At 38.9% G+C, this 484,383-nt stretch overlaps 37 protein-coding genes, 5 long non-coding RNA genes and 2 pseudogenes across 80 annotated transcripts; 26 read left to right on the top strand and 18 right to left on the bottom strand.

The window, feature by feature from the left end:
* Positions 1-14,030: 14,030 nt before the first annotated feature.
* sncga (synuclein, gamma a) lies at positions 14,031-24,803 on the bottom strand. 3 transcript variants are annotated; one of them, XM_074647300.1, is made up of 6 exons: positions 24,391-24,803; positions 18,332-18,373; positions 18,010-18,137; positions 17,269-17,292; positions 14,797-14,853; positions 14,031-14,712 (listed from the first exon to the last, which is right to left on the bottom strand). In XM_074647300.1, the coding sequence occupies exons 1-5, from the start codon at positions 24,509-24,511 to the stop codon at positions 14,797-14,799; spliced, it is 372 nt and encodes a 123-aa protein (XP_074503401.1). In that variant the 5' UTR covers positions 24,512-24,803; the 3' UTR covers positions 14,031-14,712. The 3 variants fall into 3 exon arrangements, with proteins under 3 accessions (XP_074503401.1, XP_074503400.1, XP_074503402.1); XM_074647299.1 differs by having other exon boundaries at positions 17,269-17,295; positions 24,391-24,800; XM_074647301.1 differs by lacking the exon at positions 17,269-17,292 and having other exon boundaries at positions 24,391-24,774.
* Positions 24,804-30,983: 6,180 nt separating this feature from the next.
* On the bottom strand, positions 30,984-41,907 carry LOC141774542 (protein NLRC3-like; annotated as a pseudogene).
* Positions 41,908-48,608: 6,701 nt separating this feature from the next.
* On the bottom strand, positions 48,609-58,992 carry LOC141774545 (protein NLRC3-like). The gene is made up of 10 exons (XM_074647292.1): positions 58,629-58,992; positions 56,200-56,322; positions 55,786-55,890; positions 55,024-55,102; positions 54,635-54,863; positions 52,679-54,479; positions 52,410-52,583; positions 51,941-52,114; positions 49,906-49,952; positions 48,609-49,766 (listed from the first exon to the last, which is right to left on the bottom strand). Exons 1-10 carry the CDS (start codon positions 58,715-58,717, stop codon positions 49,228-49,230), a joined length of 3,360 nt encoding a protein of 1,119 aa, XP_074503393.1. The 5' UTR covers positions 58,718-58,992; the 3' UTR covers positions 48,609-49,227.
* A 7,778-nt stretch (positions 58,993-66,770) lies between these two features.
* Positions 66,771-110,369, bottom strand: LOC141774551 (uncharacterized). The gene is made up of 2 exons (XR_012595372.1): positions 110,246-110,369; positions 66,771-67,621 (listed from the first exon to the last, which is right to left on the bottom strand). It is a non-coding gene; the product is annotated as an uncharacterized LOC141774551 (long non-coding RNA).
* Positions 74,030-90,958, bottom strand: LOC141774544 (protein NLRC3-like). The gene is made up of 11 exons (XM_074647291.1): positions 89,780-90,958; positions 86,503-86,628; positions 86,246-86,398; positions 85,770-85,871; positions 85,022-85,100; positions 84,631-84,859; positions 82,672-84,475; positions 82,400-82,573; positions 81,929-82,102; positions 75,331-75,377; positions 74,030-75,191 (listed from the first exon to the last, which is right to left on the bottom strand). Exons 2-11 carry the CDS (start codon positions 86,589-86,591, stop codon positions 74,650-74,652), a joined length of 3,393 nt encoding a protein of 1,130 aa, XP_074503392.1. The 5' UTR covers positions 86,592-86,628; positions 89,780-90,958; the 3' UTR covers positions 74,030-74,649.
* LOC141774546 (protein NLRC3-like) lies at positions 94,620-105,752 on the bottom strand. 2 transcript variants are annotated; one of them, XM_074647295.1, is made up of 10 exons: positions 105,171-105,752; positions 104,890-104,919; positions 102,740-102,898; positions 101,134-101,212; positions 100,743-100,971; positions 98,785-100,588; positions 98,514-98,687; positions 97,951-98,124; positions 95,918-95,964; positions 94,620-95,778 (listed from the first exon to the last, which is right to left on the bottom strand). In XM_074647295.1, exons 2-10 carry the CDS (start codon positions 104,895-104,897, stop codon positions 95,237-95,239), a joined length of 3,216 nt encoding a protein of 1,071 aa, XP_074503396.1. In that variant the 5' UTR covers positions 104,898-104,919; positions 105,171-105,752; the 3' UTR covers positions 94,620-95,236. The 2 variants fall into 2 exon arrangements, with proteins under 2 accessions (XP_074503396.1, XP_074503394.1); XM_074647293.1 differs by lacking the exons at positions 102,740-102,898; positions 104,890-104,919; positions 105,171-105,752 and adding an exon at positions 101,841-101,941.
* On the top strand, positions 108,699-143,112 carry ninl (ninein-like). 3 transcript variants are annotated; one of them, XM_074647280.1, is made up of 31 exons: positions 108,699-108,869; positions 110,236-110,449; positions 110,936-111,032; positions 113,747-113,949; positions 117,796-117,862; positions 119,089-119,204; positions 119,280-119,426; positions 121,752-121,928; positions 122,748-122,884; positions 123,946-124,086; positions 124,478-124,652; positions 124,928-125,038; positions 125,756-125,842; positions 128,160-128,310; positions 130,669-130,737; positions 130,910-131,034; positions 131,176-131,256; positions 131,960-132,096; positions 132,175-132,312; positions 133,198-134,850; positions 136,024-136,128; positions 137,351-137,420; positions 137,502-137,669; positions 137,778-137,894; positions 138,404-138,517; positions 138,605-138,751; positions 139,467-139,616; positions 139,697-139,810; positions 139,888-140,097; positions 140,932-141,045; positions 141,133-143,112. In XM_074647280.1, the coding sequence occupies exons 2-31, from the start codon at positions 110,267-110,269 to the stop codon at positions 141,322-141,324; spliced, it is 5,496 nt and encodes a 1,831-aa protein (XP_074503381.1). In that variant the 5' UTR covers positions 108,699-108,869; positions 110,236-110,266; the 3' UTR covers positions 141,325-143,112. The 3 variants fall into 3 exon arrangements, with proteins under 3 accessions (XP_074503381.1, XP_074503384.1, XP_074503382.1); XM_074647283.1 differs by lacking the exon at positions 133,198-134,850 and having other exon boundaries at positions 108,700-108,869; XM_074647281.1 differs by lacking the exons at positions 108,699-108,869; positions 110,236-110,449; positions 110,936-111,032; ... (2 more) ...; positions 119,089-119,204; positions 119,280-119,426 and adding an exon at positions 119,485-120,729.
* A 1,272-nt stretch (positions 143,113-144,384) lies between these two features.
* gins1 (GINS complex subunit 1 (Psf1 homolog)) lies at positions 144,385-150,034 on the bottom strand. Of its 2 annotated transcripts, none has more exons than XM_074647271.1 (7): positions 149,911-150,034; positions 147,523-147,587; positions 147,319-147,417; positions 146,856-146,946; positions 145,621-145,737; positions 145,359-145,433; positions 144,385-144,564 (listed from the first exon to the last, which is right to left on the bottom strand). In XM_074647271.1, exons 1-7 carry the CDS (start codon positions 150,004-150,006, stop codon positions 144,496-144,498), a joined length of 612 nt encoding a protein of 203 aa, XP_074503372.1. In that variant the 5' UTR covers positions 150,007-150,034; the 3' UTR covers positions 144,385-144,495. The 2 variants fall into 2 exon arrangements, with proteins under 2 accessions (XP_074503372.1, XP_074503373.1); XM_074647272.1 differs by lacking the exon at positions 149,911-150,034 and adding an exon at positions 148,334-148,539.
* On the top strand, positions 149,639-166,818 carry abhd12 (abhydrolase domain containing 12, lysophospholipase). 5 transcript variants are annotated; one of them, XM_074647270.1, is made up of 14 exons: positions 149,639-149,762; positions 152,947-153,109; positions 161,486-161,607; positions 162,322-162,427; positions 162,871-162,990; positions 163,087-163,117; positions 163,233-163,278; positions 163,411-163,543; positions 163,823-163,860; positions 164,123-164,202; positions 164,326-164,408; positions 165,786-165,864; positions 166,003-166,130; positions 166,349-166,818. In XM_074647270.1, the coding sequence occupies exons 2-14, from the start codon at positions 152,949-152,951 to the stop codon at positions 166,392-166,394; spliced, it is 1,173 nt and encodes a 390-aa protein (XP_074503371.1). In that variant the 5' UTR covers positions 149,639-149,762; positions 152,947-152,948; the 3' UTR covers positions 166,395-166,818. The 5 variants fall into 5 exon arrangements, 4 of the variants coding, with proteins under 4 accessions (XP_074503371.1, XP_074503369.1, XP_074503370.1 ...); XM_074647268.1 differs by having other exon boundaries at positions 164,123-164,290; positions 164,321-164,408; XM_074647269.1 differs by lacking the exon at positions 149,639-149,762 and adding an exon at positions 149,898-150,035.
* A 1,514-nt stretch (positions 166,819-168,332) lies between these two features.
* pygb (phosphorylase, glycogen; brain) lies at positions 168,333-183,180 on the bottom strand. The gene is made up of 20 exons (XM_074647266.1): positions 182,755-183,180; positions 180,686-180,787; positions 180,064-180,142; positions 179,687-179,790; positions 179,429-179,560; positions 179,222-179,333; positions 178,894-178,976; positions 178,559-178,702; positions 177,979-178,071; positions 177,728-177,874; positions 176,585-176,748; positions 175,281-175,395; positions 174,772-174,873; positions 174,313-174,460; positions 174,078-174,136; positions 173,863-174,004; positions 173,497-173,704; positions 172,367-172,501; positions 172,097-172,163; positions 168,333-170,620 (listed from the first exon to the last, which is right to left on the bottom strand). The coding sequence occupies exons 1-20, from the start codon at positions 182,995-182,997 to the stop codon at positions 170,420-170,422; spliced, it is 2,580 nt and encodes an 859-aa protein (XP_074503367.1). The 5' UTR covers positions 182,998-183,180; the 3' UTR covers positions 168,333-170,419.
* A 1,376-nt stretch (positions 183,181-184,556) lies between these two features.
* On the top strand, positions 184,557-187,898 carry LOC141774511 (barrier-to-autointegration factor-like). 4 transcript variants are annotated; one of them, XM_074647244.1, is made up of 4 exons: positions 184,571-184,711; positions 185,770-185,827; positions 186,763-186,893; positions 187,477-187,840. In XM_074647244.1, the coding sequence occupies exons 3-4, from the start codon at positions 186,768-186,770 to the stop codon at positions 187,621-187,623; spliced, it is 273 nt and encodes a 90-aa protein (XP_074503345.1). In that variant the 5' UTR covers positions 184,571-184,711; positions 185,770-185,827; positions 186,763-186,767; the 3' UTR covers positions 187,624-187,840. The 4 variants fall into 4 exon arrangements, with proteins under 4 accessions (XP_074503347.1, XP_074503345.1, XP_074503346.1 ...); XM_074647245.1 differs by having other exon boundaries at positions 184,602-184,740; XM_074647246.1 differs by lacking the exon at positions 185,770-185,827 and having other exon boundaries at positions 184,557-184,711.
* A 3,124-nt stretch (positions 187,899-191,022) lies between these two features.
* Positions 191,023-198,520, top strand: LOC141774522 (barrier-to-autointegration factor-like). 2 transcript variants are annotated; one of them, XM_074647256.1, is made up of 3 exons: positions 191,023-191,178; positions 197,248-197,378; positions 198,099-198,520. In XM_074647256.1, exons 2-3 carry the CDS (start codon positions 197,253-197,255, stop codon positions 198,243-198,245), a joined length of 273 nt encoding a protein of 90 aa, XP_074503357.1. In that variant the 5' UTR covers positions 191,023-191,178; positions 197,248-197,252; the 3' UTR covers positions 198,246-198,520. The 2 variants fall into 2 exon arrangements, with proteins under 2 accessions (XP_074503357.1, XP_074503359.1); XM_074647258.1 differs by lacking the exon at positions 191,023-191,178 and adding an exon at positions 196,281-196,369.
* LOC141774520 (barrier-to-autointegration factor-like) lies at positions 192,065-193,582 on the top strand. Its single transcript, XM_074647254.1, has 2 exons — positions 192,065-192,187; positions 192,716-193,582. Exons 1-2 carry the CDS (start codon positions 192,065-192,067, stop codon positions 192,980-192,982), a joined length of 390 nt encoding a protein of 129 aa, XP_074503355.1. The 3' UTR covers positions 192,983-193,582.
* Positions 198,521-200,911: 2,391 nt separating the features above from the next.
* On the top strand, positions 200,912-201,958 carry LOC141774526 (barrier-to-autointegration factor-like). The gene is made up of 2 exons (XM_074647263.1): positions 200,912-201,040; positions 201,736-201,958. Exons 1-2 carry the CDS (start codon positions 200,915-200,917, stop codon positions 201,880-201,882), a joined length of 273 nt encoding a protein of 90 aa, XP_074503364.1. The 5' UTR covers positions 200,912-200,914; the 3' UTR covers positions 201,883-201,958.
* Positions 201,959-202,977: 1,019 nt separating this feature from the next.
* On the top strand, positions 202,978-206,125 carry LOC141774521 (barrier-to-autointegration factor B-like). The gene is made up of 3 exons (XM_074647255.1): positions 202,978-203,073; positions 204,934-205,064; positions 205,766-206,125. The coding sequence occupies exons 2-3, from the start codon at positions 204,939-204,941 to the stop codon at positions 205,910-205,912; spliced, it is 273 nt and encodes a 90-aa protein (XP_074503356.1). The 5' UTR covers positions 202,978-203,073; positions 204,934-204,938; the 3' UTR covers positions 205,913-206,125.
* Positions 206,126-209,305: 3,180 nt separating this feature from the next.
* On the top strand, positions 209,306-223,278 carry LOC141774523 (barrier-to-autointegration factor-like). Its single transcript, XM_074647259.1, has 3 exons — positions 209,306-209,394; positions 222,196-222,326; positions 222,990-223,278. The coding sequence occupies exons 2-3, from the start codon at positions 222,201-222,203 to the stop codon at positions 223,134-223,136; spliced, it is 273 nt and encodes a 90-aa protein (XP_074503360.1). The 5' UTR covers positions 209,306-209,394; positions 222,196-222,200; the 3' UTR covers positions 223,137-223,278.
* Positions 209,314-264,054, top strand: LOC141774524 (barrier-to-autointegration factor-like). Of its 2 annotated transcripts, XR_012595366.1 has the most exons (4): positions 261,161-261,328; positions 262,248-262,378; positions 263,078-263,855; positions 263,903-264,054. XR_012595366.1 is itself a non-coding variant. In XM_074647260.1 (3 exons), exons 2-3 carry the CDS (start codon positions 262,253-262,255, stop codon positions 263,222-263,224), a joined length of 273 nt encoding a protein of 90 aa, XP_074503361.1. In that variant the 5' UTR covers positions 209,314-209,394; positions 262,248-262,252; the 3' UTR covers positions 263,225-263,697. The 2 variants fall into 2 exon arrangements, 1 of the variants encoding a protein (XP_074503361.1); XM_074647260.1 differs by lacking the exons at positions 261,161-261,328; positions 263,903-264,054 and adding an exon at positions 209,314-209,394 and having other exon boundaries at positions 263,078-263,697.
* On the top strand, positions 210,319-211,507 carry LOC141774529 (barrier-to-autointegration factor-like). The gene is made up of 2 exons (XM_074647265.1): positions 210,319-210,441; positions 211,086-211,507. The coding sequence occupies exons 1-2, from the start codon at positions 210,319-210,321 to the stop codon at positions 211,230-211,232; spliced, it is 270 nt and encodes an 89-aa protein (XP_074503366.1). The 3' UTR covers positions 211,233-211,507.
* Positions 243,402-246,127, bottom strand: LOC141773532 (uncharacterized). Its single transcript, XM_074645380.1, has 3 exons — positions 245,676-246,127; positions 244,505-244,704; positions 243,402-243,908 (listed from the first exon to the last, which is right to left on the bottom strand). Exons 1-3 carry the CDS (start codon positions 246,120-246,122, stop codon positions 243,653-243,655), a joined length of 903 nt encoding a protein of 300 aa, XP_074501481.1. The 5' UTR covers positions 246,123-246,127; the 3' UTR covers positions 243,402-243,652.
* On the top strand, positions 254,611-256,017 carry LOC141774527 (barrier-to-autointegration factor-like). Its single transcript, XM_074647264.1, has 2 exons — positions 254,611-254,898; positions 255,620-256,017. The coding sequence occupies exons 1-2, from the start codon at positions 254,776-254,778 to the stop codon at positions 255,764-255,766; spliced, it is 270 nt and encodes an 89-aa protein (XP_074503365.1). The 5' UTR covers positions 254,611-254,775; the 3' UTR covers positions 255,767-256,017.
* On the top strand, positions 257,812-264,358 carry LOC141774525 (barrier-to-autointegration factor-like). Of its 2 annotated transcripts, XR_012595367.1 has the most exons (3): positions 257,812-258,196; positions 258,830-259,124; positions 264,061-264,358. XR_012595367.1 is itself a non-coding variant. In XM_074647262.1 (2 exons), exons 1-2 carry the CDS (start codon positions 258,071-258,073, stop codon positions 258,974-258,976), a joined length of 273 nt encoding a protein of 90 aa, XP_074503363.1. In that variant the 5' UTR covers positions 257,812-258,070; the 3' UTR covers positions 258,977-259,261. The 2 variants fall into 2 exon arrangements, 1 of the variants encoding a protein (XP_074503363.1); XM_074647262.1 differs by lacking the exon at positions 264,061-264,358 and having other exon boundaries at positions 258,830-259,261.
* Positions 264,359-265,535: 1,177 nt separating this feature from the next.
* Positions 265,536-269,445, bottom strand: LOC141774518 (ectonucleoside triphosphate diphosphohydrolase 6-like). Its single transcript, XM_074647253.1, has 6 exons — positions 269,361-269,445; positions 268,892-268,993; positions 268,659-268,799; positions 268,476-268,532; positions 268,043-268,155; positions 265,536-267,106 (listed from the first exon to the last, which is right to left on the bottom strand). Exons 1-6 carry the CDS (start codon positions 269,443-269,445, stop codon positions 267,023-267,025), a joined length of 582 nt encoding a protein of 193 aa, XP_074503354.1. The 3' UTR covers positions 265,536-267,022.
* A 9,122-nt stretch (positions 269,446-278,567) lies between these two features.
* Positions 278,568-288,387, top strand: LOC141774509 (uncharacterized). Of its 19 annotated transcripts, none has more exons than XM_074647225.1 (24): positions 278,568-278,724; positions 279,121-279,323; positions 280,325-280,513; positions 280,663-280,844; positions 281,004-281,136; positions 281,861-281,971; positions 282,133-282,207; positions 282,311-282,477; positions 282,605-282,700; positions 282,784-282,879; positions 283,003-283,098; positions 284,316-284,375; positions 284,499-284,594; positions 284,718-284,777; positions 285,778-285,873; positions 285,997-286,092; positions 286,216-286,275; positions 286,399-286,494; positions 286,618-286,713; positions 286,837-286,896; positions 287,020-287,115; positions 287,239-287,334; positions 287,507-287,547; positions 287,644-288,387. In XM_074647225.1, the coding sequence occupies exons 2-24, from the start codon at positions 279,147-279,149 to the stop codon at positions 287,739-287,741; spliced, it is 2,373 nt and encodes a 790-aa protein (XP_074503326.1). In that variant the 5' UTR covers positions 278,568-278,724; positions 279,121-279,146; the 3' UTR covers positions 287,742-288,387. The 19 variants fall into 19 exon arrangements, with proteins under 19 accessions (XP_074503326.1, XP_074503325.1, XP_074503329.1 ...); XM_074647224.1 differs by having other exon boundaries at positions 282,311-282,483; XM_074647228.1 differs by lacking the exons at positions 282,784-282,879; positions 283,003-283,098 and adding an exon at positions 283,440-283,535 and having other exon boundaries at positions 282,311-282,483.
* A 10,078-nt stretch (positions 288,388-298,465) lies between these two features.
* Positions 298,466-301,215, top strand: LOC141774515 (uncharacterized). The gene is made up of 4 exons (XR_012595363.1): positions 298,466-298,564; positions 298,910-298,967; positions 299,950-300,118; positions 300,794-301,215. It is a non-coding gene; the product is annotated as an uncharacterized LOC141774515 (long non-coding RNA).
* LOC141774517 (uncharacterized) lies at positions 300,546-309,761 on the bottom strand. The gene is made up of 2 exons (XR_012595365.1): positions 309,580-309,761; positions 300,546-301,342 (listed from the first exon to the last, which is right to left on the bottom strand). It is a non-coding gene; the product is annotated as an uncharacterized LOC141774517 (long non-coding RNA).
* On the top strand, positions 303,078-304,526 carry LOC141774514 (barrier-to-autointegration factor-like). The gene is made up of 2 exons (XM_074647252.1): positions 303,078-303,461; positions 304,095-304,526. The coding sequence occupies exons 1-2, from the start codon at positions 303,336-303,338 to the stop codon at positions 304,239-304,241; spliced, it is 273 nt and encodes a 90-aa protein (XP_074503353.1). The 5' UTR covers positions 303,078-303,335; the 3' UTR covers positions 304,242-304,526.
* Positions 306,466-308,940, top strand: LOC141774513 (barrier-to-autointegration factor-like). The gene is made up of 3 exons (XM_074647251.1): positions 306,466-306,593; positions 307,513-307,643; positions 308,345-308,940. Exons 2-3 carry the CDS (start codon positions 307,518-307,520, stop codon positions 308,489-308,491), a joined length of 273 nt encoding a protein of 90 aa, XP_074503352.1. The 5' UTR covers positions 306,466-306,593; positions 307,513-307,517; the 3' UTR covers positions 308,492-308,940.
* Positions 308,944-309,625, top strand: LOC141774516 (uncharacterized). Its single transcript, XR_012595364.1, has 2 exons — positions 308,944-309,122; positions 309,170-309,625. It is a non-coding gene; the product is annotated as an uncharacterized LOC141774516 (long non-coding RNA).
* Positions 309,762-310,803: 1,042 nt separating the features above from the next.
* Positions 310,804-326,900, bottom strand: entpd6 (ectonucleoside triphosphate diphosphohydrolase 6). Of its 2 annotated transcripts, none has more exons than XM_074647250.1 (14): positions 326,769-326,900; positions 324,610-324,901; positions 323,383-323,459; positions 321,973-322,116; positions 320,544-320,619; positions 316,681-316,716; positions 316,368-316,456; positions 315,930-316,009; positions 314,639-314,703; positions 314,160-314,261; positions 313,927-314,067; positions 313,744-313,800; positions 313,310-313,422; positions 310,804-312,374 (listed from the first exon to the last, which is right to left on the bottom strand). In XM_074647250.1, the coding sequence occupies exons 2-14, from the start codon at positions 324,854-324,856 to the stop codon at positions 312,291-312,293; spliced, it is 1,311 nt and encodes a 436-aa protein (XP_074503351.1). In that variant the 5' UTR covers positions 324,857-324,901; positions 326,769-326,900; the 3' UTR covers positions 310,804-312,290. The 2 variants fall into 2 exon arrangements, with proteins under 2 accessions (XP_074503351.1, XP_074503350.1); XM_074647249.1 differs by having other exon boundaries at positions 324,610-324,904; positions 326,769-326,896.
* Positions 326,901-346,827: 19,927 nt separating this feature from the next.
* Positions 346,828-352,892, top strand: vsx1 (visual system homeobox 1 homolog, chx10-like). Of its 2 annotated transcripts, none has more exons than XM_074645379.1 (5): positions 346,828-347,419; positions 349,386-349,461; positions 350,126-350,249; positions 351,471-351,651; positions 352,559-352,892. In XM_074645379.1, the coding sequence occupies exons 1-5, from the start codon at positions 346,975-346,977 to the stop codon at positions 352,870-352,872; spliced, it is 1,140 nt and encodes a 379-aa protein (XP_074501480.1). In that variant the 5' UTR covers positions 346,828-346,974; the 3' UTR covers positions 352,873-352,892. The 2 variants fall into 2 exon arrangements, with proteins under 2 accessions (XP_074501480.1, XP_074501478.1); XM_074645377.1 differs by having other exon boundaries at positions 351,471-351,666.
* Positions 352,893-354,678: 1,786 nt separating this feature from the next.
* LOC141774507 (uncharacterized) lies at positions 354,679-361,818 on the top strand. The gene is made up of 6 exons (XM_074647223.1): positions 354,679-354,899; positions 358,668-359,022; positions 359,418-359,476; positions 359,562-359,628; positions 359,725-360,338; positions 361,032-361,818. The coding sequence occupies exons 1-6, from the start codon at positions 354,771-354,773 to the stop codon at positions 361,629-361,631; spliced, it is 1,824 nt and encodes a 607-aa protein (XP_074503324.1). The 5' UTR covers positions 354,679-354,770; the 3' UTR covers positions 361,632-361,818.
* Positions 361,819-361,949: 131 nt separating this feature from the next.
* On the top strand, positions 361,950-364,280 carry LOC141774508 (uncharacterized). Its single transcript, XR_012595362.1, has 2 exons — positions 361,950-362,112; positions 363,603-364,280. It is a non-coding gene; the product is annotated as an uncharacterized LOC141774508 (long non-coding RNA).
* Positions 364,281-366,268: 1,988 nt separating this feature from the next.
* On the top strand, positions 366,269-383,373 carry acss1 (acyl-CoA synthetase short chain family member 1). Its single transcript, XM_074647221.1, has 14 exons — positions 366,269-366,786; positions 369,151-369,247; positions 370,818-371,017; positions 372,227-372,402; positions 372,648-372,800; positions 374,607-374,754; positions 375,177-375,314; positions 376,221-376,313; positions 377,256-377,368; positions 380,361-380,487; positions 380,571-380,698; positions 380,930-380,993; positions 381,919-382,040; positions 382,150-383,373. The coding sequence occupies exons 1-14, from the start codon at positions 366,441-366,443 to the stop codon at positions 382,315-382,317; spliced, it is 2,073 nt and encodes a 690-aa protein (XP_074503322.1). The 5' UTR covers positions 366,269-366,440; the 3' UTR covers positions 382,318-383,373.
* A 552-nt stretch (positions 383,374-383,925) lies between these two features.
* LOC141774505 (uncharacterized) lies at positions 383,926-388,234 on the top strand. Of its 2 annotated transcripts, XM_074647220.1 has the most exons (4): positions 383,926-384,156; positions 385,759-385,817; positions 386,058-386,299; positions 386,383-388,234. In XM_074647220.1, the coding sequence occupies exons 1-4, from the start codon at positions 384,046-384,048 to the stop codon at positions 387,999-388,001; spliced, it is 2,031 nt and encodes a 676-aa protein (XP_074503321.1). In that variant the 5' UTR covers positions 383,926-384,045; the 3' UTR covers positions 388,002-388,234. The 2 variants fall into 2 exon arrangements, with proteins under 2 accessions (XP_074503321.1, XP_074503320.1); XM_074647219.1 differs by having other exon boundaries at positions 383,927-384,156; positions 385,759-386,299.
* Positions 388,235-389,091: 857 nt separating this feature from the next.
* On the top strand, positions 389,092-398,137 carry apmap (adipocyte plasma membrane associated protein). Its single transcript, XM_074647217.1, has 9 exons — positions 389,092-389,323; positions 390,411-390,527; positions 391,884-391,999; positions 392,363-392,455; positions 393,392-393,508; positions 393,946-394,120; positions 394,720-394,854; positions 395,011-395,203; positions 395,531-398,137. Exons 1-9 carry the CDS (start codon positions 389,232-389,234, stop codon positions 395,738-395,740), a joined length of 1,248 nt encoding a protein of 415 aa, XP_074503318.1. The 5' UTR covers positions 389,092-389,231; the 3' UTR covers positions 395,741-398,137.
* A 361-nt stretch (positions 398,138-398,498) lies between these two features.
* On the bottom strand, positions 398,499-401,785 carry LOC141774504 (cystatin-F-like). Its single transcript, XM_074647218.1, has 4 exons — positions 401,616-401,785; positions 400,268-400,446; positions 399,479-399,601; positions 398,499-398,696 (listed from the first exon to the last, which is right to left on the bottom strand). The coding sequence occupies exons 1-4, from the start codon at positions 401,665-401,667 to the stop codon at positions 398,595-398,597; spliced, it is 456 nt and encodes a 151-aa protein (XP_074503319.1). The 5' UTR covers positions 401,668-401,785; the 3' UTR covers positions 398,499-398,594.
* Positions 401,786-416,336: 14,551 nt separating this feature from the next.
* Positions 416,337-447,981, top strand: LOC141774498 (GTPase IMAP family member 7-like). 2 transcript variants are annotated; one of them, XR_012595361.1, is made up of 4 exons: positions 416,337-416,399; positions 417,462-417,515; positions 419,059-420,464; positions 447,629-447,981. XR_012595361.1 is itself a non-coding variant. In XM_074647208.1 (3 exons), the coding sequence occupies exons 2-3, from the start codon at positions 417,494-417,496 to the stop codon at positions 419,874-419,876; spliced, it is 840 nt and encodes a 279-aa protein (XP_074503309.1). In that variant the 5' UTR covers positions 416,337-416,399; positions 417,462-417,493; the 3' UTR covers positions 419,877-420,815. The 2 variants fall into 2 exon arrangements, 1 of the variants encoding a protein (XP_074503309.1); XM_074647208.1 differs by lacking the exon at positions 447,629-447,981 and having other exon boundaries at positions 419,059-420,815.
* On the bottom strand, positions 422,852-424,543 carry LOC141774501 (GTPase IMAP family member 9-like). Its single transcript, XM_074647211.1, has 2 exons — positions 424,251-424,543; positions 422,852-423,543 (listed from the first exon to the last, which is right to left on the bottom strand). The coding sequence occupies exons 1-2, from the start codon at positions 424,261-424,263 to the stop codon at positions 422,957-422,959; spliced, it is 600 nt and encodes a 199-aa protein (XP_074503312.1). The 5' UTR covers positions 424,264-424,543; the 3' UTR covers positions 422,852-422,956.
* Positions 424,403-426,149, top strand: LOC141773599 (uncharacterized). The gene is made up of 2 exons (XM_074645442.1): positions 424,403-424,434; positions 424,838-426,149. The coding sequence occupies exons 1-2, from the start codon at positions 424,403-424,405 to the stop codon at positions 426,147-426,149; spliced, it is 1,344 nt and encodes a 447-aa protein (XP_074501543.1).
* On the top strand, positions 432,316-464,583 carry LOC141773598 (GTPase IMAP family member 8-like; annotated as a pseudogene).
* LOC141774500 (GTPase IMAP family member 9-like) lies at positions 448,958-452,045 on the bottom strand. The gene is made up of 3 exons (XM_074647210.1): positions 451,945-452,045; positions 451,135-451,276; positions 448,958-449,983 (listed from the first exon to the last, which is right to left on the bottom strand). Exons 2-3 carry the CDS (start codon positions 451,145-451,147, stop codon positions 449,178-449,180), a joined length of 819 nt encoding a protein of 272 aa, XP_074503311.1. The 5' UTR covers positions 451,148-451,276; positions 451,945-452,045; the 3' UTR covers positions 448,958-449,177.
* On the bottom strand, positions 456,735-459,900 carry LOC141774499 (GTPase IMAP family member 9-like). The gene is made up of 3 exons (XM_074647209.1): positions 459,832-459,900; positions 459,020-459,161; positions 456,735-457,868 (listed from the first exon to the last, which is right to left on the bottom strand). The coding sequence occupies exons 2-3, from the start codon at positions 459,030-459,032 to the stop codon at positions 457,063-457,065; spliced, it is 819 nt and encodes a 272-aa protein (XP_074503310.1). The 5' UTR covers positions 459,033-459,161; positions 459,832-459,900; the 3' UTR covers positions 456,735-457,062.
* Positions 464,584-466,541: 1,958 nt separating the features above from the next.
* LOC141774497 (GTPase IMAP family member 7-like) lies at positions 466,542-472,554 on the bottom strand. Its single transcript, XM_074647207.1, has 4 exons — positions 472,482-472,554; positions 471,295-471,452; positions 469,319-469,372; positions 466,542-468,367 (listed from the first exon to the last, which is right to left on the bottom strand). Exons 3-4 carry the CDS (start codon positions 469,338-469,340, stop codon positions 467,550-467,552), a joined length of 840 nt encoding a protein of 279 aa, XP_074503308.1. The 5' UTR covers positions 469,341-469,372; positions 471,295-471,452; positions 472,482-472,554; the 3' UTR covers positions 466,542-467,549.
* A 3,695-nt stretch (positions 472,555-476,249) lies between these two features.
* On the bottom strand, positions 476,250-483,284 carry LOC141774496 (GTPase IMAP family member 7-like). Its single transcript, XM_074647205.1, has 4 exons — positions 482,906-483,284; positions 481,718-481,876; positions 479,731-479,784; positions 476,250-478,152 (listed from the first exon to the last, which is right to left on the bottom strand). Exons 3-4 carry the CDS (start codon positions 479,750-479,752, stop codon positions 477,335-477,337), a joined length of 840 nt encoding a protein of 279 aa, XP_074503306.1. The 5' UTR covers positions 479,753-479,784; positions 481,718-481,876; positions 482,906-483,284; the 3' UTR covers positions 476,250-477,334.
* Between the last annotated feature and the right edge of the window lie 1,099 nt (positions 483,285-484,383).

Below are 484,383 nucleotides of genomic sequence, written 5' to 3'. Positions count from 1 at the left end.
GCACACTGTGTACAAAGTTTGGGCATTCATCTTTACCAATGGAGACGTCCGACAGCTTGGAAACACCCTCCCGTTCTCACACGCAGCTGAACATTACACACAAAGCAGCACATAAATAGTTCAGCTGCACTCAGAGAAGCTGGTCTTTGTTGTGTTGTTGTTTTTTGAGTTACATCAGACAACACTTCTGGAAGTACTAGTCTGTCTGGAGATCAGGTAAAAGTATCAAAACTACACTATTTATTAACCTGATATAACCGAGATATGTGTAATTATAGACAATTACAGGTTGTTTAAAGTGACAGTGACTGATTTTGAACTTGATCATAGAAAACCATATGATAAGATAACGTAGGTGATATGTAAAAAAAAAATTTAAATAAATGTGATATATATGTTACAAACAGAGCAAATAGGTGAATAAAATATCAAATAAATAGAGATAAAGTCACTGTAGAGTGTGTTGACATGATATATACCAACACAGTCTCGGGGCAGTTCTTGAAATAGTCACAAAAATGTAATCTGATTTGTGTACATAGACACGAATTTCCCTTCTTTTTTTTTACGTGACGCTCAGCACGACTTTCAACAACGTATTTTTTTTGCGTTTTCATATGAATGTCCAACAACACGTGACACACATGGCATTTCCGCTCCAGTCTTTTCAAAATAAAAATACTTACCGTAACTTACTGTATGTACGTAAGTTACGTCACAAAAGCTATTTAGTTAGGTTTAGGAAAAGATCGCGGTTTGGGTTAAAATAACACCGGAAGTTCCGTAACTTAAATACGGAAGTTACGTGACAAATAATTATTTTTTAAATTGAACAGCGGTTTCCTGGAACAACTAGCAGCCAACAGGTGATCTGAATAACCTCCAATCAACTCAGGTGAACTGGGACGTTCTGTTAAATGAACTGACAGCAAAGTACCAAAGAATGAGGGACTGCTACTGCTGGATAGATTAGTTTATAATAATACTTTAGGTTTTTTCTATTTTCATATGATACCAGTATTTTCACTCTATAGCTTTAAAACTGAGCCCGCTACGACCTCCGAAAGATCGATTGCGTCATTGCATTACATTAGTGTTAGGTCAGAATAAGCCAAGTGTACTTAGACTTTTCAGTATACTTAATTTTACTTCATAAAATAAACTTGAAGTATAGTACTTTTTCGTAAGGGAAATAGTGAGATGGTTTATGGACTAATGGATTCAGCTGTAAACTGTTGGAGGTTAATTTATAACTCAGATTTTATAAACTCTTCGTATGTTTTCGTGTAAAAAATATGAATTTGTAACGTAACTAAAGCTGTCAGATAAATGTAATGGAGTAGAAGTAAAAAGATTTAAAGTACGAGTACCTCACATTTGTACTTACAGTACTTCGATCAAATGGGAACCTGATGTTGAATATTAGTGAAAGACAACAAAAACATGATGAACTGTTGTTGAAACATGATTAGCATTAGCACTCATTAGCACCATAATACTGGTGTTTTAATACATTTAATTTATGACTTTTTAATGGAATTAATGACACTAAATACTGGTCGTCTCCAGGTGACATTAGAGATGTATTTATTGTACCATATAATAACCCAGTTTAGTAATGTTTTCAACAGATTTCCTCAGCACAGATCATTTTCAGTACATTCTCATGGTGTAAAACCAGTAAAGAAAACATAAACATGTGCATTACCAGTTGGTGAAATTGTCCGTCACCCAGCAGAAGGAAATTATTTACTGTAGATAACATTTAGTTTAAGAGTTATATTATATATTTATATATAGATTTTAATGATTTCATATTCAAAATTTTTCTCAACCCAAATGAGTTTGTGGATGTGACAGGTAGGGTCACGTTCTCTGTAAAAGAAAAACAATCATTTATAAATATTAAAAGCAATAATTTTCAGTTTGGGTGGAGTTGCTCCTCTCTGAGGACGCTGCAGGTGGAGGATCGATGGACTGAAGCTGAAGGTTTCAGGATGTGGTCTGCAGGGTGGCTATTACTATAAACCCATGAAACCCAGTCCTGAGAAAAGTGACATAAACACAAGAGAATATTAATTGTTAATATTATTATTAAAGTCCCACAAAACACCTAAATGGACCCCAGAAGATCAGATTAAAAGCTGCTTAAAACCAAAGCTGCAAACTCTTTGACTTTTGGCAAAGGTTAAAAGCTCGTCATTAAGGCCTGGTCACGCAGGAAGTGGTATTTGGACCAGAACCTTGGTGGCGTAGTGACTACTCGGAGGGCTAGTTGGTGAACGGCTGTAGCTGGCAAGCTAACCACTAACACTAGTAGAAGTGACACGAGAGTGTGGAGCAAAGTACAACCGAATGCTGAATAAGACATTTTTAGGAGACTAAAAATGTAACAATTAACTTTAATGAAGTGAAAACGAACTGTGAAAGGGTTAAAGGTTTAAAGTTCTAAGATGAAAACACAGACAACTTCCAGACCGGACAACGCCGTGGTGGCGACCTGTCAATCACAAGGTAGCCCCGCTGAAAGGTCAGCAGACGGCTCCCGACTGAAATTTTCTGGGTTCACCAAAATGGGAAACTAATTAATCAATTCCACTGGATAAAATCGAAATTAGAGTGAAATTTCGCCGTTTTAAATGCTGCTGTGACCACGATAGAAGTCAGTTTGAAGGACTCACCTCCTCCTTTTTTCTTCTCGTCGTCGTCACCTCCTCCCAAAAAACCTGTCACCATACCCAAGGGACCGTCCCCTGCAGAACAAACAGCTGTTAGTTCCTCAACACCTGGTGAGGTCACACTGTGATGTACAGGTAGCAGCCCCATTGGGACTGGATTTCTGTCTGTAGTGGAGGCGTGGTGATTTAAACGTCACCTGCTCTGGTCAGTGATTTTAATCCGTATTTTGCTGCATTTCATCAGCTCAGTGTTAAATTTGACTTTTGTGTGAAAATGGAGGAATTGAAAAATGTTGCTAATCTGATAGACACCAACATATCGGCCTGTTTGGGAACAGAAACATCATAAAACAGCCAATTTAACAATACATTAATGAATTCATAAAAACTATTTGAAAATACAGGTTTTAATCAGGCATTTGAAAGGGCAACTTCTTTTGCCATTTGCATTTCCCTGCTGCTTTTACTAAACCCACCCACACATCAAATATATAATTATCATTTTAGACACGTTTTCCCCAAACTTCAGCCTATTATTATTATTATTATTATTAATATTATTATTATCATCATCAACATCATTTTTATAATTATTATTATTATTTGGTATCTTTGGAAAGTTGGCCGTCGCCATCCTGGTTTTTGGCCGTCTTCTGCACTAAGTAGGAATATTTCAGATTTGCGCTGCTCTGAATTTCTTTTCAAAATCCCCCCTACATTTATAATTCTCTATTGACCTTAAGCATTGTAAATAACAGACAATATCAAACTATTGTGCCATCTGATTATTTGCATGTTAGCTGTATGGCCGTCACCATCTTGTTTTTTTGCAATCAGAAGTGACACTAAGTACAACCGAATGCTGAATAAGACATTTTTAGGCGACTAAAAATGTTACAATTAGCTTTGATGAAGTGAAAACGAACTGTGAAAGGGTTAAAGTTCTAAGACGAAAACGTGGAAAACTCCCAGACCGGACAACGCCGTGGTAGCGACCTGTCAATCACAAGGTAGCCCCGCCCTAAAGCATCCCCTGCTTTATGGTCTATTTGACTCTAAATGGGACCATAATTTACTAAATGAACATCATGCTGTATTGAAGAAGACTTGAAACTAGCGATTGAGACCATAAACTCATGATTACAATGTTTACTGAGGTAATAAATCAAGAGAGAAGTAGGCTCATTTTCTCATAGACTTCTGTACAACCAGAGGAGTCGCCCCCTGCTGGCTGATAGAAAGAATGCAAGCTGAAGACACTTCAGCATTGGCTTCACTTCTCAGACCTGGAGGTTGCTGCCTGGTTAATTCACATAAATTCCTGTTAAGTTTCCACTTTGAATCTTCCAGGAATGTTTCCGCCCGACTCCTGTCTCAAACCATTCCTCTTTTGTGGAGCGGTTTATGAATAAATGAGAATAGTGATGCACAATAAGCTACGATAGCTTCCTCCATTTTGGACTGTCTGGCTCCTGAAAGGTCAGCAGACGGCTCGCGACTGAAATTTGTGGGTTCACCAAAATGGGAAACTAATTAATCAATTCCACTGGATTAAATCGAAATTAGAGTGAAATTTCGCCATTTTAAATGCTGCTGTGACCACGATAGAAGTCAGTTTGAAGGACTCACCTCCTCCTTCTTTCTTCTCGTCGTCGTCACCTCCTCCCAAAAAACCTGTCACCATACCCAAGGGACCGTCCCCTGCAGAACAAACAGCTGTTAGTTCCTCAACACCTGGTGATGTCACACTGTGATGTACAGGTAGCAGCCCCATTGGGACTGGATTTCTGTCTGTAGTGGAGGCGTGGTGATTTAAACGTCACCTGCTCTGGTCAGTGATTTTTATCAGTATTTTGCTGCATTTTATCAGCTCAGTGTTAAATTTGACTTTTGTGTGAAAATGGAGGAATTGAAAAATGTTGCTAATCTAATAGACACCAACATATCGGCCTGTTTGGGAACAGAAACATCATAAAACAGCCAATTTAACAATACATTAATGATTTCATAAAATCTATTTGAAAATGCAGTTTAAGTTGGAAAGTTGGCCGTCGCCATCCTGATTTTTGGCCGTCTTCTGCACTAAGTAGGAATATTTCAGATTTGCGCTGCTCTGAATTTCTTTTCAAAATCCCCCCTACATTTATGATTCTTTATAGACCTTAGGCATTGTAAACAACAGACAATATCAAACTATTGTGCCATCTGATTATTTGCATGTTAGCTGTATGGACATCACCATCTTGGTTTTTGACCGTCACCATCTTGTTTTTTTGCAACCAGAAGTGACACGAGAGGGTGGAGCTAAGTACAACCGAACTAAAAATGTTACAATTAACTTTGATGAAGTGAAAGCACACTGTGAAAGGGTTAAAGTTCTAAGACGAAAACTTGGAAAACTCCCAGACCGGACAACGCCGTGGTAGCGACCTGTCAATCACAAGGTAGCCCCGCCCTAAAGCATCCCCTGCTTTATGGTCTATTTGACTCTAAATGGGACCATAATTTACTAAATGAACTTCATGCTGTATTGAAGAAGACTTGAAACTAGAGATTGAGACCATAAACTCATGTTCACAATGTTGACTGAGGTAATAAATCAGGTGAGACGTAGGCTCATTTTCTCATAGATTTCTATACAACCAGAGGAGTCGCCCCCTGCTGGCTGATAGAAAGAATGCAAGCTGAAGACACTTCAGCATTGGCTTCACTTCTCAGACCCGGAGGTTACTGCCTGGTTAATTCACATAAATTCCTGTTAAGTTTCCACTTTGAATCTTCCAGGAATGTTTCAGCCCGACTCCTGTCTCAAACCATTCCTCTTTTGTGGAGCGGTTTATGAATAAATGAGAATAGTGATGCACAATAAGCTACGATAGCTTCCTCCATTTTGGACTGTCTGGCTCCTGAAAGGTCAGCAGACGGCTGGCGACTGAAATTTGTGGGTTCACCAAAATAGGAAACTAATTAATCAATTCCACTGGATTAAATAGAAATTAGAGTGAAATTTCGCCGTTTTAAATGCTGCTGTGACCACGATAGAAGTCAGTTTGAAGGACTCACCTCCTTCTTCTTTCTTCTTGCCGTCACCGCCTCCAAAATCAAGAGCATTACCAATGTTATCCATGAAACCGCCCCCTGCAAAACAAACAGCTGTTAAAGGGACTGTATGTAACTTCTTATACATATAAATCATTGTGGGTCGGTGTCCCATGCACGCTCACGCTGGCTTTAAATAGGTCCATTAATTCATGTGTCATTTAGATAAAACAAAGAAAGTGTATTACCTAAAATATAAATAAATAAATAACAGAGAAAACATCAACATTTTTCGAATGTTTTCCAGGTGTGGATTTGAGTCACAGGACTTTGATTCTAAAAAATAAAAAAAAGCCTTGCAACTCGACTGACTCGTGAATTTACCTGGTCTTGAGTCTTTTGACTTGGAAATACTTGAAACCTTCCCCCCAAGCCCAAAGATTAAAACGTATATTATTTAAAAAGTGAGCCATGAATAGATTCTACTTTTTTTTAGGATCAACTTCAGTAGCACTTGTTTTAACGAATAAATAAAAAATGTATAAAGCAGTATATATATATATATATATATATATATATATATATATATATATATATGCGTACAGTGTTGGCTAATTTGTGACTGACGCTTAGTTCTCTCTTTCTGTCTTTATTGTTTTTATCTTATATTTATGTCTATTATTATTCCGTTTTGTATTTTTATTTTTATTTTCTATTGCATTGTAAAATAAATTTTCATTAATTTTAGTCCTGAAATGTGTTTGTTCCTGGTTCAACCATGTAAAGTACTTTGTCACTTTGCTTTGAAAAGTGCTGTATAAATAAAGATTATCATTATTACTACTATTATTATTATTGTTATTATTATTATTATTATTATTATTATTCATAATTAATATTATTTGCTTTGAAAAGTGCTGTATAAATAAAGATTATCATTATTATTATTATTATTATTATTATTCATAATTAATATTATTTGCTTTGAAAAGTGCTGTATAAATAAAGATTATTATTATTACTACTATTATTATTATTATTATTATTATTATTATTATTATCAATGATAATAATAATTATTTGCTTTGAAAAGTGCTGTATATAAATATTATTATCATTAATATTATTAATAACAATAATAACAATTATAATAATAATTATTACTATTATTTGCTCACTTTATATTAGCAGACGGCTCGCGACTGAAATTTGTGAGTTCACCAAAATGAGAAACAAATTAATAAATTCCACAGGATTAAATCGAAATTGCAATGAAATTTCGCCATTTTAAATGCTGCTGTGACCACGATAGAAGTCAGTTTGAAGGACTCACCTCCTCCTTCTTTCTTGTCCTCCTCCTTCTTGTCCTCCTTCTGATCTTCTACACCACAAAATCCTTCTATCTGATCCTTGACAACGCCCCCTGCAGAACAAACAGCTGTTAGTTCCTCAACACCTGGTGAGGTCACACTGTGATGTACAGATAGCAGCCCCATTGGGACTGGATTCTGTCTGTAGTGGAGGCGTGGTGATTTAAACGTCACCTGCTCTGGTCAGTGATTTTAATCCATATACTGCTGCATTTCATCAGCTCAGTGTTAAATTTCACTTTTGTGTGAAAATGGAGGAATTGAAAAATGTTTATTAATCTGATAGACACCAACATATCGGCCTGTTTGGGAACCAACGTGACGACAGAACACAATTAAAGCCATCAGGAGAGATGGACCTGTTGTCATGTCAGCTATTCTCTTCTGGCTTCAGGTCGTCTCTCGTAGTATTTAAAAGTATTTCCAATGAAAACAGCAGTTGCATTAGATTCAACCTGCCTGGAGCATCAGATGGGTGGGGACTACTAACTGAATTATGTGCAGTGTTTTATTTAACACTGGAGGAGACTGCAGGGAATAGCCTGATCCCTCCGTGTCTCCGTCTGAAAATCATTTACAAGAATTATTTTGTTTACATGTTGATCTTTTTAACTTGAGAAGGAGACGGACGACCAACTAGCTGTCACAGTAAAATCTCCAAAAAGTAATTTAAATGTAAAACGGAGAGTTACTCCATTATGGAGGACCACAAGAGTCACGTAAAGCATGTAATTGATTCATAACTAATATACAATTTGTACAATTGTACAATAAAAATAGGCATTCATAAATGTGTTAACAAATTGATTCATTAATCTATGAATAAATGGACTAAATTACAAACTAATTCGTAATTTGACATTTTAATGGGCAATAAAAAGATGATTATAAAAATAATTTACACATGAAATATGAATCCATCAATAAATAGTTCAAAATTAAAAGAGATTTACAAAAACACCATGAAACAGCCAATTTAACAATACATTAATGAATTCATAAAAACTATTTGAAAATACAGGTTTTAATCTTCTTTGGTCATTTACATTTCCTTGTTGCTTTTACTAAACCCACCCACACATCAAATATATAATTATCATTTTAGACACATTTTCCCAAAACTTCAGCCTATTATTATTATTATTATTATTATTATTATTATTATTATTATTGTTATTATTTGGTATCTTTGGAAACTTTCTACTCGAGCTCCCGTTGAGAGCTTCCTGCTTTAAACCTGTTCCCGGCCAGTCGAGAGGAAACAAAGTCAAACAACTTCTGCATCTTTAATTAAACTCAAACACGATCTAATCTCAGAGAGACTATCAAAATGATACTCACCCACTGTGTCAGCCACCTGGCCTCCGTATGTTTTACACACATCACTGTTTTTCAATTTATCGAAAAATCCTGCCATTGTTGTGACGATGGTTGGTGCCTTGCTCAAACCGCTGATGTGAGTGTGTGTTGAGTGTGTTTATGGATGGAGGAAGTCGGATCTTATAGAGACAGGTGTCCCTGCAGGTGACGCCTCTCTGGTCTCGCCCTGTTGAGGAATCAGGTGTGTCTGCAGGGTGAACCTGTCTCACAGTTCTGAGACGTCACAACAGCAGAAAACAAAGATATAAACACACATCGTCGTCAAAGAGGGACACAAATACCCCTCACTTCACCTCCATACCATTATTGACACACAATACACCTGAACTGAATGGACTCTAATGCTGTGCAATATGCTGCCTTCCACTGTTTAATTGTCTGAAATATATGAATTATTTATTTTTATAAATATTTTGGAGAGTTACAAGTTCTTTTAACATGGTCATGGAGCATATATATACATACTGTATATTTGTATTCTGGGGGTATCGTTCCTATGCAGAGGGTAGTTTAGTTTATTTATTGACTACACTGAGGGAGTTTTATATTTTAATAATTTATTTATTGTGTTGAGTTGAATGAGCTACTTATTTTGCATTGTAATTACCTTTTGCCTTTTCTACCTTTTTTCTTTTCTTAAAGCTGACTCGGTGTAAACTATTCAGAATTCCAATGTACTTATAGGTGACCATGGCAGATAAAACTCTTGAATCTTGAATGTTTAATCAGCAGGTTGGTTAACGCTGCCGGCATGTAAAATCACATCATTTTAATAAAGTCAGGTATAGGAAAGAATATATATATATATATATATATATATATATATATATATATATATATATGTATGTGTGTGTGTGTGTACAGTGTTGACTAATTTGTGGCCATTGCTTAGTTCTGTCTTTCTGTCTTTATTGTTTTTATCTTATATTTATGCCTATTATTATTCCTTTTTGTATTATTATTATTTATTTTTTTATTGCATTGTAGAATTCATTTTCATTCATTTTATTCCTGAAATGTGTTTGTTCCTGGTTTAACCATGTAAAGCATCTACTTTGAAAAGTGCTGTATAAATGAAGATTATTATTATTATTATTATTATTATTATTATCATCATTACTACTACTATTATTATAATAATAATAATAATTAGTATTACTTTTTGCTTTGAAAAGTGCTGTATAAATAAAGATTATTATATTATTGTTAATATTTTTTGCAATGTCTAAATAAAGATTATTATTATTATTTATTATTATTATTAGCTTTGAAAAGTGCTATATAATAAAGATTATTATTATTATTATTATTATTTGCTTTGAAAAGTGCTGTATAAATAAAGATTATTATTATTATTATTATTATTATTATTATTGTATAATAATAATAATAATAATAATAATAATATTAACAATAATAACAATAATAATAATTAAAGTTTTGAGAGCCTGGTCATGGTTCCTTTTATTTATGTGAAGCCCAAAATGTATTTTTCTTTATTTGGATCATTTGAAAAATTCTCAAACAACTAAACTAACTAAATAAACATAAAGACCTGAATGACTGATATGCATTGAATGCTGACATTCACAGTTAATCAATGAACTTTTAACTTGTGTGTCAAGTTGTTTTATTTGTCCAGGTTACTGCGAGTGTTTTGTCAGTATTTTATTTCTTGTATTGGAGTTGTGATGAAGCTGTCGTTGTGAATGGTGTTTCTGACGTTGTGGTCGAACCGGCCGTCCTGCTTCATGACAGCAGCGTGTTTTGTTGGCAGTGAGGAGGATCAGGTGTTGCTCCGGGGCCACACCCAGCACAAACTGAACATGTTTCCATGATGTCTCCGAGCTGAGTCTAACCTGAAATGACGCCTGAAAACAAATAGTTTGATGCTCTGATATGCAAATACATAAAAAGTGAGGGAAGGTGAATTTAAAAAAGCAAACGTATGCGAATGTTAACCGGTCGCAGTATCTACAGTTCTGTCTTCTAACAAGCTGGGTGACAACCTGTCCAGGTGTACCCCGCCTCTCGCCCAATGTCAGGGTTCCTTGTGGTTTTGGGGGAAATCGAGGCTGAATCGAGGTTCATAAAGTATGTCCAGAAAGCCCCCTGAGGAAAATTTATATTCTGTGATATTGAGCTACACAAATAAAATTGACTTGACTACTGGAAGCACAACTCGGACCCGGATGAGTGACGGAAAATGAATGATTTAATGAATTAAGGCTGCCAAAGTTAACGCAAAATCGTTTTAACGCCACTAATTTCTTTAACGCATTAACGATGATCTTTCGTAGGTTGTAGAGGGCTCAGCTTTAAAGCTAGAGTGAAGATACTGGTATCATATGAAACTACAAAACCTACAAGTCTATTGGTACCAACTATGTCATTTTTTTGGACAATTTTTCGCACATTGTTTGACTATTTTTCATATATTTTTCACGTATTTTATGGATATTTGTCGGACATTTTTTGACACTGTTTCAGACACTTTCAGACATTTTTCGGACATGTTTCAGATTTTTTTTTTGACATTTGTCGGACATTACATCTTGGCGAGGTAAAACTGTGATGACCATTTTCAAAGGGGTCCCTTGACCTCTGACCTCAAGATATGTGAACGAAAACAGGTTCGAGGAAAAACTGCCATGGCCATTTGTGTTGTTAATTGATTTCCAATCATAAATATACTGTATTAGGGCTGTCAATTGATTAAAATACTTAATCACACATTTTTTTATCTGTTCAAATTGTACCTTAAAGGGAGATTTGTCAAATATTAAATACTCTTATCAACATGGGAGTGGACAAATATGCAGTTTTATGCAACGTATATATATATTTATTATTGGAAATCAGTTAACAACACAAAACAATGACAGATATTGATCCAGAAACCCTCACAGGTACTGCATTTAGCATAAAACAATATGCTCAAATCATAACATGGCAAACTGCAGCCCAACAACAGCTGTCAGTGTGTTGACTTGACTATGACTTGCCCCAAACTGCATGTGATTATCATAAAGTGGGCATGTCTGTAAAGGGGAGACTCGTGGGTACCCATAGAACCCATTTACATTCACATATCTGGAGGTCAGAAGTCAAGGGACCTCTTTGAAAATGTCCATGACAGTTTTTCCTCGACAAAATTTAGCGGACATTTTGAGCGTTATTTAACCTCCTTCTAGACAAGCTAGTATGACATGGTTGGTACCACTGGATTCATTGGGTTATCTAGTTTCATATGTCAAAGCGGCATGTTGGTTTAACTGTCAGGAAAACATATTGGCCAATCTCAGGCACTCAAATAATAATCCTTATGGGTGGACTGGTTTATATTTAAGGGATAATGTACAGCGAGCCGGTCATTGTTGTGAAATAAACCTCGACAGGGTGATGTGGCAACCCGACGCAAAGCATCATTTCACAACAATGACCCGCTAGCTCGACATTATCCCGCTTATTACACGGCTACAAACTGAAGAAATCAATAATTTGAGACAAAAATGATGTCACTTCCTGAAAATGGTCTCAGTGGAATTGTAGTCTTGTAGTCTAGTAAATGTTAAAAAAAAAATCTCTAGTTCTTCCTAATATATATATCAGAAGTTAGATGGACTAGAGGTTAAAAAAAAACCCAGATTTTTAATGTGCATTATTTAAATTTTCATTTTAAAAAGTAACTCACGGGAACAGAAATGTTGCTGCATAACAGGAATGACCCATTGTCTGTAAATGAAACTTGAGCACACTGTGTACAAAGTTTGGGCATTCATCTTTACCAATGGAGACGTCCGACAGCTTGGAAACACCCACCCGTTCTCACACGCAGCTGAACATTACACACAAAGCAACACATAAATAGTTCAGCTGCACGCAGAGAAACTGTCTTTGTTGTGTGGCAGGTTTAGTTTCATTTTTTTGAGTTACATCAGACAACACTTCTGGAAGTACTCGTCTGTCTGGAGATCAGGTGAAAGTATCAAAACTACAAATTACAATTAAAACTAAAGCTATTTATTAACCTGATATAACCGGGATATGTGTAATTATAGACAATTACAGGTTGTTTAAAGTGACAGTGACTGATTTTGAACTGAAGCAGCAACATATTTATTATATAAACTAATTTAAAGCATCATAGAAAAACATATGATAAGATAACGTAGGTGATATGTAAAAAAAATATTTAAAATAAATGTGCTATAAATGTTACAAACAGAGCAAATAGGTGAATAAAATATCAAATAAATAGAGATAAAGTCACAGTAAAGAGTGTAGACATGATATATACTAATACAGTCTCACGGCAGTTCTTGAAATAGTCACAAAAATGTAATCTGATTTGTGTACATAGACACGAATTTCCCTTTTTTTTTTTTCGTGACGCTCAGCACGACTTTCAACAACGTATTTTTTTTGCGTTTTCGTATGAATGTCCAGCAACACGTGACGCACATGGTATTTCCGCTCCAGTCTTTTCAAAATAAAAATACTTACCGTACTTACTGTAAGTATGTAAGTTACGTCACAAAAGCTACTTAGTTAGGTTTAGGAAAAGATCGTGGTTTGGGTTAAAATAACTCCAGAAGTACTATAACTTAAGTACGAAAGTTACGTGACAAAAACTGGTTATTTAGGTTTAGGAAAAGATCGTGGTTTGGGTTAAAATAACACCGTAAGTTCCGTAACTTAAATACGGAAGTTACGTGACAAATAAATCAACGCTTACTTGTGTTTTTACACGGGAATTGAACAGCGGTTTCCTGGTGAAAGTCTCCTGTTTTTAAAGCCACCCATCCATCCCGACCTCCTCCCTACACTGTGTTCGCTGCTCTTTATACTTCCTGGTTCACAACTACGCGGATTACATTCGAATAAATTTTGTGCTGAACATCACGAAAAAAATGTGTCTACGTACTTGAAATCAATACGTTAAATTTTATGTCTATTTCACAAACCGCTGTGCGGCTGGGCTGAATATACTCAGAGGTGGAAGAAGTATTCAGTAAAAATCACAGTACCTCAGGGTTAAATATATTAAAATAAATAATTCTTACTGAAGTAAACATATTAGTATTAGTACATTTACAGTAACAGCATTATCTACAGTTATTAGTCATTTTACTGTAACAGAGTATTTTTACACTGTGGTGTTAGTACTTTTACTGCTGTAAAGGATCTGAATACCTCCATCTGGGATAATAATACTGTATTAACTGATTCCCACAGTTGGATATTTAGTCCAATGCGCCACCTACTGGCTGGCTGCATTAATACTCCTGGTACACAACAGAGGATTTACTACATATATATATATATATATATATATATATACAGCAGTATGCTCATTTATTGTACTTTTTACTGTCGTCCAGTACAGCAGTACACTCATTTATTGTACTTTTACTGTGGTCCAGTACAGCAGTACACTCATTTATTGTACTTTTTACTGTCGTCCAGTACAGCAGTACGCTCTTTTTTGTGTTTGTTTTTGTATTGACATGGTATATTTTATTCTATTTTAATGTAACAGTGAAGAAGAAACATAGAGGTGGATTTCAAACAAATTTTTATTTCACTTCTGTTTTTTTTTTAAAAGAAATCAGCTCAGAAACAGACTGCAGGTGTGTGTTCGTGTGTGTGTGTGTGTGTGTGTGTGTGTGTGTGTGTGTGTGAGTCATTATTAGTTCATGTGTGTGTGTTTTCTAGTATTTTAGGTGTGTGTCAGTAAAGCAACATGCATTCACAAGGCTTCAGATATCTGTCAGTCAGGGGGCGGGGTCAGCAGGGTGATTGACAGGGAGAGGGGCTGGGCTTGTAGGACACTTGCGGCATCATTAAGTGAACACCCGGCCAGGTGGGTGATGTCATCACACACCGACCAATCAGCTGAGAGTATGGACGCATACGACCTGATTAAATTCTGAATGTTGACATCATTGTGTTTATGTGTGTGTGTGTGTGTGTGTGTGTGTGTGTGTGTGTGTGTGTGTGTGTGTATGTGTGTGTGTGTACGATGAGTGTGAGGCAGTGTAACCATGGCAACGGGAGGGAAGGCGATGAGGAAGAAGAGGAGGCTTTCTATTGGTTAATGAGGTTAAGTGAAACGCGGTAGATGGGGATGAATCTCTCAGGGAGGGTCAGAGGTCAGAGGGTTGAGCGACAGCTAAAATGTAAAGGTTCCTCTTCTCTCGTTGCTCATTGGACAGGAAGAAACAGGAAGTGAGGACGAGATTCTGAAACAGAAAGAAAACAAAATGAAGGGGGTTAAATTAAAGTGTGAACATAGAAATGTGTGGTTTGAAATTCAGCCACCTCACCTACTGTGCCGCCAGTTCAGTCTGTTCTCCTCCTGCTTCTGTTTTTGGGTGGTCGACCTGCAGCAGAGACAGAGCAGAGGTCACATGACACCAAACTACACCTCCATACAAATCCAGTCATATGCAAAGCTACACTCCTCCCAGAACAACAACACAGGTGCAAATAATAACATGAATACTGGCTGAAGTCCATGTTTGTCTCTTAAGCGTTCCTTATAAACTGAATATTCAACTTGCAAAACACATTTTACTATCCTGTTAACAAAGCTGACTTTTCTTCTTCTTAAAAGTAACATTTTAAATGTTAAATTAAAGAGAAAACTAATAAAAAAATGTAAACTACAATAACCACTATTTAAATATATAATTACTAAAACTGCATTTAAAAAAGTTAAATTAACATTTTTGAATGAAAATAAGCTACATTTTGTTTTTACTTATATTCAAACTAAATTATTCAAATAAACTCAAATTTTAAAAAGTTTGTAAAAAGAAATATGATGTTGACAACTGGCTAGTTAAATTTAAATTAAAACAAAACTAATACATTTTTTATACATTAATAGATAATTTCACACAGGTGAAACTAACATGAACAATGACTGCACTTCATTTAGATGTGTTTGTCTTTTGAATTTATAAACGGAAGATTTAACACATCTTTCTATCCTGTTGACCAAACTGACTTTTCTAATTGTCTCTTCTGTTTGAACCCTTTAAGAATCGTACATATTTACACCATTTGCTTTGGGAGAAGTATAACTTTGTATCTGCACAATTGTACGACAACAGGAGCGCAGAGATGAAGCCAAAGATGAGCTGAAGCTGAAAGAAACAGCCATGTTAGTCATTGTTGATGTGATGACTAAATCCTGCAACAGGAAACACTTCTACACCCCTAAAAACTAATTCCAACCTGATCTTCATCGTTTCTTGTTTCTAGACTTGTTTCTTTGCTTCCTAGATTCCAAAACACAACTAGCCAAGTGTGATAATCATCAACATTGGGAAATTGATCCGAACTAAACAAACATTAATAGAGTTTGAAAATAGATCAAACAAGTAAACCGGTCTTTCTCTAAAGGGAGCAGTTGTTGTTAGTAAAGTAAAGAAGGGTGTCATCAGCATAATGTCGAACATCAAACGGATTTTCGCAGAAAGAACAATGTTTTTATTTCTGCCAACGACATACCATGCATCTTTCTCCTTCATGCTTTGTTAGTTTTATAAATCTGAGTAGATACCATTATCATACATTGATATTATCAGCTTTCTAGCCATGCTGTATTCCTGCTTAAATATTTGTAATGCAAATAAAAGTCTGGCCATATAAAAGAGCTGTCTAGTCATATCAGTGAGTTACATAATGTTTACTGCTCTGTAAGCCATTATGTTCTTACTATAATAACAACAACAACTACTACTACTACTACTACTACTAATACTACTACTATAGAGAATGTGTCCTGAGTCTGACACATTTCTGGCCGACACATTTTTCCTGGCTTTTCGCAGGGATTGTTTTGGTGATTGTGTATGTGTATGTGTATGTAATTTACTTTTTTCTCTGAGCTAAAAGTCGTAAATTTACGAAAACAAATGTAAAAAAAAAAAAAATGTGGATATTCTCTGAGATTAAAGTTGTAAATTTGCTTGGAAAAACAAAGATATTCTCTGCGATTAAAGTCGTAAATTTGCGGGGAAAAACGTGGATATTTTATGCGATTCAAGTTGTAAATTTACAAAAAAAATTTAATATTCTCTGAGATTAAAGTTTTAAATTTACAAAAACCAAAAAATGTGGATATTCTCAGAGATTACAGTACAAGTAAAATTGAGCCCGCTACAACTTAAAAATCACAATTTGCATTAATGCATTAAAGAAATTAGTGGTGTTAAAACAAATTTGCGTTGACGCGTTATTATCGCGTTAACTTTAACAGCCATAATGTATTTATATATTTTGTATAATTAATCTGAACATGCAACGTAATTCGTATTTAAAATTATTAAATAAATGTAGTTCAGTAAAATGTACAATATTTCCCTCTGAGATATAATAGAACCACAACATTTGTACTGAAGTACACCGATGAGTTATTGTCTGATTACAGTATTTTATAGACTCATTACTTAATATGTTAAGATTTTTTTGGCCAACCACAGACTAAATGTGTGACCGTGCCTTAAAGGATTCTCCCCATCAGAACCGGTTAACTGTACCAGTACCAGTACTTCCACTACTGCTGATGACACACACATCTAAATAACATTAATCAATTCAAATATAATATTTCTTGCAAATGTCAGTGAAACTCCACTGACATCATCTGCAGGAAATATTGTTATTTTATTAATATTATCCCTGTAATGCATTTTAACGTCAGAAAGTCACATCAGGCAACGAGCATCATGCAATGCAATCAGTCCGTCACTCAACCCCTCCCCCACCACCCCCGACCAATCAGACACCTCCTCAGCCTCTGGTGCCGCCTCCTCCTGTTCTCATCCAATCACCAGAGATTTGTGAAGACAAAAAAATGAAGGTTATCAACACAACACAGATTATAATATGAATTACTGTAATATATATATATATACAGTACATGATGGGACAGAGGCAGAGAATCAATATTAACATAATCAATATTAAGAGGCAGCCATGTTTTGTTTATATTCACTGTTTATGTTTTTATTGATTATTTAAATGTGAAACATTGGAAATTAAAAACTTACAAATTTAAATTAAGTTAAAAAAGTTTAGTTTTTTTAATATGCAGAGTAGTAAATGAGAAGTAACTTTGGGCTGAACAAAGAAAAATGAATGTAAATAAATACATTTCTATTTTAGACTTTGTTTATATTACTAATACCTGCACCAACCACCTCTTAAATACCAGAATAATATTCTGAATTTCTGTTAATGTACCTTAAATACACTTACACTCTAATGAAAACTGCATTTAAATTTATTTATTTTTAATTTAAAGAAGCTATTTTTTTATTTAAGTTTTATTTAAAAATGACAACTGACTGATTAAATTTGATTAAAACAGAATTTATAAAAATTTGAAAGAAAACATTAAAATGTAAACTACAATAACCACTATTTAAATATATAATAACACATTAATAGATGATTTTTCACAGAAATAAAAGCCCACATTAACTCCTGTCTAAGGTAAATAACAGTGTTTTGGGGTCATCACTCACCGTGCTGATGAATCCGCCCGCCACCGCCGCGTTCTCCACGCCCTCCACCGCTGACGTGGCCACCTCATTGGCCCCGGCAACCGCAGTGTCGGCAACGACGTTGGCCTGTTCGTTCGACTTCTGGGCGACTGGACGACAGGAAACAGGAAGAAGACGTAAAGAAATACTGTTTAGCATCGCAGATGTGTTTTCTCATGTCTCAAACACCACCAGCTGTTCTACTGATGTTCTTCTTCTTTCCTTCAATAAAAACTATTAATAACAGAGATGAAAACTGAATAATAAATAATTTCTGGGTTTTTTCGGTGTCGTGGTTAGTTACCTGTGTTCACGCCGGTCACCACTCCCTCCATCGTCTTGTTTCCTTGAGAAGATTAAAAAAAACATGGTTGAATATTGATATTATTTACCTGCAGTGCTGTGAAACAGTCTTATAATTGAAATTCATTTTCACTTCTAATTTCCATTTATAAGAATACTTGATGATATGTTAGTAAGAGTCCTCCCTACAACGGTGTATTCGGGCCATTGTAGGTAAAAAAAATAATAAAAATAACTACAGACCTGGGGAGGGGAGAAATATTCAGAAAAAAACTCAAGATCAAAGTAATATATTTGCGAGAAAAAAACTTGGATGTTCTCTGAGATTAAAGACGTAAATTTACGAAAATTAAATTTGAATATTCTCTGAGATTAAAGTGGTAAATTTGTTAAAAAAAATGGATATTCCCTGAGATTAAAGTAGTAAATTTAAGAAAACTAAACTTGAATATTTTCTGAGATTAAGGTGGCAATTTACGAAAACTAAATTTGAATATTTTCTGAGATTAAAGTGGCAAATTTAAGAGAAAAAAAAGGATGAATCTCTCAGATTAAAGTCGTACATTTAAGAGAAAAAAACCTAGATATTCTCTGAGATTAAAGTCATAAATTTATGATAATAACTTGGAAATTCTCTGATATTAAAGTCGTAAATTTACGGGAAAAAAACATGGTTATTTTCTGAGATTAAAGTTGTAATTTAAGAAAAAAAAATTGGTCATTCTCTGAGATTAAAATCGTAAATAAAAAAAAAAAAACTTGGTTATTCTCTGAAATTAAAGTCGTAAATTTACGAAAAAAACAAACAAAAAAAAATTGGTTATTCTCTGAGATTAAAGTCGTAAATTCACCAAAAAAACAACAACTTTAAAATCCTCTGAGATAAAAGTCTGAAATTTGTGAAAAAATAACTTGGATATTCTCTGAGATTACGATGGTCCTGATACGCCGTCGTATCTCCCTGTTTTATGATCTGCCCTTTTTTTATTTTGCAGTCGATACAAACCCAACACTTCCTGCGAGACGTTTTTTATCAGGAGTAAAACCTCAAATTTACTGTGATTTTTTTAAGGTGAAAAAAACCCGAAACAGATCTGGGTCACATGTGAAGGAAATAAAAATAGCTCTTGTCCACTTTCACCTGACGCCTCAACAAACAAACAAACAACCATCTGTCTGCATCAGTTCTAGTTTCAGTGTGACTCTGGATCTGACCTGGTTTCCTCTGAAGAGACCAACTGAATTATTTATTCATGTCACCTAGTTTAACACAACCAGCAGCATGAAGCCCACGTTAGGATTTTATTCTTACTTCATTTTGTTTTATGTAGATTTCCAATTTGTCCTACTTTTCCAGGCTCTAATTGAGCCAAACAATACCGTCTGTGTCTGTGAGGTTATTATGGATCAGTGCTTAGTGGACTCCAGCTCTCGGCCAGCTTCTTGTTGTTGTTGTTTGGTCCAGATCCAGACTGGGCCTGATGGTTCTCCCAGTGGGCGTCGTGCTGGTCGGACATGTGACGGATCAAACTGAACAGACTCTTTGTCTGCTGCTCACACAACAAACAGCACAGAGACACTCTGTGTGTGGAACGACTGCGGCGGATTCCAACCGAAGCCGATGTTTCTGCTGCACGTTGAGTCAGTTACAGGAAGGCAGCTCACGGTATAACCACATATGATCCATATTTGATGAGGCTGCAGGTTTTATCTCATCTAATGGACGCCGTTTCTTTCTGCCAAGTAGGACTGTGCAACTATAATCAACAATTATTGTGTTTTAACTGTTGGCAAACGTCCTTTAGATGATCTACAATAAGCTGAGTATGAAATGTCCCAAGATGGCGAGGAAATAACACTTTAGATTGAGTTAATAATAGAAAACCTCATTCAAAATTCTATTAACATTTATAACAATTCTAATAAATAAAAATCTGTTTTATCAACACTATATCATGTGGCTCGCTCCGTAAGATTATAAGACTTAATGAAAGAATATAAATAATGTTATTGTTTATTTAATATTTAAAGGGACTATTTCTAACTTTCAGAAATGCTTGTTAACAGCAACACCTGTGGCTGTTAAGTCAACGAAAGTCAGCGTCGGGCTCGTGCTTGCTCGTTCTACATAGACATGAACGAGCATCGCTCAACACAGTGAGCCATGAATCACTGCTGATCCTAGTGTTGGCTTTTCCTGCCTCAGCCTCTGGGGCTGAAGCAGGAAAAGCGGGTTGGTGCCGGGGCTGACACCGGCACCCGGTCGGAGACGGTAACGCTTCTCATTGCGGAGCCCCGTCACTTCACAAGACACAGAAAACCTCTGTTGGTCTGGAGGAGCTGCAGCATTTATTTCTGCACAAACGTCCACTTTCACTAGATATTCTAAGAGCTAAACTAACTCTCCTGCAGTGTGTAGTGAGCGTGCATGAACGTGAGGTGGAGTGAGAATGCGCGCGTTGTGTTAGTGCAGGCAGGCAGAGGAGCGGTCTGAAAAATGTCTGTGGTGAGTTCAGGTGTCTGTAATAACAGCAGGACAGTAGAGTGTCTGTGGTTAGTTCAGGTGTCTGTAATAACAGTAGGACAGTAGAGTGTCTGGATAGTTCAGGTGTCTGTAATAACAGCAGGACAGTAGTGTCTGTGGTTAGTTCAGGTGTCTGTAATAACAGTGGGACAGTAGAGTGTCTGTGGTTAGTTCAGGTGTCTGTAATAACAGTGGGACAGTAGAGTGTCTGTGGTTAGTTCAGGTGTCTGTAATAACAGCGGGACAGTAGAGTGTCTGTGGTTAGTTCAGGTGTCTGTAATAACAGTGGGACAGTAGAGTGTCTGTGGTTAGTTCAGGTGTCTGTAATAACAGCGGGACAGTAGAGTGTCTGTGGTTAGTTCAGGTGTCTGTAATAACAGCGGGACAGTAGAGTGTCTGTGGTTAGTTCAGGTGTCTGTAATAACAGCGGGACAGTAGAGTGTCTGTGGTTAGTTCAGGTGTCTGTAATAACAGCGGGACAGTAGAGTGTCTGTGGTTAGTTCAGGTGTCTGTAATAACAGCGGGACAGTAGAGTGTCTGTGGTTAGTTCAGGTGTCTGTAATAACAGCGGGACAGTAGAGTGTCTGTGGTTAGTTCAGGTGTCTGTAATAACAGCGGGACAGTAGAGTGTCTGTGGTTAGTTCAGGTGTCTGTAATAACAGCGGGACAGTAGAGTGTCTGTGGTTAGTTCAGGTGTCTGTAATAACAGCGGGACAGTAGAGTGTCTGTGGTTAGTTCAGGTGTCTGTAATAACAGCGGGACAGTAGAGTGTCTGTGGTTAGTTCAGGTGTCTGTAATAACAGCGGGACAGTAGAGTGTCTGTGGTTAGTTCAGGTGTCTGTAATAACAGCGGGACAGTAGAGTGTCTGTGGTTAGTTCAGGTGTCTGTAATAACAGCGGGACAGTAGAGTGTCTGTGGTTAGTTCAGGTGTCTGTAATAACAGCGGGACAGTAGAGTGTCTGTGGTTAGTTCAGGTGTCTGTAATAACAGCGGGACAGTAGAGTGTCTGTGGTTAGTTCAGGTGTCTGTAATAACAGCGGGACAGTAGAGTGTCTGTGGTTAGTTCAGGTGTCTGTAATAACAGCGGGACAGTAGAGTGTCTGTGGTTAGTTCAGGTGTCTGTAATAACAGCGGGACAGTAGAGTGTCTGTGGTTAGTTCAGGTGTCTGTAATAACAGCGGGACAGTAGAGTGTCTGTGGTTAGTTCAGGTGTCTGTAATAACAGCGGGACAGTAGAGTGTCTGTGGTTAGTTCAGGTGTCTGTAATAACAGCGGGACAGTAGAGTGTCTGTGGTTAGTTCAGGTGTCTGTAATAACAGCGGGACAGTAGAGTGTCTGTGGTTAGTTCAGGTGTCTGTAATAACAGCGGGACAGTAGAGTGTCTGTGGTTAGTTCAGGTGTCTGTAATAACAGCGGGACAGTAGAGTGTCTGTGGTTAGTTCAGGTGTCTGTAATAACAGCGGGACAGTAGAGTGTCTGTGGTTAGTTCAGGTGTCTGTAATAACAGCGGGACAGTAGAGTGTCTGTGGTTAGTTCAGGTGTCTGTAATAACAGCGGGACAGTAGAGTGTCTGTGGTTAGTTCAGGTGTCTGTAATAGCAGCGGGACAGTAGAGTGTCTGTGGTTAGTTCAGGTGTCTGTAATAACAGTAGGACAGTAGAGTGTCTGTGGTTAGTTCAGGTGTCTGTAATAACAGTAGGACAGTAGAGTGTCTGTGGTTAGTTCAGGTGTCTGTAATAACAGCAGGACAGTAGTGTCTGTGGTTAGTTCAGGTGTCTGTAATAACAGCAGGACAGTAGAGTGTCTGTGGTTAGTTCAGGTGTGTGTAATAACAGCAGGACAGTAGAGTGTCTGTGGTTAGTTCAGGTGTCTGTAATAACAGCAGGACAGTAGTGTCTGTGGTTAGTTCAGGTGTCTGTAATAACAGTAGGACAGTAGAGTGTCTGTGGATAGTTCAGGTGTCTGTTATAACAGCAGGACAGTAGAGTGTCTGTGGTTAGTTCAGGTGTCTGTAATAACAGTAGGACAGTAGAGTGTCTGTGGTTAGTTCAGGTGTGTTATAACAGCAGGACAGTAGAGTGTCTGTGGTTAGTTCAGGTGTCTGTAATAACAGTGGGACAGTAGAGTGTCTGTGGTTAGTTCAGGTGTCTGTAATAACAGCAGGACAGTAGAGAAACACAACAACCACCGCCACAGGGGAGTGTGACATCACTTCCTGTGGACCCAGGTTGTTTTGTCATGTCAACAAAGAATAAACACACACATGCAGATACAGAACATGGTGAAAGGTGTGTTTGTTTCTTCTGTGATAATAATACTTTTACTGTAACAGAGTATATTTACTGTGTAGTATAAGTACTTTTTACTGTAACAGAGTATTTTCATAGTGTGATATTTGTGTTTCTATTCTTTATTTTGTGTTGTGTTCAGGTAACAGCAGGTCATGTTGTGTTTTCCTGTTTGGCCTCATGATGGCGCCGTCGATGCCGCGGCCTGCTGTCAACACGCCAACAACGAGCTAACAGCACTTCCTGAAGCTGACGGAACTCCACCCCTCCATCTCTTCCTGTCCTCCACCCATCTCTCCTTCATTTTCCACCACAGATCAGAAATTTTAACATGCATTTATTGTGAAAAGTATCTTTGTTTCCTGCCATTTCCTCTCTCTTATCCCTCCCCTCATCCCTCCATCTTTCCATCCACCCTTCATCTTCAAATTTAATGCACAATGTCAAGATGAATTGCACTTTTCCTCCACCCGTCTCTCTCTTTTCCTTCTCTCTATGTCTGATTTTAATATTTTAGTATTCAGCTTCTTGTCCTCCACCTATCCCTCCTTTAATCCCTCCATCCATTCTTTTTCATGCCCCATTCCAGCTGAGAATAGACTTAAATTTCTTTGAATTTAATGCACAATGTCATGATGAATTGCACTTTTCCTCCACCCGTCTCTCTCTTTCTTTTACTGATTTTAATATTTTAAGATTCAGCTTCTTGTCCTCCACCCGTCCCTCCTTCATCCATCCCAGTATGTTCTTGAATATCACCAGTCCTCCACCCATCCCTTTTTTAAAAAAAAGACCTAAATTTTTTTTACCTCAAATTCAACCTTTTCTCTTTTATCCTTCTTTCTCCCATCATCTCTCCATCCATCCTTTTTCATCCCTCATTCCTGCTGAAAATAGACTGAAATATCTTTAAATTTACTTCACAATGACATGATGAATTGCACTTTTCCTCCACCCGTCTCTCTCTCTCTTTCTTTTTTTCTGATTTAAATATTTTAAGATTCGGCTTCTTGTCCTCCCTCTATCCCTCCCTCCATCCTTCACTTTCCATCAAAAAACTAACTCACAGATTTGATCATTTCACGTCACATTTAACCTTTTCCAGTTCACCCCTTCATCTCTCCATCATCCCTTCTTCCCCTCACAATGTCACTTTTCCTCCACCACAAAACAAAAATGTTAGTTGTTGAATTTCACTTTCCTTCCATCCATCCATCCATCCATCCATCCATCCATCCGCCCTCTCACCGACGTAGAAGACCCCCTCCTTGGTCTTGGTGGCGGCCTCACCCACGCCGGCCTTCGTCTTCTCGGCGGCGGCCACCACTCCATCCTTCGCCATGGAGAATCCCTTCTTCAGAGCGTCCATGATGCTTCTTCTTCTCTCTTCTTATCTCTTTTTATTCAGTTGTTTTCTCTTCTGTCTCTCTTTCTTCTTCTTCTTCTTCTTCTTCTTCTTCTGCTCTGTCTGCCTCGGTCGTCTCTTCTCTTCTCGTCTGTCAGTGATCTGTTCTTCCAGCTAATGGACCAGTGAGAGAGAGAGGGAGGGAAGGGGTGGAGAGAGGGCACGTGAGAGAGAGAGAGAGGGAGAGAGGGAGGGTGATATATGGAGGCAACATGGGACTCTTGTTGTGCAGTAGAGAGAAAGAGAGAGAGAGAGGGGGGCAGAGATAGACTGGTGAAAAGAGAAAAAGAAGAGACAGAAAAGAAACAAGAAGAAAAGAAGTGAAGAGGAGGAAACAAAACGGGGTTAAAACTGGATTTAACCTGGATTTCATCCATATTGTCTGCCGGGCTTTAGCTATCTTGTAGGATGTTGTGTACTTTATTTTACACGCTACTGCACTAATGCAGTACTGAGACGTACAATGTCTGAAAAATATCTGAAAAATCCCAAATAATATCAGTAAAATATTTTTAATAACAATATCAGGGAAAGTCCACCAAAAATATCTGAAATATATTTGGAAAATATCAGTGAAATTTCTGAAAGATTTCCAAATAGTATCAGTAACATATCTGTAAAATATCCAAAATAATATCAGTAGAATACATTTGAAAAATATCACAAAACTTATACAAAATAATGTCAGTAAAATACACAACAAATATCAGGGAAAGTACCCGAAAAAGATTGGTAAAATAACTGAAAAATGTTGGGAAAATGTCAGTAAAATTTCTGAAGAAAATCAAAAATAGTATCTGTAAGATATCTGATAGATATCTTTACCAGAATGGGCAAATTGAGCAAATTGAGCAATTGTGCAATTCACCGTTTTCCAGCAGAGAACCACGGCCTCAGACTTGGAGGTACTGACTCTCATCCCGTTTCACACTCGGTTGCAAATCGCCCCAGTGCGCGCTGAAGGTCAAAGTCTGATGAACCTTATTTCATTACAATAAATGATTAGTTCTGTGTTATTATAAAAATATAGATGCATTTCTAGGGAGGTTCAGTGAGCCGCTTGAACCAACGCAGACTCCACCGGTGCTATTTTCATTCTTTAAAAGTCACCAGAACGCAGGAAACAAAGTCTCTGAAACTCAGATTTTTCTGGGGATTGAATCACACGTATCAAATAAATCAAGGACCGCCTGATAAAGGATTTAAAAACGGTACTATATACGCCTGCCGCATAGCTGATGCGGCAGGCGTATTGATCAGTGATCAATACAAAGTCAGCTGAATTGGTGATGACCACTCAAATGGCCGCCGAGGGTGGAGGACATCAGAAACCTGGATGTGACTCAGCACATCACACACACACACACACACTCCCAGACACACCCTTGGCTGCATCAAACCCTCATTCTCTGATTGGCTAACAGCCGGCGCCGGTCTATTTTTAGACCCCATTTCATTTCTTTTTTTTTCCAGGATGGATGAGGAGGAGACGAGGAGGAGGGGGCGATCCGCAGCAACATTATGGGCTGCTGTGGGTTACTGTGGCGATGAGAGCCTCAAACGGCATTGATCAATACTGACCATCAGACTTGCACACACGCACACACTTATTGATGAGTTGTGTCATTGATCCATGTGAGGAAATGCTGTTTTATTCCTCTTTAAGAATGTCAGTGTGAAGTTTTTGATGGTTGCTATACCATAGACATACAGTATATACATAGACATACAGTATATACATAGACATACAGTATATACATAGACATATATACGTAGACACCGCATTGACTCTGTCAACGTGGGCGCCATATTGGACCTGGCAAGACTGGCCTGTAACCCTATACAAGTGAACGGGGGAGCTGCCGTTTTTCTGGAAAAAAAGCACTATAACGTCTACATTTCTCAACCGATTTCAACGACTCGTTGTTGTATTAAAGGGTTTATGATCTACGAGGAGTAACGTTAAGTTAACGTTACGATTTTTTTTTCTTTTCCCCAAAGATTTTGGTGAAAAACTGTTAAATACGTTAACATCACTGCTTTCGGTTCAAGGATCACCGGTCTGTCCTTCGATATGGTGGGATTCAATCAATTATTAGGTAATTATGAAAAACTTAGTACTCATATCACATTTTCCTTTAAGCATTTCTCACATTATCAACGGTTCACACTCGTCTCCTGAGCGTCCAGCAGCGATTATAGCTCAACTATCCAGATTCTAAGTAACTGGAGACAAAACTTTATTTTGTCTACTCCTCGTAGATCATAAACCCTTTAATATAATAACGACTCGTTGAAATCGCTTGAGAAATGTAGACGTTATTGTGCTTTTTATCCAGAAAAACAGCCCCGTTCACTTGTATAGGGTTACAGGCCAGTCTTGCCCTGTCCAATACGGCGCCCACGTTGACGTATCACCGCAACGGGGTGAAGCGTCCCGTTTGAATTGCTCCATGAATCACACAAATCTAGAAAGTCTCAGTTTGTCGTAGCATCATTTCGTTTTGTGTGAAACCGCTCAGTGAACTACATCTCTCGTCGTCACCACTAGCTAGCTAGCTAACTTAGCTATGTTCCAGTCACAGATGAAACGTTATCTGTCCTGATGTGTTTTATCAAGCGACTCCTGATCTTTTTATCAGTCGGGAAGAGAAAGAACGAGCGAGACCTGTTGCTGGTGTGAGTTCATCCCAGTAGGAAACAACCGGGCATCGTAGCTTCAGAGAGAGAGACATCACTACCACACTTTTGGGTGTGTCGTCTTTCTAATGACGTATTTTCACAGTCTGATACTTCAACAGTTTTACAACAAACTTTCTCGACTTGCAAAATTATGTTTTAAATTGACCAACATCATATGTGTGATTAATGGAGCAATTCAAACGGGATCAAAAAATAATTTATGTCTCTCCGTTGACTACCGTTCATATTTTTTTCAAAATAAGGTCCTATAGTGGTCCACCAGAAGGGGCGGGACTTCACCTCTCTATATTAAGAATAAAAGGAAAACATTGGAAACATCTGATGGATATTTAGATGATTTCGTAGTTTGACTCCTGAAGTCAAAGAAATTTCAGAAGCTGCACTAGAGGTGAAATTATGAGTATTTTTGATTATTAGTCCTCAAAAAAGAGTCAAATGGAAATGATCTGCCAGCTTGGGTGTCATTATTATACTGTAATAAAACTGTTTCAAAAACATACACCACAAACAGATTCTGAACTAACAAACAGAAAATGAACAAACAGTCCAGTCGGAGCTGAGTGTCTAAACAGCCACACGGCTAAAAACCTACGTGTCTGGTGACGGTCGACCCTTTGGAGTTGACTTGTTGCTGGGTTTGCAGAAACATTCATGCCATGGCATGTGAGAAACTAACACACACACACCACCACCCTCGTTAAAACGCTGCAACTATCAATTAGCAGGCAGGTGTGGGATTCCTCACACAGGTGATTTGGATCGAGTTGTACAGTCCTGAGATCCTCCGAGAACTGGACTCAAAAACACTTCCACCGTCCACCGTCTGATACGACTGTTCATCCAACGCCTTCAGCTTTAATTCTTTTAGAAAACCTTTAACTCTCACACATTTTACAGGATGGTACTCACAATTTTGTGATTAACTGTGATCATGAAGTTCAATATTAGTGTTTATGATGTCTCCATAAAATCATTCTATCACATTTTGTAAAAAGTAAATGGACGCTCCAGTGAAAAATAGACAAGTTGAACAGTTATTCCAAGTCTCAGTCTTAGACTGAGTGTCCATATAGAGCGCTCCAGAGATGACGTATTTCTGTAGTCCAACAGGAAGTGATCATCTGACAGCCAATGGGATTGTTCCATTGGGTTTTGGATTATTGCAGAAAATAAGCTCTGTGGTAAACACACGTTTATGATACTGACACGTTCTGTTTATCAAGATAATCTTCACAAATGACATTAGGCCATAAACAGACTACACCACGGTCACATGAGCGCGAGTAAACACCACAAGGCTGTAAAGGAGGACGAGTCGGCGTGATGACGTTTAGTCGTCTCATTTAGACACTTGTTAGCAACCGCCTTTTTTAAGACATATATCCACCTTATTCCCAGCCCCCATGATGCCTTGCGTGAATTATGGGCGTAACTGCCGACGCATTGTGTCACTGAACCTGAAACGTTTCCCATGGTAAAGGTGCGCTAATCGTCTCTCCAAGAACCTGATCATAGCTCTGCTTTCTTCTATGGAGGGATGGGAGGACGACCTGAAGAAGTAGCTTCAGATAACGTACACTAGCATATTTAGCTACTTCATTGACTCCGTTGCTACAGACGGTGAAGCGATGAACAATCTGAGGCAGATCAGTACTTCCACAGTAACAAAGTTTTGTTTTTTTCTACACACAGATAATCGTACTTAAATTATTTTTAGTCTAATGCTGCCTTGCACTCCGTGCCATAAACCGCTTTACATTTTAAACTGTACAGAAAATAGTAAAGTAACTGGCTGTCATTAAACAGAAGCTAGAAATGCTGTGTCCTCCCTTCACACCTTCTCCTGGCTCTGCTGTCAGTCCTTTTAAGGACCCGACGTCTCTTCTCCGCTGCTCTTTCGTAGCCAAAACTACAAAGTAGAATACAGGTTTTCCTCCGTTGGCTTTTTGTCCACTAAATGAAATGAGCGCGCATAACGTTAAAGGGTTTATGGTGGTCTCTTCAAGTTTAGGTTCCTCAGCCACATTCTTCTGGGACCTCGTCTGTAGGTCGGCGATGGAAACTGTACCGTTGGTCACAACAACAATCCCTTTTTGTTTTGGGTGCATGTTCAACACACTGTTGTTGAAGCCACTGATTTAGCTTTGTCTGGTTGTTAGCACAGCCGCCAACAGCGCAACAAGTATCAGAGCTCTGCAGGGACATTTTAGAAAATGATAATTTAACGTTAGTTAAATATCTGTTAAAAATAAAGTGTAGGGGAATTACTTTTCAAAAGATGCGCCGTTGGCTGTTAGCCACTATGGTTAGCCTAAAGACTAACTAGCTTACTGCTACTTCGTCTACCTCACAGTAAATTTCGACCAAATTCATTTCTACAGTAACGCCTATTGAATGGGAGCCTCCAACGCTGAATCCAGTTCTCTTTATACATCCATGACAAACAGCATCACCCTGTGACACAGTGACGTAACTTTCCTCTGTGTGTCCTCAAACATTAAATCAGCTGTTATGGAGAAAAAGCCTGTCGTGTTTGGGCCATTGTGTTGAAGCAGATTTTCCACTGTATTATCCTCCTTTTCATCTGAATTAAAGACTCCATTGTCTGCTGACAGACACACAGTGGTTGTATAACAGCAGCCTGCACACACTGAGCTGTTGTCTGTAACTCAGCTGAAGGCAGCAGATCACAGCTCTATGAAAGTCAAAGCAGTAAAGCTATTGTGAGGGGTTTTGGCTTACTTAATTACTGCTAAATTACCGCAACTTAATCATCATCGTCATCGCAGCGCACAACTTTTGGTTGCTTGGTAACAGCAAGGCGCGACAGGAGCGCAACCTGCCAAGCACATCGGATAAAAGGATGAAAGCGGCACGTTTTTAGACTCCTCCTCATCCAACAAAGTTATCCCACCTTTCAAAACAATGCGCCATTTAGCCAACCGCTAATTTACGGAGGACTTTACACCTACTATGGGCTAGGTGTAAGATTTAAGTTGTAACTTATGTCTACGTTGGAACTATTTCAGCTGGTGCAACTATAAAAATGTTAATAGCTCGGGAACTCTGACTTACGTTAGACATAACGTTCAAACTATGATTGAACTTAAGCATAGCCAGCCCGTTCTCATTCCCAGGGCGTCAAATACCGACGATTTGTCACAGCTGTTGGCGTTGAATACCGACGCATAAGGCACCCTTTAGCGGCGGTATGAGACGCACCGGGCATCATTAAATAAACAGCTGAGTTGGATCTTGATCAGTAATTTGGTTCAAACTTCTTATGTCTCTCTTTTGAAATATAATAATCAGATTTGTTAGGATGCCTATAGTTAACTATCCTTCATTAAAGTCAGTCAAAAAGAGAGTCGTACAATATCAGCGAAGTGTTTCAGAGATGGAGAGAAAGGGTTGCTAATAGTTTAGCCTTCTGTTATCCGCAGCCAAACGGCTCACGGCTGCGGTTAGCAGGAGGCTAAATATTACCAACATTAACTCTCCATCTCTGAAACGTTTCTCCGATATTGTAGCTCGCTAGAGTCTCGAATCACAGTTTGTCATCTCAAATGTTTGTGATATCTGGATTCTGGCACCCAACAACACAGCAAGATGGCATTTTAGATGTGTAGCTTTGGCCCACTGCTAGTGTTAGCCTCCAGTCTTTCCTTTGTTTAGCCTCCAGTTAACACCGTGACCTCATCATGACGTTGACACAAAAAGTTAACAATTAAACTTGAATAATGAAGCTTTATTTAACAAATCCACCATTTTATACAGTGTTGTGATTTTTTCTTTGACATGATTTATATGTAGTTTCCAGCATAATTTATTATCTAGAATCATCCTTAAACTTTGATTTCTTTTTATTTCAATATCACTTATCAAAGTTTGTTCATTTGTTACATGATGACCAAAGATGATTAATTTAGTTTGTTCTTATCAAACCAATTCTTTATAAGTTGGAAGTATTTTTCCACAGATGCTGAATTTGATCCTGAAAAACTCTTGTTTGACATTCGAAGGTGTTTCTTCACACAAATCAACAAAGTTCAGTTTTATACACAAAGTTAAAAAAAATGTTTCACACCTTCTCTCAGACAACAGATCATTTCAGGTAATTACATCGACCTCGCTCAGCTCTTTCAGCCGTCCATCGGCAACACCACAAGTCCCAGAGAGCTCTCAACCCCCCAGAGTCCAGCCCAGCTCAGGTACCCCTCACCTGCTCCGACTGCATTTACAACCACTGAGAGATCAGGTTGGTACGAACTAACATCAGCTGTGTGTGATCCTGTACAGACTGAACTATCTGGTCAGCAGTGAGAGAGTTTCTCTAACAGGAGGAGACTCTCCCTCCTACAGAGAACACAGAGACACTGAACTAGACCAGGACCTGAACCCAAACCCAGGATAAAGAGGTTCAGTGAATGTGGTGTTGAAGGTGTGGAGGTGGATCAGTGTGTCAGAGGAGACTCTGTAGAAGGACAGAGTGCCAGCAGGACAGTCCACATACACTGCTACTCTACCAGAGGAGGAAGAGGTGGAGGAGGAGAAGGATGTCTTTCTGTTATTGTGCCAGACATAGTAACCACCATCAGAGCACTTCAGACTCCAGGACTGATCATTCCATCCAAACACACAGTCGTTACTGTCTCCTCTCCTGCTGATTCCTCTGTAACTCACTGATATATAAACAGTTCCTCTCCACTCGACCTCCCAGTAACAGCGACCAGTCAGACCATTTCTACACATCAGCTGAGGACACCAGTCAAATCTGTCTGGATGATCAGGATATGACTGAACCTCCTCCACACATGTCACCTTCCTGTTGTTGTCAGACAGTTTGAGGTTTCTGTTTACTGTGTTTGTGTCGAGTGTGAGTTCACAGGAATCTGATGGAGAGAACAAGACACAATACAGCTGCAGTTATTAATCTATCATCTTTGATGATGACATCAGAGATCTGAATGAGTGATGTCACAGCCTGAAGCTGGTTGAATGTTTCAGGAATCAAATTAAAAACACACTTACACTTCCTCAGACCTGGTGTCAACCATCGGACTCCAGCAGGCTTCACCCTGAAAGGAGGAGGGGGGTCAGAGCAGCACTTCCTCTTTCAGCACGGAAACATGGACATTACATTGCTCTCATACACCATGGATGTATTAAAAGAACTGGATACAGCGTTGGAGGCGGGGCCCCGGTCATTCCTATGAGAGATGCTCATTGGCGCATGAAGCCTAAATGGCTTGGAAAAGTACCCGTATCTTGGCGGTTCTCGGGCACATGGTACATGCGCAGTAGCGTCCGCTTGGTCACATGACTCGGTCATGGGGTCACAGTCGTCACGCTGCGTCACACTGCGTCATGCCGCCATCACGGCTTGCTCACATGTAGCGTACAGGGGCGCGCAAGATGGCGCTCTGAGCAGTCGTGTCTGGATGAGCTCCTGCAAACCTAACTGGGTTTTTTTACATATAGTGCGGGCAAAACAACTATTTTAACTTGTATTTCGACTGTAATTCTACCCGACTACTTTTGGTTAATGTTAATAAACCAAAATGAAAAGCTAAGAGAAAAGAAAGGCCGACGCTAGGAGGGCGTTAACTTCTGCTAACTCTGCTAGCATACCTGCTACAACAACTCTTGATGGGCAAACTGAAGCTAAGAACACACTCATCGACAACATGCACGACTATCTCGGCTCAGATTCCAACGCAGTGAAGGTAACGATGATGGAAGAAGATTTTCCACCTCTTCCCATCACACCGTCTCAGTCTCCGGCAGTTAAACAGAGAAAGGTTGTAGACGCTTGACCCAATTCAATCTCCGTTAGCTAAAGTCTGTTTTTCTGTTAATAGAGGTATGAACTCCAGGATAAGGGCTTTTTATCAGGACAGCATGGTTTTTACTCCGGCAGCAACATTTATTGGAGTAATTTTGTTAGTGATATTGACTGGAAGAAAGTTTGGTCCTTACCGCAAAAGTTCCTTCTAACAAATCAGGTAAAAGAGGTGTCATTTAAGTCGATCCATAGATTCTATCCAGTGAAACATTTCTTACAAAAGTTAAAGAGTGACATTAATGTCAATTGTTCCTTCTGTGAATCACATCCTGAAACTTGCTCTTATTTATTCTGGTCCTGTAAATTTACATGTGAATTGTGGAAAGATGTCAACAATTTTATACTTGTTAACATTTTCTCAGATTTTGCACTGTACTATAGAAATATTATAATTGGTTGCCATGATTACAGTGACAAAGACAGTAATGTATTTTTTCTTATTATTTAATTCTCACGAAGTTCCACATTCACAAGTGTAAATTTACCAAAAAAAGTCTAATTTCTTTGTATTTATGAAAGAAATGGAATTATATCTGTCAACAATTTCTTCCTCACAAAACAAAAAAGCAATGAAAACAATGAATGTATGCAATATGTTTAATGTTTTTTAGTGAAATTATTGTCATACTCTCGCATTGTCTTTTTTTTATTTTATTTTTTTTTTATTTTATGTTGGTTTTGTTTCATTTCTGTTGTCCTTTTATGTTTGTCACAGCACTTTGTTTATGTTTTCGCTATGCTTCTTCTGTATGTAAATTATTTTAATGTTTTCTGCTGTTACTATGGATACTGTCATTTTGAAATAAAAAAATGTAAAAGAAAATGAACGTAGCGTATACGAGTTTACCGCGCGTTCATGAGCTTGCTCGCTCGTAGCTAGCTGGTAGCTAAGTCTGGTAGACTGGTACTACTGCTGTAGTAGCCTAGCCTACTAACCGCAGCAGCTAGTGTTTGTTTAGGAGACAGCGGTGTTGCAATGGTAATTTGACTGCACCGTATCCTGTTACATAATATATATATAACCACAATGAGTTTACAACTGACAGTAGGGCTTTTTTTAAATTTAAGAGGAAAATGTACAATATATATGGCAAGTGATATATCATCAGTAGTAGTGGGCTCTTTAGAAAATGGAGCACACAATGTAAACCGAATTATAATCTGATAAAAGACAAAACAGTAAAGTAATGAAATAGCTTAAGGGGCTCTTCTAATAACGCAAAGGCATCAATAATGTTCTGAAGTTTTTTTGCTGCTCACTTTCATATGCTTCAGTGATTTGCAATACAGCGCTAGTTATCTGTTAGTTAGTTTGTCTCGTGGGTCTGATGCACGTTCATTATGCCGAGGAAAATAACTCTGGATTCAGCTATTAGTTCACTTTACATCATTTTAATAATAATAGCCTACAGCTACGTTAAATATTGTTTGTTGTGCTACTCTACTATCTACTACTATCTACTATCCACTGCACTTCCTAGGGGCTTGATACACACGCTGTATTCTAAACCACATACTATACAAGTAGTACGTACTGATTTGTCCAAAATGTAGTATGTAGTATGTAGTATGTAGTATGTAGTATGTAGAATGCAGTATGCGAACAAAAGCAAAATCTCCAGTATGCCAAAAGTACCCGGATGTCGTACTGATTTGGAAAAAATCTCCAGTATGCATCGGACCAGTCTATCTCGCCTACTGTATCCCACAATGCAAAGCGCTGGACCGCCACAGTTACAACAACAGAAGCCAAAAATGGCTCATTTTGTTTTACATTTTTCGTAGCTATTTCATCACTAAATTCAAGTCTGAAAGTTTTTGAGGCGAGAAATCAACTGTGTAGATTTTTAATATTGGCAGTTTTACGAAGTTAGATGGCGAATCGAACATTTGCTCACCATGCAAAATGCCGTGATAGCTAGCTAGCGCCTGCTGGAGTCGCTGCCAGCCAGCCGGGTAGTCACGCTCAGAGAACCCGCTATGAGCTGGCTGGAGCTCTCTAGAGACCGGTCTCCTAGACAAGAGGCTTTTATTTCCTTGTTGACGGATTGTTTGTTTAAATATAACAACACAGATGTCCATTATAAATTAACAGGAACCTGTGTTTATCTGCCTTTTTGGAGTTGATAAGCTCCACAATCGCTCGAGTGCGTAGCTCGCTGGAGAGCCGGCCACAGAGCAGCACAGTGGCGAGGGAAGAGGAGAGGGAAATGGAGATGGAAACAGCAGCCAACATTACCCTTTTTAACATTACTCTAATATCTGGAGGGAGATCAGTCCTCTGTTTAGTTGCTGTAACTGAAAAAACAGTTTGAGTAACGTCAATTTTGTCGTTCAATATTTTATATTTCCCGTCTCCCCTCCTTGATGATCCTGTTTGTCTGACTTTACTCTGAGCTGTTGGAATAAATAGTTAAAACCTGCAATATCTTATAAAGTAAACCAGCATTACATAAACAACAAAATCAAAGTTTTATTTTTCGATAATATTGCAATAGTGGTACGAGTTAGTTTTTTTGTCCAGTGCTTTAAGAGCTGGTTTAAAGGCTAAAGCCTCGTCTAGCATAATACAAAATACATCGCTTTAACCGTCACATACTACATACTACTGAGGAACGCAGTATGCAGTATGTACTGTATACTGCATACTGCGTTCCTCAGTAGTATGTAGTAGTGATGGGAATTCCGGCTCTTTTTAATGAGCCAGATCATTTGGTCAGCTCACCAAGAAGAGCCGGCTCTTTCGGCTCCCAAACGGCTCTTCATTTTACCAATTCTACCTTTTATAATTCAGCAAAATTTAGCGCTGTTTTGACCTGTGATTAGTAATTGTGTACATATATCACTTAAATTATTCAATATAATTATACTAAACCTTATCATTTCCAGAATACCATAATTTTACATGCTGCTTCGTTTCCGACTGTCACTCATCTTATCTGCTATTCGCGCACCGCACTCCTCTCTCTTCCTCTCCTCCTCTTCCACCTTTTTGTTTGTGTCACCTGATGAATGTAAAGCCCCTTTTCCAAAGCAGGAACTTTCCCCCAGTACTAGGAACCTTTTAGGAACTCATTGCGTTTCAACCGCAGGGACCAGGGACCAGGGTCTGAGGGTCTTTTTAACCTTCCAAAAAGGCCCTAACATTAAAAGTAAAGTTAGAATCTATCTACTATGCAGCAGTAAACGCAGCGAGACAAAACTTTCATGTTTTCATTGTGTCTGACTTTGACATTGTTCACATTGCGTCTCCTAGCAACAGTCAACACTGGTTTTTATTATCTGTAATCTGAAGGTAAAGATATTAAAGGTCAAGTCCGTGTGCAGCCACAGAGCACTTCCTATGTCCCCCTATAATGTTGGTCCAGTCCTAAATAAACCTTTTAGGCTCTGACACACCATGTCCACAATCAGTTGTTTGTTCTTCATTGAGCGTCTGTGGCTGACTGTCACCTGTAGTTTCTGTGGAAAGTCCTGCAACAAGTTGACTCTTTATCAGCCAGGGAACTCGCTCTCAGTGCAAAACAAACCAAAACCTGGTAAAGATAAACTCCTTTAAAACAGCAAAACATTCCTATTGTGATGATTTATCAAGAACTTTTAAACAGATTCACTGTAACGTGAAAATGGTCTTTTTGTTTCTTTGTTTTAACAATCATTTCTGGACTAAAGGGCAACACACACTGATGGTAGATGACGAGCGTCAAAACATCCAACCATTGTTTGATATGAGCCCACAAACCTGCAGCGTGTCGACGTTGACACATGTCAACCCACCATGACGCCTGACAACGTATCAGGATACACAAATATCCTATTTTCTCATTTTGAAACAAGACAACGCTCCAGAAAAACAACATTCCATCACCTTCCCTCCCTGTTTTGGCACAACCTGGCTTCTGTTCCCTGACTACTTCTGCCTGTATTGATGATCTGATGTTGGACACAAACAGTTTGATGAATCAGTGTTTATCAGCTCTGGTTGTTGAGGTCAGCTTGGTGTATCAGGGTCATATGAGCCAGGCTGAGAGTGTGACCAGCTCTATCTCCTCTATCAGACTGATTGTCTGTGGCTGCAGCAGGCCTCTTCATACCTGAGAGTGTCCAGTCTCCAGCGTGGATCCTTCAGTCCAGCAGACAGCAGCTTCCCTCCTGAGGCTCCTGGATGATTGTAGCTCAGGTCCAGCTCTCTCAGATGGGAAGGGTTGGAGCTCAGAGCTGAGGCCAGAGAAGCACAGCCTTCCTCTGTGATCAGACAGCCTGAAAGACTGCAAACACACAAAACAACACACATGTCACATAATCTGAGGGTACTGTGAGGGCTGGAGGTTACTGCAGTACTGCGATACTGCCGGCTACTGTGGGGTTACATTAACATCGTAACTTTTTTTTTCTAGTCACAACCAAACACCCTCTAATGTCCATCAACAATCTGACAACATTTCTGGTCGCTCTCTGATTCCTCTGTAATGTTTCAAGTCACAATAGAGTGAGAAAAAATTAATCCATTAATGTAAATAAGGATTTAAGTGACCATTAGTTGAACATGTTGATGAATCCTGACCTGAGAATTTCCAGAGTACAGTGTGGATACTCCAGTCCTGCAGACAGCAGCTTCACTCCTGAATCCTGCAGGTTGTTGTTACTCAGGTCCAGCTCTCTCAGACTAGAGGACTGGGAGCTGAGAACTGAGGGCAGAGCTTCACAGCTTCTCTCTGAGAGGTCACAGCCACTCAGTCTGAAGAGACAATAATGAAGGAAAAACAAGAAATAAGTTGAAAACACAGCAGAGTATTTAATTTATGATATATGAATAGAACTATCTCTGTACTTACAGTGCTTTGTTGGAGGCTTTGACCACTGGCAGCAGCCTCAGAAGAGCCTCCTCTGAAGCAGAGTATTTCTTCAGGTCAAACACGTCTAGATCTTTTTCTGATGACAGTAAGATGAAGACCAGAGCTGACCACTGAGCAGGAGACAATTCATCTGTGGAGAGACTTCCTGAACTCAGGGACTGTTGGATCTCCTCCACTAGAGAACGATCATTCAGCTCATTCAGACAGTGGAACAGATTGATGCTTCTCTCTGCAGAGAGATCCTTGTTGATCTTGTCCTTGATGTACTGGACTGTTTTCTGATTGGTCTGTGAACTACTTCCTGTCTGTGTGAGCAGGCCTCGTAGGAGCGTCTGATTGGTCTCTAATGAAAGACCCAGGAGGAAGCGGAGGAACAAGTCCAGGTGTCCATTTGGACTCTGTAAGGCCTTGTCAACAGCACTCTGGTTGAGGTGTTTTAGATTAGAATTTTCTCTGAAGAATCTAGACAACCGGGATGTTTTTTGTTCTTCTGCCATCAGATTGACACCAGAGTTGATGAATGTCAGATGGACATGAAGAGCAACCAGAAACTCCTGAACACTCAGATGGACGAAGCAGAACACCTTGTCCTGGTACAGTCCTCTCTCCTCTTTAAAGATCTGTGTGAACACTCCTGAATACACTGAGGCTGCTCTGATATCGATGCCACACTCTGTCAGGTCGGATTCATAGAAGATCAGGTTGCCTTTCTGCAGCTGCTCAAAAGCCAGTTTTCCCAGAGACTCAATCATCTTCCTGCTATCTGGACTCCAGTGTGGATCTGTCTCAGCTCCTCCATCATACTTGATGTTCTTCACCTTGGACTGAACCACCAGGAAGTGGATGTACATCTCAGTCAGGGTCTTGGGCAGCACTCCTCCCTCTCTGGTCTTCAACACCTCCTCCAGGACTGTAGCAGTGATCCAGCAGAAGACCGGGATGTGGCACATAATGTCGAGGCTTCGTGATGTCTTGATGTGGGAGATGATTGTGCCGGCCTGCTTTTTATCTCTGGATTTCTTCCTGAAGTACTCCTCCTTCTGTGGGTCGGTGAACCCTCTGACCTCTGTCACCATGTCAACACACTCAGGATGGATCTGATTGGCTGCTGCAGGTCGTGTGGTTATCCAGAGGCGAGCAGAGGGAAGCAGGTTCCCCCTGATTAGGTTTGTCAGCAGCACATCCACTGAGGTGGACTGTGTAACATCAGTCAGTATCTCATTGTTGTGGAAGTCCAGAGGAAGTCGACACTCATCCAGACCGTTAAAGATGAACACAACCTGGAACTCTTCAAACCTGCAGATTCCTGCTTCTTTGGTTTCAGTAAAGAAGTGATGAACAAGTTCCACCAAGCTGTACTTTTTCTCTTTCAGCACATTCAGGTCTCTGAAAGTGAATGGAAATATGAACTGTATTTCCTGGTTGGCTTTGTCCAGCCCAGTCCAGAGTGAACTTCTGTGTTAAGACGGTTTTCCCGATGCCAGCCACTCCCTTTGTCATCACTGTTCTGATTGGTTCATCTCTTCCAGGTGAGGCTTTAAAGATGTCTTCTTGTCTGATTGTTGTTTCTGGTCTGTGTAGTTTCCTGGATGCTGTTTCAATCTGTCTGACCTCATGTTCATCATTCACCTCTGCAGTCCCTCCCTCTGTGATGTAGAGCTCTGTGTAGATCTGATTCAGAAGGGTTGGGTTTCCTGCTTTAGCGATACCCTCAAACACACACTGGAACTTCTTCTTCAGGTTAGATTTGAGTTCACGCTGACAAACTCCAGAATAACTTCCTGAATCAACACACAAAGAAGATCAATAAGAAAATATTTGAACATTTCAGTTCCTCAAAGAATGAGTATATGAATATATTTTTGGTCCATCTCTTGAGACATTAGTAAACGTCCCATTTATCCAGCATGTTAAATCTTTAGATAAATCCTCTTACTGCTCTGCAGACAGTCAGCCAGCTCCCCCTGCTTCATTCTCCTCAGGAAGTGCAGTGTGATCTTCAGAAAAGCCTCTCTGCTGCTCCTCCTCTGTTCTTCATCCTCACCGTCCAACACCTCCTTATCGTCCCTCTGACTCTCTAAGCATTCTGGGTAATCTGAACTCAGAACCTTCAGGATCGTCTTCAGCTCGTTCTTCACAAAAGCGACGATGTTCTCCTCCAGCAGCTGGAACAGAATATTATATGAATGACACAGTCAAACTAAAATCATGGAACCAAACATCAGATCCATGTTGGACAGACTGACAATCCACTGGTCTAAAAAGAGCAGCATGGAGATGATTGTGAACAGAATAGATGTAAAAGTAGTTATAGTACATGAACAGACCAAAAATATGGAGTCCATGTGTGTTTGATGCTGCTGGGCAGACTGACCACTGGGACCCTCTGAGCTGTCCTGGTCCACTCTGTGGAGGAATCATGAAGAATAGACTCATATGATGTCTGTCCACACAGAGACAAACACAAGGTAAAGGTCCATGAAGTGATATTTGGATGTGAACAGTGAATCAGATGACTCCCTGTAGTGGTAAAGGTTTACTAGTCCTGCTGATCCCACTGAGAATCAACAGCTCAGACTGCAGCTGTTAGTAGCTTTCAGTTCACTGTTTTCTTCACCAGTCAGTTTGGTTTAGTCCCTACAGCTCTCACCAACCCCTCCATATGTACACTAGTGCCCTAGAGCAAGGCAACCAGAACCTCCAGCTGCTCCAGTGGAGCTGCTTAGTGTCAGACTGGTTATACTGGGCAGCTCCCAGCCTGAACTTCATCTTCAACTGAGTCAGTAAAGGTTTAAAAACTGGAGATCTCACAACCGATAAAAACACATCATTTTGTTTTCATTAAGAGTTTGAGATCCTCACCTTTGATCAACAGTTGTGAGAAATAGTTTGCTCACATGTATGTAGAGCCAAATAAACATCCTTTTGGCATGGAGCCTCAGCTGGGGAAATCTTGACTTTTCCTAACACCAGTAGAAGTCTGACAGTGGGAGCTGCTGTTGGCTTCATTTTTCAGCAGCGGAGGTTGCCGCTTGATAAAAACCCATAATTTGTTTTCATTATCAGCTTGAAATCCTCACCTTTGATTGGCAGAATGGCGTCCATCTTTGAAGAATATATTTTTATCCATAGACCGGTCACTCCTCATTGACACACAGCTGGGTTCAGGCTTTTCCAGCTTCCTGCTGATAGAAACACTAAATAAATTCTACACTGCACCAACAACACACTGAGACAAAACCTGTCAGTGATTTAATACATCTAACTACGTAGTATATTTGTAACCTGGTAGTTTTTAGTCCCATTTTGTGTGAATTCAATGTTTCATTCAATGTATATTTTAAAGCTGTATTCATTGCAGTTTGCAGGAAATTATGCTGCGGGGTGATTATAATGGTTGAATAGTAATGCCGTCCATTTAGGATAAAAACAGGACGGACTTGGTGTAAAGGCAGCTAGATTTAACTGAGTGTCCTTTCCTATATTTAAGTTCCCTAACGTCGGATATCATCATCATTTTTGTTTTCATTATCAGTTTGAAATCCTCACCTTTGATCAACAGAGTGGCGTCCATCTTTGAATAATATATGTTGATCCATAGACCGGTCACTCTTGAAGGACACACAGCTGGGTTCAGGTTCAGGTTCAGGTTCAGGTTCAGGTTCAGGTTCAGGTTCAGGTTCAGGACAGTCTGGTCTCTGATGGATCCTGATAGAAAGAAATTCATTAAAGCTCACAAATTTAGAAACATTCTCAGTGAAGTCTTTGTGACATGGAGAAGAGTCGTGGACAGTTAGAGATGGTCATCTCACCTCTGAGCTTTGGTCTGGCTGTCATGTTCCCCACACAGAGAGGTTTTAGAGGGAGGGACTCCCTCCTCTCTGTCCTCACCCTGATTCATATCAGAGCCCACACCTTCACACAATCACAACAACCTGCTGGGAGAGCTCACACATTATTTCTCTTCATCACAACACCTCGACACTAAATACACTCACAGGACAGTTTCTATGTTGTTGGCACTTTGAGCCGCAGAGTCCTATCTGAGGAATGACATTCACAATACTCTTTAGTCTTTAGGATTGTTTGAAGACTAGAGGAATACACCTCATGTTTCTTTTTATTTCCCTTTCTTTTGGATGACATCACTTTTTACTTCCGTTTGACTGACTTTGAAACGCTCTTCATTATTTGAAATGTTACCCTTTTGGCTATTAGTGCATTTTACAATTTTAGGACCTAATAATTTAAATAAGGGCAAGTGTTATTCAAGTGTTCATACTGGGAAGTTGATTTACCTTAAAAAAAAAGTATCCACTGAAGTACAGACGTCTCTTTATCAATGTAAATCTATGGGAAAAAGTATTTTTGGGCCCAATGACGTCCCGTGACGGACACGGAAGTTGTATTACCTCCGTTTGGCCACTACGGAAATTTGCTTCAAAGCACTGTTCCTGGGGGCTTGGCTTGAGCCCGTTGCTGTGATACGTCAGCCATATAGGGGAGGTAAGGAATGGCCTGTAAATTAAACAGAGGAGCTGCCGTTTTTCTGGATAAAAGGCACTATAACATTTACATTTCTCAACTGATGTGAGTCGTTTTTCTATTCAAAGACTTATGGTCTACTAAGGAAAAAGAAAGTTTTGTCACACTTCCTCAAAATCTCGATACTATGCTATAATCACTGCCAGAGGCTCAAAAGACTGTGTATCAATGTTAGCTAACAGTACATGAACTGAATTACTTACGTGGTGGAAAATAATTAATTTTGCTGAGAATTAACGTTACTGATGCAAAACCCAAAACATGACATCAGCTTTATTGTTTGTGATATCAGACGCATGTCGTAGATTTAAAGTTTTACACACAATATTATGCTAAACATGAAGATCTATAAACCAACATGAGCTTTGATCGAGGATTAGCTAATAATAATAACAACGCTAGCTCTCTATTTGATGACCTACAGAAGTAAATGTTTGGTAAAGATGTAACTTAAACTGTTATGTTGATGATGTGGAAGATTCTTAAAGGAAACCGTGTACAAATTTTTAATATCATATCAACAGACAGACCGGCCAGTGAACCATGAACCGAAAGCAGTAACGTAACGTTACTGAACCGTTTTGTGATCTGACTTATAGTACTCCATGTAGATTATAAATGCTTGAATATAAAACCACTCATTGAAATTGTTTGAGAAATGTAAACATTCATCTTCTTTATCCAGAAAATCAGCACCTCCCCCGTTCACTTGTATGTGTTTACAGGACAGTCCTGACCTCCCCAAAATGGCGGCAATGTTGACGTACGATTCAAAGGCCAATGCAGCATCTACGTATACATCTATCTATTTCCTTGCGTCTCTCCATGCATCCGCGGTGGGAGGGACAAAGATTCAAGGAAAAGACGCAAGTGAGGGAAGCATGGATGTAAATAAGAGACTTGGGATGCACCCAGAGTGTCTGTCAGGTGTGTTTCAGTGCAGGAACAAAGGCCCAGGGGCCTCATGTATAAACAGTGCGTACGTACTAAAATGTTGAGTACGCTGTGTTTCACGCTCACGCCGGGATGTATAAAAATCAACGTGACGTGAGAATGTGCGGGCCGTCCTCCAAACTCTGTCATCTGGCAGTGTCAAACTACAAAGTCCTGAAACTCGCTAAATGTGTAAAAATATTTTTTTCCACTCAACTTACTGAGCTTTATTTATGATGTGGGATCAAAAAAAAAAACCCACATATTTCTTAACTAGTTTGCGCATAAAGTTTAACATCAGAGAGGCACAACAAAAACACATTTAAACTAATTTCCCAGAGATGACATGCCTTAACCACCGTGCCAAAAACAAAATCGCGTGCTGCACAATGTGGCAAACCTCCGTGGTGAGCATGTGTCCCCTGGAGCTACAGATGGATGAACCGGACCCTGGCACACCTAACGATGAGCCAAATGCAGCAGCTATACGGCGCCGTTTGGATGAGATACACAGAATGTAAAGCAACGAGGTGAGTTGAGACAAACATTTATTTTTCAACAAGGTCTTTTAATATATGACTTATCCCACCATCATTCATTCTTTTTAATTCGTTGCATATATATATATATTATCCTTCATTGTATTGACAATCTCTCTCTGTGACTCCAGCACAGCGTATAGTATATTTGAGGACGCGGCCAGACCGGCGCCTCTCAGCAGTCGAGACACGGGGCGCAGCTGATCGTGCGCCTTCGGAAGCCTTCGGGAACCTTCGGGTGCGCACGGTCAGCTGCTGTGGAGACGTTGCGTTTGTTACTGATTCCTGATGAAAGACCATCAAATAAAATATGTTTTCTAGCTTCCACCTCAGTAACAAACACTTCAATTTCACACTCTGTGAAATTCTTCTTTTTTGTTCCTTTTCCAGCGTGATCTGCCGTTGTTATTTGGACAATAAGTGACAGCATGGCGCGTGTTTATAGTCATTTGCATAGTTATTAATGGGAGGAGACAAGGCGGACCAAGTGGCACGTGCAGCTGCGCTCAATTTCACGTCAAGTGGGATGTATAAAGGAAAGGTGCGCAGGAACAGGCGTGCGCATGGTTTTATACATGTGAAAATTTCTGTGCGTACGTACTTTTCCAATTTTGTGAGTACGCCATCTTCCAGTGTGAAAGCTGCGCAGTCTTTTATACATGAGGCCCCAGGTCTGTGTAGAATAGGAGCTTCGTACTTCACTTCAAATGCCATCAGATGAAGTGAAGTGACGCCTCTGTCCTTCATCAGAGGGTGTGTGTCCTGACTTCACTGTGAAAGTATGCAGTCGGACCGGTTGGACGGAGTCTGAGCTGCACTCACAGGATCAAATGTTACTGTAAACAAGATTCATGATTCAAGAGTTTTATTTGTCACGTACTCATACAGGATGTGCAGTGAAATGCAAAGTGGCAGTGCTCACAAGATTGTGCAAAACAACATCAACTATACAAATATTTTAAAAATGTAAAAAACAGAAAACTCATCAAAGCTCAAACAACAGACTTTCAGGATCAAATTCAGCATCTGTGGAAAAATCATCACTGTGGAGGGAGGGCGTGGTCACTGCTCAGCTGCAGGGGAGAGAGTGGTGGAGTGGCTCAGGGAGCAGTGCTCAGGTGAGTTAATTGGGCACAGCTGGGAGGACTTGTTTAACTACTCTTCTCTTATATGCAGTAGTGCGGGCTGGGACAGGAGGCCTGAGATGCCAGGGACCGGCTTTCAAGAGCGTGCCACTGAGATACGACCTCTTTAATCAAATATTGTATAGTTTGTGTGTAGCCAGAGCGCACGGTGCCTGTGTTGAAACTGTGTATTGTGTGTGTGCTTAATAAAGAGCAGGAGAGCTGGATACCGCCTCCCATTGACTTTGTGTGCTGAGGTGAACCCCGGTAGCAGTTGGCGGCTACAGTCGCAACTTGTAAAGACTTGCTTTGACAACAGTCTGGATTCTGTTGTTCAGAGGCCTGTTTCACAAAACCAAGATAACGGATTAAGCCTGGGTTTTCCAGTTATCCTGGCTCAGTTTAGCCTTGACTCGGTTTCACAAACGCAGTGGCACACAAGTTACCATGGAGATTTATTCTGTGCAGCTAGCCTGCTCCAGACCAGAATAACAGCCAGGCTTGATTTATCCTGCTGTCTGATCTGTTCAGTCAGCAGCCACTCCGATCAGAAACCAGTGTGTTTTTACAGTTAGTCCATGATCTTATGCATGTATTTTGTCTTATCTTTATTAGCCTGCATTAAAATACGGTATTTTAATGCAGGCTAATACAAATAAGTACTAACTGAATACATACCACCATTCAGTTAAGTACTGTTATTTTAACATTGTGATCATCATTCATTTCTATTTTTATAATCATTCATGTGATAATCATTATTCCGGTTATATTGTGTTTATGAAGACTGCTGTTCATATTGTTGTTAGAGGTTTGATGAATATATTATTGATTAGAAATGGCTGATAAAGTTCACTGGACCAGTGACTATATAGTGTTCTGTATATTCATGAAACAACAGGGAGAGGACACCACCATGCTTTGACCTTTTATTTTTCTTGGATCAATGGTCTGTTAAAAATGATGTTTTCCATGAGCACCACATCACTGCCTACTTATGCATTATGGACTAAATAAGTATTTCCATTGACATAGGCTACATCCAGCCTTCTTTCTTTCTTTCTTTCTATATAAATAATGGTCGTAATAGGGCCGACCATGCACAATTCCTGCTGTGCTAATTAATGTGTTTTAAAGAATTCACAAACTGTCAGATGTCTGTAGGCAACAGCACACACTTAAAAAAGCAAATACAGTTTGCAGAGGTGCAAATATCAATTGAAAAAGTGATTTATTTAAAAAGAGTCAACATTTAAAACCACAAACAAACCTACAAGACTTGGACCGAGATATGGAGATAAAAAGGAAGACATTGAGGAAATTAGAAAGAGAAGAAAGTGATCATTCCAGTGCACACTGTAAGCATGTACAGTATGTAACATAATGTATTAATCATTGTTATATATGCAGTATATGGTATCGTTGCATTCTAGCATTGTGGATTAGTGGTTGTAATTAATCTTCATGGTAAATTTCCTAAATAATATATTAACTTCCACCGCTCACTTTTAAGGTGAAGTGACTGTAACTCCTTGAATGGTTTAATTATGACGGTTTCAGTTAACAGCAGTGGTGAGTGAATGTAACGTTATAGGCTATATTTAGGCTACGTACGCATTGAGTCGGTCTGCTATTGTCTGCCACGTTTTTATCTTGCTGTTTTATTACAGCAGCCGACGGCCGTATCTCCTTTTCTACATATTATATGCTTAACTTCCTCCTAATCTTCCATTAAAAGTGTTTACTCCATTTTAGCATCAGTAGATCTGAGATCGACCTCGTGGTCTATTGAGGAAAGCAGTGAACGCGCATCCATCTGAATTACTTACACCTAGCTCAACCTAGTCGCTCCTCCTCAGCCTGGCTCAGCCTTCGTGAAACCAATTAAGCCAGGATGAACTGACTAGACTAGGTCAAGCCTCGCTTTCTCTCTTATCCTGGATATCTTTATTCTGCTTTTGTGAAACAGGCCTTAGACCAGATAGTTTAAAGGATCCATGCACGGCCCTCTTTGTCAGCTTGTTTTCTTGTATATATGTAGACTAGTATGGAACAGATAATCAATCAGAAACCTTTGCAGTCACTGTTGTGTAGAGTTTTGCTTCTTGGCCACAACTTGAATAAAAACATTCATTAAGACAACAGAGACTGACCTGAGAGTGTTTTTATTCATCACTCCACCTTGTTGATCTGGTTTCAGGCTACCTGTTGGGGCGGGGCAATTTACCTACTTATCATTGGTGCAGATAATTTGGTGACATCCCATAATTCCCAGCACAGCTCCACCCACCTTCCACCTGACTAGTGCAGTAAAAGTACAACATGTACCTCTGAGATGTAGCACAAGTAGTTCAACATGGAAATACTCCTGTAAAGTACAAGTAGCTCATAATTGGTGGAAATGTTTGACACATTGACCAGAGAAAGAAATGTGTCTTGTGTGAATGACATACTGATGGTTTGTCTTTGATATCAAAAGTTAAAACCACTGTTGAATGTCCTGATGGTTGTTTTGGAGAAGAATGACTGAATAATGGAGCTGAGATCTCCTTTAAAGGACGAGTGCTACTCGTCATGGAGGAGGATTTGGCGCCCTCTGGTGCCACAAACATAAAGTGCATCCTGTCAGTTGAAGTGACTCAGATTACAGGCTGTTTTCAATGTTTGGAAATCATCCAAATATCAACAGTTAGAGATGATTTTGTCCTGATGTGTGGACTTTTTAAATGATACATCATGTCAGCTCTGCTCAGTAGTTCAGAAAGTCAGAAATAGATTGTGTCTCTTCTTCTCTGGTGTTTATAGGACTGATATGTGTTGTTTTCTGCTGCTACACACTGGAACACAGACAGGACGTGGGGGACTTTATTCTGAAAGGATTCACAGGAAATGCTAGTATGCTGTTGTGCGGATGTGTGTATTAATATGAACAGGGTTGCATGGAGAGTGCTGCAGTTACTCACTCTGACCACTGGAGGAAAACTTTGGAGGGAGAATGAAGTGAAATTAAAATATTACACAAAGAAGAACAAACTGTTGAGTAGAAAACAAAAGATTTATTTAGTGAAAAGCTGCAGATTATTGAGTCTTTTGGCTGTTAACATCAGACTAATGTGACACTATCTCTACTATACTAACACCACTTTTATATTTGTTCATTAAATTATTCTTTTATGATTGATTTCTTCACTACAGCTGCTCCACAAGTTCACCTCTTTAACACAAGTGGTTTTACATCAGTCCTTAAACCTGCAGATTCCTCTCAAATCATTTGGACTCTTTCAGGTCCTCATTAGTTTTTCACTTTATACCTGATCTGTGCTGTTTGAAAATCCACCAACTCTCTGAACTTTACAGCCTTTCATTTAATAAACAGCTGAGTTGGTTCTTGATCAGTAGTTTGGTTCAAACTTCTTTTTGTCTCTTCTGAAATATAAAAATCTGATTTGTTTCTATGAGTTTCCCCAAACGACCACACAGTCAGTGAAGTATGGAAGTAAAAGTGAACAATACAACGTGAATTATGAAGCTTTAATTAACAAATTCTCCATTTTATACAGTGTTGTGATTTTTGGTTTGACATGATTTATATGTGATTTCCAGCATCATTTATTATCTAGAATCATCCTAAAACTTTGATTTCTTTTTATTTCAACATCACTTATCAAAGTTTGTTCATTTGTCACACAATGACCAAAGATGATGAATTTAGTTTGTTCCAATCAAACCAACTCTTTACAAGTATTTTTCCACAGATGCTGAATATTATCCTGAAAGACTCTTGTTTGACATTTGAAGGTGTTTCTTCACACAAAGAAGACAAAGTTAAATTTTATACACAAAGAAAAAAAATAATGTTTCACACCTTCTCTCAGACAACAGATCATTTCAGGTAATTACATCGACCTCGCTCAGCTCTTTCAGCCGTCCATTGGCAACACCACAAGTCCCAGAGAGCTCTCAACCCCCCCAGAGTCCAGCCCAGCTCAGGTACCCCTCACCTGCTCCAACTGCATTTACAACCACTGAGAGATCAGGTTGGTACGAACTAACATCAGCTGTGTGTGATCCTGTACAGACTGAACTATCTGGTCAGCAGTGAGAGAGTTTCTCTAACAGGAGGAGAGTCTCCCTCCTACAGAGAACACAGAGACACTGAGGAATCAGACATGGACCAGGACCTTAACCCAAACCCAGGAAATAGAGGAGCAGTGAATGTGGTGTTGAAGGTGTGGAGGTGGATCAGTGTGTCAGAGGAGACTCTGTAGAAGGACAGAGTGCCAGCAGGACAGTCCACATACACTGCTACTCTACCAGAGGAGGAGGAGGAGGAGGAGGAGGTTATTCTGTTATTGTGCCAGACATAGTAACCATCATCAGAGCACCTCAGACTCCAGGACTGATCATTCCATCCAAACATACAGTCTTCACTGCCTCCTCCCCTGCAGATTCCTCTGTAACTCACTGATATATAAACCTCTCCTCTCCACTCGACCTCCCAGTAACAGCGACCAGCCAGACCAGTTCTACACAGCAGCTGAGGATAGCGGTCAAATCTGTCTGGATGATCAGGATATGACTGAACCTCCTCCACGCGTGTCACCTCCCTGTTGTTGTCAGACAGTTTGAGGTTTCTGTGTGCTGTGTTTGTGTCGAGTGTGAGTTCACAGGAATCTGATGGAGAGAACAAGACACAATACAGCTGCAGTTATTAATCTATCATCTTTGAAGATGACATCAGAGATCTGAATGAGTGATGTCACAGTTTGAAGCTGGTTGAATGTTTCATGAATCAAATTCAAAACACACTTACACTTCCTCAGACCTGGTGTCAACCATCGGACTCCAGCAGGCTCCACCCTGAAAGGAGGAGGGGGGTCAGAGCAGCACTTCCTCTTTCAGCATGGAAACATGGACATTACATCGCTCTCATACACACAGATTTGTTATTCTACACAAATGGACTCACATGTTCACATGGAGCACTTATTATTAATCAGCTGCTATTCTTTTAGTTCAGTGGAGCTTCTTCTGATTGGCCGATGACTACAGCTCATTATGTTCACTTATTCATGATATATCATTATCAGTATTATATTGACAATCATCATACATTTCAGACTCAGTTTCCTCGACCAGTGAGTCAATAAATCAAATGTTTAAACCTGCATCAACTGATTTCTTTTACCACTTGTGGTTCAGTGAAAACAAGCTGTAAACACAACATCTGACATATTATCAGCTTATAAAGTAGTTGTGTCTAACATGATATCAACCAGCTGCTTCCACATCCAGCAGTTACAGAGCAACATGATGATTCATCAGGAGTCTTTGTGTTTGTGTCACCTGATGAATAGAAAGCCCCTTTTCCACCGCAGGAACTTTCCCCCGGAACTAGGAACCTTTTGAGGAACCTTTTGAGGAACTCATTGCGTTCCGACCAAGAACCAGGGACCAGGTTCTGAGGGTCTAAGGGTCTTTTTAACCCCCCCATAAAGGTCCTGGTGGTCGTGGGGTAGTACGTTCTGAAAGAACAGGAACTTTACCACTTCATTCATAAAACAAGGAAGTGATCTAATGTTGATTTAGGACCATTTTAGGACGAGGGGAGAGCATTTCTCTTTGTTGATAACATTAAAAGTAAAGTTAGGCTCTGTTGTTGGTTTCTGACTCATTTTAAAGAAGACAGAGAGAAAAAAAGAGAGAGAGAACGTGTGAGCGAGCTGAGAGGGCGAGCGGTAGAAGAGACAGACAGCGTGGCGTGGTGATGTGAATGAGAAAATAAAAAGTTATTTTCTGATTGTTTCACAGCGGTTAACCATCAAACTCTCAACAGTTGATTTACTGTGGAGACGCTCTGAGTTTCATTTCATCATTACATTCAACGTGCAGTAAATACTATGCAGCAGTAAATGTAGCGAAACAAAAAACCTAACGTTTATGTTTTCATTGTGTCTGACTTTGACACTGTTCACATCCCGTCTCCTAGCAACAGTCAACGCTGTTTTTTCTTATATGTAATCTGTAGGTGAAGATATTACAGTTCAAGTCCGTCTGCAGCCACAGAGCACTTCCTGTGTCCCCCTAATGTTGGTCCAGTCCTAAATAAACCTCTTTGGGCTCTGAAACACCATGTCCACAATCAGCTGTTGGCTCTTCATTGAGCGTCTGTGGCTGACTGTCACCTGTAGTTTCTGTGGCGAGTCCTACAACAAGTCGACTATTATCAGCCAGGGAACTCACTCTCAGTGCAAAACAAACCAAAACCTGGTAAAGATAAACTCCTTTAAAACAGCAAAACATTCCTATTGTGATGATTTATCAAGAACGTTTAAACAGATTTATTGTTACATGAAAATGGTCTTTTTTTGTTTCTTTGTTTTAACAATAATTTTCTGGACTAAAGGGCAACACACACTGGTGGCAGATGACGAGCGTCAAAACATCCAACTATTGTTTGATATGAGCCAACAAACCTGTAGTGTGACGACGTTGACATACAGCATGTCAACCCACCATGACGACTGACAACGTATCAGGATACACAAATATCCTATTTTCTAATGTTGAAACAAGACAACGCTACAGAAAAACAGCATTTCATCACCTTCCCTCCCTGTTTTGGCACATCCTGGCTACTGTTCCCTGACTACTTCTGTCTGTACTGATGGTCTGATGTGGGACACAAACAGCTTGATGCATCAGTGTTTAGCAGCTCTGGTTGTTTGAGGTCAGCTTGGTGTGTCGGGGTCATATGAGCCAGAATGACAGTGTGACAGAGAAAACGTTTCCAGCTCTACCTCCTCTATCAGACTGATTGTCTGTGGCTGCAGCAGGCCTCTTCATACCTGAGAGTGTCCAGTCTCCAGTGTGGATCCTTCAGTCCAGTAGACAGTAGCTTCCCTCCTGAGGCTCCTGGATGATTGTAGCTCAGGTCCAGCTCTCTCAGATGAGAGGGGTTGGAGCTCAGAGCTGAGGCCAGAGAAGCACAGCTTTCCTCTGTGATCCGGCAGCCTGACAGCCTGCAAACACACAAAACAACAAACGTCACATAATCTGAGGGTACTTAAAGGGCTGGAGGGTTACTGCAGTACTGTGATACTGTTGGCTACTGTGGGGTTACATTAACATTATAACTGATCTTTTTTTAGTCACAATCAAACACCCTCTAATGTCCATCAACAATCTGACAACATTACAGGTCCGTCTCTGATTCCTCTGTAATGTTTCAAGTCACAATAGAGGGAGAAAAATTAATCCATTAATGTAAATCAGGATTTAAGTGACTATTAGTTGAACATGTTGATGAATCCTGACCTGAGAGTTTCCAGAGTACAGTGTGGACTCTCCAGTCCAGCAGAAAGCCGCTTCACTCCTGAATCCTGCAGGTTGTTGTTACTAAGGTCCAGCTCTCTCAGACTAGAGGACTGGGAGCTGAGAACTGAGGACAGAGCTTCACAGCTTCTCTCTGAGAGGTTACAGTCACTCAGCCTGAAGAGACAATAATGAAGAAAAAACAAGCAATAAGTTGACGACAGCAGAGTATTTAAGTTATGATATATGAATCCAACCATCAGTGTACTTACAGAGCTTTGTTGGAGGCTTTGACCACTGGCAGCAGCCTCAGTAGAGCCTCCTCTGAAGCAGAGTATTTCTTCAGGTCAAACACGTCCAGATCTTTTTCTGATGACAGTAAGATGAAGACCAGAGCTGACCACTGAGCAGGAGACAGTTTATCTGTGGAGAGACTTCCTGAACTCAGGGACTTTTGGATCTCCTCCACTAGAGAACGATCATTCAGCTCATTCAGACAGTGGAACAGATTGATGCTTTTCTCTGCAGACAGATCCTCGTCGATCTTCTTCTTGATGTACTGGACTGTTTTCTGATTGGTCTGTGAGCTACTTCCTGTCTGTGTCAGCAGGCCTCGTAGGAGCGTCTGATTGGTCTCTAATGAAAGACCCAGGAGGAAGCGGAGGAACAAGTCCAGGTGTCCATTTGGACTCTGTAAGGCCTTGTCCACAGCACTCGGGTAGAGGTGTTTAAGTTTAGATTTGTCTCTGAAGATTCTAGACAACCGGGATTTTTGTTCTTCTGCCATCAGATTGACACCAGACTTGATGAATGTTAGATGGACGTGAAGAGCAGCCAGAAACTCCTGAACACTCAGATGGACGAAGCAGAACACCTTGTCCTGGTACAGTCCTCTCTCCTCTTTAAAGATCTGTGTGAACACTCCTGAGTACACTGAGGCTGCTCTGATATCGATGCCACACTCTGTCAGGTCGGATTCATAGAAGATCAGGTTGCCTTTCTGCAGCTGCTCAAAAGCCAGTTTTCCCAGAGACTTAATCATCTTCCGGCTCTCTGGACTCCAGTGTGGATCTGTCTCAGCTCCTCCATCATACTTGATGTTCTTCACTTTAGACTGAATCACCAGGAAGTGGATATACATCTCCGTTAGGGTCTTGGGCAGCTCTTCTCCCTCTCTGGTCTTCAACACCTCCTCCAGAACTGTAGCAGTGATCCAGCAGAAGACTGGGATGTGGCACATGATGTGGAGGCTTCGTGATGTCTTGATGTGGGAGATGATTGTGCCGGCCTGCTCCTCATCTCTGGATCTCTTCCTGAAGTACTCCTCCTTCTGTGGGTCGGTGAACCCTCTGACCTCTGTCACCATGTCAACCCACTCAGGAGGGATCTGATTGGCTGCTGCAGGTCGTGTGGTTATCCAGATGCGAGCAGAGGGAAGCAGTTTCCCCCTGATGAGGTTTGTCAGCAGCACATCCACTGAGGTGGACTCTTTAACATCAGTCAGGATCTCATTGTTGTTGAAGTCCAGAGGAAGTCGACACTCATCCAGACCGTCAAAGATGAACACAACCTGGAACTCTTCAAACCTGCAGATTCCTGCGTCTTTGGTTTCAGTAAAGACGTGATGAACAAGTTCCACCAAGCTGTACTTTTTCTCTTTCAGCACATTCAGGTCTCTGAAAGTGAATGGAAATATGAACTGTATGTCCTGGTTGGCTTTGTCTTCAGCCCAGTCCAGAGTGAACTTCTGTGTTAAGACGGTTTTCCCGATGCCAGCCACTCCCTTTGTCATCACTGTTCTGATTGGTTCATCTCTTCCAGGTGAGGCTTTAAAGATGTCTTCTTGTCTGATTGTTGTTTCTGGTCTGTGTGGTTTCCTGGATGTTGTTTGAATCTGTCTGACCTCATGTTCATCATTCACCTCTGCAGTCCCTCCCTCTGTGATGTAGAGCTCTGTGTAGATCTGATTCAGAAGGGTTGGGTTTCCTGCTTTAGCGATCCCCTCAAACACACACTGGAACTTCTTCTTCAGGTTAGATTTGAGTTCACGTTGACAAACTGCAGAATAACTTCCTGAATGAAAACAACAAAGAAGATCAATAGGAAAATAATTGAACAATTCAGTTCCTCAAAGAATGAGTATATGAATATATTTTGGTCCATCTCTTGAGACATTAGTAAACGTCCCATTTATCCAGCATGTTAAATCTTTAGAGAAATCCTCTTACTGCTCTGCAGACAGTCAGCCAGCTCCTCCTGCTTCATTCTCCTCAGGAAGTGCAGTGTGATTTTCAGAAAAGCCTCTCTGCTGCTCCTCCTCTGCTCTTCATCCTCACCATCCACCACCTCCTCATCTTCCCTCTGACTCTCTAAGCATTCTGGGTAATCTGAACTCAGAACCTTCTGGATCGTCTTCAGCTCGTTCTTCACAAAAGTGGCGATGTTCTCCTCCAGCAGCTGGAACAGAATATTATATGAATGACAGTCAGACTAAAGTCATAGAACCAAACATCACGTCCATGTTGGATAGACTGACAATTCACTGGTCTAAAAAGTGCAGCATGGAGATGATTGTGAACAGAATAGATGTAAAAGTAGTTGTTGTACATGTACGGACCATAAAAATGGAGTCCAGGTGTGTTTGATGCTGCTGGGCAGACTGACCACTGGGAACCTCTGAGCTCTCCTGGTCCACTCTGTGGAGGAATCATGAAGGATTAGCTCATATGATGTCTGTCCACACAGAAACAAACACAAGGTAAAGGTCCATGATGTGATTTTTGGATGTGAACAGTGAATCAGATGACTCTCTGTCGTGGTAAAGGTTTACTAGTCCTGCTGATCCCACTGAGAATCAACAGCTCAGTCTGAAGCTGTTAGGAGCTTTCAGCTCAGTGTTTTCTTCACCGGTCAGTTTGGTTTAGTCCCTACAGCTCTCACCAACCCCTCCATATGTACACTGCTGAAGTCCCCTAGAGCAAGGCAACCAGAACCTCTAGCTGCTCCAGTGGAGCTGCTTAATGTCAGACTGGTTATACTGGGCAGCTCCCAGTCTGAACTTCATCTTCCTACAGAGTAGTAAGGTTTAAAAACTGGAGATCTCACAACCGAAAGTCTGATAAAAACACATAATTTCGTTTCATTAAGAGTTTGAGATCCTCACCTGTGATCAACAACTTGGAGAAATAGTTTGCTCACATGTATGTAGAGCCAAATAAACTTTATTTTGGCATGGAGCCTCAGTTGGGGAAATCTGAACTTTTCCAAACACCAGTAGAAGTCTGACAGTGGGGGCTTCTGGTGGCTTCATTTTTCAGCAGCGAAGGTTGCCGTTTGATAAAAACACAATTTGGTTTCATTATCAGCTTGAAATCCTCACCTTTGATCAACAGAGTGGCGTCCATCTTTGAATAATATACGTTGATCCATAGACCGGTCACTCCTCATCGACACACAGCTGGGTTCAGGTTTTTCCAGCTTCCTGCTGATAGAAACACAAGATAAATTCTGCACTGCACCCACAACACACTGAGATAAAACCCGTCAGTGATTTCATACACCTAGCTCTATGCAGTATATTTTTATCCTGGTAATGTTTGTTCACATTTTGTATGAATTCAATGTTTATTTCAATGTATATTTTAAAGCTGCATTCGGTGCAGTGTGCAGCATAGGCAGGAAATGATGCTGTGGAGTGACCGGACGTGGTGTCAAAGCAGCGAGTGTCCTTTAAGTTCTGTAACGTCTGATATCATCATCATTTTTGTTTTCATTATCAGTTTGAAATTCTCACCTTTGATCAACAGAGTGGTGTCCATCTTTGAATAATATACGTTGATCCATAGATCGGTCACTCTTGATGGACACACAGCTGGGTTCAGGTTCAGGTTCAGGACAGTCTGGTCTCTTATGGATCCTGATCAAAAGCAATTCATTAAAGCTCACAAATGTAGAAACATTCTCAGGGTAGTCTTTGTGACATGGAGATATATTATATGTTATAAAGAAACCATCACAGCTGGACATGAACTGTGCTCCATCTCACAGGATCATAGTGGACTGACAGGAACTCTGAGACCAGCTGTAAACCTCACTAACCACCAGGGGGAGCTCAGTAGCTGCTGTTGAAACACAAACCTCCAGCCTCTGGACCTGCACACTGAGCCCTCCACAGACTTCAGTCACACTGTGATGTGTTTAAATGCTCACTGTAATCAGGTTAAGACTGGGACACTGCTGGGACCAGAGGGTTAACATGAGGACTTCAATCATAGCCATGGATACAGCTTGACATATGTCAAAGTGGAGCTGCTTAGTGTCAGATTGGTTGTACTGGGCATCTCCCAGTCTGAACTTCATCTTCCAACTGAGTCAATAAAGGTTTAAAATCATGAGATCTCACAGCTGAGAGTCTGATAAAAGCACATCATTTTGTTTTCATTAAGAGTTTGAGATCCTCACCTTTGATCAACAACTTTGATATATAGTTTACTCACATGTATGTAGAGTCAAATAAACATAATTTTGGCATGGAGCCTCAGCTGGGGAAATCTGGATTTTCCTAACATCAGTAGAAGTCTGACAGTGGGAGCTGCTGGTGGCTTCATTTTTCAGCAGTGGAGGTTGCCGTTTGATAGAAACACATAATTTCTCTTCAATATCAGCTTAAAATCCTCACCTTTGATCAACAGAGTGGCGTCCATCTTTGAAGAATATAGGAAGACCCATAGACCGGTCACTCCTCATGGACACACAGCTGGGTTCTGGTTCAGGTTCTTTCAGCTTCCTCCTGATAGAAACACAAGATAAATTCTGCACTGCACCCACAACACATTGAGACAAAACCTGTCAGTGATTTAATACACCTAGCTCTACGCTGTATATTTGTATCCTGGTAAATCATTGTCACATTTTGTATCAATTCAATGTGTCATTCAATGTATATTTTAAAGCTGTATTCAGGGCAGTGTGCAGGAAATTATGCTGTGGGGTGACCATAATAGTAATGCCGTCCATTTAGGATAAAAACAGGACGAACGAGGTGTCAAAGCAGCAAGTTTTAAAGGGACTGTTTGTAAGAATCAGAAATGCTTGTTAACAGCGACACCTGTGGCCGTTAAGTCAACGAAAGTCAGCGCCGGGTTCGCGCTTGCTCGCTCTACATAGACATGAACGAGCATCGCTCAAAACAGTGAGGCGACACACGTCAGCTCAAACCACAATATCACTCTATATTTCACCTGCTTGGCAGTAAAGTTAGCTGACCAGACGAAGGTCTCTCCATGAATCAATGCTGATCCTAGTGCTGCCTTTTTCTGCTTCAGCCTCGCGACCACGGTGGGAGGGAACAGGGGAGACACCGGCACCCAGCGGAGACAATAACGTAACACGCTGCGGAGCCCCGTCACTTCACAAGACGCGGAAAACCTCTGTTGGTCTGGAGGAGCTGCAGCATTTATTTCTGCACAAACGTCCACTATACATTCACTAGATATTCTCAGAGCTACGAGGTCTTCTGCAGTGTGTAGTGTGCGTGCATGCACGTGAGAGTGGGGCGAGAACGCGCATGGTGTGTGAGTGAAGGCAGTCAGGCAGAGGAACAGAGGAGCAGAGTACAGCAGAGACTCCGGTCCTGGAGACCAAAGCTACGGTCTCCCCCGCGTACTACGACCGCAGCCAACACTGTTTTGCAAGACGGGCTTCACTAGATTGAACTTTGCGGTTTTGGTGCTTTGGTGTAGTTTGTGTTGGAGTCTGAGTCTGAACAGCGTAGCCACACGCAAGCGCGCATATGCGAGCGTGCATATGCGAGCGCGCGCATGGAACACCGACCTGGGTGATTTATACGTGTAAGAAGTTACAAACAGTCCCTTTAACTGAGTGTCCTTTCCTATATTTAGTTCCCTAATGTCTGATATCATCATCATTTTTGTTTTCATTATTAGCTTGAAATCCTCACTTTTGATCAACCGAGTGGCGTCCATCTTTGAAGAATATAGGAAGACCCATAGATCGGTCACTCCTCATGGACACACAGCTGGGTTCTGGTTCAGGTTCAGGTTCAGGTTCAGGTTCCTGTTCAGATTCAGGTTCAGAACAGCCTGGTCTCTGATGGATCCTGATAGAAAGAAATTCATTAAAGCTCACAAATGTAGAAACATTCTCAGTGAAGTCTTTGTGACATGGAGAAGAGTCGTGGACAGTTAGAGATGGTCATCTCACCTCTGAGCTTTGGACTGGCTGTCATGTTCCCCACACAGAGAGGTTTTAGAGGGAGGGACTCCCTCCTCTCTGTCCTCACCCTGATTCATATCAGAGCCCACACCTTCACACAATCACAACAACCTGCTGGGAGAGCTCACAGATTATTTCTCTTCATCACGACACCTCGATACTAAATACACTCACAGGACAGTTTCTATGTTGTTGGCCCTTTGAGCTGCAGAGTCCTATCTGAGAAATGACATTCACAATGCTCTTTAATCTTTAGGATTGTTTAAAGACTAGAGGAATACACCTCATGTTGCTGTTTCTTTGGGGATGACATCACTTTTCACTTCCGTTTGACTGACTTTGAAACGCTCTTCATTATTTGAAATGTTACCCTTTTTCCAAATTTACTATATCCATATATTCCTATGAGAGTTGCTCAGTGGCGGATGAAGCCAAAACAGCCTAACTGTCAAGTGATTAGTGCATTTTACAATTTTAGGACCTAATAATTTAAATAAGGGCTATTCAAGTGTTCGTACTGGGAAGTGACCAATATAGAAGTTGTATTACCTCCGTTTGGCCACTACGAAATTTGCTTCAAAGCACTCTTCCTGGGGGCTTGGCTTCAGCCCGTTACTGCGATACGTCAGCGTCGCCGCCATATGGGGGAGGTAAGGACTGGCCTGTAAATTAAACGGAGGAGCTGCCGTTTTTCTGGATGAAAGGCACTATAACATTTACATTTCTCAACTGATTTCAGTGAGTCGTTTTCTATTCATGGACTTATGGTCTACGAGGAATAGAAAAAGAAAGTTTTGTCACACTTCCTTTAAATCTCGATACTAGGCTATAATCACCGCCAGAGGCTCAAAAGACTGTGTATCAATGTTAGCTAACAGTACATGAACTGAATTACTTACATGGTGGAAAATAATTCATTTTGTTGAGAGTTAACGTTACTGTTCCAAAATCCAAGACATGACACCAGCTTTATTGTTTGTGATATCAGACGCATGTCGTAGATTTAAAGTTTTACACACAATATTATGCTAACATGAGCTTTGATCGAGGATAAGCTAATAATAATAACAACGCTAGCTCTCTATTTGATGACCTAAAGAAGCAAATGTTTTGTAAAGATGTAACTTAAACTGTTATGTTGATGATGTGGAAGATTCTTAAAGGAAACTGTGTACAACTTTTTAATATCATATCAACAGACAGACCGGCCAGTGAACCATGAACCGAAAGCAGTAACGTAACGTTACTGAACCGTTTTGTGATCTAACTTATAGTACTCCATGTAGATTATAAATGCTTGAATATAAAAACACTCATTGAAATTGGTTGGGAAATGTAAACATTCGTCTCCTTTATCCAGAAAATCAGCAGCTCCCCCGTTCACTTGTATGTGTTTACAGGCCAGTCCTGACCTCCCTAAAATGGCAGCAATGTTGACGTACGATTCAAAGGCCAATGCAGCACCTACGTATACATCTATCTATTTCCTTGCGTCTCTCCATGCATCCGCGGTGGGAGGGACAAAGATTCAAGGAAAAGACGCAAGTGAGGGAAATGTGAATGTAAATAAGAGACTTGGGATGCACCCAAGGTCCTTCTCATTTCAGCATTTTTCGCCTCCTCGACTCCTCGCTCCTCGATCCTCCGGCTGTGACCCGGAAATCGATCTCAGTCCTCCATCTTGAAGGACGTCCCAATTCATAAAATGCGCATCAAGGAGCGAGGATCGAGGAGCGAGGAGGCTTGCTGGAGGAGCTATGAGCGAGGATACACAAGTGTATCCTCCAGTGTCTTCTCCACGGATGTTTATACCAACAAACACGCCCCCTTATTGGATACCAGTTATTGATTGGCCGCTGCGCCGATAGGACTGATCTGATACATCAACATCACTGAGTTTTATACCGGAGTGAAGACAGATCACAGATTAAACGTTTTATATTTTAGTTGTCTTCTGATTCACCATCTAGTTATAATCTGTGTTAACTGTAGGTGTGAACAACAGACGGATCATGATGGTGAAGTGTTCCAGCAGCAGAAGGACCTGCAGTCTCTCTGCTTCACACACCGTCACTGAAGGAGTCTGACTCTGAGAGGGGTTTATAAAATCTGACAACGAACAGACCTCAATCAATTTTCTTAAATCATTAGAAAGAGTTTTCTTTTCATGATCTGTTATTTCACTCATTAACTTTTATTAAGGATACAGTTAAAATCAGAGAGAGAAGGAGAGTCTCTCTTTTATACCTTTTACATCATTTATCCTCATTCACTTGAGGCTGATAATTCCTGAGTGTCGGGTTTGATATGAGATATCATTTCACTTTTCCCTCAAACATTCAGACTAATACATAACTTCTACTGTCAGAATATCAATAACTACAGACGCTAATAATGAATAAATAATATAAAGGTGTTGTGCCAGTAGAGATGGTTCCTGGTTCTCTAAGCAGGACTCAGTCCACAGTAGAGATGGTTCCTGGTCCTCTAAGCAGGACTCAGTCCACAGTAGAAATACAGACTGCAGCTGTTATTCATGTGCAGGTGTTTGTTAAACAGGTAACAGGCTACAGAGAGGAAACACTGCTGCTCTGATAACTCTGTGTTTTTATTAGTATTAGATCAGTTCAGACATAAACAGCTGTTGAAGCCGACTGACAGCTGATCCAGCTGTGATCAGCTGCTGCTGTCATCAGAAACGGACGTCGCTTCCTCCGCTCGCATCTCCCGTGGGCGGGACTAAGACGCGAGGAGAGGAGTCGAGGAGAGGAGTCAAGCCGTATAAAGAGTGTCTCTCAGGTGTGTTTCAGTGCAGGAACAAAGGCCCAGGTGAACTCTCTGATCCCTGCTGGGTCCTAGTGCTGGAAGAGTTACTACCTTCCCCTCCACATCAATAACAGTCCTGACAGACCCCAGATCAGCCTGAACTCATCTTCTTCATCACAGTGTCATCTTTCAAAGCAACACTTCATCTAGACTTCAACATTCAAACTAACCGCAGCTTCTCTCTCCCTGCTCACAGGCGGCCAACTTGTTTCCCAGCTGACATTTGTGTTTGAAAGCAGCTTTAAACAATCACACGTTCACCATCAATTCAACCGTTTCTCCAACCACAACAATCAAAGACGTCGTCTCAACCAATCACAGCTCCACTTACTGAACTTATAGCCATGAACTTCATCAGTGTGCAGCTCTCTTCTGTCCTCAGCAGGTCTGTGTAGAAAAGGAGCTTCGTACTTCACTTCAAATGCCATCAGATGAAGTGAAGTGACGCCTCTGTCCTTCATCAGAGGGTGTGTGTCCTGACTTCACTGTGAAAGTATGCAGTCGGACCGGTTGGACGGAGTCTGAGCTGCGCTCACAGGATCAAATGTTACTCTAAACAAGATTCATGATTCAATAGTTTTATTTGTCAGGTACTCATACAGGATGTGCAGTGAAATGCAAAGTGGCAGTGCTCACAAGATTGTGCAAAACAACATCAACTATACAAATATTTTTAAAAAATGTAATAAACAGAAAACTCATCAAAGCTCAAACAACAGACTTTCAGGATCAAATGCAGCATCTGTGGAAAAATCATCACTGTGGAGGGAGGGCGTGGTCACTGCTCAGCTGCAGGGGAGAGAGTGGTGGAGTGACTCAGGGAGCAGTGCTCAGGTGAGTTAATTGGGCACAGCTGGGAGGACTTGGCTAACGACTCTTCTCTTATATGCAGTAGTGCGGGCTGGGACAGGAGGCCTGACAAAGATGGAGATCCCAGCTCTGAGGCGGAAGGCGGTTGGCAACACTGGGCTGTGACTGGACAGGAGATGGCAGAGGGAAGTGACGGATCAGGAAGCGAGTTAGGCGAGATGGAATTAGGTGGCGGGAGCTACGGAGAGTGGGATATTGCTCGGAAAAAGAAACGTAAAAAGAATCCAAATAATAAATCGGATGATAGTGATTCTGTTGGCGGAGAAGCTGTAACAGAGAGGAGGAGAGATGATTATAAGGTAATCATTAAACTGGCGCAAGAAGGGGCTTCTTTTGGAGAGTGGAATCCAATACAACTTACCAGATCAATATGTAAAGAAATCGGAGAAATAAAAAGTGCTAAAGTGTTAAGAAACGGATCACTGTTAATTATGTGCAAGGATGGAGGACAACAAGGGCGAGCAATCAGGATGAACAAAATAAATGGCAAAAAAGTACAATGTTCCCTAGCTGGTGACAAAAAACTAGTCAAGGGAGTCATCTCAGGGATCCCAGTAAGTGTAACAGATGACGATGTTAAAGCAAACATAACTAATGCAAAAGTAAGTGAAGTCAAACGCATGAAATCAAACAGAAATGGCATTAAAAGTGACAGTCTCTCAGTGCTGATCACTTTTGAGGAGGAAAAACTTCCCGAAAAAATCTTCATTGGATATATGTGCTATGATGTCAGGCTGTATATTCCCCCACCACTCAGATGCTTTAAGTGTCAACGATTTGGACATGTGGCGGCTGTGTGTAAAGGACACCAAAGGTGTGGAAGATGTGGAGGAGAACATGAGTATGGCAAATGTGCCCAGGGAGCAAAGCTGAAATGCTGCAATTGCGGCGGAGAACATAGCTCAGCGTACGGTGGATGTGAGGTTAGCAAAAGAGCGGCAGAGGTGCAGAGAGTCAAGGTGTATCAGGGAATCAGCTATGCAGAGGCAGCAAAGAAGGTTTCAGGAGGAATAACGGTGACAAAGCAAAATAACACTGTGAATGAAGATGTTGTAAAATGTGCAGGATGCGATAAGTTGAAGGAGGAAACTCTGCTAGTCAGAAAAAGTGACTTTGTGCTCTTTATGGCAGAAATAATCAACTGTTCGGCACAGTCAAAAAGTCGCAATGAAAGGATTAAAATAATTGTAAGATCAGCTGAGAAGTACCTTGAAGTAAATGGGTTACAATGGGAAACAGTTAGAGACATTCTGAATGAAGATACACAATCCGCACAAACATGAGCTGGATCCTCTTAATGGTGCTAATTCTGCTACAATGGAATGCGAGAAGCTTAATAGCAAATGGACAGGAGTTTAAGAAGTACATTGATAAATTACAAAATAAACCGAATGTAATATGTATACAAGAGACATGGTTGAAACCACAGTGGGATTTTGTTGTAAAGGGATATTCTGTAGTTAGAAGGGATAGGGAATCTGGTAATGGTGGAGGAGTTGCAACATTCATACAGAATGAAATGAGTTACAAGATAATGCATGTAAACACTGAGCATGAATCAATTGTTGTTAAGGTGTGGACTGACAGAGGTGATATAGATATAATTAACTTTTATAATCTATGCGGGAAATTAAGTCAAGGTATATTGGAGGATGTAGGGGGATCATTGCAAAATAATGTAATATGGTGTGGGGATTTTAATTCACATAATTCATTGTGGGGGAGCAATAGCACAGATGCTAATGGTGTAGTTGTAGAAGAATTTATAGATGATCACTGTTTGGTGTGTATTAATAATGGGGAGGGAACACGGTATAATTGCACTCAAAACACAGAAGCAGCACTTGACCTAACATTTGTAAATAGTACTTTAGCAGGTGTAAGCACATGGAAAGTAATAAAGCATACTACAATGGGCAGCGATCACTACCCCGTAGTGACTAAAGTTGGTGTAAAAATTTATTTTGATAAGGGAAAGAAAATTCCTAGATGGAAGTTGGAAAATGCTAATTGGGCTGCTTACCAAGAGATAAGTGCAACGAGATGTGAGGGAATTAAAGAAGATTATCAAATGGATGTAAACATATTTAATGGTGAACTAGTTAATGAAATAATTCAGTCTGCTGAGGAAACAATCCCAAAGAGTACAGGAACTAAACGTATTAAGAATGTACCTTGGTGGAATAGCGAATGTAGCAAAGCCATAAAAAATAGAAATAAAGCATTTAGGGAACTCAAAAAACTTCATTCACAGGATGCTTTGATCCAGTATAAAAGGGCACAGGCAATAGTAAGGAAAACAATAAGAACCCAAAAACGCACATTTTGGAGGCAATATTGTAGCAGTATAGGAAGAGAAGTAAAGCTTTCAGATGTCTGGGGCATGATCAGGAGAATGGGAGGGATCAGAAGGAGTTATAAATTACCAGTGATGAATAATGGGGATCAAATGGCTGTCAGCAACCTAGAAAAGGCTGAACTTCTGGCGCAAACATTCAGGAAAGTTCACAGCTCCGACAACCTAACAGATGAGGCCAGGCGCTGTAGAAATAGAGTTTTATTGGAGAAATCTAAAATATTAGAGAAAAAAGAGACATCAGAAGATCCAATAGACCTGCCTTTTAGTATGTTTGAATTGAGAAGAGCAATAACTTGTGCATGTCAGACCACACCTGGTAAAGATGGCGTATGCTATAAAATGTTAAAGAACATGGCAGATAACACTCTGGTCACTGTTTTAAGACTGTATAACAGAGTTTGGGAAACTGGACAACTTCCTTCAGTGTGGAAACAAGCCGTAATAGTGCCTATTCTAAAACCAGGGAAAGACCCATCAGATCCATATAGTTACAGACCTATTGCCCTAACCTCTCATTTATGTAAAATTATGGAGCGAATGGTTACAGAGAGATTAACATATTTCCTGGAAAGTAAAGCTCTTTTATCTCCACATCAAAGTGGGTTCCGTAGGGGTCGCAATACTATGGACTCTGTCTTATGCTTAGAGTCAGACATCAGGAAAGCACAGACCAACAAAGAAGTAGTATTAGCTATCTTCTTTGATGTGGAAAAAGCATATGATATGCTCTGGAAACAAGGGTTACTCATGAAATTGAATTCATTGGGAATTGGTGGTAGAGCATATAATTGGGTGAAGGACTTTTTATTTGACAGGAAAATACAGGTAAGAGTAGATGCAGAATATTCAAATGTATATACAGTAGATAATGGAACTCCACAAGGTAGTGTATGTAGTCCGTTATTATTCAATATAATGATCAATGATATATTTTCTCAGGTTGAGCAAAATATAGGAAAGTCTATGTACGCGGATGACGGAGCTCTTTGGATAAGAGGCCGCAATGTATCATTTGTTAATAAGAAAATGCAAGCTGCAATAGCTGAGGTGGAGAAATGGGCAAACAAATGGGGATTCAAGTTATCAGTAGCAAAAACACAAGTTATTTGTTTCTTAAAACGGCGTAAAATCGCACCCATTTCCCTAAAACTGTATGATCAACCTCTGGAGCAAGTCAAAGCTGTTCGATTTCTGGGGATTTGGTTTGATGAAAAGCTCACATGGAACATTCATTTAGATAAAATCAGGAGCAAATGTAAAAAAGTCATCAATATACTGCGTTGTTTGACAGGACAGGAGTGGGGAGCAAGTAGAGCATCTTTACAACATATATACTGGGCTCTCATGAGATCTGTCCTTGACTATGGGTGTGTAGCTTACATGTCAGCAGCAGAATCAAACCTCAAGAAATTAGATGTACTGCAAGCTCAGGCTTTGAGAATCATTAGTGGATCATTCAGAACATCTCCGGTATCAGCAATGCAAGTGGAAGTGGGAGAAATGCCCCTACGGATTAGAAGAATAAAATTAATGCTGGCATACTGGGTTAATCTTCAGGGGCATTATGAAACTCACTCTACCAAAAGTGTTTTGATAGACTGCTGGGAACATAATGAAACAAACTTCATAAGCTTTGGGTGGGTAGGTGATGCAAAGGCAGAAAACATAGGGTTATGTCAATTCCAATATTGCTCTACAGTTTCAGTTTCCTCCATTCCTCCCTGGTTATTCCCATTACCAAATGTTGACCTCAATATACAGCAGGAATTGAAGGAGAAGTCAAAGAAAATTCCAGCATGGCGCATAGTCCAGAATTATTTAGATCAGCACTTCACAGACTCCGTGTTCTTATTTACAGACGGTTCCAAAGATCCTGAGACAGGGTGTGCAGGTGCAGCAGTTTATATCCTGGTGAGTGAGACATACATCAAGAAACGAGTATCAAATTATGTGTCAGTATATACTACAGAAATATTGGCAATATTATTGGCCCTGCAGTGGATAGAGGAGAGGGAAATAAAAAACACCGTTATTGCATCTGACAGTTTTTCAGCACTCACAAGCATAGGATCTGGTAGATCATCAGTCAGAACGGATTTAATTAATGAAATATTTCTCATTATGTATAGGATGGAAATAAAAGGCACAGGTACACGATTCATATGGGTTCCTGCTCATGTTGGTGTGGAAGGAAATGAGCAGGTAGACATTCTGGCCAAACAAACACTAAGAATTAAGAATATAGAATTACAAATTCCATTAAGTAAAGCTGAGGCTAAACCATTCATCAAGAACTATGCACAAAAAGTATGGCAGGAGTATTGGGATGAGCAGGAAACTGGAAGGCATATGTACAATATACAGAAACATGTTGGAGCAGGGAGAAAGGTGGGCTGGAAAAGAAGGGAAGAAAATATCATCACTCGACTAAGAATCGGACATACAGGTCTTAATCAAACATTATATCGAATAGGCAAACACCCAACTGGGAAATGTACACACTGTAACCAGCCAGAAACTGTTGAACACGTACTGATACACTGCAGTAATTACACTATCCAGAGGAATCACCTTTTTCAGACACTAAGGAAGGCAAAACATCACGACTTTTCAGTGTCAGGTCTATTGGGGAATAAAGCAGATAATATATACAGTGAAATTATTCAGTTTTTGAGAAAAACTGATTTAGTTAAAAGAATCTAGAGTTTTCATTATCATTTTTTATTTATTTAATTTATTTTTTTTTTTTTTTTTTAGTTCTATTTTGTTTCTGCACAATCTTCTGTTCCACACTCCAGTCCAGATGGTGGCGGTAATGCACCTCTAAGATGGTTTGCCAACCGCCAATAAACACCAAAGAAGAAGAAGAAGAAGAAGAAGAAGAAGAAGAAGAAGAAGAAGAAGAAGAAGAAGAAGGACAGGAGGCCTGAGATGCCAGGGACCGGCTCTCAAAAGCGTGCCACTGAGATACGACCTCTTTAATTGAATATTGTATAGTTTGTGTGCAGCCAGAGTGCACAGCGCCTGTGTTGAAACTGTGTATTGTGTGTGTGCTTAATAAAGAGCAGGAGAGCTGGATACTGCCTCCCATTGACTTTGTGTGCTGAGGTGAACCCCGGTAGCAGTTGGCGGCTACAATCACAACTTGTAAAGACTTGCTTTGACAACAGTCTGGATTCTGTTGTTCAGAGGCCTGTTTCACAAAACCAAGATAACGGATTAAGCTGGGGTTTTCCAGTTATCCTGGCTCAGTTTAGCCTTGACTCGGTTACACGAACGCAGTGGCACACAAGTTACCATGGAGATTTATTCTGTGCAGCTAGCCTGCTCCAGACCAGAATAACAGCCAGGCTTGATTTATCCTGCTGTCTGATCTGTTCAGTCAGCAGTCACTCTGATCAGAAACCAGTGTGTTTTTACAGTTAGTCCATGATCTTATGCATGTATTTTGTCTTATCTTTATTAGCCTGCATTAAAATACCATATTTTAATGCAGGCTAATACAAATAAGTACTAACTGAATACATACCACCATTCAGTTAAGTATGTAAGTACTGTTATTTTAACATTCTGATCATCATTCATTTTTATTTTTATAATCATTCATGTGATAATCATTATTACGGTTATATTGTGTTTATGAAGACTGCTGTTCATATTGTTGTTAGAGGTTTAATGCATATATTATTGATTAGAAATGGCTGATAAAGTTCACTGGACCAGTAACTATATAGTGTTCTGTATATTCATGAAACAACAGGGAGAGGACACCACCATGCTTTGACCTTTTATTTTTCTTGGATCACTGGTCTGCTGGGAGAGAAACACACAGCAATGATTAATGGATTGCGTTACTGTGAATACTTACAGTGTACATTGAAATTATAACTTACTTCTCTTTCTAATCCCCTCAGTTTGTATTGTTCAGTGTGTGCTGTGCAGACATCTGACAGTTTGTGAATTCTGTAAAACACATATCAGTTGTTAACTCTGCATGGTGTGGATGTCCTACACATAACACTCACTACGATGCCAGGCTGCTCTCAGACTGTACAGTATCTGGGTCCTGTTAAAAATTATGTTTTCCATGAGCACCACATCACTGCCTTCTTATCCATTATGGACTAAATACGTATTTCCATTGACATAGGCTACATCCAGCCTTCTTTCTTTCTTTCTTTCTTTCTTTATTCCTTTCTTTCTTTCTATATAAATAATGGTAGTAATAGGGCCGACCATGCACAATTCCTGCTGTGCTAATTAATGTGTTCTAAAGAATTCACAAACTGTCAGATGTCTGTAGGCAACAGCACACACGTAAAAAAGCAAATATAGTTTGCAGAGGTGCAAATATCAATGAAAAAAGTGATTTATTTAAAAAGAGTCAACGTTTAAAACCACAAACAAACCTGCAGGACTTGGACCGAGATATGGAGATAAAAAGGAAGACATTGAGGAAATTAGAAAGAGAAGTAAGTGATCATTCCAGCTCACACTGTAAGCATGTACAGTATGTAACATAATGTATTAATCATTGTTATATATGCAGTATATGGTATCGTTGTATTCTAGCATTGTGGATTAGTGGTTGTAATTAATCTTCATAGTAAATTTCCTAAATAATATACAGACGTAGGCAAAATTGTTGGTACTCTTCCGTTAAAGAAAGAAAAACCCACAAAGGTCACTGAAATAACTTGAAACTGAGAAAAGTAATAATAAATAAAAATTTATTGAAAATTAACTAATGAAAATGAGACATTGCTTTTGAATTTTGGTTCAACAGAATCATTTTAAAAAACAAACTAATGAAACTGGCCTGGACAAAAATGATGGTACCCTTAACTTAATATTTAGTTGCACAACCTTTTGAGGCAATCACTGCAATCAAGTGATTTCTGTAACTCTCAATGAGACTTCTGCACCTGTCGCCAAAATAGCCCACTCCTCGTGAGCAAACTGCTCCAGCTGTCTCAGGTTTGAAGGGTGCCTTCTCCAGACTGCATGTTTCAGCTCCTTCCACAGATGTTCAATAGGATTTAGATCCGGGCTCATAGAAGGCCACTTCAGAATAGTCCAATGTTTAGTTCTTAGCCATTCTTGGGTGTTTTTAGCTGTGTTTTGGGTCATTATCCTGTTGGAGGACCCATGACCTGCAACTGAGACCAAGCTTTCTGACACTGGGCAGCACATTTCGCTCCAGAATGCCTTGATAGTCTTCAGATTTCATTGTACCCGGCACAGATTCAAGACACCCTGTGCCAGATGCAGCAAGGCAGCCCCATAACATAACCGAGCCTCCTCCATGTTTCACATTAGGTACAGTGTTCTTTTCTTTGGATGCTTCATCTCTTCGTCTGTGAACATAGAGCTGATGTGACTTGCCAAAAAGCTCCAGTTTTGTCTGATTTGTCCAAAGGACATTCTCCCAGAAGGTTTGTGGCTCGTCAATATGCATTTTGGCAAATTCCAGTCTCGCTTTTTTATGATTTTGTGTCCTCCTGGGTCGTCTTCCATTAAGTCCACTTTGGCTCAAACAGTGACGGATGGTGCGATCGGACACTAATGTACCTTGACCTTGGAGTTCACCTCTAATCTCTTTGGAAGTTGTTCTGGGCTCTTTGGTTACCATTCGTATTATCCGTCTCTTCGATTTGTCATCAATTTTCCTCTTGCGGCCACGTCCAGGGAGGTTGGCTACAGTCCCATGGACCTTAAACTTCTGAATAATATGAGCAGCTGTAGTCACAGGAACATCAAGCTGCTTGGAGATGGTCTTATAGCCTTTACCTTTAACATGAAGGTCTATAATGTTCTTTCTGATCTCCTGAGACAACTCTCTCCTTAGCTTTCTGTGGTCCATGTTCAGTGTGGTACACACCATGATACCAAACAGCACAGTGACTACTTTTCACCCTTTAAATAGGCAGACTGACTGATTACAAGTTTGAAGATACCTGTGATGCTATTTACAGGACACACCTTAGTTTAATATGTCCCTATGGTCACATTATTTTACATCTTTTCTAGGGCTACCATCATTTTTGTCTAGGCCAGTTTCATCAGTGTAAAATAGGCGTTGGTGTAATGGATACCAAACTTGTGACCTTAGTGATGCTGAGTGAATGAACCCTTAGATGATGGTTCTATGAATGTCATTTACAATCTCCACAGGTTGTCCGGTAAGAACATGAATATGATGACGATGTATCAATTAGTCCAGGTCACACACACTCTCTTTGAGATACCACTCATTTATTGATTGAAGATGGTTTTTAAATCCTTTTGTGAATAGTGTGGATAGTGAGGATAGTGAGGATAGTGTGGATAGTGGTTACTAAATACAGAAAATAAAATAGAAAACATGAGCAGGTATTAGTAACATGAAGTAATAATAAACAAACAGTATTGTATGAAATACAATGCAAGCTAAACAGTTTAAAACAGGAGTAAAAGGAGGAGAACGCAGCCTTCTGAACTTTAAGGGAGCGTCAACAAATAGCAGACTCAGGCTCTCAGGCAGTACAATGAGCAGAGTGCACACAGAGGGGGATATGAGTAATTGTGCGACGGTCCCTTAATGACGGCCGCATATGCCCGTTCACTGCGCTGTTCTAACTTAAATGATGTTGACACAGAAACACACAACTTATCATTCAAACTCTTATAGACAAACGAGTATGAGTATTATAACATGATACAGGTGACTTTAGAATTATTATAACGATGCAGTTACTAAACAATAGACAACTATAACAAATACTCACTTTCTCATGGACGCACAGGAAAAGACCATATCAATAATAAATAGAAAAGAGTCCAGAAAGGTGCAACATTGATGCTGAGCTGAGTTGGAGGAAAATGAGGCTTGCGATCTGCGCAGAAGGTGATTGGAATAACAGCACTCTCTGATCATGTGAAGACCATGCGCCAAGCCACAGACTATTGGTCCGTGCATGTGATCAATGCATGGGCTGGTGAGGGGATGCTTTTGGTTAAACTGCTGCACCTTCTGAACAATCAGTTTGTTTTTTAAAATGATTCTGTTGAACCACAATTCAAAAGCAACAGCTGATTTACATTAGTTAATTTTCAGTACATTTTTATTTATTATTACTTTTGTCAGTTTCAAGTTATTTCAGTGACCATTGTGGGGTTTTCTTTCTTTAACGGAAGAGTACCAACAATTTTGCCTACGTCTGTAATAACTTCCACCCCTCACTTTAAAGGTGAAGTGACAGTAACTCCTTGAATGGTTTAATTATGACGGTTTCAGTTAACAGCAGTGGTGAGTGAATGTAACGTTATGTAGCCTATATTTAGGCTGCGTACTCATTGAGTCGGTCTGCTATTGTCTGCTACGTTTTTATCTTGCTGTTTTATTACAGCAGCCGACGACCGTATCTCCTTTTCTACATATTATATGCTTAACTTCCTCCTAATCTTCCATTAAAAGTGTTTACTCCATTTTAGCATCAGTAGATCTGAGATCGACCTCGTGGTCTATTGAGGAAAGCAGTGAACATGCATCCATCTGAATTACTTACACCTGGCTCAACCTAGCCGCTCCTCCTCAGCCTGGCTCGGCCTTCGTGAAACCAATTAAGCCAGGATGAACTGACTAGACTAGGTCAAGCCTCACTTTCTCTCTTATCCTGGATATCTTTATCCTGCTTTTGTGAAACAGGCCCCAGACCAGATAGTTTAAAGGGTCCATGCACGGCCCTCTTTGTCACCTTGTTTTCTTGTATATATGTAGACTAGTGTGGAACAGATGATCAATCAGAAAACTTTGCAGTCACTGTTGTGTAGAGTTTTGCTTCTTGGCCACAACTTGAATAAAAACATTCATTAAGACAACAGAGACTGACCTGAGAGTGCTTTTATTCATCACTCCACCTTGTTGATCTGGTTTCAGGCTACCTGTTGGGGCGGGGCAATTTAACTACTTATCATTGCTGCAGATAGTTTGGTGACATCCCATAATTCCCAGCACAGCTCCACCCACCTTCCACCTGACTGGAGGTCTAATCAACCAGAGAGATTGAAAACAGCTGTGTGGCTGTAGAGAGGCTTTGATTTATAAAGTAACTAGTAACTGCAGCTGTCAGATAAAAGTAGTAAAGTAAAAGTACAACATGTACCTCTGAGATGTAGCACAAGTAGCACAACATGGAAATACTCCTGTAAAGTACAAGTAGCTCATAATTGGTGGAAATGTTTGACACATTGGACCAGAGACAGAAATGTGTCTCGTGTGAATGACTTACTGATAGTTTGTCTTTGATATCAAAAGTGAAAACCACTGTTGAATGTCCTGATGGTTGTTTTGGAGAAGAATGACTGAATAATGGAGCTGAGATCTCCTTTAATGGACGAGTGCTACTCGTCATGGAGGAGGATTTGGCGCCCTCTGGTGCCACAAACATAAATTGCATCCTGTCAGTTGAAGTGACTCAGATTACAGGCTGTTTTCAATGTTTGGAAATCATCCAAATATCAACAGTTAGAGATGATTTTGTCCTGATGTGAGGACTTTTTAAATGATACATCATGTCAGCTCGGCTCAGTAGTCCAGAAAGTCAGAAATAGATTGTGTCTCTTCTTCTCTGGTGTTTACAGGACTGATATGTGTTGCTTTCTGCTGCTACACACTGGAACACAGACAGGAAGTGGGGGACTTTATTCTGAAAGGATTCACAGGAAATGCTAGTATCATGTTGTGTGGATGTGTGTATTAATATGAACAGTGTTGTATGGAGAGTGCTGCAGTTACTCACTCTGACAACTGGAGGAAAACTTTGGAGGGAGAATGAAGTGAAATGAAATTTTTACACAAAGAAGAAAAAACTGTTGAGTAGAAAACAAAAGATTTATTTAGTGAAAAGCTGCAAATTATTGAGTCTTTTAGCTGTTTGACGTCACACTACTGTGACACTATCTCTACTATACTAACACCACTTTTATATTTGTTCATTAAATGATTCTTTATGATTGATTTCCTCACTACAGCTGCTCCACAAGTTCACCTCTTAAACACAAGTGGTTTTACATCAGTCCTTAAACCTGCAGATTCCTCTCAAATCATTTGGACTCTTTCAGGTCCTCATTAGTTTCTCACTTTATACCTGATCTGTGCTGTTTGAAAATCCACCAACTCTCTAAATTTTACAGCCTTTCATTTAATAAACAGCTGAGTTGGTTCTTTATCAGTAGTTTGGTTCAAACTTCTTTTGTCTCTTCTGAAATGTAAAAATCTGATTTGTTTCTATGAGTTTCCCAAAACGACCACACAATCAGTGATGTATGGAAGTAAAAGTGAACAATAAAACTTGAATTCTGAAGCTTTATTTAACAAATCCTCCATTTTATACAGTGTTGTGATTTTTGCTTTGACATGATTTATATGTGATTTCCATCATTTATTATCTAGAATCATCCTAAAACTTTGATTTCTTTTCATTTCAACATCACATATCAAAGTTTGTTCATTTGTCACACGATGACCAAAGATGACGAATTTAGTTTGTTCTAATCAAACCAACTCTTTACAAGTTGGAAGTATTTTTCCACAGATGCTGAATTTGATCCTGAAAGACTTTTGTTTGACATTCGAAGGTGTTTCTTCACACAAAGAAGACAAAGTTAAATTTTATACACAAAGAAAAAAAATAATGTTTCACACCTTCTCTCAGAAAACAGATCATTTCAGGTAATTACATCGACCTCGCTCAGCTCTTTCAGCCGTCCATCGGCAACACCACAAGTCCCAGAGATCTCTCAACCCCCCAGAGTCCAGCCCAGCTCAGGTACCCCTCACCTGGTCCAACTGCATTTACAACCACTGAGAGATCAGGTTGGTACGAACTAACATCAGCTGTGTGTGATCCTGTACAGACTGAACTATCTGGTCAGCAGTGAGAGAGTTTCTCTAACAGGAGGAGACTCTCCCTCCTACAGAGAACACAGAGACACTGAGGAACCAGACCAGGAACCAAATCCAGGATAAAGAGGTTCAGTGAATGTGGTGTTGAAGGTGTGGAGGTGGATCAGTGTGTCAGAGGAGACTCTGTAGAAGGACAGAGTGCCAGCAGGACAGTCCACATACACTGCTACTCTACCAGAGGAGGAGGAGAAGATGGAGGAGGAGGAGGGGGTGGATGTCATTTTGTCATTGTGACAGACATAGTAACCATCATCAGAGCACCACAGACTCCAGGACTGATCATTCCTTCCATACAAACAGTCTTTACTGTCTCCTCTCCTGCTGATTCCTCTGTAACTCACTGATATATAAACACTTCCTCTCCACTCGACCTCCCAGTAACAGCGACCAGTCAGACCAGTCCTACACAGCAGCTGAGGACGGAAGTTAAATCTTTCTGGATGATCAAGATATGACTGAACCTCCTTCACAAAGGTCACCTTCCTGTTGTTGTCAGACAGTTTGAGATTTCTGTGTGCTGTGTTTGTGTCGAGTGTGAGTTCACAGGAATCTGATGGAGAGAACAAGTCACAATACAGCTGCAGTTATTAATCTATCATCTTTGATGATGACATCAGAGATCTGAATGAGTGATGTCACAGTTTGAAGCTGGTTGAATGTTTCATGAATCAAATTAAAAATACACTTACACTTCCTCAGACCTGGTGTCAACCATCGGACTCCAGCAGGCTTCACCCTGAAAGGAGGAGGGGGGTCAGAGCAGCACTTCCTCTTTCAGCATGGAAACATGGACATTACATCGCTCTCATACACCATGGATGTATTAAAAGAACTGGATACAGCGTTGGAGGCGGGGCCCGGTCATTCCTATGAGAGATGCTCATTGGCGCATGAAGCCTAAATGGCTTGGAAAGTACCCGTATCTTGGCGGTTCTCGGGAACATAGTACATGCGCTATAGCATCCGCTTGGTGACATGACTGGGTCACAGGGTCACAGTCGTCACGTTGCGTCATGCCGCCGTCACGGCTTGCTCACATGTAGCGTACAGGGGCACGCAATATGGCGCTCTGAGTTGTCGTGTCTGGATGAGCTCCGCAAACCTAACTGTTTTTTTTACATATATTGCGGGCAAAACAACTATTTTAACTTGTATTTCGACTGTAATTCTACCCGACTACTTTTGGTTAATGTTAATAAACCAAAATGAAAAGCTAAGAGAAAAGAAAGGCCGACGCTAGGAGGGCGTTAACTTCTGCTAACTCTGCTAGCATACCTGCTACAACAACTCTTGATGGGCAAACTGAAGCTAAGAACACACTCATCGACAACATGCACGACTAAAGTCTGTTTTTCTGTTAATAGAGGTATGAACACCAGGATAAGGGCCTTGTTTCAGGACAGCATGGTTTCTACTCCGGCAGCAACATTTTATTGGAGTAATTTTGTTAGTGATATTGACTTATTATTATATATATATTTATATTAAGCTTGTTAGTGATATTGACTGGAAGAAAGTTTGGTCCTTACCGCAAAAGTTCCTTCTAACAAATCAGGTAAAAGGTGTCATTTAAGTCGATCCACAGATTCTATCCAGTGAAACATTTCTTACAAAAGTTAAAGAGTGACATTGATGTAAATTGTTCCTTCTGTGAATCACATCCTGAAACTTGCTCTCATTTATTCTGGTCCTGTAAATTTACATGTGAATTGTGGAAAGATGTCAACAATTTTATACTTGTTAACATTTTCTCAGATTTTGCACTGTACTATAGAAATATTATATTTGGTTGCTATGGTTACAGTGACAAAGACAGTAATGTATTTTTTCTTATTAATTTAATTTTAATTCTCACGAAGTGTAAATTTACCAAAAAAAAGCCTAACTTCTTTGTATTTATGAAAGAAATGGAATTATATCTGTCAAAAATGTCTTCCTCACAAAACAAAAAAGCAATGAAAACAATGAATGTATGCAATATCTTTAAAGTTTTTAAGTGAAATTATTGTCACACTCTCGCGTTGTCTTTTTAATTTTTAATTTTTTTTAATTTTATGTTTGTTTTGTTTCATTTCTGTTGTCCTTTTATGTTTGGCACAGATCTTTGTTTATGTTTCGCTATGCTTCTTCTGTATGTAAATTTTAATGTTTTCTGCTGTTACTATGGATACTGTCATTTTGAAATAAAAAAAATGTAAAAGAAAATGAACGTAGCGTACACGAGTTTACCGCGCGTTCATGAGCTTGCTAGCTACCAGCTGGTAGCTAGCTGGTAGCTAGCGGTAGCTAGCAGTCTGGTAGACTGGTACTACTGCTGTAGTAGCCTAGCCTACTAACCGCAGCAGCTAGTGTTTGTTTAGGAGACAGCGGTGTTGCAATGGTAATTTGACTGCACCGTATCCTGTTACATAATATATATAACCACAACGAGTTTACAACTGACAGTAGGGCTTTTTTTAAATGTAAGAGGAAAATGTACAATATATATGGAAAGTGATATATCATCAGTAGTAGTAGGCTCTTTAGAAAACGGAGCACACAATGTAAACCGCATAATAATCTAATAAAAGACAAAAAAGTAAAGTAATAAAATAGCTTAATGGGCTCTTCTAATAACGCAAAGGCATCAATAATGTTCTGAAGTTTTTTTGCTGCTTTCTTTTTCATATGCTTCAGTGATTTGCAATACAGTGCTAGTTATCTCATAAAAACAAACAATAAGGGTTGTGTAAAGTATTCAACAGAAATTCAGTTTTCTTATCCTCCACTATGACCCCAAATGTAATATAGCATACCGGTAATTTCGGGTAAAATGGGAGAGAGAAAAGATGTTTGATTCTAGCCAGTCATACATCAAACCAAGAAAAATAGGTGATATTTCTTCATAACAGAATATACAGCTATTGTGGTCAACGTTGAACCGGCTCCCTTCAAAGTGCTATATTCCCATCATGACGTTTGTCTAAAGAGTTCTTCTGAAGGATATAGCTATCATTAAATACTTTGAAGTGAACCTCTGTTGCTTTTGGAAGTAAAGGTAAGTTTAAGAAATTAATGCGTAATTTCTTTAATTCAGGCTGTCAAAGGGTATGAGAATCTCAGTTCGTTCTTAACTGCATTAGATATAATAATAATAATAATAATTAAAACTGCAAGCAGCGATGAACGGGCCCTCGCCCCTTGCGCGTCGGGGATGCTGGCGGGACGCCGACCGACGCGGCCGGGCACCTTGAAGCCGAAACTCTGACGAGCGCCACGACGCCTGCCGCAAGGCTCTACGACAAGCGGTTCAAGAGTTATGAAGGGGTGCGTGGCTAATGTGTAGGGGGCGGGGATAACAACACCAACTTAACAGGCACTCTCTGCTGAGCGATATAACACCTCCCACAAGACTCTACGACAAACGGATCATGAGTTATGAAAGGGGGCGTGGCTAATGTGTAGGGGGCGGGCATAACTTTCACCAATGAAACAGGCACTCTCTGCTGAGTGATATGACACCTCCCACAAGACTCTACGACAAACGGTTCATGAGTTATGAAAGGGGCGGGGCTAATGTGTAGGGGGCGTGGCTATGACTATATTTTTGCATTTACATATAATCAGGACTGGACCCTTATCATACCTGAGAAATTTGGGGCAGATCGAACTATGTACAGTTGAGTTAGGGTTAACCCACTCTCTGCTGAGTGATATGACACCTCCCACAAGACTCTACGACAAACGGTTCATGAGTTATGAAAGGGGGCGGGGCTAATGTGTAGGGGGCGGGCATAACATTCACCAATGAAACAGGCACTCTCTGCTGAGTGATATGACACCTCCCACAAGACTCTACGACAAACGGTTCATGAGTTATGAAAGGGGGCGGGGCTATGACTATATTTTTGCATTTACATATAATCAGGACTGGACCCTTATCATACCTGAGAAATTTGGGGCAGATCGAACTATGTACAGTTGAGTTAGGGTTAACCCACTCTCTGCTGAGTGATATGACACCTCCCACAAGACTCTACTATAAACGGTTCATGAGATATGAAAGGGGGCGGGGCTAACGTCTTGGGGCGGGGCTATGAGTATATTTTTTCATATACATGTCATCAGTACTGGAGCACCATCATACCTGAGAGATTTGGGGCAGATCGGACTATGTACAGTTGAGTTACAATAACTGGCGAATGGCTCAAAATGGCCGCCACGCCACGGTCCGCTCGTTAAGTGAACACTCACCATTTTAATAACTTTTCATCCTCAAGGTCTTGAGATGGTCCTGACCAAATGTCAACTCGATCTGATCAAATCTGTAGGAGGAGTTCGTTAAAGTACGCGGCCAATAAAACGCAAAAATTGGGAAAATCGTACATAAAATCCAATATGGCCGACTTCTGGGTGGGCGGGGCTAATGAAACCCAATGAGGAATATGTTTCAAATGATGAGTGGGATATGCATACCAAATTTCATGAATATCGGATCAACTTTGACAAAGTTAAAATTTCAACGCGTTAGGGGGCGCTATAGAGCCAGCTAAACACACTGAGCCTAATGGCTATACAGTTACATAAAGTTCACAGGTGTCTATCATGTTGCCAAATTTCATGCGTCTACGAGTATGCCAAGGTATACAAATGGATGTTCAAAGGCAAAAAGGACATAAGGGGGCGCTAGAGAGCCAACATGCCACGCCCAAGCAAAATTTCACCACTGAATCAAAGGGATTACCTGTTTGGATGTGCGTGTAAAGTTTCATGAGATTTGGTGCATCCTAAAGTCCTCAAAAATGTGTTCGTAAATTTTAAAATCACGCAGGAAATCCAACATGGCTGACTTCCTGTTGGCCGAAAAAATCTCAAAAATATTTAATGTGCCATTGAAGATGTGAGCAATGACATACTTAAATTTCGTGAAGATCGAAGTAACTTTTTCTGGCAACCTGCTTTCTATAGGGGGCGCTATCGAGCCCGCTGGTGCACCCGAGCCCAATCACTACAGAATATTGCAATTTTCATGAGTTTTTGGGGATGGAAAAGGTCCCAAAAACGCGATCTCGCAGCAGAAAAAGAATAATAATCTGCAGAAAAACAATAGGTTCCTTGCACTTCGTGCCAGGACCGTTGGGTCCTGGCACTTTCGTGCTCGGGCCCTAATAATAATAATAATAGCCTACAGCTACGTTAACTTCAGTTTGTTGTGCTACTCTACTACCTACTAGTTACTACACGGTTGTTTGGGTACGGAGATGTTAATTAACGTACGTTATATTAACGGAATACATGAATACATTCACGGCACAGGCTTTACAGCAGACAGCCCATGGGTGTATTATAAGACAATAAAAGTGATGAATTACTGCCAATATATCCATTATATGGATATATGGATATTATATCCATATATCCATCCATTACAGCTGCATACAGCTAGCAGGAAGCTGGCAGGCAGAACCCGGATATGTCACATGAGCGTGCAGGGCAACGCAGTCTTGTGGGTCTGATGCACGTTCATTTTACAACTTTAAAAAAAAATGTTTTTAAATAAGGGCTATTAAGGTGTTCATCCTGGGGAGTTGATTTACCTAAAAAAAAATGATCCGCTGAGTAACAGACGTCTCTTTCCCTATGTAAGTCTACGGGAAAAAGTCTTTTTGGGCCCAGTGCATCACGTGATGGACACAGAAGTTGCAGTACCGCCGTTTGGCCACTATGAAAGTCGGGATCGACGACCGGCGCACTTCCTGGGGGTTTGATACACACGCTGTATTCGAAACCGCATACTATACAAGTAGTACGTACTGATTTGGCCAAAATGTAGTATGTAGTATGTCGTATGCAGTATGCGAACAAAAGCAAAATCTCCAATACGCCAAAAGTACCCAGATGTCGTACAGATTTGGAAGAAATCTCCAGTATGCATCGGACCAGTCTATCTTGCCTACTGTATCCCACAATGCAAAGCGCTACAACAGTACAGGCTACAGTAACAAACAACAGAAGCCAAAAATGGCTTGTTTTTTTTGTTTTTTCGTAGCTATTTCATCACTAAATTCACTTCTGAAAGTTTTTGAGGCGAGAAATCAACTGTGTAGATTTTTAATATTGGCAGTTTTACGAAGTTAGATGGCGAATCGAACATTTGCTCACCATGCAAAATGCCATGATAGCTAGCTAGCGCCTGCTGGAGTCGCTGCCAGCCAGCCGGGCAGTCACGCTCAGAGACCGCTATGAGCTGCCTGGAGCTCTCTAGAGACCGGTCTCATAGACAAGAGGCTTTTATTTCCTTGTTGACGGATAGTTTGTTTAAATATAACAACACAGATGTCCATTATAAATTAACAGAAACCTGTGTTTATCTGCCTTTTTGGAGTTGATAAGCTCCACAATCGCCCGAGGGCGTAGCTCGCTGGAGAGCCGGCCACAGGGCAGCACAGTGGCGAGGGAAGAGGAGATGGAAACAGCAGCCTCTGACGGGGCAACATGATCCTTTTTAACATTACTCTAATATCTGGAGGGAGATCAGTCCACTGTTTTGTTGCTGTAACTGAAAAAGCAGTTTGAGTAACGTAAATTTTGTGGTTCAATATTTTATATTTCCCGTTTCCCCTCCTTGATGATCCTGTTTGTCTGACTTCACTCTGAGCTGTTAGAATAAATTGTTAAAACCTGCAGTATCTTATAAAGTAAACAAACAACATAAACAACTAAATCAAAGTTGTATTTTTCGATAATATTGCAATAGTGGTACGAGTTTTTTTCTTTTCCAGTGCTTTAAGAGCTGGTTTAAAGGTTAAAGCCTCGTCTAGCATACTACAAAATACATCGCTTTAACCGTCACATACTGCATACAAACTAAAGGGCAAAACAGTGGTGGTAGATGACGAGCATCCAAACATCCAACTATTATTTGATATGAGCCCACAAACCTGCAGCGTGATGACATTGCCGCATGTCAACCCACCATGACGCCTGACAACGTATCAGAATACACAGCTAACCTATTTTCTAATGTTGAAAAAAGACAACGCTCCAGAAAAACAGCATTTCATCACCTTCCCTCCCTGTTTTGGCACATCCTGGCTACTGTTCCCTGACTACTTCTGTCTCTATTGATGCTCTGATGTAGGACACAAACAGTTTGATGAGTCAGTGTTTATCAGCTCTGGTTGTTTGAGGTCAGCTTGGTGTATCAGGGTCATATGAGCCAGGCTGACAGTGTGACACAGGATCAGTTTCCAGCTCTACCTCCTCTATCAGACTGATTGTCTGTGGCTGCAGCAGGCCTCTTCATACCTGAGAGTGTCCAGTCTCCAGCGTGGATCCTTCAGTCCAGCAGACAACAGATTCCCTCCTGAGGCTCCTGGATGATTGTAGCTCAGGTCCAGCTCTCTCAGATGGGAAGGGTTGGAGCTCAGAGCTGAGGCCAGAGAAGCACAGCCTTCCTCTGTGATCAGACAGCCTGACAGCCTGCAAACACACAAAACAACACACAAGTCACATAGTCTGTGGGTACTGGGAGGGCTGGAAGGTTACTGCAGTACTGCGATACTGCCGGCTACTGTGGGGTTAAATTAACATTATAACTGATCTTTTTCTAGTCACAACCAAACACCCACTAATGTCCATCAACAATCTGACAACATTTCTGGTCGCTCTCTGATTCCTCTGTAATGTTTCAAGTCACAATAGAGTGAGAAAAATTAATCAATTAATGTAAATAAGGATTTAAGTGACCATTAGTTGAACATGTTGATGAATCCTGACCTGAGAGTTTCCAGAGTACAGTGTGGACTCTCCAGTCCAGCAGTCAGCAGCTTCACTCCTGAATCCTGTAGGTCGTTGTTACTCAGGTCCAGCTCTCTCAGACTAGAGGACTGGGAACTGAGAATTGAGGACAGAGCTTCACAGCTTCTCTCTGAGAGGTTACAGCCACTCAGCCTGAAGAGACAATAATGAAGAAAAAAACAAGAAATAAGTTGAAAAGACAGCAGAGTATTTAAGTTATGATATATAAATCCAACCATCTTTGTACTTACAGAGCTTTGTTGGAGGCTTTGACCACTGGCAACAGCCTCAGAAGAGCCTCCTCTGAAGCAGAGTATTTCTTCAGGTCAAACACATCCATATCTTTTTCTGATGACAGTAAGATGAAGACCAGAGCTGACCACTGAGCAGGAGACAGTTTACCTGTGGAGAGACTTCCCGAACTCAGGGACTGTTGAATCTCCTCCACTAGAGAACGATCATTCAGCTCATTCAGACAGTGGAACAGATTGATGCTTTTCTCTGCAGAGAGATTCTTGTTGATCTTGTTCTTGATGTACTGGACTGTTTTCTGATTGGTCTGTGAACTACTTCCTGTCTGTGTGAGCAGGCCTCGTAGGTGCGTCTGATTGGTCTCTAATGAAAGACCCAGGAGGAAGCGGAGGAACAAGTCCAGGTGTCCATTTGGACTCTGTAAGGCCTTGTTCACAGCACTCTGGTAGAGATGGGTTGGTTCAGGTGTATCGCTGAAGACTTTAGCCCACCAGGAGGTTGTTTGTCCTTCTGCCATCAGATTGACACCAGAGTTGATGAATGTCAGATGGACATGAAGAGCAGCCAGAAACTCCTGAACACTCAGATGGACGAAGCAGAACACCATGTCCTGGTACAGTCCTCTCTCCTCTTTAAAGATCTGTGTGAACACTCCTGAGTACACTGAGGCTGCTCTGATATTGATGCCACACTCTGTCAGGTCGGATTCATAGAAGATCAGGTTGCCTTTCTGCAGCTGCTCAAAAGCCAATTTTCCCAGAGACTCAATCATCTTCCTGCTCTCTGGACTCCAGTGTGGATCTGTCTCGGCTCCTCCATCATACTTGATGTTCTTCACTTTGGACTGAACCAACAGGAAGTGGATGTACATCTCAGTTAGGGTCTTGGGCAGCTCTCCTCCCTCTCTGGTCTTCAACACCTCCTCCAGAACTGTAGCAGTGATCCAGCAGAAGACTGGGATGTGGCACATGATGTGGAGGCTTCGTGATGTCTTGATGTGGGAGATGATTGTGCCGGCCTGCTCCTCATCTCTGGATCTCTTCTTGAAGTACTCCTCCTTCTGTGGGTCGGTGAACCCTCTGACCTCTGTCACCATGTCAACACACTCAGGAGGGATCTGATTGGCTGCTGCAGGTCGTGTGGTTATCCAGAGGCGAGCAGAGGGAAGCAGTTTCCCCCTGATGAGGTTTGTCAGCAGCACATCCACTGAGGTGGACTCTGTAACATCAGTCAGGATCTCATTGTTGTGGAAGTCCAGAGGAAGTCGACACTCATCCAGACCGTCAAAGATGAACACAACCTGGAACTCTTCAAACCTGCAGATTCCTGCTTCTTTGGTTTCAGTAAAGAAGTGATGAACAAGTTCCACCAAGCTGTACTTTTTCCCCTTCAGCACATTCAGCTCTCTGAAAGTGAATGGAAATATGAACTGTATGTCCTGGTTGGCTTTGTCTTCAGCCCAGTCCAGAGTGAACTTCTGTGTTAAGACTGTTTTCCCGATGCCAGCCACTCCCTTTGTCATCACTGTTCTGATTAGTTCATCTCTTCCAGGTGAGGCTTTAAAGATGTGTTCTTGTCTGATTGTTGTTTCTGGTCTGTGTGGTTTCCTGGATGCTGTTTCAATCTGTCTGACCTCATGTTCATCATTGACCTCTGCAGTCTCTCCCTCTGTGATGTAGAGCTCTGTGAAGATCTGATTCAGAAGGGTTGGGTTTCCTGCTTTAGCGATCCCCTCAAAAACACACTGGAACTTCTTCTTCAGGTTAGATTTGAGTTCACGTTGACAAACTGCAGAATAACTTCCTGAATGAACACAACAAAGAAGATCAATAAGAAAATATTTGAACATTTCAGTTTGTCAAAGAATGAGTATATGAATATATTTTGGTCCATCTCTCGAGACATTAGTAAACATCCCATTTATCCAGCATGTTAAATCTTTAGAGAAATCCTCTTACTGCTCTGCAGACAGTCAGCCAGCTCCTCCTGCTTCATTCTCCTCAGGAAGTGCAGTGTGATCTTCAGAAAAGCCTTTCTGCTGCTCCTCCTCTGCTCTTCATCCTCACCGTCCACCACCTCCTTATCCTCCCTCTGACTTTCTAAGCATTCTGGGTAATCTGAACTCAGAACCTTCTGGATCGTCTTCAGCTCGTTCTTCACAAAAGTGACGATGTTCTCCTCCAGCAGCTGGAACAGAATATTATATGAATGACACAATCAAACTAAAATCATGGAACCAAACATCACATCCATGTTGGACAGACTGATAATCCACTGGTCTAAAAAGAGCAGCATGGAGATGATTGTGAACAGAATAGATGTAAAAGTAGTTGTTATACATGTACAGACCATAAATATGGAGTCCAGGTGTGTTTGATGCTGCTGGGCAGACTGACCACTGGGAACATCTGAGCTGTCCTGGTCATCTCTGTGGAAGAATTGTGAAGAATTAGCTCATATGATGTCTGTCCACACAGAGATAAACACAAGGTAAAGGTCCATGATGTGATATTTGGATGTGAACAGTGAATCAGATGACTCCCTGTAGTGGTAAAGGTTTACTGGTCCTGCTGATCCCACTGAGAATCAACAGCTCAGTCTGCAGCTGTTAGTAGCTTTCGACTCACTGTTTTCTTCACCAGTCAGTTTGGTTTAGTCCCTACAGCTCTCACCAACCCCTCCATATGTACAATGCTGAAGTGCCCTAGAGCAAGGCAACCAGAACCTCCAGCTGCTCCAGTGGAGCTGCTTAATGTTAGACTGGTTATACTGGGCAGCTCCCAGTCTGAACTTCATCCTCAACTGAGTCAGTAAAGGTTTCAAAACTGGAGATCTCACAACCAAAAGTCTGATAAAAACACATAATTTTGTTTTCATTAAGAGTTTGAGATCCTCACCTTTGATCAACAACTTTGAGAAATAGTTTGCTCATATGTATGTAGAGCCAATAAACTTTATTTTGGCATGGAGCCTCAGCTGCGGAAATCTGGACTTTTCCTAACACCAGTAGAAGTCTGACAGTGGGAGCTGCTGGTGGCTTCATTTTTCAGCAGCAGATGTTGCCGCTTGATAAAAACCCATAATTAGAAATCCTCACCTTTGATCAACAGAGTGGAGTCCATCTTTATAGTTTATAGGACGATCCATAGACCGGTCACTCCTCATGGACACACAGCTGGGTTCAGGCTTTTCCAGCTTCCTGCTGATAGAAACACAGGATAAATTCTGCACTGAACCCACAACACACTGACACAAAACCCGTCAGTGATTTAATACACCTAACTCTAGGCAGTGTATTTGTATCTTGGTAATTTTTGGTCACATTTTGTATGAATTCAATGTTTCATTCAATGTACTGTATATTTTAAAGCTGTATTCTGTGCAGTTTGCAGGAAATGATGCTGTGGGGTGACCATAATGGTTGAATAGTAATGTCGTCCATTTAGGATGAAAGCAGGACGGACGTGGTGTCAAAGCAGCGAGTTTTAACTGAGTGTCCTTTCCTATATTTAAGTTCCCTAACATCTGATATCATCATTGTTTCTGTTTTCATTATCAGCTTGAAATCCTCACCTCTGATCAACCGAGGGGTGTCCATCTTTGAAGAATATAGGACGATCAATAGACCGGTCACTCTTGATGGACACACAGCTGGGTTCTGGTTCAGGTTCAGGTTTAGATTCAGGTTCAGGTTCAGGTTCAGGACAGTCTGGTCTCTGATGGATCCTGATAGAAAGAAATTCATTAAAGCTCACAAATGTAGAAACATTCTCAGTGACGTCTTTGTGACATGGAGAAGAGTCGTGGACAGTTAGAGATGGTCATCTCACCTCTGAGCTTTGGTCTGGCTGTCATGTTCCCCACACAGAGAAGTTTTAGAGGGAGGGACTCCCTCCTCTCTGTCCTCACCCTGATTCATATCAGAGCCCACACCTTCACACAATCACAACAACCTGCTGGGAGAGCTCACACATTATTTCTCTTCATCACGACACCTCGATACTAAATACACTCACAGGACAGTTTCTATGTTGTTGCTTTTGTCCTATCTGAGAAATGACATTCACAATGCTCTCTAGTCTTTAGGATTGTTTGAAGATTAGAGGAATACACCTCATGTTGCTTTTTCTTTGCCTTTCTTTGGAGATGACATCACTTTTTACTTCCGTTTGACTGACTTTGAAACGCTCTTCATTATTTGAAATGTTACCCTTTTTCCAAGTCTACTATATCCATATATTCCTATGAGAGTTGCTCAGTGGCGGATGAAGCCAAAATGGCCTGACTATCGAGTGATTAGTGCATTTTACAATTTTAGGACTTAATAATAATTTAAATAAGGGCTATTCATGTGTTCGTACTGGGAAGTTGATTTACCTAAAAAAAAAAAATTATCCGCTGAGTTACAGATGTCTTTTTGGGCCCAATGGCGTCACATGATGGACATGGAAATTGTAGTACCTCCGTTTGGCCACTACGGAAATTTGCTTAAAAGCACTCTTCCTGGGGGCTTGGCTTCAGCCCGTTGCTGCGATACGTCAGCGTTACCGCCATATTGGGGAGGTAAGGAATGGCCTGTAAACTAAACGGAGGAGCTGCCGTTTTTCTGGATGAAAGGCACTTTAACATTTACATTTCTCAACTCATTTCAGTGAGTCGTTTCTCTATTCAAGGACTTATGGTCTACGAGGAATAGAAAAAGAAAGTTTTGTCACACTTCCTTAAAATCTCGATACTATGCTATAATCACCGCCAGAGGCTCAAAAGAGTGTGTATCAATGTTAGCTAACAGTACATGAACTGAATTACTTACGTGGTGGAAAATAATTCATTTTGTTGAGAATTAACGTTACTGTTCCAAAATTCAAGACATGACATCAGCTTTATTATTTGTGATATCAGACGCATGTCGTAGATTTAAAGTTTTACACACAAAATTATGCTAAACATGAAGATCTATAAACCAACATGAGCTTTGATCGAGGATAAGCTAATAATAATAACAACGCTAGCTCTCTATTTGATGACCTACAGAAGCAAATGTTTTGTAAAGATGTAACTTAAACTATTATGTTGATAATGTGGAAGATTCTTAAAGGAAACTGTGTACAACTTTTTAATATCATATCAACAGACAGACCGGCCAGTGAACCATGAACCGAAAGCAGTAACGTAACGTCACTGAACCGTTTTGTGATCTAACTTATTGTACTCCATGTAGATTATAAATGCTTGAATATAAAACCACTCATTGAAATTGGTTGAGAAATGTAAACATTCGTCTTCTTTATCCAGAAAATCAGCAGCTTCCCCGTTCACTTGTATGTGTTTACAGGCCAGTCCTGACCTCCCCAAAATGGCGGCAATGTTGACGTACGATCCAAAGGCCAATGCAGCATCTACGTATACATCTATCTATTTCTTTGCGTCTCTCCATGCATCCGCGGTGTGAGGGACAAAGATTCAAGGAAAAGACGCAAAGTGAGGGAAGCATGGATGTAAATAAGAGACTTGGGATGCACCTAGAGAGTCTCTCAGGTGTGTTTCAGTGCAGGAACAAAGGCCCAGGGGCCTCATGTATAAACGGTGCGCACGTACTAAAATGTTGCGTACGCTGTGTTTCACGCACACGCCGGGATGTATAAAAATCAACGTGACATGAGAATGTGCGGACCGTGCCGCAAACTCTAGACCAGTCGTGAAAATGTGCGGGCCGTCCTCCAAACTCTGTCATTTGGCAGTGCCAAACTACAAAGTACTGAAACTCGTTAAATGTGTAAAAATATTTTTTCCACTCAACTTATGAGCTTTGTTTATGATGTGGAATAAAAAAAAAAAAAAACATATTTCTTAACTAGTTTGCGCATAATGTTTAACATCAGAAAGGCACAACAAAAACACATTTAAACTAATGTCCCAGAGATGACATGCCTTAACCACCGTGCCAAAAACAAAATCGCGTGGTGCACAATGTAGCACACCACCGTGGGGTGTCGGTGCTCCAGAGGAGCTACAGATGGATGAACTGGACCCTGGTCCACCGAACAATGCAGCAGCTATACAGCGCCGCTTGGATGAGATGCACAGAATGTAAAGCAAGGAGGTGAGTTGAGACAAACGTTTATTTTTCAACGAGGTCTTTTAATATATAACTTATCTCACCAAGAACCTCATTCATTCTTTTTAATTCGTTGTATATATATATATATATATATATTTATATATTTATATATCCTTCATTGTATTAATCTCTCTCTGTGACTCCAGCACAGCATTAGTGAGGACGGACCGGCGCCCCTCAGCAGTCGATGCTCAGGGCGCAGCTGACCGTGCGCCTTCGGGAGCCTTCGGGAGCGCACAGTCAGCTGCTGTGGAGACGCGTTGCGTTTGTTACTGGTTCCTGATGAAAGACCATCAAATAAAATATGTTTTCTAGCTTCCACCTCAGTAACAAACACTTCAAATTCACACTTCATGAAATTCTTCTTTTTTTGTTCCTTTTCCAGCGCGTTTTGCCGTTGTTATTTGGACAATAAGTGACAGCATGGCGCGTGTTTATAGTCATTTGCATAGTTATTAATGGGAGGAGAAAAGGCGGACCAAGCTGCACGTGCAGCTGCGCTCAATTTCACGTTCATTGAGATGTATAAAGGAAAGGTGCGCAGGAACAGGCGTACGCACGGTTTTATACATGTGGAAATTTCTGTGCGTATGTACTTTTCCAATTTTGTGAGTACGCCATCTTCCAGTGTGAAAGCTGCGCAGTCTTTTATACATGAGGCCCCAGGTGAGCTCTCTGATCCCTGCTGGGTCCTAGTGCTGGAAGAGTTACTACCTTCCCCATCACATCAATAACAGTCCTGACAGACCCCAAATCAGCCTGAACTCATCTTCTTCATCACAGTGTCATCATTAAAAGCAACACTTCATCTGGACTTCAACATTCAAACTAACCGCAGCTTCTGCTCACAGGCGGCCAACTTGTTTCCCAGCTGACATTTGTGTTTGAAAGCAGCTTTAAACAATCACACGTTCACCATCAATTCAACCGTTTCTCCAACCACAACAATCAAAGACATCGTCTCAACCAATCACAGCTCCACTTACTGAACTTATAGCCATGAACTTCATCAGTGTGCAGCTCTCTTCTGTCCTCAGCAGGTCTGTGTAGAAAAGGAGCTTCGTACTTCACTTCAAATTCCATCAGATGAAGTGAAGTGACGCCTCTGTCCTTCATCAGAGGGTGTGTGTCCTGACTTCACTGTGAAAGTATGCAGTCGGACCGGTTGGACGGAGTCTGAGCTGCACTCACAGGATCAAATGTTACTGTAAACAAGATTCATGATTCAATAGTTTTATTTGTCACGTACTCATACAGGATGTGCAGTGAAATGCAAAGTGGCAGTGCTCACAAGATTGTGCAAAACAACATCAACTATACAAATATTTTAAAAATGTAAAAAACAGAAAACTCATCAAAGCTCAAACAACAGTCTTTCAGAATCAAATTCAGCATCTGTGGAAAAATCATCACTGTGGAGGGAGGGCGTGGTCACTGCTCAGCTGCAGGGGAGAGAGTGGTGGAGTGACTCAGGGAGCAGTGCTCAGGTGAGTTAATTGGGCACAGCTGGGAGGACTTGTCTAACGACTCTTCTCTTATATGCAGTAGTGCGGGCTGGGACAGGAGGCCTGAGATGCCTGGGACTGGCTTTCAAGAGCGTGCCACTGAGATACCACCTCTTTAATCAAATATTGTATAGTTTGTGTGCAGCCAGAGCGCACAGCGCCCATGTTGAAACTGTGTATTGTGTGTGTGCTTAATAAAGAGCAGGAGAGCTGGATACCGCCTCCCATTGACTTTGTGTGCTGAGGTGAACCCCGGTAGCAGTTGGCGGCTACAGTCACAACTTGTAAAGACTTGCTTTGACAACAGCCTGGATTCTGTTGTTCAGAGGCCTGTTTCACAAAACCAAGATAACGGATTAAGCCGGGGTTTTCCAGTTATCCTGGCTCAGTTTAGCCTTGACTCGGTTTCACGAACGCAGTGGCACACAAGTTACCATGGAGATTTATTCTGTACAGCTAGCCTGCTCCAGACCAGAATAACGGCCGGGCTTGACTTATCCTGTTGTCTGATCTGTTCAGTCAGCAGCCACTCCGATCAGAAACCAGTGTGTTTTTACAGTTAGTCCATGATCTTATGCATGTATTTTGCCTTATTTGTATTAGCCTGCATTAAAATACCATATTTTAATGCAGGCTAATAAAAACAAGTACTAACTGAATACATACCACCATTCAGTTAAGTACTGTTATTTTAACATTGTTATCATCATTCATTTTTATAATCATTCATGTGATAATCATTATTACGGTTATATTGTGTTTATGAAGACTGCTGTTCATATTGTTGTTAGAGGTTTGATGAATATATTATTGATTAGAAATGGCTGATAAAGTTCACTGGACCAGTAACTATATAGTGTTCTGTATATTCATGAAACAACAGGGAGAGGACACCACAATGCTTTGACCTTTTATTTTTCTTGGATCACTGGTCTGCTGGGGGAGAAACACACAGCAATGATTAATGGATTGCGTTACTGTGTATACTGACAGTGTGCATTGAAATTATAACTTACTTCTCTTTCTAATCCCCTCAGTTTGTATTGATGTGTGTGCTGTACAGACATCTGACAGTTTGTGTTAAATCACAATTCCCTAACCCACCTGCAGGCATGGTATAGAATGCACACTTGACTAAACCACTCCCCCGTAGGTTATATAAGTCTGCCCTCCAGGCCTGAACCCTCCCTTTTCCCTCTAAACAATTCCAGGCAGAACAAAGAGAGAGTGATGTGAGTTTAATGTGGCTTTTGTGCCTTTATAATTTATTTGGTTGAAATGAGATATATATTGTTTGAAAGTTAATAGATTGTTTTGTGTTATGTTAGATACCTGAGTTTAATATGTGAAGGAGAAAAGGCAAATTCCAGATTGTGGATGCATAAAGATGTAAGTTAAAATGAATTGACTTATTAATTGTAATCTGTATTATATTTATGAGATTTATAATATCATCTGTTAATGTCTTTTCTTAATAGAAAAAATCATCCACCAACTGCCATCCAACTTCACACCTTGACTTTAATAAATTGTTGGAACGGCTCCCTGGATCCTGTGTTTAAATGTGCACCACATCAGATGTTTTATGAACCAACACCACCACAAGCATCATAGCTTCTTCAGTTTGTGAATTCTGTAAAACACATATCAGTTGTTAACTCTGCATGGTGTGGATGTCCTACACATAACACTCACTACGATGCCAGGCTGCTCTCAAGCTGCTACAGTATCTGGGTCCTGTTAAAAATGATGTTTTCCATGAGCACCACATCACTGCCTTCTTATCCATTATGGACTTAATACGTTTTCCATTGACATAGGCTCCATCCAGCCTTCCTTCTTTCTTTCTTTCTTTCTTTCTTTCTTTCTTTATAAATAATGGTAGTAATAGGGCCGACCATGCACAATTCCTGCTGTGCTAATTAATGTGTTTTAAAGAAGTGACAAACTGTCAGACGTCTGTAGGCAACAGCACACACTTAAAAAAACAAATATAGTTTGCAGAGGTGCAAATATCAATTGAAAAAGTGATTTATTTTAAAAGAGTCAACGTTTAAAACCACAAAACAAACCTGCAGGACTTGGACCGAGATATGGACATAAAAAGGAAGACATTGAGGAAATTAGAAAGAGAAGTAAGTGATCATTCCAGTGCACACTGTAAGCATGTACAGTATGTAACATAATGTATTAATCATTGTTATATATGCAGTATATGGTATCGTTGCATTCTAGCATTGTGGATTAGTGGTTGTAATTAATCTTCATGGTAAATTTCCTAAATAATATATTAACTTCCACCGCTCACTTTTAAGGTGAAGTGACTGTAACTCCTTGAATGGTTTAATTATGACGGTTTCAGTTAACAGCAGTGGTGAGTGAATGTAACGTTATAGGCTATATTTAGGCTGCGTACGCATTGAGTCGGTCTGCTATTGTCTGCTACGTTTTTATCTTGCTGTTTTATTACAGCAGCCGACGACCGTATCTCCTTTTCTACATATTATATGCTTAACTTCCTCCTAATCTTCCATTAAAAGTGTTTACTCCATTTCAGCATCAGTAGATCTGAGCTCGACCTCTTGGTCTATCGAGGAAAGCAGTGAACGCGCATCCATCTGAATTATTTACACCTGGCTCAACCTAGCCGCTCCTCCTCAGCCTGGCTCGGCCTTCGTGAAACCAATTAAGCCAGGATGAACTGACTAGACTAGGTCAAGCCTCGCTTTCTCTCTTATCCTGGATATCTTTATTCTGCTTTTGTGAAACAGGCCCCAGACCAGATAGTTTAAAGGGTCCATGCACGGCCCTCTTTGTCACCTTGTTTTCTTGTATATATGTAGACTAGTATGGAACAGATGATCAATCAGAAACCTTTGCAGTCACTGTTGTGTAGAGTTTTGCTTCTTGGCCACAACTTGAATAAAAACATTCATTAAGACAACAGAGACTGACATGAGAGTGTTTTTATTCATCACTCCACCTTGTTGATCTGGTTTCAGGCTACCTGTTGGGGCGGGGCAATTTACCTACTTATCATTGGTGCAGATAATTTGGTGACATCCCATAATTCCCAGCACAGCTCCACCCACCTTCCACCTGACTAGTGCAGTAAAAGTACAACATGTACCTCTGAGATGTAGCACAAGTAGTTCAACATGGAAATACTCCTGTAAAGTACAAGTAGCTCATAATTGGTGGAAATGTTTGACACATTGACCAGAGAAAGAAATGTGTCTTGTGTGAATGACATACTGATGGTTTGTCTTTGATATCAAAAGTTAAAACCACTGTTGAATGTCCTGATGGTTGTTTTGGAGAAGAATGACTGAATAATGGAGCTGAGATCTCCTTTAAAGGACGAGTGCTACTCGTCATGGAGGAGGATTTGGCGCCCTCTGGTGCCACAAACATAAAGTGCATCCTGTCAGTTGAAGTGACTCAGATTACAGGCTGTTTTCAATGTTTGGAAATCATCCAAATATCAACAGTTAGAGATGATTTTGTCCTGATGTGTGGACTTTTTAAATGATACATCATGTCAGTTCTGCTCAGTAGTTCAGAAAGTCAGAAATAGATTGTGTCTCTTCTTCTCTGGTGTTTATAGGACCGAAATGTGTTGCATTCTGCTGCTACACACTGGAACACAGACAGGAAGTGGGGGACTTTATTCTGAAAGGATTCACAGGAAATGCTAGTATCCTGTTGTGTGGATGTGTGTATTAATATGAACAGTGTTGTATGGAGAGTGCTGCAGTTACTCACTCTGGCCACTGGAGGAAAACTTTGGAGGGAGAATGAAGTGAAATTCAAATTTTTACACTAAGAAGAAAAAAACTGTTGAGTAGAATAGAAAAGATTTATTTAGTGAATAGCTGCAGATTATTGAGTCTTTTGGCTGTTAACATCAGACTAATGTGACACTATCTCTACTATACTAACACCACTTTTATATTTGTTCATTAAATGATTCTTTATGATTGATTTCCTCACTACAGCTGCTCCACAAGTTCACCTCTTTAACACAAATGATTTTACATCAGTCCTTAAACCTGCAGATTCCTCTCAAATCATGTGGACTCTTTCAGGTCCTCATTAGTTTCTCATTTTATACCTGATCTGTGCTGTTTGAAAATCCACCAACTCTCTGAATTTCACAGCCTTTCATTTAATAAACAGCTGAGTTGGTTCTTGATCAGTAGTTTGGTTCAAACTTCTTTTGTGTCTCTTCTGAAATATAAAAATCTGATTTGTTTCTATGAGTTTCCTCAAATGATCACACAGTCAGTGAAGTATGGAAGTAAAAGTGAACAATACAATGTGAATTATGAAGCTTTATTTAACAAATCCTCCATTTTATACAGTGTTGTGATTTTTGCTTTGACATGATTTATATGTGATTTCCATCATTTATTATCTAGAATCATCCTAAAACTTTGATTTCTTTTTATTTCAACATCACTTATCAAAGTTTGTTCATTTGTTACACGATGACCAAAGATGATTAATTTAGTTTGTTCTAATCAAACCAACTCTTTACAAGTTGGAAGTATTTTTTTCACAGATGCTGAATTTGATCCTGAAAGACTCTTGTTTGACATTCGAAGGTGTTTCTTCACACAAATCAACAAAGTTCAGTTTTATACACAAAGTAAAAAAAAAATGTTTCACAATTTCTCAGAAAGATAATTTCAGGTAATTACATCGACCTCGCTCAGCTCTTTCAGCCGTCCATCAGCAACACCACAAGTCCCAGAGAGCTCCCAACCCTCCCAGAGTCCAGCCCAGCTCAGGTACCCCTCACCTGCTCCAACTGCATTTCCAACCACTGAGAGATCAGGTTGGTACGAACTAACATCAGCTGTGTGTGATCCGGTACAGACTGAACTATCTGGTCGGCAGTGAGAGCGTTTCTCTAACAGGAGGAGACTCTCCCTCCTACAGAGAACACAGAGACACTGAACCAGACCCAGACCAAAACCTGAACCCAAACCCAGGATAAAGAGGTTCAGTGAATGTGGTGTTGAAGGTGTGGAGGTGGATCAGTGTGTCAGAGGAGACTCTGTAGAAGGACAGAGTGCCAGCAGGACAGTCCACATACACTGCTACTCTACCAGAGGAGGAAGAGGTGGAGGAGGAGAAGGATGTCTTTCTGTTATTGTGCCAGACATAGTAACCACCATCAGAGCACTTCAGACTCCAGGACTGATCATTCCATCCAAACACACAGTCGTTACTGTCTCCTCTCCTGCTGATTCCTCTGTAACTCACTGATATATAAACAGTTCCTCTCCACTCGACCTCCCAGTAACAGCGACCAGTCAGACCATTTCTACACATCAGCTGAGGACACCAGTCAAATCTGTCTGGATGATCAGGATATGACTGAACCTCCTCCACACATGTCACCTTCCTGTTGTTGTCAGACAGTTTGAGGTTTCTGTTTACTGTGTTTGTGTCGAGTGTGAGTTCACAGGAATCTGATGGAGAGAACAAGACACAATACAGCTGCAGTTATTAATCAATCATCTTTGATGATGAAATCAGAGATTTGAATGAGTGATGTCACAGATTGATGCTGGTTGAATGTTTCATAAATCAAATTAAAAACACACTTACACTTCCTCAGACCTGGTGTCAACCATCGGACTCCAGCAGGCTCCACCCTGAAAGGAGGAGGGGGGTCAGAGCAGCACTTCCTCTTTCAGCATGGAAACATGGACATTACATCGCTCTCATACGCACAGCTTTGTTATTCTACACAAATGGACTCACATGTTCACATGGAGCACTTGTTATTAATCAGCTGCTATTCTTTTAGTTCAGTGGAGCTTCTTCTGATTGGCCGATGACTACAGCTCATTATGTTCACTTATTCATGATATAATATTATCAGTATTATATTGCCAATCATCATACATTTCAGACTCAGTTTCCTCAACCAGTCAGTCAGTCAGTAAATCAAATGTTTGAAACTGCATCAACTGATTTCTTTGTCCACTTGTGGTTCAGTGAAAACAAGCTGTACACACAACATCTGACATATTATCAGCTTATAGAGTAGTTGTGTCTAACATGATATCAACCAGCTGCTTACACATCCAGCAGTTACAGAGCAACATGATGATTCATCAGAAGTCTGTGTTTGTGTCACCTGATGAAAGTAAAGCCTCATTTCCACCACAGGAACTTTCCCCCGGTACTAGAAACCTTTTGAGGAACTCATTGCATTTCGATTGCAGGGACCAGGGACCAGAGTCTGAGAGTCTTTTTAACTCCCCAAAAAGGCCCTGGTGGTCGGGGGTAGTAGGAACTTTCAGGGTCAGTTTTGCATGGATGACCGTCACTGATTTGTCAAACACACACAACGCCGCTGCTTCAACTGTACCGCTTCATTCCTAAAACAAGGAAATACTCTAATGTTGATTTAGGACCATTTTAGGACGAGGGGAGAGCATTTCTCTTTGTTGATAACATTAAAAGTAAAGTTAGAATCTGCTGTCGGCCTCACGACTCATTTTAATGAAGACAGAGAGAAAAAACAAAGAGTTTGTGTTAGCGAGCTGAGAGGGCGAGCGGTCGAAGAGACAGACCGCACAGCTGTCTGATTGTTTCACGGCGGTTACGTTCTGAAGCACAAATAAATAACCATCAAACACTCAACAGATGATTTACTGTGGAGACAGACACTCTTAGTTTCATTTCATCATTACATCCAACAGCAAATACTATGCAGCAGTAAAGGCGGGAAAAAACCTAACGTTTATTTTTTCATTGTGTCTGACTTTGACACTGTTCACATCCCGTCTCCTAGCAACAGTCAAAACTGTTTTTTATTATCTGGAGGTGAAGATATTAAAGTTCAAGTCTTTCTGCAGCCACAGAGCACTTCCTGCATCCCCCTATAGTGTTGGTCCTGTCCTAAATAAACCTCTTGGGCTCTGACACACCATGTCCACAATCAGCTGTTGGCTCTTCATTGAGCGTCTGTGGCTGACTGTCACCGTAGTTTCTGTGGCGAGTCCTGCAACAAGTCGACTCTTATCAGCCAGGGAACTCGCTCTCAGTGCAAAACAAACCAAAACCTGGTAAAGATAAACTCCTTTAAAACAGCAAAACATTCCTATTGTGATGATTTATCAAGAACGTTGAAACAGATTGACTGTTACATGGAAATGGTCTTTTTTTGTTTGTTTGTGTCTTCACAATCGTTTCTGGACTAAATGGCAACACACACTGGTGACAGATGAAGAGCATCAAAACATCCAACTATTGTTTGATATGAACCCACAAACTTGCAGTGTGACAACATTGACGCATGTCAACCCACCATGATGCCTGACAACGTATCAGGATACACAACTATCCTATTTTCTGATGTTGAAACAAGACAACGCTCCAGAAAGACAGCATTTCATCACCTTACCTCCCTGTTTTGGCTACTGTTCCCTGACTACTTCTGTCTGTATTGATGGTCTGATGTGGGACACAAATAGTTTGATGAGTCAGTGTTTATCAGCTCTGGTTGTTTGAGGTCAGCTTGGTGTGTCAGGGTTATATGAGCCAGGCTGACAGTGTGACATAGAAAAAGTTCCCAGCTCTACCTCCTCTATCAGACTGATTGTCTGTGGCTGCAGCAGGCCTCTTCATACCTAAAATTGTCCAGTTTCCAGTGTGGATCCTCCATTCCAGCAGACAGCAGCTTCCCTCCTAAGGCTCCTGGATGATTGTAGCTCAGGTCCAGCTCTCTCAGATGAGAGGGGTTGGAGTTCAGAGCTGAGGCCAGAGAAGCACAGCCTTCCTCTGTGATCAGACAGCCTGACAGCCTGCAAACACACAAAACAACACACATGTCACATAATCTGAGGGTAATGAGGGCTGGAAAGTTACTGCAGTACTGTGATACTGCCGGCTACTGTGGGGTTACATTAACATTATTACTGAGCTTTTTCTAGTCACAACCAAACACCCACTAATGTCAATCAACAATCTGACAACATTACTGGTAGCTCTCTGTTTCCTCTCTAATGTTTCAAGTCCCAACAGAGTGAGAAAAAGGATATAAAACATTTTCATGTACAGAGATTAAAACTTAATTAACTCAACTGGTTTGAATCATATAAGCAGAGACAATCTTATGACAGTTGGGAGTTTATGCATTAATGTAAATCAGGATTTAATTGCCCATCAGTTGAACATGTTGATGAATCCTAACCTGAGAGTTTCCAGGGCACAGTCTGGACTCTTCAGTCCAGCAGACAGCAGCTTCACTCCTGAATCCTGCAGGTTGCTGTTACTCATGTCCAGCTCTCTCAGACTAGAGGACTGGGAGCTGAGAACTGAGGACAGAGCTTCACAGCTTCTGTCTGAGAGGTTACAGTCACTCAGCCTGAAGAGAAAATAATGAAGAAAAAACAAGTAATAAGTTGAAAAGGCAGCAGAGTATTTAATGTATGATATATGAATCCAACTATCTCTGTACTTACAGAGCTTTGTTGGAGGCTTTGACCACTGGCAGCAGCCTCAGAAGAGCCTCCTCTGAAGCAGAGTATTTCTTCAGGTCAAACACGTCCAGATCTTTTTCTGATGACAGTAAGATGAAGACCAGAGCTGACCAGTGAGCAGGAGACAGTTTATCTGTGGAGAGCCTTCCTGAACTCAGGGACTGTTGGATCTCCTCCACTAGAGAACGATCATTCAGTTCATTCAGACAGTGGAACAGATTGATGCTTTTCTCTGCAGAGAGATCCTTGTTGATCTTGTTCTTGATGTACTGGACTGTTTTCTGATTGGTCTGTGAGCTACTTCCTGTCTGTGTGAGCAGGCCTCGTAGGAGTGTCTGATTGTTCTCTAGTGAAAGACCCAGGAGGAAGCGGAGGAACAAGTCCAGGTGTCCATTTGGACTCCGTAAAGCCTTGTCAACAGCACTCTGGTAGAGATGGGTTGGTTCAGGTTTCTCTCTGAAGACTTTAGACCACCAGGAGGTTGTTTGTCCTTCTGCCATCAGATTGACACCAGAGTTGATGAATGTCAGATGGACATGAAGAGCAGCCAGAAACTCCTGAACACTCAGATGGACGAAGCAGAACACCTTGTTCTGGTACAGTCCTCTCTCCTCTTTAAAGATCTGTGTGAACACTCCCGAGTACACTGAGGCTGCTCTGATATCGATGCCACACTTTGTCAGGTCGGATTCATAGAAGATCAGGTTGCCTGTCTGCAGCTGCTCAAAAGACAGTTTTCCCAGAGACCTAATCATCTTCCTGCTCTCTGGACTCCAGTGGGGATCTGTCTCAGCTCCTCCATCATACTTGATGTTCTTCACTTTGGACTGAACCACCAGGAAGTGGATGTACATCTCAGTCAGGGTCTTGGGCAGCTCTCCTCCCTCTCTGGTCTTCAACACCTCCTCCAGAACTGTAGCAGTGATCCAGCAGAAGACCGGGATGTGGCACATGATGTGGAGGCTTCGTGATGTCTTGATGTGGGAGATGATGCTGTCAGCCTGCTCCTCATCTCTGGATCTCTTCCTAAAGTACTCCTCCTTCTGTGGGTCCGTGAACCCTCTGACCTCTGTAACCATGTCAACACACTCAGAAGGGATCTGATTGGCTGCTGCAGGTCGTGTGGTTATCCAGAGGCGAGCAGAGGGAAGCAGTTTACCCCTAATGAGGTTTGTCAGCAGCACATCCACTGAGGTGGACTCTGTAACATCAGTCAGGATCTTATTGTTGTGGAAGTCCAGAGGAAGTCGACACTCATCCAGACCGTCAAAGATGAACACAACCTGGAACTCTTCAAACCTGCAGATTCCTGCTTCTTTGGTTTCAGTAAAGAAGTGATGAACAAGTTCCACCAAGCTGTACTTTTTCTCTTTCAGCACATTCAACTCTCTGAAAGATAATGGAAATATGAGCTGTATGTGCTGGTTGGCTTTGTCTTCAGCCCAGTCCAGAGTGAACTTCTGTGTTAAGACTGTTTTCCCGATGCCAGCCACTCCCTTTGTCATCACTGTTCTGATTGGTTCATCTCTTCCAGGTGAGGCTTTAAAGATGTCTTCTTGTCTGATTGTTGTTTCTGGTCTGTGTAGTTTCCTGGATGCTGTTTCAATCTGTCTGACCTCATGTTCATCATTGACCTCTGCAGTCCCTCCCTCTGTGATGTAGAGCTCTGTGTAGATCTGATTCAGAAGAGTTGGGTTTCCTGCTTTAGCGATCCCCTCAAACACACACTGGAACTTCTTCTTCAGGTTAGATTTGAGTTCACGCTGACAAACTCCAGAATAACTTCCTGAATGAACACAACAAAGAAGATCAATAAGAAATATTTGAACATTTCAGTTCGTCAAAGAATGAGTATATGAATATATTTTGGTCCATCTCTTGAGACATTAGTAAACGTCCCATTTATCCAGCATGTTAAATCTTTAGAGAAATCCTCTTACTGCTCTGCAGACAGTCAGCCAGCTCCTCCTGCTTCATTCTCCTCAGGAGGTGCAATGTGATCTTCAGAAAAGCCTCTCTGCTGCTCCTCCTCTGCTCTTCATCCTTACCGTCCAACACCTCCTCATCATCCCTCTGACTTTCTAAGCATTCTGGGTGATCTGAACTCAGAACCTTCTGGATCGTCTTCAGCTCGTTCTTCACAAAAGTGACGATGTTCTCCTCCAGCAGCTGGAACAGAATATTATATGAATGACACAATCAAACTAAAATCATAGAGCCAAACATCAGATCCATGTTGGACAGATTGACAATCCACTGGTCTAAAAAGAGCAGCATGGAGATGATTGTGAACAGAATAGATGTAAAAGTAGTTGTTGTACATGTACATACCATAAATATGGAGTCCAGGTGTGTTCGATGCTGCTGGGCAGACTGACCACTGGGAACCTCTGAGCTCTGCTGGTCTACTCTGTCAAGGAATCTTGAAGAATTAGTTCATATGATGTCTGTCCACACAGAGACAAACACAAGGTAAAGGTCCATGAAGTGATGTTTGGATGTGAACATTGAATCAGATGACTCCCTGTAGTGGTAAAGGTTTACTAGTCCTGCTGATCCCACGGAGAATCAACAGCTCAGTCTGCAGCTGTTAGTAGCTTTCAGCTCACTGTTTCCTTCACCAGTCAGTTTGGTTTAGTCCTAACAGCTCTCACCAACCCCTCCATATGCACACTGCTGAAGTGCCCTGGAGCAAAGCACCAACAACCTCAAGTTGCTCCAGTGGAGCTGCTTAGTGTCAGACTGGTTACACTGGGCAGCTCCCAGTCTGAACTTCATCCTCAACTGAGTCAGTAAAGGTTTCAAAACTGGAGATCTCACAACCGATAAAAACACATCATTTTGTTTTCATTAAGAGTTTGAGATCCTCACCTTTTATCAACAACTTTGAGAAATAGTTTGCTCACATGTATGTAGAGTCAAATAAATATCCTTTTGGCATGGAGCCTCAGCTGGGGAAATCTGGACTTTTCCTAACACCAGAAGAAGTCTGACAGTGGGAGCTGCTGGTGGCTTAATTATCAGCTTGAAATTCTCACCTTTGATCAACAGAGTGGCGTCCATCTTTGAAGAATATACGTTGATCCATAGACTGGTCACTCCTCATGGACACACAGCCGGGTTCAGGCTTTTCCAGCTTCCTGCTGATAGAAGCACAAGAAAAATTCTGCATTGCACCCACAACACACAGACAAAACCCGTCAGTGATTTAATACACCTACTGTACGCAGTATATTTGTGTCCTGGTCATTTTTGGTCACATTTTGTTTGAATTCAATGTTTCATTCAATGTACTGTATATTTTAAAGCTGTATTCAGTGCAGTGTGCAGGAAATTATGCTGTGGGGTGACCATAATGCCGTCCATTTAGGATGAAAACAGGACAGACGTGGTGTAAAGGCAGCTAGATTTAACTGAGTGTCCTTTAAATTCCCTAACATCTGATATCATCATCATTTTTGTTTTCATTATCAGTTTGAATTTCTCACCTTTGATCAACAGAGTAGTGTCCATCTTTGAAGAATATACGTTGATCCATAGACCGGTCACTCCTCATGGACAGACAGCTGGGTTCAGGTTCTTCCAGCTTCCTACTGATAGAGATATAAGATAAATTCTGCATTGCACCCACAAAACACTGAGATAAAACCTGTCAGTACACCTACTGTATGTAGTGTATTTGTTTACTGGTCATTTTTGGTCACATTTTGAATGTCTCAATGTATATTTTAAAGCTGTATTCAGTGCAGTTTGCAGGAAATGCTGCTGTGGGGTGACCATAATGGTTGAATAGTAATGCCGTCCATTTAGGAAGAAAACAGGACGGACGTGGTGTCAAAGCAGCGAGTTTTAACTGAGTGTCCTTTCCTATATTTAAGTTCCCTAACAACTTATATCATCATCATTTTTGTTTTCATTAAAAGTTTGAAATTCTCACCTCTGATCGACAGATTGGCCTCCATCTTTGAATAATATATGTTGATCCATAGACTGGTCACTCCTCATGGACACACAGCTGGGTTCAGGTTCAGGTTCAGGTTCAGGTTCAGGTTCAGGTTCAGGTTCAGGTTCAGGACAGTCTGGTCTCTTATGGATCCTGATAGAAACCAATTCATCAAAGCTCACACATTTAGAAACATTCTCAGGGTAGTCTTTGTGACATGGAGATATATAATATGAAACCGTCACAGCTGGACATGATCTGTGCTCCATCTCACAGGATCATCGTGGACTGACAGGAACTCTGAGACCAGCTGTAAACCTCACTGACCACCAGGGGGAGCTCAGTAGCTGCTGTTGAAACACAAACCTCCAACCTCTGGACCTGCACACTGAGCCCTCCACAGACTTCAGTTACACTGTGATGTGTTTAAATGCTCACTGTAATCAGGTTAAGACTGGGACACTGCTGGGACCAAAGGGTTAACATGAGGACTTCAATCGTTGCCATGGATACAGCATGTCATATGTCAAAGTGTTGGACCTTTGATCCATCTCAGAGTTTGTCTAAAGGGCTCGAACAGCATTTGTATGAACAATTTATGCAACATGTGATCAGTCTGCTGTTTCAGACAGCATAACAGACACATAATGTGATGTACAGTATATATATGATATGTAAGGGATAATGTACAGCGAGCTGGTCATTATTGTGAAAGAATCGCAGCATCGCCCCGTCTGGGATTCTTTCACAACAATAACCTGCTAGCTGAACATTATCCATCTTATTACACGGCTAATTACTTAAGAAATCAATAATTTGACTCAAAAACGATCAGCCATTAGTCCGACATCAGAGCTGCGCCCATAGCAACAGTCTGCTATGAAGAAATTACAGGCCTCAGAACGCCGTGATTAACCAATCAGAATTGAGTATCAACACAGCCCTGTAATAAAAATAAATAAACATTTCGCCTCAATAAACATGAAATATGAGCCCTTATAAAATATAAATAATAAGTATCAAAGTCCAAACTGAAGTCCAGTATCAGAATTAAATCTAACCTCTGTATCTGTTTTATATATTTATAGGTTTATTATGAGTCAATGTTCAAGTAATAAAGCAGATAAACAGACTTCTGCAGCTAGTCCCTAGACCTCTGCAGCTAGTTCCTAGACCTCTGCAGCTAGTCCCTAGATCTCTGCAGCTAGTCCCTAGACCTCTGCAGCTAGTCCTTAGACTTCTGCAGCTAGTCCCTAGACCTCTGCAGCTAGTCCCTAGACCTCTGCAGCTAGTCCTTAGACTTCTGCAGCTAGTCCCTAGACCTCTGCAGCTAGTCCCTAGACCTCTGCAGCTAGTCCCTATACCTCTGCAGCTAGTCCCTAGATCTCTGCTGCTAGTCCCTAGACCTCTGCAGCTAGTCCCTAGACCTCTGCAGCTAGTCCCTAGACCTCTGCAGCTAGTACCTAGACCTCTGCAGCTAGTCCCTAGACCTCTGCAACTAGTCCTCAGATCTCTGCAGCTAGTCCCTAGATCTCTGCAGCTAGTCCTCAGACCTCTGCAGCTAGTCCCTAGATCTCTGCAGCTAGTCCCGATCTCTGCAGCTAGCCCGCAGATCTCTGCAACTAGTCCCCAGATCTCTGCCACTATTCCCTTGTCCACTTAATTTCTCCCTAGATCTCTGTAACTCCTCAGATGTCTACAACTAGTACCTTGACCTCTGCAACTAGTCCCTAGACTTGTGCAACTAGTCCCCGGATCTCTGGAGCTAGTCCCCAGACTTCTCTGCATAGATTGGTTCCTATTTTAAAGACTCATCATAATAACACATTGTCATTGAGTTTATCAAGTTATTGATTAATACAGTAGAAATAATCAGTTGATCTATGAGAGCACTTTGACCAACAGAGACCTCAATAAACATGAAATATGAGCCTTCATAAAATACGTGAAGTATCAAAGTCCAAACTGAAATCCAGTATCACAATTCAATCTAACGTCTGTATCTGTTTTATAGATTTAAAGGTTTATTATAAGTCAATGTTCAAGTAACCGAGCAGAAAGACAGTAAACAGCAAGTTAATAAGAATGAATATGTTGAAGGGTAAAACAGTATCAAATGTAATGTGAAGTGTTGAGTGTGATACCTTTTCATGTTGGTGATAACCTGCAGCCACCTGATGAAGACAGATAGACGGGTTCATCATTAGTCTTCAGTCTCATTTGATTTGTGTCTCATCAGGAAATCAAATCTGTTTCTACATGTAAACTTTAAAGACAGCGAGCTGTAGTTTCAAGTATTTGTTGTCAGATAAACATTGTGCTGTAGAGTCATTATCAAAGACAGGAGGTCAACACATGAACCAACAGAGAACAGCTTGTTTTTCATAAAACATGAGAGACTGGAATGAATCAAAGTTCCACTTACTCAGTTTCTTCTCATGAACTTCAACACAGCAGCTCTCTGCTGTCTGGACCAGGTCTGTGTAGAAGAAGAGTTTTCTGTTCTGTTCCTCTGTTTCTTCATCGGTCCTCTGTGTCTGCAGGCTGCTGTCACACTCAAACACTTTAATAAACCAGTCTGAACCTGCAGCACTCAGTTCAAAGATCAACTGCTGATTGTTTATATGACTTTATATGATTCATGTTAAAGTTTAACTCACAGCAGCTTCTTGCTGCGACTCTGACACACTGGTACGACCCTGAACATATAAAGCTCCTTATCACTGACTAAAACACTGTTATTGGATTTAAAAGAGGACATGAATTCACCTCCAGGGTTGGAAATGAAGCCAGCAGGAAGATTTCATATTGTTGACATGTTAGAGATAAAAACCATCAGTGGTTCTGGTCCATTTAAACCAGAGGAGTTAGACTGGGACCAGACTGGGTCTTAAAAGCCCCTTTCAAAATACATAACGTTGCTGTTTTCATGTATTTGATAAAATGACACCATTTAGTCATTCAGACAAAGGAGACTTATGTTGATGTTCCTTACAGCCTCATTCAGACATGACGCCACATTTAGAGAAAGAGACTCGATAAGAGAGAGAGAACAACAGTGAGTTAAAATGATATGAGGGAAGAAGATTGTTTGACACATTTCAGTTATCCAGAGGAAACAGGTCAAAATATCTTTACAGATAATCTCTCTGTGTAACGTTTAGAGGTGGACAACATGTGAAAAGTGCTGAGTAAAGGACAACACAAGTCTAGGTGATGTCTTCTGTGGACAGGATGAAGGCCGGAAGGTTTTATTACCTCAACACAACTAAGTAGTTTTGTTGCCTAAACCTAATTAAGTCGTTTTGCTGCCTCAACATAACTAAGTAGTTTTGTTGCCTAAACCTAACTAAGTAGTTTTGTTGCCTCAACATAACTAAGTAGTTGTGTTGCCTAAACCTAACTAAGTAGTTTTGTTGCCTAAACCTAACTAAGTAGTTTTGCTGCCTCAACATAACTAACTAGTTTTGTTGCCTAAACCTAACTAAGTAGTTGTGTTGCCTAAACCTAACTAAGTAGTTTTGTTGCCTCAACATAACTAAGTAGTTTTGTTGCCTAAACCTAACTAAGTAGTTTTGTTGCCTAAACCTAACTAAGTAGTTTTGCTGCCTCAACATAACTAAGTAGTTTTGTTGCCTAAACCTAACTAAGTAGTTTTGTTGCCTCAACAAAACTAAATAGTTTTGTTGCCTAAACCTAACTAAGTAGTTTTGTTGCCTCAACAAAACTCAGTAGTTTTGTTGCCTCAACCTAACTAAGTAGTTTTGTTGCCTCAACATAACTAAGTAGTTTTGTTGCCTAAAACTAAGCAGTTGTATTGCCTAAACCTAACTAAGTAGTATTGTTGCCTAAAACTAAGTAGTTTTGTTGCCTAAACCTTAACTTAGTCGTTTTGTTGCCTCAACATAACTCAATAGTTTTGTTGCCGAAAACTAAGTAGTTTTGTTGCCTAAACCTAACTTAGTGATTTTTCATAACGTCAGGAGGAATGTTCGGAATGAATTTAAGTAAATAAGTACTTTCAATAAAGTTAAAGAATTTCCTATCTGTGAAATAAATCCGTTCCCAAGTTTAGATAATGTTCCGTCTGAGTCCTTTTCTCATGTATTTGATGTCTCTACTCAGTCTAGTAACTTTTGGACTCACATTTCCTCATTCATCTGGGACACTCATAAGAAAGTCACGTCTTATTTTTGACTGTAGAGTCTAACAACAATCAAGTTGATAACTTGATTACATTGTTGTGTGTTCTGGGCTAACATCATATTCACAAGGACAGATTTCTTCTTTTTCTTCCCAACAAAAACTTGTTTTATATTGTCTGTAAAGTTTCTTAAAAACCAAAAAGCTTCAAAGATATCTAAACATTATGTACAACATTGTCAGATGATTTATTGTTTATTCACTTTTTAAGCTGTATACATCTTCTTTTCTTCTCTCTTAACTTCTGTATCTTTTTACTTCTTTTTAATTTAATTTTATTGTGTTTTTATCTAATACTCCCTGTACTGTTATTTGTATTGTAATATTACTTAATAAAGTTTGGAAATAAAAAACATTAAGTGCTGCCCCATTCGCGTGAATGCTGATTCAATGATCGTTATTGTGAGTAAATGTTATCTGTTTGTATTTGCAGGCAGCAGCACCCTCCAGCAGCTGAACTCCACACTGCAGTCAGCGCATCGTCTAGTCGCCATAGTAACACAGTAAAGACCGGAAGAGATGTTTATTTTATTCAAAATAAAATAGCCTAAAAACGTTTTTGCTTGAAAACAATCTACCTTTAAAAAATAAAGAAAAAATGAACCCTTCATGACTTTAGTCTGCTGCTTGCAAATATAATCATAATAATTACTTAAAATAAAGATATAATTGCACATTGTACCAGTGTTATGTCTGTTAGTATCAGACTAACAAAGAACTGAAGACACTATGTGTGTTTATTGTCGGTTACTGTGCATTTATAGAAAAATACCTGCTGATAATTGGTGTTTATTACAGGGACAATAAACACCGTTTTACATCTCTAAAATACTCTATAGGTAGCAATTAATTGGAATTAATTAACTAGTCAGTGCACAGTATGTTATAAAAGAGGGAACATACTGTATATGAGAGAATATTTTCTATTTTCTGTCATGTTTATTTTATTGTCAGTAGGCCTACATATATTTATTTATTTATTTATTAATATTTTCTTCTCTATGTTGTGTTTATGTGTTTTATGAGTATTTACTTTCATGTCTATTTAATCTCACCAGCACAGTCCTTAAAAAAACTCCTTAATGTAATATGTTTTATGTTTTGTTATATATGCAGATATATTCTAACTAACAAATATAATTTCCCAACAAACAAACAAACAAACAATACAAAATAAATAAATAAATAAACGATAAATAGATATTTAAATAGAACTGTTATTTCAAGAAAATTCTTTAAGAAATTAACAGCTGCTTTTAAACTGAACACAACTAACAGAACTTTATATTATATATAAAAAAATATTTAATACGTCATATATATATTTAAGTTTATAAATGGATTGGTACTGTCAACCTGGTTATTTGAATTACTGAAGAGATCCCATTCATTTTATTTTTGTCTCTTATTTATTTATCTATATTCCTTCTGTCTAAGTGTTTTCTTTATTTTTTTTCTCTTTTTGTGAGGTTATTTTGTCAGCATATTTTCGTGTTTGTTATGTGTCGTTTGCCTGTATTAAAACAGGTAGTTTGCCTGTATTAAAACTGTATTACCAATACACGTCTTGGGAAATTATTAGAAAATACTTGACCCATAAAATAATCAACTGTTGAACTAAAAGTCAAACAAAGAGTGAATGAATTAATGTTATTATATTATTATTAATAAAAACTGAGCGGATGGTGCGCATTATACGCGTCTTATTTTGAAAGCGGAAGTATCTCCCCGTGTATTTCCGGTAGTTTCAGGTGTTTGTTGTCGGTTGGTGTCGGTGTCGGTGCCAGCCTGACCCGTTACTCTCGGTTCGTGTCGGTGGTTTTAACGGCGGACTGTCCGGGAGCTCCAGGAACACATTCATGGAGGAACCGTAAAGTTTTTACCGGAGAGGAACCGGAGGAAGAAGAAGAAGAAGAAGGAGGTGAGAAACGCAACTTACTGCCAGTTTAACCGTTAACGTCTACCGTTACCGTCTTTTGTTCCTCGCGCTCCGTCCGTTCCCATGGTGAAGCTTCATCAGCTCGCGAGACTCACCGGACAGACCGCAGGACGTTTTAACGGTGTTTATATTTATTGTTTATCACGTTAGACTGCATCAGTCACGGAGGTATTTACTGTTCTCTTGAAGTTGTTTATTGTTTATTTAAATAAATGACTCGATAAATAAATAAATAAATCATTAAATGTTGCAAAAATAATATTACAAATAAATGTAGCCATTAAATAATTAATAACATGGACATAAATTGATATTTCTGTTTTAATCTGCTTCTTTGTTTATTTATTTTTGTATTAATTCACTTATTTATTTTGTATTTATTTATTTTTGAAGTAGAATTACTAAAGTATTAACATCCAATATACTTAAAGTACCAAAAGTAAAAGTTCTCATTCTGCACAATAATCTATTAATATTATTTTTCTTATTTTATCTGATAATTTATTCATATTTTTCCTGATATTTAACTTATATTTTTTGATATTTTACTAATATTTTTGGGGGGATATTTAACCATTTTCTTCTGATACTTTACTCTACTATTTTTGGGATATTTAATTTGTTCATCCCTTTAATGTTTCAGCTGGTAGAGGTGGAGCTACTTTTAATGACTTTTTGGGATGTTTTATATCTTATTTTTATAAATTTTTGTCATATTTATCAATATGATATTTAACTTATATTTTATGATATTTAATACTATTTTTTGGAATATTTTACTAATATTTTTGGGGGATATTTAACCATTTTCTTCTGATACTTTACTAATATTTTCTGCTATTTTCTGCTATTTTATTTGTTCATCCCTTTAATGTTGCAGCTGGTAAAGGTGGAGCTACTTTTAATGACTTTTTGATATATTTTATGTGGCCACAAACCAAGAGGGCGATGACCAAAAGTGAAGCCAAAACAGAGCATTTTAAACATCGCAGTCGATCCTGTTCATTTAATTGTGAGAAGCCAAAATCGTGATCACGATAGTCGATTAATTGTGCAGCCCTTGTACTTATATATATATATACAGTATATAGAAAAAGAAAAAGAAAAAACGAAGCATTCGAATACTGATTTTTGTGGTCGATTACCATGACAACAGCCAAAGCTTCGAAGCATTCGGGTCAGCCCTAATATAATGTCATGTCATGTTATTCCACGTCATCTCATCTTATCTCATATCATATTATCATATATTACATCATGTCGTGTTGTCTCTTGTCTGAATAACAGCTTCAGTAAATGTTGTGATTGTTCCTCTTCAGTAAATGTCCTGGGATATTTGTCCCTGCAGGTGTTTCAACGTTGCAGCGTGATGCATTGTGATGGAGGAGGCGGAGCACAGCCACTACGTCGCCCAGCTGAAGGTGGAGTTCGACAGCTGCGACACGACGGCCACCGGCTTCCTGGACCGAGACGAGCTGACGGCGCTCTGCAGGAAACTGCAGCTGGACGCTCACCTGCCGCTGCTGCTCGACACACTGCTGGGAGGACGCCCCTACGCCAGGGTAACACGCACACTGTTACTGGTTACATTTGGACTTTAAACACAAGATTAGCAGTTTATAAAATACAATACATCATTCCAGAGGTAACTACTAACAGTAGCCTGTATGAAATAGTTTAAATGAGATCCACCTACTTTTACGTAAGTAAATTATCTGAATACTTCTTTGACACCTGACGGTCATAGATTGAGCCTTAAAATGTCCTTAAATTACTCGTATTTAGATTAAATGTATACTGTAACTCTTTGTTGATGACCAGCTCTCACTTTTTAGCCTCTTTTAGCTTCTTGTTTTGGTTTTCTGATAAAGCCACTGTACACTACCTGCTAGAGACACCAGAGGCCAAACAGAGCTAAAAGAGAGTGAATATTAGACTTCACAAAGACTCCTAATGAATCATCATGTTGTCACATGTTAAACACGACTACTTTATAAGATGAATACATGTTAGAGCTGTATTAAGCAAATAAACTGTTTGACCTTCAGGTGAACTTTGAGGAGTTTAAAGAAGGCTTTGTGGCCGTTCTGTCTCGCTCTCTGGACTTCAGCACATCAGAGGATGACAGCAGCTACCTGGAGCCAGGTAAGACACCAGACAGAGACCAGGGTTGGTGGTTTCTATCCTAGAAAAGTAGGATGTTCAGACTCAATCCAGCAGTGAATCGATCTACTAACGAGTATTGTGTGTGTATCACAGCCTCATATATCTTCTTCCTCTGTGTCATAGAGCTCTATTGTTGTCCTCTTCGGATATTTTTTGGAGATTTTTTACTAATATTTTTTCACATATTTACTAATAATTTTCAGCAATTTTCATACTTTTATATATATTTCATATATACACATATTTCACTACATATATATATAATTTTCTTTTTTTCACGAGTGAAATATATGAAGAAATATATAAAAAATAATAAAAATATTTGGAAAATATGTGGGAAAAATGTCAGAAAATTATGTGGAAAATATCTTAAAAGTATTAGTAAAATATGTGGAAAAATTAGTGAAGAATGTCAGAAAAATATGTGAAATATATCCGAAAATTATGAGTAAGATATTTGAAGTGAGTGAATGAGTGAAAAATGTCTGAAAAAATCTGAATATTATTACTAAAATATGTGGATAAATTTGTGGAAAATGTCGGAAAAATGTGTGAAATAAATCCGAAATCTTTTTGTAAAATATTTGATGAATATAAGTGACACATGATCAAAAAACATCAGTGCCATATGTATGAAATAATGGGGGGAAAAATTTAAAAATTATTGAAAAATATGTGAACATTATCTGAGAGTTATTATTAAAATATGTGGAAAAAAATTGTGAAAAATGTCAGAAGAATATGTGAAATATATCCCAAAAATATTATTAAAACATTTAAAAAATGAGTGAAAAATGTCAAAAAAAAATTACAAATAATATCTGGAAATTATCTGTAAAACATGTGGAAAAATTTGTGAAAAATTTCAGAAAAATATATGAAAGATATCTGAAAATGATTAGTAGTCCCAAACAAAGTCGCTATTTCCTCTTGTTGGTTTGATAGAAACAACAGTGAGCAGCGGTTTGAGGGAATTACTGATGAAACTATATATTTTTGTTCTTAAAGATTTCTGTCTTCAGTAGGAACCAATGGGCTTGGAGCTGAGAGACACAGACAGGAAGTCAGACAGTGTTGAGAGACGCACTAACATGTTGTTTGATTTGTTGACAATTAGAAAAATATCGAATAACAGCAGACTGATTTCAGAATTATCTATCTTGTTCAGATGGATAAACTAAAAAACTATTTGTTGTGAGTACTGGCTGCCCTGTACTATAGTACACAGTACCACTAGAGTACACAGTACCACTACAGTGTACTGTATATACTGTATATATATATACTGTATATCCAGCAGTATAAGCGTCAGGGACAGTGGTGGTTGTGGTGGCTGAGCTGCAGACATGTTGGATGTTGGGTGCTTATTACACTGAAGCTATTTCTGTATCTTTTTGCTCCACCTTCTCACCACAGCTACAGTAAAACAGCACAATGTAGTTTTGGCTGATGCTGCAGCAGTAACAGTCTGATGACATCATCACTGTGGGACTGATCAGTATTGATCAGGTGCTGTGCTTCACATTGAAAGAACCATGAATGTGTGTTTTTCACATGTTTTAGCTGCCATTCAGGTTTGCTTTTCATTAGCGCTGATCTAAACTGCCTCACTAGGTTTTACATTGAGTCCTTTTACTTTATTTCTTCTTTCTTATGAAAACACAGGGAGGGTTTTAAAATCTCTTCCTGTTGATGCGTTCAGGGAAGCTGCCGTTTGTTCTGTCAGTGATTTATGAATTATGATGGAGACCTGAAGGTCTTATTCAAAGTGGTTTTCTTTATTTTTGAGGTTCTCTGTGCCATACAGCTCTATTGTTGTCCTTTACGGATATTTTTTGGGCATTTTTCACTAATATTTTTCACATCTTGACTCATATATTTTGCACATATTCTTCTGACATTTTCACAATTGTATATTTCCCTACGCATATTATATATTTTTAACAAGTGAAATAAAAAAAAATATGTGAAAAATATTTTAAATTTATTAGTAAAATATTTGAAAAATATTGTGAAAATTATTAAAGAAGTATGTGAAATATATTAAAAAAACATTAGTAAATTTTTTTAAGAATATTATTGAAACTGACATTTGTTCTGTCAGTGATTATGAATTATGTTGGAGACATGAAGGTCTTATTCATAGTGGCTTTCTTTATTTTGGAGGTTTTGTGGAGAATTGTTTGAGATTGTAAACGATGCCGTCTGGATCTGCCTCACATATGAATTAGTTGTGTGCTTGACACAATAAGAAGAAGAGCTGCTGGATTAAAACCTTTTAACTTCACTGATCCCATGCTGAGAAGCTCATGTGTTGCTGCAGAAAAAGGCGTACATGAGCAGATGCAGAGTACACGTAGATACGTTATCTCAAAAACTAGAATACTATATACAGTATGAGCATCCACTCTATACTGAAGGAAATCAGAGGATTTGAGTTTTATTTCCTGCCGTCTTTGGCTCCTTCTGGTCCAAGAATGTCCCAGTTTGTTAGTGGGTGTGTTGGGAGCTCTGTGCTGGTCTCAGTCTGGTTAAAGAAATCCTGGTTCTGGTTTTGCTGCTGAGGATTCCTGTGTGACACATTTTGGCTCCAACCTTTAATTTGCTTCTTGTTTCTGGCTCTGAGTCTCCACAGTGACTCTGCAGCCTCACTGACCTACATACAACCTGTCTGTCTGCCTTTGTGTCTCCAGTTGTCCCAGAGGAGGTGAAGCCAAAGTTCGTGAAGGGAACAAAGCGTTATGGCCGCCGCTCCCGTCCCGATAGTAGGCCCGACGCCGCGATGACCTGCGACTCGGAGGACTCGCCGCCGTCCAGAACCGAGGCCACGGACTCATCACCTTCTGGCGTCCGCAGGGCCAAACTGAGACGGTCGACGTCTCTGGAGAGTGTTGAGGTGAGATGCACAGTTTATGTCCTCCTCTTCACATATTTATTCTAGGGCTGTCAATCGGTTCAAATATTTTATGAGGATTAATCGCAAATCAGTCGAACATTTTTTATCTGTTCAAAATGTACCTTAAAGGGAGATTTGTCAAGTATGTAATACTCTTATCAATATGGGAGTGGACAAATACGCTGCTTTATGCAAATGTATGTACAGTATATATTTATTATTGGAAATCAATTAAAAACACAAAACAATGACATATATTGTCCAGATACCCTCACAGGTACTGCATTTAGCATAAACAATATGCTCCTTTGAAAATGGCCTTGACAGTTTTTCCTCGCCAAAATTTAGCGTAAGTTTGGAGCTTTATTTAACCTCCTTCCCAACAAGCTAGTATGACATGTTTGGTACCGATGGATTCCTTAGGTTTTCTAGTTTCACTCTTGGTTTAATAATGAACCCGCTACAACCTAAAAAGTTGTGTTGATGCGTTAAAGAAATTAGTGGCATTGAAGCTAATTTCCGCTAACGCGTTATAATGGCGTTAACTTGACAGCCCCAATTTATTCATTTCCAAAAACATTTGTTCCTTTTGTTCCTTCATCATCTTCCTATCGTCATGACATCATGTTCCTGCCGCTGTCATGATGCTGTGTGACCTCTGACCTTTGACCTGAGTACTGCTGATTGTGATAAAGGAGTCAAAGCTTACTCCACTTGTTTGACCTCCTCACTGAGACTGTGTGGCGCTGATGGATGATGATGATGATGATGATGTGAAAGTAAGCAGGAGGCTCCAGCTGAGACTCACCATGAACACACACACACACACACACACACTTTGTCTGAAAGCTCATTGTGTGTCTTTGTGTTGGCTGCTTTGGTTCGTCTCAGATATCCAGCGTGCTGCGATTCTGCTGCAGTTTCTGCAGTCGAGGCCGTGAAATACCTGAAGGGGGGAGGAGGAGGAGGAGGAGGAGGGAGGAGCCGGCTGGGGGAGGTTTGGTGGTTTTGGGGGCGTTGGAGGTTTTTCAGGAAGTGGGATTGTGAGGAATGTGGCTGCTGGCAGTCGCTCTGTGCTGGTTTGGCTGCGGATCAAAGATGCTTCACTCGGTTTCTTCTTTTGTTTTGGTGGAAAAAGAAGCTTCTCAGCTGCTTTTTAGTGATGATATAAAAACACAGTTTTCTTCTGTGAGCTTCTGACTGCAGCAGCTGGATTCATGTTCTTTAAACAAAACTGCAGCTTTTCTCTGTTGTTTTATTCAGACTCCTCCTCCTCCTCTTCTTGTTCTTCTTCAACACTGATCACAATCTGAGTCCTTTAATATCCATCTGATACTTACATTGACCTAAATGTTTATAAGTTTATCTGATATAAAGTTTAACTGGAGAATGTGACGTGAGATCATCTAGAGAGAAGAGGTCTCACTCTGTTGGAGTTGTTGGAACTACAGAAACAGAGTGGAGCTTCTTCCCTCACGGCTGAGTGCAGACAGATCTTTAACCCTTTCAGACCCACAATAGACCCGCTTTAGTCTTTTTAGGGGGGTACAGGAGGTCTTTAGGGGGAGATAGCAGGTCAACAGTAGATGTCACATAGAAGTGGTGTACATCATCTGAAAGCTGGGAACCTGAAGAGTAATTTGAGATGCAGCTCAGCACTGAATGTCATGTTCTTCTAGTCATAAATCAGAAATAAACATGAATTAATTAATTAAGAGAATAAATACAATTCCTTTGCCCCCTGTGCCTTACTTTGCGCCCAGATTATGCCCCGCTTAACAAGCAAAATTGGAGTTGGACACGCCCTAAATGACCTTTAGACCTCCGCTATAGATCGTTAAAATAGGTCCCATAATCTTTAAGAAACAAACTCTGTTTTTCTAATGGAGCTCAACGCCTGCCTGCTGTCAATTTCTTTCACATATTTTAATAATTTTTGGATATTTTTCTAATATTCTTCGGACATTTTCTGCTATTTTTTCTGCTATTTTACTAATAATTTTGGGATTTTTTTCATGTATTTTACTAATAATTTTTGGATATTTTTTTAATATCTTTCACAAATTTTACTAATAATTTTTGGATAGTTTTCTAATATTTTTCACAATTCTTTTTCACATATTTTACTTATCACTTTTGGATATTTTCATGTTTTTCTGACATTTTTCACTCTTTTTTTCACATATTTTACAAAAAAATTGGGGATATTTTTCTAATCTAATATAGATTTTTTTGTCGGATATTTTTCAAATTTTTTGGACATTGTTTTTTCATTCATGAGGAGTTGGACACTCCCTAAATGCGCCTTGCACTACAGACCATGACCTATAGATTGTTAAAATAGGGCCCATAATATTTTGAAACAAACTGTTTTTCTTGTGGAGCTCAACGCCTGCCTGCTGTGATTTTGTTTCACATATCTTCGGATATGGGTTAAATAGGGCCCAGAGTGAGTCGTAGAGCAGAGTAAAGACAGAATAGAGACAGAGTAGAGGAGAGTAAAGTCAGCAATGTTTCTATCTGCTGCTGTTACATCATCGGAGTGACTCTACTCTACTTTCTGTGTCCCTCTGTTTAAAATATTGAAGAGTTTTTATGTAACTGCTCTGTGAAGCCTGCAGATTAAATACTGTAACTCTCTCAGTTGTCACTGTGGATTTCATTTGGCTCCAGCAGCTGAAATCTCTGTAAATACTTCAGCGTTTAGTCAGTTACATAAAGGGCTTAAAGAGACAGATGCTGTTTACAGTATGAAGACAGGGAGACATCATAGTTGGTGCAGTACTGCTTGTTTTTGTGGTAGTGTTTGTTTGTTTGTTTGTTTTGGAAAAGCAGACGTCATGTCAAAATGTTTAGCAAGAAACACACAACTGAATTCACATTTTAGTTTTGGAGAAAATACTGTATATAAATACACCTTTTAAGGAGGTTAAATAATGCTCCAAAGTTACACTAAATTTTTAAAAAACTGGCATGTTTTCAAAGGGGTCCCTTTGAGGGAGACCCGTGGGTAGTTTGGAGCATTATTTAACCTCCTTCACGACAAGCTAGTATGACACGGTTGGTTTAAAACTGAGCCTGCTACAACCTAAAAATCACAAGTTGTGTTAATGCGTTAAAGAAAATTAGTGGCGTTAAAACAAATTTGCTTCGTTCAGCCACCGTCAAAGTCTGTTTGTTTTCATTTTTTCGGGCACTCTGCTCCCCTGAACGCTATTCCATAGAAACCTTTTCTGGGACCATAAAGAGCCGACGGAGGTGAAGGAGTGCTAGAATTCAACTGTTCCTTTAAATGAATCTGGTTTGAACATAAATAATAAACTCTGGTGTGAGAGGAAAAGTCACAGGTTCAGTTTCAGACGTTTCACATGCTAAGCTCTTCGGCGTGACAACCAGGCGTCTACACACACACACACACACACACACACACACACACACACACACACACACACACACTCTCAGCTCATACATTATGTTCAGTCTGGCAGAAGTAATGACCGCTCAGGAATCCTTCAGATCACTGTTTGGTCTGTTGACATTACTGTGCGCACACACACGCACACACACACACACACACACACACACACACACACACACACACACACGCACACACACACACACACACACACACACTTCTATAGTTTTCTCCCAGCATTCTCTTGTCCACGCTGAACACACTCTTTCATAACACTTTCTGCTGTTTATTCAGACTAGTTTTAACGGGCTGGTGAACACATAGATACACGCACACACACACACACACACGCACACACACACACACACACACACACACACACACACATAGTGTGTTACAGGCTGTCATTGACCTCCATGTTTTCTCTGCAGAGCCTGAAGTCTGACGAGGAGGCAGGAAGTCCGAAGGAGAACATCCAGCCAGACTTTCAGTCTAAAGGTACTCTTTATAACCTTTACTCATGTTTCCCTGTAGTTTAATCAAAGAGCGTATATTGATAAGAAGTGAAAGTCAATTGATGGTTACATTGCAAAGTCGTTGTCCAGCAGCAGAGCTACGCTTCCACCATTTTGGACTGAAAGTTTTACTTTTGTACGTCACTTTGTAGACGGACGTTTTACTGGCGTCCGTCTACAAAGTGACGTACAAAAGTAAAACTAGAATTATTTCTATTCTATTGTCATATTTAATGTCTCTACTGAAATGTCCTGTGTTGAACAATAAAATATTATAAATATAATGTTTTCAGTCCAAAATAGCGGCAGCGGCTGTTGTCAAAAAAAACACTGTAGTTTTGTCTCTTTGCTTCTAGACTCTTTGACGATATTTTGATCTGTAATTTTAAAGCTTTTTCTTTATTTGTAGAGTTGAAGATGTTTCTCAAGTGTCTCTCTCTGTGGTACCAGTATCACTTTATATTTGATACATTTTTGTCTGATAATTTATTAATATTTTTCTGATATTTAACCTATATTTGAATGATATTTTACTAATATTTGTCCGATACTTTACTAATATTTTTCTCTTATTTTACTGATATTGGTGGGATATTTTATTTGTTCCATCACTTTAATGTTGCAGCTGGTAAAGGTGAAGCTACTTTTAATAACTTTTTGTGATATTTTACGAATATTTTAATAATTTCTGATAATTAATATTTTTCAGATTTTTAACTTATAATTTTATGATATTTTACTAATACATTTTTCCTGGTATTTTACTAATGTTTAAGGATATTTGACTGATATTTAAAAAAAATTGTCTGATACTTTACTATTATTTTTCTGCTATTTTTGGGATAATTTATTTGTTCATCACTTTAATGTGTCAGCTGGTGAAGCTACTTTTAATGACTATATATACTGCTGGTAGTTTAATCTATAATAATACATCATCATTTATTAGTTGATTATATTTTGTATGTAGTGGAGTAAAAAGTATAAAAAATAGAACCTAAATCCAGCATTTGATTGATGTTTCCTCACATACCATCTAATAATATATGAGGTATGAAATGATTTACTAGGTTTTAATTGATAGTAGGTTGATGTAGTTAATCTTGTTAATTATAAGTTGACCCATGAAACCCCTGACCTTGATGATAACCTGGATTTAATTTTTAATTCAGGCTTTATTGATTCTAATGGTTTTATTTATGTTTGCAGGTCCTCAGCAGCAGGAGGTGGAGGTGGAGCTGGGGGTTGTCGTTGGCAGTGGAGGAGGTGGAGGCGTCCTGACAGCGGTGTGTGATCACCTGGACCTGCAGCAGCTCAACACAGAGGTGAGACCCCGCCCACAGGAGGACGTTGATGTGATGCTTTATGATGATCAGTAACAGCTGTGAACATTGAAACAGGATCTGGACGCGCTGCTCAGGAAGTTGGACGCCAACCTGGACGGCAGAGTCAGCGTCAGGGACTTCCAGAAGGTTCTACGTGGCTCCGCCCCTGTCTCCTGCTCCACCCCCGTACGATCAGCTGACCTTCAGAGGGCGCCACACTGGGTCAGACACTCGCTTACATAATGCACTACCATACAACACTAGCAGAGTTAAAATGATGTACTGCACAGCACAGTTTGATTTGTTGATTGATGGTGCTGTGAGCCAGTTTGTTGGTGGGAACCTGACATGAAGTTTGTGAGCTATGGTGGGCATGGATGGGGGACTGAACGGGCCTCCCAGGCCCAGGGACCCAGGGGGTCAGGGACCCAGGGGGTCAGGGGACCTGGCTCACAAAATAACGCTGAAAAATAACAACACAAAATGACCACAAGGAGGTGCAAAACAACTACAAGCAGACGTAAAATTACCAAAAGAGACACAGAGTTATTAAAAAGACATGCAAAATAACTGTAAAAAGATTTACAAAAAGATGCAAAATGACTACAAATAGATGCAAAACGACTACAAAAAGATGCAAAACGACTACTAAAGGATGCAAAACGACTACAAATAGATGCAAAACGACTACAAGTAGATGCAAAACGACTACATAAAGATGCAAAACTACTAAAAATGTATGCAAAACTACTAAAAATGTATGGAAAACGACTACAACAAGATGCAAAACGACCAAAAATGTATGTTTAACCACCAACAAGATGCGAAATGACTAGAAGTAGAGTCTTTGAGACTCTTTGAGTGTGGGTGTTCCTCTGTAGACTGGGTGGGGGGGCCCAACGTCTCATAATCCGTCCATGGTGGTGGGAGGAGCCACTGGGAGCTTCACCTTAAACACTGTTAGTTTTTATAACACCTGAAGGTTTTTATTTTTAACAGAAGGTCCTGTCAGCGTCTCTCTCTGAGACTGAAGGAACCGTTAAAGTAGCGGCCAGTTTGATTTCTGACTTTAGTGGCAGAAAAGGAAGTGATGGTCCACAGATGTGAGGTCAGCAGTAAGTGATAAATATACCAATGAAATGATTTCAAACCTCTGAGGTGAGACGTGCATGACAATGTCAGATGATATCAAGCATGTCAACAGATGCAGTGAAACCTCTTCATATTTAAAACTGAACCACAGCCACAGAGAGTTTCTGAGTTTACGAGGCACTCCTGAATGCAGCGTCACCTCTCCTCCAACCAAGCCAACTCGGAGGCTCTGCTGCAGCTGGCAGTCATCAGTCCAATCAGGTGTGAGGGACTCAGGACAACAGGTAGCTGTTGAGACAGGTAGACAGACAGGTAGAAGTCAAGCATGTACTGCCCGTCAGGATTGATCTCAGGCTGTGGTCTGTTAACGTGGGTCAGGACCGACACCAGGACCAAAACCAGGACCAAAACCAGGACCTACTGCTACTCTCAGGTGATGTAGAGAGGGTTCATTCACACCTGCACAGTCTATGTGGGACAGATCTACACTGAAACTAAAAAAACATCACAGAACGGTTGATACTGTTTGTCTCTTTCAAAGAACTTTAAATATTTCTGACTGCTTTGTGTTTTTTCTCAGATGTTGTTCGGTTGATGATCTTTAAAGTGAATAATATGCGTGACAGAAATAATTACACTAAAACTAAGAAGCATTTTCATTTTAAGACTGAGACTAAATCTAAAATAGCTGCCAAAATTAACACTGAACTGAAGCCGTAATATCGCACTCTTCAAAGCCACCAGACTCCATTCACAAAAACAGTCATTTTACCTGAACCCACGTCACAACCTTAATATTGGTCAGTTTTTTCCCGTAAATTTATGACTATAATCTCCGAGAATATCCAAGTTTTTTCTCTCGTAAATCTGAGTTAATTCTCAAATATTTACCATTTTAATCTCAAAGAATATCCAAGATTTTTTACGTAAATTTACAACCCCACTTCTTTTAGTTATTTCCAAACTGATCACAGCTAACGTTGACTCAGCTAGTGCTAGCGTTCACATTATTGTCATATTATTGGCGTTTGGACCTGCCCTTTAAGTATTATTTTGAGGTACTTGTACTCTGAGTGTTTTCATTTTCTGCTACTTTATACTTTTACTCCACAACATTTATTTGATAGTTTGTAGATTCAAATTAATAATACAAAATATAAACAACAATTTAATAGTGTTGTATTATTATATTAACACTTTACTGATCCCCAGAGGTAAACACGTACTACTTCATGTACTGCTGGGCAGCAGGTTCTGACCTGGTGATTGAGTCCTGCATGGCTCTGAGTGAAAGAGGGCTAATCCAGATTAAATGTTGCCCCAAACAGAAGAAATGTGCTCATTACTGCTGCTCATAAGCTGCTTTGTGTGTAGAAACCGGTTCACGTGTTGAACAGAACCTTTAGTTTAAAAAGCGTCCTGACGTCTGACTCTGGTCTCATATCGCCCATGCAGTCTCAGGCGCCGTTAGAGGAGCGCTCGGCTCGCTCCACCTCGCCCTCCCTGCTGACGGCCACGGTGGGTCAGAGAGTCCTCAGCCGGCTGGACGAGGGCTCAGGATGCACCAGCCCCGAGAGGGTCGTCGCCCTCTGGACCGAGGAGGGCATCCGGAACAGCCGGAACATCCTGCAGGTCAGTACATACCACTTCATTCAGAATCACTTTAAGGTCCTTTAGAGTTCTGCTACCAGACCCGGACAGAAAGTAGTGAGTTTGGTCTGTTTTTGTGGCGTAAAAGTTCAGTGTTTTCAAATATAATTTATGAAGAAATGTGTCTCTTTTGCTGATCTTTTGCATCCAGTCTTGTGTCTCATTTTGAATCTGGTTCCTGGTTTGTTAAAATACTGGATTCCCTCAAAGCTCCGAGGTTAAAGAAACTCTTAACGAAATTTTGATCTGTTGTCACTTTTTTATTGGTAAATTTGGTATCAATGCAAAACATTTGGTGAGGTTCATCGCAAATGCTGTTTAGAGTAACTTTAAAAGTGCATGATAAATGGTCCCAGACTCTGTCAATAAGCCTCGCAGATAATGAGGCCATTGATGTGATTCCAGTCCAGACCGACCCACTTCTGGTGTAAATCAGATAGATAGACAGATAGAAGCTCTGTCAGTATATTAATCTCTCCTCTCTGACTGTTCCGTCGTCTCTAACTCTTTTCATGATGAACACTGTCTTTATCTGTCATTGAGCTTCAGCCAAACCACCTCATCATCATCATCCGGAGCAGCTCCTCCTCCTCATTCCTCTGATTCTTTACACAACCTCAGATTTCTAACATTCCTGTCAGACGAGCAACAAGATGATTCTCTTCAGCAGATATTATATATATACATTTATATAAAGTATGGATCTGCTGTTGGACTCCTCACCTCCACATGTTTCTGAGATTCAGGTTCAGGTTTTTAATCAGAAGACTGGTGAAGTTGAATCCATGTTTTCTGTTGCAGACTCTGGACTTTCCTCTGGAGGAGCGCCTCAGTCTGGCGGACCTGACTCTGGCTCTGGACAACGAGCTACTGGTCAGCGGGAACGGCATCCACCAGGCGGCTCTTATCTCCTACAAGAACGAGATCCAGCACCTGCAGTAGGTTTCCTCCAGTCTGTCCTGTTTAACCAGCTTCAACCACAGCTGCAGACTGAAGCAGTGCTTCATAAGGTCACCTGACACACTGAGCGTCTCCACTAACGTCACAGGAAATTATTACACCGCTGACAAATATTAAGCTTCATAGAAAATGAGGCCACGTCTTCAATCGAGAGTTCTGTAGTGGTCGAATGTAATTATGTTCATTCACTCCAATACTGTGCTGAGTAAAGTATATGTACCTTGAACTTGTACTTAAATGCTCCATCTGCGTTCTGTTCCCTTTTTTTATAGTTGTAAATTTACAGGAAAAAACTTGGATATTCTCTGAGATTAAAATGGTACATATATGAGACAAAACTCACAAATTTGCAAAGAAAAACTTGGATATTCTCTGAGATTATAAATGTAAATTTACGGGAAAAAACGTGGATATTCTCTGAGATTAAAGTGGTAAATTTACGAGAAAAAAATAAGATATTATCTGAGATTAAATTAGTAAATATATGAGAAATAATTCACAGATTTATGAGAAAAAACTTGGATATTCTCGGAGATTATAGTCTTAAATTTACGGGGAAAAACTTGGATATTCTCTGAGATTAAATTGGTAAATTTACAAGAAAAACTAGGATATTTTCTGAGATTAAATTGGTAAATATATGAGATATAATTCACAAATTTATGAGAAAAAACTTGGATAAACTCTGTGATTAAATTGGTAAATTTACGGTGAAAAAACTCGGATATTCTCTCGGATTAAAGTGGTACATTTACGAAAAAAAAACCAATTTGGATATTCTCTGAGAATATAGTCTTAAATTTACGGGAAAAAACTTGGATATTCTCTGAGATGAAATTGGTAAATATATGAGAAAAATCTTCACATCACATCAACTTTCTCTGTGTGGTGATTTAAAAGAACAAAACAAAAACAGCTGTGTGCTTTACAACCACTGCTGAGGTGCTCACAAGCAAGGCAGAGCTGGTCACCAGTGTTATCTGACTGGTTGTACTGGTGTGAGACTGGTTTCAGTTCCTGTGTGTGTGTGTGTGTTCAGGCTGGTCACAGAGCAGGCCTGCAGGGAGCGGGACAAGGTGAAGGCCGACCTGGATCAGGCTGATCAGAGGAACCTGCAGCTGGTCAGAGAGGTGGACGACCGCCACGCCAGCATGGAGACCCTCAACCAGAGCAGGATCAGGTCAGACCAACAGGTTCATACTGGTCTTATACTGGTGTTATACTGGACATATAGTGGACTTTATACTCGACTTATACTGGACTTTATACTGGATTTATACTGGTCTTACACTTGACTTTATACTTGATTTATACTGGTCTTATACTTGACTTTATACTGGGCTTTATACTGGACTTATACTGGACTTTATACTGGACTTATACTGGTCTTATACTTGACTTATCCTGGACCTTATACTGGTCTTTATGCTGGTTTTATAATGTACTTTATGCTGGACTTTATACTGGTCTTCATACTGGTCTTATACTGGTCCTATAGTGGTCTTATCCTGGTCTTTCTACTGGATATTTACTGGACATATACTGTACTTAATGTACTCTGTGATTGGCAGGGACCTGGAGCAGGACTTCCGTGATAGGCTGATGGCTCTGCGCAGCCAGTCGGAGCAAGAGAGCGAGGCTCTGCTGCAGCAGCTGGAGAGAGAGCGCGGCACGCTGCAGGAAGAGCTGCAGCTGCTCAGAGTGCAGGAGGCGGAGCTACAGGAGGAGCTCTGCAGCGCCACACAGGTGAGTTCGCGCCTCTCACCTGCACACCGTCTACATATTCCTTTATGTGCAGCACATGGCTTTTCTGTTGTATCTGCTGTGTATTTACTGTACAGCCTTCAAGAGATACTTTACGGTTTATGTTTACATGCTGTCATTTTCTTATTTTTTTATTACGGTACGGAGCGTTCAAACTAATCAAACCAACTGGACTTTGGGAACAAGTGTGCTCGGATCCGGGCCCGGGTTTCTGATGTGAAAGCACCCTTAAAGTGTGTGTTTTCTTGCGTCTTCAGGAGAACTGTCGTCTGGAGGAGGACCTGAGTGTTGTGAAGCTGAAGCTGACTGAAGCAGAGAGCTCAGTGAACAGACTGCAGAGAGACCTGGACCAGCTGCTGCACGACAAGGTAACAAAACACACCTTTAACCTGTTTGATCGTCCCCCACCAGCCTCAACACTTCTGAGTTATTATACCTGCTCTGATCAATATTTATTATATTAACAATATCTCTAGCTACTAACGTTAACATAGGTGCCATTTAGTTATTATTATGAGGCGTTCAAACTCTGCTCGTAAAAATGTGTATTGGGTAAAGGTAAATTACAACGTTATCATGATGTGTTCAAATGTAATCTCGTAAAATGGAGTTTTTGGTAAGAAACTTGAATAAATCCAGTTGTATGAATATTGGACTGACATTCATCAGGTGACACAAACACAAAGACTCTTAATGAATCATCATGTTGCTCTGTGACTGATGGATGTGGAAGCAGCTGGTTGTCGACTTCATACTTCCTTTAACTGGTATGTAAACCAGTATGAACCAGTGTTTTGTATCTGCAGCACTGAGTTCATTTGGACACAGTTTTAATCCTAAAGTTGGACCAGACTAAATGTCCTCATCATCAGAGTAACATTAGTCCTCACAAAGATAGAAGTACCAGAACACACTCAGGTGTACTCGGGTAACTCGTCTCCTTGTAGCTGATAAATTATTGAGGAGAGTTCCCTCCGTGACTTCATTTCATTCTCTGTCTTCTTCGCTCCGACTGATGAAGATGACTTTTGATCGGTTGATTAACGGTTCCATTAAACCAATAACGTGTTGGTTCTGATTGACAGTTTGGCAGCTTGGACGCGGCGGGCGCTGGTTTGAGTCACGAGGAGCGATTCTCCGAAATCGTCAAAGACTACGAACTGCAGTGCCGGGTAAGAGACACAGAGACACAATGTGTTTGTATGTGTTCTCATCTTAATTCATGTTCAAATTTTTACATGTTAAAGTTTTATTTCCTCTATTGTTCAGTTTTTCAGTAACTGTGTGTTTGTTGTCGCCACTGCAGAAATACTTTCGTGTTGTGCTGCAATGAAATGTTGGATTTCAAAGTTTATTTTGCACAAGTTCAAATAACAGATACAAGTTAAAAGTACAACTTTAAGTGGAGGTGAGAGACTCAGAGAGGCTTATTGTTGTCTTCTGCCCAAATATTCTAAAACTAAGAGAGAATAATCTTAACTCAAGGTCCGTCTGCTAGTTGTTGGTTTTTTTTAGCTTTCAACCACATCTCAGTCTGTAAATTATGACAACATATTAGGGCCATTATAGGTACAATTTTGTTTTTTAAATTACACAGCCGAGGAAGAGGAAAAACTCTGAATTTCTGAGATTAAAGTCATAAATTTGCAAGAAACAAATCAGAAATTCCCTGAGATTAAAGTCCCAAATTTACAAGAAATAAACGTGGATATTCTCTGAGATTCAAATGTTAAATTTACGAGAAAAACTTGGTTATTCTCTGAGATTAAAGTGGTAAAAAAAAAAAAAATTATGAGAAATAAAATTGGATATTCTCTGAGATTTTTAAATCATAAATATACGGGGTAAAAAAACAGGAATTCTCTGGGATTAAAGTCCCAAATTTATGAGAAAAAAAGCTCAGAGAAATTGCTTTGTAAGGTTGGATCTCGTCACACCACAGACTTTTGGGAGTTTTTCTCGTAAATAAATGTATGACTTTTTTTTTTACCCACAGTAGCTCTTAAACACTGTCGTAGTCCTTGAGTTGATATTGTTTTTGTCTAAATTATTTAGTTTTTTGTTCTATCAGTGTAAATCAAATGATCCATGTAGGAAAAGTGAAGCAACACAAACATGCTCAGTGGTCTGACTGAGGTGAGAAAGTTTTAATGTCTGTTTTTGTTTGTGCACCTGAATGCCTCATGTTGGTTCAACAGAAAATTAAGGTGAGAACACCTGAAAACACACAAATCAGTCTGCTTATACCTGTATGTGTATGTGTATGTGTATATGTACAGCACATATGTATGTATGGGTGATGCTGCTGGAGTGGTAAAGCTGAACCATCGTTCACCGAGTTCAGCTTCAGATGAGCAGCTCAAACATCAGGTCACATGAACACAGATTTAATCCTTTAGTCGATTTACAGCCCACATTAATCCTACTGAGAGTCTGTAGACACGAAGGACTGAGAGTAACGTTAATGTGATCATATTAAATTATCTTACTTTTTTATTAATGTTTTATTGCAGCTTCTTGTCTAATTTTCAGTGTGATTGTGGATGAATTGAATCCATAAAGCATTATTTTTTTCCCTCAAAGAACTGGTTTATGGAGGACGGAAGCTGCCAAAATGATAAATAAATACATAAATGACTCGATAAATAAATGGACATGCCATTAAATGTACCAAAAATAATATTTAAAATAAATGTAGGCATTCATTAATTAATCAAATGTGACATATATTGATATTTCTGTTTTAATTGGCTTTTTTTTATTTATTTACCATTGTAATAATTCCCCTGTGTTTTTACTTTCCTATTTAAGTTTCTCTTTTATTTATTTATTTTTTTACCTTTGTGTTAATTCCCCTATGTATTTACTTTCATTTATAATTTTCCCTTTTATTTATTCATTTATTTATTTTTTTAATTAATTTACTTTTGCATATAATTATTTAAAATGTATTTTATATATTTATTTATGTATTTGATTCATTTTTAAAAATGTATTTATTTATGTATTTGCCCTTTGCATCCCCCCCAACCCCTCCTATTTATTTCACCAAACTTATTTAACATAAAATGCAAGATGTTGCATTGCATTAAAACAGTATATTATTATAGTATTATTACTATTGTTAGTCTTTTATTCAGTGATGAAAATTACAAAACGTTTTGTGAAAGTTTTTATTTAGATTTGGTCTTGTTTTTGTAGAGAATTAATGTCTGGAGTACACTAGTATCCTTTAGTAATATACTATACTACTGTAGTAGTATACTACTTTAGTAATATACTATATACAGTAGTAGTATAGTAAACTATAGTGTGGAACTGTGAGACTTGTTGGCTGCTGACATTATAAGTGATGTAACTCTTCTGTGACCAGTGGGTTTCCTGCTCTGGTTGATGTGTGTTGGTTTGTGTGTCTGCAGGTAGATCTACCTTTATTATACTAGCTAGATGCTGAAGGTGTGTGTGTGTGTGTGTGTGTGTTGCATTCAGGAGCTGCGGGACAGAAACGATGAGCTGAGTTCAGAGTTGGATCTGCTGAAGAGTCAGAAGGGCGACAGGAAGTCCAGACGATCTGCAGGAGACGACGATGCCGCTCTGAGCTGGACCGAACAACGACCCGCCAGCACCGAGTCAGACTCTGGTAACACAACAACACACAACAACAACACACATAATACACACTGAGAGGGAGAACACAAACACACCATGATTAAACTGCTGCGGAACGAAGAAATACTTCACTGCAGTAAAAGTACCGATACCACAGTGTAAAAATATCCTGCAAAAGTCCTGCATTCAAAATGTAGTTAAGTAAAAGTACAAAAGTATCAGCATCAAAATAAAGTAACACAAGTAAAAGTACTCATTCTGCAGAATAAACTATATTATATTAGAATTATTATTATTATTATTGATGCATTAATGTGTTCATCACTTTAATGTTGCAGCTGGTAAAGGTGGAGCTACTTTTAATCACTTTATATACTGCTGGTAGTTTGATCTATAATAATACATCATTTATTAGTTGATTATATTTAGTTTTAATAATCTGAATCTGTAAAGTAACTAAAGCTGTTAGATAAATGTAAAGCAGTAAAAAGTACAATATTTACCTCTGAGATTTAGTGGAGGAGAAGTAGAAAGTAGCAGAACACGTAAATACTCAAGTAAAGTGCAAGTACCTCAGAAATGTACTTCGTGAGCCGAGAGTTTGCAGTAACATGCTTTTGACAGGAGGTGGAGCCAGTTGACCTGGTTTTAATCAACACAATGCAGAGCTGTGATTGGCTGTCGGGTCATTTAATGAGATGTGGTGATTTAATTTACCCTCCAATCACAAGTAAGATCAGCTCATTCACATTGATGTTAGGTTTGTTTAAAATTAAGAAGTGTGTCATCCTTTTGAATTAGATAAAACAAATATCTTCATTATCGATTAATTTGAGGAATATTTTCTTGATTAATCAGTTTACTGTTTGGCCTTTAAAATATAACAAAACAGTAAAAACTGTCCAGCCAACAAAAGATATTTAGTTTACTGAGATTTGAAACTCACATCAGAGAACAGAGAGATTGAAAAATAACTAAAACAATTAATCTATTATCAAAATGGTTGCTATTTATTTGCCAATCGACTGAACAATTAATCGACTAATAGTTTCAGTTCTAAAGAGATCATTCTTTGAGTCATTCAGGTTCCTTGTAAAACCTACAGTGATACAAGACCAGTGCTGTTTTATTGACTGTAGGTAAACAAACAATATGTGAGCCAAAGTATTAAACATCGAGGATCTAAACATAGAAAACCAGGATGCAGCTTTACAATAAAAATAAGCTTTAGATATGAAAACAAGTTGTTTGAATTTAAATAAAATTCAGGTGTAAAACATAGTGCAGTTTTATAGATCAGTGGCTCGAACTAACTGCAAAGCTGCATTCTGAATCATTCAACCTGTTTTTCATTAGATAATGATGAGATTAAATTGTATGTGACATAGAATGACAGAAATGTTCAATATAATCTGATGACTAAACAGGACTAAGATTAAATGAAAAAAAAGATGACAAGATAAAGAGAGAAAATCAAATTACTTTTCGGTGAGTAAAACTGGACTAAAATATTTTGAGTTGTCGTCGACTAAAACTATGAAGGATAAAAATGACTAAAATGTGACAAAACCAGTAATTTTACCTCTCAGAACAGGGGAGTTGCTGGTCTACCGCTGCATCGATCGGTTAGTTAGTTTGTGTTATTGTGTGACTTTCTGTGGCGTCCACAGCAGTATGTTGCTTAGCTTCCTGTCGGTACTCCTGTCTGCTTCTCCAAACTTGGAGCACGCCGACCGCGATCTAAGTTACAGTATTAATGCACTGACTATAAGGATGTATATATACTGTACATGTAGCAGCATCATCATATAAGTAACTGTATTAATACACTGACTATAAGGATGTATATATACTGTACATGTAGCAGCGTCATCATGCAGAAACCTACGTCAGGTCCCGATGTGGGAAAACGGTTTTAGAAGGACTTGAAGGGAAAATAGCATTTTGACGTTAAAACAAACTTTGACCAGAATGTGAATGTTGGGATTTTAATACATCAGGAACACCACTGGGAAGATACAGAATGATATTAAAACCTCAAACAACCCTAAAAGTTATGTTGACAATTCAATAAATACAGATTTGTTCACACAAATAAAAGAAGAAACTGTCAGTTAAACATCTGCAGTGTGATTTTTAACAGGAAGTCAGTATCTGCTGAGCAGGTTTGATGTGTTCAGGTAGACACATGGACACACCCACTACCACACACACACACACACACACACACACACACACACACACACACACATACTTCTTCCAAGTGTTAGTGCAGGTCAGTCGACAGTCATCATGTCTCACAGTGAGTCTCAGTTTTACTGATTTTGTTTTCAGTTGTTATTCCAGGAACAGTCTGAGTTGTTGTCTCACAGTGTTTGTGTTTGTACAGACGAGTCGGACATGAAGCGCAGATCGTCTCCTCTGGTCAGGAAGAAGCTGCAGCCGGCAGACAAGACAGGTGAGAAACATGTCTACGGACACTGGTGGTATTGTGTGTGATAGGCTGAGACACCTGTCAATCAAGCCAAACACTGCCACAACAAATATTCTATATATATTATATTCACTTCAGTACAGTTCTGCTCTGATGTAGAGGCTTCAGTTTAACCTCCATCTCTCTCCTCTCTCAGCTCTGTGTTCACTGGACAGCGCCTCTGGTCCGACTGTCAGCATCCAGACTGAACTGGCTCTGGAGCAGCTGAAGCAGAAACACAACCAGGAGCTGCAGCAGCTGCACATCAAGCTGGAGACTCAGGTGACACATTATATACAGTATATTACCGTTTATTTTCGGTATATTAATGTTTATTTACAGTATATTATAGGTGACACACATTATATACAGTATATTACAGTTTATATACTCCTCTTTCTTCTCTCTCTCCTCCTCCTCCAGGTGAACTACTATGAGCGCAGCCTGGAGGTGATGAGGCAGAGCATGGAGGTGGAGCGTAAAGACATCTCTCAGGCCTTCAAGGTAAAAATAATACAAATGATGCTGAATGTTTTACATCTTTACACTACAACAGTATTAAAGATACTATTAATAACACTGATACGATTCAGCCACTAGATGTCTCCCTCTCCCTCCTCTGCTCCATTGTATTCACTTCACAACAAGTGGTTGCCAGGGAAAACACAGGTATACGGCATATACCTGCTTATTTTTCAGTCGAACACCCACTTCTAAATCCCCTCTGGTGCTCATCTTGATTTTACAGTGTTTTAATGGAACTATAACGTTTAGGTAACTGGTCGCAACCGTCACTAATGCTAAGATGCTAACGTAGCTCCTCAGGGACTGAAGCTGTTATTTTTTTTAACATTTTGACAATCTAACCGGTGACAAAACATTAGTTTAGGTTGTTAAGACTATGGCTGTTGGTAGTTGTTGTTGGTTTTGTTTAAATATGCCGAATTGTAATTTTCAGATGATTAAGTTAAGACAGCTAATACGTGCTAACGTCAGTTGTCACTTGTTGCCATGGTAACTATTCACGTATTCTGCAGCCTCCTTTTATCGCTGAGCACTTGGGATTGGTACCAAAGTGTCAAACTCAGCCATTTACCTGTTTTTTCCACACTAATGCTGCAATCCATTGCAAGTCGGAAGTCGATAATTCCAAGTCGGTATTCCGTTAAAACACTATAAACACATATTTGACTCGTCTGTCGGTCAGATGGAGATCAGTGAGCTGGAGGAGCAGAAAACTGAGGCAGAGAAGCAGGTGAAGCAGCTGAAGGAGACTCTGGACAAACTGCACTCTCAGATCCAACATGGAGGAGGAGGAGGGTGGAGCAACGAGCAGGAGCGCAGGTGAGGAAGACGACTGCAGAAACAATGTCGTCTGACTGAAGAGAGGAGTCACCTTTTGGGTTAAACATGTTTTCCCAGGGTGCAGCGGGAGCGGGCGGAGCTCGAGCAGAACTTTGCCAGAGAGATCGGGAACCTGGTCCAGAGACTGAGCGCCGAGAAGGACCAGCTGGAGGCCGAGCTGAAGCTGAAGATGGACCAGGAGGTGGTGCTGGTCAGGTGGGTGGAGAGTCAGTACCTCAGCCTCTATCTGCTGTTGATTACCCAGAATGCTCAGGCACACATTCACATTTACAAAACATATAGTTTTATACACGTTTTTACAGGAAAGTTTTAATCAAGTTTCAGGTTATTTATTGTCATATGCACAACAATTACAGAGAAGCAGTCGTTAGATCTCAGTCTCCTCCAACAACAACGCTCATTAAATACGTATAAAGATAAAAACATGCAAATAAAATAGTGCAGAATTTAAATATAGATAATAAAGTGAATGTAAACAGGAAAGTAGTATATGTGTAATGAGAAGTAATACATAAATAGTATGTATATATATATATATATATAGATATATACATATAGATATATATATATATATATATATATATAATATGTATATATACTGTATATGTGTGTGTGTGCATGTATGTGTGTATATATATATAAATATATACATACATAGTGTTTGTATTTATTCATTAATAGGACGTGTCTCACACACCAGATGTATTTCTTCGTTAACACGGAGCGTATTTCTTCGTTAATACCGTGTGTATTTCTTCGTTAACACTGGGTGTATTTATTTCGTTAACACGGGGTGTATTTCTTCGTTAATACCGGGTGTATTTCTTCGTTAATACCGGGTGTATTTCTTCGTTAACACTGGGTGTATTTATTTCTTTAACACCGGGTGTATTTCGTTAACACCGGGTGTATTTCTTCGTTAATACCGGGTGTATTTCTTCGTTAACACCGGGTGTATTTCTTCGTTAACACTGGGTGTATTTATTTCTTTAACACCGGGTGTATTTCGTTAACACCGGGTGTATTTCTTCGTTAACACTGAGTAACGTACTGCTGTATGATGATGAACACTGTGAGCAGGGAGGAAACAGAGCAGCAGCTCTCTCAGATGAAGCTGCAGCACGCCGAGGGTCAGCGCCGCCTCCTCCACCACCTCAACTGGGAGCGCCAGCAGCTGCAGGAGCAGAGAGGATTTTGGGAGAAGCGGCTCGCTGAATCAGAGCAGGAGAAGCTGCGGTGTGAGGAGGAGCAGGCTAGGATCTGCAGTCAGTCCTCAGAGAAGAAGAGCTTGGAGGAGCAGGTCTCCAGGTTACAGGAGCTCATTCACAACTCCCATCTGCAGATCAGCCAATCAGAGACCAGCTTGGAGGAGCTCAGAGGGCGCTGTGGTCAGCTAGAAGAGGATCTCAAAGCTTCTCTTGGGTGCTGTGGTCAGTTAGAGGACGATCTTAAAGCTTCTCGTGGGCGCTGTGGTCAGTTAGAGGACGATCTTAAAGCTTCTCGTGGGCGCTGTGGTCAGTTAGAGGACGATCTTAAAGCTTCTCGTGGGCGCTGTGGTCAGCTAGAAGAGGATCTCAAAGCTTCTCTTGGGTGCTGTGGTCAGTTAGAGGACGATCTCAAAGCTTCTCGTGGGCGCTGTTCTGATCTGGAAGCCAGACTGGAGGAGGCCTGCACTCAGCTGGAGGAGAGCATCGCCTTCCTGGAGTCTCATGAGCGTTTAAGTAAGCGGCTAGCCTCAGAGAAGAGCTGTATGGAGGAGGAGCTGCAGCAGGTGAGGACCAGGGAGGAGCAGCTCCTGGTTCAGGTGACCCAGCTGAAAGAGGAGCTGGGAAACCTCCAGGCTGCGTCCGACAGCATCCTGCAGGACCGGGAGGTGGTGGCCGATAACTGCAGCCGCCTCTCCAACGCTTTCATCCAGCAGCAGGCTCAGCTCAGAGCCAGAGAGCAGACGGCGAGCGCCCTGAGGGCGGAGCTGGAGGGTCTGCAGGAGGCCACGAGGAGCCGAGCAGAGGGTCTGTCCAAACTGACCACTGAACTGGACTCGCTGAAGACGGACCGCGCCAGGCTGATTCAGGACCTGAAGGACCAGGCCATGGCTGTGGACAACCTGCAGCTGGAGCTGGATGGCGTCTCTGAGGAGCTGAACAGGAGGAGGAGCGCCGAGGAGGGTCTCCAGGAGGCTCTGAAGCAGGAGCAGATCAGGACCTCGCAGCTGCGGTCCGGTCTGGACGAAGAGAAGGAGGAGGTCTGTCGTCTGAGCCAAGAGAACGGGAGCTACGCCAGGATGGCGGATCAGCTCTCCAACCAGATCGTAGAGATGGAAGAGGAGATCTCCACGCTCAGAGACCATCTCGGAGAGCTCAGCTCCCAGCTCAACGAGACCGCAGACCTGGTCCTGGACCTCCGGAGGCAGCTGAACTCCAAAACCAGTGGGGTGGATCGGCTCCTGGCCAAAGTGGCGGACGGCGACGATCTCTTACGGCAAGCCAAAGCCTCCTCTGAGAAGCATCACAACGACCTGACCAACCAGCTGCAAGCGAAGCACGAAGACCTGGATCTGAGCAGACTGCAGGTCCTCCAGCTGCAGCAGGACCTGCAGGACTCCCAGGACCAGCTGAGGACGGCGGAGGAGGACTTTGAGCAGGAAAAGAGGAAGATGATGCAGCAGCTGATGGATCTGGAGAAGCTGGTCCTGGCCCTGGAGGAGGTGATGGACCCGGCCAGTCCACACAGGTTTGTGGAGCATGAGACCGACTCGGGAGATCCAAATCCTGGTCCGAATGATGACTAACTCTCTGAGTATCTGATTGACTAACTGCATCGATCATGTGACCTTTCCACAGGTAGAAACGCTGCTGCTCAGTTTGTCACGGCGGCCGACCCGCTCTGTCTGGAATGCTTTAACTCTTCACCTCATCTCTAACCGAATGACAAACGCATGACACACGTGAATAACTCCATGTTCAGTCATCATGTCCATCATCACGCTTCCTGTTTTCTCTTAGCGTTGAAACTCAGATGTTAAATGCTTAAATTCTGCGTTGATGCATCTTATTTTAACAGGATAATGATTCTTTTGTTCTGTTAGAAATCAAAGATTTAAAGCTTCAGTTTGCTTAAAATGAGCTGTAACATAAAACGCTTCATTTTCAGAAGAAAAGGGGCAGTCTGTGTTGGTTCAGGGGTCTCACTGAACCCCCCCAGTGGCTGTAGCCAAAAATGCATGTAGGATTTAAATATTATCTATGTATTTTTAATAATAACACAGTAATTTATTGTAATGATGAATAATATTGACCTTGTTGTGTCTTCTTATTGACAGAATAAGAAGATTATTATTTACTTATAGTAACATCGGAAGCTCTCTGTCCACACTGAGTTGGTTAAATATGCATTTTCTGTTACATCCTGTAAAAAAAACACGTACCTATCAGCTGTCTGCTCCAAATTTGACTGGAGATATGACCACTAGGTGATAAAACCCATGTTTATGTTGTGATATTTACTGGAAATGACATAAATATAGCCAACAGCAAGTAGGAAACTTCCAGGTGATCTCCCTCCAGCCAGCTGCCTCCTTATCTAGGTTTCTGTAGGGAAATCAGGAGGTATCGTATCGGATAACTCCTCATTTCAACTTCACCAATCAGCCGCTCTTCTCTAAATCGGACATTTACATTCGGACGCTGTTTGACGATCCGTCGAGCTCTTTGTTTGAAGCAGACTGAAGCCTTCAGCCTCCTGATCTTTAGATACTCAAATTAAACACTTTTAAATCAACATATCTCTTTCAGATTGATTTCAGCCATGAAATCAAATTTTTAGTTCCATCAGGAACGTTTCCCAGAGAGTGATTTTTATTCCTGATGACGAGTCGGCTGGTTTGTTGTTGTTTGTTGGCTGCAGGACTCAGCTGGAGGACGTTCGATCGGAGAACGGAGCTCTTCAGGAGCGATTGAGCGTCCTGCAGCAGGAGGTCCAGAAGATGGAGGACGACGTCTCCAAGAGGAGGTGAGAAAAACACAATAACAGCTTTAACGTGCAGCTCTCTGACCCTGCAGATCGGTCGTCCTATAATCATTCATGTGACGAGATTTCAAACTATTGAATTTGGAATAATCATTCTGCCATTTGAGTTTTTTTTAGTAAGATATTTTTGTTAACCACTGAAATCAGTAATGAAGTGTGAGGAGAAGATTAGGATCATCAGCAGAGTCATCTGCATAGAAATGGACGTTCATTGAGGATGTTGCACGTACAAAGAACATTTTCTTTAAAAGCTGAGGAGGTTGTTTACAACACTTACTGCTCAACAGACCACTAATCATTTGGATCAAAAAATATTTGTATTTTTTAGGGTTGAGACTCTTTTTTTTCCTTTTTTAAGTTTTTGAATATTTGTCAAATATTTTTCACAATTTTTTCACATTTTTTACTAATAATTTTTAGATATTTTTCTAATATTTTCCCCATATTTTTTGGACATTTTTCACATATTTCTTCAGATATTTTTCAAATTGTTTGGACATTTTAAAAAAAAGTGTTTTCATATTTTACTAAAAAAGTTTTGGATATTTTTCTAATATTTTTTATATTTTTCAGATTTTGTTTTACTGATTTTGTTTTAATATTTTTTGGACATTTTTCACATATTTCTTCAGATATCTTTCTAATAATATTCAGACATTTTTCACTAATCTTTTCACATATTTTCCTAATTTTCAGATATTTTAATCATATTTTTCTTTGAGTTATGGAGTTGTCAACATAAACTGTTAGCTAATATGTTTGGGGTCGTTATATTAACATAATATGTAAAGATAATATAAACCTCCCAGGTGTTGCTAAATTTTGACGAGGAAAAACTGTCGTAGCCATTTTCAAAGGGGTTCCTTGACATCTGACCTCCAGATATGTGAACCCATGAAAATGGGTTCTATGGGTACCCACGAGTCTCCCCTTTACAGACATGCCCACTTTATGATAATCACATGCAGTTTGGGGGCAAGTCATAGTCAAGTCAGCACACTGACACACTGACAGCTGTTGTTGCCTGTTGGGTTGCAGTTTGCCATGGTTTAATTAACTTTCAATTGACCATTTCTAAATGTCACCATTTCTGGTTCTTGGTGGAATGAAATAATTTTCTAGATTTTTTCCTGGACGCGGTTTGATGATTTTACCGTGATGAAATAAACAAAACTGCTTCTTCTTCTTCTTCTTCTTCTGTCAGGAGGAAACTGGAGGAGATGGAGAGAGAACACGAGAGGAGCAGAGAAGAAGAGGAGAGGCTGCACAAAGAGGTGAGAAACTAACACTGACCTCTGACCTCTGTGAGGTAGACTGTTCAACTTTTCTTATCCTCCTCCTCTGTGCGTCTGTAGAACTCCAGATACCGCGAGGAGGTACTGGATCTGAGCAGCAGGAACCTGCAGCTCAGCAACGACAACGCCGAGCTGAGCGCCCGTCTCCGTGGAGACCAGGAGTCGGTCCGGATGCTGCGGGAGCGCCTGGCGACGGTCTCTAAGGAGCAGGAGGAGGAGGGAACGACGGTGACTTTTTCCTTCCTCTATGTCTCTTTCGCAGTGTTTCTGTGACTCTCCACTGTTGTTGTATTTAAATGTTTGATATCGCCATAAGAGTCATGGTTGTGGTTTCAGGTGCGGCGGCTGCAGGATGCGGCGCAGCAGCTAGAGAGAGAGAAGCTGCAGCAGCAGGCCGTCTGGACGCAGGAGAGACGGCTGCTGGAGAGAGAGCTCAGCTCCTACAAGGAGAAGGTGCTTCAAACGCCGCCATCCTTTTACATATTTATCATTGGTCTCATTTTCCTTCATGACGTGGTGCAACAGGGACGTTTAGCTCCTTTAGATCCTGGAACTATAGACTCTTTTTTGTGTCAACGTCATGACGTCACGGTGTTAGCTGGAGGCTAAACAAAGGAAAGACTGGAGGCTAACACCAGCAGTGGGCTAAAATTACACATCTAAAATGTCATCTTGCTGTGTTGTTGGGTGCCAGAATCCAGATACACAACAATACTTGCTAGCCAGCGTTAACTAACGTGTTCAGAGAATTATTCTGCCTCCGCCGACAAAATACCTCATCATGGTTACTAACAGAAGAGGTTTACATTTATTTTGTATTAAATTACATTTATTTGTCTCGTACACAGGACAACGTGTAGTGAAACTATAGAATTCACAATATATCAGGAAGTTTCAGAGGAATGAAACAGTTGAATATGTTGGCAGCACATTATTTAATGACATTATGTTGAATGTCTCAGCTGGGTCGTCTGTCGGAGCTGGAGGCAGAGCTCAGCAGCGTGACTCTGAAGCTGCAGTGGTTGGAGGAGGATAAAGCCAAACTGCTGAGAGAAGCCGACGACCGAAACAACAAGGTGACGACTCACAGACTCAGACTGCAACGACCACCAATAATCAGCTCAGCCTCCTCACCGCAGGGTGTGATGTTTGTCCTCCATCAGGTGGAGAAGCTGCAGCAGTCGGTGCTCTGTGTGGAGTCGGAGGCCGAGCTGCTTCGCTCTCAGCTCCACGCCGTCAGTCACGAGAAACTCGGCCACGCCCAGGAAGTGACCGAGCTGCAGAGGACGCTGCAGGACGCTCAGAGCAAGGTCATCACATATACCACTGATCCTAGATCGCTTTTTATAGTTTTAATTCTTCAAGCTTCTAAAAACTATTACTATATATAATACAATACATATAATATAATACAACATATAATGAAGTCAGTAAATCTCTTTAATATGATTCTATGTTTTCTCCTGTGTGTAGACACCGTTATCTAAATATCTACTTTAATTAATAGGATTTAAAGGTCCATGAAACACATCTGTGACATAATCTTTAGATACAAACTCTGTTTTTCTTGTGGAGCTTTACGCCTGCCTGCTGTCATTTTGTTTCACATATATTTGATATGTTTCAAAAAAATTTCCCATATTTTACTAATAATTTTTGAATATCTTTCTAATATTTTTTTCACATATTTTTCGTACACTTCACTAATTTTTTCACATGTTTCAAATATTCTTTGGACGTTTTTCACTACTTTTCACATATTTTACTAATATTTGGATATTTTTCTAATATTTGTTTGATATATTCCAAATTTTTGGGGGATATTTTTCATTTATTTTTTGGACATTTTTCACATATTTCTTAAAATATGTTTCTAATTATTTTTACATTTTCCAGATTTTTTTCGGATATTTTTCATTAATTCTTTTGGGCTTTTTTCAAAAAAAATATCTCATATTTTACTAATATTTTGGGGATATTTTTAAGCAGTTAAATTCACAGCTTCCTGTCTCGTGTTTCTGTCAGATGGAGGAGTTGGAGAGCAGCTTCAGGAGGCTGATGAGGGAGAAGGAGGAGCTCGCTCAGGCTCTGGAGGAGCAGGAGGAGCAGACCTCCGTCACTCTGCAGGAGGAGTCCCACAAACTGAGAGTCCAGAACCAGGAGCTCCAACACAAGGTACCAGACACCGACCAATAAACTGCCTCAGTCTGAGTGTGATCCAAGATAAGTGAAGCTGACTGCTTGATGTTTGTCAGCTGTCGGAGCTGCAGGTCCGAGGTCTGGAGGTCCAGAAGCTGACCCAGCAGCAGCAGAACCTGAAGACCAAACTGAACGAGATGGAGACGGAGCGGACGCAGGCTCAGGACCAGGTCAGGACTACAGCGAACAGAAGGATCTGACAGGAAACACTGAAATCAGAGTTTGATATTTAAATCCATGTGTGCAGGCGGTGCGGGCCGACACGGCGCTCAGTCTGGTTCAGGTGCAGCACGTGAGGCAGCTGCAGGAGCTGCAGCAGCGTGCGGGTGACGGCTGCAGGGAGCAGGTGGAGCTACTGCAGGCCCGGCTGCTGGAGGAGCAGAGGAGGAGTCAGCAGCTGGAGGAGACGCTGAGGCTTCAGGCCCAGCACAGCAGCTCCCAGATCAGCATGAAGCAGGTAGACACTCTAAGGTCAAAGGTCACAGGGTCTCATTTACTGTAATTTTACGTTGTAATCTGAGGTACTTGTATTTTAGTCTAGAGTCTTTGTACTTCCCTACATTTATCTGACAGCTTTAGTTACTTTACTAATCACACACAAAACATATGAAGAGCTTGTACATCTCAGTATCTGTCTGTGTGTTCTGTTCAGGATCAGTATGTTTCACATATTTTGGGATATTTTTCACTATTTTTTTCACACATTTTACTAATAATTTTCGGGTATTTTTTCATATTTTCAAGATTTGCTTTTGGATATTTTTCACATATTTCTTCAGATATTTTCCAAATTATTTGGACATTTTTCACTTTTTTCCTCATATTTTACTAATATTCTTTGGATAATTTCCCCTTTTTTTCAGAATACTTTTTGACATTTTTTTCATCATTCTGCTAATTTTTTCACACATTTTACTAATAATTTTCGGATATTTTTCTAATATTTTTTTTATATTTTCCAAATTTGTTTTTCTCATATTTCTTCAGATATTATTCACATTTTTGGGACATTTTTTAATTTTTCCCCATATTTCACTATTATTTTTGGGATATTTTCCTGATTTTTTTGTACGGGATATTTGGATATTTTTTTCATATTTTTCAGACATTTTTAAGATAATGTGATTTCATGATAAAATTCATGTAAATCCTTCTATGGATGTTGCACTGAGCTGTGACCTTCACATGAAGTAGCTCCTCAGATGTCAGTGTGAACACTTTGATCTCAGCTCATACATCTCAGTATCTGTGTGTGTGTGTGTGTGTGTGTGTGTGTGTGTGTTGTGTCCAGGATCAGTACGAGAAGGCGATGTCCGCCCTGCAGCATAGGATGGAGGAGCTGGAGACCAAACTGAAGGGAGTCCAGCTGGTTCTGCAGGAGAAAGTCCAGCAGCTCAAAGATCAGGTCAGTCTTCTCCACTGTCCACCACACATTAGGCCACGCCCTTAAAGTAGTTTACAGTAGTGTGATGCGTTGTCATCTCGTCTGCAGCTGGCGAAGAACACAAAGTCCAGCGCGTTGCTGAAGGATCTGTACGTGGAGAACTCTCAGCTGATGAAGGCTTTGCAGGTCACCGAGCAGCGGCAGAAAAACGCAGAGAAGAAGAACTTCCTGTTGGAGGACAAAGTCAACGCTCTGAACAAGCTGCTGCGAGAGGTCGTCCTGGCGTCGCTCGCCACGTAGCTGCTGAACCAAAGACACTGACGCTGCGGCAGCTGGTCTGAGATCAGTTTCACTAAAGCAGCTTCAGGACGTCGGGTGAAACTGAAAACAGGAAAGATTTCTCAAACCTCAGTGAGATGCACTCAGACATGTTGGATGTTTCTTTCTCGTTACAGGTGAAAAGTGTGTGGCGTTCATGTTCGGCCACGTCCTCAAAGTGAGAACAAGACGATGAAGGACGTAAAGTTCCTCATCAATCCGTCTGATTAATTTATGGATGAACAGAAACACATCAGTCCACAGGGAGAACATGTTGAAGTGAGATCCAGTCAGACACTAAACAACAACATCAAATTAGAAAAGATTACATCGTTATAAACTATCATTAGGGCCATTGTAGGTCAAATATATCTATATATTACGGAGCCGGAGGAGGGGGGTAATATTCAGAGAAGATAACTAGATTAAAGGTGCAAATTTACGAGAAAAAAACTGACATTCTCTGAGATTAAAGTGATAAATTTACGAGAAATAACTCAAATTTACGAGAAAAAAACTTGAATATTCTCTGAGATTAAAGTCGTAAATTCATGAGTAAAATATTCTCTGAGATTAAAGCGTTACATTTAAGAGAAATAACTCACAAATTGACGAGAAAAAACTTGGATATTCTCTGCGATTATAGTCGTAACTTTACGAAAAAAAACAACTCATCAGTTTGCTGTTTTCTTCTAAATCGGTCCAGTTCTCGGCTTCAATGTCTTTTCAAAGTCCCGATGCTGATGTTATCGTGTGACGATGCCGAGTGTGTCGATATGGTAGAAAACAGATATTTATTGATATTGGTGACTGAACGCTAATCCGAGCACAGAGATTAATAAACTATCAGGAGAAACTAACTTGGAGTCAAGTCGAGTTCAGATATGTGACCCCTGACATTCAGAATAAAAGCAGCGCAGGGTTATATAATGTTAAGATAATATAATTACTAAACCACCAAAAAAATAATCTGTCAGAAAAATAAAAACCTCCTGATCAGCCAATCAGAGCAGAGTATAACTGTGTTTATTATTAATGTGTAATTCCTCTCTTTCTATCCAGATTTACTTCAACATCTCCCCTAAAATGTAAATCTTTCTTTCATCATAATGAGCCTCTCAGATGTCTCAGCATCATGTTGTGATTTCCACCAGATTACATTTTAATAATGATGAATTTAAAGTGACCTGAGGAAATAATCTAATCTCACCCTGTAAAAATTAATAACCAGGTGAGATGTCGATGTGCAGTTTGACTCACAGGTAAAAAGGTGTGTCAGGGTCAGTGTGTGTGTTGTGGGCGTGGCCTTTTCATACATGAGTCATCACCAGCCTCACCTGTAACACCTGTATCTACTCAACAGGTTCTCCTCCCTGAAGCTGCTTTACACAAACTGAACGTTTGTTTTCTTTAAGAAAGACAAAGGAAAACCAGTCTGACCACACACACACTCTGAAGTATTTCAGCCATGAGGGTATTATGTTACTTTATGTTTTATATATTTTTATTGTTATTTTTAATGTCAAAGTGAGACTTATTTTTGTGAAGTTTCAGTGTCTGCAGGAAACACACGTTCGCTTTTCTGGATTCTGTTTGTCTGTATTTTCCCGTCAGAGTGAGACCTCCTGCTCCTCCACTCAGCTCTGATAATCTTTCCTGTTCAGGTACAACAAAACACATCACACCTGTCTGTGGACCGACGTGTGAGACAGACCTCCATGTATGATAATGTAACATGAGAACCACATTAAATTATCTGTTTTTATCGCACTCTGCTGTTTTCTCATTTAAAGTCATTTTTAAGCATATTTTATTTGTCATGAAGTCAATAACAAGTGAAACGATTTGCTCTTAAAACATCAGCTGGACGTTAAAATTAAAACTAACTGCAGGTTGTAACTAGTTAGTTTCACACTAAACTAAAGGTCATCGTCTATATTTACACTATAATCAAAACATTTTATCCTGTGCTGCATTCTTTCTAACAGCCAACAGGGGGCGACTCCTCTGGTCGCTAAAAGAAGTGTGATTGTATAGAAGTCTATGAGAAAATGAGCCTACTTCTCACTTCATTTATTACCTCAGTAAACATTTTAAACATGGGTTTCAAGTCTTCAATACAGCATGATGTTCATTTAGTAAATTATGGTCCCATTTAGAGTCAAATAGACCATAAAGCAGGGGATGCTTTAGGGCGGGGCTACCTTGTGATTGACAGGTCGCTACCACGGCGTTGTCCGGTCTGGAAGTTGTCCGTATTTTCGTCTCACAACTTTAACCCTTTCAGTGTGTTTTCACTTCATCAAAGTTAATTGTAACATGTTTAGTCACCTAAAAATGTCTTATTCAGCATTCGGTTGTCCTTAGCTCCACCCTCTCGTGCCACTTCTGGTTGCAAAAAAACAAGATGGTGAACAAATAAAATATACCAAAAATAGCAGAAAAATATTAGTATTAGACAAAAAATGGTAAAATATCCTAAATAATATCAGTACAAAAATAAAAATATGATTATATTATATATATATAATATATTATATATAATACTATTGTAAAAAATATTAGTAAAATGTTCTGAAAAAAATATAATTAGTAAAATATCCCCCCCAAATAGTTGAATATCAGAAAAATGTAAGTCAAATATCAGAAAAATATTAATAAATTATCAAACAAATTAATAAAATATGCAATCACATTCACAAAGTCATTAAAAGTAGATCCACCTTTACCAGCTGCAACAATTAAGTGATGAACACATTAATGCATCAATAATTATAATACAATAATATAATATGGATTATTCTGCAGAACAAGTACTTTTACTTTTGGTACTTTAAGTATATTTTGATGCTGATTCTTGTTTTACTTCAAATTGGAACTTTTTCTTGTAACAAAGTATTACTACACTGTGGTATTAGTACTTTTACTGCAGTAATGTATTAGAGTACTTCTTGAGGTGAAGAACACCTTTACATGTGTTCATTTACTGCAACAGACTAAAAGAACCAAAATATTTAGGAAAAGAAATATTTTATTTTTAAATCAACGGTCTGTTGCGATCAGGGGACGATGTGAATCAGGTCTTTAGAGCTTCCAAAGAAAACATTGGATGAATCCTTCTCCGCTGTCGGCCAATGAGAACACTCGGTCCTCTCAGGACAAGACGTGCTCCAGGACGCCTTGACGAATCAGCTGCTCACATTTCCACCGCGGCAGGAAGTGCTGCGGACAGACAGACAGACAGACAGACTGTAAGATGACTTCCTGTCTGACACGTTCACTTTGACAGACTGCAGGAACACGCACCTTTTTACTTCTTAAACACATTTCCGTGTCACTGTTGTCTTTCTACAGATTTATGCATTATTATTATTATTATTATTATTAAATGTATTCTTATATTTATTGTTTATATATTATTAAAAAATAATTTATTTTTTATATATTATTATTAAATGTATTAATAATTAATTATTGTTATATGATTAAATATTGTTTCCACACAATGCGAATAAAGTCTCTTCAGATAAAATAAAGAATTAGAAGTACATAAAATGTAAATAAATAATAGACTGTCACTGTTGTCCTACAGATTTCTGTATTATTATTAATAATAATAATCTTGTTTCTACACAATGCAAATAATAAAATCTAATTATAAACAAAATAATCGGCTTAAAATAAATAATTAGAAGTACATAAAATGTAAATGAATAATAGAAACTATACAAGAGCATTTAAAGTCAAAATTACCAGGCAAGCAGTATAAATGCACACAGTACCCACGGCTAGTGTTTCTGTTGTACTGCAGTGCAGTCTTAGTGTAAGAGTAATATGACACCATTTAATGATACTTGGTGTTTATCTGTGCTAATATAGAAAATATATTATAGTATATATAGTAGTAAGACAGTATAACATGTTGACATTATACAGTATAATCTAAAATGTAACGTGATGTGTATTTTACAGCAGTAGAAGTAGAAGAAGAAGAAGAAGCAACTTCCTGTTCTGACCTGACTGTTCTTCTTCAGCAGGATAACGGTTCCATCGTCGATCTCAAACTCTCCGTGGTCCTTTAAACATCTCACCTGGAAAACACCTGATGATGTCATATGGATACATATATATATGTATAATATATATATATATGATATGTATGAGACGGTTTAGAAGCTGCTGAATGAAGACAAACATGAAACTCGGCAAAAAAGAACCAGAATGAACTCCTGACAGACGAGACTACATTTCCCATCATGCATCAGAAGAGCGTCTCACCTCGATGTAAAGACTCTTTGGAGGCTTCATGTCCTGAGTGATGTCCAGACCCTCGCCCCCCCCCAGAGATCGCATGAAGGACGCCAGAGACTTCTTATACTGACTGAACCACTGCACCTGGTGACACACACACACACACACACACACACACACACACACACACACACACACACACACACACACACACACACACACACACACACACACACACACACACACACACACTGATTCACTTCCTGTGAAACTCAAACACGTCCTTTCACAATAAAAGCACTCCAGGAACGTGCCATTGAAGTGTTGCTCCAGCGCTCGTTGATGTGGTTATGTCGTTAAATAACGCTGTGGACCGGCTGACGGAACAAGGTGAAACAGAAACATATGATTGGTTGCCGCTTCACCGCGTCATTGGAGCGCTGAAAAAAGTGGAGACCAGCTCAACTCTGATGGTTCGTGTCCACAGTAGCGTTTGTTTATCGCGAGGGATCGCCTCGCTTCCCAGCATTGGTCGCTTGATGGGCTGCCACTAGACACCTGATTGGACAAACTCTTTCCCTCGTGGGCTGCTGCTCCCAACTTTCAAACCGGAACCAACATGGCAGCTCGTTTGGAAACTTTCTTCTCTTATATCATGAAAATAGTTTCACTGAAATGCGTTTCTGAAAACATTTTATGAGAGAAATAATCCATGTTGATGAATCTTTATTTTGGATCGACAACAGTTAGTTTGAAAGTTTCTAGGGAGTTTCCAGAGGCAGCGAGTCGCACCGGATGCCCCTGATCACATAACGTAGCCGAGACCTCAACGTTAGCGTGGAAAGGACGGAGGTTGTGGACATGTACCATTAGGCGCGGTCACACATGACCAAATGCAGGCGAGTGACCTGTCGAGGTGCTATTCAAACTGAAAGTTCACCAAAGTTGAACTTCAAATGAATACAAAGATGCAAATTTTCTTCGCCACCGGAAGCAAATGTTTTTTTCGCCCCTTCGCTCACACAGAATGGAAGTGAATGGGAGGCGTATATTAATTTTGTGTATGTGTGACCGTGCCTTTATTTATAGCGTGTCGCGTAGCGTCGGGCGCCAGTTTGTAGCTTCATGTCAGCGACTTCCATCGAAACGTTCATCTTCACGATGAACGGAATTAAACGAGAATAGATGAATTTAAATTCTGAGTAATCAATATTTTCAGTGTTTATCCTGCGCTGTTAAACAGGAAGTGATGTCACACTCACCTCCTCTGCACACATGTGGAAGCGGACGTTAGCGGGCAGCACGCTGCCGTACTCCCAACGCAGAGCTCTGATCCTCAGCAGGCGGTCGTAGCTGACGGGAGAAAAGATCTTCAATAGAACAGCAGACTGATGGTCACATGATGCACAGGTGTGTGAGGAGGGTTACAGGTGTGTGAGGGGGGTTACAGGTGCGTGAGGGGGGTTACAGGTGCGTGAGGGGGGTTACAGGTGCGTGAGGGGGGTTACAGGTGCGTGAGGAGGGTTACAGGTGTGTGAGGGAGTTACAGGTGCGTGAGGGGGGTTACAGGTGCGTGAGGAGGGTTACAGGTGTGTGAGGGAGTTACAGGTGTGTGAGGGGGGTTACAGGTGCTTGAGGAGGGTTACAGGTGTGTGAGGGGGGTTACAGGTGCGTGAGGAGGGTTGCAGGTGCGTGAGGAGGGTTACAAGTGTGTGAGGCGTTTACAGGTAGGCGGTGAGGCAGCGCTGGTTCCTCAGCAGGCAGCAGTGACGCAGTTTGATGGAGGGAATCAGCTCAGCTCGACCGTCGGCCTTCGCCTCGTTACTGAAACACACAGACAGTCAAAATGTAAAACCTACAACAGCATTAAAATACAGACACACTGTTTGTCCTCTGTTCTTCAGTTATCTTCTGTCTCTCAGGACTCACACATCAGTCTGGTTCTGTTCATAAAGAGCTTCCATCTCCTGCAGAACCTGCCGGAGTCCATCCTCCTGAAAAACAACAACATCAAACTGATTTAAACTGATTCTACTAGAGTTCATCTGATGTTATGAGACTTTGAGACTTATGAGAAAAGTTGTTCAGCCCAAATGATTTTTGTTGAATCCGAACTCCATTCAAAATTCTGTCAATTTTAAGTTTACCTCATTATTACTATTAATGTACTGACCTAAAACACGAACCTGACACATCTATCGATACATTAACAGCAGTCGGGTTGATTCGGCACTCACAGAATGTGATTCACCACCAGGCAACGTTAAATATTAATGAATATAAACTCTAACATTCACCTTTTTTCGCCTTGTTGTTACCGATTACTGACATAAATGTTGTCTGTTTTTCTATTATAATAAGTGTTTGGTGTGTTTTGTTTGAGCCGAACTGTGAAGGGACTTCTTGTGTTTTCTAAACGTCTATTGAAACATTTCTAAGACGTCTGTGTATCTTCTGATCAGCAAGACAGAGTTAAAATGTGAGATATTTGAATGAAGCTCGCTGTTACTGATGGTTACCGGTGGTCAGAAAAATATTAGAAAAATGTCCAAAAAGTATTTGTAAAATATGTGAAAAAACGAGTGAAAAATATGTGAAAAATATCCAAAATGATTTGTAAAATAGGCTGTGACATGCACTGACATATCCGTCTGTGTATCTTTTGATCAGCAAGACAGAGTAGTGTGAGATCTTTTAATGAAGCTCGCTGTTACCGGCGGTTTACCGGGAGGTCACTCACGTTAAAAGCGGGCAGCTGTCCGTCGCTCATCCGGTGAAGCTCTCTGATTAACTCGACGGCTTTCTCACAGAACATCCCGGCACCGTTAAATACAAACACAGCCGGCAGAATATCACATAAACTAGATCTTTACTGAGTCTCGCTGTGTTGACTTCAGCTCGGGTTATTTTTCGCGGCAAAAATCGGAATGTTGTGATCACGTGACAAATTGACGTGACGCTCTGCTGTGACTAGTGATGGGAACTTCGGCTCTTTTTAGTGAGCCAGATCATTTGGCTCAGCTCACCAAAGAAGAGTCGGCTCTTTCGGCTCCCAAAAGGCTCTTCGTTTTACCACCTCTGCCTTTTATAATTCAACCACATTTAGCGCTGTTTTGACCTATAATTAATATGTGTGTACATATATCACTTTAATTATTCAATATAATTATACTAAACCTTATAATTTCCAGAATATCGTAATTTTACATGCTGCTTCGTTTCCGACTGTCACTCATCTTGTCACCGCACTCCTCTCTCTCTTTCTCTCCTCCTCTTCCTCCTGCTCTGTACCTGTAGACCGTCAGCGTGCTGAATGTTGTGTTCATGACGTCCGTGCGACAAATCAGGTGATGACAGACAAGCATCATACGATCAAGCAGGGAGGGGCGGGGATGACGGTCTACAGGTACAGAGCAGGAGGGAGAGGAGGAGAGAAAGAGAGAGGAGTGTGATGCGCGAATAGCAGACAAGATGAGTGACAGTCGGAAACGAAGCAGCATGTCAAATTATGGTATTCTGGAAATTATTACTTATTACTATTATAATGAAAAATATGTGAAAAATATTAAAAACTATCAAAAATTATTTGTAAAATATGTGAAGAAAATAGTGAAAAATGTCAGAAAAATATTAGAAAAATGTCCAAAAATTATCTGTAAAAATATGTGAAGAAACTAGTGAAAAATATCAAAAACATATTAGAAAAATGTCCAAAAAGTATTAGTAAAATATGTGAAATAGCAGAATAACAGACAAAATGAGTGACAGTCGGAAACTAAGCAGCATGTAAAATTATGATATTCTGGAAATTATAAGGTTTAGTATAATTATATTGAATAATTTAAGTGATATATGTGCACACATACTAATCATAGGTCAAAACAGCTAAAGCTAAATTTGGCTGAATTCTAAAAGGCAGAAGTGAAGTAAAACGAAGAGCCGTTTGGGAGCCGAAAGAGCCGACTCTTCTTTGGTGAGCTGAGCCAAATGATCTGACTCACTAAAAACAGCCGAAATTCCCATCACTAGTTTTGAAGCTCCGGCGGCCGCGTTGGGACAAACTTCAAACTAGCGAAGCGAGATTCTCTCTCCCAGACACATGCTATATATTAACCTTTATTTAATAATAATCATGCTGTGAAGCCGCTTTATTCCCAGCAGACCGAGAGGTAAGGATGTGTGGTATATTATGAGTGTAGTTGGAAGCAGAAGAGCGCAGTTTATCTCAGTTGTTTTTTAACCCGAAGTCTGACTTCCGGTTAGCAAACAGCTAAAAATAAACCCGTCAGACAGCTTCTACTGCCGGTAGAGACTCACCGGAGACCCGGAGACCGACTCCAGCTCTCCGCACGGACTCTGTCTGTTGTTATAGACCTGTAGAACAAAGTGAGATATTGTTGTGGAATGCTGCATTCAAGTGACAGAAAAGAGGCTCTGAAATGGTAAATATCTTGTTTTGTTTTGAGTTCAACAACATGTGACCACTCGTTACTCGTTACTCGTTATTCGTTCCATCGCAGTATCAGCGCCCTGCAGCAGAGCTACGCTTGTAGCTGTTACATCCAAAAAGATATTAGAAAAATATCCAAAATATGTGGAGAAAAATTTGAAAAATTATGTGATAAACGTTAGAAAAATGTCCAAAACTTACCTTTAAAATATGTGGAAAACATTGTAAAAAATGTTTAAAAATTGTGAAAAAATATTAGAAAAATATCCAAAATATGTGGAAAAAAATGTCTGAAAAGTATGTGATAAATGTTAGAAAAAATATCCCAAAATTATCAGTAAAATATGTGAAGAAACTAGTAAAAAATGTCAGAAAAATATTAGAAATATGTTCAAAAATGATCTGTAAACTATGTGAAGAAATAGTGAAAAATGTCAGAAAAATATCCAAAATTATTTGTAAAATATGTGGAAGGAATAGTGAAAAGTGTCATAAACGTTAGGAAAATATCCAAAAATTATCTGTAAAATATGTGAAGAAACTAGTGAACAATGTCAGAAAAATGTCTCAAAATTATCTGTAAAATATGTGAAAAAAATAGTGAAAAATGTCTCAAAATTGTGAAAAATATTAGAAAAAATATTCAAAATATGTGGAAAAAATGTGTCTGAAAATTATGTGATGAACGTTAGAAAAATGTCCAAAAATTATCTGTAAAATATGTGAAGAAACTAGTGAAAGATGTCAGAAATATATTTGAAAAATGTCCAAAAAGTATTTTTAAAATATGTGAAAAATATCCAAAATTATTTGTAAAATATGTGGAAGAAATAGTGAAAAATGTCAGAAACATATGTGAAAAATGTCCAAAAAGTATTTGTAAAATATGTGAAAAAAAATATTAGAAAAATGTCCAAAATTATCTGTAAAATATGTGAAGAAACTAGGGAAAAATGGCCGAAAAATATTAGAAAAAATGTCCAAAAATTATCTGTAAAACATGTGGAAGAAATAGGGAAAAATGTCCAAAAAGTATTTGTAAAACATGTGGAAGAAACTAGTGAAAAATATTAGAAAAATATCCAAAAATGATTTGTAAAATGTGTGGAAATAAATAGTGAAAAATGTCTGAAAATTGTAAAAAATATTAGAAAAATATCTGATATATGTGGGGAAAAAATGTAAAAAATGTCTGAAAATTATGTGATAAAATTACAAAAATATCCAAAAATTATCTGTAAAATATGTGAAGAAACTAGTGAAAAATGACAGAAAAATATTAGAAAAAATTTCCCAAAATTATCTGTAAAATATGTGGAAGAAATAGGGAAAAATATTAGAAAAATGTCCAAAAAGTCCAAAAAGTATTTGTAAAACATGTGGAAGAAATAGTGAAAGATGTCAGAAAAATATTAGAAAATATGTCCAAAAATTAACTGAAAAATATCTGGAAAAAAATTTGAAAAATGTCTGAAAATTATGTGATAAACGTTAGAAAAATATCCAAACATTATCTGTAAAATATGTGAAGAACATAGTGAAAAATATTAGAGAAATATCCAAAATTATTTGTAAAATAGGCTGTGACATGCTCTGACATATCCTGCAGCTTCTATGGCGATGAAACTATTTTCTCCAAGTAGATGTTGTATTTTATTTTGGTCAGAGAGGGAATCAACATCTGGGAGTTGTTTACATTTAATTTTTGTAAAGATTTTTTTCAGAAAAAGTATTTGTAAAATATGTGAAAAAACGAGTGAAATTTTTTTGAAAAATATTAGAAAAATATCCCAAATTATCTGTAAAATATGTGAAGAAACTAGGGAAAAATGTCAGAAAAATATTAGAAAAATGTCCAAAAAGTATTTGTAAAATATTTGAAAAAGACTAGTGTAAAATATACAAAATTATTTGTAAAATATGTGGAAGAAATAGTGAAAAATGTCCAAAAAGTATTTGTAAAATATGTGAAAAAACTAGTGAAAAATATTAGAAAAATGTCCAAAATTATTTGTGAAATAGTGAAAAATGTCAGAAAAATATTTGAAAAATGTCCGAGAAGTATTTGTAAAATATGTGAAAAATATCCAAAATTATTTGTAAAATATGTGAAGAAACTAGTGAAAAATGTCCTAAAAATATTAGAAAAAAATTCCAAAAAGTATCTGTAAAATATGTGAAGAAACTAATGAAAAATATTAGAAAAATGTCCCAAAAGTATTTGTAAAATATTTGAAAAAGCTAGTGAAAAACATCCTAAATTATTTGTAAAATATGTGAAGAAACTAGTGATAAATGTCCTAAAAATATTAGAAAAATTTCCAAAAAGTATCTGTAAAATATGTGAAGAAACTAATGAAAAATGTCAGAAAAATGGCGATGACACTATTTTCTCCAAGTAGATTTTATTTTGGTCAGAGAGAGAATCAACATCTGGGAGTTTACATTTAATTTTTGTAAAGCTTTTTTTCCTAATTTCTTCATATGTGCTACATTGTAGCAGGAAATGTTGCTCTGTCTCCACCTGTCTCTGTGGACGGAGCTGACACAGCCTGTCTTCTCTAGTTTTCTCACATTAACCATAAATCGGTTTTTGTTTTGGTTGTCGTTGCTCCGACGCTCCCCGGAGACCATGGACGCAGCACAGTGACAACCACGTGGTGGTGTTTCTGCCCTCTGATTGGCTGCGACAGCCGGTGCTGATCAGCTGCTCTCTGCGGATCTCAGTACAGCAGAGAGCTCCAGCTGCTGGAGGAACACAGCGGGGACTTGGCTCCTCCTCAGCGGCTCTCAGCGCTCCACCGCCCGGGCAGCTAACGGCCTCTCACCGCTGACAGGCCCGCACTACAGGCTCGTCGTTCAGTCCGTTTAACGTTTGTTTTTGTCTTGTTTTAACGTTCCAGTGATGCGAAAGCGGAATAACTCGGAGGACAGCGGGACCACCGGCACTCTGCTGGACACCGACCCGGACCTGAAGCAGCGTCCCGGCAGGGGAGCAGCGGTGCCCGCAGCGGGCGGCCGGCAGGGCCCGGGAGAGGACCGGAGCATGGGGAAACCCTTCAGGAGGTAAGACCTGGACCAGGACCGGGACCGGGAAAGGTGTGTTAGCACCTGGACTCTCTGTCTGTTTATTCTTCTTTACTAAAGAAAAACAACATGATGGAAACATTATATTAGGAGATAATAAAAAGACTGAAAGGTTATATGATAGCCTATAAAGTTTATTAGTTTATTAGTCAGTACATAGTAATAGTCAGTTTATTAGATTTTAATCAGAAAAATAGAAAATAGTTTCAATACAGAAGTTGAGCTCATTCACAAAAACGGTAACATTAAAGCGCTGAACTGTGTTTATCCTGTTGTTGTACCACATTTATTCAATGAATAAATAAGCTGAAAAATAAATAATCAAAACTTAAAACTGTGGGATATATATATATATATAAAATAGAATATTTTTAAAAAGCTGAAAAATATAACTAATAAGAAAGTAACCGGGACCGGGAAAGGTGTGTTAGCACCTGGACTGTCTGTCTGTTTATTCGTCTTTACTAAAGAAAAACAACATGATGGACAAACATTGTATTAGGAGATAATAAAAAGACTGAAAGGTTATATGATATAAAGTTTATTAGTTTATTAGTCATGGATTTTAATCAGAAAAATAGGAAATAGTTTCAAAACAGAAATTGAGCTCATTCACAAAAACAGTAACATTAAAGCGCTGAACTGTGTTTATCTTGTTGTTGTACTACATTTATTCAATAAATAAATAATCAAAACTGTGGGAAAAAATAAGATAAAATATATAAAAAGCTGAAAAATATAACTAGTAACAAAGTAAATATTTAAATAAGTACAAAATAACAATTTCTGTTGATATCTGGTGACTGTGGAGTCCATGAAGGCAACGCCAGAGGTCAGACAGGAAGTTAACAAACCCAGTTCACCACACTGATCCATCAGTCTTCAACTCTGACCCAGTTTACTCATCATAGTTCTCAGTTCTCCCAGTATACACATTTATTACACACATGTTATGCGTATTTACTTCAGTCTGGTTTGTATATATAGAGACGTTTAACCCAGAGCTCTCCTGTCAGGTTCACTCTTCTTCTTCTGTTTAATCCTCATTAGAGCCTTGCAGCAGCAGCTTACTCTCTGACACAAGGTCGACCTGAACAACCAGACCGACCTGCTGACAGAGATAGGAAGCTGCAGCAGTGCATGCTGGTCAATATGAACACATTAATACCATACAACGTATATTGCTAACCAATGCAACATCAGCGCACATCAGCAGAGCTATGCTTGTAGCTGTTACACAAAAAATATTAGAAAAATGCCCCAAATATATTTGTAAAATTTGTGAAAATAAATTCGAAAAATATCAAAGAGAAATTGTGTGGAAAATGTCCGAAAAGTATTACAACAATGTCCAAAAATAATTTGTAAAGTATGTCGAAAAAATAATGAAAAATATTAGAAAAATATTTGTAAAATATATGGAAAAATTATGGAAAAAATGTCTGAAGATTCTGAAAAATAATCAAAAAATATGTGGAAAAAATAGTGAAAAATGCCTGAAAAATATTAGAAAAATATCCAAAACATATTTATAAAAAATGTGAAAAATATCTGAAAAATATCCCCAAATTATTTGTAGAATATGTGAAAAAAATAGTGAAAAATGTCCGAAAAATATGTGATACAAAATGACAGCAGGCAGGCGTTGAGCTCCACAAGAAAAACAGTTTGTTTCAAAAGATTATGGGCCCTATTTTAATGATCTATAGCGGCGTTTTAAAGTGCAGTTTAAAGAGTATAAAGTAGAAAATAATCTGAAAGAATATTAAGTATTTACTGATTAATTAGTTTATATATCCAGTCAATATGCTGCAGCATTAAACACATTAATGCATCAATAATTATAATACAATAATGCAATATAGATTATTCTGCAGAATGAGTGCTTTTACTTTTGGTATTTTAAGTATATTTTGATGGTGATACTTTTGTACTTTAATTTAGGATTTTCACTTGTAACAGAGTATTTCTACACTGTGGTACTTTTACTGCAGAAAAAGTTCTTCCAGCTCTGTTCTCATCAGTAAAGCTGTTCTTTATAGTGCTGCAGGTTGAAAGAGAGGTTACGTCTAAAATTAGATCTCAGTCATGTGAAGAAAGAACTGACAGGAAGTGACACACTGTTGGAGACTAAATGTGAATAACTTTTATTTTCAGCATCAGCTCTTTAATATTTGAGCCTTCGCTGCAGTTTGATTCACTGAGTGTCTCGTCACGTCTTTTAGGTTTAAGAGTGAAAGAAGAAGTTTGTTCTCCGTTTCACTGAATCAGCGTCTCGAAACCTCTCAATTCCCCACGTTGCTTCCTGCATGCAGTTACTGTCCTGCTGCGTGTTGTAGTTTTTCTTTCTGCTGAGTATTTATGAGTGTGCTTTAGCTGTAAAGATGATGTTTCTACGAGGCAACATGATGAGATGTTAAATGTCTGATGAAGACACCTCCCCTATTAGATATCAATATTCATACTTAAAAAAATGAAAAGGATAAAAAGATAAAATCAAAGATTGTATAATACATCCAAGTTTCAAGACTAGGCCGGAATACAACAATTGATTGAAATGTACAATTTACATAGAAGTTTATGTTAATATTACAAGTGTCATAAATCTTTGCTAATTAAAGTCCTTTTCAGATGTTTTTCAAATAATATGATGTGATGGAAAAATGTCCGAAAAATGTCCCACAGTTGTGTGCAAAATATCCCAAAAATATGTGAAAAATATCCAAACAATACGTGAAAAATATACAATTAAAATAAAAATAAATAAATATATATATATATATATATATATATATATATATACAAAAAATGCCCCAAAAATATCCGAAAAAAATGTCTGAACAACATGTGAAAGATGTCTGAAAAATGTTTGAAAATATGTCGGAAAAATATCCAAACAATATGTGCAAATATACGAAAAATGTGAAAAATATCCAAACAATATGTGAAAAATATACAAATATATATTTTTTAAATATACAAAAAAATTGTGAAAAATGTCCCAAAAATATGAATATGAAAAATGGCAGAAAATTATTAGTAAAATATGTAAAACCACATCAGTGAGCCTCACTGTGTCACTGGGTGACATGTTCCTTCATCATCATGAACACACTGTTGTTTATTCTGACTCAATCCCACAGCCACCGTCCTGCTGACACTAATACTCACTAGAGCTGAAACAATTAGTCGATTGACAGAAAACTAATTGGCAACTATTTTGAGATTCAGTTAATCGTTTCAGTCATTTTTTCGGTCAGAAAAAGTGAAACGACTCCAGTATCGTCTGATTCCAGCCTCTCAAATGAGATCACTTCCTGCTTTTCTTTGTCACATGTCATTGTCAACTAAATATTTTGGGGTATTTGGACTTTTGGTCGGATAAAACAAAACATTTGAAGACGTCACGTGAAGCTGTGATGGACATTTTCATGGACTTAACTATTATCAATTAATTCAAAAAATTATATGCTTATTAATTGATAATGAAATTAATCGGTAGTTGCAGCCGTACTCACTAGAGCACCTGATGTTTTGGGAAATTACAGATAAAACTATATATTTGTGTTTGTAAAGATTGATGTCTTCAGTAGGAACCAATGGGCCACAGACAGGAAGTCAGACAGTATTGAGAGACGGACCAAAACATAGCTGAATTTCATCTTGTAGTGTCTTCCTCATGCATAGTTTGTGTTGCATTCACTGACCTGTAGTCCTGTGGGAATCTCTCAGTGAGACATGCAGAGGTGTTTTCAGCTGCAGCTAGAGAATGTAGTACATAAAAATACCTCAGTGTTTGTTTTCTTCCTCGCTTGCGAACTATCGTTCAGCTCTAATTACGACTCAGCATCTTTCCGTGTCCTGCAGCTGTAACCAGGTCACTGCAGCAGATCTCAGGTATCCTACTGGAACCTGATTTCTCTCAGTAACCTGGTTTCTGTTCTGTTTGTGTTGTTCAGGTTTGTTTTCTAACAGTTAGATGTTGGGAGTCTCTGCAGAGCTCAGCTGGATGCACAGTCATCCTCTATAAGAGTCTATATAATGGAGGATTTAGTCTGTTGGCTGCAGGCCTAATAAGAGTCCAGCACTCAGACTAAGTGTTGACAGGCTTCATCGTTTATTTTATACCGGAGATGACGGATGAACTCAGTGTGTCAGACCGTGAGGCGTCGGAGAGAAACTCCGTTTAGAAGGAGAATTTCTGTATTTAAAGTGTTACATCTCCCACTGGTGTTAGAGATCAGATCTGTTTTAATATTTTTCTCTCTCTTCCACTTCAGTCAAGCCTAAAAACTTGTTTGCGATGTTCCAAGATTTTTTTTTATTTTCTGCGTTTCTACTATCTGAAAATGATTAGTAAAATATGTGTGAAAAAATGGAAAATGTCTGAAAAATATTAATAAAATATCTGAAAATGTCCAAAAAATATCTGAAAATTATTTGTAAAATATGTGAAAATTAGCTGTGAAAAATGTCTGAAAAATACCTGAAAATGATTAGTAAAATATGTGGAAAAAACACATCTTCTTAACATGATACTGACCTGTTTCTATCCAAATGTAGCTCAAATTTTAACGGAATTTCAAGAAAATCATCAAAAGAAAATGTGAACGAAAGGCTATTTTATTTGATTATCAGGAGCTGGTTCATGGAGATCAGCAGTACGTGGAAACATTTATACCACCGATGAAGAAGATGACGTCATTAAAAGAGCGCTAGTCGCAGCTCAAACTGGACGTAAATGTGAGATTAGTGTTAGTTTCATGTGTTAATGTGAGGAAGGTTCCATCAGATCAGTTTTAATCTTTTTCTCTCTTTTCCACTTCAGTCAAGCGTAAAAACTTTTTTGCGATATTTCAAGATGTTTTTAATTTTTCTGCGTTTCCACTCACTTTTTTTATACGTTACTTGAAAACCGGTGGATGAAAACGCACCTAATAATAACAACTTGCGTAGACGTGATCTAATATCTTGAAAATACCATAAAATGCTCTCGACTGTACTGGTTTCAACCTTCACTTCTTCTGTGGTGACTGATGGAGTTTCAGTGTGTCCTGCAGTCCCTCCTCCACCTCTCTGCGGTGGCTTCACCTCTGTGTGACCTTGAGGTTGCGGCACGCAGCGTGACATCAGCTAATAATACTGCTGAGCTTCCTACGACCGGCCAGCCGGCCCGGGAGAGCTGTAGTAACACACACTCAGTATACTGCACACAGTAACACAGTGTGAGTGTGTGTGGTAGTGCTGGTGCAGGGAATTAATCTCCCTGAAGTTTCCTCGACTGTGGAAACCGAATTCCTGCTCAGACCTGAAGGACACACGGCAGGAAGGAGGTTTATAAAGTGGAGATGCAGTCGGTGTAACTCTAACTGATGTTCAAACATCCTGTGATCTGACATTAAGTATTTATATGAGAGCAGAGTTAAATTATAGATACATAACCTGCAATACAACTCCCTTCTGCCAGTTAGGAGGAACAGCCCACCTTCTAAGATGCAGTGATGACTGAAGTGTGCAGATAGACACTGTTCTCTTAGCCGTGTTTCCATTCACATATTTTATTTGCATTTTGAAGCATTGTTAGAAATATATCCGAAAAGTAGGTAAAACATTTCCAGAAAAATTCCAAAAATTATTAGTAAAATATGTGGAAAAATGTCTAAAAAATATCTGAAAATTATATGTAAAATATGAGGAAAAAAATAAAGATGTCCAAAAAATATTAGTTAAATATGTGGGAAAATATATGGAAATTATTACTGAAATGTGAAAAATATAAGTGAAAAATGTCTGAAAATGTCCGAAAATTATTCGTAAAATATGTGGGGGAAAAAACCCGTAAAAATACCCCAAAAAATACCTGAAAATTATTATTAAAATATGTGAAGAATATAATTTAAATATCTGAAAATCTTGGTAAAATATATAAAAAATGATAGTGAAAAATGTCTGGAAATGTCCAAAACATATTAGTAAAATATGTGAAAAATATCTGTAAATTATCACTGAAATATGTGAAAATTACCTGATAGATATTAGTGAAATGTGAAAAATATAAGTGAAAAATATCCGAAAATTATTATTAAAATATGTGAAAAAATCCAAACAATATCTGAAAATGATAAGTAAAATATGTTTTTAAAAAAAACAGGAAAATATCCGAAAAATATTGAAAAATGTCCGTAAATTATTAGTGAAATACTGTATGTGAAATCTTTTTTGAAAAATATCTGAAAATGATTTGTAAAAGATGTGAAAAATGATTGTGAAAAATGTCTGAAAAATACCTGAAGAATATTAGCGAAATGTGAAAATTTAAGTGAAAAATGTCTGAAAATATCCGAAAATTGTTAGTAAAATATGTGAGGGAAAAACAGTGGAAAATGTCCTAAATTTTAGTAAAATGTGTGAAAAATATAAGAATATGGAATCAGATTTATCAACATGAAGTAAAATAAATCTTTCAACCAACTATCTAACATATAATAAATATTTTATAAATAACGTACTTTAATGACTGGATTGTGTCTGTGTGTTTTGGATGAAGAGATATTGTGACCTTTCCTTTAGCTTCAACACGTCAGCGTTTATCGCAGAGTATCTGCTGGTGTTGTTCTTTCCAGACCTTTTCCCTGACAGTGAAGGTGACAGTTTGTTGACTCAACAGTAGAAATCAGTCTGATTCTACTGTGTCTCTGTGTCAGCTCAGATAAATAAACAGAAACAGACAAACTGCAGTATTTTCTGATGATCTCCTGAATGAGGAATAAATAGTCAGAATTTACATAAAATAATTAAAACACTAACGTTTCCAGGTTTCTTTGTTTTTGTTAGAACTCTGCTGCAGCTGCGTTTTGTTGTAGTCGTCTCTAGGCTGCATTGTTGTGCATTGTTGTGACCTTGACACTGAAACAGGAACCTGTTCCTGTCTAAATCTCTAAGCCTCCAGTTTCTTTTACCAATGACCTGATTTCTTCTATTCTGACTCAACTGGTGCTCCGAGGGATCAACGTCTCCTTCACTCGTTAGTCTGGTTGAACCATTGGACAACGTTTTGTTCTCCATGTACTAAACTAAATAACATCTATAAGTAAAGAGGACTTTCTACAAGCTGAAAGCATCAAACAACATTCAGACATGTGAAAAATATCCCAAAAATGTCCAAAAATTATTAGTAAAATTTGTGAAAAATGTCAGTTATTTTGCAAAAATATTTTTAGAAAAATGTTAAAAACAAATATTATATATATATACATATATATATAAAGTGAAATAGGCCCCAAAAAAGTGAAATATTCTCGAAAAGTATTAATAAAATATGTGAAAAAGATGGTAAAAAATGACCAAAAAGTAGCAGAAAATTGAGTCAAATATGTAAAATAATAGTGAAAAATGTCCCAAAAATATCTGAAAATTATAAAAAAAAAGTGAAAATATTTCTGATGAAATGTATAATGTATAAGTGAAAAATATCCCAAAGCATATCTGACAATTATTTATAAAATATGTGAAATAAACAAGTGAAAAATGTCTGAAAAATATCCGAAAGATTATTTGTAAAATATGTAAAAAATATCTGAAAAATATCCCAAAAATAGTAGTAAAATGTGAAAAATCTAAATGAAAATATCTGAAATTTCTTCGTAAAATATGTTGAAAATATCTGAAAAATATTGAAAATATATCTGAAAAATAGTCCTTTCAGCCATCTGTCTGTACCCAGTCAAGCCTTTGTGGCAGGAGATTCATACATTTTCAACATTAGTGTATATTCAAGTATCCTCCAGTTCCTCCTGTCCACATGTCCAAGTCTCCAAATATAATGATGTAAATAAAGTAAGGTAGGAATTCTGTAATGCTCCGGAGGAATAAAAAGTGCAAGGTGTTTATATTTGTTGGTGTTAAACATGTAGAAATGCAAGTGTGACATAAATAAGTTTAAAGGTTTTGGAGGTCCTGCAGACGCAGCAGACTGAATAATGAAAGAGCTGCTGGATCCTGTGACAGCAGGTTATCAGAGTGAGCGCTCAGCTTACAAACACACCGAGAGACTCAAATATCTCCTTTATTTAGAATAGATCAGCGAGGCTCCTTCAGTGAGCCAGATCAAACAGTAAAGCTGCACTTTATTATTTTATTTAATGTCTAAAACTGTATATTTCTTTAAAAGAAAAAAAGAAAAAGTAAATATAAGCGAATTAAAAAATAAAACTGAAGAGTCATATAGTAATTTAATTTCATGTTCAATAATATGAAGGAATACATAAGCTGAACATAATGAATGTCTGGGTGCGTTTGTTTTGTAAACCTCTGGTAAAGTAACAGTAACGTGGACGTGTCGGCGTGTGTCCTCAGGTTGGGTCTGGTGGGGAAGCTGAAGAAGATCATGTTGTGGCTGCTGGTCGTCTACGTTTCCATCCCCTTCATCATCAAACTCTGTCCGTCCATCCAGGCCAAACTCGTCTTCCTCAACTTTGGTGAGACACAAACTTTAATCCTGTTTCACTTTAGTCCAGACTGATCTCATCTGTCTCTAGTTTTCATTCAGTCCCTCCAGGATTTCACAGGCTTTTTCTGGGCTAAAATTCCTAATTTCAGGAAGTTGTGATGTTTTTTTAGGTGTTTTCTTGCAATAAAATTGCAGGATTAGTGAAAATTGCAAATATATATATATATATATATATATATATATATATATATATATATATATATATATATAATTCGTTAAAAATGAAAGGCAACTTGTTCCAGTGAGAATAAAACCGCACTGTTTTGAGTGTTCTCAGTAATCAAAAAGGCTCAGCATTACAAAACTTATAAACACAATATGATTTATTTGTAAATGAGGAAGTGCAGCTGGGGGTATTCAACAAAGTTCACAGTCAAAACATCATCAAATATTAAAGTGCACAGAACATTCATATTTGTCAATAACAATTACAAAATTATTAATAAAATATGTGAGAAATTTAAGTGAAAAATGTCATAAAAAATGCCTCCAAAAAATTCGAAAAATGTCCAAAGAATTTCTGAAAAATGTCCAAAATGTGTGCAAAAAAGTCAGAAAAAAATCAGAAAAATGACAGAAAAATCTCCCTCCGCACGCCGCCTGCCTCTACGGTGTAACGCAAGTGTGTCAGAAAGTCATGTGATATGTCAGTGACCTTTGACCTCTGCCCCCCCTCTTTCAGTGAGGCTGCCCTACTTCATCGACCTGAAGAGACCTCTGGACCAGGGACTGAACCACACACACAACTTCTACCTGGAGCCGGACACCGGACTCAAGATCGGAGTCTGGTAACACACACACACACACACACACACACACGCACAACCACACACAACCACACACAACCACACACACTGATAAGCTGGTCTGACGCAGCAGAAACACACACACAGCTGAGTCAAACCTCTCACACGTGTTACACACCACAAAAAGTATCTTTTCAGTATAAAAGTACAAGTCTGAGGTACTAGTACTTTACTTTAGTATTTCTGCTTCATTACATTTATCTGACAGCTTTTTTAACTTTAAAGATTTTTACAAACAAAACATATGAAGAGTTTATAGACCCTTTTCAGAGTCGTTGTCATGATGAGGTCAGATTGTTGGCCAACACCAGTAGTGGGCTAAAGTTACACATCTATCCAGATATCACATACATTTGAGATGACAGTAGGTTTATAATATTTAGGTTTCATGATGTTTTGATTTATAATTTGAATCATGTTTTCAGGCACACAGTTCCTGCTCAGATGTGGAGAGAAGCTCAGGGGAAACGAGGCGACTGGTACGACTCCATGTTCAGCTCCACGCACTCTGCCATCCTCTATCTCCATGGAAACGCAGGGACAAGGTGACCTCCCACACACACACACTGACACACGCACACACACGCACACACCTCCGTCAGTCCCTGTTTGACCTTTGACCTGTTTGTGTTTCTGTGCAGAGGAGGAGACCATCGAGTCCAACTGTATAAGGTGAGTTTACACCTGGTGTAGCTGCTGCTGCTCACCTGTAGAGGGCAGGTGTGACTCACCTGTTCACCTGTAGAGGGCAGGTGTGACTCTTCTCCTCCTGTCTGTCTTCCTTCAGGTCCTCAGTTCGTTGGGCTACCACGTGATCACGTTTGATTACAGAGGTGAGAGTCATTCACACGTTTAACAAGCAAAGCTGCTTTAATACTGACAGCACATCTGAAGAGAGAGTCTGTGTCTGTGTCTGTGTCTGTGTGTGTGTGTGTGTGTGTGTGTGTGTGTGTGTGTGTGTGCAGGGTGGGGGGATTCAGACGGCTCTCCGTCAGAGGAGGAGATGACGTCAGACGCTCTCTTCATCTACGATTGGCTGAAACGGCGGATGGACGACAAAACACGGCTTTACATCTGGGGACACTCTCTGGGGACGGGGTAACACACACACACACACACACACACACACACACACACACACACATATAGATAAACATATGAATAAATACACACAAACACACATGCATAAATAAATACACACACACACACATTAATAAATACACACACATAAATATATAAATAAATAAGTACACACAGATACATAAATACACACACACACACACACATAAATAAATATGTAAATAAATACACACATAAATAAATACACACACAGTCGGTTCAGTAGCAGTGTTATAATTAAATATGATTGTTTTTCAGAGTTGCCACCAACCTCGTCAGAAGGCTGTGTGACAGAGGTCAGACTCTCACACACTCACACACACACACACACACACACACACACACACTGATGCATCAATAACATATCAGCTGATTGACAGTGTCTTTTTGTTTGAATAAACTTTATTGGAATTGTAACTGGACAAAATGACATGTGGCCGGTTAATTGATCCGTACATGAGTGTTCAACATTAATGAAAACACTCAATGTCTAAAGAACAACAAATAACGGATCCATATGTTGAAGGGCGGCAGTAATATTTCTCATTTTATTTTCAGGAAGTCCTCCTGACGCGCTGATCTTAGAGTCTCCGTTCACCAACATCAGAGAGGAGGCCAAGAGCCACCCCTTCTCCATAGTAACACACACTCTCACACATACACTCACACACTTACAGGAGGTGCAGGTGTGTGTTTGGTTAGTACTCAGTGTGTGTGTGTGTGTGTGTGTGTGTGTGTGTGTGTGTGTGTGTGTGTTCCAGGTGTACAGATACCTGCCCGGCTTTGATTGGTTCTTCCTGGACACCATCACAGCCAACAACATCCGCTTCGCCAGCGATGAGAAGTACGTGAAACCATTTTTTTTAATCATGTTTAGGAACTTTATTCGAGACTTATTTTGACATAGTAAATCTAATTTTCTTTAGATGAAATACATTTCCTAATTCCATCAACCACATATCAAACGTTGGCAACAGCTTTCTGGCTAGCTGTGGGGATAGAGAGATGGCCTGGCTTCGTACCTTTCTTTCACTCTACCTGGCTCAACCACCCCAAATAGCACAGTTAGAAGGGCAGGGGGACATTCCTTATTAAATCAGATGAATGAGAAAAAAAATTATAAAAAATAAAAAAAAGTCGAGGGTCACAAAAAAGTATAGTAGTTCACAAAAAGTAAAAAAAAAAAAAAAAAAAAAAAAGTCATAACATTATCTGTCACAAAAAAGAAAGAAAGTCACAAAAAAGTAAAAAAAAAAAAAAAGAAATGCCATAGTATAATAAGTCAAAAAAAGTTAAGTAAGTCAGAGTATGTCATAATAGCAAGTCAAAGTATAGTTAAAAAAAAAAAGTCAGAATATGTCACAAAAAATAAAACAGTCCTAGTATTCTATGTCGAAAAAGAATCTGAGAAAAGTCATGATATAATAAGTCGAAAAAAGTTACAGTACAGTATGTCAAAAAAAAGTCACTCTTTACTCTAAACTATAACTTTGTTTTTACTTTTTTCAACACACTATACCATGACTTTTTTCAGATCTTTTTCAACACACTATACTATGAATTTTTGTAAAAATAAATCAGTACAGTATGCCGAAAAAGTTCGCGAAAAAAGTCATGGTATAGTGTGTTGAAATATTTTGTGAAAGAAGGTTTTTGTATAGGGTGTCTAAAAATTGAGTGAAAAAAAGTCATATAGTATGTTGAAAAATGTCATTAAAAAAAGTCATAGTATAAATGTATATATTTGTGTATATATATATACATATGTAAATGTATAAAATTACGTTTTCTTCTGTTTTTTAATTTCGACATTTTATACTATGACTTTTTTTAATGACATTTTTCAACACACTATATTATGACTTTTTTCGCGAACTTTTCGACATACTGTACTGATTTATTTTTACAAAAAAAATTGTGAAAAAGTCATAGTATAGTGTGTTGAAAGAGATCTGAAAAAGGTCATGGTATAGTGAGTCGAAAAAATATATATAATTTCAGTTAAAATATAAATAGTAGTGACATCTAGTGGCTGTTAGACAAACTGCAGCTGAAACTTCATATAAAACTCTACAGCTTATTCTTCCAGTGCCTCTACTGCTGATGTTTGGTTTTAAATAACACAACAGTAACATCATAATGTCCCTGAATGTAACTTTACATAACAGAGTAATGTCATAACGTCCCTGAATGTAACATTAAACTGTTTGTGTTTATTCAGTGTGAATCATATCTCCTGTCCTGTGTTGATCCTCCACGCTGAGGACGACAGTGTCGTTCCTTTCCATCTCGGCAAAAAGGTTGGAGAGAGTTTTACCTCAAGTTTATAACCAAGATATTTTTATAGAATAATTTAATTCATTGAATTGTCTTTCAGTTGTTGAAATAGTAAACTAAATGCTGTGTGGTTTGCGGCTGCTTGCTTCCTCCTCCTGCAGCTTTACAACTTGGCGTCCCAGTCAAAGAGCCTCAGCGGTCACAAGGTTCAGTTTGTTCCTTTCCCCTCCTCTTTGGCCTACAAGCACAAGTTCATCTACAGGAGCCCAGAGCTGCCAAACATCCTCAGGTACCAGCAACACAACCACGACCACAGACCACTGTCAGAATACCACATTAAAACAGTCCGACGTTCTGTCTCCTGGTTACCTGAGTTTAGCTCGTCACAATGAGACAATTTTCCACCAAATTTTGCTATTTTTAAATTTTGGTGTTAATGAGCCATTAGTCTTGTTTGGACCTCCTGAAGGTGACACTAACATTTCTATCTGTGTTTTGTTGTTGTAGTGATTTCCTCGGAACAGCTCACCAACAGACGGACGATTCAGCCTGAAAACAGACTCTTAATGGAACGAACACAAACACACATTACCGTTTGTTTTCTGATCGGACTGAATATTCTCGCATGAACTGAATAACAAACACATCATTCCTTTTTATTTCTGCGTTACCATTCCTCTCACACCAACACTGGCTTCACAAGGCACAGTTTTTAACGTTGTGCAGAGCGACGAGGAGGACTCCGACAATGATCATACCAAACTGTAGAACGAACAGAGAGACTTTTTATTGTTTTAATATTTTGATGATCTTGATTCTTCACAATCTGTGTGATTTAAATTTTTGTTTGCTGTTTTGGGGTCCATCTGCTCATGTCTGACTCTTTTCGAGATCCAGTTTGTTTTTAATAAATGTCTTCTCAGCTTGAAGGCCTGTTATGACTTGAATTATGAATTAAATATTTCTTGTTTTATGTAGCTGTGGTTTTATTGATTTTTTGGTGGCAGAGAAAAACACTGAAGCTATGACTGCGAGTAAAAATCTAAAACAATTAGAAAAATATAATATAACATCAACAATGATGTTACAAGTGCAAATGGTTTATTTTCAGCAACAGACATGAGGGCAGCAAATACAGTACTGAATAAACTGACGAAAGCTTTTTAGTTTGAGTCTGACTGAGTCATAGTATAGTATGTCATAAAAGATTAAAACAAAGTCTAATATAGTATGTCATAAAAGATTATAAAGGCAGAGTATGTAATATGTAAAATGTCATAGTCATAGTACAGTAATAAAAAGTCAGTATAGTAGGTCGAAAAAAGTTTTTAAAAAAAATCATAGTACAATATGTCAAAAAAAGTCATCAAAACATTTCATGGAAAAAAGTCATAGTATAGCATGTAGAAAAATTCAAAACATACTATACTATGACTTTTCATGACATTTTTTGACATACTATACTATTACTTTTAATGACTTTTTTCGTCATAGTATACGATTTTATAATTTTTTTTGACACACTATACTGTGACTTTTTTAATGAAATATGATTTTTTTTGACATGCTACAATAATAATCTTTTTTTCAACATACTATACTATGACTTTTTTTCTGGATACTATGACTTTTTTTTCGCCATAACATACTTACTTTTTTGTACTTTTTTTGACTTTATGACTTCTTGAAATATTGAAGGTTGTTGGTTCAATCCTTATGTGACAGATACACAGCTATTTCACAAGTCATATTACACGTAAAAAAAAAAAGAGTACAAAAAAATCAAAGTATAGTATGTTGAAAAAAAAATAATAGTATAAGCATGTCGAAAAAGAAATCATATGCATGTTGAAAAAAGTCGTAAAAAAGTCATAGTATTTCGAAAATATTAATGAAAACTCATAGTAAAGTATGTTTGAAAAAGTCACAGTATAGTGTGTCAAAAAATGTCATCGTATACTATGACGAAAAAAGTTATAAAAAGTCACAGTATAGTTTGTCGAAAAATTTGATGAAAAAAATAATCATAGTATTTTCATAAAATATGTCAACACACTATACTGTAACTTTTTTTCATTAAATGTTTCGACATACTAAACTATGACTTTTTCCATGACATTTTTCGACATACTATACTATGTCAAAAAACAGTTATAGTAGTTTTTCCAAAAAGTATAAAAAAGTCATAGTACAGTATGTCAAAAAAAGTCCGAAAAAAGTCATAAGATATGTCGAAAAATGTAAAAATGTCATAGTATAGTATGTCAAATAAAGGCTGAAAAAAATTATAGTATATCGAAAAAAGTCACAAAACTGCCATAATATAGTTTGTCAAAAATAGTCATGGCATAGTGTTTCGATAAAAGTAAAAAAAGTCAGTATAGTAGGTCGAAAAAGTAAAAAAAGTCAGTGCATAAACACACAGGCTATAACAGCAAGTAAAAGTCTAAAACGAGCATATAAATACAATATAACATCAATGACCACGTTACAAGTGCAACCAAAGTTTATTTTTAGCAACAGACATGAGTGGAGCAGATACAGTACTTAATAAACTGACAAAAGCTTTTTAGTTTGAGTCAGACTGACATTCATGTTGAGTAAACAGTGTTTCTGAATGGACTACATTACCCATAAGACGCATGTAATGCAACACAGGCCTTTGTGTTGCGTTCATGTCATGATGGAGTTACCATCATTGTCAGTTTCAGACTTGTAAACACCGTTCACGTCAACATCCAAGTTTTAAAAATGTGCGTATAATAACAAACAATTATGAAAACTAAATGTCCACTAAAATCTGTCGTTCAAGGTTATTAAACACAAATTTAATGGACAGCAATAACAATATAGTGCTATATTGTTAATTCACAGTATTTTCAACCTTCACACGACCAATTGTTGCCCGATGACGTGAAGTCATAAATGTGAATCCAAACATTGACTTTAATCCCACATGACCTAAATGCAACATTTGCGCCATCAGCTGTATGAATGAAGCTATAAAGTGCAGAAAAAAAGTTCCCGGAAAAACACAATAATCCCAAACAACATTATCTTCACCTGAAAGCCAGGGGAATAAAGTAAATGGTAAACGTACAGGAAGTCAAAGGAATACATTTTGAGTTATACTGAAAATCACCAAAAACACAACACGCTGATCAGTTCAGTGGAAGTTAAGGGACAAAAATCTTTAGTTTCAGTTCAAGGTTGGAAACCACTGTAGGTTAATGGGGTAGATTGTTCTCCACTGTATACTTAATAGCACACCAACTTCCAGTGTATGTCAATGGAGTAAATGCAACTATTTGAAGTCAATAGAAAAATTTCAAGTTGTAACTAAAGTCATTGGAACAAAAATTACAGTTTAATGTTCACTCCATTGTAATTTGAAGTAGAACTAAAGAAATAGAGGACATTACTGAGAGTCAATGGGTCAGATTCTCCTGGAGGCTTAAAAGGCAAACTTTGTTCTACTGTAAGGCACTGGAGTAAATATGACAATACTGTAGTAATGTCACAGCTTGACTGAAAGTCAATGGCAAACTTTTATCTTCTAAAGTCTACATCAGTGGAACACATATCGACTTCACATATTGACTTGGAGTCAAATGTAAAAATGAAGCTGAAAGTCAATGGCAAACTTTTTTAATTCTACGGTATATAAAATCAATGGGATAGATACTTTGTTTTTAAGTCATGTAAGAATGAGAACTAGCAGTAAGGTACTGCAAAATAATGGGATATCTTATTTTTACTTTTAATTAGGGATGGGCAATATGACGCTATGACACCGTGCGACGGTAGAAATGTTTCCACCGGTGGAGATTTGGCAATACCGCTTCCACCGCGGTAGCAATTCTTGCATGATCTCGTGATTCACGTGTGATTGCACATAATATCACGATATCGTGAATCCAGCTGCCTCGCAAGGTTACTACTGTAAGGCATCAAAGTAAATATGATTATGTAGTAATCACAGATTAACTGAAAGTCAACGGAGAGCTTTTTTTTTATCTGCTAAAGAATCTCTACAACAGTGAAATATATATTGACTTCCAGCTGTGAATACTTAGCAAAGAGTTTTATTGTAAGTCAATGGAACAAAGATGAGAATTGGAAATTAATGGAAAGTCAAAAACCTTTTACTAAATTCCATCATAATGTATTATTCCAAATAATCTTCCTGTAATGACTTCTTACAAATTTGAACTTGTTTGTTTGAGTTTCAACCTAGAAATTAGAAAGTGTTTTCATAAACAGCAATCAATAAATGAGAACTTGTGCTAAATACTGTGTAAATATACTTTATGTCTTTTGGATTTATAGTTTAAATGTTCAAATTCAGAACTCTTGGACTTTGTTGCTGTTCGCTGACCTGAGTTCATGTTAGTTTTAGTTGTTTAGAAGGCTAATATGGAGCTGCTGGCTAAATCTCTTGGACAAACTGGCATGACTGACACGAGGGCAAGAAAGTAAAGAAAGAAAAATGACTAAAGTTAAATGTCTCGGGGCGAGTTATTCCTTCCAGATTGTGTTCAGTGATTGAGACATTCAGGTTCTGACTCTGATCCTCGATCAAATACCTGCTGCAGGAAGGCGCTGCAGGTCGGCTCCTCCGTTACGGGACTCGGACGGTTCGTTGGGCGCCGGGATCTTCGCGGCAGACGGTTCGACCCCCCAGATCTCGCGGGCGTACTGGGAGATGGTCCGGTCGCTGGAGAACTTTCCGGATGCGGCGATGTTACGGATCACCATCCTGGTCCACTCTTTGGGGTTCTGAAAGGAAACAGGAAACACTGGTTGTTGGTTCAAAGGGTTTGTTGTAATTCATTTGAATCATCAGAACAAAAGAAGAAAAACTGATTTAGAAAATATCTAGTTCTTTGATAAAAAAATTAATAAAGTCAAAGACTACAACTCCCAGGGTGCATTTCACCAAGAAACATCCAATCACAGAGCTGTTCTGAAGCTCAAGATTACATTTTATAGAAACCTGATCAAACACTTCACTTTCTGGTTCTTGATCAGGAATAATTTAGTAATTCATTTACACCTCTAGGGTCTGAAATCTACTTTTTTTCACTTCCTGCCACTGTGGTAGGGAAGTATTTTTGTTTGTCTGCCACTCAGACATTTTATCCGCCACTTTTGAAATCTCTCCACCAAATGAAGGAATAATATTTTAGATCTGATGTCATTCAATGTTTGTTATATTTTACATAAACACATTATATACATGGTCAATTATAGTGTTGGAATTACTGTACTTTGTTATTGTGGTTATTTAGTGATTATTAGTCTTGTCTTCTTTTATATATGGTATTGTTATTGTTGTTATTCTTTATATCTTGCTCGAATTGTTTGTCATCACTATTATGTAGTCATATTATTATTTCTGTATATTAATCTTGTCTCTAGGTTTTTGTTATATTTGTGTAGTCTTAATGGTGCAAAATAAATAAACATAAACATTATTTGCATAAAAACACAATTCAATTGATTAAGAAATAAACGATTTTATTTTTATTTAAATATTTGCTTTGATTAAAAAAAACCTTGGCATTAGTAGTTTTCATAACATATAAGTTGTTTAGAGCAGCTAGAGTTATGAAGTCAAACAGGGCATAATTCTCTCTCTATTATCTATTTTATATTGATGTGAAAACATCTACAAACTGGATTTATTACATTTTCTCACCAAAAACTACATTTTAAAACGGCTTAGTAGGAACATTGGCTTTTTCAGAATAAGGACAAAATACTGAATATTTTGTGAATGTAAACAGTCAGTGACTCCACTTATAGAGGAATGAATACAGAAAATACAAAAATAAACTGTATAAAAATAAAGATTTTAATAGAAAATGCAACCGTTTAGTTATAATTTATATTCTATTTCTATATTGTATTTATTTTTATCTTGTTTTATTATTTAATATTATTTAAAATTGTATTTGTCTCATAAAATCACAGCTCTGTATGTCTAAGTGCGTTATCATTAACACATAAATAAAATATAACAGCAACACTCAGAGTAGACCTTAATTAAACAGAATATTTGAGGAATGGAAAAAAAATATGGTGAAATATCAACAAAAATTTCTAATATTTAAGTGTAAAAATTAATTTGGCTGCAACGGGAACAGTCGTGAATGATATTAATATCCATCTCAACATCTCACTCTCAGAAAGAAAGAGAACATTATCTACTCTTCGGGTTTGACCACAGCGAACAGTAAACAGGTGTGTTACCTTGTACAGCTCACTGACTCTCTCCTGACACCTGACGTAGTCCTCGAAATCAGCAAACACTTTAAACCTGAAACACACAAATGTTCATGTTAATGTTTCATATGTTTTAACGGTGTAACTGTCTTAAAATAACAAATATAATTGTTTGCAGTTGTTGGAAGCTGCATTATTATGCTCTGTTGATGGAGCTGGGCTAACAGTTTCCCCCTGCTCTCACACACACACACACACACACACACACACACACACACACACACAGGTGATGTTTACCTGTCGTGGTTCATCAGCATGTTGACCAGGTCTCTGAAGAGTTCAGGTTCTGTGGGACTGAAGAAGCCCGCCTGAATCTGATCCACAGCCAGTTTCAGCTCCGGCAGACGCTCGTAGTACTCTGTGGCGTTGTACCTGCAGGACAGGTAAACAGGAAGTGATGTCATTCACTGCACACTTTAGTTCAGATCTTTGTGCTCCTGCCTGAGTCATTCTGATGACCTCTGACCTTTCCTCTATAGCGCCACCATCAGGTGATGCAGCTGAGAGCAAAGGTGCATTCAAGAACACTCGGACATCTGAGAGTCGGCTGCTGCACAAGCATCCAAAACATCTAGAATTTTGTATAAATTTTTTTATAATAATGCGTTTCCTTATTTTGAATGCAACTATAAATAAATCATGTTTTAAATTTGCGTATTTATTTTATTTATTTATAATTATTAAACTTCCTATTCAGTCGTCATTATTATTTCTATTCGTCTTCTTTAGTTTCTGACAACACAGCTTGTTAAAACAAGTATAAATTCCCTAGCAGTAATAATAATAATAATAATAATAATAATAAGATATATATAATAAACTATAAACTCTTAATACAGCACATCAAAAAGACATTTAAAATGTGTTCTTGGAAATTTTTTCCGTTTTCTGACATTTTATGGACCAAACGATTCTTCAATAAATCAGAAAAGAGTCTGCAGATTAATCAATCAAAGAAAGAATCATAAAGTGTTCGAAAGACGGAGGAACCCAACAATTTCAAAGTGTCCTTGAATGCACCATGAAGAAGAGTTCCTGCCAAAGAGTCAAGAAGCAAAGGGATGAAACTTTGGTGTTTTTAAGACAACAGCCGCTGCCGCCATTTTGGACTGAAAACTCTTGTGATATTTATAATGTTTATAATGTTTTATTGTTCAATTCAGGCCATTTCAGTAGAATATGACAATAAAATTGAAATAATTTAGTTTTACTTTTGTACGGCACTTTGTAGTGTTGTTAGTCGCTTTCAGTCCAAAATGGCGCTCTGCTGCTGGGCACTGATTTTGAAATATACGTTCTTTGTTCCTGCTCTCAAATGCATCACCACATGACACCAGACAGGAAGTGATGTAAAGCCTCCTCCTCACCCCTTCCTGTCCATCTCGTCCACGTCCGTCACCCTCATGCCGAAGATGAAGAGGTTCTCCTCCCCGGCCTCCTCGGCCATCTCCACCGTGGCTCCGTCCATCGTGCCGACCGTCAGAGCGCCATTCAACATGAACTTCATGTTTCCTGTTCCGGAAGCTTCGGTTCCTGCAGTGGAGATCTGCTCCGACAGGTCAGCAGCCGGGATCACTGGGTGACCGAAGCAAACGCACCCAAACAGAGAGATAACACGTCAGAACATCTATTAAGACACAGTTATTATTATTATTCCTCCTCCTCCTCCTCCTCCTCCTCTTCCTCCTCCTCTTCCTCCTCCTCTTCCTCCTCTTCCTCCTCTTCCTCCTCACCTCTCTCAGCCATAGACACTCGGTAGTTTTCCAGGTAGATCACTTTGAGTTTGTCTCCCACCGCCGGGTCGTTATTGATCACCTGACCCACCGAGGTGATCAGTTTGATGATCATCTTGGCCATGTGGTACCCGGGAGCCGCCTGCAGGGGAGGAGAGGGTTAAACTCTGTTGTCAGGTATCAATATGGATTCATATTGATTATAAACTAATCACCTTTCCTCCGATCATCACCGTCCTGGGAACAAACTCTTTGTTGGGCTGCAGCTTGATTCCTGAACACAAACAAACACATCAAGGTAGTTCAGACGGAGGACGTGTCGGAGGGTCAGTATATGTCTGTATATATGTACAGTGTGTATATATGTCTGTCTAAGTCACGGCCAGGCGGTCGGTCTTATATGTATATATGTCTGTATATGCAGTATGTCTAAGTCACGGCCGGTCTTACGGTTGTAGAGCGTGACGGCGTGCAGACAGTTGAGCAGCTGCCTCTTGTACTCGTGGATTCGCTTCACCTGGACGTCAAAGATGGAGTCTGGGTTCACCTGAACCTGGTATTGATTCTGCAGGAAGGCCGCAAACTTCAGCTTACTCTCCTGTTAAAGAGACAGACAGACGGGTCAGAGGGACAGACGGGTCAGAGAGAGAGAGAGAGAGACAGACGGGTCAGAGGGACAGACGGGTGAGAAGGACAGACGTGTCACAGAGAGACAGACAGACGGGTCAGAGAGACAGACGGGTCAGAGAGAGAGACAGAGGGACGGGTCAGAGAGAGAGAGACAGACAGACAGGTCAGAGAGAGAGACAGAGGGACGGGTCAGAGAGAGAGAGACAGACAGACAGGTCAGAGAGAGAGACAGAGGGACGGGTCAGAGAGAGAGAGACAGACAGACAGGTGTCTCTGTACCTGTTTGACTTTGGCCACGTCTCTGATAAAAGCTTCATCGTCGACAAACTGGAGGATTTTCTTCAGCTGGTAGAGGTCAGTGAGGAAGTCGTCTCCGATCCTCTGCAGCAACAATCAATCAATGCATTCATCAATTATTAGTATTATTATTATAGAGCTATTCTGATAATCAATCAACCGTTTCAGTGAAGGTCTGCTGATTTCTTTTGTTTTATTTATTAATAATCTGAATATTTTTATTGAAGAAGCAGTTTGTAAATATCTTCTTGAGCTTTGGGGAGGTTTTCACTATTTTATTTTACGTTTAAAAGACCAAACAATGAATAAAATGAATCAATTGATCAGTAAAATAATTGGCAGATTAATTGATAATGAAAATAATCATTATTCGTAGCAGCAGGCTGACTGATGAAGACTGTGAGGAAGACATCCAGCCAGCCAGCTGTGGATTTACAGGTCCGTCCTGTACAGGTGAGTCCTGTACAGGTGAGTCTCAGGTGTGTTCGTACCTCAGCGATGATGTCAGCCAGGCCGGGGTTACACAGCAGCAGCCAGCGGCGAGGAGTGATGCCGTTTGTTTTATTCTGAAACTTCTCAGGATCCACCTCGTAGAAGTCTTTAAACCTGCAGCCACATTATTATTCAGACATCACACGGAGTCACTTACTGCAGTAAAAGTACTGGTACCACAATATAAAAATACTCCATTACATGTCCTGCATTCAAAATGTTACTTAAGTAAAAGTATAAAAGTATTATCAGCAAAATATACTTAAAGTATCAAAAGTTATTAATTATACAGAATAATCTATATTATAGCATTATAATTATTGATGCATTAATGTGTTCATCACTTTAATGTTGCAGATGGTAAAGATGGAGCTACTTTTAAAGATCTTTGGGGATATTGAACAAATATTTTATTAATTTTTATCTTATAATTTATTAATACTTTTCTGATATTTAACTTATATTTTTAAGATATTCTACTAATAACTTTTGGGATTTTTTACTGTTATTATTTTGGATATTTTACCATTTTTGGCTGATACTTTACTAATATTTTCTGCTATTTTGCAGATATTTTATTTGTTCATCACTTTAATGTTGCAGATGGTAAAGGTGAAACTACTTTTTGGGATATTTTACGAATATTTCCGCATATTTAATTATTTTTTGTCTGATAATTTATTAATATTTTCTGAAATTTAACTTATATTTCTATGATATTTACTAATATTCTTTTGTATACTTTACTAATGTTTTTAGGATATTTTACAATTTTTTTGTCTGATACTTTACTAATATTACTATATAATATAATATTTTTGGGATATTTTATTTGTTCATCACTTGTATGTGTCAGCTGTTAAAGGTGCAGCTACTTTTAATGACTTCAGGATATTTTACGAATATTTTTCGCATATTTTATTAATTTTTGTCTGATAAATTATTAATAATTTTCTGATATTTAACTTATATTTTTATGATATTCTACTTATATTTCATTAGAATATTTTAATAATTTTTTTAAATATATTTTTCTGCTTTTTTATTTGTTCATCACTTTAATGTTGCAGCTGGTAAAGGTGGAACTATTTTTAATGACTTTATATACTGCTGGTAGTTTAATCTATAATAAGACATCATTATTTATTAGTTGATTATATTTAATTTTAATAATCTTAATCTGTAAACTAACTAAAGCTGTCAGATAAATGTAGTGGAGTAGAAAGCAGTACTAGAGTAAATGTACTTGGTTGTAACGACCAGTGATCAGTCTTTGCTCTGATTGGTCGTCTCCTGGACTCACACAGTGTTCTTGACGATGTCCGAGTGAATCTGAGCGACTCCGTTGACGGCGTGCGCTCCGACCACGCACAGGTGAGCCATGTTGATCCTCTTCGGCTCTCCTTCCTCGATCAGAGACATCCGGCGCAGACGGTCGGCGTCTCCGGGGAACATGGCCGCCACCCTCTGACAGAGACGCAGTACAAATACTTTAAAATGTGTACTTATACACAGAGGGCTGGCAGCTCTCTTTGTGTTTGAGAGCAAAGAAGGACAATAGTAGATTATAGAGTAGAGCTCAGTAGAATCTTACATCCAGATGTTTCAGTAGAAGTCAGTAAAAACACTAGAGTCATGTATCAAGGTGTGTGTATTCAGTAGAGTTCAGTTTAATGTCCAGAAGTCTGTGTTTACTTCAGTAGAAGTCAGTGGAAACAGTAGAGTCTAATGTCGAGACCTGTGTTTACTTCCAGTAAAGTCCAGTAGAGTTCAGTAGAATCCAGTAAGTCTAATGTCCTCTAATGTCTATGTTTTAATAGACGCTAATTCGAACATTGTGTCTATTTTTGTCTTAGACTCAAGTAGAAACAGTAGTTTTAAGGTCAGTATATTTATAAAGTAGAGCTCAGTAGAACTCCGTAGAGCTTAGTAGTGTCCAGTAGAGCTCAGGAGAGCCCAATAAAGCTCAGTAGAGTCCAGTAATGCTCAGTAGAGTCTAGTAGAGCCCAGTGGAGCCCAGTAGACCCCAGTAAAGCTCAGTAGAGCTCAGAAGAGCCGATTAGAGTCCAGTAGAGCTCAGTACAATTTAGTAGAGTCCAGTAGGGCTCAGTAGAGGTCAGTAGAGTACAGTAGAGTCCAGTAAAGCTCAGTAAAACTCAGTAGAGCCCAGTAGAGCTCAGTAGAGTACAGTAGGGTCCAGTAGAGCTCAGTAAAGTCTAGTAGTGCCTAGTAGAGTCCAGTAGAGCCCATTAGAATCTAGTAAAGCCCAGTAGAGTCCAGTAGAGCTCAGTAAAACTCAGTAGAGCTCAGTAGTGCCCAGTAGAGTCAGTAGAGTCCAGCAGAGCCCAGGCGAGCCCAGTAGAGTCAGTAGAGTCAGTAGAGTCAGTAGAGTCAGTAGAGCCCAGTAGAGCCCAGTAGAGCCCAGTAGTGCCCAGTAGAGTCTTACCTCCAGGTGTCTCCGGTTGATCTCGTAGATGATATGCAGGTGTCGAGGCAGCAGCTGTTCGAACAAGAAGACCGGCCAGCGCTCCAACGCCTCGGGGAGCACCGTGTGGTTGGTGTACGCACAGGTACGAGAGGTGATGTCCCACGCCTGTCACACACACACACACACACACACACAAACAGGTAGAATACACAATCATAAGCCAACGAGAACCAGAGGTCCTTACAGTACTCTGTTACTGTCAGTCAGACCTTGTCCCAGTCCAGCTTCTCGATGTCCACCAGGATCCTCATCAGCTCAGGGATGGCCAGAGCCGGGTGGGTGTCGTTCAGCTGGATCGCCACCTGGCGGGACAGGAAGCACAGGAGTCACCACCACCACAGAAGAAGAAACAGCTTTATACAGCCTTGGTCAGTGAGTTCCTATTCTATTCATATTACTGCTGCATTAATGTGTCTGATGCATTTTAACTCCTTCATATCTTGTTGGCTGGTTTCATCTGCAGCAATGCATCATGGTCTATAAGATCATCAGGTGTCCTGTGAGAACCACGTATCTCTGCTGTTTTGTGACAACACATTTTCCAGCTGGTTAAAGAGGCTTTTTAAAGAGTTTATTGATCTTCAGGAGGACGAGGAGGATTTCCTCTTTATCACAAACATTCAACATCAACACATCTGGACACACCTGTTTTTACCTGGACAGGAAGGAACTAAAGCTGTCAGATAAATGTAGTGTAGTAGATGGTACAATAGTTCCCTCTGAGATGTACCGTAGTGGAGTAGAAGTAGACAGTAGCAGAACATGGAAATACTGGAGTCTTTTTCTCACCTTATCAGGAAACGTGGCGAAGCACGTCCTCACCGGGTCTCTGCAGCCGAACTTGGAGGATTTGAACCTGCGGATGATGTCCTGCAGCGTGGCCGCGACCACGAAGTACTCCTGCTTCAGACGCAGCTCCTTCCCCTCAAAAAACTACACACAGACCAGTTCTTTATCATCCAGCATGTTTCTACATTTATAGAGACTCCACGGAGCTCAGTGGTGAAACGTTTATTCCAATTTAATCACTTTGAATGATTGAGATGAAGTGGAAGTACAAGTAGAAAGTATCAGAACATGGTAAATACTCCAGTAAAGTACCAGTAGCTCAAACGTGTACTCACGTTGTCGTTGGGGTAGAGGACTCTGGAGATGTTCTCCGCCAGGTTTCTGTCCAGAACAGCTTCAATGTAATCTCCAACATTAACTGTGAAGCAGAGACACAGAGTCTGTTCAGACTGAAGAACCACTACTGAACCTGCCGCTGGTATTTACCAGTAATACAATGTAAATACATTTACTGAAGTACTGCACTTTAGTACTAATTTGAGGTACTTGAAGGTGTTACTTTGGGCTCTGGGTCACTGTGACGCCATTTCTCACTATCTTTACAAAATCGATTGATGGAGAAAATAATCAGCAGATTAATTCTTAATGATGATGAAGACGTACAGTTCTGCAGTTTGAAGTCGTTCGGAGCTTTAGCCGACCACAGTCTCATTGTGTTTACAGTGTTGTTATGGTAACCAGGAACTGGAGTGTCATAGGGCATCGCCAACACTACCTACACAACAACGACAACACCTCAAACATGTCATTTCTCTCCTGACAGTGACCGGCAACGATCAGACGTCATAACATCAGCTGATCATATCTGACCTGAGTATCGACCCACTTCACGCCGCTCTCTGTCGTCTCCACTCGGCCGTAGAAATGAACCGGCAGCATGTACTCCGGTCTGGCCTTCTCCCAGGGGTTCCCGTATCTCAGCCAATCATCTGCCTCCTCCACCTGATGGGGGCGGAGCAACACGTCAGCCAATCACACACCTCCTGAACACCTTGTGTTTCTGTCTGTGTGTGTGTGTGTGTCTGTGTTTCTGTGTGTGTGTGTGTGTGTGTGTGTGTGCGTGTATACCTGCCATCCCTCTCTGATCTTCTGGTTGAAGATGCCGAACTCGTAACGGATACCGTAACCGTACGCTGCCAGACCGAGCGTTGCCATGGAGTCCAGGAAGCACGCTGCCGAGACGAAGACAGGAAGTTTTTAGAGAGTGAAGACATTTTTGTAGAGAGTTTCTACATACACGCAGCCTCACTCTCTACAGTTGCCCTCGCTCTCTACAGTCGTCCTCGCTCTCTACAGTCGTCCTCGCGCTCTACAAAAGGTCCTTGCTCTCTACAGTCGGCCTCGCTCTCTACAAAAGGTCCTGGCTCTCTACAGTCGTCCTCGCGCTCTACAAAAGGTCCTTGTTCTCTAGAGTCGGCCTGTAAACAGAAATTGTGAATGTTTACCTGCCAGTCGTCCCAGTCCTCCGTTGCCCAGACCAGCGTCCTCCTCGATCTCCTCCAACTCCTCCATGTCCAAACCCAACTACACACACACACACACACACACACACACACACACACACACACACACACACACACACACACACACACACACACACACACACACACACACACACACACACACACACACACACACACACACACACACACACACACACACACACACACACACACACACACACACGTTATCAGTGTGTTTTGTGTCGACTTCCTGGTTGTGGTGAAACAACCAGGAAATTGAAAGAGAGCTTAAAACTTCATGGTCGCCTCAGAAAACCAGAAAAACTACAAACACGGATGAATCGCTCGATTGGGTTGAGAAAATGTCAACGGGAAGTAGAGTTATTACACAAATTTAAATTTAAACAAAAGCAGGAAGCAGTTGAATTTCTCTGTTTAATTTAAGTTCAGTTTCGGGGTCGTTGTTCTTTATTCGTCTTGTCTTTTCAGAGTCACATTTCACTGGAAATGAACTAAAACGTGAAATGTAATGATCTCTAAATGCTTCTAAAACGTGCTCACAAAGGTTCATCACATCAGTCCTGCTTCATCTGATGCATATTACCTGGTAGATGGCCTCATCACAGGCGCTCTGCAGGCCGAGGTTGATCATGGTGTTCTGCAGCGTTCTGCCCATGTAGAACTCCAGAGACAGATAGTAAACCCTCTGAAGACAAACACACAGTCATCTCTGATTATTACACTTTACAGACCTCAGATCAGATTATTGATTACCGATCAGGGAAAGTGGGGAACAACAGAAGCACAATGTAAACTGAAATGATGAAGACAACACATGCATTGTTATATTAACTCGTATTATAGAGGAGTTCAAATCTACACTTAAAGTCTTTAGCATGTCAGTTTAGATTGTGCTAACAGGATGCATATTCCTGAATAAACAGGTTCACACAAAGCAATGACACACACACACACGTTGCACAAAGAGGGACACAAAGTGTAGGTAAATAAGGAACTTCTTTCAGTGCTGATATCAGATCAGTTTTGTCTCCACAGATAAACATCAGCTGCAGAGCAGGCAGTTTTTAGATAAAGATCTGAATAGGAAACAGATTGTGAACATTCAGGATCTGTCAGTCCAAAAACAACATTAAACACAAACTTATAGAACATAAACCAGTTCCTCCTCAAAGGTTGCTGCTTTAACACTGACGTTAATGTTATAATTTATCTTCACTGTGTTCATCCTCAGCCTTATCTTAGCTTCTACTTTCTTTAATATTATTATTATTATTGCATCATAATTTTGTTGTTTTGAAATACATCTTGTTTGGAGCATTTAAATTATTCTTTAAATTGATATTTACATCTATAAGACACTAATTAATCCTGATTCTTCAGCCGAATTAAACAACAGTGACTCAGTAAATATGCAAAGTTACAGCTCTCTTCATACATCATGTTCTTTGGTTGATAATTGAGGAAATATTAAAATTGTCGGATAATTGAATAGAGTCTGGTCCACTTTCCCCCATACAAGACCTTAATCTCGCATGAAGGACAAGCCAGACTCTATTCGCAATATTAATCTTAAAATGCATGCAATTTAAAATACAATACTTAAGATAGAGATTGATAAAAAATCCTCCTCTGCTAATATCGGTATATGAATAAATGCACCAAACCTGACTATATTTTTGACTAAATCTAGACTGCTGTCTACGGTGCACTGCAGGGGGTTTCAACTCTTAAGAAAGTTTTCAAACATGATTAATTGTTAAAATTAAGTAACATTTTGAGATTAAATATACGCCGAATTTATGTCTGGTACCTTATCATGCAAAAACTATATGGGTCATGCTTTTACAGGATCAAGTGGGTTCAGACCGACAGACTGACAGAGACACAGAGACAGAGACACAGAGACAGAGACAAAGAGACAGAGACAAAGAGACAGAGAGACAGAGAGACAGAGACAGAGAGACAGAGACAGAGAGACAGAGACAGAGAAACAGAGACATACAGAGACAGAGAGACAGAAACACAGAGACAGACAGACAGACTGACAGAGACACAGAGACAGAGACACAGAGACAGAGACAAAGAGACAGAGACAAAGAGACAGAGAGACAGAGAGACAGAGACAGAGAGACAGAGACAGAGAAACAGAGACACAGAGACACAGAGACAGAGAGATACAGAGACAGAGAGACAGAGAGACAGAAACACAGAGACAGACAGACAGACAGACAGAGACACAGACAGAGAGACAGAGAGACAGAGACAGAGAGACACAGACACAGAGAGACAGAGAGACAGAGACACAGAGACTGAGACACTGAGACACAGAGATTGATAAAAAAATATCCTCTGCTAATATCGGTATATGAATAAATGCACCAAACCTCACTATATTTTTGACTGAATCTAGACTGCTGTCTACGGTGCACTGCATGGGGTTTTCGACTCTTAAGAAAGTTTTCAAACATGATTAATTGTTCAAATTAAATAACATTCGGAGATTAAATATACGCCGAATTAAAGTCTGGTACCTTATCATGCAAAAACTAAATGAATCACGCTTTCAATGCTTTGACATTTTGCAGATAATTAGTGAAACTTGAAAACTACGCATTTTTTCAGTGGAGTTCGGAACATGTTCTGCTGCTCTACCTTGGGGTCCTTCTCGTAGTAGTACTGCTGGGTCCGGATCCAGCGGCCCACCAGGTGGTCCCGGACGGTGTGGGCCAGGGCGAAGTAGTAGTCCCGAGGCGTCGCGACGTTCCGGTCCTTCACCAGGGTGAAGTGCAGGTGTCGGTTGAAGCTCCGTTTGATCTCCACGACGTCACCGAGCTCCGCGATGCCGCGGACACTGATCTGCTTCCGCTTCTCCTGGTCGGTCAACGGAGCCGCCATGTTCACAGAGAGACAGCCGGGAGGAGGAGGACGGAGAGCGGACTGAGAGGTGAGGACGAGCCGCTGGAGTGAAGGAGAATCACCTGGCAGGTAGAGAAGATCACCTGGCAGGTAGAGCAGGAAGAACAACACGCAGACACGAAGACACGCCCACAGAGGAGACCAGCTGTTACTGAGGGGGCGGGGCCTGGTGGGTCAGGGAATAAAGTCATATTATGAGAATAAAGTCAGAAGTTTACAAGAAAAAACGTTGTAATATTGTGATAATAAAGTCAAAAGTTTACGAGAAAAGAAAGTTGTAATATTATGAGAATAAAGTCAGAAGTTTACGAGAAAAAAAATTGTAATATGAGAATAAAGTCACAAATTTACGAGAAAAGAAAGTCGTAATATTATGAGAATAAATTCATAATATTATAAAGTAGAAATTTTACATGCTATTTTCTTTTTTTCTCATAAAGTTATGACTTTATTCTCGTAATTTTCCGACTTTTTTCTCATTAAGTTATGACTTTATTCTCACAATATTACAACTTTTTTCTCATTAAGTTATGACTTTATTCTCACAATATTACAACTTTTTTCTCATTAAGTTATGACTTTATTCTCGTAATTTTCTGACTTTTTTCTCATTAAGTTATGACTTTATTCTCGTGATATTACGACTTTTTTTCTCGTTAAGTTATGACTTTATTCTCGTAATATCACAACTTTTTTTCTCATTAAGTTATGACTTTATTCTCGTAATATTACGACTTTTGTCTCATAAAGGTATGACTTTATTCTCGTAAAATTATAAACTTTTTTTCTCATTAAGTTATGACTTTATTCTCACAATATTACGACTTTTTTCTCGTTAAGTTATGACTTTATTCTCACAATATTCCGACTTTTTTTCTCATTAAGTTATGACATTATTCTCGTAATTTTACGACTTTTTCTCGTAAAGCTATGACTTTATTCTCGTACCATTACGCCTTTTTCTCGTAAAGTTATGACTTTTTCTCGTAATATTCTGACTTTTTTTCGTAAAGTTATGACTTTATTCTTGTAATATTACGCCTTTTCTCTCATAAAGTTCTAACTTTATTCTGGAAATCTCAGATTTCTTTTTCCCTCAATGTGGCCCTAACACTCTGTCGCACATTTGCACTTTGGCCCTCACTGCATTAGACTTATATACTATATACTTAGACTATAAACTGTGTTACCTTCATCAGAATGATTAAATGTTTTGCAGCTCCAGACAGATTTGTTTTTTTTTGCTTTTGCCTAAAATGGTTCTTTTGGTAGTAAAGGTTGCCGACCCCTGATCTAAAGTAACTAAAGCTGTCAGATAAATGTAGTGCAGTAAAAAGTACTATATTTCCCTCTGGGATATAGTGGATTAGAAGTAGAAAGTAGCAGAACATGGAAATACTCAAGTAAAGTACAAGTACCTCAGAATTGTACAGTACTTGAGTAAAAATCACATACACATACAAACAAATCTCTCTCACGCAGTAGAAAAATCAGTTTTTTCACCGAGTGACTCATCTTAATCATAAACTATCTTTGACTGTCTGCGTCATGACGTCAGACTCAGAGCGTCAGCTTGACGCGGCTCGTATTTCCGGGTTTCAGAATGAAACGCCTCCTGTTCAGCCAGAAAAAGTAAAGTTTCTTTGCGGCGGGAGGCTTCCTCGAGGAGTTTGAGGTGTTTTCTGAGTCTCAGGTGAGTCGCACCGCTTCCTGCCGCTTCAGGTAACTCTCAGGTGCTGTTTAATGTGTTATTTGTGTAGTTTGAGTTCAGTTGTGATGAAGTTTAACCTGGTTTTGTGTCTCTGTCTCTCTGTGTCTCTGTTTCTCTGTCTCTTTCTCTCTGTCTCTGTCTCTCTGTGTCTCTGTTTCTGTGTCTCTGTGTCTCTGTCTCTTTCTCTGTGTCTCTGTGTCTCTGTGTTTCTGTGTTTCTGTGTGTCTGTGTCTGTGTCTCTGTCTCTTTCTCTGTGTCTCTGTCTCTTTCTCTGTCTCTGTCTCTGTGTCTCTCTGTGTCTCTGTCTCTTTCTCTGTGTCTGTGTCTCTGTGTCTCTGTCTCTCTGTGTCTGTGTCTCTGTCTCTTTCTCTTTCTTTCTCTGTCTCTGTCTCTTTCTCTGTGTCTGTGTCTCTGTCTCTCTGTCTCTCTGTCTCTGTCTCTTTCTCTGTCTCTGTGTCTCTCTGTGTCTCTGTGTCTCTGGCTCTCTGGCTCTCTGTGTCTCTGGCTCTTTCTCTGTCTCTGTCTCTGTGTCTCTCTGTGTCTCTGTGTCTCTGTGTCTCTGGCTCTCTGTGTCTCTGTCTCTTTCTCTGTCTCTGTCTCTGTGTCTCTCTGTGTCTCTGTCTCTTTCTCTGTGTCTCTGTCTCTGTCTCTCTGTGTCTGTGTCTCTGTCTCTTTCTCTTTCTCTGTCTCTGTCTCTGTCTCTTTCTCTGTGTCTGTGTCTGTGTCTCTGTCTCTCTGTCTCTGTCTCTCTGTCTCTGTCTCTTTCTCTGTCTCTGTCTCTGTGTCTCTGTCTCTGTCTCTGTGTGTCTCTGTGTCTCTGTGTCTCTGTGTCTCTTTCTCTCTGTCTGTCTCTCTGTCTCTCTGTCTCTCTGTGTCTCTGTGTCTCTGTCTCTTTCTCTCTGTGTCTCTGTCTCTCTCTCTCTCTCTCTCTCTCTGTCTCTGTCTCTGTCTCTGTCTCTGTCTCTGTCTCTCTGTGTCTCTTTCTCTCTGTGTCTCTGTCTCTCTCTCTCTGTCTCTCTCTGTCTCTGTGTCTCTGTCAGTCTGTCTGTCTGAACCTACCTGATCCTCCAGCACCTGAAACCGGTCCACCTTCAGCAGGTAAAACCTCTTTGTGAAGCAGGTAGAGTCTGGACCAGGTCCAGCAGGAGATCTGCAGTCTGGTTCTACTGGTTTCACTGGGAGAGAAACTCCAGCTGTCTGATCTCTGATTTGTTTTATTTTGTAGTACAAAATAAAAGCCCCATTTAGCCCTAAACAACTGATAAATCGATATCAGATCGATCAGCTGGTGATGACATCACGACTGAACTGTACTGGAAAGTAACTAATTACATTTACTCAACTACATTCATCTGATAATCCAGTAAAAAGTGTTGAATGCAGGACTTTTACTTGTAGTGGAGTATTTTCATTGTGGTATTAGTACTAGGATCTCAGTACTTCTTCCACCACTGCATCTGAAATATGCTTTAAATTATAATAAACTTATATAAGATTTTTTTTTTCTGTACAGATGTTAAATCTTATCTGAATATTAAAGTAAAAATGTAAACATAAAATCTACAAACACGTTTTTCCATCCTTTTAAAAAAATGATTTATTCCTTTTTATTTTTATACAATTTTCTTTTCAAGATCTTTTTTAGATTTATTTAAATAATAATAATAATACAATTTTTCTCCTATTAGCGCTGAAAATATTGATCAACAGGAAATAAATTGGCAACAATTTAGAGAATTGATTAAGTGTTTTAATTGAATGTTTCTCACACGTGAATATTTGCTGTTTTACTTTCACAGAAAACAGAGAAAACTCTAGTTATGAAATATAAAGACTATAAATGCTTATCTTTTTATTTAAACTGAGATGAAACTGAGAAAAATAACAAATCTGAACATTTCAAAAACTGTAACCACATCTTATTTTTATTAGAGAAATGATTTAAATGAATTAATAATCTAAAACGCAGTCAGGACTCAATCATCTGTTGTGACTTCTTGCTGTAGTTTTTACCTAATTTTAATATTTTGCAGCGAGGATGTCGACCACGTCTCAGAAACACCGGGACTTTGTAGGCGAGCCGATGGGAGACAAGTCGGTGACGTCTCTGTCAGGCATCGGAGAGGTTCTGGGGAAGAAGCTGGAGCAGCAGGGCTTCGACAAGGTGGACGAAACACACAAAACTACAGCGTTTACATCCGTCGTGTATTTAAGATGATCAATTATTTTATTATCATTTTAATCTGTCGATATTTTTTCTATAAAATTCATATTCAACTCTGAGTTGTTGTCAGTAAACCTGACAATCCCAACTCAAAGGTCCACTTACTTGCCTTTTCCGGGGCTTTCAACCATGTAAACTTATATAATAAAGACCTTTTTATAAATTCAAATTTAAGTCAGTTTAATAACTTTTATTGTAAACTTGAATGTCCGACTCTTTGATGAATCTGATCCACGTTCTTCTTTTTTTGTGTGTGTGATTTTCATGTTTTTTTGTTTTTGTGTGCATGTTTTTTTGTGTATTTCATGTATTTTTTGTTTGTGTCTTTCATGTATTTTGTTTGTTTTTCATTTATTTTTTTGTGTTTTTTTTTTCTGTGTTTTAAATGTAATTTCTGTGTTTTATTTATATATATATTTTCGACGTGTATTTTCTGTTTTTTCATGTTTTCTGTGTGATTATAATGTATTTTCTGGGTGTTTTTTTTAATTTATTTTTTTATGTATTTTCTTTGTGTCTCCAGGCCTATGTAGTTCTGGGTCAGTTCCTGCTGCTAAAGAAAGACCACGAGATGTTCACCGAGTGGCTGAAGGATGCCAGCGGCGCAAACTCCCGTCAGGCTGGATCCTGCGATCAGTGTCTGAGGGAGTGGTGTGACGCCTTCCTCTGAGACTCCGCCTCTTCACCAGAGACCCCGCCTCTTCCGGTTCATCCCGAGCTCCTCACTTCCTGCGTCTGAAGCTTCAATCACAGCTCATAACTCTGTTGGCTTTAAAGCATTTCAGCCGGCTTCACGCCAGCTCGCTGTGACATCACAGGTGTTTGTTTCCTGTTTTTATGAGCTTGTTTCTTTGGGGAAAGTTGAATAAAAGATTTGTGTCTGAATAGCTGGTGGTGCGTTCAGGGTCTCTACGGAACCTTTTAGCTGGTGACACATTAAATCAACGTCAACGAGGTCGTGTTTCATTCAGTTTGCAGTATTTCACAAGAAAAGAAGCAACACTAAATAAATGTTGTACAATAGAAGTATTTTTATGTTTTGACCATCTTGTGTCTGTGGAGGACAGAACCTGCTCAAAATAAAAAATAAATGAATAAATTAGGTGATAATTATGTGTAGAAAAAATATTAAAAATAAATGTAGCCATTAATTAATTGATAAATTGTGACAAATTTGTTTGTTTTAATTTGCTTCTTTATTTATTTATATTTGTATTAATTCCCTTATTTGTTTACTCTTCTGTTTAATTTTCCTTTTTATTTATGTATTTATTTGTATAAATTTTTTAATTAATTAAATGCATGTAAATATTTATGTATTTTTGCTTTTTTTTAAATTATTTCTGCAGGATTTCCCTTTGCATTTCACCCTATTTATTTCCCCAAATGTATTTATTATGTATCAATGTATATACATGCATTTAAAAATAAATATAAAATAATTAAAAAATAAATGCAAAAATCTATAAATACATTTAAAAATCTATAAAAATAAATATATGAATAAATAAAATTGAACAGAGGAGTAAATAAATAAAGGAATTAATACAATGATAAATAAATAAAGAAACAAATTAAAACAAATATCAATTTGTCACATTTTATCAATTAATTAATGGTTACATTTATTTTTTATATTATTTTTGCCACATTTAATAACATTTAATTATTGAGTCATTTATTTATTTATTTATTTTGGATTTTGGCAGGTTCTGTCTTCCATTTGTGACCTCCTGATGCTAAACTACAGAATAATCGTCCACAGCCATGTTAGCGCCCCTCAGTGGCTGTGACAAGAAAAAGAAACCTTTACAGATATCAGCCAGTGGAGGAAGAAGTACTCCCATATTTTACTGCAGTAAAAGTACTATTACCACAGTGTAAAAGTACTCCAGGTGTCGGTTGAAGCTCCGTTTAATCTCCACGACGTCACCGAGCTCCGCGATGCCGTGGACACTGATCTGCTTCCGCTTCTCCTGGTCGGCCATGTTCACACAGAGACAGCCGGGAGGAGGAGCACGGAGAGCGGACTGAGAGGTGAGGACGAGCCGCTGTAGTGAAGGAGAATCACCTGGCAGGTAGAGAAGATCACCTGGCAGGTAGAGCAGGAAGAACAACGAGCAGACACGAAGACACGCCCACAGAGGAGACCAGCTGTTACTAAGGGGGCGGGACCTGGAGGGACCTGGAGTGACCTGGATGGACCGAGAGTAAAGTCATATTACAGAATAAAGTCAGAAGTTTACTAGAAAAAAAGTTGTAATATTATGAGAATAAAGTCATAATATTGTAAAGTAGTAATTTTACGTGCTATTTTCTTTTTTTCTCGTAAAGTTATGACTATTCTCGTAATATTACGACTTTTTCTTTCGCAAAGTTATGACTTTATTCTCACAATATTACAACTTTTTCTTGTAAAGTTATAACTTTATTCTTGTAATATTACGCCTTTTTTCTCGTAAAGTTATAACTTTATTACTTTACTCTGTCGCACATTTGCACTTTGGCCCTCACTGCATTAGACTTATATACTATATACTTAGACTATAAAAAAAATATAATATTACTATTACTATTTACTCAACTACATTCAGCTGATGATCCAGTAAAAAGTGTTGAATGCAGGACTTTTACTTTTAGTGGAGTATTTTCAGTGTGGTACTAGTACTAGGATCTCAGTACTTCTTCCACCACTGCATCTGAAATATGCTTTAAATTATAATAAACTTATATAAGATAGTTGGTTTTACTGTACAGACGTAAAATCTGATCTGAATATTAACGTAAAAATATAAACATAAAATCTACAAACAAGTTTTTCCATCCTTAAAAAAATGTTTTATTCCTTTTTATTTTATATAATTTTCTTTTCAAGATTTAGCTATGGCCTGCAGCGCTACAGATAACTCCTCAGGCACGCCCTGCGTCTTGCCAGTGCCAGGGTTAAAATGCACACACACAGGTGCCGAGATACAGTAAACAGGGAGTTAAACAACACATTAATCTAACAGTCTGACTGATTTCTTCATAACTATAATTTAAGTCAATAAAGACTAAATGTGGATGTTTTACTCACCAGTTGTTGTCTCTGCTCAGCCTGCTGTAGTGTAACATTAGTCCATTGCAGTGTCGGCGTTACAGGCGGGCCATGGGGGTCCAGGCCCGTCCAAAAAGGTCACTGTGCCCCCTCAGTTGAATTCTCTCCTGACAAAAAAACTAAACTGAAATAACAGCTAAGCTATAAGTAAAATTAAGTCATACAGTTTGGTAATGGAAGGACTTAACACTGCAATGCAGAATAAAGCACAAACAGTGATAGTTTTGCATTTAGGAAACCACTAGGACATGTACTTGGGCTTGATTACATTGTTTTCTATTGGATTGTCCTAACTGGCCGAGAGCGACACGGCGCTGCACAGCGACGTTTTGTCTGAACTTCTATCGGATAACTTGTTCCTATGTTTTCCTGTCACTCATATTGAGAGGAACGGCTGATTAGTTTAGATAAAATGAGCCGAGAAAATCGGGTCAGTTGTCCTGGATGTAAATGAAAATATTAACTTGATTACTGACACTTTCAGCACAGGCATGGACGCTCGCAGTTATATGTAATAAAGTTCACTAGTGAAACTTAATTACGAGCTACCTGTCAAAGTTTGCGTATAACGTTTGTGTGTTTGTTTTTTGATTTTTTTTAAATCTAGCTCAATAGAAGAAAATGAGAGAAAGTAGAGCTACAGACCTGGTGCATTAAAGCTCAATTAGGACCAAGAGAGTAAAAAGCATCCTGTGCTCCTTTCACATCTTACTTTTTCTACCTGTTTGGATTATTCAGTTCAGTATCGTGGAATAAAACAATGGACTAATGTTACACTACAGCAGGCTGAGCAGAGACAACAACTGGTGAGTGAAACATCCACATTTAGTCTTTATTGACTTAAATTATAGTTATGAAGAAATCAGTCAGACTGTTAGATTAATGTGTTGTTTAACTCCCTGTTTACTGTATCTCCGGACCTGTGTGTGTGCACATTTGACCCTGGCACTGGCAAGACGCAGGGCTGGCCTTAGGAGTTATCTGTAGCCTCCAGTACCTCCTCCTTTCAATACTGAGGAGTTATCTGTAGCCTCCAGTACCTCCTCATTTCACTATAGAAACCATAATAAGGTGGCAATTGGCTGGAGAAGATCACTAGATAACAACCTACTTGCTCTTGGCTATATCGTAAGTTATTTCCAGTAAATATCACAAATAAAACATGTGTGTTCTGATAAAAAAAAAAATGTACGAACGTAGGAATATAACAAGTACTACTAACCCATCTTTTAAGTGCTCCAGCTCCAGTCTGATCTGGAGCTCACAGCTGATCTGTACGTGGTTTGTTTACATGAAGGAACAGAAGTGCAGATTTAACGTATTCAGTGGACAGACGCTCGCATCCAGTTAGGACAAGGTGTTAATTTATAACCTGATTTTGTGGACATAACAGCATGTGTATGCGTGCGTGCGCGCCTGTGCGCATAAGTGGCAGTATGTATACACCTCTCTGTCAGTTTCTTTCTTTCATGAAACATGATAATGTTAAAGATACACTTAATAAAGGCTATATGAGGTGAAAAAAATGCCCCTCCTGTCAAAGCTGATTGCCCGTCCGGCACTAACACTCTGGCGCCGACCCTGGCCTGAGTAGTCATTTAAATAATAATAATAACATTTTTCTCCTATTAGCGCTGAAAATATTGATCAACAGGAAATTAATTGATTAGAGAATTGATGAATTGTTTCGGTTTTAATATTTTAATTGAATGTTTCTCACACGTTAATATTTGCTGTTTTACTTTCACAGAAAACAGAGAAAAGCAGCACATTTCCACATCAGAGAAACTCTAGTTATGAAATATAAAGACTATAAATGTTCAACTTTTTATTTAAACTGAGATGAAACAGAGAAAATTAACAAATCTGAACATTTAAAAAACTGGAACTAGATCTTATTTGTATTACAGAAATTATTTAAATTAATTGATAATGTAAAACGCAGTCAGGACTCAATCATCTGTTGTGACTTCTTGCTGTAGTTTTTATATCATTTTAATATTTTGCAGCGAGGATGTCCACTTCTCTGAAACACCGGCTGTTTGTCGGCGAGCCGATGGGAAACAAGTCGGTGACGTCTCTGCCGGGCATCGGAAAGATTCTGGGGAAGAAGCTGGAGCAGCAGGGCTTCGACAAGGTGGACAAAAACACACAAAACTACAGCGTTTACATCCGTCATGTATTTGAGATGATCAATTATTTTATTATCGTTTTAATCTGTCGATATTTTTTCTATAAAATTCATATTCAACTCTGAGTTGTTGTCAGTAAACCTGACAATCCCAACTCAAAGGTCCACTTACTTGCCTTTTCCGGGGCTTTCAACCATGTAAACTTATATAATAAAGACCTTTTTATAAATTCAAATTTAAGTCAGTTTAATAACTTTTATTGTAAACTTGAATGTCCGACTCTTTGATGAATCTGATCCACGTTCTTCTTTTTTTGTTTGTGTATTTCATGTATTTTTTGTTTGTGTCTTTCGTGTATTTTGTTTGTTTTTCATTTATTTTTTTGTGGGGTTTTTTCTGTGTTTTAAATGTAATTTCTGTGTTTTTTTTATATATATATTTTCGACATGTATTTTCTGATTTTTCATGTTTTCTGTGTGATTGTAATGTGTTTTTTAAAAAAAATTTTTAATGTATTTTCTTTGTGTTTCCAGGCCTACGTAGTTCTGGGTCAGTTCCTGACGCTAAAGAAAGACCGCGAGATGTTCACCGATTGGCTGAAGGATGCCAGCGGCGCGAACGCCCGTCAGGCCAGACACTGCGATCAGTGTCTGAGGGATTATTGTGACGCCTTCACCAGAGACCCCGCCTCTTCCTGTTCATCCCGAGCTCCTCACTTCCTGCATCTGAAGCTTCAATCACAGCTCATAACTCTGTTGGCTTTAAAGCATTTCAGCCGGCTTCACGCCAGCTCGCTGTGACATCACAGGTGTTTCTTTACTGTTTTTATGAGCTTGTTTCTTTGGGGAAAGTTGAATAAAAGCTTTGTGTCTGGATAGCTGGTGGTGCGTTCAGGGTCTCTACGGAACCTGTAAACTGGTGACACATTAAATCAACATCAACGAGGTCGTGTTTCATTCATTTTGCAGTATTTCACAAGAAAAGAACCAACACTAAATAAATGTTGTACAATAGAGAAGTATTTTTATGTTTTGACCATCTTGTGTCTGTGGAGGACAGAACCTGCCAAAATCAAAAATAAATGAATAAATTAGTTGATAATTATGAGTAGAAAAAATATTAAAAATAAATGTAGCCATTAATTAATTGATAAACTGTGACAAAAATGTATGTTTGTTTAAATTTGCTTCTTTATTTATTTATATTTGTATTAATTCCCTTATTTGTTTACTCTTCTGTTTAATTTTCCTTTTTATTTATGTATTTATTTGTATACATTTTTTAATTAATTAATTTAGTATTTTTTTTAAATGCATGTCAATATTTATGTATTTTTGCTTTTTTAAAATTATTTCTGCAGGATTTCCCTTTGCATTTCACCCTATTTATTTCCCCAAACGTATTTATTATTTATCAACGTATATACATGCATTTAAAAATAAATATAAAATAATTAAAAAATAAATGCAAAAATATATAAATACATTTAAAAATCTATAAAAATAAATATATGAATAAATAAAATTAAACAGAGGAGTAAATAAATAAGGGAATTAATTAAAACAAATATCAATTTGTCACATTTTATCAATTAATTAATGGTTACATTTATTTTTAATATTATTTTTGCCACATAACATTTATTTATTGAGTCATTTATTTATTTATTTTTGATTTTAGCAGGTTCTGTCCTCCATTTGTGACATCCTGATGCTAAACTACAGAATAATCGTCCACAGCCATGTTAGCGCCCCTCAGTGGCTGTGACCAGAACAAGAAGCCTTTACAGATATCAGCCAGTGGCGGAAACAGTACTCCCATATTTTACTGCAGTAAAAGTACTATTACCACAGTGTAAAAGTACTCCAGGTGTCGGTTGAAGCTCCATTTGATCTCCAAGACGTCACCGAGCTCCGCTCCACTGATCTGCTTCCGCTTCTCCTGGTCGGTCAGCGGAGCTGCCATGTTCACACTGAGACAGCCGAGAGGAGGAGCACGGAGAGCGGACTGAGAGGTGAGGACGAGCCGCTGGAGTGAAGGAGAATCACCTGGCAAGTAGAGAAGATCACCTGGCAGGTAGAGCAGGAAGAACAACAAGCAGACACGAAGACACGCCCACAGAGGAGACCAGCTGTTACTGAGGGGGCGGGACCTGGAGGGACCTGGATGAACCAAGAATAAAGTCATATTACGAGAATAAAGTCACAAGTTTACGAGAAAAAAAGTTGTAATATTATGAGAATAAAGTCATAATATTGTAAAGTAGTAATTTTACGTGCTATTTTCTTTTTTTCTCGTAAAGTTATGACTTTATTCTCAAAATATTACCACTTTTTTCTCGTAAAGTTATGACTTTATTCTCGCAATTTTACAACTTTTCGTAAAGTTATGACTTTATTCTTGTAATATTACGCCTTTTTCTCGTAAAGTTATAACTTTATTACTTTACTCTGTCGCACATTTGCACTTTGGCCCTCACTGCATTAGACTTATATACTATATACTTAGACTATAAAAAAGTTATAATATTACTATTACTATTTACTCAACTACATTCAGCTGATGATCCAGTAAAAAGTGTTGAATGCAGGACTTTTACTTTTAGTGGAGTATTTTCAGTGTGGTACTAGTACTAGGATCTCAGTACTTCTTCCACCACTGCATCTGAAATATGCTTTAAATTATAATAAACTTATATAAGATAGTTGGTTTTTCTGTACAGACGTAAAATCTGATCTGAATATTAACGTAAAAATATAAACATAAAATCTACAAACAAGTTTTTCCATCCTTAAAAAAATGTTTTATTCCTTTTTATTTTATATAATTTTCTTTCCAAGATTTAGCTATGGCCTGCAGCGCTACAGATAACTCCTCAGGCACGCCCTGCGTCTTGCCAGTGCCAGGGTTAAAATGCACACACACAGGTGCCGAGATACAGTAAACAGGGAGTTAAACAACACATTAATCTAACAGTCTGACTGATTTCTTCATAACTATAATTTAAGTCAATAAAGACTAAATGTGGATGTTTTACTCACCAGTTGTTGTCTCTGCTCAGCCTGCTGTAGTGTAACATTAGTCCATTGCAGTGTCGGCGTTACAGGCGGGCCATGGGGGTCCAGGCCCGTCCAAAAAGGTCACTTTGCCCCCTCAGTTGAATTCTCTCCTGACAAAAAAACTAAACTGAAATAACAGCTAAGCTATAAGTAAAATTAAGTTATTCAGTTTGGTAATGGAAGGACTTAACACTGCAATGCAAAATAAAGCACAAACAGTGATAGTTTTGCATTTAGGAGACTAGGACATGTACTTAGGCTTGATTACATTGTTTTCTATTGGAGTGTCCTAACTGGCCGCGAGCAACACGGCGCTGCACAGCGACGTTTTGTCTGAACTTCTATCGGATAACTTGTTCCTATGTTTTCCTGTCACTCATATTGAGAGGAACGGCTGATTAGTTTAGATAAAATGAGCCGAGAAAACCGGGTCAGTTGTCCTGGATGTAAATGAAAATATTAACTTGATTAGTGAAACTTTCAGCACAGGCATTGTCGCTCGCAGTTATATGTAATAAAGTTCACTAGTGAAACTTAATAACGAGCTACCTGTCAGAGTTTGCGTATAACGTTTGTGTGTTTGTTTTTTGAATTTTTTTAAATCTAGCTCAATAGAAAAAAATTAGAGAAAGTAGAGCTACAAACCTGGTGCATTAAAGCACAATTAGGACCAAGAGAGTAAAAAGCATCCTGTGCTCCTCTCACATCTTACTTTTTCTACCTGTTTGGATTATTCTGTTCAGTATCGTGGAATAAAACAATGGACTAATGTTACACTACAGCAGGTTAAGCAGAGACAACAACTGGTGAGTGAAACATCCACATTTAGTCTTTATTGACTTAAATTATAGTTATGAAGAAATCAGTCAGACTGTTAGATTAATGTGCTGTTTAACTCCCTGTTTACTGTATCTCCGGACCTGTGTGTGTGCACATTTGACCCTGGCACTGGCAAGACGCAGGGCTGGCCTTAGGAGTTATCTGTAGCCTCCAGTACCTCCTCCTTTCAATACTGAGGAGTTATCTGTAGCCTCCAGTACCTCCTCATTTCACTACAGAAACCATAATAAGGTGGCAATTGGCTGGAGAAGATCACTAGAAAACAACCTACTTTCTCTTGGCTATATCGTAAGTTATTTCCAGTAAATATCACAAATAAAACGTGTGTTTTCTGATAAAAAAAAAAGTACGAACGTAGGAATATAACAAGTACTACTAACCCATCTTTTAAGTGCTCCAGCTCCAGTCTGATCTGGAGCTCACAGCTGATCTGTTCCTGGTTTGTTTACATGACGGAACAGAAGTGCAGATTTAACGTATTCAGTGGACAGACGCTCGCATCCAGTTAGGACAAGGTGTTAATTTATAACCTGATTTTGTGGACATAACAGCATGTGCATGCGTGCGTGCGCGCCTGTGCGCATAAGTGGCAGTATGTATACACCTCTCTGTCAGTTTATTTCTTTCATGAAACATGATCATGTTAAAGATACACTTAATAAAGGCTATATGAGGTGAAAAAAATGCCCCTCCTGTCAAAGCTGATTGCCCGTCCGGCCCTGACACTCTGGCGCCGACCCTGGCCTGAGTAGTCATTTAAATAATAATAATAAATTTGTTCTCCTATTAGCGCTGAAAATATTGATCAACAGGAAATTAATTAATTAGAGAATTGATGAATTGTTTCGGTTTTAATATTTTAATTGAATGTTTCTCACACGTTAATATTTGCTGTTTTACTTTCACAGAAAACAGAGAAAAGCAGCACATTTCCACATCAGAGAAACTCTAGTTATGAAATATAAAGACTATAAATGTTCAACTTTTTATTTAAACTGAGATGAAACAGAGAAAATTTACAAATCTGAACATTTCAAAAACTGGAACCAGATCTTATTTTTATTAGAGAAATGATTTAAATGAATTAATAATCTATAACGCAGTCAGGACTCAATCATCTGTTGTGACGTCTTGCTGTAGTTTTTACCTAATTTAATATTTTGCAGCGAAGATGTCGTCCACTTCTCTGAAACACCTGCTGTTTGTCGGCGAGCCGATGGGAAACAAGTCGGTGAGGTCTCTGCCGGGCATCGGAATGATTCTGGGGCGGAGGCTGGAGCAGCAGGACTTCGACAAGGTGGACGAAACACACAAAACTACGGCGTTTACATCCGTCATGTATTTGAGATGATCAATTATTTTATTATCGTATTAAACTGTCGATATTTTCTCTATAAAATTCATATTCAACTCTGAGTTGTGTCAGTAAACCTGACAGTCCCAACTCAAAGGTCCACTTACTTGCCTTTTCCGGGGCTTTCAGCCATGTAAACTCATATAATAAAGACCTTTTTATAAATTCAAATTTGAATCAGTTTAATAACTTTTATTGTAAACTTGAATCTCAGACTGTTCAGACTCTTTGATGAATCTGATCCACGTTCTTCTTTTTTTGTGTGTGTGATTTTCATGTTTTTTTTTAATGTGAGTTTTTGTGTGCATGTTTTTTTTATGTATTTTTTTATTTGTTTTTCCGTATGTTTTGCTTTTTTATATATTTTTTTGTGTTTGTCTCGTTTTTTTTGTTTTTCATGTATTTTTTTGTTTGTGTCTTTCGTGAATTTTTTATTTTTTATGGGTTTTGAATTTTTGTTTTTTTGTTTTCCCAGTTTTTTTTGTGTTTTAAATGTGTTTTTATATATATATATATATATTCTACGTTTTTTTCCATGTATTTTCAATTTTTTCATGTTTTCTGTGATTTTTTTAATGTATTTTCTGTGTTTTTTTTCATGTTTTCTGTGTGATTGTAATGTATTTACTGTGTATAATTAATGTATTTTCTGCGTGTTTCCAGGCCGACGCAGTTCTGGGTCAGTTCCTGAATCTAAAAAAAGACCGCAAGAGGTTCACCAAGTGGCTGAAGGTCGCCAGCGGCGCGGACTCCCGTCAGGCCGGATCCTGCGATCAGTGTCTGAGGGAGTGGTGTGTCAACAACCTCTAAGACTCCGCCTCTTCACCAGAGACCCCGCCTCTTCCTGTTCATCCCGAGCTCCTCACTTCCTGCATCTGAAGCTTCAATCACAGCTCATAACTCTGTTGGCTTTAAAGCATTTCAGCCGGCTTCTCGCCAGCTCGCTGTGACATCACAGGTGTTTGTTTCCTGTTTTTATGAGCTTGTTTCTTTGGGGAAAGTTGAATAAAAGCTTTGTGTCTGAATAGCTGGTGGTGCGTTCAGGGTCTCTACGGAACCTTTTAGCTGGTGACACATTAAATCAACATCAACGAGGTCGTGTTTCATTCAGTTTGCAGTATTTCACAAGAAAAGAAGCAACACTAAATAAATGTTGTACAATAGAGAAGTATTTTTATGTTTTGACCATCTTGTGTCTGTGGAGGACAGAACCTGCCAAAATCAAAAATAATTTCACCCCTTATTTATTTCCCCAAACGTATTTATTATTTATCAACGTATATACATGCATTTAAAAATAAATATAAAATAATTAAAAAATAAATGCAAAAATATATAAATACATTTAAAAATCTATAAAAATAAATATATGAATAAATAAAATTAAACAGAGGAGTAAATAAATAAGGGAATTAATACAATGATAAATAAATAAAGAAACAAATTAAAACAAATATCAATTTGTCACATTTTATCAATTAATTAATGGTTACATTTATTTTTTATATTATTTTTGCCACATTTAATAACATTTAATTATTGAGTCATTTATTTATTTATTTGGGATTTTGGCAGGTTCTGTCCTCCATATTTGACCTCCTGATGCTAAACTACAGAATAATCGTCCACAGCCATGTTAGCGCCCCTCAGTGGCTGTGACAAGAAAAAGAAACCTTTACAGATATCAGCCAGTGGAGGAAGAAGTACTCCCATATTTTACTGCAGTAAAAGTACTATTACCACAGTGTAAAAGTACTCCAGGTGTCGGTTGAAGCTCCGTTTGATCTCCACGACGTCACCAAGCTCCGCGATGCCCCGGACACTGATCTGCTTCCGCTTCTCCTGGTCGGTCAGCGGAGCCGCCATGTTCACACTGAGACAGCCGGGAGGAGGAGCACGGAGAGCGGACTGAGAGGTGAGGACGAGCCACTGGAGTGAAAGAGAATCACCTGGCAAGTAGAGAAGATCACCTGGCAGGTAGAGCAGGAAGAACAACAAGCAGACACGAAGACACGCCCACAGAGGAGACCAGCTGATACTGAGGGGGCGGGACCTGGAGGGACCGGGAATAAAGTCATATTACGAGAATAAAGTCACAAGTTTACGAGAAAAAAAGTTGTAATATTAATGGAAGGACTTAACACTGCAATGCAAAATAAAGCACAAAGTGATAGTTTTGCATTTAGGAGACTAGGACATGTACTTGGGCTTGATTACATTGTTTTCTATTGGAGTGTCCTAACTGGCCGCGAGTGACACGGCGCTGCACAGCGACGTTTTGTCTGAACTTCTATCGGATACACGGTTCCTATTTTTTCCTGTCACTCATATTGAGAGGAATGGCTGATTGGTTTAGATAAAATGAGCTGAGAAAACCGGGTCAGTTGTCCTGGATGTAAATGAAAATATTAACTTGATTACTGACACTTTCAGCACAGGCATGGACGCTCGCAGTTATATGTAATAAAGTTCACTAGTGAAACTTTATTACAAGCTACCTGTCAAAGTTTGCGTATAACGTTTGTGTGTTTGTTTTTTGAATTTTTTTAAATCTAGCTCAATAGAAAAAAATGAGAGAAAGTAGAGCTACAAACCTGGTGCATTAAAGCTCAATTAGGACCAAGAGAGTAAAAAGCATCCTGTGTTCATTTCACATCTTACTTTTTCTACCTGTTTGGATTATTCTGTTCAGTATCGTGGAATAAAACAATGGACTAATGTTACACTACAGCAGGCTGAGCAGAGACAACAACTGGTGAGCGAAACATCCACATTTAGTCTTTATTGACTTAAATTATAGTTATGAAGAAATCAGTCAGACTGTTAGATTAATGTTTTGTTTAACTCCCTGTTTACTGTATCCCGGCACCTGTGTGTGTGCATTGTAACCCTGGCACTGGCAAGACGCAGGGCGTGCCTGAGGAGTTATCTGTAGCCTCCAGTACTTCCTCATTTCACTACTGAGGAGTTATCTGTAGCCTCCAGTACCTCCTCCTTTCACTACAGAAACCATAATAAGGTGGCAGTTGGCTGGAGAAGATCACTAGATAACAACCTACTTGCTCTTGGCTATATCGAAAGTTATTTCCAGTAAATATCACAAATAAAACGTGTGTTTTCTGATAATAAAAAAAAAAGTATGAACGTTGGAAGATAACAAGTACTACTAACCCATCTTTGAGGTGGTAACGTCTTCAGCTCCAGTCTGATCTGGAGCTCACAGCTGATCTGTACGTGGTTTGTTTACATGACGGAACAGAAGTGCAGATTTAACGTATTCAGTGGACAGAGAGCGTCCGTAAACTGAGATGAAACAGAGAAAATAACAAATCTGAACATTTCAAAAACTGGAACCAGATCTTATTTTTATTAGAGAAATGATTTAAATGAATTAATAATCTATAACGCAGTCAGGACTCAATCATCTGTTGTGACTTCTTGCTGTAGTTTTTACATGATTTTAATATTTTGCAGCGAGGATGTCGTCCACTTCTCAGAAACACCGGGAGTTTGTCAAAGAGCCGATGGAAAACAAGTCGGTGGCGTTTCTGCCGGGCATCGGAAAGACTCTGGGGCGGAGGCTGGAGCAGCAGGGCTTCGACAAGGTGGACGAAACACACAAAACTACAGCGTTTACATCCGTCATGTATTTAAGATGATCAATTATTTTATTATCGTTTTAATCTGTCGATATTTTCTCTATAAAATTCATATTCAACTCTGAGTTGTTGTCAGTAAACCTGACAGTCCCAACTCAAAGGTCCACTTACTTGCCTTTTCTGGGGCTTTCAGCCATGTAAACTTATATAATAAAGACCTTTTTATAAATTCAAATTTAAATCAGTTTAATAACTTTTATTGTAAACTTGAATGTCAGACTGTTCAGACTCTTTGATGAATCTGATCCACTTTCTTCTTTTTTGTGTGTGACTTACATGTTGTTTTTTAATGTGAGTTTTTGTGTGCATGTTTTTTTTGTGTATTTTTTCATTTGGTTTTCCGTGTGTTTTGTTTTTTATATATATATTTTTGTGTTTGTCTCGTTTTTTTTTGTGTTTTTCATGTATTTTTTGTTTGTGTCTTTCGTGAATCTTTTATTTTTTAATTTTATTTTTTGTGGGTTTTGAGTTTTTGTTTTTTTCTGTTTTCCCAGTTTTTTTAGTGTTTTAAATGTGTTTTTTTTATATATATATATATATTTTCTACGTGTTTTTTCATGTATTTTCAGTTTTTTCATGTTCTCTGTGTGATTGTAATGTATTTACTGTGTATAATTAATGTATTTTCTATGTGTTTCCAGGCCATGGTGGTTCTGGGTCAGTTCCTGGTGCTAAATGAAGACCGCGAGAGGTTCACCGAGTGGCTGAAGGACACCAGCGGCGCGAACTCCCGTCAGGCCGGATCCTGCGATCAGTGTCTGAGGGAGTGGCATGACGCCTTCATCTGAGACTCCGCCTCTTCACCGAAGACCCCGCCTCTTCCTGTTCATCCCGAGCTCCTCACTTCCTGCGTCTGAAGCTTCAATCACAAGCATTAAAGCATTTCAGCCGGCTTCACGCCAGCTCGCTGTGACATCACAGGTGTTTGTTTTCTGTTTTTATGAGCTGGTTTCTTTGGGGAAAGTTGAATAAAAGCTTTGTGTCTGAATAGCTGGTGGTGCGTTCAGGGTCTCTACGGAACCTGTTAGCTTGTGACACATTAAATCCACGTCAACGAGGTCGTGTGAGGACGAGCCGCTGGAGTGAAGGAGAATCACCTGGCAGGTAGAGCAGGAAGAACAACAAGCAGACACGAAGACACGCCCACAGAGGAGACCAGCTGGTACTGAGGATGCGGGGCCTGGAGGGACCTGGAGGGACCTGGATGGACCGAGAATAAAGTCACAAGTTTACGAGAAAAAAAGTTGTAATATTATGAGAATAAAGTCATAATATTGTAAAGTAGTAATTTTACGTGCTATTTTCTTTTTTTCTCGTAAAGTTATGACTATTCTCGTAATTTTTACGACTTTTTTTCTCCCTAAGTTATGACTTTATTCTCGTAATATTACGACTTTTTTTCTCATAAAGTTATGACTTTATTCTCACAATAATAAAACTTTTTCTTGTAAAGTTCTGACTTTACTCTCACAATATTACCATAAGCTTCCAAGTACTAGAGAAAATGCTGAATGTTGATATTAGTTGCCTCTTTGATTGTGTGGAGTGGTTTGTTGAACACGCCACGTTGTTGGTGACTTTGCTAGCTTAGTCTGAGCTGTAGCTGGCTAATCAACAGCAACTTCAACTGATTTAATTTTGTTTTAGCATCTTTGAGAAGCTTTGTCGCTGTGAGACTGACTGTGGGAGATCTAACAGCATTTCTGTATTACCAGAATAAATGGCGAGTTGGAGCCAAAAGTGACGGTGTGTGTACATCATTAATAACACAACGCAAGAGAGAGTACACAACTGCTACACTGGCAAGACGCAGGGCGTGCCTGAGGAGTTATCTGTAGCCTCCAGTACTTCCTCATTTCACTACTGAGGAGTTATCTGTAGCCTCGAGTACTTCCTCATTTCACTACAGAAACCATAATAAGGTGGCAGTTGGCTGGAGAAGATCACTAGATAACAACCTACTTGCTCTTGGCTATATCGTGAGTTATTTCCATTAAATATCACAAATAAAACGTGTGTTTTCTGATAAAAAAAAAAAGTACGAACGTAGGAAGATAACAAGTACCAGTACCAAGTATCAGCTCCAGTCTGATCAGAGGCCTGTACTACGAAGCGAGTTCAACATACCCAGGGTATCTTCTCGTTATCTGGCTTCACTTAACCTAACAAACGAGATCTCACTAAACTGTACTACGAAGCTGGTTATCAACTCGGTAAGTCAACCCAGGGTTTTCCAATCTCGTTATGAGCGCGTTCACATGAACGAGGAGGTGTTTGCAACATATAACCAATCAGAGACATTGACAAGTCTACTGACAGCAGACAGAGTGGCACATTTAACAAAGAGTAAACTATATCAGACAAATACGAAGAAGTTAAACACTTAATCCAGACTAAAAGTAACATAGTTGAAGCTGCCAAATGCAGGAAGGACAGCTGGTGAAAGAAAAAACTCTGGATGTGTGAATGCGGAAATTAACAGATTTATTAATTTAACGGAATACTCAAAAGTCAGATATAGTCGTCTAAATATAAATAGCTTTAAAGAGTGTAATAAATAAATGGATTACACCTATTTTAAACCTGCGTTAACAAATTGGCGTCTATGACTTTTTAAACCTCCTTTCCCCTGCTTTTCCCCCTCTGTGGCGGTGTGAAACGGACTCGATAGGAAGTAAAAATAAATAAATATAAAAACATAATTCAAAGCGGTAAACACCCTCAACATAAATCCAACTGTCCTTTTTGCATTTGTCAGTTTTAACTGTGTTGTTTTTAGCCTGGATTATGATTTAAACTTCTTCATATATGTGTATTATGATCATACAATCACCGCACTGAGCTCTGATTGGTCAGTAGGAGGTGCTTTCATAGGAGTTGATCTCTTATCTGGAACATAACCTGCTCCGGAGCAGGTTAGCCGTTCAGCATAAGTTACCATGGTGATCTACCTCGATGAGAAGTGAACCAGCTTCGTAGTACGGAAAACCCAGAGTTAACCCTGAAGTTACCTCGATAACGCCAAATCCTGCCTCGTAGTACAGGCCTCTGGAGCTCACAGCTGATCTGTACGTGGTTTGTTTACATGACGGAACAGAAGTGCAGATTTAACGTATTCAGTGGACAGAGAGCGTCAGATGCTACACGATGCAGTGCGATAGTCGGACGCTCGCATCCAGTTAGGACACGGTGTTAATTTATAACCTGATTTTGTGGACATAACAGCATGTGTATGCGTGCGTGCGCGCCTGTGCGCATAAGTGGCAGTATGTATACACCTCTCTGTCAGTTTCTTTCTTTCATGAAACATGATCATGTTAAAGATTCACTTAATAAAGGCTATATGAGGTGAAAAAAATGCCCCTCCTGTCAAAGCTGATTGCCTGTCCGGCCCTGACACTCTGACGCCGACCCTGGCCTGAGTAGTCATTTAAATAATAATAATAAATTTGTTCTCCTATTAGCGCTGAAAATATTGATCAACAGGAAATTAATTGATTAGAGAATTGATGAATTGTTTCGGTTTTAATATTTTAATTGAATGTTTCTCACACGTTAATATTTGCTGTTTTACTTTCACAGAAAACAGAGAAAAGCAGCACATTTCCACATCAGAGAAACTCTAGTTATGAAATATAAAGATTATAAATGTTCAACTTTTTATTTAAACTGAGATGAAACAGAAAATTTACAAATCTGAACATTTCAAAAACTGGAACCAGATCTTATTTTTATTAGAGAAAGGATTTAAATGAATTAATAATCTATAACGCAGTCAGGACTCAATCATCTGTTGTGACTTCTTGCTGTAGTTTTTATATCATTTTAATATTTTGCAGCGAGGATGTCGTCCACTACTCAGAAACACCGGGAGTTTGTCAGGGAGCCGATGGGAAACAAGTCGGTGACGTTTCTGCCGGGCATTGGAAAGACTCTGGGGCGGAGGCTGGAGCAGCAGGGCTTCGACAAGGTGGACGAAACACACAAAACTACAGCGTTTACATCCGTCATGTATTTGAGATGATCAATTATTTTATTATCGTTTTAATCTGTCGATATTTTCTCTATAAAATTCATATTCAACTCTGAGTTGTTGTCAGTAAACCTGACAATCCCAACTCAAAGGTCCACTTACTTGCCTTTTCCGGGGCTTTCAACCATGTAAACTTATATAATAAAGACCTTTTTATAAATTCAAATTTAAATCAGTTTAATAACTTTTATTGTAAACTTGAATCTCAGACTGTTCAGACTCTTTGATGAATCTGATCCACGTTCTTCTTTTTTTGTGTGTGACTTACATGTTGTTTTTTAATGTGAGTTTTTGTGTGCATGTTTTTTTTCATTTGGTTTTCCGTGTTTTGTTTTTTATATATGTATATTTTTGTGTTTGTCTCGTTTTTTTGTGTTTTTCATGTATTTTTTGTTTGTGTCTTTCGTGAATTTTTTATTTTCTTATTTTATTTTTTGTGGGTTTTGAGTTTTTGTTTTTTTCTGTTTGCCCAGTTTTTTTTGTGTTTTAAATGTGTTTTTATATATATATATTTTATACGTGTTTTTTCATGTATTTTCAGTTTTTTCATGTTTTCTGTGTGATTTTTTTTAATGTATTTTCTGTGTTTTTTTTCATGTTTTCTGTGTGATTGTAATGTATTTTCTGTGTGTTTCCAGGCCTGCGTAGTTCTGGGTGAGTTCCTGCTGTTAAAGCAAGACTGTGAGATGTTCACCGAGTGGCTGAAGGACGCCACCTGCTCGAACTCCCGTGAGGCCGGATTGTGCTATGACTGTCTGAGGGAGTGGTGTGACAACTTCCTCTGACTCCGCCTCCTCACCAGAGACCCCGCCTCTTCCTGTTCATCCCGAGCTCCTCACTTCCTGCGTCTGAAGCTTCAATCACAGCTCATAACTCTGTTGGCTTTAAAGCATTTCAGCCGGCTTCACGCCAGCTCGCTGTGACATCACAGGTGTTTGTTTCCTGTTTTTATGAGCTTGTTTCTTTGGGGAAAGTTGAATAAAAGCTTTGTGTCTGAATAGCTGGTGGTGCGTTCAGGGTCTCTACGGAACCTTTTAGCTGGTGACACATTAAATCAACGTCAACGAGGTCATGTTTCATTCAGTTTGCAGTATTTCACAAGAAAAGAAGCAACACTAAATAAATGTTGTACAATAGAGAAGTATTTTTCTGTTTTGACCATCTTGTGTCTGTGGAGGACAGAACCTGCCAAAATCAAAAATAAATGAATAAATTAGTTGATAATTATGAGTAGAAAAAATATTAAAAATAAATGTAGCCATTAATTAATTGATAAAATGTGACAAATTTATGTTTGTTTTAATTTACTTCTTTATTTATTTATATTTGTATTAACTCCCTTATTTGTTTACTCTTCTGTTTAATTTTCCTTTTTATTTATGTATTTATTTGTATACTTTTTGTAATTAATTAATTTAGTATTTATTTTTAAATGCATGTAAATATTTATGTATTTTTGCTTTTTTTTAAATTATTTCTGCAGGATTTCCCTTTGCATTTCACCCTATTTATTTCCCTAAACGTATTTATTATTTATCAACGTATATACATGCATTTAAAAATAATTTAAAAATAAATGTAAAAATATATAAATACATTTAAAAATCTATAAAAAATAAATATATGAATACATAAAATTAAACAGGAGTAAATAAATAAGGGAATTAATACAATGATAAATAAATAAAGAAACAAATTAAAACATATCAATTTGTCACATTTTATCAATTAATTAATGGTTACATTTATTTTTTATATTATTTTTGCCACATTTAATAACATTTAATTATTGAGTCATTTATTTATTTATTTATGATTTTGGCAGGTTCTGTCCTCCATTTGTGACATCCTGATGCTAAACTACAGAATAATCGTCCACAGCCATGTTAGCGCCCCTCAGTGGCTGTGACCAGAAAAAGAAGCCTTTGCAGATATCAGCCAGTGGAGGAAGAAGTACTCCCATATTTTACTGCAGTAAAAGTACTATTACCACAGTGTAAAAGTACTCCAGGTGTCGGTTGAAGCTCCGTTTGATCTCCACGACGTCACCGAGCTCCGCGATGCCCCGGACACTGATCTGCTTCCGCTTCTCCTGGTCGGCCATGTTCACACAGAGACAGCCGGGAGGAGGAGCACGGAGAGCAGACTGAGAGGTGAGGACGAGCTGCTGGAGTGAAGGAGAATCACCTGGCAGGTAGAGAAGATCACCTGGCAGGTAGAGCAGGAAGAACAACGAGCAGACACGAAGACACGCCCACAGAGGAGACCAGCTGTTACTAAGGGGGCGGGACCTGGAGTGACCTGGAGTGACCTTGAGGGGCCTGGAGGGACCTGGATGGACCGAGAGTAAAGTCATATTACAGAATAAAGTCAGAAGTTTACTAGAAAAAAAGTTGTAATATTATGAGAATAAAGTCATAATATTGTAAAGTAGTAATTTTACGTGCTATTTTCTTTTTTTCTCGTAAAGTTATGACTTTATTCTCACAATATTACAACTTTTCGTAAAGTTATGACTTTATTCTTGTAATATTACGCCTTTTTTCTCGTAAAGTTATAACTTTATTACTTTACTCTGTCGCACATTTGCACTTTGGCCCTCACTGCATTAGACTTATATACTATATACTTAGACTATAAAAAAGTTATAATATTACTATTACTATTTACTCAACTACATTCAGCTGATGATCCAGTAAAAAGTGTTGAATGCAGGACTTTTACTTGTGGTGGAGTATTTTCAGTGTGGTACTAGTACTAGGATCTCAGTACTTCTTCCACCACTGCATCTGAAATATGCTTTAAATTATAATAAACTTATATAAGATAGTTGGTTTTTCTGTACAGACGTAAAATCTGATCTGAATATTAACGTAAAAATATAAACATAAAATCTACAAACAAGTTTTTCCATCCTTAAAAAAATGTTTTATTCCTTTTTATTTTATATAATTTTCTTTCCAAGATTTAGCTATGGCCTGAGACGCTACAGATAACTCCTCAGGCACGCCCTGCGTCTTGCCAGTGCCAGGGTTAAAATGCACACACACAGGTGCCGAGATACAGTAAACAGGGAGTTTAAACAACGCATTAATCTAACAGTCTGACTGATTTCTTCATAACTATAATTTAAGTCAATAAAGACTAAATGTGGATGTTTCGCTCACCAGTTGTTGTCTCTGCTCAGCCTGCTGTAGTGTAACATTAGTCCATTGCAGTGTCGGCGTTACAGGCGGGCCATGGGGGTCCAGGCCCGTCCAAAAAGGTCACTGTGCCCCCTCAGTTGAATTCTCTCCTGACAAAAAAACTAAACTGAAATAACAGCTAAGCTATAAGTAAAATTAAGTTATTCAGTTTGGTAATGGAAGGACTTAACACTGCAATGCAAAATAAAGCACAAACAGTGATATTTTTGCATTTAGGAGACTAGGACATGTACTTGGGCTTGATTACATTGTTTTCTATTGGAGTGTCCTAACTGGCCGCGAGCAACACAGCGCTGCACAGCGACGTTTTGTCTGAACTTCTATCAGATACACGGTTCCTATGTTTTCCTGTCACTCATATTGAGAGGAACGGCTGATTAGTTTAGATAAAATGAGCCGAGAAAACCGGGTCAGTTGTCCTGGATGTAAATGAAAATATTAACTTGATTACTGACACTTTCAGCACAGGCATGGACGCTCGCAGTTATATGTAATAAAGTTCACTAGTGAAACTTTATTACAAGCTACCTGTCAGAGTTTGCGTATAACGTTTGTTTTTAGATTTTTTTTTTTTTTAAATCTAGCTCAATAGAAAAAAAATGAGAGAAAGTAGAGCTACAAACTGGTGCATTAAAGCACAATTAGGACCAAGAGAGTAAAAAGCATCCTGTGCTCCTCTCATATCTTACTTTTTCTACCTGTTTGGATTATTCTGTTCAGTATTGTGGAATAAAACAATGGACTAATGTTACACTACAGCAGGCTGAGCAGAGACAACAACTGGTGAGCGAAACATCCACATTTAGTCTTTATTGACCTAAATTATAGTTATGAAGAAATCAGTCAGACTGTTAGATTAATGTGTTGTTTAACTCCCTGTTTACTGTATCTCGGCAACTGTGTGTGTGCATTGTAACCCTGGCACTGGCAAGACGCAGAGCTGGCCTTAGGAGTTATATGTAGCCTCCAGTACCTCCTCATTTCACTACAGAAACCATAATAAGGTGGCAGTTGGCTGGAGAAGATCACTACATAACAACCTACTTGCTCTTGGCTATATCGTAAGTTATTTCCAGTAAATATCACAAATAAAACGTGTGTTTTCTGATAAAAAAAAAAAAGTACGAACGTAGGAATATAACAAGTACTACTAACCCATATTTTAAGTGCTCCAGCTCCAGTCTGATCTGGAGCTCACAGCTGATCTGTACGTGGTTTGTTTACATGATATAACAGAAGTGCAGATTAAACGTATTCAGTGGACAGAGAGCGTCCGGTGCTATGCGATGCAGCGCGATAGTCGGACGCTCGCATCCAGTTAGGACACGGTGTTAATTTATAACCTGATTTTGTGGACATAACAGCATGTGTATGCGTGCGTGCGCGCCTGTGCGCATAAGTGGCAGTATGTATACACCTCTCTGTCAGTTTATTTCTTTCATGAAACATGATCATGTTAAAGATACACTTAATAAAGGCTATATGAGGTGAAAAAAATGCCCCTCCTGTCAAAGCTGATTGCCCGTCCGGCCCTGACACTCTGGCGCCGACCCTGGCCTGAGTAGTCATTTAAATAATAATAATAAATTTGTTCTCCTATTAGCGCTGAAAATATTGATCAACAGGAAATTAATTAATTAGAGAATTGATTAATTGTTTAGGTTTTAATATTTTAATTGAATGTTTCTCACACGTTAATATTTGCTGTTTTACTTTCACAGAAAACAGAGAAAAGCAGCATATTTCCACATCAGAGAAACTCTAGTTATGAAATATAAAGATTATAAATGTTCAACTTTTTATTTAAACTGAGATGAAACAGAGAAAATTAACAAATCTGAACATTTCAAAAACTGGAAACAGATCTTATTTTTATTAGAGAAATGATTTAAATTAATTAATAATCTATAACGCAGTCAGGACTCAATCATCTGTTGTGACTTCTTGCTGTAGTTTTTACCTAATTTTAATATTTTGCAGCGAGGATGACGACCACTCAGAAACACCGGGAGTTTGTCAAAGAGCCGATGGGAAACAAGTCGGTGACGTTTCTGCCGGGCATCGGAAAGGTTCTGGGGCGGAGGCTGGAGCAGCAGGGCTTCGAACAGGTGGACCAAACACACAAAAATACAGCGTTTACATCCGTCATGTATTTGAGATGATCAATTATTTTATTATCGTTTTAATCTGTCGATATTTTCTCTATAAAATTCATATTCAACTCTGAGTTGTTGTCAGTAAACCTGACAGTCCCAACTCAAAGGTCCACTTACTTGCCTTTTCCGGGGCTTTCAACCATGTATACTTATATAATAAAGACCTTTTTATAAATTCAAATTTAAATCAGTTTAATAACTTTTATTGTAAACTTGAATCTCTGACTGTTCATCCGCGTTCTTCTTTTTTTGTGTGTGATTTTCATGGTTTTTTTTAATGTGAGTTTTTGTGTGCATGTTTTTTTTTGTGTATTTTTTCATTTGGTTTTCCGTGTGTTTTGTTTTTTATATATATATTTTTGTGTTTGTCTTGTTTTTTTTGTGTTTTTCATGTATTTTTTGTGTCTTTCGTGAATTTTTTAATTTTTAATTTAATTTTTTGTGGGTTTTGAGTTTTTGTTTTTTTCTGTTTTCCCAGTTTTTTTAGTATTTTAAATGTGTTTTTTTATATATATATTTTCTATGTGTTTTTTCATGTATTTTCAGTTTTTTCATGTTTTCTGTGTGATTGTAATGTATTTTCTGTGTGTTTCCAGGCCAACACAGTTCTGGGTCAGCACCTGGTGCGAAATAAAGACCGCGAGAGCTTCCCCCAGTGGCTGATGAGCACCAGCGGCGCAAACTCCCGTCAGGCCAGATTGTGCTATGACTGTCTGGGGGAGTGGTGTGACAACAACCTCTGAGACTCCGCCTCTTCACTAGAGACCCCGCCTCTTCCTGTTCATCCCGAGCTCCTCACTTCCTGCGTCTGAAGCTTCAATCACAGCTCATAACTCTGTTGGCTTTAAAGCATTTCAGCCGGCTTCTCGCCAGCTCGCTGTGACATCACAGGTGTTTGTTTCCTGTTTTTATGAGCTTGTTTCTTTGGGGAAAGTTGAATAAAAGCTTTGTGTCTGAATAGCTGGTGGTGCGTTCAGGGTCTCTACGGAACCTGTAAACTGGTGACACATTAAATCAACGTCAACGAGGTCATGTTTCATTCAGTTTGCAGTATTTCACAAGAAAAGAAGCAACACTAAATAAATGTTGTACAATAGAAGTATTTTTCTGTTTTCTCCATCTTGTGTCTGTGGAGGACAGAACCTGCTCAAAATAAAAAATAAATGAATAAATTAGGTGATAATTATGTGTAGAAAAAATATTAAAAATAAATGTAGCCATTAATTAATTGATAAAATGTGACAAGTTTGTTTGTTTTAATTTGCATCTTTATTTATTTATATTTGTATTAATTCCCTTATTTGTTTACTCTTCTGTTTAATTTTCCTTTTTATTTATGTATTTATTTGTATACATTTTTTTATTAATTAAATTAGTATTTATTTTTAAATGCATGTAAATATTTATGTATTTTTGCTTTTTTTTTTAATTATTTCTGCAGGATTTCCCTTTGCATTTCACCCCTTATTTATTTCCCCAAACGTATTTATTATTTATCAATGTATATACATGCATTTAAAAATAAATATAAAATAATTAAAAAATAAATGCAAAAATATATAAATACATTTAAAAATCTATAAAAATAAATATATGAATAAATAAAATTAAACAGAGGAGTAAATAAAGCTCCGTTTGATCTCCACGACGTCACCGAGCTCCGCGATGCCGCGGACACTGATCTGCTTCCGCTTCTCCTGGTCGGCCATGTTCACACAGAGACAGCCGGCAGGAGGAGAGCAGAGAGCGGACTGAGAGGTGAGGACGAGCCGCTGGAGTGAAGGAGAATCACCTGGCAGGTAGAGAAGATCACCTGGCAGGTAGAGCAGGAAGAACAACGAGCAGACACGAAGACACGCCCACAGAGGAGACCAGCTGTTACTGAGGGGGCGGGACCTGGAGTGACCTGGAGTGACCTGGATGGACCGAGAGTGAAGTCATATTACAGAATAAAGTCAGAAGTCTACTAGAAAAAAAGTTGTAATATTATGAGAATAAAGTCATAATATTGTAAAGTAGTAATTTTAAGTTTTTTTGTTTTTTTTTCTCGTAAAGTTATGACTATTCTCACAATATTACAACTTTTTCTTGTAAAGTTATTACTTTTTTCTCACAATATTACAACTTTTTCTCGTAAAGTTATAACTTTATTACTTTACTCTGTCGCACATTTGCACTTTGGCCCTCACTGCATTAGACTTATATACCATATACTTAGACTATAAAAAAGTTCTAATATTACTATTACTATTTACTCAACTACATTCAGCTGATGATCCAGTAAAAAGTGTTGAATGCAGGACTTTTACTTGTGGTGGAGTATTTTCAGTGTGGTACTAGTACTGGGATCTCAGTACTTCTTCCACCACTGCATCTGAAATATGCTTTAAATTATAATAAACTTATATAAGATAGTTGGTTTTTCTGTACAGACGTAAAATCTGATCTGAATATTAACGTAAAAATATAAACATAAAATCTACAAACAAGTTTTTCCATCCTTAAAAAAATGTTTTATTCCTTTTTATTTTATATAATTTTCTTTTCAAGATTTAGCTATGGCCTGAGGCGCTACAGATAACTCCTCAGGCACGCCCTGCGTCTTGCCAGTGCCAGGGTTAAAATGCACACACACAGGTGCCGAGATACAGTAAACAGGGAGTTAAACAACACATTAATCTAACAGTCTGACTGATTTCTTCATAACTATAATTTAAGTCAATAAAGACTAAATGTGGATGTTTCGCTCACCAGTTGTTGTCCCTGCTCAGCCTGCTGTAGTGTAACATTAGTCCATTGTTTTATTCCACAATACTGAACAGAATAATCCAAACAGGTAGAAAAAGTCAGATGTGAAAGGAGCACAGGATGATTTTTACTCTCTTGGTCCTACTTGTGCTTTAATGCACCAGGTTTGTAGCTCTACTTTCTCTCACTTTTTTCTATTGAGCTAGATTTAAAAAAAATCAAAAAACAAACACACAAACGTTATATGCAAACTTTGACAGGTAGCTCGTAATTAAGTTTCACTAGTGAACTTTATTCATCAAATCAGTCAGACTGTTAGATTAATGTGTTGTTTAACTCCCTGTTTACTGTATCTCGGCACCTGTGTGTGTGCATTTTAACCCTGGCACTGGTGTAGCGGAGTTAATGATTACACTTGCCATTACTAACTCTGTCTTAATAGGTTTAAATGTATGTGCACTGAATTTAAGTTATTATTTGTCATCTGTTTCAATATCATTTTATTTACTTTATTATTTACTTTATTATTTAATTATTATTATTAATTTTATATATTATTTACTTTATTATTTAATTGTTATTCAGTTTATATATTATTTACTTTATCATTTAATTATAATTATTCATTTTATAAATTATTTACTCTGTTATCTGATTATAGTGGAGGTTGCCATGGAGACCGTTGTATGTACATAGCATGAGCGCCCTCTACTGCGCCCCTGCAGACTTGACAGGTGCGCCCCGCATCTTGTCAACAGTCTGCATGTGCCGTCTCCGTGGTAGGTTGACTTTCAATTAGCTCCGTAAATATAGAGATTATAAGCCTTGTTTTTATGGGTAAAAGTGTGTTTTCTGTAAATTGTATGTCGAGCTAAGCTTCCAAGTACTAGAGAAAATGCTGAATGTTGATATTAGTTGCCTCTTTGATTGTGTGGAGTGGTTTGTTGAACACGCCACGTTGTTGGTGACTTTGCTAGCTTAGTCTGAGCTGTAGCTGGCTAATCAACAGCAACTTCAACTGATGTCATTTTGTTTTTAGCATCTTTGAGAAGCTTTGTCGCTGTGAGACTGACTGTGGGAGATCTAACATCATCTCTGTATTACCAGAATAAATGGCGAGTTGGAGCCAAAAGTGACGGTGTGTGTACATCATTAATAACACAATGCAAGAGAGAGTACACAACTGCTACACTGGTGCCGTGGCCCGTTCTTCTCCTTGGTGTTGCTGCGGACTCAACGTCAAGACCGGAGTTTCATCTGCTCCACCAGCTGCGCAATCGGCTTTCCATGGTGCCGTGAGTCGCAAATGTGATTGGAAATCTGACAAGTGTAACTTTCTAAGGACTATATTTTGTGATTAGCGGATTTGAGTGACTTAATAGAAAAGGACTTTACATGTAGGGATGTTAATGGGATTCACTGTGTACATGTTATTGGTCTATTGCTATATATAATTGTAAACTGGGGGGGTAAAAAAAAAAAATATATATATATTCTGCTAGGATTTTATTATTATTATTTTTCTTCCTCTTCCGTGAGTCGAAGCAATTTGTGTGTCGTTTGGGCATTATATATATATATATATAATTATTATTTTTATTTTTATTTTTTCCTGTATGGGGGACAAAGTGTAAAAAAAAAAAAAAATCACTTGATAGTCATAGTGTTAAGTTTTTTTTCTTCTTTTCACTGAAAATGGATGGGCCTAATGTGTCGGGTATTGGCAGGGGTACGAGAATGTGGTTTAGTCCACTTTCAAATGTGAACGAACTAGGGAAAAACCTGTGACATCTAACCCTCATATTGATAAGGTAAATAATGTGGGGTGTGATAATACTTATGGCACTGCTGATGTAGGAGCAGAGGGGCAGTCTACACCTTCTGATCAGGATGTTGAACATGTTCCACTTACTGCTCTGAGTGACTTAGTGAAACAGATAGGGGCCAGCATTGATGAAAACATTGTCTCCTGTCTTAAGTCCATTCCAGCCAATGATGTTAGTGTGCCTCATTCGTCCACTGCTGATCTTTCTAAGGTTAACCTGACAGTTAGCCATGAGAGCTATGAACCCCGCCCTTTCAGGGGAGACAACACTGACAGACTTACAGTCTCTGAGTGGGAGGAATCTGTCAGGATTTATCTGAGTCGGAGGGGCATTGAGCTGTGTGACCAAGTAGAAGAAGTGCTCAATAAGCTACAAGGGAAAGCACGGGGTGTTGTGATGGTTGGGCTACGTAGCAAACCCTCGTTAGACTTGATGTCAGGCCCACAACCTGTGTTCGACATACTCAAACAGCACTTCAGTGAATCTGTGGTCTCTTTTATGCCTCTTGCTGACTTTTACGACACAAAGCCTTGCCCCACTGAGACTGCTGTTGACTACTGGATTCGGCTTAACAAAGCCATTGACATTGCTGTGGATGGACTAAAGAGACAAGGCAAGACTCTTGACAACCCCGCTCGTGAAGTGACAGTCATGTTCACTACTCATTGTCCCGATCCTGAACTGTGTTTAATCTTCAGCTGTAGGCCACTGGAGGAATGGACTGCCACTGATGTTCAGGTGCGGCTGGACGAGCATCACCGTAAACGGCGTCTCAAGCAGCGTCAATCTGCAGGCCCAGCTGATCGCTTGCAGCCTGCCCAGGCTGAAGAGGTTATTCGCAGCCATGTTCAGACTACAGAGAGCCCTTCTACCCCGCAACCGCATACAGCCGGTAGACCATTTCCAAATCAGAGTCAGTCTCTTGAGCATGTCATCTCTCTTCTGGAGCGCTTGCTGCAGCGTGAGTCCTCTCAGCATTCCAGACCTCCTCGATCAGGGACTTGCAGCCGCACAAGGTCGCGGGGGCCATGTGCCGTTTGTGGGAATGATAATCATGACACTGTGTCCCACTGTAGGAGTGAACGTCTTTGCTTCCGCTGCCATGCTGCTGGACATCAAGCGATGACTTGTCCTGTCTCCCTTGTTCCTGCCTCGTCTGCTGCTCAGCCTGGCGGTCCAAGTCAGCAGAGAAACTAACTGGCCCACATGAGCAGGGGACTAGTGGAGGGCCAGTTAACATGTCCCCACAAGAACAGGAGGATGTTGATCTTGAATCTGTTTACTCACAGTTCTGTGCCTCAACAGGTGATGACAATATGGTGATAGTTCAAAACACGCAGAGGCTTTCTGCTACTGATAACCTTTTCTAAACTGATGGGCTGGTCCAGGATGCTGTGAAGCTTCGAGCCATGCTGGACAGTGGCTTGATGGCCTGTTCCTTGAGCTCTCGCATGCTTCCCCTCTTGGAACAAGCTAATGTGGTTTCTCCGGGCTCTGTCTCTCCTACATCAGTTGTTCTCATTGGTTGATCTGTTGGCCAAGTATGAGTCCATTTTCTCCCGCCACAGGCTGGACTGTGGGAGAGCGAAAGACTTTGTCCACCGCATCCGACTGAGTGACAGCAAACCCTTCAGACTCCCTTATCGCCGTCTGTCTCCATCACACTACGAGAAGCTGAGAGTGGCCTTGAATGAAATGGAGGAACGTGACATCATAAGGAAGTCTACCAGCGAGTATGCCTCACCTCTTGTCCTCGTCTGGAAAAAGAACGGAGACTTGCGGCTCTGCACTGATTTTCGTTGGCATCCCTTGCCTCACCAGGCTGACGCCTTGGCTGCCCTCGGAGGGAATGCGTTCTTCTCGACCATGGACCTGACCTCTGGTTATTACAACGTGGAGGTCCATGAGGAGGACAAGAAGTTCACTGCGTTCACCTCTCCATTCGGTCTGCATGAGTACAACAGGCTCCCACAGGGCCTACGCAACAGCCCTGCCACGTTCATGAGGATGATGATGGCTGTCTTCGGTGATCAAAACTTCTTGAGCCTCTTGTGTTACCTGGATGACATACTGGTATTTGCTCCTGATGAACAGCTGGCGCTGCAGAGGTTGGAGATGGTGTTTGAGAGGTTACAGGCGCACAACCTGAAACTAGCTCCTAAAAAGTGCCACTTCATGAGACCCTCTGTGAAGTTTCTTGGACATGTGGTGAGGAAGGATGGCATCTACCCTGACCCTGAGAAAGTCAAAGCCATAGTGGACTTGGATGACAGAGATTTGATGGAGGGCACTGGCACCCCCTCTCCTTCCAAGATCAGATCCTTCCTTGGAATGGTTGGCTTTTATCAGCAGTTCTTTGAGGGATACTCCTGCATCAGCAAACCGCTGTTTGCACTGACGTCTGGGGTGAGGAGGCCTCGTCATGCCAAGAACAAAAGGAGCCCACCTGTGATCAGGAGGCTCACCTCTGCTGACTGGACACCTGAATGCAGTGAGGCTTTCGAAAAGCTGAAACAGGCATTGCTGGATAATGCCACCCTTGCTCATCCTGACTTTGGCAAACCTTTCTTGCTCTCGGTGCGGCGCTGTCACCGTTGTGTGGTCAGTAAGTCTCCTGAACCAGAAGCCAGGGCGCCACTCGAGAGTGTTAAGACATCCAGACCTCTTGAGTTGGTTTGCATTGACTTTTGGTCTGCGGAAGACTCCTCCAACAAGTCCCCTTGATGTTCTCGTAGTAACTGACCATTTCACTAAGCTGGCTCAGGCCTATCTCTGTCCCAATCAGTCAGCCAAGGCTGTCGCTCATCAGCTGTGGAACAATTTCTTTTGCATCTATGGCTTCCCTGAACGGGTGCACTCAGATCAGGGTGCGAACTTTGAGAGCAGTCTGATCGCAGAGATGCTCCAGGTTGCTGGTGTTGAGAAATCTTATACAACGCCCTACCACCCCATGGGCAACGGAGCGGTTGAGAGGTTCAATCGCACCCTTGGAAATATGATCAGAGCCCTTCCGCCGAAAGCCAAGCACAGATGGCCCCAGCACCTACGATCTCTCACCTTCTCCTATAATGACACAGTTCACGAAACCACAGGCTTTGCTCCCTTTCAACTGATGTTCGGCAGAACGCCCAGGCTGCCTGTGGACATGATGTTTGAGTCTGTGCTTATGGATGACCAGGTGATGGATTATGATGCCTATGTACAGTGTCTCAGACGGGACTTGGCGGAGGCTATCAGGATTGCCCAGGCCTCAGCCACTAAGCAACAGGGGAGGCAGGCTGATCTATACAACCGCAAGCTGAGAGGGGCACCTGTGGATGTTGGGGACAGGGTCCTTTTGGCTAACAAGGGGGAACGCGGACGGAGGAAGCTGGCTGATCGCTGGGAGAGCCACCTCTATACTGTCGTGGAAAAACATGAGAACACTCACACTTTCAGACTCAGGAACTCTGCAACAGACCGAGAGAAAGTGGTCCACAGGAATCTGATTATGCCTGTGAATTTCCTGCCTGTTTCAACTGAGCATGAGGACTGTTCTTCAGTCAGTGGCCTGACCGATGGGGATGTGGATGAGTCTGTGTTGGATGCAAATGATAGGGGCTCTGTCATGCTGCCTGAATGTGGACCTGAGGACAGGACTGTCACATGGATCTCTCAGCTCCCAGCCTCCACGGGAGATCAGTCAACTACTGCAGAGGACGTTCCTGCTGCTGATGACTCAGTGGAAGCCGTTGACGAACCTGACCCGACTATACCTGACCCGACTATACCTGACAATCCAAACTTGACTAGGGAGAACAGACCACACCAGTCCGATATTTGTGACCCAGCTGTGAACACTGACTATTCTGTGGACTTTGCTGACTCTCGACCTGCTGTTGTTTCGCTGCCTCCTGATGCAGGTTCTGTAGTTCAGTCAGGGGCAGACCAAACCCTTTCCAGTGATAACACACGGAGAGTGACGAGATATGGGAGGGTTGTTAGACCTGTTGTAAGGCTTATTCAGCACATGAGCCAGAAAGTTCTTGCTGGTCGTTAATGGTTATGATGTGTAGTTGCATTGGTACATAAGTGAATGTATTGCTTCTTCTGTTTGGTGGGAGATTATTATCATTTTTTTTTCTCTCTCAGAATAGACACCTGTAAGTGAGTATAGGTAATGTGTATGTTCAGGTGGTTCATGATTGTACTGTCTTAATGATACAATATTTGAGTAGCCTAACATGTAGATGGGCATGTTTTCCTATGGATGTTGGTAGGCTTTGCAATCCTTTCACATTCTAATTCTTAAGGAATAGTCTTTATGACTGGAATACTTGACATCTGTGATCTGAACAGTACTGTACACACAGAATTTTTTTTTCTTATCTTCTGTATATTGTTGGTACCTTGTATGTTCTGTTCTATGGTGATCTGGCAGCTCAATCTCACTTGTTCATTTTGGTTTAGCTTGAATGGGCAAGTGAAAATCAGCAGGGGGGAATGTAGCGGAGTTAATGATTACACTTGCCATTACTAACTCTGTCTTAATAGGTTTAAATGTATGTACACTGAATTTAATTTATTATTTGTCATCTGTTTCAATATCATGTTATTTACTTTATTATTTAATTATTCATTTTATATATTATTTACTTTATTTAATTATTATTATTCATTTTATATATTATTTACTTTATTATTTAATTATTATTATTCATTTTATATATTATTTACTCTTATCTGATTATAGTGGAGGTTGCCATGGGGACTGTTGTGTGTACATAGCATGAGCGCCCTCTACTGCGCCCCTGCAGACTTGACAGGTGCGCCCCGTATCTTGTCAACAGTCTGCATGTGCCGTCTCCGTGGTAGGTTGACTTTCAATTAGCTCCGTAAATATAGAGATTATAAGCCTTGTTTTTATGGGTAAAAGTGTGTTTTCTGTAAATTGTATGTCGAGCTAAGCTTCCAAGTACTAGAGAAAATGCTGAATGTTGATATTAGTTGCCTCTTTGATTGTGTGAAGTGGTTTGTTGAACACGCCACGTTGTTGGTGACTTTGCTAGCTTAGTCTGAGCTGTAGCTGGCTAATCAACAGTAACTTCAACTGATTTCATTTTGTTTTAGCATCTTTGAGAAGCTTTGTCGCTGTGAGACTGACTGTGGGAGATCTAACATCATCTCTGTATTACCAGGTACGTGTTGTATATTTTTATATTTGTATTAATGTTGGCTTGTATGTAAAAATCTTGTGAACAGTCTGCGTATGCCGTCTCCGTGCATCTTTGAGAAGCTTTGTCGCTGTGAGACTGACTGTGGGAGATCTAACAGCATTTCTGTATTACCAGAATAAATGGCGAAGTGGAGCCAAAAGTGACGGTGTGTGTACATCATTAGTAACACAACGCAAGAGAGACTACACAACTGCTACACTGGCAAGACGCATGGCGTGCCTGAGGAGTTATCTGTAGCCTCCAGTACTTCCTCATTTCACTACTGAGGAGTTATCTGTTAGCACCCAGTACTTCCTCATTTCACTACAGAAACCAATCTCATTATGAGCGCGTTCACATGAACGAGGAGGTGTTTGCAACATATAACCAATCAGAGACATTGACAAGTCTACTGACAGCAGACAGAGTGGCACATTTAACAAAGAGTAAACTATATCAGACAAATACGAAGAAGTTAAACACTTAATCCAGACTAAAAGTAACATAGTTGAAGCTGCCAAATGCAGGAAGGACAGCTGGTGAAAGAAAAAACTGGATGTGTGAATGCGGAAATTAACAGATTTATTAATTTAACGGAACACTCAAAAGTCAGATATAGTCGTCTAAATATAAATAGCTTTAAAGAGTGTAATAAATAAATGGATTACACCTATTTTAAACCTGCGTTAACAAATTGGCGTTTATGACTTTTTAAACCTCCTTTCACCTGCTTTTCCCCCTCTGTGGCGGTGTGAAACGGACTCGATAGGAAGTAAAAATAAATAAATATAAAAACATAATTCAAAGCGGTAAACACCCTCAACATAAATCCAACTGTCCTTTTTGCATTTGTCAGTTTTAACTGTGTTGTTTTTAGCCTGGATTATGATTTAAACTTCTTCATATATGTGTATTATGATCATACAATCACCGCACTGAGCTCTGATTGGTCAGTAGGAGGTGCTTTCATAGGAGTTGATCTCTTATCTGGAACATAACCTGCTCCGGAGCAGGTTAGCCGTTCAGCATAAGTTACCATGGTGATCTACCTCGATAAGAAGTGAACCAGCTTCGTAGTACGGAAAACCCAGAGTTAACCCTGAAGTTACCTCGATAACGCCAAATCCTGCCTCGTAGTACAGGCCTATGGAGCTCACAGCTGATCTGTACGTGGTTTGTTTACATGACGGAACAGAAGTGCAGATTTAACGTATTCAGTGGACAGAGAGCGTCAGATGCTACACGATGCAGCGCGATAGTCGGACGCTCGCATCCAGTTAGGACACGGTGTTAATTTATAACCTGATTTTGTGGACATAACAGCATGTGTATGCGTGCGTGCGCGCCTGTGCGCATAAGTGGCAGTATGTATACACCTCTCTGTCAGTTTCTTTCTTTCATGAAACATGATCATGTTAAAGATACACTTAATAAAGGCTATATGAGGTGAAAAAAATGCCCCTCCTGTCAAAGCTGATTGCCCGTCCGGCCCTGACACTCTGGCGCCGACCCTGGCCTGAGTAGTCATTTAAATAATAATAATAAATTTGTTCTCCTATTAGTGCTGAAAATATTGATCAACAGGAAATTAATTAATTAGAGAATTGATTAATTGTTTAGGTTTTAATATTTTAATTGAATGTTTCTCACACGTTAATATTTGCTGTTTTACTTTCACAGAAAACAGAGAAAAGCAGCATATTTCCACATCAGAGAAACTCTAGTTATGAAATATAAAGATTATAAATGTTCAACTTTTTATTTAAACTGAGATGAAACAGAAAATTTACAAATCTGAACATTTCAAAAACTGGAAACAGATCTTATTTTTATTAGAGAAATGATTTAAATTAATTAATAATCTATAACGCAGTCAGGACTCAATCATCTGTTGTGACTTCTTGCTGTAGTTTTTACCTAATTTTAATATTTTGCAGCGAGGATGTCGTCCACTTCTCAGAAACACCGGGAGTTTGTCAAAGAGCCGATGGGAAACAAGTCGGTGACGTTTCTGCCGGGCATCGGAAAGGTTCTGGGGCGGAGGCTGGAGCAGCAGGGCTTCGAACAGGTGGACCAAACACACAAAACTACAGCGTTTACATCCGTCATGTATTTGAGATGATCAATTATTTTATTATCGTTTTAATCTGTCGATATTTTCTCTATAAAATTCATATTCAACTCTGAGTTGTTGTCAGTAAACCTGACAGTCCCAACTCAAAGGTCCACTTACTTGCCTTTTCCGGGGCTTTCAACCATGTAAACTTATATAATAAAGACCATTTTATAAATTCAAATTTAAATCAGTTTAATAACTTTTATTGTAAACTTGAATCTCTGACTGTTCAGACTCTTTAATGAATCTGATCCACGTTCTTCTTTTTTTGTGTGTGATTTTCATGGTTTTTTTTTATGTGAGTTTTTGTGTGCATGTTTTTTTTGTGTATTTTTTCATTTGGTTTTCCGTGTGTTTTGTTTTTTATATATATATTTTTGTGTTTGTCTCGTTTTTTTTTGTGTTTTTCATGTATTTTTTGTGTCTTTCGTGAATTTTTTAATTTTTAATTTAATTTTTTGTGGGTTTTGAGTTTTTGTTTTTTTCTGTTTTCCCAGTTTTTTTAGTGTTTTAAATGTGTTTTTTTATATATATATTTTCTATGTGTTTTTTCATGTATTTTCAGTTTTTTCATGTTTTCTGTGTGATTGTAATGTATTTTCTGTGTGTTTCCAGGCCAACACAGTTCTGGGTCAGCACCTGGTGCGAAATAAAGACCCCGAGAGCTTCACCAAGTGGCTGAAGGACACCAGCGGCGCAAACTCCCGTCAGGCTGGATCCTGCGATCAGTGTCTGAGGGAGTGGCGTGACAACAACCTCTAAGACTCCGCCTCTTCACCAGAGACCCCGCCTCTTCCTGTTCATCCCGAGCTCCTCACTTCCTGCATCTGAAGCTTCAATCACAGCTCATAACTCTGTTGGCTTTAAAGCATTTCAGCCGGCTTCACGCCAGCTCGCTGTGACATCACAGCGAGCTGGCGTGAAGCCGGCTGAAATGCTTGTTTCCTGTTTTTATGAGCTTGTTTCTTTGGGGAAAGTTGAATAAAAGCTTTGTGTCTGGATAGCTGGTGGTGCGTTCAGGGTCTCTACGGAACCTGTAAGCTGGTGACACATTAAATCAACATCAACGAGGTCGTGTTTCATTCATTTTGCAGTATTTCACAAGAAAAGAAGCAACACTAAATAAATGTTGTACAATAGAAGTATTTTTCTGTTTTGACCATCTTGTGTCTGTGGAGGACAGAACCTGCCAAAATCAAAAATAAATGAATAAATTAGTTGATAATTATGTGTAGAAAAAATATTAAAAATAAATGTAGCCATTAATTAATTGATAAAATGTGACAAAAATGTATGTTTGTTTAAATTTGCTTCTTTATTTATTTATATTTGTATTAATTCCCTTATTTGTTTACTCGTCCGTTTAATTTTCCTTTTTATTTATGTATTTATTTTTTATACATTTTTTTATTAATTAATTTAGTATTTATTTTTAAATGCATGTAAATATTTATGTATTTTTGCTTTTTTTTTAAATTATTTCTGCAGGATTTCCCTTTGCATTTCACCCTATTTATTTCCCCAAACGTATTTATTATTTATCAACGTATATACATGCATTTAAAAATAAATATAAAATAATTAAAAAATAAATGCAAAAATATATAAATACATTTAAAAATCTATAAAAATAAATATGTGAATAAATAAAATTAAACAGAGGAGTAAATAAATAAGGGAATTAATACAATGATAAATAAATAAAGAAACAAATTAAAACAAATATCAATTTGTCACATTTTATCAATTAATTAATGGTTACATTTATTTTTAATATTATTTTTGCCACATAACATTTATTTATTTAGTCATTTATTTATTTATTTTTGATTTTGGCAGGTTCTGTCCTCCATTTGTGACATCCTGATGCTAAACTACAGAATAATAGTCCACAGCCATGTTAGCGCCCCTCAGTGGCTGTGACCAGAACAAGAAGCCTTTACAGATATCAGTCAGTGGAAGAAGAAGTACTCCCATATTTTACTCCAGTAAAAGTACTATTACCACAGTGTAAAAGTACTCCAGGTGTCGGTTGAAGCTCCGTTTGATCTCCAAGACGTCACCGAGCTCCGCTCCACTGATCTGCTTCCGCTTCTCCTGGTCGGTCAGCGGAGCTGCCATGTTCACACTGAGACAGCCGGGAGGAGGAGCACGGAGAGCGGACTGAGAGGTGAGGACGAGCCACTGGAGTGAAGGAGGATCACCTGGCAGGTAGAGAAGATCACCTGGCAGGTAGAGCAGGAAGAACAACAAGCAGACACGAAGACACGCCCACAGAGGAGACCAGCTGTTACTGAGGGGGCGGGACCTGGAGGGACCTGGATGGACCGAGAATAAAGTCATATTACGAGAATAAAGTCACAAGTTTACGAGAAAAAAAGTTGTAATATTATGAGAATAAAGTCATAATATTGTAAAGTAGTAATTTTTACGTGCTATTTTCTTTTTTTCTCATAAAGTTATGACTTTATTCTCGTAATATTACGACTTTTTTTCTCGTAAAGTTATGACTATTCTCACAATAATACAACTTTTTCTTGTAAAGTTCTGACTTTACTCTCAAAATATTACCACTTTTTTCTCGTTAAGTTATGACTTTATTCTCGCAATTTTACAACTTTTCCTAAAGTTATGACTTTATTCTTGTAATATTACGCCTTTTTCTCGTAAAGTTATAACTTTATTACTTTACTCTGTCGCACATTTGCACTTTGGCCCTCACTGCATTAGACTTATATACTATATACTTAGACTATAAAAAAGTTATAATATTACTATTACTATTTACTCAACTACATTCAGCTGATGATCCAGTAAAAAGTGTTGAATGCAGGACTTTTACTTGTAGTGGAGTATTTTCAGTGTGGTACTAGTACTAGGATCTCAGTACTTCTTCCACCACTGCATCTGAAATATGCTTTAAATTATAATAAACTTATATAAGATAGTTGTTTTTTCTGTACAGACGTAAAATCTGATCTGAATATTAACGTAAAAATATAAACATAAAATCTACAAACAAGTTTTTCCATCCTTAAAAAAATATTTTATTCCTTTTTATTTTATATAATTTTCTTTTCAAGATTTAGCTATGGCCTGAGACGCTACAGATAACTCCTCAGGCACGCCCTGCGTCTTGCCAGTGCCAGGGTTAAAATGCACACACACAGGTGCCGAGATACAGTAAACAGGGAGTTAAACAATGTATTAATCTAACAGTCATGACTGATTTCTTCATAACTATAATTTAAGTCAATAAAGACTAAATGTGGATGTTTCGCTCACCAGTTGTTGTCCCTGCTCAGCCTGCTGTAGTGTAACATTAGTCCATTGTTTTATTCCACAATACTGAACAGAATAATCCAAACAGGCAGAAAAAGTCAGATGTGAAAGAAGCACAGGATGATTTTTACTCTCTTGGTCCTACTTGTGCTTTAACGCACCAGGTTTGTAGCTCTACTTTCTCTCACTTTTTTCTATTGAGCTAGATTTAAAAAAAATCAAAAAACAAACACACAAACGTTATATGCAAACTTTGACAGGTAGCTCGTAATTAAGTTTCACTAGTGAACTTTATTCATCAAATCAGTCAGACTGTTAGATTAATGTGTTGTTTAACTCCCTGTTTACTGTATCTCGGCACCTGTGTGTGTGCATTTTAACCCTGGCACTGGTGTAGCGGAGTTAATGATTACACTTGCCATTACTAACTCTGTCTTAATAGGTTTAAATGTATGTACACTGAATTTAATTTATTATTTGTCATCTGTTTCAATATAATTTTATTTACTTTATTATTTACTTTATTATTTAATTATTATTATTAATTTTATATATTATTTACTTTATTATTTAATTGTTATTCAGTTTATATATTATTTACTTTATCATTTAATTATAATTATTCATTTTATATATTATTTACTCTGTTATCTGATTATAATGGAGGTTGCCATGGAGACCGTTGTATGTACATAGCATGAGCGCCCTCTACTGCGCCCCTGCAGACTTGACAGGTGCGCCCCGCATCTTGTCAAGTCTGCATGTGCCGTCTCCGTGGTAGGTTGACTTTCAATTAGCTCCGTAAATATAGAGATTATAAGCCTTGTTTGTATGGGTAAAAGTGTGTTTTCTGTAAATTGTATGTCGAGCTAAGCTTCCAAGTACTAGAGAAAATGCTGAATGTTGATATTAGTTGCCTCTTTGATTGTGTGGAGTGGTTTGTTGAACACGCCACGTTGTTGGTGACTTTGCTAGCTTAGTCTGAGCTGTAGCTGGCTAATCAACAGCAACTTCAACTGATGTCATTTTGTTTTTAGCATCTTTGAGAAGCTTTGTCGCTGTGAGACTGACTCCACTGGCTCCACTGGGAGTTGGAGCCAAAAGTGACGGTGTGTGTACATCATTAATAACACAATGCAAGAGAGAGTACACAACTGCTACACTGGTGCCGTGGCCCGTTCTTCTCCTTGGTGTTGCTGCGGACTCAACGTCAAGACTGGAGTTTCATCTGCTCCACCAGCTGCGCAATCGGCTTTCCATGGTGCCGTGAGTCGCAAATGTGATTGGAAATCTGATGCGTGTAACTTTCTAAGGACTATATTTTGTGATTAGCGGATTTGAGTGACTTAATAGAAAAGGACTTTACATGTAGGGATGTTAATGGGATTCACTGTGTACATGTTATTGGTCTATTGCTATATATAATTGTAAACTGTGGGGGTAAAAAAAATAAATATATATATATATTCTGCTAGGATTTCTTTTTCTTTTTTTTTTTCTTCCTCTTCCTCTTCCTTTTCCTCTTCCGTGAGTCGAAGCAATTTGTGTGTGGTTTGGGCATTATATATATATATATACATATATATATATATATATATTTTTTTTTTTTCCCTGTATGGGGGACAAAGTGTAAAAAAAAAATAAAAGTCACTTGATAGTCATAGTGTTAAAGGGACTATTTGTAACTTTCAGAAATGCTTCTTAACAGCGACACCTGTGGCCGTGAAATCAACGAAAGTCAGCGTCGGGCTCGCGCTTGCTCGCTCTAAATATACCTGAACGAGCATCGCTCAAAACAGTGAGGCGACACACGTCAGCTAAAACCACAATATCACTCTATATTTCAGCTGCTTGGCAGTAATGTTAGCTGACCAGACGAATATCTCTCCATGAACATGATTTAGATCTGATCCTAGTGTTGGCTTTTCCTGCCTAAGTGCAGGCTGAAGCAGCGGGTCTCTGCAGCGTGTCTCCCTGCTCTCTCCGCCCGCAGCCGGAGAGAGCAGAGGAGACACCGGCACCCGGTCGGTAATGAGAGGGTAACGTAACTCTCTGAAGAGCTCCGTCACTTCACAAGACACGGGAAACCTCTGTTGGTCTGGAGGAACTGCAGCATTTATTTCTGCACAAACGTCTCCTGTGCATTCACTAGATATTCTCAGAGCTAAACTCTTCTGCAGTGTGTAGTGAGCGCACGTTCACGTCTAGAGGTGGAGCGAGACAGCGAGGACGCGCGCGCATTCTGAGTGAAGGAGAGCAGGCAGCGGAGACGAGGCTCCAGCCACACGCGAGCGCGCATATGCGAACGCGCATGTGTGGCGACCCGCTACATTTATGCGCGTACAAAGTTACAAATAGTCCCTTTAAGTTTAGAAAATGGATGGGCCTAATGTGTCGGGTATTGGCAGGGGTACGAGAATGTGGTTTAGTCCACTTTCAAATGTGGACCGTGGACGAACTAGGGAAAAACCTGTGACATCTAACCCTCATATTGCTAAGGTAAATAATGTGGGGTGTGATAATACTTATAGCACTGCTGATGTAGGAGCAGAGGGGCAGTCTACACCTTCTGATCAGGATGTTGAACATGTTCCACTTACTGCTCTGAGTGACTTAGTGAAACAGATAGGGACCAGCATTGATGAAAACATTGTCTCCTGTCTTAAGTCCATTCCAGCCAATGATGTTAGTGTGCCTCATTCGTCCACTGCTGATCTTTCTAAGGTTAACCTGACAGTTAGCCATGAGAGCTATGAACCCCGCCCTTTCAGGGGAGACAACACTGACAGACTTACAGTCTCTGAGTGGGAGGAATCTGTCAGGATTTATCTGAGTCAGAGGGGCATTGAGCTGTGTGACCAAGTAGAAGAAGTGCTCAATAAGCTACAAGGGAAAGCACGGGATGTTGTGAAGGTTGGGCTACGTAGCAAACCCTCGTTAGACTTGATGTCAGGCCCACAACCTGTGTTCGACATACTCAAACAGCACTTCAGTGAATCTGTGGTCTCTTTTATGCCTCTTGCTGACTTTTACGACACAAAGCCTTGCCCCACTGAGACTGCTGTTGACTACTGGATTCGGCTTAACAAAGCCATTGACATTGCTGTGGATGGACTAAAGAGACAAGGCAAGACTCTTGACAACCCCGCTCGTGAAGTGACAGTCATGTTCACTACTCATTGTCCCGATCCTGAACTGTGTTTAATCTTCAGCTGTAGGCCACTGGAGGAATGGACTGCCACTGATGTTCAGGTGCGGCTGGACGAGCATCACCGTAAACGGCGTCTCAAGCAGCGTCAATCTGCAGGCCCAGCTGATCGCTTGCAGCCTGCCCAGGCTGAAGAGGTTATTCGCAGCCATGTTCAGACTACAGAGAGCCCTTCTACCCCGCAACCGCATACAGCCGGTAGACCATTTCCAAATCAGAGTCAGTCTCTTGAGCATGTCATCTCTCTTCTGGAGCGCTTGCTGCAGCGTGAGTCCTCTCAGCATTCCAGACCTCCTCCATCAGGGACTGGCAGCCGCACAAGGTCGCGGGGGCCATGTGCCGTTTGTGGGAATGATAATCATGACACTGTGTCCCACTGTAGGAGTGAACGTCTTTGCTTCCGCTGCCATGCTGCTGGACATCAAGCGATGACTTGTCCTGTCTCCCTTGTTCCTGCCTCATCTGCTGCTCAGCCTGGCGGTCCAAGTCAGCAGAGGAACTAACTGGCCCACATGAGCAGGGGACTAGTGGAGGGCCAGTTAACATGTCCCCACAAGAACAGGAGGATGTTGATCTTGAATCTGTTTACTCACAGTTCTGTGCCTCAACAGGTGATGACAATATGGTGATATTTCAAAACACGCAGAGGCTTTCTGCTACTGATAACCTTTTCTAAACTGATGTGCTGGTCCAGGATGCTGTGAAGCTTCGAGCCATGCTGGACAGTGGCTCGATGGCCTGTTCCTTGAGCTCTCGCATGCTTCCCCTCTTGGAACAAGCTAATGTGGTTTCTCCGGGCTCTGTCTCTCCTACATCAGTTGTTCTCATTGGTTGATCTGTTGGCCAAGTATGAGTCCATTTTCTCCCGCCACAGGCTGGACTGTGGGAGAGCGAAAGACTTTGTCCACCGCATCCGACTGAGTGACAGCAAACCCTTCAGACTCCCTTATCGCCGTCTGTCTCCATCACACTACGAGAAGCTGAGAGTGGCCTTGAATGAAATGGAGGAACGTGACATCATAAGGAAGTCTACCAGCGAGTATGCCTCACCTCTTGTCCTCGTCTGGAAAAAGAACAGAGACTTGCGGCTCTGCACTGATTTTCGTTGGCTGAACGCGCGAACTGTCAGAGACGCGCATCCCTTGCCTCACCAGGCTGACGCCTTGGCTGCCCTCGGAGGGAATGCGTTCTTCTCGACCATGGACCTGACCTCTGGTTATTACAACGTGGAGGTCCATGAGGAGGACAAGAAGTTCACTGCGTTCACCTCTCCATTCGGTCTGCATGAGTACAACAGGCTCCCACAGGGCCTACGCAACAGCCCTGCCACGTTCATGAGGATGATGATGGCTATCTTCGGTGATCAAAACTTCTTGAGCCTCTTGTGTTACCTGGATGACATACTGGTATTTGCTCCTGATGAACAGCTGGCGCTGCAGAGGTTGGAGATGGTGTTTGAGAGGTTACAGGCGCACAACCTGAAACTAGCTCCTAAAAAGTGCCACTTCATGAGACCCTCTGTGAAGTTTCTTGGACATGTGGTGAGGAAGGATGGCATCTACCCTGACCCTGAGAAAGTCAAAGCCATAGTGGACTTGGATGACAGAGATTTGATGGAGGGCACTGGCACCCCCTCTCCTTCCAAGATCAGATCCTTCCTTGGAATGGTTGGCTTTTATCAGCAGTTCTTTGAGGGATACTCCTGCATCAGCAAACCGCTGTTTGCACTGACGTCTGGGGTGAGGAGGCCTCGTCATGCCAAGAACAAAAGGAGCCCACCTGTGATCAGGAGGCTCACCTCTGCTGACTGGACACCTGAATGCAGTGAGGCTTTCGAAAAGCTGAAACAGGCATTGCTGGATAATGCCACCCTTGCTCATCCCGACTTTGGCAAACCTTTCTTGCTCTCGGTTGATGCCTCTTCCAATGGCCTCGGGGCTGTATTGTCTCAAGGGGTTGAGGGTAATGATGTTGCCCGACCTGTCGCATTTGCCAGCAAATCGCTCAACTATGCCCAGTCACGCTATCCAGCTCACAGGCTGGAATTCCTCGCACTTAAGTGGGCTGTTTGTGACAAATTCAGCCATTGGCTGAGAGGCCACCAATTCACTGTGTGGACAGACAACAACCCGCTCACGTACATTCTCAGTAAGCCGAAACTGGATGCCTGTGAACAGAGATGGGTGTCGAAACTGGCCCCATACGACTTTGACATCAGGTACATTCCTGGCCCTAAGAATGTAGTGGCGGATACCCTCAGCCGTGAGCCATTTGTGCGACCAAGTGTTCTTCATCGCCTCACAACAGTCCCTTACGGTGCACTCCTGGAGGAAGCAAATGCTTTGGACCTTGACTGTGTGCAGGATGCTTTCCGTCTGTCCTGTGATCCGTTGAGCCGGCTACATGTGCTTCATCCCTTGACGGTGGCTTCCAACACTGCGCCCCTACATCCATCTATCCCCTCGCAGGCAGTGTCTGCTGTTCTGGAGCATTCTTTGGATCACGAGTGCCTGCCCCCTCATGCTTTCCTCTTGCCTCAGCTCACTCAGTCCATTCAACCACCAGAGCTGTCTGAGTTCCACCCTCTGCCCAAGGACGCGCTGATGGCTATGCAGCATGCTGACCCCTGTTTGAGTCGTGTGCTTCACTTTGTGGAACGTCAGAGAAGGCCGACTAGACGCGAACGCACACATGAGCCTGTTGATGCTCTGCGGCTCCTCCGACGCTGGGACCAGCTCACCATAAACTCAGGTGTCCTGTATCGCACCTCTAAGGACGCTGTTACAAAGAGAAAAACTTACCGGTACGTTGTGCCCTCTGCCTTGAATGAGAAAGTTCTCAGAGGCGTACATGACGAGGCGGGTCACCAGGGGCAGAGACGGACACTCTACCTGACGAGACAGCGGTTCTATTGGCATGGGATGGAGGGAGATGTCAAGGAGTATGTGCGGCGCTGTCACCGTTGTGTGGTCAGTAAGTCTCTTGAACCAGAAGCCAGGGCGCCACTCGAGAGTGTTAAGACATCCAGACCTCTTGAGTTGGTTTGCATTGACTTTTGGTCTGCGGAAGACTCCTCCAACAAGTCCCTTGATGTTCTCGTAGTAACTGACCATTTCACTAAGCTGGCTCAGGCCTATCTCTGTCCCAATCAGTCAGCCAAGGCTGTCGCTCATCAGCTGTGGAACAATTTCTTTTGCGTCTATGGCTTCCCTGAACGGGTGCACTCAGATCAGGGTGCGAACTTTGAGAGCAGTCTGATCGCAGAGATGCTCCAGGTTGCTGGTGTTGAGAAATCTCATACAACGCCCTACCACCCCATGGGCAACGGAGCGGTTGAGAGGTTCAATCGCACCCTTGGAAATATGATCAGAGCCCTTCCGCCGAAAGCCAAGCACAGATGGCCCCAGCACCTACGATCTCTCACCTTCTCCTATAATGACACAGTTCACGAAACCACAGGCTTTGCTCCCTTTCAACTGATGTTCGGCAGAACGCCCAGGCTGCCTGTGGACATGATGTTTGAGTCTGTGCTTATGGATGACCAGGTGATGGATTATGATGCCTATGTACAGTGTCTCAGACGTGACTTGGCGGAGGCTATCAGGATTGCCCAGGCCTCAGCCACTAAGCAACAGGGGAGGCAGGCTGATCTATACAACCGCAAGCTGAGAGGTGCACCTGTGGATGTTGGGGACAGGGTCCTTTTGGCTAACAAGGGGGAACGCGGACGGAGGAAGCTGGCTGATCGCTGGGAGAGCCACCTCTATACTGTCGTGGAAAAACATGAGAACACTCACACTTTCAGACTCAGGAACTCTGCAACAGACCGAGAGAAAGTGGTCCACAGGAATCTGATTATGCCTGTGAATTTCCTGCCTGTTTCAACTGAGCATGAGGACTGTTCTTCAGTCAGTGGCCTGACCGATGCGGATGTGGATGAGTCTGTGTTGGATGCAAATGATAGGGGCTCTGTCATGCTGCCTGAATGTGGACCTGAGGACAGGACTGTCACATGGATCTCTCAGCTCCCAGCCTCCACGGGAGATCAGTCAACTACTGCAGAGGACGTTCCTGCTGCTGATGACTCAGTGGAAGCCGTTGATGAACCTGACCCGACTATACCTGACCCGACTATACCTGACAATCCAAACTTGACTAGGGAGAACAGACCACACCAGTCCGGTCTTTGTGACCCAGCTGTGAACACTGACTATTCTGTGGACTTTGCTGACTCTCGACCTGCTGTTGTTTCGCTGCCTCCTGATGCAGGTTCTGTAGTTCTGTCAGGGGCAGACCAAACCCTTTCCAGTGATAACACACGGAGAGTGACGAGATATGGGAGGGTTGTTAGACCTGTTGTAAGGCTTATTCAGCACATGAGCCAGAAAGTTCTTGCTGGTCGTTAATGGTTATGATGTATAGTTGCATTGGTACATAAGTAAATGTATTGCTTCTTCTGCTTTGTGGGAGATTCTTATTAGGGCCCGAGCACGAATTTTCGTGCGAGGAAACCTATTGTTTTTCTAAAGATTATTATTAGGGCCCGAGCACGAAAGTGCCAGGACCCCAACGGTGTCCTGGCACGAAAGTGCAAGGAAACCTATTGTTTTTCTAAGGATTATTATTCTTTTTCCGCTGGAATATCGCGTTTTTGAGGCCTTTCCCATCCCCAAAAACTCACCATAAGTGGAATATGCGTCAGAAGTGGCGCGAAATTCAATGTTCTGTTGTGACCTGGCTCGGGTGTCGCCAGCGGGCGAGATAGCGCCCCCTAATGTAGGCAGTTTTTCAGGGAAAGTTTCTTCGATCTTCATGAAATTCAAGTATGTCATTGCATACGTCTTGAAGTTTGTGTTAAATATTTTTGAGATTTTTTCGGCCAACAGGAAGTCAGCGATCTTGGACTTCCTGCGTTTTTTTTAAATTTACGAACACATCTTTGAAGACTTTAGGATGCACAAAAACTCATGAAACTTTACATGCACATCCAAACTAGTAATTACTTTTATTTAGTGGTGAAATTTTGCAAGGGCGTGGCATGTTGGCTCTCTAGCGCCCCCTTATGTCTGTTTGAACATACCTTGAGGTACTCGAAAACTCATGAAACTTGGCGAAATGATGGACACCTGTGAACTTTATGTAAATGTACAGTTATTGGGTTCAGCATGTTTAGCCAGCTCTATAGCGCCCCCTAACCCGTGGAAGGCCATAGTTTGGTCAAAGTTGATCCTATATTCATGAAATTTGGTAGGTACATCCTGCTCATTATTTCAGACATATACCTAGTCCCATCTGCCCCAAACTACTCAAGCTGGATAAGAGACCAGGCCTGAAGACATATGTGTGACATTAAAAGTGAAAATCATAGCGCCCCCTACAGGAAACCGGAAATTGTTATAAATTGATTAAACATTGTCCAATCTTCCCCAAATTTGGTATGCATATCCCACTCATTATTTGAAACATATTCCTAATTGGGTTTCATTAGCTCCGCCCTTCAGGAAGTTGGCCATATTGAAATTTGTGTTTTTCATGTCATTTATGCATACTTTTACGAACTCCTCCTAGATAGTATATCAGATTCGCGTGAAATTTGGGTGGTATAACCCTGGATCTACTGTGATGCTAAATTGCGAAGGATTTGTTAATCGCTCAAACGGTGACGTCATACGTGAATTTTGAATGTTCGCCATGACAAAGGAGGCTGTTGTTACTTCACTTCACCTAGTCCCATCTTCCCCAAACTTCTCAAGCTGGATAAGAGGCCAGGCCTGAAGACATATACGTGCCACGACAGCGTGTTCCCTGACGTGCGCGTTCCCCAGACGTGCCCATAAGGGCGAGGGCCCGTTCATCACTGCTTGCAGCTTTAATTAGGGCCCGAGCACGAAAGTGCCAGGACCCCAACGGTGTCCTGGCACGAAAGTGCAAGGAAACCTATTGTTTTTCTAAGGATTATTATTTTTCCGCGCGGAGATTGCCTTTTTGGGACCTTAGCCATCCCCAAAAACTCACCGAAAGTGGAATATGCGTCAGAACTGGTGGGAAATTCAATGTTCTGGAGTGATTGGGCTCGGGTGTCACCAGCGGGCGAGATAGCGCCCCCTAATGTAGGCAGTTTTTCAGAGAAAGTTTCTTCGATCTTCACGAAATTCATGTATGTCATAACTCACATCCTCATACCTGGATTAAATATTTTTAAGATTTTTTCGGCCAACAGGAAGTCAGCCATGTTGGACTTCCTGCGTTTTTTTTAATTTACGAACACATGTTTGAGGACTTTAGGATGCACAAAAAATTATGAAACTTTACACACACATCCAAACTAGTTAGGGCCCGAGCACGAAAGTGCCAGGACCCCAACGGTGTCCTGGCACGAAAGTGCAAGGAAACCTATTGTTTTTCTAAGGATTATTATTTTTCCGCGCGGAGATTGTCTTTTTGGGACCTTAGCCATCCCCAAAAACTCACCAAAAGTGGAATATGCGTCAGAACTGGTGGGAAATTCAATGTTCTGGAGTGATTGGGCTCGGGTGTCACCAGGGGGCGAGATAGCGCCCCCTAATGTAGGCAGTTTTTCAGAGAAAGTTTCTTCGATCTTCACGAAATTCATGTATGTCATAACTCACGCCCTCATACCTGGATTAAATATTTTTGAGATTTTTTCGGCCAACAGGAAGTCAGCCATGTTGGACTTCCTGTGTTTTTTTTAAATTTACGAACACATGTTTGAGGACTTTAGGATGCACAAAAAATTATGAAACTTTACACACACATCCAAACTAGTATTTACTTTATTTTAGTAGTGAAATTTTGCTTGGGCGTGGCATGTTGGCTCTCTAGTGCCCCCTTATGTCTTTTATCCTTTGAACATGCCTTTGACGCCCTTGGGATACTCGAAAACTCATGAAAGTTGTCAAAAAGATGAACACCTGTGAACTTTACGTGAACGTACAGTTTTTGGGTTCAGCGTGTTTAGTGGGCTCTATAGCGCCCCCTAATGCGTGGAAGGCCGTAGTTTGGTCAAAGTTTATCCTATATTCATAAAATTTGGTAGGTACATCCTGCTCATTATTGCTAACATATTCGTCATCGGGTTTCATTAGCTCCGCCCACCCGGAAGTCGGCCATATTGGAATATGTGCGTTTTTCATGTATTTTATGCATACTTTTACGAACTCCTCCTAGAGAGTTTATCAGATCTGCGTCAAATTTGAGTGGTATAACCCTCAAACTACTGTGATGCTAAATTGCGAAGGAATTTTTGATCACTCGAACTGTGATATCATACGTGATGTGCGAAGACGCCATTTTGTCACTTTTTAGGTATGGAACTTTGCGATACTCCTCCTAGAGGATACAAGCGATCCATCTCAAAGTTGGGTAGCAGAATCTCAACACCTTCATGATACTAAATTGCGAAGCTTTTGTGTTTTCGTGAAACGGCGTTCTTGTGGCGGCGCGGCGAATTTTGATGTTTCGCCATGACACAGGATGCTGTTGTAACTTGACTTTACATAATCCGATCTGCCCCAAATTTCACAAGCTGGATAAGAGTCCCGGCCTGAAGACATATATATGCCATTATGTGTGAAAGTCATAGCACCCCCTACAGGAAACAGGAAATTGTTGTAAATTGACTATACATTGTCCAATCTTCCCCAAATTTGACATGTTTTATAAGAGTCCAGGCCTGAAGACATATATGTGGTATTATGAGTGAAAGTCATAGCGCCACCTACTGACAACAGGAAATGGTTGTATACTGCCAGCCACCCTCAAGCTTTTGTGTTTTCGTGAAACGGCATTCTTGTGGCGGCGCGTTGAATTTTGATGTTTCGCCAAGACACAGGAGGCTGTTGTAACTTGACTTTAGGCCGTAGTTTGGTCAAAGTTGTTCCTATATTCATGAAATTTGGTATGCATATCCCACTCATTATTTCAAACATATTCCTCAATGGGTTTCATTCGCTCCGCCCACCCGGAAGTCGGCCATATTGAATTTTGTGTTTTTCATGTAATTTATGTATTTTATGCATACTTTTACGAACTCCTCCTAGAGACTTAACCCGATCAACTTCAAATTTGGTCAGTAGTATCTTAAGACCTTTGTGATGAAAAGTTATCTAAAGATTAAAAAGTTATCGAACTATGTTGCCGTGGCGTGGCGGCGAATAACCGCCTTTCGCCAAAAAACAGGAAGTTGTTGTAAATTGACTATACATAGTCCAATCTGCTCCAAACTTCACAAGCTAGATAATAGTCCAGGCCTGAAGACATATATGTGGTATTATGAGTGAACGTCATAGCGCCCCCTACAGGAAACAGGACGTTGTTGTAAATTGACTATACATTGTCCAATCTTCCCCAAATTTGACATGTTTTAAAAGAGTCTTGGCCTGAAGACATGTACGTGCCTGGACCCCCATGGCCCGCCCCTAACGCCGACACTGCTGACCAGACGAAGGTCTCCCATGAATCAATGCTGATTCTAGTGTTGGCTTTTCCTGCCTCAGCCTCCCGCCCGCGGCCGGAGGGAACAGGGGATCTCAGAGTTTTGGTCGGAGACGATAACCTTTCTCTCTGTGGAGCCCCGTCACTTCACAAGACACGGAAAACCTCTGTTGGTCTGGAGGAGCTGCAGCAGTTATTTCTGCACAAACGTCCACTGTACATTCACTAAATATTGTCAGAGCTAAACTAACTCTTCTGCAGTGTGTAGTGTGCGCGCATGCATGTGAGAGTGGAGCGAAAGAGTGAGAACAAGCGCGGTGTGTGAGTGAGGGCAGGCAAAGCAGGCAGAGGAGCAAAGGAGCAGAGACTCCGGTCCTGGAGACCAAAGCTACGGTCTCTGACCGCAGCCAACACTGTTTAACAGACGGGCTTCACTATATAGAACTTTGTGGTTTTGGTGCTTCCGTGTAGTTTCTGTTGGAGTCTTGTCTGAACAGCGTAGCCACACGTGAGCGCGCATGAGACACCGACCCGCAATGATTTACACGTGTAAGAAGTTACAAACAGTCCCTTTAACTTTTATTAATGATACTATTAAAGTCAGAGAGAGACGGAGAGTCTGTCTGTCAGCAACAAACACGTTTTACATTATTTATCGTCATTTCCATTCAGTCACATGTGAGGCTGATAATTCCTGAACATCGGGTTTGATATGAGTTATATCATTTACATTTTCCCTGAAACATTCAGCCTAATAATTTGGTCTCCAGGACCATAGTCTCTGCTGTACTCTGCTCCTCTGAACTGCCTGCCTTCACTCAGCTGTATATTGTACTTATTATTCACATATACTTATAGGCAGGGTCTGAAATTAGCAACCGCCACCCGCCAAATGCAGGTAAATTGTTGGCGGGTAAAATTGGCAGGCCATCCGCCATTTTGGCAGACAGTAAAAAATGTTAGGGGAGGGAATAGAGAACTCCTTATTGTCTGATTCCTTGGTATCTCAAGCCTCCGTGACTACTGATTCCTCTGTATTGATGCCCTTCCACAGTAACGCGTGCACAATGACGCATAAGCACATTGTATCATGTTGCTGTTTGTTTTGGACCGGAGACACTGCCTGAGGGACGCACCCTGTTTTTTCTTTGATAATGCAACACTGTGAACAACAAACCTGTTGGCCAGGAGGAGAGTTAGTAATGTTACCTGTTAGCAGCCGGTGGGCAGCACAGTCCTGCTTGGTTAAATAACAGATCTACTAATGTTAATGGAGGTGCCATTAGGCACATTAGGCATTAGGCAGTTGTTATTATTATGTGGCGTTCAAACTCAAGCTCAGGAAAAATGACTATTGGTAAATTACGTTATCGTCTTGTTCAAATGTAACCTCGTAAAATTATGTTTTTGGCGAGAAACTTGAATAAATCCAGTTGTTTAAAGGAGATGTTTTCACAGCAATATAAAATAGATAATAGAGAGGGAATTACAGTATGACCTGTTTAACATCCTAACACTAGCTCTCAACAGCTTGCCAAGATTTTTCTAATCAAAGCAAATATTTAAATAATCATAATCATTTGAATTGTGTGTTTTTATGCAAACAACCCCTATAGATGATAATAACAAAGTACAGTACAGTACTGTGTACAGTACCCTCCCTGCCCCGAAAAATAGGGCTCCCCGGAAGCCACGGTGTAATTCGAATATTGTAATTTACCATGCATATAATGTTTTTTGTGTAAAATATATTGAACATTGAATGACATCAGATCTAAGATGTTATTATACCCCCGTAAGTAGTTGGGGATATATAGCGTTCCACGTTCCCTTCCGTCCGTCCGCCCGTTCACCTGTCACATTTTCGTGTCCGGAGCAAAACTATTTAATTTAGGAACTTCAAATTTGGTATGATGGTTGACAGTGTGGTCTAGTTGTGCCTTTTGGGGGTTAGAAGTCCACGGTGCCCAAACCTTTTTTGAGTTTTTCCAAAATGGCAAAACCTTTGGTGTTACTTTAGTAGGGATCAAGCAGTGAGCGGGGGTATCTGAGCCATGCTCACTTTTGCCTTGTTCCTTCATTTGGCGCAGAGATTTCAAAAGTGGCAGATAACATTTCTGAGTGGCAGACAAAAAAAAAGGTACTTGTTTGCCACAGTGGCAGGCAATGAAAAAAGTTCATTTCAGAACCTGCTCATAGGTCATGGCTGCTGGAGTCGGACTACTTGATGTCTTTTGCACAAATAATTGCACAGTTCACTGTACACAGAAGTACACAGAAGCTATAATCTAAAATATTAACGTGACGCTTAAGAGGAAACAACGTCTCATTTCTCTTAAAACATGTGACTTCCTGTAAATTTAGTGAAGGCTGCTTCAAACTGCAAACCGTAGCTTTTAGTCACCGCCCTGCTGCTGCTGCCACCTGATCTCATCTACAGTTTGATTGTAATCTGAGTTCACATCAGTGAAAAATGTGTCTGAACGGGTCTTACAGCTTGGATCAACTTGACTGAGGTTTATTTTTAACTGTTAAGACTCAAGAGTACGACAGAGTATTAGGGCCACAATGAGGAAACAAATAAATCTTAGATTTTTAGAATAAAGTCATACGTTTACGAGAAAAAAGTCGGAATATTACGAGAAAAAAGTCATAAGTTTAGGTTAAAAAGTCATAATGAGAAAAAAAGTTGTAATATTATGAGATTAAAGTTAAAAGATTAGAGATATTTAGGTAGCTGGTTTTGCCACACCTGATGTGTTTAGTTTATGCTTCACATAGACAAGGTCTTGCATGCAAACTAACCATCTTTTCTAACCCACTGCATTATCTGACACACATTAAGATCAAATACATAAACTTGAATTAGTTTTAAATATAAACATACACATTCTCAACCCCCACATCACACCCCCCTTTGTCCTTTCTGAGCACATTTGCTCCAAAAAAACAAAGAGGCAAGGAAATAACGTCTAACTTGTGCGTGCAGTGTCCGATGGTCACTGAAATGTACGGGTGTGTCGACCGGCGTCTCGCCAGTACCCCTGACGTGCGGGAAGGTGCGAGGGCCCGTTCATCGCTGCTTGCAGCTTTAATATTTACTTTATTTTAGTAGTGAAATTTTGCTTGGGCGTGGCATGTTGGCTCTCTAGCGCCCCCTTATGTCTTTTATCCTTTGAACATGCTTGGGATATCCTTGGGATACTCGAAAACTCATGAAAGTTGTCAAAAAGATGAACACCCACCATAGCGCCCCCTAATGCGTCGAAAGCCGTAGTTTGGTCAAAGTTAATCCTATCTTCATGAAATTTGGTAGGTACATCCTGCTTATTATTGCTAACATATTCGTCATCGGGTTTCATTAGCTCCGCCCACCCGGAAGTCGGCCATCTTGGAATATGTGCGTTTTTCATGTATTTCATGCATACTTTTACGAACTCCTCCTAGAGAGTTTATCGGATCCGTGTCAAATTTTGTTGGTATAACCCTCCCCCTACTGTGATGCTAAATTGCGAAGGAATTTTTGATCGCTCGAACGGTGATGTCATACGTCATGTGAAAAGACGCCATTTTGTCACTTTTTTGGTATGGAACTTTGCGATACTCCTCCTAGAGGATTCAAGCGATCCATCTCAAAGTCGGGCTGCAGAATCTCAACACCTTCATGATGCTAAATTGCGAAGCTTTTGTGTTTTCCTGAAACGGCGTTCTTGTGGCGGCGCGTTGAATTTTGATGTTTCGCCATGACACAGGAAGCTGTTGTAACTTGACATTACATAGTCCGAACTGCCCCAAATTTCACAAGCTGGATAAGAGTCCCGGCCTGAAGACATATACGTGCCATTATGAGTGAAAGTCATAGCGCCCCCTACAGGAAACAGGAAGTTGTTGTAAATTGACTATACATTGTCCAATCTTCCCCAAATTTGACATGTTTTATAAGAGTCCCAGCATCAAGACGTATACGTTCAATTATGAGTGATAGTCATAGCGCCACCTAAAGGAAACAGGAAGTTGTTAGATTTACGAGCCCAATGTGGCATTATACTTGCATGTGAGCAATCCTTATTGTTGAGCCGTGCCTGAGGAACCTGCTCAATAGAATCAGGTTTTAATCAAATCAAACCATGTCACTAATCTTTCTGACTTAATGGAGTCAACACCGTAGAGTGTGAATAATTCACATCAAAACCAATAAATAACACAGACAATAAGTTTGTCTTTACAGCATCTTTTCCCATGCGTGAAAATGGGACACACCCAAACTGACATTCACGTCGATTAGATCGCTCACCCAGTAACGTTGTTGTTTTTCGCTCTTAACTTTGTCACCAGTAGCTGCAGTTTTGACTTCATGAATGTAACGGGGTACCAAATGACATACTGATATCCTTTTAGTCATGATTATAGGTGATGACAGTACAAAATCTGAAATTACAGGCACCAGAAGCTAATAAAAAAAGTGCAGTGCATTTCTTTTACCTGTAGTCTCTACACCACAAATGCCTACACCTCAGTGTGGGTGTAGGAATGACACTGACAACAGAGAGGTGACAGTGGAGGAGGATCCTAGGGTTCTGCACCCTGCGTTAAAAGCTATGAACACCCACACAGGTGTTTTCAGTTTATTTGGCTGATTAGATCTCTGCTCACTGTAATGTATTGACATCTTCCTGAGTCTCCTGTCAGCTTTCATTGCACCTGGTAGATGGAGATTTGTGATCTCATGAATTCCACCTTCAACCTGAGCAGAGGTCTAATCAGCAAGAATAACTGAAAACACCTGTGTGGGTGTTCAGAGGACAAACAGGTTCAGCTTATACAGAGTTTGAACAAAGTGTTCAGATGTACAACAAAAAACAACAAATGAGTAAAGATCTTCCAGTCCCTTCAAGTTGGAACTAAATGTGATTATTACATTATGAAAATGCCTAGTGATTGGCAGTTTGGTTATAGCGAGTTCACTCTACTCGACTTTAGCCCTGATTTTCCGCTTCCAGACTAGCGACTAGAAGGGAGCCTGTAAATTGCGAAATTTGATCTGAGATCTGCAAAAACTCTCGTGAGACTTGCTGCCAGACGACCTAACCTAACCTCAACCATTCGAGGCATACGACATGACACAGGAGGCTGTTGTAACTTGACTCTACATATTCCAATCTGCTCCAAACTTCACAAGCTGGATAAGAATCCCAGCCTGAAGACATATACGTTCCGTTATTGAGTTATAGTGATAGCGCCACCTACTGGCAACAAGAAATGGTTGTATACTGCCACCCACCCTCATAGAAGTGCCTTTTAAGGATGCCTCACAAGTTCTCAACAGGTAATTTACAGTGCCACGTGTGCCAGTGCCAGTGCTGACCTCCGTCTGGTTAGCTAACATTACTGCCACGCAGCTGAAATATAGAGTGATATTGTGGTTTTAGCTGACGTGTGTCGCCTCACTCTTTTGAGCGATGCTCGTTCATGTCTATTTACAGCAAGCACAAGCGCGAGCAACAGGACGCTGACTTTCATTGACTTAACGGCCACAGGTGTCGCTGTTAACAAGCAATTCTGATTCTTACAAACAGTCACTTTAAGTGTAACATTTTTTACCGTATGTTATTACACAAGTATGTTTTTTTTTTACTGTATGTTGTCATGACACAAGCATATGTGCCACAGAGAGACACTCCAGTCTATATAACAAAACTTGTTTGTGTTATTAGTGGTTCAACTGGGGTTTTAAGACACATTTCTCTTTCATAACTATATGCATCTCTGTACAAAAACTATGCATGTACATATGCCTCAAAGTATGCGGTCTGTGTTAAATAAAACACTTTAAACTTCTATTCTGTTAAGTTTTTTTCCTGTTATCCTTCTTTTGTTTAGCTATTTCCCGCTTACAGTCACTGCATTTCCAACTTGACATTTTTGAATGCGAGGTGTCAAGTTTTAAACAACTTCTGTGGATATACTGTCTTTTACAAATCCCTGATTTACACTCAAGTCTATCTTCATTCTGCAGGACAGGCAGCCCACAGTAACAGCCCTTTCTTTCAGATGGTTTGCTGGTATCATGGGATGTTGGTAGAACAGGAGCTGTAAACACTTTTGCTACTAGCTCTGGAATGACACATTTCTGTACAAAAATGTGAACCTTTTCACACATGGTGTCAAAAAAGTCAGTGTCAGGCAGTATTCTCTCAATGTGGATTTCCCCTTTGCCTTCTTTCCCTGGTCCCCAGACAGCAAAATCGCAGTAGCTTGCCTGTGTCAGGTGAATTTGAGTCTGCACCTGACAAAAGTACTGATGGTCCCTCTTCAATGAAAGCTTCCCCTCAACCTATTGGAGACAAAACATGCTGTCCTGTTTGCATTTCTCCATCAAAGTGCTATTCTGAAGGCTGCTGGGTGCCTTTACCTCCAACACACCCATCTCATGGCAGTCACATGTTAGTATGCCATCTGGGGATGCCCCTAACCATGGGTACTGGGGGTTGATGACCAGCCCTGCCTTCTTGACAGTGAGATTGGTGTGGAACTTTTCCATCATCTTGGTGTACTCCTCAACTACTTTTCTCTCGTGTTCAATGCCCCACCTAAAAACAGAAAAAATGATATACACCTTAAATATAAAATGACAGAAAGAAATTATTACCATAACAACATACACTTATATCACAGTAACATTACTTTCAGAAGTCCAAATAACATCTTTATTTGCAGATGTGTTATTTATCTTGATCATTTGTATATTACCAGCAAGATGATAAGTGGATGTAAATTACAAAAGTAATGGGGAGAAAAGTTTTTAATATAGCTTTAAAACACTCATCCTTTCACAGCCTGTTTGTCTGAAACTCACATGCAAACCACTTGCATGGCAGTTTGTTTTGAGCTGCACTCTTTTCAGGAGGCAACTCTTTTTCAGGCACCAAAGATTGCTGCCTGAAAAGTGTGCAACTCGAAACGTGTTGCTGTGCTAGTGGTCTGCATGTACAGTAGATTTAAGAAGTGTTTTTGTAAAAGCCTGAATGCTGTGAAAGAAGAGTGTTTTAAGGCTGTATTCAAAAACTTTTGTGCGCATTGCCATGCTTACCCTCCCTGTCACTCTTATGGTTTTGTTATATTTGGGAATTCTGATTATTACATTTTTGTGTGAAGCTTTCATTGAGTGAAAAGTAGATATGAATACCTGAGAGAATGTGGTGTGTTGTTGTTTGGGTCCTTGAAGGCCACAGGATAGCACAGCTTCTTCAGCAAGGAGACAGCTGGTTTGTCTGGGTCCGTGTGGCAGGCTGCTCGGATGTTTGACGCAGTCACCCTTCCTGCCTTCTGGTCAAACCACATGGCACATTTTGATTGTAGTCTTGTCTCCTTTTGTGTGACACGGCACTAAAATTGAATAAGGTTGATTTAAGTTTGTGATATGTGACAAAACAAAACAGTGATTAATTAAATCTTATTGAAGGAAAATGTGAAAAAGACAACTTTAATGAATTCTGTGGAAAAAAATGTTTTCTGAACTTGAGCTATCCTATTTATTTGTCCCTGTGATATTCCTGATATTCACGTTTTCAACTATATTTACTGACTGACCTGTTCTTCTGTTATGCTCAACTCTGTTAAGATCTCTTCACTCTTTGCCTGCAGTTCTTGGTGTGACAGTGACCTGTACTGGGGCTTGTTCATCTTATTTAGGGATGCAGGGATGTTCAGCTGCACTGCCCGAGGAATGTACCTCTTTGCATGGCCAGGGACAACAGACAAAATGGAGCTTTTGACAGGTTCCCTTTCAGTGTCTTCTGATACACGTAGCATATTGTACAATGCTGTGCATTCATCTGTGGTTGGAGGTGGAATCTTGGCAGGGGGAAGGTCACCGCAACCATCAGCAGATCTCTTTCTCTGGGCCTTTGTGAAAGCTATCTGGCTCCCTGGTGCATACCCTACTGTCCTTACGGCAGCCATACTAGGCTCATTCCAGGCACAGGCTTCATCTGTGCATGCAGTGCCACTCAGTTTGTTAACAGCTGTTAGCAAAGCGTAGAGTATGGCACCCACACGTGAACACACCTCTCCTAAACCTGCCATACAGGTGCAGTGGCCAAATTGCACCAGTCCCTCCTTCTTCACAACAACCCAGGCTGTCAGTGGCGGCTCATTTAATCTGTAGGAATGGTTTACCTGACATCGAAAAAATAAGTTTTCAATAGACTTATATGTCATTAGACACTGTGTTAACCATACCAAATGAATACTGCCTGTCACTACTGTCCTACCAACGCTGACTACAGTGACCCTGAAACTAACCACACACGAATCAACGTCAGATAGCTAGCTAAAATTAACTTTAGTTAACTCACCTTTGCTTTGACAATGAAGAATTTCTTGTCCTTCACCTCCCAAACGGCAGCATTATTGACCCATCCAGATCGAAAATACATGTAACTGTCCGTACTTTTGTAGGCTTTTATCCTGGCGGCCGTGTAAGGTGAGGGAGTCTCCACAAGATAAATGTAAACATCGCCAAAGTGGAGTTCTGGCAGTGACTTCGCTGTTTTTAGTGAAATAAATACTGCGGCGGGTGCTGTATATGGATCGCAGGTCCCCAAAACCTGTAGTTTGTGCTCGTATCTTCGTTTTTCTGATGTTGATAGATGATCTAAATATTCGTAGCTTTGAACAGATGGAAAGTTGACAGGCTTGTGCTTCCCTGCTACGGATAATTCACTGTGAGCCGCCATCTTGGTCCATTGTTTTGCCCTCCAGTTAGCGGCGCGTGTCACGTGTCTGAAAACTATGAATTGCATGTACATGTCCTCAGGACTGGACCCTCATCATAACTGAGAAATTTGGGGCAACTAAATCTAGTCTAAACCCAGAATAAATTAGATCACATGTAAATCATCAATTGAAAATATTATTACCACCATTCATCACATTTCCAACATAAATGTGTCATATTTTAATATGTTAGACTGATCACATGTTGAAGGAAACTCAGGTCCAGGACCAGGTCTTGGACCAGGTCCAGCACCAGGTCTTGGACCAGGTCCAGCACCAGATCTTGGACCAGGTCCAGGTCCAGGTGGTTTCCGTCAGTCTGAAGGTTTATTGTTAACTGTTCTGGAATGTGGTCGGACTGGTCCAATCAGGACAGGAATGCGTCTCACGTTAACCACGATGTTTCAGCAGACTGCCAACACGGAAGCATCAGACCAAACTACATTCAGAAAACACCTCATTTAATGTGAAGTTTAGCAGCTGAGTGAATGTGTGAAGGTGTGATAACAATCATGAATGACGTGCTGGAACAGAAAGTATTTTTTGTTTCTGGTAAATATGGTTCAACCAGTTCTGTTCTGAAGAACATCATACCAAAAATGGCACGCAACAACACACACCTAGACACTAAGTACACACCTACACGCACACACATTGTTAATTATTGTGTCCATTTCCTGGTGAGATCAGTTTACAGTCGGACTGGTTCAGTTTGCGGCTCATTTTTAGAAACACTTTCAGTCTTTATATGTAAATAAGTCTGCTTTCACATCAGGGAACTGGACCCGGATCCGAGTCCACTTGTCCCCAAAATCCAGTTCGATTGATTAGTGTGAACGCTCCGTACCGTACACGGGCACGGTTCGTCGATCCGTTCTGTCTGTAGTTCATTTACTTTTGGGACTTTGCTGCTTGTGTTCTTCCTTTGCTTGGATTGTCTTTCTGATTCAACACTAGCAGCTTCATTCATGCTGTCGATGAGTATTTCATCTGTCACCCTCTGATCATCGAGATAAGGCTTAAACTGAAACTTGATATGGTCACTTAACAGCCCAGTACTAACTGACCTCAAGAATTTCTTCTGGATGAGCTCGGAACTGTACTGTTCATCTGGCTCTACTTCTCTTGAAGCAAGTAACAGCCTTTCCTTTAACTCAATTGCCCTAAAGAGGAAGTTTTAAGGAGACTCACGACTGTCTTGTGTTATATTTCCTAGTCTGTGATATAGATGTGTAGAATTGTCTTCTTTGAAGTGTCGCTTTAATATGACCTTTAGCTGGGGGAGGGTAAGGTCACTTTTTATCTCAAGCATATCACGAAGACTCAAACCTGGACTGATTGACTTGACCACAGCCTCCATGACTTCAGCCTCACTGTGTCCTTTACTCAGGCCTTTGTCCATCTGATGCATCAGGTTTGTGTATGACAGTCTGTCCTTCTGTCCCTTTTCCCCTATCTGACCACAGATCTTGAATTCTCTCCTTATTGTCACTTCTGGAAGCCTGTTCACAGCTGGAGGCAACACACTCTGTGGAGCTGAAACTTGGCTTGGAGATGCACTGTTCACTCTTTCACTCAGTCTCCTAACTTCATCCTGCAGCGCTTGACTATTTAGCTGGAGCTGTATTTCTCCTCTAAACTCATTTCTTCAGCCGTTTTCTGGCTATCTTGTGCTATGCTCTCTGTGTTTTCTTCACTATGAGCATTTCCAGTCTTTTCTATGATTTGCTCAACTATTTTCAGCAGTTTTTTTAGATGATGCCTTGCAACGTCCTCCTCTTCATCATTAATCACATCGTCCATGGATTCTGTAATTTGTCTGATCAATGCTCGCCTTGTTGTGACATTTCCCCTCGGGATTTCAGCTGCATCACACACCTCTTTGAGCTGATTCAGCTGCAAAAGCCATAGTCTCTGAGACACGGTCTCAGCCAGCTCCTCCAGATCCATTGTGTTTGATGTAGCTGCGCCCCCGATGACGCGCTCTCCCGTCGACGTCAGTGAAAGGCAATCCCCGTCCACGTTGTCACACTGAGCACGGCGTTGATCATCCCAGCGGTGCCTCCAATATTTGTTGCACACTTTGACACAAAGTGACTTCCAGGCGTGCATAAGTTTAAAAAATATATATTTCACTCTTTTTCTGGAAACACAGAAACACAGCACAATGGCATTGCGCGGCTACATACTGCCGATACGTCTGCTGAATGACGCGCTATAAACATTCACGTTCGCTATGAGCATGCAATAAACATAAAATGTCTGCTTCCTGTATAATCTTCAAAACACATTAACCCTGACAACATTCTGCACACTCACAACTTATATCCTAGCAGGCCCCTGTTGGTTACACTACGAATGTCCTCATTAGCAAACGGCTAGCACTATTTCACACAACATTGTAGGGACCTGCCATTTCGGGTGGCAGACACAGTGAACTGTCTCAGGATCCTTACCATTGGTCAGTGGACCAAGCTCAGCTCAATCTCCATTGGCCACTCTAACATTCGCACCTAGGTGTGAAAATCACACAGAACAAAACCAGAGGAATTTCTTTGTTCCTCCTCTTTCGTCTTCACCTCCTCACCCAAGCTGACCAGCTGCTGGAGGTGAGCCACAGCTCTCTTCCTGCTCTCCAGACCGGAAGCAGCTCTGCTCTCTGATTCTATGTTCTGTTAGGAAACAGCCATAGCAACAAAAGGAACCAAAGGCGGAAGACGCGAGCGCCCGCCTTCTCACAGTTAGCACCAAGCTAACCAAACTAACAGCAAAGACGACCTCTTTGACTTGGAACCACAACTTCAACACATGGAATTACAAACCCTGTTCTTCCATGGGGTAACGTACTGGGCCTTAGCATTAGCAATCGCACATGGCTGAGCAAGACAGTTAAACTTTGATTTCTAGAATGTACCTGTATTAATATGTTTAATGTTATTCATTGAGTTTGACGGTGGTGATTTATCTGTATTTGATTTTTGGGTAACTGGCTTCGCCATATCTGATGTGTTTAGTCTATGCTTCACATAGACAAGGTCTTGCATGCAAACTAACCATCTTTTCTAACCCACTGCGTATCTAACACACATTAAGATCACATACAGAAACTGTGAATTAGTTAAACATAAACATACAGCTTCAGATAATCTTAACCCCACATCACCCCCCGCCCCCTCTGTCTTTCTTCTCAGAAGAACAAAGAGGTCACGTGATGACATGCTGGCGGCCATTTTTGATTCCGCCATCTTTGTAGTTTTACAGTGCTCGTCATTTTGTTTGTAGGCCATTCAGACATTTTGAAACAAGACGCCATCTTGTTTCCCCCCCCCCCCTCTCTCTCTCTTACACACACACACACACACACACACACACACACACACACACACACACACACACACTGTGTTTGGTTTGTTTAGTTTAGTTATTTAGTTAGATTAATATTGTGTTTTGAACCTTTATTATCTTGTAAATAAATGTTTGTGGATTATACATGCTGGTCTGTTTAATGTTGCACAAGAGTGAATAATGCCAACCTCTCCTATGTCAAGAACTCCGATATCCTTCAACCTTTACTATCTATTTTGGTTATAGTTATTAATTTAATTATTAATCAACGTTCCAAATTGATAGTTTAGCATATATAATGAGACTATATTAACGTTTTGGTCATTGGTCCCTGATTCCAGGGTGGTGCCCCGTTTATTATTGATGTTTATTGATAATCTTTATTAATATTAATAATTCTATTATTATTTATCAATTAATTTGCTAATAACCAAAACCTACTAAGTAGAACCCCTACAACATCCTTGTAACAACTTGCAAAACTCCGATATAAATCTCATGTTTGCATTACCGCTGGTCCCTTATTCATACACATTCTTTATACATCTGTGTCGCTACTTTTATACATCATTTAACCACTTTAGCTCACCTGGAAACACAGAAACACAGCACATTAGCATTGCGCGGCTACATACTGCCGATACGTCTGCTGAATGACGCATACGCGCTCCTGCATCTCACCCAAAGGACCCCGTAGCTGGCCAAAGTGCCTGTGTGAGTTTTACTCTTTATAAACACAGATTAACCTACCAAAACATTAGCTCCTAGTTCACATACACATATATCAGATTAAAAATAAAACAATACATAAATTATACATGTGAATGAGAATGGGGTGTGTCCAATGTCCATCACTATGTCTAACATTACTGTGGGTCCCACACATGCAAACTAACCATCTTTTCTAACCCACTGCATTATCCGACACACATTAAGATCACATACATAAACTATTACATAAAGAATTAGTTTTAAACATAAACATACACATTCAGATAATCTCAACCCCCACATCAGCCCCCTCCCTTTGTCCTTCCTGAGCACATGTGCTCCGAAGAACAAAGAGGCCATGTGGTAACATGTTGGCGGCCATCTTTGATCTGGCCATTTTTGTAGTTTTACAGTGTTCGCCATATTGTCTTTAGGCCATGCAAGACAGGTAGCCATCTTGTCTTTGTCCCTGTCTCTCTCAGTCTCACACACACATGCTCACACACTGTGTTTGGTTTGTTTAGTTTAGTTATTTAGTTAGATTAATATTGTGTTTCAACCCTTTATTATCTTGTAAATAAATGTTTGTGGATTATACATGCTGGTCTGTTTAATATTGTACAAGAGTGAATAATGCCAACCGCTGCTGTGTCAAGAACTCTAATATCCTTCAACCTTTACTATCTATTTTTGTTATAGCTATTAATTTAATTATTAATCAAAGTTCCAAATTGATAGTTCAGTATATTTAATGAGACTTATCTATGAGACTACATTAATGTGCTATCATGTTCTCTTTGTTTCAAAGAGTGGTGCCCAGAGGATGATTTCATATAAATTAAATCATATTATTCAATATAATTAATAATTAAAGCTGCAAGCAGCGATGAACGGGCCCTCGCCCTTATGGGCACGTCTGGGGAACGCGCACGTCTGGGGAACGCGCACGTCTGGGGAACGCGCACGTCAGGGAACACGCTGTCGTGGCACGTATATCTCTTCAGGCATGGACTATTATGAAGTAGGTCAATTTGGGGGCAGATTTGAGCAAGTACTGTCGAGTTACAACAGTCTGTCTTTCAACGGCGAATCATGTAAATTCTCCGCTCTTCTATGGGACATCTACTGTAGACCTGCTATCCCCCCTTAAAGACCCCCTGGACACCCCTAATGAAGACAAAAACAGGTCTATTGTGGGTCTCACAGAGGTAATCTGTCTCATTTGATCTCAGCTTTTCTCTGGTTTAAGTGCATCGACAAACATCACATTTACTCCAAAAGTGGTACTACAAAATGTCATTTTAGAAAGTCATATGTATGTACTATATTATTCATATATTAAAATGTTTTGGTGTACCTAACATGTAATCAAACTAATTTCAAGAACTCAACAATTGGTTCCATGCAAGGTTTTAAATGTGAATAATCAGCATGTCTTTTAAACAGGTTTCACTATAAAAACAACACTTATTGTGTAGACTTGGTACCATACATATGCATATCAGCTGCTTGATTACACTGTAAATGCCAGTTTGACTCACCTATGGTCCATTAACTGGTGCAAGAATGTGTAAATGAGCTCTGATGTAAAGTACCGAAACTGGTTTGATGACAATGACCCACCTATGGCCCATTAACTGATGCAAGAATGTGTAAATGAGCTCTGATGTAAAGTACCGAAACTGGTCTGATGACAATGACCCACCTATGGCCCATTAACGAGTGCAAGAATGTGTAAATGAGCTCTGATGTAAAGTACCGAAACTGGTTTGATGACAATGACCCACCTATGGCCCATTAACTGGTGCGAGAATGAGTAAATGAGCTCTGATTACAAACACTGGTACTGATTCAGCTATTTTACCATTAAACAGTTAAAACATGTCCAGTATATTTGTGAAATGACAATAAAAGTTTTCATCTGTGTGCATTTTGAAATGTGTCACATAGTTTTTCTGTTTGCCACATTGTGTTGCTGAACACTACAATACTGGAACAATAGGATACCTTGAACACAAGTACAAATATTATAAAACAGTTACTGTGGGGCATTGTCACAATACATGTATTTTATTAGGATCCAAGAGTTTTTTTATATAGTTTATTAAGCTTGATTATTAGGAGAATTTTCTTAATACATAAATGAGCACTTCTTTCTAAAATAGCTCGTGGGTCCATGAAAAACTTTTACTTTTTCCAGGGTTTTTGTAAAACATTACTTTAGCCTGTTTGTATAATATGAGAAACCCTCTGTTACAGATTGCTTAGTTATATGTGTCATTTAGATATATTTTATTTAATATTTATATACAAGAAGGCACATTAGAATATTGAGTCATTGTAGAGAAACAAGTGGGATGTTAAGCACAAAGGATTAGTTAAAAAAAAACATATGTTAAAAACAAATGCATTTGTTTTCAACTGTATGGTAAACAAACCACCATGGTCAGGCAAGCTCCAGATCATTTCAGCATTATTTTATTTGATAATATATTTACATCATAAACCCTCAATATGTGTCGTTGTCGTGATGTGTTTTTACTATACATATTACAATTAACGCCATGACATTAACTTGTATATAACTTAACATTGTATATATATATATATATATATATATATATATATATATGGAAAAGTTAGAAGGAAAAGTTTTGTTTCATCATTGGAGGTTACAAGATTCGTATTTCTTCATATGTTCTTAGTATTTTTATCACGGATTAACCCACAAGAAAAGATTATATTCATTTTAAATTGTATTTTTATGTAGAGTTTTTCCCAGACAGTGTTTTGTTTCATTGGGGCCTTGTTGTTGGTGTCTTCCACAGAACCCAACCGTTGTTGTGATTACTTCCTTGTTTTTAGACACTCCCACAGAACCCCACCTGTGTTGTGATTGGTTTCTTGTTTTCAGACACGCCCACATAACCCCACCTGTGTTGTGATTGGCTCCTTGTTTTTAGACACGCCCACATAAACCCATATGTTGGCCTATATATTCGAGATTCTTGTTTTTTAACGAGAGAGTACAATCTCCTTTGAGGACCACTCAGAGGATTCTACGAAGTTTGATCTCCAAGCCAGTTCATTTTGGTGTGAAGGTGAGTTTTTTTGTATTTAATTTAATATCCATTTAGGCTACTTATAAAACAGCATCTGGTCAATAATGTTGCAGTGGGTGATTGTTTTTCGGTTTATGAAGTGGTTTTAAGTCAAATCTTGGTTGATTGTAACTGTATACTTTAATCAAACTAAGAATTTAAGTCATCAGACATCTGAATCAGTTATAGAAACATAGAGTAAAGAAAACGTTACATATATATCTGTACAGAGTACGGACCAAACTCTTTATGTTGTCTGTTGATGGAGCAGCTGTATAGCCTGGCACTGATCCAGCCAAACTCCATCCAGAAAACAAGCTTTTTAATATATGGCTATATGGCATTATGATATAGGTATTTCGGCATAGTTTGAACATAATTCAAAGCGGTAAACACCCTCAACATAAATCCAACTGTCCTTTTTGCATTTGTCAGTTTTAACTGTGTTGTTTTTAGCCTGGATTATGATTTAAACTTCTTCATATATGTGTATTATGATCATACAATCACCGCACTGAGCTCTGATTGGTCAGTAGGAGGTGCTTTCATAGGAGTTGATCTCTTATCTGGAACATAACCTGCTCCGGAGCAGGTTAGCCGTTCAGCATAAGTTACCATGGTGATCTACCTCGATGAGAAGTGAACCAGCTTCGTAGTACGGAAAACCCAGAGTTAACCCTGAAGTTACCTCGATAACGCCAAATCCTGCCTCGTAGTACAGGCCTCTGGAGCTCACAGCTGATCTGTACGTGGTTTGTTTACATGACGGAACAGAAGTGCAGATTTAACGTATTCAGTGGACAGAGAGCGTTCGATGCTACACGATGCAGCGCGATAGTCGGACGCTCGCATCCAGTCAGGACACGGTGTTAATTTATAACCTGATTTTGTGGACATAACAGCATGTGTATGCGTGCGTGCGCGCCTGTGCGCATAAGTGGCAGTATGTATACACCTCTCTGTCAGTTTATTTCTTTCATGAAACATGATCATGTTAAAGATACACTTAATAAAGGCTATATGAGGTGAAAAAAATGCCCCTCCTGTCAAAGCTGATTGCCCGTCCGGCCCTGACACTCTGACGCCGACCCTGGCCTGAGTAGTCATTTAAATACTAATAATAAATTTTTTCTCCTATTAGCGCTGAAAATATTGATCAACAGGAAATTAATTGATTAGAGAATTGATGAATTGTTTCGATTTTAATATTTTAATTTAATGTTTCTCACACGTTGATATTTGCTGTTTTACTTTCACAGAAAACAGAGAAAAGCAGCACATTTCCACATCAGAGAAACTCTAGTTATGAAATATAAAGATTATAAATGTTCAACTTTTTATTTAAACTGAGATGAAACAGAGAAAATTAACAAATCTGAACATTTCAAAAACTGGAAACAGATCTTATTTTTATTAGAGAAATGATTTAAATTAATTAATAATCTATAACGCAGTCAGGACTCAATCATCTGTTGTGACGTCTTGCTGTAGTTTTTACCTAATTTAATATTTTGCAGCGAGGATGACGACCACTCAGAAACACCGGCTGTTTGTCAGCGAGCCGATAGGAAACAAGTCGGTGAGGTGTCTGCCGGGCATCGGAGAGAGTCGGGGGTCGAGGCTGGAGCAGCAGGACTTCAACAGGGTGAACGAAACACACAAAACTACAGCGTTTACATCCGTCATGTATTTGAGATGATCAATTATTTTATTATCGTTTTAAACTGTTGATATTTTCTCTATAAAATTCATATTCAACTCTGAGTTGTGTCAGTAAACCTGACAGTCCCAACTCAAAGGTCCACTTATTTGCCTTTTCCGGGGCTTTCAGCCATGTAAACTCATATAATAAAGACCTTTTTATAAATTCAAATTTGAATCAGTTTAATAACTTTTATTGTAAACTTGAATCTCAGACTGTTCAGACTCTTTGATGAATCTGATCCACGTTCTTCTTTTTTTGTGTGTGTGATTTTCATGTTTTTTTTTAATGTGAGTTTTTGTGTGCATGTTTTTTTTGTGTATTTTTTCATTTAGTTTTCCGCGTGTTTTGTTTCTATATATATATTTTTGTGTTTGTCTCGTTTTTTTGTGTTTTTCATGTATTTTTTTGTTTGTGTCTTTCGTGAATTTTTTATTTTTTATGGGTTTTGAATTTTTGTTTTTTTCTGTTTTCCCAGTTTTTTTTGTGTTTTAAATGTGTTTTTTTATATATATATTTTCTACGTTTTTTTCCATGTATTTTCAATTTTTTCATGTTTTCTGTGTGATTTTTTTAATGTATTTTCTGTGTTTTTTTTCATGTTCTCTGTGTGATTGTAATGTATTTACTGTGTATAATTAATGTATTTGCTGTGTGTTTCCAGGCCGACGCAGTCCTGGGTCAGTTCCTGAGGCTAAATAGAGACCGCGGGAGGTTCACCAATTGGCTGAAGGATGCCAGCGGCGCGAGCACCCGTGAGGCCGGATTGTGCGATCAGTGTCTGAGGGAGTGGTGTGACAACAACCTCTGAGACTCCGCCTCTTCACCAGAGACCCCGCCTCTTCCTGTTCATCTGAAGCTTCAATCACAGCTCATAACTAGTTGGCTTTAAAGCATTTCAGCCGGCTTCACGCCAGCTCGCTGTGACATCACAGGTGTTTGTTTCCTGTTTTTATGAGCTTGTTTCTTTGGGGAAAGTTGAATAAAAGCTTTGTGTCTGAATAGCTGGTGGTGCGTTCAGGGTCTCTACGGAACCTGTAAACTGGTGACACATTAAATCAACGTCAACGAGGTCATGTTTCATTCAGTTTGCAGTATTTCACAAGAAAAGAAGCAACACTAAATAAATGTTGTACAATAGAGAAGTATTTTTATGTTTTGACCATCTTGTGTCTGTGGAGGACAGAACCTGCCAAAATCTAAAAATAATTTCACCCTATTTATTTCCCCAAACGTATTTATTATTTATCAACGTATATACATGCATTTAAAAATAAATATAAAATAATTAAGAAATAAATGCAAAAATATATAAATACATTTAAAAATCTATAAAAATAAATATATGAATGAATAAAATTAAACAGAGGAGTAAATAAATAAGGGAATTAATACAATGATAAATAAATAAAGAAACAAATTAAAACAAATATCAACTTGTCACATTTTATCAATTAATTAATGGTTACATTTATTTTTAATATTATTTTTGCTACATAACATTTATTTATTGAGTCATTTATTTATTTATTTATGATTTTGGCAGGTTCTGTCCTCCATTTGTGACCTCCTGATGCTAAACTACAGAATAATAGTCCACAGCCATGTTAGCGCCCCTCAGTGGCTGTGACCAGAACAAGAAGCCTTCACAGATATCAGCCAGTGGAAGAAGAAGTACTCCCATATTTTACTGCAGTAAAAGTAATCCAGGTGTCGGTTGAAGCTCCGTTTGATCTCCACGACGTCACCGAGCTCCGCGATGCCCCGGACACTGATCTGCTTCCGCTTCTCCTGGTCGGTCAGCAGAGCCGCCATATTCACAGAGAGACAGCCGGGAGGAGGAGCACGGAGAGCGGACTGAGAGGTGAGGACGAGCCGCTGGAGTGAAGGAGAATCACCTGGCAGGTAGAGCAGGAAGAACAACACGCAGACACGAAGACACGCCCACAGAGGAGACCAGCTGTTACTGAGGGGGCGGGGCCTGGTGGGTCAGGGAATAAAGTCATATTATGAGAATAAAGTCACAAGTTTACGAGTAAAAAAGTTGTAATATTAATGGAAGGACTTAACACTGCAATGCAAAATAAAGCACAAACAGTGATAGTTTTGCATTTAGGAGACTAGGACATGTACTTGGGCTTGATTACATTGTTTTCTATTAGATTGTCCTAACTGGCCGCGAGCAACATGGCTTTGTCTGAACTTCTATCGGATACACGGTTCCTATTTTTTCCTGTCACTCATATTGAGAGGAACGGCTGATTAGTTTAGATAAAATGAGCCGAGAAAACCGGGTCAGTTGTCCTGGATGTAAATGAAAATATTAACTTGATTACTGACACTTTCAGCACAGGCATTGACGCTCGCAGTTATATGTAATAAAGTTCACTAGTGAAACTTAATTACGAACTACCTGTCAAAGTTTGCGTATAACGTTTGTGTGTTTGTTTTTTTGTGTTTTTTTTTAATCTAGCTCAATAGAAAAAAATTAGAGAAAGTAGACCTACAAACCTGGTGCATTAAAGCACAATTAGGACCAAGAGAGTGAAAAGCATCCTGTGCTCCTTTCACATCTTACTTTTTCTACCTGTTTGGATTATTCTGTTCAGTATCGTGGTTAAAACAATGGACTAATGTTACACTACAGCAGGCTGAGCAGAGACAACAACTGGTGAGTGAAACATCCATATTTAGTCTTTATTGACTTAAATTATAGTTATGAAGAAATCAGTCAGGCTGTTAGATTAATGTGTTGTTTAACTCCCTGTTTACTGTATCTCCGGACCTGTGTGTGTGCATTTTAACCCTGGCACTGGCAAGACGCAGGGCTGGCCTTAGGAGTTATCTGTAGCCTCCAGTACCTCCTCATTTCACTATAGAAACCATAATAAGGTGGCAATTGGCTGGAGAAGTTTAAATGTTCAACTTTTTATTTAAACTGAGTTGAAACAGAGAAAATTAACAAATCTGAACATTTCAAAAACTGGAACCAGATCTTATTTTTATTAGAGAAATGATTTAAATGAATTAATAATCTATAACGCAGTCAGGACTCAATCATCTGTTGTGACTTCTTGCTGTAGTTTTTACCTAATTTTAATATTTTGCAGCGAGGATGGAGACCACGTATCAGCAACACGTGAACTTTCTCGTCGAGCCGATGGGAAACATGTCGGTGACGTCTCTGCCGGGCATCGGAGAGGTTCAGGGGCAGAATCTGGAGCAGCAGGGCTTCGACAAGGTGGACGAAACACAAAACTGCAGCGTTTACATCCGTCATGTATTTAAGATGATTGTCAGGATTATTTCAGTTAAACATCGGTAGCGAGTTTAATAACGTCTCTTGAATCAAACAATTATTTTATTATTGTTTTAATCTGTCGATATTTTCTCTATAATCCCAACACAAAGGTCAATTTACTTGCCTTTTCCGGGGCTTTCAACCATGTAAACTTATATAATAAAGACCTTTTTATAAATTCAAATTTAATTCAGTTTAATAACTTTTATTGTAAACTTGAATGTCAAACTTTTCAGAATTTAATATGTGTTTTTCATTCATTTTTTTGTGTGGTTTGTTTTTAAGAGGGTTTTTTTCTGTGTTTTTTAGTGTTTTAAATGTATTTTCTGCGTGTTTTTTTATATGTATTTTCTGCGTGTTTTTATTATATATATATTTTCTACGTGTTTTTTCATGTATTTTCTGTTTTTTCATGTATTTTGTCATGTTTTCTGTTTGATTTTTTTTTTCTTTTAATTTTTTTAATGTATTTTCTGGGTGTTTTTTCAGATATTTTTCATGTGTTTTTTCATGTTTTCTGTGATTGTAATGTTTTTACTGTGTGTTATGAATGTATTTTCTGTGTGTTTCCAGACCTGCGTAGTTCTGGGTAAGTTCCTGCTGCTAAAGAAAGACCGTGAGATGTTCACCGAGTGGCTGATGGACGCCAGCGACGCGAGCCCCCATCAGGCCAGTGCCTGCGAACAGTGTCTGAGGGACTGGTGTGACACCTTCCTCTGAGACTCCGCCTCTTCACCAGAGACCCCGCCTCTTCCTGTTCATCCCGAGCTCCTCACTTCCTGCATCTGAAGCTTCAATCACAGCTCATAACTCTGTTGGCTTTAAAGCATTTCAGCCGGCTTCACGCCAGCTCGCTGTGACATCACAGGTGTTTGTTTTCTGTTTTTATGAGCTTGTTTCTTTGGGGAAAGTTGAATAAAAGATTTGTGTCTGAATAGCTGGTGGTGCGTTCAGGGTCTCTACGAAACCTTTTAGCTGGTGACACATTAAATCAACATCAACGAGGTCGTGTTTCATTCAGTAATGTAATATTATGAGAATGAAGTCATAATATTGTAAAGTAGTAATTTTACGTGCTATTTCTTTTTTTCTCGTAAAGTTATGACTATTCTCGTAATTTTACGACTTTTTTTCTCCTTAAGTAATGACTTTATTCTCGTAATTTTACGATTTTTCTCGTAAAGTTATGACTTTATTCTCAAAATATTACGACTTTTTCCTCTTAAAGTTATGACTTTATTCTTGTAAAGTTCTAACTTTATTCTGGCAATCTCCGATTTTTTTTCTCTCAATGTGGCCCTAATACTCTGTCGCACATTTGCACTTTGGCCCTCACTGCATTAGACTTATATACTATATACTTAAACTATAAACTGTGTTACCTTCATCACAATGATCACATGTTTTGCGGCTCCAGACAGATTTGTTTTTTTTTGCTTTTTCCTAAAATGTTTCTTTTGATAGTAAAGGTTGCTGACCCCTGATCTAAAGTAACTAAAGCTGTCAGATAAATGTAGTGCAGTAAAAAGTACTATATTTCCCTCTGAGATGTAGTGGAGTAGAAGTAGAAAGTAGCAGAACATGGAAATACTCAAGTAAAGTTCAAGAACCTCAGAATTGTACAGTACTTGAGTAAAAAAAATCACATACAAACAAATCTCTCTCATGCAGTAGAAAAATCAGTTTAAGTGTTTCAAGGAGCTATCGCAGGTCCTTTCTTCCTGCAGCTGTCAGACTCCACAACCAGCACTGCTCCCAGTAGACCACTTACCCTTACACACCAAAAAACTGACAATAACCTGATATTTTCAGGTGGAATTTCATTCATTCATTCATTCTCACTGTGCAATATCATTTTCCACTTGTGCAATTTTGTTAATAGTCTGTTTATTGTTAATACTGTATATACTGCTCCTATTTTTATACTTCCTTCTATTTAAATGGTTCATATTTTGTATTTTGTTACACTTTCCGCGTCAGCGTCGGCGTTACAGGCGGGCCATGGGGGTCCAGGCCCGTCCAAAAAGGTCACTTTGCCCCCTCAGTTGAATTCTCTCCTGACAAAAAAACTAAACTGAAATAACAGCTAAGCTATAAGTAAAATTAAGTCATACAGTTTGGTAATGGAAGGACTTAACACTGCAATGCAAAATAAAGCACAAACAGTGATAGTTTTGCATTTAGGAAACCACTAGGACATGTACTTGGGCTTGATTACATTGTTTTCTATTGGAGTGTCCTAACTGGCCGCGAGCAACACGGCGCTGCACAGCGACGTTTTGTCTGAACTTCTATCGGATAACTTGTTCCTATGTTTTCCTGTCACTCATATTGAGAGGAACGGCTGATTAGTTTAGATAAAATGAGCCGAGAAAACCGGGTCAGTTGTCCTGGATGTAAATGAAAATATTAACTTGATTACTGACACTTTCAGCACAGGCATTGACGCTCGCAGTTATATGTAATAAAGTTCACTAGTGAAACTTAATTACGAGCTACCTGTCAAAGTTTGCGTATAACGTTTGTGTGTTTTTTTTTTTTTTAAATCTAGCTCAATAGAAAAAAATGAGAGAAAGTAGACCTACAGACCTGGTGCATTAAAGCACAATTAGGACCAAGAGAGTAAAAAGCATCTTGTGCTCCTTTCACATCTTACTTTTTCTACCTGTTTGGATTATTCTGTTCAGTATTGTGGAATAAAACAATGAACTAATGTTACACTACAGCAGGTTAAGCAGAGACAACAACTGGTGAGTGAAACATCCACATTTAGTCTTTATTGACTTAAATTATAGTTATGAAGAAATCAGTCAGACTGTTAGATTAATGTGTTGTTTAACTCCCTGTTTACTGTATCTCCGGACCTGTGTGTGTGCACATTTAACCCTGGCACTGGCAAGACGCAGGGCTGGCCTTAGGAGTTATCTGTAGCCTCCAGTACCTCCTCCTTTCAATACTGAGGAGTTATCTGTAGCCTCCAGTACCTCCTCATTTCACTACAGAAACCATAATAAGGTGGCAATTGGCTGGAGAAGATCACTAGATAACAACCTACTTGCTCTTGGCTATATCGTAAGTTATTTCCAGTAAATATCACAAATAAAACGTGTGTTTTCTGATAAAAACAAAAGTACGAACGTAGGAAGATAACAAGTACTACTAACCCATCTTTTAAGTGCTCCAGCTCCAGTCTGATCTGGAGCTCACAGCTGATATGTTCCTGGTTTGTTTACATGATGTAATAGAAGTGCAGATTAAACGTATTCAGTGGACAGAGAGCATCAGATGCTACGCGATGCGCGCGATAGTCGGACGCTCGCATCCAGTTAGGACACGGTGTTAATTTATAACCTGATTTTGTGGACATAACAGCATGTGTATGCGTGCGTGCGTGCGCGCCTATGCGCATAAGAGGCAGTATGTATACACCTCTCTGTCAGTTTATTTCTTTCATGAAACATGATCATGTTAAAGATACACTTAAAAAATGCTATATGAGGTGAAAAAATGCCCCTCCTGTCAAAGCTGATTGCCCGTCCGGCCCTGACACTCTGACGCCGACCCTGGCCTGAGTAGTCATTTAAATAATAATAATGCAATTTTTCTCCTATTAGCGCTGAAAATATTGATCAACAGGAAATTAATTGATTAGAGAATTTATTAATTGTTTCGTTTTTAATATTTTAATTGAATGTTTCTCACACGTTAATATTTGCTGTTTTACTTTCACAGAAAACAGAGAAAAGCAGCACATTTCCACATCAGAGAAACTCTAGTTATGAAATATAAAGACTATAAATGTTCAACTTTTTATTTAAACTGAGATGAAACAGAGAAAATTAACAAATCTAAACATTTCAAAAACTGGAACCAGATCTTATTTGTATTAGAGAAATGATTTAAATTAATTAATAATGTAAAACGCAGTCAGGACTCAATCATCTGTTGTGACGTCTTGCTGTAGTTTTTATATAATTTTAATATTTTGCAGCGAGGATGGAGACCAATACTCTGGATCACCAGGAGTTTGTCAACGAGCGGATGGGAAACAAGTCGGTGTTGTTTCTGCCGGGCATCGGAAAGAAACGGGGGCGGAAGCTGGAGCTAAAGGACTTCGACAAGGTGAACGAAACACACAAAATACAGCGTTTACATCCGTCATGTATTTGAGATGATCAATTATTTTATTATCGTTTTAATTTGTCGATATCTTCTCTATAAAATTCATATTCAACTCTGAGTTGTTGTCAGTAAACCTGACAATCCCAACTCAAAGGTCCACTTACTTGCCTTTTCCGGGGCTTTCAACCATGTAAACTTATATAATAAAGACCTTTTTATAAATTCAAATTTAAGCCAGTTTAATAACTTTTATTGTAAACTTGAATCTGTTCAGACTCTTTGATGAATCTGATCCACGTTCTTCTTTTTTTGTGTGTGTGATTTTGTTGTTTAATGTGAGTTTTTGTGTGCATGTTTTTTTTTGTGTAATTTTTTCATTTGGTTTTCCGTGTTTTGTTTTTTATATATATATTTTTGTGTTTGTCTCGTTTTTTTTGTGTTTTTCATGTATTTTTTGTCTGTGTCTTTCGTGAAATTTTTGTTTTTTAATTAAATTTCTTGTGGGTTTTGAGTTTTTGTTTTTTTCTGTTTTCCCTGTTTTTTTAGTGTTTTAAATGTGTTTTTTTATATATATATTTTCCACGTGTTTTTTCATGTATTTTCAGTTTTTTCATGTTTTCTGTGTGATTTTTTTAATGTATTTTCTGTGTTTTTTCATGTTTTCTGTGTGTTATTAATGTATTTTCTGTGTATTTCCAGGCCTACCTGGTTCTGGGTCAGTTCCTGCTGCTAAAGAAAGACCATAAGAGGTTCACCGAGTGGCTGAAGCACACCAGCGGCGCGAACGCCCGTGAGGCCGGATTGTGCGATTGGTGTCTGAGGGAGTGGTGTGTCCCCTTCATCTAAGACTCCGCCTCTTCACCAGAGACCCCGCCTCTTCCTATTCTTCCCCAGCTCGTCACTTCCTGCGTCTGAAGCTTCAATCACAGCTCATAACTCTGTTGGCTTTAATTTGTAACTTTCAGAAATGTTTGTTAACAGCGACACCTGTGGCCGTGAAATCAACGAAAGTCAGTGTCGGGCTCGCGCTTGCTCGCTCTACATAGACATGAACGAGCATCGCTCAAAACAGTGAGACGACACGTCAGCTAAAACCACAATATCACTCTATATTTCACCTGCTTGGCAGTAATGTTAGCTGACCAGACGAAGGTCTCTCCATGAATCAATGCTGATACTGTGTTTGCTTCTCCTGCCTCAGCTCAGGCTTCAGCAGCGGGGCCCTGCAGCGAGAAACTCGTCTCCCTCCGCCCGCAGCCGGAGTGAAAAGGGAGACACCAGCACCCGGTCGGTAACGAGACAACAACGTTTCTCGCTGCAGAGCCCCGTCACTTCACAAGACACGGGAAACCTCTGTTGGTCTGGAGGAGCTGCAGCAGTTATTTCTTCACAAACGTCCACTGTACATTCACTAGATATTCTCAGAGCTAAACTAACTCTTCTGCAGTGTGGAGTGGGCTCGCGTTCACGTCTAGAGGTGGAGAGAGAGAGCGAGAACAAGCACACTGTCTGAGTGAAGGCAAGCAGGCAGAGGAGCGGGGACGAGGCTCCGGCCACACGCGAGCGCGCATATACGAACGCGTATGTGTCCCGACCCGGTACATTTATACGCTTAAAAAGTTACAAACAGTCCCTTTAAAGCATTTCAGCCGGCTTCACGCCAGCTTGCTGGGACATCACAGGTGTTTGTTTCCTGTTTTTATGAGCTTGTTTCTTTGGGGAAAGTTGAATAAAAGCTTTGTGTCTGAATAGCTGGTGGTGCGTTCAGGGTCTCTACGGAACCTGTAAGCTGGTGACACATTAAATCAACATCAACGAAGTCGTGTTTCATTCAGTTTGCAGTATTTCACAAGAAAAAAAGCAACACTAAATAAATGTTGTACAATAGAGAAGTATTTTTATGTTTTGACCATCTTGTGTCTGCAGGACAGAACCTGCTCAAAATAAAAAATAAATGAATAAATTAGGTGATAATTATGTGTAGAAAAAAATATTAAAAATAAATGTAGCCATTAATTAATTGATAAAATGTGACAAATGTATGTTTGTTTTAATTTGCTTCTTTATTTATTTATATTTGTATTAATTCCCTTATTTGTTTACTCGTTTAATTTTCCTTTTTATTTATGTATTTATTTGTATACATTTTTTAATTAATTAATTTAGTATATATTTTTAAATGCATGTAAATATTTATGTATTTTTGCTTTTTTTTAAATTATTTCTGCAGGATTTCCCTTTGCATTTCACCCTATTTATTTCCCCAAACGTATTTATTATTTATCAACGTATATACATGCATTTAAAAATAAATATAAAATAATAAAAAAATAAATGCAAAAATATATAAATACATTTAAAAATCTATAAAAATAAATATATGAATAAATAAAATTAAACAGAGGAGTAAATAAATAAGGGAATTAATACAATGATAAATAAATAAAGAAACAAATTAAAACAGAAATATCAATTTGTCACATTTTATCAATTAATTAATGGTTACATTTATTTTTAATATTATTTTTGCCACATTTAATAACATTTATTTATTGAGTCATTTATTTATTTATCTTTTTTGGCAGGTTCTGTCCTCCATTTGTGACCTCCTGATGCTAAACTACAGAATAATAGTCCACAGCCATGTTAGCGCCCCTCGGTGGCTGTGACCAGAACAAGAAGCCTTCACAGATATCAGCCAGTGGAAGAAGTACTCCCATATTTTACTGCAGTAAAAGTACTATTACCACCGTGTAAAAGTACTCTTTACAAGTAAAAGTACTGCATTCAAAATGTTTAAAAGTACAGAAGTATTGGCATCAATATGTACTGTAGGTACTGTAAATGTAGTGTCGTATCTTAGTATCTTAGTGAAATAATTATTTTCTATCAGCCTGAAAATTTTAAACCCTTTTCTTTCAACGTCCTGTAGTTATTATTATATTATTATATTAGTTGAGATATTTGGGAATTATTAAGTTATGCACTAAAGGTAAATAGTTCAGTTATGCTGGATATATTGAACATTAAGTTAATTATTGAAGTTATAGAAAAGGGTTAGGACCATAGAACTTCAGACATGTAATATGGATTTATTTAGTTTATTATTCTTGTTTATTCTTACATGTTTGAAATAAAATCTAAATATAACCAAAGCTCAGAGAAACATTCACGTCTGTTTATTGCAGATTTTGTACCAAACACACATAAAAACAGGAAGTCCTTCATCGTGAAAACAATCAAACAGAGTAAATCATCATGAGGTCAGAGACATGAACCCAGTGTCTTTGTTTACTGGTTGAACTGGGAGAGTGTGAGATGATCGACAATACGACTGTGACATCTGATTTATTCTAATTAACGATTCTTTACTGTGTTTTCACAGAGCGACCGTTATAAATAAACGATCCTCCAAATATGTTAGAGTCATAAATGATGTTATAAACGTCTGTCAGTAAAATCTGTAAAAAAACGGTTCATATTTTTGACACAAACGTTCAATATCAGTACAAATAATGAACAGATTCAAAATAAAGACATGCTGCTATAATCCCCCTTTATGAACCATATCGGCCGAATACTACGACGGCGTATCAGAGACACTGTAGGTAAAAATATATATATTACAGAGCCAGAGGAGGAGGGCAATATTCAGAGGAAAAACTCTGAATTTATGAGATTAGAGTCACAAATTTACTAGAAAAATACTTGTAAATTTACAAGAAAAACTCAGATATTCTGTTGGATTAAAGTCGTAAATTTACGAGAATAAAACTTGTAAATTTACGCAACTTGTGATTTTTGTGAAATATGCATTCATCTTAAAGGAGCAGTGTTTAGGATCTGGTGACAGCTAGTAGATTGTAAACAACTGAAACTTTGGTTTGTCCGTTCTGGACTACCGTAGAAACATGACGGACTCTGTGAAGAGGACCCGCTCCCTATGTAGATACGAAGGACTCATTATTAGCTAACAAAAACACAATGATTCTGATTTTCAGCTGATTATACACTAATGAAAACATAGTTATGAATATTATTTTACATTCCTGCCAATAGATCCCCCTAAATGCTTTAAAGTAAAAGTACAAAAGTATTATCATCAAAATGTACTTAGAAAATACTCCTTATTCAAAGTGACCCTACTCAGTGTTCTATATATATTATTAGAATATTATTATTGATGCATTTATGTAAGCAGCATTTTAATGTTGTCCAGGTAGAACTAATTATAACTATTTTATATCCTTAAATGTAGTTTAATTTATAAGAAAGCATCATATCTTTTAAACTGATCACATGTTTAACACGTTAAATCTTCACCTGAAAAGTAACTAAAGCTGTCAGTTAAATAAATGTAAAGAAGTAAAGTAGCAGAAAATGGAAATACTCAAGTACCTCAAAATTACAGTACTACCGAGTACTTTCCACGGCTGCCTTTGAGGTTGAGTGTTTCCATGAGGTCACTTTGTTCAGAGCTTAAATATGAAGACAGTCGGAGGAGCAGCAGAGCATCTGATTGGACGGTCACACATGATGTCATACTGATGTCATGTGTGTGGGCACTGTATGAGGTCACCTTGAGAAGTCCAGGATCTCCTCTGGACATTCAGGATCTTTGTGAGGTTTTTCACAATAAAAGCTTCAGTGTCTCTTCAGGGACTCGATGTAATGAAAAGTTGCTCCCAGAGCCCAACTGGTTTCCACCTGGTTGATCGTCCTCGCCAGCTGCAACGCACAAACACACACACAGAAGATGGGTTAGACCCTGATTAAACACACTCTGGTCCGGACTCTGGGTCCAGACTCCATCCAAAAAAATTCCAAAAATACTAGTTAAATTTGTCCAAAAAATATTGGTAATATATGTGAAAACTTTCCCAAAAATGTTAGTAAAATATGTGAAAAATATCTGAAAATTATTAGAAACATATTTGTGAAAAATAGTAAAATGTGAGAAATATCCTAAAAATATAATTAGTGAAAAATATTAGTAAAATATATTAAAAATATTAGTAAAATATGTACAAAACAAATTGGTAATATATGTGAAAAATTTCCAAAAAATGTTAGCAAAATATGTGGAAAATGTCTGAAAAATATTAAAAACATATTTGTGAAAAATATTTGTAAAATATGTAGAAAAATGTCCTAAAAATATGAGTAAAATATTTGTGAAAAATATTTGTAAAATATGTCCAAAAAATACTGCTAATATATTGTGAAAAGAAAATCCCCCAAATCTGACTAAAATCAGTTAAAAAACATCAGAAAAATGTTAGAGAAAAATATTTGTAAAATATCTCAGAAAAAAAGTAAAATATTTGAAAAAGTGCAAAAAATAATACTACATTATGTGGAAAATGTCTTTGAAATATTAGGAAAATATGTAAAAAAAAAAAAAAGAAAAAAAAAAAGAGTAAAACATTTGAAAAGATCCAAAAAATAATAGTAAAATATATAAAAAATTGTCGTAAAAATAATAGTGAAATTTGTAAAAAAAAAAAAATGTCATAAAAATATGTGAAAAATAATAATAAAATACGTGAAAAATATTTGTGAAAAATATTAGTAAAATATTAGTGAAAAAATCTCAGTAAAATATGTGGAAAAAGCCTCTGAGTCCAGACTCTGTGTTGGTCCAGACTCTGTGGTGTTCCTCACCTTGAATTGTTTGTCTGGGGGGAATCCAAGCTCCTGCAGCAGGACTGAGATGTAGACCAGGTCCAGACAGAGGAAGGGACTCTGCAGAGAACTGAGGGGCCGACCGCTGCACACTGAGACAACATCACATGTTGATCTATTAGTAAAATACGTCTGAAAAATTTGTGAAAAATATCCCAAGAATATGTAAAATATGTGAAAAATATGTAAAAAATGTCTGAAAAATTTTGAAAAATGACAAAAATATTAGTAAAATATGTGAAATATGTCTGAAAAATTTGTGAAAAATATCCAAAAAATATTTGTAAATTATGTGAAATATGATTGAAAAATATGTGAAAAATGTCCCAAAAATATTTGTAAAATATGTGAAAAATACAACAAACATGATGTAGTTGACCGTGTTGACCGCTGGATGGCGCCGTCTGCTCACCTCTTTTAGCTGCGCTGATGTAATCTGCCACTTGAATGGTTCCTCCCTTCTTCTCCTCTGAACACACAACACATCACATCTCTAACTCAGCTGTTCATGTTTAGTTCTGATGATTCAAACAGGAGACTTTCCTGAATACATCACAGATTATTATTATTATCATTATTAGCATTAGCTTCGTACCAATGACCCCGAGGTCGACAGCACGGTCGTAGTAGTAGGAGAAGGCGTAGAAGTCCACGTCTGCGGCCTCGGACACTTTCACCACCTTCCTGTACAGAACCTTCTCCACTTTGGTCAGACACGCCTCGTAGACCGGCTCCCCTGAAACACACACACAAACACAGGGTTCCTACACGCTCCCACTGCATGATGGGTAACCAAAACAACCAATCAAATCACTCTATGGACCTCACCTGCCTTCTGTCCCTTCACAGTGTAGATGACGTCAGCGTGCTCCCAGCTGCCCGAGGACTCTGGAGCAAGGCAGGGGCTGATCAGCTCAGTGCTGCCCCCTACTGCTCACACACACACATATATAAAAACATGTGATTACTCAGCAAAAGAAACACAAAGTCATGAACTAGATGGTGTTTCTGTTATTTTGTCCACTCTCTGTACACAGACAGACAGACACACAGACACACAGACAGACACACAGACACACAGACAGACAGCAGAGTGGATCTGGGCTGCAGCTTCTTACAGCAGCTAAATCGCAGCAACAGCTGGCAGGCAAGGAATTAATCTTGCTGTGTTATTAAAAGATTAGATAATGGCTTATTTATCTCTGCGTGTGTGTGTGTGTGTGTGTGTGAGAGGGGGGTTATAAAAGGCAGAGATGAAAGCAAACTGAAAAACAAGAGTAAGAATAAAGGTACGTACGGGGTGAAGCGTCGACGCCTCCTAAGACGGCGAGTCGAGCCGACATCAGACCGAGACCCAGATAACTGCAGAGAGGATTTATCATTATCACTTATTTATTTATAAATCAATAACTCAATCAACAGAGAATTCATCTGCAACTATTTTGATTAACACTTAAATTACACACCAAAAGAAACCTAAAGTCAGAGTCATCATCTTTATCTCAGTTATTAAGAGGAGACACTCCAGGTTTAACTACTAGTTATCACCATGATGATGATATCACCATTCACCGGTTGATTACTGACACTAAGATAATATTTTTTTTGCATTAAAAGTTTTCTGAAAATGTTATGTTTAAATATGCACATGAGGCATTATCTAATGCTAACTTTTGGTTTTATTATTCGGATATTTCACATATTTTACTAATATTTGTTGGAAATTTTTCACATATTTAACTAATATTTTTCGGATATTTTCACATAGTTTACTGATATTTTTCAGACATGTTCTACTAATATTTTGGGGACATTTTTCACATATTTTACAAATATTTTTCGGAGAGTTTTCACAAATGGACATTTTTCACATATTTAACCAATATTTTTATAATATTCTTCGAAAGATTTTCACATATTTTACTAATCATTTTTGGCCATTTTACACATATTTTACTAGTATTTTTTGGCAATATTTTATAAGTATTTTTTGGCAATATTTTACTAATATTTTCCAGCTATTTTTCACATATTTTAGGGATATATTTTACTAATATTTTTCGGACATTTATCACTAATATTTTTAGAACATTTTCCACATATTTTACTAATATTCCAAGACAGTTTACAAATATTTTTCTGACAATTTTCACATTTTTACTAATATTTTCTGACGTATTTTACTAATATTTTTTAGACATTTTTTCACATATTTTAAAAATATTCTTTGGACATATTTTCCAAATAATTTTTGGACATTCTTCACATATTTTATTAATAATATTTGGGACTTATTTTACTAATGTTTTTCGGACATCTTACACATATTTTACTAATATGTTTCAGACATTTTTTCCAAATTTTACTTATATTATATTTACTTTATTTCAAATACTTAGATGGTAAATTGATATCAAAATCATTATAAATGCTGTTTTGACAAGACAAGAACATAATGACAAATGTATGTATGTTGTAATGTATTTACTTTATCACTCAGCATTTACCTGTGTCCATCTCTACAAATGCCCACACAGGTACGTGGGTAGCCTGCGTTTGACAACAACAAAAAAAGAGCTCTCGCAAGCGGTCTTGTACCGGTTGTTTTGGTCCTCACCAGAGAACAATTACTGCGTTCACAAATGCTCCAAACGAACAGCGCCAGGGGTTGAACCACACCAGAGTTCGATTAAACCGTACTAAATGTTGGCTTGTGAAAGTGCCCTTACAGACATGGACCTACTTTAATTTATTCACAGTGTTTGTTTTAATCTGTTTGGGAGAGCAGATGTGAGAGACTAATGTATACGGATAGTTCAAGTAGTGTCAAGGAATGTCATCAGTCAGAGAAAAGTACACTGAATTGAATTTAAATACTCTGTGGGTGGAAACTCTGCATATCTGGCATCTAAGTAGGGTAAAGCAACTCTTTAAAAGCATCTCCACATACATTTCCATCCAGGTCTGGATGAAAAAATAAAACACATAATGCTGAATGTGGTATTTTTCCAGCCTCCCTAAATCATACCCCGTCACTCCACCACATATATTTTAGTGCTGAGACATGAAGCAGACCATTTCTCCAAATTACTGATACTTTAATCTCCCTTTATTTTAATACATCCTGTAGCCCATTGAGGTTATAGCAGAGCCCCTGACCCTGATAACCTCTCGTTACCCCTTTCAGTTTCTCCTCTGTCTCTGCCTCTCCCTTCAGACTGTGTTATCAGCACCACAGACTCTACTGATTTATGATGGGGCGTTAACCTTTGAACCCTGACGAGTGAAAGGTCACGGCTAGGGGGATAAATAATCCCTCTTGGCGAGGGCGATATCTCCAATGGTCTGGCATGTCGCCGTTACATCAACGGACCCGCAGGAGAAGATGGCTGGAGCCTTTTGTACACAGAGGAGGTACTAAAGTGAGGTAATCCAGTGACCTCCGGATGAGTCAGACAGACGCAGATACATGTAGGCTTCTCATTTCTGGTGATTATGCCGGCTGAAATGACAACTGTCAGATATTTTTTAGATATAACTAGCTTGCAAACTAACAAAACTTTGAGAGACCTTGGGTCGAAGGATCTTAAATATGAATTTGACGGTATGTCCCGTGTCCCTCATAGATGTAACAGAGTAGACAGAAGAAGTTGAAAAATGTCTCCAAACTTCTACTTTAAACAAACCGGTAATAGTAATAACGCTGCGTTCCCTTTTGGGGGAAAGAAACTCGCAGTCACTGCAGAGAAAATTATGAAAAGCTGTTGTGTAGCGGGTTAACCAAAGCTTCACACTGAGATTTGAGGCACAAATTAATAGTTATTATTAGTTATAGCAGCATCAGACTGCCGTTTCCAACTAAATCTCAGCCTATAGATCAAACAGTTGTCTATTAACACGTTGGTTATTTCTAGTCGTGATTCAATCAAATATGTACAGATGTCTGGATAGGCAATATCCGGCCACTGTGTTGGACGGGTGAATACAGAAGGGACATGACGGCGATCAACCTTAATTTATTAAGGTATCGCAAACGCTCAGGTTCAAGCAAGGTCGCAAAATAATTATTAGACATGTTTATAAAACAAACATTTGTATAACAAGAGATGAATGCTTACGATTTTGTCAAAATTATAATCCAAACATACGTCAAATTGCATTAAAGATTATGTGCCGGTCTGCTGTATACATGCTACAAGTTAAAAAAAACACCTTTCTCATGTTGTAGTTCCACTAGAAATAAAATGCAATGAAAGGGATACTTTTTGTACTCCCAGAAATTTTAAAGGTTATCTGAAGTCATTTGTAGATTAAAATAATTATACTGGACTTTTCATGATGAATCACTAAGAATAAATGTCTAAAATATTATTAATAAAAGCCTGAGAATTTGTTTTATTCATACATTTAAAAAATGAAAATGTTTCAGTATACTGTTTGGATTTTTTCTTTTTTCTCCTCTCCTCCTTTATATGCAGTTTTATAGGCATTTTTAGGACGCAACTGCCAGTTCCCAACACATCACTCCTCTCCTCCTCGCTGTGAAAACAAACAGCTTGTAAACAACCTAGTCACAATGCAAACATCATCAAATCAATTCTCTACAGCCTTCACTCCTACTTTGTAAGCGCTCAACTGCTGTCTCGTGTTATTTCCCCAATGAGGAGAGGGGAAATTGCAGTAATGAACGAGGCCAAACAGATTTTCCATGAAAATCTCCTCCACTCTGTTTCAGAAAGCACCTAGAAGGCAGACTTATGGCTCCTTAATGCCTCAATTGCTTCGTTAAATAGAGCCCCACTAATGAAAGCACAGATATATGGTGTATTTGAAAGTAATTGAGAACACCGTTATTGATCTGGTGCCCTTTGCCCTCTCACCTCATTGTTTAATATTGATTATCTTTGATGTTTTGAAGAGGTGTTCTTATAGCATTGCCAATAGAGTGAGGAAAATTCACTGTATTCATAAAAGCACAGCAGGTTTAAAAGATGTGGTAATTGGCCCTTAGTGGAAAACTGTTAGATATGTACATGCGCATTTACACGTTGAAAGAAAAATGTCATTTTATTTTTTAGATGGCCACTGTTTTTCAACCGAGTGTTACTAAATGAAAGAATAAAGCGATCCATTGTGTACTCTAAAGTCATCTTTTCGGTGTATTTATTTTTGATATAACTATCATGTATATTTTTTTAAATAGATCTTGCAAGGGGAGCTTGAAATAAAACAAAAAGACATAAGCTTTCCCCTTTTTCCCACCAATAATATTCATATAGTCTCTAAATCAAATCCTGTTTTAATGTCTAATTTTCCAGCTCACACAAGTCAGTAATGTAACCGATCTGTCTTCTGTCTTCTTGGATGATAAATTGAAAGTATTCATCTAGGTTTATAATTTACTTTAATTGAAACGAACTAGCCCGGAGGTGTGAAGGCACTCTGGACATCCATGTCAAGGGTCACTGCAGTGGATTGTGGTCTATTGATCTCAAGTACAGGCACTGTCCATCCATCTTTATAAAGATTTATAGATTGAGATAATGAGGTCAAGACAGAGTCTAGGTGGACATTACTTAATGAAGAATGGCTCTTGAACACTCACCTGTTTAATGCTATTTCAAAAGTACTCAAAGTAGTTCCAATTTTAATGGGAATATAATGTATTTATCTTAGGGTGTAAATTTAGTACAAATACATTATGAATTGCTTATGATATACTATTCAGTCTAAGGGAATATTTGATCACACAGGAAAACATTTAAAATGCAATTAGAGCTGTCACTTACAAACTACTTAAAGGACCTCCATACGACACTCAAAGCTATGATTCAGACGTTGGCTGCAGTCGAAAAAGTAAAAAAATATGACATCCTAATGTCTTTTTCTAACCACTTTTCTCTGACCTCGATGGAAAACATCTTGCGGTCAAGGAAAGATGTGAAGGAGGATTTATAAGGACTTAGGAAAAGACAACCGCGGAGAGTCCAACTGCACTTACGCTGGGCTCCGTAATTATCACCAACTCTGCGGTTTCAGCTAATTGTTTTGGTTTTATGGCCTGCAACTTTTGGTTCAGTCTCAACCATTTTCAACAAAAAACCTCTGCAAACCCGCAAACCCACGTCACACTATCTGCCCAGCACCAAACCGCAGACAAAGTCAGCAACTAGCTGGTCAACCTAGTGGAGCATTTAGCAGCTAAAGAGACAGATATTTCCCTCAGGAGTTGGTAGAGACCAAAACAGAGCTTAAAGTAAAGTGAATATTGGACTTACATTCATCAGGTGGACACAAACACAATTAATGATAACGTTGCTCTGTATCTGCCGGTAACTGTTTGCTAAGGAGAAGCATTGGCATGTTTTTTTTTTATATTTCGAAACAATAAAACATTCACAGAATCATGATAATGCTGCTACTACAAAATTCCTGTCCAATTCTTATTTCAAAATAAAATGTGAAAATTAGGCTGAAAATTGATAAGGAATCTAAGAGTGCAAGGGCAGCAAGTGCGTTGATGTGAATTTTAATTAAAAATTTCTTTTCACCTGAATTTACCGTCTGAGGCTCTGAGCTTTGTGTAAAAGTGTGATGATCGTTTTTCCTCACAAATACATTTATATACTGAGCTCCAAACATTTTCATTCACAGCAAAGTTGCTTTTCTCCAGAAAGAAATATTCTTTTATTTAAAGCTGGTGATAGAAAGCCTGACAACGTTAGCAAAGCAGGTACGAGCCAAAGGTGAGAAGCAAAACAGCTTGTGAGAACATATTGTATCTCACCGTTCAGACGAGATGGAACCTTGACTCGCTCTTCATGGTGTGAAATAGGGTATACACTGAGCAGAGAGGAGAGGTGAGAAGGGGAAGCTGATGTGTAATGTGAGCAGTGGGGAAGAATCTGAGTGAAAGTGAAAAGAAGGATGTGTCGGATGCAAACAAGTCTCTTGTAAATTCTCACCAAATTGAGAAAAAACTGAAATTAGAACGAAATTTGCAGCCCAGTCGCATAGCAGGTCGTGAAATTGTCACAAAATTTAGTGTATTGATTTGTGTACATAGACACTCAATCAATTCCTATGTAATCCATGTAATTGTGAACCAGTAAGTATAAAGAGCAGCGAACGCCATGTAGGGAGGAGATCAGGGTGAATCGGTGTGCCAAAAAACACATAATTTTCACCCAGGAGTCAAAGTTGATTTATTTGTCACGTAACTGCCGTACTTAAGTTACAGCACTTCTGGAGTTATTTTAACCCAAACCACGACCTTTTCCGAACCTAACTAAGTAGTTTTATTGCCTAAACCTAACCAAGTCGATCTATTTCTTAACCTAACTATGTAGTTTGTTGACTAAGCCTTACCAAGTTGATCTATTCCTAAACCTAAATAAGTAGTTTTATTTTGAAAAGACTGGAGTGGAAATTGACACGTGCGTCACGTGTTGCTGGACATTTTGTAGGAAAAAGCACAAACAATACATTGTTGAAAGTCGTGCTGGGTGTCACGAAAGAAAAGGGAGATTTGTGTCTGTAAACCAATCAAATAAATTAAATTTCGTGACTATTTTACAAACTGCCGTGAGACTGTGTTGAAAATTCGGGCAAATAAGGTGAACCTACTGCTTTTCAGTCACTGGGTGTAGAGCACTCTCAGGTTGAATGAAGGGTTTTACATCTTCTCATTAAGGAGTAAAACCCATTACTTAATTTTACCATATAGGGGTTATTTATCCTGTAAAAACCTTGGATGTATTAAGAGAACTGGATACAGTATTGTAGGCGTCCTCCCGTTCATTCCTATAAGAGTTTCTCAGTTGCGCAGGGAGACAAAATGTCTCAACTCCAGAGTAATAAAGTACCCGGATCTTCCAGCAATCTTCTGTAGCCATTGGGCCCATAGTTTCCTTTAACTCCGCCTCCCAAGTCCAGCCTCGGTATTGGCCTCATTCACATGAACAGAGGAAGGGAAATATCTCTAGATTCGGCTATTAGTGCATTTTACAACTTTTAGGACCTAATGATTTAAATAAGGGTTACTCAAGTGTTCGTACTGGGAAGTTGATATACCGTAAAGAAATTATCCGCTGATTTACAAGCGTCTCTTTCCCAATGTTAGTCTATGGGAAAAAGTATTTTTTGGCCCAATGGCATCACGTGACGGACACGGAGGCTGAAAGCCTGGCGCTCTACCTGGGGGCTTGGTTTTTCATCTTCTCATTAAGGTGTAAAACCCATTCCTCCATTTTACCACGTATCATTTTCTACATACATGCCTTTGCGTATATGCATTCTCCATTGAAAAAATAGAGAAATGTCCATTTAGAATAATTTATGCTGTAAAAGAAGGTCTATATACCTCCGTGATCCACTGACTGCTGATAATGTCACGTTTTGTGCTGACCACAGGCCTTTCAACCTGGCACACTTGCACCTATTTGTTCCTTTTGGCTAGTTCTATTGTATCTCTGACATCGATGTGTTTTTAACAAAGTGGACAAATGCATTACAAGATAAATAGCAGCACTAACATTAACTGTTGTTAATGTTATGGCCTGGTATTGTTGTCAATAGCCCAGTAATGAGGGAATCCATTTCACTCCAACTGCAATCAATGAGAGTGTTGCCTGAATGAGGCCAGCGTGGCTGCAGGCCAGATGGATAAATACCTCTTGTAGTGAGCCGGAGACTCTATGGGAGCTTACAATGAGTGCATGTGGATAACCGAGTTTTCCCAAAAAACACAAACAAACCCACACAAAGACTGCACAAGGTCTAAAAGACATTTGTTTTATTTATCACATTTGCACGTGTGCTCAGTCACAAAACTATCAATCACCAGCATAATAACCGTTCTGTTCCTGCAACACTATAAGACCATTGTTTTAGGCTTAGAATAATGGAGCATGTACAGCACATGTACACAAACAGCTACACAAAGTTTGTTGGTGGTACGGTGCAGGCTATTAAAATATAGAATAATTTATACTATTATTGTTATTAAGTCATTTACCCTAGACAGAAAGAGCAACAGAGCGCAGAACAACTTGAGTGTGAGACCTGAAAGATAATAACTATATTTGGTAATTACGTGTAATTCTGTGGTTTAACAGTGAAGTCAGTGGGACTGCAGACTGGAGTCTCTAAATGCTGACAATTGTAGTTTAACAGTCAATGTTTGCTACGTCCGAACAGCGGTCTCCTGGATGAAAGTCCTCCCTTTGTTTGACCCATCCATCCAGCCTGACCTCCTCCCTAAGCGGACTATGTTTAGAAATGTATTTGGGATACATCAAAAACAAACATAATCCCCGAGAAAATGTTTCCCTCGCAACGTAATTGACAGTACAGTTTAGTTGTACGGGTGTGTGGGGCTGATGCTGTTAACTTTGCACACCATTAGCTTAGGTCCTAACCAGCATTCAGCTCTTCGGCAGGAGACTCCACAATCAATAAACTTAAAGGGACTGTTTGTAAGAATCAGAAATGCTTGTTAACAGCGACACCTGTGGCCGTTTAGTCAACAAAAGTCAGCGTTGGGCTCACGCTTGTGCTCGCTCTAAATAGACATGAACGAGCATCGCTCAAAACAGTGAGGCGACACACGTCAGCTAAAACCACAATATCACTCTATATTTCACCTGCTTGGCAGTAATGTTAGCTGACCAGACGAAGGTCTCTCCATGAATCACTGCTGATCCTAGTGTTGGCTTTTCCTGCTTCAGCCTCCCGACCGCGGCCGGAGGGAACAGGGGAGACACCGGAGTTTTGGTCAGAGACAATAACGTTTCTTGCTGCGGAGCCCCGTCACTTCACAAGACACAGGAAACCTCTGTTGGTCTGGAGGAGCTGCAGCAGTTATTTCTGCAGTGTGTAGTGTGCACACATGCACGTGAGAGTGGAGCTAAATAGCGTGAACGAGCGCAGTGTGCATGTCCAAAGGCAAGCAGGCAGGCAGAGGAGCAGAGCACAGCAGAGACTCCGGCCCTGGAGACCAAAGCTATGGTCTCCCCCGCGTCTTCCGACCGCGGCCAACACTGTTTTGCAAAAGGGGCTTCCGTGTAGTTTGTGTTGGAGTCTGAGTCTGAACAGCGTAGCCACACGCGAGCGCGCATGGGACACCGACCCGGATTGATTTATACGTCTAAGAAGTTACAAACAGTCCCTTTAAGTATGCTTTTGTTAAGCATATCTCTGATAAGTACATAAAAAGTAAACTGAAAGTATATACTCTTATGTTAAGTTTAAAAGAAGTATACTAATAGCACACGTGAATAAACTTTTTTTTGGGTAAGGGTCTACGAAGGCCAAACCAGTGTTTTTGCATGTTGCACTGACCCACCCATTCTGTGCTTCCTTCACAATTCTATTGAAGTGAAAAATAGTCATTAGTGCTTCACTGCATTTTGTTTTTATTTAAAAGAATGTTACCGTGGTTACTGCACATCCAGTCACATGTCATACAATTCTAAGCTGAACTGAATTTAGAACTGTATGACATCACGACTTGATGACATCTTAAAGGCGTTCTAGAACTGAGAGCTTACATAAGGTGATGAGAAAGTCCTACCAGACAGACAAGAAGCAAGGCAACAAGCTCCTTGTCAGGTAAATCGAACCAAACCGAAGAACCAAACTTTGAAGCCAAACTGTGTAAGGTGAGTAACTCTATACTGCTCTCTATGTAACAACATTTTGAGCTCCTAAAATCCTCTAATTTACAACCAGAGGAGGAAAATAGGAGAGAAATATACAATATTAAGATCTATTTAGTCAGTCATTAAAAGTAGCCACCTATTGTCCCTTATTCTAAATTTAATTGAGGTGAGAGGTCATAGAGATAATAAATTTTTCTACAACACTGTGAAATATATAATGAAACAAATGATGTGCTTGTGTCAGTAAATGTAACACGCAGTTTTGCAAGTGTGTTATAATCTGTGAGAATGTAGATTAGATTTACCAACTTGATATTGAAAAAGTAAGTCTCAACAACCTGAGCTCAATCAGCACTCATAACATAATACATAAAACGTTTTCTCTTTTGTTCCCAGTTCACTTTCCAGCTCTTTGAGAGAAAATGAATACATCAGCGAACAACTCAAATAAGGACCAGCTCCCAATCCCCAGAGGATATGAGTACCAGAAAGTTCTGGCTGAAGGCAATAATGCACAAGTCATCAAGTGTGTGAAACCACGCACTAGAGAGACTATGGTTGTGAAGATTGGCAAAAACGGCAACGACCTCAGTCACGAGGTAGGACACTGTTTGTTTTGATGACTGATTTTGATTTCATGGGTGTAAAATAGACATTTGAAAAAATGGGGTGGGGTGGGGTATGTACTAATGGCTATGGTAATAATGGCAGTACTGCATACTATATACAAAACTACACCAAAGTGGTAACAAAGAGCCTGACTGGTACAGTGTCCCAGACCATGAATGGGCAGCATAGACTATCACGCTCAATACTTGAACTGGAGGAAATATACTTGAATTATCAAGTGATTTGATTAATTTAAAGAGGATTTGACTGAAACAGTTGTGATATGATGAAAACAGAGACATGTTTCATCATTTTCCCCGTTTACATTCATCATTCACAACACAAAATTGCCATTTATCATTTAAGGAAAGTGGCTTCAAGGGTGAAAAAAAAGAAGACATTTGCCTGCACTGTAGTCAGTGGGCGTGGTTTATAATTGACATTTTGGGTGAAAGTAACAAACACTGCGTGCTGTAAATTATAAATGTCATTTAGGTGTTGTGAAGGATGAATGGTCGACAGGTGATTATCAGATCAACACTGTTTCAAATAAAATGTCAATGAAGTTCATCAAACCAATTAACAAATTTATCAATCTATTTTTCCATTATTAATTCATAAGCATTTTCATCACTTCCCTTTCCTTCCAATTAGTTTTTGTTACTTCCACCCTTGAGGCCCCTCTTTAAATGACAAATAGCAATTTTGTGTTGTGATTGACGAATGTAAGACGCGGAAAATGATGAACCATGGCTCTGTTTCCATCATATAACGACTGTTTTAGTCAAATCGGCTTTAAATTAATAAAATCACTTGATCATTTCTTCAATTCAAATGCATTTTCATCACCATTTTTTTTTATCAATTAATCTTTGTCACTTCCACCCATCAAGTGTTTCTAATATTTCTGGGTAGTAGTGATGACTGTTGTTGTTGATAATGGCTAGTTAGTCCATGTGAACATATCAGTTAACATTTCATGTCTCCCCAGGTGAAAGTGCTAGAAGACCTCAGGAAGCACAACATGACCAGGTTCAACATTGTGGATTTTTTTGGCACGGTCATCAATAACGGCAAGACTGGTCTGAAGTTTGAGACGTTGGATATCGGCCTTCTGGACTACATTCGAAAAGAAGGCGGCCAGATGCATCTGGAGGACATCCGAAAAGTCATTGAGCAGGTAGGGCATCGGCAAGAAACTTAAAGCTCTGTCACTTTCGAACTGTGCTCCACACTTCCAAGCACTTTGTAACTTTGGAGTTCTGTTTTTATGTGATCAAATTTTCTATCTCTACATTTCATTCTTAATATTATCATTGTTACTTGCAGCTGGCATTCACATTGTATGGCCTGAAGACGCAGGGCATAATCCATACTGATGTGAAACCAGACAACATCATGCTGACGAATCGCAACAGAATTCCACTGAGGGTGAAACTCATTGACTTCGGCAAGGCAATATACAAATCTGATGTCAAGCCGGACACGGATGCCGAGCCGGTTTACAACAGGTAAGAAACACCGATAATTTTTTAAACTGAGAATACTTGAATTCAGGGCTGCATACTCCCCACCTTCTGTTAAAAACGTGCTGCTGCTATTATTTAGTTTGTAACTCCAAGTTATGTTTTGCTTTGATTATTAAATCAATGTTCCTCATTTCATTCAAGGTTTTTAAGCGCTCCAGAAAATCTGTTGGGACTCCCGTTTTCTGAGGCCATCGACATGTGGTCTCTGGGCTGCGTGTTGGGGATCATGTTGACTGGCCGGACACTCTTCCCCGACACAAACAGCCATGACACAGTGAGTATTTGACCACAAAACAACTCTCTGCCTGCTTTCCACTCTATTTCTGAATAGACCAAGTACTGCTGCATTTATTAACTCTCCCTAAATGGCCAGCCTCAGTTTGCTATCTAAAGAATGATTGGGCCTCTATTTGTTTTTTGTTTTTTACAAACTGAAACTCATTTTCATTACTTTGAAAATCATTCTTTTCAGTTGAGAATCACAAGCACACACAATCAGAGTTTTAAACCAGTAGTCCAAATATGAAATACTATTTATAAATGAAAACAAACAGTTAATAAACTAATGGACTGTAAAGGTCCATTCATTTTTTGCTGAGCTACTTCCTGGTACAACTTTGAGTGCGTGTTTGGCTTCATCCGAGTGAATTCTTTTCAAGCTAAAGCACATGCTCAACCAAGCTAGAGCATCAAGCTGGTAGCACTTAAATGAGGAGTATCGAGGCCTAAATTTGATTGGAAACTGGGCGTTCCTAATTGAAAGCTACAACACAGATGAGGCTTGCCAGACCAGTGCCTCTTTTTAGATCTTTTTTAAAGTAGTTTCAAGTCTGATTATCTACTGTGTGACACTCTGGTGTTATTCTTTATTTTTGGCAGCTGCAAAGCACGTAGTACAATTGCTATGAATGTTATAATTGTAACCATAGCAATGTTTAATGACAAAAGATATAGGTGGCATTACTAATGATTATTTTTATGATGCGTTTTGTATCCAGCTCCGATCCATGATCGACCTCCTGGGTCCACCACCGAAGCACCTCATCGACGCTGGTCTGAGATCCAAGATGTTCTTTGAGAAAACTATCTCCGATGAGTGGATTCTGAAGGTATAATACCCATTCTTTTACTTTTCCAATTGTTAATTTATCTTTAACCTTCCTCCTCTTATTAAAACAAAAAGTTTTTCTACAGTTATTACAAGTAATCAGCTAATTATATTGACATATATGTATCTTAAATATGTTCAACTTTCTTTTACACGCTTCAGGAGCACCCGGGATCAGCAGATGACTCCTCAGACGCCCCGCCCGACACGTTCCATTCTCTGGAAACATTGAAGGCGGTAGGTGGTTAGCTGCTGAAACGTGATTTTCATTTATTGTCTTTTCATGATTTAGGAAAAAGACTTGACCAGTGTTGTATTTTCCATTTGTATCCTAAACCAGATGCGTCTGGAGAAATACAATGACAAAGAAGCCGATCAGAGGGGGGCATGCATTGATCTGTTGAAGGAGATGCTCAGGTGGGATGGGGGGTTGAGGATTTCCCCTAATGCTATTTCCAACCACCCATTCTTAACCAGGCGCTACCACGAAAGCAAACCCCCCCTCAGGTCCTGGTAAGTCCTGTGTGCATCTGTTTGTATGCCTGGTGCCCCCAATGAATCAATGTTATTGATTGGCTTAATGATCAGTGTAATTAATAAGAATGTCATGTAATTGTATGTCTTGATTCAACAGTATCTCACTGCCAGCTGGGATCGTCATGGTTCAGCCCGCCGCCCCCGAGAACAGTACACACCTGGAAAAGACGTCTGATCTGGACAGTGAAAAGTGGTATGATTATTTTCTCTGAACATGGCACAATGATCAGTGTAATCAATAAGAATGTCATTTAATTGTATATCTTGATTCAACAGTGTCTCACCGCCATCCGGTGTCATCATGGTTCAGCCTGCAGCCCCCGAGAACAGAAGACACCTGGAAGGGACGTCTGATCTGTACAGTGAAACGTGGTATGATTATTTTCTCTGAACATGGCACTCATCCCTCCAACAGAAGAGAGAAATGAATTAATTGGCACAATGATCAGTGTAATCAATAAGAACGTCATTTAATTGTATGTCTTGATTCAACAGTGTCTCACCGCCATCTGGTGTCATCATGGTTCAGCCTGCAGCCCCTGAGAACGACATTGACCTGGACGAGGATTCTGATGAGGACAGTGAAACAAGGTAAGATTATTTTCTCTGAACATGGCACTCACCCCTCCAACAGAAGAGAGAAATTGATTGATTGGCATAATGACTGTGTAATCAATAAGAACGTAATTTAATTGTATGCCTTGATTCAACAGTATCTCACTGCCAGGCGGGATCTCCATGGTTGTGTCTTCAGCCCTCAAGAACGGTACACACCTGGAAAAGACGTCTGGTGTTGACAGTGAAAGGTGGTAAGATTATTTTCTCTGAACATGGCACTCATCCCTCGAACAGAAGAGAGAAATGGATTGATTGGCACAATGATCAGAGTAATCAATAAGAACATCATTTAATTGTATGTCTTGAATCAACAGTGTCTCACCGCCATCCGGTGTCGTCATGGTTCAGCCTGCAGCCCCCGAGGACAACATTGACCTGGACGAGGAGTCTGATGAGGACAGTGATACAAGGTAAGATTATTTTCTCTGAACATGGCACTCATCCCTCCAACAGAAGAAAGAAATTGATTGATTGGCATAATGATTAGTATAATCAATAGGAACGTCATTTAATTGTATGTCTTGATTCAACAGTTTCTCACCGCCATCTGGTGTCATCGCGGATCAGCCCGCCGCCCCCGAGAACAACATTGACCTGGAAGAGATTCCTGATCGGGACAATGAAAGAATGTAAGATTATTTTCTCTGAACATGGCACTCATCCCTCCAATGGAAGAGAGAAATTGATTGATTGGCACAATGATCAGTGTAATCAATTAGAACATCATTTAATTGTATGTCTTGATTCAACAGTGTCTCACTGCCATCTGGGATCATCATGGTTCAGCCTGCAGCCCCCGAGAACAGAAGACACCTGGAAGGGACGTCTGATCTGTACAGTGAAACGTGGTATGATTATTTTCCCTGAACATGGCACTCATCCCTCCAACAGAAGAGAGAAATGGATTAATTGGCACAATGATCAGTGTAATCAATAAGAACGTCATTTATTTGTATGTCTTGATTCAACAGTGTCTCACCGCCATCTGGTGTCATCATGGTTCAGTCTGCAGCCCCTGAGAACGACATTGACCTGGACGAGGATTCTGATGAGGACTGTGAAACAAGGTAAGATTATCTTCTCTGAACATGGCACTCATCCCTCCAACAGAAGAATTTTTTTTATTGATTGACATAATGATTAGTGTAATCAATAAGAATGTAATTTAATTGTATGTCTCGATTCAACAGTTCCTCATGGTCATCCAATTCAGACCTGGACGAGATTCCTGATCTGGACAATGAAAGAATGTAAGATTATTTTCTCTGAACATGGCACTCAGCCCTCCAACAGAAGAGAGAAATGGATTAATTGGCAAAATGATCATAGTAATCAATAAAAACGTAATTTAATTGTATGTCCTGATTCAACAGTGTCTCACCGCCATCTGGTGTCATCATGGTTCAGCCTGCAGCCCCTGAGAACAACATTGACCTGGACGAGGATTCTGATGAGGACAGTGACACAAGGTAAGATTATCTTCTCTGAACATGGCACTCATCCCTCCAACAGAAGAAAAAAATGTATTGATTGACAAAATGATTAGTGTAATCAATAAGAATGTAATTTAATTGTATGTCTCGATTCAACAGTTCCTCATGGTCATCCAGTTCAGACCTGGACGAGATTCCTGATCTGGACAATGAAAGAATGTAAGATTATTTTTTCTCTGAACATGGCACTCACCCCTCCAACAGAAGAGAGAAATTGATTGATTGGCATAATGACTGTGTAATCAATAAGAACGTAATTTAATTGTATGCCTTGATTCAACAGTATCTCACTGCCAGGCGGGATCTCCATGGTTGTGTCTTCAGCCCTCAAGAACGGTACACACCTGGATGAGGAGTTTGATGAGGACAGTGACGCAAGGTAAGATTATTTTCTCTGAACATGGCACTCACCCCTCCAACAGAAGAGAGAAATGGATTAATTGGCAAAATGATCAGAGTAATCAATAAGAACGTAATTTAATTGAATGTGTTGATTCAACAGTTTCTCACTGCCAGGCGGGATCTCCATGGTTGTGTCTTCAGCCCTCAAGAACGGTACACACCTGGAAAAGACGTCTGGTGTTGACAGTGAAAGGTGGTAAGATTATTTTCTCTGAACATGGCACTCATCCCTCGAACAGAAGAGAGAAATGGATTGATTGGCACAATGATCAGAGTAATCAATAAGAACATCATTTAATTGTATGTCTTGAATCAACAGTGTCTCACCGCCATCCGGTGTCGTCATGGTTCAGCCTGCAGCCCCCGAGGACAACATTGACCTGGACGAGGAGTCTGATGAGGACAGTGATACAACGTAAGATTATTTTCTCTGAACATGGCACTCATCCCTCCAACAGAAGAAAGAAATTGATTGATTGGCATAATGATTAGTATAATCAATAGGAACGTCATTTAATTGTATGTCTTGATTCAACAGTTTCTCACCGCCATCTGGTGTCATCGCGGATCAGCCCGCCGCCCCCGAGAACAACATTGACCTGGAAGAGATTCCTGATCGGGACAATGAAAGAATGTAAGATTATTTTCTCTGAACATGGCACTCATCCCTCCAATGGAAGAGAGAAATTGATTGATTGGCACAATGATCAGTGTAATCAATTAGAACATCATTTAATTGTATGTCTTGATTCAACAGTGTCTCACTGCCATCTGGGATCATCATGGTTCAGCCTGCAGCCCCCGAGAACAGAAGACACCTGGAAGGGACGTCTGATCTGTACAGTGAAACGTGGTATGATTATTTTCCCTGAACATGGCACTCATCCCTCCAACAGAAGAGAGAAATGGATTAATTGGCACAATGATCAGTGTAATCAATAAGAACGTCATTTATTTGTATGTCTTGATTCAACAGTGTCTCACCGCCATCTGGTGTCATCATGGTTCAGTCTGCAGCCCCTGAGAACGACATTGACCTGGACGAGGATTCTGATGAGGACTGTGAAACAAGGTAAGATTATCTTCTCTGAACATGGCACTCATCCCTCCAACAGAAGAATTTTTTTTATTGATTGACATAATGATTAGTGTAATCAATAAGAATGTAATTTAATTGTATGTCTCGATTCAACAGTTCCTCATGGTCATCCAATTCAGACCTGGACGAGATTCCTGATCTGGACAATGAAAGAATGTAAGATTATTTTCTCTGAACATGGCACTCAGCCCTCCAACAGAAGAAATAAATTGATTGATTGGCATAATGATTAGTATAATCAATAGGAACGTCATTTAATTGTATGTCTTGATTCAACAGTTTCTCACCGCCATCTGGTGTCATCGCGGATCAGCCCGCCGCCCCCGAGAACAACATTGACCTGGACGAGATTCCTGATCGGGACAATGAAAGAATGTAAGATTATTTTCTCTGAACATGGCACTCATCCCTCCAACAGAAGAGAGAAATGGATTAATTGGCAAAATGATCAGAGTAATCAATAAGAACGTAATTTAATTGAATGTGTTGATTCAACAGTTTCTCACTGCCAGGCGGGATCTCCATGGTTGTGTCTTCAGCCCCCAAGAGCGGTACACACCTGGATGAGGAGTCTGATGAGGACAGTGACGCAAGGTAAGATTATTTTCTCTGAACGTGGCACTTATCCCTCCAACAGAAGAAAGAAATTGATTGATTGGCATAATGATTAGTGTAATCAATAAGAATGTAATTTAATTGTATATCTTGATTCAACAGTTCCTCATCGTCATCCGGTTCAGACCTGGACGAGGATTCTGATGAGGACGGTGAAACAATGTAAGATTATTTTCTCTGAACATGGCACTCACCCCTCCAACAGAAGAAAGAAATTGATTGATTGGCATAATGATTAGTATAATCAATAGGAACGTCATTTAATTGTATGTCTTGATTCAACAGTTTCTCACCGCCATCTGGTGTCATCGCGAATCAGCCCGCCGCCCCCGAGATCAACATTGACCTGGAAGAGATTCCTGATCGGGACAATGAAAGAATGTAAGATTATTTTCTCTGAACATGGCACTCACCCCTCCAACAGAAGAGAGAAATGGATTAATTGGCAAAATGATCAGAGTAATCAATAAGAACGTCATTTAATTGTATGTCTTGATTCAACAGTTACTCACTGCCATGCGGGATCTCCATGGTTGTGTCTTCAGGCCCCAAGAACAGTAGACACCTGGAAAAGACGTCTGATGAGGACGGTGAAACAATGTAAGATTATTTTCTCTGAACCTCACCCCTCCAACAGAAGAGAGAAACTGAGCCATATTTAAGCAGATTTTTTGTCATGACAAAAACAGGACAAAAATACTAACTCTGTGTGCATTTATATTTTTAATCCCCAATCTGCTCCACTTCCTCCCACATCTGTGGACGCCACCAGGATCCATCCGGACAACGAAGACCTCTCTCCCGACACTTCTGGTAAGAAGAAATGATCTTGTTTCTTAATTGTCGAGAATTCCATATTATTTTTTAATCTGGGGATGGTTGAGGTGTTTAATGTTGATTTATTTTCAGACAAAAAGAAGAAAAAGAAGAACGGCTTCAAACGTTTCCTGTCCTGGATGAAGAAGGCCATTTGCCCTTGCTGCAACGTGAAGAACGTGCAGGACTGACAGTTTCTACAGAGGTTTAGTAGCAAAAGACCTGAGAGGTGACCTCTCAAGTGTTCTGCTACAAAAGCATTTGTAGTTGTCCTTACAGGCAGCATGGTGGCATTGTTGGTGTTTGTGTGAGTTTTCACCGGTTGTTCCGGTTTCTCCCACTGGCCAAACACATGCCTGTCAGATTGGTTGGAGACTAAATTGACGCTTAAATGTTATGCGTACGTTTAGTCCGGGTGATCCGGTTTCTCCCCACTGGCCAAACACATGTCTGTCAGATTGGTTGGAGACTAAATTGACGCTTAAATGTTATGCGTACGTTTAGTCCGGGTGATCCGGTTTCCCCCCACTGGCCAAACACATGCCTGTCAGATTGGTTGGAGACTAAATTGACGCTTAAATGTTATGCGTACGTTTAGTCCGGGTGATCCGGTTTCTCCCCACTGGCAAAACACATGCCTTTGAGATTGATTGGAGACTTAATTGACGCTGATATCTCATGCGTGGGTTTTTACTGGGTGATCCGGTTTCCTCCTACTTAAAGGGACTGTTTGTAAGAATCAGAAATGCTTGTTAACAGCGACACCTGTGGCCGTTAAGTCACCGACCGGTTGTAACTGTAAAATTAAATAAATATATCTACTCTTTATCATATTACATAATTGCCTCTGCATTCAATTATTATTGGTTTTAGTAATAACTTAATTCTGGGAAAAATTATTGCAAGCAGACATTCAAGTGTAAAACTATCATACAATTTATTTTAAAAATTATTTCAGTAACAAAAACACATGCGTGTGCATCGACACAAAAATACTGAATGTGAATGGCATTGATAATAGTAAACATGTGGCTGTATGAACACACACACGTGCACACACACACTGAGTACATACTGTACACAAAGTAATATACTAATAAAGTCAAAGTAACAATAAGGGTTGTTTCATTTCATAACTATACTGCTCAGGTTCTGGTTGAGGTTTCTCAGGCATAATGTGGACGAAGTGGGATGTGAGAGTGATGCTGTCTGGCCCTGTACCCACCAAGTAGATCTCTATTCACCCTGAGACACCATATTACACACCATCCTAATCCATGGATCAATCCCTGCACATAACAACAAACACAAAACACACAAAATGCAAGCGCCACCATTAGAATGCACGCATATTACATTGTGCCTATTCTTGATTGAAATACATTTCATGATATTGTATATACCTGAAGGTTAAAAGCGTACCTATTTGTTTTCTGGCCGGACGACTGACGCCATTTTTCTGAGGTCAGTCCATCGATGTCTGGCTTAAGGTCTTGTGCGGTAGCAATCCGTAAAACAGCGTGGCGGTTATCATCGCTGATGCGTGATCTGTGCTTGGTTCAGATTCCTGATTGAAAACATCTGTTTGCACAGGTAAGTGCTTCCAAACATGAAGAGGACATGGGCAGCTTGAAGTCGGAGCTGTTGCATCAAAGCAGGGGGGAGGAGACGGTAAAAGTCCTTGATTGCAGCATCCTGTAACTTTGCTCCCAGGCTACTGTTGCATTAAAGTTCTATTAATTCCATCTGAAGGTGATGCGGTGCACTGTCAACGTCGGTGGTGAAAGGATTGGCAAAGATGGCAAAGGTTTGGCACTGTGCTTTAAAGTCGGAGAAGCGCAGATCGAATTCATTAATCAACCAGTTCACTTTGGTAGCTAATCGATCGCATGAAAAAGCACCCGGGATTGAGGTTGAGATGATCTGTGTTTGGGTATTTTCACAGATTTCTTGGGCAATAAACCCAAATTAAGTCACATAATTTCCCAACAGCACAAAAATTGACAGCCTATACAATCATTAAAAATATATTTCAGCTACATCATCTAATGCTGCAGAGTAGAGGGAGAAATTGAGATGGGAGCAGCACAGAGTGACACAGACAGTGAGAAGCATGACTCAGCCCTTTCCTTCCTCATTAGGAGTCTTGAGTGTGTGCCGAGCTGTTAAAATGTTTAGGATGCTTCTCCAAGCTGGGGCTCCCTCTCTCACCTTGGCCAAGTTCATCTTCTAACAGTAAGGGAGTGACACACAGATGTACATGAGTACACTCCCAAAGTTACTCATAGTCACATCTAAAACCTTTTTGGCTACTAATGAATTAATCTTTTGTGAATTAAGTCTGATATGCTCTCAGAATACCTATTATTCTGCAACCTTGTTTGCCTTTTCCTCCCACACAGCTACAACTTTGCTGTTTAACTGGCTGTAGCGTTAAGCCGATGAATTACTTTCCGTGAGTATGAGTGGGTCTGATGAGGTAAATATTGTCATCATAGGAGACATCAATTTGTTGTGACTGCACGAACTTGTCCGGACTTGTCTGTGCGGCCACTATGCTACAAGTGGTAGAGCAGCGATCTACTGCGCACGTGTGGAACGCATCCTCCAAGTGGACAGTATTAACGGAACTACTAATAAGTGTCCATGGTGTCCACTGCTGTCCGTGTCCGTCTGGGAGTATTTTACTGACAGCGTGTCCACACCGCTCACGTGAGCAGCGCCTGTTGTTTTTTTTATTTCGACGTCCATGTTAACAGGTTAGAGCAGCCACACGTCTTCAAAGAAAATGACGAACATGTGAAATTCGTGTCTATGTACACGAATCAATACATTTCGTGACTAATCATGAACTACTGTGAATAAACTTTACAGTTCACTCTTTAATTAAATGACAATAAATAATTTAAAATTCAAGATGTTTTTTTGTATTTCATTTAGTCTAAATAGTAAAGAGTATAGTTTAGTAGAGTATAGTTGCACCAATATGGATTGTTGAATGGAAACAGATGTAAAAGGTAAGTTTGTATAGGTAAATTATATATACGTATTGGTCACTCATTAAAATTTTCTTCTTTACCAGTGTAGTTATATTATATAACAGGTTAGAGCAGCCACACTGCCAACATGAGCAGCAATCGCGGCTGCGTGTCAGCGGCATCTCTTCTAGAGATACGAAGTCTTGCCTATTTGTACCGCGAGCGGTTCACAGCAACAACAGACAGTGAAAATGATCAGTTGACAGTAAATTGACATCATACCAGCAACATTACAACACTTTCAATGTCTGTATCTGTAGAATATGTTACAGACTTTAAAAAAAGTAAAGATTTATTTTTAAATCAACACTTCCTTCTTTCATTTAAAAATAAAAGCCCTCAAACGTTTTTTTTCCACTAACTAGCTACCGACTCAACATTAGCATACCAAAACTACCATCACAAAGTAAAACTCATCTCCAAAGCAAACAGTAGAGACATTATCGGCCTAATGTTACATGTGTTCGCCTTTTACTAGCTAATTAAATGCCAAACGCGCTTAAAATCCCAAGCCGACGGCCACACGGACCGCCTCAGTGGGCTGCTGTCAGTGGCAGGACGGGGGAGCCCTAGTCTTCGCTTCGTTGGCTTTGGATTATAACTGAGTGAGATAGTTCGTTAGTTGAAGAAGAGCACGGGTAACATTAGGCCAATAATGTCTCTAATGTTTGTTTTGTAGATAAGTTTTATTTTATGACAGTAGTTTTGATATGCTACTGTTCTGCCGTTAGCTAGCTAGCAGAAGCTACCGGCAAATTACATAAACAAACGCTATGACGTGGGCTTCAGAATAAAGTAGTGCTTTTGGCATTTATTTTCTCAGCGAGCCTGTCTTTGAACGGTCTGAATGAGACAGCAGAGAGGAGAGACAGAAAATATGAACGGTAGTTAATGACGAGACAAATATTTTTTTGATTCCCGTTTGAATTGTACCATGAATCACACATATGCTTGTCAATTTAAAACATAATTTTGCAAGTCAAGAAAGTTGCAGTATAAGACTGTGAAAAACTACACACTCAAAAGTCAAGTGGCGTTTCTCTCGCTGAAGCTACGATGCCTGTGTTTCGTACTGGGATGTACTCATATGAGCAACGAGTCCGGCTAGACTATCATATCAGGATTTGAAATGTTGTACTACACATCCCTATCATCTTCTCTCCAGTCAAACTGCAGACTGAGGTCAGTGTGATAACATATGGTGTGCGGGCTATGTGCTGCATTATACTGAGACGGGCAATGAAAGGATAACAGGGACTTTCCTTTTGCGAGCCTAAGCACTTTGTGAACCCCAGCTCCGTGTGGTAATTGACTGGACTCTTCTTAGACATCTCCAGGTTGCTAATTAATGGCTCATGTTAATGACTACCTGTGTTAGATGTAATCACATGAATAAAACATTCAGTTGTGAGGAAAGACCAAGGTCATATATTGAGTCTTTACAACCTACTGTGTCCTTTCTTCTGTACATGTGATGTTGGGGAAGAAGGATACTGCAGCACACTAAAGTGCAATGCACATTGGCGCCAAAACCACTATAGTAACCCTGGCGTCACTTTAGGATTAGGCATCAAAACCACTTTAGTTAGGTTTAGGAAAAAAAAAAAATACATGGATGGGTTGGCACTGAAGGTTGTGAACATGGGACACGAACAAGCAGCTTATTGTAAAGTGACGCACACTACACGAACAGCGGTCTCCTGGATGAAAGCCTTGTGTTTGTTGGACCCATCCACACAATGTGTCTCTTTTCACTCTTTAAACTACACTCCAGGCACAGTTTATGGAACGCCCGGTGTGTTTCATACCAGCGCTAAAGGGTGCCTTGTGCGTTGGTATATAACGCCCTGGGAATGAGATCGGACTGGACTGCTGCAACATCCAATTTTTCAGAGAAATTGTCCTGAAAAGGTGTGTGTATAAAAAGTTAATAATCCAAAAAAGAGGCTATCTTTAAATAGTTTTATAACTGTGCAGTGACATGACTTGAATTTTTAAATTGGAATTACAGCAACTTTCACATGACGTGAACGTGACATGGAGCACGACTACAGCCGATAAGGCACAGCTGCAGCAAACAAATACGTTAATGACATATCACTGCTGAGAGTGATGGAGTTTAAAGTGATGAAGGATAGTTGAGTATGAGATGTCCTAAAATTGCCACCGTGCTATAGATAAAAAAAAAAAAACGTACAACAGGGTTGCCAACTCCCATGTCATATTCAGACACATTCTCCTTTAAATTTACAGTCTGCAGAAAACAAGCTCTGTTGGTTAACTCCCGATCCACTGCTCTATATCTCACCCTCGGTGTTACCCCCCTCACCATCTCCTCTCAGTTAAGGTGTGAACGAGACACCTCTGCAGAGGTGACACCAGCTCCAACACAAAGGAAGATTTAACTGGAGACATTTTCGGCTTCAGTCGTGTAATTTCCTCGACAACATGGCTGACTGCAAACACTGAGAGACACAATAAGCCAAATGGGAAATTACATTACAGCAGTTAAGTTATGCTAACTTCAGTTCTGGGATTTACTATCCAATTCTGTTAGATTGGTCTCATTTGCAGGCTCCTAATATTGAGTTTGGAATTCAGAACAGGGCTCTCTGTCTCACACAAGGTCATCACATACATCTTAAACAGAAATTCAAGAGGACAAACTATTGGTGATCCATGACCCTGTTGGCAATATACTAATACAATTTAACACATTACATGGACATTAAAAAATCAGTGGCATGATGTCCTAACTTTTCAGATCAATGCCAGAGGAGGTTGGTCCATAGAGGCAGAGGAGTTTAATCCTCCTCTATTTATGAGAGGCAAGAGGGTGATCAAAAACGGGTTGAAATAGACCATTGCCAAATCTCAGTATATCATTTATAAAAAAAAATTCTCTAGTCTTTGGAAAAAAAATCCATGGATGTCATAAGCATGGATGTGTAAAGAGAACTCGATACAGCATTGTAGGTGGGCTCCTGTTCATTCCTGTGAGAGTTGATCAGTGGCGCATGAAGCCAAAATGGCTCGACTGCTGAGTGATAAAGTACCCGAATCTTCTAGCGGTCTTCTGCATCCATTGGGCCCATAGAGCAGGCGCAGTAGCGTTTGCTTTAACCCCGCCTCCCAGCCCGCGGTCTGGGGCTCATTCACATGAATGGAGGAACACAAGGTCTTTTCGTATTAGGTACGATCAAGACCCCAGGAAGTGCACCGGTAGTCGATCTGGACTTTTGTAGAGGCCAAACGGCGGTACTGCAACCTTTGTGTCAGTCACGTGATACATTGGGCCAAAAAATACTTTTTCCAATAGAATTCCATTGAGAAAGAGACGTCTGTAACTCAGCAGATAATTTTTTTGAGGTGAATCAACTCCCCAGTACGAACACTCTTATAGCTCTAATTTAAAAAATAAAGTTTTTAAAGTTGTAAAACGCACCAACAGCTGAATCCAGAGTTATTTCTCCTCCTCCATTCATGCGAGTGAGACCCAGAACGAGGCTGGAGCGCAAGCCGTGGCGACGGCCTGACGTGGCGACGGCCTGACGTTGACCAAGTCATGTGACCGAGCGGACGCTACTCCACCAATCATCTTGGACACTACGCCAAGATCCGGTTACTTTTCCAGATGGAAGTCGAGCCATTTAGGCTTCATGCGCCAATGAGCAACTCTCATATAAATGAACGGGGCCCCGCCTCCAAAGCTGTATCCAGTTCTTTTAATACATCCATGGTTTTCGTATTAGCTATGATTGATTCGTAGCGTGCCAGAGTACGATTGAGTACATTAGTAATGTTGTTATGTAGCATCAACATTTTCGTGAAATTTTTTTGTGTTGATGTTTGCATTATGCCTAGCTAGGGGCAGAACATTAAATTAGCTAAATAAAATGACAAACATTCAGACTAACAAACTGGACTTTGGGGTCAAGTGGATTCGGATCCGAGCCCGGGTCCCTGATGTGAAAGCCTTCTAAGCTGCTAGCATGGCTGAACACTCTTAACACTAAAATTAAGTAGTTTCTTCACACATTTATGTGCTTGTTCATAGACTAAAAGTAATGTTACACACAGAAGTTACCTTTTTTAACAGTGGAACTTACTTTCCTGGGTAAAAATATGAAACCAGAGAAAAAGAAGGTTAAAATAACAGACTATCTCACAACTGAGAGAGGGAAAAGAAAAGAACCTGTCCTTAAATTGGTTCTGAGTAAAGCCAGAGAAATGCCTGTGTAAATGTCACAGGAACCATCTGGGGTAGCCTATTAACAGTATCACACAACACATGAGCCCTTGTAGGTGCCGTTTGCTCATGTATGAAGGCAGCGTTGTGTAAAACCGCACTGAAAAAATCTGTCAATTTGTCTCCTGAATTACAGACAAAGGCAGAAACCGTTTCTTTTAATTGCTGCATTCAACCATCTGGTGCATCAGGCAACATTTTTATTTAAATATAATCTACATTTTAAGGCTCTGTATTGACATTTCCTATTATATTCTATTCTACAGTCCTATATGCACTTCTGGCATTGATTCAGAGTCGAATTGAGATACACTTTTGAGTCACGCACCATGGGATGACAATATATCTCATTGATTTTTCACGTTTCGAAAGGACACATGAAGATTTATTGCCTTTGCTTTGGCCATGAGAAGCCGAGCCTCGGGGGAGTACACCCATACATCTTTTTCGGCCGAGGTCCACCTAAAGGCTCGGTCTGGCCGCTTGCCTGTCGGTTACCACGGCAACCCCATCCCCCATCCCTTCTGAACGCACGCTGGAAGTGAGAGGATGTGTGTCTATTGAGTGGACTGTGTTCTTTTAATGTTGTTGTGTCTGTATCTTATGTGTGAGTGGAAGTCTTTTGGCATTGTGGAACCGACACAATATTACTTATAACACTGATACACAGATCATATCACAGAATTTCGTTGTTTCCATGTTTGTCCCCATCTTGCTGTTGCATGTAACACACAGCAGGAGACGGCGAAATATTGACATAAGTGTGAACAAGCCACCAACAAACTCTGAGCAGATTCCCCACTGAGACTGACGAGTGGGACTCCACATTAAGAGTCTGCTTTTCTGTCTTCCTGTGTGTCATTTTCGTTTTTTCACATCACTTATCATCCCTTTCTTTTTCTCTTTTTTTTTGTCTCCAGTAAGGCCTATTTTCTCAGTCTTCTCTCCCTCCTTATGTCTCCGTAGCCTTAGGCCATCACAACGAGGTGTTGAAAACTGGTGTCAACAGAGGCGTCTGACTCCCAGACAACAGTCCCGCCAGATAAACTCCTGTCAGTGTCAGAGACAACACTATATACCACAAGTACACTTTAGCCTTTAAACAAGCTCTTAAAGCACTGGACTAATGCAGTATTATCGAAAAATACAGCTTAGATTTTTTTGTTTATATTATGTTCATTTACTTATAAGATACTGCATGGTTTAAACTGTTTATTCTAACAGCCAATAGTGAAGTAAGACAAACAAGATCATTCAACGAAACATTGCTCGACAATTCACGTTACTCAAACTGCTTTTTCAGTTACAGCAACAAAACAGTGGACTGATATCCCTACAAATATTAGAGTAATGTTAATAAGGGTCGTCAGCAGGTATCTTTCTGCCCGGTCAGAGGCAGCTCTTTCCCTCACCACTCTGCTGTGCTGTGGCCGTTCTGTGAGCATCACTGGCCGGCTGGCCAGTGATGCTATGACAATATTATGACAATATTAAAGTCATAATATTGTAAAGTAGTAATTTTACGTGCTATTTTCTTTTTTTCTCGTAAAGTTATGACTATTCTCGTAATTTTACGACTTTTTTTCTCCTTAAGTAATGACTTTATTCTCACAATATTACGACTTTTTTCTCTTAAAGTTATGACTTTATTCTCACAATATTACCACTTTTTTCCTTGTAAAGTTATGACTTTATTCTCGTAATATTACGCCTTTTCTCTCATAAAGTTCTAACTTTATTCTGGAAATCTCAGATTTCTTTTTCCCTCAATGTGGCCCTAATACTCTGTCGCACATTTGCACTTTGGCCCTCACTGCATTAGACTTATATACTATGTACTTAAACCATAAACTGTGTTACCTTCATCACAATGCTCAAATGTTTTGCGGCTCCAGACAGATTTTTTTTTTTTTTTGCTTTTGCCTAAAATGGTTCTTTTGATAGTAAAGGTTGCCGACCCCTGATCTAAAGTAACTAAAGCTGTCAGATAAATGTAGTGCAGTAAAAAGTACAATATTTCCCTCTGAGATGTAGTGGAGTAGAAGTAGAAAGTAGCAGAACATGGAAATACTCAAGTAAAGTACAAGTACCTCAGAATTGTACAGTACTTGAGTAAAAAAATCACATACAAACAAATCTCTCTCACGCAGTAGAAAAATCAGTTTAAGTGTGTGAAGGAGAGCTATAGCAGGTCCTTCCTTCCTGCAGCTGTCAGACTCCACAACCAGCACTGCTCCCAGTAGACCACTTACACTTACACACCAAAAAACTGACAATAACCTGATATTTTCAGGTGGAATTTCATTCATTCATTCATTCTCACTGTGCAATATCATTTTCCACTTGTGCAATTTTGTAAATAGTCTGTTTATTGTCAATACTGTATATACTGCTCCTATTTTTATACTTCCTATCTTTATACTTGGTTCATATTTTGTTTAGCTATTTTTTACTGTGTTAGCTGATGCTTCTTGTTTTTGCACTATCCCCTTTGCTGCTGTACACTGCAAATTTCTCCACTGCAGGACTAATAAAGAAATATCTTATTTTATCTTTTCACCGAGTGACTCATCTTCATCACAAACTATCTTTGACTGTCTGCGTCATGACGTCAGACTCAGAGCGTCAGTTTGACGAGGCTCGTATTTCCGGGTTTCAGAATAAAACGCCTCCTGTTCTGTTAGAAAAAGTAAAGTTTCTTTGTGGCGGGAGGCTTCCTCGAGGAGTTTGGTAGTGATGGCGAGATGAAACCTCAAGAAGCTTTGAAGCTTTCCAACAAATTGGTTCGGAAAAGGGTTCATTGCTTGAGGCTTCATGTGCACGAAACCACCTGGTGGTCAAAGAGTGTAAAACAGGCAGATATGATCTTAACCACGATAAGATAAGATATTCCTTTATTAGTCCCGCAGTGGGGACATTTTCAGTGTACAGCAGTAAAGGGGATAATGCAAAAAACAAGATGCATTAGCTAACACAGTAAAAAAGAGCTAAACAAAGTGTAACAAAATATGAACCAAGTATAAAGATAGGAAGTATAAAAATAGGAGCAGTATATACAGTATTGACAATAAACAGACTATTAACAAAATTGCACAAGTGGAAAATGATATTGCACAGTGAGAATTAATGAAAATACACCTGGAAATATCAGGTTATTGTCAGTTTGTCAGTTTTTGGTGTGTAAGTGCTCTACTGGGAGCAGTGCTGGTTGTGGTCTACTGGGACCACAGATCTGTGATATACTGTATTTTGCGCCAGTAAAGGCTGTTGGGAATGACTATAAACAATGAAAAAAAATCTATTACCATGTAATCAATTTATATATATATCATATATAATAAAATGTCTATTTAGTAAGTATATTATGAGTATATAAGATACATGTATAATAAACTGTAATTGTTTTGTGAGTAATGCATCTTATGTGTGTAAACCAATCCTTTGGTCAATAATTGTATTGTAGTGTAATATAATATAATAATTGCAGGAGGAGTAATATTAGTGTTCTGTGTCACTTCTGGAAAGTGGCATTGGTTGAACCAGTGAAGATCTGAACCACTTCATGAACCAGTCAGCGGTATGGTATGTCCGGGCAGCGGGGCTTCGGATGTCATCATGACGTCATTGGTATAAAACATACAAGCCCAGATACGCGCATCGCGGAAAACCCCTTGGATCACTCGATACACGCTCCGAAGCCTCGTCACACCGCTTCTTGCCGCTTCAGGTAACTCTAAGGTGATGTTTAATGTGTTATTTGTGTAGTTTGAGTTCAGTTGTGTTGAAGTTTAAACTGTTTTTGTCTCTCTGTGTCTCTGTGTCTCTGTCTCTGTGTCTCTATCTTTCTATCTTTGTGTCTCTGTGTCTCTGTCTCTCTGAGTCTCTTTCTCTCTGTGTCTCTGTCTCTGTCTCTGTCTCTCTCTCTCTGTCTCTGTGTCTCTGTCTCTCTGTCTCTCTTTCTCTCTGTGTCTCTGTCTCTCTGTCTCTCTTTCTCTCTGTTTCTCTGTCTCTGTCTCTGTCTCTGTCTCTCTCTCTCTCTCTCTGTCTCTCTCTGTCTCTGTGTCTCTGTCAGTCTGTCTGTCTGAACCTACCTGATCCTCCAGCACCTGAAACCGGTCCACCTTCAGCAGGTAAAACCTCTTTGTGAAGCAGGTAGAGTCTGGACCAGGTACAGCAGGAGATCTGCTGGTTCTACTGGTTTCACTGGGAGAGAAACTCCAGCTGTCTGATCTCTGATTTGTTTAATTTTGTAGTACAAAATAAAAGCCCCATTTAGCCCTAAACAACTGATAAATCGATAATTAATATCAGATTGATCAACTAGTGATGACATCACGACTGAACATACTGGAGAGTAACTAATTACATTTACTCAACTACATTCAGCTGATGATCCAGTAAAAAGTGTTGAATGCAGAACTTTTACTTGTAGTGGAGTATTTTCAGTGTGGTACTAGTACTAGGATCTGAGTACTTCTTCCACCACTGCATCTGAAATATGCTTTAAATTATAATAAACTTATATAAGAGAGGGTTTTTTTCTGTACAGATTTAAATTCTTATCTGAATATTAAAGTAAAAATATAAACATAAAATCTACAAACACGTTTTTCCATCCTTTTAAAAAAAATGATTTTATTCCTTTTAATTTGATATATTTTTATATAATTTTCTTTTCAAGATTTAGTTATGGCCTGAGTAGTCATTTAAATACTAATAATACATTTTTTCTCCTATTAGCGCTGAAAATATTGATCAACAGGAAATTAATTGATTAGAGAATTGATGAATTGTTTCGATTTTAATATTTTAATTTAATGTTTCTCACACGTTAATATTTTCTGTTTTACTTTCACAGAAAACAGAAAAGCAGCACATTTCCACATCAGAGAAACTCTAGTTATGAAATATAAAGATTATAAATGTTCAACTTTTTATTTAAACTGAGATGAAACAGAAAATTTACAAATCTGAACATTTCAAAAACTGGAAACAGATCTTATTTTTATTAGAGAAATGATTTAAATTAATTAATAATCTATAACGCAGTCAGGACTCAATCATCTGTTGTGACTTCTTGCTGTAGTTTTTACCTAATTTAATATTTTGCAGCGAGGATGACGACCACTCAGAAACACCGGCTGTTTGTCAGCGAGCCGATAGGAAACAAGTCGGTGAGGTGTCTGCCGGGCATCGGAGAGAGTCGGGGGTCGAGGCTGGAGCAGCAGGGCTTCAACAGGTTGAACGAAACACACAAAACTACAGCGTTTGCATCCGTCATGTATTTGAGATGATCAATTATTTTATTATCGTTTTAAACTGTCGATATTTTCTCTATAAAATTCATATTCAACTCTGAGTTGTGTCAGTAAACCTGACAGTCCCAACTCAAAGGTCCACTTATTTGCCTTTTCCGGGGCTTTCAGCCATGTAAACTCATATAATAAAGACCTTTTTATAAATTCAAATTTGAATCAGTTTAATAACTTTTATTGTAAACTTGAATCTCAGACTGTTCAGACTCTTTAATGAATCTGATCCACGTTCTTCTTTTTTTGTGTGTGTGATTTTGTTGTTTAATGTGAGTTTTTGTGTGCATGTTTTTTTTTGTGTATATTTTTTCATTTGGTTTTCCGTGTTTTGTTTTTTATATATATATTTTTGTGTTTGTCTCGTTTTTTTTGTGTTTTTCATGTATTTTTTGTCTGTGTCTTTCGTGAAATTTTTATTTTTTATGGGTTTTGAATTTTTGTTTTTTTCTGTTTTCCCAGTTTTTTTGTGTTTTAAATGTGTTTTTTTATATATATATTTTCTACGTTTTTTTCCATGTATTTTCAATTTTTTCATGTTTTCTGTGGGATTTTTTTAATGTATTTTCTGTGTTTTTTTTCATGTTCTCTGTGTGATTGTAATGTATTTACTGTGTATAATTAATGTATTTTCTGTGTGTTTCCAGGCCGACGCAGTTCTGGGTCAGTTCCTGAGGCTAAATAGAGACCGCGGGAGGTTCACCAATTGGCTGAAGGATGCCAGCGGCGCGAGCACCCGTGAGGCCGGATTGTGCTATGACTGTCTGGGGGAGTGGTCTGTCAACAACCTCTGAGACTCCGCCTCTTCACCAGAGACCCCGCCTCTTCCTGTTCATCCCGAGCTCCTCACTTCCTGCGTCTGAAGCTTCAATCACAGCTCATAACTAGTTGGCTTTAAAGCATTTCAGCCGGCTTCACGCCAGCTCGCTGTGACATCACAGGTGTTTGTTTTCCTGTTTTTATGAGCTTGTTTCTTTGGGGAAAGTTGAATAAAAGCTTTGTGTCTGAATAGCTGGTGGTGCGTTCAGGGTCTCTACGGAACCTTTTAGCTGGTGACACATTAAATCAACGTCAACGAGGTCGTGTTTCATTCAGTTTGCAGTATTTCACAAGAAAAGAAGCAACACTAAATAAATGTTGTACAATAGAGAAGTATTTTTATGTTTTGACCATCTTGTGTCTGTGGAGGACAGAACCTGCCAAAATCAAAAAATAATTTCACCCTATTTATTTCCCCAAACGTATTTATTATTTATCAACGTATATACATGCATTTAAAAATAAATATAAAATAATTAAGAAATAAATGCAAAAATATATAAATACATTTAAAAATCTATAAAAATAAATATATGAATAAATAAAATTAAACAGAGGAGTAAATAAATAAGGGAATTAATACAATGATAAATAAATAAAGAAACAAATTAAAACAAATATCAACTTGTCACATTTGATCAATTAATTAATGGTTACATTTATTTTTTATATTATTTTTGCTACATAACATTTATTTATTGAGTCATTTATTTATTTATTTATGATTTTGGCAGGTTCTGTCCTCCATTTGTGACCTCCTGATGCTAAACTACAGAATAATAGTCCACAGCCATGTTAGCGCCCCTCAGTGGCTGTGACCAGAACAAGAAGCCTTCACAGATATCAGCCAGTGGAAGAAGAAGTACTCCCATATTTTACTGCAGTAAAAGTACTCCAGGTGTCGGTTGAAGCTCCGTTTGATCTCCACGACGTCACCGAGCTCCGCGATGCCGCGGACACTGATCTGCTTCCGCTTCTCCTGGTCGGTCAGCAGAGCCGCCATATTCACAGAGAGACAGCCGGGAGGAGGAGCACGGAGAGCGGACTGAGAGGTGAGGACGAGCCGCTGGAGTGAAGGAGAATCACCTGGCAGGTAGAGAAGATCACCTGGCAGGTAGAGCAGGAAGAACAACACGCAGACACGAAGACACGCCCACAGAGGAGACCAGCTGTTACTGAGGGGGCGGGGCCTGGTGGGTCAGGGAATAAAGTCATATTATGAGAATAAAGTCACAAGTTTACGAGTAAAAAAGTTGTAATATTAATGGAAGGACTTAACACTGCAATGCAAAATAAAGCACAAACAGTGATAGTTTTGCATTTAGGAAACCACTAGGACATGTACTTGGGCTTGATTACATTGTTTTCTATTAGATTGTCCTAACTGGCCGCGAGCAACATGGCTTTGTCTGAACTTCTATCGGATACACGGTTCCTATTTTTTCCTGTCACTCATATTGAGAGGAACGGCTGATTAGTTTAGATCAAATGAGCCGAGAAAACCGGGTCAGTTGTCCTGGATGTAAATGAAAATATTAACTTGATTACTGACACTTTCAGCACAGGCATTGACGCTCGCAGTTATATGTAATAAAGTTCACTAGTGAAACTTAATTACGAGCTACCTGTCAAAGTTTGCGTATAACGTTTGTGTGTTTGTTTTTTTGTGTTTTTTTTTAATCTAGCTCAATAGAAAAAAATGAGAGAAAATAGACCTACAGACCTGGTGCATTAAAGCACAATTAGGACCAAGAGAGTGAAAAGCATCCTGTGCTCCTTTCACATCTTACTTTTTCTACCTGTTTGGATTATTCTGTTCAGTATCGTGGTTAAAACAATGGACTAATGTTACACTACAGCAGGCTGAGCAGAGACAACAACTGGTGAGTGAAACATCCATATTTAGTCTTTATTGACTTAAATTATAGTTATGAAGAAATCAGTCAGGCTGTTAGATTAATGTGTTGTTTAACTCCCTGTTTACTGTATCTCCGGACCTGTGTGTGTGCATTTTAACCCTGGCACTGGCAAGACGCAGGGCTGGCCTTAGGAGTTATCTGTAGCCTCCAGTACCTCCTCCTTTCAATATAGAGGACTTATCTGTAGCCTCCAGTACCTCCTCATTTCACTATAGAAACCATAATAAGGTGGCAATTGGCTGGAGAAGTTTAAATGTTCAACTTTTTATTTAAACTGAGTTGAAACAGAGAAAATTAACAAATCTGAACATTTCAAAAACTGGAACCAGATCTTATTTTTATTAGAGAAATGATTTAAATGAATTAATAATCTATAACGCAGTCAGGACTCAATCATCTGTTGTGACTTCTTGCTGTAGTTTTTACCTAATTTTAATATTTTGCAGCGAGGATGGAGACCACGTATCAGCAACACGTGAACTTTCTCGTCGAGCCGATGGGAAACATGTCGGTGACGTCTCTGCCGGGCATCGGAGAGGTTCAGGGGCAGAATCTGGAGCAGCAGGGCTTCGACAAGGTGGACGAAACACAAAACTGCAGCGTTTACATCCGTCATGTATTTAAGATGATTGTCAGGATTATTTCAGTTAAACATCGGTAGCGAGTTTAATAACGTCTCTTGAATCAAACAATTATTTTATTATTGTTTTAATCTGTCGATATTTTCTCTATAATCCCAACACAAAGGTCAATTTACTTGCCTTTTCCGGGGCTTTCAACCATGTAAACTTATATAATAAAGACCTTTTTATAAATTCAAATTTAATTCAGTTTAATAACTTTTATTGTAAACTTGAATGTCAAACTTTTCAGAATTTAATATGTGTTTTTCATTCATTTTTTTGTGTGGTTTGTTTTTAAGAGGGTTTTTTTCTGTGTTTTTTAGTGTTTTAAATGTATTTTCTGCGTGTTTTTTTATATGTATTTTCTGCGTGTTTTTATTATATATATATTTTCTACGTGTTTTTTCATGTATTTTCTGTTTTTTCATGTATTTTGTCATGTTTTCTGTTTGATTTTTTTTTTCTTTTAATTTTTTTAATGTATTTTCTGGGTGTTTTTTCAGATATTTTTCATGTGTTTTTTCATGTTTTCTGTGATTGTAATGTTTTTACTGTGTGTTATGAATGTATTTTCTGTGTGTTTCCAGACCTGCGTAGTTCTGGGTAAGTTCCTGCTGCTAAAGAAAGACCGTGAGATGTTCACCGAGTGGCTGATGGACGCCAGCGACGCGAGCCCCCATCAGGCCAGTGCCTGCGAACAGTGTCTGAGGGACTGGTGTGACACCTTCCTCTGAGACTCCGCCTCTTCACCAGAGACCCCGCCTCTTCCTGTTCATCCCGAGCTCCTCACTTCCTGCATCTGAAGCTTCAATCACAGCTCATAACTCTGTTGGCTTTAAAGCATTTCAGCCGGCTTCACGCCAGCTCGCTGTGACATCACAGGTGTTTGTTTTCTGTTTTTATGAGCTTGTTTCTTTGGGGAAAGTTGAATAAAAGATTTGTGTCTGAATAGCTGGTGGTGCGTTCAGGGTCTCTACGAAACCTTTTAGCTGGTGACACATTAAATCAACATCAACGAGGTCGTGTTTCATTCAGTAATGTAATATTATGAGAATGAAGTCATAATATTGTAAAGTAGTAATTTTACGTGCTATTTCTTTTTTTCTCGTAAAGTTATGACTATTCTCGTAATTTTACGACTTTTTTTCTCCTTAAGTAATGACTTTATTCTCGTAATTTTACGATTTTTCTCGTAAAGTTATGACTTTATTCTCAAAATATTACGACTTTTTCCTCTTAAAGTTATGACTTTATTCTTGTAAAGTTCTAACTTTATTCTGGCAATCTCCGATTTTTTTTCTCTCAATGTGGCCCTAATACTCTGTCGCACATTTGCACTTTGGCCCTCACTGCATTAGACTTATATACTATATACTTAAACTATAAACTGTGTTACCTTCATCACAATGATCACATGTTTTGCGGCTCCAGACAGATTTGTTTTTTTTTGCTTTTTCCTAAAATGTTTCTTTTGATAGTAAAGGTTGCTGACCCCTGATCTAAAGTAACTAAAGCTGTCAGATAAATGTAGTGCAGTAAAAAGTACTATATTTCCCTCTGAGATGTAGTGGAGTAGAAGTAGAAAGTAGCAGAACATGGAAATACTCAAGTAAAGTTCAAGAACCTCAGAATTGTACAGTACTTGAGTAAAAAAAATCACATACAAACAAATCTCTCTCATGCAGTAGAAAAATCAGTTTAAGTGTTTCAAGGAGCTATCGCAGGTCCTTTCTTCCTGCAGCTGTCAGACTCCACAACCAGCACTGCTCCCAGTAGACCACTTACCCTTACACACCAAAAAACTGACAATAACCTGATATTTTCAGGTGGAATTTCATTCATTCATTCATTCTCACTGTGCAATATCATTTTCCACTTGTGCAATTTTGTTAATAGTCTGTTTATTGTTAATACTGTATATACTGCTCCTATTTTTATACTTCCTTCTATTTAAATGGTTCATATTTTGTATTTTGTTACACTTTCCGCGTCAGCGTCGGCGTTACAGGCGGGCCATGGGGGTCCAGGCCCGTCCAAAAAGGTCACTTTGCCCCCTCAGTTGAATTCTCTCCTGACAAAAAAACTAAACTGAAATAACAGCTAAGCTATAAGTAAAATTAAGTCATACAGTTTGGTAATGGAAGGACTTAACACTGCAATGCAAAATAAAGCACAAACAGTGATAGTTTTGCATTTAGGAAACCACTAGGACATGTACTTGGGCTTGATTACATTGTTTTCTATTGGAGTGTCCTAACTGGCCGCGAGCAACACGGCGCTGCACAGCGACGTTTTGTCTGAACTTCTATCGGATAACTTGTTCCTATGTTTTCCTGTCACTCATATTGAGAGGAACGGCTGATTAGTTTAGATAAAATGAGCCGAGAAAACCGGGTCAGTTGTCCTGGATGTAAATGAAAATATTAACTTGATTACTGACACTTTCAGCACAGGCATTGACGCTCGCAGTTATATGTAATAAAGTTCACTAGTGAAACTTAATTACGAGCTACCTGTCAAAGTTTGCGTATAACGTTTGTGTGTTTTTTTTTTTTTTAAATCTAGCTCAATAGAAAAAAATGAGAGAAAGTAGAGCTACAGACCTGGTGCATTAAAGCACAATTAGGACCAAGAGAGTAAAAAGCATCTTGTGCTCCTTTCACATCTTACTTTTTCTACCTGTTTGGATTATTCTGTTCAGTATTGTGGAATAAAACAATGAACTAATGTTACACTACAGCAGGCTGAGCAGAGACAACAACTGGTGAGTGAAACATCCACATTTAGTCTTTATTGACTTAAATTATAGTTATGAAGAAATCAGTCAGACTGTTAGATTAATGTGTTGTTTAACTCCCTGTTTACTGTATCTCCGGACCTGTGTGTGTGCACATTTAACCCTGGCACTGGCAAGACGCAGGGCTGGCCTTAGGAGTTATCTGTAGCCTCCAGTACCTCCTCCTTTCAATACTGAGGAGTTATCTGTAGCCTCCAGTACCTCCTCATTTCACTACAGAAACCATAATAAGGTGGCAATTGGCTGGAGAAGATCACTAGATAACAACCTACTTGCTCTTGGCTATATCGTAAGTTATTTCCAGTAAATATCACAAATAAAACGTGTGTTTTCTGATAAAAACAAAAGTACGAACGTAGGAAGATAACAAGTACTACTAACCCATCTTTTAAGTGCTCCAGCTCCAGTCTGATCTGGAGCTCACAGCTGATATGTTCCTGGTTTGTTTACATGATGTAATAGAAGTGCAGATTAAACGTATTCAGTGGACAGAGAGCATCAGATGCTACGCGATGCGCGCGATAGTCGGACGCTCGCATCCAGTTAGGACACGGTGTTAATTTATAACCTGATTTTGTGGACAAAACAGCATGTGTATGCGTGCGTGCGTGCGCGCCTATGCGCATAAGAGGCAGTATGTATACACCTCTCTGTCAGTTTATTTCTTTCATGAAACATGATCATGTTAAAGATACACTTAAAAAATGCTATATGAGGTGAAAAAATGCCCCTCCTGTCAAAGCTGATTGCCCGTCCGGCCCTGACACTCTGACGCCGACCCTGGCCTGAGTAGTCATTTAAATAATAATAATGCAATTTTTCTCCTATTAGCGCTGAAAATATTGATCAACAGGAAATTAATTGATTAGAGAATTTATTAATTGTTTCGTTTTTAATATTTTAATTGAATGTTTCTCACACGTTAATATTTGCTGTTTTACTTTCACAGAAAACAGAGAAAAGCAGCACATTTCCACATCAGAGAAACTCTAGTTATGAAATATAAAGACTATAAATGTTCAACTTTTTATTTAAACTGAGATGAAACAGAGAAAATTAACAAATCTAAACATTTCAAAAACTGGAACCAGATCTTATTTGTATTAGAGAAATGATTTAAATTAATTAATAATGTAAAACGCAGTCAGGACTCAATCATCTGTTGTGACGTCTTGCTGTAGTTTTTATATAATTTTAATATTTTGCAGCGAGGATGGAGACCAATACTCTGGATCACCAGGAGTTTGTCAACGAGCGGATGGGAAACAAGTCGGTGTTGTTTCTGCCGGGCATCGGAAAGAAACGGGGGCGGAAGCTGGAGCTAAAGGACTTCGACAAGGTGGACGAAACACACAAAATACAGCGTTTACATCCGTCATGTATTTGAGATGATCAATTATTTTATTATCGTTTTAATTTGTCGATATCTTCTCTATAAAATTCATATTCAACTCTGAGTTGTTGTCAGTAAACCTGACAATCCCAACTCAAAGGTCCACTTACTTGCCTTTTCCGGGGCTTTCAACCATGTAAACTTATATAATAAAGACCTTTTTATAAATTCAAATTTAAGCCAGTTTAATAACTTTTATTGTAAACTTGAATCTGTTCAGACTCTTTAATGAATCTGATCCACGTTCTTCTTTTTTTGTGTGTGTGATTTTGTTGTTTAATGTGAGTTTTTGTGTGCATGTTTTTTTTTGTGTATATTTTTTCATTTGGTTTTCCGTGTTTTGTTTTTTATATATATATTTTTGTGTTTGTCTCGTTTTTTTTGTGTTTTTCATGTATTTTTTGTCTGTGTCTTTCGTGAAATTTTTGTTTTTTAATTAAATTTCTTGTGGGTTTTGAGTTTTTGTTTTTTTCTGTTTTCCCTGTTTTTTTAGTGTTTTAAATGTGTTTTTTTATATATATATTTTCCACGTGTTTTTTCATGTATTTTCAGTTTTTTCATGTTTTCTGTGTGATTTTTTTAATGTATTTTCTGTGTTTTTTTCATGTTTTCTGTGTGTTATTAATGTATTTTCTGTGTATTTCCAGGCCTACCTGGTTCTGGGTCAGTTCCTGCTGCTAAAGAAAGACCATGAGAGGTTCACCGAGTGGCTGAAGCACACCAGCGGCGCGAACGCCCGTGAGGCCGGATTGTGCGATTGGTGTCTGAGGGAGTGGTGTGTCCCCTTCATCTAAGACTCCGCCTCTTCACCAGAGACCCCGCCTCTTCCTGTTCTTCCCCAGCTCGTCACTTCCTGCGTCTGAAGCTTCAATCACAGCTCATAACTCTGTTGGCTTTAATTTGTAACTTTCAGAAATGTTTGTTAACAGCGACACCTGTGGCCGTGAAATCAACGAAAGTCAGTGTCGGGCTCGCGCTTGCTCGCTCTACATAGACATGAACGAGCATCGCTCAGAACAGTGAGACGACACGTCAGCTAAAACCACAATATCACTCTATATTTCACCTGCTTGGCAGTAATGTTAGCTGACCAGACGAAGGTCTCTCCATGAATCAATGCTGATACTGTGTTTGCTTCTCCTGCCTCAGCTCAGGCTTCAGCAGCGGGGCCCTGCAGCGAGAAACTCGTCTCCCTCCGCCCGCAGCCGGAGTGAAAAGGGAGACACCAGCACCCGGTTGGTAACGAGACAACAACGTTTCTCGCTGCAGAGCCCCGTCACTTCACAAGACACGGGAAACCTCTGTTGGTCTGGAGGAGCTGCAGCAGTTATTTCTTCACAAACGTCCACTGTACATTCACTAGATATTCTCAGAGCTAAACTAACTCTTCTGCAGTGTGGAGTGGGCTCGCGTTCACGTCTAGAGGTGGAGAGAGAGAGCGAGAACAAGCACACTGTCTGAGTGAAGGCAAGCAGGCAGAGGAGCGGGGACGAGGCTCCGGCCACACGCGAGCGCGCATATACGAACGCGTATGTGTCCCGACCCGGTACATTTATACGCTTAAAAAGTTACAAACAGTCCCTTTAAAGCATTTCAGCCGGCTTCACGCCAGCTCGCTGGGACATCACAGGTGTTTGTTTCCTGTTTTTATGAGCTTGTTTCTTTGGGGAAAGTTGAATAAAAGCTTTGTGTCTGAATAGCTGGTGGTGCGTTCAGGGTCTCTACGGAACCTGTAAGCTGGTGACACATTAAATCAACATCAACGAAGTCGTGTTTCATTCAGTTTGCAGTATTTCACAAGAAAAAAAGCAACACTAAATAAATGTTGTACAATAGAGAAGTATTTTTATGTTTTGACCATCTTGTGTCTGCAGGACAGAACCTGCTCAAAATAAAAAATAAATGAATAAATTAGGTGATAATTATGTGTAGAAAAAAATATTAAAAATAAATGTAGCCATTAATTAATTGATAAAATGTGACAAATGTATGTTTGTTTTAATTTGCTTCTTTATTTATTTATATTTGTATTAATTCCCTTATTTGTTTACTCGTTTAATTTTCCTTTTTATTTATGTATTTATTTGTATAAATTTTTTAATTAATTAATTTAGTATATATTTTTAAATGCATGTAAATATTTATGTATTTTTGCTTTTTTTTAAATTATTTCTGCAGGATTTCCCTTTGCATTTCACCCTATTTATTTCCCCAAACGTATTTATTATTTATCAACGTATATACATGCATTTAAAAATAAATATAAAATAATAAAAAAATAAATGCAAAAATATATAAATACATTTAAAAATCTATAAAAATAAATATATGAATAAATAAAATTAAACAGAGGAGTAAATAAATAAGGGAATTAATACAATGATAAATAAATAAAGAAACAAATTAAAACAGAAATATCAATTTGTCACATTTTATCAATTAATTAATGGTTACATTTATTTTTAATATTATTTTTGCCACATTTAATAACATTTATTTATTGAGTCATTTATTTATTTATCTTTTTTGGCAGGTTCTGTCCTCCATTTGTGACCTCCTGATGCTAAACTACAGAATAATAGTCCACAGCCATGTTAGCGCCCCTCGGTGGCTGTGACCAGAACAAGAAGCCTTCACAGATATCAGCCAGTGGAAGAAGTACTCCCATATTTTACTGCAGTAAAAGTACTATTACCACCGTGTAAAAGTACTCTTTACAAGTAAAAGTACTGCATTCAAAATGTTTAAAAGTACAGAAGTATTGGCATCAATATGTACTGTAGGTACTGTAAATGTAGTGTCGTATCTTAGTATCTTAGTGAAATAATTATTTTCTATCAGCCTGAAAATTTTAAACCCTTTTCTTTCAACGTCCTGTAGTTATTATTATATTATTATATTAGTTGAGATATTTGGGAATTATTTAAGTTATGCACTAAAGGTAAATAGTTCAGTTATGCTGGATATATTGAACATTAAGTTAATTATTGAAGTTATAGAAAAGGGTTAGGACCATAGAACTTCAGACATGTAATATGGATTTATTTAGTTTATTATTCTTGTTTATTCTTACATGTTTGAAATAAAATCTAAATATAACCAAAGCTCAGAGAAACATTCACGTCTGTTTATTGCAGATTTTGTACCAAACACACATAAAAACAGGAAGTCCTTCATCGTGAAAACAATCAAACAGAGTAAATCATCATGAGGTCAGAGACATGAACCCAGTGTCTTTGTTTACTGGTTGAACTGGGAGAGTGTGAGATGATCGACAATACGACTGTGACATCTGATTTATTCTAATTAACGATTCTTTACTGTGTTTTCACAGAGCGACCGTTATAAATAAACGATCCTCCAAATATGTTAGAGTCATAAATGATGTTATAAACGTCTGTCAGTAAAATCTGTAAAAAAACGGTTCATATTTTTGGCACAAACGTTCAATATCAGTACAAATAATGAACAGATTCAAAATAAAGACATGCTGCTATAATCCCCCTTTATGAACCATATCGGCCGAATACTACGACGGCGTATCAGAGACACTGTAGGTAAAAATATATATATTACAGAGCCAGAGGAGGAGGGCAATATTCAGAGGAAAAACTCTGAATTTATGAGATTAGAGTCACAAATTTACTAGAAAAATACTTGTAAATTTACAAGAAAAACTCAGATATTCTGTTGGATTAAAGTCGTAAATTTACGAGAATAAAACTTGTAAATTTACGCAACTTGTGATTTTTGTGAAATATGCATTCATCTTAAAGGAGCAGTGTTTAGGATCTGGTGACAGCTAGTAGATTGTAAACAACTGAAACTTTGGTTTGTCCATTCTGGACTACCGTAGAAACATGACGGACTCTGTGAAGAGGACCCGCTCCCTATGTAGATACGAAGGACTCATTATTAGCTAACAAAAACACAATGATTCTGATTTTCAGCTGATTATACACTAATGAAAACATAGTTATGAATATTATTTTACATTCCTGCCAATAGATCCCCCTAAATGCTTTAAAGTAAAAGTACAAAAGTATTATCATCAAAATGTACTTAGAAAATACTCCTTATTCAAAGTGACCCTACTCAGTGTTCTATATATATTATTAGAATATTATTATTGATGCATTTATGTAAGCAGCATTTTAATGTTGTCCAGGTAGAACTAATTATAACTATTTTATATCCTTAAATGTAGTTTAATTTATAAGAAAGCATCATATCTTTTAAACTGATCACATGTTTAACACGTTAAATCTTCACCTGAAAAGTAACTAAAGCTGTCAGTTAAATAAATGTAAAGAAGTAAAGTAGCAGAAAATGGAAATACTCAAGTACCTCAAAATTACAGTACTACCGAGTACTTTCCACGGCTGCCTTTGAGGTTGAGTGTTTCCATGAGGTCACTTTGTTCAGAGCTTAAATATGAAGACAGTCGGAGGAGCAGCAGAGCATCTGATTGGACGGTCACACATGATGTCATACTGATGTCATGTGTGTGGGCACTGTATGAGGTCACCTTGAGAAGTCCAGGATCTCCTCTGGACATTCAGGATCTTTGTGAGGTTTTTCACAATAAAAGCTTCAGTGTCTCTTCAGGGACTCGATGTAATGAAAAGTTGCTCCCAGAGCCCAACTGGTTTCCACCTGGTTGATCGTCCTCGCCAGCTGCAACGCACAAACACACACACAGAAGATGGGTTAGACCCTGATTAAACACACTCTGGTCCGGACTCTGGGTCCAGACTCCATCCAAAAAAATTCCAAAAATACTAGTTAAATTTGTCCAAAAAATATTGGTAATATATGTGAAAACTTTCCCAAAAATGTTAGTAAAATATGTGAAAAATATCTGAAAATTATTAGAAACATATTTGTGAAAAATAGTAAAATGTGAGAAATATCCTAAAAATATAATTAGTGAAAAATATTAGTAAAATATATTAAAAATATTAGTAAAATATGTACAAAACAAATTGGTAATATATGTGAAAAATTTCCAAAAAATGTTAGCAAAATATGTGGAAAATGTCTGAAAAATATTAAAAACATATTTGTGAAAAATATTTGTAAAATATGTAGAAAAATGTCCTAAAAATATGAGTAAAATATTTGTGAAAAATATTTGTAAAATATGTCCAAAAAATACTGCTAATATATTGTGAAAAGAAAATCCCCCAAATCTGACTAAAATCAGTTAAAAAACATCAGAAAAATGTTAGAGAAAAATATTTGTAAAATATCTCAGAAAAAAAGTAAAATATTTGAAAAAGTGCAAAAAATAATACTACATTATGTGGAAAATGTCTTTGAAATATTAGGAAAATATGTAAAAAAAAAAAAAAGAGTAAAACATTTGAAAAGATCCAAAAAATAATAGTAAAATATATAAAAAATTGTCGTAAAAATAATAGTGAAATTTGTAAAAAAAAAAAAATGTCATAAAAATGTCATAAAAATATGTGAAAAATAATAATAAAATACGTGAAAAATATTTGTGAAAAATATTAGTAAAATATTAGTGAAAAAATCTCAGTAAAATATGTGGAAAAAGCCTCTGAGTCCAGACTCTGTGTTGGTCCAGACTCTGTGGTGTTCCTCACCTTGAATTGTTTGTCTGGGGGGAATCCAAGCTCCTGCAGCAGGACTGAGATGTAGACCAGGTCCAGACAGAGGAAGGGACTCTGCAGAGAACTGAGGGGCCGACCGCTGCACACTGAGACAACATCACATGTTGATCTATTAGTAAAATACGTCTGAAAAATTTGTGAAAAATATCCCAAGAATATGTAAAATATGTGAAAAATATGTAAAAAATGTCTGAAAAATATTTGAAAAATGACAAAAATATTAGTAAAATATGTGAAATATGTCTGAAAAATTTGTGAAAAATGTCCAAAAAATATTTGTAAATTATGTGAAATATGATTGAAAAATATGTGAAAAATGTCCCAAAAATATTTGTAAAATATGTGAAAAATACAACAAACATGATGTAGTTGACCGTGTTGACCGCTGGATGGCGCCGTCTGCTCACCTCTTTTAGCTGCGCTGATGTAATCTGCCACTTGAATGGTTCCTCCCTTCTTCTCCTCTGAACACACAACACATCACATCTCTAACTCAGCTGTTCATGTTTAGTTCTGATGATTCAAACAGGAGACTTTCCTGAATACATCACAGATTATTATTATTAGCATTATTAGCATTAGCTTCGTACCAATGACCCCGAGGTCGACAGCACGGTCGTAGTAGTAGGAGAAGGCGTAGAAGTCCACGTCTGCGGCCTCGGACACTTTCACCACCTTCCTGTACAGAACCTTCTCCACTTTGGTCAGACACGCCTCGTAGACCGGCTCCCCTGAAACACACACACAAACACAGGGTTCCTACACGCTCCCACTGCATGATGGGTAACCAAAACAACCAATCAAATCACTCTATGGACCTCACCTGCCTTCTGTCCCTTCACAGTGTAGATGACGTCAGCGTGCTCCCAGCTGCCCGAGGACTCTGGAGCAAGGCAGGGGCTGATCAGCTCAGTGCTGCCCCCTACTGCTCACACACACACACACATATATAAAAACATGTGATTACTCAGCAAAAGAAACACAAAGTCATGAACTAGATGGTGTTTCTGTTATTTTGTCCACTCTCTGTACACAGACAGACAGACAGACAGACAGACAGACACACAGACACACAGACAGACAGCAGAGTGGATCTGGGCTGCAGCTTCTTACAGCAGCTAAATCGCAGCAACAGCTGGCAGGCAAGGAATTAATCTTGCTGTGTTATTAAAAGATTAGATAATGGCTTATTTATCTCTGCGTGTGTGTGTGTGTGTGTGTGTGTGTGTGTGTGAGAGGGGGGTTATAAAAGGCAGAGATGAAAGCAAACTGAAAAACAAGAGTAAGAATAAAGGTACGTACGGGGTGAAGCGTCGACGCCTCCTAAGACGGCGAGTCGAGCCGACATCAGACCGAGACCCAGATAACTGCAGAGAGGATTTATCATTATCACTTATTTATTTATAAATCAATAACTCAATCAACAGAGAATTCATCTGCAACTATTTTGATTAACACTTAAATTACACACCAAAAGAAACCTAAAGTCAGAGTCATCATCTTTATCTCAGTTATTAAGAGGAGACACTCCAGGTTTAACTACTAGTTATCACCATGATGATGATATCACCATTCACCGGTTGATTACTGACACTAAGATAATATTTTTTTTGCATTAAAAGTTTTCTGAAAATGTTATGTTTAAATATGCACATGAGGCATTATCTAATGCTAACTTTTGGTTTTATTATTCGGATATTTCACATATTTTACTAATATTTGTTGGAAATTTTTCACATATTTAACTAATATTTTTCGGATATTTTCACATAGTTTACTGATATTTTTCAGACATGTTCTACTAATATTTTGGGGACATTTTTCACATATTTTACAAATATTTTTCGGAGTTTTCACAAATGGATATTTTTCACATATTTAACCAATATTTTTATAATATTCTTCGAAAAATTTTCACATATTTTACTAATCATTTTTGGCCATTTTACACATATTTTACTAGTATTTTTTGGCAATATTTTATAAGTATTTTTTGGCAATATTTTACTAATATTTTTCACATATTTTACCAATATTTTTGGGATATATTTTACTAATATTTTTTGGACATTTATCACTAATATTTTTAGAACATTTTCCACATATTTTACTAATATTCCAAGACAGTTTACAAATATTTTTCTGACAATTTTCACATTTTTACTAATATTTTCTGACGTATTTTACTAATATTTTTTAGACATTTTTTCACATATTTTAAAAATATTCTTTGGACATATTTTACAAATAATTTTTGGACATTCTTCACATATTTTATTAATAATATTTGGGACTTATTTTACTAATGTTTTTCGGACATCTTACACATATTTTACTAATATGTTTCAGACATTTTTTCCAAATTTTACTTATATTTTTCAGACATTTTATCACATATTTTACTATATTACCCCCTCAGTAGAAATCTACAGACACAAATAGACAAAGTAGTAAAATAAATGGTTTTTTTTCATTAGTCTGAAAGAAGACCACTTATGGAAGCTATATAGTCCAAAATCTGTAAACTGACCAGTGCATGAAAAACAATGTTTTTTGTGTGTGTTTGTGTGTGTGTGTGTACATGTGAGTGTACCTGTGAGTGTAGACAGTGTGTGTGTTGTTGAACATCTGGAAGGATCTGATGTAGTCAATGGGTGACATCTGGATGGTTTTCTGCACACAAAAACAAAATCATGAGTCTTTGAGCTGATTTAATTATTAATTATTAGTAATTTCTTACTAAATAAAATGTCTGAAAAAAAGGTAAAAAAAAAAAAAGTCAGAACAATTTTGAGTTGGGGTGAATGAAACGTCTCGCTGTGCAACAGGAGAATGTTTTTTTTCCATCACTCTCTACACGCCAAATACAGCTGACATCTCATTGGTTGAGCTGTGAAAGGTCAGCGCCAATTGAGTTGAAATAATTCAACTTTGCAGCGTTCGACAATTTTATACAGCGTGCCACACCAAGGGTCCTAGTTGGGTGCCAACGCTCTCCCCCATAAGAAAACAATGGTAGAGAGAACCTCACCTCGTCCTGAGGGCTGAAGGTGATCTGAGTCGACCCACCCCCCAAATCCAACATCCCCACTGTGGACGAGTCAGTACTGTGAAGATCACCTGGAGGGGGGGGGGAGATTATGAGAAACAGAGAGCTGCAGTATAATCCAATAACAGGTAATCACTATTCTGGTCCACATTAATCTGGTTACACACAACATTAATCTTACAACCACTCTTGCATGAGAACACACCAACTCTTCCTCTTCCTGTTAGTGTATACTGTACGTGTGTGTACGTGTGTGTGTGTGCGTTTGTGTGCGTGTGTGTGTGTGTGTTCTCACCAGTGAGGAAGTTGACGGTGATCCAGGCAGAAATCCCTGAACGGAGAAAAGAGAGTTTAATCAACAATATTTAAATTCAAAGACGCTTCATATTTTATATTTCAACTAGGGCTGTCAAAGTAAACATTATAATAACATGTTAGCGTTAGTTTTTTATCTCTGTTAGAAGAGTTATTATAGAAGGAAAGAAGAACATCAATATAAAAGCTGAACGTTACTCGACATTTATTAATTTTCTAATCGATTAATCAGTAATTTAGAGTTCATGAGACTGTGTCCTCCTCCTGTATACACAGAGGAGACGTTTGATAAAGTTAATAATTTAAACATGAATAGTGAAAAGATCTAAAGAGAGATCTGCTTATTGAGGTCAACTCAAAGACAATATTAGTGTCGGTCACTCAGCTACGTGCATTAGAACCTTTTACCAGCGACCTCTGACCTCGCCCGCATGCAGCCGCGGATGATTAAAGGGCTTCATAGAAACTGTATCATACGAGCTTTAACATTAAACTCTAAGAAGCAATTCTCCAAACAAAACAAACAAGAGCGAACGCCGGAGAGAGACTCGGCTTTAGGTCAGGAAGCTAAACACCGGCACTTAGCACCCCGCCGCCCCCTGCATTAACAATAAGTCGCCTCCATTCGGGGCGCTCGGAGGGTAATCTCAGCGAGGGATGAGCAGCATCCAGGCCAAGAACGGCAGACTGTGGCAGCCATAATAAGGCTGATGGAAGCCGCTCGGACTCCTGAAAGGGAGCAGGAATCTGTCCATTAGAGGAAAAGTGGAGCGGGATAAGAAGTTAATTCAGTAATCATTAAAAGACATTTATGGGCGTAACGAGCTGATCCCACTCAGAGGGAAGGAGAAAACATTTCAGCCTCAGGAATAAACAGGGAGATAATCGTCCTCCCTCCCTCCCCTCTTCAAGATTAAGTGGGACATTATCCCACACGGTCATAATTGCTTGTATGAACTACTTTAAAAAGGATTGGATTATAAGTGGGCGAGCTTTGTGTCCATACAGAGCAAGCATTTAAAGCACAGAACCAACATTCCTATATATATATATATATCTTCTGTCCTCTGTGCATTGTGATGGCACAGAAGAAGAAGAAAGGTCAACCAGGAGGCAACATCTGGCAGCTGAGGGGTTCCCATCTGGATCCATATAATAATAATAATATCAATAAGTTCATAAAGGAAGCAGGAATCAAACTACTAACATCAGTCTGATGAACACAGCCACATAGTGTCAGTAACCCTGTAACACTAAACACCCACTGTACCTGGAAATTATAGTTTTTACAGTTTAAATACACCGTTTTCAACATGTGAATATCATCACTGTTGTATCTACTATACATCTCATTTCCACCTACCTCAGGTATATAAAGCAACTCTTTGAAGTCTGCATCATTTCACCATTGGCTGACTGTCTACAAATGTCAGTTTTTAATAAATATACATACACTGAACAAATCTATAAACGCAGCAATTTGTTTTTCACTACTTTTTTACGTATTTTACTAATAATTTCTGACATTTTTTATATATATTTTTGGAACTTTTTTACACAATTTTTCGACATGTTTTGGATATGTTTCACACAATTTTCATTAATTTTTCAGGACTTTTTTAACATATTTTTCTGAAATTTTTTGGATATTTTTCACATGTTTTTCACTACTTTTTTCATATACGTTACTAATAATTTTCACATATTTTTGGGATATTTTTTAACATTTTTTCGACATTTTGGGATATTTTTCACGTGTTTTTTGGAAGTATTTCACTACTTTTTTCACATACTTTACTAATAATTTTAACATATTTTTCTGATATTGTTTGGATATTTTTTGGGAATATTTTCACAAATTTGTTCACATATTTTACTAATATTTCTTTGATATTTTCCAGATATTTTTCACTACTTTTTTCACATATTTTACTAATAATCTTCAGGCATTTTACATATATTTTTGGGATATTTTTTAACATTTGTTTTTCGCCATTTTTCACATATTTGGGGATTTTTTTTCACAAATTTGTTCACGTATTTTACTAATATTTCTTTGATATTTTCCAGATATTTTTCAGACATTTTTCACTAATTCTAATCCTCCATATTGTTTAATCCTCCATATTGGCGGTTTTCGTTGGGGAAATCAAAGTGGGACCTCTGAGGAGGAGGAATAGAAGGAGGAGGAGGAGGAGAATCATGCGAGCGGCTTCACGGATTAAACAAATGAAACGATGAGGAGATGTAGAGACGCACAAAGTCTCTATAATCTAATAAACTTATAAAGAGATGAGGATCATGTTCAGTATGAGACCGTATGAGAGGTCACAGGAAACTCTTACAGGAACATTCAGCTGTTTTTACACAGTGGTTACATTAATTAATATTAATACATTAATGCTGATCAGCTTTGAAATACCAACGTTTTTAATTTTATATGATCTACTTTAATACTGTTTTATGTTTCTGTCTCTTCAGGTTACATTAAAGCTACACTAACTGATTTTATGGTGGTTTTATGTTAAACTTGTAGAAAGACGTGATGATTCATCAGGAGACTTTGTGTTTGTGTCACCTGAAGAATCTGAGTCCAATATTCTCTCTGTTTTTGGTCTCCACCACCTTCTGAGGGAAATATCTGTCTCTTCAGCTGCTAAATACTTCACTATGTTAACCAGCAGGTAGTGAACAGAGTACCTGAGCAGGTAGTATACAGAGTACCTGAGCGGGTAGTGAACAGAGTACCTGAGCAGGTAGTATACAGAGTACCTGAGCAGGTAGTGAACATGAGCAGGTAGTGAACAGTGTACCTGAGCAAGGATTGAGAGTACCTGAGCAGGTAGTGAACATGAGCAGGTAGTGAATAGAGAACCTGAGCAGGTAGTGAACAGAGTACCTGAGCAGGTAGTGAACATGAGCAGGTAGTGAACAGTGTACCTGAGCAAGGAGTGAACAGAGTACCTGAGCAGGTAGTGAACATGAGCAGGTAGTGAATAGAGAACCTGAGCAGGTAGTGAACAGAGTACCTGAGCAGGTAGTATACAGAGTACCTGAGCAGGTAGTGAACAGAGTACCTGAGCAGGTAGTATACAGAGTACCTGGGCAGGTAGTGAACAGAGTACCGGAGCAGGAAGTGAACAGAGTACCTGAGCAGGTAGTGAACAGAGTACCTGAGCAGGTAGTGAACAGAGTACCTGAGCAGGTAGTGAACAGAGTACCTGAACACGTAGTGAACAGAGTACCTGAGCAGGTAGTGAACAGAGTACCTGAGCAGGTAGTGTACAGAGTACCTGAGCACGTAGTGTACAGAGTACATGAGCACGTAGTGAACAGAGTACCTGAGCACATAGTGAACAGAGTACCTGAGCAGGTAGTGTACAGAGTACCTGAGCAGGTAGTGAACAGAGTACCTGAGCAGGTAGTGAACAGAGTACCTGAGCAGGAAGTGAACAGAGCACCTGAGCAGGTAGTATACCGAGTACCTGAGCAGGTAGTGAACAGAGTACCTGACCTGAGCAAGTAGTGAACAGAGTACGTGAGCAGGGAGTGAACAGAGTACCTGAGCAGGTAGTGAAGGCAGGTAGTGTACAGAGTACCTGAGCAGGTAGTGAAGGCAGGTAGTGTACAGAGTACCTGAGCAGGTAGTGTACAATGTACCTGGGCAGGTAGTGTACAGAGTACCTGAGCAGGTAGTGTACAATGTACCTGGGTAGGTAGTGTACAGAGTACCTGAGCAGGTAGTGAACAAAGTACCTGAGCAGGTAGTGAACAGCGTCAACACACCACACATTATATGTTATTATATAAACATACTTTATAGACTGTTTAAGGACTTCGTACCTTCATCGGTGCCGTCCATGATGGACACACTGTCGTCTCTGGACAGAAAGGGAGACTCCAGAAACAGCATCCTCACCTGGACACAAAGGGAAGCACAGAGTAAACGCATTAACTGGCTGATTGTTAATTAATAAACCTAAACACCAAACCTCTCTCTCTGGGAACTTTAAGACTGAAAATAAAGTGAGACTTTGAGGTGGTACAAACATGTGGAGCTTTGAGGTGGTACAAACATGTGGAGGGTCCTCAAGCATCCTGAAATTCAAACATTTGTTTATATCTGCTATTTTACATTATTAGTGTCATTAGCAAATTATTACTAATGGCTGTGTTTTTGTGTGTGTTTTTTTTTACTCTTACAGGAACAGTTCAACATTTAGTGAAACACTCTTGTTCTTTTATATAACTAACTGTAATTATAATATACTGTATATAATAATATATAATAACTATAACTATATATTATATATAACACACTAAAAAGTGAAAACAAAACAAAACAAAGACTTTTTGTGACTGATTTCAAACAATATATAAAACTTACAGAAAGTGGTCATAATAAGTTGTTTATTGTATACTTTACATATATATTACTTATCATTTTCAGACTTTTTTCACACATTTTTCTGACATATTTTTATTATATTTTGCAAATTTTTTAATTTATTTTTCTGATATGTTTCACATATTTTTGGGAGTTATTTAACACATTTGACCAATACTTTTCTGATAATTTTCGGAAATGTTTCCACTTCTTCTTCACGATAAAGAACCACAAAGACATGCGGTGCATTACATATCTCTGTGTTAATGTGTTATTATATTTTAATATAATCATATTTATATCCCCTCTCTGTGTAATCAGCTCTGTGTTTGGCTGATTCAAGACCAGTCTGATAATAAGAGCAAAGCTTCAGATTAAATCACATTCTGGCTCACTGCTGTAGTCCTGTTATTACTGATTACTTAAAAGCTTTAATAGACTTTCTCTTTTTTGGACATCACGATGATGAAGAGCCTCCTCCTCCTCTTCATCATCAGCATTAGCTTCCTGTGAGGATATTAGCTAAAGCAACTCTACTACTTGCATAATGCAGCAGAGCAGCTGAATGTGATGGAGAACACCAGCAGATTATTGATTATTATACACGGATGTTTAAGTGATTGATCACCTTCAGGACAGATGTTTGATTTGATCTTTAACATGTTGCTGTAAAAAAAACTGCTGTGTTCAGTTAAAAATACTGTCCCCATCACGCTGCTGCCAGTTTGGATCAGGTCTGGGACTGTCCTCGGCCCCTTTAGGATCGGGGGATGTTTTATTTTCTAAGTCGATCCATGCACATCAGGTTCAGGTTCAACAGGTCTGTGTCGGATCGGAGACCTCCTCAGACAATAAACTGTGAATAAACTGGATTGCGAGTCTCACCGTGTCCAGCAGGTGTTTGGCCTTCTCTCCAGGCAGCAGGCGCAGGCCCGCCGTGGCCTTCAGGACCACGGGGGTGATGGTCCACATGGAGGATGGGATGCTGGACTTGGCCACCTCCAGGAGCTCCATGATTCCTGATGTACACTGGACACACGGGAGGAGACAGACAGGAGGTCAGCTACAGCGAGGTGCCCTTTAGTCTATATTAGCCTCCATGTAGTCAAAGCATCTCCATTAACATCTGTGATCTGTGATCAGCTCCTGTCTCAGTGTCACCGTACAGACAACTATCACTGGATTACTGTGAGACTGAAGAAAACTGCTTTTCTCTTTGATTTCTAAGTGGGTTTCTGGACATTTATTGTGATGACATCAGAGATGATGAAGTCACTCTGAATGATATCAACATGTGTTTCCTGTTTCACCGAATTGTGACTCCATCTTTGACTCAAATTCACCTCCTTCAGTATCTTTGCCTCCCTTCAACTCTCTCAGAGACATTCAGTTTACCGTGATAGAAGAAAACAGAACGTTATGTGTTAAGTTTGACAGACATAATTTGCATATCATTTTATATATTAATTCTATGTATATTTTGTAGTTTTGTCATCATTAGCACATTCAAGTTTCTAGTTTAATCCAAACTGTCTCCTCTGATATTTTGCTGACATTTCTCATTTATATTCTTCACATATTTTACTAATAATCTTAGGACATTTTTGGGATAATTTTCAGATATTTTTCACATTTTCTGCACATTTTGGGGATATTTTCCAATAATTTTCAGATATTTTTCACATATTTCTCAAACTAATTTCACATATTTTTAGGACATTTTCCAATAATTTCCCTGATATTTTTCACAAATTTTACTAATAATTTTCTGACATTTTTCACATATTTTTCAGATTTTTTACATTAATCTCTCTGATATTATTCACATATCTTTAGGATATTTTCCACTTGTTTTTCTGATTTGTTTCGCACATTTTCACATATTTTTAGGATATTTTCCAATAATTTTTCACATATTTTACTAATCATTTTCAGAAAATTTTCAAAACTTTTTTTTGCAAAATTTCGGGATATTTCACACCTATTCTTTGGACATTTTTGTCATATTTTTTTTACAGAAAACCAGAAAATGTTGACATGTTAGAAGTTGGAGCTCTTCAACTTTTGCCATTGTTGCTAAAAAAAATGACGATCATCACAATTGTTGCGGATCAATTTTCTGGCGATCGACTAATTGATTATTGAACTAACCGTTTCAGCTCTACTGCATTCTTATAGCTGCTAATTTATCTCATTCAGTTCAGAAATGGAATTCACTGGTGGACAGTCCGTCTTTTGTTGTACCCAAAATTCATTTCATTTAGCAAGTAAATACCATCAAGTAGTAAAACCGACCTTCTCTGGCTCATCAGCGTACGCAGACAGTCCAGGTTTGATGGCTCTGAAAGTCTCGTGGGCCAGTTTGGGAGCTTCTGCAGGAAACATGACATAAAACACACATCTATAAGCTTCAACATAAAGAGATATTAAAGGGCTCGGTTTGTGTCTGAAATGATGAAAGAAAGGCAATAAGTCCTGATGCCTCAGTGTTTTACAACCACATTTAATTTAACTGGCTGACCCTGGACCTGCGCCTACATTTGAGCTGTCATTAAGCTCTTAATGACAATCCCAGTCTGTATAACTAACAGGTGCTTCCATTAGTCCGGTTAGCTCTGATGCTAACAAAGGAGCCAAAACAGCACTCAGCCTGTGTGATTTAGCTTAATGGTTAAATGCGATAACGAAGGCATTTGGCCGAGCTCCGCAGGAAACTTTCTCTAAGCCTAATAAACCAAAAACCTCTAAAACGCACTAATGAGTTTGTGTCCATTTTGACTCTGGCAGCAGCTCCACAGCAGAGCAGGACTTACAGCTGAAAGCTCCTCTTGTCTGCTGAGATTCACAGCTGGTAATTAATGTTTGGATTTTAAATACACTAAAAGCAGTTCAGTGAGGCCTGCTCTATAAACCTTTACAATTTAATCTGAAAGGATCCATATGAATCCATTTAGCATCGACTACAGAGGTTTAACCTCCAAATATCCTGTTTCATATCAGCCTCTGTTCACAATATTAGTATCTGATCCAAATATTAGTAAGTCAGCTCCCAAAACATAAAGAAAACCCCCCCAAAAAACTTTAAAAACAAAAGTTCAGAAAACTTCAGGAGAGAGGAGAACTACAAATCCCAGAAAGCATTGCTACATTCAGTACTGTGCTCTGATCTACACTGCATACTTAGGTTACAACACATAATTAAATTGGCAGATATTTGAATGGAGTTTGGTGTGGAATCACAACAGCAACAGGACATTCAAATAGGAATTAATTAAGGAATTAAAGAAAATACACCAATATTCCTCATCAATTTTCATGCAAGCTGATAATAAATTGGCAGATATTTGAATGGAGTTTGGCATGGAATCATATTAGTTGCTCTGTTTACTGCAACAGGATATTAAAATGTTCACTTGAATTATTTCAATTTGGGTTAAAACAGCTGCATCTTGGGCTTCACTTTGCCTATTGGATGAATTAAAGAAGATACGCCAATATTAATACAATATCCCACTACTGTACCATTGTTCTCGATCTGGAACTTGAAGACATGGATTCTGGTCCCAGTGCTCCCAGCGTCAAACATGATGCCATACTGGAAGCTCCGTCCAGCAGAGGCGGGCCTATCGTCTGTGAGCTGGTCCGAGCCGGGCTGGTAGTAGGGAGGTAGTCTGGGCTTTGTGGCGGAGTAGTGACGCTTCACAAACATCAGGTAGGCGAGCAGGCAGCCCACAAAGAGGAACACTCCGGCCAGCTTTGGTCTCTTCATCACGACTCATTCTGTGTGGAGCTACAAGAGCTGCATCCTGAGAGTCTGCTGGAGGAATCAAAGAAAATACTTGGTTTGCTGAAAATACGATCTGTTTGGTGTTTTGTGTGTAAATGCAAGTTGCTCTGATTATTAAGGAGCTGCGACTACTGCATCATACATACTCTACATATATTCACACGAGGTGTTTCAAGGAGGAGGGAACAACTTGGATTCTTTGAATTCTTGAAAGCTAGTTAGTAGCTGGAAAAACCTGAGAAACCTGAAAACAGCAACCAGTTAGCAGCTAGCCATTTCTGTCATTAAAAGCTATTTCCTGGAAAAGTTTTTTAACTGATAAAATTGGATAACAATAAGAACAGAATACATGATATTAAATTGGCAGATATTTGAATGGAGTTTGGCGTAGAATCATAATAAGTTGCTCTGTTTAGTCACTAAACTTTAGTAAGTAGCTACTATTATAACAGGATATTAACTCACTCACTTTTGTTTCAAAACGCCCGTTAGATATCTAAATGTCTCTCAGAGAATTGATTTCAAAATACTGCTGCTGTTTAACAAAGCACTAAATGGTTTATGGCCAAAATACATTTCTGATCTTCTGCTATGTTCTGAACCATCCAGACCTCTCAGGTCATCTGGATCAGGTCTGCTTAGTGTCCCCTGAGTCAGAACTAAACATGCAGAAGCAGCGTTCAGTTTTTATGCACCAAATATTTGGAACAAGCTCCCAGAAACCAGCAGGACCGCTCCAACTCTGAGTTCTTTTAAATCAAAGCTTAAAACTTTCCTGCTGCCTTTTATTAAACCAGATAATGATCTTATACTGCACTGGAGATTTTACTCTTGTGTGTTATATTCTATTTCAGCTTCTATCCTAGCTTTTATTTTTAGCTTGATTTATTTTCTAATCTTTAATGTTTTTATAACTGTTTTAATTATGTCTTAATGTTCTTTTGCACTTTGTCGCAATGTTCTTGAATGTTTATGTAAAGCACTTTGAATCTCCCTGTTGCTGAAATGTGCTCTACAAATAAAGCTGCCTTGCCTTGCCTTGCCTATGCTACTGGCATCAGATAGCTGTTTTTAAGTTGTCTATGTACATTTTATTGGTCCCTATTAAATAAACCATGAATTAATCTTTTTGATAATGTTTTTTGTATTTTCTGAATATCTTTCTAAAGCATGGGACAGGAGGAGGTAACATACAATAGATAAATTCCTCAGACTGTTTTTGTCATGATTGGATTTGTGTGTCTTGTGCCTTGCAAGAAATTCTTTATATGATAATAAATAACCATTTTTATTAAGTAATTGGCCAACTGTCAGTATTCCATTATTAAACCATGTGCAATAGAATATAGTGCTATTTTATTTTATATCGAATGTCTTTATTTTTCCATATGAATGTTAGAAAGTGAACATTTTGACAGCACTACTAATTTAAATCAAAGCTTCAAACTTTCCTGTTTGCTGCTGCCTTTTATTAAACCAGATAATGATCTTATATACTGCACTAGAGCCTTTACTCTTGTGTGTTACTCTATTTTAGCTTCTATCCTAGCTTTTATTTTCTAATCTTTAATGTTTTTATGTTTGTTTTAAGGTTTTAATTATGTCTTAATGTCCTTGAATGTTCATGTAAAGCACTTTAAATTGCCCTGTAGCTGAAATGTGCTCTACACATCAAGCTGCCTGTCTTGATATCGTGAAAGTTGTTTAAAGGACATTTAAAGGTTAGCATGTTAGCATGAGGAGCTAACTAGCAGCATGCTAACAGTTAGCTAGCTGCAGGTTAGCATGTTAGCATGAGGAGCTAACTAGCAGCATGCTAACAGCTTTAACAGCTTTAACAGCTTAAACCCGCAGGAGAAACAGGACAAACCGTGAGAACCGGGTGTTTACGTACCGAACCGAACCCGTCAGCAGCTGCTCCGTTAAATAATCACTTCATTGTGTCTCTACTGCTGCTGAACTCTACTAAACTCTACTGGACTCTACTGACAACAACACGGCGCCGCCTGATGACGTCACTCTGAACGGAGCTGGTAACGTGGCTGAAAACACGAGAACAATAACACTTCTGTTTTACATTAAAGGTCCCATATTGTAAAAAAGTGAGATTTTCATGTCTTTTATATTATAAAGCAGGTTTAAGTGCTTTATAAATACTGTTAAACTATCAAAATGCTCAATATACGGAGAAACACACACAGCCCGTATTCAGAAATTGTGCGTTTGAAACAAGCCGTTATAGGATTTCTGTCCATTTGTGATGTCACAAATATACAATATATAGATCCTTACAGGGTTTTAAACGTAAACATTCTAAATGTGTCCCAGTTTATTTCCTGTTGCAGTGTATGTGAATGTCATCAGCTGACAGGAAGTAAACATGGACCCAAGCTGTTGCCTAGCAACGCAATTCCGTTGCAATTCCGTTGAAATGCACTAAAACGGAGCGTTTCAGACAGAGAGAGTAAATACAGGTATATTCAGGCAGACATTATGAGGAAAATAAAGTTGTTTTTTTAACATTACAGCATGTAAACATGTTCTAGTAGAAACACAAAATACTAGTATGAACCTGAAAATGAGCACGATATGGGACCTTTAAAGTCTATTGAAAAAAATAATAACACATTTGTTTTATGATTCTTTTTTAATATATATATATGATTATTTTACTTGTTGGACTAATTTTTTGTATTATTTGTAGATTATAATGTTATATTATTTTAGTAAGTCTGATGCCAAGAAAGTTATTGTAATATGGAAATAAAAAAAAAACAGAAAATACAAATTCTTTTCAGTTTTGGTGGCAATCCTTCAGATTTCTACGACGGAGTATTAGGGCCACATTGAGGGGAAAAAAAATCTGAAATTTCGAGAATAAAGTCATAATATTACGAGAAAAAAAGTCATATTATGAGTGTTAAGTCATAAATTTAACAAATAACAAATAAGCAACAAATCTGAGGGTTTAAAAAACTCTCCTCTTCCTCCTCCTCCTCCTCCTCCTCCTCCTCCTCCTCTCTTCCTCCTTCTTCCTCCTCCTCCTCTCTCCTCCTGTTGCTCCTCCTCCTCCTCTTCCTCCTCCTCCTCCTCCTCTCTTCCTCCTTCTTCCTCCTCCTCTTCTCTTCCTCCTTCTTCCTCCTCCTCCTCTCTCCTCCTCGTCCTGCTCCTCTTCCTGTCATGTGACCTGTAAGCAGCTCTTTATATGATCAGTTAATGGAGGTTAATGGTTGTGTAATCTTCATCACAGTGATGGAGGACAGAACATCCTCATCGTCGTCGTCGTCCTGCAGAGTCAAATCACGTTCAGACACTTTTACAACTTTGAACTGTTCATGTACATTTTCATTAACATTTGTATATTTTTATAGACCTCTTTGTCATTGTTCTTGAAAAGAACTTGCAGCTTTAAAAGTTGACTGAATGAGAAGTCAGACTGAATAAAAGACACCATGAATGTGGAGTAAATAATAAAGTCAATAAAGACCAACATGAATAGAGAGAACGTGTAATAATTAGGGTTAATTTACTCTTAATGAGCCACTAATGAAGTTAAATTCTGCTAAATGTTAAATAGATAAATGAGTGTTGTTTGTTTGATCAGATACTTTCTGATATAAATGTGGAGATGAAGAGGAGGCTGACCTGCAGGTCATGGGACTGATGTATCTGGGTCATGTGATCCCATCAGGAGGATTATTAGGGAATAATTTGAGGGATTTCTGGAGCTATAATTCAGTATGTTTGGATAATAATTGATAGAAGATTGTACTTTCATCTTGTAGGAGTTGAGCGTGGATTAGGAGACGCAGCGGGGACATCTGGACTGAGCTGCCTTATTTTCTGAGCCTTATTAGGCTGCTGCATCTTATTTATCTCTGATTATTATCATCATCTGCAGGCTGCAGCAGCTGCAGAGAGACGACACACTGGTCATCCTGTCACGGAGGGCTGCAGAAACACACCAACACAACCTGCTGGGAGACAGTTTCAATGGATTAACTAACATTTTAAAATGTGCAGAAGCTCCGTTGTACCTGCACAAGTAAAATTAAACATCAAGAATAGCTCCACAACTACCAGGTCTATATGCATGATCTTGGTCTCTATGGATAGATAAGACCTCAGAGAATGCATCCCCAGTGTCAGTAACATTGTGACTGTTACTATGCCTGAGTAAATTGTGATGAACCAAAGGAAAAATGTACATTTTTATCCTTGATTAGACAGATAACACCATTATAGCAATGATGCCATGCACAGAGATGCCACTGAATTCTTTCAGCAACTCCTCGACTACAACTGTGCCAAAGCAGATCTAAATAACACAAAGCACATAGATTCTACAAAGGTTTTAGTGAGGATAGGACCAGGCGGACTCTCCATTTGGCCACTTGGATACCCAAAGTGTACCTCTTGAAAGGTAATCTGGCTATAAAAAAACCTTTGTAGAATCTATGTGCTTTGTGTTATTTCTATCTTTGGTTCATCACAATTTACTCAGGCATAGTAACAGTCACAATGTTACTGACACTGGGGATGCATTCTCTGAGGTCTTATCTATCCATAGAGACCAAGATCATGCATATAGACCTGGTAGTTGTGGAGCTATTCTTGATGTTTAATTTTACTTGTGCAGGTACAACGGAGCTTCTGCACATTTTAAAATGTTAGTTAATCCATTGAAACTGTCTCCCAGCAGGTTGTGTTGGTGTGTTTCTGCAGCCCTCCGTGACAGGATGACCAGTTTGTCGTCTCTCTGCAGCTGCTGCAGCCTGCAGATGATGATAATAATCAGAGATAAATAAGATGCAGCAGCCTAATAAGGCTCAGAAAATAAGGCAGCTCAGTCCAGATGTCCCCGCTGCGTCAAAAAGTATGATCAAGTAAAACTTAGATAATAACAAATAAGATCAATAATGATGTAAATATGATAACAAAAAATAATCAAAAACCAAGTATGTATGTATGTACACTTCTGTTGTGTAAACTGCTCAGAAACCCCATTATTGTCAATCTACTTAGTAAAGCTATCCATCCTCTGAATGCTCTAGGTCTCTAGTTTGTGGTTGTAAAGTTTCATGAGGCTGTGATTATCCTAGAGGTCACCACAAGTCATTTTATACAGTTAGGTCACGTTTAAAAAAATGGTCTCTCTACAATGAAACTACTGGCTAATATGGGGACTAACATTATCACACATGAATACAGTTGGGCTCATTGGATCCACAAGAGTCTCAGCTTTACAGTGATACCCAATTTATGTGATTCAAGACTGTTTAGGGACACCAGTATGCAGAAATATTCAAACATATCATTTTAGAATAGGAGAAAATAACACATTTATACTGCATGTGATTATCATAAAGTGGGCATGTCTGTAAAGGGGAGACTCGTGGGTACCCATAGAACCCATTTTCATTCACATATCTGGAGGTGAGAGGTCAAGGGACACCTTTGAAAATGGACATGCCAGTTTTTCCTCGCCAAAATTTAGCTCAAGTTTGGAGCGTTATTTAACCTCCTTCCCAACAAGCTAGTATGACATGGTTGGTACCGATGGATTCTTTAGGTTTTCTAGTTTTAAAACTGAACCTGCTGGAGACTCTGAACGGCAGTAAAGTTGGTCGGAATCGCGCGTCTTAGAGAGTTAATTAACAACAGCCGACAAATAATTATACCGAAAAAGGTCAATAATTTGAATTTACTAACTCATAGTGCCATAATTTATTCTGTTGAATTACAATCTCGATGCATTAATATGATGATTTAGTAAATTCTCATTTAAGAAAGAAATAAAGAGAATAAACCACCTGCATTATGAGAATATTTCTGATTTTTAACATTAACTGGATGGAAGCAGAAGCTTTTGGTGTTTGTCAGATTAACAGAAGAAATATTCTGAGTAATTGGGGTCATGATGACATTTTATAAAACCATCAGAGCTTCTAAAAACCAATAAAGGAGAGTGAATCCGCCGGCCGCTGGTCTATTTTCGTAGGAAAAAACAACGAGGACAAAAAGGAAAAGAAATGATGATTAATGTTATTGGATTATTTACATTGCCCTCAACATGATTGAGCCGCTGAAATGAAATTAAAATGTGTGTTGAATAGGATTTTCCAGGAAAGTCCTGTAAAAACCACGACGGTAATAAGGAATGACTAATTCTCCCAAAGTCGATTAAACACCATCTCATCCCGCAGGAAAGCAGGACAAATAAGATCTGGATTAGACGACTGTGGCTACATTAAGAGGCAGATTAAAGGGTTTTTATCCATTATTTTCATTATTATTCAGCGTGTTCTTGTTCTGAGGGCTTAACTCTGCTGGTTAGTCCAGAAAACAAGCCATTAGTGACAGAAATAAACCTGCAGGACACTTTCAGCACTGAAGGAGGATTATTTCTTTAAAAACGTTAAAAAAAATTGTCAAAGAAACACAAAATTAAATAACAGTCACAGTTTTTCAGTGAGATGTTCACATCTTCTGTTTTGGTCGCAGTTTCATGCCTTGTCCACAGGTACACAGGGATTTTTGTAGATGCGTTTTGACCTTTTGTCCACCAAACGGCGTCCTGGGTAGGTCACTAAAATCGGAGCTCTTGTAAAACAGAGTTTTTGGTTTGTGACGTCAGAGTGTTCGCCGTTATCTCCTTTGTGAGGCGTCATGTCGTGCAACAGCGCCATAAATACATCCATGAACGGCGGATGTGACAAAGTAACTGGCTACCCTTACCCAAAAGAAGTTTATTCAAGTGTGCTATTAGTATACTTCTTTTATACTTAAAATAAGAGTATACTTTCACTTTACTTTTTATGTACTTATCAGAAATATACTTAACAAAAGTATACTTAAGTGCACTTGGCTCATACGGACAAGTTCACAGAAAAGTCTAAGTATACTTGGCTTACACTTGTACTTAATCTTTTGATCAAGATATACTTAAGAAAATAATAAGTTTAACTAGTACTGAATATACGTTAATGTGCACTCATAAACTATAAAGTGGACTACAAGTATATACAAGTATACAAAAAGTCTAAGTATACTTGGCTTATACTTGTACTTAATCTTTCGATCAAGATATACTTTTAATTATAAGTTAGTATACTTGCAGTATAAAAACTATTGAACTAGTAGTTTACTGTGAGTAAAGTTTACTTGCAAATATGTAAATTTGTAAATTTGCACATTTATAAATGTGTAAATTCAAATTAAGTGCCGCTATATGTTTTTATGCTGTTATTATTTTTTTTTATCACTTCTTTTATTTATTTATATGTTTATTTTTAATTTTAACTACAACGAGGGAATCCTGCCAAATTTCATTTATGACTATAGAGATCATTCTGCTCGTCGTGCAGCTGACTGACGCGTCCTCTGCGTCTTCAGTGAATAAAGTGACTTCCTGCTGTCCTCTGCGGCGTCCTCGTCCTCTCTATTTGTTTTCATTATAACAGGCCAATCCACTTTCCATTTACTAGCATGGCTCCTTCCTGGATGAGAGCTGAGGGGATGAGTGACTAAAACCACTTTGTTTCATTATATAATGTCGGAGCAGCAAATATAATAATATTAATGGGATAATTTAATGCAATTTTCTTTATTTGATGCACTCTGACTCTGACGGCTAATCTGAAGGCATTGTTTAAAATAGATTGAAAAATGAAAGAAGCCCAAACAGCTAATCCTCCACTGAGGTCAGCCAGACGGGTACTAACAGGTACATGTACTCAACTACTGGTATATTTACTCCACTACATTATAAAGAATGCAGCGTCTGCACACTGAATTATCCATTAATGCTCTGCTCTAATTCTTCTGTTGACCCTCAGAGTGCTGTTTCAGAAAGCTGTCTCTTATTGTGAAAACCAGAACGTCCAATATCAACTTCCTGTCGGCAGATGGTCAGCGCCATAGACATAAATGATATACATAGACATAGTATATACAAAGACACCGCACTTGACGCTTCAGGCTAACAGTTTCCCCCTGCTTCCAGTCTTTATGCTAAGCTAAGCTAATGTTCTGAGAGAGAAGGCCTCGTGTTGTTGGGTCTGTGATGATCAGTGTGAGTTAATGCAGATGTTGCGTGTGTTCAGCATCAGTCCAGATGTTGACAGCTGCAGTTTCTCCTCAATAAGCTCATATATAAGAGACAGAAAACAATTCATAGTGCAGCACTAAGCCCCCCCCTCCCCCCACACACACACGTATAGATGCTACAGACACACACTTCTCTTATTATAGACATATATAGACATATAGTAAACAACATCCACAGGCTGTTTACTGTCATTCATCATCAGAGAGTCAGTCTGACATCCAAACACAGACCAGAATATAAATAATAATAATAATAATAATAATAATCTGTCCTGATTGGCTTATCGGGACAACAGGTGACAGTGATGTCATCCCCTCGGTTGCTCCCTGAAGTTAAAACTAGCTCAGTATTAATAATGTTATTTATCGTAACAGCCGATTTTACTTTTAATACTTTTAGTACATGCTGATAATACTTGTGTACTTTTATTTAAGTATGATGTTAAATGCAGGACTTTAGTATTTGTACATAGTTCATTGGTACTTTTACTGCAGTAAAGGATCTGAATACTTCTTCCACCAACGTAATATTTATTTATGTGTTTCTGATATTTTGTCCACCTCACAATTTCATAACCAACAGCTATAAAATCACCGCCGAGTCTGATCCAACATTAACGGCACAATTATACTGTTATGATTAATATCATAATTCATATTTGATCATAGAATACAGATCAAATCCATTTTTACATTCTTAATTTTTGTGACAGGAGCTGCACATATTACATAATTATATGTTATTATAGATTATATTATATATGATTATCTTTATTGTATATTATAAAGTATCTGTTATCCATTATTTATTATTCATTATTTATTATTTATTTTTTATATTTCATTGTGTATTATATATTATTTATTATTTATTGCATATTATGTATTGTTCCTTGCTTATTTCTATAGTTTATTGTATATCATATATGGTATATTGTATATTATTTATCTATTATTTATTATTTATTTCTTTTTATTGTTTATTATATATTGTACATTATTTATTGTTTATTTTTTTATATTTTATTGTATATTATACTATGGTATATTATTTATTATATATTGCATATTCTTTATTATTTATGTTTATGTTGTATATTTTATTGTATATTATAATATGGCATATTGTATATTATTTATTGCATATTATTTATGACTTGTTATTATTAATTATTGCACATATTATATACATATTTTATATTGCACATTGCACATTATTATTTCTTCTCTTCCAGCTGTGTGTAAATGAACATTGCCTGCAGCTTGAGGAGAATGAAATCCTCAGAGTTTAATCATCATTTTTCTGCAGCGGGACAGAAAACATATTTCAGACATGATGTTTGAATACAGATTAATATGAAGTCAGATTATATTGTTAGATTACATATTGTTTTACAATCTGCTGCATGACGATTGGAGCGGTCGCAAAGCTTCAACTCAAACTTAATCAAATCAAAGCTCAACTTTTGCATCATTTCATGTCACTTAAAGGTCAAATTACACAAAGGATTCTGGGAAAAAAGAGATAGATAGGAAAAAGGAAGTGACTACGCTTCACATCAGAGTGAAACATTTATCACTTAAACCAGGAAACACTGAGAAAACGTATTAATTTATTAACTTATAAAAGTTGTTGAAAGTATTATAAGAGTAATGTAACTAATTACTTTGACTGTTGTGTAATTAGTAATCTGATAACTTGATTACAATTATTAATATGTAACACTCCAGAAATGTTTCTGATTTCATCTTTGTATGTCTTTATAAAGTTTTAATAAACTGTTAATAATTCATGGTTAATAAATCATTTAATAATGCTTCATAGAGCAGTTCTTCTCTATTAATAAGAACATGTGTTTTACGTGTTTATATGTGTTTGTGATGCATCAATAAATACTGTAATAAAGGTGTTAATGTTATAGATTTAATGAGTGGTCTCTGGTTCAGATGTCCTGCTGGACGTCAGCGACAACAACGACCCAGAAGTTGTCTCTTTTAATAGCCTTTATTAACCATTAATAAAACCATTAATAACACATTATAACTGCGTTATTATTATTATCATTATTATTATTATTATTGTTACTGCATCGGAAACTGGAATCAAAGTTTGTTCTGTAAACAGATGAGGTTTTATAAAAAAGTCCTAAATTCCCCTCAGCGCCTTCATCTCCTGATAACCTGTTAATTTTATTGTTTTTCACTCACATTACATGATTACTGAGCGACTCAAATCACTTAATGCATATTATTGAGGCCAGCCACTCGCCTCCTTTAGCCAAATGACTGTTGATATTTGCTTTTAATTTAAGCAATCCACTACAAGACTCATTAACATGCTACTAGATTAACTGCCTCCAAACTGAGGTTATCCGCCTCTTAATGCCCTTTCCATGGAGATAATCCCTGCTAACTTGGATTGGAGGCTACAATGAGATCAGCAGCAGCAACGATGAAGAGATGAAGGAGAACCTGCTTCTCTCTTTCTGCTGCAATTTGCTTAATTTGGGTTTTATTGACAGGAAGTGTGTCACGGACCCTGAAGGCAACACCGATCCTGCAGACAGACACTGTATATTAGGCTATATATGGTATATTGTATATTAGTTATTTATTTTGTTTTTTATATATTGCATATTATTTATTATACATTATATATTATTTATTTTTATAGTTTTTTATAATGTAGTGTATGTTATATATATTCATTTTAAATATTGCATATTATATTTAATATTCACTATGTATTATTTATTATTTATTTTTTATTGTTTGCTTTTTTAATAATTTATAATTTGTTGTATATATAATATTATATATTATATATGGTATATTATATATTGTATATTATATTTTTATTTTTGTTTTCATATATAGCATATTAGTTATTATGCATTATATACTACTTGTTTTTCTATCGTTTTTTATCATTTATAATGTAGTGTATATTATATATTTATTTTTGTTTTTAAATATTGCATATTATTTATTATTCATTATATTTATTTTTTATTGTGTTTTATCATTTATAATGAAGTCTATATTGTATATTTATTTTTCTTTTTATAAATTGCATATTATTTATTATTCATTATATATTATTTACTTTTCATCATTTGTTTCTTTATCATTTGTAATGTATTGTATATAATATAATGTGCATTTTTTTTTTATTTAATTATAATTCTTTTGCTCAAGTGAGAGATGTGAATACTTCTTTCACCTCTTAATAAAAGTATTCAACCGAAATAAATCAACAATGAGTGAAAGTGATTATAGATAAAGATCATAAAAACAAATCCACCCCTTTGACTGAAGCAATAAGTAAGACATTAACAACACAATAGATTATTATTATTATTATTATTATTATTATTACAAGCTGAAGATAAACGTGACATCTGGTGGCAGACAGCTGGTGCATGCTGGGAGAGAGGAAGAGTGGAAAAGTGCAATTCTGTGCAGCTAAATCGTCTTCGTTTGTGGATTATTTAATATTCTACAAACTGAAGCATGCAAACAGGGAGACATATGGTTTTAACTTAATACCAGTAATCAACAAAATTACTCCCCCCCCCTTCTTAAATAAAACAAAGCGTGCTCTCTCTCTCTGCTGGTTTCGTCAGATTACAGTAAAAAACTGCACCTGCAGAGTTTACAGCAGATTAGGAGCTCTGGGATTATTTACAGGCTCGAGGAAACACAGACAGACAGAGACAGAGAGAGTCCTGCTGGGTGTCATGGTGATGGTGATGATGATGCTGAATAAGAGGAGCAGGTTGTCATGATGCCAGGCTCGTGTCAGATGTCTCGTGCCTCCTCTCTGTTTCCTCCTGCACAACCTTCAGTGGATGTTTTCATATTTATATTGAACATAAAATCACACTGAACGTTGTTTTATCGCTTTGATACTTTATGAACTGTTTAATATACATAATTTTAAACTGGTGACATATTTTATTTCATCAGTGAGTTATCTTTTAGCTAGGTAATGTGTTTCCACAAAGCATGATTGTGTCCACTCAGATAGCTGAGAGGAATAGTTTTCAGATATTTTTCACAATTGAAAAATATTAGAAAAATATCTGGAAAATATTAGAAAAATAGCCGATATATATTAGTAAAATATGTGAAAAAACATATTTTACCAATATTTTATATGTATACAAAACATATGTGAGAAATGTCTGAAAATGATTAGTAAAATATGTTTAAATTAAAATGTGAAATAAAATTGTGAAAAATGTTGAATGCTGAAAAACATTAGAAAAATGTCTGAAAAATATTAGTAAAATATGTGAAAAAACACATTTTACTAATATGTTTCAAATATTTTTTCACATATTTATTTGACATTTTTGGGATTTTTTTTCACACATTTCTCGGACATTTTTCAGATATTTTTTGGGATATTCTTCTAATAATTTCAAGACATTTTTCAGATATTTTTCAGAATGTTTTTCAAAATTTAAAAAAAATATTTTACTATACATTTCACTCATTCCTCGTATTTTTGTAATATTTTTTCACATATTTTACTAATATTTTTCAGACATTTTCTAATATTTTTGGAAATTTTTCACTTATTTTTTGGATATTTTCAAGATATTTTCAAGATATTTTTCACATATTTTACTAATATTTTTCGGATATTCTTCAAATATTTTACAGACATTTTTCGAATATTTTTCAGACATTTTTTCATGATTGATTTTTAAAGCACATTTTACCAATAATTTTCAGATATTTCTCCCATATTTGAATACGAATATTTTCCAGATGTTTTTTTCATATTTTTCTGATATTTTTCACTATTTTTTCACATATTTTACTAATAGTTTTTTGTCTGATTGGTGTTTCGTGCTTTCAGCTGGTAGAAAGTCCTCTTTACTAATAGATGTTATTTAGTTTAGTAGTAGCAGTTTAGTTTGAGCACCAGTTGAATCAGATCAGAAGAAAGTAGCAGTCGTTGGGGAAACAAACTGGAAGCTGAGCATCAATATGTGAGCAGATTTAAACAGGAAATATAACAGTTTGATCACTTTTACTAAATGTTTTATTTCCTTTTTATTGATGCTGTTTTTCAGTAATCGAGTTTCATCTTTTAACTGAAAACACTCACAACACTCACCTTCAACTGTGAGTGGCAGCTGAAGGATTAGGGTCAGAAAGAGGGCTGGGGGGAGTGAAGGGTCAGGGTCAAAGGTCAGAGGTTTCAGCTTGGGAAAGTGTCTTCATCCTCCGGGAGACGGTGAAACTGTGAATCTGCTGAGAAAGTAGAAGTTATGAATCATCATTTCAATATTTAATAAGCAGCTCATCGTCTCAGGAAGTCATTGACTGATACATAAAGAAAACTTCTCTCACATGTAGTTGTGCTTTTGGGTCGAGGTTTTAAATTAGCATAATGTAGCTCACAGAGCGGAGCGGCACGCGTTGGCACCGTGTGGCGGCGGTGGCGGCGTGACGCCTGATGGTGGTACGGTATTAAATCTTTTAATCATTAGCCATTAGTGCTAATGGCAGCAGACAGACTCTAGCTTTCTCTGCTTGTTTGTCTGGCTTGGCCTCGTGCACTTTAAGGGCCCAGATTACTAAATGTAAATGAAGGGAGGGGGGTGTATAAGAATATATGGTCCAGACTTCCAGACAGTCTAATTTAAAAACTGTAATCCCGACCCAGGAGTTGTTTACATCACTGAATTAGGTTAATCTATCAGCGCTATTTGCATAAATGTGCATTTATGAATAATTAGTGGGCCAAAGAGGGCTGTAGGTGGGGACTGGTGGGGACTGGTGGTGGGTGTGGAGGTTTGAGGGGGGGGGGGGACGCGTGGCCAGACTATTGTTGCCGTTGCCGGCGGTAAACAATAGAGCAGAGAAAACAATGAACAACAAAACGGCGGGGAGCTGCAGCCGTCTGCCGCCTGAATTACTGCTATCGCTTACAGGCGGCGAGCTGCTGCAGCACCAGCCTCTAATTACAGCTGCTGCTTTAATTAGGCTCATTAACACACTGGTGACCCGCCAGCAGCTGGACACGGTCCACTGGGACAACTGGGACTACTGGGACAACAGGACGGATCCATAAATCAACCTGTTGCTGCAGAAAGTTTCACACGGAGAGATTCTTAGAGAAATGAATCAAAACTTTAAAATCTGATGATGAGCAGGACAAACACACACTGGTTCTGATCCTTTAAACTGGTTCTGATCCTTTAAACTGGTTCTGGTCCTTTAAACTGCTTCTGATCCTTTACACTGGTTCTGATCCTTTAAACTGGTTCTGATCCTTTACACTGGTTCTGATCCTTTAAACTGGTTCTGGTCCTTTAAACTGCTTCTGATCCTTTAAACTGGTTCTGGTCCTTTAAACTGGTTCTGATCCTTTAAACTGGTTCTGGTCCTTTACACTGGTTCTGGTCCTTTAAACTGGTTCTGATCCTTTAAACTGGTTCTGGTCCTTTAAACTGCTTCTGATCCTTTAAACTGGTTCTGGTCCTTTAAACTGGTTCTGATCCTTTAAACTGGTCTGGTTCTGGTTCTTTAAACTGGTTTGGTCCTTTAAACTGGTTCTGGTCCTGTAAACTGGTCTGGTCCTTTAAACTGGTCTGGTTGTGGTGCTTTAAACTGATCTGGTTGTGGTACTTTAAACTGATCTGGTTCTAGTTCTTTAAACTGGTCTGGTTCTGATACTTTAAACTGATCTGGTTGTGGTACTTTAAACTGATCTAGTTCTGGTCCTTTAAACTGGTCTGGTTCTGGTTCTTTAAACTTGTCTGGTCTTTAAACTGGTCTGGTTGTGGTCCTTTAAACTGGTCTGGTTGTGGTCCTTTAAACTGGTCTGGTTCGGGTCCTTTAAACTGGTCTGGTTCTGGTTCTTTAAACTGGTCTGGTCCTTTAAACTGGTCTGGTTCTGGTCCTTTAAACTGGTCTGGTTCTGGTTCTTTAAACTGGTCTGGTCCTTTAAACTGGTCTGGTTCTGGTCCTTTAAACTGGTCTGGTTCTGGTCCTTTAAACTGATCTGATTCTGGTCCTTTAAACTGGTCTGGTTCTGGTACTTTAACCCGGTCTGGTTCTGGTCCTTTAGCCCGGTCTGGTTCTGGTTTAAAGGAAGGAGCTGTGTCAGATTCTGGAGACTAATCTCAGGTTTGGCTGCACTTTGAGCTGAAGGATAAATTCACTAGATCCACATACTGTATGTGCTTTAACTGTCACCATGAACATCTACAGGTCCTCATTATGTCCTACCAGATACTGACCGGCCGAGTCGTAACATGTGAATAAAGCTCATCTTTTTATGATGACGTACGTTCGGTAATAAAAGCCAGAACCAGCTTTGCTTTGAGAAAGTAGAGAAGAAGAAAAAGTGGGTGTAAAACATGCAGATATGTTTAATAAATAATCATCTTTTATAGCTTCCTGTTAACTAATGAGAGATATAAACACAGTAAACAGTTGATGAGTTAACAGCCTGTTTTCGCCTCAACAGTCCCACTGACTGTAATGAATGAATGAATGAATGAAGGAATGAATGAATGAATGAATGAGTGAATGAATGAATGCATGAACCAGACCGGCTGCTGCTGCTTTATGTCAAACGTCTTTTATTCCCTGAAGAGTCGTCAGAGGAACCAACCCGCCCTCATCTTTTCACCGATAATCAATGAGGGAGGACGTCATGAATAAGTAATTGAACGTGTCCAGCTGCTTTATGAAAATACACACAAAAAAACTATCATTAAAGTTCTTTATTTTTAACACATAAAACCAGATTGTTGCCTTCAACATTACTTTCACAACTTTACAGAGAAATTATGTCTTAAATTATTATTATTATTATTATCAGTGCAGTTAGTAACCATAGCAACAATATTCATCAGCACGTTTGTATTGTTTCCATCTTTATGCTAAATCACAACAGGATACTTTAGCTTAATTAATTAATATTAGCTTTTTAAATGAGCTGATCTGCTGCGTTCAGCAGGAAAACCTCGTCTGGATTTAGTGTTTAATCTTGTTCTAGTGGTTCCTGTTTGGTATATAACTGCTTTTTGATTACATACATTTAAGGTACTTGTACTTTACTTGAGTATTTCCATGTTCTGCAACTTTCTACTACTTCTACTCCGCTACATCACAGAGGTACATTACAGAGGTATTTTACTGCACAATGCATACTTTTACTTTAAGTATATTTTATTGCACAATACATACTTTTACCTTAAGCACTTTAAGTACATTTAGCTGATATATACTTTAACTTTAGTGAAAGGTTTTGAATGCAGGACTTATTTAGTACTTTTACTGCAGTAGAGGATGTGAGTATTAGTACTTTTACTGCAGTAGAGGATGTGAGTATTAGTACTTTTACTGAAGTAGAGGATGTGATTATTAGTACTTTTACTGAAGTAGAGGATGTGAGTATTAGTACTTTTACTGAAGTAGAGGATGTGATTATTAGTACTTTTACTGAAGTAGAGGATGTGAGTATTAGTACTTTTACTGAAGTAGAGGATGTGAGTATTAGTACTTTTACTGAAGTAGAGGATGTGATTATTAGTACTTTTACTGAAGTAGAGAATGTGATTATTAGTACTTTTACTGAAGTAGAGAATGTGATTATTAGTACTTTTACTGCAGTAGAGGATGTGATTATTAGTACTTTTACTGAAGTAGAGGATGTGAGTATTAGTACTTTTACTGAAGTAGAGAATGTGAGTATTAGTACTTTTACTGCAGTAGAGGATGTGAGTATTAGTACTTTTACTGAAGTAGAGGATGTGAGTATTAGTACTTTTACTGAAGTAGAGGATGTGAGTACTAGTATTTTTACTGCAGTAGAGGATGTGAGTATTAGTATTTTTACTGCAGTAGAGGATGTGAGTACTAGCACTTTTACTGCAGTAGAGAATGTGATTATTAGTACTTTTACTGCAGTAGAGGATGTGAGTACTAGTACTTTTACTGCAGTAGAGAATGTGATTATTAGTACTTTTACTGCAGTAGAGAATGTGATTATTAGTACTTTTACTGCAGTAGAGAATGTGATTATTAGTACTTTTACTGCAGTAGAGAATGTGATTATTAGTACTTTTACTGCAGTAGAGGATGTGAGTACTAGTACTTTTACTGCAGTAGAGAATGTGATTATTAGTACTTTTACTGCAGTAGAGGATGTGAGTATTAGTACTTTTACTGAAGTAGAGGATGTGAGTATTAGTACTTTTACTGAAGTAGAGGATGTGAGTACTAGTATTTTTACTGCAGTAGAGGATGTGAGTATTAGTATTTTTACTGCAGTAGAGGATGTGAGTACTAGCACTTTTACTGCAGTAGAGGATGTGAGTACTAGTATTTTTACTGCAGTAGAGGATGTGAGTACTAGTACTTTTACTGCAGTAGAGGATGTGAGTACTAGTACTTTTACTGCAGTAGAGGATGTGAGTATTAGTATTTTTACTGCAGTAGAGGATGTGAGTACTAGTATTTTTACTGAAGTAGAGGATGTGAGTACTAGTACTTTTACTGCAGTAGAGGATGTGAGTATTAGTATTTTTACTGCAGTAGAGGATGTGAGTACTAGTACTTTTACTGCAGTAGAGGATGTGAGTACTAGTACTTTTACTGCAGTAGAGGATGTGAGTACTAGTACTTTTACTGCAGTAGAGGATGTGAGTATTAGTATTTTTACTGCAGTAGAGGATGTGAGTACTAGTATTTTTTACTGCAGTAGAGGATGTGAGTACTAGCACTTTTACTGCAGTAGAAGATGAGAGTATTTCCTCCACGGCTGGTTGTTAAAGCTCTTTAACAACATAAACCAAAACCAGAATAAAAAGACGTCCAACATGGCCGCCACATCACCTGACAGAGCTCTGAGCTGACCTCTGATCAGTGGCGATTACCGTCCTTCAACACGCAACACTCAGTCGCTGCAGATTAATTACAAAAGAAATAAAACAACGGAGACACGAAGGACGGAGATCAAAAAACGGTGGACAAGGATAAAGAATAGCGGCCCTTAATCTGAAGATTATTCAGAGCCACATAATCAATCAGTGTCCCTCCTCAGATATATAATGGTAATCCACGTAGTTTTAAAATGAGCATACGTCCACACACACACACACACACACACACACACACACACACACACACACACACACTGACTTTAATCCAACCTCAGCACCTTCTCTTCAGATTACACCAGAAAACTGATGTTCTGATTTTATTTTTATAATCTGCAAAAACTCTGAAGCTGCATCATCGTTTTATTACAACTCAACTTTATGTGTGTGTGTTTGTGTGTGTGTGTGTGTGTGTGTGTGTGTGTGTGCGTGCGTGCGTGCGTGCGTGCGTGCGTGCGTGTGCGTGTGTGTGTGTGTGTGTGTGTGTGTGTTTTAGTGATTACATTGTCTGTTCATTTTCCTGGAATCAGAAGACACAATAAACAGAGTAACAGAGACATAGAATGCAATAGTAGTAAGCATTGTGCAGTAAAATATACTTAAAGTACTTAAAGTAAAAGTATGCATTGTGCAGTGAAGTATACTTAAAGTACTTAAAGTAAAAGTATGCATTGTGCAGTGAAATATACTTAAAGTACTTAAAGTAAAAGTATGCATTGTGCAGTGAAGTATACTTAAAGTACTTAAAGTAAAAGTATGCATTTTGCAGTGAAATATACTTAAAGTGGGTTGCGTCATCTCGCGGGTGCAAGCGGCCGAAATGGGTTTCCTCAGGAGGGTGGCTGGCGTCTCCCTTAGAGATAGGGTAAGAAGCTCAGTCATCCGTGAGGGACTCGGAGTAGAGTCCTTGCTCCTTTGCGTCGAAAGGAGCCAGTTGAGGTGGTCCGGGCATCTAGCACGGATGCCTCCTGGGTGCCTCCCTTGGGAGGTGTTCCAGGCACGACCAGCTGGGAGGAGACCACGGGGAAGACCCAGGACTAGGTGGAGAGATTATATCTCTACTCTGGCCTGGGAACGCCTCGGGATCCCCCAGTCAGAGCTGGTTAATGTGGCCCGGGAAAGGGAAGTTTGGGGTCCCCTGCTGGAGCTGTTGCCCCCGCGACCCGATCCCGGATAAGCGGTTGAAGATGGATGGATATACTTAAAGTACTTAAAGTAAAAGTATGCATTGTGCAGTAAAATATACTAAAAGTACTTACGGTAAAAGTATGCATTGTGCATTACTATATACTTAAAGTACTTAAGGTAAAAGTAGACATTGTGCAGTAAATTATACTTAAAGTACTTAAGGTAAAAGCATGCACTGTGCAGTAAAATATACTTAAAGTAAAAGTATGTATTGTGCAGTAAAATATACTTAAAGTACTTAAGGTAAAGTTATGTATTGTGCAATAAAATAGAAAAAGAATAATGCCTCGTATCAAAAGTATTTTAGTTAAGATTAATAAAAACTTAATCAATGGATTAAGGGATTGTTGACATTTAACCTCTCCAGTAGATAAATATTCAGCCCAGTCGCACAGCAGTTTATCAAATAGTCATGAAGTTAAGACACAAATTTCATGTCTTTTTCGTGGTCAGCATGAAATCTATTTGTAATTGTGAACCAGGATGTATATTATAATAATACATATATATTGTATAATACATGTAGTTTTATTATATAGTAAATGTATTATAATATATGAGTATATTATAATACAAATACTGTATAATACATATTGTTTTATTATTCAATATATGTATTACAATATGTGAGTAAATGTCTTAATGTCAGAATCAAATAACGAAGCTCCTCCTGATGAAAGTCAGTTGGCTTTTAATCCCTCGGGATTGACTGCAGGCTGGCAGTGTGCGTGTGTGTGCGTGTGTGCGTGTGTGCGTGTGTGTGTGTGTGTGCGTGTGTGTGTGTGTGTGTGTGAAGGTAAAAATGATCAAACAATGAGAGGAATCTGCTTATCACAGATAATTGAAGCAAATTTAATCTGTTTTTATTTTTGTTAATTATTATTATTATTATTATTATTATTATTAATATAAATAATAATAATAATAATAATGTTTTAATGTTAAATTTAAACAAGATTTAATCTGATTCGTCAACAAAAAAGCTAGAAAACAAAATAATTAAATAATAATTAAATGATACAACAATTATTATTTTAATGGGAGTGAAAACAATCTAACATGTGACTTCATTTACTTTATTTGTTTTATTTCTCAGAGTGTCCTTCTATTATCTCACTCCTTTATACTTTATATTACATTATATTATATTATATTACATTATATTATATTATATTATATTATATTATATTATATTATATTATACATAGTGTATTTAAAATAAATGTGTGTAATAATAATTTAAAGTTTATAGTTTAGTCTCTGGTTGTTTAATGAACTGAGTTTGTTCCTTTATGTATTGTGTTTATATATTTAATTATATATAATTGCCTTTATTAAATGCATTTGATATTTAGAAATAATTAATTTAAATGGACACAGCTGCTTCTCAAAGATGAGTTTTATATATATGTATAAAAATAATATGAAAAAGGGAAGTCTAAATATAACGACCAGGGTGTTAAATGTTTATATTGAATTTAATTGAATTGAAACATTATTCACCTGTTTTTGTTTCATATTTGAGAAATTAAATAAGAGTCGTTTTATTATTAGAAACCAGTTTGTAGAACTGCTGATAGAACAAGTGTTCAGAAAAATCTGGAAGATGTATAATAATAATAATAATAATAATAATAATAATAATAATAATAATAATGATGATGATGATAATAATAATAATAATAATAATAATAATAATAATAATAATAATAATAATAATAATAATAATAATAATAATAATAATAATGATAATAATAATAATAACAATAATAATAGTAATAATAATTAACTTGTAGCAGACAAACAAATGTTGGATGTTTTTTCAGGTAGTTCAGAGGATGTCAGGTCAGAAAAATAAAATCTGCTATATGGTCCTTATTATTATTATTATTATTATTATTATTATTATTATTATTATTATTATTATTATTATTGTTATTATTATTATCATTATCATTATCATTATTATTATTATTATTATAGTATATTCCTATTTGATGAAAACAATAATAATAATGAAGTTATGTCAACATCAATATTATGTAACTGATTACAGTATAATGTAACTGATTACAGTGTATATAATGTAACTGATTACTGTGTATAATGTAACTGATTACATTAAAATGTAACTGATTACTGTGTATAATGTAACTGATTACAGTCTATAATGTAACTGATTACAGTCTATAATGTAACTGATTACAGTATAATGTAACTGATTACTGTGTATAATGTAACTGATTACAGTATAATGTAACTGATTACAGTCTATAATGTAACTGATTACTGTGTATAATGTAACTGATTACAGTCTATAATGTAACTGATTACAGTATAATGTAACTGATTACTGTGTATAATGTAACTGATTACAGTATAATGTAACTGATTACAGTCTATAATGTAACTGATTACAGTATAATGTAACTGATTACAGTCTATAATGTAACTGATTACTGTGTATAATGTAACTGATTACAGTATAATGTAACTGATTACTGTGTATAATGTAACTGATTACTTTGTGTGATCAAAGATAACTAAATGAAAACTTCTCCTCTTGTGTCCGGAGAGGAAATCCGGATCGGATTGGCGGGAAATTGGAGGCAATTAATCCTCTAAACCCCCCAGCAGCATCTCTCTCTTCTGATTGGATGCTGATCTGGTCTCCGGAGACTGAGGCCACATAAAGAGAGCCCGCCACCCGGGGCGTCCCGGTGTGTCCATCATCCTCCAAAAGGACTTGGTCCAGTCTCCTCCATCCTCCAGTCTAGAAGGACCTGGTTCAGTCTCATCCTCCTGTCTCCAGAAGGACCCGGTCCAGTCTCCTGTCTCCAGAAGGACCCGGTCCAGTCTCCTGTCTACAGAAGGACCCGATCCAGTCTCCTGATGATGACCGGTCGGGACCAGCTGAGTGAAGAGAAACCCAAAGTCCGGATGTTGTCTCCGGGGTTCGGGATTGATAAATCCCGGCTGCATGGCTCCGGGTTCCGGTCCAAAGGCTTTGCCATCACCGACCTGCTGGGTCTGGAGTCAGACCTGCAGGCCCGGCAGCCGCCCGGCCTGGCCCCGGGTTCGGGTCCGGGTTCGGGTCTGTCCTCCTCCGTACCCGGGATGGAGCCTCCCGGACCTCCCGGTTCCGGTCTGGGCGGGTTCTCGTTCCCGGGCGGGTCTCTGCCGCTGGGTCTCGGGTTCTTGTGCAGCCTGGCGGCCCAGCAGCCCGGAGGGGGTCCCTGCTTCCTGCCGGGTCACCTGCCTCTACTGCAGACCCGGACCGAGAGCCACTACCTGCAGAACCTGCAGAACCTGGAGGCCCAGAGGGACAACTACTCCGGTACGACCCGGTCCGGTTCGGAGCCGTTTTATTCTTCTACTCTGTGTTTAAAGTGGAGCTGAATCAGGACCTCTATTCAAGCTTTTTATAATATGATATTTTTCTCTCATTTTTATTTAAAAAAAGTTTTTAAACATTTTGTTCGTTTTTTCTTTTAAACTTTGTTTTTGATTTTATCTTTCCGTTTTCTTTAATCTCTTTTTTTAAATCTATTTATCTTTTTCCTTATTTTTATCTTTAAACTGAGTATTTATCTGGACGGACTGCTGGCTGGTTCTGTAACTAAATGTTCTCAGTTCGGTTCGAACCGTTTTATTCTTCCAAAGTGTTTAATTCAAATCAATTCAATTTATTTTTATAAAGCATCAAATCACAACAGAAGTTATCTCAAGACGCGTTTTATATAGAGCAGGTCTTAGACCACCATAATGTACAAATCACTCTATTTCCTCATTCACAACATCTCTTACTAAAAGGCAGAAAAAGGATATTCAATATAGGAGTTAAAGTGGAGCTGAATCAGGACTCCTTTTTAACCTTTTTATAATATGATATTTTTCTCTAATTTTTATTCTAAAAAAGTTTTTAAACATTTTGTTCGTTTTTTCTTTTAAACTTTGATTTTGATTTTATCTTTCGGTTCGGTTCGGGTTATTCCCTCTTTTTCAAACTGAGCTTTTGTTTTTTTAAATTGATTTATCTTTTTCCTTATTTTTTTCTTTAAACTGAGTATTTATCTGGACGGACTGCTGGCTGTGGTTCTGTAACTAAATGTTCTCAGTTCGGCTCAGTTTGGCTCGGATAACAATATTATTGTGATAATAAAAAAGAATAATAATACTGTCAGTCAAATTCATCTTTAACTTTATTTATTGTGCATTTTGTCGTTGTTTTTTTTGCAAATGTGTAGGGAGGTGGAGAAAGAGAGTCTCTAACCATTATACTGTATAGGATATATAAAAATGAATTTAAGAGGCGTTAGATTATTTACACAATATTATCATTTGTGTATTATTAACATGATATCAATATTTCGTTTTTAAAATATCACGGTGCAAATGCAAAAGTTAAAATCAAATCTGTGTGCACAAACATGAATGAGGCCCAATGGCTCTGAAACTGTAAACACATGCAGCAACAAAAACAAAGTGGTATACCTGCTGAAACGGGACCTCGGTTCGGTTCGGTTCAGTTCGGTTCGGTTCGGGGTTTGAAACATTTTTCCTGTTTCCTCAAATTTTTCTCTTCTTTTCTAAAGTAAACTAAACATTTTATTCTTTATTAAACTTAAATTATTTGTTTGATTCGTTTTTTCTTTTTCTCTAAACTGTTTTTGATTTTATCTTTCTGTTCGGCTCAGTTCAGTTCAGGTTTTGAAACCTTTTCCTTGTTTTTCTAACAGCTGGATCTATTTATCTTTTTTTCTCATTTTTATCTTTTAACTGAGTATTTGTCCTGATGGACTGCTGGCTGTGGTTCTGTAACTACATTTTCTCAGATCGGTTCAGTTCGGTTCGGCTCGGCTCGGTTCGGTTCTGTTCGGCTCAGTTCAGTTCGGGTTTTGAAACCTTTTCCTTGTTTTTCTAACAGTTGGATCTATTTATCTTTTTTTCTTATTTTTATCTTTTAACTGAGTATTTGTCTGGACGGACTGCTGGCTGTGGTGCTGTAGCTACATTTTCTCAGATCGGTTCAGTTCGGTTCGGCTCGGCTCGGTTCGGGTTTCACTGTCAGTTTCGTTTCGCTTTTTATCTCTTAAAAAGCTCTTGAAATAAAAACAATTTAAAAAGCCTCACTAACTAATGTTATAATGTTTGATTAAATAATTGAATGATCAGAGGGTTCTATTGGTGTTTTTTTTTGCTTCATTTCGATTAAATCGAAACATGTTTTATTTAAATCAGTAGATGAGTTTTAGTAAATATGACTAGATGAGAGTTAATGAGGAGTTTTTTTTTTGTTTCAGATGAAGAGTGTCTCTCTGACCGCAACGACTCCAAAAACTCCAACAACTCTCAGAAGAGGAAGAAGAGGAGACACAGGTGATTATTACATTATTATTGATTATTCATTATTTGTTCTTTGAAAAATAACAGCAAAAAATCAAAACAATCATATATTTTGTATTTTCCGTATTTATTTCATGGTTAAACATTAATTTATATATATTCACTGAATTTATAAGCATTTGCTTTTCTCTCTTATCAGACTACACTATTATGATTTAATGAGCAAATATAAAATACATACAAGATGACTCATCCTCATACAGGAAAAATAAACACAACATAAACATATATATAAAAGATAAAATAAGATAAATCCTTATTTATGTCCAGAGGGGAGTTCAGGACAGAAATGAGTTCAGATAGAGAAATTAAAATAAATAGATATTTAGAAGTGTAAACAACTAAAATAAGAATATAAGTAGAAATAGAAACTATACCAGAGCATTAGAGACAACGTATCAGATAAAGAAGGACAAAATAAATAATAAAGATAAAAATATATAATAAAATGTGTTTTCTTTAAACTTTGGTTGTAAATAAAAGCAGATGAAGAAATGTAAATGTGTTTTGATGTTTGAGGAAAGAAACACAGAATAAATGTCCTCTGTATAACAGAGGCTGAGCTTCCTGTTAGTTTCAGATTAACCATCCATCCGTCCGTCTGTCAGCAGCTGATGTTGTTGTGTTGTGTCTTCAGGACGGTGTTCACGTCCCACCAGCTGGAGGAGCTGGAGAAAGCTTTCCATGAGGCTCACTACCCAGACGTCTACGCCCGAGAGATGCTCGCCATGAAGACGGAGCTGCCTGAGGACAGAATACAGGTGAGACCACACACATAAATATATATATATATATATATATATATATATATACACACAGCTGATCATCACTGACCACAGACACATCTGTCTGCAGCTGGACAGAAACTGCATTCATTATTTGACAGAAATTTAGACTCTTAATAATAAACTTAAACATATATTCATATTTTTAATGATAAAAAAATTAATTAATATATAATATAAATATAATCTTGAGTATAAATGTTCATCCTTGACTTTGGGAATAGTAAATCTTCATCCGCTGAAGAAGACCATGAGTTGTGGTTGAAAGCTACAGAAAAAGCAAGTGAGTGGACCTTGAGTTAGGATGTAGTTGTATTTGGTCAACCAATAATCATCTTATCACCTCTCTTTGTATCTTGTGACCCTCTGGAGGGGTCCTGAGCCCCATGTTGGGAACCACGTGTGTGATACTTTCTGTACATTTTTCATATATTTTTCACATAATTAAAAATATTTTTGGGGATATTTTTCAGACATTTTTCACTAAAATTTTTCACATATTTTACTAATATTTTGGGGATGTTTTCATAAATTTGTCAGACATTTAAAAAAAAAAAATTGTGTATATATGCATGAAAAATATATTAAACATGTCTGTAAAATTATCCCCAAAAAATAGTAAAATATATGAAAAATGTCTGAAAAATAACCCAAAACATTATAAAATACGTGAAAAATATATGAAAAGTGTCTCAAAAGTATCACACACAGTATTTATAAATGGTGGTTCCCAACATGTGGCTCAGGACCCCGCCAGAAGGTCACAAGATACAAAGAGAGGTCGTAAGATGATTATTGGTTGACCAAATACAACTACATCCTAAATTAAGGTCTTGATCATTTGACTTGTTTTATTTCTAATTAAAAAATATTTCAAATGAAACAATGTGAGAAGTTTCAGGTAAAACCAGAATTGTATTGTTAAAACTGCTCACAGCAAAGAAAACCTGTGAAAAAAAGTTTGGGAATACATAGAAAACATTTGATAATGTCTAAATAAAATACAGAGAAAATAAATATTAAAAGTACATTTAAAGTAACTTAAAGTTTACTTTATAACTCCAATATTAATATAATTTGTGCACAAATTTAATTTTGACATTTTCACGTCTATTCTGCACATTTAATGTATATTTTTAAACAGTTTTAAAGCACTGGTTTTGAACTTTTGTGTATTTTTGTCGTATTGTTTTCCAGGTGTGGTTCCAGAACCGGCGTGCCAAGTGGCGAAAGCGTGAGAAGTGTTGGGGTCGCAGCAGCGTCATGGCGGAGTACGGCCTGTACGGCGCGATGGTGCGACACTCCATCCCGCTGCCAGAGTCCATCCTCAACTCCGCCAAGAACGGCATGATGGGATCCTGCGCCCCCTGGCTGCTCGGTGAGCCGCATACACGTCAGTGCCACGCACATGCACCACACCATGCATCAATACACACTGTTTAAATAAAAATTAGTTCAATGTTTTCATCACACGTCAACACTAAAACCGGGTCAACGTCACAGACTCCATGTATATTCATCATGTGACCAAGAAGGTCCGGATAGCCTCACCATCAACATTTACTTCATTTAAATCTGAGCTGTCAGTTTCCTGTCCGTGACTACGTTTACATGCACAAATATCCAGTTTTTCCCTTGTTCTGGAAAAGACAATACTCCTTGAGTTGTTCCGATACCGATACAGTATCAGAAATGCGTCCCATACTGCCCAAAATTCGACACCGGGTATCGGCGAGAGCGCCAGTCTATGCACGGATCCGATACCATCCATAACCGGAAATCTATTCTTCTTCTCCGCTCCAAAACAGTAACCTTCACTGTGCTACTACTGTTTTAGAGCAGCGAAGTCTGTTATACATAGCAACGGTCTGTTATACGTAGCAATGGTCTGTTATACATAGCAACGGTCTGTTATACGTAGCAACGGTCTGTTACACGTAGCAACGGTCTGCTATACGTAGCACCTGTCTGTTATACATAGCAGCGGTCTGTTATACGTAGCAACGGTCTGTTATACATAGCAACGGTCTGTTATACATAGCAATGGTCTGTTACACGTAGCAACGGTCTGTTATACGTAGCAACGGTCTGTTATACGTAGCAACGGTCTGTCATAAAGAAATAACAGACCGTAGAACGCTGTGATTGACCAATCAGAATTGAGTATTCAACAGCGCCGTGTAATAAATAACAATAACTGACACCACAGCATTCATATAATTATATAATGTTATAATCGGTGTAATAATACGTAATAATGTATGTGAATGTCTCTGTCTTCACAGGAATGCACAAGAAGTCTCTAGAAATATCCAAAAAGTGTTCCAGCCCTCGGGAGTCGGACTCGACCCGATCCGACTCGTTCTGCGACGCCTCGGAACGACGGATTGGAGGCGGCGGCAGCGGCGAGGCTCGGGAGGTGCAGCACGAGGCTCGGGAGGAGGAGGAGGAAGAGCTGCTGGAGATGGAGGATATGGAGGAGGAGGTGGCCATCGACCTGTCCAGCTCATCCAAACAGCAGCAGCAGGAGGAGGCCGGGGTAAAGTCCGCCTCCTCGCCGAGGCGGCAGAGCGTCGGCGAATCGGACGAACGCAGCTGAAGGTCGGATGAGTGAAACGCGGTGACTGTCTGACGATAGCAGCAGGAGCACAGAGATCTGATTGGGTCTTCTTTCAGGGAACAGACAATCAGAGAACAACCATTCTGTTGTTTATGTTTTCACAAAAAGGAGAAATAAAAATATATTTTATATAAATTAAATGCTACTCTGGGTTAGCACGCTAAAAAATGAGCTTTTAGGTAATATTATATTATACTAACAAACATTTACTGCTTATTTAAAATGTAATATTAGAGAGCTGTAATTTTAGCATCCCAACAATGAAGCAAACATCAGTGTGCTAAAAGACAGCGACCTCTCTGTGCTCCCTGGATGAAAACATGCAAACGTAAAGTCGCAGCTACCACCGCTAGCGCCGCTACCTCCGCTAGCGCCGCTAGCGCCGCCATAGTCAGACGGACTTTGAGGAATCAGACGGAGAGTTGAGTCTTTTCTAAAAGACCTATGAACTGTTGGAGGAGGATGTAAATGTCTCTGTCTATGTGTTTGTCATCATCGTATTGTACTGAGAGTATGTTTTATATCCGTGATATTTTGGGAAATAAGAGGCTATTTAATGTTTTATTCCTGTTGTGTTTTATAGTTTGACTGTCTGTCAAGCACTGAAGCTCTGTGAATGAATGTAATTTAAATGTAATATTTAAAAAGGTTATTATTACTATTATTATTATTATTATTATTATTGTTATTAATATCATGTATGTACAGCAGCAGATTGGTGAATAAAAAACAAAGTATTTTTTGAATCACTGGGATTTTATTTTGATCATTCAACACAACACAAACACTGCAGAATATTTTAATTTACCTTTAATTAACATATGATTGATCAGAATGAATGAGCACTAAACAGACTGATTATTATACATGTCTCAGCTCAGCATACAGAAATCTAATTTTCATTTATATTTTCAGGTTTGAAAATGCAAAGCAACTAATTTTTCATGTAGGAATAAAGCTGCCATAATGTTTAAAAAAATTGAAATGGACTTATCATTTGACGATTGTCAAAAAATGTGAAACTTAAAATTGAATTAATTTTGCAAACTGGACTTTTAAATTTGAATCATCATCGTTGATAATTGAGGCTTTTCTTTCTTTCTTTCTTTCTCATTTCATTTATTCATTTATTTAACATAATGGCAGCTTTAGTCCTCCATACCACAGCACCGGAACTGTACCAAATAAAGTAAAATAATCAAAAAAATAAAAGAATTTTGTAAAAAAAAAAAAAATACTGTTATAAAACCCAAATACTGCGTTTTACTTTGTAGGTTATAGCAGGTGATTTTACTTTGGAGGGCATTAGCCGTTGGACGAGACAACTACGTCTTTTTTTATTTTGCTCATTCACCACAACACAAACACTGCAGAATATTTTAATTTACGTTTAATTAACATATGATCAGAATGAATGAAAATGCAAAGCAACTAATTTTTCCTGTAGGAATAAAGCTGCCATAATGTAAAAAAAAGAAGTGAAATGGACTTATCATTTGACAATTGTCAAAATGTTTTAATTAAATTTGAATCACCATCGTTGATAATTGAGGCTTTTCTGCATTTCTTTCTTAATTATTTAATTTAGTCATTTATTTAATATAATGGCATTTAGTTCTCCATACAACAGCACCGGGACTGTATGATCAAAAAAATAATCAAAAAAAATAAAATAATTTTGTAAAAAAAAAGAAATACTGTTATAAAACCCAAATACTGCGTTTTATTTTGTAGGTTCTAGCAGGTGCTTTTACTTTGGAGGCCATTAGCCGTTGGACGAGACAACTACGTCACTTCCTTTATCCGCGTTGTTGTCTCGAGCCGTTACTGTGCTAAAGCTAAAGCTAACCGGCTGCTAAGTGCAGGAATACTTAAACATGGCCGATTTAACCACTTTAAAAAATGACCTGACGCTCATAGTGAGCAACCTGGCCGAGGCGGTGATGACGGAGATGTTTACCGCGAAGGAGAAAGTCTCTTTGAGGAAACAAAATCCCAAAACCGAGGTAAGCTACCTGAAGCTAACTGTAGCTAAGAGCTAACTTTACGATACCACACTTCCGGTCTGACGACAGTTAGAACGTCAGTTAGTCAGTTACACCAGACTCCATTCAAAAACATTCTAATTTAAGCACTTTCAGTTTGGAGTTAACTGTTATAGACTAATATCAAACAAGAGCTTGACTTTATTCATAGTCCTCATATAGTTATACCAAACTCCATTCAAAAACCCTCTAATTTAAGAGTTAACTGTTATAGCCTTATATCAAACAAGAGCTTGACTTTATTCATAGTCCTCATATAGTTACACCAGACTCCATCCAAAAATATTCTAATTTAAGCACTTTCAGTTTGGAGTTAACAGTTATAGCCTTATATCAAACAAGAGCTTAACTTTATTCATGGTCCTCATATAGTTACACCAAACTCCATTCAAAAATCTATTAATTAAAGCAATTTCAGTTTGGAGTTAACTGTTATAGACTAATATCAAACAAGAGCTTGACTTTATTCATGGTCCTCATATAGTTACACCAAACTCCATTCAAAAACCCTCTAATTTAAGAGTTAACTGTTATAGCCTTATATCAAACAAGAGCTTGACTTTATTCATAGTCCTCATATAGTTACACCAAACTCCATTTAAAAACATTCTAATTTAAGCACTTTCAGTTTGGAGTTAACCGTTATAGACTAATATCAAACAAGAGCTTGACTTTATTCATAGTCCTCATGTAGTTACACCAAACTCCATTCAAAAACATTCTAATTTAAGCACTTTCAGTTTGGAGTTAACCGTTATAGACTAATATCAAACAAGAGCTTGACTTTATTCCTAGTCCTCATATAGTTATACCAAACTCCATTCAAAAATCTATTAATTAAAGCAATTTCAGTTTGGAGTTAACAGTTATAGCCTTATATCAAACAAGAGCTTAACTTTATTCATGGTCCTCATATAGTTATACCAAACTCCATTCAAAAATCTATTAATTAAAGCAATTTCAGTTTGGAGTTAACAGTTATAGCCTTATATCAAACAAGAGCTTAACTTTATTCATGGTCCTCATATAGTTACACCAAACTCCATTCAAAAATCTATTAATTAAAGCAATTTCAGTTTGGAGTTAACTGTTATAGACTAATATCAAACAAGAGCTTGACTTTATTCATGGTCCTCATGTAGTTACACCAAGCTCCATTCAAAAACCCTCTAATTTAAGAGTTAACTGTTATAGACTAATATCAAACAAGAGCTTGACTTTATTCATAGTCCTCATGTAGTTACACCAAACTCCATTCAAAAACATTCTAATTTAAGCACTTTCAGTTTGGAGTTAACCGTTATAGACTAATATCAAACAAGAGCTTGACTTTATTCATAGTCCTCATGTAGTTACACCAAACTCCATTCAAAAACATTCTAATTTAAGCACTTTCAGTTTGGAGTTAACCGTTATAGACTAATATCAAACAAGAGCTTGACTTTATTCCTAGTCCTCATATAGTTATACCAAACTCCATTCAAAAATCTATTAATTAAAGCAATTTCAGTTTGGAGTTAACAGTTATAGCCTTATATCAAACAAGAGCTTAACTTTATTCATGGTCCTCATATAGTTATACCAAACTCCATTCAAAAATCTATTAATTAAAGCAATTTCAGTTTGGAGTTAACAGTTATAGCCTTATATCAAACAAGAGCTTAACTTTATTCATGGTCCTCATATAGTTACACCAAACTCCATTCAAAAATCTATTAATTAAAGCAATTTCAGTTTGGAGTTAACTGTTATAGACTAATATCAAACAAGAGCTTGACTTTATTCATGGTCCTCATGTAGTTACACCAAGCTCCATTCAAAAACCCTCTAATTTAAGAGTTAACTGTTATAGACTAATATCAAACAAGAGCTTGACTTTATTCATAGTCCTCATGTAGTTACACCAAACTCCATTCAAAAACATTCTAATTTAAGCACTTTCAGTTTGGAGTTAACCGTTATAGACTAATATCAAACAAGAGCTTGACTTTATTCCTAGTCCTCATATCGTTATACCAAACTCCATTCAAAAATCTATTAATTAAAGCAATTTCAGTTTGGAGTTAACAGTTATAGCCTTATATCAAACAAGAGCTTGACTTTATTCATAGTCCTCATATAGTTACACCAAACTCCATTAAAAAAAATCTTCTAATTTAAGCACTTTCAGTTTGGAGTTAACCGTTATAGACTAATATCAAACAAGAGCTTGACTTTATTCATAGTCCTCATATAGTTATACCAAACTCCATTCAAAAATCTATTAATTAAAGCAATTTCAGTTTGGAGTTAACAGTTATAGCCTTATATCAAACAAGAGCTTGGCTTTATTCATAGTCCTCATGTAGTTACACCAAACTCCATTCAAAAAAATCTTCTAATTTAAGCACTTTCAGTTTGGAGTTAACAGCTATAGCCTTATATCAAACAAGAGCTTAACTTTATTCATGGTCCTCATGTAGTTACACCAAACTCCATTCAAAAACCCTCTAATTTAAGAGTTAACAGTTATAGACTAATATCAAACAAGAGCTTAACTTTATTCATGGTCCTCATGTAGTTACACCAAGCTCCATTCAAAAACCCTCTAATTTAAGAGTTAACTGTTATAGACTAATATCAAACATGAGCTTGACTTTATTCATAGTCCTCATATAGTTATACCAAACTCCATTCAAAAACCCTCTAATTTAAGAGTTAACAGTTATAGACTAATATCAAACAAGAGCTTGACTTTATTCATAGTCCTCATATAGTTACACCAGACTCCATCCAAAAATATTCTAATTTAAGCACTTTCAGTTTGGAGTTAACCGTTATAGACTAATATCAAACATGAGTTTGACTTTATTCATAGTCCTCATATAGTTATACCAAACTCCATTCAAAAATCTATTAATTAAAGCAATTTCAGTTTGGAGTTAACAGTTATAGCCTTATATCAAACAAGAGCTTAACTTTATTCATGGTCCTCATGTAGTTACACCAGACTCCATCCAAAAATATTCTAATTTAAGCACTTTCAGTTTGGAGTTAACCGTTATAGACTAATATCAAACATGAGTTTGACTTTATTCATAGTCCTCATATAGTTATACCAAACTCCATTCAAAAATCTATTAATTAAAGCAATTTCAGTTTGGAGTTAACAGTTATAGCCTTATATCAAACAAGAGCTTGACTTTATTCATAGTCCTCATATAGTTACACCAAACTCCATTCAAAAAAATCTTCTAATTTAAGCACTTTCAGTTTGGAGTTAACCGTTATAGCCTTATATCAAACAAGAGCTTGACTTTACACTCAGCGTCATATCAATAGTTTTAATTCTATGTGGTTGCTCTTGTGCCTCTTCCTGTCCTTTATATGTTGTCTTTCATTGCTTTTATTGAGCAGCATTTTGTTATCTATGTGCTGAGAAGTGCTTTATGAATTAATCTTGACTTACTTTTATGGTCTACTGGTTAAATTGGTTTCAGTTGAATCAAGTGAGACGCAGCTGTTTAAACTCTGTATTTTATGGTGCAAGGACCAGTATGAAGGGTGTAATGGTTCACCAGTGACTCCTCGTGATTCATACAAGGAATAAAGTCTTCCTTTTAATAGACTGGCTCGTAGCTTAACAGCATTAAATGTACAGATATGTAACTGGAGTTTATTATTAACAAACAATAACAAGAGCTGCTCATAATGTGTTAGCTTTCACTGATTTATGTCATTTTATTTCAGGAAAAACTCAAAAAACTGGTGGACAGTCTGTGTGTCCAAGCTGTTGATAAAATCCTGAAGATGGTCAAGCCCCCAGGAAGCCTGAAGGATCCATCAGGAGACCTGAACCTTAAGGATCCACTAGGAGGCTTGAAGGATCCACCAGGAGGCCTGAAAGATCCACCAGGAGGCCTGAAGGATCCACCAGGAGGCCGTAAGAATCCACCAAGAGACCGTAAGGGTCCATCAGGAGACTGTAAGGGTCCACCAGGAGACCGTAAGGGTCCACCAGGAGACCGTAAGGGTACAGCAGGAGACCTTAAGGGTCCACCTGAGTCTGATGAGAGCAGCAAATGTTTAGTGAAGGCGACAGAAGGTGAGCTGAATTTCTACTTAAGCTGATTTCTATTAACTCCAGCATTAGCATCCCAACTCAGGAGCTCTTTACTTCTGGAAAAAAATCCACTTGCTAAATTATGAATGACACAAGAGTGGGTTATTCATATAGACTTCTTTTGAATATTATATTGGTGCTATACCCAATATATAAATACCCACCACAGGTAGCTGCATGAAGACTAGAGGTGAGCTTAGTTAGCTATTCACGTCTATTTGCCTCTTTGCATCAACTTTGTATGTAATTGCGCAGTGCATTTACAGTGAAAATATGTCAAATAGATCAGTTTAAAGTGTTTAAAACAAAGAGGATAATAAATAATGTGCACAGTGTGAATATAAAACGCCCCGCTGAGTGTTTCCTGTGTGTTTCAGGTGGAGGAGGTGGAGGTGGGCGCCCCCCCTCAGGACAGACCTACTTCATGTTTTACAGGGTCAGTGAGTGAATCCACACTAACAGAGAGAAGATATCTGAGCTCTGATCACACTCAACACACAGTACTGTTTCCTGTTTTGTAGAACGCTGCTGCCGACTCCAAGTTTGTGCTGGTGCCACTGCCGAACCATGCTAATGCTAATGCTAACGGTGAGTTTATCTGACCTTATTCATTCATAACCAGTCGTACGTTTCAGGAAGATGATTCTAGAGTTAAGTACCAACTCAAAGTTTCTTGTATTGCAGGTGAGAATAAACCTGTCTCGACTCTGCACAACAAGCGCTCCACCTCCACCCCTTCGCCGCAGGCTGATTTCCCCGACCACGAGTACGCTAGGCCGCCACCCGGCACCGCCTCATCAGTGGAGGGCGGAGTCTCTGCAGGACGCAGAAAGAAACGGCCCTGCAGCAGACGGCCGAAAAAAGCCCCCAGCAGGTCTCTGAAAGAACCAACAGGAAGTCCCTGCCAGTGCTCGCAGTGTGGGATGATGTTTCCAAACGCAGAGCGACTCTCTGACCACCAGAAGTCTCACCCAACATGCTCCGTGTGCGGGGCGACGTTCAGGGGCATCCTGAGACTCCGCCAGCACACCATCAAAGAGCACGGGCTGCTGCCGTACAACTGCGACTACTGCCACAAGACGTTCAACCACAAAGCTCACCGCGACCTGCACGTGAAGGCGCGGCACACTGGAGAGAAAACGTGCCACTGCGACATCTGCGGGAAGGGCTACTCCTGTGTCAGCCTGCTGAAGACGCACAAGATGACCCACTTCGAGAAGACGTTTGTCTGCGACGTCTGCGGGAAGAGCTTCTACCACGCCTGTCACCTGAAGCGCCACAAACTGGTGCACCGCGAGGTGCGTTATGGCCGTGTATTGGCAAGAATCTGGCGATACGATACGTATCACGATACAGGGGTTACGATTCAATATGTAAGGAATAATATACAGCAAGCATCGTCCTGTCAGGGTTTCCTTCACAACAATGACCCGCTAGCTGTACATTATTCCACTTAGTACACGGCTAATTACTTAAGAAATCAATAATTTGACACAAAAATGGACCACCAGAGTCCGACATCAGAATTGCGCCCATAGCAACGGTCTGTTATACATAGCAATGGTCTGTTATTCATAGCAACTGTCTGTTATTCATAGCAACGGTGTGTTATACATAGCAACGGTCTGCTATAAGGAAAAAAACAGACCGCAGAATGCCATGACTAACCAATCAGAATTGAGTATTCAACAAAGCCGTGTAATAAATTGCGATTTATTGCGATACTGTAAGCAAGGCGATATATTGGGATTTTTTTCAAATAAAATGTTATGAAAACTGATATTATAAAGAACACACTGCCATATGCATAAAATCTGAGTAAAACATTTGACTTTTTTAATACAATCAGAACAGAGGGCACATCTCTAAGTATTGACTAAACTGTAAACTAATAATTTATAATCCATACAGTGTTTTTGAGAATCAATACAGTATCACAAACCATAATATCATGATAGTTGATTATTTGGATATTTTCTTCAACCCCTAAGGTGCGGCCGTACCAGTGCTCTACCTGTGGGAAGGGCTTCAACCAGGCCGCCAACCTGCGCAGCCACGAGGTGATCCACACCGGAGAGAAGCCGCTCTGCTCCATCTGCGGCAAGAGCTACCGCTCCCTGAGGAACCACGTCATCAGCAAACACCCGCACGAGCTGCCCGCCGACGAACTGTCCGCCGGAGACGCCATCATCACCTGCGAGGTGTGCGGCAGGACGTTCGCCAGCCCGTCCCAGTTTAAAATCCACCAGAGGAGCCACACGGGGGAGAAGCCGTACCGCTGCGAAGTCTGCGGGAAGAGTTACGGTTTGAAGCAGCAGCTGAGAGAGCACCGGTACACCCACACCGGGGAGAAACCTTACAAGTGTTCCCTATGCTCAAAGACCTTCAACCTGGCCACCAGCTACATGAGGCACCGCAGCATCCACACCGGAGAGACGCCGCACAGCTGCCTCGACTGCGGCAAGCAGTTCCGCCTGCTCACCTTCCTGAAGGCTCACCGGCGGACCAAAGCTCACCTGAAGCAGGTGCAGCAGAGGAAGAGAGTGACCTCTAACCTCGAATCAGACTCGATCGTAGAAACGGTAGTGTAATGTAGGCTTGTCGCGGTGGTCGTTGTTACCGGTGTTACACAGTGGTCGGGCACACACTGATAACATTACGTACCCCCCGCCCCCACCGCTGTTTTGCTTTTTTTTTTACAAATATAAAAGCCATTTAGTTCATTTCCACGACTATTAATAGATAGTCAGACGACGGACGCTACAAACTGAACATGAATGCATCCATACGGAGTCTCAGCACAGAGTAGCAGGTGTCATATTTCACACACGTGACGAGAGAGAGTTGACAGACCGAGAGATGGCGGAGGATTTGGTGTTGAAGCGAAAAAGCAAACGCGCCTATTTGGCAATATTTCAGATTTAAACCTAACGCTATGAGGGAACCATAACGTTAATGAAGTTGCTTTAATCGATGGGTGGAGAACGGAGTACTCACAGCTGGCGTGCGCGGAAACCGGCGACCTCGCAGTGAAAGCTGGACCGGAGAGGCCAGACACACCGCCACCCGACGGTAAAGATCAACAGACACAGCTACAATATAGCTACAGATATTGAGCGTCATCTTTTCTTGTAAAATGTCCGGTGTAATCGGTAACACCGGTGTTGTCACAAAATGATTAACCGGTGGGACAATTTCCTCACCGTGACATCCCTATTGTAGCGTCCCTTTAATAGAGCGACAAACAGGATGAGGATGTGCTCTGTTGTTGAGTTTAATATTTCACATCAACAATCAGCCATCAGGATCATTAACCGTCATGAAGGTGATTAAATCTATTGTAGGTGGGATTAACGGTTGTATACATCCTTTAATCTGACCTGCAGGAAAACACAGAGTGTCACCTCTGACCTCAGATCAGACTCGCCACAGTAATGGTGGTGTAGCGTCCCTTTAATAGAGAAACAAACAGATGAGGTGCTCTGTTGTTGTTTTTTGTTTTTCTGTAACTGGGTTGCCAAGTTTATCAAAACCCACCATTTATGCTTAAATCCGATTTTTTTAGACCATATAAATTGCAGTAAAAAAACAACTAGTATGTCATTTTTCAACATAGGCATGTTAATACGACGGAGTTTTAGGGCCACATTGAGGGGGGAAAAAATCTGAGATTTTGCGAATAAAGTCATAAGTTTAAGAGAAAAAAAGTCGTAATATTATGAGAATAAAGTCATACATTTACAAGAAAAAAAGTCCTAGTATGAGAATAAAGTCATAATATTAAAAAAGACGTAATTTTACGTGTTATTTTAGAGGGGAAATGGAGCAGCGTGAGGAACATGGAGCATCTTGTGAAGTTATACTTTAGTTTAGGTTTCACAAATAACGAAATACTTCATCTTTTGGCACATCAGCACCACATTATCATCAGTATCAGGACCTTGAAAAGATTGTGCAAGAAACTGTGTTTATTCCGAAGAAAAAAACACACAGACCTGATGGGGAAACTGCCTCTTTTGTGGAGGAGGAAATTACTTTTTTCTCATAGTTATGACATTATTCTCGCAATATTACGAATTTTTTTGTCTTGAAATAGTATGAATTTATTCTCATTAAATTATGACTTTATTCTCGTAATATTATGACTTTATTCTAGAAATATCAGATTTTGTTTCCCCTCGATGTGGCCCTAATACTCCGTCGTATATTAACAATTGAAACTGTGAATTATGAATTTTGGAGCTCCAGTGGCCAGGAAGCCTAAAAAATAGTTTATAAAGCCAAATCATATCAATAAAGCCTGACAGATCTCAACAACAGAACAAATCTTTGTTGACACATGAAGCTTTCTGTGGTAGACAATGATTATGGAATTAATAAACCTATTTGTGTTACTTGTTTTTTTCTTCTTTTTATTGATTTTTACATTGTAAAGAGACCTGTTGTTGTATTTAATCTTTCACATCAACAATCAGTCATCAGGATCATTAAACGTCATAAAGGTGATTAAATCTATTGTATGTGGGATTAACGGTTGTATACATCCTTTAATCTAACCTCAGGTCTGCAGGAAAACACACAAACACACAGTGACAGAGCGTCAGCGCTGGATTACAGAGAGCAGCATCAATTATCATCCGACAGCAGTAAAGTGGGAATTATGAGCGATTAGGCTGCTGCTCAAACAGATTACAGTATCTGATGGACACACATCAGATCTGAGGTCAGAGGTCGCTGAACAGCTGCAGCACAACAAATTCACATCTCATCAGATACCTCACTGTTTTATTTCCAGGAGACGTCAGGAAGTCACTGATCTTCAGTGAGAATGAACAGATTAAATAAACCTCATACAACATGTTAATCTGTGATTTATAGACTGATATGTTTATTATCACAGAGATGCAGTCGTTGGATCTCCGGCTCCTCCAGCGACGCTCATTAATATGTGCAAAAAGACAATCTATTGTTTCAACTGTTTCTATTGTGAAGCATCATTTTCAGAGATATAATATAACCAAACAAGAGACGGGAAGAACACACTTCAAAATAAAATTAATTAATTGATTTAAAAACATAGTAATAATATTAGAGCTGCAGCGATTAATCTATTAGTTGTATTAAATTTCGCCAACTATTTTGATAATTCATGAATCAGTTTGAGTAACTTTTCCTTAAGAAAAATGTGAATATATTCTGGTTTCTTTGCTCCTCTATGACAGTAAACTGAATATCTTTCAGACACCTGAGGACGTCATCTTTGGGAAAGACTGATCCACATTTTATAGACCAAACAACTAATTGATTAATGGAAAAAATAATCGACAATGAAAAACATAATTAGTTGCAGCCCTAAATAATAATAATAATAATACTATTATTTGTTCAACTTCACCTGCAAATTGTTCTTCCGGGCTAGCTTTCTGATCTGATGAACAACTCTTCTCTTTCTCTCTCAGAGTTTAGCTTAGCTTAGCATAAAGACTGGAAGCAGGTGGAAACAGCTAGCCTACAGTGAGCATGTTATATGAGCAGCTCAGCATCATTAAACTAACTGAAGATGCTTCCGAGCATTCCTCCTGATGCTGCTTCTTCTATACATACTGTACATGTACTGATATACACACATGTACTGATATAAACACATGCATTGATCTACATACATGTATTGATATTGATACATATAGATTGATAGATATATGTATTGTTGTGATAACGACTGAACTCAGATCTGTCTGATCTGCAGGTTTAACATCATTAAAAACAAACTAATCAGCTTCCAGCAGCAGGTTCAACCAGCACTAAATTAATCTACTTAAAGGGTTAAACGTGAAAACAAACAGCTTTAATAAAATCCAACGTTTCTGTTTCTTTATGGATTCTGAGACTTTAAATATTTATTTTTATTTGTGTGTTTTTATTTCTGGTTCTCTGTTAATACAACTCTGACAATTCACTGTATAAACCCATGATAACATCCAGAGCATGCACCAGGAAAATAAGTAAATGAATAAACATAAATATACAAAAAAATGTAATCCAAGTTGAATAAATACATAGATGATGATACATTGTTAAATTGGAAAATACACCTTATTATTTGAGTTACTTTGGTATTAAATAATAATGTGTTATCATTTTATATATAATTTTTAACATGAGTTTTGACAAAACAATCTCACTTCCTGTCTTGTTCTGGAGCTTTCAACCGTATCACACAGTCTTCATCAGATTGTTTTAACTCTGTTTATTTATGTAGCACCATTCAAACAAACAGGCAGTCCTTCACACAGAAAAACAGTATAAAAACAGTTTGATGTTGAGAGTGCAGTTCCTGAGCTGAGCTACAGGAGGCAGCAGCTGTCAGAGCAGATTTAATAACATTATGATTCAGTATAAATGTTTACTATGACGTCATCTGATTGTCAACAACCTGAACTTCTTTTATCTGATTTAAGTTTTCTGAATAATTCAGCTTCAATTATTACATGAATCTTGTTTATGAAAACATATAGATATACTGGAAAATAACAAAGAACATTTTTACTTGTTTTATTTGATGTTGATGTTTTTTGGTGTGTTTTTTTACTCTAAACATGAGATGTTTAGAGTCAAAACATCTCATGATTTGACCACATTCATGTGGCTGTTTTCCACACAAAAGCAACATTCATGATGTTTTCAGTTATTAATCTCCTGTAACTGATCTGAGAAACAAAATTAAAGGGAAACAAATTAAGAATACAATTAAATAACATTGAAAATGAAGGAGAAATAAAGAAAATATATTAAAATACACATTGTTATTATTTAGTTAAATAAAGGAAAATTAATTATATACATGTGTGATGTATTTTATAATTTATAAATTAAATCATAAATAGAAAATAAAATGAGTTTTTTTTATCATAAAAAAAAGAAAATGATTTATTCCAAAACAGTTTCAGTAACTGTTAAATGTGTTAAAATATAAATACAATTAAATAACATTGAAAATGAAAGGGAAATAATTTTGATAAGATAAAAGATACATTTTGATAAAAGTAAATTAAATACATGTGTGATGTATTATATAATTTTAAAATTAAATCATAAATAAAAATAAAATGAGCTAAAACAATAAAAAAAATTGAGGGACGGTTTTATTTATAAAAAAAAATGATTTATGCAAAAACAGTTTCAGTCACTTTGTCAGAAGCAAAGTTTGTCACTTTAGTCCATCTCTGACTGTCACTTGCTCCAGGAGGCTGCGTGTGATTGGTTTAAAACGCCACGTGACGTCACGCACTAAAGTTGCTCCACACCTGAGAACACCTGAGACAGACAGAGACAGAGCCAGAGCCAGAGGGAAGTTGAGTCTGAGTCTGAGTCAGCTACTCTTCTGACTGCAGAACACCAACATGGCTGCTCTCAGCAGCAGCAGCAGACTCTTCAGGACCCTCCTGAGACCGGCTCAGACCAGGACCAGAACTGGACCTGGTCAACACAGGTGTGTGTCCTCTCTGCCTCCTCCTTCACCTTCACCTCCACCTCCTCCTCCTCCTCCACCGGGCACCTGGAGCTCCAGGCTGTCCCGGCTCTCCTACCGGGATCTGTACCGGCTCTCGGTCTCGGATCCGGATCAGTTCTGGGGATCCGCAGCCGCAGACCGGCTCCGCTGGGTGGAACCGTTCCACCGGGTCCGGGATTGCGAGCTCAGCAGCGGGAAGATCAGCTGGTTCCTGGGAGGGAAGCTCAACGTGTCCGGTGAGACATGATCAATAAACCGTCTACTGATCGATAATCAATAATCTGTCTGCTGATCGATAATCAATAATCTGTCTGCTGATCGATAATCAATAATCTGTCTGCTGATCGATAATCAATAGATCAATAGAACCAATCCCTTTGTAAAGGCGGGAAGCTGAGAACTCCTACTGCTGCAGGAAAAGTACTAATACCAGTACTAGAGAGTAGAAATACTACAAGTACTACAACTCCTGAAAAGTTACTAAAGTATCAGCATCACAATAATAAACCTGCTCCAAGAGGTGGATAAATACATTATTCAGTGTTTATTAAATACATTATTCAGTGTTTATTACAATATTATTCAGTGTTTATTACAATATTATTCAGTGTTTATTAAATACATTATTCAGTGTTTATTACAATATTATTCAGTGTTTATTACAATATTATTCAGTGTTTACTAAGAAATAATATTCAGTGTTTATTAAAAATATTATTAAGTGTTTATTAAATACATAATTCAGTGTTTATTACAATATTATTCAGTGTTTATTAAGAAATATTTTTCAGTTTAGAAAAAAATATATATTATTCAGGGATTTAAAAAAAAAAATATTCAGGGATTATTAAAATATTATTAAGTGTTTATTCAATATATTATTAAGTGTTTATTAAAAATATGATTCAGTGTTTATTAAAAATATTATTCTGTGTTTTGTTATATTATTTAGTGTTTATAAAAATACATTATTCAGAGTTTTCAACCTCATGTCGAAAATAAAATAGACTTCAGCCAGTTGAGTTCAGGTTATGTGAGATTCAGCTGAGATGGAGTAGAGCAGACAGCTGCTCAACACATTAACATGATATCTGGAGAGTAAAAACACTCTGACTCCCTTGGCCCATAGGTATAACAGTTTAAAAAAAAAAAATTATATATATATATATATATATATACAGTATATACCCAGTATATATAGTACATAAAGAGACAGTTTGTGCAGTGAGTGTTTTGTGTCTTTATCCTCCTTTCTGTTGTTTTTCTGTCTCTGATAATAATCCAATAATATTCCAATAACCACAGCTGGATGATTCGTATTGTATCCGATCTGATACAGGAGGATTTTGTTTTTCACTTGTTACATAAATAATTTTTTTGCGTGAGACACAAACAGGATCTTCAGTGTTAATCCCATTTCAGGATTAATTTTCAATCACAGAATAAATGAAGACAGTTTCCATCAGGATCACTTTCAACACGACTCAGACGAGAAGACGTGTATTTGTTGTATTTTTCAAAACAACATATACTGTGTTAATAATTCCAAGATATAAGGGATATTACTGCACAATACAGGGAAGAACATAGTCTAATGTCTTTCCATTCACATGTGATTTATAGAACGAGCTTTCTCTTTGTTTCTACGGAGTCACCAACGAGACATAAGCAAACATTTGGGGCTCCACAGATTCACATCCAGTGCAGTTGGGCTACTAAAGATTATTTTTCTTTTCAGTTCAACAGACATCAATTGTTTGGTCTATAAAATGTCAGAAAATTGTGAAAATACGTCTCTCAAAATGTCTCAGAGCGACATCCTAAAATGTCTCGTTTTGTACAACTAGTCCAAAAGCAAATACATATTCAGTTTACGGTGATATTAAACAGAGAAAAACATCAAATCATCACACTGGAGACGCTGCAAACGGACAATGATTGGACTTTGAGCTTAATAATTTGATGATCCGTTGATTATCAAAGTATGTGGCAATGTTGAGCAATAAATCAATTAATCGATTAATCATTTCAGAGCTCCTTTTTGCCATCGTGCCAGACATTACACTAACCAGGTTTGACCTCACAGGGGTTTTTCTATTAGGCCAGAAATCGGGAATTTTACTTTTTTTCCCTTTTAAAATAAAGTTTTTATTCTGTCATAAATAAACGTACACATAACACACATTTCCACACATTCATCAAGGAAAACAAACAAACAAAGGCACACAGATTCAATCCAACTTTAAACACAGACAGAAACAAAAAGTGAACGAATAAAAAATGAACTATAAACGACATACAGAACAAATGTTATACATTAAATTGAAGCAGGTCACAGGATAAAATCACTAAATGTTAAAACCCGTCCCCCCAGTGTTTCATAGCAGATGTTTGAAACTAGGCAAGGACATTATTATCATTATAAAACCTATGTGAGTTTTTTGTTTTCACTTAAGTTGAAAGTTGACATGGTCTTCTACAGGTTGATGAAAATGTAAAGGGTTGATGAATGTCAGAGGTTTTTAAAGACAGTAAAAATACAGTGATATCATACTGTAAACAACACTGAGAGTCTTCCTGAAGATGATTTTATGTTTCAGTGAACTGTCTGGACGTCCACGTTGAGAAAGATCCGGACCGAGTGGCTCTGATCTGGGAGCGAGACGAACCGGGCACTGAGGTGAAGATCACCTACAGGTATGAACATCTGCAAACAAGGAGGTCATGTTTTCAGTTCGGTTTGTCAGCTGGATTACGGAAAAACTACTGCCCCTAATTTTGTAGCGTGGGCCACGGAAGAACCCTTTATATTTTGGAGCAGATCCAAATCACTGAGTGGATACACAAATTATTCATTATTTTCCTACATTACGATATCGGGCATTCGGCAATTACTCTAAATATCATATTTAGAATAACTTCTGGATGAATTAGCTGATGTTATCCACTCAAGACAGTATTTTGCTGTGTTAGCTACACACTGTTGGTGCTGTAGGGAAGCTGAAGGGAGGAAAGAAACTCGGGAGCGCACATGAACATCACATCCTTTTGGATTTTCCTGGGAAACAGTCCAGAGTCCTATATATAGAAATCAGTTCACACGCTGTTACAGGCAACCGACAAAGTCGAGGAAGATCTAATTTTTTCAAAGTGACATTACAATCCGGTCACACATTGGCAATACAAAACGATTAGTACATGAAAAAAGTTACATATAGTACCTTTAAGTCTCATATCCTCCTGCTATGCAGATGATACTGCTCTTTATTATACCCCCGCGACAACACAGTTGGGGGTATATAGCGCTATATACACTTTCGTTTCCGGAGCAGAACTCTAAAACTATTTAACTTAGGAACTACAAATTTGGTATGATGGTTGGCAGTGTGGTCTAGTTGTGCCTTTTGGGGGTTAGAAGTCCAGGATGCCCATTAGTTAATTAATTAATGCCCATTAATTCCATTAGTTCCAAAAGGGCAAAACCTTTGTCTCTACTTTAGTAGAGGTCAAGCAGTGAGCAGTGATACCTTGTGTTATTGTGTTATTGTTCTATAGTTAGCTGTATCCTTCCTGTATGCAGATGACACAGGTCTTTGTGTTATCTACATAGTGTGTTGTCCTGAAGTTATCTCAGCACCATAAATGTAACGGAACATATTGCAGTCTGTGCAAAAGACGTATGTTCAGCTCGTAAAGTTTAACAGTCACACAAGTTGGGTAATGAATAACTTATGTTAGTTAGTTATTTTACACAATTTATTTGAATACAAGTGATGTGCAGAAGGTGCCTGCAAGTGAATAGTTGATGATTTCAAAGACTGATATAATGTTATTAACTGTTTATCTGCTTCTAACTTTTGGAAGGTGTATTTACAGTATACCAGCGCATTTACCGTTTTAAAGCCAAATGCCAAACTTCAATGTATTAAATGCCACTTTAAGTACTAAGTATCTGAGTGCAGTTAGTCAGAATACAAGGCCATAAAAACTACAGCTATCTGTAAAACATCTGTAAAACATCTACTTTCTCAATTAGGTCTACATTAAAAAATAGATAATAGCCGGTTTCTCTTTTTTATGGCTGTTAGGCTACCTTACCTTGAATTGGACTGGACAGCTTGGGTTGCAATCTTGGCTTTACATAACTGAATCTGAGTTATGTACTTTCTTTTCATGCAATACATTTTCCTTTGGAGGACGATTAAGATATCATCATCATCATCATCATCATCACCATCAACCCAGTGTCCTGTTGTTTGTCCAACAGAGAGCTGCTGGAGACGACCTGCCGCCTGGCCAACACCCTCAAGAGCCATGGGATCCAAAAGGGGGACACGGTGGCTATTTACATGCCGGTGTCACCACTTGCGGTGGCGGCCATGTTGGCGTGCGCCCGTATCGGAGCGGTGCACACCGTGGTGTTTGCTGGCTTCAGCTCAGAGGCCCTAGCAGGGAGGATCCAGGATGGTGAGTCTTCCCCCGGGCCCTTTGTTCTAACCTAAACCATGAGGAGGGGTTTTCATATTCACTTCAACTCAGAGTATTATTGGGGCAGCAACGACTGGACGTTAGAGGAACTGCATCTGGAGCTTTTTAGCTGCTTTTAGCTCCTAGGTTTGGTTTTGCAGCACATTTCCTGTCACCATGAGGTTGACTTTTGTATATTTTAGTGAAATATCTGGTTGAAATGTATGAAATGTGGTTCATCATTCTTGTTCAATCAATATGAGGTGGTCGCGCACATCCCAAATTTTAACATTATAAACATTTTAAGACTTTTTTCAGGCATTTTTCAGACTTTTTATTGGACATTTGTAGGGTGATAAAAACTTGCCAAAAACATACTTTAGTGCTTAAATTAATAGAGAAAATGTTGAAAAATAAAATTGGTCAAACATTACTTAGGGTAAGCGTTGTCACAGTTGGGGGACTTATTATACTACGATAGTATTTCTCCAATCTTGGCTTGAATGTCAGTTAGTAGTATTAAAGTAGTACTAGAAAGTAGGTGATCATTGGACAAAACTTCATGTTGAGAGTCAGAAGTTTATCTGAACACTTTTCCTTCAGCTGCAGCAGCATGAAGGTCAGAGCAGCAGGAACCTGAGGGGAGGAGCTGTTTACTTTTATTCTTATTTCCATTATATTCCCAGACCTTCACACAGGATCACTCTGAACTCTGATGGGAGCTGAACCTGTAACTGTGGCTCCACCCACCAGTCATTCACAGCGTCCACAGATATAAACGGAGCTGCAGCTCTCAGTAGTTGTTCATGGCAGATCTCTGGAGGTCACACACGCCGCTCAAGGGCTTGTGTGTTTTGGAAACAATCGCTGCCTTCAAACCCAAACACGGCGTTTACACGCCCAGCTGAGCAGCAGGTGAAGCAGAGCATGATGGGAGTTTAGCTTAGTGTATGAGCAGGAATGAGCTGGACACACCGGCAGAGTCTTTGAGATAAAGTGCGGTGCAGTAAAGTAAAGTGTTGCTAGAAGCTGCTGTGTTTATTACAGGAACAATATGAAGAACATGTGAAGCTAAACAGGAGTCAAGTCAACTCCTGAACACGTCATGCTTCATTTTAGCTTTGATTAGCAGGTAGATAAACAAAATAAAGACTCTGGAAGAGAGTGAGAAGTTCAGTGTAATTAACCAGGTGTGTGTTGCATTCACAGCCCAGTGTAAAGCCGTGGTCACCTGTAATCAAGGTGTGAGAGGCGGCCGACTCATCGACCTCAAAGCTACAGTGGACGCAGCAGTGAAGATCTGTCCGACTGTCCAACACGTCTTCGTCTCTCAGAGGACAGAAAAGCCTGCTGTGATGGGACCGCTTGACGTCCCCCTGGAGGAGGTGAGACACCTGAGCAATACACCTGATCAATACCTCTGTGTCCCACGTCTGTCCTGCAGTAGTAGTATCAGTAGTAGTAGTAGTAGTATCAGTAGTAGTAGTAGTGGTACAGTTATCTGTTGTCCTGCGTTCCAGGTGATGTCCTCCGTGTCCCCCGTTTGTCCCGCAGTAGTATCAGTAGTAGTATGAGTAGTAGTAGTAGTAGTAGTAGTAGTAGTACAGTTACTTGTTGTCCTGCGTTCCAGGTGATGTCCTCCGTGTCTCCTGTCTGTCCTGCGGAGCCTCTGGACAGCGAGGATCTTCTGTTTCTTCTCTACACATCAGGAAGTACGGGGAAACCTAAAGGCATCGTTCACACACAGGCTGGATACCTGCTGTACACCTCTCTCACACACCAGGTACTCCCTCACACCTCACCTCCTCCTCTTCTTCCCTACCTCCTCCTATCCTTCCCTACTTCCTCCTCTCCTTCCCCACCTCCTCCTCTCCTTTCTTTCTCTTCCTCTTTGTCTCCTATTGTATCGCCTTCTTCCCTTCCCTACCTCCTTCTATCTTTCCTCTTCTTCTATCTCTCCTTACCTCCTCATGAGGTACAGAAATGTTTTCCTTCTTATCTAACGTGATATATATCTCTACGGTGATATTTATCTCTAAGGTTATATTTATCTCTACGGTGATATTTCTCTCTAAGGTGATATTTATCTGAATGTTTGTCACATTGACGTCACACAGACAGGAAGTGTGGAAAGTGGAACATTTATTTTGAAAAGGTTGTGTCAGTTTTTAGTTTGGTGAGTAGGAATGAAACACAAACGTCCACTCAGTACCAACAGAGCAGCTCGTTGTGATTAATGAGGACATAAAGACAAAGAGGAGCTGTTACACAACAGGAGGAGGAGAAGAGAGAGGAGGAGGAGGATGAGGAGAGAGAAGAGCAGAAGGGTAAATCTGCCTCTGAAAAGCTTTAAATTAGCTTTTTTCTGATTGACAAGCAGCAATATCTACTTTCTCTGTGTGTGTGTGTGTGTGTAATGTTACATGTTAACATAAACCATAATAACCCCCTCCCTCTAGTCATCAGTGGTCATTTGTAAAGCAGATCAGAGTTTTTGATTTGCTGCTACTTTGGATGAAACAACAGAACAAAAGCTGCTTTATCTGAAAAAGACAAGAAACACTGAGTCCACGCCAGAGACACTGAGAGAGAGAGACACTGAGAGAGACTGAGAGAGACTGAGACAGAGAGAGAGACGAGGACCACTGGGTCCACAGCAGGGACAGAGACATTGAGACAGACAGGGAGGAGGTGTTGCTGGATCGTCTCTTCTTGTCTCCAGATTTTTCCTCTAAACAGTTAAAACATTCAGAGTTCACTGAACGGTTCATTCATCAGGACTCATCAGACTCTCTGATCACTGATTGGTCACTACTTCTGTTGTGTTTTGGGATCATTTGAGTCGACTGATAATAATAATTCTCATTATAACACTGCTTTGTTGAATACTCGATTCTGATTGGTTAATCCCGGCTTTCTGTGGTCTGTTATTTCTTTATAGCAGACCGTTGCTATGTATAGCAGACCGTTGCTATGTATAGCAGACCGTTGCTATGTATAGCAGACCGTTGCTATGTATAGCAGACCGTTGCTATGTATAACAGACCGTTGCTATGGGTGCAGTTCTGGTCTCGGACTCTGGAGGACCATTTTTGTGTCAAATTATTGATTTCTTCAGTAAGTAGCCGTGTAATAAGCGGTATAATGTACAGCCAGCCTATAGCACCAACTACTGACCAAACTACGCTGTAGACGAGTTAATTTGCTCCAAACCAGCTGATGGAAATGCTCCTAATTCACCGTTCTTTTTCATCAACATTTCAAAAGTATTCGCTTGAATGTAAACTCCACTAATCAGGGCGTTTTCAAACGTGATCCCACCACAAACACTTCCCACCCAAAAAAATAGAAATGCTGGTACAATGAATTTTTCAATCATTTTTGCAAAAAAGTGCATTATAAATAATATAATAACAGAATGGAAACAAAAAAAATCCTGTTTGTTTGTTTTTTAATTCTTGCAGAAAAACTGCATCATCATCATCATCATCTTGTGGGAGATGTAGTTTATTAGAAGCAGACAGTTGTAGTCCGAGCAATGTGAACCTGAAGCGTTAACCGTCGTGTTGTCGTTTTGTGATTTCTCCAGTACGTGTTCGACCACCGGGACGGCGACGTGTTCGGCTGCGTGGCGGACGTCGGCTGGATAACGGGACACAGCTACGTGGTGTACGGCCCGCTAAGCAACGGCGCCACCACCGTCCTGTTCGAGAGCACGCCGGTTTACCCAGACCCAGGTAAGATCCAGAACCAGAGACCTGCAGGCTCCAGACCACCAGAACAGGAACATCTGTCTCAGAAAACATCTGCTTCTCTGATAAAAAAGAAGTTTACTACGACTCCCAGCATGCATTTCACCAACAAACATCCAATCCTCCTCCTCATCCTCCTCTCAGAGTAAGCTGAGAGTAGAGCTGAGGTGTGCTGAATGAATGAATGAATGAATGGAGACTTCCTGGTTACTCAGTAATGTTTATGACATTCAGTTGCCTCTTTATCTCACCTCTATTGTTTTGTTGTCGGGTTTCATCTGAGTTCCTGAAAGGAAGTATATGGGCTTGACCTTTGACCTGTTTGTTGTTGGTTCGTACAGTGTGTTCATGTGTTCATGTGTCTTCATGTGTGTGTTCATGTGTTCATGTGTGTGTGTGTCCATCAGGCCGGTACTGGGAGACGGTGGAGCGTCTGAGGATCACCCAGTTCTACGGAGCGCCGACGGCTCTGCGTCTGCTGCTGAAGTACGACGAGAGCTGGGTGAAGAAGTACGACCGCTCGTCTCTGAGGACGCTCGCATCAGGTACCACCAACAAGTACTCAGATACTCTACTGAAGTAGCAGTACCACACCATTAAAATACTCCAGTACAAGTAAAAGTAATACATTCAGAGATTTACTTCAGTAAATAAAGTACTGGCATCAAAATGTATTTAAAGTATAAAAAATACTCATTAGTGTCAGTGTGCTACATCTGGATTATTATAAAAGATGTATAAATAATAATAATAATTATAATAGTAATAATAACAACAACGACTATGACGACAACAACGACGACAACAATAACGACGATGACAACGACGACAACGGCTACGAAAGAAAAAAAACGACAACGATGACAACGACAACAACGTCTATGACGATGACGACAATGACAACGACGACGACGACGATGACAACGAAGACAACGACAACAACTTCAACGACTACGACAACAACAACAACGACTACGACAACAACGACGATTTTTTTGGGACATTTTTCGGACATTTTTTTGGACAAAAACCCTCACACATTCACATATCTTGAGGTCAGAGGTCAAGGGACCCCTTTGAAAATGGCCATGCCAGTTTTTCCTCACCAAAATTTAGCATAAGTTTGGAGCATTATTTAGCCTCCTTCCTGACAAGCTAGTATGACATGGTTGGTACCAATGGATTCTTTAGTTTCATATGTTACCAGTATCTTCACTCTTTTAAAACTGAGCCGGCTACAACCTAAAAATCACAAGTTGCGTTAATGTGTTATTATCCCGTTAACAGCTCTAGAAGCAACAAGGACAAACTGGAAGCTGTTGTAAGTTTTATGAAACCATATAAACTCTGTGTGTGTGTGTGTGTGTGTGTGTGTGTGTGTGTGTGTGTGTGTGTGTGTGCGTGTGTGTGTGTGTGTGTGTGTGTGTGTGTGTGTGTGTGTGTGTTTGCAGTGGGAGAGCCCATCAACCACGAGGCCTGGCACTGGTTCCACAGTGTGGTTGGAGACGGACGCTGTCCTCTAGTAGACACCTGGTGGCAAACAGGTGAGACATAACGAGTAGTCGTCAGCTCAGTACATAAAGTAGCCTAGACCTCAACTATATGCAAATGAAGAGCGGGCGACGTGACGCCCTGTCTCTTGAAACGCGCCGCCATGCTACCAGAATGCATTGCACGGCTGCTTACATAGACAATGAATTGGAAGGACGGAGGCTGTGGACACGTACCATCAGATGTGGTTTCCTCTTTAAGTCCGCCTGATTCTCTCTTTACTGAAGCTTTAACCCTAATTTCAACGATTAGCAGCAGAACATCTGCAGCTCTGCAGAAAATGAATTAAGATCAAATCCTCAACACACTTAGACCCCCAACGCCAACCCAACGTCAACCCAACGCCAACCCCCCAGGACAAGATCGTCGAGGATCACTGACAGAGAGTGTGTGTGTGTATGTGTGACCTAATTCCTCGACAATCACCACCCAGTGAGTGTGTGTGTTGTTTTTAAATCAGACTTTAGACTCTCTGCCAGCTGCTTCTTTCTCTTAAAAGGAGAAAAATCCCCAATAAATTAAGAAATTAAATGAAATTAAAGCTGCATGTAGAAGCAACATCTGAGGCCCTCTAGTGGCAGCCTGAGGTAACCGCTGCATATAGAATTAATGTTAAATATTTACTTTATGTATTTGATTAGAAATAAATATTCTTACATATCACACAGATTAACAAACATTAAAGTAGTCCCCTTCAGACTGTGGCTGCCTCTAGTAATATCAGTTTTAATATCAACAGTAAATCTTGAATGACCTGACCTCAGCGTTACAAACACGCCTACCTGCTGCAGGCAGTCTGCAGGTGCGTTAACGCCTGGTTTAATATTTATCATCAAATATTTGATGAACAAACCCAGCTGCACTCGAACGCCATATCACAGAGTAACACCCTCCTCCTCTGTGGAGTAAATCTTGTCCACTTCCTCCCCGTATAGAGACCGGTGGTGTCTGTATCGCCCCTCGTCCTGCAGAGGAAGGAGCCGCCATCATCCCAGCGATGGCCATGAGGCCGTTCTTCGGTATCCAGCCTGATCTCATGGGAGAGGAGGTGAAAACAGAGCTGCACCAACACAAAACAACACTTTTAATACTCTGAACAAGGAAAGCTGCTCAGTCTGTGAGCTCATAGCCAGAGAACCGGATGTTCAAACGTCTGATTAGTACTTCACCAGTAACTTCACACTTAGTTAGTAAAGTATATGTATAGTCACACCCTGGTCCCAGACCTCTACTGTCCTCTAGACTGGTCCTAGCTAAGAATAAAACCACAGATTGTTGTTTTTACACTTCAGTTTTTGTTCAGATTCAACAAAGAGATATAACGTGTTAATCAGAGAGCTTTAGAGGAGCTGGTAGGTGGATTCTGTTACCTCTGCAATAAGCCAGGCTAGCAGTTTCCCCCTGTTTCCAGTCTTTATGTTAAGCTAAGCTAACCAGCCGCTGGTTGTAGCTTCATATAAGGACATCCTAAAAAGGTAGAACTTTACCTTTAAGTTTGGTTGTTTTGCATCTCTTTGTGTTTGTTTTGTGTCTCTTTGTGGTCATTTCAGTGGTAGAAGCAGTATTCACAGTCAAAGTAGAAATACTACAATATAAAAATATTATTATTATTATTATTATAGACAGATATTGTCCAGAAACCCTCACAGGTACTGCATTTAGCATAAAAATATGCTCAATTCATAACATGGCAAACTGCAGCCCAACAGGCAACAACAGCTGTAGGTATGTCAGTGTGCTGACTTGACTATGACTTGCCCCAAACTGCATGTGATTATCATAAAGTGGGCATGTCTGTAAAGGGGAGACTCGTGGGTACCCATAGAACCCATTTACATTCACACATCTGGAGGTCAGAGGTCAAGGGACCCCTTTGAAAATGGACATGACAGTTTTTCCTCGCCAAAATTTAGCGTAAGTTTGGAGCGTTATTTAACCTCCTTCATGACAAGCTAGTATGACATGGTTGGTACCGATGGATTCCTGGTGTCATAAGATACCAGTATCTTCACTCTAGCTTTAAAAGCCGCTACAACCTAAAAGTCACAAGGGAAATTTCGCAACTTTTTTAAATTCCACAGAGTTTGGGTGGTGGCTGATCAGAGGTTATGACTCATGTTGTAATATTTCTAAACTCTAACCGCTACAGTGCTACCAGCACTACAGTATCTAGTTTCCAGCTGTGTGTATTTATCGGAGTATATGTCCATCGTCCTGTTGTCGTCAGGGTGAACCTCTGTCAGGTGGCATCTCTTTGTGTTCGTTTTGTGTCTCTTTGTGGTCATTTTGCATCTCTTTATGTCTCTGTTTTGAGTCTCTTTGCATTACTTTATTTTCGTTTTGCATCTCTTAGTTGTTGCTTTGAGTCTCTTTGTGTTTGTTTTGCGTATTTTTGTGGTCATTTTGCGTCTCCTTGTGGTTGTTTTGAGTCTCTTTGAGTCTCTTTTTAGTCGTTTTGAGTCTCTTTATGTCTCTTTGTGGTCGTTTTGTGTCTCTTTGTGGTCGTTTTGTGCATCTTTAGGTCTCTTTGTGGTCGTTTTTAGACTCTTTGTGGTTGTTTTCTTGTCTCTTTGTGATTGTTAATTTTAGTCTTTAGATACACAGACAACTCTTCTGTCACTAGGATCAGTTCATTGGTGTTTTGACTCTGCACATGAGATTTTTAAAGAAAAATATTTGGACACATGACATGAAAATAACAAAAGAAAAGTGTTGAAGTCAGAGGAGAAAATATTGAGTTTCTGTTGATGAAAGTGTGTTTTAAAGACTGATTTGATAGGTTTCCAGTTAGCCCTCCCCCAATCAGCTTCAGATCTGATCCCCCATCAATCCCTGCGTCTCGTTAACCCCACTTGACCTTTAGATGTAAGAGGTCAAACAAGCCTAAGAATGACACCCTCTCTTTCTTTCTCTCAGTTTAATCTTTCTATTAAAACAGGACCAGCAGCATCTGTTTGCTTTGATTAACAGACTTTCAGGATGATCACCGCGCCCCCAAATTAATTATCCGCTAGTTTCCCCATTTCCCTCCTTCTATTAAAGGACTGTAATCTGCGGGCGCTCGAGGGTTTCTCATCATCGCTGGTTACTGAGTGTAGATTAGATTAGATTAGGCCTCCTTCAGTTTCACACTTTATCTTCAGAGGAGGTCGAGGTCACTTCACTTTCACTCCAATCCTCTCTGAGTTAACACAAACGGCGGCCGTCATGTGTTTCATCGACAGTTTAACGCTGGCCTCATTCTCAGCGTGGAAATCTACCAACAGACCGACCAGATAGACGGTCGATCAGGTTCTACTGAAACAAATGACCCTGAAATGTTTTATGAGAGGTGATTTAGTGGTTTATTCAGTGGTAGAAGCAGTATTCACAGTCAAAGTAGAAATACTACAATATAAAAATATTATTATTATTATTATTATAGACAGATATTGTCCAGAAACCCTCACAGGTACTGCATTTAGCATAAAAATATGCTCAATTCATAACATGGCAAACTGCAGCCCAACAGGCAACAACAGCTGTAGGTATGTCAGTGTGCTGACTTGACTATGACTTGCCCCAAACTGCATGTGATTACCATAAAGTGGGCATGTCTGTAAAGGGGAGACTCGTGGGTACCCATAGAACCCATTTACATTCACACATCTGGAGGTCAGAGGTCAAGGGACCCCTTTGAAAATGGACATGACAGTTTTTCCTCGCCAAAATTTAGCGTAAGTTTGGAGCGTTATTTAACCTCCTTCATGACAAGCTAGTGTGACATGGTTGGTACCGATGGATTCCTGGTGTCATAAGATACCAGTATCTTCACTCTAGCTTTAAAAGCCGCTACAACCTAAAAGTCACAAGGGAAATTTCGCAACTTTTTTAAATACTCAGAAAATTCCACAGAGTTTGGGTGGTGGCTGATCAGAGGTTATGACTCATGTTGTAATATTTCTAAACTCTAACCGCTACAGTGCTACCAGCACTACAGTATCTAGTTTCCAGCTGTGTGTATTTATCGGAGTATATGTCCATCGTCCTGTTGTCGTCAGGGTGAACCTCTGTCAGGTGGCGGCGTCAGTGGCGCTCTGTGTATCAGCCGGCCGTGGCCCGGGATGGCTCGCAGCATCTACGGAGACCACCAGAGATTCATCGACGCATATTTCAAACCGTATCCTGGTCAGTTATTTATTTATTTATATGTATTTATATTCATAATCTCAGTCTGTGAGCTGATGTGTGTATGTTTTTTATTCTGTCAGGTTATTATTTTACCGGTGACGGAGCGTACCGGTCAGAGGACGGTTACTACCAGATAACCGGTCGCATGGATGACGTCATCAACGTCAGCGGCCATCGACTCGGTACAGCGGAGATCGAGGACGCTCTGGTGAGACGCCACAAAACACAGGAGACATCTTATATAAATATAAATACACTCTGATTATAAGAATTGTAGATACATTATTTATTAAACTAATAATAATAAGAAGAAGCACTAACTAATAATAATAACTAATAATAACAATGACAAAAAGAAGAATAAATAATAATAGTAAAAAGAAGAACTAATAATAATAATAGTAATAATAATATATCTGTGATTTGTTTGGTTCTGCAGGATGAACATCCAGCTGTTCCAGAAACAGCTGTAATTGGATTCCCTCATGACATCAAAGGAGAAGGTGAGACTCCCATGATCCTCTGCTGCTGCTGTTTCTATGTAAACATGTCAGCTGCTGGTCAGGTGTTCAGGCATCAGGTCAGCACAAATACAAAATAAAACTTTATTGCTCTTTGGCACTTTCAAAATAAAGGTATGGAGGTGAGCGTTGGAGTAGAAACTAAAGAAAAGAAAGAAGATAATTCAGTGAAATAAGTTTATTTATAGAGCACATTTAAAAACTAAAGAGAGTCAATAAAACACAGACATAAATAAGAGAATATAATTAATAAACACAGAATATCTTGATAAAATCACAAGACAACAGTATTGAACAAACAACTCAATAAAATAAAAACGTTTTAAAGAGTCTAATCGTCAGTGGTAAACCGTTCCTCAAGACACTGATTAAACATTAAACATCTGTTTGCAGCTGTCTGTCTGCTGTATCACTGTCGCTTGTTATTGTGCAGTAAAAATCAGATGAGCTCAAGTTAAACATGAAGTTTGATGAGTGGCGCTCTGCTGCCTCCTGCTGGTCTGATAGTAAACCTGCTGATAAATATACAGCTCAGAACATATAGAGGATGGATTAACACAAACATGGAGTGTAAAAATATAAAAATATAAAAATACAAGTAGTGTATTTAAATGTAAACAAGAGATAAACAGTGCAATAACCAGCAGTAAAAGCAGTTTAATGTTAATAATAAGGAGCCAATCACAGGGCAGAATATTAATCACATTAATTTATTAATTTATGTATCTAGAGAGTTATCTTTGAAGCTTTCTAAATCTCAGCGACGAGGAGAAGATCTTTGTTTTACAGCATTTTGTAGTTCTTTCTGTCCTTGAATGACGAACGTAATCTTTAGTTTATTGCTTCAGCTGGTTGATGTAGTGTAGTTAACGGTGTTTAAAACATGTGTTTCTTTGTGTGGCCTCAGTACCGTTTGCCTTCGTGGTTTTGAAGGAGGACTGCGTTGACGACGTCCCCGTCGTCCTCCAGCAGCTCAGAGAACTCGTCTCCACAAAGATCGCCAGATACGCCGTCCCGGAGCACTTCCTGGTGAGGCACACCTGGAACGCCTGGATGAACATCAGTCCAGGTGTTTTTTAACTTGATATGAAGACACCTGTCAGCCAATCAGGAGTCAGTATTTCCTGTTGTCCCTCAGGTGGTGAAGCGGCTGCCGAAGACTCGCTCCGGGAAGATCATGAGGCGGATCCTCAGGAAGGTTGCCACGGAGATGACGGGTGACCTCGGCGACGTGTCGACTCTGGACGACCCGTCCGTCGTCAAGGAGATCATTGAGGCCCACGAGAAGTACAGGAAGCAAAAATAATAAAGGTATATGTCATTTATTTCAGAATGATATTGTTTGTGTGCCTTATGTTGTCAATTACTGGAACAACCTTGTAAAAGACCTCAAGTGGAAGAACATCTGGACTCTACCCTATAAGTATCTTTCGACAAACAAAATAAGAGAAGTATCCTTTAAAATCCTTCACAGATATTATCCAGCAAGTCATTATCTTGTTAAATTTAAACAAGACATCAATGTAAACTGTTCATTCTGCGATGTACTCCCAGAAACTCTTCTTCATTTATTCTGGCACTGTGACCATAGCAACAGGCTGTGGAAAGACTTGAGTAGATTCATTATTGATAATAATGACCCTGATTTTATTCTATGTCTAGAGAATGTTTTGTTTGGTTTCCATAAAGGTAACAGTAAAATCAAAGAAGATTATATTATTAATCTGATTATTCTTTTAGCTAAATTTCATATATATAAATCCAAATTTAGTAAATCTAAACCTTAATTTTTTGTATTTGAACATTGATTTGAAATTGATTCTCTCCTCCGAAAACAAAAAAGCTATTAAGACGGTAACTTTATGCACCTCCTTTTAATATATTTATCTAAATGTTTATTTTCCCTGGCTTTGTACTTGTAAACTGTTTATCACCTGGCATCTGTTATTGTGTGTCATCAGCCTTAAATCCTCTAAGAACACGTTTTTTTAATTTCAAATGTCAAATTTACTGTAAACTTTTTATAGTGTTGGTGCCTCCTGTGTTTTAGTTTTGAACAAAACTTAAATTTCTAATCGTATTTTGGGTTATGAAAACAATATATTAATTATTTGTTCATTTTAAATTAGATTTTAATTCAAATATATTTTAGAGTTTGAGCCCAGAAATATCTGAATCAAGTCCTTTTCCTCGACTCTTTTTTCTTCAGATGATTTCTATTTAACAGATAAATATTTTGTGAACATGAACTTATTTTTATAGATTTAGAGTTTTGCAGCTGAAATTGTTTATTGACAGTTGATTGGATCAGAAACTGTGTATCAAGAACCTACAGAAATAAAGATTCACTAATAAACTTAAACTCTGATGTCTGTCTGTTTTACATCTTATTAGAGTTTATACATATATTTATATGTATATATAAACTTGGAAAAAAAGTTCAGAAACTTGTGTTCAGTGAATTATTTCTCTGTTGTTACAAATCATTTTTGGGATGAGCAGCACAGCTGATTATGTGGGTAGCGCCCAAGAAAAATTTGCCAAAATGCTCTGCCAATGGTTTATTGACAATTGATCGGATCAAAAACTCTGTGTGCCAATAAACTAAAACTCTGCTGTCTGTCTGTTATATATATATATATATATATATATATATATATATATATATATATATATGTATATTATAGTTACAAATACATAACAATTAATATATTACAGATATTTAAAATTTAAAAACAACTTTTGTGTAATAATCATGGGTAATAATGTGTAATACTGATGTAAGTACTCAGTTGGTTATAAATAGAGTTTTATTGATGTATTTTTATTGCTGTTGTTGTTGTTGTTGTGGTGGTGTGTTTGACTTCCGGCCAGCAGGGGGCGGTCATGCGCACTTCCGCTCACTCCTGCTGTCGTAAAACCGGATGTGACGTCAGTGAGGTTGCAGTAATGGCCGCTCAGTGACAACAACACCAGAGACTGATCCTCTGTGAGGTTTAAGTCCTCTTAATTCATCTTTATTTGGTGTTATAAGATGTGTTCCTCTGTGGAGCAGCTGCTGGAGGACTTCCTGTTGACGGTGGTGACTGAAATCTGTCAGCGACTCAAACACAGAGAAGAAGAAGAAGAAGAGTCAAAGACTGAGGTCAGCTGAGTACTCTCAGTAGTACTTTCACTGCAGTAGTACTCTCTTAGTAGTACTTTCACTGCAGTAGTACTCTCTTAGTAGTACTTCTACTGCAGTAGTACTCTCTCAGTAGTACTTCTACTGCAGTAGTACTCTCTCAGTAGTACTTCTACTGCAGTAGTACTCTCTCAGTAGTACTTCTACTGCAGTAGTACTCTCTTAGTAGTACTTCTACTGCAGTAGTACTCTCTCAGTAGTACTTCTACTGCAGTAGTACTCTCTTAGTAGTACTTCTACTGCAGTAGTACTCTCTTAGTAGTACTTCTACTGCAGTAGTACTCTCTCAGTAGTACTTCTACTGCAGTAGTACTCTCTTAGTAGTACTTCTACTGCAGTAGTACTCTCTTAGTAGTACTTCTACTGCAGTAGTACGCTCAGTAGTACTCCTACTGCAGTAGTACTCTCTTAGTAGTACTTCTACTGCAGTAGTACTCTCTCAGTAGTACTTCTACTGCAGTAGTACTCTCTCAGTAGTACTTCTACTGCAGTAGTACTCTCTCAGTAGTACTTCTACTGCAGTAGTACTCTCTCAGTAGTACTTCTACTGCAGTAGTACTCTCTCAGTAGTACTTCTACTGCAGTAGTACTCTCTTAGTAGTACTTCTACTGCAGTAGTACTCTCTCAGTAGTACTCTCAGTAGTACTTCTACTGCAGTAGTACTCTCTCAGTAGTACTTCTACTGCAGTAGTACTCTCAGTAGTACTTCTACTGCAGTAGTACTCTCTCAGTAGTACTTCTACTGCAGTAGTACTCTCTCAGTAGTACTTTTACTGCAGTAGTACTCTCTCAGTAGTACTTCTACTGCAGTAGTACTCTCTCAGTAGTACTTCTACTGCAGTAGTACTCTCTCAGTAGTACTTTTACTGCAGTAGTACTCTCTCAGTAGTACTTCTACTGCAGTAGTACTCTCAGTAGTACTTCTACTGCAGTAGTACTCTCTCAGTAGTACTTCTACTGCAGTAGTACTCTCTCAGTAGTACTTTCACTGCAGTAACGGACTTGAGGACTTCCTCCACCGCTGGTTATTAGCTTTAGTTATTCATTAATTATATTATTTAATACAGACTAAAAACTGAAACACTGAAAAACTGTTACTTTATTATTATAATAATGATGTATAATATTTAATCTCATATCTTCACATTTCATATTCAGTGTGTTAACTGTTTAGGTTTTTCTTTCAACATTTTATTATTTTATTTTAAGTTCTGCGGTTTTAACAAGAGAGATGTTTTTTTTATTATTATTATTTTAATCCGAAAATATGTGAGAATCAGGTGATAACCCCAGAAATATGAGATTAAAATGGTGAATTCACGTGCACATTTTCTCTGCTGGGAGTCAGATTATTGAATTTGACAGAGAATGAGACATTTGTTTTCTTTGTTCTTTATGTTTTTAATATAAAATGTACTTTCTGCTTGTTTATGTATATTGAATCTGAATGATTTACACAGTTTATTAGGAACACCTGGTTAAAACTAAATCAGCCTAATCCAACAATAGATCCCCTTTATATATATCATTTATATATATATATGTATACGTGTGTGTTGCAGGAGGAGCTGCTGGCTGTGATGAGGAGACTCGGAGAGGCTCTGCTGCAGGAGCTGAGGAGGCTGCAGGAGAAGAACCAGGAGCTGAGGAGGCTGCAGAAGGAGAACCAGGAGCTGAGGAGGCTACAGGAGGTGAACCAGGAGCTGAGGAGGCTGCAGGAGGAGAACCAGGAGCTGAGGAGGCTGCAGGAGGAGAACCAGGAGCTGAGAAGGCTGAAGGAGGAGAACCATAAGCTGAGGAGGCTGCAGGAGGAGAACCAGGAGCTGAGGAGGCTGCAGGAGGAGAACCAGGAGCTGAGGAGGCTGCAGGAGGAGAACCAGGAGCTGAGGAGGCTACAGGAGGAGAACCAGGAGCTGAGGAGGCTGCAGGAGGAGAACCAGGAGCTGACGAGGCTGCAGGAAGAGAACCAGGAGCTGACGAGGCTGCAGGAAGAGAACCAGGAGATGAGGAGGCTACAGGAAGAGAACCAGGAGCTGAGGAGGCTGAAGGAGGAGAACTACGAGCCGATGAAGCTGAAGGAGGAGAACCAGGAGCAGAATTACAGTAAGGACTCAATGAACCAGCGTCATGTGATCAGAGGAGCTGCTACATGTTCATCCTTCCTTCTCTTTCATCTCCCTCTGCAGCAGGAGACGTTCAGGTGGAGCTGAGCCACCAATCAGACGCTCCGACAGGTGACAGCAGCCAATCAAAGCAGACTGGTCCGGCGGGCAGCGGGCGGACCTTCAGCTGCAGCGTCTGCAGCAGCAGCTTCTCCAGACGGACCAACCTGAGCGCTCACATGCGAGTCCACAGCCGAGAGCGGCCCTTCACCTGCCCCACCTGTGGGAAGGCGTTCTCCGCCCACAGCAGCGTCCGCGTCCACCAGCTCACCGTGCACAACAAGCAGCGGCCCTACCGCTGTTCTCACTGCGGGAAGGCCTTCGGGACCCGCGGCCACCTCAGGACGCACCAGACGTCGAGCTGGGGGCGCCGCGGCCGGCCGCTCACGTGTTCGTCCTGCGGCGAGACGCTGGCGGCGAAGTGCTGCCTCCGAGAGCACAGACTCACCTGTCAGAAGACAAACGACAGGTTCAGGTGTGTGGAGTGTGGGAAAGAGTTCTCCAAACACAGCTACCTGTCTGCACACCAGAGAGTCCACCTGAAGGACAAACCCTTTAAATGTCCCACGTGCGAGAAAGGATTCACCACGCTCCGCAGCGTCCACGTCCACCAGCTGACCGTCCACAAAGGACTGAGGCCGTTCACCTGCAGCGTCTGCAGGAAGACCTTCAGCCAGCGGAGCGGCCTCAGAGTTCACCAGAGGACGCACACCGGTGAGCGGCCGCACACCTGCGAGCAGTGCGGGAACTGTTTCTCCAGCCGGAGCAGCCTGTCGGTTCACCGCCGCGTCCACACCGGAGAGAAGGCCTTCAGCTGTGACACCTGCGGGAAGAACTTCAGCGTGTCGGCCAACCTTCGCCGCCACCGGCTCGTCCACTCGGGCCGACGGGAGTTCAGCTGCGACGTGTGCGGCAGCAGCTTCACGCAGGCGGGACACCTGAAGGTGCACCACGCCGTGCACAGCGGCGAGTGGGCGTTCATCTGCAACGCCTGCGGGAAGGGCTTCAGACAGCGCAGCGCGCTGCTGGTACACGAGCGGAGCCATGCTGGCATCAAACCGTACAGCTGCAGTGAGTGTGGAAAAAACTTCTCCTCGTCCACGTCGCTGAAACGCCACCAGCTGGCTCACAGCGGGCAGAAAGCTCACACCTGCCACGAGTGTGGGAAGAGCTTCACCACCGCCCAGATCCTTAAAACTCACCTACAGCTGCACGCCGGCAACAAAGTGTTCTCCTGCGACGTTTGTGGCCGCGGCTACAGCTCGCTCAGCTACCTGAAGACGCACCGACGCAGCCACTCGGAGGGGAAACTGTTCAGCTGCGCTCAGTGTCAGAAAACGTTCTCCACGCAGGCGAGCGCCAAGCTGCACGAGCGCACACACAGTGGAGAGAAACCGTATGTCTGCGAGTTCTGCGGGAAGAGTTTCAGCGTGTCGCAAAACCTCGTCAGACACAAACGCGTCCACAGCGGAGAGAAACCGTTCGAGTGCAGCGTCTGCGGGAAAACATTCAGTCAGAACAACAACCTGAAGTCTCACCAGCTAGTTCATACGGGTCAGAAACCGTTCAGCTGCTCCTCCTGCAGCCGGAGCTTCACCTCCATGAGGAGCCTACGGGAGCACAAGTGTGTCTCTGCTCAATAAACGCCGCAGACAGGAGGAGTCCAACAGGAACAGTCCGACAGGAACAGTCCGACAGGAACAGGATGTAATTTGAGGGTGAAAGGACTAAATCGAGTGAAAAATTAGTTATTTGATGGAAATATTTATCAGAAATCTTCCCTGACATCATCCAGACTGATCTCTCATATGTTCAGGCCGAAAAGACATGTTTGTTATTGTGTGTAAATACCATAAATAAATAAATGCAACATTCATTTCTGTCCCTAGTTTTCTACTTTCTTCCCGGAATTTAAAAGTTTAAAGTCCATTTAATGATGTAAATGACATGTTTTTAGCTCCCTTTCATGTTTATGGTAATATTTGTTTTGCTTAATTTATTCTAATTTATTATTTGCTTTTACTTTTGATTACTTTTTTTTCACTTTTTCATTTATTACTTTTTCTTTTATGACTTTCTTTTGTAATTAGTGTTTTCCTTTTTATGTTTTATTTTTATTAAAAAATCATGTCTTTTTTAATTTTAATTATTTTTCACGTTTTTTTTTTACTATCTTTTGTAATTTTTGTATTTTTTTTTTTTTTTGCTTTTTATTTAATTTAATTTTCCTTTAGTCTTTTAAAAAAAATTTAGTGTTATTTTTTTGTTTTCTTTTTTAAACTTTTTATAATTTTTTCTTATCTTTTTCTTTTTATGCATTTGGATTTTCTATAATTGATTTATAATTTATTATATATTTATTTCAATTTATTAATTTATTTTTTTCTGATTTGTTTTTATTTTATATTCTTTTGTAATTGTTTTTTTGTGCTTTTTTTGCATTTTATTTAATTTAATATTTCTTATGTCTTTTCAAATTTTACAATTTCATTCGTTTTTTAGTTTTATTTATTTTTTCTGTTTTCTCCTTTTTTCTTATATCTTTTTCTTTTAATTAATTTGGATTTTCTATATTTTTTAAAAAATAATTTATTGTATATTTATTTCATTTAAAAAATATATTATTATGAAGTTTGTTAAGTAATTTATTTTTTTTCTGTTTTGTTTTTATTTTTGTAAATTTTGTAAATGTGAGATGTGGGTCTTTTGTTTTGAAGTCACAGACCGGAAGCTGTCAGTGGTCGGTGAGGTGTACCGCTCCGGTAGGATGGTCAGTCGGTTCTCTCCGGTTTTACTCCCTCTGTTACCGGGTTAAACATCAACACAGCGAGCCGCTCCAGCTGATCCGAGCCTAACCGAACCGGGTTAACGTCATGAATGAGACGGAGGGGCTTCGGTACCGGCGGGTTCAACGACCGCATGTCATCACCGACGAGCTGCCGGAGCACCAACACAAGGGATCCAGGTACGGAACAGAACCGGAACAGAACCGGACCGCTGTCTGACCCACCGAGCACCGAGCTCAGAGGCTGATTGATTATTGATTAGATTACCGGACGTGTTTACGTCTGACTTATTGATCATAACGAGTTGATTTCAAACAGGAAACTGGTTATTGATTACCTGTTAGCTTCCGGTTAGCTTCCTGTTAGCTTCCGGTTAGCTTCATGTTAGCTTCCTGTTAGCTTCATGTTAGCTTCCGGTTAGCTTCCGGTTAGCTTCCTGTTAGCTTCCTGCTAGCTTCCTGCTGATCCACATAATTAAATAAGGCAGCAGCTAAATACAGTGGTGGAAAGTAACTAAGTACACTAACTAAAGTACTGTACTAAAAATTTGAGGTACTTGTACTTTATTTTAGTATTTATATTTTGTACTTTTTAATAAAGCAGCAGAGCCACGCTTCCGCCATTTTGGACTGAAAGCGACTACCGGCATCAGTAAACCTAAATTATTTCTATTCTATTTTTTATTTTCCACCAAAGCAGCCCGTGTTGAATAATAAAATATTGTAAATATAATAAACGTTTTCAGTCCAAAATGGCGGCAGCGGCTGTTGTCGTCTGTTTGATTCCTTAATCTTTGTTTTTACTGCATTACATTTATCTAACGGCTCTACAGATTCAGATTATTAAAACTAAATCTGATCAGCTAATAAATGGCGATGTATTAGATTATTATAGGGAATGGGAACGTGACGTCAGCGACCGCATGGCGGCCATTTTTGGAGGATGGAAGAGCCATCCGCTGGCTGTTTACTGCAAGTGTCAAAATATAACACAAAACACTGCACAGAGAATAAACAGACTAAATGTAGTGTATAAAGTATACAGTCAGACACAAAGGTAGGCTGACGTTATGGGTTTCATTTAGCTAGATACGGTAGATTAAATATGACTGTGTAGTTGGCATTTGGCTTGTAGATCTTAATGTCATATACAGGGTCTGAAATTAACTCTTCACTTCCTGCCAATGTATTTTTTTTGTCTGCCACTCGACTGTAGATGATAATAAAGTTGATGTTCTCAGTATTCAGGTGTTTTTTCCTCTCTCAGCACCTACAGCGGGAAGGTTTTCCAGGTGACTCTGCTCTCTCTGGGCGCCTTTCTGCTTCTTCCTCTCCTGGTCATCATCCTCATCCTCGAGTCTCCCATCCACCCCGAAGCGTTCAGGTGAGTTGGTCTGCTCTCCCCAGCAGATATTTAATTCTTTCAAACATTTCAGTCACAGAACAACTTCTGTAACGTCCATCAGACCTGAGAACACCTGGAGGATTTAAAGGAGCAGTGTGTAACATTTAGGGGGATCTATTGGCAGAAATGTAATATAATAACAATAAGTATGTTTTATTTAGTATATAATCACCTGATAATAAGAGTCATTGTGTTTTCGTTAGCTTAGAATGAGTCCTTCATATCTACATAGGGAGAGGGTCCTCTTCATGGATCATAATAATCTCACATTAGATGAATCTTTATTTAAACTGATATTGATGAATTTCTAACATTGCTGTGGTTATACGTATCTGATGAGCCACAGTGCAGGAGGACTGAACACGGTGTGAACACACAGTGAATATTTGAACTGTGTGAATATCTGCTGACTCTGCAGCTCCTGCTGGTTAATAATTCATGAGAAGAAGCATTAAGAAACATCTGATGCAGACACTTTATCCTGACACACAATCTGAGATGGACTCACAACTAAACTATTTTACAGTTAAATTATTAGACATTTTATATCTATATATATATATATATATATATATCTATGTCTATATCTATGTATATATAAATATCTATATCTAAATATATAGATATAGATATATATATACATAGATATAGACATAGATATAGATATATATATTAGACAGTTTATGCTGCCCTCTGTGCCAGGTCACTCTTGACACTTTAATCTATACAGCAAAAATAAAACCTACCGTCATCGATTTGTTTCAGGAATTATCTAGAAATAAATGTCAATACCTTCTATAAAATAATAATAATAATAAAACCCTTCATTCTAATAAGTTGATTTGTGTTGGAAGCCAATGACATACTCAGTTTTCTCTTATTATATATAAACTCAGACTTTAAGACTCAGTTATGGACGGAAATGTCGGGGACACTGTTAGCGTTTGAGAATATAGTTTACATTTTTCCAAAATAAAGTTGTAATGTTTTGAGAGAAAAATATTAAAATTAAAATGTAGTGAAAAAAGTTATAATACTTTGAGAATATGTTGTTATACGGTAACGTGAGTAACATTTTAATATAAAAAAAATCAAGTTGGAATATTTTATTAATATATATATATATATTAATAGTTGCATTATTTCTACATTGCAGTGTTTTGAGTATTAAGTTGCTAATTTGAGAAAAAAAGTTGTAATATTTTGAGAATAAAGTCACATTATTTCTAGAAAAAAGTTCTAATTAAAAAAAGAACCTGTAATACTTGGAGAAAGAAGTTGTGATATTTAGATGAAATAAAGATAAAAATGTAAATGTTGTTTTGTGTGCTGCAGTCTGAAGGATCCTCCGGTGATGAAGGGCTGCTGGGAGCCCAACCTGAAGCTCCGAGATGCTCAAAGACTGTTTGAAGACCAGATCAGTGGACCAGAGTCCATCGTCAACATCGGAGGTCAGTCGGATCCCTTCCAGTTTAGGTTCAAGTTTAGTTTAGTTTAGTTTAGCTTAGCTTAGCTTAGTTTAGTTTAGTTCAGTTTAGTTTAGTTGAGGTAAAATGTGACTGTGGTAACCAGTGAAACAGAAACACACTGACCCTCTAACTCTGCTGCTCATCACATTTTGAAACATTCAGAGGTCAGAGGTCGGAGGTCAGTGTCCTGCCTCAGTCTGGGTCAGAAAGAGCACACGATCACAATGAAATGAGATCTTTATGGCTTCATATTCAACCTGACATCCAAAAGGTTTAGTTTAGTTAGACGATGAAGACCATGAAGAAGACTGAGAGCTGACAGATGTTTGTCTCTTCTGTCTGCAGATGTTTTGTATACCGGAACAGCTGACGGGAAGATCGTGAAGTTGGTTGGTCGAAGAATTCACACGGTGACGAGACTCGGAAAACTGCCCTGTGGTGAGAAAAACTGAGCTTTACATTCACTTTGATTAACTTTAGGTTTAGTTTAACATTCAAATATGTTTAAGTATAATTTAAAGTTTAGTTTAGTTTAAAAGTTTAGGTGACATGGTGCCTGGGGTTGCTGCTACTCTTGACTCAGTTATCTGGTGTTTCTTCTCTGTAGTTTTAACGGTCAGTTTCTCAACCGAGTGAACAAACGCTCCGCCATGTTGACACCTGCTTCTGCTTACTGTTCACTTTCTGCTGTTTCAACACTAAACACACAAACCAGGTCAAACATGTGACGTCCAGTAAACTCTCCGGGTCGACCACAAACACAGTCACAGACTCTCTGATCACTGAAGTGTGTCGGTTTTATTTGAAATGCATCTTTTAATTTAATAAAACACAGAATGAATAATAATAATAATACATTTTATTTATAAAGCGCTTTTCTAAAAACTCAAAGACACCTTACACAGAACGTTAAAGGAGCAAACACTGACGGGTTACAAACAACAACAGAGCGTTTTCTTATTGTGAAACAGGAAGTGAGTGCAGGGAAGAAGGCGTTTTATTTTGACACAGCGTTCAATCTGACTCTCTGAGGGTTGAAATGAACTTATTGTGGCGGTTCTTCAAACAGGAAACTCACTGATAATTAGGGGTGGGAAAAAAATCGATTCATATATATATATATATATATATATATACACAGTATACTGTATATACCGTACACATATATATAGACATACACATTTCTCCTCGTTATTCAGGTGTGTATGACGGCTTTAATGTTCAATTAAACTAAATTAATAACATTTTTAATGTAGATCTACTTCAGTTTCTTCTCGTGTGTGAAATGTTTAATATAAATGCGGTTATTCTGAAATGAAGTGATGAGGAACATGAACATCTTAACCTGAGTTCTTCCTGCCGTGTGTCCTGCAGGCTCAAAAGAGGACGAGCCCAGCTGTGGGAGGCCGTTGGGGATCCGAGTCGGACCCAACGGGACTCTGTTTGTAGCCGACGCCTACCTGGGTCTATTCGAGGTCAACCCCACCACAGGTAGGATCTCTCTCTGTTTCCTTCCTGCTTCGTTCTGACTCTCACATGTTCATTCAACAGTCAACATGTTTATTTCTTTATTCTGTTCTCCTCACAAAAACAACAACAACAACAATAAAAACAATTTTAATATCACACAGAATCAATAAAACAAGCAAAATATAAAGTGAAATGATTAAAATGTTCCTAAACAGCAGCAACTACAGTAGTGGTAGTAAGTGTGTCTTGTTTTAGTGACGTTTGTTTGGTTCGATGTTCTCTATAAAGAACAAGTTCTCCTCGTATCACTTGTTCACGGAGTCAACATGTTTTATAGTTTTTGAGATATTTCATATTTAGCTGAGATCAAGAGGAATCTATCAGCATTTCCTGATGACCAGAAGCATCAGAGTCTGATCTCCGTCCTCAGCGTGTCTCTGGGTTGTTCCTCTGTGCAGGTGAAGCGACCCGGTTGGTGTCGGGGGGTCAGGAGGTCGCCGGCAGGAAGCTGTCGTTCATCAACGACGTGGCGGTGACTCAGGACGGGAAGAAGTTGTACTTCACCGACTCCAGCAGCCGGTGGCAGCGCAGAGACTACATGCACCTCATCATGGAGGCCACGGCGGACGGACGGTATACGATTACACCGCCTCTTCACCTTAAATCTTCTTTTAGTAGAGATATTACAGGCTTTTATTTCTACTGTCTTTGTTTCATATCTGATCATATTTCAGTGAAAGTCCTCTCTAGAAACACTTCCTCCATGTTTACCTGACGTCTAGATAAATTCAGTGTAATGTCCAGTTCCACAACAATATAAAGTTTATATGGAAGATTTATAGTGCCTGTTAAATAGTAAAAAAAATAATTAAAAAAAGAAATGAAGAGAAATGCACTTTTAATTTTTTTTAAATTTTTTTTAAAAAGCTCTTCAATTTAACTTTTTTATTTTTTTCTATTTTTGTCTTTATAGCAAAGACTCGTGTTTAAATTATATTGATCAATAAATGTAAACTGTACATATTAAAGCAGACACAACAACAAAATGATATATTTGAAGTAATTTTACAATACATTAGTTGAATTTAAAAAACTAAATTAATTGTTCTGGTGAGCACGCCAGAACAGACATGATTCTTCTGTAGAATTAATTAATGGATAATTGTTTCACACTTCCTGCTGAATTTTCACATTAAAAGCCCACCTGTGTGTTATATGTTGTTTCCTGTCAGAGTGTTGGAGTACGACACAGAGAGCAGAGAGCTGACGGTGGTGATGGAGAACCTTCGATTCCCAAACGGCATCCAGCTGCTTCCCGACGAGGAGTCGGTGCTGGTGGCGGAGACCACCATGGCCCGGATACGCAGGTATGTACTGCATATGTAATACATGTCTTAAATGGTTCATATCACAATACAGGTGTAAAGTATGAGAAAAAGTCCAGTTTTAGTATCAGTACAGAAACTCGGGTATCAACAATCAGTTAAGAGTCTCTATGAACTGTCTTCGTGTTTCCGTGTCAGAGTCCATGTTGCCGGTCTAAACAAAGGCGGGATGGACACGTTCATCGACAACCTGCCCGGTTTTCCCGACAACATCCGTCCGAGCTCGACCGGAGGTTACTGGGTGGCCATGTCAGCTGTGCGGCCAAACCCCGGCTTCTCCATGCTGGACTTCCTGTCCCAGAGACCCTGGATCAAGAAACTCATCTTCAAGGTAAAAAGGGACAGAGAGAGACCAGGTCCAGGCTTCCAGTTGGTCCTCGTGTCCTCGTAGAGACGATAACGACCCGCAGGTGTCCTTGACACTCTATAACGACTCTCATGTGTCCTCATAGAGACAATAACGACTCGCATGTGTCCTCGTAGACACAATAACGACTCGCAGGTGTCCTCGTACACTCAATAACGACCCATAGGTGTCCTCTCAGAGACGGACATTGTTATGTAATAAACTTCTTTCCTACCCTCCTCCCTCCATCTCTCCATCCGTCCTCCTGCCTTCCTAACTGCTTCCTTCTTTCCTTCCCTCCCTCCTCTCCAGCTCTTCAGTCAGGAGGTGCTGATGAAGTTCGTTCCTCGGTACAGCCTGGTGGCAGAGCTCCATGACGGCGGCATCTGCACTCGGAGCTTCCATGACCCCAACGGCCTGGTGGCGGCCTACATCAGCGAAGTCCACGAGCATGATGGGAATCTGTACCTGGGCTCCTTCCGCTCGCCGTACATCGCCAAACTAGACCTGCGTAAGGTCTAAAAAAAAGGAAAACGCTGAGTCGATCGACGGACATACAGACGGACATTTGTGACTTAGTCTGAAACCGTGACACGGCGTTCGTTCCTACCAGTGATGTCATGATGCACCAGGAGGTGAAATAGTCACAGGTTTGTCGGACTCGGATGGCGGTCGGTCAACGAATTTGTTCCAGAGTGAAATTTTTGAGGGATTAACGCAAAATTAAATTGAAACATCGATGGTCTGCAGAAGGTGAATCCCAGTGACGCCACCAAGAGGACAGCCATCGCAGTGGATCCCCCGACATTGTGTTCATGTTAGCCGTTTTTGTTTTGTGGTCGTCATGAACCGTACTCTGGCGTATTGGTTCGGAAACTCAGGTTCTGATCGGCAAACGATACCCGGCCCTGCAATCACGCTTACCTGGTGAAAAGAAAAGAATCTCGCACTAACCGGCTGAAAACAGTGCTAGCTAGCTAGCTAGCTAGCTCAATCTAATTAACTCGCTCACTAGCTATTTGGCTTATTCACCTGTGGGCTAGCTTGCTCATTGTACCGCTAACTAGCAAGCTGCTGCTAAGTCATGGTGACATCATTATTTTTCCTTGGTGTTTTGGGTCACCCGCAGGTAATTTTCTGTCTACCAGAGCTAACTCTGTATTCACTGGGTTAGCATCGTTATTGCTACTAGCTGCCATTTCTCACTTTAATATATATTAGCTAGCCTGAGCTGACAGATGTCATCAAGGATGAGTGTCGCATACAAATGTAACTCTAAAGAATCATTTTATTTTCTAATTACGGAAACCTGTCTAATCAGTTTGAGTTGATTTACTTTGAATGACGTCCATGTTTGTTTGGTTTTCTGACACCAAGTCAGATAAATCAGAGCTCAGAGATAGTAATAATTCAGAACCCGACTGTCATGTGTCATATTTAGCATGTTGGCATAATCTCAGGATAACAAGCTTTGGTACTTCCTGTTCTGTCCCCACCAATAGGACCAGTTACTGTTACCAACCAGTCCTGGTAGCCTGACTTAAGGCTACCAATCTTACCAGATGTGTAAAATGTGAGAGAAAAATGTCCGAAAAATATATCAAAAAAGGTGGAACAAAGGCAGAAGAAAAGTCAGAAAAAAAAGTCAGAAAAATGACCCAAAAAGTCAGAAAAAATGTCAGACAAAAGGTGGAAGAAAGGCAGAAGAAGAGTCCGACAAATGTCCAAAAAAAGTCAGATTTTAATGTTTTTTTATTATAAAGCAGGCTTAAGTCCTACATAAATACTGTGAAAGTATCGAAACGCTCAATCCACAGGGAAATACACACAGCCCGTATTCAGAAACTCTGAATTTGAAAAAATACGTCAGGATTTCTGTCCATTTGTGATGTCACAAATATACAATATTTAGACCCTTTACACAGATTTAAACGTAAACATTCTAAATGTGTCCCAGTTTATTTCCTGGTTGCAGTGTATGTGAATGTCATCAGCTGACAAGAAGTACACATGGACCCAAGCTGTTGCCTAGCAACGCAATTCTGTTGCAATTTCGTCGCAATTCTGTTGAAATGCGCTAAAACAGAGCGTTTCAGACAGAGGGTGAATACAGGCATATTAAGGCTGACAGTATGAGGAAAATAGTTTTTTTTTAACATTGCAGCATGTGAACATGTTCTAGTAGAAACACAAAATACAAGTATGAACCTGAAAATGAACACGATATGGGACCTTTAAAAAAAAAAGCATAATAAAGGCAGAAAAGTCTGAAAATTGTCCGATAAAAGTCAGAAAAAAGACGGAAGAAAGGAAGAACAAAAGTCTGAAAAATGTCCGCAACACCAGAACATGAACAAATTATTAAATTAAATTTGTTGTTTCCCGTGGACACAACAGGATATCTGATCGTAAAACAACACCCTGAACATACCTCACAGCATAGAAACATCTGGAAAGATAATCTTTAGAACGTCTGGAGGAATTAGGCCCAAAATCATCTTGTTTCTAGCGTAGTGTGGACCCCTTAGTTTAGTCCTGATTATTAGAAGAGATGATTATCTCGAGATAACTAGTGTAGATGACTAAGTCAAGATAACGATCCGTTAGCAGCTGCTGTTCCTGAAAGCAGCCGATGATGATCACATCTGTTGTGTTTGAAGACGTTCTTCATGTCTGAGCTGTTGAGACCAGCTGCCAAATGTAGTTTAAGTCTCTGTTGTTTTGCACTAAGATGTTTTAATTTTCTGTTTTTAGCATCTCAAACCTTTGTTTCTGCTTCAGTGTTATTTCATCACATTAGTTTTGATGTGTATTTTTAGATGATATCTCTCTGAACTCTCTTCTCCTTTATTTGGATCTGTGTTTGTTTGAACCTGTTCTGCAGCTTTTCAGCTTCCTTTAAATAAAAACAGAAATAAATCTGCTGTTTTAATGAAAACCATTCATTTACATACTAAATATTTCAGAATAAATAATGTCTGTGGTAGACTGGACATTATCAAGTAATAGACACAAATAGACATTTTAAAGTAAAAGTATTTTTTTCTAATTATTTCAGACTTCACATACTGATTTGTTGCATGTTAAACATTTCTGTGGCATAATAACTTTTTTTTATGTTGAAACAAATGTCACAAATTCAAATTGTTGTCAGATTTGATACAATATGTACATCCTTCTGACCAGCAGGCGGCGTCATCGAGGATTAAAGACACGACTGTTTCTCCTTCACTGAACGCCGCCGAGTGTCTCAGTAAATATAGAAATAAATCTGCAAAACTTCACTATCCAAAAGGCTGATTTTATTTTGGTTTTACAGGTGAGGAGGAGAAGGAGGAGGAGCAGCAGCAGCAGACGGGTGGATGTAACATCAGCATCACAGGCGAAGATGATGGAGGTTGGTTTTACAGTTAAGCTTCAGAGTCGTGGTCTGACCCTGCCAGGGGACCACCCAGACCTCAGTGTGGCACTGAAACGTCTGGAAAACACAACAGGAAGTACAAGTTTCACATTAAAGGGACTGTTTGTAACTTCTTAAACGTATAAATCATTGCGTGTCGGTGTCCCATGTGCACTCGTGTGTGGCTACGCTGTTCAGACTCAGACTCCAACACAAACTACACGGAAGCACCAAAACCGCAAAGTTATATCTAGTGAAGCCCGTCTCGAAAACTGTGTTGGCCGCGGTCAGGGGACGTTTGTGCAGAAATAAATGCTACAGCTCCACCAGACCAACAGAGGTTTCCCGTGTCTTGTGAAGTGACGGGGCTCCGCAGCGAGAAACGTTATCGTCTCCGACCAAAACTCCGGCGTCTCCCCTGTTCCCTCCGGCCGCGGTCGGGAGGCTGAGGCAGGAAAAGCCAACACTAGGATCAGCAGTGATTCATGGAGAGACCTTCGTCTGGTCAGCTAACATTACTGCCAAGCAGCTGAAATATAGAGTGATATTGTGTTTTTAGCTGACGTGTGTCGCCTCACTGTGTTGAGCGATGATTGTTCATGTCTATGTAGAGCGAGCGCGAGCCCGAGCAACAGGACGCTGACTTTCATTGACTTAACGGCCACAGGTGTCGCTGTTAACAAGCAATTTCTGATTCTTACAAACAGTCCTTTTAAAAGTCCTTTAACTAAATATCCTGCCCTCTAATTAACACATTATATCTTGTTTGTTTATTCAGTACAAAAAGACTCCAGGAAGTCGTTCGTCTTATCGAACTCGCCTGGAGAGCAAACAGACTTCTACTTCCTGTTGAGACTCACCTGGTGCAGACGACCTTCAGGCTGAAGGTCACAGTTGGACAGGTTGTCGTGGTTGTCGTCTCGTTTACGGCAGACGGTTCTGGAGATCTCCAGATCTACGATGTACTTGAGCCCCTTAACCAGCTGAAACACAGTACAAGTACCTCAACATAGTACTCACTACTCTACTAGATCGTCCTCATGTTAGTACTGTATTTGAGTATATATTTTTATTTATAAAGTCATTAAAATCAGCTCCACCTTTAGTGAACATTCAATCATTGCACCAACATAACTTCATAACTTCCCATTTACCATGACGAGTAAATTCAAATGTGTATCTTAAAATGACCTTAATCTATCGGTTAGGGTGACATTAAAATACAATAACCTATATGATATGTACACAAAGACACTCACAGACCTTTACCTCCACATACTCAACAAGGATGGACAGAATTACATTAAATACACATAATTATAATAAGATAGAACAGATGGATATTACAGTGCTGACTCCAGATTTCACTTTAAGTTATAGATTAATTTAAGTGATTTTAACCTGTTAAAAATCCTTTAAATCTCTTGATAGGTTACAAAGTGTACAAAGTACGTTCATGACATCATCAGTACGGGTACATTACAGAGTTTCCTGATTAATGTAGAAACTGTGAAAGCGGCATGTTGTTAATGTTGTTTAACTTTCAGTTTTAGGCCTGAATGTAACCTCATGATCAATCTGTGAGGGTATTTTAAGGTAAATAATTGACCTTTGACCCCCCCAGACATGAAGTGTTTCCTGCGTCCTACCTGCCGCTGTGCTCTGTCGATGGCGGAGGGCTTGAAGAGGAAGGCGTCGTTTGATTGCCTGTTGTAGAAGCCGGCAGCGCTGAGGACGGCGAGCAAGAGGCCGGGGTCCGTCCTGCTGACGTTGCTGGGAGACCCGGGCATGGAGCGGCCATGATGGCTGCTCGCCACCAACCTCACCTCTGCAAGGGAAGAGGAGGACAGTCACCTCTGCTGACCTTTGACCTCAACAAGGTGCTGTTTGTTTCATCGTATTTATTGTCACAGAAGCAGCTGATTAAATATAAAAGATATCAAATAGATCCAGTTAGATTTGCTTCAATAACGTTTGTTCTGATGGATTCTTCAGTCTGCAGGACGTCTACAGTACATTTACTCAAGTACTGAACTTCAGTACAAATCTGAAGTATTATTGTACTTTCTACTACACTGCATTTATCTATTCAGACTCTTACACACCAAACATGTGAAGAGTTTATAAAACCTGATGTTTAGTTATAAATTAACCTCCAACAGTTTATACAAGTACAGCTGAAACCATTAGTCTATTAATCAATTAGTCTATTAATCAATTAGTCCATTGACAGGAAGTTAAAGTCTTCTCAATATTCTCCGTCTTGTTCCTGATGAAGTGTTTTATTTATCATCACTAAATAACTGCAGGTTTATTATTTGATGAAAAAGAAGCTTGTTTCTCTTTTGAAGCTAAAACCAAACTTTATTAATTCAGAGGGAACTGGTTGTTCAGCAGCTGAAGAGCAAAGTGAGAAAAAGTGCAAATAAAACTAAATATAAACAATCAAGATTATTAGCTTAAAATTTCCAGAAAAAAAGTCTGAAAAATGTAAAAATAAATAAAAAATAAAGGTCTGAAAAATGATTAAAAAAAATATTTTAAAAAAAAGTTTGAAAAAAAGTTTTAAAAAAATGTCTGAAAAAACGCAGAAGAAAAGTCCGAAAAAAGTGTGAAAAATGTCTAAATAAATAATTTATAATAATAAAGAGACAATAAGTCAAGAAACTGAAAAGAAATGCAGTTAGACCAACGTAAAGATGTTTGATTATTACAGTATTGTGTATCCTACTGATGAGACAACGTGCTGTCTGATCATATCGATGTACAAACGTAAATTCATCTTAAATCATTTTAACTTTTCAAACAACTTCTGGAAACTTTACATTTCTAACTTTAGACCTAATTTTAGTGTTAGATTTACTAAACAGTGAGTCAGTTTGTGGCTCATGTTCAGTGTGACTCTGTTGAAGTAGAAAAACTGGATTAATGTGTTCTGACTTGACTGAACTAAACATTAAAACAAGTTAAACAAAAAGGAAACAGGAAGTGTTTTACCCAGAACGGCGAGCAGCGAGCCGAGCAGCAGCAACATCTTCAGTCCCATCATGCACTCTGCTCTTGTCTCTGTCAGGACTCGTCTGTGTTTCCTGTGAGGCGGCGACGCTCTGACCACATATCAGTTTGTTGTTGCAGGACCGGCCGGTTCACTTCTTCTTCTCACACATGTGATGTCACTTCCTGTACCTGCTCAGAGACTGAAATAACGCTGAGTCATGAATCTACAAACCTCACAGGAAGCCTCCGTTTCCCAGCATGCACTGCAGCTCAGCAGCACAGCTGTCTCATCAGAAACCTGTCAGACTGAAGCAGTCTCAACATGAAGATCATCATCTTCATATTCATCACAACGAGTGACGGCGTGTCGCAGGTCATTGATCTAAACCTCTAATTATAACATCCTGCACAGTGACGGCAGTTCTGTTGCTGCTGAACATTAAATATACGGGTGTTTCTACAACTCCGCTCACTTTTCACTCTCCATCATTAAAAGAAATCAACCTCTGTGAGTTTGAACCATCAGAGTCTGTAATACATATAAACATGAACACAACATGACATCTAGTGGTTCAGACTTTAATCTGTAACATGTTTATTTGTGATGGTTTAGTGGCCATTTGTAGCAAAAATCAACCTTAAATCAAAGGCCCACTGATGCACCATGGGTAATGTGGTTTACGCAGGCAAAAGAGTCCATGGTCCACGCAGAATGTTTGTGTTTCTGATGATTTAATTATCCAAAAAAGCAGCAAACGATGCACAAAGAAAACATGGATGTCACTGCCGCTCTTGTTCTGGTAAAAAAAACATAAGCCCACCCAGGTGCATGCTGGTCCTATCTTCCTGCCTACCTATATAACCACCGGTACACCCACCGTTTACCCAGTAAACAAATAATCAACATAAATAAATGTTACGTCCGAAAAGGAGTAGGAAGAAGTATACGTTTAATGGTTCAGCCCCTTCTCCATGACTCAAACAATTAGCTCAATATGTATCATATAAACGTTTGTGACTGGTAGCCTATATTCCTTTTCTTGTTTCAACATCAATGTACAAAATACATTCACATTGGGTATTAACGGGCATTAGTCTGACTAAAATACACATCCTGTTTTTACACTAAACCTGGTCCATTAAATGAGTTCCATACAGCCCTGCAGCTGCAGACTGGAGGCCAGCAGGTTGTTATTTCTTTCTTTTGCTTTCTCTATTTATCTGAGCTTATTTCCTTGTGCTGCTGCAACAAACCCAATTTCCCGTAGAGGTTTATATTATCTTATCTTACAGTCACTTAGCGGTAGTTATGTTCCTGAAACGCTGGTCGCCAACCATTGTTAAAAAATGAAACCAAGTCCAAAACCTTTGTGTGTGACGGTGGAGACTGTTGGACACGTCAATAGTCCTCCAGTCTGTGAAGGTAAGACAGAGTTTATTCAAGTTTAACTGTCTGAAGTAGAAGGGAAACCATTAATATTTTAATCTATTAGTCTGTTGTGAGAAAATGAATCAATAACAGTATTAATAATCGATCACAGAAGTGTGTGGGTGAAATCAGTTTATTGCAATACTCTATTGGGTTAATGGAGCATGACATCATGAGGCGGGTCGGGCGTGGTACTGGACTGTTGTGGTTCAGAGGGAGCTGAAGCTGGTTTAAACCCTCACCTGGTGGTCCTCAGAGACCGGGAGAGGAGCTCAGATATCCTATTAGAGCCGCCGGTCCAACATCTGATCCGGATCTTCCTGGACGCCTCCCTTTGTCCCTTTGGAGGTTTTCTGTCCAGCTGGTGGGAGACCCCGAGGTAGCAAAAATGTCTGTAAAAAATAAAAGTCTGAAAAATGTCTGAAAACATTTTTGAAAAATGTTAGGGGGAAAAAGTCTGATATTGTTTAGACTTGTTTAGACTTTTTTTCAAACTTTTTCCAAACTTTTTTTTTCAGACATTTTCCAAACTTTTTTTTTACAGAAATTTTTTCATACTTTTTTTTCCCAACATTTTTTATTTTATTTTTTTTTACCTTTTTCAGATATTGTTTAGACTTTTTTTCCAACGTTTTGCAAACTTTTTATTTTTTTTTCACTTTTTTCAGACATTGTTTAGTAAATTGTAATTGTTTAATTTAATTATTAATCAACGTTCCAAATTGATAGTTTAGCATATATAATGAGACTATATTAACGTTTTGGTCATTGGTCCCTGATTCCAGGGTGGTGCCCCGTTTATTATTGATGTTTATTGATAATCTTTATTAATATTAATAATTCTATTATTATTTATTAATTAATTTGCTAATAACCAAAACCTAATAAGTAGAATCCCTACAACATAAAATGTCTGCTTCCTGTATAATCTTCAAAACACATTAACCCTGACAACATTCTGCACACTCACAACTTATATCCTAGCAGGCCCCTGTTGGTTACACTACGAATGTCCTCATTAGCAAACGGCTAGCACTATTTCACACAACATCCTTGTAACTTTCAAAACTCCGATATAAATCTCATGTTTGCATTACCACTGGTCCGTTATTCATACACATTCTTTATACATCTGTGTCGCTACTTTTATACATCCTTTAACCACTTTAGCTCACCTGGAAACACAGAAACACAGCACATTAGCATTGCGCGGCTACATACTGCCGATACGTCTGCTGAATGACGCATACGCGCTCCTGCATCTCACCCAAAGGACCCCTTACCTGGCCAAAGTGCCTGTTTGAGTTTTACTCTTTATAAACACAGATTAACCTACCAAAACATTAGCTCCTAGTGCACATACACATATATCAGATTAAAAATAAAACAATACATAAATTATACATGTGAATGAGAATGGGGTGTGTCCAATGTCCATCACTATGTCTAACATTACTGTGGGTCCCACACATGCAAACTAACCATCTTTTCTAACCCACTGCATTATCCGACACACATTAAGATCACATACATAAACTGTGAATTAGTTTTAAACATAAACATACACATTCAGATAATCTCAACCCCCACATCAGCCCCCTCCCTTTGTCCTTCCTGAGCACATGTGCTCAGGAGAACAAAGAGGCCATGTGGTAACATGTTGGCGGCCATCTTTGATCTGGCCATTTTTGTAGTTTTACAGTGTTCGCCATATTGTCTGTAGGCCATGCAAGACAGGTAGCCATCTTGTCTTTGTCCCTGTCTCTCTCAGTCTCACACACATGCTCACACACTGTGTTTGGTTTGTTTAGTTTAGTTATTTAGTTAGATTAATATTGTGTTTCAAACCTTTATTATCTTGTAAATAAATGTTTGTGAATTATACATGCTGGTCTGTTTAATGTTGTACAAGAGTGAATAATGCCAACCGCTGCTATGTCAAGAACTCTAATATCCTTCAACCTTTACTATCTATTTTTGTTATAGCTATTAATTTAATTATTAATCAAAGTTCCAAATTGATAGTTCAGTATATTTAATGAGACTTATCTTTGAGACTACATTAATGTGCTATCATTTTCTCTTTGTTTCAAAGAGTGGTGCCAAGAGGATGATTTCATATAAATTAAATCATATTATTCAATATAATTAGGGCCCGAGCACGAAAGTGCCAGGACCCCAACGGTGTCCTGGCACGAAAGTGCAAGGAAACCTATTGTTTTTCTAAGTATTATTATTAGGGCCCGAGCACGAAAGTGCAAGGAAACCTATTGTTTTTCTAAGGATTATTATTTTTCCGCGCGGAGATTGCCTTTTTGGGACCTTAGCCATCCCCAAAAACTCACCAAAAGTGGAATATGCGTCAGAACTGGTGGGAAATTCAATGTTCTGGAGTGATTGGGCTCGGGTGTCACCAGGGGGCGAGATAGCGCCCCCTAATGTAGGCAGTTTTTCAGAGAAAGTTTCTTCGATCTTCACGAAATTCATGTATGTCATAACTCACGCCCTCATACCTGGATTAAATATTTTTGAGATTTTTTCGGCCAACAGGAAGTCAGCCATGTTGGACTTCCTGCGTTTTTTTTAAATTTACGAACACATGTTTGAGGACTTTAGGATGCACAAAAAATTATGAAACTTTACACACACATCCAAACTAGTATTTACTTTATTTTAGTAGTGAAATTTTGCTTGGGCGTGGCATGTTGGCTCTCTAGCGCCCCCTTATGTCTTTTATCCTTTGAACATGCCTTTGGATACTCGAAAACTCATGAAAGTTGTCAAAAAGATGAACACCTGTGAACTTTACGTGAACGTACAGTTTTTGGGTTCAGCGTGTTTAGTGGGCTCTATAGTGCCCCCTAATGCGTGGAAGGCCGTAGTTTGGTCAAAGTTGATCCTATATTCATAAAATTTGGTAGGTACATCCTGCTCATTATTGCTAACATATTCGTCATCGGGTTTCATTAGCTCCGCCCACCCGGAAGTTGGCCATATTGGAATATGTGTGTTTTTCATGTATTTTATGCATACTTTTACGAACTCCTCCTAGAGAGTTTATCAGATCTGCGTCAAATTTGAGTGGTATAACCCTCAAACTACTGTGATGCTAAATTGCGAAGAAATTTTTGATCACTCGAACTGTGATATCATACGTGAAGTGCGAAGACGCCATTTCATGTTTCGCCATGACACAGGATGCTGTTGTAACTTGACTTTACATAGTCCGATCTGCCCCAAATTTCACAAGCTGGATAAGAGTCCCGGCCTGAAGACATATATATGCCATTATGTGTGAAAGTCATAGCGCCCCCTACAGGAAACAGGAAATTGTTGTAAATTGACTATACATTGTCCAATCTTCCCCAAATTTGACATGTTTTATAAGAGTCCAGGCCTGAAGACATATACGTGGTATTATGAGTGAAAGTCATAGCGCCACCTACTGACAACAGGAAATGGTTGTATACTGCCAGCCACCCTCAAGCTTTTGTGTTTTCGTGAAACGGCGTTCTTGTGGCGGCGCGTTGAATTTTGATGTTTCGCCAAGACACAGGAGGCTGTTGTAACTTGACTTTAGGCCGTAGTTTGGTCAAAGTTGTTCCTATATTCATGAAATTTGGTATGCATATCCCACTCATTATTTCAAACATATTCCTCAATGGGTTTCATTAGCTCCGCCCACCCGGAAGTCGGCCATATTGAATTTTGTGTTTTTCATGTAATTTATGTATTTTATGCATACTTTTACGAACTCCTCCTAGAGACTTAACCCGATCAACTTCAAATTTGGTCAGTAGTATCTTAAGACCTTTGTGATGAAAAGTTATCCAAAGATTAAAAAGTTATCGAACTATGTTGCCGTGGCGTGGCGGCGAATAACTGCCTTTTGCCAAAAAACAGGAAGTTGTTGTAAATTGACTATACATAGTCCAATCTGCTCCAAACTTCACAAGCTGGATAATAGTCCAGGCCTGAAGACATATATGTGGTATTATGAGTGAACGTCATAGCGCCCCCTACAGGAAACAGGAAGTTGTTGTAAATTGACTATACATAGTCCAATCTGCTCCAAACTTCACAAGCTGGATAATAGTCCAGGCCTGAAGACATATATGTGGTATTATGAGTGAACGTCATAGCGCCCCCTACAGGAAACAGGAAGTTGTTGTAAATTGACTATACATTGTCCAATCTTCCCCAAATTTGACATGTTTTAAAAGAGTCTTGGCCTGAAGACATGTACGTGCCTGGACCCCCATGGCCCGCCCCTAACGCCGACACTGCTGACCAGACGAAGGTCTCCCATGAATCAATGCTGATTCTAGTGTTGGCTTTTCCTGCCTCAGCCTCTCGCCCGCGGCCGGAGGGAACAGGGGATCTCAGAGTTTTGGTCGGAGACGATAACCTTTCTCTCTGTGGAGCCCCGTCACTTCACAAGACACGGAAAACCTCTGTTGGTCTGGAGGAGCTGCAGCAGTTATTTCTGCACAAACGTGCACTAAATATTGTCAGAGCTAAACTAACTCTTCTGCAGTGTGTAGTGTGCGCGCATGCATGTGAGAGTGGAGCGAAAGAGTGGAGCGAAAGAGTGAGAACAAGCGCGGTGTGTGAGTGAGGGCAGGCAAAGCAGGCAGAGGAGCAAAGGAGCAGAGACTCCGGTCCTGGAGACCAAAGCTACGGTCTCTGACCGCAGCCAACACTGTTTAACAGACGGGCTTCACTATATAGAACTTTGTGGTTTTGGTGCTTCCGTGTAGTTTCTGTTGGAGTCTTGTCTGAACAGCGTAGCCACACGTGAGCGCGCATGAGACACCGACCCGCAATGATTTACACGTGTAAGAAGTTACAAACAGTCCCTTTAACTTTTATTCCAGTGTGCCTAGAAGCACAAGGCAAAGCCTTGTGCAAAGCACACTGGTCTATTATTCGACGCGTTTATTCCAGTGTGCCTAGAAGCACAAGGCAAAGCCTTGTGCTTCTAGGCACACTGGTCTATTATTCGTCGGGCTTATTTTCTTCCGCTTCTTCTGCCTAAACTTTGGCACGCTACTCCTCCGGCAGCGTTGCCAACACCTGTACAAAAAGTACATCAAAACGTGCAGAATGATCGGGAATCGTGTGCTATGACCTGACTAAGAGATTCGCGCAGCGAAAGCGCGATTTTTTTCTCCATTGGAATGCATTGAAAATCGACGTGAAGAGTGCTCATAAACACTCCTCTTTGGGGCCATACAGAGTCGCCATACTTTATCGTAGAAACGGGATTAAAAGTTTAAACGGGTCACGAGACTTGGGACTTTATTTGGCCAAATGGAAATTTTTTGATAGCTGGCACGGTTTTCACGAAATCGCAGTTTACGTTTTGTGAAATTTTCAGACCGTTTCAGATTTTATAATGGGTGTGTATTGCGTGGGTCGTTAAGGGCTAGAGCGTGTGACATCATCGCTAGAGTGCGGGAAAGCTTTGAAATCTTTTGAAAATGTTCCGAACAAATTGCTCTGTAGCCCACAACGTCCACTCCTCATAGATAATTAATACATCAAAACGTAGGTATCTTTGTGCCGGTCGCAAACATGTAGCTATGGAATCAGTCGGACTTACACATTTGGCGACACATGCCTGAACGTGAGAGCAAGTCCAGGCTGTGCTCCCATAGCGGCCCATATTAAATTTCACAGAATTTTTTGGATCAGAGAAAAAAGTTACTACTTTTCGAAACTGCCGCCGAAGTCACATTTTTGAAACTACAGACCCAAATGTCGCACCATTTGTTCATCAGAGACTCCTAACTGGTCTCATGAACAATCTAAGCGATAGGAGTCACGGTTTCTGTCGTAGAAGCACTTTTATGACATGTACGTCTCTGGTTAACTCCTATTATAAACTGCCCCACTGCAGCAGTTGCCAATCGCCACTTCAGATTGCTGCTAGACAGCTGATTCACATTAGCCAATCAGAGCAGGCTGACTAACTAACACTCACACACACACGCACACACTATTTACTGTATCACGCCATTTCAGTGAGCCAGCATGCTCTAAACCAGGGCTTCAATGGATCAGGGCCATAATTAATGTGATCAATTACACCTGTGATTAAAAGCCCCACCAACTCTCATTGTATGATAACAGGAACTAGGTATTCACCTACTTTTCAAAATAAACCGCTGATGATTCTGAAAACATCTGAGGAGAGAAATAGGCATTAACATAACAGAATATTGATTCATATTTGATCAGCGCTGCCTAGTTTGACCGTTTGGTCGGAGTTCGTGAGTGATTGACAGCTGGCTCTCGTAGATGGCAGCTGGACAGCAGACCTCAGATCAGCTCTTACTGCTTGTTTTCCTCCGGTCTGTGAAATCTTGCAGATGCCGTTAGGAGCACCGGAGGACACCGGAGGACACCGGAGGACACAGAGGAACATGATTTTTTTCAGGTTACCTGTTTCATGCACTACTGTCACGATATAGCAACCGTTTTATAACAAATAACTTTTTATGTAATTAGCTGATTTTCCCTCCCAAAAGTATAAGTAATTTTCTTTAATATAACTTATCCTTACCCCTCCAAGTCAAAATAAAGCTAATAGAATTGGTGTACATCATCTGAGCTGGGAACCTAAAGATTCATTTGAGATGCAGCTCAGACGCTATCCCATCTTGGATAACCTACCAATCCTGCAGAAACCTCCTTATTGTAAACCTAGCTAGGAAAGCCATCCATGCTTTGAATGCTCCAGGTCTCTAGTTTGTGGTCAAGTTTCAAAATGGGGACTAACATCATCACACATGAATACAGATGGGCTATTGGAGCTCAGGAGGTAGACACAAACACACACACAAGGCGTGGTCCAAGGTAGCTTTGGAGCTTCTTCTCCTAGGAAGTCGGAGGTTGAGAGTGACAGCATTTACTTAGAAGTAATCATGATTTTAATCCGGTTTTGTAAGGTAGTTTATTCTTTGGAATATCACCCACCACAAGTAGTGATTACCCAATGACATTCAACATCTCTGTCCTCTATCTATATCTATATCTATATATGTTTTTTCCCCACACTTGCGTTGTGTTGTTGTACGCTTGTTTAATCTGTTTTCATGGCATTATTTGTGCTTTCCCGAATAACCAATTCGGATTCCGGTAGATCCCAAATATAAAAAGAGTTGTCTTTACTTTGCTGTGATGTTCATGACAACAGTTATTGTCTCTTTATCTGGATGGTTATATTTTTTTTAATTCTAAACACTTTTAGACAAGATAGAATTATAATAAATATGTAACACCAAAATAATCAGTTTGTAGCTAAATGTCTGCAAAAAACTTCAACTACTGCAAAAATCTGTGCCATCATGAAGGTGAAATCATAAACTTTAACACACATGCACATGCCCACACGGGTTCCCATTTAGTGTTTTGACAGTTCTGTGTAAGTCACGCCTGCTTTGAGTGAAATAGATAACTGTGTGCTTGGCAGGACTTTTAGGAGAAGGTGTGTCTCAAGAAAATAATGTTTTTCTTAATACTTCTTTCTCATGGGAACATGTGTGGGCATGTGTGTGTGTCTTTGTGTGAACTGATTGTGTAAGTGTGTGTGTCTGTGTGCACTAATTGTGTAAGTGTGTGTGTGTGTGTGTGTGTGTGTGTGTGTGCGTGCGTGTGTGTGCACTGATTGTGTAAGTATATTATAAGTGTGCCTGTATCATAGAAATCTAATTCTAGTTGTAGTTTCTTTTCTCCCTCTTCTCACCTGCCCAATTGCTAATTTAGTAATTTCTTCCCGACACTCCTTTATCTCAAGAGTGTCTTATTCCAATGCTTATTTAGCACCTCACTCCATCACGCTGTTTCGTACACAATAGTATACTTATTCAAGCAACTATTGTTTCAGAACTCATTTATTCCTTTCAGTGGTCCACAGACAATCGTACCCCGTCCACCAGATCACACTGAGTGCCAATCCAGTATAGGATTGTTACAACCCGGAGTTGGGGTAGGGGTAAAGGAAGTAACATTTGAGCCGATGTTATCAGGCAATCACTTGTTTATTAATTAGTGATTGAAATTAAAGCAATATAACACATACAATGGATGGAATTAGTACAACTGAAAACGAGGGTTTAGGGGTGGCCGAAACGGAGGAAACAAAAAGGCACACACCCTAGCCCTGAACGAGCCTAACCAGCAGACAACTCAAACAACTGTTCTACTCACAGCAAAATATACTAAACACAAGTACCTCAAACTAGTTACCAGCTAATATTACAATCTAAAGTCCACTGACTCCAGTGGGACTTATACACAGGTTCTAGTTAACAGTTTCCACACACACAGTCGAGAGGCACGGGGAACAGATCAAATGAAATCACTGCCCGCCTTGGTCTGGTCACAGCTGGCCTTTAATTATTTCCCCCTCGGCCCAGCCGGCTGGTGATTGGCTAATCACTTGTGACGTGGCAGAGGCAGGACCACAAACGGCGGGAAACAAAGGGCATCCCCCTGAGAGCGTTCCGGAGGCGTGGCCCCGAAGGGAATCCCCAAGACGTGACGTCGTCTTGGAGCGACGGGACAGCTGGACGCACCAAGAGAAAAAGAACACAGGGAACAGCGCCGCACAGCAACATACCACAATACAATACTAACAATACCGAACGGTCACCTCGGCGACCGTAACAAGGATATAGAGTACGACCTTCTTGCCAGTGATCAGAATACACTCACACACACACACCCTCAGTGCAAGAGGAAATGCGTCTTCTCTACCAGGTCACGTTTAGGTGACGGTCAAGGACAGGTGTGCAACTCCTCCTCACCAAAGCCGGAGCTCTGTCTTCAATCACACTCACCAACACACACACTGGTTCTTCCCTACTCCAACTATCCTGTAAATCCTTGACCTATTTCTAGATTACAGCCCCTCAGGTGAAGAAACAAGAACTATTCTATATTCTACAGACAGATTACCCTGAACTGCCTCCTTTCCTGAGTGCCAAGGCTGCCTATTAGAATATCAAATCAAATCAAATCAATTTATTTTTGTATAGCGTCAAATCACAACAGAAGTTATCTCAAGACGCTTTATATGTAGAGCAGGTCTATGACCGTACACCATAGTTTTGAGACCCAACAGGATCCACCAAGCGCACTGTGGCCAGGAAAAACTCCCCGATTACTGGGAAGAAACCTGGAGCAGAATACTTATCCCATCTTGGATGACCTGCCAATCCTGCAGAAACCTCCTTATTGTAAACCTAGCTAGGAAAGCCATCCATGCTCTGAATGCTCCAGGTCTCTAGTTTGTGGCTGTAAAGTTTCATGAGGCTGTGATTATCCTAGAGGTCACCACAAGTCATTTTACACAGTGAGGCCAAGTTTCAAAATGGGGACTAACATCATCACACATGAATACAGTTAGGCTCATTGGATCCACAAGAGTCTCAGCCTTACAGTGATACCCAATTTATATAATTCTAAAACTGTTTAGGGACCCCAGTATGCAGAATTATTCCAATACACCATTTTTAGAACAGGCAAAAATAAGCTCCAACACCAAGGCTTCACGAGAATCGATATTGATCTGAACAAGGGTGTAGGGGGAAAGGACATCTACATTTAGTACAAACGTGGGTCAGTACCAATCACCAAGCTCCAAGTTACATTCAACAATGACATGGCTGCTGGATTGATCGATGCAGGGTACAAAAAGATCGATAAAAATCTCAATGCTGGAGCAAAAGGGGACTGTGTCTACCTTTGGTACTTCAGAGGGTCCGGAGAGTATTATACTCCCATAGTGGACATTGAGGTCTCTACAAATGCAGATAGTGAAGCCGTGAAGTTTCGGAATGACTTGGAGAGACTGGCCTGTGATCTGAACCGCAAGGCTGGAGGGAACTGGATCCACGCCTGGTTGAAGAGAGAGAAGAGAACCTACATCTGTGATGTCATTGTCACTGATTCCTACGGAGCAGATTCCGACTACTTAAAGAATGGTTACATCCGTGTGGATGAAGATACTAACAAGGGTGCAGGAGGATCCGATGTCTTCATCTGGTACCGTCAGACCACCGACCCCGGGCGTGCACTCAGTGATCTGAATGTCTCCACTGATGATGCTGAGTATCATGCCCTTCAGCAGCAAAAATACACGCCAGTGAGTGTTAACCTGAGCGAGGGGACCTAAGGGGACGCGGTGTACCTGTGGTACAAGAAAGACCAAGTCCACAATCCCATTAAGGTGTTCACCCTGCTTCTCAACATGAAGGCTGTCCCAGTGTACGAGAAGGCTGGTGTCACTGTTATCGAAAGAAATCTCAGCAGCTCCTGAAAAAATCGCGCGAAAGCGCGATTTATTTGCTCCATAGGAATGAATGGCAAATTGACATGAAGAGAGCTCAAAAACACTCGTCTTTAGGGCCATTCAGAGTCGCCATACTTTAACGTAGAAAAATGATTCAAAGTTTAAACGGGTCACTAGACTTTGGACTTTATTGGGCCTATCATCCCTTCTTATAACCTCACTATGGTCCTCAGACCCCCCCCCCCAGCACCAAGCACACTGGTCAAAATTTCTTGCGAAATTTTCTAGTTAATGATACTATTAAAGTCAGAGAGAGACGGAGAGTCTGTCTGTCAGCAACAAACACGTTTTACATTATTTATCGTCATTTCCATTCAGTCACATGTGAGGCTGATAATTCCTGAACGTCGGGTTTGATATGAGTTATATCATTTACATTTTCCCTGAAACATTCAGCCTAATAATTTGGTCTCCAGGACCATAGTCTCTGCTGTACTCTGCTCCTCTGAACTGCCTGCCTTCACTCAGCTGTATATTGTACTTATTATTCACATATACTTATAGGCAGGGTCTGAAATTAGCAACCGCCACCCGCCAAATGCAGGTAAATTGTTGGCGGGTAAAATTGGCAGGCCATCCGCCATTTTGGCAGACAGTAAAAAATGTTAGGGGAGGGAATAGAGAACTCCTTATTGTCTGATTCCTTGGTATCTCAAGCCTCCGTGACTACTGATTCCTCTGTATTGATGCCCTTCCACAGTAACGCGTGCACAATGACGCATAAGCACATTGGATCATGTTGCTGTTTGTTTTGGACCGGAGACACTGCCTGAGGGACGCACCCTGTTTTTTCCTTGATAATGCAACACTGTGAACAACAAACCTGTTGGCCAGGAGGAGAGTTAGTAATGTTACCTGTTAGCAGCCGGTGGGCAGCACAGTCCTGCTTGGTTAAATAACAGATCTACTAATGTTAATGGAGGTGCCATTAGGCACATTAGGCATTAGGCAGTTGTTTTTATTATGTGGCGTTCAAACTCAAGCTCAGGAAAAATGACTATTGGTAAATTACGTTATCGTCTTGTTCAAATGTAACCTCGTAAAATTATGTTTTTGGCGAGAAACTTGAATAAATCCAGTTGTTTGAAGGAGATGTTTTCACAGCAATATAAAATAGATAATAGAGAGGGAATTACAGTATGACCTGTTTAACATCCTAACACTAGCTCTCAACAGCTTGCCAAGATTTTTCTAATCAAAGCAAATATTTAAATAATCATAATCATTTGAATTGTGTGTTTTTATGCAAACAACCCCTATAGATGACAATAACAAAGTACAGTACAGTACTGTGTACAGTACCCTCCCTGCCCCGAAAAATAGGGCTCCCCGGAAGCCACGGTGTAATTCGAATATTGTAATTTACCATGCATATAATGTTTTTTGTGTAAAATATATTGAACATTGAATGACATCAGATCTAAGATGTTATTATACCCCCGTAAGTAGTTGGGGATATATAGCGTTCCACGTGCCCTTCCGTCCGTCCGCCCGTTCACCTGTCACATTTTCGTGTCCGGAGCAAAACTATTTAATTTAGGAACTTCAAATTTGGTATGATGGTTGACAGTGTGGTCTAGTTGTGCCTTTTGGGGGTTAGAAGTCCACGGTGCCCAAACCTTTTTTGAGTTTTTCCAAAATGGCAAAACCTTTGGTGTTACTTTAGTAGGGATCAAGCAGTGAGCGGGGGTATCTGAGCCATGCTCACTTTTGCCTTGTTCCTTCATTTGGCGCAGAGATTTCAAAAGTGGCAGATAACATTTCTGAGTGGCAGACAAAAAAAAAGGTACTTGTTTGCCACAGTGGCAGGCAATGAAAAAAGTTCATTTCAGAACCTGCTCATAGGTCATGGCTGCTGGAGTCGGACTACTTGATGTCTTTTGCACAAATAATTGCACAGTTCACTGTACACAGAAGTACACAGAAGCTATAATCTAAAATATTAACGTGACGCTTAAGAGGAAACAACGTCTCATTTCTCTTAAAACATGTGACTTCCTGTAAATTTAGTGAAGGCTGCTTCAAACTGCAAACCGTAGCTTTTAGTCACCGCCCTGCTGCTGCTGCCACCTGATCTCATCTACAGTTTGATTGTAATCTGAGTTCACATCAGTGAAAAATGTGTCTGAACTGGTCTGACAGCTTGGATCAACTTGACTGAGGTTTATTTTTAACTGTTAAGACTCAAGAGTACGACAGAGTATTAGGGCCACAATGAGGAAACAAATAAATCTTAGATTTTTAGAATAAAGTCATACGTTTACGAGAAAAAAGTCATAAGTTTAGGTTAAAAAGTCATAATATGAGAAAAAAAGTTGTAATATTATGAGATTAAAGTTAAAAGATTAGAGATATTTGGGTAGCTGGTTTTGCCACACCTGATGTGTTTAGTTTATGCTTCACATAGACAAGGTCTTGCATGCAAACTAACCATCTTTTCTAACCCACTGCATTATCTGACACACATTAAGATCAAATACATAAACTTGAATTAGTTTTAAATATAAACATACACATTCTCAACCCCCACATCACACACCCCTTTGTCCTTTCTGAGCACATTTGCTCCAAAAAAACAAAGAGGCAAGGAAATAACGTCTAACTTGTGCGTGCAGTGTCCGATGGTCACTGAAACGTACGGGTGTGTCGACCGGTTTATATTACCTTTTCTTACAATCACTTAGCGGTGGTTATGTTCCTGAAACGCTGGTAGCCAACCATTGTTAAAAAATTAAACCAAATCCAAAACCTTTGTGTGTGACGGTGGAGACAGTTGGACACGTCAATAGTCATCAAGATGTTTGTTCACACATCTCGTGATCAAAAATTCACGTTGTGCAGAGCCAACGCCCACGTGGAATGAAGAAATGGGAGTATATAACAGCAGTCAGAAAGAAGAGATTCATTCATTTTCAAAGGAAACAACAACATCATCATCATCATCATCCGGATCTGTTGGGCTTCCCATTCCCATTGAGTGCTGCAGTCTGTGAAGGTAAGACAGAGTTTATTAAAGATTAACTGTCTGAAGTAGAAGGGAAACCATTCATCTTTGAATCTATTAGTCTGTTTTGAGAAAATGAATCAATAACAGTATTAATAATCGATCACAGAAGTGTGTGGATGTAGAAATGCATAAAGAAATGTATAAAGAAAATAATACAGAAATAAAGTTTCGGGAAATAAATAAGGGGTGAAATGCAAAGGGGGAATCCTGCAGAAATAAATAAATAAAAAATAAAATAAATGCTAAAATAAAAAAGTTAATTGATACAAAGATAAATAAACAAAGATGCCAATTAAACAGAAATATCAACTTATGCCCCATTTTATCAATTAATTAATGGCAACATTTATTTTTAATATAATTTTTTGCAACATTTAATGAAATATTTATGTATTTATCGAGTCATTTATTTATTTTGGCAGACTCCGTCTTCCATAGTTTATAAAAGACTGTTTAAAAGATGAAACTAATGTACTGGGGTCTGGATCAGTAATTATACGGCAGCAGCTCGGTCCATGGGGACTGGTGGGTCCAGAGTGTCCAGCTCTGAGAGTGGACCGGTAGCTGACGGAGTAGACTACATTCATGTGAATATAGGGCCTGTTAATGCATGAGTGTATTAAAGTAAAGTATGCCTTCTTCTTCTTCTTCTATCGCTCAGACAAAAGGTGGTCAGAAACAGAGTTTAAAATGTCATCCTGAAATAAATAAAAGAGGTTTTCAAATACTCAGAATATATTAAAAGATATTATCGAGTTGGAAGAGAGCGTTATAATAAAAACATTTATTTAATTACCTACTTATTTATTTAATTTAGGCAACAACAAATCTTGTTTTTCTGGTCTTACTGCAGTAAAAATCAAAGATTCTAGTTATTAGGTGTAAATATCCTCATGTCCTGATTTTAAATAAATGTCTTAATTATGTGTCTATATAATATATATGTCTTATAATTACTGGCTTTATATTCTGTCTGCATGGTGTTAAATACGTACATATGATGTCCTGAGTAAAGTGCCATGAGACCTTAAAGACGGTTTTATTTTACAGTTTTGACTCTGAATCTGTCCCAGCGGAGAGACATGGCATCCTACACATCAACAGGTAACACATTTCTATTTCAGACAGCAACCTGGATGTCAGGGGGGAAATAACTACATATTACAGCACTGGGATCATGTTTTTATCTGGGTGTAGTAACCAGAGGATGAAGTCAGCTGGTTTATAGGAGAGGTGAGCTCCATCTGCTGGTTGTTTCAGGACGTGCAGCGTAAAGCAGCATCCTCTGTTTCCTTATGATAGACTGTGAGAGGTACTTACTCGCTTGGGGCTCCAATGCAATCCACCGCTTTCCGGCAGAGAACCACGGCCTCAGATTTGGAGATACTGACTCTCATCCCGATTGCTTCACACTCGGCTACAAACCGCCCCAGTGTGTCCTAAAGGTCACGGTCTGATGAAGCCAACAGAATCACATCATCTGCAAAGAGCAGAGACGCAATTCTGAGGTCCCCAAAAGGGACACTCTCCTCCCCCCATCTGCACCTTGAGATCCTGTCCATGAAAATCCCAATCAGAATCAGTGACAAGGGACAGCCCTGGCAGAAGCCAACACCCACCGGAAACATGTTTGACTTTGTGCCGAGTATACGGACACAGCGAGTATACTGATTCCCGCAGTACCCCCCACAGAACTCCCCGGGGGGACACGATCATAAACCTCCAAGTCCACAAAACACATGTAGACTGGATGGGCAAACTCCCATGACCCCTCTAACAGCCCCGCGAGGGTAAAGAGCTGGGCCACTGTTCCACGGCCAGGACGGAGTCCGCATTGTTCCTCCTGAATCCGAGGTTCGACAATCGGTCGGAGTCTCCTTTCCAGCACCCTAGAATAAACTTTCCAGTGATACCCCAATAATTGGAGCACACCCTCCGGTCCCCCTTTTTAAAAATAGGAACCACCACCCCGGTCTGCCATTCCACAGGTACTGTCCCCGACCTCCACACGACACTGAAGAGGCGCGTCCGTCAAGATGGTCTAACAATGTCCAGAGCCTTCAGCATCTCAGGGTGAATCTCATCCACCCCTGCCGCCTTGTCGCTAAAGAGCTTTTTGACTACCTCAGCGACCTCTAACAAGGATATGATGAGGCTTCCCCCTTCTCCACAGCCTCGTCCTTTTTCCTGACCCCCTGGCTGCTGCTTCAGGAGACCCCTGGGCCAACCAAGCCTGACACGTTCGTCCATCCAACCTGTAATCATCTGTGATTCTTCAGGTCACATAGTCCTCACACTTTCAGTTCATCTTGCTTTAAAATATATCACCTCAGTTTAAAGTATTGAATGTGCAACCTGAATAAACCTTCTTGAATCTAAATAGCATATAGTTCACCTTCACCTTGTAGCCTATCAGTTACTAGTTATCATTCTATTCATATTTTTCATAGATAATTTTCATTATCGTTTATTACGTTTCGTAGGTAGCTTTCGAATCTTTCCGACTGGATGGATGTTCACTAAAACCAGAACCATACCTCTCTCCATCCAACATGTAATCATGACATCTGTGATTCTTCAAATATCATCAGATATCATCAGTCCTCACACTGTCTCATGTAAAGTTCTGTGTATTTGTGTCTGACAGGTTCTGATGAGAGGAGGATTGTTCTGATTGGGAAGACCGGGTCGGGGAAGAGTTCAGCAGGAAACACCATCTTGGGTCGAGAAGCTTTTGAGTCTGAACTTTCTGCAGATTCTGTGACATCTAAATGCAAGAAAGAAAGAGGAGAGGTTGGAGGACAAAAGGTTGCTGTGATCGACACTCCAGGACTGTTTGACACCAGTTTAAAGAATGAAGACGTGTGGAGGAGGATCAAGATGTGCATCGGTATGTCCTCTCCTGGTCCTCATGCCTTCCTGGTGATTGTTCAGCTGGGCAGGTTCACAGAGGAGGAGAGACAAACCGTGAAAATGATTCAGGAGACTTTTGGTGAAGACGCAGATAACTACACGATGGTGTTGTTCACTTATGGAGACAAGCTGAAGAAACGAACCATTGAAGAGTTCATTTCAAAGAGCAAAGACCTGCCAGACATCATTGAGAAGAGTTACGGCCGTTATCATGTCTTCAACAATGAGGTGGACGACCCGTCTCAAGTCAATCAGCTTCTAGAGAAGATAGACGAGATGGTCGAGGACAATGGCGGAACGTACTACACCACAGAGATGTACAAGAGAGCAGAGGAAGAAATAGAGAAGGATAAAGAACAAATCCTGAAAGAGTCGGATGTCCAGAGGAACAAAGAGCTGGAGGAACTGAAAGCCAAATTCACTGGGGAGATGTTTGAGATGCAAAAAGAAATGCTGAAACTAAAATATGAGGCTGAAGCAAGAGCTCGGGCTGAACAACGAAATGCTGTACAACCCCCCATCATAATGCCTCCAAACTGTGTAATCAGCTGAGCAGCTGAAGCTATCTGGTTTAACAGCAAGATACAAAATCTCTAATAATTGCTGAGCGTAATAAGAAAATAATGTTCAATCATTTATGATTTATTTCATGTACTGTAGTAGTGTTAAGACTGCTTTAGATAATCCACAGGTTACAGGCTTTTAATAATTACAATAAATAAACAAATATGACAGGAAATAAACATAATGAATGCACGTAATATATATATATAAACATTATTTGAACCACTACAGTGTTTGTTTATAAATAATAAAACGGACAACGAATTATAAAAAATACACACAATTAATAAAAAATGCCAAAAAAGTTAAAAAAAAGAAATGTCAGTATATAAATAATATTTATGACTGAAAAAAACAACTCATAATTGATTATAAAACAATATGCACAGTTTAATGAAATGCATAATCAAATTAAACAACCAAAAGGTTGGATTATAAAAAAATTATGCACAATTTAAAAAATATGCAGAGATTAATAACAAGTAGGTTCGTAAATGAACATTACATAAAAAAACATATACATGATTAATACAATTTACACATGGATTAATAAACCATGTGCTAAGTTAATGAAAAGTATGCATGATTAATAAAAAATATTCATGAATTAATAAGCTATGCTCGGATTAATAAAACATGTTTTTGGAGTACACTCAGATTATGCAAAATACACACAAATAATCTAAATTTATCAATAAAACATACACTTGTATTAATAAACGGTTTAATTAACCTTTCACTTGGATTATGACAAATATGCACAAATAAAAAATATGCTCTTAATAATAATAATAAACTGGTATAGGGGATATTTTAAAGCATGACGTCAGGATTATTTGTATTTATGTATTCAATGTTTGTACATGTATCTGTATAAAAGTGTGTCTAAGTGTATTAAAGTGAAGCAGCATTTAATTGATATACTAGCTGGATTAATCTGTTGTGTTGTTGTGTGATGCTGTTGTTTGTCTGTTGTTACCATGGTGACGGAGGGTTGTGATGGAGAGCAGTTGAAGAAGCATCCTGATGTTGGAAACGGTTTTAATAATCAATAAAATACCTTCAACTAAAGGTTTACTTCATGTCCACTGGGGAGAATCTCACCCATCATGCTCCAACATCACATTCACTGGTATTATAATGTTTAACATGGATAAAAATGTGTAAACGTTGTGGAACAAACAAAGCAGGAACACAGATAATTACACAACTGTCCATGCTGGGAGGGTTCCCAACAAACCTACCTCATGTAACCCATAGACTTATATACATAGACGCTGCATTGGACTTTTCAGCCCGCTGTGGCGAAACGTCAACGTGGGCGCCATATTGGACAGGGCAAGACTCTAAGGCCTTTAACTCTATACAAGTGAACAGGGACGTTTTTCTGGATAAAAAGCACTATAACGTCTACATTTCTCAACCGATTTCAACGAGTCGTTATTATATTAAAGGGTTTATGATCTACGAGGAGTAGACAAAATAAAGTTTTGTCTCCAGTTACTTAGAATCTGGATAGTTGAGCTATAATCGCTGCTGGACACTCAGGAGACGAGTGTGTACCGTAGGCTGACGTGAACTGAATTACTGACGGGATAGAAAATAATTAATTTGGAATTGTTAAAACTCACGTTTGTCAAGTATAACTTTGACTTATTTTCCTTGTTTAAGGTTGATACTTGTAGAGAGGTCCCTGTATAATATAATATAATATAATATAATATAATATAATATGAAGTACAATGAAATGTCTTTCTCTGTTTTAGCGATCATCAATCATTACCTCTAACACTGCTACTGCAGTTACTATTATGTTCATTTTCAGGCATTTATCATTAACATACTAATAAGAGCAATCAGAATAAGAGGCAAAGGAACGTTGTGTCTAAAGTTAACGTTACCCATGGCAAAATGACTTTAACTATTGTAACTTCAAAACCAATTGATGGCTTTTAAGTTGTGTAACGTTAGCTGCTAGTTAATCTCCACAACATGTTAGCGCACCTAAAGGAACTTAAGATAGCGTTGAATAAAAAAAATTAGCTAACGTTAAATATTGCCGAGAGTTAACGTACTGTTCAGACATGCCATCAGCTTTATTGTTTGCAATATTATGTTATGCATAACATATCTATAAACTAACAGCTTAACAATAACGAACGCTTATCTGATGAGCTAAGTTACAAACGTTTTGATAATGAGAACAATTCTGAAAGGAAGATGTAATATTACATACGACCCTTTAATAATTACCTATTAATTGATTGAATCCTACCATATCGAGGGACAGACCGGTGATCTATGGACCGGAAGCTAGTAATGTTTTGAACAGTTTTTCACCAAATGTTTTGGGAAAAGAAAAAAACAATCGAAACGTTAACTCAACGTTACTCCACATGTATCATAAACGTTTGAATATAATAATAACAAATCAGTTGAGAAAAGTAGACGTTATAGTGCTTTTTATCCAGAAAAACAGCAGCTCCCCCATTCACTTGTATAGGCCAGTCTTGCCAGGTCAAATATGGCGCCCACGTTGAAGTATGATCCAGGACTCAATGCGGCGTCTATTTATATATGTCTATGATGTAACCACCATAGCTTAGCAGCCCAATAGTATCCCTGGAGGTTCGGCATCATAAGGTAAGTACAACAGGGTTAAGTGAAGCCTTGAGCGCCGACTGTTCCAAATACAGTCGTGCTAGTTAATTCTGTTAAAAAGTGAGTCGGAGGAGCACGTTGAATACTCTGGAAGAGGAAAAGACATTTAGGATGGATGTTCATAATAATGGTAGAGCTGTCCATCTGTTAACAGATTATACTATTTTTTATTATAGTCTGAAGGCACGACAGATTGGAGACAATGGCATCTAGAGTTAATGGAAAAGTACCCAGTACTAATGGGAAAAAAAAACCAGAATCTGAATAATTAGGACATTTATTTTTAGAAAATTTAAACATTTTTAGAAAGTGAGGAAAACTTTAGAAATTAGGACATTTTTAGAAAATTAGGACAATTCTTTTCAGAAAATTAAGACATTTTTAGAAAGTGGGGCATTTTTTGAAAATTAGCCCACTCTCAGTGTTTCTTCTTCTGCTCTCTTGTACATCTCTGTGGTGTAGTACGTTCCGCCGTTGTCCTCGACCATCGCGTCTATCTTCTCTAGAAGCTGACTGACTTGAGACGGGTCGTCCACCTCATTGTTGAAGACATGATAACGGCCGTGACACTTCTCAATGATGTCTGGCAGGTCTTTGCTCTTTGAAATGAACTCTTCAATGGTTTGTTTCTTCAGCTTGTCTCCATAAGTGAACAACACCATCGTGTATTTATCGGCGTCTCCACCAAAAGTCTCCTGAATCATTTTCACGGTTTGTCTCTCCTCCTCTGTGAACCGGCCCAGCTGAACAATCACCAGGAAGGCGTGAGGACCAGGAGAGGACATACCGATGCACATTTTGATCCTCCTCCAAACGTCTTCATGGGTTAAACTGGTCCCAAACAGTCCTGGAGTGTCGATCACAGCAACCTTTTGTCCTCCAACCTCTCCTCTTTCTTTCCTGCATTCTGATGTCACAGATATCGCAGAAAGTTCAGAACTCTTCCCCGACCCGGTCTTCCCAATCAGGACAACCCTCCACTCATCAGAACCTGCTGATAAAACAATACACAGTTCTTTACATGAGACAGTGTGAGGACTGATGAAACGCACAAAAACAGAAATCTAGATATTATAAACTGTCTCTGGAGGTCATCCAGGATTCAGAGAACTATAGTTAAGTATGTCTTTCTCGTTTGGAGTCACATTTAAAGAGATCAAGAGCATGTGACTGAAAGTATCTCTTGGTTGCGATGAGGGAATGAGATGCAGGACGTCGTCGGACATGGCCGAATAGGAATCGGGCAGGACGTTGGTGGACACGGCTGACTTCCGGCACGGGCAGGTGTGTGGGAAAAAGTTTTTTTTTTGGTTCAATGGCATCATGTCACGGACCGCAGGTTGTAATTCCACAGTTTGGCCACTACAAAAATTTGCTTCAAATCCCGGCGCTCTTGGGTGCTTGAGCTCAAACCTCATCTTCTTTAGATAGGCAGGAAGGACAACCGGTTCTAGCTGGTCTTTGTAGACATTACCTCTTCATGATGTGGTTATACAAGACAGTTAAAGACATAAACTGGTGACCAAGTAGAGATCTTTACGTTTTTGGTGTTGGACGGTAGCCCCTCAAGGTAAAGTTAACCCAGTATTGCACTGGTGCCATATTGACCTACATTTGGTTGACTTTGACTAAAGTGATTAGATTTGAAGAAATCCTTTAAATCATTAGTTGATGTTTTGTTTCAGAAAAGAAATATATTACCTGTTGATACCATGTCTCTCAGCTGGAACTGATTCAGAGTCAGACTGAAGGCTGGATGGCAGCGTTTTATCAAGCTAATCAGTTGAGCCTCCTCAGATTGATCAACAAACAGGATTGTTGGTCGCTGGCTGACAGATCGCTGATGATGAATAATGTCACAATCAGACGTCCTGAAGCTGGAAAGGCGGGAACCAAAGCAGGAAAGCAAGATCTTCTTATTTTCAAGTTCCTCAAGACATCATATATACAACATGCAGATGGAACGTACACATAAACAGAATATAAAGGCAGTAATAATAATGATAAGTTATCCATCCATTTATCCATTATCTTCCTCTTATGCGGGGTCGGGTCGCGGGGGCAGCAGGCTTAGCAGGGAACTCCAGACGTCTTTCTCTCCAGCAACGTTTTCCATCTCTTCCTGGGGGACCCTGAGGCGTTCCCAGACCAGATATATAATCTCTCCAGCGTGTTCTGGGTCTACCCCAGGGCCTCTTACCAGAACCATACCTCTCTCCATCCAACATGTAATCATGACATCTGTGATTCTTCAAATATCATCAGTCCTCACACTGTCTCATGTAAAGTTCTGTGTATTTGTGTCTGACAGGTTCTGATGAGTGGAGGGTTGTTCTGATTGGGAAGATCGGGTCGGGGAAGAGTTCAGCAGGAAACACCATCTTGGGTCGAGAAGCTTTTGAGTCTGAACCTTCTGCAGATTCTGTGACATCTAAATGCAAGAAAGAAAGAGGAGAGGTTGCAGGGCGAAAGGTTGCTGTCATCGACACTCTCGGGCTGTTTGACACCAGGTCAAACGATGAAACCGCGTTGGAGGAGATCGGTAGCTGCATCGGTATGTCCTCTCCTGGTCCTCATGCCATCCTGGTGATTCTTCAAGTGGGTAGGTTGACAAAGGAGGAGAAACAAATCGTGAAAATGATTCAGGAGATTTTTGGTGAAGACGCCGATAAATACACGATGGTGTTGTTCACTTATGGAGACATGCTGAAGAAACGAACCATCGAAGAGTTCATTTCCAAGAGCAAAGACCTGCAAGACATCACTGGGAAGTGTCACGGCCGTTATCACGTCTTCAACAACAAGGTGGACGACCCGTCTCAAGTCAGTCAGCTTCTAGAGAAGATAGACAAGATGATCGAGGACAACGGCGGGTCGTTCTACACCACAGAGATGTACCAGAAAGCAGAGGAAGAAATAAAGAAGGAGGAAGAACGAATCCTGAAAGAGTCGGAGGCTAAGAGGAACAAAGAGCTGGAGGAAATGAAAGCCAAATATGAAGGCGAGAGGCTGAGGATGGAACAAGAAGCTAAGAGACTCAGAGATGAGGCTGAAGCAATAGATCAGGCTGAGATGAACAAAGAGCTGAAGGAAATGAAAGCCAAATTTGAAGACGAGAGGCTGAGGATGGAACAAGAAGCTAAGAGACTCAGAGATGAGGCTGAAGCTAAGAGACTCAGAGATGAGGCTAAAACAATAGCTCAGGCTGAGATGAACAAAGAGCTGAAGGAAATGAAAGCCAAATATGAAGGCGAGAGGCTGAGGATGGAACAAGAAGCTAAGAGACTCAGAGATGATGCTGAAGCAATAGATCAGGCTGAGCAGGAAGAAATGAAAGCCAAATTTGAAGACGAGAGGCTGAGGAAGGAACAAGAAGCTAAGAGACTCAGAGATGAGGCTGAAGCTAAGAGACTCAGAGATGATGCTAAAACAATAGCTCAGGCTGAGATGAACAAAGAGCTGAAGGAAATGAAAGCCAAATATGAAGGCGAGAGGCTGAGGATGGAACAAGAAGCTAAGAAACTCAAGGCTGAAGCAAGAGCTCAGGCTGAGAGACAAAACACTGTACAACCCGAAAAAAGCAGCTGTGTAATCCTTTGAGCAGCTGAAGCTTTAACAGCAAGAGCAATGGTTTACATAGAAATCTCAAATCTTTGCTGAGCGTAATGAGAGAATAAAGTTGATTCCTTTATTGTTTATTTCATTTCTTGTAGTGGTGTTAAGGCTACTTTAGATAATACCAGGGGTTTGACACTGTGGCACCCCCCCACTCCTACTTATTTTTGTCACTACTATTATTTTTTGTCTTACTTCTGTTTAATAATGCTTTAAGTTTTGGAACTACAGTTCCCAATGAGAGATGTAAACAGGAAGTATAATGTCGCCCTGTTGTTTTGACCCAATTAAAGGAATACTTCACCCAACAAAATGACCATCTGTATATTAATTACTCACCCCGTGTTATCTTGAATCTTTATGAAAACTTTGTTTTTCTCTCTCAGGCCTCCACGGTGAACGGAGAATCCAAAAACGGTGAAAAGTCACAAATTAATTGAAGTAAATAGGGGCCGCATTTTACAACATCAAAACTATATCAAAACATACGCTTACAAGCTCTCACACAACTCATGCAATATAATCCAAGTCTCATTTTACTAACACATGCATCTTTGCAAAAAACGTACTTTTCAAAAATTCCAGGACTTATTTCCATTGCAGTCCCTGTTGTCGGTTCGTTCTCGCCACAACAAGATGGAGACAGCCGTGCAATGTCCATAGCGGGAGACACACAACCACATCCCAACACAACAATCCACTTAAGGATAAATATGCCAATAAAAATAATCAATAATATACATGTATTTATTGTATCTGAACAGTTTTCCAGAGGCACTCAATGGTCCACCTTGTCACCATTACTTTTTGTTCTAGCGATTGAGCCTTTAGCTATTGGAATTAGACACAACATCAAGATAGCAGGTATTCAAATTAATGATTTTGAGAATAAAATATGATTGTATGCTGACGATATTGTACTTTTTTCTACCATATTTTAAGCACTAAATACCTAATTTATGAGATCTAATTTGACATTTTTCAAGTTATGAAATTAACACTACAATCTACAATGCTATTTCTTAAAAAGAAAAGATTGACAACCCCGTTACATACTCTTTTCAAAAACGTTTTGGAAAGCTTTACATATTGTTACGGTCTTAGAGTGACCGTTCGTTGTTGTTATTGTTGTATATTGCTGTGCTGCGCTCTCTCTTTTGCTTTTGTTCTTTTGGTGCGCTCCGCTGTCCCTCCGCACCGAGATGACGTCACGTCCGGGGGATCCCCTTCAGGGCCGCGCCTCCGGACCGCCCTCAGGTGGATCCCTCAGTTTCCCGCCATTAGTGGTCCTGCCTCCGATACGTCACCGCTGTGTCTACACTCCGCGGTGGGGGCGGGAACCAGCCGAATCATTTAAAAGAGGACCGGAGATGAACGACACAGGTGGCTGTGATTATGCTCGATCAGTCCACCTCGTTGCTTCTTTGTAGTGATGGTGAGCTGAAGCTTCATGACGCATTGAAGCTTTCCAGCGAATTGGTTCGTTAAAGGGTTCATTTCTCGAGGCTTCATGTGCACGAAACCACCTGGTGGTCAAAGAGTGTAAAACAGGCAGATATGATCTTAACCATGTGATCTGTGATAAACTGTATTTTGCGCCAGTAAAGACTGTTTGGAATATATATTACCATGTAATCCATTTATATCTATATAATATATAATGTAATGTCTATTTTCTAGTAAGTATATTATGAGTATATAACATACATGTATAATAAACTGTAATTGTTTTATGAGTTTGTTTGTTTGTTTGTTTATTTAGATCCATTAGCTTTTGCATTGCAGCAGCTATTCTTCCTGGGGTCCACATAGTTTACATGTTGACAATACAAAAATACACATTCACACTACTCATCATACACTAACATAACACATCGTAATACACGTCAACTGTAAATAAAAAAATAACAACTGACACAGTTTAAATAACAAAAACACAAAGAAAATAGAGCGGCTCCGACTGAATCTATCATGATCAAACAGATAAATATCATCATTTAACATGGAATGCCCATAATACCCTTACACACCCAAGAATAATTATTAATTACTAAAGTTTCTTGTTAAGTAATGCTCTTTTAGTGTTTTTTTAAAACCATATATATCATTTTGTTGTGTAATATGATTTGGGAGTGAATTCCATTCTTGCCTTGCTCTGTATAGTGCTGTACTTTGACCTGATTTGGTTTTTGGATCTTGGTAAAGTAAAATAACCAGCAGCAGCAGCATGCCTTGTGGAATAATTGTGTGCATCTGTACTAAAGGATAGTTTTAGAGTCTTTGTTGTTATAACATTCTTAATAAAAACCATCAGTGAATACAGCAATCTATTTCTCACTTCAAACCAAGAGAGACATTTATGCATTTTAAGAACATCTGTTCTCTATTTGTAATGCATCTTATGTGTGTAAACCAATCCTTTGGTCAACAATTGTATTGTATTGTAGTGTAATATAATATAATAATGGCAGGAGGGGTAATATTAGTGTTCTGTGTTCTGTGGTTTAACCAGTGAAGATCTGAACCACTTCCTGAACCAGTCACCTGGTATTATATGGCCGGACATCATCAATGACGTAATTTGTCTAAAACGATACAAGCCTCGATACGCGCTTCACAGACAACTTCCTGGATTACTCGACACGCGCTCCGAAGCCTCGGCACAGCAAATAACATCACTACTTCTTTGTGTGTTGTTAACTTTGTGATATAGAAGCATTTGTTATTTGATTGGAACTGGGATAGAGAGAAGTGTTTCAGGTCACATAGTAATGTGCTAGTTGGATAGTCTAATGCACTGGTTAAAGAGGTGGCTGCCATTAGTGTGTTTTTGTTGATTAGTGTTGAGAGCAGTTAAAATAGGGTTTTATTTCTTGTTTATATTTAGTTGTTTGCCAGCTCAGCTGTGATCCTAATTTCTAGTTTGCAGTCGTTTTTGTTTCATTAAGTGATTGATTTCGACGCCATTAGAAGCCCGTTCCTAAGTTACATTTTACGTCAACACTTGTGTTCGCTTTTGTTTGCTGCAACATTGTTGGTAAATTGCCTGCAGCCTGTTTCTACCATTTTTAATTGTGCATTTAACAATAAACGGCTACTGTACGCCTGATACCATCGGCTCATGTTGCTTCCCTTACCCCTAGACCTAAATGGGACGTAACAATCTTCATCACGAGTGGCGGCATGTCGCAGGTCAGTGATCTAAACCTCTAATTATAACATCCTGCACAGTGACGGCAGTTCTGTTGCTGCTGAACATTAAATATATACGGGTGTTTCTGCAACTCTGCTCACTTTTCACTCTCCATCATTAAAAGAAATCAACCTCTGTGAGTTTGAACCTTCAGAGTCTGTAACACATATAAACATGAACACAACATGACATCTAGTGGTTCAGACTTTAATCAGGCAAAAGAGTCCATGGTCCACGCAGAATGTTTGTGTTTCTGATGATTTAATTATCCAAAAAAGCAGCCAACGAAGCACAAAGAAAACATGGATGTCACTGCCGCTCTTGTTCTGGTAAAAAAAAAACATAAGCCCACCCAGGTGCATGCTGGTCCTGCCTACCTACCTATATAACCGCCGGTACACCCACCGTTTACCCAGTAAACAAATAATCAACATAAATAAATGTTACGTCCGAAAAGGAGTAGGAAGAAGTATACGTTTAATGGTTCAGCCCCTTCTCCATGACTCAAACAATTAGCTCAATATGTATCATATAAATGTTTGTGAATGGTAGCCTATATTCCTTTTCTTGTTTCAACATCAATGTACAACATACATTCACATTGGTTATTAACGGGCATTAGTCTGACTAAAATACACATCCTGCTATTACACTAAACCTGGTCCATTAAATGAGCTCCATACAGCCCTGCAGCTGCAGACTGGAGGCCAGCAGGTTGTTATTTCTTTATTTTGCTTTCTCTATTTATCTGAACTTATTTCCTTGTGCTGCTGCAACAAACAGAAATTTCCTGTAAAGTTTTATATTATCTTATCTTACAGTCACTTAGCGGTAGTTATGTTCCTGAAACGCTGGTCGCCAACCATTGTTAAAAAATGAAACCAAGTCCAAAACCTTTTTGTGTGACGATGGAGACTGTTGGATGTCAATAGTCCTCAATATAACATTGTTCACACATCTCATGATCAAAAACTCACATTGTGCAGAGCCAACGCCCACGTGGAGATAATAAATGGAAATATATAACAGCAGTCAGAAAGAAGAGATTCATTAATTTTCAAAGGAAACAACAACATCATCATCATCATCATCATCATCATCCGGATCTGTTGGGCTTCCCATTGAGTGCTGCAGTCTGTGAAGGTAAGACAGAGTTTATTCAAGTTTAACTGTCTGAAGTAGAAGGGAAACCATTAATCTTTGAATCTATTAGTCTGTTGTGAGAAAATGAATCAATAACAGTATTATTAATCGATCACAGAAGTGTGTGAATGAAATCAGTTTATTATAAAACTCTATTGGGTTAATGGAGCATGATATCATGAGGCAGGTCGGGCGTGGTACTGGTCTAAACCCTCACCTGGTGGTCCTCAGAGACCGGGAGAGGAGCTCAGATATCCTATTAGAGCCACCGGTCCAACATCTGATCTGGATCCTCCTGGACGCCTCCCTTTGTCCCTTTGGAGGTTTTCTGTCCAGCTGGTGGGAGACCCCGGGATAGAGATTATAGATCTGGCCTGGTCTCGGAACGCCTCGTTGTCACCCAGGACTAAAGCACTTTACTAAAAACAATGTTTACAAAGTGCTTCATAGGATACAATAATGAGGTAAACAGATGCAACTTAACACACCAACAATATGGAGGACAGAGCCTGCCAAAATCCAAAATAAATAAATGACTCGATAAATAAATAAATGTGTCATCAAATGTAGCAAAAATAATATTAAAAATAAATGTAGCCATTAATTGATAAAATGTGACATAAATTGATATTACTGTTTTAATTTTATTTATTTGTATTAATTCCCTAATTTATTTACTCTTCTGTTTAATGTTCCCTTCAATTTATTTATTTATTTAATTTTATTAATTTAAAAATAGATTTCTTAATTTTTTGCATTTATTTTTTATTTATTCATTTATTTTTTATTTATTTTATATTTATTTTTCATAATGAGGCAGAAATGCATAAAGAAATGTATAAAGAAAATAATACAGAAATAAAGTTTGGGGAACTAAATAAGGGGTGAAATGCAAAGGGAGAATCCTGCAGAAATAAATAAATAAAAAATAAAATGCCAAAAATAAATGCTAAAATAAATAAGTGAATTAATACAAAGATAAATAAACAAAGAAGCCAATTAAAACAGAAATAACAATTTATGCCCCATTTTATCAATTAATTAATGGCAACATTCATTTTTAATATTATTTTTGCAACATTTAATGATATATTTATTTATTTATCGAGTCATTTATTTATTTATTTATTTTGGCAGGCTCCGTCTTCCATAGTTTATAAAAGACTGTTTAAAAGATGAAACTAATGTACTGGGGGCCGGATCAGTAATTATACGGCAGCAGCTCGGTCCATGGGGACTGGGTTGGGTCCAGAGTGTCAAGCTCTGACAGTGGACCAGTAGCTGACGGAGTAGACTACATTCATGTGAATATAGGGCCTGTTAATGCATGAGTGTATTAAAGTAAAGTATGCCTCTTTCTTCTTCTTCTATTGCTCAGACAAAAGGTGGTCAGAAACAGAGTTTAAAATGTCATCCTGAAATAAATAAAAGAGGTTTTCAAATACTCAGAATATATTAAAATATATTATCGATTTGGAAGAGAGCGTTATAATAAAAACATTTATTTAATTACCTACTTATTAATTTAATTTAGGCAACAACAAATCTTGTTTTTATGGTCTTACTGCAGTAAAAATCAAAGATTCTAGTTATTAGGTGTAAATATCCTCATGTCCTGATTTTAAATAAATGTCTGAACCTCCTTTAACAACACGTGTAAATGGTTATGGTTATAAATTATTATAATTACTGGCTTTATATTCTGTCTGCATGGTGTTAAATACGTACATATGATGTCCTGAGTAAAGTGCCATGAGACCTTAAAGACGGTTTTATTTTACAGTTCTGATTGTGAATCTGTCCCAGCGGAGAGACATGGCATCCTACACATCAACAGGTAACACATTTCTATTTCAGCAACCTGGATGTCAGGGGGGAAATAACTATATATTACAGCACTGGGATCATGTTTTTATCTGGGTGTAGTAACCAGAGGATGAAGTCAGCTGGTTTATAGGAGAGGTGAGCAGCTCCATCTGCTGGTTGGTTCAGGACGTGCAGCGTAAAGCAGCATCCTCTGTTTCCTTGTGATAGACTGTGAGAGGTACTTACACTCCCTCGCTTGGGGCTCCAACCCGGAGGGTGCAATCCACCGTTTTCTGGCAGAGAACCACGGCCTCAGATTTGGAGGTACTGACTCTCATCCCGACCGCTTCACACTCGGCTGCAAACCGCCCCAGTGCTCCTGAAGGTCACGGTCTGATGAAGCCAACAGAATCACATCATCTGCAAAGAGCAGAGACGCAATTCTGAGGTCCCCAAAAGGGACACTCTCCTTCCCCCATCTGCACCTTGAGATCCTGTCCATGAAAATCACAATCAGGATCGGTGACAAGGGACAACCCTGGCAGAAGCCAACACCCACCGGAAACGTGTTGGACTTTGTGCCGAGTATACGGACACAGCGAGTATACTGATTCCCGCAGTGGATTACATGCAAATTGATTACGTGGTTTATACTGCATATGAATCATTGTAGGTAGCTTTCGAATCTTTCCGACTGGATGGATGTTCACTAAAACCAGAACCAAACCTCTCTCCATCCAACATGTAATCATGACATCTGTGATTCTTCAAATATCATCAGTCCTCACACTGTCTCATGTAAAGTTCTGTGTATTTGTGTCTGACAGGTTCTGATGAGTGGAGGGTTGTTCTGATTGGGAAGACCGGGTCGGGGAAGAGTTCAGCAGGAAACACCATCTTGGGTCGAGAAGCTTTTGAGTCTGAACTTTCTGCAGATTCTGTGACATCTAAATGCAAGAAAGCAAGAGGAGAGGTTAGTAGTATAGGACTGGTGGCTTTGCGCGTGCATGTGAAATGCGCGTGCACGTGAGCATGCGCGTGTGCGCGCGTGCGCGCGCGCGCGTGTGTGTGTGGGGATACAGGTGAACCCTTGGTGACCCTGGTGTCCTTTTTGTAACCCTAGGGCTGATGTTAATTATTGGTAGTTGTCCAAAGGTGTCTGCTGTAAGGTGTTATCAGTTGCTCCACAACAAAAAAAGAAAGACCCCATCCTGTGGATCCTGATGCAGATAAAAAATACAGTTGTATCCCAATATGTGTCTTTTATTACAGTATCATTAAAAGTTCAAACAAACCCCTGGTCCCTGTGACCAAATGTTTTTGCTTTTTGGTGTTTCCACAGAAGACCCATACTGTTGATCCTGAGTCAGATAAAAAAAAAGTAGGTTGTATCCAAGATGTTATCAGTTGCTCAGTAAACAAAAGAAGACCCCCTCCTGTTGATACTGGTTCAGTGAACAAAACACAGTTGTATCCCTATATGTGAACTCCGTTGTATCCAAGAGGTGTCTTTTTTATTACAGTATCATTAAAAGTTCAAACAAAGCCTAGTGTGCTGTGGTCAAAATGTTTATGGCTTTTGATGCTGTGGTGGTTGGTACTGTTTGCAGGCTATAGCAGCATGGATCCTGTAACCATATGTTTGTTTGTGAGAGGGTGTATGGATTAGCGTTGTTCGTAGTCGATATTAACATGTATCCAGGACAAATGGTGTGAGAAGGGAAGTATGTCATCTCCTTCATGTCATCTCCTAAAATTCTTTATGAGATGTATCTGTGAGAGGGGGTGGGGTATGGGGTGGTATTGTTTGTAATAGATATCAGCATGTATCCAGGGACAAATGGGGTGGATGTGAGCGGGATGGGGGTCATCTCTTGTATGCCATCTCCTAAAATTCTTTAGGAGATGTATCTGTGCTGTAATGATTTGTTAACATTTTAAATTGGTAGATGTGTGTTAGTACACCACTAATTTTGCTTGTAGTCATCTCCCAAAAAAAAAAAGCGGTGCAATGTCGGTAGAGTTACAATATAGTGGGTTTTTAAAAAAAAAAAAAAAAATGTATGTAGTGTGAATGGGGCAACCTCAAGGCCTGTCAACCATGCGTATTCATGAGATGTCACTAGTTCCATCTTTTACCTACACTTTGTGTATATAGTCAGCATTCAGCTGAGGTCGTGTTTACCAAACTTCACAACTTTTGAAGAGGACGCTTTTCCTAACGCCACTCTTGCATTTTGCACATTAGGTACAGTGTTCTTTTCTTTGGATGCTTCATTTTTGGCGTCTGTGAACATAGAGCTGATGTGACTTGCCAAAAAGCCCCAGTTTTGTCTCATCTGTCCAAAAGACATTCTCCAAGAAGCTTTGTGGCTTGTCAATATGCATTTTGGCATATTCCAGTCTCACTTTTTTATGATTTGGTGTCCTCCGGGGTTGTCTGCCATTAAGTCCACTTTGGCTCAAACAGGAGAAAATGGCTCATGGACTACTACTAAAACACTATGAATACTATAGAACTAACTAGCATTGTTAGAAAAATAATTATTAATGGGACAAATTTCTTGGGTATTTTAGCGTGCGATCAACTGCCTAAACACATCAGGCTGCTTGGAGATGGTCTTATAGCTTTTACCTTTAACATGCTTGTCTATAATTTTCTTTCTAATCTCCTGAGACAACTCTCTCCTTAGCTTTCTGTGGTCCATGTTCAGTGTGGTACACACCATGATACCAATGTTTAATGTGTCCCTATGGTCAAATTATTTTCAATCTTTTCTAGGGGTACCATCATTTTTGTCCAGGCCAGCTTCATTAGTTTGTTTTTTTAAATGATTCTGAACCAAAATTCAAAAACATTAGCTGATTTTCATTAGTTCATTTTCAATACATTTTTATTTATTATTACTTTTTTGTCAGTTTCAAGTTATTTCAGTGACCATTGTTTTTTTTTATTCTTTCTTTAACGGAAGGGTACCAACAATTTTGACTATGTGTGTAGATGCACACACACACACACACACACACACACACACACACACATACAGTATATACATATGTCTATATCCACACCCGCTTACATATAGATATCCACTTAGACACAGCCAATGTTTAATGTGCCCCTATGGTCAAATTATTTTCAATCTTTTCTAGGGGTACCATCATTTTTGTCCAGGCCAGCTTCATTAGTTTGTTTTTTTAAATGATTCTGAACCAAAATTCAAAAACATTAGCTGATTTTCATTAGTTCATTTTCAATAAATTTTTATTATTACTTTTTGTCAGTTTCAAGTTATTTCAGTGACCATTGTTTTTTTTTATTCTTTCTTTTAACGGAAGGGTACCAACAATTTTGACTATGTGTGTAGATACACACACACACACATACAGTATATACATATGTCTATATCCACACCCGCTTACATATAGATATCCACTTAGACACATTCGCTTACACAGTTATCTATTCTATTTTACAGACAAAAAAAAAAAAAAAGGACATATTTACATCCCTTTAGTTGACCTTTTTGTCGACATTACTTATTAATTAATTTTGTTTAACTCCAATCCTCACCCTGACTCAAAGTAGCCCATCCATGATCAAAAATGATATTCTGTTCTTTTATTTCTATTAACATCCCTCTCAAGAACCCACTGATGTTTCAAAAACATTTTGAAATGTTCAGTGTTTAACTGTTGTCTTTTTTATAGCTTTAAATATAAATGCTTTCCCCATCGTAATGATGATGTTGTTCAGGTCTTTTCCTTTTTTTTTTTCATCACCCCTTAAATCACCAAACATTATAGATAAAGGACAACTATAGAAATTTGATTTGTAGACTGAGATCCACTTTTTTCAACGTTAATCCAAAATAATGCAACTTCCTTACAATACCAAAAATAAATGAATGTCTGACTCCTCTTCCTCCTCACACAATCTACATATGTCACCTTGTTGGATCCCCCATTTTAATTTTTTTTAGCATTCTCTTAGTAGGCAAGAATTTGTAGATTAGTTTTAGTTGTAAAATTCTAATGGAGACATCAAAAGAAGTTGTGTAAATACATGCATATACTTTCCTCCATGGGATACATTTGTCTAACAAATACCCCCATTTTTGACTGGATAGCTACTGGTGTAGCAGAAATGTGTTTAAGTTGCATGTATAACTGATATATTTTCTTGTTTATTTTTGTCTTATTCATCCATGTGGTGTCCTTAATGTAGGGGTAACATGCCACTTGTTTTGTACATAATAATAGCTTCCTTTTCCAGATCTGAGGTATAGCTGCACAGAGTTGATTAAATGTAAAAAGGTCACAAACATTACCGTATACTATTTTAAATTCATCATAAGTCTTGATTTCGCCCCCACTATTCAAGAGGTCATTTATAAATAATATTCCTTTTTTCAAACATTGATTCAATAAAGATACGGTGATCATTAATCAAAATATTTTATATTATACCACAACACTTGGCTCTGGATTTCATAAATTCACACTGGTTGATGATATTGGTATTGAAACCAACTGACTATGGCCACGTCCAAAAAGACGGATAAGTATGGAAATGACTTTCTCTTTAATATAGTGAACTGAAAAGCAGTTAACTGGAGGTAAGGATAGAGTTCTTTGTGGAACAGAGGATGAGCAGACCTCAATCATTTTGCTGAAAACCACTGCGGATTTAAGATACATTTTGGTATAAGGGATGCTTTTAGTGCAAAGTTGAGTGCCTTAAGGTTTAACAATTTAAGTCCACAGTGTTTGTAATCATTATACAGATAAGCTCTTTTAATTTTGTCAGGCTTCCAACCCCATATGAAATTGAACACATTTTGCTCATATTTTTTAAACAGCTCCTCTCCTGGGGTAGGTAATGACATGAGGATATAGATAAACTGAGGAATCACTAAGGAATTTATCACGGTTATTTTTTTCCATATAAAGTTAAGTTAGTCATTCCCCAAACTTTTTAATTTTCTGTCTACTGTATGTAGCTTTCTATCAAAGTTTTCCTTCGTGATAAGGTCCATGTCTTTAGGGATATGTATACCAATGACATCTATTGGGCCATCTGACCATTTTAGTGGGCAGATTACTATAGATATTAAAATTTGTACCTTTCAGAGATCCAATTCGCAGCACAGTACATTTATCATAGTTAGGTTTTAGTCAGGAAATTACTGAGAAGTTATTCAACTCTTTAACTAATGCAGTAAAGGATGCAACATTTGGTTGATTTTGAAAGTTTACATCGTCCGCATACATTGATATTTTTGATTCCAAACTATTTATTCTCAAACCTTCTATGTTGTTATTCATTCTTACTTTTTGTGCTAAGATTTCTATAGCTATAATAAATAGATACGCAGACAGTGGACATCCTTCTTTCAATCTTCTATATTGCTTAATTGTTTCAGAAAAAAAACATTGTTTATTATTTTACACTTTGGATTACTATACATTACTTTTTATCCAACTAATTAAAGAGTCTCCAAAGTTAAAATATTCTAAACATTTATAAATAAAATCCAAACGTACTTTATCGAAAGCTTTCTCAAAGGCAGCAAAAAAAAAAAAAAAAAAAAATGAAAGCAGAGGTTTTTGTTGAGTCATAATATTCAATTATTTCAATTATTTGTCTAATACTGTCACTGATAGATCGACACTGTAAGAAGCCACACTGATCTGGATGAATAATATTGGGCAGTACTAGTTTTAATCTGTTTGCAAGACATTTGGCTAATATTTTAGCATCGTTACATTGTAGTGTGATTGGCCTCCAATTCTTTAGAGTAGTGGGATCTTTATACCTTCCACCTGAATCTTGTTTCAATAATAGTGAGATTAAACCTTCCTGTTGAGTTTCTGTAAGTTGTTTTTTGCTATATGACCAGTTGAAGGTGTTCAGCAAAGGTGTTTTAACAGACTCATAGAAGGTTTGATAAAAGTTTACAGGTATGCCATCGGCTCCTGGACTTTTTACCTTTTTCAAAGGAGTTAATAGCTGGATGTAATTCCATCCAGCGTAATAAGTCCCTCACAAGATTTTTTTCTTTCTCTGTTAACTTTACGGTATTATCGTCTTGAGAATTGGGGCTAGTATTTTGAGGCAATAAATCCTCTGGTGGGCTCTGTAAGGAGTACAATTTTGAAAAATAATTATGTTGTACCAGCAAAATTTCCCTTGGTTTTTTCAATGATTTTATTTCCTACTACAAGCTTCAAAACATTTTTCTTTACAGTGTTTTTATACTGCAGATTTAAAAAATATTTGGTTGATCTCTCCCGATTTTTCCAGCCATTCTATTCTATTTCTCAAATATGATACGTTGGCTTTCTCTGCACATAGTCTTTCTAACTCTCTTTCCTTGTGCTCAAGAATGTCCAGTAGAGCTTGTGACACATTTGTATTATTGTCTACCCGTTCTGTTAAATCTTCTATCTCAGCTATCAATATTTTTTCTGTCTCCAAACGATTTTTATTTTTCCTTGAGCTGTATTGAATGCAGGGTCCCCTTAAGGTGTATTTTTAAAAGCATCCCATATAATCAAAGGATCCGCTGTATCATTATTCACTACAAAGAAATCTTTTATGAATTTGTTTGTTGTATCTATAAACTCTTTATCCTTCAATAGCTTCTGATTTAATTTCCAGTATCCTGGACCCCTATGAAACGTTGTGGTACAAATGCTCAAGGTTATAAGATGATGATCTGACCTAAATCTCTCTTTAATCTCGACTTTATTCATTTTTGGAGTCAAAGAAAATGATGTTAAGAAATAATCTATTCTGCTAGCCTGATTTCCTCGTCTCCATGTATATCTTGTTTGCTTTGGATTTCGCAATCGCCATATGTCAATTAAATCTAGTGAGGTCATGAGGTCAGAAATAGCATTATATGCTCTAGAATGATAATTCTTAGTTTGTATGCCTTTTCGATCCAGATCTACATCCAACACAGTGTTGTAGTCTCCTGTCATTATCAAATTTTTTATCATGTAGTTTTTCTTTTCTTGCAACATGTTGAATATATCTTGAAAGAAGAGTGGATCATCAGAATGAGGTGCATACAGATTTACTAATACAAATTCTAGGCTATCCACCAATATATCTTGTATAATATATCTACCTGCTTGATGTATTATTGTATCTTTGACCACAATATCTACTTCCTTTTTATACATTATCATTACAACTTTAGAATTTGAGCATCCGTGTGAAAAGTATATGTTATCCCCTCCACTCTGTTGTCCATTTAATCTCATACAGTTGGGTAGAGTGAGTCTCTTGTAAACAAAATATATCATAGTTTTTATCCGTAAGCCAACTAATAAAGTGTCCCCTTTTCTTCCTATCAGCTAAACCGTTACAGTTGAAGCTTGATATTACTAACTTAGACATATTTGATCTTCAGTGGATTCTATACTTTCATGATTCTTGAAAAAAAAAAAAGGATGGAAATAATAATAGTGACACCAAAACAACGGGAAGGGGCTGAAAATATTTCCTGTTTCTTCCATCCTCTGATGATATATTTTCTATTGTCATATTTCTCTCCCTTTTTAAATAGCGTCTAAGAGAAACATTTTACTATAACAAAACATCCAATCCCAATTTATGAGCGCAAAACTAAGAACAAAAGATCATCAATGCAGAAAATAAAAAAATGATGATCTTTTGTTCTTAGTTTTGCGCTCATAAATTGGGATTGGATGTTTTGTTATAGTAAAATGTTTCTCTTAGACGCTATTTAAAAAGGGAGAGAAATATGACAATAGAAAATATATCATCAGAGGATGGAAGAAACAGGAAATATTTTCAGCCCCTTCCCGTTGTTTTGGTGTCACTATTATTATTTCCATCCTTTTTTTTTTTTCAAGAATCATGAAAGTATAGAATCCACTGAAGATCAAATATGTCTAAGTTAGTAATATCAAGCTTCAACTGTAACGGTTTAGCTGATAGGAAGAAAAGGGGACACTTTATTAGTTGGCTTACGGATAAAAACTATGATATATTTTGTTTACAAGAGACTCACTCTACCCAACTGTATGAGATTAAATGGACAACAGAGTGGAGGGGATAACATATACTTTTCACACGGATGCTCAAATTCTAAAGTTGTAATGATAATGTATAAAAAGGAAGTAGATATTGTGGTCAAAGATACAATAATACATCAAGCAGGTAGATATATTATACAAGATATATTGGTGGATAGCCTAGAATTTGTATTAGTAAATCTGTATGCACCTCATTCTGATGATCCACTCTTCTTTCAAGATATATTCAACATGTTGCAAGAAAAGAAAAACTACATGATAAAAAATTTGATAATGACAGGAGACTACAACACTGTGTTGGATGTAGATCTGGATCGAAAAGGCATACAAACTAAGAATTATCATTCTAGAGCATATAATGCTATTTCTGACCTCATGACCTCACTAGATTTAATTGACATATGGCGATTGCGAAATCCAAAGCAAACAAGATATACATGGAGACGAGGAAATCAGGCTAGCAGAATAGATTATTTCTTAACATCATTTTCTTTGACTCCAAAAATGAATAAAGTCGAGATTAAAGAGAGATTTAGGTCAGATCATCATCTTATAACCTTGAGCATTTGTACCACAACGTTTCATAGGGGTCCAGGATACTGGAAATTAAATCAGAAGCTATTGAAGGATAAAGAGTTTATAGATACAACAAACAAATTCATAAAAGATTTCTTTGTAGTGAATAATGATACAGCGGATCCTTTGATTATATGGGATGCTTTTAAAAATACACCTTAAGGGGACCCTGCATTCAATACAGCTCAAGGAAAAATAAAAATCGTTTGGAGACAGAAAAAATATTGATAGCTGAGATAGAAGATTTAACAGAACGGGTAGACAATAATACAAATGTGTCACAAGCTCTACTGGACATTCTTGAGCACAAGGAAAGAGAGTTAGAAAGACTATGTGCAGAGAAAGCCAACGTATCATATTTGAGAAATAGAATAGAATGGCTGGAAAAATCGGGAGAGATCAACCAAATATTTTTTAAATCTGCAGTATAAAAACACTGTAAAGAAAAATGTTTTGAAGCTTGTAGTAGGAAATAAAATCATTGAAAAAACCAAGGGAAATTTTGCTGGTACAACATAATTATTTTTCAAAATTGTACTCCTTACAGAGCCCACCAGAGGATTTATTGCCTCAAAATACTAGCCCCAATTCTCAAGACGATAATACCGTAAAGTTAACAGAGAAAGAAAAAAATCTTGTGAGGGACTTATTACGCTGGATGGAATTACATCCAGCTATTAACTCCTTTGAAAAAGGTAAAAAGTCCAGGAGCCGATGGCATACCTGTAAACTTTTATCAAACCTTCTATGAGTCTGTTAAAACACCTTTGCTGAACACCTTCAACTGGTCATATAGCAAAAAACAACTTACAGAAACTCAACAGGAAGGTTTAATCTCACTATTATTGAAACAAGATTCAGGTGGAAGGTATAAAGATCCCACTACTCTAAAGAATTGGAGGCCAATCACACTACAATGTAACGATGCTAAAATATTAGCCAAATGTCTTGCAAACAGATTAAAACTAGTACTGCCCAATATTATTCATCCAGATCAGTGTGGCTTCTTACAGTGTCGATCTATCAGTGACAGTATTAGACAAATAATTGAAATAATTGAATATTATGACTCAACAAAAACCTCTGCTTTCATTTTTTTTTTTTTTTTTTTTTGCTGCCTTTGAGAAAGCTTTCGATAAAGTACGTTTGGATTTTATTTATAAATGTTTAGAATATTTTAACTTTGGAGACTCTTTAATTAGTTGGATAAAAAGTAATGTATAGTAATCCAAAGTGTAAAATAATAAACAATGTTTTTTTTCTGAAACAATTAAGCAATATAGAAGATTGAAAGAAGGATGTCCACTGTCTGCGTATCTATTTATTATAGCTATAGAAATCTTAGCACAAAAAGTAAGAATGAATAACAACATAGAAGGTTTGAGAATAAATAGTTTGGAATCAAAAATATCAATGTATGCGGACGATGTAAACTTTCAAAATCAACCAAATGTTGCATCCTTTACTGCATTAGTTAAAGAGTTGAATAACTTCTCAGTAATTTCCTGACTAAAACCTAACTATGATAAATGTACTGTGCTGCGAATTGGATCTCTGAAAGGTACAAATTTTAATATCTATAGTAATCTGCCCACTAAAATGGTCAGATGGCCCAATAGATGTCATTGGTATACATATCCCTAAAGACATGGACCTTATCACGAAGGAAAACTTTGATAGAAAGCTACATACAGTAGACAGAAAATTAAAAAGTTTGGGGAATGACTAACTTAACTTTATATGGAAAAAAATAACCGTGATAAATTCCTTAGTGATTCCTCAGTTTATCTATATCCTCATGTCATTACCTACCCCAGGAGAGGAGCTGTTTAAAAAATATGAGCAAAATGTGTTCAATTTCATATGGGGTTGGAAGCCTGACAAAATTAAAAGAGCTTATCTGTATAATGATTACAAACACTGTGGACTTAAATTGTTAAACCTTAAGGCACTCAACTTTGCACTAAAAGCATCCCTTATACCAAAATGTATCTTAAATCCGCAGTGGTTTTCAGCAAAATGATTGAGGTCTGCTCATCCTCTGTTCCACAAAGAACTCTATCCTTACCTCCAGTTAACTGCTTTTCAGTTCACTATATTAAAGAGAAAGTCATTTCCATACTTATCCGTCTTTTTGGACGTGGCCATAGTCAGTTGGTTTCAATACCAATATCATCAACCAGTGTGAATTTATGAAATCCAGAGCCAAGTGTTGTGGTATAATATAAAATATTTTGATTAATGATCACCGTATCTTTATTGAATCAATGTTTGAAAAAAGGAATATTATTTATAAATGACCTCTTGAATAGTGGGGGCGAAATCAAGACTTATGATGAATTTAAAATAGTATACGGTAATGTTTGTGACCTTTTTACATTTAATCAACTCTGTGCAGCTATACCTCAGATCTGGAAAAGGAAGCTATTATTATGTACAAAACAAGTGGCATGTTACCCCTACATTAAGGACACAACATGGATGAATAAGACAAAAATAAACAAGAAAATATATCAGTTATACATGCAACTTAAACACATTTCTGCTACACCAGTAGCTATCCAGTCAAAAATGGGGGTATTTGTTAGACAAATGTATCCCATGGAGGAAAGTATATGCATGTATTTACACAACTTCTTTTGATGTCTCCATTAGAATTTTACAACTAAAACTAATCTACAAATTCTTGCCTACTAAGAGAATGCTAAAAAAAATTAAAATGGGGGATCCAACAAGGTGACATATGTAGATTGTGTGAGGAGGAAGAGGAGTCAGACATTCATTTATTTTTGGTATTGTAAGGAAGTTGCATTATTTTGGATTAACGTTGAAAAAAGTGGATCTCAGTCTACAAATCAAATTTCTATAGTTGTCCTTTATCTATAATGTTTGGTGATTTAAGGGGTGATGAAAAAAAAAAAGGAAAAGACCTGAACAACATCATCATTACGATGGGGAAAGCATTTATATTTAAAGCTATAAAAAAGACAACAGTTAAACACTGAACATTTCAAAATGTTTTTGAAACATCAGTGGGTTCTTGAGAGGGATGTTAATAGAAATAAAAGAACAGAATATCATTTTTGATCATGGATGGGCTACTTTGAGTCAGGGTGAGGATTGGAGTTAAACAAAATTAATTAATAAGTAATGTCGACAAAAAGGTCAACTAAAGGGATGTAAATATGTCCTTTTTTTTTTTTTTTTGTCTGTAAAATAGAATAGATAACTGTGTAAGCGAATGTGTCTAAGTGGATATCTATATGTAAGCGGGTGTGGATATAGACATATGTATATACTGTATGTGTGTGTGTGTGTATCTACACACATAGTCAAAATTGTTGGTACCCTTCCGTTAAAAGAAAGAATAAAAAAAAACAATGGTCACTGAAATAACTTGAAACTGACAAAAAGTAATAATAAAAATTTATTGAAAATGAACTAATGAAAATCAGCTAATGTTTTTGAATTTTGGTTCAGAATCATTTAAAAAAACAAACTAATGAAGCTGGCCTGGACAAAAATGATGGTACCCCTAGAAAAGATTGAAAATAATTTGACCATAGGGGCACATTAAACATTGGCTGTGTCTAAGTGGATATCTATATGTAAGCGGGTGTGGATATAGACATATGTATATACTGTATGTGTGTGTGTGTGTGTGTGTGTGTGTGTGTGTGTATCTACACACATAGTCAAAATTGTTGGTACCCTTCCGTTAAAGAAAGAATAAAAAAAAACAATGGTCACTGAAATAACTTGAAACTGACAAAAAAGTAATAATAAATAAAAATGTATTGAAAATGAACTAATGAAAATCAGCTAATGTTTTTGAATTTTGGTTCAGAATCATTTAAAAAAACAAACTAATGAAGCTGGCCTGGACAAAAATGATGGTACCCCTAGAAAAGATTGAAAATAATTTGACCATAGGGACACATTAAACATTGGTATCATGGTGTGTACCACACTGAACATGGACCACAGAAAGCTAAGGAGAGAGTTGTCTCAGGAGATTAGAAAGAAAATTATAGACAAGCATGTTAAAGGTAAAAGCTATAAGACCATCTCCAAGCAGCCTGATGTGTTTAGGCAGTTGATCGCACGCTAAAATACCCAAGAAATTTGTCCCATTAATAATTATTTTTCTAACAATGCTAGTTAGTTCTATAGTATTCATAGTGTTTTAGTAGTAGTCCATGAGCCATTTTCTCCTGTTTGAGCCAAAGTGGACTTAATGGCAGACAACCCCGGAGGACACCAAATCATAAAAAAGTGAGACTGGAATATGCCAAAATGCATATTGACAAGCCACAAAGCTTCTTGGAGAATGTCTTTTGGACAGATGAGACAAAACTGGGGCTTTTTGGCAAGTCACATCAGCTCTATGTTCACAGACGCCAAAAATGAAGCATCCAAAGAAAAGAACACTGTACCTAATGTGCAAAATGCAAGAGTGGCGTTAGGAAAAGCGTCCTCTTCAAAAGTTGTGAAGTTTGGTAAACACGACCTCAGCTGAATGCTGACTATATACACAAAGTGTAGGTAAAAGATGGAACTAGTGACATCTCATGAATACGCATGGTTGACAGGCCTTGAGGTTGCCCCATTCACACTACATACATTTTTTTTTTTTTTTTTAAAAACCCACTATATTGTAACTCTACCGACATTGCACCGCTTTTTTTTTTTGGGAGATGACTACAAGCAAAATTAGTGGTGTACTAACACACATCTACCAATTTAAAATGTTAACAAATCATTACAGCACAGATACATCTCCTAAAGAATTTTAGGAGATGGCATACAAGAGATGACCCCCATCCCGCTCACATCCACCCCATTTGTCCCTGGATACATGCTGATATCTATTACAAACAATACCACCCCATACCCCACCCCCTCTCACAGATACATCTCATAAAGAATTTTAGGAGATGACATGAAGGAGATGACATACTTCCCTTCTCACACCATTTGTCCTGGATACATGTTAATATCGACTACGAACAACGCTAATCCATACACCCTCTCACAAACAAACATATGGTTACAGGATCCATGCTGCTATAGCCTGCAAACAGTACCAACCACCACAGCATCAAAAGCCATAAACATTTTGACCACAGCACACTAGGCTTTGTTTGAACTTTTAATGATACTGTAATAAAAAAGACACCTCTTGGATACAACGGAGTTCACATATAGGGATACAACTGTGTTTTGTTCACTGAACCAGTATCAACAGGAGGGGGTCTTCTTTTGTTTACTGAGCAACTGATAACATCTTGGATACAACCTACTTTTTTTTTATCTGACTCAGGATCAACAGTATGGGTCTTCTGTGGAAACACCAAAAAGCAAAAACATTTGGTCACAGGGACCAGGGGTTTGTTTGAACTTTTAATGATACTGTAATAAAAGACACATATTGGGATACAACTGTATTTTTTATCTGCATCAGGATCCACAGGATGGGGTCTTTCTTTTTTTGTTGTGGAGCAACTGATAACACCTTACAGCAGACACCTTTGGACAACTACCAATAATTAACATCAGCCCTAGGGTTACAAAAAGGACACCAGGGTCACCAAGGGTTCACCTGTATCCCCACACACACACGCGCGCGCGCGCACGCGCGCACACGCGCATGCTCACGTGCACGCGCATTTCACATGCACGCGCAAAGCCACCAGTCCTATACTACTGAGGTTGGAGGACAAAAGGTTGCTGTGATCGACACTCCAGGACTGTTTGACACCAGTTTAAAGAATGAAGACGTGTGGAGGAGGATCATGATGTGCATCGGTATGTCCTCTCCTGGTCCTCATGCCTTCCTGGTGATTGTTCAGCTGGGCAGGTTCACAGAGGAGGAGAGACAAACCGTGAAAATGATTCAGGAGACTTTTGGTGAAGACGCAGATAACTACACGATGGTGTTGTTCACTTATGGAGACAAGCTGAAGAAATGAACCATTGAAGAGTTCATTTCAAAGAGCAAAGACCTGCCAGACATCATTGAGAAGAGTTACGGCCGTTATCACGTCTTCAACAACCTAATGCTTCCAGGCTGTGTAATCAGCTGAGCAGCTGAAGCTATCTGGTTTAACAGCAAGATACAAAATCTCTAATAATTGCTGAGCGTAATAAGAAAATAATGTTCAATCCTTTATGATTTATTTCATGTACTGTAGTGTTAAGACTGCTTTAGATAATCCACAGGTTACAGGCTTTTAATAATTACAATAAATAAACAAATATGACAGGAAATAAACATAATGAATGCATGAAATATATATATATAAACATACGCTTAATCCACTACACTGGTTGTTTATAAATAATAAAACGGACAACGAATTATAAAAAATACACACAATTAGTAAAAAATGCCAAAAAAGTAAAAGAAAAAAATGTCAGTATATAAATAATATTTATGACTGAAAAGAAAAGTCATTATAAATGATTATAAAACAATATGCACAGTTTAATGAAATGCAAAATCAAATCAAACAACCAAAAGCTTGGATTATAAAAAATTATGCACAATTTAAAAAATATGCAGAGATTAATAACAAGTAGGCTCGTAAATGAACATTACATAAAAAAACATATACATGATTAATACAATTTACACATGTATTAATAAACCATGTGCTCAGTTAATGAAAAGTATGCATGATTAATAAAAAAATATTCATGAATTCATAAACTGTATGCTCGGATTAATAAAACATGTGTTTTTGGAGTACACTCAGATTATGCAAAATACACACAAATAATCTAAATTTATCAATAAAACATACACTTGTATTTATAAACGGTTTAATTAACCTTTCACTTGGATTATGACAAATATATTATATATATAAAAATGATGCTCTTAATAATAATAATAAACTGGTATAGGGGATATTTTAAAGCATGACGTCAGGATTATTTGTATTTATGTATTCAATGTGTGTACATGTATCTGTATAAAAGTGTGTCTAAGTGTATTAAAGTGAAGCAGCATTAAATTGATATACCAGCTGAATTAATCTGTTGTGTGATGCTGTTGTTTGTCTGCTGTTACCATAGTGACGGAGGGTTGTGGTGGAGAGCAGTTGAAGAAACATCCTGATGCTGTAAACGGTTTTAATAATCAATAAAATAACTTCAACTAAAGGTTTATTTCATGTCCACTGGGGAGAATCTCACCCATCATGCTCCAACATCACATTCACTGGTATTATAATGTTTAACAGGGATAAAAATGTGGAAACGTTGTGGAACAAACAAAGCAGGAACACAGATAATTACACAACTGTCCATGAATGTATTGCCCCAGTGCATGCTGGGAGGGCTCCCAACAAACCTACCTCATGTAACCCATAGACTTATATACATAGGCGCCACATTGGACGCTTCAGCCCGCTGTGGCGAAACGCCAACGTGGGCACCATATTGGACAGGGCGAAGACTTGCCTATGACCCTTTACAAGTGAAAAGGGAGCTGCCGTTCTGGATAAAAAGCACTATAACATCTACATTTCTCAACTGATTTCAACAAGTCGTTATTATATTAAAGGGTTTATGATCTACGAGGAGTAGACAAAATAAAGTTTTGTCTCCAGTTACTTAGAATCTGGATAGTTGAGCTATAATCGCTGCTATAGGCTTACATGAACTGAATTACTGACGTGAAAATAATTAATTTATCAGAAGGAATTGTTAAAACTCACGTTTGTCAAGTATGGCTTTGGTTTATTTTCCTTCTTTAAGGTTAATACTTGTAGAGAGGTCCATGTATAATATAATATAATGTTGGGGACGCAGATAGGAGCTGGTCTAGTTATTAGAAAATATTAAAGATAATGATCAATATTAATAAAATTAATATAAATAAATTATCAATATATGTTAATAATAACAGTTCACCAAATCACATTGGTACATACGCTCAAAAGACATCAAAATGGCTATCAAAAGTAAATAATAATGATCAAATAATTATTATTTCATTCACAGAAGTAAGACAAAGAATAATAGTAGTAACAAAAATAAGTAGGAGTGGGGGGGTGCCACAGTGTCAAACCCCTGGTATTATCTAAAGTAGCCTTAACACCACTACAAGAAATGAAATAAACAATAAAGGAATCAACTTTATTCTCTCATTACGTTCAGCAAAGATTTGAGATTTCTATGTAAACCGTTGCTCTTGCTGTTAAAGCTTCAGCTGCTCAAAGGATTACACATCTGCGTTTGGGTCGTACAGTGTTTTGTCTCTCAGCCTGAGCTCTTGCTTCAGCATCATCTCTGAGTTTCTTAGCTTCTTGTTCCATCCTCAGCCTCTCGCCTTCATATTTGGCTTTCATTTCCTCCAGCTCTTTGTTCCTCTTAGCCTCCGACTCTTTCAGGATTCGTTCTTTCTCCTTCTTTATTTCTTCCTCTGCTTTCTGGTACATCTCTGTGGTGTAGAACGACCCGCCGTTGTCCTCGATCATCTTGTCTATCTTCTCTAGAAGCTGACTGACTTGAGACAAGTTTTCCGCCTCGTTGTTGAAGACATGATAACGGCCGTGACACTTCCCAGTGATGTCTTGCAGGTCTTTGCTCTTGGAAATGAACGCTTCGATGGTTTGTTTCTTCAGCTTGTCTCCATAAGTGAACAACACCATCGTGTATTTATCGGCGTCTTCACCAAAAGTCTCCTGAATCATTTTCACGGTTTGTCTCTCCTCCTCTGTGAACCGGCCCAGCTGAACAATCACCAGGAAGGCATGAGGACCAGGAGAGGACATACCGATGCAGCTACCGATCTCCTCCCACACGGTTTCATTGGTTAAACTGGTGTCAAACAGCCCGGGAGTGTCGATGACAGCAACCTTTCGCCCTGCAACCTCTCCTCTTTCTTTCTTGCATTTAGATGTCACAGATATTGCAGAAAGTTCAGACTCAAAAGCTTCTCGACCCAAGATGGTGTTTGCTGCTGAACTCTTCCCCGACCCGGTCTTCCCAATCAGGACAACCCTCCACTCATTAGAACCTGTCAGACAGAAATACACAGAACTTTACATGAGACAGTGTAAGGACTGATGTGATCTGAAAACAGAAATCCAGACATTACAAATGGTCTCTGAAGGTCATCCAGGATTCAGAGAACTAAAGTTCTGTATGTCTTTCTCATTTGCAGTTATATTTTAGAAGAGATCAAGAGTGTGACTCTGAGACTGGCAATAATTCTTGGTCGCGATGAGGGAATGTAATTAAGGTCACTGGCAGGCACGGGCGACTGAGGATCGGGCAGGATGTCGGCAGGCATGGACGATTTAGGATTGGGCAGGATAACGGCAGGCACAGGCGACTGAGGATCGGACAGAATGTCGGTGGGCAGGATGTTGCAGGATGTTGGCGACGTGAATTACGGATATCCACATCTGAATTGTGGATATATTTAATGAGAAAATACACATGACTGGCAAAAGTAGTTTGAATTGTACAAGTCCAAATGTAATTACAGATATCTAAAATTAGAGTTTTGTTTAGTCAAAATAGAATTAGAGATATCTTGAATTAGAGTTTTGACTAGGCAAAACGACGTTGCAGATATCTCTAATGAATATCCTGTCTAGCTATTAAATGTTAAAATGGCTTGCCATAGAAACGGACTTGAGAGCAAGATAAAAGAGCATTATAAAAACAGAATTCAAAGCGGTAAACATCCACAGCATACAGCCAGTTATTCTTCCTGCATCTGTCAGTCTAAACTGTGTTTAGTCTGGATCATGACTGTAACTGCGTCATATTTGTTTAATATTATCACACGATCTGATCACCGAGCTCTGATTGGTCAGTAGGCGGAGCTTTTATACGAGTTGATCTATTATCTGGAACATAACCTGCTCTGGAGCAGGTCAGGTGTTCAGCATCAGTTACCATGGTGATCTACCCCGGTAAGAAGTGATCCACCGTTGTAGGACTGAAAACTGAACCCTGAAGTTACCTCGCTGACCCTAAGTGCTGCTTCCTAGTACAGGCCTCGCTCGGAAAACAGATCTTAATCTCAGTGAGGCTGCCTGATTGAATAAAGATTAAATTAAACATAGAAATGTTTTTGTTTTCAGATGAAGGTGAAATAAAACAGATCAACATGCTTTAGCTCCGTTGAGGAGACATGTCAGAAGAGAAGTGTATTACCTGTTGATACCATGTCTCTCAGTTGGAACTGATTCAGAGTCAGAATGAGGGCTGGATGGCAGCGCTTTTATCCGGCTAATCAGTTGATTGTTGGCTGACGGATGGATGATGATGAATAATGTCACAACCAGAAGTCCTGACGCTGGAAAGACGGGAACCAAAGCACAAAAGCAAGATCTTCTTATTTTGTGACCAGGTTCCTCCAGACGTCGTATGTACAGGTTTGAATTTAACAACATGCAGATGGAACGTGCACATAAACAGAATATAAAGGCAGTAATAATAAGGATAAATCTGTCTCTTTACTGTATCTACATACTCACATATTTGTCTATATTTCATTATTTATTAGACTCGTCCTGAAATAATACGTATCATAAAATAAATAAAAAAGCCTTTAGCAGGAGAAATAAATAAAAACTTCAAATATACTTGGAATATAATCAAATATATATTTATCTAAATAGAGTATCTATTTAATGAATTATTAGTCATCCTGAAACATATATATCATAAAATAAATTAAAAATCCTTCAAATTATACTCAGAATATATTAAAGCATATCGAATCAAGTTTGAGTAGTTTTATAAGAATTAACATTTATTTCATTGCCTACTCATTAATTGGATTTAGGCAGTGTGAAATCTTTTTTTCTGGTCTTACAGCAGCAATATAAAAAGATTCAAGGTGACTGATAATCATATATAATATTATTGTTCATTAACTTCCTCACAGCAGACTAATAGATTAATAGACTGATGGTTTCAGTTGTACTTCAGACATTAAATAGTTATTAATATCTGTCCTACCTTCTCAGACTGGAGCTCTCGATGGGACCAGATCCGGACGATGAGGTTTACTGACTGTTGTTAAAACTTCACGTCTCTTATCTCCATGTGGGCGTTGACTCTGCACAATTGGAGTTTTCAATCATGAGATATGGTAATATTATATGTCTACATACTGCATAACTTTATGATCTTGAGGACTTTTGACCTGACCTGTACAACAGCAGTCATCGTCACACTGACTGCAGTTAAATATTTATTTTTGTGCACTAACCAAACAATCTGCCGAACGAGTTCATTCAATCCATGTGTACGTTTTATTTATCTGTTTATGTTGTTTTTTATTAATCCTCTATTCTTTATTATCCAAGTTTATCAATCCGAGCGAATGTTTCATTAATTTGTGCGTATTTTGTATTATGTTTATTTCCTGTTATGTGCGTAGTTGTTTTTCTTGTCAGGAAAGATCTTCCCAGAATAAAAGCCTGAAACTCCAAACTGTCACATCTGGACTCGTCGTCGTACATAAAGATCTGTATGATGGACTCGTCTGTTTCTCCTGTGAGGCGGCGACGCTCTGACCACAGATCAGTTTGTTGTTGCAGGACCGGCCGGTTCACTTCTTCTTCTCACACATGTGATGTCACTTCCTGTACCTGCTCAGAAATAACGCTGAGTCATGAATCTACAAACCTCACAGGAAGCCTCTGTTTCCCAGCATGCACTGCAGCTCAGCAGCACAGCTGTCTCATCAGAAACCTGTCAGACTGAAGCAGTCTCAACATGAAGATCATCATCTTCATCTTCATCACGAGTGACGGCGTGTCGCAGGTCATTGATCTAAACCTCTAATTATAACATCCTGCACAGTGACGGCAGTTCTGTTGCTGCTGAACATTAAATATACGGGTGTTTCTACAACCCTGCTCACTTTTCACTCTCCATCATTAAAAGAAATCAACCTCTGTGAGTTTGAACCTTCAGAGTCTGTAATACATATAAACCTGAACACAACATGACATCTAGTGGTTCAGACTTTAATCTGTAACATGTTTATTTTTTATGATTTAGTGGCCATTTGTAGCAAAAATCAACCTTAACTCAAAGGGCCACTGATGCATCATGGGTATTGGGGTTTACGCTGGCAAAAGAGTCCCTTGTCCACGCAGAATGTTTGTGTTTCTGATGATTTAATTATCCAAAAAAGCAGAAAACGAAGCATATAGAAAACATGGATGTCACTGCCGCTCTTGTTCTGGTAAAAAAAAAACATAAGCCCACCCAGGTGCATGCTGGTCCTATCTTCCTACTTACCTATATAACCGCCGGTACACCCACCATTTACCCAGTAAACAAATAATCAACATAAATAAATGTTACGTCCGAAAAGGAGTAGGAAGAAGTATACGTTTAATGGTTCAGCCCCTTCTCCATGACTCAAACAATTAGCTCAATATGTATCATATAAACGTTTGTGACTGGTAGCCTATATTCCTTTTCTTGTTTCAACATCAATGTACAACATACATTCACATTGGGTATTAACGGGCATTATTCTGACTAAAATACACATCCTGCTATTACACTAAACCTGGTCCATTAAATGAGCTCCATACAGCCCTGCAGCTGCAGACTGGAGGCCAGCAGGTTATTTCTTTCTTTTGCTTTCTCTATCTATTTATCTGAACTTATTTCCTAGTGCAGCTGCAACAAACCCAATTTCCCGTAAAGGTTTATATTATCTTATCTTACAGTCACCGCTAAGTGACTGTAAGATAATATAATATATGCCTTTATGGGAAACGCTGGTCTCCAACCATCGTTTAAAAACGTAACCAATTAAAAACCTCCCAGTGCACAAAAATAAATGTTTAACTGCAGTCTGTGTGACAATGGAGACAATTTATACAGGTCAAAAGTCCTCAAGATAACAACATTCACACATCTCATGATCAAAAACTCACATTGTGCAGAGCCAACGCCCGCGTGGAGATAAGAAATGTAAAGATGTAACAGCAGTCAGGAAGAAGAGATTCATTCATTTTCAAAGGAAACATCATCATCATCATCATCATCATCATCAGGATCTGTTGGGCTTCCCATCGAGTGCTGCAGTCTGTGAAGGTAAGACAGAGTTTACTCAAGTTTAACTGTCTGAAGTAGAAGTGAAAGCATCAGTCTATTAATCTATTAGTCTGTTGTGAGAAAATGAATCAATAACAGTACTAATAATCGATCAGAGCAGAAGTAAGTCAGCAAAACAAAGTAGAGGGAAGAAAGTGATGTCATCGTCCCCTCGCAGTTATTATCCAATCATTTCACTAGAGATTAGATGGTTCATAATTAGATTAATAAACTAGACAATTAAATCAACTATGACAATAGTAACTAGACAGTGAAATAGTGATGAAATATACTAATGAGAATTTAAATCATCCATCCATTATCTTCCACTTATCCGGGGCTGGGTCGCGGGGGCAGCAGGCTTAGTGGGGTATTCCAGACGTTCCTCTTCCCAGCAACGTTTCCAGCTCTTCCTGGGGGACCCTGAGGCGTTCCCAGGCCAGACCAGATATATAATCTCTCCAAAGTGTTCTGGGTCTACCCCGAGGCCAGGCACGGATTATCCACCGGGCCGATTGGGCCGGTGCTGCTGGACTGTGGACTGCGCCTTCCGGGTGGGGAGTGAGTCACTGCGCCAAGTGAGGGAGTTCAAGTATCTCGGGGTCTTGTTCACCAGTGAGGGTATAATGGTGCGGCGTCAGCAGTTATGCGGGCGCTGTACCGGACCGTTGTGGTGAAGAGGGAGCTGAGCCGGAAAGCGAAGCTCTCCATTTACCGTTCCATCTACGTTCCAACCCTCACCTACGGTCATGAGCTTTGGGTAGACCCCAAAAGAATGAGATCATGGATACAAACGGTTGAAATGAGCTTCCTCCGTAGGGTGGCTGGGCTCAGCCTTAGAGATAGGGTGAGGAGCTCAGACATTCAGAGGGTGTTCGGAGTAGAGACGCTGCTCCTCTGCGTCGAAAGGGACCAGCTGAGGTGGTTCAACATCTGATCCGGATCCTCCTGGACGCCTCCCTTTGGACATTGTTTAGACTTTTTTTTCCAACATTTTGCAAATATTTGTTTCAGACATTTTTCAGATTTTTTTTTTTTTTTTTTTTTTTTTTTTACCTTTTTCAGACATTGTTAAGCCCTTTTTTCCCAACATTTTTCAAACTTTTTTTTTAGGCATTGTTTTCAGACGTTTTTCAGACTTTTTTTTTTTATTTATTTTTTATGTTTTTCAGATATTGTTTGGACTTTTTTCCAACTTTTTTCCAACTTTTTTTTCCAACATTTTTCAAAAATGTTTTCAGACATTTTTCAGAATTTTTTTATTTTTTACTTTTTTCAGACATTGTTTAGACTTTTTTTTCCAACATTTTTCCAACTTTTTTTTCAGACTTTTCTTTTACGGACATTTTTGAAAAATGTTGGGCAAAAAAGTCTGAAAAAAAAAGTTTGAAAAATGTTGGGAAAAAAAAGTATGAAAAAATGTCCATTAAAAAAAACGTCTGAAAAATGTCTGGAAAAAAAAAAAAGTTTGAAAAATGTCTGAAAAAAAAAAAAAAAGTTTGAAAAATGTAGGGAGAAAAAGTCTAAACAATGTCTGAAAAGGTAAAAAAAAAAAAAAAGTCTGAAAAATGTCTGAAAATATGTCTGAAAAAAAGAGTTTGCCTCGGGGTCACCCAGGACTATAGCACTTTACTAAAAACAATGTTTACAAAGTGCTTCATAGGATACAATAATGAAGTAAACAGATGCAACTAAACACACCAACCATATGGAGGACAGAGCCTGCCAAAATCAAAAATAAATACATGACTAAATAAATAAATATGTCATCAAATGTAGCAAAAATAATATTAAAAATATATGTAGCCATTAATTGATAAAATGTGACATAAATTATTATTTCTGTTTTCATTTTATTTATTTGTATTAATTCCCTTATTTATTTACTCGTTTGTTTAATGTTCCCTTTAATTTATTTATTTTTATTAATTTAAAAATAGATTTCTTAATTTTTTGCATTCATTTTTTATTTATTCATTTATTTTGTATTTATTTTATATTTATTTTTCATAATGAGGCAGAAATGCATAAAGAAATGTATAAAGAAAAGAATACAGAAATAAAGTTTGGGGAACTAAATAAGGGGTGAAATGCGAAGGGAGAATCCTGCAGAAATAAATAAATTAAAAATAAATGTCAAAATTAAAAATAAATGCAAAAATAAATAAACATGCCAAAATGACTTTAACGATTCGATCCAGGCAGGAGTCAATGCGGCGTCTATGTATATATGTATGATGTAACCACCATAGCTTAGCAGCCCAATAGTATCCCTGGAGGTTCGGCATCATAAGGTAAGTACAACAGGGTTAAGTGAAGCCTTGAGCGCCGACTGTTCCAAATACAATCGTGCTTGTTCATTCTGTTACAAAGTGAGTCGGAGGAGCACGTTGAACACTCTGGAAGAGGTAAAGAAATTTAGGATGGATGTTCATAATAATTGTAGAGCTGTCCATCTGTTAACAGATTATATGATATATTATACTGCATGAGGTGTGTGAGAGTTTGTAAGCGGATGTTTTGATATAGTTTTGCTGTTGTAAAATACAGCCCCCATTCACTTCAATACATTTTTGACTTTTGTCCGTTTTTGGATTCTCCGTTCACCGTGGAGGCCTGAGAGAGAAACAAAGTTTTCATAAAGATTCAAGATAACACAGGGTGAGTAATTAATATACAGATGGTCATTTTGAGGTGTGAAGTATTCCTTTAATTGGGTCAAAACAACAGGGCGACATTATACTTCCTGTTTACATCTCTCATTGGGAACTGTAGTTCCAAAACTTAAAGCGTTATTAAACAGAAGTAAGACAAAGAATATTAGTAGTAACAAAAATAAGTAGGAGTGGGGGGGTGTCACAGAGTCAAACCCCTGGTATTATCTAAAGTAGCCTTAACACCACTACAAGAAATGAAATAAACAATAAAGGAATCAACTTTATTCTCTCATTACGCTCAGCAAAGATTTGAGATTTCTATGTAAACCGTTGCTCTTGCTGTTAAAGCTTCAGCTGCTCAAAGGATTACACATCTGCGTTTGGGTCGTACAGTGTTTTGTCTCTCAGCCTGAGCTCTTGCTTCAGCATCATCTCTGAGTTTCTTAGCTTCTTGTTCCATCCTCAGCCTCTCGCCTTCATATTTGGCTTTCATTTCCTCCAGCTCTTTGTTCCTCTTAGCCTCCGACTCTTTCAGGATTCGTTCTTTCTCCTTCTTTATTTCTTCCTCTGCTTTCTGGTACATCTCTGTGGTGTAGAACGACCCGCCGTTGTCCTCGATCATCTTGTCTATCTTCTCTAGAAGCTGACTGACTTGAGACAAGTTTTCCGCCTCGTTGTTGAAGACATGATAACGGCCGTGACACTTCCCAGTGATGTCTTGCAGGTCTTTGCTCTTGGAAATGAACGCTTCGATGGTTTGTTTCTTCAGCTTGTCTCCATAAGTGAACAACACCATCGTGTATTTATCGGCGTCTTCACCAAAAGTCTCCTGAATCATTTTCACGGTTTGTCTCTCCTCCTCTGTGAACCGGCCCAGCTGAACAATCACCAGGAAGGCATGAGGACCAGGAGAGGACATACCGATGCAGCTACCGATCTCCTCCCACACGGTTTCATTGGTTAGACTGGTGTCAAACAGCCCGGGAGTGTCGATGACAGCAACCTTTCGCCCTGCAACCTCTCCTCTTTCTTTCTTGCATTTAGATGTCACAGATATTGCAGAAAGTTCAGACTCAAAAGCTTCTCGACCCAAGATGGTGTTTGCTGCTGAACTCTTCCCCGACCCGGTCTTCCCAATCAGGACAACCCTCCACTCATTAGAACCTGTCAGACAGAAATACACAGAACTTTACATGAGACAGTGTAAGGACTGATGTGATCTGAAAACAGAAATCCAGACATTACAAATGGTCTCTGAAGGTCATCCAGGATTCAGAGAACTAAAGTTCTGTATGTCTTTCTCATTTGCAGTTATATTTTAGAAGAGATCAAGAGTGTGACTCTGAGACTGGCAATAATTCTTGGTCGCGATGAGGGAATGTAATTAAGGTCACTGGCAGGCACGGGCGAATGAGGATCGGGCAGGATGTCGGCAGGCATGGACGATTTAGGATTGGGCAGGATAACGGCAGGCACAGGCGACTGAGGATCGGACAGAATGTCGGTGGGCAGGATGTTGCAGGATGTTGGCGACGTGAATTACGGATATCCACATCTGAATTGTGGATATATTTAATGAGAAAATACACATGACTGGCAAAAGTAGTTTGAATTGTACAAGTCCAAATGTAATTACGGATATCTAAAATTAGAGTTTTGTTTAGTCAAAATAGAATTAGAGATATCTTGAATTAGAGTTTTGACTAGGCAAAACGACGTTGCAGATATCTCTAATGAATATCCTGTCTAGTAATTAAATGTTAAAATGGCTTGCCATAGAAACGGACTTGAGAGCAAGATAAAAGAGCATTATAAAAACAGAATTCAAAGCGGTAAACATCCACAGCATACAGCCAGTTGTTCTTCCTGCATCTGTCAGTCTAAACTGTGTTTAGTCTGGATTATGACTGTAACTGCGTCATATTTGTTTAATATTATCACACGATCTGATCACCGAGCTCTGATTGGTCAGTAGGCGGAGCTTTTATACGAGTTGATCTATTATCTGGAACATAACCTGCTCTGGAGCAGGTCAGGTGTTCAGCATCAGTTACCATGGTGATCTACCCCGGTAAGAAGTGATCCACCGTTGTAGGACTGAAAACTGAACCCTGAAGTTACCTCGCTGACCCTAAGTGCTGCTTCCTAGTACAGGCCTCGCTCGGAAAACAGATCTTAATCTCGGTGATGCTGCCTGATTGAATAAAGATTAAATCAATCATAAAATATTTTTTGTTTTCAGATGAAGGTGAAATAAAACAGATCAACATGCTTTAGCTCTGTTGAGGAGTAATGTCAGAAGAGAAGTGTATTACCTGTTGATACCATGTCTCTCAGTTGGAACTGATTCAGAGTCAGAATGAGGGCTGGATGGCAGCGCTTTTATCCGGCTAATCAGTTGGTTGTTGGCTGACGGATGGATGATGATGAATAATGTCACAACCAGAAGTCCTGACGCTGGAAAGACGGGAACCAAAGCACAAAAGCAAGATCTTCTTATTTTGTGACCAGGTTCCTCCAGACGTCGTATGTACAGGTTTGAATTTAACAACATGCAGATGGAACGTGCACATAAACAGAATATAAAGGCAGTAATAATAAGGATAAATCTGTCTCTTTACTGTATCTACATACTCACATATTTGTCTATATTTCATTATTTATTAGACTAGTCCTGAAATAATACGTATCATAAAATAAATTAAAAAGCCTTTAGCAGGAGAAATAAATAAAAACTTCAAATATACTTGGAATATAATCAAATATATATTTATCTAAATAGAGTATCTATTTAATGAATTATTAGTCATCCTGAAACATATATATCATAAAATAAATAAAAAATCCTTCAAATTATACTCAGAATATATTAAAGCATATCGAATCAAGTTTGAGTAGTTTTATAAGAATTAACATTTATTTCATTGCCTACTCATTAATTGGATTTAGGCAATGTGAAATCTTTTTTTCTGGTCTTACAGCAGCAATATAAAAAGATTCAAGGTGACAATGATAATCATATATAATATTATTGTTCATTAACTTCCTCACAGCAGACTAATAGATTAATAGACTGATGGTTTCAGTTGTACTTCAGACATTAAATAGTTATTAATATCTGTCCTACCTTCTCAGACTGGAGCTCTCGATGGGACCAGATCCGGACGATGAGGTTTACTGACTGTTGTTAAAACTTTATTATCCAAGTTTATCAATCCGAGCGAATGTTTCATTAATTTGTGCGTATTTTGTATTATGTTTATTTCCTGTTATGTGCGTAGTTGTTTTTCTTGTCAGGAAAGATCTTCCCAGAATAAAAGCCTGAAACTCCAAACTGTCACATCTGGACTCGTCGTCGTACATAAAGATCTGTATGATGGACTCGTCTGTGTTTCCTGTGAGTCGGCGACGCTCTGACCACAGATCAGTTTGTTGTTGCAGGACCGGCCGGTTCACTTCTTCTTCTCAAACATGTGATGTCACTTCCTGTACCTGCTCAGAAATAACGCTGATTCATGAATCCTCAAACCTCACAGGAAGCCTCCGTATCCCAGCATGCACTGCAGCTCAGCAGCACAGCTGATAGTGATCAGCACTCATCAGAAACCTGTCAGACTGAAGCAGTGTCAACATGAAGATCATCATCTTCATCTTCATCACGAGTGGCGGCGTGTCGCAGGTCAGTGATCTAAACCTCTAATTATAACATCCTGCACAGTGACGGCAGTTCTGTTGCTGCTGAACATTAAATATACGGGTGTTTCTACAACTCCGCTCACTTTTCAGTCTCCAACATTAAAAGAAATCAACATCTGTGAGTTTGAACCATCAGAGTCTGTAATACATATAAACATGAACACAACATGACATCTAGTGGTTCAGACTTTAATCTGTAACATGTTTATTTGTGATGGTTTAGTGGCCATTTGTAGCAAAAATCAACCTTAAATCAAAGGCCCACTGATGCACCATGGGTAATGTGGTTTACGCAGGCAAAAGAGTCCATTGTCCACGCAGAATGTTTGTGTTTCTGATGATTTAATTATCCAAAAAAGCAGAAAACGAAGCACAAAGAAAACATGGATGTCACTGCCACTCTTGTTCTGGTAAAAAAAAACATAAGCCCACCCAGGTGCATGCTGGTCCTATCTTCCTACTTACCTATATAACCTCGGGTACACCCACCGTTTACCCAATAAACAAATAATCAACATAAATAAATGTTACGTCCGAAAAGGAGTAGGAAGAAGTATTCGTTTAATGGTTGAGCCCCTTCTCCATGACTCAAACAATTAGCTCTATATGTATCATATAAACGTTTGTGACTGGTAGCCTATATTCCTTTTCTTGTTTCAACATCAATGTACAACATACATTCACATTGGGTATTAACGGGCATTAGTCTGACTAAAATACACATCCTGCTATTACACTAAACCTGGTCCATTAAATGAGCTCCATACAGCCCTGCAGCTGCAGACTGGAGGCCAGCAGGTTGTTTCTTTCTTTTGCTTTCTCTATTTATTTATCTGAACTTATTTCCTTGTGCAGCTGCAACAAACCGAATTTCCTGTAAAGGTTTATATTATATTATCTTACAGTCACTACTAAGTGACTGTAAGATAATATAATATATCCTTTACGGGAAACGCTGGTCTCCAACCATCGTTTAAAAACGTAACCAATTAAAAACCTCCCAGTGCACAAAAATAAATGTTTAACTGCAGTCTGTGTGACAATGGAGACAATTTATACAGGTCAAAAGTCCTCAAGATAACAACATTCACACATCTCATGATCAAAAACTCACATTGTGCAGAGCCAACGCCCGCGTGGAGATAAGAAATGTAAAGATGTAACAGCAGTCAGGAAGAAGAGATTCATTCATTTTCAAAGGAAACATCATCATCATCATCATCATCATCATCATCATCATCATCAGGATCTGTTTGGCTTCCCATCGAGTGCTGCAGTCTGTGAAGGTAAGACAGTTTTTTCAAGTTTAACTGTCTGAAGTAGAAGTGAAAGCATCAGTCTATTAATCTATTAGTCTGTTGTGAGAAAATGAATCAATAACAGTACTAATAATCGATCAGAGCAGAAGTAAGTCAGCAAAACAAAGTAGAGGGAAGAAAGTGATGATGTCATCGTCCCCTCGCAGTTATTATCCAATCATTTCACTAGAGATTAGATGGTTCATAATTAGATTAATAAACTAGACAATTAAATCAACTATGACAATAGTAACTAGACAGTGAAATAGTGATGAAATATACTAATGAGAATTTAAATCATCCATCCATTATCTTCCACTTATCCGGGGCTGGGTCGCGGGGGCAGCAGGCTTAGCGGGGTATTCCAGACGTTCCTCTTCCCAGCAACGTTTCCAGCTCTTCCTGGGGGATCCTGAGGCGTTCCCAGGCCAGACCAGATATATAATCTCTCCAAAGTGTTCTGGGTCTACCCCGAGGCCAGGCACGGATTATCCACCGGGCCGATTGGGCCGGTGCTGCTGGACTGTGGACTGCGCCTTCCGGGTGGGGAGTGAGTCACTGCGCCAAGTGAGGGAGTTCAAGTATCTCGGGGTCTTGTTCACCAGTGAGGGTATAATGGTGCGGCGTCAGCAGTTATGCGGGCGCTGTACCGGACCGTTGTGGTGAAGAGGGAGCTGAGCCGGAAAGCGAAGCTCTCCATTTACCGTTCCATCTGCGTTCCAACCCTCACCTACGGTCATGAGCTTTGGGTAGACCCCGAAAGAATGAGATCATGGATACAAACGGTTGAAATGAGCTTCCTCCGTAGGGTGGCTGGGCTCAGCCTTAGAGATAGGGTGAGGAGCTCAGACATTCAGAGGGTGTTCGGAGTAGAGACGCTGCTCCTCTGCGTCGAAAGGGACCAGCTGAGGTGGTTCAACATCTGATCCGGATCCTCCTGGACGCCTCCCTTTGGAGGTTTTCTGGGCACGTCCAACTGGTAAGAGGCCCTGGGGTAGACCCAGAACACGCTGGAGAGATTATATATCTGGTCTGGGAACGCCTCAGGGTCCCCCAGGAAGAGCTGGAAAACGTTGCTGGAGAGAGGGACGTCTGGAATTCCTGCTAAGCCTGCTGCCCCCGCGACCCGACCCCGCATAAGAGGAAGATAATGGATAAATGGATGGATAACTTATCATTATTATTACTGCCTTTATATTCTGTTTATGTGTACGTTCCATCTGCATGTTGTATATATGATGTCTTGAGGAACTTGAAAATAAGAAGATCTTGCTTTCCTGCTTTGGTTCCCGCCTTTCCAGCTTCAGGACGTCTGATTGTGACATTATTCATCATCAGCGATCTGTCAGCCAGCGACCAACAATCCTGTTTGTTGATCAATCTGAGGAGGCTCAACTGATTAGCTTGATAAAACGCTGCCATCCAGCCTTCAGTCTGACTCTGAATCAGTTCCAGCTGAGAGACATGGTATCAACAGGTAATATATTTCTTTTCTGAAACAAAACATCAACTAATGATTTAAAGGATTTCTTCAAATCTAATCACTTTAGTCAAAGTCAACCAAATGTAGGTCAATATGGCACCAGTGCAATACTGGGTTAACTTTACCTTGAGGGGCTACCGTCCAACACCAAAAACGTAAAGATCTCTACTTGGTCACCAGTTTATGTCTTTAACTGTCTTGTATAACCACATCATGAAGAGGTAATGTCTACAAAGACCAGCTAGAACCGGTTGTCCTTCCTGCCTATCTAAAGAAGATGAGGTTTGAGCTCAAGCACCCAAGAGCGCCGGGATTTGAAGCAAATTTTTGTAGTGGCCAAACTGTGGAATTACAACCTGCGGTCCGTGACATGATGCCATTGAACCAAAAAAAAAACTTTTTCCCACACACCTGCCCGTGCCGGAAGTCAGCCGTGTCCACCAACGTCCTGCCCGATTCCTATTCGGCCATGTCCGACGACGTCCTGCATCTCATTCCCTCATCGCAACCAAGAGATACTTTCAGTCACATGCTCTTGATCTCTTTAAATGTGACTCCAAACGAGAAAGACATACTTAACTATAGTTCTCTGAATCCTGGATGACCTCCAGAGACAGTTTATAATATCTAGATTTCTGTTTTTGTGCGTTTCATCAGTCCTCACACTGTCTCATGTAAAGAACTGTGTATTGTTTTATCAGCAGGTTCTGATGAGTGGAGGGTTGTCCTGATTGGGAAGACCGGGTCGGGGAAGAGTTCTGAACTTTCTGCGATATCTGTGACATCAGAATGCAGGAAAGAAAGAGGAGAGGTTGGAGGACAAAAGGTTGCTGTGATCGACACTCCAGGACTGTTTGGGACCAGTTTAACCCATGAAGACGTTTGGAGGAGGATCAAAATGTGCATCGGTATGTCCTCTCCTGGTCCTCACGCCTTCCTGGTGATTGTTCAGCTGGGCCGGTTCACAGAGGAGGAGAGACAAACCGTGAAAATGATTCAGGAGACTTTTGGTGGAGACGCCGATAAATACACGATGGTGTTGTTCACTTATGGAGACAAGCTGAAGAAACAAACCATTGAAGAGTTCATTTCAAAGAGCAAAGACCTGCCAGACATCATTGAGAAGTGTCACGGCCGTTATCATGTCTTCAACAATGAGGTGGACGACCCGTCTCAAGTCAGTCAGCTTCTAGAGAAGATAGACGCGATGGTCGAGGACAACGGCGGAACGTACTACACCACAGAGATGTACAAGAGAGCAGAAGAAGAAACACTGAGAGTGGGCTAATTTTCAAAAAATGCCCCACTTTCTAAAAATGTCTTAATTTTCTGAAAAGAATTGTCCTAATTTTCTAAAAATGTCCTAATTTCTAAAGTTTTCCTCACTTTCTAAAAATGTTTAAATTTTCTAAAAATAAATGTCCTAATTATTCAGATTCTGGTTTTTTTTTCCCATTAGTACTGGGTACTTTTCCATTAACTCTAGATGCCATTGTCTCCAATCTGTCGTGCCTTCAGACTATAATAAAAAATAGTATAATCTGTTAACAGATGGACAGCTCTACCATTATTATGAACATCCATCCTAAATGTCTTTTCCTCTTCCAGAGTATTCAACGTGCTCCTCCGACTCACTTTTTAACAGAATTAACTAGCACGACTGTATTTGGAACAGTCGGCGCTCAAGGCTTCACTTAACCCTGTTGTACTTACCTTATGATGCCGAACCTCCAGGGATACTATTGGGCTGCTAAGCTATGGTGGTTACATCATAGACATATATAAATAGACGCCGCATTGAGTCCTGGATCATACTTCAACGTGGGCGCCATATTTGACCTGGCAAGACTGGCCTATACAAGTGAATGGGGGAGCTGCTGTTTTTCTGGATAAAAAGCACTATAACGTCTACTTTTCTCAACTGATTTGTTATTATTATATTCAAACGTTTATGATACATGTGGAGTAACGTTGAGTTAACGTTTCGATTGTTTTTTTCTTTTCCCAAAACATTTGGTGAAAAACTGTTCAAAACATTACTAGCTTCCGGTCCATAGATCACCGGTCTGTCCCTCGTTATGGTAGGATTCAATCAATTAATAGGTAATTATTAAAGGGTCGTATGTAATATTACATCTTCCTTTCAGAATTGTTCTCATTATCAAAACGTTTGTAACTTAGCTCATCAGATAAGCGTTCGTTATTGTTAAGCTGTTAGTTTATAGATATGTTATGCATAACATAATATTGCAAACAATAAAGCTGATGGCATGTCTGAACAGTACGTTAACTCTCGGCAATATTTAACGTTAGCTAATTTTTTTTATTCAACGCTATCTTAAGTTCCTTTAGGTGCGCTAACATGTTGTGGAGATTAACTAGCAGCTAACGTTACACAACTTAAAAGCCATCAATTGGTTTTGAAGTTACAATAGTTAAAGTCATTTTGCCATGGGTAACGTTAACTTTAGACACAACGTTCCTTTGCCTCTTATTCTGATTGCTCTTATTAGTATGTTAATGATAAATGCCTGAAAATGAACATAATAGTAACTGCAGTAGCAGTGTTAGAGGTAATGATTGATGATCGCTAAAACAGAGAAAGACATTTCATTGTACTTCATATTATATTATATTATATTATATTATATTATATTATACAGGGACCTCTCTACAAGTATCAACCTTAAACAAGGAAAATAAGTCAAAGTTATACTTGACAAACGTGAGTTTTAACAATTCCAAATTAATTATTTTCTATCCCGTCAGTAATTCAGTTCACGTCAGCCTACGGTACACACTCGTCTCCTGAGTGTCCAGCAGCGATTATAGCTCAACTATCCAGATTCTAAGTAACTGGAGACAAAACTTTATTTTGTCTACTCCTCGTAGATCATAAACCCTTTAATATAATAACGACTCGTTGAAATCGGTTGAGAAATGTAGACGTTATAGTGCTTTTTATCCAGAAAAACGTCCCTGTTCACTTGTATAGAGTTAAAGGCCTTAGAGTCTTGCCCTGTCCAATATGGCGCCCACGTTGACGTTTCGCCACAGCGGGCTGAAAAGTCCAATGCAGCGTCTATGTATATAAGTCTATGGGTTACATGAGGTAGGTTTGTTGGGAACCCTCCCAGCATGGACAGTTGTGTAATTATCTGTGTTCCTGCTTTGTTTGTTCCACAACGTTTACACATTTTTATCCATGTTAAACATTATAATACCAGTGAATGTGATGTTGGAGCATGATGGGTGAGATTCTCCCCAGTGGACATGAAGTAAACCTTTAGTTGAAGGTATTTTATTGATTATTAAAACCGTTTCCAACATCAGGATGCTTCTTCAACTGCTCTCCATCACAACCCTCCGTCACCATGGTAACAACAGACAAACAACAGCATCACACAACAACACAACAGATTAATCCAGCTAGTATATCAATTAAATGCTGCTTCACTTTAATACACTTAGACACACTTTTATACAGATACATGTACAAACATTGAATACATAAATACAAATAATCCTGACGTCATGCTTTAAAATATCCCCTATACCAGTTTATTATTATTATTAAGAGCATATTTTTTATTTGTGCATATTTGTCATAATCCAAGTGAAAGGTTAATTAAACCGTTTATTAATACAAGTGTATGTTTTATTGATAAATTTAGATTATTTGTGTGTATTTTGCATAATCTGAGTGTACTCCAAAAACATGTTTTATTAATCCGAGCATAGCTTATTAATTCATGAATATTTTTTATTAATCATGCATACTTTTCATTAACTTAGCACATGGTTTATTAATCCATGTGTAAATTGTATTAATCATGTATATGTTTTTTTATGTAATGTTCATTTACGAACCTACTTGTTATTAATCTCTGCATATTTTTTAAATTGTGCATAATTTTTTTATAATCCAACCTTTTGGTTGTTTAATTTGATTATGCATTTCATTAAACTGTGCATATTGTTTTATAATCAATTATGAGTTGTTTTTTTCAGTCATAAATATTATTTATATACTGACATTTCTTTTTTTTAACTTTTTTGGCATTTTTTATTAATTGTGTGTATTTTTTATAATTCGTTGTCCGTTTTATTATTTATAAACAAACACTGTAGTGGTTCAAATAATGTTTATATATATATATTACGTGCATTCATTATGTTTATTTCCTGTCATATTTGTTTATTTATTGTAATTATTAAAAGCCTGTAACCTGTGGATTATCTAAAGCAGTCTTAACACTACTACAGTACATGAAATAAATCATAAATGATTGAACATTATTTTCTTATTACGCTCAGCAATTATTAGAGATTTTGTATCTTGCTGTTAAACCAGATAGCTTCAGCTGCTCAGCTGATTACACAGTTTGGAGGCATTATGATGGGGGGTTGTACAGCATTTCGTTGTTCAGCCCGAGCTCTTGCTTCAGCCTCATATTTTAGTTTCAGCATTTCTTTTTGCATCTCAAACATCTCCCCAGTGAATTTGGCTTTCAGTTCCTCCAGCTCTTTGTTCCTCTGGACATCCGACTCTTTCAGGATTTGTTCTTTATCCTTCTCTATTTCTTCCTCTGCTCTCTTGTACATCTCTGTGGTGTAGTACGTTCCGCCATTGTCCTCGACCATCTCGTCTATCTTCTCTAGAAGCTGATTGACTTGAGACGGGTCGTCCACCTCATTGTTGAAGACATGATAACGGCCGTAACTCTTCTCAATGATGTCTGGCAGGTCTTTGCTCTTTGAAATGAACTCTTCAATGGTTCGTTTCTTCAGCTTGTCTCCATAAGTGAACAACACCATCGTGTAGTTATCTGCGTCTTCACCAAAAGTCTCCTGAATCATTTTCACGGTTTGTCTCTCCTCCTCTGTGAACCTGCCCAGCTGAACAATCACCAGGAAGGCATGAGGACCAGGAGAGGACATACCGATGCACATCATGATCCTCCTCCACACGTCTTCATTCTTTAAACTGGTGTCAAACAGTCCTGGAGTGTCGATCACAGCAACCTTTTGTCCTCCAACCTCTCCTCTTGCTTTCTTGCATTTAGATGTCACAGAATCTGCAGAAAGTTCAGACTCAAAAGCTTCTCGACCCAAGATGGTGTTTCCTGCTGAACTCTTCCCCGACCCGGTCTTCCCAATCAGAACAATCCTCCTCTCATCAGAACCTGTCAGACACAAATACACAGAACTTTACATGAGACAGTGTGAGGACTGATGATATCTGATGATATTTGAAGAATCACAGATGTCATGATTACATGTTGGATGGAGAGAGGTATGGTTCTGGTTTTAGTGAACATCCATCCAGTCGGAAAGATTCGAAAGCTACCTACGAAACGTAATAAACGATAATTCATGTATAACCCACGTAATCAATTTGCATGTAATCCACGTAATCCTGAGCTCAGACGGGTGACGTAGTATGAAGAGCGACAACAGCGGGGCTGTTAGAGGGGTCATGGGAGTTTGCCCATCCAGTCTACATGTGTTTTGTGGACTTGGAGGTTTATGACCGTGTCCCCCGGGGAGTTCTGTGGGGGGTACTGCGGGAATCAGTATACTCGGCACAAAGCCAAACTTGTTTCCGGTGGGTGTTGGCTTCTGCCAGGGTTGTCCCTTGTCATCGATCCTGTTTGTGATTTTCATGGACAGGATCTCAAGGTGCAGATGGGGGGAGGAGAGTGTCCCTTTTGGGGACCTCAGAATTGCGTCTCTGCTCTTTGCAGATGATGTGATTCTGTTGGCTTCATCAGACCGTGACCTTCAGGACGCACTGGGGCGGTTTGCAGCCGAGTGTGAAGCAGTCGGGATGAGAGTCAGTACCTCCAAATCTGAGGCCGTGGTTCTCTGCCAAAAAACGGTGGATTGCACCCTCCGGGTTGGAGCCCCAAGCGAGGGAGTGTAAGTACCTCTCACAGTCTATCACAAGGAAACAGAGGATGCTGCTTTACGCTGCACGTCCTGAACCAACCAGCAGATGGAGCTGCTCACCTCTCCTATAAACCAGCTGACTTCATCCTCTGGTTACTACACCCAAATAAAAACATGATCCCAGTGCTGTAATATATAGTTATTTCCCCCCTGACATCCAGGTTGCTGAAATAGAAATGTGTTACCTGTTGATGTGTAGGATGCCATGTCTCTCCGCTGGGACAGATTCACAATCAGAACTGTAAAATAAAACCGTCTTTAAGGTCTCATGGCACTTTACTCAGGACATCATATGTACGTATTTAACACCATGCAGACAGAATATAAAGCCAGTAATTATAATAATAACCGTTTACACATGTTGTTAAAGAAAGTTCAGTGAAGTCAGACATTTATTTAAAATCAGGACATGAGGATATTTACACCTAATAACTAGAATCTTTGATTTTTACTGCAGTAAGACCAGAAAAACAAGATTTGTTGTTGCTTAAATAAAATTAATAAGTAGGTAATTAAATAAATATGTTTTTATTATAACGCTCTCTTCCAACTCGATAATATCTTTTAATATATTCTGAGTATTTGAAAGCCTCTTTTATTTATTTCAGGATGACATTTTAAACTCTGTTTCTGACCAGCTTTTGTCTGAGCGATAGAAGAAGAAGGCATACTTTACTTTAATACACTCATGCATTAACAGGCCCTATATTCACATGAATGTAGTCTACTCCGTCAGCTACCGGTCCACTCTCAGAGCTGGACACTCTGGACCCAACCCAGTCCCCATGGACCGAGCTGCTGCCGTATAATTACTGATCCGGCCCCCAGTACATTAGTTTCATCTTTTAAACAGTCTTTTATAAACTGTGGAGGACGGAGCCTGACAAAATAAATAAATAAATGACTCGATAAATAAATAAATATATCATTAAATGTTGCAAAAATAATATTAAAAATAAATGTAGCCATTAAATAATTGATAACATGGGACATAAATGGATATTTCTGTTTTAATTTGCTTCTTTTGTTTATTTATCTTTGTATTAATTCACTTATTTATTTTTTATTTATTTATTTTTGCATTTAATTTGATATTTTTTATTATTTATTTTAAAATGTATGTATTAATGCATTTATTAATTTATTTCTGCAGGATTCTCCCTTTGCATTTGAACCCTTATTTATTTCCCCAAACTTTATTTCTGTATTCTTTTCTTCATAGATTTCTTTATGCATTTCTGCCTAATTATGAAAAATAAATATAAAATAAATAATAAAAAAATTAATAAATGCAAAAATAAAGAAATCTATTTTTAAATTAATAAAAATAAATACATTATTCTTTATGCATTTCTGCCTCATTATAAAAAATAAATGTAAAATAAATAGACATTTTTAAATCAATAAAAATAAATACATAAATAAATTAAAAGGAACATTAAACAGAAGAGTAAATAAATAAGGGAATTAATACAAATAAATAAAATGAAAACAGTAATATCAATTTATGTCACATTTTATCAATTAATGGCTACATTTATTTTTAATATTATTTTTGCTACATTTGATGACATTTATTTATTTATTTATCGAGTCATGTATTTATTTTTGATTTTGGCAGGCTTTGTCCTCTATATCGTTGGTGTGTTTAGTTGCATCCGTTTTCCTCATTATTGTATCCTATGAAGCACTTTGTAAACATTGTTTTTAGTAAAGTGCTATAGTCCTGGGTGACAACGAGGCGTTCCGAGACCAGGCCAGATCTATAATCTCTATCCCGGGGTCTCCCACCAGCTGGACAGAAAACCTCCAAAGGGACAAAGGAAGGCGTCCAGGAGGATCCGGATCAGATGTTGGACCGGTGGCTCTAATAGGATATCTGAGCTCCTCTCCCGGTCTCTGAGGACCACCAGGTGAGGGTTTAGACCAGCTTCAGCTCCCTCTGAACCACAACAGTCCAGTACCACGCCCGACCCACCTCATGATGTCATGCTCCATTAACCCAATAGAGTTTTATAATAAACTGATTTTATCCACACACTTCTGTGATCGATTATTAATACTGTTATTGATTCATTTTCTCACAACAGACTAATAGATTAAAAGATTAATGGTTTCCCTTCTACTTTAGACAGTTAAACTTGAATAAACTCTGTCTTACCTTAACAGACTGCAGCACTCAATGGGAATGGGAAGCCCAACAGATCCGGATGATGATGATGATGATGATGATGATGATGAGATGATGAGATGATGGTCCATGTGGGCGTTCACTCACTCACAGATCTTAAAGGAGTCCTCCTGATGGTCAGCCTGAAACTAAAACAACCATCTTATATCCTCTTTTTTTATTCCCCACATTCTTATTCCTGGTTAAACCTGTCGCCTACATTACCCACGATGCAGCTCTCCTTCTGACAGTGTGTGGTAGATTGTGGTGTGTTATGCTACCAAGGAGTATAGAAGCAAAGAGATGAAACTTTGCTAGATGGCGCTGCGGTAGCGCCGCCGCCATTTTGGACGTAAAACGCCAATGAGTCTGTGTCCATGGATGTCTAAAGAGACGTCTGTAAATCAGAGGATCTTTTTTTTTTTAGGTAAATCAACTTCCCAGTAGGAACACTTAAATATCCCTCATTTAAATCATTATGTACTAAAAGTTGTAAAATAAACTAAAAGCTGAATCCAGAGTTATTTTCCTCGCCATAATGAACGGTCATCAGACCCACGGGACTGCACCGCCCTGCACGCTCATATGACATATCTGCTTCTGCCAGCTTCCTGCTAGCTGTATGCGGCTGTAGTAATGGATATATTGGCTGTAATCCATCACTTTTATGTAAGGGATAATGTACAGCGAGCCGGTCATTGTTGTGAAAGAATCCCCGACATGGTGATGCTGCAAAAAACAACATTTACTTTCTGAAATTGTCCTCACTGTGAAGGTTAAACTTCAGGTCCCCACAAAGATATTTAGACAAACACTCACTGTTCATATAAATGCATTGGATGGCTGCTCCTTCCCATCAGATCCTCAGAGACAAAACTCAGTTTGTCTGCTCTGTTTCATCTGATGTTAAAGTCCAGATATGACAGTTCAGAGTTAGAGGCTTTAAAGAAATACAATATATAAACTAATACCCACATCACAGGAAATAAACATAATGCACAAATGAATGGAACGTACGCTCAGATTAATAAACTGTACGATCGGAGTATAAAAATAGACGATGAATGATTCTAATACTAAAACAGATTATAGAAAACACACAAAAAATCTGCACAGATTCATGACTGTAAAAAACATTCATTGCTGTTTCTGCTGCTACGGGCATTTTTAAGTCTTACCAATGAAATTTTGGATTTGTCTCGGCCAAAAACCAAGATGGTGATGGACAAACACCAAGATGACAATGGCCAAAAACCAACATGGAGGCGGTCAAAAACCAAGATGGAGACTGCCAACACATGTGATGTCACTTCCTGTACCTGCTCAGAAATAACGCTGAGTCATGAATCCTCAAACCTCACAGGAAGCCTCCGTATCCCAGCATGCACTGCAGCTCAGCAGCACAGCTGATAGTGATCAGCACTCATCAGAAACCTGTCAGACTGAAGCAGTCTCAACATGAAGATCATCATCTTCATCTTCATCACGAGTGACGGCATGTCGCAGGTCATTGATCTAAACCTCTAATTATAACATCCTGCACAGTGACGGCAGTTCTGTTGCTGCTGAACATTAAATATACGGGTGTTAATACAACTCCGCTCACTTTTCAGTCTCCAACATTAAAAGAAATCAACATCTGTGAGTTTGAACCATCAGAGTCTGTAATACATATAAACATGAACACAGCATGACATCTAGTGGTTCAGACTTTAATCAGTAACATGTTTATTTTTTATGGTTTAGTGGCCATTTGTAGCAAAAATCAACCTTAACTCAAAGGGCCACTGATGCACCATGGGTATTGGGGTTTACGCTGGCAAAAGAGTCCCTTGTCCACGCAGAATGTTTGTGTTTCTGATGATTTAATTATCCAAAAAAGCAGCAAACAAAGCACAAAGAAAACATGGATGTCACTACCGCCCTTGTTCTGGTAAAAAAAAAACATAAGCCCACCCAGATGCATGCTGGTCCTGCCTACCTACCTATATAACCACCGGTACACCCACCATTAACCCAATAAACAAATAATCAACATAAATAAATGTTACGTCCGAAAAAGAGTAGGAAGAAGTATTCGTTTAATCGCCATGACTCAAACAATTAGCTTAATATGTATCATATAAACGTTTGTGACTGGTAGCCTATATTCCTTTTCTTGTTTCAACATCAATGTACAACATATATTCACATTGGGTATTAACGGGCATTATTCTGACTAAAATACACATCCTGCTATTACACTAAACCTGGTCCATTAAATGAGCTCCCTGCAGCTGCAGACTGGAGGCTAGCAGGTTGTTATTTCAAAGACCTGCCTGACATCATTGAGAAGTGTCACGGCCATTATCACGTCTTCAACAACGAGGTGGATGACCCGTCTCAAGTCAGTGAGCTTCTAGAGAAGATAGACGAGATGGTCGAGGACAACGGCGGAACGTACTACACCACAGAGATGTACAAGAGAGCAGAAGAAGAAACACTGAGAGTGGGCTAATTTTCAAAAAATGCCCACACTTTCCAAAAATTTCTTAATTTTCTAAAAATAAATGTCCTAATTTTTCTAAAAATGTCCTAATTTTCTAAAATATTTTGTCCTAATTTTCTAAAAATGTCCTCACTTTCTAAAAATGTTTACATTTTCTAAAAATAAATCTCTTAATTTTCTAATAATAAATGTCTTAATTTTCTAAAAATGTCCTAATTTTCTGAAAAGAATTGTCCTAATTTTCTAAAAATGTCCTCACTTTCTAAAAATGTTTAAATTTTCTAAAAATAAATGTCCTAATTATTCAGATTCTGGGTTTTTCCCATTAGTGCTGGGTACTTTTCCATTAACTCTAGATGCCATTGTCTTCAAGCTGCCAGGCTTTTACCCCTTCGGCTACCTACTTAGACTCCAGTCGTTTCTAGGCCACTAAGTGGCTACTGATCCGAGTTACTGTTTATCTTCCGTCTGTTCCTGATTTTCTGTCACCATTATCTTCTTGTTGGGTGCTTGGATACAAAAAAAACAAGTGTTTAGTACAGAAAAAGACAGTTATTAAATGGTTCATTCTACCAATGTTAGCTTACATTAAGCTGGAATTTATTTTCCACAATAGAATCTGTCGTGCCTTCAGACTATAATAAAAATAGTAAAATCTGTTAACAGATGGACAGATCTACCATTATTATGAACATCTATCCTAAATGTCTTTACCTCTTCCAGAGTATTCTACGTGCTCCTCCGACTCACTTTTTAACAGAATTAACTAGCACGACTGTATTTGGAACAGTCGGCGCTCAAGGCTTCACTTAACCCTGTTGTACTTACCTTATGATGCCGAACCTCCAGGGATACTATTGGGCTGGTAAGCTATGGTGGTTACATCATACATATATACATAGACGCCGCATTGAGTCCTGGATCATACTTCAACGTGGGCGCCATATTTGACCTGGCAAGACTGGCCTATACAAGTGAATGGGGGACCTGCCGTTTTTCTGGATAAAAAGCACTATAACGTCTACTTTTCTCAACTGATTTGTTATTATTATATTCAAACGTTTATGATACATGCGGAGTAACGTTGAGTTAACGTTACGATTGTTTTTTTCTTTTCCCAAAACATTTGGTGAAAAACTGTTCAAAACATTACTAGCTTCCGGTCCATGGATCACCGGTCTGTCCCTCGTTATGGTAGGATTCAATCAATTAATAGGTAATTATTAAAGGGTCGTATGTAATATTACATCTTCCTTTCAGAATTGTTCTCATTATCAAAACGTTTGTAACTTAGCTCATCAGATAAGCGTTCGTTATTGTTAAGCTGTTAGTTTATAGATATGTTATGCATAACATCGCATTTAAAACAAAAATATACGATAACGTCACAAGTCTAATATCGCAAACAATAAAGCTGATGGCATGTCTGAACAGTACGTTAACTCTCAGCAATATTTACAGTTAGCTAACTTTTTTTTATTTAACACTATCTTAAGTTACTTTAGGTGCGCTAACATGTTGTGGAGATTAACTAACAGCTAATGTTACGCAACTTAAAAGCATCAATTGGTTTTATGTTACAATAGTTAAAGTAATTTTGCCATGGGTAACGTTAACTTTAGACACAGAGGTATTTACTAACGTTACTATTTCCCTCTTATTCTGATTGCTCTTATTAGTATGTTAATGATAAATGCCTGAAAATGAACGTAATAGTAACTGCAGTAGCAGTGTTAGGGGTAATGATTGATGATCGCTCAAACAGAGAAAGACATTTCATTGTACATCATATTATATTATATTATATTATATTATACAGGGACCTCTCTACAAGTATTAACCTTAAACAAGGAAAATAAGTCAAAGTTATACTTGACAAACGTGAGTTTTAACAATTTCAAATTAATTATTTTCTATCCCGTCAGTAATTCAGTTCACGTCAGCCTACGGTTCACACTCGTCTCCTGAGCGTCTCGCAGCGATTATAGCTCAACTATCCAGATTCTAAGTAACTGGAGACAAAACTTTATTTTGTCTACTCCTCGTAGATCATAAATCCTTTAATATAATAACGACTCGTTGAAATCGGTTGAGAAATGTAGACGTTATAGTGCTTTTTATCCAGAAAAACGTCCCTGTTCACTTGTATAGAGTTACAGGCAAGTATTGCCCTGTCCAATATGGCGCCCACGTTGACGTTTCGCCACAGCGGGCTGAAGCGTCCAATGTGGCGCCTATGTATATAAGTCTATGGGTTACATGAGGTAGGTTTGTTGGGAACCCTCCCAGCATGCACTGGGGCAATACATTCATGGACAGTTGTGTAATTATCTGCGTTCCTGCTTTGTTTGTTCCACAACGTTTACACATTTTTATCCCTGTTAAACATTATAATACCAGTAAATGTGATGTTGGAGGATGATGGGTGAAATTCTCCCCAGTGAACATGAAATAAACCTTTAGTTGAAGGTATTTTATTGATTATTAAAACCGTTTCCAACATCAGGATGCTTCTTCAACTGCTCTCCATCACAACCCTCCGTCACCATGGTAACAACAGACAAACAACAGCATCACACAACAACACAACAGATTAATCCAGCTGGTATATCAATTTAATGCTGCTTCACTTTAATACACTTAGACACACTTTTATACAGATACATGTACACATATTGAATACATAGATACAAATAATCCTGACGTCATGCTTTAAAATATCCCCTATACCAGTTTATTATTATTATTAAGAGCATAATTTGTATTCGTGCATATTTGTCATAATCCAAGTGAATGGTGAATTAAACCGTTTATGAATACAAGTGTATGTTTTATTGATAAATTTAGATTATTTGTGTGTATTTTGCATAATCTGAGTGTACTCCAAAAACACATGTTTTATTAATCCGAGCATACAGTTTATTAATTCATGAATATTTTTTTATTAATCATGCATACTTTTAATTAATTTAGCACATGGTTTATTAATCCATCTGTAAATTGTATTAATCATGTATATGTTTTTTATGTATTGTTCATTTACGAGCCTACTTGTTATTAATCTCTGCATATTTTTTAAATTGTGCATAATTTTTTATAATCCAAGCTTTTGGTTGTTTAACTTGATTATGCATTTCATTAAACTGTGCATATTGTTTTATAATCAATTATAATGATTTTTTTTTTCAGTCATAAATATTATTTATATACTGGCATTTTTTTTAAAAACTTTTGACATTTTTTATTAATTGTGTGTATTTTTTATGATCCGTTGTCCATTTTATTATTTATAAACAAACACTGTAGTGGTTCAAGCGTATGTTTATATATATATATATTACATGCATTCATTATGTTTATTTCCTGTCATATTTGTTTATTTATTGTAATTATTAAAAGCCTGTAACCTGTGGATTATCTAAAGCAGTCTTAACACTACAGCACATGAAATAAATCATAAATGATTGAACATTATTTTCTTATTACGCTCAGCAATTATTAGAGATTTTGTATCTTGCTGTTAAACCAGATAGCTTCAGCTGCTCAGCTGATTACACAGCCTGGTTGCACTATGTTGGGGGGTTGTTGAACATTTCGTTGTTCAGCCATAGCTCTTGCTTCAGCCTCAAATCTTAGTTTCAGCATTTCTTTTTGCATCTCAAACATCTCCCCAGTGAATTTGGCATTCAGTTCCTCCAGCTCTTTGTTCCTCTGGACCTGCGACTCTTTCAGGATTCGTTCTTTCTCCTTCTCTATTTCTTCTTCTGCTCTCTTGTACATCTCTGTGGTGTAGTACGTTCCGCCGTTGTCCTCGACCATCTCGTCTATCTTCTTTAGAAGCTCACTGACTTGAGACGGGTTGTCCACCTCGTTGTTGAAGACGTGATAACGGCCGCGAGACTTCTCAATGATGTCTGGCAGGTCTTTGCTCTTGGAAATGAAATCTTCAATGGTTTGTTTCTTCAGCTTGTCTCCATAAGTGAACAACACCATCGTGTAGTTATCTGCGTCTTGACCAAAAGTCTCCTGAATCATTTTCACGGTTTGTCTTTCCTCCTCTGTGAACCTGCCCAGCCCAACAATCACCAGGAAGGCATGAGGACCAGGAGAGGACATACCGATGCACATCTTGATCCTCCTCCACACGTCTTCATTCTTTAAACTGGTGTCAAACAGCCCGGGAGTGTCAATCACAGCAACCTTTTGTCCTCCAGCCTCTCCTCTTTCTTTCTTGCATTTAGATGTCACAGAATCTGCAGAAAGTTCAGACTCAAAAGCTTCTCGACCCAAGATGGTGTTTCCTGCTGAACTCTTCCCCGACCCGGTCTTCCCAATCAGAACAATCCTCCTCTCATCAGAACCTGTCAGACACAAATACACAGAACTTTACATGAGACAGTGTGAGGACTGATGATATCTGATGATATTTGAAGAATCACAGATGTCATGATTACATGTTGGATGGAGAGAGGTATGGTTCTGGTTTTAGTGAACATCCATCCAGTCGGAAAGATTCGAAAGCTACCTACGAAACGTAATAAATGATAATTTATATATAACCCACGTAATCAATTTGCATGTAATCCACGTAATCCTGAGCTCGGACAGGTGATGTAGTATGAAGAGTGACAACGTCCCTGTATGGAGGAGGTCGGGGTGGATGGATGGGTTCCAAATACACCGGCCTTATTTGTTGCATAACTTCCGTACTGAAGTAGTGCCACTTCTGTAGTTATTTTAACACAAATGCTGATTTACACAGTACTTTACATGAGACAGTGTGAGGACTGATGTGACCTGAAGAATCACAGATGATTACAGGTTGGATGGACGAACATGTCAGGCTTGGTTGGCCCAGGGGTCTCCTGAAGCAGCAACCAGGGGGTCAGGAAAAAGGACGAGGCTGTGGAGAAGGGGGAAGCCTCATCATATCCTTGTTAGAGGTCTCTGAGGTAGTCAAAAAGCTCCTTAGCGACAAGGCGCCGGGGGTGGACGAGATTCACCCTGAGATGCTGAAGGCACTGGACATTGTTAGGCCATCACGCGCCTCCTCAGTGTCTTGTGGAGGTCGGGGACAGTACCTGTGGAATGGCAGACCGGGGTGGTGGTTCCCATTTTTAAAAAGGGGTACCGGAGGGTCTGCTCCAATTATCGGGGTATCACAGGAAAGTTTTTTTCGACCGATTGTCGAACCTCGGATTCAGGAGGAACAATGCAGACTCTGTCCTGGCCGTGGAACAGTGGACCAGCTCTTTACCCTCGCGGGGCTGTTAGAGGGGTCATGGGAGTTTGCCCATCCAGTCTACATGTGTTTTGTGGACTTGGAGGTTTATGACCGTGTCCCCCGGGGCGTTCTGTTGGGGGTCCTGCGGGAATCAGTATACTCGGCACAAAGCCAAACTTGTTTCCGGTGGGTGTTGCCTTCTGCCAGGGTTGTCCCTTGTCACCGATCCTGTTTGTGATTTTCATGGACAGGATCTCAAGGTGCAGATGGGGGGAGGAGAGTGTCCCTTTTGGGGACCTCAGAATTGCGTCTCTGCTCTTTGCAGATGATGTGATTCTGTTGGCTTCATCAGACCGTGACCTTCAGGACGCACTGGGGCGGTTTGCAGCCGAGTGTGAAGCGGTTGGAATGAGAGTCAGTACCTCCAAATCTGAGGCCGTGGTTCTCTGCCAAAAAACAGTGGATTGCACCCTCCGGGTTGGAGCCCCAAGCGAGGGAGTGTAAGTACCTCTCACAGTCTATCACAAGGAAACAGAGGATGCTGCTTTATGCTGCACGTCCTGAACCAACCAGCAGATGGAGTTGCTCACCTCTCCTATAAACCAGCTGACTTCATCCTCTGGTTACTACACCCAGATAAAAACATGATCCCAGTGCTGTAATATATAGTTATTTCCCCCCTGACATCCAGGTTGCTGAAATAGAAATGTGTTACCTGTTGATGTGTAGGATGCCATGTCTCTCCGCTGGGACAGATTCACAATCAGAACTGTAAAATAAAACCGTCTTTAAAGGTCTCATGGCACTTTACTCAGGACATCATATGTACGTATTTAACACCATGCAGACAGAATATAAAGCCAGTAATAATAATAATAACCGTTTACACATGTTGTTAAAGAAAGTTCAGTGAAGTCAGACATTTATTTAAAATCAGGACATGAGGATATTTAGACCTAATAACTAGAATCTTTGATTTTTACTGCAGTAAGACCAGAAAAACAAGATTTGTTGTTGCTAAAATTAATAAGTAGGTAATTAAATAAATATGTTTTTATTATAACGCTCTCTTCCAACTCGATAATATCTTTTAATATATTCTGAGTATTTGAAAGCCTCTTTTATTTATTTCAGGATGACATTTTAAACTCTGTTTCTGACCTGCTTTTGTCTGAGCGATAGAAGAAGAAGGCATACTTTACTTTAATACACTCATGCATTAACAGGCCCTATATTCACATGAATGTAGTCTACTCCGTCAGCTACCGGTCCACTCTCAGAGCTGGACACTCTGGACCCAACCCAGTCCCCATGGACCGAGCTGCTGCCGTATAATTACTGATCCGGCCCCCAGTACATTAGTTTCATCTTTTAAACAGTCTTTTATAAACTGTGGAGGACGGAGCCTGCCAAAATAAATAAATAAATGACTCGATAAATAAATAAATATATCATTAAATGTTGCAAAAATAATATTAAAAATAAATGTAGCCATTAAATAATTGATAACATGGGACATAAATTGATATTTCTGTTTTAATTTGCTTCTTTGTTTATTTATCTTTGTATTAATTCACTTATTTATTTTTTATCTATTTATTTTTGCATTTAATTTTATTTTTTTATTTTTGGCATTTATTTTTTATTTATTTTAAAATGTATGTATCAATGCATTTATTAATTTATTTCTGCAGGATTCTCCCTTTGCATTTCAACCCTTATTTATTTCCCCAAACTTTATTTCTGTATTCTTTTCTTCATACATTTCTTTATGCATTTCTGCCTCATTATGAAAAATAAATGTAAAATAAATAATTTAAAAAAAAGAATAAATGCAAAAATAAAGAAATCTATTTTTAAATTAATAAAAATAAATACATAATTCTTTATGCATTTCTGCCTCATTATAAAAAATAAATGTAAAATAAATAAAGACATTTTTAAATAAATAAAAATAAATACATAAATAAATTAAAGGGAACATTAAACAGAAGAGTAAATAAATAAGGGAATTAATACAAATAAATAAAATGAAAACAGTAATATCAATTTATGTCACATTTTATCAATTAATGGCTACATTTATTTTTAATATTATTTTTGCTACATTTGATGACATTTATTTATTTATCGAGTCATGTATTTATTTTTGATTTTGGCAGGCTTTGTCCTCCATATCGTTGGTGTGTTTAGTTGCATCCGTTTTCCTCATTATTGTATCCTATGAAGCACTTTGTAAACATTGTTTTTAGTAAAGTGCTATAGTCCTGGGTGACAACGAGGTGTTCCGAGACCAGGCCAGATCTATAATCTCTATCCCGGGGTCTCCCACCAGCTGGACAGAAAACCTCCAAAGGGACAAAGGGAGGCGTCCAGGAGGATCCGGATCAGATGTTGGACCGGTGGCTCTAATAGGATATCTGAGCTCCTCTCCCAGTCTCTGAGGACCACCAGGTGAGGGTTTAGACCAGCTTCAGCTCCCTCTGAACCACAACAGTCCAGTACCACGCCCGACCCACCTCATGATGTCATGCTCCATTAACCCAATAGAGTATTACAATAAACTGATTTTATCCACACACTTCTGTGATCGATTATTAATACTGTTATTGATTCATTTTCTCACAACAGACTAATAGATTAAAAGATGAATGGTTTCCCTTCTACTTCAGACAGTTAAACTTGAATAAACTCTGTCTTACCTTAACAGACTGCAGCACTCAATGGGAATGGGAAGCCCAACAGATCCGGATGATGATGATGATGATGATGATGATGATGATGATGATGAGATGATGGTCCATGTGGGCGTTCACTCACTCACAGATCTTAAAGGAGTCCTCCTGATGGTCAGCCTGAAACTAAAACAACCATCTTATATCCTCTTTTTCTATTCCCCACATTCTTATTCCTGGTTAAACCTGTCGCCTACATTACCCACGATGCAGCTCTCCTTCTGACAGTGTGTGGTAGATTGTGGTGTGTTATGCTACCAAGGAGTATAGAAGCAAAGAGATGAAACTTTGCTAGATGGCGCTGCGGTAGCGCCGCCGCCATTTTGGACGTAAAACGCCAATGAGTCTGTGTCCATGGATGTATAAAGAGACGTCTGTAAATCAGAGGATCTTTTTTTTTTTAGGTAAATCAACTTCCCAGTAGGAACACTTAAATATCCCTCATTTAAATCATTATGTACTAAAAGTTGTAAAATAAACTAAAAGCTGAATCCAGAGTTATTTTCCTCGCCATAATGAACGGTCATCAGACCCACGGGACTGCACCGCCCTGCACGCTCATATGACATATCTGCTTCTGCCAGCTTCCTGCTAGCTGTATGCGGCTGTAGTAATGGATATATTGGCTGTAATCCATCACTTTTATGTAAGGGATAATGTACAGCGAGCCGGTCATTGTTGTGAAAGAATCCCCGACATGGTGATGCTGCAAAAAACAACATTTACTTTCTGAAATTGTCCTCACTGTGAAGGTTAAACTTCAGGTCCCCACAAAGATATTTAGACAAACACTCACTGTTCATATAAATGCATTGGATGGCTGCTCCTTCCCATCAGATCCTCAGAGACAAAACTCAGTTTGTCTGCTCTGTTTCATCTGATGTTAAAGTCCAGATATGACAGTTCAGAGTTAGAGGCTTTAAAGAAATACAATATATAAACTAATACCCACATCACAGGAAATAAACATAATGCACAAATGAATGGAACGTACGCTCAGATTAATAAACTGTACGATCGGAGTATAAAAATAGACGATGAATGATTCTAATACTAAAACAGATTATAGAAAACACACAAAAAATCTGCACAGATTCATGACTGTAAAAAACATTCATTGCTGTTTCTGCTGCTACGGGCATTTTTAAGTCTTACCAATGAAATTTTGGATTTGTCTCGGCCAAAAACCAAGATGGTGATGGACAAATACCAAGATGACAATGGCCAAAAACCAACATGGAGACGGTCAAAAACCAAGATGGAGACTGCCAACACATGTGATGTCACTTCCTGTACCTGCTCAGAAATAACGCTGAGTCATGAATCCTCAAACCTCACAGGAAGCCTCCGTATCCCAGCATGCACTGCAGCTCAGCAGCACAGCTGATAGTGATCAGCACTCATCAGAAACCTGTCAGACTGAAGCAGTCTCAACATGAAGATCATCATCTTCATCTTCATCACGAGTGACGGCATGTCGCAGGTCATTGATCTAAACCTCTAATTATAACATCCTGCACAGTGACGGCAGTTCTGTTGCTGCTGAACATTAAATATACGGGTGTTAATACAACTCTGCTCACTTTTCAGTCTCCAACATTAAAAGAAATCAACATCTGTGAGTTTGAACCATCAGAGTCTGTAATACATATAAACATGAACACAGCATGACATCTAGTGGTTCAGACTTTAATCTGTAACATGTTTATTTTTTATGGTTTAGTGGCCATTTGTAGCAAAAATCAACCTTAACTCAAAGGGCCACTGATGCACCATGGGTATTGGGGTTTACGCTGGCAAAAGAGTCCCTTGTCCACGCAGAATGTTTGTGTTTCTGATGATTTAATTATCCAAAAAAGCAGCAAACGAAGCACAAAGAAAACATGGATGTCACTACCGCCCTTGTTCTGGTAAAAAAAAAACATAAGCCCACCCAGATGCATGCTGGTCCTGCCTACCTGCCTATATAACCACCGGTACACCCACCATTTACCCAATAAACAAATAATCAACATAAATAAATGTTACGTCCGAAAAAGAGTAGGAAGAAGTATTCGTTTAATCGCCATGACTCAAACAATTAGCTTAATATGTATCATATAAACGTTTGTGACTGGTAGCCTATATTCTTTTTCTTGTTTCAACATCAATGTACAACATATATTCATATTGGGTATTAACGGGCATTATTCTGACTAAAATACACATCCTGCTATTACACTAAACCTGGTCCATTAAATGAGCTCCCTGCAGCTGCAGACTGGAGGCCAGCAGGTTGTTATTTCAAAGACCTGCCTGACATCATTGAGAAGTGTCACGGCCATTATCACGTCTTCAACAACGAGGTGGATGACCCGTCTCAAGTCAGTGAGCTTCTAGAGAAGATAGACGAGATGGTCGAGGACAACGGCGGAACGTTCTACACCACAGAGATGTACAAGAGAGCAGAAGAAGAAACACTGAGAGTGGGCTAATTTTCAAAAAATGCCCACACTTTCCAAAAATTTCTTAATTTTCTAAAAATAAATGTCCTAATTTTTCTAAAAATGTCCTAATTTTTCTAAAAATGTCCTAATTTTCTAAAATATTTTGTCCTAATTTTCTAAAAATGTCCTCACTTTCTAAAAATGTTT

Source organism: Sebastes fasciatus, chromosome 9, assembly GCF_043250625.1.
Source record: "Sebastes fasciatus isolate fSebFas1 chromosome 9, fSebFas1.pri, whole genome shotgun sequence".
NCBI lineage: Eukaryota > Metazoa > Chordata > Actinopteri > Perciformes > Sebastidae > Sebastes > Sebastes fasciatus.
This window is presented reverse-complemented; position numbering and strand designations above follow the sequence as displayed.

Excerpts from the sequence above, each read along its gene's own strand:
- LOC141774545 (XM_074647292.1), bottom strand. The coding sequence starts at position 58,717 with ATGAATCAGGGTGAGGACAGAGAGGAGGGAGTCCCTCCCTCTAAAACC. Across the intron at positions 56,323-58,628 it reads AGCCAGTCCAAAGCTCAGAG|GATCCATAAGAGACCAGACT; the intron begins GTGAGATGACCA and ends GCTTTTGATCAG. Across the intron at positions 52,584-52,678 it reads AAAGCCTCCAACAAAGCTCT|GCTGAGTGACTGTAACCTCT; the intron begins GTAAGTACACTG and ends TTGTCTCTTCAG.
- gins1 (XM_074647271.1), bottom strand. The coding sequence starts at position 150,006 with ATGCAGCATTCCACAACAATATCTCACTTTGTTCTACAGGTCTATAAC. Across the intron at positions 145,434-145,620 it reads CAAAGAGTCTTTACATCGAG|GTGAGATGTTTAAAGGACCA; the intron begins GTGAGACGCTCT and ends GGTGTTTTCCAG. Across the intron at positions 144,565-145,358 it reads TGCTGAAGAAGAACAGTCAG|CACTTCCTGCCGCGGTGGAA; the intron begins GTCAGAACAGGA and ends GTCTGTCCGCAG.
- abhd12 (XM_074647268.1), top strand. The coding sequence starts at position 152,949 with ATGCGAAAGCGGAATAACTCGGAGGACAGCGGGACCACCGGCACTCTG. Across the intron at positions 163,118-163,232 it reads ATCGAGTCCAACTGTATAAG|GTCCTCAGTTCGTTGGGCTA; the intron begins GTGAGTTTACAC and ends GTCTTCCTTCAG. Across the intron at positions 164,409-165,785 it reads CGCTTCGCCAGCGATGAGAA|TGTGAATCATATCTCCTGTC; the intron begins GTACGTGAAACC and ends GTGTTTATTCAG.
- LOC141774527 (XM_074647264.1), top strand. The coding sequence starts at position 254,776 with ATGACGACCACTCAGAAACACCGGCTGTTTGTCAGCGAGCCGATAGGA. Across the intron at positions 254,899-255,619 it reads AGCAGCAGGACTTCAACAGG|GCCGACGCAGTCCTGGGTCA; the intron begins GTGAACGAAACA and ends GTGTGTTTCCAG.
- LOC141774505 (XM_074647219.1), top strand. The coding sequence starts at position 384,046 with ATGTGTTCCTCTGTGGAGCAGCTGCTGGAGGACTTCCTGTTGACGGTG. Across the intron at positions 384,157-385,758 it reads AAGAAGAGTCAAAGACTGAG|GAGGAGCTGCTGGCTGTGAT; the intron begins GTCAGCTGAGTA and ends TGTGTGTTGCAG. Across the intron at positions 386,300-386,382 it reads GAACCAGGAGCAGAATTACA|CAGGAGACGTTCAGGTGGAG; the intron begins GTAAGGACTCAA and ends CTCCCTCTGCAG.
- LOC141773532 (XM_074645380.1), bottom strand. The coding sequence starts at position 246,122 with ATGCAATTCATAGTTTTCAGACACGTGACACGCGCCGCTAACTGGAGG. Across the intron at positions 244,705-245,675 it reads TCTTCATTGTCAAAGCAAAG|TGCCGTGTCACACAAAAGGA; the intron begins GTGAGTTAACTA and ends ATTCAATTTTAG. Across the intron at positions 243,909-244,504 it reads AACACACCACATTCTCTCAG|GTGGGGCATTGAACACGAGA; the intron begins GTATTCATATCT and ends TTCTGTTTTTAG.
- LOC141773599 (XM_074645442.1), top strand. The coding sequence starts at position 424,403 with ATGTCACAATCAGACGTCCTGAAGCTGGAAAG. Across the intron at positions 424,435-424,837 it reads GACGTCCTGAAGCTGGAAAG|TTCTGTGTATTTGTGTCTGA; the intron begins GCGGGAACCAAA and ends TCTCATGTAAAG.
- LOC141774514 (XM_074647252.1), top strand. The coding sequence starts at position 303,336 with ATGGAGACCACGTATCAGCAACACGTGAACTTTCTCGTCGAGCCGATG. Across the intron at positions 303,462-304,094 it reads AGCAGCAGGGCTTCGACAAG|ACCTGCGTAGTTCTGGGTAA; the intron begins GTGGACGAAACA and ends GTGTGTTTCCAG.
- LOC141774523 (XM_074647259.1), top strand. The coding sequence starts at position 222,201 with ATGTCGTCCACTTCTCAGAAACACCGGGAGTTTGTCAAAGAGCCGATG. Across the intron at positions 222,327-222,989 it reads AGCAGCAGGGCTTCGAACAG|GCCAACACAGTTCTGGGTCA; the intron begins GTGGACCAAACA and ends GTGTGTTTCCAG.
- LOC141774518 (XM_074647253.1), bottom strand. The coding sequence starts at position 269,445 with ATGATAAATCCTCTCTGCAGTTATCTGGGTCTCGGTCTGATGTCGGCT. Across the intron at positions 268,994-269,360 it reads AGGCGTCGACGCTTCACCCC|TAGGGGGCAGCACTGAGCTG; the intron begins GTACGTACCTTT and ends GTGTGTGAGCAG. Across the intron at positions 268,533-268,658 it reads TGTCGACCTCGGGGTCATTG|AGGAGAAGAAGGGAGGAACC; the intron begins GTACGAAGCTAA and ends TTGTGTGTTCAG.
- LOC141774520 (XM_074647254.1), top strand. The coding sequence starts at position 192,065 with ATGTCCACTTCTCTGAAACACCGGCTGTTTGTCGGCGAGCCGATGGGA. Across the intron at positions 192,188-192,715 it reads AGCAGCAGGGCTTCGACAAG|GCCTACGTAGTTCTGGGTCA; the intron begins GTGGACAAAAAC and ends TTGTGTTTCCAG.
- LOC141774522 (XM_074647256.1), top strand. The coding sequence starts at position 197,253 with ATGTCGTCCACTTCTCTGAAACACCTGCTGTTTGTCGGCGAGCCGATG. Across the intron at positions 197,379-198,098 it reads AGCAGCAGGACTTCGACAAG|GCCGACGCAGTTCTGGGTCA; the intron begins GTGGACGAAACA and ends GCGTGTTTCCAG.
- LOC141774521 (XM_074647255.1), top strand. The coding sequence starts at position 204,939 with ATGTCGTCCACTACTCAGAAACACCGGGAGTTTGTCAGGGAGCCGATG. Across the intron at positions 205,065-205,765 it reads AGCAGCAGGGCTTCGACAAG|GCCTGCGTAGTTCTGGGTGA; the intron begins GTGGACGAAACA and ends GTGTGTTTCCAG.
- vsx1 (XM_074645377.1), top strand. The coding sequence starts at position 346,975 with ATGATGACCGGTCGGGACCAGCTGAGTGAAGAGAAACCCAAAGTCCGG. Across the intron at positions 350,250-351,470 it reads TGCCTGAGGACAGAATACAG|GTGTGGTTCCAGAACCGGCG; the intron begins GTGAGACCACAC and ends ATTGTTTTCCAG. Across the intron at positions 351,667-352,558 it reads GCTCGGTGAGCCGCATACAC|GAATGCACAAGAAGTCTCTA; the intron begins GTCAGTGCCACG and ends CTGTCTTCACAG.
- entpd6 (XM_074647250.1), bottom strand. The coding sequence starts at position 324,856 with ATGAAGAGACCAAAGCTGGCCGGAGTGTTCCTCTTTGTGGGCTGCCTG. Across the intron at positions 314,262-314,638 it reads AGGCGTCGACGCTTCACCCC|TAGGGGGCAGCACTGAGCTG; the intron begins GTACGTACCTTT and ends GTGTGTGAGCAG. Across the intron at positions 313,801-313,926 it reads TGTCGACCTCGGGGTCATTG|AGGAGAAGAAGGGAGGAACC; the intron begins GTACGAAGCTAA and ends TTGTGTGTTCAG.
- LOC141774529 (XM_074647265.1), top strand. The coding sequence starts at position 210,319 with ATGACGACCACTCAGAAACACCGGGAGTTTGTCAAAGAGCCGATGGGA. Across the intron at positions 210,442-211,085 it reads AGCAGCAGGGCTTCGAACAG|GCCAACACAGTTCTGGGTCA; the intron begins GTGGACCAAACA and ends GTGTGTTTCCAG.
- LOC141774509 (XM_074647224.1), top strand. The coding sequence starts at position 279,147 with ATGAATACATCAGCGAACAACTCAAATAAGGACCAGCTCCCAATCCCC. Across the intron at positions 283,099-284,315 it reads GATGAGGACAGTGAAACAAG|TTCCTCATGGTCATCCAATT; the intron begins GTAAGATTATTT and ends TCGATTCAACAG. Across the intron at positions 286,897-287,019 it reads GATGAGGACGGTGAAACAAT|TTTCTCACCGCCATCTGGTG; the intron begins GTAAGATTATTT and ends TTGATTCAACAG.
- LOC141774544 (XM_074647291.1), bottom strand. The coding sequence starts at position 86,591 with ATGAATCAGGGTGAGGACAGAGAGGAGGGAGTCCCTCCCTCTAAAACT. Across the intron at positions 86,399-86,502 it reads AGCCAGACCAAAGCTCAGAG|GATCCATCAGAGACCAGACT; the intron begins GTGAGATGACCA and ends TCTTTCTATCAG. Across the intron at positions 84,476-84,630 it reads GGCTGACTGTCTGCAGAGCA|GAAGTTATTCTGCAGTTTGT; the intron begins GTAAGAGGATTT and ends GTGTTCATTCAG.
- acss1 (XM_074647221.1), top strand. The coding sequence starts at position 366,441 with ATGGCTGCTCTCAGCAGCAGCAGCAGACTCTTCAGGACCCTCCTGAGA. Across the intron at positions 369,248-370,817 it reads GAGGTGAAGATCACCTACAG|AGAGCTGCTGGAGACGACCT; the intron begins GTATGAACATCT and ends TTTGTCCAACAG. Across the intron at positions 377,369-380,360 it reads CTGATCTCATGGGAGAGGAG|GGTGAACCTCTGTCAGGTGG; the intron begins GTGAAAACAGAG and ends TGTTGTCGTCAG.
- LOC141774513 (XM_074647251.1), top strand. The coding sequence starts at position 307,518 with ATGGAGACCAATACTCTGGATCACCAGGAGTTTGTCAACGAGCGGATG. Across the intron at positions 307,644-308,344 it reads AGCTAAAGGACTTCGACAAG|GCCTACCTGGTTCTGGGTCA; the intron begins GTGGACGAAACA and ends GTGTATTTCCAG.
- LOC141774496 (XM_074647205.1), bottom strand. The coding sequence starts at position 479,752 with ATGGCATCCTACACATCAACAG. Across the intron at positions 478,153-479,730 it reads GGCATCCTACACATCAACAG|GTTCTGATGAGAGGAGGATT; the intron begins GTAACACATTTC and ends TGTGTCTGACAG.
- LOC141774546 (XM_074647295.1), bottom strand. Across the intron at positions 101,213-102,739 it reads GGCCAATCTGTCGATCAGAG|AGTAGACCAGCAGAGCTCAG; the intron begins GTGAGAATTTCA and ends ATTCCTTGACAG. Across the intron at positions 100,972-101,133 it reads ACCTGGACTCCATATTTATG|CTGCTGGAGGAGAACATCGT; the intron begins GTATGTACATGT and ends ATTCTGTTCCAG.
- LOC141774526 (XM_074647263.1), top strand. The coding sequence starts at position 200,915 with ATGTCGTCCACTTCTCAGAAACACCGGGAGTTTGTCAAAGAGCCGATG. Across the intron at positions 201,041-201,735 it reads AGCAGCAGGGCTTCGACAAG|GCCATGGTGGTTCTGGGTCA; the intron begins GTGGACGAAACA and ends ATGTGTTTCCAG.
- ninl (XM_074647280.1), top strand. The coding sequence starts at position 110,267 with ATGGAGGAGGCGGAGCACAGCCACTACGTCGCCCAGCTGAAGGTGGAG. Across the intron at positions 117,863-119,088 it reads GCCAGACTTTCAGTCTAAAG|GTCCTCAGCAGCAGGAGGTG; the intron begins GTACTCTTTATA and ends TTATGTTTGCAG. Across the intron at positions 132,097-132,174 it reads AGCAACGAGCAGGAGCGCAG|GGTGCAGCGGGAGCGGGCGG; the intron begins GTGAGGAAGACG and ends ATGTTTTCCCAG.
- sncga (XM_074647299.1), bottom strand. The coding sequence starts at position 24,511 with ATGGACGCTCTGAAGAAGGGATTCTCCATGGCGAAGGATGGAGTGGTG. Across the intron at positions 18,138-18,331 it reads GGTGACCGGCGTGAACACAG|TCGCCCAGAAGTCGAACGAA; the intron begins GTAACTAACCAC and ends CCTGTCGTCCAG. Across the intron at positions 14,854-17,268 it reads CGGCACCAGAGGCTGAGGAG|GTCGACCACCCAAAAACAGA; the intron begins GTGTCTGATTGG and ends TCTCTGCTGCAG.
- apmap (XM_074647217.1), top strand. The coding sequence starts at position 389,232 with ATGAATGAGACGGAGGGGCTTCGGTACCGGCGGGTTCAACGACCGCAT. Across the intron at positions 392,000-392,362 it reads GTCCATCGTCAACATCGGAG|ATGTTTTGTATACCGGAACA; the intron begins GTCAGTCGGATC and ends TTCTGTCTGCAG. Across the intron at positions 393,509-393,945 it reads CGAGGTCAACCCCACCACAG|GTGAAGCGACCCGGTTGGTG; the intron begins GTAGGATCTCTC and ends TCCTCTGTGCAG.
- LOC141774525 (XM_074647262.1), top strand. The coding sequence starts at position 258,071 with ATGGAGACCACGTATCAGCAACACGTGAACTTTCTCGTCGAGCCGATG. Across the intron at positions 258,197-258,829 it reads AGCAGCAGGGCTTCGACAAG|ACCTGCGTAGTTCTGGGTAA; the intron begins GTGGACGAAACA and ends GTGTGTTTCCAG.
- LOC141774497 (XM_074647207.1), bottom strand. The coding sequence starts at position 469,340 with ATGGCATCCTACACATCAACAG. Across the intron at positions 468,368-469,318 it reads GGCATCCTACACATCAACAG|GTTCTGATGAGAGGAGGATT; the intron begins GTAACACATTTC and ends TGTGTCTGACAG.
- LOC141774498 (XM_074647208.1), top strand. The coding sequence starts at position 417,494 with ATGGCATCCTACACATCAACAG. Across the intron at positions 417,516-419,058 it reads GGCATCCTACACATCAACAG|GTTCTGATGAGAGGAGGATT; the intron begins GTAACACATTTC and ends TGTGTCTGACAG.
- LOC141774511 (XM_074647248.1), top strand. The coding sequence starts at position 186,768 with ATGTCGACCACGTCTCAGAAACACCGGGACTTTGTAGGCGAGCCGATG. Across the intron at positions 186,894-187,476 it reads AGCAGCAGGGCTTCGACAAG|GCCTATGTAGTTCTGGGTCA; the intron begins GTGGACGAAACA and ends TTGTGTCTCCAG.
- LOC141774507 (XM_074647223.1), top strand. The coding sequence starts at position 354,771 with ATGGCCGATTTAACCACTTTAAAAAATGACCTGACGCTCATAGTGAGC. Across the intron at positions 359,477-359,561 it reads CCTACTTCATGTTTTACAGG|AACGCTGCTGCCGACTCCAA; the intron begins GTCAGTGAGTGA and ends CCTGTTTTGTAG. Across the intron at positions 360,339-361,031 it reads ACAAACTGGTGCACCGCGAG|GTGCGGCCGTACCAGTGCTC; the intron begins GTGCGTTATGGC and ends TCAACCCCTAAG.
- LOC141774504 (XM_074647218.1), bottom strand. The coding sequence starts at position 401,667 with ATGATGGGACTGAAGATGTTGCTGCTGCTCGGCTCGCTGCTCGCCGTT. Across the intron at positions 399,602-400,267 it reads TCGACAGAGCACAGCGGCAG|CTGGTTAAGGGGCTCAAGTA; the intron begins GTAGGACGCAGG and ends ACTGTGTTTCAG. Across the intron at positions 398,697-399,478 it reads CTGAAGGTCGTCTGCACCAG|ACGTTTCAGTGCCACACTGA; the intron begins GTGAGTCTCAAC and ends TGTGTTTTCCAG.
- LOC141774524 (XM_074647260.1), top strand. The coding sequence starts at position 262,253 with ATGGAGACCAATACTCTGGATCACCAGGAGTTTGTCAACGAGCGGATG. Across the intron at positions 262,379-263,077 it reads AGCTAAAGGACTTCGACAAG|GCCTACCTGGTTCTGGGTCA; the intron begins GTGAACGAAACA and ends GTGTATTTCCAG.
- pygb (XM_074647266.1), bottom strand. The coding sequence starts at position 182,997 with ATGGCGGCTCCGTTGACCGACCAGGAGAAGCGGAAGCAGATCAGTGTC. Across the intron at positions 178,072-178,558 it reads TCGCCACGTTTCCTGATAAG|GTGGCGATCCAGCTGAACGA; the intron begins GTGAGAAAAAGA and ends CTGTCCCGCCAG. Across the intron at positions 170,621-172,096 it reads GAGTCAGTGAGCTGTACAAG|AACCCCAAAGAGTGGACCAG; the intron begins GTAACACACCTG and ends GTTTCCTTTCAG.